The sequence below is a fragment of the Rhynchophorus ferrugineus genome, unplaced genomic scaffold, assembly GCF_030347505.1.
Source record: "Rhynchophorus ferrugineus isolate W39M unplaced genomic scaffold, kcgeb_rfMv2 rfM7, whole genome shotgun sequence".
Taxonomy (NCBI): domain Eukaryota; kingdom Metazoa; phylum Arthropoda; class Insecta; order Coleoptera; family Curculionidae; genus Rhynchophorus; species Rhynchophorus ferrugineus.
This window is the reverse complement of record NW_027472586.1, coordinates 7,929,112-8,501,536: the sequence shown is the minus strand read 5'-3', so window position 1 is coordinate 8,501,536 and position 572,425 is coordinate 7,929,112. Positions and strand designations below refer to the sequence as shown.

General features: G+C 34.5%; 37 protein-coding genes, 1 long non-coding RNA gene and 1 other non-coding gene across 65 annotated transcripts; 21 read left to right on the top strand and 18 right to left on the bottom strand.

The window, feature by feature from the left end:
- Nucleotides 1-522: 522 nt before the first annotated feature.
- On the top strand, nucleotides 523-66,409 carry Skeletor (DM13 and DOMON_DOH domain-containing protein skeletor). The gene is made up of 13 exons (XM_076409215.1): nucleotides 523-675; nucleotides 18,680-18,820; nucleotides 32,676-32,857; nucleotides 38,139-38,301; nucleotides 43,953-44,212; nucleotides 52,986-53,085; nucleotides 55,137-55,321; nucleotides 57,258-57,453; nucleotides 57,542-57,769; nucleotides 57,834-58,028; nucleotides 59,158-59,351; nucleotides 61,664-61,888; nucleotides 64,889-66,409. Exons 1-13 carry the CDS (start codon nucleotides 624-626, stop codon nucleotides 66,092-66,094), a joined length of 3,327 nt encoding a protein of 1,108 aa, XP_076265330.1. The 5' UTR covers nucleotides 523-623; the 3' UTR covers nucleotides 66,095-66,409.
- Nucleotides 66,410-67,003: 594 nt separating this feature from the next.
- eIF3a (eukaryotic translation initiation factor 3 subunit a) lies at nucleotides 67,004-77,661 on the top strand. The gene is made up of 17 exons (XM_076409144.1): nucleotides 67,004-67,254; nucleotides 67,563-68,217; nucleotides 68,284-68,547; nucleotides 68,605-68,764; nucleotides 68,825-68,951; nucleotides 70,342-70,532; nucleotides 70,587-70,772; nucleotides 71,828-71,985; nucleotides 73,186-73,324; nucleotides 73,384-73,728; nucleotides 74,631-74,827; nucleotides 74,887-75,047; nucleotides 75,123-75,224; nucleotides 75,285-75,383; nucleotides 75,443-75,494; nucleotides 77,173-77,309; nucleotides 77,376-77,661. The coding sequence occupies exons 1-17, from the start codon at nucleotides 67,206-67,208 to the stop codon at nucleotides 77,435-77,437; spliced, it is 3,084 nt and encodes a 1,027-aa protein (XP_076265259.1). The 5' UTR covers nucleotides 67,004-67,205; the 3' UTR covers nucleotides 77,438-77,661.
- LOC143199412 (uncharacterized) lies at nucleotides 77,578-80,741 on the bottom strand. Its single transcript, XM_076409213.1, has 2 exons — nucleotides 80,461-80,741; nucleotides 77,578-77,806 (listed from the first exon to the last, which is right to left on the bottom strand). Exons 1-2 carry the CDS (start codon nucleotides 80,645-80,647, stop codon nucleotides 77,664-77,666), a joined length of 330 nt encoding a protein of 109 aa, XP_076265328.1. The 5' UTR covers nucleotides 80,648-80,741; the 3' UTR covers nucleotides 77,578-77,663.
- Nucleotides 80,742-81,250: 509 nt separating this feature from the next.
- Nucleotides 81,251-122,006, top strand: LOC143199401 (CD63 antigen). The gene is made up of 5 exons (XM_076409194.1): nucleotides 81,251-81,527; nucleotides 97,825-98,016; nucleotides 101,528-101,698; nucleotides 120,134-120,352; nucleotides 120,986-122,006. The coding sequence occupies exons 1-5, from the start codon at nucleotides 81,465-81,467 to the stop codon at nucleotides 121,049-121,051; spliced, it is 711 nt and encodes a 236-aa protein (XP_076265309.1). The 5' UTR covers nucleotides 81,251-81,464; the 3' UTR covers nucleotides 121,052-122,006.
- LOC143199413 (uncharacterized) lies at nucleotides 115,476-115,906 on the bottom strand. Of its 2 annotated transcripts, none has more exons than XR_013006417.1 (2): nucleotides 115,861-115,906; nucleotides 115,476-115,783 (listed from the first exon to the last, which is right to left on the bottom strand). It is a non-coding gene; the product is annotated as an uncharacterized LOC143199413 (long non-coding RNA). The 2 variants fall into 2 exon arrangements; XR_013006418.1 differs by having other exon boundaries at nucleotides 115,476-115,762.
- Nucleotides 122,007-125,409: 3,403 nt separating the features above from the next.
- Ubc2 (Ubiquitin conjugating enzyme 2) lies at nucleotides 125,410-135,517 on the bottom strand. 6 transcript variants are annotated; one of them, XM_076409201.1, is made up of 4 exons: nucleotides 134,897-135,517; nucleotides 130,918-131,176; nucleotides 130,653-130,859; nucleotides 125,410-126,599 (listed from the first exon to the last, which is right to left on the bottom strand). In XM_076409201.1, exons 1-4 carry the CDS (start codon nucleotides 134,915-134,917, stop codon nucleotides 126,502-126,504), a joined length of 585 nt encoding a protein of 194 aa, XP_076265316.1. In that variant the 5' UTR covers nucleotides 134,918-135,517; the 3' UTR covers nucleotides 125,410-126,501. The 6 variants fall into 6 exon arrangements, with proteins under 6 accessions (XP_076265316.1, XP_076265319.1, XP_076265320.1 ...); XM_076409204.1 differs by having other exon boundaries at nucleotides 134,984-135,041; XM_076409205.1 differs by having other exon boundaries at nucleotides 130,653-130,823; nucleotides 134,897-135,017.
- On the top strand, nucleotides 132,280-134,562 carry LOC143199379 (RING-type E3 ubiquitin-protein ligase PPIL2). Its single transcript, XM_076409163.1, has 7 exons — nucleotides 132,280-132,905; nucleotides 132,963-133,241; nucleotides 133,308-133,456; nucleotides 133,511-133,662; nucleotides 133,818-134,007; nucleotides 134,065-134,204; nucleotides 134,360-134,562. Exons 1-7 carry the CDS (start codon nucleotides 132,344-132,346, stop codon nucleotides 134,436-134,438), a joined length of 1,551 nt encoding a protein of 516 aa, XP_076265278.1. The 5' UTR covers nucleotides 132,280-132,343; the 3' UTR covers nucleotides 134,439-134,562.
- Nucleotides 135,518-135,673: 156 nt separating the features above from the next.
- On the top strand, nucleotides 135,674-140,539 carry LOC143199400 (23 kDa integral membrane protein). Its single transcript, XM_076409192.1, has 5 exons — nucleotides 135,674-135,877; nucleotides 137,177-137,365; nucleotides 137,419-137,589; nucleotides 139,885-140,100; nucleotides 140,154-140,539. Exons 1-5 carry the CDS (start codon nucleotides 135,809-135,811, stop codon nucleotides 140,217-140,219), a joined length of 711 nt encoding a protein of 236 aa, XP_076265307.1. The 5' UTR covers nucleotides 135,674-135,808; the 3' UTR covers nucleotides 140,220-140,539.
- Nucleotides 140,540-143,172: 2,633 nt separating this feature from the next.
- Vha55 (V-type proton ATPase subunit Vha55) lies at nucleotides 143,173-145,679 on the top strand. The gene is made up of 6 exons (XM_076409166.1): nucleotides 143,173-143,361; nucleotides 143,631-143,918; nucleotides 143,973-144,276; nucleotides 144,332-144,533; nucleotides 144,596-144,934; nucleotides 144,994-145,679. The coding sequence occupies exons 1-6, from the start codon at nucleotides 143,271-143,273 to the stop codon at nucleotides 145,258-145,260; spliced, it is 1,491 nt and encodes a 496-aa protein (XP_076265281.1). The 5' UTR covers nucleotides 143,173-143,270; the 3' UTR covers nucleotides 145,261-145,679.
- A 482-nt stretch (nucleotides 145,680-146,161) lies between these two features.
- On the top strand, nucleotides 146,162-147,356 carry LOC143199398 (pyridoxal phosphate homeostasis protein). The gene is made up of 3 exons (XM_076409190.1): nucleotides 146,162-146,453; nucleotides 146,503-146,851; nucleotides 146,899-147,356. Exons 1-3 carry the CDS (start codon nucleotides 146,282-146,284, stop codon nucleotides 147,134-147,136), a joined length of 759 nt encoding a protein of 252 aa, XP_076265305.1. The 5' UTR covers nucleotides 146,162-146,281; the 3' UTR covers nucleotides 147,137-147,356.
- RpL10 (Ribosomal protein L10) lies at nucleotides 147,180-148,592 on the bottom strand. Of its 2 annotated transcripts, none has more exons than XM_076409188.1 (5): nucleotides 148,461-148,592; nucleotides 148,295-148,326; nucleotides 147,958-148,116; nucleotides 147,753-147,899; nucleotides 147,180-147,537 (listed from the first exon to the last, which is right to left on the bottom strand). In XM_076409188.1, exons 1-5 carry the CDS (start codon nucleotides 148,575-148,577, stop codon nucleotides 147,207-147,209), a joined length of 786 nt encoding a protein of 261 aa, XP_076265303.1. In that variant the 5' UTR covers nucleotides 148,578-148,592; the 3' UTR covers nucleotides 147,180-147,206. The 2 variants fall into 2 exon arrangements, with proteins under 2 accessions (XP_076265303.1, XP_076265304.1); XM_076409189.1 differs by having other exon boundaries at nucleotides 148,382-148,469.
- On the bottom strand, nucleotides 147,585-147,716 carry LOC143200396 (small nucleolar RNA psi18S-1377). The gene has a single exon (XR_013006720.1). It is a non-coding gene; the product is annotated as a small nucleolar RNA psi18S-1377 (small nucleolar RNA).
- A 110-nt stretch (nucleotides 148,593-148,702) lies between the features above and the next one.
- Nucleotides 148,703-149,331, top strand: ND-B18 (NADH dehydrogenase (ubiquinone) B18 subunit). Its single transcript, XM_076409212.1, has 3 exons — nucleotides 148,703-148,890; nucleotides 148,953-149,121; nucleotides 149,173-149,331. The coding sequence occupies exons 1-3, from the start codon at nucleotides 148,773-148,775 to the stop codon at nucleotides 149,252-149,254; spliced, it is 369 nt and encodes a 122-aa protein (XP_076265327.1). The 5' UTR covers nucleotides 148,703-148,772; the 3' UTR covers nucleotides 149,255-149,331.
- Nucleotides 149,332-149,381: 50 nt separating this feature from the next.
- On the bottom strand, nucleotides 149,382-152,630 carry Plap (Phospholipase A2 activator protein). Its single transcript, XM_076409149.1, has 12 exons — nucleotides 152,363-152,630; nucleotides 152,117-152,310; nucleotides 151,683-152,061; nucleotides 151,463-151,630; nucleotides 151,274-151,408; nucleotides 151,031-151,220; nucleotides 150,842-150,982; nucleotides 150,518-150,784; nucleotides 150,230-150,452; nucleotides 149,900-150,171; nucleotides 149,697-149,847; nucleotides 149,382-149,643 (listed from the first exon to the last, which is right to left on the bottom strand). Exons 1-12 carry the CDS (start codon nucleotides 152,497-152,499, stop codon nucleotides 149,477-149,479), a joined length of 2,424 nt encoding a protein of 807 aa, XP_076265264.1. The 5' UTR covers nucleotides 152,500-152,630; the 3' UTR covers nucleotides 149,382-149,476.
- On the top strand, nucleotides 152,603-154,784 carry LOC143199403 (uncharacterized). The gene is made up of 4 exons (XM_076409197.1): nucleotides 152,603-152,864; nucleotides 153,067-153,402; nucleotides 153,459-153,588; nucleotides 153,644-154,784. Exons 1-4 carry the CDS (start codon nucleotides 152,816-152,818, stop codon nucleotides 153,828-153,830), a joined length of 702 nt encoding a protein of 233 aa, XP_076265312.1. The 5' UTR covers nucleotides 152,603-152,815; the 3' UTR covers nucleotides 153,831-154,784.
- A 4,332-nt stretch (nucleotides 154,785-159,116) lies between these two features.
- On the top strand, nucleotides 159,117-161,750 carry LOC143199402 (uncharacterized). Of its 2 annotated transcripts, XM_076409196.1 has the most exons (5): nucleotides 159,181-159,238; nucleotides 160,412-160,488; nucleotides 160,907-161,239; nucleotides 161,300-161,435; nucleotides 161,493-161,750. In XM_076409196.1, the coding sequence occupies exons 3-5, from the start codon at nucleotides 160,966-160,968 to the stop codon at nucleotides 161,677-161,679; spliced, it is 597 nt and encodes a 198-aa protein (XP_076265311.1). In that variant the 5' UTR covers nucleotides 159,181-159,238; nucleotides 160,412-160,488; nucleotides 160,907-160,965; the 3' UTR covers nucleotides 161,680-161,750. The 2 variants fall into 2 exon arrangements, with proteins under 2 accessions (XP_076265310.1, XP_076265311.1); XM_076409195.1 differs by lacking the exon at nucleotides 160,412-160,488 and having other exon boundaries at nucleotides 159,117-159,238.
- A 6,869-nt stretch (nucleotides 161,751-168,619) lies between these two features.
- tinc (transmembrane protein tincar) lies at nucleotides 168,620-224,882 on the top strand. The gene is made up of 25 exons (XM_076410596.1): nucleotides 168,620-168,827; nucleotides 186,340-186,626; nucleotides 187,355-187,473; nucleotides 188,421-188,637; nucleotides 197,441-197,671; nucleotides 199,497-199,687; nucleotides 199,754-199,935; nucleotides 199,999-200,287; nucleotides 206,738-206,948; nucleotides 207,008-207,175; nucleotides 207,489-207,599; nucleotides 209,981-210,072; nucleotides 210,223-210,321; nucleotides 210,561-210,650; nucleotides 212,704-212,732; nucleotides 213,863-213,922; nucleotides 213,971-214,112; nucleotides 215,956-216,099; nucleotides 216,412-216,527; nucleotides 217,459-217,693; nucleotides 218,858-218,989; nucleotides 222,667-222,870; nucleotides 224,044-224,187; nucleotides 224,248-224,471; nucleotides 224,531-224,882. The coding sequence occupies exons 2-25, from the start codon at nucleotides 186,371-186,373 to the stop codon at nucleotides 224,730-224,732; spliced, it is 3,888 nt and encodes a 1,295-aa protein (XP_076266711.1). The 5' UTR covers nucleotides 168,620-168,827; nucleotides 186,340-186,370; the 3' UTR covers nucleotides 224,733-224,882.
- Nucleotides 224,883-230,154: 5,272 nt separating this feature from the next.
- snky (ubiquitin protein ligase sneaky) lies at nucleotides 230,155-242,530 on the bottom strand. Its single transcript, XM_076409151.1, has 10 exons — nucleotides 242,202-242,530; nucleotides 241,110-241,266; nucleotides 240,774-241,056; nucleotides 237,181-237,406; nucleotides 237,004-237,119; nucleotides 234,581-234,794; nucleotides 231,026-231,315; nucleotides 230,678-230,972; nucleotides 230,483-230,624; nucleotides 230,155-230,423 (listed from the first exon to the last, which is right to left on the bottom strand). Exons 1-10 carry the CDS (start codon nucleotides 242,423-242,425, stop codon nucleotides 230,244-230,246), a joined length of 2,127 nt encoding a protein of 708 aa, XP_076265266.1. The 5' UTR covers nucleotides 242,426-242,530; the 3' UTR covers nucleotides 230,155-230,243.
- A 109-nt stretch (nucleotides 242,531-242,639) lies between these two features.
- Nucleotides 242,640-245,415, top strand: LOC143199391 (serpin B6). Its single transcript, XM_076409178.1, has 7 exons — nucleotides 242,640-242,881; nucleotides 242,931-243,621; nucleotides 243,693-243,839; nucleotides 243,933-244,141; nucleotides 244,199-244,403; nucleotides 244,768-245,155; nucleotides 245,215-245,415. Exons 2-7 carry the CDS (start codon nucleotides 243,415-243,417, stop codon nucleotides 245,382-245,384), a joined length of 1,326 nt encoding a protein of 441 aa, XP_076265293.1. The 5' UTR covers nucleotides 242,640-242,881; nucleotides 242,931-243,414; the 3' UTR covers nucleotides 245,385-245,415.
- Nucleotides 245,416-245,481: 66 nt separating this feature from the next.
- LOC143199408 (dynactin subunit 3) lies at nucleotides 245,482-247,171 on the bottom strand. Of its 2 annotated transcripts, XM_076409208.1 has the most exons (4): nucleotides 247,088-247,171; nucleotides 246,324-246,421; nucleotides 245,987-246,264; nucleotides 245,482-245,930 (listed from the first exon to the last, which is right to left on the bottom strand). In XM_076409208.1, exons 2-4 carry the CDS (start codon nucleotides 246,340-246,342, stop codon nucleotides 245,646-245,648), a joined length of 582 nt encoding a protein of 193 aa, XP_076265323.1. In that variant the 5' UTR covers nucleotides 246,343-246,421; nucleotides 247,088-247,171; the 3' UTR covers nucleotides 245,482-245,645. The 2 variants fall into 2 exon arrangements, with proteins under 2 accessions (XP_076265323.1, XP_076265324.1); XM_076409209.1 differs by lacking the exon at nucleotides 247,088-247,171 and having other exon boundaries at nucleotides 246,324-246,439.
- Nucleotides 247,172-247,530: 359 nt separating this feature from the next.
- Nucleotides 247,531-259,237, bottom strand: dsd (attractin-like protein dsd). Its single transcript, XM_076409137.1, has 19 exons — nucleotides 258,742-259,237; nucleotides 258,125-258,346; nucleotides 257,945-258,068; nucleotides 257,694-257,888; nucleotides 254,912-255,204; nucleotides 254,582-254,850; nucleotides 254,344-254,524; nucleotides 254,016-254,286; nucleotides 253,155-253,382; nucleotides 252,889-253,103; nucleotides 252,664-252,832; nucleotides 252,513-252,610; nucleotides 252,356-252,459; nucleotides 252,161-252,297; nucleotides 251,871-252,099; nucleotides 251,380-251,599; nucleotides 251,154-251,318; nucleotides 249,395-249,521; nucleotides 247,531-249,337 (listed from the first exon to the last, which is right to left on the bottom strand). Exons 1-19 carry the CDS (start codon nucleotides 258,975-258,977, stop codon nucleotides 249,017-249,019), a joined length of 3,804 nt encoding a protein of 1,267 aa, XP_076265252.1. The 5' UTR covers nucleotides 258,978-259,237; the 3' UTR covers nucleotides 247,531-249,016.
- Nprl3 (GATOR complex protein Nprl3) lies at nucleotides 258,776-262,638 on the top strand. Of its 4 annotated transcripts, none has more exons than XM_076409159.1 (10): nucleotides 258,776-258,908; nucleotides 259,378-259,814; nucleotides 259,861-259,993; nucleotides 260,047-260,259; nucleotides 260,314-260,425; nucleotides 260,494-260,668; nucleotides 260,739-260,902; nucleotides 260,963-261,145; nucleotides 261,199-261,333; nucleotides 262,113-262,638. In XM_076409159.1, the coding sequence occupies exons 2-10, from the start codon at nucleotides 259,536-259,538 to the stop codon at nucleotides 262,432-262,434; spliced, it is 1,716 nt and encodes a 571-aa protein (XP_076265274.1). In that variant the 5' UTR covers nucleotides 258,776-258,908; nucleotides 259,378-259,535; the 3' UTR covers nucleotides 262,435-262,638. The 4 variants fall into 4 exon arrangements, with proteins under 4 accessions (XP_076265274.1, XP_076265273.1, XP_076265270.1 ...); XM_076409158.1 differs by lacking the exon at nucleotides 258,776-258,908 and adding an exon at nucleotides 259,223-259,308; XM_076409155.1 differs by lacking the exon at nucleotides 258,776-258,908 and adding an exon at nucleotides 259,229-259,308 and having other exon boundaries at nucleotides 260,739-261,145.
- Nucleotides 262,639-265,535: 2,897 nt separating this feature from the next.
- Nucleotides 265,536-319,751, bottom strand: LOC143199389 (octopamine receptor beta-2R). The gene is made up of 4 exons (XM_076409177.1): nucleotides 319,618-319,751; nucleotides 296,968-298,056; nucleotides 272,997-273,108; nucleotides 265,536-265,880 (listed from the first exon to the last, which is right to left on the bottom strand). Exons 2-4 carry the CDS (start codon nucleotides 297,974-297,976, stop codon nucleotides 265,670-265,672), a joined length of 1,332 nt encoding a protein of 443 aa, XP_076265292.1. The 5' UTR covers nucleotides 297,977-298,056; nucleotides 319,618-319,751; the 3' UTR covers nucleotides 265,536-265,669.
- A 7,184-nt stretch (nucleotides 319,752-326,935) lies between these two features.
- On the bottom strand, nucleotides 326,936-337,067 carry Keap1 (kelch like ECH associated protein 1). 2 transcript variants are annotated; one of them, XM_076409152.1, is made up of 10 exons: nucleotides 336,928-337,067; nucleotides 336,547-336,706; nucleotides 336,346-336,459; nucleotides 333,334-333,498; nucleotides 332,223-332,372; nucleotides 331,887-332,165; nucleotides 331,430-331,833; nucleotides 330,133-330,512; nucleotides 329,979-330,068; nucleotides 326,936-327,687 (listed from the first exon to the last, which is right to left on the bottom strand). In XM_076409152.1, exons 1-10 carry the CDS (start codon nucleotides 336,981-336,983, stop codon nucleotides 327,551-327,553), a joined length of 1,935 nt encoding a protein of 644 aa, XP_076265267.1. In that variant the 5' UTR covers nucleotides 336,984-337,067; the 3' UTR covers nucleotides 326,936-327,550. The 2 variants fall into 2 exon arrangements, with proteins under 2 accessions (XP_076265267.1, XP_076265268.1); XM_076409153.1 differs by lacking the exon at nucleotides 336,928-337,067 and having other exon boundaries at nucleotides 336,346-336,472; nucleotides 336,547-336,687.
- Nucleotides 337,068-338,497: 1,430 nt separating this feature from the next.
- Nucleotides 338,498-344,441, top strand: alphaCOP (coatomer subunit alpha). Of its 2 annotated transcripts, none has more exons than XM_076409140.1 (16): nucleotides 338,498-338,981; nucleotides 339,034-339,472; nucleotides 339,523-339,727; nucleotides 339,785-339,993; nucleotides 340,563-340,764; nucleotides 340,816-340,997; nucleotides 341,057-341,267; nucleotides 341,325-341,487; nucleotides 341,542-341,763; nucleotides 341,820-341,985; nucleotides 342,042-342,265; nucleotides 342,329-342,458; nucleotides 342,520-342,660; nucleotides 342,722-343,210; nucleotides 343,630-343,841; nucleotides 343,908-344,441. In XM_076409140.1, the coding sequence occupies exons 1-16, from the start codon at nucleotides 338,754-338,756 to the stop codon at nucleotides 344,142-344,144; spliced, it is 3,660 nt and encodes a 1,219-aa protein (XP_076265255.1). In that variant the 5' UTR covers nucleotides 338,498-338,753; the 3' UTR covers nucleotides 344,145-344,441. The 2 variants fall into 2 exon arrangements, with proteins under 2 accessions (XP_076265255.1, XP_076265254.1); XM_076409139.1 differs by having other exon boundaries at nucleotides 342,517-342,660.
- Nucleotides 344,442-345,428: 987 nt separating this feature from the next.
- Nucleotides 345,429-346,490, top strand: LOC143199409 (kinesin-like protein KIF9). Its single transcript, XM_076409210.1, has 3 exons — nucleotides 345,429-345,786; nucleotides 345,840-345,933; nucleotides 346,140-346,490. Exons 1-3 carry the CDS (start codon nucleotides 345,551-345,553, stop codon nucleotides 346,377-346,379), a joined length of 570 nt encoding a protein of 189 aa, XP_076265325.1. The 5' UTR covers nucleotides 345,429-345,550; the 3' UTR covers nucleotides 346,380-346,490.
- Nucleotides 346,415-351,229, top strand: LOC143199378 (uncharacterized). Its single transcript, XM_076409162.1, has 8 exons — nucleotides 346,415-346,549; nucleotides 346,606-346,814; nucleotides 346,868-347,015; nucleotides 348,292-348,603; nucleotides 348,659-348,767; nucleotides 350,299-350,633; nucleotides 350,673-350,948; nucleotides 350,997-351,229. Exons 2-8 carry the CDS (start codon nucleotides 346,621-346,623, stop codon nucleotides 351,201-351,203), a joined length of 1,581 nt encoding a protein of 526 aa, XP_076265277.1. The 5' UTR covers nucleotides 346,415-346,549; nucleotides 346,606-346,620; the 3' UTR covers nucleotides 351,204-351,229.
- Nucleotides 351,230-351,454: 225 nt separating this feature from the next.
- Nucleotides 351,455-352,773, top strand: bic (bicaudal). Its single transcript, XM_076409211.1, has 2 exons — nucleotides 351,455-351,778; nucleotides 352,033-352,773. Exons 1-2 carry the CDS (start codon nucleotides 351,611-351,613, stop codon nucleotides 352,369-352,371), a joined length of 507 nt encoding a protein of 168 aa, XP_076265326.1. The 5' UTR covers nucleotides 351,455-351,610; the 3' UTR covers nucleotides 352,372-352,773.
- A 176-nt stretch (nucleotides 352,774-352,949) lies between these two features.
- On the top strand, nucleotides 352,950-354,435 carry LOC143199392 (rRNA methyltransferase 3, mitochondrial). 2 transcript variants are annotated; one of them, XR_013006416.1, is made up of 6 exons: nucleotides 352,962-353,483; nucleotides 353,536-353,644; nucleotides 353,699-353,851; nucleotides 353,905-353,969; nucleotides 354,037-354,150; nucleotides 354,205-354,435. XR_013006416.1 is itself a non-coding variant. In XM_076409179.1 (5 exons), exons 1-5 carry the CDS (start codon nucleotides 353,028-353,030, stop codon nucleotides 354,417-354,419), a joined length of 1,179 nt encoding a protein of 392 aa, XP_076265294.1. In that variant the 5' UTR covers nucleotides 352,950-353,027; the 3' UTR covers nucleotides 354,420-354,435. The 2 variants fall into 2 exon arrangements, 1 of the variants encoding a protein (XP_076265294.1); XM_076409179.1 differs by having other exon boundaries at nucleotides 352,950-353,483; nucleotides 353,905-354,150.
- On the bottom strand, nucleotides 354,428-355,501 carry LOC143199405 (putative peptidyl-tRNA hydrolase 2). 2 transcript variants are annotated; one of them, XM_076409199.1, is made up of 4 exons: nucleotides 355,195-355,501; nucleotides 355,038-355,143; nucleotides 354,787-354,979; nucleotides 354,428-354,732 (listed from the first exon to the last, which is right to left on the bottom strand). In XM_076409199.1, the coding sequence occupies exons 1-4, from the start codon at nucleotides 355,282-355,284 to the stop codon at nucleotides 354,531-354,533; spliced, it is 591 nt and encodes a 196-aa protein (XP_076265314.1). In that variant the 5' UTR covers nucleotides 355,285-355,501; the 3' UTR covers nucleotides 354,428-354,530. The 2 variants fall into 2 exon arrangements, with proteins under 2 accessions (XP_076265314.1, XP_076265315.1); XM_076409200.1 differs by having other exon boundaries at nucleotides 354,787-354,970; nucleotides 355,195-355,428.
- Nucleotides 355,502-359,222: 3,721 nt separating this feature from the next.
- Nucleotides 359,223-362,251, bottom strand: BckdhB (Branched chain keto acid dehydrogenase E1 subunit beta). Of its 2 annotated transcripts, none has more exons than XM_076409186.1 (8): nucleotides 361,982-362,251; nucleotides 360,449-360,566; nucleotides 360,228-360,390; nucleotides 360,018-360,173; nucleotides 359,795-359,966; nucleotides 359,593-359,738; nucleotides 359,452-359,538; nucleotides 359,223-359,377 (listed from the first exon to the last, which is right to left on the bottom strand). In XM_076409186.1, exons 1-8 carry the CDS (start codon nucleotides 362,112-362,114, stop codon nucleotides 359,237-359,239), a joined length of 1,116 nt encoding a protein of 371 aa, XP_076265301.1. In that variant the 5' UTR covers nucleotides 362,115-362,251; the 3' UTR covers nucleotides 359,223-359,236. The 2 variants fall into 2 exon arrangements, with proteins under 2 accessions (XP_076265301.1, XP_076265302.1); XM_076409187.1 differs by having other exon boundaries at nucleotides 360,449-360,574; nucleotides 361,982-362,202.
- Nucleotides 362,252-364,888: 2,637 nt separating this feature from the next.
- Nucleotides 364,889-384,469, bottom strand: LOC143199361 (centrosomal protein of 290 kDa). Of its 2 annotated transcripts, XM_076409121.1 has the most exons (28): nucleotides 384,407-384,469; nucleotides 384,271-384,356; nucleotides 384,009-384,206; nucleotides 383,816-383,951; nucleotides 383,627-383,763; nucleotides 381,807-382,199; nucleotides 381,568-381,752; nucleotides 381,343-381,508; nucleotides 381,010-381,127; nucleotides 380,846-380,949; nucleotides 380,721-380,782; nucleotides 380,494-380,668; nucleotides 379,271-379,817; nucleotides 376,684-376,979; nucleotides 376,493-376,628; nucleotides 373,946-374,183; nucleotides 373,719-373,890; nucleotides 373,150-373,665; nucleotides 370,231-370,403; nucleotides 369,026-369,226; nucleotides 368,781-368,967; nucleotides 368,504-368,667; nucleotides 368,171-368,440; nucleotides 367,854-368,118; nucleotides 366,914-367,080; nucleotides 366,666-366,849; nucleotides 365,132-365,386; nucleotides 364,889-365,067 (listed from the first exon to the last, which is right to left on the bottom strand). In XM_076409121.1, exons 1-28 carry the CDS (start codon nucleotides 384,438-384,440, stop codon nucleotides 364,957-364,959), a joined length of 5,676 nt encoding a protein of 1,891 aa, XP_076265236.1. In that variant the 5' UTR covers nucleotides 384,441-384,469; the 3' UTR covers nucleotides 364,889-364,956. The 2 variants fall into 2 exon arrangements, with proteins under 2 accessions (XP_076265236.1, XP_076265237.1); XM_076409122.1 differs by lacking the exons at nucleotides 364,889-365,067; nucleotides 365,132-365,386; nucleotides 366,666-366,849; nucleotides 366,914-367,080; nucleotides 367,854-368,118 and having other exon boundaries at nucleotides 368,172-368,436.
- Nucleotides 384,470-385,278: 809 nt separating this feature from the next.
- On the bottom strand, nucleotides 385,279-387,694 carry Prp19 (pre-mRNA processing factor 19). Its single transcript, XM_076409164.1, has 9 exons — nucleotides 387,557-387,694; nucleotides 387,299-387,448; nucleotides 386,971-387,239; nucleotides 386,723-386,917; nucleotides 386,469-386,670; nucleotides 386,221-386,406; nucleotides 386,031-386,165; nucleotides 385,754-385,958; nucleotides 385,279-385,549 (listed from the first exon to the last, which is right to left on the bottom strand). The coding sequence occupies exons 1-9, from the start codon at nucleotides 387,573-387,575 to the stop codon at nucleotides 385,405-385,407; spliced, it is 1,506 nt and encodes a 501-aa protein (XP_076265279.1). The 5' UTR covers nucleotides 387,576-387,694; the 3' UTR covers nucleotides 385,279-385,404.
- A 6-nt stretch (nucleotides 387,695-387,700) lies between these two features.
- Nucleotides 387,701-391,855, top strand: LOC143199404 (uncharacterized). The gene is made up of 6 exons (XM_076409198.1): nucleotides 387,701-387,843; nucleotides 390,872-390,969; nucleotides 391,083-391,175; nucleotides 391,237-391,365; nucleotides 391,417-391,619; nucleotides 391,669-391,855. The coding sequence occupies exons 1-6, from the start codon at nucleotides 387,824-387,826 to the stop codon at nucleotides 391,783-391,785; spliced, it is 660 nt and encodes a 219-aa protein (XP_076265313.1). The 5' UTR covers nucleotides 387,701-387,823; the 3' UTR covers nucleotides 391,786-391,855.
- LOC143199382 (uncharacterized) lies at nucleotides 387,858-389,523 on the bottom strand. Its single transcript, XM_076409165.1, has one exon. The coding sequence runs from the start codon at nucleotides 389,465-389,467 to the stop codon at nucleotides 387,965-387,967; it is 1,503 nt and encodes a 500-aa protein (XP_076265280.1). The 5' UTR covers nucleotides 389,468-389,523; the 3' UTR covers nucleotides 387,858-387,964.
- A 1,237-nt stretch (nucleotides 391,856-393,092) lies between the features above and the next one.
- Nucleotides 393,093-395,843, bottom strand: Ublcp1 (Ubiquitin-like domain-containing C-terminal domain phosphatase 1). 3 transcript variants are annotated; one of them, XM_076409183.1, is made up of 7 exons: nucleotides 395,706-395,843; nucleotides 394,396-394,554; nucleotides 394,193-394,345; nucleotides 393,978-394,142; nucleotides 393,711-393,922; nucleotides 393,503-393,648; nucleotides 393,093-393,453 (listed from the first exon to the last, which is right to left on the bottom strand). In XM_076409183.1, exons 1-7 carry the CDS (start codon nucleotides 395,821-395,823, stop codon nucleotides 393,273-393,275), a joined length of 1,134 nt encoding a protein of 377 aa, XP_076265298.1. In that variant the 5' UTR covers nucleotides 395,824-395,843; the 3' UTR covers nucleotides 393,093-393,272. The 3 variants fall into 3 exon arrangements, with proteins under 3 accessions (XP_076265298.1, XP_076265300.1, XP_076265299.1); XM_076409185.1 differs by lacking the exon at nucleotides 395,706-395,843 and adding an exon at nucleotides 395,453-395,576; XM_076409184.1 differs by lacking the exon at nucleotides 395,706-395,843 and adding an exon at nucleotides 394,765-394,906.
- Nucleotides 394,599-395,547, top strand: Gem2 (Gemin 2). Its single transcript, XM_076409191.1, has 3 exons — nucleotides 394,599-394,800; nucleotides 394,859-394,974; nucleotides 395,029-395,547. The coding sequence occupies exons 1-3, from the start codon at nucleotides 394,674-394,676 to the stop codon at nucleotides 395,512-395,514; spliced, it is 729 nt and encodes a 242-aa protein (XP_076265306.1). The 5' UTR covers nucleotides 394,599-394,673; the 3' UTR covers nucleotides 395,515-395,547.
- A 78-nt stretch (nucleotides 395,844-395,921) lies between the features above and the next one.
- sp3 (phosphatidylinositide phosphatase spermathreecae) lies at nucleotides 395,922-403,269 on the top strand. 3 transcript variants are annotated; one of them, XM_076409141.1, is made up of 15 exons: nucleotides 395,935-396,108; nucleotides 396,200-396,819; nucleotides 396,879-397,048; nucleotides 397,104-397,276; nucleotides 397,437-397,629; nucleotides 397,685-397,850; nucleotides 397,909-398,070; nucleotides 398,126-398,196; nucleotides 398,337-398,558; nucleotides 398,794-398,852; nucleotides 398,907-399,160; nucleotides 399,681-399,912; nucleotides 399,968-400,186; nucleotides 401,690-402,114; nucleotides 402,171-403,269. In XM_076409141.1, exons 1-15 carry the CDS (start codon nucleotides 396,012-396,014, stop codon nucleotides 402,579-402,581), a joined length of 3,474 nt encoding a protein of 1,157 aa, XP_076265256.1. In that variant the 5' UTR covers nucleotides 395,935-396,011; the 3' UTR covers nucleotides 402,582-403,269. The 3 variants fall into 3 exon arrangements, with proteins under 3 accessions (XP_076265257.1, XP_076265256.1, XP_076265258.1); XM_076409142.1 differs by lacking the exon at nucleotides 398,337-398,558 and having other exon boundaries at nucleotides 395,922-396,108; XM_076409143.1 differs by lacking the exons at nucleotides 398,126-398,196; nucleotides 398,337-398,558 and having other exon boundaries at nucleotides 397,909-398,084.
- A 1,082-nt stretch (nucleotides 403,270-404,351) lies between these two features.
- Nucleotides 404,352-552,620, bottom strand: LOC143199386 (putative G-protein coupled receptor No18). Of its 5 annotated transcripts, none has more exons than XM_076409174.1 (8): nucleotides 468,097-468,346; nucleotides 420,798-421,095; nucleotides 420,510-420,738; nucleotides 410,892-411,078; nucleotides 407,765-407,850; nucleotides 407,453-407,611; nucleotides 407,018-407,154; nucleotides 404,352-406,962 (listed from the first exon to the last, which is right to left on the bottom strand). In XM_076409174.1, exons 2-8 carry the CDS (start codon nucleotides 421,078-421,080, stop codon nucleotides 406,685-406,687), a joined length of 1,359 nt encoding a protein of 452 aa, XP_076265289.1. In that variant the 5' UTR covers nucleotides 421,081-421,095; nucleotides 468,097-468,346; the 3' UTR covers nucleotides 404,352-406,684. The 5 variants fall into 5 exon arrangements, with proteins under 5 accessions (XP_076265289.1, XP_076265288.1, XP_076265286.1 ...); XM_076409173.1 differs by having other exon boundaries at nucleotides 405,662-406,962; nucleotides 407,765-407,853; XM_076409171.1 differs by lacking the exon at nucleotides 468,097-468,346 and adding an exon at nucleotides 552,545-552,620 and having other exon boundaries at nucleotides 406,535-406,962; nucleotides 407,741-407,853.
- Nucleotides 552,621-572,425: the final 19,805 nt, after the last annotated feature.

Sequence of the window (572,425 nt, the reverse complement as noted above, 5' to 3'; positions counted from 1 at the left end):
AGTTCGTATGGTCTTGTTCGAAAAATTTATCTCATACTGATCAACCATCAATGTGTTCAGAAGTCTAAGTGAACACAATGATGACTATGCCTTTTGCATTAGGATAATAAACAATTCTACACGAATTTCTGACCAAAAACTTATGAAACCCTATCGCACAATCACCATATTCACCTGATACAGCCCCAGTCGACTCTGTTTCGGTTAACATATAAAAGAGAATTTAAAAAAGGAAATTTGAAATTAATTAATCTTTGGTACCAGTATATTATTTCGGACATGGTCTATTTCGAAAAGCAATATAATTTGTATTACTTACTGTATATTATATATATATATATATATATATATATATATATATATATATATATATATATATATATATATATATATATATATATATATATCGTAATATAATATATATTTATGTGTATGTGTATATGCTTGGTGAAGGGAGCGTATAGAATAACATACCATGCATGGGAGGGGATGACAGAGCAGATAGAAAGAGACCAGCTGGTTGGAGGCCCGCGGCTGGTCCCTCGACATCTCGCTAATGAAAGATTTAAAGTGAAAGACACGACGGAACCGTCCTCCAGTTGTTCGGTGTCGCGTTAACGACCATGATCGGCATTGGAACCATTATTGTTGCTGCTGCCTCGATCTGCTTCATCGGTGAGTGATGATGATGATGTTGATGATAATGATGATGATGATGATGATGATCCTAGTTACTTAGTTACAGTGCTTGTGATTCTGGGATTAAGTGGTCTTTATTTCCGTGATATATCGCTGGTCACATTCATGATTTCCTCGTCGAGTTAACATCGATAGTTTGCATAGGTTTGGTTTTTCTTTTCGTGTAGAATTTATTGCCCGTTTCATATTTGCTCGCTCATTATCACTAATTAAATTTGTTCCAAGTAAACATTAAAAATAATGACGTGAAATATCAATAATTTATCTAATAACTTGTTTATACGCACTGTTGACAGTTTAGGTGTTGCTATTTCTAACTGCTATTTAAACAATAGGTTAAATAAAAATGACCTTCTATCCAAAACTAATGAACTAGCAGAGATGTCATATGCATTCCTATTCGATTTAATGATTCAGCATTAGGCCCCAAGACCGAAGTTATTAATATTTGTGTTGGTGTGGTCCGTAATGTCCATCAAAAGACAACTTAAACAATCCCAAAAACTGTTTTAATCCTGTGGCTTCAGTTGATTCTTCAACATATATGTGTTGGTAAAGGACTTTTTGTGCCTTTTTAGTTTGATCTTTGATGGTAGAGGCCATCAAAAGATCTCAGCTTAAATAGATCCAAAAGCTGTATTAATCCTGTAGCTTTAGTGGATTTTTCAACATTTACATGTTGGTGAAATGATTTTTTGTGGCTCTTTTCTTTGATCTCTGTGATGGTGTCCATCAAAAGATCCCAACTTAAATAATCCCAAAAGCTCTTTTAATCCTGTAGTTTTAGTGAACTCTTTAACATTTATAGGTTGATAAAAAAAAATTTTTGTGAATTTTTGCTTTGATCTTGTGAGTCCATAGTGTCCATCAGAAGATCTCGATCTGTGTTTTCGTGGCATTAGCACAGTTATTTATATGACATAGATTCAACAAGAATTAACTCTGATAATACCATATATTTGTAACTCCTTATTTGTATTAAGTTAGTTGCCTTTCTAATCAGATTTACTATTAGAATTTGGAATATTTTAGAACACATAATTAAAATTAGAGATTTTCGGTAATGCTACAATAATAAATGCTCCTAATGCTTCAACATTTCCAGGATTTACAAAAAGATTTTTTAAAAAGGAGGGTCAGATATGATTCTATCTATCCGTATTTAGATTTATACAAAGGTCATTTTTCTTCCTTTCCATTTATTCATCATAGAGCTCTCTTAGTTGATCAAGTAATTTTTTGTCATCTTCATCGAGTTTTATTGATGTAATTTATTATCTGTAACACTCTTGTAGTTCTCGATTAATTTAACCATAACTATTTTATTTGAACTAAATCAAAAACGTTGATGCTAAGAAGATATATAGATACGAAATTGGTACAACACATAACAATACGAGACAGCTGCATTAACAGTTTTAGCAGTTCATAATACACCACACTTTCCTAATTCCAGTATATAACCCAGTAATGCAGTAATGACTTTATGACCAAGAATAGTCCGAATTCAGTGTCAATGTGTACGGCTCTCCTGGACTAACCCATAAATTGTTATACTTGTGACTGCCATAGTAAATCCACTTTTATTATCAGCCAGAATACGCCACAGAGATTTTTTGCTTTTTTGTCTAGCAAGCTATGAAAACAGTTCGAAATGACATTATCAATCAAGTATCCATTTTTCTTCCTTTTGGAGGTTATCCATGTTATTTCCACAGTTAATTCATTAATTGATAAGCTATATGAAACCTATATATTTTTTGAGAGTTTGGTTGGTTTGCGTCCAATAAGTTTTCTAATTCATGGTCTTCGACAGTTTCTTGGTCCTACTGGCCCCTATTTGTCAATGACATAAAATTCACTACTTTTAAACAATTAAAATCAAAACCAGCATTTGAGACATGACGAAGGTGCAATCACTTAAGTTTCTAAACGTGTTTGAAGAGCTTCTCCAGCAAATTTCTAGCAAATTCTTTTCTTTTCTTTTTCAGTTTTAGCAGTTCATAATACACCACACTTTCCTAATTCCAGTATAAAACCCAGTATTGCAGTAATAACTTTATGACTAAGAATAGTTCGAATTCAGTGTCAATGTGTATGGCTCTCCTGGACTAACCCATAAATTGTTACACTTGTGACTGCCATAGTAGATCCACTTTTATCATCAGCCAGAATAGGCCACAGAGATTTTTTCTATTTTGTCTAGCAAGCTATGAAAACAGTTCGAAATGACATTATCAATGAAGTATCCATTTTCCCTCCTTTTGGAGGTTTTCCATTGTATATAAATATCTGGGAACAGTTAATTCATTAATTGCTAAGCTATATGAAACCTATATATTTTTTGAGAGTTTGGTTGGTTTGCGTCCAATAAGTTTTCTAATTCATGGTCTTCGAAAGTTTCTTGGTCCTACTGACCCCTATTTGTCAATGACATAAAATTCACTACTTTTGAACAACTAAAATCAAAACCAGCATTTGAGATATGACGAAGGTGCAATCACTTAAGTTTCTATACGTGTTTGATGAGCTTCTCCAGCAAATTTCTGGCAAATTCTTTTCTTCAGTAAATAACTCAATTATACTAAACGTAAAACTAAAATTTATGTAAAAAAATGTCAGAATTATTGAATTTAACAGTTAGGTTAAGTTGTTTAATTGTTGTTTACATCCACAGCTCGCATTTTCACCAATAGAGGTCCTTTTTAAGATTTTCTATTTGTATTTCTGACCAGTTCATCAGTTCCTATCATCAAACCCTTCTGTTCTTCTGACTCAATCACTTTTAACTAATATTTTTATATAAAATCATTCGAGATCATTGAAGCTGGGAAGATTACCCATCTGCTTCCTCAAAATGAATTCTTAGGTTTGTATTAAATACGAATATTTCAAAAATCATATTTAAAATCAAGTAACAACATAAATTGTCTGTCGACCGACGAGGTTGACCTTTTCGGATGGATGCCCATAAACCGAGCTAAAACCATTTTACATTATGTTCGTCCGAGTGGATAGAATTACCATTATGCAATCGTTGTTGTGAAATTTCGACAGATCTGTGGTGGAATACTAGCAAAACTACTTCATTTATTGCGGTTTAAATATTTAAATCTATAAATAGTCCATTGGTTTTCGTCTAATGGCTTTTGTATCGGTTCTTAAGCGTTCGTATGATAAATTATGCCGACTTGTAATCGCCAGGATTAATGGCGACGCCTAGAAAGTTGTTAATTGATGCGAATTGAAGCGATTGTATGGATATTTATTTGATCTTTTGCAAATTCGGATATTTAATAACGATAAGTGCACTTTGACATTAATATCTGTATTTCTAAGAATAATAAACTTGATTTTAAATAAAAAGCTATTGATGCAACAAGTTTTCGTAACATTAGTTCCTTGTTAGAATTCGATTTTTAGAGAATTCCTATATTTTTAACCATCAGAAACTAATTAACAGTTATGGAATGAACTTTTTTGAGAATATCTTATTAAAAACTGTATTCACCTGCTCTTAGAAAATCAGGACTATATAACAAAAGACAATGCAAATCCTGAATAAGTCATTCATTTATTTAAAAATTATCTTTTACGTCCATAATGAATATATATATATATATATATATATATATATATATATATATATATATATATATATATATATATATATATATACTATATATACTGGTGACAATATATATATATATATATATATATATATATATATATATATATATATATATATATACTGATAATTGACAGCTATTGTATAAAGTTTTTTGTATACTGTATATTAAGCACTTCTACCATTCATTTTAAGAGACATCCTTAAAAAAGGTGTCGAAAATTGCAATTGTGATGTATTTTTGACCTGCACTTATAAGTTGAGTAGCAAATCAGAACGATATGACAAAAGATAATGCGAGACCTCAAGGAGTTAGTCATTTATTTAAAAATTATCTTTTACATATAAGCCACCATGAACATATACTTGTAACACAATTTGTCAATTTATCTCTACAGCAACTTAAAACTAGATAATCATCTAGTAAAACACGTTGGTCCATTTACATGAAAGTGGAGTGTTCCCTCAAAAAAACCTCAAATTTCAAAAGCATGTACATTGTTTTCACATATTTTTATCTAAAAGAATCAAATATTTGTGTATATGTTATTTCTGAACTGATGTGACGAAAAATCAGAAGTAGTTCAGTGTAAGAGCCATTAAGTTTGCTTTTTAAGCACTAACCATATCATGCAAGAAGTCGTAGAAACGTCTTAGGCAACTGTTTCTGTGTGACAGTTAAGACATTAATGGTTAGAACATTAAGCTCACACGCGGAGGTCTCAAGTTTGATTCTCAACAGGGCAGCGATCTTGTTTGTTCTAGTTTGATTGGAACATTTGTCAAATCACCTAGACTAGGTAGCGGACCTATTTCTTTTTTCCTCATACGGGCAGTACTATTACTTGGGCTATCCATTGTAATACTTAATACAATAAGTGCGTAATTTATTGAGTTAAATATCTAGTACTAAAAAGAGAAAAATAAGATATTGTTAACAAAAAAATTGAACCGACTTCAAAAAAGAAATGAGGAAATTACTAAAGAGTAAAAAATAATCTAACTCAGTTTTTTAACACAAAAAAACGTTTTGAAATAAAATATGTACCTAATAATCGTTGTAATAACTAAATAAAAGTAAACAAAAAACTTATGTAACCTATCTACTACACGTATTTTATATTCTACTATATACACAGAATTTAGCTTAATACCTACCTAAATCTATTTACTTAAAAAATGTTCTACGCAAAAGTTATGGATCCAATAAAGCAGCAATTGTTAAAACTGAAGCCAATTTTGACAAAAAAATAGAAAAGCACTGAACTGAATCAGTTATTCTTAAATATCCCTATAACAAATGCTGAATTTTACTTACTTAACTATACTAACATGTAGAAGATCGCTTCAGAAAGTGACCTGCTGTACAACTTATAATCTAAATCTTATTCTAGATACTATTCTAAACTTATTCTAAAGTATATCCTAAGGTATTCTAAAGACTATTCTAACTTATTCTAGATATTATTAAATATCACTCTATGTGGTATTTATCAGTTCGTACGTCGATCAAGATGCATTAATAGATATATAACGTTGTCTCCTTGCGGAAGTTCATAATTATTCAATTTTATTGAGGGACAAGTTCTTCTACACAGAGTGAAAGTCACATGGGTAGATTTTGTGTGCTTTATTTTCATACGTCACGTTATCAACCACAATTCGACTTTGTTAAGATGAAGGAGGCTTCATATTTCATATTTTTCACCCACAAAAAAGCCACCTATGCCAACGTATATCTAATCTACGTGTAAATATCGATTATCTCCTAAATCACAAAATACGAAACAGTTTTAACCGAGCACATTACCTCATGAATAATTGAATAGATTCAAATTGGTATTACGCTGGCTACAAAGTAGCTAGGAGAGATCCGAATTTCGATTTCTATGAAACCGTTTAGTTCGAAATAGATTTTTTAGTCCGGAATAAACAGTATCCCATCGATTTTCTCTAAGGCCTTGAATAAAATATAGATTTTGCGTGTTTTTTCGAAAAAGGTTTTGTCGATAAGTGATGTCTAATAACAATTTAAACGCAAAATAATAATATCCATCAAATTTTCTCATCATTTCGGATGAAAGAAAAAATGATCCAACGATGTCAGATCATGTTATCTTACCAAAATCTAGTCCTACAGACGATTAAAACAGCCTTCAATAACCAATTCTTGCGTTATTTGAACCTTATCAGTTTTAAAACAACAGAATAATTATATTTTCAGTCAATATGCTTTTGAGAAAGTTCACCAACACTATATATAAATTGCTCTTCTTTTATGCTTTTCCATTTTTATTGGACCCAAAATCTGAGTAGTAAACTTGTCTTTATGTTATTTTTTACTATTTATATTCATTTTACTGGCTTGGTAGACACAATGATCAAGATGATAGAATAAAGTCATTACTCCTGCGACAACTACGGATTTGTAGACATACTGCCAAGGCATTATCCTTAGACAAGAGTGTTAAATATGACAAGAAACCATCAAGACAACCAAACAAGTCACAACCACTAGGTCTACCCCACTTGGGTAAAGTATAAACCTTAGTTGATACAAAGCTGTATAATGTGTTAAGTCCAAATCAGTCAATATGACGCTTCATATAGTTATTGTTTAAACCACCATCAAAACCTATGAATGGATATTAATAATTAGAATATTAGTTATATTATTTTAGTGGTGATAAACTCTAGTTGATAAAAATGAAGCTCTATAATGTCTTCATAAATTTCTGCAATGTAATTAGCATAAATCAGTCAATATGACACTTCATATAGTTATTGTTTAAACCACCATCAAAACCTATGAATGGATATTAATAATTAGAATATTAATTATATTATTTTAGTGGTGATAAACTCTAGTTGATAAAAATGAAGCTCTCATACGAAACAGCATTAATAGTACTGCTTAATCTGTTTGTTTTTCTATAAAATATATAAATACTCATAACAAAATAATATGCAGCAATGAGGTGTCAAAATAAAATTTTTATTAGACAAGACACGAAAAGACACTAAATGCATAAAAGTTTAGGCGTCTTCCTCTCGTTTTTATGGACCTATAAAAAAGAAGAATGCTTTAAATCCTTGGAATACTAAACAATTCTGTTTTAGAAGGTTTATAGCTGCTTTACAGGAATAACTGGCATTTGATTATTGAACATATCTATTATTTCATTTTTATAGATAAACAAAACTTTCTCATGAATAATAAAACTGATACTTGAACAGCTGTCGAAGCATGACGTTCTTATAATTATAACAGACCATTTGAAATTATTGTTGATGAGGAAAGATATAGTCTACATAATATAAACTACAATTTTACTAAAACATTCTTATCTCTTTAGGATGTTCCGTAACATCGAAGTAGGCTGTTAATTATGAATAAGATATGATATGATGGGTTAGGCAATACCATCATTGCGCTGCAGTCGTAAATAATTGGAAGAACACAAACAGGCGCACGCAGCGCGAGTATTGCAATCGAAAAAATAGTATTCTCACCATTCTCGCGTATTCGTGATTTAGCTTCATGTTTTTATAGAAATTGCAATTTGCCAGTTGCGAAAGCGTAAAAGTAACAGCTTAATAAGTGGCTGTAATGCCACCGCGATTAAATATTAGCAAAAACCTGCATAATAAACGCGAATTGTGAAAAAAATTACAACACAACAAATAGAATATGTGTAAATAACGTCCCACATTAATGTTTACCTACAACGTGGGGTAAAAGTTACGCTACCATTTTGATTGTCTCTAACTTTGTTCAAAGAAAAGATAAGTAAGTTTGATTTTCTTAAAAAGTTTATTTGGTCTTTACGTTTTTTTGACCACGATGACTGACCATGCTAAATCCTCATTTCGCTAAATTAGTCTTCGTGGAAAAACGTCATTCAATAACTGAATTGTTGAACGAGCAGTATGTGCTGTGGCCCCATCTTACTGTAACCACATGTCCTCTAGTCATTGCTCTTCCATTTCAGTCACAAGAAAATTTCGAATCATGTCTTGGTACCATTCAGCAGTAACAGTAACTACAACACCTTGGTCATTTTCAAAAAAATAGGTACCAATGATGTTTCCAGCATGAATACCACACCATACAGTTGTTCTTGGTTAATGCAATGATGTTTCATGATTTAATTGAGTGTTCCCCAAAACCGACTGTTCTCTTTATTGACCTGGCCACTGAGAAAATAGGGTTTCAACTCGTTAATCAGTATATCTCGGTAACAATTTTTGGACTCATTGAATTTTGTATGGGAACATTTTCAAAATTCGCCTTAAACTGCGCGCAGAAATGTGTAACTGAAAACTACATCTCCAAATAGATGTTTCTGGGGACTCCGCAACACTATCACGCACCAGAGCCACATTTTCAGTGTTACGAGATGTGCGTTGTCTTCCAGAACGAGGCCTGACTGCTGTCGTACCGTACTATCGAAAATTCGCATGTAAACAATAAATTGTAGTTTTGTGAGGCACTGGACGATTAGGATATTTTTGGTCCCAATAATGGAACGATTATTTTCAATAAATATTGTCACTATTTCTACTCGTTCTTGTAGCGTATATTTATCCACACTATAATTTGTACACCATTATATTTTTTATTTTATATTAACACTATTTATCCACTAATACATACTAATAGTGTATTAATTAATTTTAAACAAAACAAGAATTTGATAAGGTACAGCACAAGTTTTCTAATGTTGGAAATATGGATTAATCAACTCAAGAACCTTCTTTAGTTTTCTTGTTAGATTGCGTGGACAGTGCGGCTAAATTGGCAGCCTCCTCACTCCTCGTCATCACGTATGTCTGTGACCTTATCCCGTTCGTTTCTTGTTTCACAAACAACGAAATACAGCGTCGTTGGGCCCAAGAGTCCAATCACAAGAGACTCTTTGAGGCTAAAGCTGATTTTTTCTTCACTATTCGCGCTCCTTCCCTTCGTCGCCATGCCGTAGGTTTGAATCGACTGAGATTGGGCCATTGTCGTGTCTCGCATAGTCACTTGATGACTTCGAGCCCGCCTACTCATTGTGAGTTTTGTCACCGTGTCACTATTTCAGTCTACCACATGCTGAACGACAGCCTGATTCAGCCTGACTCCTTGAATTTCTAGGAGAGATCGATATTCTCCCTATAATAATCATTACCACTTCGGTATGGGTACCGATGTGTGCTGTCTGGATAGAAACTCTACTTAGTTATGTTTGTATTTGTAGTCCTGTATTTATGTTAATTTTTAAATAGTATATACACTAATTATACTTTTAGCCCTGCTGGTGTTATTAATTTTATTTATTTATTAATTTATTATTTTATATAATCACTTTATGTCTGTCCCCGTCCCCATTATATCAATACCATATTGTTGTATAGTCACGAACTGACGACACCCGTCAAAGCAACAAAAAAAATATAACTTACCCATTACATGCTATTCCTTCTGGAAGAACAACTGGGATAGTCAGTTTGGACAGCTTAAGGAGGATTTATTAAAGAAGACAAAAAGCATATTACTTCAATGCTCTCTTTTTGTGGTGTTCTCCTCTAAAAGGTTCTGTTCGTAAAACCATTTTCTTGGCCTTCCCTAAAATATTTTATCCTTAACTCCACCCAACAATCTATAGTGTATCTATATAATATCCAGTATAGTGTATCTATAAAACACATATTTTGTTTTCATTGTTTATACTTTCTAATAATGGGTGCCTTTTGCCAGATTGCTTGCAACTAATTTTATATATGATTTCGGGTATATTTGTTTTGATTTCTCATAATACCCATACATAATATATGCTTCTGCAGCCCTCCATTGATCTTATTTAGACATATCCGGGACACATTCGAAAAAGCACGTAAGGCTGTTTACACATATATCAAGAATGAGTTTCCTATAAATTAATAAGTTAATATCAATGTATACTAACACTGTTTCCAGTATTCTTCCCGACATGTTTCAGTCGATGGACTGGAAACTTATAAGCAAACTTATTTGTACCTATACAATATATATATATGACATATATAGAGACTGGCTCAATCCTGGTTGTTCGAATAAAACGTTGTGTTGAATCTATTGAGCTCTATCGCTGCGATATATATATATAAAAAAAACTCCAAGTTCAAAAGACAAAACAAGAAATGGAAGACAAAAACCAAGATCTAAAGATAGATGAGTAGTAGATGAGATTCTGACAAAACGTCCATGCAAAACTATTAATTATATAAACCTCAACATAACATATATATATATATATATATATATATATATATATATATATATATATATTGCTCCAAGATATAACCTTACTAGATAACCTTGAACCTTGCCAACAATTATTCAATATACATACATCTCGGCACATATTAAACACTCATACATATACATTTTAAAGTCAGTGAGATTTTAGAATATTTGTAATTGTTTATTTATACTTTAGATAAACCTTATAGAGGTTTCTCGAAATGGTACAAGGTCAATTCTGACCAATTTAATTTAAAATTTCAAGTACTTGACCTATTGTCAGTCAATTTATCGTTATGTTAATACAAATACGAATAAAAACGAAAATAGTAAATTATTACATTGAAAAATCAATTGATGTAATAGTTTGCTTCGGTTGTTCGCCTTTAGTCCGTTTCCCGATCCGCAGGAAGCATCCAGTTCAATTTTACAGCGTTTTATTTAAATGTAAATCGTATGGAAATGCTTGTAAAGCTTGCAACACTCGCTGGGTGCCTCTGAACTTTTCCCAGTTCTTCACGAAAATGGAATAATCTCGGTAATCCCTTCAGAATAGTTCGTAAGTAGCGGAAATTGGATGGAAAAAGTTGGAAATATAGTTGTTAAACAGATTATTTGAAAGCCGGAGAATTGTTGAGGTGCTTAAAAGACCGGAAATATCATTGGCATTGTTTAGAATCTTCTTGTAACGTTTATAAATTGATTTTGACATTTTTTCGTATAAATTCGCCGTTAAAAATGTGTTTTACTTAATGGTATGGGTGTGTTTTTTTTTCTTACTTCGTATATAAACTCCTTCTGTGCCGCATTCATTCCCAGGTTCACTTAGGTCGCAATCTGGTTTTTCTCATTTCTTTACCTCTCTACCAGTTCTATTTTTATACCTTCAATTTGGATAACCATAACTTCTCGCTGTCCCATCACCATGACTTTCGTTACTACTTTTATTCACTGTCATTCCATATTTTCTTAGCGTCATATTTCATCTGTTTAAGACAGGGGCTCTGATCTATTCGTTGTTATTATGACATCATTTTTAAAAGTTCATAGCGATATTTTAATTTTTTTCATGTTTATATACCCTACATGTAGTCCTGTTTTGTTTATTTTTAATAATGGAATGTAAATATATAATCTATTCAAAATTGTTTCGTACATACATCATCAAGATATTGAATGTACTTCCTGTGGCAATTTGCAAATTCGTTTTAGAATCAGGCGATATTTTCCTTCTCATTTTATTCCTAGTTTTGGGCCTAGTTCACTTAATTAACAATTATATATCAAAATAATGTATTTTACTTTCATTCGAGAGCACAGTTACCTTTTTACGTTTAGTTCTTGTTTCCTTCGATGGTGTATTTACTTGTCAAGTCATCTTGATATCACTGTATTTTTTATTTCTTCTGCTACTACTTGTGTACACCGTGCTTGATATAATTAATCAATCAATTTTGCCTAATGTAGTTACTATATCTACGAAACAGTTACCTCATAACCTAATGCTTATGTTTAATTACAATCATATATGTGCACAAAAATCTTTCACGCCCTACAATACCATTTTCTGCAGTTTTATTCTATTAATTATGTACATACCTTTAGTTGTTTCCACTTTCATTACTCTGTCACAGGAATTTCTGAAATAGACTATATATACATAGACGAATGAGCCTGTCAAAAACGTACGGTTTTCAGACCTATGTAAAATTCTTAAAAGCAATAGTGATAAGAGGTTATCACTCTAACCTATAAACTATTGTGGCTGTATAATTAACTCTAGTTTTTAGATGTACCATAGTGTTAATATATATTATATTTGATAATATTTTCGTTCAATTATTTTATTTAGATCAGGATTTTGTTGTACGTCAAGGCTCCAATAAACTGAAACTCAGAGTTGATGCGGCAACATTGCGATGTGTTGATCTCACAAATTTAAACGACGTATATACAGAATAACTTTGAATTGACTATATGCTATAAAATAACATAAAGATACTTGCTGTTCAACTTAAACTCAGTTAACGAAATATCAAAAAAAAAATTTTTTCTTGTTACATTACTTAATAATGATGAATGAATTATTTTAGTTTGGCTAGCTCCTAATAAACTATATATTACAAAAAAAAAACAAATTGAATATAGCGATTATCGACAAAACAACCAGCCATAACTTTCTCTAATGTTTCGCATTAGTTGCATGCATATAAAATATAAATTTAGCGTTATTTAATGCACTACTCGCTTGGAATCGATGTTGTATGCGAAGTTGCATCATCAATAATTATAAATAAAATAATTTCATAACGATTTCAGCGAGGAAAAGATATTCTAGTAGGAGTCGCTTTTATTGCCCCAACAAACGCCGATAAAAACAATTTTAAGCACCGTACAATCTTACAAATTATTTATCATTCAATTGTCTACTTCGGATTTCTTATAACACCTCTATGGCGTCAGCATATTGGGATTAAAAAGTCATTTTTACAATGAATTAGGTCTTAGTATATCCCTTTTCATAACAAAATCGTAGTAGATTCTCTGTTGATATCTAGTGATGATATAAATAATAGTCCTCATCAATTCTTCTTACGTAATTTCATCCAACACTTACGAGGGTAGGTATATTCACAACAACTATAAGTAACAGTCCCCTCCATTCATAAATATAACTCCAAATGTTAGATCATATTTATGAGTGATGACAGTGTAACTATTCTTTCATTCCTTGATGTAGAAAGGCTAATTTTAACATTTAATTGAAGATTTTCTGCGTCTTTACATTACCAAATAATATTTCTTACTGTTCCTTGAAAAATAATTAGCTTTAAGCTCACACAATCTATCATTATTCAAAATTGCATCAGCCCCAATATTTTGGCTCAAAAATATCAACCTTTTTGTTACTGTCATACCAAACAGCATTAATAGTACTGTACAACAAAATAGTATGCAGCAATAAGGTGTTAAAATGACATTTTTATTAAACATGACTCGATAATACACTAAATATATAAAAATTTACGCGTCTTTCTCTCGTTTTTACGGACCTATAAAAAAGAAGAATGCTTTAAATCCTTAGAATCCTGGAAAACTGTTTGAAAAACAATATTGGAAGATTTTTTTTAAAAAAATTGTATTTTTACAGGAATAATGACATTTTATTAAATTAAAATACACTATTTCTGGTTATTATATAAATCATTTATAAAATTTCTATACATATGTTTATTTCATTTAAGAAACTAGTTTTCATTATGTAAAATTGAAAAAAAACAGGTACATTCTGCAAGTTATTATTAAAATTAATTTCGATTTCTATCAAGTGTACAGTAAATTATAGAAAGGAAATCTACATGTTTTAATTTTAAATCAGAATACGCTTATAAAACGTTTTCTATTTTTAATAATATTTAAATATCGTTCGATTGCAACATTATTTAATTTATATAATAATAATCTACATATAATTTTAGAGAATATACATTACATTAATATTATTTATGATACTATCTTATTATATACAGTGGTATAATCATAAAAAGAAACAATATGCTAAATTATAATACTATAACATGTAACAATTATTGTTAACCTTGTAGTAGATTTATAATCCTTTCTTTGAATAGATAAAATGAAAGATAATATACAAGTTTCGACTAAACTCTGTCAATTTTATAAATCGAGATTAGATGTTTCCTTGAAATATTAATGTCAGGGTAAAAGAACTAGAAATGCATAACAGTATTTGGTAGTTTAGAATATTATGAACGAAAACCGTAGATTATCTGATCTCCCATGGTTGTGACTCAAATTTAAACTGTTTTTTTTCGTAATTACAGTATTTTAAGGCATTGTTCATCAATGAAAAATGATATACTCACACTAGAGAACTAGTGTGCCCTATACTAAGTGCTACTATTCTAGATCATGTAATATTGATTGAAAACAATTCGTCTACTGCTCTTGGTTTTCTTAAAATGAACATATTAGCGCTTCCTTTTAGGCATCGAATTTTACATTTACTAACTAACTATTTGAATAATATGACTACAGTTTATTCCACTAATTTATTTCGAAATAATATCGGCAAGAAACAATCACACTTGTATAAAACAACTTAGAACAATAGTTGTGAGAAAAATTTAAATTAAAGGCGCAGCAAAAACGACAATTTTTAATGAATGTGCAATATGTATTAGAATTATTAGTTCATACTTCATCAAATTATTCATTTATTAATTGATTTATTAGATTAAAAGAAAATTATAGGAAAATTAACAACTTGAAAAATGATTAAAAGTATTAATCAGATATTGGTCAAGAAAGCCGACAGTGTCTATACTACTTAAATAAGAGTAAGCCTCATAAGAAATAAAATACAAAATAATAAAAAAGCAAAAGTTCTGGAAAGAAGTAATACGTGTTTTTTGATCTTGTTTTTTTGGAAATATGGTACTAAATGGTCGTAGATACGAAATATATTTAGATCGAAAAAAGTAGTTTGTAGAAAAAAACGTCAAAAAAGTTTAATAATCATATTTAGTAGCTTTTTCTGAAGTTCCATCCAAGCAAACTAGCTGCTCCGAAAGCAGCAGAAGCAAGACAGAAAATGGAGAAGAACAGGGAAAAAAAAAGGACGAAAAAATTCTGATTATTTTTTTTGAAATAAATTCATCAACTTATCCGTTTCTTATTGGTTAAGTTAAGACGAAGCGTTAATAAAAAATGTGAAGAAAAACGTTAAATACTATACTTCGAATTCGTATTTTATCCGAAAACCTGCAAATATTAAAAAATTTAGTCGAAAATAGTGCCATGTTTGATATCTAAAAGCAATTTTAGTTATGGATAATCAACAAATAATACTTCAATAAACTCAAAAACCTTTTGCATCAGAATAAACTACGTTCCCATTGAACTCAAGAATGAAGAATTAAATTATATGAATTAAAACACGAACTATTTAAATGCTCCATCAATAGCTTCCTCAAAGATATGGTTCTTCTTGCACCTAAGAAACTCGATATTCCACTCTAAAAGTACGAAAGAAACAATGTCTCCCTCTTATTTTCATTTCTTAATCTTTTAAGAACATGCCCTTACGAGACGATTGATATGATAATTTATCTCAGTCAAGTTCAACTGAACCGATTTGTTTCAAGTTTGGTGTGAGCCATCTCCATATATTATTCAATAGTATCAAACTATCAGAAGAAGTTAAATAACTTCTTCGCCATATTACGACTGTTCGAAAAAACGAGAAATGTTTTTACCATTGTTTTAATATATCTGTTTTTCTTTTAAAAGGTGATAATTCAAATATTGTTATAGTTTTACATTGACACGAGAGAATAATATATAGAAAGGGCTCACACCAAATTTCAAACGAATCGGTTTAGTAGAACTTGAGATATCATGTCAACTGTCTTGAGAAAGTAGATGCCATGCCACTAAAACACCTATATCTCCGAAAATAATACAAATTTTGAAGAATCCCTATAAAATATAATCGATTTTTCTCATTTCTAGGGCAAAATGCTCGTCATGTCATTAGTTACCGAAAATTGCCGCTTATTTCCTGTGAAGTGGTATGTTAGAAACCTATATTAGAGCTCTAATAAAACGCCCTTGTAAAAGATCAAGAACCTCGACTTATCGGTGTTCTGATTTCTTCCCATCTTGTTTGTTTTGCAACCATGTCATCACCGTCTAGTTCATCGCAATACCAGTAATCACCGACGAACAAGAACGACACCAAGCCGCTCACCTTCTGAAAAAGTTCATCGTGACTGTCCCGAGAGGGAGCCCTCGCCTCTCAGCCTACTTTCACTTTTTCATCTTCGGCCGATAGTCAATTTTTTCGATCCCTTACGCAACCGCCGTTTCCTATCGAAAATTTCGGAACTCTCTGATCTTCTTTCTCTCTCTCTCTCTCTCTCTCTGTATATATATTCCCCAAAGATATACTCGCCATTCGATCAAATCAGGGTGATTAGTTGTACGAAGTCGGCCTTGTGCTGGTTTGAAACAACACCGATTGCCACACCAACGCTCTGGGCAGCTGAACACGCCAAGAACACATTTGCCGTGGTACGATCTTAATTGTGACGAGTCATTTCTTTTTTTTTTCGCAACTTTTAGCCGTTTCTCCGACCGTCGATGCCAGCTGATGAACCCAGATTCGTCCGTACTTGCATAATGTGAAGTATTTTTATTGTTTCAACCCATTTGTTCTGGTTAACTTTACGCTTTTTTATGATTAAGATGTCTCTGATGAAATTGGTTGGAAATTGAACTGCGTTACAACTCAAATAAATCACTGTATCAATAAATTGGAGTAAGTTTCTTAAAAAGAAATCATGAAATTGTTGAAATACAATCATAAAAAAGTAGAATTATAGAAAAAATATAGTACCTGTTTTTGACCTTGATAAAAAAATAGTATAGCACAAATCCAAAATTTGTATAAACAATATTTGTATTAAATTTCAGACGAATTCAAAACAAACTTCAGATATAACCTTCTCTATTCTGCGCCATAGCAATCTGTCTCAGAACAATAAACCTCTGAGTTGTCTAACTATTAAACTGTTTGTTTACTGTATTTTTTAAGATTTCTTATGTTTTTGATCTTTATTTTTTCTGAAAATAGTATTAGCAAAACCAAAATTCATACTACCAGACACAGGCGAATATAAAAACAATATTTCTAAAAATTTCAAACAAATTTCTTATGTAATATTTGAGATATGATTTATTTTTTCCTCTCTATTCTGCGCCATAGCAATCTATCTCAGAATAATAAACCTCTGAGTTGTCTAACTAGTAAACTGTTTGTTTACTATATGTCCCTGAAAGCTTTGCTGAGAGATCATGCTCTGTTGCTGGTATTTCAGATATCACGTCAATCAAGTCGAAAAAATAGTTCAAATATGATAAACTTTCGGAAGCTTAACTCAGATAACGCTGGTTAATAACGACGTGTCCTCTTCCTTACCTCCTCCCTCTCCTTTTTCTAAAATTCTTTCGAGCTATACTAGCTTTTCTAGAAGCAGCAGAAGCAGGAACCAAGTTTTAAAAAAGAATACAGAATAGAGAAAGAACAATAATCACTCAGTGATGTAAATAAGGAAAACGAAATAAAACATAATAATAGCATGATAATTGAAAACAAAAAAAACAATAGAAATAATAAAAATTTTGACAGAAAACCATGATAATAATAAGATCAAAAAATCAAATTAAGCAATAGCAGAAACGATGATGGGAAAGAACACGAAACAAATAATAATAGAACAACATGGAAGAATATATAGAAAACAGTTAAAAGTATTTCAATATATAAATTAAATTATGAATGTTGAATGATTTATATTATGAATAATTGAATTCATATATTCTTCTAACTGTTTTCTATATTTTCTTCCATATTGTTCTATTATTATTTGTTTCGTTTTCTTTCCTTTCGTCGTTTCTTTCTGATCTATCTATTAATAAGATCACTACATGTATTTATGTTCACATATATTTTGAAGCCTTACATTTTTGGAATACTAACTACAAAATCAGCGTCAGATATTTGAAATATAAATTTCAAATAACTTCTTTAAGAAGTTATTGAATTACATCTAACAAATACGTGTTTGTATTTCAATTACGCATCTCAAATACTCTTCTTGTATAATGAGTTCATAAGTAAATGATATTTACATCATCAATCAAAAAAGCAAGAAAGAAAGAACCGTTAGGGTGTCATTCATTTCTGAGTTCCACTGAAACTTCATTCATTTAGATTATCTATAAAAGAATTAAAAGCATTAAAAATAATTACCGTTACTACTATTGCCTTCGCAAAGAGCTTCATTAATATACAGGCCTAAACTAATTGTTGTGATAACTTCACGAATCCATAAATAAAATTCGACATCAATAACCTAAAAAAAATCAATTATTCCCCGCCTTAGACCCGTAATTTATATATTTCCATGCCGACTGTAACTGCAAACTGCACTTAATCTCAAATAGGGATTCCTTTTTGCTACATCTTAACTCAAACTCCAACTTTCTGTATTCCACAGGTCGAGCAAATGGGGCGGAATACTTGGGGAAGTTCCTCGGCAAACTTTCCGAGCTGCACCATGGAGTTTCGGGAGAAGTATACGCCGTCGACGGGCGAACTTTGCATATTAAGGACTTCACCTACGATGGACAGGGCCCTGGTAAGTTATAAGAAGATTTCCTTTCGTTATATTTCAGAATTTCAAGCCAATTATTTCATAATAAATAAATTTTGCAAAAAAAGATAATTCCTGAATACGTATTCTAGTATCATTAACATTAACATACATTATAACTTAACTATAACTATAAATATATATAATACAAAAGACAAAATAGAAACCATGGATACAATTTAGAGGAAGGAGGAAGACAACTATGGAATTATAGCATTATTTATGTCATTGGTGCTTGTTTAATATGATTATACGTGAATTGCTATATATAAGAAATTCATTAACAAAGAAGGAAATATCAAGAAAAACTAAAAGAGAAGCACCAACCCGAACATTCGGTTGTTAGACGTGGTTATTGTCAAAGAAAGATAAAAAAAGATACAAGCAGTAGAAATGAAATACCTCAGAAGAATTAGGGGTGAAAAAATATGGAGAAGATGAGCAATAAAGAAATAAGAAGAGACTTCAATGTTGAATAAGTGGAAGAGTAGATAGAAAGGAGACATTGGAGGAAGATGTTGCTGGGAACACAACAGCGCATAAATGATACAAGACAGGTAAAGAGACTACGGGAATTAAGAACAACAGGCAACCTAAACAAACCTGATACGAATGTATCAGAAAAATATTTCAGAAGAAAGGATAACTTCAGCCGAAACACTAAACATAAAGTACCTGTAAGACTATAGGGTACAAAAGGTATTTGCTATCAAATAGTATTATTAAATGTACCAAATTGAAGAATATATGGTTCCAGCGGGATGACTGCACATGCTGCAGAGAGGATGCAATGACTCAAAAACTGATAATTGATGCTTGCTTTACCCTGCTTTCCATAACTATCCATTTAATAAAATATAAATTATCTTTCACAATATGAAGCTTTACTGACTTCAAGTATGCTTATATATATAGCCAAAGTTTTTTTAGTAAAGCGTCATGGATATTTGTGACGTCGAAACATTGCAATGTTGTCGCATCAACTCTGAGTTTTAGTTCAGTTTGTCTTTGACATACAAGAAAATTCTAATCTAAACAAAATAATTGAACCAAAATGTTATGAAATATAATGAAATAGTAGATTAGGTTTTGTTTACATTGAATCTTTTCCACACCACCCATGGGTAGAGTTTCTAGGCACTTTTTTTATGTAGTGGTATCCCCCTGGAGGCCTTCTTCATCTAATTAACAATTGTATATCTGAGAAACGTATTTTACTTTCATTCGAAAGCATATTTACTTTTTACGTTTAGTTCTTGTTTCCTTCGATGATGTGTTTACTTGTCAAGTCATCTTGGTATCACTGTATATTTTATTTCTTCTCCTAGTATCTGTGTACACCATTTTCATAAAATTAATCATTGAATTCTGTCTAATGCATTTACCATATCTACATTCTCTCCTCATAAGTTCTAACCTAATGCTCATTTTTAATTTTGAACAATTACAATCATATCTGTGCACACAAATCTTCCACGCCCTACAATACCATTTTCTACAGTTATATTCAATTAATTATGTGCATACCTTTAGTTATTTCTACTCTCATCACTCTGTCTCTGGAATTTCCAGCATTGCACAGCATTATCACATACCCTGAAAGTTTCCCTCAGTCATTTTCACTTTCTGACTCACTGTCCAATTCAATCACTAAACTGTTAATTTCTGATCGGTCTGAAACATGTTCACGATTCCACCATTTATAAATTACTTCTTCGGTATGTCTTATCGAGTTCATCCAAACCGAAAGTGTTATTGTTGAAAATGTTTCCTTCCACATATCCGAACAGTTTTTAATGGAGTATCAGCAATTAACTATTAATAAATATAATAACCAACAAAACCCAATTGAACGCTATTGTAACTTTTACCTTTTTCCATCAATTTTTATTGTCTTTACACTTTTTTGTTACTGTATTGCCAAGTATGCCACAACGAACCATTTTGAAATATTTAAGTTTCATCAAGATACACAAATTCAAATAGTGTATCTTCCTTGGTCTTATTATGTTTTATGTTATTAAAAAGTGAATTATTCTTAAGGTAATGTCTGAAAGTTCCATTAAACCTCTCCGAAGAAATGAAATTTACCGGCAAAACGGGCCTCCATTATCTCGTTTCTTTTCAAAATAACTTGTTAAAGCCGCAATCAGTTTGTGACCCTCAATATCTATTGTTTTCAGCATTTTCAAACAAAACGATATGATATATTACGGAACGACTTAACATTTATCAAAATAATCAAAGGGCTAAAATAATGTTTGCCTGTTTATAACTTGTAGTTTATAACTAATATTTTGAATAATTTAGCGTACATCTGACCACCGTCGGCGACCAGCTGTCAGGCGTATGCAAAATTCTTGAAAACAATAAGAGGTTTTAACACTTACCTATAAATTATTGTGGCTGTATAATTAACTGCACTTTTTAGATATACTATAATGTTAAAATAAATTATACTTGATAACATTTTTGTTCAATCATTTTATTTAGGTTAAAATTTTTTTGTATGTCAAGGCCAAACTGAACTAAAACTCAGAGTTGATGCGGCAACATTGCAATGTTTCGACGTCACAAATATCCATGACGCATTACTAAAAGAACTTTGAATAGACTATATATATATACGTTTAGCAACAAACAAACTATCAACAAACGCTATCCATTACAAAACGTTCAAAATAATTAAAAAATCTGATTTTACCGAAAATCCTACTGCTGTTACCAATCTAATAGTAAAACGTGTAAATACAATGTAGATCAGCGACAGAAATTGAAAGAAAATCGAAGCCAAAGTAAGAGTAACGGTACATTTATTTATTCCATTCATCTAATTATGTATTCTCTTATTGAGTAAGCTCTTTTATGTTATCTGAACTTTCACTTTCATTCTACTACTGCCGTCGTATCAATTCGATATGACAATTGATTCAAAGGCAAACGCAAGTCGCGAGTGATATCTTTTCGTTTTCACATTTTGCAACGGATTTGTATGCAACAAAAGAAACATGCCCGGTTATGAGATAGGAATTCGACGGTTCAATGCACGTTAGTTTAATTGGACGTTAATTTTGCCAATAAAAGTCGCAATTTCGACTTTTACCGCATATATTTGTATAAATTATTTGTCACAATCTATCTAATCGGTATTCCGTAAATAATGTGTTAATCTGAATAGAATAGAACGTCTTGTTGAAAGTCAGATTTCCCTCAAAATTATCTTAAAAAATTAAACAAGTCCCAACTGTTTAAATAAAGTATAAATATTATTTTATTTTTCGCAATAGGAAATGCCGTTGTCCATGTTTTTATTAGAAGAATTAATGGAGAAACCCACATTTAGAGATCATTAAAAGCACATTTAAATATTCGTTTTCATTACAATTGAAAGAATTTCCTAAAACATCTTGTATTTTGTCAAAAAATTTAAATGAATTCATCAACTACATTCCAAGTTTCTCAACACAAATAAGAATGAATTGAATCTTTATACGTATATCCATATATCCACATATCATCACATATCACATTCAGTGATACACAGGGACAGAAAATTTATAAATATTATAGGTATCTATATAAATATACAATACTGATCAAGAGTTTGGAAACAACAAGGTAATTAAAAAACAACAAGAAAACAGATATAGTCCATTCGAAATAGCAGTGACACGGGAGGCATGTCAAAACGTCGCAATATTGCCGCAACAACTCTGAGTTTTAGTACATTTTGGCTCTGACATATAACAAAATTTCAATATAAATAAAATAATTGAACAAATATTCTATTAAATATAATTTACTTTAATATTACAGTACATCAAATGCATTTATTATAGAAGAATTTAAGTCACAATAATTTATAGGTTAGAGTTGTTTTATTATATATACATTGAGCTATTTTCCACACTAGTATCGGTAGGGTTTTAGGCGCGATTTTGTATATAGTAGTATTCCCCGAAGGCCTAATTTACTTAATTAATAATTGTATATCTGAGTAATGTATTTCATTTCATTAGAGAGCATATTTATGTTTTGCGCTTAGTTCTTGTTTCTTTCGATGTCGATATATCCTTGTAAAGTCATTATGATACTATTGTATTTCTCTTTAGTTTGTCCTTTTACTACCTGTATACATCTTTCTTAATAAAACTATATTAAATCACTTAATTTATAAAAAAAATTTAAATTAAAATTTAATCTCCTTAATGCATTTACCATATCTGCAAAACAGTTAGTTAGAGAAATAACTCTCATCATAGAGGTTAACCAAACGGTCATGTATATTCTGAACAATAACACATGATTATAAAGCTTTCACACTCTATAATATAATTTCCTACAATTAAAATATATTAATTGTATACTGACCTTTAGTGGATTCCTCTTTCATCACCCTGTCTTGGTAATCGTCAGCACTGAATCATAAATCAACATTCATAAAGCTGTCACTGTCACTGTTCAATCACTGTCACTTCCAGAAACACTAGTCAAGTTAATAATCAAGTTGTTTATTTCCAATCTATTAAAAACTTGCTCAAGATTCCACCATTTGTCAATTTTTTCTTCAATGTGTCTGATCGAGCTCACACAAATCGAAGCTGTTATTTTCGACAATGCCTCTTTCCATAAATCCAGACAGTTCTGGTTTGAATATCCTCCTCGATCTGAATATCTGTTGTAATAATTCTTTGCAATACCCCATATCAACTCAATTGGATTAAAAATGCAGTGATAGGGAAGAAATCGTAATACTCTGTGGCCATAACATTCAGTAATCTGATCTATTATGTATCTTTTCTCAGGCTTCTTTCTAAAAAAGAAAATTACATAAAATTCAATTAAATATTTCATTTATATTTACCGAGTAACAATTTGAAATAGTTCATTCTTTAACATGATTTCCTATGATAGCGTTAGAACAACGTTTTCCGGTTTATAACCCGTAATTATAATATTTTGAAGAATTTTCAGACGTTTGGCAAACGTACAACTTTTGCAGACTCATTCCGTTACATTTTCTAACTTATCTAACAGCATTCTATCTCTTTTTAAATAGAACAAAATGACAAAGATAATATTGTCTGACTGTAAAACGAATTTACAACTTTTGACAGACACATATTGATACATCGTGTCACTGCTATTTTGAATTGACTATAGATTATGATTTATTAATTTCAAATCTTTAATGTTTTGAATCAAAACATGGATGTATCTTTATATTTTGACCTTGTCAAAATGGTCCCCCCTTTTTGTCAATTACTTGTTCACAAATTTTATTCATTCTTTTGTTAACATATTTAAGTATTCGGAATTCAGTGTCTTCCATTCACTTTGTAAGTATCGCCACCACTGTTTCGAGCTCGATTATTCACTTTTCTATAACGTTCATCCCATTACTAATTCAGCGCTATAGGAGAGTCTTGGCGATTATGATGGCCATATCAACATTTGCAACATTTCTTCATTTCATTTTTACTCTAGGAATCCCTTTGACTGAACTTAATTTTGACGAATATTAAAGTTCATTGTTTTCGTGGGAAACAAAACTTGGGGCGGCTGCACTCCCGTATTTTCAAGCAGTATCTTTAAAACTGTAATTGGGACTGACTTTTCTTGTGCTTTATAAGCAGCGATGATTTTAGGTGTATTTAAACGTTTCGATAACATTACAACAAACTTATCTTCATGCTCTATTGTAGATTTGGGACGTCCAGATCTGCTCTGGTCTCAATTTCCTGCCGTAACTAGTTATCTTTACATCTTTACACAAATCTCCGATGTTTTCTACAATTTGCCCATAAAATATGTTTACTGGCTTAAGTAAAAAAAATCTGTTTAAAAGAAATATATTTTCTACTTATTAAGCGTTAAGAAACTGTTGTAACTAACACATAAATGTTACCTGAAACATTGAATTATAATCTAATAGCTATTGAAATTATAAACCTATATTTGAAAAGGAAAGAAAAAAAAATACATTATTGGTCGTGTAGTAACATTTCTGCTCATAAAACACATATGCCGGTATTTTTTTCAAAATAAGGGACATATATATATATATATATATATATATATATATATATATATATATATATATATATATATATATATTTATTTATATATACATATTATATATATAGTCTATTCACAGTTATTTTGTATATACGCCATCTAAATTTGTGCCGTCAAAACGTTGCATTGTTGCCGCGTCACCTATGAGTTTTAGTTCAGTTTGCCTTTGACATACAAAAAAATTCTAATTTAAATAAAATAATTGAACCAAAAGATTATCAAACATATTTAGTTCATTTTAACATTATAGGTACATCTAATGCTTTTATTATCGAAGGCTTTAAAACTAAAACTAAGAACACAAGTATAATAGTCTGTAGATTAGAGTGGTTTTATTATATTTACATTGAACTTTTTTTCACACCACTCATGAGGTAGAGTTCCAGGCACATTTTTTATGTAATGGCATCCCCTTGGAAGCCTAGTTCACCTAATTAACAATTATATATCAAAATAATGTATTTTACTTTCATTCGAGAGCATATTTACCTTTTTACGTTTAGTTCTTGTTTCCTTTGATGGTGTATTTACTTATCAAGTCATCTTGATATAACTGTATTTTTTATTTCTTCTGCTGCTAATTGTGTACACGTTTCTTGATAAAATTAATCAATCAATTCTGCCTAATGTACTTACCATGTCTACAAAACAGTTAGTATTTATTCTATCCTCATAACCTAATGTTTATGTTTAATTCCGAACAATTACAATCATATCTGTGCACAAAAATCTTTCACGCCCTACCATACCATTTTCGGCAGTTATATTCTATTAATTCTATTAATCCCAGGAATTTCTGAAATAGACTATAGATATATATATATATATATATATATATATATATATATATATATAAAGTCTATTCAAAGTTTTTTTGCACATACGCCATCAAGATGTTTAATGTATTGCCTATCGCATTCGTTTTAGAATCAAAAAATATTTTCCTTCTCATTTTATTATAGTTAAAAAGAGACACAATCCTATCTGAATTCTGTTCGAACAAAACACGTAAACGAATGAGCCTGTCAAAGTCGTCCGGTTGGCAGACGTAAGCTTGAAATTCTTATTCTTGAGTAATTCTTGAAAGCAATAGAGATAAGAGGCTATAACACTAACCTATAAACTATTGTTGCTGTATAATTAACTATAGTTTTTATATGTACTATAATGTAAAAATTAAATTATATTTGATAACATTTTTGTTCTATTATTTTATTTAGATTAGATTTTATTGTATGTCAAAGCCAAACTGAACTAAAACTCAGAGTTAAACGGCAACATTGCGACGAAAAAAGTAACTATATCTGATTTAAAATCGGATCAGGAGTATAGTTTTGGAGATCCAGAGATAAGTCAGTGAGTGTCAGTAAATCGCCTGGATATCCGCCGCAATATTGCCATTCAAACTCTCTACTACACTTATTAACATCTTTACGCCCATCGCATCTACATCAACTGCCAAATCGGCGCTAATTAACAAAGAAAATATGAATAATCTCGCGAACAAAAACCCATCGATTAAAGTGGACGTTTCCTCCCGACCTCTCGGGTCCCATTAAAAAGTTTCGTGAATTTATGATGTGAAATGGCAAGGAACAAAAAAGAAAAACGATTTAATTAAAGAAATCCTTTGGTGGAAATTTCAGAGAACGCGTCCAAGGACAACATCGACAGTCGACAGAGATAGGGAAACTGTTGGGGTTGAATAAAAATCGTTAAAAAAAGTCGAGGAATGAAAACGGGCGAGGATGCATGACAAAGAGATGGTTAGGTTTATGATACTGATACATATCAACCCCAAGTTGCATCAAAATAACGTAAAATGAACTGGATTTATCTAAAAACTTTAAATAATTTTCAAACAAGGAAAATACAACTAGAGATATTTCGATATTAAGGTAGTTAAAGGATAGATTTTCTTTCATATTTTCAATTTATAACCCTTTAGTAATATGCCCTCAAGAGGATCTCTCAAAATTTAGAATATCTTCGGAGTTATTGCTATTTTAGTGACGCGGCTTTTAAAAACGAAATTTTAAACGTGTTTTTCTGGACACTATTATTATTATTTATTAATATATTATTACTAGTCATTGCCGACTAACTTAAAACTTGCCTCTATATTGACTTAAATCTAAGTAGTTAACTAGGGAGTGTAACTGATTCTTATTTAATGATTAATAAAATACAAGTTAGTAACACTTTCAGTGTTTTTACAATGTAGTGCACATACTGATGGGTACTGACACAAGATCACACCGTTTGGTTTTCTGGAGTCTGAGTCCTAGTTCAGTGTTACCCAACAGTATTATTTGCAGCACATCAGTGTTAACATGGGAGTGAAGTCCTCAAGTTTTGTTGCGAATCCTTTAATGTTCACTATGAGTCTCTAGTTGAAATCAAAAGATGTTGGTATAACTAATTATTCCTATAATCTCTGGATGCATCCACAATACTTATCAGGACTTTATTTTGAAATACTTTTATTATGTTGATACATTTTGAAGTTCCATAGGTCCAAACAGATTTTAATATTTACTTATAGAGTAACTATTATGTACGGTTAATTAAGATTTTCTTTCAAATAACCAACACATTTTTTTGTATTGGCACTCGAGTTGTTTTCGTATCCTTTTTATATACCCCTTCCAACGAAGTTTTGTATCACGATTCCAAATCTGTCTGTAGTTAGTCATGTTACTGCATGGGATATGTGTTGTAGTTTGGTTGTAGGTGAGTTCAATAGTCGCTGATTTAGTCTTACATTATTAACTAAGCCTCTTATTGTTTAACTCAAAACATTTCGGCTAAGATGTAAGAGTTTAAGAAGGAATTTTAGTTTGTGAATATCTTATGTGATAGACTTTATGGAAGGCTTGTTCTAGGTTCCGGAATAAAGCTGAGCAAACTTTTTCTCTTCGCAGAATTTTTCAATAATGTCTTTCATTTTACGTATCTGGCCAATTGTTGAATGTTTGCTCATAAAACCAATATTGTGTGCAAGTATTAGTTTAACAGATTATATTATTAACAGAAGTACCTCAAATACTTTGTATAAAACTTGTGGCAGTAAAATTAGTAGATAATATTTTACTTGATTTGGTAGATTTCCAGATACCGGAATTATAATAACTTCAGCCATTTTCCAAACAACTGAGATATGTTTTAATCGAAGAGTTACACCAATCATGTTAGTAAGTGTAATGCCTCTATTGGTGATTTTTTTAGCATATGTCCCATTATTAAATCATAGCCATCTTTGGATTAATGTTCAAAAAAATGAGAATTTTTTTACAATGGCAAAGGTGGTTAAAATCATACAATACACGCTTGAAAAATAGAGATGGTCTTCCATAAAGACAAAAAATATAATAGAAATTGGCTCAGAAGTTTTAACGTAACAGCCGTATAGTCCGGAGCATGCCCTACTCTACTACCATTTGTACCGATTTTGTGCAAAAATCTCGTAATGGTGTAGAACTGGCTTACAAAGATAAATCGATTGAGTTTTTCTCCAAGAAATGTTAATAAAAGGTGAGAATACGTCAATAAAATCATGAAAAGTTCGTAATTGGGTTTCTCCACTGCAAAGAAATAAAAAGAAAAAACGTTTATATTTATATATATATATATATATATATATATATATATATATATATATATATATATATATATTTATATCTTATACATACTTTGTTTCTACGCCGTCTTAACATTTAAAGACACAGATACTTTTACAAGCAGTTTTATAGCCAATAAAACGTCATATAAGTTTAGATAGAATCAAAATAAAATGTCTAAGAGTTTTCCACTTTACTATGGTGACATGTTCTCGAGTTTAAATTGGATCTCTACCTCCAAGCTCCCCCTCACCCTTTAAATATTAAGAATTTGGTCAATAAACGAACTGGGAGAAATTAGAGAACCAGAAGAGAGAGAGAAAAACCCGACAAACTTTTTCAATTTCGACCTGCAAGGCTCCCGCTTCCTTTGCCGAAAGGAAAAAAGTATATTCGAACGTAAATATTGATGTTCCCCGAAAGGGCAAGATCGAGAAATAAAATTATCGCGTAATTCTCGATACGGCAAAGTGCCCATTTACACTTACACTTCGATGGTCATTAAATTTTGATGACGATTTCCCTTTTCCTTTTGTTCTCACTCCCTTTTTTTCTGTTCCGGAATTAATATCGAGATGGAATTATCAGTTTCCCCTTTTATCTTGCCGCCTCCGCGCTCCTTGGGCTTTGGCGCCGATAAACCGATATAGAGGGGCTTTTATAACCAGTTTTTTGTCATTCCGCTACCTTCTTGCGGTGTGCTATGTCGATCTCATCGGTTTTATGATGATACTGGAATCGGATAGGAAAATATGCTTGATGAGATTTTATTTTATTAAGCTGCTGTTTTGGGTAATGTGGCATGATGAAGAATTATGATAATCTTGAGATTTGGGGTGTGGGGGGCTCCTTGTTTTATAACCCCAGTCAGTTTGTACCCCAACAGTTTAGCGCAGACCATTGTAATGCCAAACACTAGCAGTGCCCGAGTTGTTATTAGGAGACTACTTGAAAATGAACAAGAAACACTATACGATTTTACATATTTTTAAATGTATCATTTCAATATGGATTCCCACAGCCTTCTTCTTCCTAAAAATTCTGAAAATACTGAAGAAACCTAGTTCATAGGAATCATAGTACAGGAGGAATCATATGGTAGCATTGCACCACAACGTTGTCTTTTGTGAGTCACTCCTGAAACATCCCTTAACACTAACTATAGAAGATTATTTTTCTGTAATAGTAATGTCATAGTTACTACCTTATTCTTGGAAAAATTAAAGTTTAGAATAGCACCATCTCCTACAGCGTAGCTCACAATGTTTTACATCTAAATATTTCTTTCTTCTATTTAATTTTATTTAATTTTATGTAATTTTGTCGCCGCTTGCTAATATATACAGCTATATACGCTAGATGAAAAGATATTTTTTTATTAAGCTGCTATTTTGGAGAATGTAACATGATGAAAAATTATTATTGCCCAGTCAGCTTGTCTGACTATAGTTCATTAATCAACCAACCATTTGATGCAGACCATTGTAATCTCTATTATTGTTGTTGATTGTTATTCATTTTTTCAATAATATCTGTAATTTCTTTTAGCTGATCAATTATTGAATGTTTGCTCATAAAACTAAACTGATATGCAGGTATTAGATATGTGATCTGTGATAGGCTTTAAACTTTTTAACAGGGATTTTTCAAATACTTTTTTATCTTTGGTTTACGAAATGACAAATAAAGATAACCCACAAAGTTTTTTTTGCTCACTTTCTTTATAATTATATATAACATAGTTAACTTGGAAAATGAGCCAGCGGGATGAATATACTGTATAAGTGCAACTATAAACAGAAATAAACCTATTTTCTGCTCTGTTTTATCATCATAGCTGGAAGTTGAATAGGCCATCAACTAAAACAAAGGACTAATGAGTGAAAGGTCAACTCTTCGGCTCTGATTCGAACCAATCTTCAGCAATGGACCACAAAATTGTTAAATATGATATAAATTTATCATACAAAAGGGTGTTATAAATTGTGTAATGTAATATTTCGAATTAATAAGACATAGTAAAGTACGCACTGTGTGCCTTTTGATTTCTAACTATTCTCAAACCTCAACAAACTCTTTCATGGAACACGATTTTCTTCAGGCAAAAATATTATCTTCTGAGTGGTATTTTATGTTTTTTTAATCATGAAAATCTTTGAATTATCTTTGAACAATCTAGTAAATAGGTTTTTTAATAATGTACTATAATATTACGACAAATCTGCATATATTTGTACAATCGGTATCTTTGTCTGTGTCAAACTACGATTGCTGACAGAAACTGAATATATAACGGAGACAGTGAAAGGGAAAAATCAATAGACCTACGAACGAACAAAATGTTTACGTCAAACGAGTCGTTTGTCTGGTCGTATATACCGGGCTGCGTTATTTTATTAATTTCCAGTCCATTTGCAGGCAAAGGACAGCCCCCCTATTCGAAATGCCTCCGTGAGTGTGGTAAACCTTGCTCTAGCAAATGGGTCAAAGAATTAACGCTGATGCTTGGTCGCAGAACAGCGACAAACAGGGGGAGACACGTCATATTAGGCATTAGGCGTTGGATTTTGTGTGGTAGCAAATTTTTTATTGGTTTTTATTTTATTACCTTTGAGATGTGAATAATTTTGTTTTAGATGATTAAATTAAAGTTCTTTAACAAATACTGTGTTAACCAAAGTATGCGCTAAGATTAATTGAACTAATTTTTGTCAGAATTTTATACTTTTGATCGATTTTTGAAAATGTTACCAGTCATTATCGGTTTTTCTAACAGATGTCGCTAAGCTTAAGAATGCAATGTTATGATTTGACACAAGCTTTAAAGCTATACGTGTTATATTTTGCGAAAATAACACAGTCATAGGTTTATACCACTTTGAAAATGTCAAAAATGCCTAAAAACGTGCATTTGCAGCACGCATTACTTATTACATTTAATCAAAAGAAAAAACGTTCTTTAACAAATACTGTGCTAACCAAAGTATGCGCTAAGATTAATTGAACTAATTTTTGTCAGAATTTTATAGTTTTGATCGATTTTTGAAAATGTTATCAGTCATTATCGGTTTTTCTAACAGATGTCGCTAAGCTTAAGAATGCAATGTTATGATTTGACACAAGCTTTAAAGCTATACGTGTTATATTTTGCGAAAATAACACAGTCATAGGTTTACACCACTTTGAAAATGTTAAAAATGCCTAAAAACATACATTTGCAGCACGCATTAATCAAAAGAAAAGATGCTTTAACCTTAAAAACGTGTGAGGCGTGGTTTCGAAGATTCAAAAGTATTGATTTCGATAGGCAAGTCAAAAAAAGTTCCAGAAGAACAAAGAAGTACGAACATGTGAAACTGCGAAGAGTTATTGGAGGACGATCCAACTCAAACTCAAAAATTATTGGCATAAGCGTTAAATGAGGCCAAAGAAAACGATCAGCTATCAAACTCCGAAAGATGGAAAGATGGGTACCACATCAATTGAAATCGAAAAACGTCCAGAATGGACCCAAAGACACAGTAAAGTGATTTTTGCAACACGATAATGCGCCGCCTAATAGAGCAAAACCGATCAAGGAAGAGTTTAAAGCACTTGGATGGCACATATCGCACCCGACGTACTCTCCAAACCATGCCCCGTTCGACTATCATCATGCCATTTTGCATCGATGGAATGTGCGTTTACAGAGCAAACCTTCGACAGTTTAGAAGATGTTAGAAAATGACTCGATGAATAATTTTGGTCAAAGGACAAACAGCTTTTTTTATGATAGCATCCATAAATTTCCTCAAAAACGGCCAAGAATTATAGAATAAAATGGCCAATACTTGAAATAAATGAATTTTTCCGTTTATATGACCGGCAATAACTTTCCAGTATAACTGTATAAATATATAATAATAATAATAATATATGAATATATAATTTTAATTATTTTATATAGATAGAGTTTATATAAATAAACGATTATAAAAAAAACATAAAACACAAACCAGATCTATTAATTCCGTCACTATTTTAAATATTTCAATAAAAAAAAACGACTTCCAAACAAAATAAGGAAGAGAAGCATCCGGCTTGCAGCATTATGAAAAATTAACGCCCCTTAACATTGTCATCAACTGCTTTTTTTCTTGCAGGAGCATATTTTTATGCCAGCACGTATAAAGCAGCGGACAGCAGAGGCTTCAGATTGAGGGACGAAAATAACAACGGTGAAGTTATAAGACGTTATAGGAAAGAAGGCATCACCCTGACACTCCCCGAGGGCAAGACATTAAACAACATCAAGATATTTTACGTCTGGTGCGAGGACTTTGACGTAAGTAACAGTTGAAGAATGTCATTCCTGTTTTTATAACAATTTTTATGGTATAATTACGGTAGTGCATTTATTATTCACATTGCAAACAGCATTTTATTAACATTATTCAATAGATAACATTACTAGACAGCATTTTTTAAATTATTATTTAATTATTATATTATTACTAGTCGTTTCCGACTAACCTACAATTTGTCTTTATTATAACTTAAATCTAGGTATATAACTAGGAGGACCCATCGGCCCTATCTCAGTCTCTGGTAAAATAATCTTTATCCATGTCACTACACAAGCTCAGATGGTTTGGTGGTATCCAAAAGTTTCAGTATTTCAATATTCTCATGAGAATGGAGTCTTTCCTCATGCCCCCTTGCAATTCTCTTGATTTCTTGACTGCCTGTGGGTATCTGAAGGTCTCGATGTAGGTAATCAGTCCTATAGTATTTGGGTGCACCAACAATACCTCTTAGGACTTTGTTCTGAAACATTTGTATTTTATTAATGTTACTCTTTGCAGAGCATCCCCATAATTGAACTCCGTGTCCATATAGGTTTCAGTATTTGTTTATATATAGTAATTTATTATGTACTGATAATTGTGATTTTCTTCCAATTAGCCAGTACATTTTCCAATATTTCAATTTCAGTTCTTTTCTTTTCTTCTTTATATGTTCCTTCCAGTGAAGTTTTGCATCAAGATTCATTCCGAGATATTTAGCGTTTTTTGCTATATGGAATGATAGTATTATTTAATGTTATTGGTGCTTTTACGGTCTACGGTCTGTTTATACAGAATAAGCTTCTTCTTGTTGGACTCTATATATTCTAGTTGTAATGTACGATTTTAATAGTTCGGTGTATTGTTTTGGTAACATTTTCTGTATTTTATGAAATAGGTTTTCATGCCAAACCTTATGGAAGGCTTGTGCAACATTTAAGAATATAGCTGAGCATACTTTCGTAGGCTTTTTCAGTAACATCTGTTATTCTGTGGACCTGGTCAATTATTGAAAGCTTGTTAATAAACCCAAACTAATGTGTTGGTACTAGGTTTTTTCTCTCTATATTAGACAGCATAAAACATATGTCATCATCATTTGATATTTCAGGTTCTCACCTAAAACAATTTTTTTCAATAGTCATTGCTGTACTTTGTAAGAAGTCTGAAAAACTGCTTATTCAAATTTCCATTCATCACTTGACGATACATCTTTGAAGTTTGAGAAGATTTTTTTGCATCTTATCGTTCTAAAATTCATCATACCCCTTACAGACACAGAATCCCTTTTAAAATATCTCTAAATTCTTCTGCAGCTTTTCCTAAATCTCCTTAACTCAATCAATAATTTTTCAATACCATATTATGTAGGTTTACTATAATTTTTGGCTCTTTTGGGCATCCTTTATGTGAATCATCCCCAATGAATGGCTAGTGCCAGCATTGAAGATGAACTTGAAACGAACCTATCCATTGTTTTTACATGTATCATTTCAATGAATTCACTGAACTTCTACAAACTTCTTCTTCTTAAAAATTCAATCGAATTCAAATCATAGTACAAGAGGAATCATATGGTAGTCGAATTACAACGTTGTCTTTTTTATGTCACTCCTGAAACATCTCTTAACACAAATTATAGAAGATTATTTTTCTGTACTAGTAATGTTATAATTTCTACCTTCTTGTTGGAAAAATTAATATTTAGAATATCATCATATATATGTTATATGTTTTACATCTAAATATTTCCTTCTTCTATGTAATTGTCATTTACTGCTATTATATTCATACATTCGAACTCAAATAAAGCATTTGAACGAATGATTGCAAAGTCATTGCTTCTATATCTTCCTGTTTAGAAAGACCTTCTTGTTATGATCCATTAGGTACCTTTTTTTAATCTCTGTGATATTCATTTACTACTGGAATTCAAAAAGTTGGGCTTCAATAGGTGTCTGAATGTGAAATTGGATGCACCAATTCATTCTGATGCTTCAATATTTCTCGCCATTCTTTTCCCCAATTTTGGTGACAAATTAAATGATGAAATTAAATTAGATGATATCTTGAAATTATTTTAGTATTATGCTTGTTATTCTATCCTCCGTTGCATTTTTCATTCTTCTTTGCTGTGTTATTTGGGCGAGACCCCCTTGTGATGATGTTGTGCTGAATGGTATCACCTTCTTTTTCGAAAAATATTGAGCTATTATTATTCTTCGCTAGACTAGCTCCTAGCTCTCATCCATATTACAATATTGTCACATTGTTACTTCATTATCATTTATCCAAAATTCTTAATATTATTATTCAACGAATTCAACATAAGATTTATGACAAAATCACAAACTAAACGATAATACACCCATAAATAACACAGATTAATAAAACAACCAGAAAAAGCTTTCAAAACATCACGAAAAATCAAAACGACAAAAGAAATTCAACCTTGCACTTCCTGACCTCCCCTGACAGAACCAGCGTTGCATCATCGCCAACAATTAACAACATCTAATATCTTATAACCACTAACGGTTATTCCTCATCGGACCGAGGAAGTGAATGCATCAAATGAATATTCAACTTTACAACGGTTACCTGTTGTTCAGCCGCAGCCTTTTGATCAAGGCTAACTAGATGTTTCTGGTCGACCGTTTCTTTGTTTTTCTTTCTGTTAACTAACTTTTTTTATTGGAATTCTATTTCGAGTAAGTGGCGTTGATACACTAAAAATATGCCACGATTATATAACGTTTTTTTTCGGATTAGATGAATCCTTTGTGTAGTATTATGCTAAAGTTAAAAAGGAATGTATTATTTGGTATTGTCGAAATTTTACTTTAAATGAATGAAAATCTCAATCTCTTTCATTCAAAGAAATACTTTTATATATAAATCTTTCAATACAAAATAATTGCTCAAAGTGAATTTCTTTACAACATCTTTATTAGATAGGCTTAGTACAATCTTAATTTACAATTAAATTATTACTACTTTTCCTATGTACTTGGATTAATTAACAAGCAAGACGAGTGAGAGAAAATACATCAGTATGTATTCCCCAACTATAAAATTATAATTATTTATTAATTATTAACTTATAGCTACAGTTTACACTAAATGTATACACTTTATATAAGTTCGTATGGTTTGGTTCGCTTCAATCTCCTGACATCCTGCGCGCTCTCCAACAGTTGTATAGCTTCCACGTTAATATGATTAAGTAATCTTCAGATCATCGTGCAGTTCTTTATTGGTTACATAGCGATAGGCATTGGTAATCAATCGAAGAACCTTGTTTTGACAGCGTTGGATGACTAGTTGATTTGAATTTTTAGTGCAACCCCATATTTGCACCCCGTAGGTCCAAATTGGCTTTATAATTGTATTATAGATCAACCTCTTTGATTTTAGATCAAGTTGGGAGTATCTTCCGACTAACCAGTATAGTTGTTTTATTTTGGTTCTAATGTGTTTTGCTTTTTATCTAACGTGATACTTCCAATTTAATCTACCGCCAAGATGGATTCCAAGGCATTTAGCTGATTCTGCTTGAGCTGCTGCTGCCCATTAGTATAAAACAGTCTCCCAAAGAATTAAATTTGAAATATGTTTTAATCTCCTTTAGTCATAAATGCTTTATCACAATAAGTTGGTTGATTGGTTATATAAGAACCCGAGATAAAGCGAAATGATTTAAATTAATGCTTCAAGAGCATTAAAAATAACTGATAACCGATCGTAAATTACACGAAGAAGTACAAGAAGTAAAACAAGATGTACCTTTTGGATGTACTGAAACGAACTACTGTTGCTAAAAGAAAACCTATACGCCATTGTTTTATTGCAATACCAGTGTCAATTTGAAGCTTGGACTAAATAAAGTTGTGGAACTGATATTATATTACTTGGCCCTCAAGAACAATTTCCAAAAAATAATTACATATTTTAAAAAGGGTCTCAAGTAACACGTCAAATGAAAAGTCCTCGGCCTACCATAGTAAATACCTCTTCATTCTACGAAAATTTCTTCCCAGCGAGCATTCTTTTGAGATCTGAGAACAGAAATTAGTCGCTGGGGCCAGATCTGGAGAATACGATGCATGAGGAAGCAATTCCAAGCCCAATTCATGGATTTTTGCCATCGTTTTACTGACTTGTCACACAGTGCATTGTCTTGATGAAACAGCACTTTCTTTTTCTCCAAATGCAGCCGTTTTCAGTGATTTCATCCTTCAAACGTTCCAATAACGCTATGCAATTGTCGCTGTTGATGGTCCTTCCTTTTTTAAGGTAGTCAATGAAAATTATTCCATACGCATCCCAAAATACAGACGCCATAAACTTGCCAGCCGACTGTTACATTTTCCCACGCTTTAGAGTGGGTTCATCGTGTTCAATCCACTCGGATGATTGTCGATTGAACTTCGGAGTAAAATGATGAAGCCATCTTTCATTCATTGTCACATATCGACACAAAAACTCAGGTTTATTACGCTTGATCATCTTCAAACTCTGTTCCGAATAATCAACTCGTCGTTGATTTTGTAATTTGCACAGAACTTTTTCATACCCAAATATTCGTGAATGATGTAATGTGCACGTTCAGTTGATATATTTAGAGTGTCTACTATTTCATTCAATTTCAATTTACGGTCATTCAAAATCATTCTGTAACAACCTCTTTTGGGCGTCCACTGCGTTCACCGTCAATTTTTTGCTTCAACTGTATTTTTTCCCTTCAAAAAGCAATATGTTATCAACACGCGAAATTCCTTTTTATCCATTTTTTCACAATAGCAAAAGTTGCTTCACTCAAAATGCTATAATTTACAAACTAATGATACGACAGCTGTCAAATTTATACAAGCATCTTTTTAGGGCTAACTAAAAAACAGGTGGATTTAATTCTAGTAGCGCCATCTACGTGTCAGGCCGGGGAATTTTCTATTGACCTGTTAGTGAATAACTAGTTGCAATATACAAGAAAAATAGAAAACGAAAACATATATTTTAAGGAAGCGAACCAAAAAATCAGCACCAGATATCCAACTCCGTCTATTGTTCGAAGGATAATTTTAACTGTAGACCCTAAGAACCCCCCGTAACGTCCTTTATTCCACCGACTCGTCAAATATGTTCCTCAAACCGCCCGACCCACCGCCGTCTCATAACGCACCGACCACCCCCCCCCCCCCTTTCTCCCCAACCCCGGAAACCTAATCGACCCGGCAAAAATGGCCCGTCAAATTTTAATAATTCTCGCTTTTCCCCCAGGTAAGCTTTGGCGACGTGAAAATTCCCCGAAATTTCGACTTTCCGCGGCCGCAGAAAATCGACGCCCTCAAAGGAGTCCATTCAATATCCTCCGACAACGTCGTCATCGTCGATGCTCAAACTTTGCTAATTCCTAACTTATATTACGACGGAGAAGCCCCAGGTAAGTACAGTGGCGTACGACGCTTAAAAATGTACATTAGTTGCGCGGGACAATAATCTGTCTTTTTACTTTTTTATGTTCCTTTAGGGTTTCGTGAAAATAACTTTTATTCCGCAATGTAATCACTTTTGAAGGAAAGAGCTTATTGACGAAGAGGTAGCTATAGTTTATTCAACGTTATTTTGTACATACGTCATTTAAATTTGTGACGTCAAAACGTCGCAATGTTGCCGCATCAACTCTGAGTTTTAGTTCAGTTGAGCTTTGATATACAACAAAATTCTAATCTAAATAAAATAATTGAACAAAAATATCATGAAATATAATTTATTTTAACGTTATAGTATATCTAAAAACTACAGTTAATTATACAGCCACAATAGTTTACAGTTAGAGTTATAACCTCTTATCACTATTGCTTTCAAGAATTTTGCATACGTCTGACAACCGGACGACTTTGACAGGCTCATTCGTTTACGTGTTCGAACTAATCAGACAGCAGTGTGTCTCTTTTTAACTAGAATAAAATGAAAAAGGAAATATGGTCTGAAACGAATTTACAAATTGCGTCAGGCAAAACATAAAAAATCTTAATGACGTGTGTATAAAGAAACTTTGAATAGACTGTACTAAAACAGCGACACTAGCACAGCTATATCTCCGAAAATAATTTAAATTTCGAAAAGTCATCTTAAGAGTATATTCATAAATAGTTAAATTTGCAATAATGAAGCAAAGCAACAAAGAAAAACTAATCTTCACTATCAAAATTTCAATACATCAAACACTGTGTTATTTAGATATTGATTCCTTTTAAATTGTGCTGTAGTATGAAAATTTATATCATGCTTACTATACAAGAACAAAAACAAAACAGAGCAAAATGTATATAAACCAACTACTAAATATATATAAATAACGCAAAATTGGCACCAAAGGCTTATAACAATAAACCCACAAATATATGGATACTAAAGAAATATATCCAACGCTGTACCAACAAAATTCAACTATATGTATGTCAAATGGTCATGGAAAATATTGACAACAGAGATATGTATGTACTACTCTATACATACCCATGACATATATATGATATTGGTTGGGATTTAATATTTGGTCAACTATTAGACCAGTCAGCTACATTCGCAATTAAAAAGATCAATATTTATAACAGAAATTTCACTATTGGTTAAATCCCGAAATATAAAAAACAACCCCCGTATACTAAACTTTTCCTGTTGCATTTCGAAAGACCTTCGAACACGTCGGTTTAAAAATACCACTCGTTCGGAATTGGCAGCCCGAAGACATTGAAGACGGTGGGTGGTAAGACAATTACTTAAAAAATCGATACACAATAAACGCATCAATGCCAAATATCCAATTTCCATACGCAACGCATATTTTATGGTCGCGAACAATCTCTCTCTCGCGCGCGATTTGACATTTGTACGTTTAATAGCCTCTGGTGAGATAATTGAAATTTGTTTACTACAAATCATCTTATATCCCACTGCATGGATGCGCGCAAAAGATAAATACACGCCGTGTAATTTGCTGTTGTTTTTTGCTGCTTGTTTATATAATATTGAAGTACCGTCAAGGTTTCAATTAAATGCATCTTTTTTTTATAGTTTTACAAGTATGTTTACGACTAACAAAAAAAATCTTAAAGTAACACGTTACCAAGACGATGGGTTAATTTTAATGGATTCTCATTAGTTCGAGATGTTTAAATTTCTATAATCATTGTCCTCACTAATTTTGGGTCCATTTTGGGGTATATTTGGGGCTCTTTTTGGCTAAATTTACTTTTTTATACCGAGGGGATGGACAACATCAGATGAACACCTGACATATATGCAATATTTGTTTATTAACCAACACACCAACAGTTTCCAATGGATGTTATGCCATTCTTGTGCCAAAACATCCACCAATTGCTTCAGTGATGTTGAAACGGTTCAATCATGTTGAGGTCTGGCGATTATACTAGCCAGAAAAATTCTTTGATGATATTTTGATGCTTCTTAAACCAATACTGAAATTTTTGGCTGTGTGCATAGGTGCATTATACACTATATTAGTTCGTGTGGTTTGGATTGATTCAATCTTCTGATTTCCTGCCTATTGTTAGTTGTATTGAATCCACGTTACTGTGATTTTGCAACCTTAACAGGTCAATTGAAAAGTCCCCGACCTACCATAGTAAAACACATTTATATGGCAAAATTTGCTTTTTATTCAACACAGCTTCCTTCAAGGGTGCTACACTGATTATAGTGAACCTCCAACTTTTCGATGCCATTTTTGTAGTACGATTTATCCTTTACTTCAAAACAGGCCTCCGTTTCGGCGATCACCTCTTCATTCGACGAAAATTTCTTCCCAGCGAGCATTCTTTTGAGATCTGAGAACAGGAAATAGTCGCCGGGGGCCAGATCTGGAGAATGCGGTGGATGAGGAAGCAATTTGAAGCCCAGTTCATAGATTTTTGCCATCGTTTTCACTGGCTTGCGATACGGTGTATTGTCTTGGTAAAGCAGCACTTTCTTTTTCTCCAAATGCGGCCGTTTTTCGGCGATTTCGTCCTTCAAACGGTCCAATAACACTATGTAATAGCCGCTGTTGATGGTCCTTCCTTTTTCAAGATAGTCAATGAAAATTATTCCATGCGCATCCCAAAATACAGACGCCATAATCTTGCCAGCCGACGGTTGCGTTTTCCCACACTTTGGATCAGGTTCATCGTGTGCAGTCCACTCGAATGACTCTCAATTGGACTTCGGAGTGAAATGATGGAGCCATGTTTCATTCATTGTCACATATCCACGCAAGAACTCGGGTTTATTACGCTTAATCATCTTCAAAAGCTGCTCCGAATCATCAACTCGTCATTGTATTTGGTCAAAAATGAGTTCGCGCGGCACCCACTTTGCATAGAGTTTTCTCATACCCAAATATTCGTGAATGATATGATGTACACGTTCAATTGATATCTTTAGAATGTCTGCTATTTCATTCAATTACAATTTACGGTCATTCAAAATCATTTTGAGGATCTTTTAAATGTTTTCATCAGTAACAACCTCTTTTGGCGTTTGCGTTCACCGTCTTCGGTGCTCATTTCACCACGTCTAAAATTAGCATACCAATCCTTGATGGTTGATTTCCTTGGGGCAGGGTCCCGAAACTGGATGTCAAGCCAATTTTTTGCTTTAACTGTATTTTTTCCCTTCAAAAAGCAATATTTTATCAACACGAGAAATTCCTTTTTATGAATTACAATAACAAAAGTTGCTTCACTCAAAATGCTATAATTCACAAACTAATCATCCGACAGCTGTCAAATTTATACACGCAACTTTTAAGGGTTAGGGCTAACTAAAAAGCTTATAGATTTTAGTAATTCTAGTAGCGCCATCTATGTTTCAGGCCGGGGACTTTTCAATTGATCTGTTATTTCATGTTTTAAGGCGAAATCTTGGAAAACTTCGTAAATCCATTTGATTTCGAGGATATCGTGCAGTTCTTCGTTGATTACTTAGCGATAAGAATTGGTAATTAGTCGTAGAACTTTGTTTTCACAGCGTTAGATTATTATTTGGTTTGATGTTTTAATGCAACCCAATATTTGCACCCCATAGGCCTAAATTGGATTTATGATTGACTGATGAACCAATCTCTTTGGTTTTAGGTTAAGTTGGAAGTATTTTCCGACCAACCAGTACAGTTATTTGATTTTGAGTCTAATCTGCTCTGCTTTTTTTCCAACATGATGTTTACAATTCAGCCTACTATCTAAATTAATGCTGATTCTGCATAAAAAATCGGTCACCGTTAAGAGATATAATTAGATTTTTGTCAATTTATCATGGACAGATTTAGATTAATTAACTGTATTTTCCAGGCTCTAGTCCAGTTGTAGATCTTATTGACTGCCACTTGTGCTTTTTCTTCAACATGAGGCAGAGATATATCGCTTGCTATGATAACTTTGTCGTCGGCAAATCGTCCGCAGATGCAGGCGATGGTCCCAAGACATCACCATACGGAGCTCCAGCCGAAATAGATGCAAGTGTTGAGAATTCCCTCTCATGCGACACTTCAAATTTTCTTCCAAAAGGATTTGATAGCAGGTGACAATAGTTCCGCAGTAGGAATTTGCTCATCTTGTAGATTAGTTTCAAATGCCATATCCGGTCAAAAACTTGTGAGACGTACAGGAATATCGCAGAGCAGTTTTAGGAACCAGATGTACTATATTGTAAGGCGAAAAGTTCTCAGTCTGCCAATAAAATCGCCCAAATTATAATTTTCCCATGTACGAGGGTCGCCTTGCCTCCATCGCTCTTTGGCATTAGAAATGTCGAATTACATATACCCTAACCACTCTTTATGTTATTAGCAGTAAAAAATGTTCGCATCCCGCTCCAAAAAAAATAACCATCTACATAATTGAATAAACTCTAGGTTTTTTCTTGTTGGGAGCGGCAATTTCTCGAATTAATTTCCGCTCTCGTCTAATTTTAAATCGAGTCTTGGGTCGTTTACGAATAACTCGGGCGGGATAGCGAGATTCAGCCGGCGGCCTGGATATTAAACTTTTAGAAAACTATTTTGCAACCAGTCATCCGCTTAGTTTCAGTGACATGTAGGTGGTTTCGCTTAATTTAACTTAGGGCAAGGGCGTCATACCGCGTCGATATTGACGTAACTGTTTCCCACAAAAATGTTCGACGGAATGAGGAATGAGCCCGTTCAAGCACTAATCAGTGAAGAAGTGTTTTAACGAACCTACATTGTCAGACAAACACTCTGTATTGCGTCTGTATATAAATAATAACATTAAATATCATTAACTTGTTAAAATAGTGGGAAAGAATTTACTTTCCATATAAATTAACACATAAACTTTTGCTTTCAAAAAAACCCATAAGAAAAAGTCTGGTACTGTTAAATCCGGAGATCTGGCTGGTATTGCTAAATCGCCACTTCGCGAAATTAATCTTCGTGGAGAAACGTCATTCAATAATTGAATTGTTGAACGAGCTGTGTGTGCTGTGGCCCCATCTTGCTGAAAATACATGTCCTCTAGTCCTTGCTCTTCCATTTTGGGCACAAAAAGATTTCGAATCATGTCTTGGTATCATTCAGCAGTAACAGTAACTGCAACACCTTGGTCTTCATGAATACCAGCATGAATGCCACACCATACAGTTGTCTTTAGTAGATGCAATGATGTTTCATGAATTAATTGAGGATTCTGTGTTCCCCAAAACCGACTGTTCCGTTTATTGAGTGGCCATAGTGGTTTATGGAGATTCCACAAGGTCATTTGTGTCCTAGTTTGCATTTCTAGCTCGAAAAAGAAAAAATGCAGTACAAGGTGATCTAAAATCATGTGGTGTTTATTATGATGAATACTTAAATAAACACTAATATCAGAATATTAATAGTTTACTCGTTTTTATTCAGGAAGATAAAGCTTGCTGCGAGAGAGTCTGGCTCTTTAAAAGAATCTTTAAAAAAAAACATGAAAAATACTGAAATTAACTTCTCCAACACTGTACTTGAAAAATAGACGGTCCTCCACCAATGTACTGAATGACTATATATTAAAATAAAATTATTCTCCGATTTTTCAGACGCCAAATTTTGGGTGGGACAGGGCGCGAAACCATCCCCCCAAGGTATCCGGGTACCGGACGAGAACGGCAAAGAACTACCCCTGAGAAGGTACGACGGCAAAACGGTGGTTCTCACCCTACCCGGCGATCTGACAGTCTTCGATATCGGCCACTTCGGCATCTGGTGCGAAGAATTTACGGTCGATTTCGGCCACATCCCCGTGCCACAGGCGCTCAACATACCGCCATCATTGAAGATGCTCGGAGTCAGTCCTCAGGTAAGTTCCGTGTCGTATCTAACGAAAAAACTACGAATAAGTCATTCGATTAATAACAAAAAACCAGCCCATCAATAGATTCGATAATCGGTATAAAATTTGCGACAAAATTGTGTTCGAACACATTGAATATGTTTTGTAAATATTGGTCAGTGATTAAAAAAGTGTTTTGTTAGCCGAAAACAGTAAGTATCATGACTTTTTATATGTTTCAAGACTCATCCCTCACAGTTTCACAACATGAATTATTATGTTATTCAAGATCACGTCACTCATCAATTATTATTTACATATTATCAGACGATATACATAATTAAAGATACGTATAGCTTGTACAATATCAGTATGTTAAAATAATAATTGTATAAGAGAAATAAATTGAAATACCAAAACCTGCAAATGTTTTTCAATATATATCATTATTTCTGTCATCAATCTCCGTTCATTTACTAGAACTACGACTATAGTACAAGACATCTAAAAATACAATAAAATTAACTTCAGTTAAATAGCAAGGGGTTTTATTTGACACTATATGATAATTATTATTGAAAACAGTGTTCATTTCATCATATTTTGATTTTTTTTCAAAAATTAGAGTGATTTACGCCTGTTCACTGAAGTTCTTGAAATTCTTGAAAAATTTGTCTTGATTCCTTTTGGCAGAGTGCCTTCTAATGCCCTACAGTATTAGAGCTAAAATCCTTCTAATGCTCTACAGTATTATAGCTAAAATCCTTTACAAAGTTCGGTTTTAATATTGCCACTGTAAGTCAATTCAAAATAAATTGGTGTTACTTGATATCCACTTAAAAACAACAATGTACATTCTTTCAGTCATTATCTTATCTGTGTTGATGGAGCCTATTCCCATTCTCGTACTTGTAGTTCTTATAATATCCATACTCTGCAATGTTAGTGATGCAATCAATAGAAAGATAACAAGAAATTGGTGATACCTGTGAAAGATATTTGGAAAAATACTGAAATCTAGCTGCTGACACAGTCCAAACTTAAATTAATCAAAATTAATCTCAAAAAACGAGTAGTAAGCATGCTAGTTTTTATTTTAAATATAAAGACCCTTCGACTAGAATCAAAATATAAAAAACTTGTACATTATTTGTTTCAAATAACATAACATTTGTTAAATAACCTAGAATAGAAATGCTGTAAAACACATTTTTTGGTAAAATTGGTTTTTTTTTATTCAACATAATTCCCTTCAAGGGTAATACACTGATTATAGCGACCCTCCAACTTTTCGATACCATTTTTGATCACCTCTTCATTCAATAAAAAAGTCTTCCCAGCGAGCATTCTTTTGAGATCTGAGAACAGGAAATAATCTCTGGTGGTCAGATCTGGAGAATATGATGGATGAGGAAACAATTCGAAGCACAATTCATGGATTTTTGCCATCATTTTCACTGACTTGTGACACGGTGCATTGTCTTGGTGAAGCAGCACTTTCTTTTTCTTCAAATGCGGCCGTTTTTCGGCGATTTCGTTCTTCAAACAGTCCAATAACATTATGTAATAGTCGCTGTTGATGGTCCTTCCTTTTTCAAGGCAGTCAATGAAAATTATTCAATGTGCATCCCCAAATACAGACGCCATAACCTTGCCAGCCGACTGTTACGTTTTCCCACGCTTTGGAGCGGGTTCATCCTGTGCAGTCCACTCGGATGACTGTCGATTGGACTACGGAGTGAAATGATGGAGCCATGTTTCATCCATTGTCACATCTAGCTCCTGACACATTTCAAACTTAAATTCATCAAAATTAAACTCAAAAAAACGAGTAGTTCATTCTAGTTTTTATTTTGAAGATAAAGGTGATTTTCTTTCGTCTAAAATCAAAATATAATAAACCGGTACTTTATTTGTTTCAAATATCATATTTTTTCGAATTTACGTTCACCAGTACATTATACAAAAGTGTTTATGTGACTTAAACTGTAAGTAAATAAACATTTTTAATCACTATTACAACAATTTTCAAAATTAAATATTGTTGATAAATATTATGTAGTATGAAGTAAAATTAGTTGTCGTTTATTCAGAAATACCATATTGTATTGATATGTTGAATTGGGAAAAGGTAATATTTGCTTTTTTGACTCTTTTAAAGGCTAAAGGCCAAAGTAACAAGCAGTTTTGTAGAGACCAAAATGATAGTCAGAGGGAGCAAGATCTGGGTTATATAGTACGTCAAGAATTCCAGCCATTCTGTCTCAATTTTTGCCAAGTTGCTTAAGATGTACTCTGAATTGATGAATTTTAACCTTAATTTTTACCTTATGATCTGCTTGATTCGCGTTAATTGTTGACTATTAAGAATCTAGTTTCAATTATACCAAATAGCTTGTGATCATCAATTCTTTTCAGCCATTTCAACTAATCATTTCACTAATTTAATCACTATGTACTCATGTTAGGTAACATGAAATGAAAACCTTTAAATCCAGTGAAGTGTCCCCCAATATACTTAAACATTCAACATTAATTTACATTTTTCTTCGGAAAAGGAAATATTTATTTGTAAAATATATAAAAACTGTCAAAAATTATATAAACTTCCTCTCCTTTTAGTAATTCGTTCGTGAAAAATGTATATCATTTAAAAAGCTGCTGTCATCAAGCCAGTGTACGACATAAATGCTGACGCTGTCGTACCAATAAAAACAATTGTCAGTCGAAAGAACTGAAATCTTCACCCTTTTTTGCCTTATTCGTCCTTTATCTTTGGGGTGGAATAGAAAGTTTCAAACTAGCTGAATGGGGAACGTTGAGGTAATTTTCTCGTTATTGACAATGTTGTCTTTTATGCAAGTGGGTTCATCCATATGATTTGAAATATAACAATACCCACTGATCCTTTTCTTATTTTAGCCATTTTCATAATATAGCTGAACATGATTCAGTACCACTTACGGTACATGACTTATTCTGATCGCCTAACTTCGTAAAAATAATTACAACAAAAATAGTACTATTGATGATAACATTCAAACAGCTAGGTTATTTGTATAGCCTATTCAAAATTATTTTGTATATACTTCATCTAAATTTGTGACGTCAAACGGTCGCAATGTTGCCGCATCAACTCCAATAAATACAACAAAATTTTAGTTTAAATAAAATAATGAAACAAAAATGTTGTTAAACATATGTAGTTTATTTTAACATTATAGTACATCTACAATTAAAAGCACAGGTATTATAGTTAGTAGGTTAGAGTTGTTTTATTAGATTTGCATTAAACTATTTTCCACACCACCCAATCACGTTTCCATCATTTATTAATTTCTTCCTCTGTATGTCTTATAGAGATCATCCAAACCGAGGGTATTATGGTCGGCAACGCTTCCTTCTACATATCCAAACAGTCCATGGTAATATATATTTCTAAAAAAGTAAATTGCAAAAAACGCAATGAAACATTTCAATTTATATTTACCAAGTGGCGATTTGTTCAACGTGAAATAGTTCATTCTTTAGCATCGTTTCTTCCAAACTTATTTTATGTACTTTAAGCCATTCCTTAATTACAGCCTTTGCCATGCACTTGTTGAGATCTTCTCCACCAGTGTACTATAATATGGTGAATTGTCCATAACAATAACTGATGGTACCTGCAGGTTCTTTAAAAGCTGATTTTTACACCACTGCAAAAACTAGTTATGGTTCGTTTGTAATGGTAGTCACCCTTGGACTTAGGGGAAAACACTAAGTCTGCATCAGGAATAAAAAGATTTCATTTATTCAAGTAATTCTTCATGATATATCTGCCAATGTCTGCAATGCATTAATAAATATGCAATATGCAATTAATAAATATTATGACTAACAAAACCTCATCGATAGTTGTTCCCATGTTTACCATTTTCCATCAACTTCTGTTGCCTTTACGCTATATTTATTATCATTTTGCCATGAATGACCCAATGTACCTCTCTGAAATATCCACCTCTCATCTGAATATACAAATTGATATAATAATTCTTCCTTAATTTTATTATGTTTTTAGAAATTTTATTCTTTTAAAAGCCATGTCTGCAAGTTCCATTAAACCCATTCCTCAATTATCTTTACATCACTTAAATCCTATATTACCCAAAGGTATATGAAGGAATCTACAACATCCCTTAAATAGCTTTTCTTATAGTAATAGCCCAACTGTTTATGGATACTTTCAAGACTAACAATGTTCTCTGAAATAATTGTATTAAATTATATTTCGATTGAACAAACTACTTACTGTTTTTATACATTTCGTATATTTGAACTCTGATACAGCTACATCAAACTGATCCTGATTCATCGCTCGTTTCTTTTTGGTGAATTTAAGGTTATATTGTTTTTAATTTTTTGAGATATTTTCGAGACCATGCCCGTACTATTATTCAGCGCAGATGCAACACGTTAAAAATATTTTCAATAAAACTCGCCACAATTTTAAAATTATTAAAACAAAGCCTTATAACAACGTTTGCATGTTAATAACCCGTAATTATAATATTTAAAATGATTTTACGTACGCTTGACAACCGGACGACTTCGACGGGCTAGTTCGGTTTCACGTTCGAACTTATCAAACAACATTATGTCTCTTTTTAACTAAAATAAAAATGAGAAGAAAAATATTGTCTGATTCTGAAATTAATTTACAAATTTCGACAGATAATACATTAAACATCTTGATGACGTATATACAAAAAAACTTTAAATAGACTATGTATTAACAGTTAACACAATCGTTTAAATATCGAAAAACCAACTTTTCATAAACTTGAGATAATAAATAAAATAACAAGTCTTAGAAAAACGTTTACCAACTTAAAAAACAATACGAGCACTCTTCGAGAATGTTATTTCTGGTTTTTGTTTTGAAGATCGAGGTTGAAATAGAAAGAACCTACTATCTGTATCTGTTGTTCCAGAAACGTCCTCTAGTCTACGCAGACAACTCGAGAAACATACCATCGCAAAAGCCTTTAATCGGGGGACACATAGAGGCGACTACTTTTCGACCTCACACCTCATTCTCTCACCAACATCATCATCAACCACCACCACCACATCAACAAGCACGTCAATTAAATTTCGCCACTCCTAACTACCTCCAACAAGGTGGGTACGTCCCTTTCACTCAGCTGACGCAGGCGCCGGTCTACCAGCAGCAGGCTCAAGAACGGTCACTTCAGCCGTCACCACCTCAGTTCGTCCATCAAGCCAGACAACTGTATCCCATCCAGCAGCAGATTCAGGAATCGATTCCCTATCAGGAACAGCAACAGCAACAGTATTTCGCTCAGTACCAGCAACAACCGCTTGCTTACCAGAACCAACAGCACCAGGATGTCATCGGGTACCAACAGCAGTTCGCCAAACCTCGAAATCGATTTGACTTGACTCCAGCATCGAACGTCCAGCAACAGTCTTACACACAATTCGGTTAGGACCGATTCACAGCCACGCTAGATTTTAATATTTATTATATTAATAACGTGTACATAAAGGTTTCAATGCTTTCTTGCTAACGCTCTCTATATATGTATGTCTTCACTAACTAAGTTTAGATGATAAAACGTTTCTATGAGGCTCTATCTATTTTATATGTGCAAAAAGATCTGTGATTTCCCTAGCTATATGTCTAAGTCTTCATCAGCTTAAGGCCAGTCTTGTTTTTCCTTTTGTTTTATTTAGAAATCGATGTTTTTATATGTAAATAAATGTATACATTTTTTATTTTAATAAACTCTTTATTAGCAATAACGGGTTTTCTTGTATTTTCGATTTCCATGTATTTTAAGACAGTCGCTGATCCCTCAACTTCATTTTCGTCATTGGTAAAGTCAATAGTAAAATTAAACAATTTTAAGGGGTTCTTGGATATCACTACTTTGATTTTTTCGGATCAAGGTGTGAAGCGAAAAACGACCTTGGGATAACCTTGAAGTAACTTTAACTAATACAAATAGTATTTGATCGCCCATATTATATCAGCTGAATATATTAAATTAATCATTTTTCTCTCGTAACAGAGTGAAGAGATTAATTTAAAAATGATGTGTTACTAGAACTTGTTTTCACAGTATATGGCTCACATACGGCGAAGAAAACAAATTGTTTCATCAAGGCAACGCACCGTGTCACAAGTCAATCAAAACAATGACAAAACTACATGAATTTAACTTCGAGTTGCTCCCACATCCACCGTATTCGCCAGATTTTGTTACCGGCGACTACTGGCTATTCGCAGACCTCAAAGAAATGCTCTCCGGTAAGAAATTTCGCTCGAACGAGGAGGTTATCACTGAAACTGAGGCCTATTTTGAGGCAGAAGATAAATCGTTCTACAAAAGTGGTTTTGAAATGTTAGAGCGGCGCTGGAATGATTTTGTGGCTCTTGATGGAGATTACGTGGATTAATGAAGCCAATTTTGACGTCCGTGAACATTCAGCCGATGTATTACATATTTTTTATAAACAAATTTACTCTCTATAGTAGCTTTCGAAGATTTTTAAAATTTCACTCTACAGTAATTGTTACTTCTTCCCTCGATGCCAACATACTTCCACCAAAACCAATTTTAAGGTGCGAGGAAATCAGAAATCCGAGGGAGCTAAATCTGGACAATAACGAAACAATTCTATGATATTACTGATATTTTTTGAGCTCTACTGACACTGAGTGGATTGAAATGAAGTTTTGGTTATTTTCTAATGCACAAACTTGTTAAATAACCTAAAATAGATATGTTGTAGGCCTTCTCAGTGACCCTGTAATAATGGTGATGTGAATTTAAAATTTTTTTATAACATATAACGCTTAGTATAATCTTAATTATAAATTAATGTATTACTACATTTCATTTGTACTTGGATTAATTCACAAGCAAGACGAGTGCGAGAAAATACATCAATATGTATTTTATACACACTTTAATAACTTCACACAATTACAAGGCTGACTATATGCAGAAATGAACCATAACAACCATTTTCTTCAGTGGTTTGAAAATCAACTTTTAAAGAACTTGGAGGAACCATCTGTTAGTATTATGGACAATTCACCACATCTATATAGATACTGGTGGAAAAGATCCTAACATGTGCATCAACAAAGATTACAAAACTAATAATTTTTAAGTTATACAATGGAAAGTGTATTTTCGAAAAAAAAACGAGTAGCATTCTATTTATGTCATATATCTTAAAGGTTATAAGTTCTACAGTAATTTTACATTAATTTTCGTGTATTTTGCATCAAAATACGTATATTTTGAGAGATTTATCTTTATCCGAGAGGTAAAAAATGTGCACTTTTTTATATGTAGTCGTCGAAATTTGTCATTTTTTTGCTCAACGTTCATTTCCGTTAAAATAACCGCAGATTAATGAAAATTATACAGTTTATAAAGAATTTACCGGTGAATCGAATAGGGTTGTAACAATGTTTATACGGTATGTAATTTCTAAGTTATATAATGAAAAGTGTATCTTCAAATAATGAGTGGATTTTCTGTTTATGTCCGTTATCTTAAAAAATACATATTCTAAAGCAATTTAACATATAGTCTATTCGAAGTTTCTTGTACATACGCCATCAAGATGTATTTCTTGCCACAATTTGTAAATTCGTTTTAGAATCGGATAATATTTTCCTTCTCATTTTATTCTGCTGAGTTCGAACACGTAAAGGAATGAGCCTGTCAAAGTGGTCCGGTTGTCAGACGTATGAAAAATTCTTGAAAACAATAGTGATAAGAGGTTATAACTCTAACCTATAAACTATTGGCGCTGTATAATTAACTGTAGTTTTTAGATTTACTATAATGTTAAAATAAATTATATTTGAATACATTTTTGTTCAATTACTTTATTTACGAATTTTGTTGTATGTCAAAGCCAAACTGTACTAAAACTCACAGTTTATGCGGCAACATTGCGACATTTTGATGTCACAAATTAGGTGACCTATATACAAATTAACCTTGAATAGACTATATATTTTAATTTCCTTCACTCCAAAACACATGTAGTTTGAGGATTTCATTTTTATTAGAGAAATATTAATCTTTGTCAACTTCGAGATTGAGATAGGAACTAGGAATGCCAGGTTTGGATAAATTTAAAGGTATATGAGCTAAGACCGTGTTGGCTTATTTCTAAATAGCGATATTGATAGAAATGTTGCCTTTTACAATTCGAGATTGTAGTAAGAACTGGTAATCTACCAGGTTTTAATATTCTACCTGGTATTGTTAAAGGTATATGAGCTAAGACCGTGTTGGCTTATTTCTAAATAGCCATATTCATAGAAGGATTGCCTTTTATATTTCGAGATTATGACAGCAGCTAACAATCGGGCAAGGTTTTATGTTTTTGACGGTATGCGAACTGAAAACCTGTTAACCTGTTTTTATTTTTAAATGGCGATATTAATAAGACTGATGCCTTTTATATTTCGAGATTGTGACAGAAGCTGAGCATTTGACAAATTATATTTTTTGCGGTATACAAACTAAAAATATGTTACCATATTTTTAAATAGTGATGTTGATCGGACCGTTGTCTTTTATATTTCGAGATTGTAACTCATTTTAACCATCATCAACACTTAAAAAAAATTAAAGTCGTATAATTTTGCATCCAGATAAAACAACAACCGTCAAATAAAATACAACCGTCGTATAGCGATTATTATTTAAATCGCCTCACGAATAACACGTTATGTAACTCAATTTATTCTTTTTCTTTTCAGTCGAAACTGAACTGCGAAGTGCTGGACGACAAATTGGCTTTCGAGGTGCGTTGGGCAATTGCCGGCGAAAGCATTGTACTTCAGCTGGTGGCCAAACTAGGTAAGAGAACCTTCTGCTGACCTATACGACTCTGGTGTGTGTTAAATTAAAGTGGTCGAGGTACGGTTACGGAATCGGGCGGCAATATCAAAAGAATGACGCAAACCGAACTGACGATACTGATACCCAATGAGATGTTGGTTCATATCTTACGTAATAGTTTCGTGAGAATTTAAAATAAAACTCTTATTAAATTATTTATTATTATTAAATACGATAATATATTTAAAAAGGCTCACGACACTAAAACTCGCACAATACAATGTCTGATAATTCAATCATGGAGTAATAGAGAGAAGACTCAATAGACATCTCTGGAGAAAAGTTGCGCAATGTTCAATATCCAGATGGTACTGTGATCTTCAGTCTAGTAAGTTGATTGGGCAGTTCAAATAGCTATCTATAAAGAAAATAATTTGTTAAGATGGTATTTGTTTCATTTTTAATGAAATTTTACTAAGCAGATGTGTCAGTGTGTCATTGTGTCCCCATGTCTAACTCCAGATGTCATAACTTATTTATAAATAAAACTGAAATAAAAATGTACGTTTGATTTCGCAAAATAAATTTATTATATATAATTCAATTAAAACATAAAACTTAGATATAGAAAGATAAATATATATAAAACCAAATCTGTATATATATATATATATATATATATATATATATATATATATATATATATATATATATATATATATATATATATATATATATATATATATATATATATATATATATATATATATACTGAATCTATCATTTATTTAATTTTTTTAATTTAATAGGATATAAAAGAGTTTAATAACAAGTTTTAAAACAAATTCCCCATCTTTCCCTATTATAATTCTAATAATTCACATTAAAATATACGTACATTGACGCATCATTCATATTCTTAACATAATAATTGTAACACTCTATCTTGAAAACCATTACATTTTATACGACTAAAAGGTTTAAAATGTATTTTTTTTTAAATATATGAAATACGTAGAAAATTGCTATAACATGAAAATAGCGACATGGCAAAATACAGGTATAAAATAAAACAAATAGCTTAAATACCTACATACAATATAATCTTGGCAAACTTGCTAATTGTGGTATAAGATATTGCCTTGCCTCTTTTTATCTCATCTTAATCTATAGTTAACTCATAACAGATTATAAACAAAAATTTCACTTCTTTTTTTTAAATAGAATTCTTGAGCCATATATATTTTTGAACCCCATGATTTATAAAGGATGGAAAACAAAAATCTAAACTGTGTTAATTATGACCATATTGATTTGGATACTTAGAAAACAAATTGTTTAAATAGATTAACCCCTCAAAAATGAGTACTACTTTAATAAGCATATCTTTAGAATTCCCGGCAATTTGACAGCATTCAAATGTTGATTGACGTTGCAATATTACTACATTTCATCTCATCATAACGACTCAAACAAGTAATAGGTTCAAAGTAATGACATCTGGATATTGGATGTCGCGAAACATTTCCCCAAAACTTGTTATAAATGTAAATCTTTATATTTTCTGTGAATTTAATTACACCAAACCTTTCACGATACAACACTCAGCTTTTACCCTGAAACTCCCGCGTTACTCAAAATTACTCAACTTACTCCTGATAGAAACAAACTAAATTACATTCTATCGATCATACAAACATCAAACTATGGAGATATTCTAGTCTAGAGGTTTTAAAAATTTACGACTTTTCGAAAATAACGACAAATTTTTTTACTATGTTCTGACATTTTTAAAATTTTTAAATTAGTAAAAATCTGAATTGTATTATAGTTTTGATACTATAGAAGAATGTATAGAGAAAGCTCACACCAAATTTCACCAGTTTCCGGCTCACACGCGTCACTAAAACAGCTATATCTCCGAAAATAATTTAAAATTAAAAAATCTACTTAACGGTATGTTCTTAAAGGACTAATCTTTGAAAATATAAAGAAAAAAAATTGATTGATTCACATTTCTAGATCATAATTCACAGTCTTTAAATACCTTACTAATATATTTGTTCCAGATGATAGAGAATACATGTCATTTGGTGTATCTGCAGAAGAAAATAAGAGCGTTATGGTTGGAGGTGATGTTGTTGTCGCATGGGTTGACAAAACTACTCTAAAGGGTTACGCGCAAGATTATTATCTACAGGACAAGTCTCAGTGTTCCGGACCCACTGGTTCATGTCCAGATACAAGATTCCAAGTAAGTATTGCAACATATATTTTTTTATTAATCTCTTAGAACGTCAACAATTTGCCCGTGGGCAGTAAGTATTATTATATGATTTCAGTTATATAATATAACTATCCTGGCACGTAGAAGATCACTTCGGTAAGTGATCTACTGTACAACTTATAATCTAAATCTTATTTTAGATACTATTCTAACTTATTTCAAAGTCTATCCTCACTTATTTTAAAGTCTATCCTAACTTATTCTAAAAACTATTCTAGCTTACTCTAGAGATTATTAAATCTTACTCTATGTGTCTATTAATCAGTTCGTATGGTAGTTTGCGTTTGAGCCAACGCACTTCACTGTCCTAGCGTACATTTAACTGCTTGGCGAGTGCATTGGAACGCTCTAATAGTCTTTTAGAGTACTTTACACTAAAACTCCGAATCACACTCGTTATGGGTTCTATGGAGATATCGTGCTGAATCAGTTTGTTGGACACGTAATATGGGGCATCGACGATGACATGTAACATTTTATTCTGAGACCTCTGGAGGATATCTGTGTTATATTTGCTATGTTTTTTTCCATGTCAAACGTCGACTAAAATACAGTCCCAGATGTTTAACATTGTCTGCTTGCGAAAGTTCATGATTATTCAATTTTACTGAGGGACATGTTCTTCTACAAAGGGTGAATATCACATGGGTAGATTTTGTCTCATTTGCTTTGATATGCCACGTTTTCAACTACAATTCGACTTTGTTAAGATAAAGTTGGAGGTTTCTTGTGGCTGATATTGAATCCTCGTGTAATGATAAAACCGCTGTATCGTTAGCATATTTTGCAACGGTAGTGTTTCTTGAGGTAGGTCAGCTCTATACAATAGATATAACAATGAGGCAAGAACACTGCCCTGCGGAACACCCGAATATATTGGGTGTAGATCAGTGTATTCGTTACAATAACAATAATACTGTTTGACAATAACATCTCTGTCTGTGAGGTACGATTTCACCTGTTGAAAGTGCGGTCTCTTGTATAGATTTTACAACATAAATTTAAATAGGTAATGTTTTGAATAAAGAAACATATTATGTATATATGTATTACTTTTTGATTGATCAACCGACCTTATCCTACTTTTATGATAAAACCGTAATCCCTTCACGGTTTCTGGGCAAGAAACTGAGCCAATTCGATCCAATTAAAAACATCTTTTAGGAAACCCGAATTGTTTTCATTGTATATTTAGTATATTTCCATGCATATATACAGTGTAACCAATATATAATGACAAAACCTACGAAAAAATTATAGTCGCCCAAAGATATCTCTTATATAGGTCCAAAAAAGCTTTTTAATACATTTAGTAGTTGAACAATCAGTGGTAATCGGTCAGTAAGTATTTCTCCTAATAGCTGTAGAAAATCTCTTCATTAAGTGATATCCTGTGTAAAACTACTTGTCCTAAATCATGCTCTAAAGTCTATATATGTTCAAATCTTATTCACAGTCACACTTGCACATTGGACTTCTCTAACACTCTTTCAATGTACATTTTGAATTACACTCCTTATGGGCTCTAAAATATGTCGTGCTGTATATCTTCATTAGGGAGATAGTACGAAGTATGGACGGTAGTATGCAAAACTTTATTTTGGAACCGTTGAATGATTACTACATTAGACTTGTTCGCAATAACCTCTATCAAGTCTAATGTAGTCTTGCTAGTTGTACAGTAGTATGTTGAAGCTAGTTATTGGACATTTCTGTGATGCTAGGACTGTCGTATCATCTGCATATGTCGATAAGATTTCGTAAGTGAAAGTGACCTTTTCTTTACCAGCCTGTGAACTTATTCTACAGTTCTATGTTTGCTATAAGTTTTGTATCAGTTTTTATCCTTAATAATTTATACGCCGTTTATAGATGCCCCCAAATAGATGTTTCTTGGTTTTAGGAAAATACCAACAATGTCCGCTTGTTAAACGCCGCGATGGTCAATGGCTACTCCATCATCACCTACCAACGTCCGCTGAAGGCGTCAAACGAATACGACTTGCCCATTTATAGCAACAGGTCGCAAGCCATCATTTGGGCCGTCGGACCTTTGAATCAACGAAACGAAGTATCGTTCCATAGCGCCTATCTCAAGGGTCAGTTAACGTTCTTATACTCAAAATTATCTCATCGATCTTCCCATAAAATCAGTCAGTTGAATTGAGAACATATACCCGTTGATAGGCGACAGCTTCATCGATTTTGGAAGACCCGCCAAATGGAACTGTCCCACTCCGGAAAGCGATCAACCCACACCGAACCAACCTAAGGAAGTTATCGCCGAGCCAGAGTCCATCGAGGAAGAGGAACCACCAACCACCACGGCCGCTCCCAGAAGATCGGGCGGTGACAGGAGACGAGGAGGCGGTAGACCCAGAAGACCAGCTCCAGCAGTAGAAGCTGCCGAAGAAGGTAATTAAACTGGATGACCCAAAGAAATCCAGGCGAAAAGTAATAAACTATTGAACTGGTTCAGCGCAAGCCACAAGGAAGGAACCCACCAGAACCAAAAGCACGAATCGGGTGAGTCAAAGAGGCGTTTCGAACCAATCGCCAAAGAAAGTTACGCCATGGGAGATACCACCGATAGAATGTTACGAGCCAGATGACGGTGTTTTCTATGCCCAGATGGGACCAACTGGTGGCAAAAGGGGATATCCGGCTATTACAGGTAAGCTCTTTTTTAGTTCAACCGTCCAAGGGGGTAGTGATTTTTTGATTAAAGTATTCAAAACTTGAGTAATAAAATGAATAACTAATAAGACAACTTGTATGTGTCTTCTTGCTTTCAACTTTAGCAATCACTCCTCTATAAGTCATTCTTTTAAGGTCTCCAAACGTCAGATCTGGACTATACGATGGTTGTTCAAGCAAATCTTCCACGAATTTGAAGATAATATATACTTTGTCATACAACGAAATCAATCAGATCTGGTATTTTGCTGGCATATATTTCCCAATATGTTGTTTTACCATTTATTCGGTAGTAGTGATATTGATGTAATGGGTAACACTTTTATCAGTACGAATTGGCATATGTCTGGCCAATACGTTGATTTAACAATGGACTCACATTCACATGTAGCTTGTTAGATTGCATCGTATAGTTGTTTAACCTTAATGATGATAATTGTCAACCAATAGAATATATGTTTGTGATTGAAGTCTATTCCAATAGTGAAGACTGAATTTTTCTAATTTTTGAAAGAATCTGAGGTAAACCTCTTTTTGTAATAGATATCTAGGTAGGAAAAACACTGTAAACTTCTAATATTTTGTAAGGATTGTTGCAGTGATTGTTGTCTTCACATGTTTATAATTGACACTTTTGTTTTTTACTTTAAGCACTTGCCTTATAGCTAATTTAATTTTTCAAATGTTCTTAATATTGTTTTCAACTTATTGAATGATTGCTTTTTTGCTTATATGTCTAAACACTCTTAAATAGAAATGAAAAATGAAGACATATTTTCTCCATTAGCTTTTTTATTGCGTTCTGGCTGTTATTGATCTATTCTTTTTTCCATTGTTAATTATCAATACTTATAAAGTAACAATATATATGAAACAACCCGTACAAACTTTTCTACTAAAATATAAGGTTAGGGAAAAGTAATTCTTTTCTATAGCCCCAAGTTCTTCGGCAATTTTTATCTTGAAATGTAAAGTTATTTAACATTTTTAATAAAACATATAAAGTAATTACCCTTAAACCAAACAAAATGTACTAAAACTGATGCCTGTTTGTATTTTCTACAGCTAATGAAAAGATTTAAATTAACTTGCTTTTGGCATTGCAGGTCATGTAGGCTGGGGTATATCCTGGTACATTAACGGTCTCCTGATACCAGTCATCAATGTTGTTCGAGGTAAAACCTACACGTTTGTCGTGGAGGGTGGACATGACTCAGAAGTAGCCGCGAAATACCATCCCTTCTACATCACTGATGACCCAATCGGTGGTTACATCTACAAGACACAGGAGGAGAGAAAGGTGAATATATTTTCTGTATCATTTATACGTTTCTTGATTCGTGTACATTAACTACTGATCGCACTGCCCAACAAAAGAACTTGAAGGTTTCTTTCGTTTTAGTAGTCATTTAATTTTTCTCATTTTAAATTAAGAACAGGGCATATGACCAACAAATACCAGCAGCATTTAAAATCTGATTAATCTATTTTAAAGGACGTTTACATTCGAAATTGTTGAATAATCACCCAGCAAGTAACTAGATATAGATTTATTGATTTGTCTTTTGGATTTTCACTTATTAAGAGAGCATCCCTATATTCATCATCTTGTTTAACACTCCTTCATCTCTATGGTAGATCCCCTTATCCTGGTTGCTTCTGTCTTCATCTCTTCTACCATAGATGTATCTTGAGAGAACGAAAATGCGAGGTACATTTACAAGATTCTGTTCTTTTATTTTTTTTATTAATCTCTAGGACGTCAACAATCTGTCCGTGGGCAATAAGTAGTAGATCGCTTCAGTAAGTGATCTACTGTACAACTTATAATCTAAATCTTATTCTAGATATTTATTTTAAAGTATATCCTAACTTATTCTAAAAACTATTCTAGCTTATTCTAAAGATTATTAAATCTCACTCTATGTGTCTATTAATCAGTTCGTATGGCAGTTTGCGTTTGAGCCTATACACTTCACTGTCATCGCACACATTTAACTGTTTGGCGAGTGCATTAGAATGCACTAATAGCCTTTCAAAGCACCTCGTACTAACACTCCGAATCACACCCGTTATGGGTTTTATGGAGATATCGCGCTGAATCACTTTGATGGACACAGACGATCGTTGGGGCATCGACGATGACTCGCAAGATTTAAAATAAATTGATTTTATTCACAGACTACAATTTATCACAGATCTGTAAAAATATACTTTAATTGTTATTGTCAGATTTGTCCCAAGGCTGTAAAGAACTGATACTACCAATTTTCCCTTTAAGAGTAAGACTTCTTTTCATAAACTTCGCGAAAAAAACACTGAATCACTTATTTTTTATTTATAAAACTTGACAAAGTTTTTTCAGGTTAAAGGTAGCCGTTTCAAGTGCTCCTTAGAATATATTCTTTAATAGAATGCGGCTTTAAGAGACGTTTCGAATCGATTTTGGGGCAAACCTTCGTGGCAAGTCTTGAACGTCGCTTAACTCTAACTGCTCCAAGGCTTTTTGTTCTATTCTATTCGCGATTCGAATTAGCGAGGATTCTTCTTCATTTCCAACAGTCTTTATGGTTTTTTCAACTAGAGTGCAATATTCATGGCTTTAGTTCTTAATAATATTTTCAGCTGTGTTTCCAACATTTTATAACACTCAAAGTCCTTATGGACTCTATTCCATCACAGAAATATCGTGGTGGAACCTTTCTTGGAACTCATCTGCGTATTCTGTTACGTGTTTCAGAAGCTTTCTTTTCTATTTCTTGTGCAACAAAGTCAAAGACAGTGGTAACAATTTTATAAGAATCCATTGTCTTCAATCAAAAGATCCCCAATAGGCCGCCTTCCTAAGAATCCTAAAATTGTATTTATTCGTGAAAAGAAAGCGTTGTAAAATGCAACAGAAACTGTTGTTTAAATTAATATATTTCACAGGTATGTTGATGGATCTTTTTTGACTATACACTACTATACAAAAAATATGCTAATTGCAACAAAAATGCTGTGACATTCATCGTTACGACAACAGTATCGCTGTTTTGAAATCTGCAGGTGAAAATATATGCCAATTTACTAAAATAGGGTACGAAACAATTTCATTTTTGGACAAAATTTTATGGAAAAAATCGTCATTTCGAGATACAGCGCCATCTAATGACGGAAACACATAATCCGCGTAGCTCTCGAAGTAATTACATCATAAATACTGTCGAGCATTAACTAATTTCGACGCCGACATTTCTTTTATTAGCGTTCCGGTTGGCTTGTAACGCTCGCATTTAATTTTTGAATTAAAATGCAAATTAGAAAATTAACCTAACCCTCCGTCTTTCGCCGATTAAAAATTAAACGAAACAATTTTTCTTTGAGTTTTTTCTTCTCTTTCCGCGAGCGTTCCGATCCTGCGTAATCTAACAATTTCCCGCATTAATTGGGCCGCGGGTGGCAGAAAGAAACCTTCATTTTTGGCGGTTTGGGGCCCCAGATATTCCTAAAATTAATTTTAACGATCGTATCGTAAAGATAAATTATTCGTGGTGTAATGGCGGAGGCGCGCGCCTCCGCCATAATTACACAAATTTCGAAATAAAGTAACTAAGGTAATCGCTCTTTCAGAATATAACCATCTTCGCCGGCGCCAGCCAAGCTAAGGACGGAACCGTTATACCGACGGGTACCGGTAGATTGTGTAACTGGACACCGACTGGAGACAAGGAAGCGGACGATTTCGAGTCGTTTGGGGCTTATCAAAGAACACTGCAGCTGAAATGTGACCAAGGAGAGCCTGGTGTGATACAATGGACTCCAGACGAGAACACTCCAGACACAGTCTATTATCAGGTAAATTTTTAATTTGTTTCATCGGTGATAAATGTAGTCAATTATATAGACAAGATATTTAAGGTATTTTTTAAACTGCTGACCTATTTTTATAAAACAAATATATCCTACATTTTGTTTTCAAAAAGTTGTCTATTTAGTAGATTAATGTCCACTTTCAAATTATCTCTCGTATTAAAAGTGTTAAAAGAGCTATTTCACTATAAAATATTCTGTATAAATTCTTAAATAAATAACAGACTGTTCTGTTTGTAATAGTTCTTCATGCAGCAACCAAATGCCACCTATTTAAAATATAATCAAACTTTTGCACAATTTATAATAATATGATACTCCTTTTATGCAAAAATAAGATAAATAAATTTAGAATAATTTTTTATGGATGTTTGTGCTTATTTTCTGATAGCTCATGAGTTATTATATCTGATACTTCACTAAAGATGTTATTTTCATATTATAGTAGGTATTTGCATGTACTCTGATCATTTTTTTACTTTAAAAAGACTTATGTTTAAAAAAATTAGTATCCATCTTTTTTTCTGACATGACGATATCACGTTGTAAAAACAGTATTGGTTTGACAACAATCTAATCATATATTCATTTTCGTACTTCAGCATCTCGACCGACAGACAAGATAATCAGAAGGCACTATGTCTGGTTAGTACACTTGTTGTGATACAATTTCCATTCGAGCTGCAATAGTGTATCCTTAACAACTCTTGCAACGTGTGGTTGCAAGCTTAGTCATAGAAGAGGATGATTTTGCGTCTGTTACTCGCTATTAATAAACTTTTTCTGCTATACGATTTGCAATATGTCGTCTAATTAATTTATCTGACAGCTATAGACATCTTTAGTAACAGTTTCAATGACGACGAGGGAACTATTTCCAAGGACAAGATCATGAACTAAAAAAGATTATAATAGGATATTTTCGACCATCCTATCCACATTTTTATCCGTCGGATATTGATTATATAACCTAAAATAAACAAGCAAGATCCATGTTGTGGGAAAACCAGATTGAGAATTAAACTGGCGATGGCGTCGCTCGCTTGTTCTGGTCGAGAAAATGTTTGTTTTAAATTTAATATCCTGCGGGGCAAAGAAACCGGATTACGCTTCGTGTAAAACTCTTCGGAAAATATTTCGACATTGTCTAATGAAAACAAGTGACACAATAAGAACAACTGAAGGCAATGTACGGGACTTCCGCAACTTTATTTCTCCTAGTATTGCGTAGTGCAAATAAAGAATCCACCCACTAAATTTAACCTGATTGATGACAGGAATTTTCACTCTAAATCATTCGCTCTCACTTCATTTATTCACATTAGAAAGACGTTTAATGGGAAAAATTGATGACAATATATATATTATTCAAAATATTGTCCATCATTTTCCCATCTTTCTGGCAACTTGTTGTTGTTGGTTTGGTAATGGTCCAATACAAGTAGTATTTCTTCAGCATTTCGAACCAAATCATGAAGTATCGATTTGAACAAATGGTAATCAGAAAGTGCTACATCTGATGAGTATAGTAAATGCAGAAGAACATCCTATTCGAGCTGCAACATTTCATAATTCATAACTCTTACAACCTGTTACTACAACTTGAATTATTACTTACCCTTGCTGGTCTTACTGCAACAATTCCTCGTACAATTTGTTCAATTGACATCTGCAGCAACAGTTCCTTTCATTTTTAGCAGCTCATGATAGACTACAGTTTGCTTCGGTGGTGATGTGGATAGCTTTCTTGGACTAACCCATGATGTTTTGTGTTTGATATTATTATAGTAGATCCACTTTTTAACACATTGCCAATCCCAATATGCCTCAGAAAACTCTATCTCCAGCCTGCCAAGCATAATGGGCAGAAATGCATTTTCTGTTAATTCTTGTAGCAGCCATTCTTCCGTCATTTGGATCTTTCCCATCACATGTAAACGTCTGAAAATAATTCGTTCACCAACTGCTAAGCTCTCTGAAACTTCTTTGAGAGTTTTCGGCCAACGAACGTCTCAATTCAAATCAAACAACAGTAATTAATGGCGGAAATTCAATTTTGAGCATCCATGATTAACGTCTGTACACACTGAATAACTCAATAAGTTATCTTTTGTTGTTCCCACTCCCATGACCCTGTCTTGGAAATTATCAGAGATCGATGGTGATATGGATAGCTTTCCTGGACCAATTCCTGACGTTTTGTCTTCCTTAATTTTATTATATGTTTTTAAAAATTATACTCTTTTAAAAGCAATATCTGGAAATTTCATTAATTCATTGTCATTTCTTTCTATTTCATTGGAGAACTTTGCGGATTATATTTACACTATTTAAATCCTATATTACCCAACATTGTATGAAGGTATGTTATAAGCGAAGCGTTAAAACAACATTTGCCGGTTTATAACCTGTAGTTATTATGACTAATATTTAATACGACTTTTACAGGCTTATTTGGTTATATATTCGACCGTGTCAGAGAGCATTGTATCACTTTTTAACTAAAATAAATTGAGAAGGGAGATATTCTAGATATTGATGACGCGAGTTCACTGTTATTTTGAATAGTCTATACGCGCCTTTGAGTTCATTTGTCATGATTTTTCCACATATAACAAGCACATCATATCCACAAACGTAACAAGAACCCTTTGAATCAACTTTGCAAGGTTTTCTCTGCATTGCACAGCAAATAAGTAAGTTCCAAATGATGTTTGATGCGACGTCAGCTGACAGCCATTGTAAGAGTGCCACCTTGCGCAAACTCGAAAACTAGAATCAATCTCGGCATTCGAATTTAAGATCTGAGTTCGGGGCATCGTATAAACCTAAGAATAGTTCTCATATATTCAGGTCCAAAAGTTGACCCAAATTTGTAAACTTCTGTTGTTAAATTTTTTCAGGCGTCTTAAAGAGGTTCCATTAGCTGTATTATCGCATGGCGAATGTTAAATAAACCAATAAAATAACCGTTTTTGTTTGCAGTGCTTCTCCCACCGTCACCTGGGCTGGAAAATTAACGTCCTGGACGCCTGCGACGAGGAAGGCGGCGCCAGCGAACTGAGGCCCGTCGCTGTGCGAGCTCCCGCCCATATTCTGGACGGCTTCGAGACCGGATCGGACGTTGATATTGACGGCGGTGCGTCGACCATCCAGGAAACACGGGTAATGCCAAATAAATTACTTCTCGACGAGCTCAAAGCAGCCGATAAATCACAAAATACCGTTTCAGAGAGCGCTACACCTCTAGATGGGACGCGAGCGAATATCAACGCCCGATACAATATCATGTCTCTTAACCGACCACCGTCCCACACACCCACTAATATAAGCAATGACGCCCCAACCTACCATGCCGATACGCAAAGTACAAAGACCCTAACCACAAAAAGACACGTCCTAGCAGAACCGCCCCTCCCTCCTCCACCGAATTACGCCCGATTGACCGTTAAGAACGTCCAGATATCACCGCCACAAGCTTCCACCGAGAGAGAACCGACTATCTCGTCGCTAAACGCTCAAAAACTGATCGAAACCCGAACCGATAACGACTCAGGCCTCGACGCCGACGTGGAGATCGCCGACGAAGGCCAGACCGGCGTCATCGAGATCAAAGGGGAGAAGAAACTCGGGAACAACGTCAAGGTCAAGCGGAAAACCAAATACCCCAAGTTTCCGAAGAAACCGAGGTCGATGATCCACACCCGCAGCTTGATAGACTCGGGCGACGAGCCGGATATGGCCGCCGCCGACAGGATCGAGTCCTATTACCTCCCCCCACCGGGTCACTCGGAGAAGCCTCAATACTCACGGTCCAAGCAACCGTCCAACATAGATTTCGACGCGCCGGGTCCCACCGGACGAGCCAGCTCCCCCGCCCTGATCGCTAGCTCCCCCCCGGACGTGGTGGTCACCTACGACGGGAAAAAGGTCTCGGGAGCGAGCCTCTCCGCGAAACCCTTCGAGAAATCGATTCTGTTGCAACAGCGCGGGTCTAAAGCGGCGGAACTGATCAAGGCCAGGCCCCAGTCGGTTCCCTTCAAGGGAGACCTACCCCCCTTGAATCCGGACGTTCTTTTCGACACCAAACATCTGCAAAAGCCAACGCACGCGGGCGTTCTGAGCAGAGACCTGGATACCCCACTGCCTCCTCCCTCTGGATCCACCAAACTAACCAGAATTAAATTATAAGCGATCGCGTCTTATCTGTCAGAAGTCTGATGTGTTTATTCTTAAATACTTTCAAGTATTTTTTAGTGTATTATAATTAGAATGTTAATTGAATGTAGTAATATGGTTAAAAATGCTGTAAATATGTGTAAAACTGGTGAAATTATTTGTATCGAGTTGTTTTTTTATATATTTTATAAATACTGTTTAAATATATGTAATTTTATACGACCATTTCCTATCTTCTTTTTTTTTAAATAATAAAGCGATTATCACAATGTGCCTTCGCAATTATATTATTTTTGTAATAAATAAAAAGTATGTTTTTATTAAGAATGTGTTTTTTATAGTTAGAAGTACCATCAAGACCAAGACCTTTTTCTTTTTCCGAAATAATAATTATATAAATCATATAATTTAACATTATTCATAGAGTATATATTCTTTCATTCCCAAAAGTTTCAAAAATAAAGGCGAATGCGCTAGTCCCAGAAGCCCATTTACCACTACATTTTATATATCATTAAAATTGTTCTGGATGAAATACCCAAGAATATATTAAACTTATTTAATTATGACAAATTGATTTTATTATTTGGAAGTTTAAATTATACAGATTACTAAACATTTATCTCAGAACAGAAACAGCAAGTAAAATATTTTAAATGTCCAGCCTGGGAATTCAAAAATACCAGCAAAAATTTTAAAATAAGGAATCAACTTTTAAAATTTTTAATAAAATAAGATAATGTACTATGATACATTACCATTCTCATATACATACATAATTTAAATCATCAGTTAATGAAACATTTCCATTATTTTAAAATAATAAATTGTGTCCCATATAGAAATAAGATATTGTAATTAAAATTATAGAGAATTCAATAACAAAAACAACAAATTAGCGACTAACTTCACTGAATGATTATAGTAATTTTATTTTTAAACACACAGTATTCTGTAATTTTGACATATGTCAAATTTTGACACGATGGTGTTCTTTTAATTTTTAGGAGGCCATTTTACTTTTCTGCTGGTGCTATTTTAGTTTTCCCCGTGAAAAAAGTAATTTTTTCGGCTTCATATCAAGATATATATGTAAAAATATCGTAGATATAAACATTCTGAGATGGCTCGATACGCCCAGCGACCGGAGACCGCTTTGAAGCGAGCAAACGGTAAGTTTCCGATTAGGACATATGGTTTTTGAAAATATTTTATTGAATCTAGTGGTTATTAAAGTGAATCTAACAATGATCATTGTCAGTACTCTGACTAATCGTTAATCAAATATCAACAACTTACGAAAAGAAGTGGTTTCTAAATTTAGAACTTTTATTTTAATTTGAGGTTAATTTGTGTTTGATTAATTTTTGAGTCGCAATGCTGCTCGTTACACTTTCTTCATAGGTTATGTAAATAAAATATTTATAGATACATGTATTTTAAGTTTGGTCGAATTTTTAGTTTAATTTTTAAATTGCAGAGTTTATTGAGGTAGGCAAACCAGCAAGAGCTCTAGACACCTTACAGGAAGTATTCCGAAATAAAAAATGGGCCTACAACTGGTCAGAAACTGTCCTAGAGCCAATTATGTTCAAGTATCTGGATTTGTGTGTCGAATTGAAAAAGTCGCACATCGCAAAAGAAGGTTTATTTCAGTATCGTAACATGTTCCAGTCAGTGAATGTGAGTTCTTTGGAAAATGTTATAAGGGGATATTTAAGGATGGCCGAGGAGAAAACTGAGAACGCGCGGGAACAGTCAGCTCAAGCTGTAATCGATATAGATGATCTAGACAACTTAGCAACACCGGAGAGTATACTTTTGAGTGCCGTATCAGGAGATGATGCTCAGGATCGTTCAGATAGAACCATTTTAACACCTTGGGTGAAATTTCTGTGGGAATCATACTGTCAGTGTTTGGAACTGCTTAGGACTAATGCCCATGTTGAGAATCTGTATCACGATATAGCCAGAATGGCATTCCAGTTCTGTCTAAAATACAACAGAAAAACTGAATTCAGAAAATTATGTGATAAACTTAGAAAACATCTTGAAGATATTTGTAAGTTGCCTGCCCAGGTTGCTAACGTGTCTATGTCCAAGCCTGAAACCCAACAACTGAACCTAGAAACACGGTAACTAATCAATGTTTTTGATTTGGCTACAATATTTTGCCTAAACAAAATTTTTTTTTTTTTAAGTCTTCACCAACTGGAATTTGCTATTCAGATGGAACTATGGCAAGAAGCTTATAAAGCAATAGAAGATATCAATAATTTAATGAATTTGTCAAAAAAAATGCCTGTTCCCAAGACAATGGCGAACTATTATCAAAAATTGGCAATGGTTTTTTGGAAAGCTGGAAATTATTTGTTCCATGCCGCAGCCCTTTTCAAATTATTGCAGTTGAGCAAGGAAATGAAAAAGAACATCACCCAGGAGGAATTGCAAAGAATGGCTTGCAGGTAGGATTGGCTGTGTAATTTTTATTTCTATTTTAATTACATTAACTTGTTCTTTAGGGTGCTACTGGCCACTTTGGCTATTCCTTTACCGTCAGCTCATCCAGAATTTGACAGATTTATTGAAACCGATAAGTCACCTCTGGAGAAGGCGCAGAGACTGGCTATTCTTCTGGGTTTGATGCAACCACCAACCAGGGCTAGTTTATTAAAAGATCTGGTAAATAAAATGTTTATTTTATTAAATGAATATTATCATCTTAATTGATATTTGTTGTAGATACGTGTAAATGTAGTTAATCTTGCCACACCTCAGATTCAAGACCTGTACAAGTGGTTGGAAATTGATTTTGATCCTTTGAACTTGTGTTCACGCGTCAATGGCGTGATATCTTTTATTCAGACAGGTAATTTTCTTTTATTTTAATAAATAAATAATAAATTTATTCAAACGCCTATAATATAAATATTCTAATGCGCATAGCTCACACAATGGCACACTTATAACTTATAAAGATTATTGTTTTATTTTATCTTTATGAGATTTCCTCTTAGTCACAATTCTAAGAAAGTCATGAAAACAGAAATATATTCTCAGCAAGCTCTCCTGTTTATATCAGGATTTCTTAATGCACATTATCTCAATTTTCATGTTGGGTAGGGTAAATGAATTCACTTTAACTCAAACGTGATAAAACGAAACAGTAAAATAGCTAAAAGTTTCAAATAAAATTCTTAAGTCTCTAGAAAAATGTAAACAAACTAAAACATGTATAGTTATATGTCTAGCCAGAGTCTAGATATCTTTTTTTTGTTATACAATCAAAAAAATAGCCAACTAGATTTGAATAGAAGGCTTACAAAGTGACAAATAAATGAAATCCTTTTGTTATTAAATTTTAGCCTATATTGGATATTATAACCTTATATCTATTAAATACGTTTTATAAATGTTTTAATGAGAATTATTTGTTGCAAAAGCCACAATCGGTTATTTTCGAGTGACCTATGTGCAGACAAATATCAGAAACATCTTCTCAGAGAAAAAAAGAAAGCAGGCCATGTTCTCTCAACGTATTTCCCAGCATTTACGACCAAGGCATACTACAAATAGGTTTATTTATTATTCACACCGCATCCACATACAATATTCATTATAATGGATTTCCATATACGCCACGAAACTGAGCGAACAATCCGAATTTGTCAACGGTATTCGTTCGGTAGGTTGATCTTTGATTGCCGCCATGAATCAAGGGAAGCCATGAAAATGATTGGGCGAAATGAAACAATAAAATCAAATAAGCCTCAAGAAAATGTAGCTGCCATCCTTTCCGGTTATGTTCCCATATTTATTCCAAATTACAAATAGGCATATATTCTGTTGGGATAAACGAGTTTTGAATGGGATTAACAAGAGTGAATAACAATTAATATTTAAATGTAAAAAACTATTTACCGTTTTTAAAATCATTTATATGGTAATGGTTATTTATATTATAATAGTTATGTAGTTTATTTATATTTTTTCGTTTATGGTTAATATCCCCTTGTTAAACAAATAGTTCTTACCTAATTTAAAAATAGTATTTTAATATAAAATAATATTTTATTGTAGGCAAGACGATTTGGAACGAGATACTTTGAAATTCGAATTTTCTGTATAAAGTTAATTAGGCGTTGTCTCTTTCTCTCATCTTATGAAACAATCTACGAACTTGTAAATTAGGATTTGTCTTGAAAATATTGATAATCGTAATGTCCACTATTTTATTTTATCCAATTACTTTGTTCTAGATGAGACAAGCATTTCCTTACAACAATATATACCTGCCCTGCAAGACGTCACTCTAGTCCGCCTTGTCAGACAAGTGGCTCAAGTATACCAGACCATCCATTTTTCCAGACTATTGGACCTTGCCAAATTTGCAACGCCGTTCCATTTAGAACGACTTTTGGTCGACTGCGTTAGGCACAACGATATGCAGGTAACTAATAGCGCTCCCTAAATCATATTGGTATGCTGACGTCTCCTATTTCAGATAAGAATTGATCATGGAAAGCACTGTATCCATTTCGGCATTGATTTGAGCGAAAGTCAACGGGAAGACAAACCGGAGGGGCCCACCTTGCAAGTTATGCCTAGTGAACAAGTGCGAAACCAGCTGGTTAACATGTCCAGTGTCTTAAATCAAGCCATTTCTATCATATGTCCCAGCAAGAACAAGGTAATCAAATATACAAGGTTATTTTCTTTTGTTCCCTACACTATTTGAGTAGTTCATTGTCTGACGTGGTTTCTCACGTTGCTTTGGATCCGAGTAGACTAATTTTTTTTTACATTGTTGCATTGATCCAGAGGAATTTCAGCAATTGTTTTGAAAAAAAATCGTTATTCTTAGTCAGGTCACTGAGTGCTTAATTAAATCACAAACATAAAGTTATTTGGTGTATATAATAGGTATATTTGGCAATACGCGAGTGGGTCTTTGACGGAACCAGTATTGCAACAATCCTCTACAGCTAATGCTGGCTGGATGCTATATTGATTTTAAAAGTCAAAGATTTTTCGACTAAAGTTGAGGTCCACTTATAAACGCTCTGGAACCCAATCAGCGAACAAACGGCGTTGTATATGGTCATTAACTTTGAGCTCCTGGGCCGTTTAGATCTTAAACAGCGGTGATGCTGTCGATCTATCTATCGTTTATTTGACGTACAAGCATTGAGTATTCACAAAATTAATCCATTTGAATTTGGCTTACTCTCATTGATGACCAGATAATAAACAGCTTAAATAAAGCCCTCCAGAACATCGACCCGTGCCAATTGAAGAAATCTAAACATTTTCATTATTATTTCTACAAGTAGCAGTCAAAAGATCTACAAATGGACCGGAGACTGGAAATTACAGCTTAGTAGCTCCAAATCTGTCCATGTTAATTTTGCGTTGCGGCGAAATGGCAAAAACCTAATTATATCACTTGACAGAAACTCAAACATAAACATAATCATGTTATCATATCAGATCATGTTACACAGAAATCAGAGCAGATTATACTCGAGATTAGAAGTCAAGCAACTGTAATGGTTAGTCGGAGAATTATTATTCCCATAACCACCTTGCTTGCATATCAATGCAAATACAACAGAATAGTAGTAATAAATTAATTTGTAAATTCAGATTGTACTAAGCATATCTAATGTAAAATTTAATTAACATTAAAAAAATTATTTCATTACTTGTAATTGCTAATAAACAACTACATTAATTCGTTTTTAGGGTGAGCGAGAGAGAATCAGAAGTAATATGGTCAGCAACTACCACGAGAACAAAGTGAAGGAACACCAAAAGATTCTACAAAGACACAAGATCATTGAAGACAGAAAGGAGTACATCGAGAGGTTGAATACCGTAAGGGAGGAAGAAGAACAAAAACGGTAAAGTCCCAGATCATGATACTTTGAGTTTGTTAGGTTCTTCGTTAAAAACTGCAGAAGTTCTCGCGTTCTCGTAGACCTTAGTTAATACCAGCGTTGGGAACTATCGACTGAAAACAGTCAATATTCAAAAAACTAGCGACTGAAAATGTTTTCAATTCATAATATCAGACGAAGATAATTGCTTGGAGCAGTTAATTTTATATGTACTTATATTTTCCAAGCCAGGCGGAGATGTACATATTCCTTCGCGTACTAATTTAAAAAAAAGGCAATTAATATCATTTTAAAGGAAGCAGAATTACTTTTATATTTGAATGTTCTGTGGATCTGTAAAAAGGAAAAAAAAATTTTAATTTTTCTATGGAACGTTTTATCGTATTTTAATATGTTAATTGCTATTTTGAAATAATATACTATAATAAATATAGACAATAAAATAGAACTTAAACAAAACCTAGAAACTAAAGATGTACAATAACCACAAATACTAAATAAAAATTAAACATATACCTAATCATAGAAAAAAAATTAATCCATGACAATTAAAAATGATGACACAATAAGTACTAGAGCTTCTTTTAATGAAATAAATTATATTTATTATTGAAGGGAAATATTTTTTACCAAAAATCGAGAGAGTAATCGAAATATTACGTATTATTGCCATAAAAACAGTGTTACGATTTATCATTCACAATTTTAATCTTTTTACCATATTACATTAACAATCTTGAAAAATATCGTTTCAAAATGCTGCTATATTAATATACAGTATATTGTTCTTTACAAGCAAACTTCCAAAAAAATCATAAAACTACATATATTACATATAAATCTATGTAAGCATAAATTGGATACATTTTTGTTAAGGTCGCGGCTAGGGCGACAGATCCAGAACGTTAATCAGTCGAATGAAACTACTAGAAACAAAAGTAGTAATTAAAACTACCCAGTAAATAGTAACCAAATCAGTCGGACTGAAAACAGTCACTGGTAAAAAGTAGTGAAATCAGTGGAAAGTTCCCTGGACTCCCAAATCTCCAATAACATAAACTGCAATTCAGCACTAAAGGGCGCTTTGGATTAATATAAACTGATATCTCAGATAACATCATCTAAAGTGACTCAATAGGATTTGTTATATTATAAGCGGCTTGGTGCGAACAACGTTCTTTATTGTTTATTTCAATCGTTTAGTATCGAGGAGCTGCAAAGGCAACAAATGCTGGCCGAACAAAAACGTCTCGAGGAGGAGCGTCTGGAACGCGAGAGACGTCGCCAGTTGAACGAGATCCAACAGATCAAGGACCGACACCTTAAGGAGAAGTTGCAACAGGTACGACGACCCGACGACTGGAATACTCCACGGCTAAAATTCGTGATGTTATTTTTCAGATCAGCCAGACAGGTCATGGACAAAAGATACTGAAGAAAATGGACGAAGACGACATCAAGAAGCTCGATGCCGATCAAATCGCCGCCAAGGAAGCTGAGGAATTGCAGAAGGAAAGGCGCGAATTACAGGCCAAATTGAAGTCTCAGGAGAAGAAGGTCGATTACTTCGAACGCGCCAAACGTTTGGAAGAAATTCCGTTATTGCAAAACAAACTGAAGGAGAAGCAGCTTCAAGACCAAAACTTCTGGAAACAGCAGGAGGAGGAGAGGATAGCCGCGGCCATGGAGGAACGACAGCTCTCCGTTGCTACGAAAGAAAGATTAGCCAGGATTAAGGCTGATAGGGTAATTATTCCAGATACACAGTGGGTAAATTATTAGGGATAATATTGAGATTGTTTAATCGGATTTCTGCAACAAATGATTAGTTGGGTTTAATTAGTTAAAACAATTTTATAATCTTCGTTTTAGTAACTTTAATGCTGTTAACACGTTCGCTGCCAATGATGCGCTAGCGCGTAAGGTGAAGCTTGCATTGGTGGTCTTTCTAAGCCTTGTATTTAGTTCAGCATTAGCATTATGCCCGTACAGTTGTATCGGCATTATATATAGACTATAATTGAGTCATTTATGTGCTTGGTTTCGATTTTTCCTTTTTGATTCATATATATTGCATGTGGCGGGGGAAAATATCGATATGTCAGAGCCCTCTCGTCCTAAAACTGGAAAAATAGATATGAAACGTGCCTTGACTTTACAATAAATATTCAGGCAATTATATTCCAATTTACGACTTTCGTTTGTCTGTCATAAAAAGACTCCGTCCACACCTACTCCCAGAGCGGTTCAGCGAACATATTTCGCAAATACGAGAGGAGAAGAAAGCAGGAAACGTATGAGAAAGCAATCTAAAATTTGTTATTTACAAAAAAAAGGAAAGACTATGTCTGCATATCCTGGTTACTGTTTATACTGTGGAAAAATTAGTCATGAGTGACCTCAATTTCTTCTTGACTGATGAATGACTTTTCAATTTACTTGAATAGATATTTTGTTTGTTTGTAGTAACATTTATGTAGTTATTTTTTTCTCATTTAATTTAATCAACAATCTATTTTCCTATTCTGTCCATTTTAATTCTCCACGCGCTTACGCGTTTTTCGGCCATAGGCGGTAAAATTCGCCCTCAGTATAGAGGACGCTCTGGACTTGGCTTGGTTAAAATTCCTTCATCTTTATTGTTCTAGGATGAATTCTTGTCCAAGCTCAAGAAGAAGCGAAACACCGTTTACGAAGAGCGGCTGAGGGAATTCGAGAAGCTTGTGTCCGAGGAAAGGAGTAAGCTTCTGGCGGAACGCAAGACCAAGCGTAAGGAAGAAAGAAGGGCCAAATGGCTGAAAGAAAAACAAGATGAAGAGGAGCGTAGACGCGAGGAAGAAAGAAAGTAAGAAACGTTTTCAATACTCTTTTTCTGATCGAAACAATACATAAATCCTTATTTAGGAGAGAAGAAGAAATACGTCTGGCACGAGAAGAGAAAGCGAGAAAAGAACGAGAAGAAAGAGAGAGGGAGGCGAAGGAAGAAGCCGATCGTCTAGCCAAGCAAAAACAAGAAATGCTAGATCGCACTGCTGCCAGACAAAAAGCCAGAGAAGAAGAAATAGGTATGCAGTACTTCGTTATCTTTAACGGTGCCCTGCATATAAGTACGATAAATAAATTAATGCATTTTATTTTAGAGCGTAAACTGAATAGTGAACGAAAGGAATCTGCCGGCGGCTACAGTTCATGGCGATCAAGAACAACAGAGGAGCCTAAAAAGAGTGAACCATGGGTTCCAAGTAAGAATCCTATTTTTAACTTTCTCGCTCTATTTATCTAATACTCTCTAAATATTCTAGAACAACGGGCAAGCAATATGTGGCGTATCGATAGAGGAGGAGAACCGGAGAAGAATGATGATAACAAAGAACACCGTGAAATTAGCCGTAACAAAGAAGGTAACTGATTCATTCTGTTATTGGTTATTATTAAACGTTGTCGTTTATTTCATTTTTAGGTTTCTCTCGAGTCAATATTAGCGAGTCGACGCGATTCGAAAGAAAAGAGAGGTGAGTGTGATTCTAAGTAATGTTTTGGCTGTTGTGTTAGCAGGTATCATATTGTAACATTCTCGCCAACGTTTTCAATAAAATTCTGTTCAGAATTTATTATTAATAACTTACAAACATTGCTTACCTAATATATCGTTTACCATTATACGAGGGGGAATCAAATTTAAACGGTAATTTTATAAAATAAATTTATTGGTCGATGGTATGCACAAACTAAACATTTAACATTTTTCAACGCCACCGATTTAGAAGCTTTAATATTCCTTATTAATAAAAAGTTTGGGGGCGGCACATACTCCTCTACTTCTTCGTTGCTTTCAAATATTTTGCATCAAAGTGATTACAGGGGCGCAAACAAAAAATAATCACACGGTGAGAAGTCAGTATTATAATGGGGGTACTCGAGAATTTCCGAACTGACCATTTGATTTTCGGTCCACAACCTTGGAACCCAGCGAGCACTAATTTTTCTAAATCCAAGTTGATTAGTGATGATGGATTGAACACTTCCATAGTTGATACCCAATTCTGGTGAGATTTCTTCAATCCTAAACCGGCGATCACCTTCAATAAGCTCTTGAACAGCAGAGATGTTCATTTGTGAGACTTGTTCTTGGGCGTCGATCATGAGTTTCATTTTCGTCACGTTCTCGCCCATCCCTGAACTATCTGTATACACTCGATTCTGAGACAGTGTAGCATCCCCAAACTGTGCCTTCAAACGAGTGAAAATTTCCAATGGTTTAACGCCTTCATTGGTTAAAAACTTTATGATGATACGTTGTGCAACAGACGAAGGTAGCTCGCGCCCAGGCATGGCTATACTGGGGACAGGACCGAGCACGGCCGGCTTGGTGGCGCAGTGGTAAAGACGATTGGACGGTCCTCCTACTGTTGCGATAGTCGCGGGTTCGAATCCTGCTGGGGCGTGGTTGTAAATTTATGTTTGTGATGGGTAAGACTGGATGTCTTCTGGGTTGATTTCTAAGTTGGTCACTCGCCAGTCGGTGGTACTTAATGCTGAGGGCCGTGGTTCGGAGCCCATGTTAAACTTTAGGCCCAGTCCAGATAAACCTATAGTTGGTAATAGGAGACTTTAAAATATATATTTAAAAAACAGAACCGAGCACAGTGGCCCCCCTCACGGTGTTCTCTAGATAGGAATTACATGCTAAAGTAAAATTACCGTTTATATTTGCTTCCCCCTCGTAATACATAATTTATTTTGTTAACAAGGAATTAAGATCGAAATTTCTCCGGTTATTCTTTGCGCATCACGAATTTATTTTCCTGAAGTCTGTGATGTGTTACGCGATGTACTTTTTGTCCTAGCTACTGTAAAATTTTAAAAGATTAACTTAATCATTTAATTAATTTTAATATAGAAGAATCTCAATAGTAACTTATGATAGACTGAACCATTTCTTTATTTAAAAAATAGTTCGAAATGTATACAAATCTAAATTCTTCACATATCAATACAATTTATGCAGTCCGACAACATTACTAGTTGAAATATAGACTAAATTGAAGAGATTTTTTCGTGGATAAACATTTCGCATGTTTTTGTTTAAATTTCCCATGGTTTGCTACGAGAGCTTTTCGTAAATATGTAATTATGCTACTATTAACAAAAAACAAAAAAGCAACTTATGTATATGTGTGGTTGACTTAGGGATGAGAAGCCTCGCAAACCTGATGTTGGACAGTGGAGAGTTCGAAAAGACGAAGACGGACCAGCCCGCCAACCGTCTAGACCGGCGCCCGCTCGTGATTTCGACAAGTTCAAGAAGGGTCCCAGGAAAGAAACGCGTAAGTCGGCAGTGTCCCCCCTCAAAAAAAAAACTCGCCACTACGAATCGTTTTTCTCCATTTCAGAACCGGAGTCCAAGGGTCAGAACGACGAATGGTTAACGTCCAGTTCCGGCCGTCACCATTAACGTCAACCAATTTCCTAGTAACCACAAATATTTGCCTTACTACGACAAAATATAGATTTTGTTACAAATACGAAACATAACATTTTTAATTATCAATTTACTTTTCTTTCGGTGGTTATGGAAAATTAAGAAAAACATTATTTAGCTGCTTTGTGTATATCATGTTTTACTTAAGTAATCAAACATTTTTTAGTTAATATAAATGTTTACTGATTTATACGAAAGTTTATTTAGTCTCTTTGTTAAGATCCCTCAATATATCGCTCAGTTTTTGGCACGTGTGATCCACGCAAGCCAGCCCGCTTGCGCATTCCGACACTGGCGGGGTCCCTCGCAGAAAGTCCAGCTGTCCGCAGGCTTCTCCCTCACCTAAAACACATGTTTGAGTTCTTAAGATGTGACTTTAAATATCTACCGTTTTACTGGCATTTATAGTTTATGTATATCATGGCAAAATAGCTTTGTTTTATCATGTTCTAATGAAAATTGTTAAATTATTTCAACTGATGCTTAGAGAGAGCATTGAGACCAAGTTTAAAAGCAAATAATTAAATCCGACGGAAACATTTTATAGAAAATGTATTTAAGAACTACCGGTTTATGTTATTTAGCTTGAAGTTTTAGTCTGATAATATTAGAATACAGTCATGTCATAAAAATTTAAAGTTTTAACTTGCCAGACATTTTAAGGTGATAAAATCTTAGATTTTTCTAATGAATGAATGCAGATGGGTGGCTCAAGCCTCACCCACAAAGACATATGCTTTCTTTCCCCCACCCCAAAAGTCCTGAACCTTGATCCTCCGACTTGAACACCCTTTAGGGCGTTAAACTTTTAGCACTACTGGCCGATTTTACATTTTCTATCTAAATAATTGCAGACACCTATGCCCTAAGTGGAATACGCATTATCAAGAGTGCCTTCCAAGTAGTGTAATTAGATATCCAGTATGCTAAAACAGTTTTTTTCATATTTATTTCGGATACCTCTAAAGTGATTTTGAGTGAGTTTTGTTGAATTTTGCTTTTGGATTTGTCGGCTTTTATTTAGTTGAAAATGAAATCAATAATGCAATGAAATGAAAACGTACATATTACAGAATGGAAACAAAAGAAACTGCTGCTGTCACCATTTTCTCAACTAACGTTTATCCAGACAGGACCATAACTCTATGTATAGTTCTTATTCTTATAATTGGAAGGATTGGATACGCAATGTTGCCAGTTTGCTCAGTTTTTTTTCTTTATATAGCTACTTTATATATTTTATTCCCATAATTGCTTAATGAATAATTAATAGAATTCACATAGATGCTTGATTTTATTCAAATTAGCGATGTTATGAAATACTAATATAACAAATTCATTAGTTTTTACAGTAGATTCATAAATTTAGTTATTGCCTTATTCATAAAGAATTATTTTGAAATATAAACTATTTAAATACTCAATACACCTATTTAAAATAATAGAAATGAATGGGTTCGACGCAAAGATGAAAAAGCTAAATTGTTTGCTGAACATTTGGCTAACGTTTTCCAACCGAATGATACAGAATCTACAATAGATACAAATCCTGTTTATCAGCCCAATGTAGCTGTATGTAAATCTTAACCTAATCCTAAAAAGGCTTCTGGAATTGATGATATTTCACCTTATTGAAATATCTGCCAAAAAAAGCAATCATCATGTTGATATACATATTCAATGCCTGTTTGAGACTGAGGCATATTCCGGAATGTTTTAAGGTTTCTCGAATAATTATGCTTAGAAAAAACTGATAAACCGGCAGTTGGATTTTCAGAAAAAACTACTGTTAAAACGTCTTAAACCATTCCTAGAAATACCAAATTTCGAAATCACCACCCGACAATCGACCAACTGCACAGAGTAACAAAGGTTATTCAAAAGGCATTCGACGAAAAGAAATACTTCCCTGCAATATTCTTGGACAAGCCTTTGAACGGTTATGGCATTTGGGATTAATCTAGAAAATGAAGTATATTGCTACCGCGGAATTACTGTCAACTGCTGGAATCATATATTTTTGAAAGAAAATTTAGTCTCGCATGATGGGGCATTCTCAACACTTAAATCTATTTCGGCTGTAGTTCCCTAGAATAGTGTCTTGGGACCATTCCTGTATCTGCTCTATACTGCTATATCCCAGCAACAAAAGAAAGAGTAGTTGGAATATTTTCCGACGACACAGTTAACATGGCAAAAGATACAAGTACAAGTAGCAGTCAACAAGATCCACAAATGGAGTGTGGAGAATAGATCCATCTTGATCTGAAATCAAAGAGATTGGTTTATCAAACATAAATCCACTTTGGAGCTATGAGGTGCAAATATGGTGTTGCAATAAACCATCAAAACAACTAGTAATCCAACGCATCCAAAACACAATTCTACGATTAGTACGATCGATCGTAACCAACGAAGAGCTGCACGATGAACTCGGAATCAAATGGATGCACGAAGTAATCCAAGATTTCGCTTAATCCTAAATTAATTAAGTGTACTAATTAGCGAGTGACTCAGAAGATCTTAAGAGACATCCGGCCTCATCTACATTGGTTACCCACGTGGAAGAGATGTTTTATCCTTATCGAATTGTAGATTTCGGCTTCTGGACGAACAAAAATAAATTTAAAAATGTGCAACAAGAAAACCATCCCCTCTGTAATTTTACATAAAAAGCCGTGATTTATTTTAATAGATTTTCAATTCCTCATTGTGCATAAGCAAAAACATTTTATGACGTGTCGAAATGGTAAAACCAGATAGTACCAAGAAATGTTATGTTTTTATTTAAACTAATGCAATCAAGGAGAAGCGCTGTATATGAGTCTTATAGTTAAAATTAATGATAATTGAAGCATTTTTATTATTGCACAATAATTATGTAGCTATATTCATTAACGCATAATTAAAAAGTCCAGTAAAACCGGTAATAATTTTTATACTTACGACATAAAATGAATATTTTAATTAACATAATAATTCTTTTTCAACATTACCTAGAACCCGTATACAGGTGTTACAACATTTACAAAGGCCCCCTTTCTTGATTACCATGTTTTCTCCGTGGCAGATTGGTTCCTTGCATTTAACTGTATCGCAAAAATTCGGGAGACAAACGATGGCATGAGTAACAGTTATTAGAAATATAAAACACAAAAGTATTGAAAATACGTTCGTCATCATTTTAAAATAGGAGGAAACTGTAAAATATAAACAAAACGCTGAAAGGCTAGAAGTACAGTGCAGTGTTGCTTACTTGGTTTCTAAAGAGAAGTTAAAAAAACTAGATAACCTTTTGACTTTTATAGTAGATATACAAAGCATGAATAAACGTATTGTTAATATAATAATACAAAATACAAAACAAAAAACGGGCATGTACAGAATGAACCCATATTATAATGATGAAAGATAAATTGTTAAAACTCTTTTATTTTCTTTTGTTTCCTTTAACCTGTTAACTTTTTCCATTTTGACTATTTATTAACAAAAAATTAACGCACAATTTTTAGCATTGTATACAAGGTTGCATAATAGTTAAATTCAAATTATTGACTTTATATTTTAAATATTGCGTATTTCTAGTTGCATATAGCATCATAGTGTAACGTTAGCAAGAACATCTTTAATAAAATACTATTGAAAATCTGTTAGTAATAACTTACATACTGCAAACAAAATTTTATTACCTAATATATTATTTACCGTTATAACGTATGATTTAATTTGTTAGCCAGGAATTAAAATCGAAATTTCTCCGGTTATTCTTTGCGCATCACACTGCGCGGGCTAGTTTGTTTTGTAAGGACCGTCGTGTATCACGTATGTTTTTATTTCAGACAGGGTTCTGGTAAATAGAAGTGTTATACTGAATTAAATAGATATTTCCACTTAGTGTCGGCATTGTCACTTGCAAGTCAAGGTGTTGTTTCATAGTTTAGTGAATAATTAATTTATTGGGATTATTAGTGGACCTTATTTTTTCACAAATATCAGAAAAATGGTTTCAGGTGGTATGACCTGCGTTAAATATCTACTTTTTTGTTTCAACCTACTATTTGCCGTAAGTTTAAATATAATTCGTTAGTTGTGTTAATGTGTTTTTATAAATTATTTAATTACCGCTTTATTTAAAATAATTAAATGTACCTTTATTGGCACTATGGTAACAATATTCATTTTAATTTACTTATTTATAATAAGACAGTTATCGTTTGATTATTAAAATATTGATACCTTTATATTATCATAATATATACAAATTAATTATAGTAAAGTAAAAATGTATTTTCATAACCAACTTGAAAGTAATATGCCAAATAGGAGAAAATAATGTTTCAATATTAATTATATATTACATTTGTTTGGATTATATTTGCAATTTTATTTGAAAAGACAAATAGATTATGCAGTGATTCAGGAAACCAGGCTAGTTTACATAATTATAATATAGCCTTAAAGTAATTACTATCATTCAAAGTACATTTCGTGACAATTAGTATTTAATATCAATATTCAGTCTATGAAATTTAATTAACTTTTATATTAGGATTAGATGTGTGTTAAATTTCAAGATATATAGTTAAAAGTATATGATATTTTATTCAATATTCTATATATTGTTGATTTAATGTAAGTTTAAATAATTATTGCATATTTCATAGTAAAACATATTTTCTGTAACAATGTGGTAGCTTTTTTATCATATATTGTTGGCAAAGTATCAAGGGGTATTGAATATGTCGAAATTATATTAGTCAGTGACATATAATTTATAAGATTAATGCATGGGTTTCTATATTCTATTTTTGAAATTTTCATGTACGTGTTTATTTAAATAAATTCGAAATCGTAATAAATCGATTTCATCTATATTCTCTGTAAAAACAATACAGGAGAAAGCTATTTAGGTGTTTTTGTTTTGTATCATGGGTATCTTTTATTATCAATAAACATCATTATGGAAAATTGTGGTATTCCTTCGTATTATATGTAGGTTTATGGTAAATTCGCACAATATTTTGTCTTTAACACATTTTTACAGCTAATATTGAGTCGGTAATTGACAAGTTTATGTAACATTATTCTGAATTCTTCTGATTGCTTGTAGATTTAGCGTCTTCATTATCAGTAATGATAATTTTCAATGTCTCCGCCCCATGTTCGATAGCTTTTTAATTTCTTAGAATGTAACATTGATAATTGTGGTTATCTCGGATTATGGTTGAATTTGATGTATTTGTAGACAAAATGCATACACAATTTGTTAGGTTTAATAAGTTCTTATTTAATAGTAAAAATAATGTTATTTTTCGCTTATCCTGGTCCTTTTTGTGTTATTTATGCATTTGAGAGTTGTTTTTTATATCGATTTGTTTTTGTTTGAGCCTATAAATGCGGTACATTTTGCAGTACAATGATTGAATATAATTAGTATATTTATTAATTGCCTTACTAAATTAATTATATATTGAGTAATTATTTCAAGTCGTAAGAAGTGTCGTTTTTTTAAAAGATTTTTGGGTAAATATAAATATGTATTGTGTAATATCACTGTGAATCATCAAGTGTTACCATCACTTTCAGATTTTCACCGGGCCTGATCTATTTTAATATTCCTAATATTGGTTGGACTAATTTTATTACTATTGTGCCGTTATTGTGAAAATAAATAAATTCATACAGGTTGCCAAAACTCCTATTTGCAGAGAATTATCATACCTGATCTATAGAATCTATCACTTGCTATATATAACAGGGTTACCCATTATAAAAAATGGCTTTTGTCCCACATAGGTGTATAGTGGAAACCATTTTGTTTAAATTTTGAAACTCCAAGTCTGTAGCGGACTGATTATAGTTATAATCCCTTTTGGCTTCCTAAAATTCATATATAACTTTCTTGAGGCAATTTGACAGTTAGCAGGTTAGTCAATATATAAAAATAAATTTACATGAATCTGAAAAAGTAAAATGTAGAAAATATAAAATACAAGAGTTAATTCATAGTGATACCTGGTGTGCGAACTAAAATGTTATTTTGCTAAATTTCCAGATCTTGCATATTTTCTTATATATATTCAATATTAGACATAACAGGTCATTTGAAAAGTTCCCGGCCTACCATAATAAAACACATTTTTTGACAAAATTATTATTTTTTATTTCACATAATTCCCTTCAAGAGTGATACCCTGATTATAGCGACCCTCCAAGTTTCCGATACCATTTTTGTAGTACGATTTGTCCTTTGCTTCAAAATAGGCCTCAGTTTCGGCGATCACCTCTTGATTCGACGAAAATTTCTTCCCAGCGAGCATTCTTTTGAGATCTGAGAGCAGGAAATAGTCCCTGGGGGCCAGATTTGGAGAATACGGTGGATGAGGAAGCAATTCGAAGCTCCATTAATGGATTTTTGCATCGTTTTCACTGACTTGTGCCAGGGTACATTGTCTTGGTGAAGCAGCACTTTCTTTTTCTTCTAATGTGACCGTTTTTCGGCAATTTCCTCCTTCAAACGGTCCAATAACGCTATGTAATAGTCGCTGTTGATGGTCCTTCCTTTTCAAGGCAGTCAATGAAAATTATTCAATGCGCATCCCAAAATACAGACGCTATAACTTTGCCAGCCGACTGTTGCGTTTTCTCACGCTTTGGAGCGGGTTCATCGTGTGCAGTCCACTCGGATGACTGTCGATTGGACTTCGGAGTGAAATGATGAAGCCATGTTTCATCCATTGTCACATATCGACACAAAAACTCGCGTTTATTACGCTTGATCATCTTCAAACACTGCTCCGAATCATCAACTCGTCGTTATTTTTGGTCAAAAGTGAGCTCGCGCGGCACCCGCTTTACACAGAGCTTATTCATACCCAAATATTCGTAAATGATATAATATACACGTTCAGTTAATATCTTTGGACTGTCTGCTATTTCATTCAATTTCAATTTACGGTCATTCAAAACCATTTGGTGGATTTTTTAAATGTTTTCGTCGGTAACAATCTCTTTTGGGCGTCCACTGCGTTCACCGTCTTCGGTGCCCATTTCATCACGTCTAAACTTAGCACACCAATCCTTGATGGTTGATTTTCCGGGGGCAGTGTCCGGAAAATCGGCATCAAGCCAAGTTTTTGCTTCAATTGTATTTTTTCCTTTCCAAAAGCAATATTTTATCAACACGCGAAATTCCTTTTTATCCATTTTTTTCACAATAACAAAACTTGCTTCACTCAAAATGCTATAATTCACAAATTAATGATCCGACAGCTGTCAAATTTATACACGCATGTTTTGAAGGTTAGGGCTAACTAAAAAACATATGAATTTAATTCTACTAGCGCCATTTATATGTCAGGCCGGGGACTTTTGAGTTGACATGTTATATAGTAAAATTTTAATGTTTTTTGTTCAATTTCCTCATTCATTCCTTTAAACTTAACGCAGTAGTTCAATTTTGTCTAAAATATGACGAATATAACTATAGAAGTGAATCCAATTAGAAAAATTAAAATCAATTATAAAATAACTACCAAATGACATTCAGGTGATTTCTACCTTTCGATTACTTGTAATGATCACGCGAGAATTGCCGAAGTTAACCAAGTACCGACAATGCTTCACTGAAAGTAGCCCCTAACCGATAATTTAAAGAGATTTTGGAACTTAGCAGATGAAAATTCATGAGGGTTTTCCGAAAAATTTTTGCTGTTTCGTGGACAGTGCTGGTTAATTAATTAATTGATTACTTTAAATGAACAAAGTGTATTTATATATGGTGATCTATCTATTTGTTTTATCTAATTAGAACACTTTGAAATAAAAGTAAAATATTTATCATATGTTGTTGTTGGTGGTCGCTGGCGCTTGAACTCCCCGGTGAATGGGTGACGGCCGGGATATGAAGTTAATTAAAAATGATGTCATTTAACTCGGTAAAGGATAATTCGTAACGTTGTTTTGGTCGTGTCAGATGCGACGATTCATATTTTCAACTATTTTTCCGTGTATTTCGTTACGCGAAAATCGAAGGCGAGATTTTGTACAGCATAAACTCTCACGGTGCAGTGGTTCAAGTAACAGATCAGTTGAAAAGCCCCCGGCCTACTACTACTTTTATTCAACATAATTCCCTTCAAGGGTGATACACTGATTATAGCTACCCTCCAACTTTTACCACGTCCAAACTTAGCATACCAATCCTTGAGGGTTGATTTTCCTAGGGCAGTATCCGGAACTCGGCATCAAGCGAAGTTTTTGCTTCAACTGTATTTTTTCCCCTCAAGAATCAATATTTTATCATCACGCGATATTCCTTTTTATCAATTTTTTTCACAATAACAAAAGTTGCTTCACTCAAAATGCTATAATTCACAAACTGATGATCCGACACCTGTCAAATTTATACACACATCTTTTGAGGGTTAGAGCTAACCAAAAAACATATGGATTTAATTCTAGTAGGGCCATCTATGTGTCAGGCCGGGGACTTTTCAATTGACATGTTACTCTATTATATATATCCAATCTATTCACTTTAACTTCATCTACTCCAACGTACATCCGACATATGATACATGCTTATATACTTTATATTTATGACCACTTCATACTTAATAACTTTCTGCAAATTGCATTAAAATCTTCTTAAAATGATTTCTACTCATTTAAATCATTATTCTAGAATTTTTAATGAATATTCAGGGACCTGTAATAGTTTTACCTGTTACAAAGAATTTTATTAGGGAAGAAATTGTTGGGATTTTACGGTGAACGCGCGTCCAATAAAACAGCTGATACAAGTCATAAATGACGTCGAATATATTAGCGATTGCACTTTATAAATATGTGCAGTAATAAAATGCTATCGGATGTGTCGGAACATGTAACCGAATCAATCTATAGCATTCAATGTACGTTGTTTGCTTGGTAAAATAAGCGGACCATGTTGCCAAATGTCCGAAAAATTCTTTAAAACAATATTTATAATAGCGGTTATAAGTCTGCAAACGTAAATCAAAATTGTAAACATTTTGATGACGTATATTGACTGCTTTATTGGACGGATTATGGTTTGTTGTCTGTTCATTTTGCTGCATTAATAATGCTTCTAATTCTAGACGGCTGCCAAGATGTGATTGCCAAAAATATTCCTGTCAATAGGAAATAAAATAAAGCATGCCATAACTGTTTAAAACAAACAAAGAATATTGATTAAAATGTTCTAGATTCGAATTTGCCATCATATTTATTGTAAATAATAACCAATTCATTAAAGAACTGAAAAGACATATGGTCTTTCCAATAAAACAGCCAATACACGTCATCAACACCGTATTGCAAAATTCACTTTGTGAAAATATAAAATTCCTTTTAAACTCGGAGCATTTTTCCTTCTTATTTTACTAATTAGCATTACTCTAGTTAAAAAGAGACAGAATGAAGCCTGATGCGTCCAAACATGTAACCAGATTGGTCTATAAAATTCTATTTGTTTTGGTACTGGTCGACACCGTTGTGATATGACAATGTAAATATAATAAAATACTGAAACCCACAAACTATTGTGGCTGTTTCATTTACTGTAGTTCAATAAAAATCCTTCACCAGATATGCATTAGATGTACTATAATGTTAAAATAAATTATATTTTGTAACCCTATTTTTATTTTATTTACATTAGTATTTTATTTAATCAAAAAAAAAATCAAAAATCAAAATCAAAATAAAGGAAAACTTAAATTTGGTGCTGGCTTGGCAACATTGGCTGTTTTATTGGAAAAACTATGTATACATTCTAGCACTCAATTCCAAATGGGGCGTCCGATGACAGCTGTTTCGATATGACAGCACATAATATAGAGAAAACATGTATAACATTCTAGACAAGTTAGAAAAATACAGAATGAATTTTGGTGTTATTATACGTCCCTCTTACATTGTACTTCACTTGACCTTGCATTTGATTAAATATTATTAACTATTAAAACACTATTTTGAATTATATTTGTAAAGCGCGATAGAGAAAATTACAGCAAAAATTATTTTATCAACATAGTTGCACCGGCGACGTCAGTCAACCAGTGGGTTACACAAATTATTAAATTACACTAAATTACATCTTTCATTGTAATAAAATAAGTCTAGGTGGATAAAAAATCGTACAACGTAGAAATGTTCTCTTTTAAAAGTATCCGTTTGAGTAGAGGATTTTAGAAAATTGTTCTGTTCTTGATTTTATAAGGTTTCCTTGAATTTTAATCATTTAACATTAGGATTTACTTAAATATGCATATAACTTGAATGAATAACAAACTCTGATTCATTGTAGTGTGATTGATCTAATCATTTAAAAGATATAAATAACGTACAGACAGAAGAATGACTGAAGAGATAATTATTTTAGTCTCAAAATAATTAATTAATTGTTCTTATGTTGTTTTTTTTTATCATAAGCGTTGATTTGTCTGTTATTAGTCATCAAAACATATGAAAATGTGCAATAATTTATTTACAATGAACGCAATACAAAGACTATATGATCATGAAATGCCGAGGTGTCATCATAGAGTAATAGAATTTCTCTGTGGGTGTCATATTCACAAAACCTTGAAATTTTAGGCTATTAAAACTAAAAAAATAGAATTACAAAAATTGCGAGATAATATAAAAGTTAGCTTCAATATTTATGTCATGTGTAATAGAAAGAAGTAATAAAAAATATACTATAAACACAATACAATAAAAATAAAATACAAACACGTCACTTTTCAATGCGGTTTTTAGGTTATAAACATAATTTTTGTTTTCGCCTATAATGTCTATTAGGTTTTTTTTAAAGAAATTATTAAAAAATTTTACTTAAAATAATATGTTTTATAGACTGATTCGGTTACATGTTCCGACGCATCAGACAACATTCTCTCTCTTTTTGATTAGAACAAAATGAGAAGTAAAAATCCGTCGCTGCATTTGACAACATATTCGACATCATCTGTCACGTGAGTTGGCTGTTTTATTGGATGTGAGAGGATATAGCTATAATACGACCGATGACTCATGATCCGAGACAAGAAACTGTTTTTTTTTCTGACTGGAACGCCCTCTTTGAGTTAGGATTAGAAATATTCCTTTCATGGAAATTTAATCTTAGGCCTATTTTAAATATATCTTACTGTAAATATTTTGGTGTAGTGTGCGGCATATAAAAGATGTTCCAGAACGTAGGCAGAACTTCAATTTACCGCTATTGTGTGTTAAAGTGTTGCCAATCCAAATGAACAGTTTGACAGCTAACAGTTTAGGGGTAGTAAAAATATCATGCGAGTATTTAGGCGTTTTCATTGTTGAAAAATACTTAAAATAATGAAGGTTTTGTGTGAAGTGAGTAATTATGATGTTATTAAGGAGAATCACATTTTAATACCCAGTAAAAGGTAAATCTAATATAATTATATCATTGTTTCTTGACGTTCTACCTTTCAAAACAGAAGGAAATTGTTATCGGTAGCCCCTATTGTGTTGGAAAATCTTTCTGGGTCAACACCTGCAAAATTATCTACATACAACTTTAATTGTATAGTCTTACACACACATATATAATAGGATTGGTTCGGTACGGTGACATGATTCCCCATATACTGTAATGCAGTTTTCTTCTTCGAATAATTTATGGAATTTTATGACCCAATTTGTCAGTAATACGGTTATTATGGAAAGGTATCTTTAAAATACATAAAATATATAAGAAGATATATTAAAGTGAATGATTGTCATACATTTAAATTAATCGTTGTAGACATGACCTACTACGTTGTTTAATAAGTTTTGTGGTTCGATAAAAAAAAAACACAATTTTATAGTTTGAAATGCGTAAACTCGAGTAAACTTGTCCTGGTGATTTTCTAGTTTATGAGTTCCATTGTTTGTTTATAAACAACGTGAATTTCCATTTCAAACAAACCAATCAGTTGTCGTTCGACCTTCGTAGAGTAAAGACGTGTTTGGAGCGACGGTCAGTGTAATAAATTTGAAAGTGTACTACCTGTGCCACAAATGCGATTTTAAAAAATAAGTAAAAACCGTGACGACAATAACAGTGTTAAAACTCCGCGTTAAATGTTTAGTGAAAATGTGTTTGAAACGACGGTCACTGCAATAAAGTAACAAAGGTAAAATTTTGGGGGCTGTTAAGGGTCGGAGGTGCATCATCTGTACCACAAATGCGGCGTTATAACGGTTCTGAAACAAATACCGGTACTGAAATTTTTGTAAAAACGTGAATTAAACTATTCATTAAATAAAAATGATTAATAGAGAGAACCAGAGACTAAATGAGATGGAAACACAATCTTCAACGTCAGGTGAAGCTTATCTGGCACAACAGAATCAAATCTTTTGTCAAGAAAACCATAAGAGAACGCAAAATGAGCAAGCTCTCTATAATGCGTATATTAACGAAAAAACAGCCCGACGGAATCTGGAAATTGCACTAACAAATATGCAAAAACAATTAGATGCACTACAACTCCTAATAAAAAACCAAAACACAGACAATCCAACTAGCATTCCCGTAGTGAACCAGTGCACTGAAAACAAATTGCCTGTAAACTATGAAACAGACGAGGAAGAATTGCAAAAAGAAGTAGGCTGGATAACAGTTAAAAGAAATAAGAAACGAAAAGCAAACTATACACCTGAAGCTTCACCACAACAACCAAAAACCATTAAAGCACAAGAATTGAATAAAGAAATAAAAGTGCCGAGACCACCTCCAATTATAGTAAGTAATGTCACAGACTTTGACTTGCTATATGAAACAATGAAAACAAATAATATACTATTTAGAGCAACAACATTAAACAATGGACAAATCAAATTAAATGCCGAATGTCGTAAAACTTTTACGAAAATTGCTGAGTGCTTGGAATTCCTAAAATTACAATGGCACTCGTATGAAGATAAGCAAACCAGAGACATTAAAGTAATGGCAAGAGGGCTTCCACCGACAGCTAAAACTACTAAAATAGTGGATGAGTTAATAAAAAATGGACTTAAATGTACTGACGTCACAAATATCCTGAAAAAAGAACGAAATAAAAATAACAATGGAGAAATAGTTGTCCAGAAGAAGCCTTTACCACTGTTTATGTTATCATTCCAACATAACACGGACATAAAAGCAATTTATGAAATTAAACAAATTCTAGGAGTCGAAGTAAAAATAGAACCTCTTAGAAAGGCAAATCTTGTGCCACAGTGCAAGAGATGCCAATTACATGGACACACACAAAAATTCTGTAAAAGGGAACCAAGGTGTGTAAAATGCTCAGGAAAACACATCACGGGAGAATGCAAAAAACCCAAAGGAACAAAAGCGAAATGTGCGAATTGCAATGAAGCGCATCCAGCAAGCTACAGAGGATGCGTAGTTGCGAAAACATTCCAAGAGAGAAGAAATAAAATCAGTCAGGCTAAAGAGCAAAAAACAGTGACTCAAAATAAACAACCAAAAATGTACAACGAAGTCAACGATGAAATGACCTATGCTCAAAGCATAAACCAAACCGCTCAAAAAGAAACAAAAAAAGAAGACGTTACAACCAACGAACTGCTATTGAAACTTATAGCAAAGCTGGACAATCAGGAAAAGATTATTGAATCGTTTTCTGAAAGATTACTTAAACTCGAAAACAATAGGGCGGTGGCCTCAAGAACTAAAAATGGCAAGTAAAGACATCCGCATCGCAATTTGGAATGCTAATGGGATTCAGAAACATCACGCTGACCTACAAGTATTCCTAGAATTGCAAAAAATAGATATTTGCTTAATATCTGAAACCCATTTGACAAAGGAATCCTTTATTAAATTTAGAGGATATTACTTTTACCACACCATTCATCCAGCTAACACAGCAAGAGGAGGAAGTGCAATAATAATAAAAAATAATATTTGCCATCATCAAGAACCCGGACTCAGTTTAGCAGAAAATCAGGTAACGGCAGTAACTGTTATATCTAGCAAATACAGGGTTACATTAGCTTCCATATATAGCCCTCCAAGATACAACCAAAAAAAAGAAAATTACTTGAATGTTCTAAATAACCTAGGAGAAAAATTTATAATCGGTGGTGATTTCAATGCTAAAAATACAAGATGGGGATCTAGAATGACGACAACTAAAGGTAATGAATTACATAAAGCAGCTGCTGAGCTAGGGTGCAGTTACATGTCGACAGGAAAACCAACTTATTGGCCTACCGATCCAGAGAAAACTCCAGACCTGTTAGATTTCTTTATAGCTAGAAACATAACCACTAATTACATGGAAGTTGAAGAAAATTTTGACTTAAGTTCAGATCACACACCTGTGATTTTGACGCTGAGTGAAAACATTATAAGAAAACAACAAAATCCAACATTAACCAACAAGAGGACAGACTGGGAAGGATTTGTTGAAGAAATAAACAATCGAATTCAACTAAATGTTCCCCTTAAGACAGAAGACCAATTAAATTATGAAACCGAAAAATTCGTTGCAGATATCCAACAGGCTGCTTGGAATAACACTCCAGAAATTAAAACTTCAACCAAAGGAATAAATTACCCGAAAGAAATCAAGGAAATGGTAGCTGAAAAACGAAAACTACGGAAAAAATGGCAGCAAAATAGAACACCTGAAAATAAGAATATCTTAAACAACATAACACAAAGGTTGAAGAGGGAAATTTTGGAAATTAAAAACAATTCCATAAATAACTATCTACGAAATTTAACAGATGACAAGAACACAGACTATTCGCTCTGGAAAGCCACTAAATACCTAAAACGATCCTGTCTACATAGTCCTCCGATAAGAAACATGCATGGAAGTTGGGCACGCAGCAACCTGGAGAAAGCAGAAGCATTCGCTGACCATTTAGAGAAAACTTTCAAACCAAACGAAAGTGAAATTGAACATACTTTACCGGACATAGACGGCGAAAATTCGACAATTCAATTAACAACGCCGAAAGAAGTCACCAACGTTATTAAAACTAACATCAAGCCAAATAAATCACCAGGCTATGATTTAATAACAGGGCAATTGCTGCACAATCTGCCAAGAAAGGGTATTATAAAGCTCACTAACTTAATCAATGCAGCATTTCGACTGAAATATGTCCCAGACGTTTGGAAAATGGCTGAAATAATAATGGTTCCAAAACCTGGAAAATCACCAAATGATATAAAAGCTTATCGACCTATCTCACTGTTACCGATGATAGCTAAGGTATTTGAAAAGCTCCTCTTGAAAAGATTAAAACCAATTATAGAGAGAAAAAACCTAATACCAACACACCAGTTTGGGTTTATTACCAAACATTCAACGATTGATCAAGTGCATAGAATAACAGATGTTATTGAAAAAGCCTATGAAGATAATAAAGTATGCTCAGCTGTATTCTTAGATGTAGCACAAGCTTTCGACAAGGTATGGCACAAAGGCCTCGTCCATAAGCTACAGAAAATGTTACCGAAGCAACACACCGAACTATTAAAATCTTACATCACAGCCAGAATGTTTAGAGTGAAACAAGAGGAAGCTTACTCTACAATAAAAGAAGCTAAAGCAGGTGTACCACAAGGAAGTGTACTGGGGCCAATTCTGTACCTACTTTATACATGTGATATACCACAAATCGAAAACATCACAATGGCTACATTTGCTGATGATACTGCTATTCTTGCTGTCGGAAACAATAGCGAAGAAGCAACCCGAAACCTACAACAGGCTACTGACACTATAAATAAATGGACCCAAATCTGGAAAATACAAATTAACCAAAACAAATCTGTGCATGTTCAATTCACCTATAAACAGGCCGCGCATACACCATTGACCATAAACCACACTGTCATACCATACAGCAATAATGCTAAGTATCTCGGAATGACACTTGATGCAAAACTACGGTGGAAGGAACATGTCAAAAAGAAAAGAAAAGATCTTGAGTTAAAATATAGAAAAATGTATTGGCTAATTGGAAGAAAATCTCAATTAACTATACATAATAAATTACTTCTATATAAACAAATATTAAAACCTATATGGACATACGGAATACAATTATGGGGATGTTCCGCAAAAAGCAACATAAATCTAATACAAGTTTTCCAGAACAAAGTCCTAAGAAGCATCGTAGGTGCACCCAGATATTATCGGACCATTTATTTACATCGAGATCTTCAGATACCGACTGTCAATCAAGAAATTAAAAGAATTGCAAAGAGACATGAGGAGAGACTTCACTCTCATGTTAATTTCGAAGTATTACAACTCTTGGACAACACCAAAACCGGACGCAGACTCAAAAGGACCAAACCATTTGAACTTGTGTAGTGTGTTGTAGTGTAGTGCAGTGAGGTGCATTAGAAAAAACTCAAAGTGTTAAAACAATTATTATTATGTTAGAGACTATGTAGGACTGATGAGTCCTATTAGATATATACCTAGATTTAAGCTATTATAAGGACAAATTGTAGGTTAGTCGGCAACGACTAGTAACAATGTATATAATTATAAAAAAAAAAAAAAAAAAAAAAAAACAAACCAATGCATTAAAGAACAAAAAAGGCATATAATCCTTCCAATAAAACAGCCAATGCACGTCATCAACACCGTCGAACGTATTGCCAAATTCAGTTTATAAAAACGTAAAATCCCTTTTAAACTCGAAACATTTCTCTTTCTCATTTTTACTAATTAGCATTACTCTAGTTAACAAGCGACAGAATGAAGTCTGATGCGTCCGAACATGTAGCCAAATCGGTCTATAAAATTCGATATGTGTTGGTACTGGTCGCCACCGTTGTTATATGTTAATATAAATATAATAAAACAACTCTACCCTACAGACTATTGTGACAGTTTAATTAACTGTAGATTGTTTGTCCTTCAATAAACATGCTTTGGATGTACTATAATGTTAAAATGAATTATATTTTATAAGGTTGTTTTTGTTTCATTATATTACTTACATTAGTATTTTATTATCAAGGTCAAAATAAATGAAAAGTTAAATTTGGTGCGGCTTATAAATATGACGCATTCAGTGTTGTTCTCCATTATGTTAAAACAAAGTATGTTTATTATATTGCTTGTTTAATTTTGTATTAATTCCTCTATAAATAATTACGAGAGATCGTGTCAGATAGTTGATCAATAAACTTGGACGTTTTTTCACCGGTTTAATTAAATTTCAATTAATTTTGTCAATCTTAATGTATTTTAATGGATAAAGTCGCCTCGTTCAATGTTCCCCAAATATAAATACAATTTGTACAATTTGGCAACGTTGCGAGCACAAATATAAAATAACAAACGAAACGAAACGTGGAAAGGCGAGGGGTAAGTGATATCGGTAGCCTGACTCTGGGGTATTTTGTTTAAAATTCGATGTTTTCGCCATTTAAATATACACCAATTTATATATATATCGTCTGTTTCACAAATGGATTAAAATGTTTGAGGGAATATCAAAAATGGTGGGAAACATTGAGAGTGTTACAGAGAATCTGTTCGTAACCGTTAGTTGATATATTTTTTTTGTAAATAAACAGTTATGGAATTTATTTTTGTCTTTGCCTGAATTTTTAACCAATAAATGGTTCAATTTTGAATAAGAGAGAGTTCAAAACATAGACTGATATATTTTTTATTCTAAATAACTTTATAACTTCCTAATTTTTCTGCATAAGTCATTTTTTCTAAATTTATGACGTCTTATGTTTAAACGTTAAAAGCGTGCACTATTTTTTCACATACCCAGCAGCGATTAGTTAAATGAGACTCGATGTTTGTCGTTGTCTGCCACACGGTTTATGTTAACATTAAGATAATATAGTAAAACGTATCATTAGTCATTAGTTTGAGCTTTGTCCGATGCCATATTCGAGGAAGATTAGCCTGTCACTGTGACATTACGAGAAACAACAATAGCTTCCTGTCTTAGTCACGGAGCGCCAGTTTAATGACCACAAACTGAAAAACCGAAAGGAACCAGGTGCCAACTATAATTGGTTGACAGCAGTTGCTATTCGGGATTTATTTTTGTATCTAATAAAAATCGAGCGTTCATCAATATTTCCACTTTTTGAATTTCGATTTTATTTATCTTTAACTTTAACGGGATCCTGAATTATCATTTACTGGTTGTTTTGAATAAGTTTGGAAGGAATGTTTTTAACCCCTGTATTCTGAATTAAAAAAAATAAATTCTTGAGTATTAAAGAGTTTGTTGGGGTTTGAACGATGGAAAGAGAAACAATACAAAAATTAATAATATAATTTTGTGACATATACAAAAAATTGAATTACCAAGAAAACAAATCTAAATTAATATAACTGTTTGGACTCGGCACCAACTTCAAAGTGATCGGTTGGTAATAATTAGCGTTGGGAACTATCGATTGAAAACGACTATCGACTGTTATATTTCGTCGTTGTTTCAGTCGTGTACTTTTATTTACTATTTTTGGTTCCACTAGTTTCATTCTGATTCTGTTTTCAGACTGATATTTTAACGTTCTGATTCTGTCGTCCTGGCCGTGACCTTGACAAAAACGTACCTAATTTATGCTTACATAGGTTTATATGTTATATATATAGTTTTATGATTTTTTTAGTAGTTTCCTTGTAAATTAACAATATATTGTATATTAATATAGCAGCATTTTGGAACGATATTTTTCAAGATTGTTAATGTAATAGTACTCTCGTACTACGTAATGATTATTCTCTTGATTTTTGTTAAAAAATATTTCCGTTCAATAATGAATAAAGCATTTACTTTATTTTAAAAAGCTCTAGTAGTTATTTTGCGATCATTTTTAATTATGTTATGGATTAGTTTTTTTTCTATGATGAGGTATATATTTAATTTTTATTTAGTATTTGTGGTTATTGTACATCTTTAGTTTTTAGGTTTTGTTTAAGTTTTATTGTATTGTCTGTATTTATCATAGTATATTGTTTAAAAATAGCAATTAACATATTTAAAATACGATAAAACATTTGTGGGGTATTATTCCATTCCATAGAAAAATGCGATTACTTTTTACAGATCCACAGAACATTCAAATATAAAATTAATTTACTTCATTTAAAATGAAATTATTAATTGCATGTCAATAGTATTCAGTATTTTTTTCTTTTCTCTTTTAAAGTTAGTACGTGAAGAAATATGTACATCTCCGTCTCGCTTATACTATAGTTGGAAAATCTAAGCACATATAAAACTAACTGCTCCAAGCAATGATCTCCGACCTTTCCTCCCTCACAATTTATACAGGAAAGGGTTCGTACATCTTCGTTTGACATCACGACCTGTAAAAAAAGGTTGATTATTTTTTAATTTTTAGAGTTCCTTATTTTTTGAAGTCGGTTCAATTTTTCAATTGGTGTAAAATCAGAGCTGTACGGAAGATAGCCCATCAACTCGGCCTGTTGTCTAGTCAAATAGGTGCTTGTTTCAGCCGATTTGTAAGAGCTTACATTGTCATGAGGAAGAATGAGTCTTAATTGTTCTTTTTTCCTATTTTACAAAGTACTTGTGGAAAAGAAATTACCGTGTACCATTCAGAAGTCTTCGGTGATATAAGGAAAACAAACAAAAGACGCCGGATTGTTCTTCATCATGACAATGCGAGCTCTCACACATCGGCTCAAACAAAAGACTATTTGAGCACTCAAAACATCGAATTGCTGGGTCATCCGCCGTACAACCCCGATTTATCACTCAATGACTTCTTTTTGTTCCCATCCGTGAAGAAAAAACTGCGCGGTCAACGATTTTCATCGCCCGAAGAAGCTATTGAAGCGTTCAAAAATCATGTTTTGAAGATACCTCATTCGGAATGGAATAAATCCTTTGAAAATTGGTTTAAGCGTATGCAAAAGTGTATCGATCATCGTGGCGAGCACTTAGGAAAAATAATAAAAAATATATAGATATATTCGCAACTTAACTATTTGTTTTTTTTTCCTATTCCCGAAATATAAATAGTGACCCTCGTAGAATTCATCGTTCTGCATTGGTCTAACGGTACGATTGCTACATGTCCACTTATTCCCAAGACAGCGATAAATCATGTGTTTCGGATAAATCGACATATAGAAGCAGCAACCCCAGTAAATCGAATTTTGAAGAATCTTGATGAAGACATTCAACAAATTTTCAAAAAATCAATTTTTGCTGAGTGCTCAATTATTTTTTTTTGGATACATGACCGCTGTAGGTTAACGTATTAAAATAGTTTCAGTAAATCATCGTCTTAGATTTGTTATGATACAAAAAGTGTTTTTCTTGTTTTACAGATATCTGGCTTGGCTCTTCTCGTCGTGGGGATCATAGCTTACCTCCATATCTATGCTCAGTATTCGAATTTCGTTTACCCGAGTTATCAGCTGGCCCCGATAATCCTGATTGTGGTTGGTGTGGTTATCTTTCTGATTTCGTTCTTCGGATGCTGTGGAGCGGTCAAAGAAAACCATTGTATGATCATTACGGTAAGTAAGACTATTATTTAATTATAAATATGTTTTGTTCTTGTGTAAAAACATTTTTACTACCCGTAGTGGTTTAGCATTCTGCCCAGTGGGCCCAATAGGTATCAGTAGCCATCTACACGACAAATAGATGTAAAATATCTTAATCTATATCTTACTCTGCAGCACGGCGGATTATTTGAATTACTTTTAAGACTTCTTCACTTCCAAGAAACCAATGTTGAGATAATCGAGAGAAACCATTAAATTTTAAAGGCATGTACAGTGTTCACGTATTTTTTTATCTAAAATAATCACATATTTGTGTATAATGTTACTGCTGAACCGAAGTAGTTTGGCGTAAAAACCAGTTAGTTTGCTTTCTAAGCGCTAACCATATCATATGTGAAGTCGTAGAAAGATAACAGGCAGCTGCTTCGATGGTGTAATGTTTAGAGCGTTCAGTTCATACGCGGAAGTTGCGGGTTCGATTCCTGGCGGGAGCAATAACTTTTTACTGTTCTAGTTTAGTTAGAACATTTGTCAAATCACCTAGACTAGGCAGCGGACCCAGAGTCCTGAAGCGTTCTTTATTTTCAAGTAGGTTCAATTAAAAAAAATACATAACACCCTTTATAGGTAAGAAAATATGAATAAATTTTAACCTTAAAAATGTTACAATATTAGTCTCGTTATTGTTTGAACACTACATACATCTGTAACTCTTCCTTAGCATTTACTTCCTATAAAATTTATAGTTAACTAGCGACCCGCCCCGGCTTCGCACGGGTGCAATGCTGATACTAAATTAAATACACTACAGAAAAAATATGAACGTTGTATATAAAAACATAGCGGCCCGCTCCGACTTTGCACGGGCATAAAATATATATGCCTATGTCACTCAATGAAAACATGATTAAAATCGATCTAGTATTTTTGGTTCATTCATTACTGCCCTTGGCCTGCACGCATTAAATTTGGAGTAAAACAATTCCTCTTCCCCTATACTTACTATGAAGATTTCCTGCTATCTTTGGAATATCTAAATTCATACAATTTTTATTACATTACACATTTTTAAACGCAAATTTTAAATTTGTAATATCTCCGAAAATATTTCTTTAATTTACATGCTGTAAGGAACCATATTGATCTATATTAATTGCACACTGTATTTAAGGTACTTAATTCGATAAGGATTAATGCCGTATTGCTTAAAATAGCTTCGTAAATAAGCCATTTTCTCACGTAAAAAGTAAACAATAAAAATGGTTAATGTGGGTTATCCCTAAAAGATAAACATATACCATCGCGGACTTTTTTGTAGACCTTTTTATGGTGTACAATACTGTAGTACATTAATTTGATCTAACTCGTAGGGTTAGGCAGCGTTTTTGCTAATTGCTAAATAAGCCTAAAAAAATAGGTTAATTTACGACATCACGTTAGAAACCTCTAAAATTAGCAATGTTGCCTTAGTATATTATGCATGTATTATACATATAAACCTTCCTCTTGAATCACTCTATCTATTGAAAAAAACCGCATCAAAATCCGTTGCGTAGTTTTAAAGATTTAAGCGCACATAGGGATATAGGGACAGAAAAGGCGACTTTGTTTTATACTATGTAGTGATAAACTCAGTTCTCGTATAGATTTTTATTGTTTCTCAAACGAATTAAGATCAAAGGAGGAACATAAAATACAAACCACTGGAGACTACGTAATTTGTCATCATCGGGTCCAACTTTTCGGTTTCAATCCGGTGTATTTATATTTAAAGTTGTTTTACGACTTTTTTTATAGCAATGTCTATATTTTTAAATCACGCCGTGAATTCTGCAGCTCCGATATTTGTATCGGCTAGTTATTCGGGTTTAATTTCGAATATTGAGTCCAAAAATCCGCGTTTTTTAAAGAATTTGTCGCAAAAGATGGTTATATTGTACATTTATTGTAAATATATTGTCCAACATTTCGTATGTTTCGGGCAAAAATATGAAAATACGAAAAGTAAAAAGAACTGTGGGATATTTCAGAGATTTAAAAGTCCAGTTATTTTCAACCGATTCGAGTTTAGCACAAGCACTAAACAAGCCCGCTGTCACAGCATTCCAAGTCTATTTTATGATTGTTTTTTTTTTATGGTAACACATCTCCATTTCAAGGCATTTTTATTTTTAATGTCTATAATATCAAAGACGACGAAACTTCTTATATTGTCGCACGATAACACTTATCCTGCTTGTTTCCTTGAAATTAACCGCATATATAAAGTGTAATATGAAGTTGGTAATCTATCTAATATAAATTGTGTCTTTTTTTATTGAGGAAAAAATAATGGTGGTTATAGAAACAGAAAAATCATATACGTACGTAAAACAATGCATATGTAAGACATATATATCTTTATTATTGTTTACTTCGTTGGATTGGTGTTATACAGAGTGACCTAAAATGTACGCAGGATTTGAATTAAATCAATTTTTTTTTATTGTAAAGTATTGAATTATAAAATATATAGGATGCCAACAATAAAAACAATAAAGTCATTAAATTATAGTAATGTCGCTGAAGTCGGTCGGATAAGCATGGAATAAAGCGACAGTCATTCCATTACAAAAAAAATACAAGTATTAACTATACAATAAAAAATTCACTATAACAGGTCAATGGAAAAGTCTACGGTCTGGCACATAGATAGCGCTACTAGAATTAAATCCATATGTTTTTTAGTTAGCCCTAACCCTCAAAAGTTGCGTGTATCAATTTAACAGCTGTCGGATCATTAGTTTGTGAATTATAGCATTTTGAGTGAAGTAAGTTTTGTTATTGTGAAAAAAATTGAATAAAAGGAATTTCGCATGTTGATAAAGTATTGCTTTTTGAAAAGAAAAACACAGTTGAAGCAAAAACTTGACTTGATGCCGAGTTTCCGGACACTGCCCCGGTAAAATCAACGATCAAGTATTGGTATGCTAAGTTTAGACGAGGTGAAATGAGCACCGAAGACGGTGAACGCAGTGGACGGCCAAAAGAGGTTGTTACCGGCTAAACATTAAAATCCACAAAATTATTTTGAGTGACCATAAATTGAAATTGAATGAAATAACAGACACTCTAAAGATATCAACGAATATTTGCGAAATCCAATCGACAGTCATCCGAGTGGACTGCACACGATGAACCCGCTCCAAAGCGTGGGAAAACAGTCGGCTGGCAAGGTTATGGCGTCTGTATTTGGCTTCGAATTGCTTCCTCACCCACCGTATTCTCCAGATCTGGCCCCCAGCGACTATTTCCTGTTCTCAGATCTCAAAAGAAATTTTCGTCGAATTTAAGAGGTCATTGCCGAAACTGAGGCCTATTTTGAAGCATGATTTTGAAGGACAAATCGTACTACAAAAATGGTATCGAAAATTATGATAGGCCGGGTACTTTTCAATTGACCTGTTATACACTCTTGTCAAACGGATCGTAATTCTCATCAAAATTCGCATTTACTAATGATCTAATTCATTTGTTGCAGTTCTCCGTATTCCTGGGCATAATATTTGTTGCTGAAATCACCGTGGGCATCATCGGCTACGTCAACAGGAACGAGGTTCAGGTCATGCTCGAGAACAAGCTGAATTCCACCATGTACAAGTACTACAGTAACATGGACATCAGGAAAACATGGGACGTCGCTCAACACGAGGTAAGTCGATTCATTTCGTTTAGATTGTACTTAGTTTTCAAGGTATATAAATATTAATATTCATCGATCGCCGCTGTTGGTGTCGCAGGACTTCGAATATTCTACACCAAATTACGTCACTGTTAAGGGTCGTCCCCAAAATGTTACGGACATTATTAGTCTCCTATTTTTTAGATCACTTTACAGGCGGTAGGTCACAAGATATTCCTTATCTGCTAATATCAGTTCTGAAGATCTTGGAAAAAACTATTTTTCACTATTTTTCAGCATATCTCGATAGATAACAAGTGGTAAAGATAACAACAAAAAAGGAATTTGACAGCTGACATTTCTTCTTTCTGTTATCAGAATTTCTTTCAATTGATTTCTTCTTTTTATGTGATTACTGAAAATCAAAGGTACCCACAATGTATCAATGAAACTGTTTAATTAAACAAAAACACTGTTAATTGAAATCCAGCGTATGTTTTCGAACACCCTATACAATAGTTATTATTTATATTTCTTGTCTTGGCAGCACTAAGTGTTGTCATAAGTCACAAGACGTTCCTTATCTGCTAATGTCAGTTCTGAAGATCTTGGAAAAAACTATTTTTCACTATTTTTCAGCATATCTCGATAGATAACAAGTGGTAAAGATAACAACAAAAAAGGAATTTGACAGCTGACATTTCTTCTTTCTGTTATCAGAATTTCTTTCAATTGATTTCTTCTTTTTATGTGATTACTGAAAATCAAAGGTACCCACAATGTATCAATGAAACTGTTTAATTAAACAAAAACACTGTTAATTGAAATCCTGCGTATGTTTTCGGGCACCCTATACAATAGTTATTATTTATATCTCTTGTCTTGGCAGCACTAAGTGTTGTCATAGGTCACAAAACGTTCCTTATCTGCTAATATCAGTTCTGAAGATCTTGGAAAAACTATTTTTCAGCATATCTCGATAGATAACAAGTGGTAAAGATAACAACAAAAAAGGAATTTGACAGCTGACATTTCTTCTTTCTGTTATCAGAATTTCTCTCAATTGATTTCTTCTTTTTATGTGATTACTGAAAATCAAAGGTACCCACAATGTATCAATGAAACTGTTTATTTAAACAAAAACACTGTTAATTGAAATTCTGCGTATGTTTTCGGGCACCCTATACAGTAGTGTTGTTGAACATCCTTCGGAACATGCTGTAATTTCGTCATTATCAAAACAACAATTTATCGATAAACTTACCTATATGGTGATAAAACATTGTCTTATAGCACTGTAAAAAACTGGTGTAACTCAGTGTTGGCCTCAGGAGTACATCCATGGTCGATCTTTGCTCCAGGAGTAATTTTATAACTTGGTTGAAGATCTTTCGGAATATTTTGTAATTATTAAAACTGATAATCGTTGGTCGACGCTTGCTTGCCGAAATGAATTTTGTGAAAGTTCTCCAAAATCAATTGTGCCAGAAAGCATATATGTGATCTTATAAAACAAGATTGTTAATTCGTAAAAAGATTTGTTCCAGTTGTATCCCGCATAATCTGATAAATACTAATATGGAATGGTACTAAGAAATGTTAAGAAAAGGTACTTCAAAGGTACCTTGAACCCATTCATAACATAAATAAATCAAGTAATAAATTCAATTTCGATCATCAATATATGCATTTTTATCATTGGTGAAGTTATTAGATAACCTGTTAGATGAAACAAAGAAATAACGAATTTTATACCACGAAAAATAATTTTTGTGCTACTGTGAAGCTGATATTATTTTATTAAATAATTTAGATATATTATTTTTTCTAGAAAGCAACAATCATCAGACAATGGCAAATGGTTATTTGTATTATGTGGCCTTTAAAGAACATTCTATTAATATTTTACCGCACAATGAATATTACATGGAATAATCAATACCATCCTTTTTCATCGAAGAAGCATCAATTACCGATGTTAGTTTTAACGACACACATTTCTATTTAAAAAGTAGGTCAATTCGTTGTCCTGAAAACGAAGAGGAGACTGTTTCAATTTACGTTTTTTCAAATTTACTAACTTTTTTACGAACGCTTTTTACCTGTTTTGCTTGTGTTAAGATTATGAATGAATTTTCTCACTTGTTTTGTGAAAATTCAACAGTTTGTGTGAATTTTTTTGTACATATTTTAAAATCTCCTTTTACCAACTATGGGTTTATCTGGACTGGACCTAAAGCTTAACGTGGGCTCTGAACCACGGTCCTCAGCATTAAGCCTACCGATTGGCGAGTGACCAACTTTAGAAATCATCCCAGAAGACATCCGGTCTTACCCAGCCTGGTTACTGGCGTGACTGGGATCATTTTCCTTGTCGGATTTTACACTCTTGTCTAGAACATTCACAAATTTTAAACAATCACAAACATAAATTTACGACCATGCCCCAGCAGGATTCGAACCCGCGGCTATCGCAACAGTAGGAGGACCGTCCCATCGCCTTTGCCACCAAGCCGGCAGTTTGTGTGAATTTGTTGAATAATGCGGACGACTTTTAAGGATATTCAAAGTTAATTTTTGGTTATATGAGCAACAGTGGTGAAACTGTATGACAAGACGTCACCAACCAAATAGTTTTCCTTAATGATTGCGATATGTGATCGATTGTTGAACTTACGATTTTTTAGGAATTTACTGAGTAGTGACTCAGTTCTCAATTCAATTCAGACACAGGAAGGGTCTGTTCGACATCAACTAGTGATTGATGATGAAAAATGTATCAATATTTATAATCCCTTGTACGGAGTTATTGAATTTTTTATTTTGCCACGTTGCCGCCTCTTGCAAATTTTAAATATATTTTAAGAATATTATCTACCACGTCAAATTTCTTGTCCTGTCTTCAAAATCAATTAAATCTAGTATCAAATAAATGATAAACCAAAGAAAACTATAACTTTTATTCTGTAAAATAATGTAATATTAAACTTAAACAGTTTTAAATGCTTTATACTATTTAAGACAAAAATTATGAATACTTAAATTTTGTTTTTCTATAAATTTTTTTAATAATCATATTAAATATTCTATAATAATATGTTGACAAATGTATTAATACAATCTTTCTTTCAATATATATATATATATATATATATATATATATATATATATATATATATATATATATATATATATATATATATATATGTTTAAAGAAGTAGGTCTCTAAGAATTGAGACTGTTGCTTATATATGTTTACACCTCCATTATTTTTGACCTCATTTACCCAATTCCTAATACTTGTTGCATCACTTTTACGCCTTACACCTGTGGATTTCAATCTATCTGCTTGCTGAATATTAAAATAATCTTTACAATCCAATAAAACCTAATCTTTCGGGATTGCCACTGCCTGTGTTATCTCTGGTTTCATCTACTATAGTATCCATTGGAATTTTAACTGCAATAATTATTCGCTTCTTATCTTATTTTAACAATAATAACTTACCTGAGATATTTTCACATCCTACATGTGTTTTAATCTTCGATTTTGTGTTAATTTTATACCAGGATTCATTTTAACACTTCCCTGGAGTTTTAAATGCTTCTAATTCTTTAATTTACTTTTGATAATCAACAGTTTTATCGATGTAAGTACCAGTAAACTTTGCTGTTCATTCATCCATCGTATTGGTCGGATTTAACTCTCATTGGCTGGCTATAAAATACTCCATAAAATCGTATTTTTGATATATAACGACGAAACTTACTGTAACTGATGCGTTAAAAATAATAATTACATTCTCTCTAATAAAATCGACAGTCGACAGCGTCAATTAAATTCCGTCAATAACTTTAAAGAAACCACAGTTTTAACGCGAAGATTGTTTTTAATCTAAAAATAACGAACCGTCAACACCGTCTTTTGTATCTGCTTAAGTAGAGAATAATGTAGTTTGCAAACAGACGTCTGTTAGACAAGGCTGCATTGGAAACACATTGTCTATACTCACGTTTTATTAATTAAGTATAATATATCTACCGCTGTTCGAAATGGTAACATGTCTAACATACACAGTCGTTGAGTAGTGAGATATAATGGGTTGGGTAAAAAGTAATTTCGTTTTCCTTTTTCCATATTTAATTTAATTAATTATTTTATTTAATTTATTTAAATTAATTTCAATTAATTCTCCCTTTTTCACTTTTTCCCTTCATCTTTCTGGCAACATGTTGGTGGTTATTGGTTGACCTTGCTGGTATTTTGGCAATAATACGATATTTAGTTTGCAAGCAGTGAAACACTGATGTTAAAACGATTCGAAATGGCATCTTGAATCAATTGATGTGGTAGTTATTTGGCCTTATTTTGGATCTTTCCCAGCGCATATGAATGTCTAAAAACAGTTGATTCATCAAGTGCTAATCTGCCTGGAAACATTTATATTTAACGCAATACTACGAAAGAATTATTTCCCGGTCATATGGTTAGTTGCAAAGGAAAAACGCCAGAAGATGTTACCTCCTAGCGGCCTATAAGATTAGCATTAAAAATCTCAAAAGTTTTTGAGAAATTATATATAAAGAGGCTTAATAATCATCAATATGGGTTTCGTAATAAACACAGGACTATAGAACAAGTGCATAGACTTGTAAACAAAGTACATATAGACTTAAATGCCAAAAGGTATTGTGGGTGCATTCCTGGACATATATAAATTTTGTTAGTATATGAAATGATAGTGTTATTTAATGTTATTGGTGCTTGTACGGTCTGTTTATAGGTGATCTGCACTTACACAGATTTATTTTCGTTAATTTTTATTTTCCAAGCTTGTGTCCAATTATTTATATTGTCACTTGCCTGTTGTAATTTTCGTGAGGCTTTTCCACTATTGTCTTCGATAGCTATAATCGCAGTATCGTCAGCAAGTGTAGCCATCGTAATATTCTCCATTTGTGGTATATCATAAGTGTAAAGTAGATAAAGCATTGGCCCCAGTACACTTCCTTGTAGTACGTACATCTGCTTTAGATTATTTTATTGTAGAGTAAACTTCTTCTTGTTTAACTCTAAACATTCTAGCCGTAATGTACGATTTTAGTAGCTCGGTGTGTTGTTTTGGTAACATTTTCTGTAGTTTATGAACAAGGCCTTCATGCCAAACCTTATCGAAGGCTTGTGCTACATGCAAAAATATGGCTGATCATTTTTTACTTTCGTGGGCATATTAGAATATGATGAAACCGCATCGCGATAAGTTTTTAAAAGTATTTGGTGGGCTTCAGCAGTAATGAATACTGAACATACACTAAATAACCCAATATACTAATGGGAAAACTATTATTTTATGTATGGAAATGTCAAACGTACATGAAATCTATATAAAATAACAGACAAATGAAAGAAAGAGTAGGACAATATTTTATATAAATAGCGAGACAACAACTTGTAGAAACGTTTATGTAAATATATGTGTAGGCATACATCTGGGTATTTTTAGTATTAAACCCTAATCACAATTAAATATTCATCTTTAATAACCCATGACACACACACATAATGTTAAAAACACTTGATATATTTTATCTCTTTTAATACTTAACTGAGCATTATAGGTATCTAACATATAAGGTTCTTTCGTGTATTCCGATCATTTTTTTTTATTTTAAAAAGGCATTTATTGGGGAAAAAAGCTACTAAATATATTAATCAAAATTTTTTCCATCAAGTTCTACCATTTTTCCCCTTTTCGGCAACTCGTTGATAGTTCTCCTGGTTTAATCCAAAACTTTTGCATTTTGGGATTGTCGTTTCACCGTCAGTGATAATCATAGAGTAATAGAGAGAAAACTCTATAGGGGTCTCTAGCGAAAAGTTTTGCTTTGCCCAGTATCTAGATGGGGTTACCGGCCATTCAAATGATTTGCTTGGCAAATTTAAATTTGCATTATAGGCACCTGTAAAAGAATATTTTGCTGTGAAGACATTTAATTAAGTTTGCCAGGCAGGTGCGGCACGTGACAGCCCTGACGTCACGTTTAATTGACCAATACATTTTAAATCAAAAACAATTTAATTTCTGAAATAACTTTATATATATATATATATATATATATATATATATATATATAATGATAAACAAAGAAATTTGGAACAAATTAAAATGACTTCTTCAGTCTTTTCCCTTTTCCATATTTGTTTAATGGCAACATTTTAATCTATTAGAGATCTATCAGAGTTCTGTAAGAGTAATTTGTAATATTATATCTAGAAAATCATTATGTAGTGTACAATTAAAAGGTTTTAAATTTACATTTTTAAAGATATTTGACAAAAAGGAAACAAAACAAGGCGGTATAATGATAAATGTATTTTATCTTGCCATATACAGATGTTTAAAGAAGTAGGTCTCCAAGAACTGAGACTGTTGCTTATATATGTTTACACCTCCATTATTTTTGACCCCATTTACCCATGTCCTAATACTTGTTGCATCACTTTTATGCCTTACACCTGTGGATTTCAATCTATTTGCTTGCTGAATATTAAAATAATCTTTACAATCCAATAAAACCTAATCTTCCGAGATTGCCACCGCCAGTGTTATAAAATGATAAACAAAGAAATTTGGAACAGATCAGAATTACTTCTTCAGTTTTTTCCCTTTTCCATATTTGTTTAATGGCATTCTTTTAATCTATCAGAGTTCTGTCCTTATTTTCTTATACTGAAAGCAAACTTTGAGTCTTTCCCTGTTATAATTCTGTTTATCCAAAAGTATATAACGCACCTTATTATCTGTAATATCTCGAAAATTATTATGTAGTGTACAATTGAAAGGTTTTAAATTTACATTTTTTTAAAATATTTGGCAAAAATGTGTTATATTATCGACGTGGCAATATCCCAGGACAAAATAAAAGACATAGCTCAAAAACCTACTGAGAGTATAATAAATGAACAATACAATAATATAATTTTGTGACATATACAAAAAATTAAATCGCCAACAAAACAAATCTAAATTAATATAACTGGGTTTGTTCAGCACTGACTTCAAAATAGTCAGGTGGTGGTAGTTAAAATAATATTGCAAATAGATAAATAGGTTTAGCTAAATTGTGTGTATATCACAGAATATAAAATACGTGTAGTAGATATGTTAATTAAGGTTTTTGTTTATTGTTATTTAGTTATTACAACGATTGTTATGTACATATTTTATTTTAAAATGTTTTTTTGTGTTAAAAATCCAAGTGTCATTGTTTTTTAATTTTTAGTGAGTTCGTTATTTATTTTTTAAAGTCGGTTCAATTTTTTTGTTAAAAATATTTTATCTTATAAATGTCTACAGCTTTCTGTAACGACTATATAATGTAGAAATATTGACGAAAAATATAAAATTGTCATCAAGGCATCGCTTATTTTTAAATCAACCGGATAGCCTACCTTTAACCTCTAAATTAGAGTTAATTGAGCTGTTTCAAGCCTGAATGGGACCATTTAAAGGAAGCTTCATAAATAAGCGCTTTTGAAGCAAGCGGTGCGACTAAACCGGCTTTGACACGATTACAAGATTCTTCGGTTTATTTTTAAACCCTTCTATTAACCTCTAACATTTGTTGTTGGTTTCTAGAGGGAAATTATGACGAATAAGGTTGCCGTAATAATCTTAATTGATACTATAAATTATGTATTATCAAGTGCGCTAAGCACAAGGTTAAAGTTTATTGTGGAAAACAATAATAAAGGGAGATTTAATTTACACTACATTTAATAACCACTAATTAACCGACTTTGTACAGAGCTTCCTCATATCCAAATATTCGGGAATGATACAGTATTCACGTTCAGTTGATATCTTTAGAGTGTCTGCTATTTCATTCAATTTCAATTTACGGTCATTCAAAATCGTTTTGTGGATTTTTTTAATGTTTTTGTCGGTAACGATCTTTTTTGGGCGTCCACTGCGTTCATCTCCTTCGGTGCTCATTTCACTACGTTTAAACTTAGTATACCAATCCTTGATGGTTGATTCTCCTGGGGTAGTGTCCGAAATCTTGGCATCAAGCCAAGTGTTTTCTTCAATTGTATTTTTTCCCTTTAAAAAAGCAATATTTTATCAACAGGCGAAATTCCTTTTTGTCTATTTTTTTCACGATAACAAAAGTTGCTTCACTCAAAATGCTATAATTCACAAATTAATGATCCGACAGCTGTCAAATTTATACACGCATCTTTTGAGGGTTAGGGCTAACTAAAAAACATATGGATTTAATTATAGTAGCGCCATCTATGTGACCTGTTAAAGTACTAGTCCTAGATGCGAAATTTACGTATTGGTAAAAATCGTACATTGAAAATGTTCTAGGCCTAATGGATAAGGGCAGCAGACGACTGTAAAAGGAACCCAGTTTACGTGTTTATTGGCCATTTATTCTAAACCAACTTGACATATTTCACAAACACGCGTTGTTGTTTATAATAGTTATGGTTAGGAAGTAATTTTTAGGTTAATTTTATGTTTACAAAAATTTGTTAAGGTAATATATAGTATATTCAAATTTTTTTTGTAGATACATCATCAAGATATTTAAGGTATTGTCTGCCGAAATTTGTAAATTCGTTTTAGAAGACAATGGTTTCCTCCTCATTTTATTCTAGTTAAAAAGAGACACACTGCTGTCAGATTAATTCGAACACGTAAACGAATGAGCCTGTCAAAGAGGTCCGGTTATCAGACGTATGCAAAATTCGTGAAAGCAATAGTAATAAGAGGTTATAACTCTAACCAATAAACTATTGTGGCTGTATGATTAACTGTAGTTGTTCAATGTACTATAATGTTAAAATGAATTATATTTGATAACATTTTTGTTCATTTATTTTATTTACGTTTTGACCTCACAAATTTAAATGACGTATATACAAAATAACTTTGAATAGACTATGGATTGCTATTTTGTTTGTTTAAGTCAATTTATTGCAACAAAATTTGTTATAAGATACATTATTTCAATTGTTTGTCCTATTTATCTGGTCCGGACAGTTATATACACCGAAAGAAATAATAAAATACAAAGCTTCAAATCTTGTGTTATCGTTTAATTTCGTTTAGAATAAATACTCTGGCCAATCTAGACGCCCGCTAGGGCTTTTACTGTTGTCTAATTTATAGGTCTAAGATATTAATAAATAAAAAAAATGTACCGGTCTAATAACAGCTACGAATTGGTAACACGTTGTCCAAACCGTTGATTTTTTGATTTCTTCGGAATGGTAATTTTTATAATTATCTAAATTAAACGCAGAGATTTATATGCGACAAGACAGACAACGGTGTTTTCTTCGATGACTCGGTGAGCGTTGTGGAATACAAATCGGCCGTAGTGGTGTTGAATCTGTTCGTTTTTATTTTATTCGTGATCCGGAGAACGGTCTATTTTAAAAACTCTAATAAATTATGAGCGATGTATTTCGAACAAGAAAACTGCCGACGACAGTCTGGAAGAGATTAGACTTTCGGAATCACCTCCTTTTTATTATGAAATTCTGGTGGTGTAACAGATGGCGGTAAAATAAAATTGTTTTAATTCTATTCGAAAGGTCTAAATGGGGAAATAACTTATTGGTCGACAGTATCAGTGGCGTGCATAGCTAGTCAGTTACTGCACGCAGAATTTTACAGTATTTGAATTACTTGACATTAAAATACACAATTGAAATACAATTTTTTAACGTACGTCATCTAAATTTGTGACGTCAAAACGTGGCAATGTTGCCGCATCAACTCCGAGTTGTAGTTTAGTTTGGCTTTGACATACAACAAAATTCTAATCTAAATAAAGTAATTGAACAAAAATGTTATCAAATATAATTTATTTTAACATTATAGTACATCTAAAAATTACAGTTAATTATGCAGCCACAATAGTTTATAGATTAGAGTTATAACCTCTTATCACTATTGCTTTTAAGAATTTTGCATACGTCAGACAACCGGACGACTGTGACATTGTAACGAATGTTACATTGTTAACATACTAATCGTTCCAGACTAACCTACCATTTGTTTTTACAATAACTTATACAACATATAAATCTAGAAAGCTGTTAAAATTTCACGATATTGTACTCGTAAGTCTGTGAGTTATTGTGCTAAGAGTGGCACTACATTTGTTGTTTTCAGAACAATGGATCAAAAACAATTTCGTGTTTTAATTTTACACTTCTTCTTGATGGGAAAAAATACCGCTCAAGCCAAGCAATGTCTTGAAAAGTGTTGTAAGGACTACGCTCCCTCACAAACAAAAATAAAACGTTGGTTTGCTGACTTCAAACGTGGTCGTAGAGACACCGATGATGCAGAACGCAGTGGACGTCCAAATGAGGTTATAAAGCGAAGTTGCGGGAGTTAGCTAACATCGTAAATATATCAAAATAACGTGTTGGTTTTATATTGCATGAGCATTTGACCATGAGAAAGCTCTGTTCAAAGTGGATGCCGCGTTTGCTCACTGTTTACCCAAAACAAGAACGTGTTGATGATTCTGAGCAGTGTTTGGCCATGTTTAAACGTAACAAACGGAATTTTTGCGTCGATATGTGACAATGGATGAAACATGGATCCATCACTTCAGTTCTTTTAAAGCGAATGTGTTTATGGACAATAAAAAGTGGATCACATATGATAATAACGTGTGAAAAAAATCGTGGACAAAGCCGTGAAAAGCTTTACAGAAGGAGGCAAAGTCCGCATTGATGCCAGAGAAGGTGATATTAAGTGTCTGGTGGGATTATAAAGAAATTGTTCAGAATAAACTGCTCGAGCCTAACCTAACAGAATTGAGCAATAAGAAACAGATTGTCACGCATCCACCGTATGGCCCAGACCTTGCTCCATCCGACCACCATTTGTTTGGGTCTCTGCAAAGCTCTCTTAGTGTTATAAATCTAAAACTATTTCCACCATCAACTTCCAGAAACGTTGTAAAAGATCATATATCATATCAGACCATAAATCATTAAGTATTTCTTGTTTGTTCATGTGCCAACGCTAATCGTCGGTTTTTAGTGAAAACATCATAAAAAAAAAGCTTGTTCAGTGAGTCACCTTTTGATTTTAATGTTTTATGATGCTTTCCCACGACATTACCATATTTAACCATTTTTCGTAGTAACATCGAAGACAGTAATTTTGCTAATACGTACGACAAACCATTTTTATTATTTATATCTGATAAAGACAGTGTGATTTTTTTCTTGCTACTGATGCCGACTCGTTCAAATTCAAACACCTGATGTACCAAGATAAATAAATAAGGAAATGTGACACAGAGACCTTCAGCACAACACTACCTAAGATCGTAAGAGAAAACCAATTCCAATAAATAAAAAAATATATTCACACTGCTCTGATAACAATATTCAAAGTAAAGAAAGGTAAATTTGCAAGATGACGTTCAGTAACCAATATCGCCAATAAACGTCATATTGAACACGGTAATTTCAAATATCAACTTAGAACCGGATGGTTCTCTACATCGGTAAATATTAAAACAATGAAATTTATTGGAGAATAGCTATTGTTACAAAAGGTATGGATATCATATCGATACAGATGCAGCTAGCTGAACCCGTACACTGTTCGCTGTACATCAGTCTGATAATAATTAGATGTATAAAATGTGGATTTTATATATAAATATGAGAAAACATACAACAAAATTATTTCCAAAATAAAACAAATTAATCCCAATATAGGATTCTATATGAAATTAAATCATCTTCATTTTTCAATAACATATAATATCATCTCATGTTTTGACATATTTCAAATAAATTAACAAAAATAGCAATAGAGTTCGACAGGATGCTTCAAAACTTTGAAATACTTATCTTAAAATATCTTAATATCTTAAAATACTACTGAGAATAAATTGAAATCGCAATTATAATTTCATCCATAACAACGGTTACGATGGTAACATAATAACAGTTACTCTGGAAACATAACTATGAGAAATTATAAACCAACCTTAAACATTTTCTGTCTCTGTTCAAAACATAGAGTAATAGAGATGCAACTCAATAGGGGACTCTGGCCCAAAGTTTTGCTTTGTCCAACATCCAGAGGGAGCCCTAATGGGCCATCCAAGTAATTTGATTGGTCAATTTAAATCTCCATTATAGGCACCTGTAAGAAAAATATTTTACTGTGAGGACATTTGATTGGCTCATTAGTAATGTTTGGCACGTGACAGCCTTGACCTCATATTTAATTGGCCAATAAAATTTAAATAAAAAACCATTTTTTTCTGAAATAAATGTATTAAATTAAATGCAATTAAATATACAAGCAAATATAATGTTTAAAAATAAATAAATATAAATATAATTTGTAAAAATAAATAAATATAAATATAATCTATAACAATAATTTTTTTTGTTTGTTTTATAACATCTTTATTAGATACGCTTAGTACAATCTTAATTATTATTATTATTATTACAATTAATTTATTACTACTTTTCCTATGTGCTTGGATTAATTAGCAAGCAAGACGAGTACGAGAAAATACATCAGTATGTATTCCTCAATTATAAAATTATAATTATTTATTAATTATTAACTTATAGCTATAGTTTACACTAATAATACACACTAAATGTTCACACAAGTTCGTATGGTTTTGTTCGTTTCAGTCTCCTGACATCCTGTGCGCTGTCCAGCAGTTGTATTGCTTCCACGTTAGAATAATTTAGTAATCTTCTTTCGTGTTTCAAGGCGAAATCCTGCACAACTTCGCAAATCCATTTGATTTCCAGATCATCGTGCAGTTCTTCATTGGTTACATAGCGATAGGCATTGGTAATCAATCGAAGAATCTTGTTTTGACAGCGCTGTATGACTAACTGATTTGAATATTTAGTGCAACCCCATATTTGCACCCCATAGGTCCAAATTGGCTTTATAATTGTATTATAGATCAACCTCTTTGATTTTAGATCAAGTTGGGAGTATCTTGGACCAGTATAGTTGTTTTATTTTGGTTCTAATGTGTTTTGCTTTTTGTCTAACGTGATGGTTCCAATTTAATCTACCGTCAAGATGGATTCCAAGGTATTTTGCTGATTCTGCTTGAGGAATCGGGCATCCATTGAGTGATATAATTAAGTTTTTATTATTTCGCCTTAATGCAAAATTAACGTGGACAGATTTGGAGCTATTAAGTTGAATTTTCCAATCTTTTGTCCATTTGTAGATTTTGTTGACTGCTACTGTGTCATCAGCAAAGGTTCCAAGAAGTGTTTCTTTTGTTGTTGGAATGTCAGTGTAGAGCAGATACAGGAGAGGTCCTAAGACGCTACCTTGAGGAACTCCAGCCGAGATATTTTTAAATGTCGAGAACGCCTTTTCGTGCGATACTCGAAATTTTCTTCCAAATAAATATGACTCCAGCAATTGACAATAGTTACGCGGTAAAAATTTGCTCACCTTACAGATTAATCCCAAATGCCAAACCCGATCAAAAGTTTGTGAGATATACAGGAATATTGCAGGGCAGTATTTCTTTTCTTCAAACGCTCTTTCAATAACCGCAGTTACTCTGTGCACTTGATCGATAGTTGAATGGTGATTTCGAAATAACAATAAATATAAATTTATAATGTAAATTTATCTACAAAATATAAATATAATATAAAAATAAATATATCTATAAAATATAAATATTATATACATATATATCAAACCATAAGCAAAAACTTACGAGATATTGTCTTGCCTCTATAAAGTCAGTCTAAATTTATGGGTCTACTGATTTATTCATAATTGTATGTAAACAAAAATCACACTTATTTTCTTTTTAAAAAGTTTTACTAAATAACCTGAGATGTACACTACGGTACAACATAAAACTTTGTTTGCTCTTATAGGAACATCTGGACTGAAGTTATAGAGTCAATTAAGTAACAGTAAGAATGAGCAGAAAGGGGGATACTGGCTGAATGAATACAAACTTTACCATTACCTTCTGGAGTTTGTTCAAATATCGATGATACTTGCTTCGAACACCCTGGTTGTGGGCCTGGAACGATGGAAATAGGCGCTACAAATATAGCAAGACAGTTTAGAAATTAATGGTAACAATTAAGAACAGAAATGTGACTGACTCCTTTAATTTACCTTCTATATAATTTTGATTTTGATCCACTTCCATTTGTACATATTCTGGGCTCGTTGCATATCAGATTCCGTTGCGGCTCTTAGCATAGGGAATAAAACAAGTAATATGTTAAACGTAGCGACATCTATATGTTGGACGTCGCGAAACATTTCGCCAAAATTTCCTATGAAGTTAAATCTCTATTTCTCTATGGTTTAAAAGATATATATTATAACCCTATATTTCAATAATAAAACAGCCGCTTTTAACGAACATAACCTAAATATAATATAATATCCGTTTACGAACGATTTTTACATATTTATTGAGGAATTTACAAAACTGTTTACAGGTGACAAATACAGATTTTATGTACTTAGTTATCATTTAAAAATTGAGCCTATCTTCGTAAATTATTATGGTTTATCGCGTATACAAATATTGACTTTCTACAGCCAGTGCAGATATAATCGTTATTAACTGTTTGCTTTTATGTGACTTATTATTTGGAGACAAATTAGGTGGATCTATTCTAAGTCGACGATTTAATTTTTTTATCTAATATAAGTATTGAGACGCTACGGTGGAAGCAGATTGTTCTTTTCCTAATTCGTGACTAATTTATTCACAATACGAAATGACTTAATGTACATTAAAAGTGCTTCTTTTGTTTGGGTTTGGTTGGACGTTTAGACAATCGTATGTTAATAAGTATGTTCTCTACCCAATATTAATTATTTGTCTGTCGAAAACGATGAATTTGAAATAACAGGTCAATTGATAAGTCCCAGGCCTACCATCAAAAAACAGATATTTTTGGCAAAATTAGTTTTTTTATTCAACATAATTCCCTTCAAGGATGCTACGCTGATTATAGCGACCCTCCAACTTTTCGATACCATTTTTGTAGTACGATTTGTCCTTTGCTTCAAAATAGGCTTCAGTTTCGGCTTCATTCAACGAACATTTCTTCCCAGCGAGCATTTTTTTGAGATCTGAGAACAGGAAATAGTCGCTGGGGCAGATGTGGAGAATACGGTGGATGAGGAAGCAATTCGAAGCTCAATTCATGGATTTTTGCCATCGTTTTCACTGACTTGTAACACGGTGCACTGTCTTGGTGAAGCACCACTTTCTTTTTCTTCAAAGGCGGCCGTTTTTCGGCGATTTCGTTCTTCAAACCTTCCCCTTCCTTTTTCAAGGTAGTCAATGAAAATTATTCCATGCGCATCCCAAAATACAGATGCCATAACCTTGCCAACCGACTGTTACGTTTTCCCACACTTTGGAGCGGGTTCATCGTGTGCAGTCCACTCGGATGACTGTCGATTGGACTTCGGAGTAAAATGATGAAGCCATGTTTCATCCATTGTCACATATCGACGCAAAAACTCGGGTTTATTACGCTTGATCATCTTCAAACACTGCTCCGAATCATCAACTCGTCGTTATTTTTGGTCAAAAGTGAGCTTGCGCGGCACCCACTTTGCACAGAGCTTCCTCATACCCAAATATTCGTGAATGATTTGATGTACACGTTCAGTTGATATCTTTAGAGTGTCTGCTATTTCATTTTACGGTCATTCAAAATCATTTTGTGGATTTTTTAAATGTTTTCGTTGGTACCAACCTCTTTTGGGCGTCCACTGCGTTCACCGTCTTCGGTGCTCATTTCACCACGTCTAAACTTATCATACCAGTCCTTGATGGTTGATTTTCCTGGAGCAGTGTGCGGAAATTCGGCATCAAGCCAAGTTTGTGCTTCAACTTTTTTTTTACAATAACAAAAGCTGCTGTTCGTTATTTCAGACGAAGATGTAGGAATTCTTGTCTGTATAAATTGTGAGATAGGAAAGGACGGAGATAATTGCTTGGAGCTGTTATTTTAAAAGTGTTTATATTTTCCAAAGGTAGTATAAGCGAGACGGAGATGTACATATTCCTTCACGCACTAACTTTAAAAAAGAAAAGGAAAAATATATATTACTAATTTCTATTATCATGTAATGAATAATATAATTTTAAAGGAAGTAGGATTACTTTTATACTGAATGTTATGTGAATTTGTAAAAAAGAATGGAATCATAACACCTCAAATATTTCATCGTTTTTTAATATATTAATTGCTATTTTTAAATAACAGCATAATAAATATAAATAGTACAATACAACTTAAACAAAACCTAGAAACTAAAGATATTCAATAACCATAAGTACTAAATAAAATGTGAACGTATACCGAATCATTGAAAAATCTAATCCATGACGAACGTAAAAATGCTCGTACAATAACTACCAGACCCTTTTTAAATAAAAGTTTTATTTATTTTTGAACGGAAATATTTTTAAATTACTGTAAATATTATCACGTTCAACTTTTCTCCCGTCAGGCGATTTCTTCGATCGTTAATTATTTGCCCAGATTTTGAAAAAAACTCGTTCCCAGTGGACAGATGTTGTGGGTATAGAGGAATATTTTACGTGTAACTGATATAATTCAGGTAGTGTCATTTTATGGGCTTACCAAAAATTCAAAGCGTTTTCTAAACGCCAAATATGGCATTTCCAAATACTGCTTAATCTGTAAAATTGCTGCAGTACTTGGAGTAATTACTTCTTTCATTCTAGCCATTTTTTATCAAAATATCTCTAGATGTCAATACATTCTTGATCAGTTAGTTGTGTCTTGAATTTCGGGTTGAGGAACTATATTTGTACTTTTTGAAGTTAGAATGGAAGATACCTCTTTTGTGATAACTGTTTGTATCGCCTCAGCATTATTTGCAATACCAAATCGTGCTTTTTTAAATCTAGGAACTAAAAATGTGGATTTCCCGCATATCGTGTTCATTTCTAAAATTGCCAGTCTTTTATTGATGACATCTAATAGACAATTTTGTAATTTTTTTCCCCATTCACTTGTTAAAATCCTGCATTTGATGGAATGTTGCAGTCCTCGTGTTAACGGTATAATTAAAGACATAGTGGGACATCTTTCACCAGTTAACTCGGTGGTCATTATTTCAATGGGCTTTAAAAGTTGAACACATTCTGTTAAAATAATCCATTCGTCAACAAATAAAAACTGTGGTGCTCTTCTTAATAGCCAACAAAATATGAAAGTAGAGTTTTCCTATCAGAAAATGTATTTCTTACAAATATTTAATATACTTTATTCACCCCTTTACCGTTAATATTTTTAAAAGAAATTTAACAACTGCTACTGCAAAAAATTCTTCAAATTTTTTGGAATCAGTGCAATTTCTGAAACCTTTGGAACCTAATTTTAGTTTTCAGGATTTTAGGAATAAAGTTTCGACAAACAAGACGCTTGGACAACAATCGTGAAAGTTTATCAAAAAAGTAGTACCTATTATACCAGTCCAAAGTATTACCTATTATGCCAGTTAAAAGTATCTTACTATTTATCATTTACAATTTAATTTTTTTGCCCTCGAAAACTAGCATTCCAAAATGCTGCTTAATTAATGTATAATATATAATTATTCACAAGCAAACTAGAAAAAAACATAAAACCACATATATTACATATAAATCTATGTAAGCATAAATTCGGCGCATTACTTTCAAGGTCGCACCTAGGACGACACAACCACATTGTTAAAAAATTAGTCGAATGAACTAGTAGAACCGAAAATAGTAACTAAAAGTAAACGATTGAAACGACGATTGAAAATAACGACTGAAAACATTCACTAGTAAAAACAGTCGAACCAAAAATAGCGACAGAAACAGTCGTTAGTAAAAAGTAGTCAATTACTAAACAGTCGATAGTAGATTTCAGTCGATTGTTCCCAACACTACTATTAACATTAATTGCTTGTCTGTCACTCAGTGACAGATGACACTTGACATTCTTTTCGGGGTTTCCGTTTTTGGTTTTTAAAATTATTTTACAACACTGTTTAAGAGTGACACCGACACATTTGCCATTGTCAAAAATCAACGTCAATATCGAAATATAATGATTGATACTGTTTTAAATCATTTTGTATTATATTTGAAACTTGTTAACGTTTAAAACCCGTATTTTGTAAGCATGTGAAACGGAATGGAAAACGCATGCGAAAATGTATCGATCATATCAAGGAATATTATTAAAAACAATAAATTGTAACTATTAATGACGAATGTTTTACTGTCATCGATTTTCTATTTATATTTCAGTCGAATTGAATTATTAACGGCAACATTTCGAAAGAAAAAAGGATACTTTTAAGTGCTTTTTCGGCACCGATAGGAGATGGTAATAGATTTTGTTTTTTGTTCCAGTTGATGTGCTGCGGCATGAACGGCCCAGACGATTGGCAAAAAATCAACCACAATAATTCTCTGCCGCACACGTGCTGCCCCCACGCCAAGGACGACGGCAGCTGCGTTAGGGGCGTCGCTGACATCTATCAGGCGTCCTGCATTCAGAAACTGAAGGAGTTGTTCATGACATACGCCTCAGGTATTGGGGTCGTGAGCCTGGTCGTAGCGGCTTTTCAGGTAAATTTCGTAAAATTGTCCAAAAAGACGCAAGGCGCATATTAATACATTCCGAAACACGTAAAATACAGAGTAAAGTACATGTAAATTTCGAAAAACTGTAATTTTTGGTAAATTCTTATTATTTTTCGTTCAATTACAGTGTGTGACAAGTTTATTTTGTCCTATAACATTAAATAAAACAACATTTTTATCAAACTGTACTTGCTGAACACAAAAACAATTTTAATTTAATTTTTTGTAACACGTACCATTTTATATAAATTACAGTACTATAAATAAATTAAGTATTATACCACTATACCCACCTGAGGTAATTCGCAGATATGCAATTCCGTCCGATATCATGCACAATAAATAAAATCTATGTTAGCAGTTCGATATAATATGCGATTATACGCATAGAGTAATATTTTCTTTTCATTTAATTTTGTCTGTGATTATTCATCTACCGATAGACAGCTGAAATGTCACCTGTGACAGATAAATTTAATACTATCAAGTTATCAAGTAAGCGTAGGCCGTCGTTAAACTTCATATTAAATTTACGGCTAAAAGACGACAATGATAAGCATTAACTCCCAGCTCTAACTGTAAATATAACATTTAAATAAAACTGTCTTTATTTTTCAGCTACTAGGCATCGTGTTTTCGTGCGCGCTGGCGAGACACATCCGCAAAGAATACGAAACAGTCTAAACGTTTAGATGCACGCATCTTAGTCACATCCTTGTACCTTTCTTATTAATTTGTCATTGCAACCATTCAAGTATTACTATGGAAGTTTGATTTAATTTATTTTTGTATATTTATTATTTTCGGTTGTGAGCTCATTTTTTAATTAGTCTTAGAAAGAACGGCCAGTCGTTAACCTTTAATTTCGAAAATTTTTGATACACTTTTTATATCGACAAAAGAAAAATAAGTTCACCCTATTTTTTATACTAAACGTTTTAGATGGAGATGTCAAAAGGCAAGGTCAGTATACAATTTAAGTACGTATCCGGTTTTTTCGAATCGTTCTTGGGTTTTTGCATGTGTTCACATTCACAGACTGATTTGTTACACTTTCTCACATTTGTAGTTTATCAATAGTTTATCTTAATCATAGAACATATTTTTGTACATTTAGATTTATTGATTTACAAGTTCATTTTACTAGTGACGAATGTGCAATTATTGTTACAAAATATGATGCTGCCTGAAGACTATTCCGAGTGCAATATTCACGACTGATCTATCTGTCAAAAACATCAGGCTAGTAATTATGAATTTTTAAAGCAATAACAAACAATCTAAATATTTTAAATATATGTATTCACGAAAAGTTTCGATAAATCTCTAGTTTGTATACCCGTATACATAATTTGTTTTGGAAAATGAAAGAACGAGAGCGTTTTCTGTTTCGTTCTACTCACTAGTCCAGTTTTTACTGTTATCTTTCCTTTAGGACGAAATTTAACTTAGATATTCACATAGGATAGATTCGATGTGTTATTTATAACCGATTGATTGCCAAACTCAACTCTAACTGGATTTATTTTGAATTGAAGCCCTAGCCGTACATCTTTTAATATTTTACGTACACACAATCAAAATAAATATCGCGTATAACCATGTATGTAAATGCTACTAATAAATGATTATAAATAAATGTGGTCGTTTCTTTAAATGGTGACCTGTCCCATTAATATTAAGGGGTTAGATTTTTTGTATTTTGTTTTTGTTACGTTTTTACCTTTGATATACGTGGGTAAGATGAAAAGTTATCTGTCTGAAAAGGAAATACTCACTTTCGATTAAAAATTATTTCATTTTTCTACGTAATCTCCTTTTCTTCGACAGAGTCAAATATCATCAGTATTCATTCCTGGAAGTGATAATTTGGAAGGGTGTGAAAATATTTCCCTACGATCCTTTCAACCTCTTAATTTACGCGAACAGATGAAAGTGTGTTAGGGGACAAATGCGATGAAATGTTGACTGAGCAACAAGTCCTGCACAAAATCCTTGAGAAAACAAGTTATCATACTGATTTTTGTACTGATTGGAGCGCAAACTCTCTGTGTCAGAGCGAGAACTTTTCACCTTACTCTCATATCTTTAATTTATGAATGATAGAAAACAATCAAAAATAATTATTGTAGTAGCACAGAGACAGCATTCAAAATCATAATACAGTTCTAGAAAGTATTAATATCATTTCTATTTATTTATTCTATTTACATCATTTATATTTATTGAATTATAAGCTTTATTTTACTAATAATACAGTAAAATATGTGCAATTCCCATAGTAATAATTCTGTTGAGGTTTAGTAAGCCAAAACTACTGTTGTTCCGAAATAAACGCCTCCTGCAATATATTTGATATCGCAATATATCTATTTATATTTCTTCTAATGAAATACCAAATAATCATTTTATATAACCGTTTTGGCTAATAGTTTGAATATAGAACTTAAACTACAAAGAATACACTAGATAAAATAAAACCGTTAGCTAACCTCCTATAGAACTATTGAAATAAATTTTTATTTGGAGTATAAGGGCTTGCATATTGTATTTGACACTATTAGAATTTCTCACATTGGATGACACCATTAATGAGAAAAATTGTTGTTTCTCTCTAAAACTGTTTTGAAGCCACTGGACCTTTTCCAAAAAAACTAATGCACTAATAAATAGAAGGGTCTAAGGTTTTTCAGTCATTTAACGAAAGCTTTTTTGGACACAGCTTTGCCATACCCATCTGAATACCCTTTTTTAAATCCTTATACATAAATAAAAAATGTAAGTTGTACAGATCATAAGGTCACTATATTTTTAGTGGTTTTCTGAATTATTAGTTTAAATTTTCCAAAACCTCGAGTGAAAAACTGTTTGTTTAAATATTCATTTAACCTATTTTATTTATTATATTAAAAAAGGTAAAATATGCTTCTATTAACCTTCAAACCTCATTGTACTACTAATAATACTTGACCTATCAAATATTTACAAAGTATATGACCCATCTGAGCCTTCAATATGTAATTGCTTGAACCTTCTGTTTAAGAGCCAATTTATGATGTAGCTTACTAATAGTGATTAACAACACAAGTACTCCAAGTCTAGTTCTGGAGAATCTTGACAAGCGCATAAGAATTCGATTAAAAGCAACGTTGCCAGGTGTTAAAAATTATACGTATATTTGAAGAATATAATACAGAATAAGTTATCTTGAATTCGTAAGTTAACCCAATATTTCTGTTGAAACCTGCGTTAAAATGTTTTGTTAAATTTTTCGTCTTCTATAACACAAAAAATGTAATGTGAATAACATTTTATAATGTTTCATTACATCGAGTCATATTTATAGTATATTCAAAGCTTATATGTGTATGCGTCATCAAGATGTTTAATGTATTGCCTGTCGCAATTTGTAAATTTGTTTTAGTCAGACAATATTTTCCTTTTCATTTTATTCTAGTTAAAAAGAGACACAATGTTGTCTGATTAGTTCAAACATGTAAACGAATGAGCCTGTCAAAGTCAAGGTGTCAGACGTATGCAAAATACTTGAAAGCAATAGTGATAAGAGATTATAACTCTAACCTATAAACTATTGTGGTATTAACTGTAGTTTTTAGGATCGGATAATATTAAAATAAATTATACTTGATAACATTTTTCTTCCATTATTTTACTTAGATTAGAATGTTGTTGTATGTCAAAACCAAACTGAATTAAAACTCAGAGTTGATGCGCCAACATTGAGACATTTTGACGTCACTATACCTATATACTTTTACTTTCGCAAGGTCAACTATGCCTAAAAGATAATGAATTTGGTATAGAATTAAATCAAATTTTTCAAAATTAAAATTGAATGGAATGAATATGTTTGTTCATATTAAAAATGTTATAATAGTTTTCTGACGATATTCACAAATCGATACTGTACCCATTACAGTACAAGAACAAATAAAATCCTTAACCTCAGAAAACATAGCTCCTACCGGCGTCAGAATTAAATCGAAAATAGCTGTTGTAGTTCGTTGGATTCTACCTCCCGATTTCTCATAAATGGCAACGTTGCAGAATCAAGCGGAAACTACCGAATACCGGTTGGGATTTTCCAGAAATTCAAACTAGTTCCAAGTGTCTTTAGAATAACGAGAATTATTAATAATTCATATCTTACACTTATTTTCGCATTATCTGCTGCTAATTTTGCCTATGAAATAATTATATTACCTCAACAAAATGTAAATACAAAATTAATCTAAAAATGACATCTAACCACAACTAAGACTCTGGTAGAAAAGGAAGCGAGTTGTGAAGACTGTCAGTTTAGAATAGAAACAGTGCGCGTGTGCAGTCCTAGCCAATAGAAACTTGTATAGAGATGGATAGGGAGGTCTTTTACTGTGGTCTCATTGGCCTCTTTAAGGAAAATTATATGGCTGAGTGAATGGAGGTAAAACGAAACTAAAACAGTGGTGTTTACATTGTTACCGGTATTTATTGATGTAATATAAAATGTGGAAAATACAAAATAGATAAAACGGATGGCAGCGGTGTTACCTGGTGATGAGACTTGGGCAGCCGACAGTGGCACGTCTGAACCAAACGATGGTCGGTTACTGAAATCGTAATACCCTTCAATAACATCCCAGATAAACGTCTCGGGGTTGTCAGCTATTCGTTATCGGGTTCTAGTTGGCGCTGCTGGCACCCCGCCCGCCCGTGTTCAACATCTGGGACTATATTTCTAGGTATGGTCTACAACATTATTCCACTACGTAAAATTCGACATGCCTCAAGGTCGCTACACCTCTATATCTGATAGCTGAAGACATGGATACTTACCATAATATATAAAAAAAAACAGGCTTTATAATTTGACATTTGTCATCTCTTATCTCTCAAAATCACTGCGATCGAATTTTCATAATAACCAATTGTTTTCACCTGCAGTAGCTTTAATGGACTGAAAATTTCAGCTTTTATATAAAGTTTAGATGAACCGAATTATGTGGAAATCAACATGGGACATATTAGTAAAACAAATATTCTGATTACGTACTAAAATTTATTGTTACATTTAATAATTAATTATCAACTAAACAGTACCTAGAAGAATAGTCCATATTCTCTTATAATTTAGTAAAAAAAAATATTTTACACAAGCTGATAGGGAGAGACGATTTATAGCAACATGCCTCCATTAAAAAAAAATAGCACATTACTATAAACTTAAGTAGTTCTGCACAAGCAATTCTACAAGTTTAAATTGCACTAACTGCAGGACTATCTGCAAAGGAGGACATATTTCACAGAAATAATTCATTTTCTTTGATTTTAAATTTTGTTGTGGTGGTGCGCAGCTCGAGGAAAGAAGATTGATTGTATTTTAGGCCAGAAAATCACAAAACGAAACACGCGTTTCCTTACCCCGTCATAGTCGATTCGATACAGGTGTGACATAACCTCAAATACAAAATAGTCATGTTTTTCCTCGCGCTACTCGGGAAGGTGGATTCGATCTCGGTAACACTCGTTAAGGAAATAAAGCCGGCTTGATATGAAAGACATTTTACGGTTGCCATTTTGATACAGTCTATAGCTAAACATTAAAAAAATCGGCCAATCACTTGTAAGTTACGAAATAATCGGTGATTGACGACGAGAATCTAGGCTTTTGGCAACTGTAGTATACTAATAAACGATCACAAAATCGAAGTTTCTTAAACTTTGACATGATACATTGCCACAATCACAATTTGCAAAACTAGAGATACCATTTTTTTTTCCATAAATTACTGGTTAAAAAACAAACCTAAAACGATACATTAAAATCAGTATTCAATGGTTAAGCTAAAATCAATTCCTCGATATCAACATTAACTAAAAATAGGGCAATGCATACGCCTGGAGCATGGAGGGGAAGATATTGCTCAGAACTACAATAGTATTCATGTTTGGAACATAAACAACAATACCTCTAATCTTGTAACGTTGCTGATTACAAAATGCAGAGATAACTTACAAATGTTGTAGTTTAAAACACTATTTTTTTGAGTTTAGAGAAAAAAATACCTTTTCTGCCTGCGCTGGCAGCCCTGGGAACGTGAGAAAGAGGGCGAAGTGTTAAGGCGGGGAAATCACGTCGCATAACGTTTTGTCCAGAGCCGGGCGATGCGATCGTGCTCTTCCCGATTCTGAAGGTATTGCGTTGCTATACTACCGACTAGAGGGTCAGCTGAAATTAAGAAAATTGCGAGTTAGTAGAGTTTAGACTAATATATAATAGTATCAACATCAAAAATACAAAAAAAAATTTAACCTTTCTTACTGAAAAATCTTACTAGTAATAACATAGTTCTAAAAAATATTATGTTGGCGCCTTCACCAAATCTCCACTAACACTAAGGAATTTACTCAATTTCGTGACGTATATTATCTTTAAGATGTTGAATCGTTTGAGGCTTATTCATATAAATTTTTGATTTTAAAAAACCCCATAAGAAAAATCGTGGTGCTTATTAAATCGCGAGATCTGGCTGGCCATGTTAAATCGTCATTTCGCGAAATTAGTCTTCATGGAAAAACGTCATTCAATAATTGAATTGTTGAACGAGCTGTGTGTGCTGTGGCCCCATCGTGCTGAAACCACATGTCCTCTAGTCCTTACTCTTCCATTTCAGGCATAAGAAAATTTCGAATCATGTCTTGGTACCGTTCAGAACTAATAAGTACCTTGGTCATTTTCAAAAAAATTGGGACCAATGATGTTTATAGCATGAATACCACACCATACAGTTGTTTTTAGTGGATGCAATGATGTTTCATGAATTAATTGAGGATTCTGTGTTCCCCAAAACCGACTGTTATGTTTATTGACTGAGAAGAAAATGGGCTTCATCTTTCATTATCAATGTAGACGAAAAACCTTCAATTTCTCCAGACAGCCTTAGGATTGCTTTACTGTACTCAACTCGTTGATCACGGGAACATTTTCGATTATTTTCAAGAAATATTGTCACTATTTCTTCTCGTTCTTGTGGCGTATATTTATCCATAATAAAATATGGACGTCTACACAACACAATGGTTAGAGCAAACTGAGCTAAACGTCACATAAACAAGATGGCGCGCAATCAAAATGGTACCGGGACTTTTGCTCCGCCTGTTATAATGAGTTGGGTAAAAGAAATTTCGTTTTGTTTTTCAAAATGAAGTTACTTACATATATATTTCTTGAGATTTACACCAACGAAGCACGCAAACTGAAAAATCAACAGTGAGCAAACGCGGCACTCACTTTGAACAGAGCTTTCTCAGAGACAAATACTCAAACCAACACTTTCTTTAGATATCTCTACGATATTAACTATCTCACGCAACTTCGCTTTTCCACCATTCAAAACGATTTTGTGACTTTTTTTGATGTTTTCTGTTGTTACCACCTCATTTGGACGTCCACTCCGTTCTGCACCATCGGTATCTCTCCGACCACGCTTGAAGTCAACAAACTAGCGTTTTATTGTTGTCATTTTTCATTGCTTCGCTTGAATGGTATTTTTTCCCATCAAGAAACAGTGTAAAATTAAAACACAAAATTGTTTTTGATCCATTGTTTTGAAAATAACAAAAGTAGTATCACTCTTATCACAACAACTCATAAACTTATGAGTAGAATATCATGAAATTTTAACAGACATCTTTTGAAGGTTAGTACTAACTGAAAAATCTGAGCATCCAATAAAACTAGCGCCATTTAGGTGTTAGGCCCGGAACTCTTCAGCCCATGTGTTATAGTGATAGACAAAAGGTCTGATTTATAGGATAGATCAAAGCTTCTAATGAGCTTGTGAACATTGAATAATTTATATTTTTAACACAATTTTAAAACGAACAAATGAATTATCACACTGGCGTTCATTTAAACACTTATGACCATAATCACCACACAATGTTCTGTTGAAGTTGTTCTGCATATATCCCTTTTCGAAAGTAAAAGAGAAAAATACGACGGAAATGACCTTCAGCAATCTCCACCTTACTATCTATAATGTCCTATGCACTGTTACTTTCAAACGGACTCTAATATGGTTTTACTGACTAAGTACTACTGGAGATGTGTGACTATATCAATACGAATACATCAATTACGAAAAATCGAAAAAAATTCCTCCCCAATCTAATATATTTTTCCACCAGGTTATCCATACACTCTAAAGCTATAACAATATTAAAATAAAATAGAATAATATAATTATAAACACTAACAGTTACTATTAATTAAGTGAAGCAGTGTGAAGTGATTTAATAAAACAAAACTTAATCAAATGTTAAAGCTTTAAGGCACCTAAATCAATTTATAATTGAATTTCAATGACATAAACTGATTAATAAAGAAAGCAGACATACAAGTCTTTAAAAACGTGATGAAACATCATTACAGTGGTATATTAATAACAGACATGCGATTCAATATGTTCAATATGATAATGCATCGAAAATGATTTACTTTTAATATGCATCAGACTCTGTCAACAAAAGATTTAGACAGCTGTTAAAGTATCAGCAATTTGTCCAAAGAATGAACGGTATCTAGTTCCCATGACCAAAATTACGGAATTGTTACCACTAATTCATCGGATTTTAAAAATGTGTCTTGTTTTACTTTTTTTTTCTTATGGTTTATAAATTATACACCTAAAGCATAAAAAAAACAAATATTTCAAGAAATGACACATTTGTCAAACATTTGTGTAATTCCACGTAAGAGATAAGGCCTGAAATTATTTTACTAAAACTGAATAAAAATTATGAAAGAAGTTACTTTTAGCAATACCATTTCAGTGATAATTCAATGATATAATAAAATGTGTACTATTAAACTGTATTTATCATCACATGACTCATGAAAACATAAAAGTAATTCGATTAGAAAAAGCGATTCAATGAATTGATCCCTAGTAAAGCAAACGAATTTTATTTAATGGATATTTAGTGGAATTACTACTGAAACCCCTTCGGAATGTAAAACTAAACGTGAAAAGATACCTGTACGGGTTCTAATCCTTATAGATGGAAGAATTAGGATTTGAGCCAGGTTAGTGTTAAATTTCTAATCACTAACCGTTCTACAACACCTAATTTTTCAATAACTGTTTATATTATCTTATTAATGTAACATAACCCTTACCAGCAGTCTATATTTAAGAGTTATGCAATTATAATGCAACTACAATAAAAGACTATATGACGCTGCATTAATTAGAAAATAATTAGGATGATGACTAGCTTTATATATTTTTTAAGATTTATTATTTCTGTACTGTGAAAAAAAATGCGTTCTTCCATTTTGATATTTAAATTGCTGTCAAAAAGCTAGCCGATATCACATGACGTCAGTACCCAGTTATTAAACAATGAAGTTAAGTGCTAAAGTATCAAAATCATTTTTCTGTGTACGAAATGTAAAAGTAGAGTGTGATTACGTGAAAATACAAAGAAAATGATCAAGAATCACAGATATGTATTTGCGATTTAGTCTATTCGAAATAACACTGAACTCATATCTTGTCTCGTTGGACTCACTCTCGTCTCACAACTCACTCATGTCTTGCCATGTCTGTCTCAAATTCAGAAATCAGACGATATTTCCCTTATCATTTTATTCTAGTCAAAAAGAAATACAATGCCGTCTGATACGTTCAAAACGTATTTTATAACATTATTTTTGTTTTATTTTATTTAGATTAGAATTTTATTATCAAGCCAAAATGAACTAAAAGTCAAAGTTGATACATACACTGCAACGTTTTCACATTATAGATTTACATGAGGTGAGTTCACTATTTAATTAAACAGGCTATGTCTATATAACTAATACAGCCAACGGATGTCATTAAAATTTATGACATCAGCTCATAGTTGCCGCAACAACTTATAATTTTAATACACAGTGCTATCAATGTTTCAAAGAAAATGAAAAAAAAAAATTTACAGACATATGCCAACATGATCCACTAATACCAACGCAAATCGAATTGTACGATTGGGTTATAGGATGCAATGCATCAGACAGCATTCTATCTCTTTTTGACTAAAACCAAATGAAATGAAAAAATCCGCTTCAGGTTTAAAACAAATTTTACATTATTACAAACTGCAATTGGAAATATATTAGACATAAAAAATAAATATATAAACGAGGCAAGCAAGAGAACTCTTTTAATCTCGAAAATTATAAAAGCAATCTGTATAAAATATCCTACAACTATTGTTAAAAATTGAATGTTACCTGGGTTGCAGTCGGTCAGCAGTGAGCAGATGGAAAGCAACACTTTGGAAATGGTCAAAGCAGGCGACCAGTTATCCTTTAAAATGTCTAAACAGATGACACCTTGACTGTTGATGTTGCAGTGGTAAATCCTGGTGCGGAAAGTAACTTTTGGCGGCTTAAATGGATATTCTGGAGAAAAATGTATGTCTAGGAAAAACACTCCCCCTAAAAGTTACTTGTCCATTCTCTCCTTGGTCATTCAAATGTATAAATGTATTGTTACCTTCATACACTGATCCAGGTGGCCCTAAAATGGTGGACACCCATTCATAGAAATTTTCACCTTTTGGTCCAGCACTACAATTTGGTGGTGGATCCAGAGTAATTTCTGCCAGTTCTTTCTGAATACGTTTGGCTGATGTGCCCAAAGCTTTGGACATCTTGGGATTGGGTTTAGTCTCTTTACTTTCTTTTTGATCCCCAACAGCTGCTTGACCACCCCTTCCTCTACCAGAACCACTAGATCCTGCAGCAGACATATTCTGAAAATAAAAATGTTTAAAATCTACTTAGTAAATTCATTATAATGATAGTTTAATCTTTAAAATAATAAATTTACTAAATAATTTCACTACCTCAACATAAATGTAATGGAAAAAAAATTACTGATAAATGAAGAGACTATTAGAAAAACTATTGGAAATTCAAACAATTACCAGTAAACATTAAACATGTTGGCATTCAGTATTTAGCTCTATAATCGATGATAGCATATAAAAAGTAATCTTCAAAATAACAAAGAAAGAAGTTGACTCCATTTCAGAAAAGAAGTTGCAATAAAATTCTGAACTGATTCTTTGTTTCATTAAATATCTCATGAATTAATATTAATTTAAGGATATAAATATTCAAGACAAATTTCAACAATTTTACAAGTTGGTTGCTTCAAAATGTTAAACCATAATTATCAGGTTTAGCAGGTAAAATTTAACATGACCCTTCTTAGAAATTGATTCCTGTCAGTAGCAGTCGGCCATTTTGATTTAGAAATCTAAAGTATTCTGTTTTGTGGAAAAAAATAAGTAATTTAAAAACACCAATTCAATAATACTTATTCTAGACAAATAGGTAAACACACAAATGTTTACTTTCACGACAATCTACTAGTTTTCATATAATGTTTTGAGAACAAGTTCACTTCACCCAAATATTATTTGAATAGTTTATAATTAAGCATTATATTTCAAACTTGCTAATTGTAGTTTATACAGTTTTGCATTGGCTTCATTAAAAAATATTATTAAAAATACTTACCAAATAGTATTTTCACAAGAAAAACTAAAAACAAATTATACACTCCCTTTTTCAGAAGTGACGGCTAATCATGGCGTACTGAAACTAAAAGGTAGAGAACATGTTGGTCAACTGTTAAAATATCCCTAACATGAGATCCGTAACATGCACCAATATTTACAGAATCAACAAAACATATATACAAAAGTGAATTTATAAATATTTTATGACATTATTATTAGCCAATAACTATTAAAAAAATAATATAGCGCTAAATCCTACTTTTTCATACCTAGTGAATTTTCATTTTTACTATTGGTTCATTGATTGTTTTTATTTTTTCTCTGGTTTACTTTATAACCTAAAAGTTATAGTGAATAAAAATATTGTGTAGTTTAGTATAAAAATTAATCAAAATGGGGAAACGACAGCATCAAAAAGATAAAATGTATCTTACATATACAGAATGGACAACCTTATATGGTGGTAAAAAGCCGGGATCGTTAACAAAAGAAGAACAAAATTTTAAAAGATTACCTTTTGACCATTGTTGTTTATCTTTGCAACCTTACGAAGTCCCTTTTTGTGATCTTGATGGCAACATATTTGATCTAGATGCACTAATTCCATTCTTGAAAAAGTTTAAAATAAATCCAGTAACTGGAAAGCCTTTGGATTTTCATTCTTTGATTCAGCTGAATATGAAAACAGATAGTGAAGGAAATGTTGAATGTCCAGTATTATTCAAGCCTTTTACAAGAAGTTCCCATATTGTTACTATAGCCACTACTGGAAATGTTTATCTTATGGAAGCAGTAGAACAACTAAATATTAAAACAAAAAACTGGAAGGATCTCATTAATGATAAACCCTTTGAACGTAAAGACATTATTGTTCTACAAGATCCTAATAATTTAACAAAATTTAATATATCTAAGTTTCATCATGTCAAAAATAATTTGAGGGTTGAGACAGAAGGTATTATTATTTTAATCATGTGTACATACAGAATTTATGGTAAGAAAATGTTTTTAGAGGAAATTTTAGAGAAATCAAACCCCCAAGCACGTCTTAAAACTGTAAACTCAGAAACCAGAGATACTTTGGCAGAACTAGAGAAAGATTATAAACCACCTACTATTGAAATCAATAAAGCAGAAAGTAGCGTAAAAGCCGATAAGTTTAATGCTGCCCATTATTCCACTGGTGCTGTGGCTGCAAGTTTTACTTCAACATCAATGAATCTAAATTTGGTACATGAAGCAGCTATAAGACCTGAAGATGAAGTGAGATACGATAGAGTAAAGAAGAAGGGTATGTAAATATTCAGTAATCAATAAGCATATATTTAATTACAAACAAAATCTTTTTGATTATCAGGTTACGTGAGATTAGTAACAAATTTAGGCATGTTAAATTTAGAACTTTACTGTGATCAAGTTCCTAAAACATGTGAAAATTTTATTAAACATTGTGAAAATGGCTATTATAATGGGACAAAATTTCACAGATCTATTAGGAATTTTATGGTATAATTTTAAACATATACAGGTAGAGGTAGAGACTAAAATGCATAATTTTAGATACAAGGTGGAGATCCTACAAATACCGGAAATGGCGGAACGTCAATTTGGGGAAAAAAGTTTGAAGATGAGTTCCAACCCAATCTTTCTCACACCGGACGTGGAGTTCTTTCAATGGCAAATTCGGGGAAACACACTAATGGATCTCAATTGTAAGTGTCTATTTTGTTATGTTAGGCAATGAAGTTTTTATTCCTAATTTATAAAACTATTGATCTGATACAGGTAGGAATACAATGATATGTATATGAATCATACCAATATGTTGAATTAAATCCAATTACTTCAAATTATTTATTCATTTCAGTTTCATCACATTTCGATCATGCAAACATCTCGATAACAAACACACTATATTCGGAAGGGTCGTAGGTGGCATGGACACTCTGAATGACATGGAGAGAGTAGAGGTCGACAATAAGGATAGACCAATCGAAGACATTGTTTTAATTAAGGCACAGATTTTCGTTAACCCTTATGAGGAAGCTGATGAACTTGTATGTATATTACTAGTTAATTACACAACAATATTGTTTGTTTGTTTTTTTTTTCAGTTAGCTAAAGAAAGAGAAGAGGAAAAGACGAAGGAAATAAAGAAGATCGAGGAAGAAAAGAAGAAGGTTATTAGGGAGACTCCGCTTAAAATTTTCAAGAGCGGTGTCGGCAAATACATAAATCCTAATGTTTTAAAAGGGTATTTGTTAACTTTTATCCAAAAATATATATTATATTCCAGCATTATTATACTATTTATTTATTGGTGTTAGAAATAAAAAAATTCTACAATATAATAAAATAAAATATCCCGGAAACTGAAAGGATTCTGAAACTGATTTATCTGTGTTTTAGATCTGAAGTGGAGACATCATCAGAGCCCAGCACAAAAAAGAAAAAAACTACATATTCCTTCAATTTTAACAACTGGTGAATGTGCACTTCAAAGAAGTACCTGTTGAAGTTAAAGAATTATATCATGAGTGTAAATAATTTAAGAAAATCACCTTTTATTCTATATATAATCTGTAAAGTATTAAACTTAAAGTTGTATCCAATATGCATATTTCTTTTATTTGATTTCTAGCTCATAGCACACTATAAATTAATTACTTGCAACTTTGGTATTTAATTTTTTTGAATATTTTTGGATTTGCCACCATTACTTGGCAACATTCTAGTTGTTTTGTAACTGACACTAAAAAAATTTTAGTTAAATAATATAGTCACATATGTAATAATATACAGGTTGTTGTCGTCACTTTGATTATACCCAGTAGTACAATAATTCTTAAAAATATTTGATATACTAAACATTTTTAAAGTATTAAAATATTTCCTCATCGCATTTTCAGTCGTTTGCAGTATTATCTAAATACCTAAAAGACCTACCTTAGAGTTGAGTATTGGCATTGTAAAATTGATAAAGGAAGAACTGCAACTGATTTTTTTGCAATTCTTATCTAATGGCAAACTTACATATCACAGCACAGCACATTTATTTTATTTCCTTTAAAATCAATAAAAACCGAACACTTTTTGCAACTTTTTAAACCTTGCCGTTAATGTAATGTTTTACGTTACCATTGTTCATTAATTTTTAAATATCAACAAACCGTTTGTATTAAATTATTAAATGCCAAGACTACCTGAAGCATATTTTCAACTTCTAACAATTTTTTTGGCATAATACCAAAATTATCTGTGGCCCCTTAATTGTTTTGTAAAAAGTACTGATTATTTTTCGTATTTACCGAAAAGGTTTTACAGAAGTAAGGGTCTAACAGCCAGTTGGTATTACGTTTTAAATAGTCGTATTTATTATTGTTAAAAAACCTTCTGAATTGTTTGTTTAAATGGATATCCACCGCTAATGTATTTAAATTTGCCACTTTATTATTAATAAAAAAAACTTTTGTCCGAAATGTCTCCGATATAATTTATTTTTAGATTTATTTATATACTGTACTTTTGAACATGTTGGCAACTAACTATTAAGGAGAATGTATATATTTTAAATGCATCAAGTTCAAGGATATTTCTTGTTTATTTTCTTTATAATAATCATCCAATAGCAATAGTTACCGATCATGTGATCCAATTAAAGTATACCAGTTCGTTTACTATCGCAGAAACGTATTTTACCCGCAAACATCAACTGACTAATTGTGCTCGCCGCAATCCATGTTGACAGTTCGGTTCTAAATTTGACGTGAGTCAGGCAGGCAGATAGCTTTTGGAATCAATCAAAGGCAAATTATTCTTTAGGTGTGCAGTTTATGTTGAAGAGCAAATTTAGACAACATGGGTTGCTCAAAAATATTGCGGGATTACACCAGATATATTCTGATTTTATTTAACTTCTTCTTTGTGGTAAGTTCTTTGTTCTCTTTCTAGTTAATTTTACTGAAGTAACTGTCAACCTTATATATTTTCTTTAGGTTATTGGTCATATTACATTATATATACATGCAAATATACTATATATATATATATATATATATATATGGATATAGAATAATAGAAACTATACAAATCTTATCAGCTTGGTTATTTGCTACTACAAATATATATACTTAAATAGGAACTTTAATATTTTTATTATTATGAATCATATAAAAGCAATTACACAATATTGTTTTTCGGTAATGACCGGTAAGACAATTAATATAATAACTTTGGTCTCCGATATGGTTACGAATATTAGAGTGTTATCAAATTTATAAGCGTTGTTTGATGCATCATTGTTAAGTAATTAAATACTTAAAATTAAATGGCTATAATTTTTAATTTTCATCGTGTCTCCAAATAACTTGTCATATTTGATTAAAAATGTATGTCATAAAAACTTGTTTATTTTAAAAAGTTATATTCTAAGCTAGAGCACTATTCAGCTATTTCTTATATGTAAGCATGTTTTTATGTCTCAATAAAAATAGAGTTCGACGTTAATAATTGTCGTGCATATCAATGCAGAATCTTGTCGTGTATAATATATAATTTTATTATACAGTGACATCGCCTTCATTCGAGTTATTCATGTGGTAAATATTTTAAAGGATTTTAGATAGCGATCTTCAGTTATTATCAAAATTAATTTGTTTATGAACGTGATTTTACTTTGTTATCAATAATAATTATCTATAAGTAAAAAACAGGAATTTTTGTTCTTTTGTTTGAATTTCGGATTTCAATTTTAATTTTTTAAGATCCAATCTCAGTAGAAATATTATTTAGTTATTTTCTGACAATTTCTATCTTAGTCGCGGTTCGTTATAACGATAACTACATTGTGTTTAATGACTCATTATAACTTGGAATATTAATACAAAACTAAGTGTATTTTAATGTTTCATAGAATAATGTTTTTAATAATGCTTTGTGCTCTAATTAATATCTATCAATGATCTTGATCATTATCAGGTTAAGTTTGACAAACAAATTCTTACATGTTTTTTTCTTAATCATCATAGCCTAGCAACCAGGCTGGTTTGATTTTTCCCTCTAAAGTAAAATAATCGGTACAAATATTTACGACCATTGTATTTGCTGTATATATTACTGAGTTTTTAAATTTGGATGGTATTACAACATGTTTATATTATTTAGTCACTAGTTATTAAACTGAATAAAAGTATTAGTGGTCCAAAAAAACAAAACATCTTTTTTTAGTTAACAGGAACTATAATTATATCTGTGGGAATAAGTGTTAAGGCTTACTTCAACGAATTCGACGACTTTCTCGACAAAAAGTATTTCTACCTATCCGACCTGATCATCATTATTGGAATCATAATTTTCATTATCGCCTTTGTCGGTTGCTGTGGGGCTCTGAAGGAAAACGCCTGCCTTACATCGACCGTAAGTATAACGCATTGTATGGATTTTCACTCTATATTAATGTGCGCTTCTAGTTTTCGACTTTGCTGATCATCATCTTCGTTCTGGAAGGCATAGCTGGCATATGTGGATCGCTGCTAAAGAACAGGACCGAGCAGTTCTTAGAAGAAAACTTGAAACATAGTATGGCCCTGTACAATAATGATACTGAAATCACGAAAACTTGGGATTTGGTTCAGACACAGGTAAGAATATATGAAACCCAGTGAGCTTTGAAAGTAATTCACAGAGATGCTTTAGATAAATTACGAAAGATTCCAAAGTAAGGGGCAGTGTATACAGTCGAAAGCAGAGCAAATATATATGTTCATTCTCTGACGCATGAGCTCTAAATCGAAAATATAACCTATGACTTTGTTTAATTCTTCCATATTTTTTTCTTGATATTGCTATATTTTTTGCAGTCTTTCTTAGAACTCTTAGAGTAGTTCTCGTAGTAGTTAGGGTAGGTATCTATTTATGTTCTTCGTATAGAGTTTCTGATAACATGGAGGCTTTAAATAATATCCTATTGTGGTGAACAGATCCTCCGAATATATCCAACCATGATATTCCATGTCCTTATTTCACTGGCTTATCCTGGCGATTTTATTTCTGTTGTTGATGACTTTATTACTTTAGATGATGAACTATTGATATAATAGAGGTTTTTATATATATTTAGCATCACAAGATTGCTATTTATCCATAAAGTTATGTTTGTAAAAGAAACGAAAGTACTATGTGGACATATAACGACTATAAGATCTTTGAGTATCCCTGATTGGTCTGCTCAGTCTAGCCTTTTGATATCACCTTTATGGAATTTTTGTGTTTATATCAATGCAAGAGCTATTTTATTTCGTTCATTATATTGATAAAACATTAAACTCTGAGAGCTCTTATACACCTTTGGACTAGCTGCGCGTAAAATTTCATACAAAAAGACGCGACCAAACTGTTGCACCAACTATTCGCCAAATTTAACACTCTGTACCTATTTTAACTGAAATCTCAAGTGTTCTTCATTGAATGAAGAGGTTTTTCTGATTCTGACTTCTCTAGAAGATCATTGGTAGATTGTATTGAAGCTTCAGTCATATTGGACGATTGAATGTTATTGTAATTATTTAAAACTATAAAGTCGTGTTTTTATCTAAGCAACGCTGGAAAAATATTGCTAAATGGCAAAGGCTGATTTGTCAGTTGTTTCAGCAAATTTAGGATAGGTACTACAACCTAACAATTGAAAAGTCCCCGTCCTACCATAGTAAAACACATTTTTTGGCGAAATTAGTTTTTTTTATACAACAAAATTCCCTTCAAAGGTGATGCACTGATTATAGCGACCCTCCAACTTTGCGATATCATTTTTGTAGTACTATTTGTCAATTGCTTCACGACTTCTCTTTATTCAACGAAAATTTCTTCCCAGTGAGCATTATTTTGAGATCTGAGAACAGGAAATAGTCCCTGGGGGCCAGATCTGGAGAATACGGTGGATGAGGGTGCATTTCGAAGCTCAGTTCATGGATTGATACGGTGCATTGTTTTGGTGAAGCAGCAATTTCTTTTTCTTTAAATGCGGCCGTTTTTCAGCGATTTCGTACTTCAAACGGTCCAATAACGCTATGTAATAGTGGCTGTTGATGGTCCTTCTTTTTTTAAGGTAGTCAATGAAAATTTTTCTATGCGCATCCCAAAATACAGGCGCCATAACCTTGCCAGCCGACTGTTGCGTTTTCCCACGCTTTGGAGCGAGTTCATGGCGTGCGGTCCACTCGGATGACTGTCTATTGGACTTCGGAGTGAAATGATGGAGCCATGTTTCATCCATTGCCACATATCGATGCAAAAACTCGAGTTTATTACTCTTGATCATCTTCAAACACTGATCCGAATCATCAACTAGTCGTTGTCATAAGTGAGGTCGCGCGGCACCCACTTTGCACAGATCTTTTTCATACCCAAATATTCGTGAAGAGTGTCTGCTATTTAATTCAGATTCAATTTACGGTCATTCAAAATCATTTTGTGGATTTTTTAAATGTTTTCGTCGGTAACAACCTCTTTTGGGCGTCCACTGCGTTCACTGTCTTCGGTGCTCATTTCACCACGTCTAAACTTAGCATATCCTTGATGGTTGATTTTCCTGGGACAGTGTCCGGAAACTCGGCATCAGGCCAAGTTTTTGCTTCAACTTTATTTTTCCCTTCAAAAAGTAGTATTTTATCAACACTGCGAAATTCCTTTTTATCCATTTTATCCAACATCACAAAAGTTGCTTCACTCAAAATACTATAATTCACAAACCGATGATTCGACAGCTGTCAAATGTATACACACATCTTTTGACGGTTAGGGTTAACTAAAAAACATATGGATTTGATTTTAGTAGCGCCATCTATGTGCCAGGCCGGGTACTTTTCAATTGACCTGTTATATTCGGCAAGATAACTATCTTGTCTGTTTAGAAATTTAATTTTAATTACATTTTGTAGTTCCACTGCTGCGGAACATTCAACTACACTGATTGGCAGAATAGCTCTCTACCAATAAGCTGTTGCCATATTCCGTCCGGTACAAAATCAAATTTCAGCTGTAGCACCGATTCGGTCTCTCTATACAAGAATGGTTGTTTGGAAAAATTTGGATACTTTGTCTCGAGAAATATCTCCAAAGTTGAAATTGTTGGAATAACATTGGCTCTTATTCAGGTAAGCTCACGGTGTCGTTTTTGTGGTGCCTAGCTGACTTGGTTCCTTTTCAGCTGCTGGGAATACTCCTCTCGTGTTATTTGGCAAAACAAATAAGGAGCGACTATGAGACGGTCTGATAGCTGATAAATGAAAATATATCAATCATTTATTTTATCTATTAATTAACCAAAGTTTATAGAACTATAGCAATATAAACCTACCATAATAATTATCGATCAGCGCTATATCTTATACGTATGTATCAGTCCCGATTTGTTTACATTTTATTCGCAAAAACCATCAGTTAATTCGATAATACACAACAGTATATACTGACACTACAGCTAATTGCTAAATGAGATGTGTGTCGCCTTTTGGAAATGTTATTTTGTATAGTTAAGTGAAGGGCTAGAAACACTTCGCCAGTTATTTTTATTAATATATATCTTAGATTTAATGAATGTCTTTTTTTCAATTGCTTCTCATCATTTAACAAAAAAACTTCTGCCTATGTTCTATGTTGGTGTAATTCAACGTGTTTGTGTGAAGTACTTCGAAAGAGTGTCAGTGCATCCCAATCTACTCGCTAATCAGCTAAATATGCGACGTGATAGTGAAGTGCTTAACTAAAATATTTAACACCACCTGATCTGATTACTGGATATATGTAAACTTTAGAATAAGACTAATTAATTAAGATAATATTTTATACAGAAGATTGCTTAATGAAGTGATTTTTTCAACATGTTCACGTATATATAATATAGACATAAGAAATACTTATTGGCAATAGGGTAGATTGTGGAATCACGAAGAGTAATAAAAAAATCATTTAATTATTGTGATATAAGGTAAGTAAGAGGTAAGTTCGATTTTTCCTGATAGACTGAAAGATGCTATTTTGTAGTAACAGTTATTCAAAGCACTTTTTATGCTGCAATTTCTCTCATCCAAATACTTTTTGTTCTGATGTCTGCAGTGGTCAAATCTTTTAACACGTTCGCTGCGTCTGGTGGTTTTTGTTAGTTATGTACAGCTAAGCGAATTTTTTTCCCACAACTATTTTTTTTTAACTGAAATGCGTATATTTGCTAATATAATGACCGTTTTCGCAGTTTTAGGAACAAATCAAATTCTTACTTAATTTTATATATCGATATTTTTTCAAAAAAATTTAATATATTTTTTAAACATCATTTAATTATAATTTTTTAACGGGGCCTACAGTTTAACATGGGCTCCGAATCACGGTCCTCGGCATTAATTTAGAAATCATCCCAGAAGGCATCCGGTCTTACCCAACCTGGTTACTCGCGTGACTCGGGTAATTTTCCTTATCGGATTTTGCACTCCTGTCTAGGACAATCACAAACATAAATTTACGACGATGCCCCAGCAGGATTCGAACCCGCGACTATCGCAATAGTAAGTGGGCCGTCCTGTCGCCTTTACCACTAAGCCGGCTTAATTATTTTATAATAAATCTTTTAAATTGGTACTTTTAATATCAATTTTTTGTTGTCTCATATATCCATATTTTTTCAAAAAAAATTAATATATTTCTTAAACATCATAAGAAATCATTTATTTTAAATTGGTACTTAATATTAAAGGTTCAGTGTATTTCGATATTTAATTCATCAGATAATTATATATTGCAAAAAAATATCAATATTTTTTTTCTTCGATGTATTGATATTTTTCTCGGTGGCCGATACACCCTACAGGTTGTAGTTTATTAGAAACAGTGGTACCGACGGCATGGCGGCGACCAGATATACTTGATATTTTATAAAAAAATCTGTTTTGTGGTATAGGATATGTATTGAGACGTAGAAAAATATTTATTTTAACAAAAAAAACAGTATTCGTTGTAAAACAAAAGACAAATATGCAAGGACTCGAAACTCACGATAAGTAAGAAATGGTAGTTTATGTATAATTACAAACATACATGTAACCTAACGGTTACATATTTTCATGAAACTCTGACCATGGATCTAGACAAAATTCTGCATTACAACTTTTGCACTCGTAAATGGTGTCTTTCCTAAATCCCCGACTTTTACATTGCTTGCCTTTCTTTCGTAGCGTTCTAGATGATGATGGCGACGTTCAAGCCGAACACTGGCTTATAAAGCGGGTAAGGACTTTATGCTGAGGTTGTTTGTATACATTTTCTGGTAACAAAACTTTTATTATTTCTAACCGATAATCATAAAAACACATTTTTCTATTGTTTTGTGCTCTCTCCCATGCTGAAAAGGATTAATCGGAAATCTAAACTCAAAGAAACATAATTTCGAAATCTAGACGCACGCTCGACAATATACCTAGTGCAACGTATAACGATATGATGTTACAGGCGCCGTCGTTAGTACCACAATAAATAATTGAGGGAAGTGACCTTTTTAACTTGTGAAAGTAAAAATGGCACGTTAAAACATATATTTGTTGGAAATTTATGTGAATAAATTTGTTCTGAATTAAAAAAACGAAATTATTTTTTCCCAATATAATATTTTCGAAGTCACCCGTGTATACAGTCACGAGAAAATGAAAATTTCCTTTGTCATACCGCAATTCTATACTATTTTGAACGTTTTCTAATACTCTAAATCTTTTCACAAAAATATTTGTGAAAATATACTGGCCCATATAATTTTATTAATGCTAATTTTTTAGTAACCAAAGAATTGACATCCTCAACTGATGTACAATAGAGTATATTACTGGCAAATAAAGTATTAGTGGAAATGTTGCGTTTTTTATGTTCTCAACATTGATAAAAAAAAATTAATATTCTGGCCATCTCTCGGTATAGCCTTATACTACGTTCTTTTGGCGATATGGAAACTGTAAGAAGCGTTTAACTAGTGGCGCCACATATGGTTTTTATATTAATGAGAAAATAATCAGAATCCTCATCTGTAATTATACAATATCTTAGTTGGTTGTGACTCAACATCTTGTCATTTCACACTGTATAGTCAAACTTAAAAAATAGTATATTTGTATTTTTTTATTATATGAACAGAGTCACCTATAGGAGTAATTGATAATTTTATAGCTCACATGATACGTTACGCAAGTAATGTCAATTTAAACGTCACGTGTCAGAAAATTTGGGTTCTTGTCAGTTGGTGGAGTAATTCGTTTTGGTGTGGACGTATAGAACTTGGGTCAAGATGTCTTATCCCTCCAGCATATCATCCAGACAGGCTGCCAAAGAACATGTTTTGGCTGTGTCAAGAGATTTTATATCGCAACCCAGATTGAGTGAGTATATTTTAACATCCATCCGTGTTAAGTTCTGTTTTGTTTTTCTTATGTCGTATGATATTCGCCGTTTAAAAGTAGGGCGGACCCTAATATTAATCGTTTTCGATAATCCAACAATATTTCATAGTTTTTGAGTATGAATTTACTACAAAAAAGCAGAGAATGAATTGTAAAGTTATAGTTTGATCAGCTGAATTTTTGATGTTTTGTATCATGTGACTTCTCTTATGACTGCCACTCCTTGACAACTCTATTTGTTTTTATAGCTTACAAGACCGTCTCCGGTGTGAACGGTCCCCTAGTCATTCTCGAGGACGTGAAATTTCCCAAATTCAACGAAATTGTCGAGTTGCGATTGGCCGATGGAAGTCTTAGGTCAGGACAGGTGCTGGAAGTCAGTGGATCTAAAGCCGTCGTTCAAGTGTTCGAGGGTACTTCAGGTATCGATGCGAAAAACACCCTTTGCGAATTCACCGGGGACATTCTCCGAACCCCGGTGTCAGAGGATATGTTGGGAAGAGTATTCAACGGCTCTGGAAAACCTATTGATAAAGGTAAGTGAGTCAGAGGTTGCCATGATACGGTTGAACTAGAAAATGATGTTTTAGGACCTCCAATTTTGGCCGAGGACTTTTTGGATATCCAAGGTCAGCCCATTAACCCCTGGTCGCGTATTTATCCCGAGGAAATGATCCAGACCGGTATCTCCGCTATTGATGTCATGAATTCCATCGCTCGTGGTCAGAAGATCCCCATTTTCTCTGCTGCCGGTTTGCCTCATAACGAAATCGCCGCCCAGATCTGTAGACAGGCCGGTCTTGTCAAGCTCCCGGGTAAATCTGTTCTGGACGATCACGAAGATAATTTCGCCATTGTGTTCGCCGCTATGGGTGTTAACATGGAAACTGCCAGGTAAGTTTCGTGTGTCCTTTTAAAGGAGGGGTGTTTCATCTGTGTGATTGTCCAGATTCTTCAAACAAGATTTCGAGGAAAATGGATCTATGGAGAATGTGTGCTTGTTCTTGAACTTGGCTAACGATCCTACCATTGAAAGAATCATTACGCCGCGTCTCGCTTTGACCGCCGCAGAGTTCCTAGCCTACCAGTGCGAGAAACACGTATTGGTTATTTTAACAGACATGTCTTCGTATGCCGAAGCTTTGCGTGAGGTGGGTATTATCGTTTTTCCTTTTGGGCTTGGTGTTTAAAGATGTGGGATTGATGGTGATAGGTGTCAGCCGCCAGAGAGGAGGTTCCTGGACGTCGTGGTTTCCCCGGTTACATGTATACCGATTTAGCCACCATTTACGAGCGAGCTGGTCGTGTGGAAGGCCGTAACGGTTCCATCACCCAGATCCCCATTCTGACTATGCCCAACGACGATATCACTCACCCCATTCCCGATTTGACCGGTTACATTACGGAAGGACAGATCTACGTCGACCGTCAGTTGCACAACAGACAGATCTACCCACCGGTCAACGTGCTGCCGTCTCTGTCTCGTCTGATGAAGTCCGCCATCGGTGAGGGCATGACCAGGAAGGACCACTCCGACGTCTCTAATCAGTTGGTGAGTGAAACGAATCTCAAAAATCGCGTTCTCCTTGCTTCATTACGAAACCATTTCAGTACGCGTGCTACGCCATCGGTAAGGATGTGCAGGCCATGAAGGCCGTGGTCGGCGAGGAAGCCTTGACCCCCGACGATCTTCTGTACCTCGAGTTCCTGACCAAGTTTGAGAAGAACTTCATCTCCCAGGGCAACTACGAAAACCGAACAGTATTCGAATCGTTGGACATCGGCTGGCAGTTGCTGCGTATCTTCCCCAAGGAGATGCTGAAACGTATCCCCGCCTCTACCCTGGCGGAATTCTACCCCAGAGACTCGCGTCACTAATCGTTCATTTCGAGCTAAACTTTAGGATAGTTTTACTGTTCCGATGTAAGACATTGTTCAAGATGTTTTAGATTACACATATATATGATTTCTGTTGATTTTGTGCAATTGTAAATATATATCGGCCCATTTCCTTCATAGATGAAGCAAAATAAAAGTATAAATGTATATTTGAAGTTGGTAAAGGCCAACTGTAAAAAAATATTCATTGTTATTTAGAGCTTAAGAAAAAAAAACCACACCGGAAGGTACATTCCAAAAAATAAATAAACTTTAAGCCAAGTTTTCAGTATTTTAAAACCCTTTTTATTTTCTAATTTTTTTCCTCTGAGCGTTTGTTGTTATCGATTTTGATGTTGTTAATTCAGTGTCTGTATTATTTTAGATTATTATATTCAAATAAAAAATTTGAAAAGTAACATTGTTTTTGCAATAGTATCTAAAGACCATAAAAAATTATAGGCGTACACGATATTGTCAGTGTCAGACATGATCTTAAAAAGTGCGAAATATAGACTTAAAAATATAATGGTTATATTGAATTGAATATTTATTACATAAAGACAATTAATGCAATCTGGCAATACTGCGAGCTAAAATATTCTTCAATATGTTGATGGCTGCGCCACCATTCTTCATTTATAAGTGCATAAAATATAAATTTATATACAAATTTCTCAATATTTTGTGTATAAACGCAACCGGTGGTGTAAAGCTTTTGACTGTAGCGTATATCGTTTATTATTCAGACTTCAATTTGCTAATTAACGTATATATTCCCAAATATATGAATATTTCAGTAGCCGCCTAAATTACAGAGGATTTCATTATTTAAATTGTTTTTCATTTTTGACGTTTATTAAAATGTCGCACTTATCGGTTAAAAATTTAGTCCAAACTAGATTTTTCACGTTTTGTTTTCTTATTGACATCTTTACGTAACACTATTGAAACTTTCACAATACACTGTCTATTATTTTAAAATCCTATTTTGAATATAATTCTTAACCTATAATGAAGAATGATAAGAACAATGGCCGAATCCGCTATACGCGAAAATTTAAAGCTTGTGCTAGAGAGATTAGAAATTGCTTGCAAAAAAAGAAGTCTTGATTTACAGGATGTAAAGCCTCGATTGGTCGCTGTTAGTAAAATAAAACCAGTAGAATCTATTATAGAAGCTTACAACGAAGGTAATGGAGCATTTTATAATTGTCTTGTGTTATCTACTAATGATTTAAGGCCAGAGACACTTTGGTGAAAACTATGTGCAAGAACTAGAGGAAAAAGCAGCAAATAAAGAAATCTTGGAAAGATGTCCAGATATACGTTGGCATTTTATTGGCCATCTACAAACCAACAAAATAAGCAAGGTTTTAGCTGTAAGGAACTTATTCATGATCGAAACAGTTGACTCCCAGAAATTAGCGACAAATTTGAATAAAAATTGGCCTAAGTTTGGTGCACTCGGCTCTAAACTTAACATAATGGTGCAGGTAAATACTAGTGGTGAGGATGAGAAAAATGGATTACCACCTTCCGAAGTCAACAGCTTAGTGAATTATATATTAACTGAATGTCCCAACTTAAGGTAACTGTGATTTTGTTAATATTTCCAGAATTATAGGTTGTATTTAGGTTTGAAGGATTAATGACCATCGGGATGTTTGGCTATGATTTAAGTAAAGGGCCAAACCCAGATTTTTTGACCTTACGAAAATGTAAAGAGGACTTATGCACAGAACTAGGATTAAATAAGAGTGAAGTACAGTTATCTATGGGCATGTCCAATGATTTTGAACATGCTATCGAGTTAGGAAGTACCAATGTGCGTGTAGGTACAACTATTTTTGGTGAGAGGACAAAAAAACATTAATTCTGTGTATATTGTTAGTATTGTAAACAATAAAAAACTTGACTATGAAGAAACACTTGTTTATTAAAAGTTAAGCGGACAAAAGATCTTCTTGAACTTTCTTCCAGTTGTTTAGAGGTCCATGTTCTGGGCGGTACCGTACATTGCAACCGTCGGGTGCCAGACGGCCTTTAGCCTTTAAATCTTCATACACTTCGCGTTCATATTTCGTGAATCCAAATTTTTTTGAAATGTAGATCTTCTGACGGCCAGGGAACTTGAACTTGGCACGCCTAAGGGCCTCAATAACTTGCGCCTTGAATCTGTCGCTGGATCGTACACTCATGATTGGTTGGCCAATGTGAACACGAGCTACAGTACCTTGGGGCTTGCCAAATGCACCTCTCATTCCGGTCTGGAGCCTAACAAATAAATAATAGATTAGAAAGTAATTGTAGGTTTTGTTAGATATTGTCGCAAATTTTTAGTAAGCTAAATTCAATTAATGATGAAAAAGCTTGTGGAAAAGATGCAGTAATGTGTGTCCTGTTTGACGCCCAATTATAAATGGAAATTTATATATCAGGTAACACAAGGACAATACTTAATATTAAAAAGGAAAAAAATTAATGCTTACCTATCAGCCCCAGCACACGACAACATCTTGTTAATTCTGATAACATGGAAAGGATGGAGTCTCATACGAATGTGAAACTGATCCTTACCACAGTTCTTTACCAAGTATTTGTTGGCGCAAATACGTCCTGCTTCCAAAGCTTCAGAACTACAACAGAAAAAATTCGGGAACTTCTTTACTATTAAGCAAAAGTAAGCCCACTTACCTGAGCTGTTCATATTCATCAGACACTAAGTGTACACAAAGAGGGAAGTCATCTACAGTAGCTTTCTTTTTTCCTAAATCGAAGATACGGATTTTAGGATCTGGTACACCGCGACAAAACCTTGACTTAGGATAAGGCTTGTTTTTACAATACCGATAACTAAAACAAAAAATAACCTTGAAATACAATTTCTGATTCTGTTGTATCCTCTTGATTATGACTTGACTTTGCTAGAAAATACTATATAAGCTGTATGCAATATTCTTTTTCTAGATACTTTAAAAACAAACATACTGCAAACTAAAATAAACCGCCTAGCTTGTTTTGAATAACTCACCATCTCGCTGGACGTCGCCCCATTTTAGTGGCCTAAAAAAAAAATCAGTTAAATCGCAAAAATACTCGAATTATTGTAAAATGATACAATGATTACGACTTTTTACAAATATATTGTGTAATTTTATGAAAAGATGATTGAAATATTTTTAAAAAATGACCTGTACCTTCCTACACGACCACCGAAAGGAATAGAAGGAATTTGAAGTTGCAGAGCATATGTCAATATTATTTGTATATGATGATATATCATATGAATATTTGATATGACTGTGATTAGTCATATGAAGTGTTTTATTAAAATAAATTGTTCTATGTTTATGTTGTAAAATGAATAAAGCTGCACAATCACTCTATTTATAATAAATATGATATGCTCATGTAGGACCATATAAAGAAAAAAGATGAGAATCTTACATAACCTAAGTGTCAACCCCAAAATTTCAATTCTTTTTATTATTTAATATTAGGACGGCGCTATGGGCAATCATTTAAACGGATTTAAGTTATATTTCCATCCTGAAGTTACACCAGGTCCTAAAGAAGAACCTACTTTCGATCCATTACTTGGTTTTCCTGAAGGGAGGAAACCTAGAGGTAGATGTGTATTACAGCCTCTTTAGCAACGTATTATATCATTATATCGCGATTTGTTTCAGAAATGAAGGTTACTGAAGCGGAGATGAGATCAGCTAAACTACCTTTAAGAGATCGAGATTTTTGTGCTCATTTACTGATTGCCTTTAAAGATTGTCGACAGAGAGAAATGCCTTTTGTTGTCAAATGTTCACATGAGAAACATGAATATTTGAATTGTAAATACGAAGAGTAAGTTGCTCCAGTGATTCAATGATGAATACTAATTTATTGTTCTTTCAGTTATGTTATTAGAGCTAAAGAATACGAAAGAGAACGTCGTCTACGCGTGAAACGAGAAGAATTGAAAATGAGACAATGTTGAAGTTTTCTTGGTTTTACTTAGTAATTCAGGTAGAGATGGCTGTACAGTTGTTTAAATAAAAATATTATTACCATATATATATAAACATAGTTCTGATTAGTTATGGGGGAAGAATAAAACCAAGCAGTTTAAAGACAATTTTTACATGTAATGGTGACTTCTGTTAAAAATAAAATTTGGCTTAAATTGATAAACATGTGAGTAGCCTCTTCTGCAAGTGACCTAAAACAACAAAGCCTGCAGTTGTTTCACACAATTGGTTCTCTTTATTTCCAGCTCGTTTCCTCCAGACAAACTGTGCAACTGAAGGGTGGTTAAGAAGTTGGAATTCTCATTAATTTTCTGCACCAGCTCTGCTTTATGGGAGTTGCACTGTTTCATTAATGTTCCTGTAAGAATGATGATGAGGCAGTTTCAGTGAGGTAAGATTCTTTGTACTTACCAAGGGCTACGTAGACTCTGAATTGAGACTCTGGATCCGTGAGTTTTGTTGCAACATCCGGTAGTACTTGTGCCAATACTGAGCAGCCTAGCTCATCAAGTTTTCTCAGTGAGAGTATGGTCATATTTAACAGCACTGTTGCGAGAGCAATCTGTAAAAATGCTTTACCACATGAAGAAATACAAAAGTATGGTAATATTTACCTGTCCATTTTTGTTGAGAGTGCCCAGAGACGTGATGTTCTCCATGAGATCAAAGCGGTTGTTGAAGACGATATTTTCGCCAGATTCGTGCAAACACAAATTGGACAATATTCGGAAGGCCAAGATGGTATTGTTAGCCACTCTGTGTCCCTCACCGATGTAATACAGCAATTTGGTCATGATAACGCCGTTGTTCACCTCCGCTATCACCTTATTGTTGATCGCGTGCCGCACAGACAGTCGGATAATATCGAGAACGGGGAACACCAAGTCTGGAAACAAACAAATTTTTCCATCACCGACACCACGTACGGCGGACAGATAAAATACCATCGGGCCAGTCCAACAGCTTGAACACCAGATCGAAAACGGTGGCGTTCGAAGGCGGTCCGGAACATATCTCGATGACGCTCGCCAATTCCGCCTCGCCTATTTGATTCGACGACGCCGCCTTACCGTTAAACTCCTTGAGCTTGTTCAAGACCACGTTCGGATCGCCTGTATCAAAAGTCTTGTATGATGAAATTGGAAAATATGTTGCTGCTGCGGCCATCTACACACAACACGCGGAGCTGATTATATCCAGGAATTAATGTTATCTGTTTCTTTATCATCTACCTGTGAAGTGGTCGTGTAGCTGGAGGCACCGGTGAACGGATCTGCGTTTCCCCCTCTCGATAATGGGGCGTTGTTAACCACCGGTTTAGTACTGTTGGTCGAGTAGCTACTGCCTCCGGTAAACGGATCGACGTTCATGCCCATCTGTCCAGCATTAGACTGGTAACTGGGGGTATACCTACTTCCCCCCGTGAAAGGATCCTGATACTCATTGTTTGTTGGTGGCACGTATTGCTCTTTACTATTTTTAAGGATAAAGTCCACCACCTATCAAGAAAATTCAGTCATAATGATAGTACTATATAGTACCTTAAACGTCAATACCTGTTCTAAATATTCAGCTGGGAGGAAGTTCTTGGTTAAAAATGCATGGGCAGCTTGATAAACATCATCACCTTTATTGTATGGCAACTTTATGGGAGGCTTTCCGTCTTCCACGTCAACACTGAAGACAAAATCATATGGCTGAAATAAAAACATTAAAAACAAACCTCCCAACATTACACTTCACACCTTGCCCTCATAAACTCTCTTTCCAGAAGAGTCCTTGTCGGTTCCACCCATCACATCACCAACCTTCTCCCAGTGACTAGCATCGCCATTCATTACCCAAGTATAAGCCACCACTTTCCCGTCTTCACGTATCATTTTCATTTGGCCACTCTTTTTACCAGGATCATATAATGCTTCTTTTCCAGGTAAACTACATACGCCCTCATTAATGATAACCTCAAATCATTATCATAACCAACTTACTCAGATACTTTAACACCACCAATCTCTTGCATACTTTGTTGTTTTAAATTGTTCACTTCCTCTGCGAATTTGGTTAAGGCTTGTTCATTGGCAACACGTGACTCATCTCTTGTAAATACCCTGATGATTCCATCACTATTAAATTAGCTTAAAGTAACTCAGCAACATTCCACTGATGAATTTAATTACCTAGAACCTGTGACAATATCACCATTACTAAGACAAGCAACTGACCAAATTGACTGAGCTGGTAGGCTGATAGTGTCTGTATTTATACCATTCTCCCATACCCTCACAGTTCTGTCCTCATCTGATGATATAAGACAATCTGGACCAACAGATTTATCATTTGCAATACTAAAAGAACCCTCATATGTATTAATAATGTAACCATGATGCCAGTACATACCTATAAATATAATTTGTGTGTCCATAAAGGGTCTGAATGTTATCCCCTGTATATTTCCATATTTTAATAGATGCATCATTTGCAGCACTAGCAAAAACACTTAACTCTGGTATATCAACTAAAGCCCTGACACAATCTGTGTGACCAGTAAGGGTTTGGAACTTATCTCCATTATTGCTCCATATTATGATCGTTTTATCAGCACTTGCAGTAACTATTTTGTTATCTTTCAACTGTATAACTGACCATATTGCAGCAGAATGTCCAGAAAAAGTAACAAGACATGTAGGTCTTCCAGTTAGGTTATGGTACTTAGCACTATTATCCCATGACCCACTCAAGAAAGAATTATTTTCATTACCTTTACTTAAACAACTAACTAAAATATTGATCATCATTGTCATCTATATTAAACATAGACAGAACAGTTATACCTGTATTTGTGTGTTGTTTGATAGTAAATGTAGCAAAAGGTTCTGATGGTTTATAAACTAAAATAACATTATCATTACCACCAGTTACCACAAGACCATCAGGATATTCTTCAGTTGGTTCTATGTATAAAACCGCCCCTACAAAATTTTTTTGATCCTTGTACGACATAACTTCTTCATAGTTGTCTTGTAATCTACAAAAATCACCAATATTAGGAACAAAAAAAAATCAACAATACAACTTACGAATTATACTTCCAGAATTTGGCTGTTTTATCTCGGGAACCGCTAATAATATCATTTTTCGATGTTACTGTTACCGATCTAACATCTAAAGAATGACCGTATAAAGTTTTGCTTAATTTATATTCTTTCTTGGACATTTTTCCTACCGGCGTATATTACATAGAGAAAATAAACTGTCAAAAATCCTGACTTGAAAATCCGAAAATTGTTCTAGATGATTGAGCAACGTTGCCATTATAGATTAGTCACTTTAATTAAATAAATTAACAGATTAAACAAAGATTTAGTGTACGATAATGCAATTATGGGTTGCTTTTTTCGTTATTCTATTTACTTTTATTATTGTGTGAAAAATAAATAGTTGGTTGCCTATATTTTGTGAACTTATAAATAGGCCAGAGATCACAGGACTGGTAGTATTACGTCGCGTGTATTAGAGTTTTTTTTTCAATTATGGCTAGCGTAATTAACCTACCTCTATTTTATCTTCTATTTGTTTTTGGTAAGAAATGTTACCTTTTTATTCTAGATTTAAATTCATTATGTGTAAATGCTAATAAGTTGAATAGTATTTTTAATAACAGTTGCTTTACTAAATTTATTGATTATTATTAGTGATATTTTTTTTGTTTGTAGCATATTTACTGTATTTTTATTCAAATTAATAACCATATTTACTCTCGCTAATACAGATTCGTTTATAGGTTTTACTAGTATTAATGGCCAATCTCAGGAAGTTAGTCAGTTAGAAAACTATTTTTATAGAACATGTTTGAAGTACTCAGGCAGTACCGAACCTTTCAACAAATTACGTGCCGACTTCTACGAAATGTACGAGTACTTTAAAGTCTCTTCTCAATTACTCCCTGTCAGAAAGAAAGACTTCTGCAAGGATGACGTTCCAAGACTGATTACCCGAATTAAAAATGTAGAAACTGATATGAAAGCTTGCCTTCCTCACAATGATACTTCTCAGGCTGTATTTATCAAAGAGAGTTTGATAGAGTTTTTGCGTTTTCTTTGTGATAAGGTCCAGACAAGTAGGTTTCAATTTGACACTGTTCTTTTGGGTTATTTAAACGATGATTACTTTAAGGATTGTTTAGCAGCGAGGTGACAATGTGCAGAGAGAAAATCGAAAGCTCCCCTTCACAGGAACTGGATTATTGTTTGAACAGAATTTTTCCACCTACCAATGGCCTCCTTACAAAGAAGGATTTGTGCGAGTAAGTTTCCATGTTTTAGCTCCGTCTTGTGGTTTATACAGGTTTTTTTATTCAGTGACTTGTCAATTGCGAGAAAATGTGTTGCTCTGTTGCTGGAACAACAGTGTCCATCTTCACAGTTGACCAAAGATTTGAATCAAGAGTTCTTTAGTCATCTAGAAAAACCATGCAATGGTTGTGGTTATTTATCGTTGAACATCAGCTCTTTGATACTTTTATTGTTGGTGCATTTTTTGAAGTAAGACATCTATTTGCCAATATATTAATCATTCTGATAATATACTGTAGCTTATTCTGATGAAGATTTATTGGTTTTTGACTATATACATCAAAAATACATTATCGTTTTTATTAATGTTAATTGGCATCATAATACTTCACAGTATAAAGAATTGTTATATTTTATTTTGTTATAATGTACACGGTTTTTACCATTTTACCAAATAGATCGCTTCTATTCTTGAGATTATTGTATATAAATATGCATGATTATTGAATTATAAGTAGGCGTCGTTACTGACCACGTTTCTCATATTCAAAGTTGTCAAAGATTGAGAGCCATTGGTCTGCTTGGAATAATTCTATTTTTATGCACAACTATAAACATTCTACTTTGTAGGCTTATTAAGGTTGCTCTGATTTACCTAAACATATACATAACATACAATATGTGGTTTTCCGATGGAATGGGAACCATACATTAATTGTGTTAACCCCTACTTAACCATCGATTGTAATATTTAGTCACAACCTATTCTTAGTATGAAGCTTTTATCAGTTAGTGTATATATGCACTTATGATATTTGTGGATTTCAATGTCATTTTATGAATACGTAAATTTATAAAATGACGTGTAAATACTATGATGTATGTTAAACGTTCATTCGTGTTTATACGTTATTTTTTAGTATGTCATTTTGATGCAGTCACGAGATCTAAGAGTATTTGTTTGGTTGGTATTTTAGCCTACGTCATTTCAGATACATGTCAGGTACTAAGAAACGAGTTCAATTGTTTTATTAATTTGGGAAACCGACAATGAAATACACTGTTAAATACTTTCCTTGAATGCTTGAACATTTAGTATAGAATGCATAGTTAGTTTTATATTTTTTACTCGGCCTTTTTAAAGATCTGTTGTTTTTCCTATTATAATTTTATAGTCGTTACGCAATAAATAAAGCAAAAACGTTAACGTTATTTTATTTACCTTAAACATATTTTCCTAAACATTATTAAACATTTAAAACGTGTTGTGTTTGAAAGTAAGTAGCGTCTGTAAATAAGTCTTTAATTTATTTGAATTTATCCCGTTTGTGATATAATTGTGACTACATGTTTTTATTATCGTTTTGGTAGATAACAAGTAATAAAATACAATTTTCAATAGGTATTGAGGTGCCAAGGGATTAAAATGCTGTTCGACGTCACATTTTTTTGCAAAAACACTAATTTATCTACGGATATCTGACATTTGCCAAAATGAGATCGTATTTTTTCAGTACGAAACCTGGTTGCGAATTGGTGTAGCTATAAATAATCAATGATGCCTCGCCATTGTTTACCGTCAACTTAGTTGAATATTTTTTTTAAGTTAAGCTCAGAGCTGTTTATGTTTATTTTAAATTACTTGAATGAAAATCGCATGTTCAATATTAATTAAATTGTACATTGTGTCATAAGACGAAGAAAATGTCAGCTATAGCTCTCTGTCTTTCATATAAAAATATCAGAGAAGAAATAGACTTTCAGTAAAAAAATATAATTTTACTCTTATAATTTAACATATTAGATAGATAACTTAAATCTTTAATTTTTATATTGCCTTAATATTATTGTAAATATTATTGGGACTTAGGTGTTATTAATATTCTAACTGTTCTTAAAAATATCTGTATCCTTAAGTAATTATTTAAAACTACAATGAAATATGAAACTTGTTTTTCTAAAATGTATATTTATATTGTTTTAGTGCCTTAACACTATTCTTAATTTGGTAATTGATAAAATTAAAAATTATGTTAGATTCTGATAATAGTGATTCTTAATATATTAAAGATAATATAATACACTTTATATGGGGTGTATTGCGCGTTGTCTACGCACAGAATGGAATTTTATGAGATTATGATTATGATTTGCATATTGTTAGAAACGATTTGGTGAAGGTATTTGGGCAATTAAAACACTGGATTCAACTGAGTCACTCTCTATTTATTTCGACAAACATAACGTTCAAAGCCCCAACACAGAATGAATGAAGATGGCGGGATCTTCATCCTCTTCGGATGGCATTAGTACGAGCATGCGCCGTAGTGTTTATTATAATTTACAGCAAACTACTAATCGTCTATGCAACCATATATACATCATCAGAGGACGTCAGATGTAGACGCACCCACCCAATTATTTATATATCCAACAATATTTATATTTTTTAATTGCTTTTTGGGAGCCGATGTATTAATTGAATTTGAATGGAAGTGAATTTAATTAATATATCGTATCATAATGGGCTGGGGAAATTTAACTTCCATGTTCATTTCTAAAGATGTGGTAGTCTAGCGTTGTCGTGTTGTCTATTGGTTAATTCTGACCGTTTTTTTAACCGCCAGATTCAGTCGCATTAGTTGTTGGAAATAGTGAACGGAATTAATGGTTTAAGCACATTTCAGCATTTCTCAACCATCAATATGGACTTTTCCTTGTTTCTGGAAGAACGAAAGAACGATCTCCCTTTTGGGGCTGTCCACGAAATGACCGATTTTTTGGTATCTTAGATCTGAAGCTATAAGATCAGACCGCTATAAGCTCAGAAGGGGCCAGGTATGGAGAATACGGCGGGCTGGATGGCACTTTCCATTTTAATGTTACAACTATGTTTTCACTTTCATTCATTTAATATTTCACACAATATTTTTGGTAGAGTCTCTGGAGTATCTGCCAATACATCTTTTGTTTTAATTAAAAAAAATACACTATCGTTTTTTTAGAATTGTTATAACTTTTTGTTAGTGCAAGTGTCGAAATATATCGAATGATGCGTTCATAATTTGTAGTTTTACTTTTTAACAACTCTGTTTTAATATTTATTTAATAATATAATTAACTATTTAATGAATGAGCTTGTATTTTTAAATATAGAAGTAATTTAAGATTATCGAGGTCAAATTCAGGGAATTTGTTTAATAGAATTAACGTTATAATATGACAAAAATGACAATGTTCATTATTATACGTTATACGTTAGTTTAATTTTAATTTTTATCACAGAATATTAATAGAATACATACATATATGGCTTAAGGCGGATAATTGTCGGGTTCTTTTATGTAATGGAGAAGAGTTCATTTAAAATTATTTTAATTCGTCAGTTGTAGGGTAAAAACAATTTTATATTTTACTGTTACGTACATATAACATATTAAGTTACTTTAAGGCTGCTACGCAGTTGTCACTGTCACTATCTTTGATGTTTGTTAAACTTCAGAAAAGTTTAATATTTAGCACCGTCTATAATTGGCTAACAAATCTAATTGTCTTATATGACGTTTAGACGTCAACTGAGATAGTTTTCTCTGAAGGAAATGCCGTGTGTGCCTCAGGTCTATATATAGTATATATATAGTAATGAAATGAATGGAGTAATGAGTAATAGCGACTGAAACATTTGAATTTTTCATCCTATTGTAACTGTATTTACATTATAACTAAATCTGAATTTTGAATGTAAAGACGTTGAGTTTTTTTAGAAATATTAAGTAAACTGGCCATGATTAGTAATGCTTTTGCGCTAAGATAAACATTCCTAATCGGAGATTAACGATTAAATATTTACGTTTATTGCCGGTTTTTATCTTTTACTTTTACATTTAAAGATCTGCTGTATTTCCTGTGTGGATTTTTCATATTTTCGGTCTGCATGTTACTTTGATGGATGTGTATTTAATCGAGTTTGTCTCATAAAAATAGCTTACTCTGATTTTGCTATCCTTATTTAATTAGACATGTAATAAATACAATTTTCATTGGTTATTAGTAAGTGTTAAGGGATTAATATGTTATTTGTTGTCAGATAAGCAATGATCATACAACATTAATGTTTTTTACCAACAAATTTACTGAACTGATGTTTTTTTACAAAAGTCTAGTTCTAGACAACACAAGAGTTTGAATTTGCAATGTTGTCAGATGTTGAACGTTATACGTATATTTGAAGAATATAATATAAATAGAGTAAATTATCTTGAATTTATAAGTGGATCATATTTCTGTTGAGACCCAAGTTAACATGTTTTAGTATACTTTTCGGCCTCTTTGTGGTCTCCTAGATATATCCGAAAGAAAAATATTAAATAAAGCGGTGCCCGGGGGAAGCCCTGTGGAACTCCTGCGTCAATAGTTTTCCGGCTAGAGAGAATGTCTTTAATCTTTACCTGGAACGATCGTCCTGACAGAAATTATTTGATAAGACTTGTTAGGTCATCGGGTAGACCTAATCGGATGCATTTCGCCACTAAGCCTTCGTGTCAAATCTTGCCAAAGCTTTTGTTAGGTCCAATAAGACCGTTCCAAGTCATTTCATCAGTAACATTGTATAAGTATTTTAGGCGTAATAAGATCGTTTAGAAGATAACTCGGAGGCACTTGAGAATGAACAGTTGGCCTTCCTAATAATTTCGTCGTTCTCGGCAACGTTTATATTTCTAGCAGGAGGGAGGCGTTCCATTTGGGCCTCATAGGTTTTGGGTGAGGAGCTCGGCTTTTTCGTGGTCGATGACTACGAAAGTTCTTATCCCCGCTGATTTTAGGGGGTATGACGTTTTGTGCCTTCTCACGAGGCTTTTAGAGAGTCATAGAGAGTTGGGGCCCATCCAGCCTCTGGTCCGCTAGAAATGAGTTCCATTCCTCGAATCTCTACCAGGCTTTAATGGTTTCCTTCACTTTCCATTCTACTCTGTTGGACTCCCTTTTGTCTACCGAGTTGAGGGTGGCACGAGCTCTACGACAGAGACGATTTTTGAGTTGGATATGTGACTTGATGCTTTTAGCAACTGGCTCACCTTGAGAGTTTGAATAAGATGGGACTTCGAATGATGAATTCTGTTAGGCGGACTGAATGTCTCTAGTTAGCTTCGACACGGTACGCTCAAGTTGGTCAGGTCATAATGGGCTGGGGAAAATTAACCTCCATGTTCAATTCTAAAGATGTGGTAGTCTAGCGTTGTCGTGTTTTCTATTAGTCTGACCAACTGATCTAATTCGGACCGTTTCTTTTAAATCGCCAGTTTCAGTCGCATTAGTTGTTGGCAACAGTGAACGGGATTAACTAGTAATTTTTAAGCAGATTCCAGCATTTCTTAGCCATCAATATGGACTATTCCTTGTTTCTGGAGCTTCCCCGGATGCGACCACGGTCTTTTTCGCCTGTTATCAAGGATGACTCGATTTTATTTCGCTCGATTTTTATTTATGAAATAAGCCGTTTTATAACCGATTATAATCGTTCTTTTTCTTATCTGTGGCTTATAAATAAGTGGCTGATTGTGAAATTAATAGTAGTATGTCGGTTACGTTACCAGATAAATTAGATTTTAAAAATGGGTAGTGTAGGTAAACTGTTTATCTATGTTTTATTAGTAATTTTTGGTAAGTGTTTTTTTTCTTAAATTTGAGAAATACCGAATTGGAAAATATGATATAAATAGAATAAATTATGTTGAATTCGCAAGTTAACCACTAGATAAAAATTAAAGTAAACGCTAATTAATAGGTAAATATTAAGATGTTAAGATGTTTCAGTATATTTTTCGTCCCCTATAATATTAAAAATGTAATATGAAGGAGCTATAAACATGTTTCACTTTAAAATAATTTTAATAAGAAGACGTTATTTATTAACATAATTTATTTATCAATATATCAAAAGACAAGCATCCATTTCTCCACAATAATAAAAGTAGCTTCACTCAAAATGCTATAATTCACAAACTAATGATCCGACAGCTGTCAAATTTATACACGCATCTTTTGAGGGTTAGGGCTAACTGAAAAACATAACGATATAATTCTAGTAGCGCCATCTATGTGCCAGGCCGGGGCTTTTCAATTTACCTGTTAGCATTCGCTAGAATTTTAGCGGTTAGTTTGGCTGCAATCATATATTTATCTGATTTTAATAACTCTCACCTGTCATCCTTTGATACACTCTCAAGAGTTCCTGATTGATTACGCTTAAATTTAAAGGTAATAATATTTTTACCAAAGTAGGAACCCCCAACTTTAAAAATCTTCAAGCTATTCACATTTCAATGCTTCTTGTACCGTTTAGTGCTGTGGATTCACTATATAATCAACGAGATATGATTTTCATGAGATAGGCATAAAGGTAATAGGGCATCGAGTCATATTTCCCTTCGCAGGATCAACTATGCCGAAACATTTGTAAAATTAACACCTAGATGGAATGTTTTTATAGCCTATTCAAAATATATTTGTATATATATCATCAAGATGTTTAACGTATTGCCTGCAGCAATTTGTAAATGCGTTTTAGAATCAGACAATATTTTCCTTCTCATTTTATTCTAGTTAAAAAGAGACACAATGCTGTTTGATTAATTCCAACATGTAAACGAATGAGCCTGTCAAAGTCGTTCAGTTGTCAGACGTGTGCAATAGTGATAAGAGGTTATAATCCTAACCTATAAACTATTGTGGCTGTATAATTAACTGTAGTTATCTATACTATAATGTTAAAATAAATTATATTTGATAACATTTTTGTTCAATTATTTTATTTAGATTAGAATTTTCTTGTAGGTCAAAGCCCAACTGAACTAAAACTCAGAGTTTATGCGGCTACATTGCCACGTTTTGACGCCACAAATTTTGATGACGTATGTACAAAATAACTTTGAATAGATTATAGGTCCTATTTGTGGTTTTCCTCAAACGACTTCCGAGCTCTTACAAGTATTGAAAATCCTTTAAAATTAATTTTTAGGTTATATATCATAATATTATAATTTATATATATATATATATATATATATATATATCTATATATATATACATATATATATATATATATATATCTATATATATATGTATATATATATACATATATATATATATATATATATATATCTATATATATATACATATATATATATATATCTATATCTATATATATATATATACATATATATATATATATATATATATATATATCTATATATATATATCTATATATATATACATATATATATATATATATATATATATATATATATATATATATATCTTCATCCTTAGGTCTTGGTATAAAAGGTGGGTCCGGAAAAGACACTCTGTTAAAGAATTATTTACACAAAATGTGTCTGAAGTACTCTGGCAACAGTGATGCTTTCTATAAACTGAGCGCTGACGTCATTGAAACTTCCATTTACTTCATACTCACCACGCCAGAACTACCAGCCAATATGGAAAGTTTCTGCGCGAAAGAAGTACCAAAACTGACAGATCGAATTAAAGTCATCGAGACTGATTTACAATTCTGCTTGCCCAGCAATGATACTTTCCCAGCCCTTTTTTTACGGCACAGTTTAGTAGACTTTTTGCATTTTGCCTGCGAGAAATACCAGTCTGGTAGGTTTTAGTCGGATTTCTGGCAGTTCTTTTGAAAATATTAAGATGGTGACTTTTAAGGGTCGATTACCAGTGACGTAGCACTGTGCATGAAGAAATTTGAAAATGTTCCAACAGAGGAATACGAAGATTGTTCGAAGAGCGTTATTTCCATTTGGCCAGTTGATGTTGCGCCTACCAGAAGAGATGTGTGCAAGTAAGTGTGTTATGTAGCATGTTTCCTTTGATATCTATGCAGGTTTTCTTTATTCAGCGCTTTATCAATTGCAAGGACGTGTTTTACTCAGCGTTTGCGTCAAAAATGTCCATCATCACTAGAAACCAAGGATCTGAATGAGGAGTTTTTTGACTATATAGAGAGACCTTGTAGTGGTAGTGCATATTTATCAATGAACACTTATTTTTTGTTATGTTCATTGTTGCTGCAGTATTTTTGGTAGTGCTTCTGGAGTATCTGCCAATACATCTTTTGTTCTAATGTTAAAAAAATATATCGAATGATACGTTTATAGCTTTGTAGTTTTACTTTCTAGGAACTCTGTTTTAGTAACTATTATTTAACGTATAGTATATCCAAGACAGCCAATGCACGTCATCAAAATATATGACCTCAGCACACAGCAATGTTGCCGCATTACCTTAGAATTACGGTTTACAACGTTTGGCGGCCTGTAACCTCTAATTATTAACTGATTATTAATTTTGTAGACATTTGACGACACCGCCGACCAGTACCAACATAAATCGAATTTTACAGCCAACTCCTTTAACTAATTAGTGTTTAATTTTAACGTGGGTTGCTCCGAAGGCTACCAGTAATGTGGAGCTGCAAGAGGAATAATCATTCATATTTTTCCATATATTTGAATAATAACCATAACATATTAAAGTATATATAAAAAAAATACTAAAAATTAAAAATGTGCAATAGTCTCTAACACCAACGTTCAAAAATTGAACGAAAGGAACTTTAAGATCAAAAAAGCTTGTAAAAATATTAAGCGCGCGTCATATTATTTAATATAAAAAATGCAGTGGTAGAAAAATAAAAACCGTCTTAAACCGTAAAAAATCAAAAAATTTGCCGTATATATCGATGCAAAACAGCATTTTGAAATTGTATTTCTATTATTTATCAATTATTAAAATAAACAAATTATTTTCTTTTTACCTTATCACAGGCAGCTATGCAGTTGTCACTGTCACTACATTTGACGTTTGTTATATTTAAAACAAATCCTTTATTATTTAACTCTGTTTACAATTGGCTGACACACCGTGACACACACAGGCCTAATGAATCAATCTAATAACGACTGAAACATTGGAATGTTCCATTCTATAATAATTGTATACATACGTTTACGTTATACATACATCTGAATTTTGAATATAAAGACGTTTAGATTTTTTTCCAAATATCAAGTTAACTAGAAGTAAACACTCCTAATTGGAGATTAATTATTAAATATTTATGTTTGACAGTTTTTATCTTTTATATTTTTTGGATTTAAAAATCGGTTGTATTTGCTATGTATTTTATATGTTCGGGCTGCATATTAGTTTGATGAATGTGGATTTAATTGACTTTGTCTCATAAAAATAGCTGACCGATTTTATTATCCCTATTTAATTTGACATGTAATAAATACAATTTTCATTTGGTATTAGTAAGTATCAAGGGATTAATAGGTCATTTGGTGTCAATAAAATAACTGAATTGATATTTTTTTGCCTTCAGAGAGGATTAAAGAACATTTTCAGAATCCATGCCATTGATCTTTAGCTAAAACAACTTTTGTTTGGCGAGGTTTCATTATTTGTTTTGGTTATTTCTTTATTAGACGACCACACCAAATCTTTAGATATAAATTAAAATTATAATGTATTACGATTTTTACGTGTAGACGAACAACTGATATCCAATGTAAGACCAGGGCGCGAATATTAACTGCAAAAGGTGTACTTGTTATGGTGCGGATTGAACAGCGACTCACAAATTTCAGAAAAATCACTCAACCGGATTGGGTCTCAGATAGCAATCAAAGTACCCCGTGAAACATCTGCCTATCGGCCGTTCTTGGACGGCGGCCGAGTACCATTCGGTCCTTCGGCTTCGTTGGTTGGTGAATCGGTACTATCATGTGCAGTGTTTGGTGGTTGTAACTGAAGTTTTGCGTCAATAATTTCATCAAGTAAGTTATGGTCGATAATTTATTATAATATTAATTGATAAGTATTAACAAGGAACAAATCGAAGAACGCCCTCTATGACTAAAAATAATAGTTAATGGCTAAATTTATTTTATTCCCTTTTTTATTATTGCTATTTCATTATATACTTTTAAATAATAAACTACTACTGAACTACCGAAAATAATTTTTCTTGTAGCTTGAATTTTTAGTTGTTCTTGTTTTTTTACTGCAAGCTTTTTTCTGAAGATGTTCCAAATGTTAATTTACTATGAACAAATTGTACATATGAAACAGCATGTCTGAAATGTATATATGTAACATTTAAAATACTTTAAATAACTATAATAAATACTACAATTCTAGTTCTAATTTCTGCCGTCTTTCGTTTATTTAATTTTTTATTATAATTACCTCCTTTGTGCTACACAGAAAACGTCAATTAGACTTTTGATGTTTTTTTTTATCCTATGCATAGTAACCGAACGTATATTGTGCCATACTAATTCTTAAGATAAAAGCATATCTGAAATATAGATATGTAACACTATAACTATAATAACTGCTACACTTCTAGGTCTAATTTTCTTAATAAAAGTATCTCCTATCTGCCCCACATAAAACGTCAACTACACTTTTTATGTCTATTTATCCGTTGCGTAGCAACCGAATGTATATCATGGCATACTAACTCTTCAAGATAAAACATAAATATATTATGTACGTGCTATTGGCGCGGACAATCTGAACCACACGCCACCGTTCCGCTGCTATCTGTACCTCTAAGGAAATCTGAAGCAGATGCTAGTACCATGTGCTGCCAATCAGTGCCCTTAAAGAACGCACACCTGTTGGGCGGCCTCCTTTTCTCGCTAATGCTTTTCATGGCGGTATTCGACGATTAAAATAGCTACCTTGGTGAACGTCTGGTCAATAACTTTCAAATTTGAACGACGTCTGGCTCTGCGGAACGAGGGTCGCTTTTATTGTTCGACGTGATTTGATTATACTGTTAACAGTTTCACACGCTTGAAGTGTACTTTATACAGTCAAACAATGGAACGTCAGCTGTTCGAATATTATTTTCCCAATTTTCATCACAAATATTGGTTTCCCACAACAATAATGTCAATTAGAACGAAAATTCTTTTGTTTATTAAATGTGACGTAAAAATAACATATAGTTTAGATGACGCGAATGCAATTTCGCTGTTTTGTTACTCTTAGCGCGTGTGATCACTTTGACACTGACAACCATAGGATACTGCGATCGTCTTTGTATAATGTCGTAGCCAAGTTTTCTTCGCCTAAACCACCTAAACACGCGCCAAGCAGTTTTATTTACTAAATGAGTTAATTAATAAAATATTTTATTTAAATACTAGACATTCATATAACATATTTTCAGAATATATCCAAAAACAATAGCCTTAATCCAAAATCATTTTATAATTATACATTATTATTGCCTTAAATATAATAAGATAAAACACTGTAAATTAAAAAAATCCTTTGTCCAAAATATAATTAAAAAACATACAGCCGAACATAGAATCTCCTCCTTTTTTTGAAGTCGACAATTACATGTTATAATTTACATTAGAAACTTCCTTACTTTTTTGATAGCCATGCAAAATGTTTCATGTTTGCTCTTTGCAATCCCATTTATTTTCATCATCCACCAGAACAAGCAACACTTGATTATTTTTCTTATTACATTGCCTTTGACCAGGATGTTGTATGCAATTAGTCTCTTAAAAAAAGATCTCCATTTGTTGACACATTTTACACACAATTTAGAGACAAAAATTAATTAAAGTAGGTTGCTCGTAATGTAGAATGACACAATAGCAGAATCATTACCACATATTTACTTAATTCTTAGTTTTTTTTGCGGTTATACTATCTGATTCTTATCAGCATGAAGTTGAAGGCATATATTCGTCTGTTTCAAAAGCATCTGCAGAGAAACCGTTGATTTGAGAAACCGACTTATTTTAATACTTACTATTGAAATTACAATTAGGAATTACTTGGCTAAACAATTATATACCACATTTGGGTCTATAATCATCTTGTCAGCCTAACATGGAAATAATAACCCTTCCTGTTCAAAATTCGGGCGAATATAAGAGGTTTCCTGAAGTTGTTTACTTTTAAAAACCGTTTCTGGTCTAGAAGAATCCTTTGGAAATAATTAATTTTAGTTGAACCGTCACATCCTGGAAAATAACGCTATTATAATGTATTTGTAAGTAAACAAATAATATTTATCTCAAAGGCTATAAATAATAACGTCATAACAGTAAATTTCCTTAAAATTATACACAAAAACAGAAAAAAGAAATATAACCTAAGATGTCTTACAAAATTTCAAATCAAAATAAAGAAGAGAAATCTGTCATCCTCTTACTTTCGATCCTCTATCGATTGAGATACGCGAAACATGCTTACAGGTGTTCCCGTCGGATATTTTCATGTTTTGTGCTGAAAATTGAATTAGGGAGTTTTAACGTTACGTGGACGTGCTGGGGAGTTTTTGCATAAACGCGCGCTCATTAAAAACCAGATAAAACCGTTGCATGCACGTTATATCATATCAGATCTCGTGTCGGGCCGTTTGTCCGGTACCCGTTTGCAACTATTTCGCCGATCGAGACGATAAAAATAAATTGCGTAACGTAAATACGGCCCCGACGCCCCGTATAACATTTTCAGTTTTTAACGCCAACAAAACCGCAAATCAACCGCCGACCTATCGGTTCTTAGATTGCGGGGGGACCGGTACGCCCTACAGATGCGACGGAATTTTATGGATTTTTCCTACCCTCCGTTCTGTGTTTCTGGTTTTAAATTTATGGTATTGGGGGTGGCATATGTTGAATTAGTTTTATGCACACGACGTTGAACGATCGACCGTCGTTTTTCTAGTCGAAAAAGAACGAATTAGAACGAAACTGGTTTTCAAACGGTTTGTTTGACAATTAATTATTTGGCGGCACGGCTAACTAGATAAAATGACCAGATATTTTTATAAATGCATTTTTTAAGTTATTAGTTTGTATTTATTTTAGTTTTGTGGAGTTGGTTGCATAAGGTTATTGTTTTCTATTAAATTTTTTGTTTGTTTTTTTAAGTACGAAAGCATCAGCGGTATATACTCATAATTTAATGTCAAAATTATCAGAATATTGATGGATTATTAATAATAGATAATATTATTGCATTATATTGGCTTTGTACTAAATTGACTTATTGTCGAAAAAAATCCGTAAAATGACTCGACTTCAGTGGATTAATTATAATCTATGTAATTACTGGGAAAGTACCGTTAAAATTATGATAAAAATCTTGTTGACAAGGTATTTTACTAGGTTTATTCGTAACTAATTCTGCTTAATACATTAATGATGAATTTGGGACATATATAAATAAATAGGCGCGTGAATTTTAATCACGTCGACCTCTTGGATTTCTTATCGACTGAAAACTATATAAACCCAGATAAAAAATGGGGAAAGTTCGGCCATGATGAAAACAAGTGGAGGCAAACAATTCCTGTATGGATTGCGATCGATATGCCGGCAATATCCCTTCGAATCCCGGCGATGATAAAACGGACAGACCTAGAGGTGCATTTCCTTCCAGCCCTGACCGATTCACCATTAGGATATCCCGCGGGGGCCACGGGATTCGCTCTCCTGCGAAACGTTTAGTGCATCGCGGGCATAAAACACCTTTGCTTCCTGCTTCCGCTGACAACAAATCGATACGGGCGTAGGACGCCGACGCAACAGTCCCCCCGGCCCCTCAACCTCCTCGCTACAACGCGTATACGAGGGGCGGTCGATTGGTAGGGTATTAAATGGAAGACAGTTTTGAGTAACTTAGTGAGTGGAGCTTATGTCCAAATGAGCCTAAGTACTGACTTATAGAGCAATACTCTATTATCTAATGATAATTTAGGTTTACGTTTGAAAACTTTTATTTTGGCTAGATATCGTTTGAAACTCTCTTCATATTTCCTTATATAATCCTGTCTTCATAATCATCTAACTCATAACCACTAAGTTGACATAAAAAGTGGATGTCATTACTCTGCTAACTTCATCCTTAACAACTTCTTCAAATTTTGTATCACAATGTATCTGGTTCCAGTGGTGGAAATACGGGCTTCGGAAAAGTGGATATTAAGCATGATAAAAATAATCAAAAATACATAAATTTATATCTAAGGAAGCTTTACTAATAGATCTATAAAAATTTATTCATTATCATATTTGGGGTGATTGAATTACGTCAAATTTTATATAACTTACCAGACATTATCTGTCATTATGTGAACTTTTAAAATTGCCCTATCTTGATAATTTAGATAACGTCATATCTCGTATATATTATGATTTTTTGTTAACATTTTACTTTCAATTACGTTTTCGAATGAAATATATGAGGTCAGCACGTCGCAATGTTGCCGTATCGAATTTGTCTTTTAGTTTATTTTGAGTTTTGACATATAATAAAATACTAATGTTTTGAAGAATTCTGTAAACATTTGGCAACATGGCCCACTGATACCAACTGATACCATGCTAACTGATATTCATCAGTGTCTTGTTATTTTTTATGTTTTATCACATTTTCACAACTATACGTAAGAAATTATTTTGATAAGATAAATTTTAAACTAAAACAAAATGCGTTTTTTCTCTTGAAAACCTTCATTTCCTGTAGGAATAATATAATCTAGGAAACAGTAAATGCTTTAGAATATTATATAACAATCTTTCAAAACGTTACAATGTAAACTGACGCTGACAGATGACAGATTGCATTATTTAATAAACAACTGTTTGTTTTGACTAACTAGATTTCTCGACATTAAGTACTTTTATTTACAGTGGTAAGTTTTGCTGATAATTTAAATTTTAAAATAGAAAAAAGCGTTTTTTTCTCCCGAAAACCTTCATTTCCTGCGGGAATAATATAATCTAGGAAACAGTAAATGCTTTAGAATATTATACAACAATCTTTTAAAATGTCACAAACTAAACTGACACTGACAGATGACAAAATCCATTATTTAGTAAACAATCGTTCGTCATGGCCGACTGGATGTAAATACGGCTTGACCCTCGTATCGGTGTGGGCGTCCGCTATTAAACTGACTCGATACTGCCTTCCAGCGACGCTCCGTATCAGATGTCGAACGTGCTTGTGCATGTGGACAGGACTGGGAGTTCACGGCGTCTCAGGATTCCCGTCGGTAGCGACTGAGGTGGTTTTTTTCAAAATTCGACCGGCATAACACAGAAAGGCTCGCGGCCTACCGCGATCGAGTGTATTACTTTTTGGATTTTTGTGTTGTTTCTGTTATAGCGTCGACGAAAAAATGGTAAGTCCTGCTTTCATTGGTTTTAGAGTTTCAGCATCGAAATGCGCCGCTAAAATATGTTTTTAATTTATATACACGCCATTTCATCATTAATCAAGGCAGCCGGGAAATTTAAACAATCGTTTTGGGAACAATAGAAATGTCAGTTTTAACATAACAAAAGAATTGTCAACGGTGGAACGTTTATTATGTCGTTTATATCCAATGAGAGTTGAGATACAGGCATCAATGTCGATAGATCACTTAGACCAATGTGATCTTCCAATATGTTCAGATATGAATGTCTCAAATATGTCAATGTTAGCAACGTTTTCATGTTGCAAGATGATACTTTTAATCGCTAGTTAACTATATTTTTACAACAATTTTAAACCAACTTTTTATATAAGAGGACTTATTGGACTTTGTTTAGCATCTACAGTTATAATGTTGCAATAATTTGATATTAACATGAGAAACAAGTCTCCTGATGTCTCATTGCGATTCTCTTGATTTCCTGAGTGGCAATGTGTTGGTAGTGATGTAAGCAAGAAGCAATAGCGATAACTTTTGAGTGAATCTATGAAGTTTCCTGGAACTTTTTTCTAAAAACACTTGAGGTTGTTTATATTACTTCCTGGATTCTGTAGGTCCATCTAGGTTATCAAAGCTTTCTGCGACAATATCAACTTATGATACGCGAATAATTGAGATTTTCTTAAAGTTAACCAATACCAGTGGACCTCAATGGAGTTTTGTATCAAGATTTGTCTCAGGATACTTGTTGTTACTACATGGAATGGAACTGTGACTTATTGTTAATGGTGCCTGTGCAATTTAGTCATATATATGTGAACTCAATTTGCTCTCATTGACTTTTATCTGGACCCTGTTTTACTTATCATTGATTTTGTAGTTTTCTCTACCATCATCAGAATTTCTGGTTAAAAATTGGTGTGTTAGTTTATTTTTTTGTAGAATAGGCTTCTTCTTGTTTATTTTAGTGTTTAAGAGTTTAATAAGGTGCTTCGGGAACATTTTCTGAAGCTTATGGATGAGTTACACCAAACCTTATTATAGCTAAACAGATTTCGTTGGATTTTTTAATGACGTCTGATTTTATGCACTTGGTCAATTGTTGAATGCTTTTTTATAGAATCAGAGTGATGTTTATAAAGATATTAATGAAGTTGGTGAGTTATTTCACTTCTTTGGTGGAGTTTGCAGCATCTATACAGTTAAAAAATCATTCACAAATTTAGTGACTTTTTTTGGTATGACTAGTTCAGTTTTTGAATTCTGTGATCATTTAAAGGTCAATTATGTTCGAATTTCACTTGCTTTTGAATTTTTCTAAATGTTTGGCGAATGCTTCAGCTTTGCGTTGATTGTTTTATGTTCAGTTATCATCTAGGTTCCTTATGGATTCCTAAATTTGTGTTAGCTGTGTTCGATTCCAATTATCTGCTATAAGAAATTTATTTCAGTAGAGTAGAGTTCATGGTATCCATCTTTCAACGGTGAACATTATTAACTCTTGAAGAAAACAGTATAATAGTTATGTGAGAAGGAATTACCTTGCCAGACAGACAAGCCATATTCTGAACATACCTACTTTGAATCATGATCGTTATGATGATAACTTCACCGAAACTGAAGAAAGGGACCGTACTTTAAACGAATATACATGCATAAGGATGCTATTGTTAAAGAATCCAGGAAATATACGACCTATCCAGGAGCTCTGCGATGAGAAATGGGCAATATCCATCTAAATAAAAGGGAATATCAAGTGTCGGACCCCGCTTTTTCTTTTGTTTCATAAATTTTACGAAGAAATTTAATTTTTTCAAGTGAAAATCGCTTACAGTTCACTTTGGATTGTTGTATTTAATTTTAGTCTTGGTTTTATGCAATAAATAGTAAAAGGTAGTAATTTATAAGGTCTTTTTCAGAGTAATCATCTGTAAATAATATATAAATTAGCATTATTTGCATTTAATTCTTTCTGGGGCTTGTTTTTGAATTTAGAGGATTTCCAGAAGAAGTCCAGTGGAGTTAAATCAGATGAATACGGTGGTCTGGAGATGACATAAGTTGCAATTTTTGGTGATGAAAATAGCAAGAGTTAGGAACATTTTAAGACATGTAGCTTTATATGAACAACGCGTAATAATCAAATAATATACCTGTCTGACAGTTTGACCTGATGATTTTGCCTTAACATGATTATTTCTAAACTGTTAAACCCAATGTTTACGTGTACTTCTAAGCATTTATCTTAGTCTTTATCTTTATCTTTATCTGAGTCAGCTAGATATATGACCTTGGCAACATATTTCTCTTAGCTGCCGATTTGATTGGTATGCTGGGCTTGATGTACGACTTTATTTACTCTAGAATATCCAGATTTTACAGCAAATGATAATATGATACAAAAATAACTTCTTGAATACTAGGCAAAAATAAATTAATCTAGATCAGGAAAAATAAAAATATAGAGAATGAACCTAACCGATAGAGTGTTATATTATATAGAGTGTTAACTTAATACATTTAATCTCAGAATTGTTTTGCGTGGTGTCAGCAGGAAGGCACTGGGAACGACATTTTGCCGCATTTCATTGGTTGAGGATTGCATACGCATTACGTGGAATCTATTAAAAAATTAAATAGGATATATTAAAGTTTCTATCTTTTTGTTTCCTCATACTGAAAGCAGAGCAGCACAGCTGAAAATCTGCGTCTGTTAGTATTTTACTTATTGGTTAAAACATATCAAAACGTAATACTTTAAAGAACAGCAACAAAAAATTAAAATATATGATATTTATCAAAAGTACTGATGTACTCTTATTATCGTAAAATGGAGAAGTTAAAGAGACTAAAACATAATAGAACAATCATGAGATAATTTATTGTCTATAAAATCAAGGTCATCTTGTTTGTCTACAAATTGTATTATTTTATTTTATATTAATGTATTTTTTTAATGTCCTTCTTGAAGAGTTATCCCGGTTAAGGTGTCTTAAGCCAAAATATTATTTATAAGCATCTTAACCAATATACATTTGCTTCAAGTAAATGAACCCCTTCAAAATAATGAAGTTTTTAATTGATGGCACTTTACAAACAACTTCTTAAAAGCTTTTCATGTATTATAATCACATTTACCTTCAATGTAATTTTGCCGTCACCTACTTTGGACAAATGTTGGTTTTAAAGTGTGGTTTTAAAGTATATATATATATATATATATATATATATATATATATATATATATATATATATATATATATATATATATAATGGTACAAGTGCCTGGGAAACACACATACAATTTACACACATATCCTTTATTTAGCTAATTTGGGTTGTCTCTTTCAAGGAAAACGACGTCTGGTTTTTTATTTCCTCACATACACTGGATACACAACATTTTTGAGAATAAAAATATATTATAATCAAATAATAGTGATTATAATTAAGGCACAAAATTAAGACTGAATGTATTCATTATCAGTCACAAACAATCGGTTGCCTTTGTAAGGAAATTCAAATAAACCAATCAAAAAAATAGTCTCAGAGCCAGCATTAGTTGGACCACGCAAAACATTTCCTCGGTTTCGCCTATTTAAGTAAAACTTCTATATATAATATATAACCTAACTTAATAAATATAACAACTAGTCTTTCATGTACAAAGACTTAATATTATGTCTAAGAAAAAAATATCACGATACGAACAATTTTAAACAAGTGAAATAATATGTTATCAAACTACAAAACATGTTCACAAGCATACATCCAATAGTTTTAAAAGTGTCTGATATGATGTATGAAAAGTTAGGCAACATATCCGTCAGAATTATTTGACAGTTCTAGTAATTTCCCAACGAATTCAGTTCAGCTGAACTCCCAGATATTTCTAATTCATCAAGCTACTTATGAAATAAATTAAAACCAGCTCCGAGCTGTATATATATATTACTCGGTTATGATCTGACACATCTATCACATTTTGCTTGTTATTGTAAATGTGTTGGAAGCCTGAACAGCTACTAAACAGACGAGTTTCGAGGTCAGTCTGAGAAATAATTAGCCTGAAATGAATCTCCATCATTCCTATAACGGCTTAAAGTATTTTTAGACTATTCAGTTAGTTCATAAATTGGTGATATTTATCTAATATTAGTTTGCTTCGCATTTCCACATCGTTTAATGATCGTATAAGATCAACCAGGATGTTTTAATCTAAAAAGTTCGACTTTTATTTGTTTTTTTTTCACTTGTATACATGTGGCCTCGTTTAAAATTCAGTTAAAAAAATATATTTCAATAAAGAAATATTTTTTAAAAATATATTTTGAAGTCTCCTTTTTACCAACGAGACTGGACTGGACCTACAGTTTAACGTGGCTTACCAACTGGCGACTGACCAACTTCGAAATCATCCCAGAAGACATCCGGTCTTACCCAGCCTGGTTACTGGCGTGGCTGGGATCATTTTCCTCGTCGGATTTTGCACTCTTTCCTAAGGACAATCACAAATATATATATATATATATATATATATACTATAATAATACAGAAGAAATAAATGGTGTATCGACAATGAAAGAAGGAACCTGTAATTTTAATTATCAAATGGTAATTTATAATTTATTATTTTGAGGTTAAAACAGAAAAATTCTACTCTAAGTGTGATAAATAAGAATTTGTTTTAATGAAAATATTTGACCTATTAAGAAGAAGAATTGAGGTTATCATTAAAATATAGTTTGTATTATGGTTGTCATTTGGTGTTATGATAATGTGTTTGAGTTGATTTAATCTCGATTTTGAAACTATGAAGTTGTGTGTTATAGAGACAGTAGACACCAAGTTTAGACATAAAGTTAAGAGATAGATGTTCCGCTTGTATATGGGCCAAGTTTCAGTTGACTAGTTGAAATTTAACGCCTGCCATGATATTTATCAGGATTGAAAGTACATTCACTAATATTGTAGCTATATTTAGTCTGCTAGTTTATATCGTGTGAGACAAAACAGTATTTGTTATAGAATATTTTGTGTTACAAAATTACTTCAACAAATAAACATTATAAACTAGTATTTTTTGTTAATATAATGAAAGAAATCAATTCGATAATACCTAGACATACATAAGTTTGGTGTAAAAGTAATTCCTGTTTTTAACTTTCCAAATATTTGCTTTATTGAGAATTGGTTCGATTTCAATCATTTGGTATTTGTCGAACAGAAAAATAGTATAGTCTATGCAAAGTTGTTTTGTACATACGTCATCAAGATGTGTAATATATTGCTTGTTGCAATTTATAAGTTCGTTTTAGAATCAGACAAGACTTCTCATTTTATTCTAGTTAAAAAGAGAAACGATGCCATCTGATTGGTTCGAACACGTAAACGAATGAACCTGTCAAAGTCGTCCGGTTGTGACGTATGCAAACTTCTTAAAAGCAATAGTGATAAGAGGTTATAACTCTAACCTATAAACTATTGTGGCTGTACAATTAACTGTGGTTTTTACATGTACTATAATGTTAAAATAAATTATATTTCATAACATTTTTGTTCAATTATTTTATTTAGATTAGAATTTTGTTGTATGTCGAAGCCAATCTGAACTAAAACTCATAGTTGTTGCGGCAATATTGCGACGTTTTGATGTCACAAATTTAAATGACGTTTGTATAAATTAACTTTGGATAGACTATATATAGTTATTGGCTTTAGCAATAATAATTTGAAGAAATCTATCTAAGCAGGTCTGTGAAGAAATGAAGTTATCGTGAGTGGTTTCATTAAACCACCGTCATCTTACTTGGTCTATATTACTAATCTATTTTGGCGATAAACGTTAATTTGCTAGAGGAATTTCAACAGCAACTATCCGTTCATCCAAAAATATGTTTTCCGGCTAGATATGATTTCTTTAGATGGATTTTTCATACGAAAGATGATTTGACAAGAGGATACCAACATCTGGATTGTTCAGTAACTAAACCAAATGTTTAGAAACCTAGTCACGCGTCCTCAGTGATCGTTAACTTCGAGTTTTATGCACAATGATATTGACATTGCATTTTATTTCGAATACTTTTAAATAACCTTAAAAATAAAGGTACTAAACAAAACTACTAAGTCTAATTCGCTTTTGAAGATTCAACACATTATGGTTGACAACTAACATCACCCCGTCGTTGATATATCACTAGCGTCTAGTTTAGGAAAATCCACAAGGCACTCGCACAAGAATTTGAAATTGCGACGTTGCCAGCTGTTGCTAATTTTACGTATATTTGAAGAAACCTTCATCATATCCAGGAGCTTTTTTACAATTTATCTATATGGTTATTTTGTGTTGAACTTTTTTGTCGGTGAATTTTTTATGTGGTAAATCTATTTGAAATGGCGAATTTACGAATCCAGTAATTTTATTTTTGTCAAGTTTAGATAACTCCTACGGGAAGGATTTGAAGACATTTTTTAAATACTTTGAGAAGATGTCGACTTTTTCATTATTGCTTCTAGCCCAATGACTATCATTTGTTTTAATAGGAGAGGTGTGTTGCTGGAGCCTTTTGGGTTTTCGTGTTGTCTTCCACAATGAACAATCTGTAGTGTCAATTGTTGGGTACCAGATATAAACAGTTACTCTGGTGGTACCGAAGCTCTAGAGTACCAGTGCCAGAGTCAGAACAAAAATGGCTGCCGTAGTTCTTTGGATTCTACCTCTCGATCACTTGTAATGTTGGCGAAGTCACAGAATTGAGCGAAAAAATGCCGAAACTTATCGAATGTCGACCGGGATCATCAAAGAAACAACAAGTTTTAATCAAAAAACTTCAAACAAAAAACTCACGCCAAAAAACCTGGACCTATAGACGAGGCCCCTTTTATTGATTTTCCGGCTACATGGGTTTAGAATGGTCTTCTCGCGAACTTTCTGGGTCGGGATCGTATTGTTGAAAGGGCAAATTATTGTAAACAAATTAACGTCGGGTTTGTTTTGTTGTGGATTTTGCCGTCTTTCGAGCCACTTCGATCGACTAACGTAGCTAACGAAAAAAAAAGAAAAGAAAAGGGAAACGAAATCGCCGGTTTCCATGGATCGGTCGGTCGATCTTGGCCTCCCCCTAATCACTGTCGAAATATTAGGGAACGATCCGGTCGGGTGAAGGGGAGGGGGTTGCCGCCGTAAACTTTTCCTAATTTTCGACGATAGAAGAAGTGTGGCGTCAGCCGTGGGGCCCTCTTTTCCATTTCGGACGGCTTGTCGCACGGCAATCGAGTTACTTATTTATAATCCCTGGCCAGGTCGGGCCCATATAGCCGAACAGATGGTGCGGGAGACGTATTATTTATTCAGAAAGCCGAAAAACCGAGAAAAAAACTCTGATATAACGCGGTATTCTTTAATTTATCGATATATTGGCTATTCGTGTCTCGTTGATATCGGGATATCATTTAATACGGCTTTTTATTGCCTAATTATATACTAGATAGTTGAATAGGTTGACATTGAGGTCGGTGGGAACTATTGAGGGACTAAAGCTCGTCCATTAAAGCGGTCCGTACGCGGTACCAAAATTTATAAGTCAACAATCAAATTTAACTTTTAGTTTATAATATTACGGGTTTGTTGCCTCTAATTATAATCACTAATATTTTGAAGAATTTTGTAGACATTTGGCAACATGGCCCGCCAGTATCAACCTAAGCCGAATTTGGTTAATATTAATTTCGATAACAATTATTCATCGACCATGGCTCCTTTAATTAGGCAGCCGGTACGTGTTATCTATATTTATGACGTCAGTAATCAAATTTAACTTTTTGGTTGACTAATTTTTATAGCTGATTCAAACGTTTTCACTTTATACTTCAGTAATATGACTTTTATCTTGCGTAGAAGAATATACCCATGAGGGAATACTAATAAATGTCAGCCCCCTCTGACCGAGTATGCTAAATACCTTGGATTACATCTAGATCGACATCTTACATGGAAGAAGCATCCACTAAGCTAAACAAAGACAATTTGGACTTAAACTAAACTGAATGTTGGTCAACGCCACGCAAATCGAAGTTGTTCATCAATATTCTATCATCATTCATTACCATTCAACAGTTACTTTTCTAATAAAGTCACACAACATAATATTCTTCTAGAACTCGCAATAGACTGGCTAATCAACTAAATGTGAGTGATAACACTGAAGTACGTAGCTTAAAACACATATGAAGAGATATGTCGAAGAATAAGATCTATAATAAGATATTTTAAAGAGGAAATCACTTACTAAAATGGTTTTCTACATGTCATGCCTTTAATAATTATTAAAAGAAACAACCAACTTTGTACCCCTCCAATTCTCTATCTTTGCCTGTACAATTGATCAATTGGAAGATGGTCACCAGAGAATATCTTCGCATCTGTTCATTAGCTTTAGTAATATTGATCACAAATAGCTTCAACATCCCTGGTTTGTCCAATACACAGATGGTGCCATTTATTTGATAGTTATATCATATCAGTTCTATATTGCTGTACTCTATGAACTAAACGTTGGAAGTAAAATTAAGAAGGAAGAATACTGTATATAAGAAGAGAAAAGTTCCAATGACACTACACAACCCATAACACATTTTTGAAAGAAAGGAAGGAGAAGCCTTGGAAAAGAAAAAGAACTAACCAACCTCAAATAATAGTCCTAGGGAAAGCGATTCAGTGTTAGTGATGAAGTCATGGGGAATTAAATAAATATTTTAAGGAAAACACATTCATTGATACATAATAAAAAGAGAGAAATGTTGAAGAATATTTTAATATTGTGAATATCAGCCATTGCATTTACTGTGTAGTACTTAGTATTTCATTTTTATAAAAATTGATATCTGTAGGCTCGAAGGAATGCAAATGCGAGGCCTGAGGTTATTATTCCATGGTTCCCTTCAATATCATTTAAAAAATAAACTTATCTTACTAAGTATCGTTAATAATAGGGAGACTTGGTAAAGAATATTTGAATTTCTAAAGCAACAACAACTGCGGTATGAACTGATGATGATCCTGTGTATTAACTCCTCAAGTATCATAATATTCAGGAAACGATTTCTGGAAGTTAGTTACTTCAGAGCATATGAGCCTTTTCTTAAGTATCTCTATTCTTAAGTATCTCGTTTTGATCGATGGTTATGATTTATGAAATAAATGGCACCTTGAGATATTTTTTATTCTCCGAAGAGTCTGAGTTGAGTTTTCACCACTACTTTGTAACACAACTATTTTGTGTTTTCTTCAACTTCTTTGTGTATTTGCAACTACCTTCGATTTTTATTAGAATTTTGGTAATTTGACTGCTATTTTCAATTTTTATAATTTTATTTATCTTTCGATCTTTTCTATTGCATTTTTATATATGGACTTCTCTATATATTATATGATTTTATAACTTCGTTGTAATTTTTTTCAACGCATCTCTATTTTAGTTTATTTACCCACTTATGCCTATTCAAATAACTAATGCTCGAAAGTTGCTTAAGAGTTAAAATCGCCCAATAAATCTTATTATTTATTATTTTCGAAATTTTTGGGTTCATCAGGCTGTTCCCTCATAAATTTTTTAACGGAATAATATCATCATAAGATTTAAAGGTGTTTCATGGTTTTCGGAAAAAGAGCTCATCAAGTGAAAAAATACAAATAATGAATGTAGAGGCGTTCCACGTTTAACTTCAGTATATATTGAATAACTGCACAATATGAAATGAAAAACTGTTATTTTATACAGAGAAATATCAAAAATATCGAATTTAACCATTAAGTTAAGTTAAGGTTGTTTAACATTTGTTTACATGAATATTTCGGATTTTCACCGATAGATATCGCTGATTTAAAATGTATATTCAAAGATTTAAAGATATAAGCCGAAAGCGATCTACTGTCAAAATATAATCACTCTAAATGAGATAAGAAGTTCAGAAGCGTCTTAATTCAGTTAGAGCGATCCGATAAGTTCTTTTAAGTCCGCGATCGAACGTTTAATGAAGCCGCAACCTAGCTACAGAATCTCATCGACGCCTATTTTTCTTTCCATTGTTTACAGCGGCGGTTTCGATCGAGAAAAACGACGAAGACGTCTCCGACGAAGAAGGAGGTCGGATATGCTGGCGTTTTGTGCGGTTTTCTAATTGGAATTTAATTATAAGCCGAGACCCAGCCGCAAGCTCGTGGCCGGCTTGTCGATAGACGGTCGATTTACAACGATCTAGTGTTATATTGCGCATAACACGGGACGTATATCAATTTCTGGGAAGAGAGAGGCCTTGCAGAGGCTTCGCAATGAACATGTGCATTTGGTCGTGAATAAATTTATGTATTTTATAAGGTTATATTGCGTAATTTAATATCGAGGCCCCATTACAGTCGATTAAGTACATCAAAAGCAACATTATATGGCACTAGTAAACTTATTACGGTAGGCCATCTGTTTTTTTATTAGATGAAGCTTATTTCTACGTTGAAGATTATGTAAATAAACAGAACTGTTAAATGACCATGTAATGTTCTTCATTTCCGTAGTATTGTTTTTTTTAGAAAAATTAGTTTGAATAGAATTAATATGTGAAATACCTTTTAATATACTTTCTATCTTTTTGTTCTTATGAATATGAATCTTAGAATTTCTTTATTTTTTAACTTCTTTGTATTTTACAACTACCTTGCATATTCTCGATATTTTTGTATTTTTACAGTTATTCTTAATTTTAATTTTTGATTTAAATCCCGTTTTTTTTGCTTATTTTGACAATTTGTTTGTATTTTTCACATTTTTGTTTATTAACTTCTCTGCATTTACCTCTTTCGGCTTTTTGTATTTTTGTAATTGTTTTGATTTTTGCAACAGCAACTGTTGTACTTTTATAATCACGCCCGATTTTTGTAATTATACTGCCTATTGTCAATTTAATTTTAACATTTTTGCAATAATTTTTTCAACTTCTTTGTATTTTACAACTACCTTGCATATTCTCGATATTTTTGTATTTTTACAGTTATTCTTAATTTTAATTTTTGATTTAAATCCCTTTTTTTTGCTTATTTTGACAATTTGTTTGTATTTTTCACATTTTTGTTTATTAACTTCTCTGCATTTACCTCTTTCGGCTTTTTGTATTTTTGTTGTACTTTTATAATCACGTCCGATTTTTGTAATAATACTGCTTATTGTCAACTTCATTTTTAACATTTTTGCCATTATTTTTTCAACTTCTTTGTATTTTACAACTACCTTGCATATTCTCGATATTTTTGTATTTTTACAGTTATTCTTAATTTTAATTTTTGATTTAAATCCCTTATTTTGCTTATTTTGACAATTTGTATTTTTCACATTTTTGTTTATTAACTTCTCTGCATTTACCTCTTTCGGCTTTTTGTATTTTTGTTGTACTTTTATAATCACGCCCGATTTTTGTAATAATACTGCTTATTGTCAACTTCATTTTTAACATTTTTGCAATTATTTTTTCAACTTCTTTGTATCATTGCAAATTTTTTGAACTTCCCTTTTAGCTTTTTGTGGGTTTATAGTAATTTTAAGTTATTATTAAGTAATATGTGCTTTGATAACTACTTTGTGTTTTTCTCAACTTCATTGTATATTTGCAACTACTTTGGATTTTTATTAAGATTTTGGATTTCTACGGTTATCCTCAATTTTTATCGTTATAACTATATATTGTTAATCTATTAATCTTTATTTTTAGCTTTTTTGCAGTTGATTTTTAATATTATTTTTTTCAACTTCTCTGCGTCCTAACAAGTTCCTTGATTTTACTTTTCTTCTTTCTATTTTTAGATTAGTGTTATGTTTTAATCAACTATTCTGTACTTTGACAACTGTGTTTTTCTCCACCTCTTTCTTTTTTAACACTCAGTTGCTCCTTCAGATATTTCTAACTGTTAAATTTATTAATATCTGGTAGATAAATTCAGTTTATTAAGTAAATTTTAACTCGATTTATTTAATACAGGTCTAAGTCGTATATGTTTGTTAGAAGCTACACAACATCAGCAATCGACCGAAATAAAGGGAAACAAGACCGAATACCAAAGACAGAAACACCGACTTTTATTCTAACGTTCTCCGGGTCGGACATAAAGCCGTCCATTTGTTTTATTTTTATAATGTCGTAAATTTACTCGCAGCCTTTCTTCAGTTTCCCGTTTTCATCCAGCTTCTCGCCGCTCTCCCTCCGCCTCCCTCCTCAGCCGTCGTCTTTCGCTCGTACACAACCCAACCCTTTCAAGTTTTCCTTTACTTTACTCCGAGTTTTCCTTTCCCGTTTGTTCAACTGAAGGAAATTACGTTTTCGTATAGGCGGAGAGAATATCCAGCATTAACTTGGAAGCGTTAGAATAATTAATACGTTTATGCATGAGGACTAGAGATTCATTTTGAGGGAAATCATTCACTTGTTTTTGCGATATTTAAGGCTTTATGGTAACAAATTATTTTCAAAGTATGATTCATCGCTAACCGCTATGTTTTGACATCTTTTGAAACTGTTAAGGTGTTCTTTGTGACTTCTCGCTAGCTTCAAAATTAATAAGCGCCCGATACGTACCATGGGAAAAGGCAAACACGTTAGATATGGTGTGTTCATAGTCCGAAGGAGACACTGAGTGACATCAATGACGTTTGTTTATGCTTAAAATTATTAATAACCTATAACTATAACGTCAGTGATTATTATCAATTTTGGTTTATTATATTAGGTAGTTATAATCTTCGAGCTATTACCTTCGACTCTTAAATTAGTTTGAATTAAAGGAAGAACAAACTCGCCATATTAATAGAAGTTGGGCTTACCCACCCTTAAATCAGCCAATAACTTTCCATACATATGGTCCAAGAATGTTTCTCCTGATTGGATAACGATATTGGAGAACCTCTTCTATAGTTTCGTAGCGTAAACTGCTTTTAGAGTTCTTTTATTTTTTATTAATCAATTTACTTTGCGGCTTGGTTGCTCACAGTTGACTATTTCAGCTAGAATTCATTCACAATTCATTTCCATCACATATCATATCATATCTTTGCGTCTTCAAGTAGAAAAATAATGGTCACAAAACTGTTAAAAAGTCCCAAGCTCTGGGTGCCCACAAACGCTTCAGATTTCATCTTGTTCATTTCACATCATCATTTCAACTTTACCAAGAAGCATAAACCACCAAAATTGGAAAAAAACGAATTAAAACATCAAATTACTGAACCATCTTCAATGGGTCTCAAATACCGTTTTCGGTTTCCTTAAACTCATATCTTTTTGAAAAGCACAATATAGCAAATACAAAAAAAACTTGCTAGTATAATTTTACATATTTTTCGACAATGTATTGTTGTTTTCGGTTCTACTTTAACCGTCCGTTAAACCATTTGCGATTAATTTTAATAGAACTTGCTAATCATATTATTATAAATTATGAAGAAAGCGAAAGTTGAACTGATAAGATTATATTAACGTGGATGGTTTTTTAAAATATCTGCATTATTTAAAGGTAATTTTTTTGTATATTGTAAATAGGAAGTATTTGAAAATGAGGGTTTTCAATCGAGGAATTGAAATTTTAACAGAGTATAATGTTTGTTTTAACAGGTTGTTGATAAAGCGACAATTATTGAAATAAAATAATACGGTAGTCGCTTTCATTATTTACTAACTTTACATAAAATCATTGATGTGCTAATCGGTGATGTTCATGAAATAGATTGAAGGATCATTTATTTATTACGAAAGACGATTTGAAGGAAACGTAATCGACCATGTCGTATTTTTCCTTATAAAGGTGTGGAATATAGTGTTATCACGAGAGTCTTAAGTAGCCAACTTTTGTCATTTTTGTAGTAATAAATGTATCTGGTAGTAGTACATTCAGCAGGATTTAACGACGTAGAGAACCGTTGAACCTTCCATTATCTGACTGGTGCTACTGCATAATACCTACAGAAACCATATCGATGAAAACGAAAAAACTACCAATTGATTTAGAAACAATGAATCATTACTAACAGAATATTTGCTTCCAGGCAATGAAGACGTTGGAGAAATGACCAATGTATCATATTAATAATGGTGTACAATACACATGTAAAAGTCCTAATTCTAAAATGCACTGATAAGGGATGTGGTGATATAAGGAGTCACATTCAACTGCAAGAGTTTCTTAATCCATCATGTCCATTATGGTTTGAACATTCGCTCGTCTTCCCGGCTCAGAGGATGATAGGGTTCGATCATTTTGCATATTTATTGGAGCGACAGTGTTTGGTGATGAAAGTTGAATGCCCCATTCAAGACTGCTTCTTACGATTTTTACTATTCCTCAATACAATTTATATTACTCTGTTTTGAAAAAGGCAACGCAACTACACAAACATTTTCATGGCTTTATTTCAAATATTTAAAAAAATGAGCTCCAACTATATATTCAAGATGAGGCAAAGGAGTGTTGTACCGGATACTGAGTAACAAATCACAAGCGACACCTTTTATAAGAGGGCTTCAAGTGGCAGATCCACTTTTCTAAGATGTTTTGAGCTTCAGGACTGATCAAAGCTTTGTATAAAGATGAATGATAAAGGAAAACTTTAAAATAAAATCAAAATTATCCATTGTAGGTACAACTCAATATTTTTAAAATTTATTTCTTTAAGAAATGAAAATTAAAACGAACCAAACGTGCATTTCATTTCCTTTAAATCGTTATACGTAATAAACGAATAGCACTTAAGTATTACGATTTGCTAATCATAATATAATAAATTATGAAGAATATGAAAATTGTACTGACCTGGATATATTAACATGGATGGTCTTTGATTAGCTCTAGTGAGTTATAAATTCACGTGCGTGATATTAATGTTATCTAACTTAACTCAATTAATTATAATTAATAATTAACTCATTAATTATAAACAGTAACGATGAGATCTAATAAAAGAAAGAAGAATTAAAACTAGATTTTTTGTATAAATGACCGAGAAAGCAATATGGCTTTCACCAGCTATCAAATAACAGTTAAACTTATCACTCATAAAAATATAACGAATCGTATTAACTTTAATTAAATTCGTTCCCCTCCATTTTATTATTGTGTGTTGAGGCGATTGTATCCCCCCTTCCCGCCTTGCGGTTCGTTGTTTACGCTGACCAATTCCCGAACCTGTTTGTTTAGGACCGAATGCGTCTAAATAATCACAAATTGACGACCCACACGGAGCTCTGTTACGAAAATACGCCTCTTTGTTACCCTCCATTGGCCCCGCGAAGATATTTACAATAGATTAATGTACCACAACTGGAGCATCATAAAATAGAAGAACTCGGCACAAAACTTTGTATCAACTACTCTGTGCTTTGGCAACTAATTTGTGTTTTGCCCTAATACTGATCATTAATAACTTTATTATTAGTATTTGTGCAGTTATTTTTTTTTTCATCTTCTTTATATCCTTGCATCTTCCTAGACCTCCCTTCCATTTCTTTTTGTATTTATGCAGTACTTTTAAGTTTTTATCAACCATTCTGTGCCTTGGCTACTATTTAGTGTTTTCCTCAACCTCTCTGTATTTTAACTTCTTTGCGTTTCTCAGCTTCTTTGCGTTTAGACTTTTTTATTTCGAAATTATTAAAAACTGAATAGCTTTTACTATTAATTACAGTGATGTTTAGAAGCATAGATGATTAGATGTTTATAATTGTATTAAATTTATTAATCGCTAACGTTATCTTTGTCCAAATTCGAACCCAATGCGTCCGAATAATCACAAATTGATAACCTAGACGGAATTATGTTAGGAAAATAGGTCTTTTTGTAGCCCTCTATTGGCTCCGTGAAAATATTTACAGCAAATCGTATTTAATTAGTGAAATAATTAATGCACGACGAGTAGAGAGTCATAAAATAGGAATTCTCAGCCAAAACGCGATTTTGTATCGGGATTTTTGGTATAAATTTAATGTTTACGGAACGTTAGGCATTTTTGTCGAGTGGGCAAATAGTTAAAGGAACGCTGGCAAGAAAATGACGCTGATGTATCGCCGAATTTAAATATTAGGGTCATGACAGGGCTAATACATTTTAGTCGGAGCCCGTTCAATTTTTCTTCCGGTCCCCCAAGTGACGCTAACAAATCGAGGACGCTCCTTCCTCCGCCACAAACATAAATGGGACCTTTCCTGTTGTTTATTAGGCCGTTCTTCATATTATTGCTTCATATCGAGTGATTTATCGATCGACGAACTAATTTCGACATGACAAAGGAAATTGCACGCTTTTTACTTGTCAACATGAAACAATTTTGAAAGAATTAAAATAGATGGCGTAACTCACATTACTAGAACATCTTTTAATATGCCCAGTACCTTTTTTATTTTTCAGCTAGAATTTTTGATACACTACATTTTATATTTTTTAACTTTTTTGTATTACATTGTACTTTTCTGAGAATGTTATATTTGACAGTTATTCTCAAGTTTTATAATTTTTCCCTATATTTGGACCACTTTTTTACATTTTCTTATGTTTTTTTTTAACTCCTTTGCATCTGCCTTTTTCAAATTTTTATATTCATGAAACTGTAATTTTTCCCAACCTTTTTTCCAACACAACAACTGTAGTAGTAGTAGTAGTTGTAGTTTTAAAAATACTTCTCATTTTTGTAACTATATTTGCTCATTATTAACTTCATTTTTAACTTTTTTTTATTATATTTTTCCACCTCTTTGCTGGCAACAATTAGTAATCAAAATATGGGAAATGCTATATGGTTAAATAAAAAAGTCTTTTCTCAGATGGCGTATTCAACCGATTTTGTTACTTTCGATTATAACTTTAATGTTACTTTTGTTTAGGCACAGAAGTAAATCCCTTTTTGTGAAAGTTTCGAACTTCTGGAACATTAAATAGGGTATTAATATATATAAATTGTTCAAATACCATGGATTGGAAACGTTTTAATATAATAAGTATTTAAATTATTTGTATAGTATTATACTTTGATCCTTTTAAAGCTCTTTTGATATAGAACTGGCTGTATTGATTGGAACATAACAGTCTGAAGGCACATTGCATGATAAATACAAGGAACTTTCCATTTCTCTTAAGAGAGAATAATTTCTTACGTCTGACTTTTATATTAGTTTAACAAGCTGATCAATATTATTATACAGCAAAATTTACTTCTGACCATTCTGGATTTTTTTCAAATTGTTTCGAAAAATTCTACAACTTTAGTCCGTTATTCTTTAAGCTTAATTCAATATTGCTTTTCGTTAATTTGTGGTTTATCATGCTATTTTTTTTTATCAAAACGTCAGTTCTTGGAGCCAAAATATAACAATTTTTTGCCGCAGCGGAGTACTTAACGTGGAATTATTTAATATATACCTCAAAATTTGACTACCGAATATCTCCCACCTGACTGATTTTTGTTTGCAGATCATTTTAGAAAATCATCCGCCTGTCAGCCATGCAAACTACTCCACCCACTCCCATCAAATTCGACGATAATGAGTTGAAAATCAAAGAAGCCACAATGAGTGACACGAGCAAATCGAGTAAAGGCACATACCAGGCCATCAAGTCGTGCGAGGGAGAGTCCACACCACGACGGTCTAAAAAGAAGGAGGGGGTGCACCTTAACAATCTCTGGTCCATATGGTATGGTGTGTTCTGTACTGGATTGCAGGGATACATGGCCTACAAATGCCTGAAAAAGATACTCGGTAAGTAGACAATATTCACAAGAACAGTATTCGCATTATTTCTTTCATAATATGCGATCTAACTTAAAGAGTTATCTTTGTTATCACTATATGTAAGATCATACATCATAGTTATATAAAAAAGAAATGCTTTTAAATGATATCAAGCTCATGTTCAATAATTATGGCGATAAAAAATATTTTGATAGAAACGCGGATTACTTTTTCATTTTAAACATATTATTAGTATAATTGTTAAATTAGTGAATTTTCTAAAATGCCTAATAAAAATATAGTAACTAAAATGGAGAGCTGTGTAATGTAATATAAATATAAAAAAATGAGCATAATAGAATGTGCGAATCATAGTACTATAAATTATGAAAAACATGAAATTTTTTTAAAATTTTGAAAATAAATAATATTCTTAATATTTTCTCTATACAGGCGGATTATAATGGTTCCTTGATAAGGTTACAGTTATTAAATTTCCGTTATTCAAATGAAAAATATTGTGTATATAGAATTTTGCGAAGAAATATATATTGTTTTTGCACTTCAGGTTCAAGTTAATCATAATATTATAAATTATGAATAATATGAAAATTGTACTGACCTAGATATATTAACGTGACAGTTCTTAAGCTTTATGTTGATCAGCTACTAATTTTTATAATATTATATACTGTCAGTTAGGTTCTATTATTCCAACGTTAAGTGGAATAACATTTTCATCATTTCGTTTTCAGGTTATTCTATTCTGAGCTGGCCTGAGGGACTTCCCTATTTCGAGCTGAACTGCAGTCTGGGTCTTAATGGAGCCGTCTTCCTACTACTGCCTATATTTTTCTCTGTTGCTATTTTAAAGGTAAGATAATACAATAGGTAAAGTTCCATATACGTTTTGTTCTATGCATCGTTCTCATTTTGGACATAACCCTTCTATTACTTAAATTATGAATATGTTTGAGTTATAGAGTATAAGAATCATTGAGCTATGCCAGTAAAATTTCTAACATAAAATTGATTAAGTATAACTCAACTTAACAGTAGAAAATTGATATAATACGTATATAGTGTTTGAAGCGATATGGGATCGATTTCAGGTCAGATACCCGACTGTTATAGACTTCAGTATGGACTTGTAGCGTGTGGAGATATCCCAGTAATCTTATTGCGAGAAAATCAGTTCAAAGTCTCATTAAGTGGATAATCTGTGGACGCTGCGGCTCTAAATCCTTTACCAGCGGTAAACGGAGAATGTAAGACGGAAATTTGACGCTAGCAAACATGTAATCTTATTGTGGAAATGAGCTAAATCCAATAAAGGAAATTAACTTATAGGGCGAGGGCGGTTGACCTGGGATATTTCTGCTTTTTCCCTGGTGGATCTCGCGTAATTCCAAATAGAATTTCCCGATAAAGTAGAAAGTTTTCTCGTCTTGATAGCGTCGTGATATAATTTTGTTTGCCGATGAAGAAGTGAGGAAAAAATGGCAATTTCAAGGATTTATGGATATGGAGTAAAATGTTCATATTTTCTAATGATGTAGAGAATATACTGTGCGTGTGTTTTACTTCAAAATAAGTTTACTGCTATATGCAATAAAAAATCTTAAAAAATAATAATTTCGAAAAAAATCCTTAGTAATTAATTTACAGTATTTATAAAATAAAATCACACACAAAAACGTATAGGGTTCATTAATGAGGTGGCTTATAATAAAATAATTATTAAGTGAATAATATTAGTGTATCAACTTTAATTATGACGAAATGGCGAAGGATTTTTTATACATGCTTTCTTTCTCGCAGATTGGTAATTTGGCCAACGATGGGTACAAATTGGGACGCCAGATGTCGATGTGCAGTAGGGAACCGCCGGAGATCTTAACCACCGGCGGTGGATGCGGCTTATTTCGATATGGCGGACCTACAGCACCCTTCATCCACATTGCTATTTCGTTCTGTCTGTTGGTGCCCAAGCTACTGATGGAGGCTAAGATGATCGAGGCCGGATTTCTTCCCCAAGGTAAACGTTTTGTTTAATGTGAATTTTATTGATATAATTCACGCGCCTTTCACGACGTAAATCTAAGCGCATGCACCATATTTTCAATATAATTTTAGAGTCTTTATTATTTTGTGTAAATTCTTTATTTATATTGATATGTTTAAACATTTTATCTAAAAGAGATTACAGAAAGATTAAGCTACAATTACTTCAACTGTTACTGTTACTTGCTACAATTACTTACTGTTAACTCCAAAGATTTAGAAAATGGTGGAATAGGACAAAATATTTATTTATACTGAAAGACTTACTAATATAAAAGTTTTAAAATCTTAAGTACTTATATGAAATCATATCTCCTTATTTACCAGATTTGACTACGTGTGATTTTTGAATATTTATCTAACTTATATATATTTTGTGGGGGGAACGTACTGTAGTCAAACATATCCGCATAACCTTTTGTGAGACACCTTGTACGTGGAAAAATATATTTCAATAATTTCCCTCGGATTTGTTTGCATAACTAAGCAAATAAAAAAGGTTCCCGACACTTTTTAATGTTGTACCCCTCGTCTGGCAGAGCGTCGCCCCAACAACTCCGAATCCTCTTAAAAAGAAGTCGGGACGCATTCAATCCCGAGCTCTTGTAATCGCCTTTCGACAACTTTCCAATACTTAGTGTCGTCTCCGGGAACTTTCATTTTGCTGGTGACGATTTGTCGAAGCTTCGACGTCGAGCAAACTAATAACGAACTGTACACCGACCCAGGCGAAGCCTTTGTGGTGACAATGTTGCATCCGGGATCAAATAAAAATTGTCGGGTAAGCCCTGTTGCAAATTAGGTCCGGACCTGTCTACAACAGGAGGTGTGTCGTCCCTAATTTGTTCCTGTAGAAAGTTTAAGTATGGAAATTTGATAAAACCATGGTGGTGCATGAAAACATGTAAAATATTTAAAATACTTGAAATTATTCATTCGTTTTGTTGCAGCTATTCATTCGTTTTGACCAACTTCTTTCTTTTTAACCGACTTCAAAAAAGCAGGAGGTTCTATGTTCGAGTGTATTTTTCCTAATGTATTTTCACCTATTTCTCCGTCAATTATTCTAAAGAGTGTACCTTCGAGGTGGTCCCATCGGAACCAAGTCAGAATCTGATGATAGAATCGTTAGAAATCGAGAGAAACCCTCCAATTTTAAAGGGACGTACAATATTTTTACATATTTTTTATCTAAAATAAAATATATTTGTATATATTGTTATTTCTGAGCTGATATGACGGAAGATCCTCAATAGTTAGAAGTTAGGGGATATTATTTAAATATTATGGGGACGTACAGATTACTAATTGTATACTTTGAAGTTACTTTCCATGATTTGCAATACTATTACTTTTCAGCCAATCCTTGTATACATTTTTTATTCTTATATACTTATCCCTTTTGGTAATAGATGGTTTAAAATCAGAACATTAGAGTTTTAATATATCCTGTGTCAGCCCAGAGAAGGAAACTCATTTTTCACTATCAATTACAGTAACCATACGCAAACTTTTCCTTATGGTGGGTGGAGTAACCTTTCCTTATTAAGTTTTCCGTAACAACTTAAAATTATTTTATAGCTCAATAATCTAAGAACGTCACATTAATTGAAGCTGAAGATTCAGCAAGAAAACCAATACATTACAAGGAACATACACCGAATTTTTTCTAGAATTTTCGTAATTTAATTTAAAAAATATTTAATTATATTTAAAATACATTGAACTTAACTGTAACTAACTAACATGCTAAAACGCAATATAGAAAAATTTTCTTTCACCAAGACAATGCCCCATATCACAATTATTTTGCAACCCATCGTATAGGTCAGACTTAGCCTCCAGTGACTACTGGCCATTTGTAGACTTCGTAAAAATGGTTCTAATCGAAAGCTTATAAAGAAAGCAAATCGCGAGAGGCTTTTCTATGTAGTATACCAAAATATTTACAAGAAGCAATAAATCTGTTTTGACTAAACAGCCACTTTTTCGATATTCCTGCAACTTCAAATGTTAAATTGCAGGTTTCGCGGACTTCGTAAGCTAAGATGGAAAAGGTTTAATTAAACGAAATCATTATGCCGTTTCTTTGACGTGTTCTTGCAAAAGGACTAATAATAGTGAGTAAGACATGTCGCAGCTCAAATGAAAGTTCTCATCCATGTTTGAAATCGTCATATCGACATACAAATCGGTATATTAGCGACAACCATATCTATGGTTTAGTTGCTGCACTGTGTTCTTTTTCCATGAAGCAGTTTTCTAAGAACAAATTCAGTAACCAAGCTATCTCGAAATTCTTCTGTTATACCAAAAAACTGAATGGAGAGCTAGCTATATTTGACTGCACCTTTTATTTATAAATATTTTTTTATTTTTATTACAAATATTGGTGTTCGAAATGCGTTGTATTATTAACCAGTTATTTCACTCAACATCCTATGGCCTGGGTTAATAGCACGTTTTGCAAAGAAGCTAATAAACGTGCACATTGTAGGAAAACGTCTCGAAAAGCAGAAAAATTTCAATGAAACTTTGTACAATGTTGCTTGGTAAGTTACTTCCTGTAGACAAAAAAATTCCTGAAAGTATTTCTACCATATCTCCATTAGTTTTTCACCTTCAGCTATTATGTCTCCTTTTTGTTTGTCTTTTATTTATTTATATTTATATAATTTTTCTCTTATCGCAAATTTTTAGATGTTGTAACAAAATTTCAGTTTGTCTGTTTGTCTCCATCACTTCTCCGAATTGTATCGTTTTATGTTTCCGTTATTGTCCCTTGTAACATTGGTATTACTCTTGCTATACTTTTTAAAAATATTTCGTAGTTTACAAATGACCTTCATTGACTAATTTGCTTTGGAATCTGTTTTGACTGGCCAGCCACTTTTTCCAGATTCCTGCGACTTAAAATGTTAAATTACATGTTTCGCGGACTTTCGCGGAAAGCTAGGACGGAAAAGACTTATGTTAATTAAACGAAATCATTACACCGTTTCTTTGACGTCAGATTTAACGACGCTGGAGTTAACAAGTCTTCATTATTACTTTCTTTGAAGTTTTATTTGAAGTAACGGTTCGCTTCCGCGCAATTTGTCGTTTGTAGCGAAGCCGCAAAAACCTGCGACCTCTGCCGATTAAAAGAATCTGTATAAACGCAGATAGGGCGAGGGCGAAATTTTGAAAACGTCATCAAATTCCGGGGACACCGTCACAGTTTCTGCTCGGAGGGTAACGTCCTGGCCGAAATTAATGGGCTCGAGTAATGGGACGTACAGAAATAATTACCCCCCTTCCTGAACGTAATACGGCCTCTCTTCACCCTCGTTTCCCCGCTTTCATATACGATTCGTCCCCGTACCAGGTGTTCGGTCCCGTTGATGGAGAATGATGGTCCAAAACACGTTGGATATCAGACGTTTTACGCCACGATATTCCATTTACTTTAGCGGAAGCGCTCCTATCACGTGGATCTAGTTCGAAGGTTTATCTTTGCAGAGCGTTTGGGGTTTAACAACACCCGCTAAATATCTATGAAAGTATAATGGGGATTCATTTAGCAAAATGCTCGTTTTTTCTTGGGGGAGACGTAAAGGTCACGGAGCTTTTAATAAAACAGGAAAAAGGTTAATATCAGGCACCGACTTATATTAAAAAACAGCTTTCTTCTTTGCTTGGGGAATATTGCGTCTATTGTTGCTTAATGAATGAGCTACAGCGCTGTGTTGCTACATCAAGGACGAATAATGCGAAATAAACGGAAAGCTTGTTTTTTTCCCTCCCGAAGAATACTATGACTAAAGTTTTTTCTGCTTATAGTTATGTGATGGAAAACTTATGACGTTATATAGAAAAAAAATATTATGGGTGATTTCATAGAATAAAATAATCGAAAAATATGTTGAAAGATGCGGGAAATGACAACGGAAAAATAATGCTCGATTATTGTCTTCTGCATAACATAATAAACACAGATGTGTTCTTTCAATTATTATGGTAAACGACACATCTCTGCCTAGGGTAGTAAAGAAAGTACAAGTAGCAGTCAACAAAATCTACAAATGGAGGAAAGCTTGGAAAATTCAACTTAATAGCTCCAAATCTCTCCACGTTAATTTTGCATTGCGGCGAAATAATAAAAACTTAATTATATCACTCAATGGATACCCGATTCCTCAAGCAGAATCAGCTAAATACCTTAGAATCCTTCTTGACGGTAGATTAAATTGAAAACATCACGTTAGACAAAAAGCAAAACACATTAGAACCAAAATAAAACAACTATACTGGTTAGTCGGGAGATACTCTCAACTTGATCTAAAATCAAAGAGGTTGATTTATAACACAATCATAAGGCCAATTTGGACCTATGGGGTGCAAATATGGAGTTGCATTAAAAATTCAAATCAATTAGTCATCCAACGCTGTCAAAACAAGGTTTTTAGATTGATTACCAATGCCTATCGCTACGTAACCAACGAAGAACTGCACGATAACCTGGAAATCAAATGGATTTGCGAAGTTATCCAAGATTTCGCCTTGAAACACGAAAGAAGATTACTAAATCATACTAACGTGGAAGCAATACAACTGCTGCACGGCGCGCAAGATGTCAGGAGATTGAAACGAACCAAACAATATGAACTTATATAAAGTTTATAACTTTAGTATAAACTATAGCTATAAGTTATTATAATTTTATAATTGAGGAATACATATTGATGTATTTTCTCGCACTCGTCTTGCTTGTGAATTAATCCAAGTACAAATGAAATGTATTAATAAATTAATTTATAATTAAGATTATACTAAGCGTATCTAACAAAGATGTTACAAAAAAATGTGTTCTTTGATCATACGAAAATTCATCAAATAAAAGGATAATAAAAAACAAAAACGAACAAACAATCATAGACCTTGTATTGGAAGAAAAATAAAAGATAAGGGAGAATGTGAACGCAAAAGTGAAAGGTGGGACACCTATTTCTGCTTTTCTAACAGTTTAGTAGAAACACTAGTTAGAAAAAACAGGTCGCCACATTCACTTAAGTAATAAGAGCAAAATAATGTTATACAAAACCATCATCAACCCAATCTGTAATGTAACAATATACTGAAATATTAGAAATATTCCAAAGCAAAGCATTAAGAAGTCTACTCAATACTCCTGAAAGTATCTAAATGTCAATTGAGAAGGAGCTTGGCATTGGACAAAGGGCATTGACACTGAATCAAGTAGGAGCACGCAGACAACAGCACGTGAGACTCTAAAGAAGCAAGATCAGGGATGGGAAAATCATAGGATGGGATCAGGAAAGAAAAGGGATGGGAGCTTAACTAAAAATGAAGCTTTTGTAAAAAATAGTACAATACAAAGTTAGACAACACAGTAAGTTATTGTTCTGAGACAGATTGCCGTGACGCAAAATAGATACGAAAGAAAATTAGTTAGTTGTAATGACAATAAGAGAGGACAATGAATCTAAATAACAAGTCAACACTAGTTACAAAATTAAATTATAAGCAGAAAATATGTATAACTATGAAATAAAAAATTTGACAGAGATCAAACAATACCAGGAAAAATAAGTGCACAATTTTGGAATTTCAAGAACTAATTATTAGATGCATAGTAGTCCGAAGAAATAATAATGGAAATAAAACAAAAGAAGACATCTGGGAGAAATTGTTTAAATGAAAAGTCAACCGAAAACAACAAAATATAAAAAAATATTAGAGCAACATTAAAACGAATGCTACAAGGGACAATAAAGGAATCAAAAATGGATACAATTCGGAGAAATGATGGAGACAAACAGACAAACTGAAACTTTGACCGGTCTTTTAAATATTTGAGAAAAACACAAAAATCAGGTAATTATATTTAAATAAAGGATAAAAGACATAATAACTGAACGTGAAAAACTAATGCAGAGATGAAAGAAATACTTTCAGGAATTGCTTTGTCTGCAGGAATCAACTTACTAAAAATATGGTACAAAGTTTCATTGAAACTGTTCAGTTTTTAAAGATTTTTTCCCAGAATGTGCACGTTTCTTAGCTTCTTCGCAAAAGGTGTTATTCACCCAGGACATTGGACATTGATCGAAATAACTGGTGAATAAGACAGGGCATTTCATACTCCGGCATTTGTTTTTATTACAAATATAATTTATAAATATTTATATAAATAGATGGAGAAACAAGTAAACAAAAGATAAATAAATAAAAGGTGCAATTAAATATAGCTAGCTCTCCATTCAGTTCTCTTGGTTTGAAAGAAGAGTTTCCAAATGGTTTGGTTACTGAATTTGTTCTTGGAAAACTGCTTCATGGAAAAAGAACACAATGCAGCAACTAAGTCATAGATATAGTTCTCACCAATATACCGATTTGTCTATAATATTGAAAGCTGAAAATAAATACATGGTTACAGAACTTCCTTCTTACTCCTCAGACCTATGATTGTTTGAGTTATTCAAAAAGTTGTAATTACTACATTTATTGAAGAAATTTAGTACAACATATATTAATCAAACTATTTTGATGATGATTTCAAACATGGATGAGAACTTTCATTTGAACTGCTGCGACATATGACACAGTTACTAGTCTTTTTGCAACAACGCGTCATTCACTTTGTTCAATTGATGTCGGTAGGCATCTTTAGTAACTGTTTAATTCGGTTTCATCAACTTTTAATGCAGTACAATTTGTTGATCCCACCATTTGCACAGCAAGACTTGATGCTATTTGAATATTGATCTTCAATATCGATGTGGATGACGATCGTAGGCTAACCCGTTACTTTTCTGCCATTTATCTCCTTTGGGATCTAGATCATTGCATATCAACGTTTGGTAATCGTTATTTCAATGCTCTTTCAGCGTCTGAAGTGAGGTTTGGTCCAGCAATTTATTGTCTTCAATTTTGTTGGTGTTCCGGGCCTTTCCTTGTCATTAAAATCAAAATTCGTACATTTAAATCGGTGAAGGCAAAACCGGCAACTAGGATATGACAGAGCAGCAGCGTCATAGTAGTTAATAGTCATAAGTCAGCGTAAATAACACAATAGTACTAAACTACTAAGAACTATTATTTTACTTGGAGAAGTTATTTACACAACATAAGGTTTATTTATATTAACATTTGCGTTTTCACCAGTAGATGTCTCAAAACTGAACGGTAGTTACTCTGGGCATATATGAAATAAAACTTCACGTATAAATCTTTCTGTTCTCGATAATTGCCAGCTGGACAACATTATCCCGAAGCCATAACAATAAAAATCGAATAATTTATATTCATAAACCGTTTTATTTCTCGGCTATAGAGGAAAAAATGGGCCTTCCGTCGGTATATAATTGCATTTTAACGACGTTTGCCGTTGGAAAACAACAAACTCTCGTAAAAATTAAGCCCGACAACGATGAGAAATCGATTCCCGAGCTGGTGGTGTTCTCCCGAGTCCTCCAACTACGCGTACCGGCTGCTATGTAATCGAAATAGTATTTTCGGACTGTTTTTTTTCGTCTAGAGAGCTCGTAGACTTAATTGATTTGTTAGATAACGAAGGAGAATTGAAAACGGCGTTGTTCTGGGGTGATTTTGTTGGATTCATTATTTTTTTCGGATACCTTCTCATTTTCCTTCCTAGGAGTTGCTGTACTCTGCTGTAATGTTGTTGTAAGTTGCTGTAATGGGAATATACTGACATTTTTATTATTTAAGACATTAAATATAATGTACAGTCTATCCAAAGTTGGTGTGAACATACGTCATCTCAATTTATGACGTTAAAATGGTTCAATGTTGCCACATCAACCCTGAGTCTTTTTGTCTGAGTTTATATTGTCTTTGATTATAACAAAATTCTAATCTAAATAAGATAATGAAAATGGAAAATCATAATCATAATCATAATCTCCATCAAATTCCACTTTTTGCATATACAACGCGCAATACATGACATATAGTCTATTCAAAGTTATTTTGTATATACGTCATCTAAATTTGTGATGTCAAAACGTCGCAAGGTTGACGCATCAACTCTGAGTTTTAGTCCAGTTGGGCTTGGTATACAACAAAATTCTAATCTAAATAAAATAATTGAATGAAATGTTATCAAATACAATTTATTTTAACATTATAGTACATATAAACTACAGTTAATTTACAGCCACTATAGTTTATAGGTTAGAGTTATAACCTCTTATTACTTTTGTTTTCAAGAATATTGCATACGTTTGTCAACCCGACGACTGTGATACGCTTATTCGTTTACGAAAAAATGTGTAAATTCGTTTTAGAATCGGACAATATTTTCCTTCTCATTTTATTCTAGTTAAAAAGAGACACAATGCTGTCTGATTAGTTCGAACGCTTAAACGAATGAGCCTGTCAAACACGTCCAGTTGTCAGACATATGCAAAATTGTTGAAAGCAATAGTGATAAGAGATTATGACTCTAACCTATAAACTATCGTGGCTTTATAATTAACTGTAGTTTTTAGCTGTAATATAATGTTAAAATAAAGTATATTTGATGACATTTTTGTTCAATAATTTTATTTAGATTATAATTATGTTGTATGTTAAAACCAAACTGAACTAAAACTCATAGTTGATGCGGCAACATTGAGACGTTTTGATGCCACAAATTTATATGAAGTGTGTACAAAATATCTTGGCATTTACAAAAAATCGCTTAAACTAAGCCCTTATATCAGAATATAAAGTAAATAGCCCTCACTTGTTTTTTTGCACTGTTTCAGAGTACGTCTGGCATACAGACATGGACTTCTTGATAGCTCACAGAGACAGATCGGTTGTGCTCAGTTTCATGGCGCCCTCCGGCAACTTCACCGCTTCACCGATACCCCTTACGGCCATGCCGAAACCCGGAGCCATGGCCTTCACCAGCGCCAACGTCACTCACACCGTGATGAAGACGCTGAAGGACATTATCGGTCACGAGAACCACACCTACCAAAACCGCGAAGCAGGTGAGTTGAGATCCAGTAAACAACGCGATATAATCGAAAAGACAAGACGAAGACAAAAATGGGCCAGAATAAACAGAGATAGAGGGAGGTCTAAGCCGAATAACTCGAATTGTTTATATGCTCAGGGCTAAGAAATTTGTTTTGAACGTTTTTGTGTATAGACGACACGAGCTGACGAGCGTTACGGGATCCTCGTTAGAGGAAGAAGGGAGGACTTTTTGTCGTTTATGTTTACTCTGTTGAGAATGAGAGTGTTTCCTTTTTTCTTGCACCAACGTAAACATGTAAAATAAATTAAAAAATCACAACAACACGAAATAACACTTATAGTATAATCTGTATGATATACAGTCTTGTTATTAACAATTAGTAACATACTATTTCTTTAAAATATATGATTTCTGCAGGAAATAAAAGCTTTGTTACGTTTTAAAGTCTCCTTTTTACCAAATGACTGGACAATATCTGAACTGGATCTACAGTTCCAGTTCCAGTCTCCGAACCACAGTCCTCGGCACTAAACCAAACGACTGGCCAGTGACTTAGACTGGCAATTTAGAGACTATCCCAGAAGACATCAGGTCTTACCAAGTCTGGTTACTAGCGTAACTTGGATGGTTCCCGGTCGGATTTTTCACTTTTGACTATAAAGACAATTGAAACTATATATAGCCGTTCTCCTGCCTTAACCAAAGGATAAATCAAGTCGACAAATAGAGGTTTTCAGAAAAAAATTCTTATTTTAAGATTTTTATTAGTGATTATTAGTGGACATTTACAATAGAGTATTGAAAGAGAAACTAATCCCATAGGGTTGGCAAATAGCACTTATTATTTCTGTATGTAAAAAGAGGGATAAGTGGGACTGTAATAATTATAGAGAGATTACTTATCCTGTTGCGTAAAGCCATTAAAATATAGAGAAAATTATAGAAAATCACCTAAAATCAGTAGTACATAATAATGTACTGATCTTGGTTACGGTTAGCTTCTCAGTGCGATATCCTGCATTGTTCTGATAATGTTAAGTGAATTGCAAAGCAGATTCCAACGGGGACGATCATCACAAGACCATATGTTTAGACAAATAGTGAAAGAAGTTCAAACCTAAAATAAAAACACAAAAATCCAAAAGGAAATATACTGGTTAAATACCAATGGCGTTATCTTTAGACATCAAATCAAAATCCTTCAAAATCCAAGCCATGTCTAATACAAGATGGAAGCTTAAGCTCAACTCTGTTTATAATATTAATGAATAAAATGATAAAGAAATATCAATCAGACGAAATAGGACTACAAAGGGCATACAATTATCGAAAAGAAGAAAATGTCAGTAGCAGATTTTGCAGGTAATAAAAGTAATAGAAGCTAAGAGGTGAAAATGAATGTCAGAATTGGAAAAACACATGAAATTTTACATCGCTATAAGCAGCGTATTCATTAAATAAATTAAGAGTGCCTTAGAATAGTCAGAAAAAGATGGACAAGACGAAAAATAAAGAAATAAGAAAAGACTTCAATAATGAGACAATAGAACCAATGGAAGAGTACAATTATGTGTATGTGTATAAATGATGTGTTTGTTTATATAAAGAGTATTGAAAAAAAATTCAAAAATTTGAAGAAATCTATCAAATTACGTGTATTTTTCTGAATATAAAAAAAATATCAAAAATTTTCAACCGATATTTTTTCCGGACCAAGTACCTTTTTTATAGCACCCGTCACTGAACAATTATCTGGATATACTTCATGAAACTATTTATTTAATTACAATTTCAAAAGTAACACTTCAATAATGAAGGATAATAATGGATTGCAGAAGGACCATGGGGGTCATCTCTATCCCTGGAATATATCAATTTGGTCTTGGCATTGGTTATCTACTCAATACGATATCCTGCTTTGTTTTGGTCCACCAACAAGAGCCTGGGACTGATATTCTCCTTCCAGCTGTTCATCAATGGCCTCCATACGTTAATATCATACGCTGGAATGAGCATTTTATACAAGGTAAGTCTGGTTTGACTTAATTGTTTTTCTTACACTGATTTCATTCGTTATATTTGGTGTGGACAGATCCACGTTGCCAAATTATGGAAATCACTGCCTCTGTTACAACACAGTCCAAGACTATACAACAATTTCGACAGTGCCACACCGTTTTTGCTCAATGCTGAGGTGACTTTCGCCTTGTTCATGCTCTCGACTCTGTTGGTGCTAGCGTCTAGCGTAGTCATGTACTTTTATGGGCACACAAGGTAAAACGAACAAACCACTAACTATCAACGACAACAATTCCAAAAATCTGGTTAACTTTCAAGGTTCACCTCGTTCCTGAACCGCCAGCGGGACAAGAAGCTGATCACCCTGAAGACGACGTCCAGCAACGCCTGGACCTACTTCACGCACTGCGCCGCCTTCTGCGTGCTGATATCCATCGGGATATGCAACGCTCCCTTGATCCACGACTACACGGTAGTGTACCGGGGCAGTCTCGATGACGTCACCCTGATCTGTATCATAGGTGGCATACTGCACCTCTTCTTTTGGATTGTGATCTGGCTCTTCCTCACCATCAAGCAGGCGTGGATTTTCAAGATACGGATTACCGTAAGTTTTGCGTTTCTATTCATTCATTATGACTTGTAATCGGTCTGCGGTCGATTTAAATTAATCGTGTTTCTCTCATAATAAACTAAAGAGAATAACTAAGGGAAAAACTTATTTTGACAATATTTTGAAAATAAAATCAGAAATATATATGATATATAACATTAATTACAGTAACAAATGTCAGTATATTAAAATACATGTAAAATGTCTCAAGATTTGACTCACTAATCTGTTCCAAATTGCATTTAATTAAATATAATTTCCGTTTAGTTTTGATAATCAACAAAATATTAATATTTTTAAATTACTAGATCACTAAATATTATAACAAAAGTATCATGAGTAAGATTATTTTTAGAACTGTAACAACTTCAGAACATCAAATATATAGTCCGTTCAAAGTTATTTTGTACATACGTCATCTAAATTTGGGACGTCAAAAGGTCCTAATGTTTACGTGTTCGAACTAATCAGACAGCATTGTGTCTCTTTTTAACTAGAATAAAATAAGAAGGAAAATATTGTCTGATTCTAAAATGAATTTACAAATTGCGGCAGGCAATACTAAATATATTAAAGATCTTGATTGAATGGTCTATAGTTTATATTCGGTGGTTTGACAATATTTACAACTAAATCACTTGTTCACTATTGTCTATTATTTAAAATTGAAACCTGAACAGTACAAGAATAACTAACGTTTTAAACAGAACGAACTGTATATGAAAAATAAGTGAATAAAGCAGTAACGGTATATCCAGAACAATAGTGTAAAATGGCCTATATGTAAAATTATGATTAACTGAGAATAACTCAAAATAACAGGTCATTTGAAAAATCACCGGCCTTCCATAGTAAAACACATTTTTTGGAATTTTTGTTTTTTTTATTCAACATAATTCCCTTCAGGGGTGATACACTGATTATAGCGACCCTCCAACTTTTCGATACCATTTTTGTAGTACGATTTGTCTTTTGCTTCAAAATAGGGCTCAGTTTCGTCGATCACCTCTTCATTCGACGAAAATTTCTTCCCAGCGAGCATTCTTTTGAGGTCTGAGAACCGGAAATAGTCGCTGGGTGCTAGATCTGGAAAATATGGTGGATGAGGAAGCAATTCGAAGTCCAATTCATGGATTTTTGACACGGTGCATTATCTTGATGAAGCAGCACTTTTTCTTCAAATGCGGCCGTTTTTATGCGATTTCGTCCTTCACAGGATCCAATATCGTTATGTAATAGTCGCTGTTGATGGTCCTTCCTTTTTCAAGGTAGTCGCCATAACCTTGCGATCCAACTGTTGCGTTTTCCCACGCTTTGGAGCGGGTTCATCGTGTGCAGTCCATTCGGATGACTGTTGATTGAACTTCGGAGTGAAATGATGCAGCCATGTTTCATCCGTTGTCACATATCGACACAAAAAATCGGGTTTATTACGCTTGATCATCTTCAAACATTGCTTCGAATCATCAACTCGTCGTTGTTTTTAGTCAAAAGTGAGCTGGCGCGGCACCCACTTTGCACACAGCTTTCTCACACCACAAATATTCGTGAATGATATGATGTACACGTTCAGCTGATATCTTTAGAGAGTCTGCCTTTTCATTCAATTTCAATTTACGGTCATTCAAAATCATTTTGTGGATTTTTTAAATGTTTTCGTCGATAACAACCTCTTTAGTGCGTCCACTGCGTTCACCGTTTTCGGTGCTCATTTCACCACGTCTAAACTTAGCATACCAATCCTTGATGGTTGATTTCCTAACCTATTATACATAAATGAATAATTTGCAGTGTAAATGTCTTTAAAAAAGAACAATCACACCTTTATCTATTGTATATTACGAAAACAAAGTTATTAGCATTGTTTCTTCGTCATATTTGTATTTTGTAACACAAACTTAATAGGAATTGATAAAGAAGTAGAAACATTCTTAAGTTACTTATTTTATCGCCAATTCTTTTTTCTCCTAAAACATTCAATTCACACAATGTGAATATCAAACAAAGATCCTTTTACGCTCTAAACCAGACCTGTTCCCTCAAGAGAACACCTCTTCGTCATATAACAAACAGGATAAGGATCAAGTAGGTCGGTGTCGACTGGCCGAAAACAAAACGTTCCAGTTTGGTAGCCTTATCCACCTTTTCTGCTTGGCCAGCGTGGTTTCCCATTCAATGCCGCTTAAAGATCGCCGACAATATATATTTCCGACCGGAGCGGCAGGAAATCGATGCCGACCACTGTATTTCGCGTTTCTTTTCTTTCGATGTCCCTTTATTCCTCTCGTCTTCGTGTCTTATTGAGTGAATATAAAATATAATACTAGATTAATAAGAAATTAATTGTATTTCAACGACAATTTCTGTTGTATTTTCTTCGTTTCTTTGTTTTATTTGTTTCTGTTGACAATTTCGGTTTTTGAAGCACTGCTTTTCGCCTCATTGTGCGATGTTGTCATTTAAAATATTGCTTTTTGAAGGGAAAAAATACAGTTGAAGCAAAATCTTGGCTTGAAGCCGAGTGAAATGAGCACCGAAGATGGTGAACGTAGTGGACGCCCAAAAGAGGTTGCTACCGATGAAAGCATTAAAAAATCTACAAACAAAATGACTTTGAATGACCGTTCATTGAAATTGAATGAAATAGCAGACACTCTAAAGAAATCAACTGAACGTCTACATCATATCATTCACGAATATTTAGGTATGAGAAAAGTAGGTGCCGCTCGAACTCACTTTTAACCAAAACAACGACGAGTTGATGATTCGGAGCAGTGTTTGATGATGATCATCAAGCGTAAACTCGAATTTTTGCGTCGATATGTGACAATGGATGAAACATGACTCCATCATTTCACTCCAAAGTCCAATCGACAGTCATCCGAGTGGACTGCACATGATGAACCCGCTCCAAAGCGTGGGAAAACGCAACAGTCGGCCGGTAAGGTTATGGCGTCGGTATTCTGAGATGTGCATGGAATAATTTGCATTAACTGTCTGATTTGGCCCCCAGCGACTATTTCCTGTTCTCAGATCTCAAAAGAATGCTCGCTGGGAAGAAATTTTCGTCGAATAAAGAAGTGATCGCCGAAACTGAGGTCTATTTTGAAGCAAAGGACAAACCGTACTACAAAAAAGGTATCGAAAGGTTGGAGGGTTGCTATAATCAGTGTATCAGCCTTAAAAGGAATAATGTTGAATAAATAAAATTAGCCAAAAAAAATGTCTGTTACTATGGTAGGCCGGGGACTTTTGAATTGACTTGTTATCTATCATCTGTACAAAATGCTATGGTAACAATATTAGATATTGCATAATGAGCGATTTTGGAAAAGTATTCTGTAATATTCTGATGCATTTGCTGTGTTTTGGGCCCATAATTATCGTTTTTTAAATATTTCTAATATACTTACATTAATATTTTAACATTTCCGAATTTTGACGTTTATATTGTCAGTTTTGATATTCCAAACAAATATAAAAACAACTTTCAGACACTCCCTAGTATCAACAAACCAACCCTTGAAAAATTAGAGCTAGTTGTTTTGCAGTTTTTCTTTCGAAGTATCAAAAACTAAGAAATTGATAGACCATCGAAACTTGACCAGTTTGACTTATCATTATAAGCATTTAGTCATCAGTCTCATCTCATATATGAGAATGGTTATAGTATTTGTGCATTCTGATTATCACTTGATAAAATTGATGCAATAAACGCTGAATGATGTGAGAAAATGTTCCATCAATGCGATATATCGCCAGAAAAGAAACAGAAAAAGTGATATTCAAATAAAAGAAAAGGTTCTAATTATAGAATTATAAGTGTACCTAGTATACGGATTACTCTTATTATAACATGTTAAAATCGATATAAGAAACGTTGAATTATTTAAGAAAATGTTCCATCGATACGTTATATGACCAGAAAAAAATGGAAAAATATATATGTACACAAATAAAGGAAAACGTTGGATTAATGGTCCTAATGCTAGGACTTCTCTCGCAACCACTATATTGATCAGATTTGATATATTCTGATTATTACTTAACGAAATCGATATATCTAACGTTAAATGATGTCAGAAAATGTTTCATCGATGCGATATATTGCCGAAAGCGGCAAAAAGTCATATTCAAATAAAGGAAGACGTTGAATTATTGGTCCCAATGTTAGGGGTTGATTATTAAAACAGCGAACCGCACCAATCACACCGCGTGGGAATTCCCAAAGTCGGTCGGGAACTGACCAAAAACAAACCCACATAAACAAAATATTTTGGCTCCAAATCGATTTTTCATTAGGTGGAACGGTCCCGTTCCTGGTTTAATGTCCCTCTTCCCCTCCGCACCCGCGTTTACGGACCCCCCTCCCTGTCCATCCCCCGTTTTGAATAGGAACGCCTACCAAATTAACACACGTTCACGCTGATCGACGGAGACAAAGCGACCCGCCGAGAGAGAAAGACAATAGGCGAGGGTGGGGGGATGGTTAGGTTGACGGCGAGGGTTCGGTGTCGTTGGAACGGGTTCGGATCCCGGACTCCCCGAACTGTTGAAACGGACCGGTCCCGGTCTCGAATTCGGTGTTTTCGGGGGGGATTTCGAAGCTTTTATCTAGGCGTCGCCGTTCTCCATTCCATTTAAGAGGATTAGTCCATTAGAGTGGAGACGGCGGAAGGATGGCGGGTTTCCCTGCCGCTGGAATTAAGTGTTTGTTCTTTTGATCGATCTCATTAACAGGAAATCCGAAGTTATGACGTTTTGGCGGATTCGCCTAGTGATCGCAGTTGGCCGTCGGCGTTGTTTTGTAACGCACATGGCTTGACAGTCGGCGATGATTGACTTGAAGTTCTGGTGTTTTATTGTCCATCGCTTTTTTCGCGCACTGAACTAGGGATGTCGGGCGCGGTATATGATATCGACACTTCTTTTTAACCCTAATTGTAGCCCTAATTTTCTATGCAAATATTTTTTACTTTTAGGAGTATAATCCTAGAAAGTTCGATACTATACTTCAAAAACATTAGGTTTTAAAAATTTTGATATTGTTCAATTTAAGAAACTATCGATATTTTTTACCAACATCGATATTATTTTGCCACAGCCCTAATTATCGAACATTTTTTTTAGTACGGGTGCTATAGAATCCTAGAAAACGTTCAATACTATACTACAAAAAGCATACAAGTTAAAAATATAGGAAAATATTGATATATCGATATCGACAGTGCTTTGCAACGGTCCTAATTTTAAAAGATATTAAAAAATATACGAGAGGACGTAGAATCCTAGAAAAAGTTCGATATAAAAATTTAAACTAAGTTTTTTTTTGAAAAATTATTATTAAAAATTAGTAATTAATTTAAATCATTACATTTTTAATTAATCTAATCGTTTAACTTAATATTACCAGTAGAATTAAATTAAAATTTTGACATTTCTAAATTTTGACATTGACATTTAACATTTCTAGCCTCAAACTCTTCCAGCATCAACAACTTTTGGAAAATTAGTGCTATTGGTTTTTTCAATCAAATCCTCAATTTTAAAACAGCTGCACCGGCGCTCACGTTTTTATTATTGAACGGTGTTCTCCATAAGCTTGACATATCAATCGACCCCAGCCACCTGCGCTTTCCTTGAAATAAAAACAAAAAAAGCGACGCTTCTCCAAACTGTCTTGTTGGTACAAAAACCGGTTCGATTAAGTTACAAAAATTATGATTTTTTACATAAACTGTTTTTGACACTTTAATAATACTATAAATAGAAAATTGTATTATATTGTATATATAAATTATGTTCGTCTTTAGTAAGTTCTTCAAAACTTAATCATAAATTTATACTCGATATAGAATAATATTCGTTTACTTTAATCATCACAGTTGTTTTTATTAAATTATTTTTACTAACTGCCCTTTCGACATTTGTTTTAAGACACGACGTTACATTAAAACAAAATTCCAGAGTGTACGTCAAAATATATAAGACGACAAATTAACATAAATTAACGGGCATCAAGATAGCTCTGAAAATGCCAACTAATTTTAACTCGGCAACAGAGACGTTTCGGTGACAGTTAATTATGAATGTCACTCGACGTTTGAGACCCCCCGATGTTAACCCAATTTTTAGAATGTTCGAAATTTTGATCGAAATATTTTCGATGTTGGTGGTGCTCCTGTTGAATTAATCTTAATTCGAGTAGAGTGTCAAGGAAACGTCACTGTCGATATTTTTGTAGGTTATGAAGGGTGGATTCTTATTTCACTTAACAATCTAGAATGTACATGTCAATAAAGAAAGAACAATGAATCTTTGATTTTTACCTTCTTTGTTGGATAGTCTCGCCAATAGATGCCGTGATCGTCATTATTTATTAACTCTATCGATGTTACTGGGTTTTGTATATTGTGAGATGTAAACTATATGTTTTTTTTTCAGATTGGGCAAGCTACAGTACGAGAATCTCGCTCTTTGAGATTGGTTCATGATGTTCATCTGAATAATCACCGTTCTGATGACGTGGCGACTCAACAACCACTCTTGGTCGTTGGTAACGGTCGGACCTACACCGTAACCGACACCTCTCCAAAAAAAGCCATCATGGGGGTCATACAGAAGGCCGCCCTGATAAAAAAATCGAAAAGCAATGGTAGGATAAACTTAACGAGTCGATCCTGACATCATATCAATACATTATTAACTCTATAGGCTCTATAACGACAAATGACGACAGCGACGAACAAATCTACTGGCTCCGGCCAGCTTTGGTACCATCCATGAACTCGCCGGACAGCTCCAAGTACTTTTGCTGGTTTAAAAAACGCCCGAAACAGAAGGTGACGTTCAACGAACTGTCAAACACGACCGTCGGCCGGTAAAGCAGTTTTCTGTATTAGTTTGGGCCTTCGACTTGTTGTTTTTAGTATTATCACCAGTAGTTGTTTGAATATGTGATTTTTACGTTTGATATTATTTTTGGTAGCACTAGTGTTGAAGTGTTTATTTATTTTAGCTGTTTTTTCGGCACTGTAATTTGTTAAACTAGTTCACGCTTGTTAAAAATATACCGTAGAATCATTGACGTTTAATTCTGTCACTGGTTGTTTGTAAAATAACGTATGGGATTGGCGTTTAATTCGAAACGATAACAATGCAAATTGCGACAGATTGAAAATGGAAAATTTATTAGACAAACAAGGTCGTAACGGGCTGGACGAAAAGTCGGTAATTTTGATAGCTGTCATCGGAGCGAAACATATGAAGGACGCGGACGGGGGCCTTCTATGTTTACCAGGCCGGAGTACGCGCAACATGCCCCACTATTACCATGAACTATTTATTTTATTTATTTCGCGGAAGGCGAATATTTATTATATGTTTTCTGTTTTAATGTGTAAAGAAAGATCTAATCTTATTTGTGAATATACATTTTTTTAATTTTCCTTTTTGTTTTATTTTTTTTGCTTGTTCATGTATCTTTTGTTAGAAATTTTTTACTCTTCGTGATTCCACAATCTGCCCTATTGGCAAGTTGTTAGAAATAAAAACAAAAAATCACAATAGTATCAGCGGTTGTAAAACATTTATTTATTAGTAAGGTGTTGAACCAGAACTCAGCAGGGATCGGACTACTATACCCTTCAGGGATTTTGAGGAGTTTTTAATAAGGGTTTGCTTACCAAAGTCGTCGGAACTCAATCAACCGGAAATGGTTCAGTGTAAAAACCGTTCAGTTTGCTTTTTAAGCACTAATCGTATCATATGGGAAGCCGTAGAAATATTGCAGGCAAGTATCACTATGGTATAGTGGATAGAGCGTTTAGCTCACGCGTGGGGTTTGCAGGTTCGATTCCCGGCGGTGGCAACGACTCTTATAGTTGTTGTTCTAGTTTGGTTAGAACATTTGCAGTTCAATCACCTCTAATCGTTCTTTATATCTTTTATTCCTATTTTTATCATACGGCACCTTTATTTGACCTACCCATTGTAATACTTAACAAAGCAACTGTGTAATTTATTGAATAAATACGTAACACTAAAAAAAGGAAAATAAATTATTAAAAAAAATGAACTGACTTAAAAATAATCAAACTTAAATATTTAACACAAAATAAAAAGGTTTTAAAATAAAATATATAACAGGGCATTTGAAAAGTCCCCAGCCTGCCATAGTAACAGACATTTTTTTGGCAAAATTAGTTTTTTTATTCAACATAATTCCCTTCAAGGGTAACAGCGATCCTCCAACTATTCGATACCATCTGTAGTACGATTTGTCCTTTGCTTCAAAATAGGCCACAGTTTCGTCGATCACCTCTTTATTCGACGAAAATTTTTTCATTCGAGCATTCTTTTGAGATCTGAGAACAGGAAATGGTCGCTGGAGGACAGATCTGGAGAACACGGTGGATGAGGAAGCAATTTGAAGCCCAATTCATGGATTTTTGCCATCGTTTTCACTGACTTGTGACACGGTGCATTGTCTTGGTGAAGCAGTACTTTCTTTTTCTTCAAATGCCGCCGTTTTTCATCGATTTCGTCCTTCAAACGGTCCAATAACGCTATGTAATAGTCGCTGTTGATGGTCCTTCCTTTGTCAAGGTAGTCAATAAAAATTATTCCATGCGCATCCCAAAATACAGACACTATAACCTTGCCAGCCGACTGTTGCGTTTTCCCAAGTTTTGGAGCAGATTCATCGTGTGCAGTCCACATCGACATGATGGAGCCATGTTTCATCCATTGTCACATATCGACGCAAAAACTCGGGTTCATTACGCTTGATCATCTTCAAACACTGCTCAAAAGTGAGCGCGCGCGGCACCCACTTTGCACAGTGCTTTCTCATACCCAAATATTCGTGAATGATATGACATGCACGTTAAGTTGATATATTGAGAGTGTCTGCTATTTAATTCAGTTTCAATTTACAGTCATTCAAAATTATTTTGTAGATTTTTTTAATGTTTTCGCCATTAACAACCTCTTTTGGGCGTCCACTGTGTTCACCGTCTTCGGTGTTCATTTCACCACGTCTAAAAGTAGCATACCAATCCTTGATTGTTAATTTTCTTAGGTCATTGTCCGGAAACTCAGCATCAAGCCAAGTTTTTGCTTCAACTGTATTTTTTCCCTTCAATAAGCAATATTTTATCAATACGCGAAATTCCCTTTTATCAATTTTTTTCACAATAACAAAAGTTGCTTCAATTAGTAGCATTTGAACTACAATTCACAACCTCAGCTCCGACAGCTGTCACATTTATACACGCATCTTTTGAGGGTTTGGGCTAACTAAAAAACATATGGGTTTAATTTTATTAGCGCCATCTATAAGCTGGGGATTTCTTAATTGACCTGTTACATAATAATCGTTGTAATAACTAAATAAAATAAACAAAAACCTTATTTAGCCTATCTACTAGATGTAGTTTACATTCTACTACTATCTATTAACAATATTAGTTTAAGTACTACCAACTGATCACTTTGCATTCGGTACGAGCAACAAATCACACTTGTTTTGTTTTGTGTTAAAAATCTAAGTTTAATTAATTTTTACTTTTTAGTTAGTTCCTTATTTATTTTTTGTAGTCCATTTAATTATTTTTAAAATATCTTATAATATTCGTCGGTCTCTGTCAGTTAACTACGGGTTTCGTCAATTATTCTTCTCCACAGGTGACTGTTTACCATATTATGTAAAGGCTTTTATTACAGTAGATAATGGAAAAAACAAAGCGTATAATACACTGAAATATAATCTACAAGATGTAACATGTCTGAGCAACTGAACAGTACATACGCGATGTATAATTTACACGCATTGTACGGTGTTCATATTATTTTGTCCATCCCCTGTACTATATTTTGAGATTATTCAAGTAGCGCTAATTAAATTCTAAAGTTGCTTCATTGCGTAGTCGGTCATCATCAGGATTAAATCCCAAGTTTCGGTCACCGTTTCACGAACCGATCTAAAACGATATTTCTCCGACAAGAAAACTTATAATGGCGGTCTTGTACCGCCAAAACATCGGCGAAACGATCGTTAGGATGCCATAAACCCCCCTCCCGACGCCCACCTCCTCAAAGCCGTGCCCTAAATTTCGCCAAAATAGATCGTAAAGAATTTTATGTTATCCCTTATAATCGCGCGTTAAGAACGGACAGAAATCGACCTGTTAGTTAAAAAACCGTTTCCTTTTACGGCGCTGGCCCTTTTCGCCGTTTTTCTCTTTCAATTGCACCTTTAATTCAGGACATAACCCACGGAAAGGGTCTCGAAATAGAACCTCTTATCGTTATCTTTAATCATTTCTATCTGCGTCGCAAATCTCCATTCTTAATAGTTTGTTTTTTCCTTTCTCCTTTTTTATACCAGTCACGTTGGGGGTTTGCTTTAATTAAATTTGGTTTGATTAATCGCGATGAGATATTTATCCGCCTTTATATGTTTATCATTATCTCCATCTAAACTGTAATTCAATGTGTATAACAGGTCAATTGAAACGTCCCCGGCCTGACACATAGATGGCGCTACTAGTATTAAATCCATATGTTGTTTAGTTAGCCCTGGCCGTCAAAAGATGTGTGTATAAATTTGACAGCTGTCGGGTCATTAGTTTGTGAATTATAGCATTTTGACTGAAGCAACATTTGTTATTGTGAAAAAAATGGATAAAAAGGAAATTCGCGTGTTGATAAAATATTGCTTTTTGAAGGGAAAAAATACAGTTGAAGTTGAAGATTTGAAGCAATTTGAAGTCAAATCGATAGTCATCTGATTAGACTGCACATGATGAACCCGCTCCAAAGCGTGGGTAAACGCAACAGTCGGCTGGCAGGGTTATGGCGTTTGTATTTTGGGATGCGCATGGAATAATTTTCATTGACTATCTTGAAAAAGGAAGGACCATCAACAGCGACTATGACATAACGTTATTGGACCGTTTGATGGACGAAATTGCCGAAAAACGGCCGAATTTGAAGAAAAAGAAAGTGCTGCTTCACCAAGACAATGCACCGTGTCGCAAGTCAGTGAAAACGATGGCAATAATCCACGAATTGGGCTTCAAATTGCTTCCTCATACACCGTATTCTCCAGATCTGGCCCCTAGCGACTATTTCCTGTTCTCAGATCTGAAAAGGCTGCTCGCTGGGAAGAAATATTTGTCGAATGAAGAGGTGATCGCCGGGTGATCGCCGAAACTGAGGTCTATTTTGAAGCAAAGGACAAAAGTGATATCGAAAAGTTGGAGGGTCGCTATAATCAGTAATACACTATACAAACCTTGAAGGGAATTTTGTTGAAAAAAAAACTAATTATGCCAAAGAAATTTGTTTTACTATGGTAAGCCGGGGACTTTTCAATTGACCTGTTATTACTGGTGGAAATGTATTAATCAAGTCTTTTCGGCAACTTGTTCCCATCTTTCTGGTAACATGGTGAAAAAGTGTCCAGAGAACGATGTTCGTTTGGCAGATGGTCCAATCATCGATTCATTTTCGCACCTTTTCATTATTTTGAGGCCTTGTGCAAACCAAACCATAATGTATCGATTTGAACAAGTGGTAATCAGAAGGCGCTATATTTGGTGAGTACGCGGAATGCCGCACATCTTTCCATTGGATCTACAACAGTGTGTCCTTCACAACTCTTGCAATGTTATTTAATATTACTGGTCTTTTTGCAGCAATACGTCGTTCAATTGTATTAATAATCAGTAGCAGTGGTTCGTAATATATAATACCTTACTGATTTCAGCATATCCACAATAAAATTTCATGGCCATCAATACTCCGCTTACGTGTCGATGTGGATGGCTCTCCTCTACTAATCCATGACTTTCTGCACTCAGGATTGTAGTAGATCTAGTTTTAATCGCCAGTCATAACACACCACACTGTTCGTTTTTTGCTTGACAGTTAACTAAATTGCGATGTTGAAACATCTGGAAAGAATCAATTCCTCAACTGTTAAGCTGTCGGAAAGTATTTTGCCAGCTTCAGTTGAGTTTTTTTTTAATTAATTTTGCACTTAAGCGTGTTCTAACTCTTCTGGTCATCCAAATCGTCCTTTTCCATTGACATCAATATCGTCACCATTAAATCATTGAAAACCGACAATTGTGATATGATGGAGCAGCATCTCCATTAGTTTCTAAAACTTTTTGATGATATTCAATAGCAGATTTATTTAAACCAAACAACAAAAGTAATGAATATTGAAAATACAATTTTGAGTACTTTGTATTTTCTCCAATAGACATCGCTGATCAAAGTTCATACAAACTCCTAAACTATAATAATCTACAAAGGTGAAAAAATAAACGTACCATTGCAAAGTGCATTTGTTATATTTTCTCGATTTAATTGATCTTTTTTTTTTATTAATCTCCTAGGACGTCAACAGTTTGCCCGTGGACAATAAGTATTATTATATGATTTCAGTTATATAATATAACTATCCTGACATGTAGTAGATCACTTCAGTAAGTGATGAACTGTACCATTTATAATCTAAATCTTATTTTAGATTCTATTGTAACTTATTTTAAAATCTCTCCTAACTTATTCTAAAAACTATTCTAACTTATTCTAGAGATTAGTAAATCTCACTCTATGTGTCTATTAATCAGTTCGTATGGCAGTTTGCGTTTGAGCCTACGCATTTCACTATCATCGCGCACATTTAACTGTTTGGCGAGTGCATTGGCTAATAGTCTTTCAGAGTACTTCGCATTAACACTACGAATCACACTCGTTATAGGTTCTATGGGGATATCGCGCTGAATCAGTTTGTTGGACACGTAATAAAGGGCATCAACGACGACTCGCAACACTTTATTCTGGATAATTGACCTTACTACAAAAAAAAACAATGTATTTTCATGAAATCTTTAAAATTTCTTTCTGTTAAAGGTATTATTCTATAATAATATAGCCCATAATTCTAAGACAATTGATCTATAATTCTATGAGTGGAGGTGGTACCTTAATTAACTATTTCAGCGTCAATATGTGACATATTTAATGTTAAAGCCACAATGCAGTTTTTCTGAAGGCAATAACCAAACTGTGACGTCAAAATGTCGCTAGAGACCTTTAGATGGTCTTTATTGAAATTGGTTGCTGCTGGCCCCAGTCGGACAGTTTCCATGGTTTGGCTTTTTTGGAGAAAAAAAAACTGGTAATAGTTATTTTTTTCATATACTGTGTTTCTCTGAATAATTTTGTACAACTTGTTAACAAGACATCATTTTTTGTCTTTCATACATGCAGAAAAATGCAATATATATATATTGCATTTTTCTGCATGTATGTATGTCATTGAACCTTGGGCTACTGCAACCTATACTGCTGGACCGATTTTGATGAAATTTTTAGAGAGTATGGAATGACTTACGACTAGAGTCGATAGGTGTCGCTCCAATAGGGTCAAGAAAATTTTTTTAAAATATCGGATATACAAATATTATATAACATATCCCTTGTAATATTTATACGACTCACTAAATGGATATCATTGCGTTGTTGTTATTTGTTCTATTGTCGATATAGATCATTTTTTCGAAACGAGAAGCCAGTGTTCGGACAGGATGCCATTGGGCCAGCTAGTCGGTGATAAATCCTTCAAAACCAATTCATAATCCTGGTTGATCGATGAAGCTTAGCTGGTTGGATCCTTAATCCCATGTTGATTGTCATTCCAAAACTCATTGCCGCAATTACGGTAATAAAAAGGAATAAATCGCCCGCTGTTTATCATGGATTTTCATTAGCTTTATGGGTCGGCTTGGTTGGCGCACTGGTAAAGGCGACAGGGAGGTCCTCCTACTGCTGCGATAGTCGCGAGTTCAAATCCTGCTGGGACATCGTTGTAAGTTTGTTTGTGATTTTCCAAAAGACAAAATCTATTAACCAGGCAGGGTAAGACCGGAAGTCTTCTGAGATGATCTCCAAGTTGACAAAATTCTAACCTAAATGAAATAATGAATTAACAATGTCTCTAAATATAATATATTTTAACAATACAGTACATTTAAGGCATATATATCGAAGGACTTAAAACTACAATTAATTTTGCAGTTATAATAGTTTGTAGGTTAGGGTTGTGTTTTATTATAAATTACAGTGAACTATCTTCCACACCATAAATGAAGCAGAGTTCAAGGCGTGTTTTTTTTTATTAGTGGTATTCCCTTGAAGTTCTAATTTATATAATTAACAATTGTGTATTGAATTGAATATATTTTATTTTCTTGAGAGCATATTTACTTTTTACGCTTAGTTCTTGTTTCCTTCAGTACTGTGTTTCCTTGTAAGGTCATTTTAATATCACTGTATTTCTCTTTAGTTTGTTCCGTTACTACCTGTATACATCTTTCTTGGTGAAACTACATTTAATCACTGCATTCTCACTAATACATTTGCCATATCTACAAAACAGTTAGTATTTTTTCTCTCATCACAAATTTTAACAAGTGCTGATGTATATTTTGAACGATTACGCACATATCTGTGCACATAAATGTTTCACACTTTGCAATATGGTTTCCTACAGTTATTATCTCGTATACTGTATATAAACTCACCTTCAGTTGTTTCCACTCTCATCACCCTGTCTTGGAAATTGTCAGCATTGAATCATAATCCCACATTCAGAAAGTTTTATTCAAGTGAATAACTAAGCCGTCAATTTCTAATCTATTTAACATTTGTTCACGATTCAATCATTTGTCAATTTTTCTTCAATATGTGTGATTGAGATCATCCAAATCCAATGTTGATTACTAATCAATTGTTATTCCAACATTTAACTTTTTTCATCAACTTTTGTTACCTTAACACTATTTTTGTTATCATCTTTCCATGAGTGACCCAATGTCACATTCTAAAATATTCATGTTTCATATAAATAGATCGTGATTATCTTATGTGATTTTAAAAATGGTTGATGTAATATCTGGATGTTCCATTAAATCTCTTCGTAGGTTATCTTTACACCATTTAAATCATATATTATTCAACAGTGGATGAAGGGATGCTCAACATCCTTCAAAGAGCTACATATAACATATCTAAACTTTCTATGAATACTTTCCCGACTAAGAGATTCTTCTGAAAAAAAAACGTATTAAATTATGTTTACATTTAAAAAATGCTCACTGTTTTTTTACATTTCAAGCAACATCAAGATGATCTTGATTCGTCATTCGTCGTATTAGAACAGTTTTTTTCGGTGAATCCAAGATTACATTGTTTATTTTTTGAGATATTTTAATGATTGTGCCTATATTAATATTCAGTGCAACTGCAACACAGTAAAAAATGTTTTCAATAGAACCGTCGGCATCTTAATATTTAACAGTAAACATGCTTAACTTTCTAACGCATTTTACTGGCAATAGTGGGTCTAAATATCTTGGTGATGCGAGTTCACTGCTATTTTGAATAGATTGTTGTTAAATTAACCCGGTAATTGAAGTGCTTTTATAATTAAATATTTGAAACATCATTGATGGATCAACAGTTGTTGACGTACGGGATACATAGGGCGCCATTAAAGCCGTACGAACCGTCGAAGTTGAACAGTCGCCGTAAGAGCACAGTCAACAAGTAGAAAATATAACAAGCCCACTTGTGGAAATCAGGTCGACAGCCTGCTGCGCCGCGGCCGTAATTATTCTGAAACCCTTTTGCCAGCCTGCTCTCAGCAGGAAGGGAAAAGTGCCGTTTTGAACTCATTTTTCCCTGGTTTTGTTCTCGGTTCGTTTTCCTGCATTTTCATTTGGCAGGTGAGGGGCTGACGGGGGGCGGGTCTGGCGGCAATTTCCTGCGACAAATATCCGCGAAATGAATTGAAGGCGGTAGTTCGGTTGTTTTACGCGCTCTTGAAGCCCTTTCATCGTGAAATAACGCGTTCATAATACTTCTTGGAATTAAGCATCGCAACGGATTAGCATTATTGCTTTTGTCCCCTATATGTGGTCGTATTAAAAGCTTAGTTATATTTTATTGAATATAAATTAGTTGCAATTATTATTTCTCTTTGAAAAGGGAAATTATTGAAATTGATTTTCATTATATTTCACGTTGTTACTTCGAAGATTGATGATAAGAATGGTGGCACTAAGTGTTTGGTGTCATTGGAAAGGAATTGTTTATCATGGCGAGGTGCTAGAACCTGTTCAGATCACACATCTTGCAAAACGCCGTTGATGATGTAAAGCTCACTGGTTCAGGCTTTTGCCCAGAAATCCCAAAGGTTCTACAGTAACGAACTTATGGTTTTATCAGTAAACTGACTAAAATGATCAAAGTCTAGTATCAAAAATTAGCAGCTCAAAGCCGAAAATACTTTTTGTCTTCTTGTCCTGTCGATAGTCTTTGTCTCATTTTTAGCCGACTTCAAAAAAGGAGGAGGTTCTATGTTCGGCTGTATATTTTTTTAATGTATGTTCGCCGATTTCTCCATCTGTTATGGATCGATTTTCAAAATTCTTTTTTTATTCGAAAGAATCCTCTTTCAAGATGATCCCATTGGAACCAAGTCAGGATCTTATGGGGAAAGGGGGGGAAATCGAGGGAAAACCACGGTCATTGTGGCTAACAAAATGTCTAAAATTTGGTGGGTACGTTGAACCCACCATTGGCACTTTGTGTTAAAATAGTGTTTCAGTCAAACTTTGATGCATCAACCTGAACAACTAATTATATATCTAAGGACCATTCTGTCCTAGTCTGTTAAATACTTTGAATATGCGAGATCTTTCTATTCGAATTAGAAGAGTTTTTGAAACATGGTCCAGCATTGTTATTCATATCTGACAAAGTTTTTACATCTATCTCTAGCTTTCTCAGATAGAAAGAAAGAAACCGTTTTCCAAATATAGGTTCATTAACTTCTCGTTCATCCATCCAAGGAAAAATAATGAATAACAAAAGTACAACTTTACCAATAATATTAAACAAAAGCATTAACAGTGTTGGTAGATGTGAGTCATAGCAAAAAAGTGTTAAAACTATCGAATCTAATAGTGTAGATCATTGTTAATTATCATTAAATTATTACCAATATATACCACTTACCACAGTTAATTCTTAACATTAATATTTACCTTAATAGCATTTTTGAGGGTGGCCTTGCAAGAATAATTGTATTCTAAAATGGTTAGTATTGGTAATGGATATATATGTTTCTTTGAAAATTCGAAATTGCGATTCAAGCACTTGGTGTATTTCAGGACTAAATCTAGTATCAGGAGAAGCATTATACCAGGCATGGATGAGGATGATGGAGACTATGCTACCCTAAGGGAACTGCCACTGCCTCCCTCTGTGTCCCAAAGATTGAGCAATGGAGATGACACTGCCAGCGAAGAAGGAAAAGTAAGTCATCACCTCCAAATCATCTTCCTAATCATTGAAATCATTATTTTACTCTTTTATAGTTCGTTTTAGTCTATTGTCTGTCAGTAATAACTCTAATTTCCATACTAATTCGACAAATCAATATTTTAGTAAGTTTAGAAATACTTAATATAATATAGCAACAAAATATATCAAATATATGACTTAAATTCTTGACATATGCTATAACTATCATATGGATTTCAAATAAAAATAAATGTAAAGAGATTCTATTGCGTAAAGACATGAATGGAGGCTCCATCAGCACATTAATGTTAGGGTTCCCCCTCTCCTAGATAATGGTGGCTTAGTCAGAAGATTAAAGAGAATAAAACTACTTGATCTAGTTCAGTTAAGTTATCAGTGCACATTAAAATCAGTGACATAGATGTTAAACTCAAAGCTTGTTAATGTTAATTTACTAGATTGCTATAATAAATAGTAATAAAAAAATATCAGCTGAAAGTTTATTAGCAATTTTGTCATTACCGTTTTGATATAAACATTAATTTTGAAGCATTGTCGTGGCAATAACAAAATTGAAAACAAATTAAAAGCCACACACACAAAAAACTCGTCAAAGCTCCCTGGGTACCCGCGTTTGAACCCATTCCACTCGCTATCCTCATTAAAACATTCCAAAAAAACGCGGGGCTTCGTACTCTAAGCGATAGATGTCCAAAGCTCCCCAAAGAGGAAAAACCAACGGCAAATAAATCATTTTCGGACGAGGTTAAACCGAGATGTGTTGAAAATTTGATGCCGGCTTCGCTTTGATTTTAATGAAGTATGAAAGGCGTCCCCCCGCCGCCCAGGGGCCAGGCGGTGAGTCGTCCTAGTCCCCAAGTTTGGTGGAAGCCGGCGAACAATGCGCCAGCTCACGGGAGCGTAATGGTGTCGACGGGGAAGCGACGGCAGTGATTTTAATGAAAATCGTCGTTTTTATGGACTCACTATTAATTTATTTCCATTAAACGTTCGTCAAAATATTTATTAAGAAATTTAAGGAATAGCTCCTCTCGTATACTTCTATTTACTATCACCTCAAAAAGATACCAGTTCAAGAACTCTTCAGCTTTAACAATAGTTAGAATATATTCCTCTTGTGTGTACTACATTGATCCTTATATATATAATTTCCAGCTATTGGCTTGTGTTCATGACGAACATATCACATATGCGAGTACCAATCAAGATTTCAATCCTCCAGTCGTATACGAAGACCCCAATCCTCTGCTGGAACCAGTGGTGGTCCATAATAACTTTGAAGACCAGGTGAGCTACTGTAGAAAATCAGTCAACATGTTATTCACTCTTAAACACTATACTTATTAATATTACTCAGACAGTCAAAAATTAATATACTCGTAAAATACACGACTAATATAACGTAAAAAATAAAAGAACTAACTCAGATATATTTTTATTTCAATATTTAACAAATTTAATATATGAATTGCTAACTCAAAAATTGGTACACCTTAATATATTCAATTACTTTTGAGTTTATTAACTCAAAAACACTTAAATCTAAACCCAATTTTAAGATAAAGAAAACAGTGCTGCTAAAAATTAATTTTATATCAGATATATTATCTGTATTTACTGCTAACTCAAAAATAGTCTTACTCGGATTATTATCAAAAACTAATATTAAGCAGCACTTAATTTCATATTAAACATATTTTCTAAATATACAAACTATACTACTAAGTAAATAATTATCCAAATCAAAAATAGTTTCAACATCTTAAATAGCAATTAATTTCATATTAAACGTTTTATAGGAATGTACTCCTAACTCAAAAATAGTTTCAACATCTTAAACAACACTTAATCTCATACTAAACATATTGTTTGAATATATTGCTAACTCAAGAATAGTTACAAAAAGCTGAATTTCGTTATTTATTTTAATCATAAACATATTGCTTGAATATACTGCTAACTCAATAATAGCTTCGCCACCCTACACAAAGCTGAATTTAGTAGTTTTAACTCCCTACAGAAAAGTTAATTCAATATTTAACATATTATCTGAGTATACTGCTAACTCAAAAATAATTTCAATATCTTAAATAGTATTTAATATCATATTAAACTTATTGTCCGAATATGCTGCTAACTCAACAATAGTTTCAACATCTTAAACAGCACTTATTTTAATAATAATCATATTGTTTGAATATACTGCTAACTCAAAAATAGCTTCGCCACCCTATACAAAGCTGTATTTCGTATAAATAATATAGTCTGAATGTGTTTCTAACTCAAAGGTAGTTGTAACTCTGTACATAAAAGTTAATTCAATATTTAACATATTATCTGAGTATACTACTAACTCAAAAATACTTTCAATATCTTAAATAGTATTTAATATCATATTAAACATATTGTCCGAATATGCTGCTAACTCAACAATAGTTTCAACATCTTAAACAGCACTTATTTTAATAATAATCATATTGTTTGAATATACTGCTAACTCAAAAATAGCTTCGCCACCCTATACAAAGCTGTATTTCGTATAAATAATATAGTCTGAATGTGTTTCTAACTCAAAAGTAGTTGTAACTCTGTACATAACAGTTAATTCAATATTTAACATATTATCTGAGTATACTACCTACTCAAAAATACTTTCAATATCTTAAATAGTATTTAATATCATATTAAACATATTGTCCGAATATGGTGCTAACTCAACAATAGTTTCAACATCTTAAACAGCACTTATTTTAATAATAATCATATTGTTTGAATATACTGCTAACTCAAAAATAGCTTCGCCACCCTATACAAAGCTGTATTTCGTATAAATAATATAGTCTGAATGTGTTTCTAACTCAAAGGTAGTTTTAACTCTGTACATAAAAGTTAATTCAATATTTAACATATTATCTGAGTATACTACTAACTCAAAAATACTTTCAATATCTTAAATAGTATTTAATATCATATTAAACATATTGTCCGAATATGGTGCTAACTCAACAATAGTTTCAACATCTTAAACAGCACTTATTTTAATAATAATCATATTGTTTGAATATACTGCTAACTCAAAAATAGCTTCGCCACCCTATACAAAGCTGTATTTCGTATAAATAATATAGTCTGAATGTGTTTCTAACTCAAAAGTAGTTGTAACTCTGTACATAAAAGTTAATTCAATATTTAACATATTATCTGAGTATACTGCCTACTCAAAAATACTGTCAATATCTTAAATAGTATTTAATATCATATTAAACCTATTGTCCGAATATGGTGCTAACTCAACAATAGTTTCAACATCTTAAACAGCACTTATTTTAATAATAATCATATTGTTTGAATATACTGCTAACTCAAAAATAGCTTCGCCACCCTATACAAAGCTGTATTTCGTATAAATAATGTAGTCTGAATGTATTTCTAACTCAAAAGTAGTTTTAACTCTCTACATAAAAGTAAATTCAATATTTAACATATTATCTGAGTATACTGCCTCCTCAAAAATACTTTCAATATCTTAAATAGTATTTAATATCATATTAAACCTATTGTCTGAATATGGTGCTAACTCAACAATAGTTTCAACATCTTAAACAGCACTTATTTTAATAATAATCATATTGTTTGAATATACTGCTAACTCAAAAATAGCTTCGCCACCCTATACAAAGCTGTATTTCGTATAAATAATATAGTCTGAATGTGTTTCTAACTCAAATGTAGTTTTAACTCTGTACATAAAAGTTAATTCAATATTTAACATATTATCTGAGTATACTGCCTACTCAAAAATACTTTCAATATCTTAAATAGTATTTAATATCATATTAAACATATTGTCCGAATATGGTGCTAACTCAACAATAGTTTCAACATCTTAAACAGCACTTATTTTAATAATAATCATATTGTTTGAATATACTGCTAACTCAAAAATAGCTTCGCCACCCTATACAAAGCTGTATTTCGTATAAATAATATAGTCTGAATGTGTTTCTAACTCAAAAGTAGTTGTAACTCTGTACATAAAAGTTAATTCAATATTTAACATATTATCTGAGTATACTGCCTACTCAAAAATACTGTCAATATCTTAAATAGTATTTAATATCATATTAAACCTATTGTCCGAATATGGTGCTAACTCAACAATAGTTTCAACATCTTAAACAGCACTTATTTTAATAATAATCATATTGTTTGTATATACTGCAACTTTTGAATAACTCAAGCTTTGTATTAAATTTGCATGAATGTACTGCTAACTCAAAAATAACGTCGTCACCTTACACAAAGCTGAATTTCGTTATTTATTTTTAATAATAAACAAATTGCTTGAAAGTACTGCTAACTCAAATATAGTTTTAAGATATTATCTGTATTTACAGCTAACTCAAAAATAATTTTACGTATTAAATTAAAAATTAAGTTTTGATGAAAAAATATTAAACATTATACAAACTCACAATTGCTTCACAAAACAACATGGCTGCCGTCGTCAATTAAAACAAGTTGGATTCAATTTTATTTCTCCTTATTCTGCTTTATTTCAATTCTAAATACTACAAAAAATCGAAATGAAATAAACAAAGTATTTTTATGTGAAATAATTGGAACGTTTTCGTGTTTCTGTATTACGGTTTAATGAGATTATGTATATAATCAATTGTAAAACACACATTCTATCAACATTACCTCTGAAACCATAATCCTATTACGCGAGACTAAACAACAAACAGATCGGAATCAGTTCCCTCTCCCCTTCCCAGCTCCCCCTCGATTCAATTAACAGGGAATGGGCGGGTCTCTGACGACAACAGATCCTATCGCGCGTGGACGGTGGTCATTTACATCTCGTCGCATCAGTTAACAACGGAGTTTATGCCTCGGCAAACACATCTTAGCATATACGGTTCGGTTCTTTCACGTTTCGCTGACGCGATATCCTGTTTAAGGCTCAGCAGTCGTCGGGAAGTTCTCGTCTGCTTCGTCGCACCGATTCCGGTATAATGGCCCACGAGGAGCTGCCAGGAAGATCGGATTCTCTAAGTACCGAGTGCTCCGTCTCGCCACCCGAACCTCCAGGTAGCAGTCACAGTGAATCCTCCAGCGGAGTTCACTCCAATGACAGTACCGACCCACCATCAGTCATCAAGCAGGTAAAAAGTATAACCCGTTCAATAAAACAGTAAACTTGCGTCATCTAATTGATTATCCAAGTTCTCTAAATAAAATAATGAAACAAAAATATTATCAAATATAATTTACTTTAACGTTATAGTACATCTAATGCGTATACTAACGAAGGACTTAAACTACAATTAATTATACAGTCATAATAGTTTAGGGATGTGATTTATTATATTTACATTGAACTCTTTTGCATACCACCTATGAAGTAGAGTTCTAGGATCGTTCTTTTATGTTGTGATATCCCCTGGAAACTTTGTCCACCAATTAACAATTGTAAGTGTGTGTATAAGTGTATAAGTAATATATTTTACTTTATTTTTATTTAGTGGGTTATCTTTACATCATTTCAATCTTGTATTACAGTGTATAACAGTTTATGAAAGTATGTTCTACATCCCTCAAAGAGCTGCATATATCCAAGCTTTCTATGGACACTTTTCCGACTAACACTTTCCTCTGAAATAATTGCATTAAATTATGTCTATATTGAAAAAACTGCTCACTGTTTCTATACATTTCATAAATTCCATCTCTGATAGAGCTGACATCAAGCTGATCTTGATTTGTCACCTACTTCGATATGAGGATGATTTCTTTTTGGGTCGATCAAGAATATGTTTTTCATTTTTGAGCTTGTGATTCACTTTAGTGACTGTACCCATACTAATATTCAATAAAAACCGCAGCAACATAATATTTAACAGTAAGCATGCTTACCTCTCTAACACATATTATAGTCAAAAGGAGTCTTCAATTATCTCGTTCCTGTTCGAGGTAACTGATTAGGGAGACGCAATCTGCTCTGCTTGGCTTTAGCATTTTCAACCAGAGTAATAATAAGTAGTCATTTGAAATTTAACAAAACAACCAAAACGTTTCCCGATTTATAACCTGTATTTAGACGTTTGATTTCGTATTTTCAGTCGGTTATATGTTCGAGGGTATCAGACAGCTTTGTATCTCTTTTTACCTAGAATAAAATGGGAAGGAAATATTATCTGATTCTAAAACGAAATTAACAAATTACGGCAGGCAATGCATTAAAACTCTTGATGACGTGAGTTCACTGTTATTTTGAATAGACTGTATGAAAATATTGGCGAGAAACTAAGTTTAACTGTTGTTTTGCAATTATCTAGCCCATTTCAAAGCCCGCCGAATGGAAATCATCGGAATCCGAGTCTTGCCCCTCAGCCAACTTGATCAACTTAGATGTGGAGTCTCAACCAGAGAGTACGGTGGTAATAAGAAGAAAGTCAATCAGGCCCAACCCTAATGAAGGGGTACGACCTCGAACAAACGCGATGACAATCTCCTATTAATACCGTACTGTCAATGTCTAGGTACCGGACGCCATTTTGAAGGAAGATCCCTATGGCCGAGCTACCAACATGCGCATGACGTCATTCACCGACCAGAAAGGTTTACTGGGACAGTCCTCATCCGCTACTCTACCCCATTATCCGACACAGCCCAGCGTTCAGAACATGTATCCAAACTGTTCGACCATGCCCTTGCCGCAACATACGTCAGGCAACATTCCTCAGACCATAACCAACGGAAACAGGTACCAAAACAGAGTCTCATGCCATCATCATCTCTTAAACTATCTCTCCAAATTCTCAGCTGCAACGTATATTCAAACCGACAACATTCCACCATACCAACACACTTAAATGGTGTGAAAATAGTCACCAACAACCACAACCCATACTCCAACAGGATCCACAAGACCGGAGACCCATCGGGAACCAAACTGGAACCCATCTACACCAAGATCAACAGAGCAACTAATGAAATTTGCCACTATAGTAGCACCAACTCGTAAAAAGACGTGCCGTGACGCGTTTTGTCGGTTTCATTGGGACGTTTCTGATCAGTTCGAATGGATGAGGTTAGTAGTGTGGAATAGAAGAGGGATTGTCGATTAAATCCATTCAGGCTGATGAAGGGAACCAAACGTACACACACAAACAAATAGTTAAAGATGTTTTTATGAAGCTATTATTTATAGACGTCATAGTTGTACACACTAACTAATAATAAGAAATAATGATAATAATAAAAGTATTATTTATACCAAAGACTATATAAATATAGGCAAATATATCGAGAACAAAACTCATACTAGTATATAGCAACCTCTACGTTTTTCTCTATGATATACGATATGTCTTTCTAATAATCATCTTTAATAAGAGTCATGTTTCAACTGTTCATTCCATTCATCATTTCGTTACGAAAAGCATCATCACAAATCTCACGAGTGCGGTTGGGAATGCATTAATGACATATCAAAAAACAGATACAACATCCAAGAGTTCGTCCATTTTCATCTGATAACGAATTACAAACAAGTTACTATATAAAGCCAAATTAGCAAAATAAAGCTAACTCAAAAATATTTTACTTACTGTTTACTGTTTTTACTTGCTGTTTGTAAACGGACGCCAAAACAACGCTACTAATTCAAGAAATTAGAGCAAATTCAACAACCTAAAATAAATTTAATGTACGTGTTGCTAACTCAAAAAAGTACAAAGTTTCTAGACAAGATTAGCTAAATGAATATTGATATCTAGTCAAATTTAGCCATAAGATCTCACTATTATAGACAAAGCGAATATTAGATAAGCTAAATCAAATTAAAACATATTTCTAATAATTATAGCTGAAATTTTATAGAGCGCGAGCTAGAGCGAATTTCTTTGTTTCAACAAAGTCAAATATATAAATATAGTGTTGTCCAAAACAAAAAAAATATTTTTGAGTCAGCTTATTTTTTGTTCCCTCCAATTTGAACTGATCTACTGCCATAGGTTATATACCTCATTAGCTATAATTAATTCAGTTGCAATATAGCAAAACGATATCATGTTTAAACCTAAATATCTTGATAGTTTAGCTGGTTAGACTAGTTTTTTAGCTAACTCAAAAATATCATCTGGTCGTGGGAAAATGCATTCTCAACGGTATGTAGAGCACGCTCATGTTTTTATTTCACGGCCTACTACGTAAAAAACTCCATAATTATTATAATAAAAAGGTCTAAGCGATTTGTTTCATGAGGAGAAATGTCCTCTTCGTAGAACGAATTTTAAATTATTGCTACATAACTCTGTAATCAATCTGACAATACATTTTGTAGGTTTCACCATAACTTTCTTATACAGCTTAACTTACTTAATCGATTTCTAACCGTATACAATATATATAGTATATATCAGCTTTAGAAAATGTTCTAGCTAAATCCAGCGAAACATATAGGGTGGTGCTACGCTGCCCCTTTTGCACAAATAACATGAACCACCTCCCCCCTCCCCAATCGTAAATCCGCTCTCTACGCACAAGACAAGCCTACTCTAGAACGCCCTGTATGTTTTTGCGGTAACGAAAAAAAGAATATGACAAATAATGCGCAATTAAATATATCAAATAATATACAGTTTTATGTGTAATTGTCAATATACAGGATTTTTTATATTTTTTAAAATCGATATTTAGCCGTAAACACGTCAGATATTGCGATGAGAGATAGAAGAAAAGGGGGAAGCAGCAACTCAATATTGAAGGAAAATGTGGCTTAAAACTTGTATTTTTCAATTGTTCGTTTGCTAACTCATATGCGTGGATTAATTTAGAATTAAAAAACGTCAGTTTGAGTTAGCTTGATTATAATACAGAAACTGGTAATTATTTGGGTTAGCTTGACATTGCCCTTAGCTTAGGTCTTAGCTAGCTATTCTTATTAGCATTGCTTTGGCAATGGAGCAGAATTCTAAAGCATATCCAGCTAAAAGTTGCTAACTCAACTGAGTACCGGCTGCCCAATCATAAACAATTTTAATTAAAATAATAAAATATTGTTATAGCATTACAACTCAATTGTTCAAAGTTAACTCCAAGTTTGAGTTAATCCAGAGTTATTTAATGTAATACTGAGGTAGCTGACTCATACTTCAATATTCAATCAATTTATTATTATGAAGAACTGACATCAAATAAACGAATTCGACATATATAAATTTTGAGTTAGTTTAGCTATGATCTTGTTAGATACGTATACTGCTATAAATATTGAACTAGCTATTTTAAGCTTCAACCAAGTGTATTATGAGTGTTGCTAGTTCAAACTTATTCGAGCTACTATAAAAACAACAGTATTGAGGCTGATTCTCACCCATAATGGAACTATCATAGTTAAAGATAATAATATACCCACCATATCATGTCGTCATTAAATGTAGCGAAATAGTATTAAAACAAGATCGAATACATTTCAGAAGAAAACCATCATTAGTGATAAGAAAAAGTATAACAATAAATAATAATAATAATAACCCTTAGCTTTTGTATGAAATGTATTATTATAAAGAAAATATTTATACTAATATATTTGTAATATTATATGCGTCGCCCACCCCTTAACCAAGGCTATTTGACGTTTGATCGCTACCCAAAAAAAATGAAGACCTGCTCAACACAGACAGTCAATTGTTTCCGCGATAGAACGAATGATGTTAAAGTTGAAGCATGCTGAACACGTTGGTTGTGAAAAAATATACTTGTAATAGCAAAACACAAGAGGTTGTATTACTGTTTTCATTTTGTCTTGGTTCTGTTCAGCCGCGGCGGGCCGGTGAAACTGTATCGCTAGCCTATCCTCACTGACACGGACGTTTTGTTCCCATTTTATACTATTATACGTTAAAATCCTATTAGGTTAGACTTGTATATACCACTATGTTTTGTATGTATGTTTTATACAATTGAATGTTTATTCACGATTAGTTAAAATTACGACTATTGTTTTGATAAACTAAATAAAAAAATTATATAAAGAAAATATTTAGAAGGGAGAAAGATCCTGATTTTTTTGCAAGCTTTGTTATAAATATATATTTAAAAAGACTCTTAGTTAGATTGAACGCTATACCGACCCCTAAGCGCCTCCCCCACCCCTTGACCCCTTATAACGTTCCATAGATATCTATAACAAAAATATATCTAGTATAAAGACGATACTCATTTGGGTTGTGTAAGGATTGAGCCTTCTTTCATTTCTAAGACTGAAAAATGTTTTCGTTTCCCCCATCGGTTGTACCCCATGTCTAGTCTTTTGACGTCTTTTTTTTCTCGATGTATACACCACCGGATACAATAGAAAGAAACGTCAAAATTAATATATATGTTTATATGTTTGTTTATTTATGTTTTTGTTGCAGTATGAGAATAAAGTACACTAATTTATAGGGTATTTTTATTTAATATAATATCCCTCCTGTAGTGAAATATGTTAGCCTAAAATTACTAAGTGTATGAAAAAGCTATTGAAGTTTTTTCCCTGAAAAACTTATATAAGGAAACTAAAAAAAAGGTGACATCAACAATAGTAGTAAATAATGAAGAAAAAGCCCTAAAACTGTTAAAAGTATATTTAGAGCAGTGGTGCAGTGCAGCAGAGTCTCCAAGAAATAATGTTAATCTTCTTCCTCTATATATCAATAGGCTTAGAGCAAATTATGTCTCCCTTTTTGAGAAAAGGGGGGACTGTAGTGTAATATGCGCTACAAATAAATAAATTCCAATAAAACGAAATGCGCCCAAATCGAGCAACTAGGAATAACCGACAGATCAGTGAGGAAATACATATAGAAATATTTTAGGTTCTGGCCGACGCCCTGCCAGTTCCTACGCTTAACAGGTCATTTGAAAAGTCTACCATAGCACCCGTTCTTCCCAGCGAGCATTCGTTTGAGATCTGATAACAGGAAGTAGTCACTGGGGGCAAGATCTGGAGAATACGGTGGATAAGGAAGCAATTTGAAGCCCAATTCATGGATTTTTGCCATCATTTCCACTGACTTGTGACACGGTGCATTGTCTTGGTGAAGCAGTACTTTCTTTTTCTTCAAATGCCGCCGTTTTTCGGCGATTTCGTACTTCAAACGGGCCAATAACGCTATGTAATAGTCGCTGTTGATGGTCCTTCCTTTTTCAAGGTAGTCAAAGAAAATTATTCCATGCGTATCCCAAAATACGGACGCCATAACCTTGCCAGCCGACTGGTGCGTTTTCCCACGCTTTGGAGCAGGTTCATCGTGTGCAGTCCACTCGGATGTCTGTAGATTGGACTTAGGAGTGAAATGATGGAGCCATGTTTCATCCATTGTCACATATCGATGCAAAAATTCGGGTTTATTATGCCTGATAACTTCAAACACTGCTCCGAATCATCAACTCGTCGTTGTGTTTGCTCAAAAGTGAGTTCGCGCGGTACCCACTTTGCATAGAGCTTTCTCATACCCAAAGATTTGTGAATTATATGATGTGCACGTTCAGTTGATATATTTAGAGTGTCTGCTATTTCATTCAATTTCAATTTACGGTCATTCAAAATCATTTTGCGAATTTTTTAAATGTTTTCGTCGGTAACAACCTTTTTTGGGGGTCCACTGCGTTTACCGTCTTTGATGTTCATTTCACCACGTCTAAACTTAGCATATCAATCCTTGATGGTTGATTTTCCCGGGGCAGTGTCCAGAAATTTGGCATCAAGCCAAGTTTTTGCTTCAACTGTATTTTCTCCTTTCAAAAAGCAATATTTTATCAACACGCATAATTCCTTTTTATCCAATTTTTTCACAATAACAAAAATTGCTTCACTCAAAATGCTATAATTCACAAACTAATGATCCGACAGCTGTCAAATTTATAAACGCATCTTTTGAGGGTTAGCGTTAACTAAACGCATAGATTTAATTCTAGTAGCGCCATCTATGTGTCAGGCCGGGGACTTTTCAATTGACCTATTATAGTGTTTGTTAGTTCAAGTAGTTCAGTTTTATTTTAATTTGAGATATACATACTGATGTATTAATCACGTCCTCGCCTTGCTTGTCCAATAATGTAAGTACAGCAGAACAGTAGTTATAAACGAATTTATAGATTAAGATTGTAATACGTACATCTAATTATTATTATTTATCGCATTTAAACCTCCAGAAAAAATTCACTAATCAACTGCCAAGCTGTCTGAAACTTTTTAAAGAATTTGTCCTTCTTTTAGTTTTCGTCCAATAAACATTGAAATTCGTTGTCCTTTTGGTCGGTCAACTGTCAATATTTTTGGTCCTTTATAAATGGAATCTAACAGTTCAATTAAGTTGTTTAAGATGGATTTTCAGCAACAGTAAAATTTTTTGAATGCCTTGCCACCTGGTGAAACTCGTATGAATTTAGATAATAAAAAAAACGAAAATAAGAATTTATTGATCAAGAGACAATATTTAAAACATGAATTAAAGTAAAATAAAAGCTTATCATTATATAATCCCAATTAAAATAAGTCTATTTCATCTTCCTCTTGAGACACTTCATCAGTCTCGCTGTCTATCTTACACACAAGACATTCGTCGCCCATATCTCTCCAACACTCCGTACAGTAAATAAAATGACAGCCTTCGTTGGGACACTCGATAAACGTACTGGCCTTCCTGGGTTCAGGATCCTCGCACATCTAGCAGGAAAGAAAAGGTTGTATTCACCCCAGAAAAAGATAAGCCCTGACGAACTAACTAAACATTTTCTCCTGGCACATTTGAAGAACTGGATCCAGCCGCACTGTTTGGGATGGTTGATGCGCATTATCTGGAATATATTGTAATTCTCTTCCAGCCGTCTTTCTCTCGCCTTCCTCTCGACGTTCTTCTTCATGAACCTGTTGATTTAAATATTCTAGACTGGAGAATCGGCTGAGTATACTTGGAATACTTGAAGAATCCCTTTCTTCTTTTCAGGGTCTCGTTGTACAAGAAGAGGATGCGTTTCTTCTCACGCTTTCTGAAGAAATAGGCGCAGATCAGGCGACGACACCTGTTGGTGTAGGCCTGAATCCACATCATGGACCACACGAGGAAATAAGTGCCGTAGATTTTCAACAAATATTTTCTGGAGAGAAAATGAGGATTGGGCAGACACTGTTCGTTGCTCCTCACCATTCTGATACGTTTCTTCACGTTGAAACCCTTCACCAGGGATCGGAGGATTGAAGCGATCATCCCGGTGCCTTGCAAATTAAAATATATTAACAAATACCGTCGAATATCTGCAAAAGGTCACCTTTTATATCGAGTAGGAGGTCGTGCTGACCAGTCGTGAGGTACTCGATCTTGGCGTGTCTCCTGACTAAATCGAGGGCCTCATAGAACAACCGGTCCAGGAGAATGAACGTGGTGGCCGTCATCATCTCTAGAAGCAAGAAGAACGTCTCCTTTTTCAGTTGTTCCCTTTCGGTCTTCAGAGGTTTCAAAGTGACTGGATCTACCAGTTTCTTCCTTTCGATTTTCTTCAATGGTAACAGGGGGATCTTGTCGGAGGCTTTCCTTCTGGCATCGATCTTACGGAAATATCTGTGAAGGATTTTGGTGAGCGGTCGAGATTAATAAAAAGACGACATGTATAGTCTATTCAAAATAACAGCGAACTTACGTCATCATGATGTCGAATGTATTCATCTTAAAACGAGACAGTATATTCCTTCTCATTTCATTCTGGTAAAAAAGAGATACAATGCTGTTTGACTCGAGCGAAAATGTAACCGAATTAGCCTATAAAATTTTCCCGATTGTTTGACTTTACATAGCTTCTAACAGAATACAATTTTTAAAGACATATAATAACTTCAAAAAACTTATTATTTCAATTTGTGTATTTATATGAGACATGAATATTTCAGTATCGATATCCATGGATATTTCAATATACCCAACTCATGTCACTCATGGCAAGATTATAATAAAAATAGTGTACAGACAACAAAAGTTGACGAAAGAAGTAGAAGTTAAAAGTTTACCATAGAAAAATGAGTTATGGCATGTTTTTGCTCTGGTTTTAAAAACAGCTGTTAGAGAACTTGGAGGAACCATCAGCTATTGTGTTTAATTACAAGAATTCAATACAAAACGTACATTGCATTTTGAAGATACCATGTTAAAGAGTGAACTATTTCAAATTGTTACTCGGTAAATATGTTTATGTTATATTCTTTATTTATTCAGAGAAAATATTTAATGTAGATCATATGGCTAAACAATTTGACCACATAGTCTGTTACGTCTTCTCATCACTGCATATGGGGTGTGGCAAAAAATTACTACATTGGATATGCAGACAGAAAAGGATATACAAACAAGAACTGTTTGTATATATGGAAAGAAGCATTGTCTACAATAACATCTTTGGTTTGGATAGACTCCATCAGACACATAGAGTGAGATTATGGGTGGTAAGGATGATATGTGTGATAAGATAACTAAAGGTGACTATATAATTAATATAGAATAATTGTGGAACATCGTATTGTAGAATGTGAATAATTTATGTGCATAGATATGTGGGTAATTGTTTAGAATATACATGAGCATTTGGTTAGAAAAATTAATAGTACATATTTTGCAGAAATGGTAAATGCATTAGGTAAATATGCTAATGAAAGTAATATACATTACTTGGATATATAATTGTTAATAGGTGAATTAGGACTCCAGATGATACCACTACATAAAAAACGGTGTGGAAAAGAGTTAATATAATTGTAGGAATATTCATCTTGTGTGGTTGTCGACGCGATTGTTTATCGCAACACTCACTACTATTTTTGTAGAAGGAATTCGCACGGGAACAGAAAACACTAATGAAATTAAAACTTGTTTATTTCATGTGTTAAATATTACATGTGTTCGACGGGAGGATGAACAGGATATTAGGTTAGGTTAAGGAAGTACGGTAGAGCCATGGAAGTGGTACTGTTACAAGGGGTAGAGAAAACGAGAGAAGAGACGTTTATTTCTTATTTCAGAATGACCAGCTTGAACCAATGGTCTTTTGCGGATGTCGCTTCGGGTTCGGGATAGAGAAGTGTTTTGCGACAGAGACCCTGGGTTACGACTGGGATTGTCGTAGTTGGTTATCTACCGAGGTTTGTGGATGGGTAGGGATTTTATTAAGGTGTTATCGTGTTCTAAGGCGCCAAGGGAGAACCTTACACTGAGAATGTTACATAAACCATGGGGCATTGAGTAACGCGCGGACTTTTTTGGATTGGAACACTTGGACTAGTTCAAGTTGTCTCTCAGAGACGTACCTGTACCACACCTGTGCTCCGAAGAGGCAAAAAGGCCGGACTAGTATTTTATACAGAGTCGCTTTCTGGGGGATTCGGAGTTTACTTTTTCTGCAGAGGAAAGAGAAGAGACGTAGTCGTTGTGGTGACTTATTATTAATATAGAATAATTGTGGAACATCGTATTGTAAAATGTGAATAAATTCTGTGCATAGATATGTGGGTAATTGTTTAGAATATACATGAGTATTTGGTTAGAAAAAATAATAGTAAATATTTTGCAGAAATGGCAAATGCATTAGAAAGAAGAAACTAAGGAGAAATACAATGATATCAAAATGACTCGACAAGGATACACCGCAACGAACGAAACAAACATTAAACGTAAAAAGGTAATAATATGCTAATGAAAGTAAAATATATTACTTGGATATATAATTGTTAATAGGTGAATTAGGACTCCAGATGACACCACTACATAAAAAACGGCGTGGAAAAGAGTTAATGTAATTGTAGGAATGTTCATCTTGTGTGGTTGTCGACGCGATTGTGTATCGGAACACTCACTACTACTATTTTTGTAGAAGGAAGTCGCACGGGAACAGAAAACACTAATTAAATTAAAACTTGTTTATTTCATGTGTTAAATACTACATGTTCGACGGGAGGACGAAGAGGATATTAGGTTAGGTTAAGGAAGTACGGAAGCGCCATGGAAGTGGTACTGTTACAAGGGGTAGAGAAAAAGAAAGAGGAGACGTCTTTTTCTTATTTCATAATGACCAGCTAGAATCAATGGTCTTTTGCAGATGTCGCTTCAGGTTCGGGATAGAGAAGTGTTTTGCGGGCGACAGAGACCCTGGGTTACGACTGGGATTGTTGTAGTTGGTTATCTACCGAGGTTTGTGGATGGGTAGGGATTTTATTAAGGTGTTATCGTGTTCTAAGGCGCCAAGGGAGAACCTTACACTGAGGATGTTACATAAACCATGAGGCATTGAGTAACGCGCGGACTTTTTTGGATTGTCTCTCAGAGACGTACCTGTACCACACCTGTGCTCCGAAGAGGCAGACTGGACGGACTAGTATTTTATACAAAGTCGCTTTCTGGAGGATTGGGAGTTTACTTTTTCTGCAGAGGAAAGAGAAGAGGCGTCGTCGTTGTGGTATTTTATAGCCGAGAACCGCATGGTATCAATCCACTAGCGTTGCCAACCTTTGAACTTAATGCAGATGTAATAGGTGTGGCCTAAGGGGTTGTAGCGGTCGCTACATAATAAAACAACTCTAACCTATAAACTATTTGGGCTCTATGATTAACTTTGGTTTAAGTCTTTCGGTAATAATTAGATGTACTATATTGTTAAAATAAATGATATTTGATAAAATTATTTTTGTTTCATTTTTTGTTTACCTTAGAATTTTGTTATATGTCAAAGCCAAAATTACTAAAACCAAATATCAAGGTTGAAGCGGCAATACTGCGACGATATAACGTCATAAATTTGGATAACGTCAGTTCACTGTTCTATTGAATGAATGGAACTATATACTTGCTGACGTAGATATTATCAAACTCGATGTCGTTCAAATATCGCTCCTGATAGTCCTGGGAGGCGATGATCACTTTCAGGAAGACAAAAGCGATGATCCTCTTGATGATGTTCAGTATCTGGGACAGCACCGTCTTCTTCTTTTTGACCTTGTGTAAGATGGCGACGGCCGTGTCACGAGCGTCGCGTACGTCTCGTAGCTGTTTTATTTTTCCTGAAAGCCGGCGAAGAATTGAAAAACATATTGACTTAGTTTGTCGGTAATTATTTTCCGGTTTTTGTGATTTCGCTGATTCTGACTGGACTGACTTCGCTAACCATACCACTTTATTCCATAACATAACCACTCTATTCTACTAACATTAACCCTAAAAACTAGAGGAGTTACGTTCCGACAAAATAACAGCGTTATAGATTCATAATCTTTTTTAATACCGTGTTTTGGCTTATCAACGATTAAGAGAAATAACGTCCTGGTAAGCCGAAATTGCAGTAGTTATTGGTTGAAGACTCAAAATAAACCCAAAAACAATTACCAGAAATATCGAATATGAACCAAGTCGCAATTTGTGAAGGATTCAAGCGATGAGAAAGATCCAAGACGTGGGGAAATGGGCGCTACATAAATTGAATGACAGGCAATAAGAAAATCGAAAAATCGTCAGTGAAATTCTGCTTCAAAGGTATGAAAGGAAGTCATTTCTGCATCGAATAGTAACGGGTGGTGAAAAAGGATTTATTTCGAAAATCTTAAGCAAAAAATGATGGTTGTTACCTGGCGAAGCTCTTTCCCTTTCGTTCCCAAGGAAAATTCAAAAACAATATGTACATGTTGGAATGTTTATGTTTATTATATTATCTCGTTGTTACTTTCTGAATATCAAAATACGATTAAATATATTTGGGGTTATTACTCTATTCCTTTTTTCACACTGCCAGTTGCCAATTTAAGATTATTTAACAGGTCAATTGAAAAGTCCCGGCCGATTAATGCCAAAATTAGTTTTTTTGTGATAATGTGATTGTGATACACTAATTATAGCGACCCTCCAACTTTGCGACACCATTTTTATAGTACGATTTGCCCTTTGCTTCAAGATAGGCCTCAGTTTCGACGATCACCCCTTCATTCGACAAAAATTTATTCCCAGCATTCTTTTTGGAGTTATGAGAACAGGAAATAGTCTCTGGGGGCCAGACCTGGAGAATACGGTGGATGAGGAAGCTATTTGAAGCCAAATTCATGGATTCTTGCCATCGTCTTCACTGACTTGTGACACGGTGCATTGTCTTGGTGAAGCATCAAATTCTTCCTCAAATGCGGCCATTTTCGGCAATTTCGTCCTTCAAACGGTCCAATAACGCTATGAAATAGTTGCTGTTGATGGTCCTTCCTTTTTCAAGGTAGTCAACTACTCAGACTTTTTCAGACTGTTGCGTTTTCCCACGCTTTGGAGCGGGTTCATCGTGTGCAGTCCACTCCGATGACTGTCAATTGGACTTAGGAGTGGAGCCATGTTTCATCCATTCTCACACATGTCCATTGACGCAAAAACTCGGGTTTATTACGCTTGATCATCTTCAAACACTGCTCCGAATCATCAACTCGTCGTTGTTTTTGGCCAAAAGTGAGCTCGCGCGGCACCCACCTTGTACAGAGCTTTCTCATACCCAAATATTCGTGAATGATATGATATACACGTACAGTTGATATCTTTAGAGTGTCTGCTATTTCATTCAATTTAAATGCACAGTCATTCAAAATCATTTTGTGGATTTTTTAAATGTTTTCGTCGGTAACAACCTCTTTTGGGCGTCCACTGCGTTCATCGTCTTCGGTGCTCATTTCACCACGTCTAAATTTAGCCTACCAATCCTTGATGGTTGATTTTCCTGGGGCAGTGCCCGGTAACTCGACATAAAGCCAAGTTTTTGCTTCAACTGTATTTTTTCCCTTCAAAAAGCAATATTTTATCAACACGCGAAATTCCTCTTTATAAATTTTTTGCACTATAACAAAAGTTGCTTCACTCAAAATGCTACAATTCACAGACTAATAATACGACAGCTGTCAAATATATACACGCATCTTTTGAGGGTTAGGGCTAACTAAAAAATATATGGATTTAATTCTAGTAGCGCCATCTATGCGTCAGGGCGGGGACTTTTCAATTGACCTGTTAAAATGAACTGATCCGTACAGCAAAAAGAATTCGTATATCTCCATCTGTTATAGCTGAATAAAAAACAATCGAAGTGTGCATTTGACTGAAATAGTAATTACTACTTTCAGTCTCCAGTTTTTTAGTATCGATCAGTTCGACTATTTTGCGACTATCGACTGTTTCTACTATTTTCAGTCGATAGTTCCCAACACTACTTAAAATATCTATCAACTTATGTCAATTATATCAGATGTATACCTAATTTATACTGCAGTTTGACATCTTTGAAATTCTTCGACAGGGACGTCCTGGAATGCTTGAGGTAAGTGTACCCCTCTCCGAAACCCGCGTCAATATCTTTAGAAGGATCGCATCTACATTGGAAAGTGATGGTAACAATTTGCGTAAATAACGTTACGTGGAAGGAATCGTCACCTGCTGGTTCCTCCTAGCGCTTCGGCAATGTTACAGACGAAATCCAGCTTCATAGGCCAGCACAACAACCAACCAGCTAACCAAGTGACGGTATCGTAACATTTGTCGTAAGCGCTGGAGAACATTTTCCGACATTTTAAAGCTGCCTTGGCGAACTGATCCAAGCACCGCATTTCCACCTTTTTCAAGTAGTTTTTCTCGTATCTAGCTGCTTCAGATTTCTCACCTAAATTCAATCATAATATTGCAAACTAATAGCTACTGGGTGTAACGGAAAGTGATTAAGAGTTTTCCTAAGAGATGTCGCTATATATCATTTTATTCTACTAACATCAAGTTTCAATACTATACATGTTATATTTTCTGAAAGTAACGCTGTCATAGATTTATACCTCCTTGAAAATGTCAATTTTCGTGAGCATGCTCTAAGATTAAAAACATGCCATGGTTTCAAAAATTCAAAAGTGGTGAAGAACGTTGCGGTAGATCTAAAAAGTTTGAAAACCCGAAACCGCAAGAGTTATTGGATTAAGACCCAACCCAAGCTCAAAACAATTAGCAGATGCGTTAAATGTGGCCCAAGAAATGATTAGCGACCAACTACGAACAATGGGAAAAATCCAAAAATGGGAAAATGGGTGCCACATCAATCGAATGAGAGGCAAACGGAAAATCGAAGAAATCGTCTGTTGTGTGCAGTCCACTCCGATGACTGTTGATTGGACTTAGGAGTGGAGCTATGTTTCATCCATTCTCACACATGTCCATTGACGCAAAAACTCGGGTTTATTACGCTTGATCATCTTCAAACACTGCTCCGAATCATCAGCTCGTCGTTGTTTTTGGTCAAAAGTGAGCTCGCGCGGCACCCACTTTGCACAGAGCTTTTTCATATCCAAATATTCGTGAATGATACGATGTACGCGTTCACTTAATAACTTTAGAGTGTCTGCCATTTCATTCAATTTAAATTTACGGTCATTCAATCCAGTGCCACATCAGTCGAATGACAGGAAAACGGAAAATCGAAGAAATCGTCTGTTAAATATTGCTTCAAAAGTATGATCGGAAGTCATTTCTGCATCGAATAGTGACGGGTGATCATGGTTATCACCTGGCGAAACCGGCCGTTCGACTGGTAATGACTTTTCGGTACACCTGGTAAAAGAAGATATAAAAAGAATAAACTGTATATGAGATATTAAATTGTTTTTAGCTATGTCAGTGAATGAGACCAAAGAACTTCCAATTCTAGCTGCAACGGTGTACTCTTCACAACTCTCACAATATGTGACCGAAAGTTGTTGCACAAGAGGATATATTTATATTATTATCACTGGTCTTTTTTGCGACAATAAGTCGTTCAATTTGTTCAATCAAGTGACGTCGTTAGACATCTGCAGTAACCGTTTAATAGAATTTTAACAGCTTGTCAGATATCACATCTACCAGCTGATCTCATCATATACGGAGCAAAACTTTACGGCCTGGAATATTCGGCTTCGATAGCAATGTGGATGGTTTTCCTGGACTAACTAATACATTTTGCACTTGGGGTAGTAACACTAGATGCATATTTCATTATTGCGTTGTTATAGTAGATTATTATGATTAGTGAATTATAATACACAAACTAAAAGAAGTATATCCAATAAAAAATACAGTTTTTACATATAGACGATCTAGAAACTGTCAGGGATGCCTTGCAACAACCCGATGTTAGAGGAGAGCTAAGGAACATGAGCTGAATTCATTTGAGGAAAACCAGAAATGGGACCTGTAGTCTTAGTTAATTCATCAAAGTTACTTTGTACATACGTCATCTAAATTTGTGACGTCAAAATGTCGCAATGTTGCCGCATCAACTCTGAGTTTTAGTTCAGTTGGGCTTTGATATACAACAAAATTCTAATCAAAATAAAATAATTGAACAAAAATTTTATCAAATATAGTTTATTTTAACATTATAATACATCTAAAAATTACAGTTAATTATACAGAGATAAAAGTTTATAGGTTAGGGCTATAACCTCTTATCACTATTGTATTCAAGAATTTTGCATACCTCTGACAACCGGACGACAATGAGAGCATTCGTTCGAACTAATCAGACAGCATTGTGTCTTTTTTTAACTAGAATAAAATGAGAAGGAAATAGTGTTAGACTCTGAAACGAATTTACAAATTGCGGCAGGCAATTCATTAAACATTTTGATGACGTATGTACAAAAAAACCTTAAATAGACTATAGTTGATATTCCACATAAACAGAGAGTAGTGAAGTGCAAGTAGGTGTTAGCGACAAATCGGTATTTCTTGTTGTATAATGTGTCAATTGAAAGGTCCCCGACTTGACACATAGATGGCGCTACTGGAATTAAATCCATATGTTTTTTAGTTATCCCTAACGCTCAAAAAATGCGTGTATACATTTGACAGCTGTTGGATCATTAGTTTGTAAATTATAGCATATTGAGTGAAGCAACCTTTGTTATTGTGAAAATATGGATAAAAAGGTATTTCGCGTGTTGATAAAATATTGCTTTTTGAAGGAAAAAAATACAGTTGAAGCAAAAACTTGTCTTGATGCCGAGTTTCCGAACACTGACCCAGTAAAATCAACCATGGAGGAGTGGTATGCTAAGTTTAGACGTGGTGAAATGAGCACGGAAGACGGTGAACGCAGTGGACGACCAAAAGAGGTTGTTACCGATGAAAACATTTAAAAAATAAACAAAATGATTTTGAATGACCGTAAATTGAAATTGAATGAAGCAGACACTCTAAAGATATCAACGGAACGTGTACATCATATCATTCACGAATATTTGGGTATGAGAAAGCTCTGTGCAAAGTGGGTGCCGTGCGAGCTCACTTTTGACCAAAAACAAGAACGAGTTGATGATTCGGAGCAGTGTTTGAAGATGATCAAGAGTAATAAACCCGAGTTTTTGCGTCGATATGTGCTAGCAAGGTTATGGCGTTTGTATTTTGGAATGCGCATGGAATAATTTTCAATGACTACCTTGAAAAATGAAAGACCATCAACAGCGACTATTACATAGCGTTATTGGATCGTTTGAAGGAAGAAATCACTGAAAAACGGCCGCATTTGAAGAAAAAGAAAATACTGCTTCACGAAGACAATGTACCTTGTCAAAGTCGGTGAAAACGATGGCACAAATCCATGAATTGGGATTCGAATTGCTTCCTCATCCATCGTATTCTTGATCTCGCTCCCAGCGACTATTTCCTGTTCTCAGATCTCAAAAGAATGCTCGCTGGGAAGAAATTTTAGTCGAATGAATAGGTGATCGCCGAAACTGAGGCCCATTTTGAAGCAAAGGACAAATCGTACTACAAAAATGGTATTGAAAAATTGGAGAATCGCTATAATCCATGTATCACCCTTGAAGGGAATTATGTTGAATAAAAAAACTAATTTTGCCAAAAAAATGTGTTTTACTATGGTAGACCGGGGACTTTTCAATTGACCTGTTACTATGTTGTAAATAAAGTCTAGTCTGTGCGAGAAATTCGACAAAACTGTTTCATATCAACACTTCCGTAAACTCAAAACGCATCTAATAAACCTTTGGTTTGATATTTGTCGTCAACCATCGAGGACGCCTTGCTATCTCCGTTCATCTCGTCCAGATAATCGTTCTCCTCCTTGATCTTCTTCATCTCTTTCTCGTCCTCGATCTCGCCCACCAACGGAGCGGAAACCTCCTTGATGGACCTCAGGGTGTCCTTCACCTCGTTCACTTCCGTCTTCATTCCGAAAATGGCCTCGGTGAACGGCTTAAACATCAGCTCGAAGCGGGTCCTGGTCAAGTTGAAGGTCAGGGAGGCCGTACAGGCGAAAACCCGCACCTGGAAGGGTGTCGATGAAATTGGAGGTGTTTGCTGGATCATCCGCTCTTTACCACTTCCTTGCCGTTCTCAGAAAGGTTCTCCAACGGTCCGGAGATGATGAAAGTTATCACCAAAGCTTTCAAAACACTTCTGCCCACCTTGCCTCCAATGTTGGGGAATGTTAAGAATGTGATGCATCGTACTTGTGACGAAAAAGCATTTCCGAAACTGTAATAACGTCGTTGTTATTTATATTGTGCTTTTATATAAATAATTTATATAATAATGACCTAGAAACTCTATATAATAATCTTAGAACAAAGATCCTAACCTATAAATACCTAGTATTTATTATCATCTGGGAACAAAAACCTTACCTATACATTGTAACAACACCTTAAAAGTACTTTAAAATAAATCAAAATGTGATTCTATAATAGAAATCTTACACTAACAGTAATATTATCATTCTAACCTATATTTTTATTCTATAATAAAATCTTAACTTATAGTCTCGTTTTTTAACTTTAATACACTTGATATAGTCTATCCAAAGTAGCAGTGAACTCACGTCATCAAGATGTATAATGTGTTGCCTGTTGAAGTTTGTAAATACGTTTTAATACCAGCCAATGTTTTCCTTCTCATCTTATACTAGTTGAAAACAGACACATTGCTGTCATGTTGAAAATGCCGAGGCCAAATAAATAGTCAGTCAGTCTACATGGCCTACAGGCCTTGATGTTAGGTCTATTCCTGATTAAGTTTATGAAATGTATAAAAAACAGTGCGAAGTTTTTTTAAGATAAAAATAATATAATACAATTATTTCAGAGATAACTCTTAGTATGAAAAATATTTATAGAAAACTGTATTAGATGTACTATAATGTTAATATAAAATATATTTTATAACATGTTTATTTCATTATTTTATAAATATTAGAGTGTTGTTGAATGCGTAAAATGTCAACGATAAATGCGGCAACATTGCACCGTTTTGACGTTATAAATTGAGATGACCTAAGTTCACTGCTACTTTGGATAGACTATACATAAATAATGCGATAAAAAGTATTTATAAGACCTAACCTGTAAATTGTCACATTACCTTAAAAATAGTTTAAAACAAACCAAAATGTAATTATATGATAGGAAACTTACCCTAACAATAAGCAGATGGTCAGGGTAAGATAAAAAGCCACTTCATCTGTGAAACTTAGATCGGATATTATATACCTGTAAAAAATCAATCCCAGAAGAAATCCAAAGACAAATCCGAATATTTTCTTCAGTACTACGTACTGATTTTCCTCGGTGAAGAATAATTTGTAGGCAAAAGGCACTTTTTTAAAAGAACTTTTAAAAATCCTGTCAAAGTCTTTCATGACTTTTTCGAACAGGAAATAATGAAAATGGAACTATAACCAAAAAACTATTTACAATGATATGAGTAGATCATTTTTGTTTTGGTTATGGAGTGCATTAAACTACTTTTCTCTTATTCAATTATCAGTTAACATATGTTGTCTAAGGTCAACAATTATCTCTTTGATTAAAGCCCAAACAATATAATTCTTTATATTGACCTCTGAGTTTACAGACATGCATTGTACTTATTTATTTCACAACACACGATAATATCTTTATATTCTGCATTTATTATTGAACTAAAATACAAAGTAAACATTGCAGTTACGCTGAAATGGCTTCAGTTAAAGTCGACTAATAAATAATAACGACCAAAATGATTTCCATAATGTCATTCGACGAATCTCGCCCGAAACCTCTAAACCTAACCTATAATTTTTACTGGAGCGGGAATTTCGAATCACCCGAAAACAGTAAGTTGATTATATCCGCTACTTTTTTGTTTGATTATTTTGTTTCCAGAAGATATTCGATCGGACTGGATACCCATCATTATTATTCCACTGTTGGCGAGTCTTATTCTAGCCGTCAGCGTTTTCTTATTGATAATATTTCGACAGAACCCCACTTTTGTCATTACCACCGTCACAGGCTGCTTGATTTTTATCGGTATCTACCTGATTTTGGTTACAGTCGATAGTACTAAGGCTACGTACGAGTGAATCATGATGAGGCTGTAAATAAAGGCGTATACGCTGAGAAAACTTATGTATTTTTTTATTTAAAGAAGGAAAATCACCCTGTAGCAATTTTTATAGCCGCATAATGCAGCAAGTTTGCGAGAAAACGTTTTCGCCAAAATAAAAATGGAAATAAAGTAATAAAATCAGTTTTTATTCGATGTTCATTATGTTTCATGGTTGCGTAAGAGTAACGACAGCAATAAAAATATTCAGAGGTATTAGTCGCGTACGGCCGTGCGGAAAGCGTCCATGCCAATTGCAGAATGAAAACAACCGTGCCTTTTTGCCTGTTTCTGGGCCTAGTACGAAGCCAGGACATCCTACAGCTGGCCAATCCCCTGTGGTGGATCGGGAGAATGGGAACCGCAGATAAAATCCCCCAACAACCAATCATAATAACAACGACGACAGAACCACCTCCTGTCCTAACGACGGCCGAAATTCTCTTTGATTTGGGCCCGGTATTGCAGGTGAGCTTATTATACAACCAAACATACACCCCGAGAAACTAGGGGAACTATTACCGTGTTTTATTATGTAGACCGTCTATAGTGTTGAAGATCCAGTCGCCAAATCCAATTATATAGTGTCGCCATTGAGTTCCGCTATATTGTTAAGCAACATGCTGGTTGCTACCACCAGCATGCACTATAACTTCATCGTCGGCCTGCTAAAACTGCCAAAACATGTAAGTTAGTAAAGTAAAAACGTCCCTTGCTGAATAAGGCGCCTTATTGGTGAGCAATAACAAAACTGAAAACGTTGCAACGTCTCCTTTTAGCTCGGTAAAAAGTATCATATGAACTTCCTCATTGACCTTCACGATATGATTCACACTATGGTGAACGACGTGGACAACTTCAAGTGCTCCATGAAAGGGGCATTCTTCTTCAAGAACGAAGCGGATCTGGCCGACCATTTTCTCGCCAGCACAATACGCTTCTTCCAGACAGATATCGTCGGTTCCGACTTCACCGACATAGAGAAAAGGTAACAACCGTGCTAGTGTTACAGCGTCCATAACCAAGTCCCTTTTTTCGTTTCTAGTTATCTGAATGCCGACCACTGGCTCAGTCGCTACACCGCCGATCATATTACTCGGGTTCCCGAAGGGTCCATAACACCCCTGACCGAGTGCCTGATGTATCAGGCGACGGTGTTCGAAACCTCGTGGCAGTTTCAATTACGCAAACGCCCACGCAGAGAATTCAACGTAAAACCCTTCAAAAAAATTAAAACTACATTTTACGAGGTATTTGTAACGTTTCCGTTATTATTTTTCAACAAAAAATGTCATAAAAATTTAAAATAAACAGTAAAAAAATTTATTGTGGTACATTCGTATTAATCACAATTGGCCACGTATTTTATACAATCATTTGTTTTCATCAAATGTCTATGTATATATTTAGATATTTATTACAATGAAAATGTATAAAAAGCTAATCAAACTAACAGTACTACGCTTGCATTAATCAAAGCCAACTATGTTTTACTTCAAGTTTTTTGACATGTAAATATAAAAGGTTTAAGTTTGAGATATAGCTTTAGAATTAATCTATAATTTGTTGGAACTTATTACCACGTTCATCATTTGTTAATAAAATTGTTTTTAGGGTGTTATACACAACGCTTTCTATGTCACGAACGCCAAATACACTGTGTTAGCCATCCCGGACCTCAATACAAAAGTGTGGCTGCATATCATACTACCGGAAGGCGATGACTGGATCAAATACGAAGTGCGAACGTTTTCAGAGAAGCTCAATCACAACGACCTGAACGTGATCGACCACGCCCAACCAGTAAACGGCGTTAAAGTCAAGATTCCCGACATATTCCCCATCAGTCTCACCTTCGACCTACTCAAGCCTGTCCTGAACTACAAAAACACGGAGAATCTGCAGTACTCCCTGCCACCATCGACGGAATTCCGATTGGACGAAGCTGGCCTGAACTTATCTGGCGCCTATCAGTTCCTTTATTTTAACATAAATGTCACAGGCAAGTATCCATACTCCAATAAGGTAAAAACAGATCATTTATTGTACCTGCCTTTGTAGAAAGTAAGGAAGCAAATAAGCAAAAACCCGAGAAGACATTTGAAGTGGACAGGCCCTTCGTTTTCTTTCTAAGACATAAAGAAACCAACGCCATGTTGCTATGGGGAAGCATATCAGACCCTTCTCAAGTTGAAAAACCAACCAGTGGACAAAAAAAACCAGACAAATAAAACTATTAATAATATACAGTTTCATATTAAACCAGAATATTTTTATTCATTTACTTATTAATTATCAGTCTCATACTTTAACAAAAACAAGCACAGCTACAAATTTGGAAACATTATATTAGTATTGGAATATATAAACTATAATATCATTTTAACATAACAGAAATGTTTGGAACATTTAAAATAAATATTAATAAATACATACATATGGTGTGTGTGTGTGAGAGAGAGAGAGAGAGATTTTTAAAATTTTCTCTATAGTTATTCCTCTCTCTCCAAAGCCAGCTTCTGATCTTCCTCCACATCAGAGATCACCTTATCGATCTGCGCAAACAGCAGCTTCACAGTGTTTACTACATTGTTATACTTTTGTAGTGCTGCCAGAACTTCCTGGGTAACATTTTTACATTCTTCATAAGTCTCTAAAGTATCTGCAGTAGTTGTATGCAACTTATCAGACAGCTCCGAGACTCGATGTAATGGTCCTGCAGCACCTAATGGAATCAATCCTTCGAAACTCTGTATAACCTTCAGGATTTCCATGAACTAAAAATTACACCCGCCTGTATAATTAAACCAAACATATACAAACATCAACTAACCTCAGGATATAGCTGTAGCAAGTAGTGTTTTTTGGCTTCGATTTCTAGATCTCCCTCTCCATTCAATGGATCAAGAAAGTCGTTAATGTCGTTCATCCTTTTCAGAATGGAACTAATAGGCTTCCTGCAGCTTAAAGCTGAGTTGATCATAGTTTCAGTTTCCACGAGCAGGTCGCTAACCGACTGCTGGGCTTCTTCGGCAGCTATAGCCTCCCTAGGAAGAACCTGCTCTTCGATAGCTTTAATTCGACTCTCCAAAATATCGATAGCTTCAGCATCTTTGAAATATTTTAACGTGAATAATCTAGTACTGATAATACTATAAATAAAATCTTACCATCGATCTGCATCTTCATTCTTGCAAAAAAAAACAAACTATGACTGGCACCAAACTTAATGTTTAATGGCGTTTAATAGTACGTAGGTCGTAGATAACTTTTCATGGATGAAAAAATATTGCAATATAAATTTGTATATAATAATATTGGTAAATATATAAATCCCAACAAAAAATGCGAATTAAAAGTTGAAATACTAGACTTCAACGGCGATTTATTAAAAATAATTGCCAATATTTAAGACATACGTAGGTCTTATCTAGACCTTTATTAAATGAAATATGTTTTTGTAGATAATCAGATACATAATAACACAATAATTTAGTCAAAATATGTCGGGATAGATATTAAAGAGGTTGATTAAAAATAATTAGTTTTAAATTACAGATATATTTTTTTACGGAATCAATCCAGTATATCGCCATTAATAGAAATTAATGTTGGGCGTATTTAATTTACATATTTCAATATATAACAATATGTTTTGCCTACGTTTTTCTATGTTTTGTGATTCATGATATACGGTTATAGTATATACATTACTCATATGTTTTATAGTCGATTTAAACATTGTATTACGTACTGTGCTTGATATTATGCCTGTCTTATATTATTAGAAAAAAAGTTAAATTGAAGATACAAAAAAATAAGCATTAAAATCCCGAAAAGTAATACTTTAATATCATAAAACTTCTAAATGTTTATCTTTCGCCTTCTATAAGTCGAAGACAGAAAAAAAATGTTAACACGTTTTGCTTTTTACAAATAATTCAGATGATGCTTTATGAACAGTGTAAGATCTGACAAAAACAATTCATCCCAGTATGGGTAAAATATAATGTTTTCTTCAGTCAGATAAACAGATTGTAAAAATACTTTTGCCTGTTCTATCGGGAGTCAAACTAGCGTATGTAGTGTTTTTTGATATTTAATATTTATATGCATAAGAAAATATTGTTTTACTTGCGTTTTTGTAGTACATAAGAGATTTTCGACTTTAATGGTTGTTTTATGACATGGTTTTTTAGTTTTAAGGAATTATATTTATATTAGTTTTCTTACTAAAAGTTATAAACACGGTGTGCTGTTTAATAAACACTGATTTGTGTTGCATGCCTAACAATCTTAATAATAACTTGAGCTTGCCTCTTGATATCAAGTTGTAAACTTATAATCTGGGACTGGGGCAAATAAAACGACATTAGATAACTGAAATTAATATCATGTATTTACAGTAATAATTAAAAAGTATAAACATATTGTGATAAGTGGCAGTAAAAGAACTCAGGAATGATTTAAAATAACCTGTTAACATTGTTATCGTCTTCGCTTTTGTCAGTGTTTCATTGATCATGTTCGTGTTCAATCCTCAGTTTTCCGTGCACGTTATATATATATACAGGGTAACGTAGAGTTGTATCATTCGAAAATAAGGCCCAATCGAATCGCTCGGTATCTGCACAGAAGACTTGGATCGCCAGCCAGGGGATTCGCTCGGGGAGCAAGCAAATTGTTAACGTAAAAAACAAAAAAAAAACAATGTCATGGATTCAGATAGATTTGCGTTCCCAATCACCAAGAGGATAGATTATAAATACGACAGCGCAGCAAATCGAGATTAGGAATTTTGAGGGTTCCGAATAACAAACAATCTACAAACTAGTCTAGACTATTTATAATGGGTATAAAAGTTAATAAATAATCTCAGTCTCACTTAAAGTAATATTGGAAAGGGCAGGAGCCCCGTGTTCCGCCCGGATACCGCGCTGTTTGTTCTTGCTCTAGCACCATTATTTTGTTTTTTGGACCGACACCGACGGAAAACGGGACCTCGCGGATGTATAATCGACAATCAAGGTACAAAAATCAATGCAAGTCTTCAGGAAGGCCTCGCTCGAAAACAAAAACTGAAAACGGACGTGCCGGAAACAAAAAAACCTCGGGATTCCCTTTTAGAATGGTTAATTTAACAATATCCCGCGAGTAGGCAAACGTTTTACATACAATATTTTAGTTTAATAGTTCCTTTGGTATATTTTCTATGAAACGTTCTGATCTTCTATGATATAATTAAGCTCGAAAAGGAAAACGGACTGTCAACGCCTAAAAATAGTTTTTTTTTAAATCGTAGTACTTTGAAAACTCTAATATATATATATCTCTTTCAAACCTGTATGTATGTACTTTCGATACAACTTATGTCTCGATAAATTTCTCTATAAAATATGCTAAATAAAACAATGGACAGTAAGGTATCGCTATCTCTTATGTTCCGTCTTGGGACGCGTGTACAATAGCAGACAAGAATTTAGAACTATCTCGGAGACGGATATATCACCCCGAAATGCAACACTATTCCTGATGAGGAGGACAAGTTGCCAAACTTTTGTTCGCTATCGTTGAATATCAGCAATTACTCGTTACTTATTTTATCGTAGATCTCTTAGCGGCCACTCTTTGCACTGTAACAATTTCGGAGGTATTTCTTTACTGATTATGGAATGTTACGATACATATGGTGAAGAAACAAAGGTTACGTCGTCGGTTCTCAACCCATTTAGATTACTAACAGTGAGCCATCATTGGAAGTTAGACTAGAACAATCATACCTATATCATAGGAGAGTTTTATGAAGCAAGGTCAACTGAAAATACGCTCGACATCAACTGCTGCCGGCACCTTGGCTTTGCCTTTAAATACAACTGTCCGGGTGCTGGCTCTGGGTCTTCCGCGACTTCCCCGTCTTGGTCTCGGTCTTCATCTGATCGATGCTGAGCCGACGGGGATTGCCCAACGTTACCAGCGCGCTGGCTATGGACAGTCCGGCGGATTGCCCTTTTACCGTGTAGGATTCGCCTCCCGTGGGTAGGCGGACGAGTAGGCTTAGGACGGCCGCTCGACTTCCTGCGCAAGGCTCCAGAGCGATCGGACTGGGCGCGTCCCGTTTCTTCCTTTCCCTGCTGTTCAGCTCTTTCAGGTCGATCGGTTTCTGCTGTTCCAGTTCAACTAACACCTACGACAATAAACTCGTTGTAAAGACGAAATACTGACTATAGCCGACTATACATACCTGTGAGAAAGGCCTCGAGGCCATTTGCTCCATTTCGACGAATAACCTTTGTCTACGCCTATACATATCGAATCTCTGTTTAATCTTCCACAATACAGCGGCAACAAGAAGGAGTAGTAAAAAGCACCTGCAAAATGACGATACTAACTAACAGTTCAAATGAAAAGCCTCCGGCCTACCATAGTAAAATAAATTTTTTTGGGAAAATTAGTTTTTTTTTATTCAACATAATACCCTTCAAGGGTGATACCCTGATTATAGCGACCCTCCAACTTTTCAATACCATCTTTGTAGTACGATTTGTCCTTTGCTTTAAAATAGGCCTCAGTTTCGGCGATCACCTCTGCATTCGACGAAAATTTCTTCCCAGCGAGCATTCTTTTGAGATCTGAGAACAGGAAATAGTCGCTGGGAGCGAGATCAAGAATACGATGGTTGAGGAAGCAATTCGAATCCCAATTCATGGATTTGTGCCATCGTTTTCACCGACTTTGACAAGGTACATTGTCTTCGTGAAGCAATATTTTCTTTTTCTTCAAATGCGGCCGTTTTTCACTGATTTCTTCCTTCAAACGATCCAATAACGCTATGTAATAGTCGCTGTTGATGGTCTTTCATTTTTCAAGGTAGTCATTGAAAATTATTCCATGCGCATTCCAAAATACAAACGCCATAACCTTGCTAGCACATATCGACGCAAAAACTCGGGTTTATTACTCTTGATCATCTTCAAACACTGCTCCGAATCATCAACTCGTTCTTGTTTTTGGTCAAAAGTGAGCTCGCACGGCACCCACTTTGCACAGAGCTTTCTCATACCTAAATATTCGTGAATGATATGATGTACACGTTCAGTTGATATCTTTAGAGTGTCTGCTATTTCATTCAATTTAAATTTACACTCATTCAAAATCATTTTGTGGATTTTTAAAATGTTTTCGCCGGTAACAACCTCTTTTGGGCGTCCACTGCGTTCACCGTCTTCGGTGCTCCTTTCACCACGTCTAAACTTAGTCTACCAATCCTTGATGGTTGATTTTCCTGGGAAGCTCCGCATTTCCGGAAGCTCGGCATCAAGCCAAGTTTTTGCTTCAACTGTATTTTTTCCCTTCAAAAAGCAATATTGTATCAACACGCGAATTTCCTTTTTATCCATTTTTTACATTAACAAGAGTTGCTTCTCCCAAAATGCTATAATTCACAAACTAATGATCCGACAGCTGTCAAATTTATACACGCAACTTTTGAAGCTTAGGGCTAACTACTAACAGTAGCGCCATATATGTGTCAGGCCGGGGACTTTTTAAATGACCTGTTATTCAAAAAGAACTTCAGTTTGGTTTAGGTCAAAAGTAAGCAAATAGTAAATTTTTCTTTAAAATCCTGCTCCTTTTCTCAAAAAATGAGTTGGTTTAATCTTTAACCATCGCTGCATTATTAAAAATTGATAAAAATAAGTGATTCGTTTTCAAAAAAATATTCTTTATTGTATTTCAAACATTTTGCAATATTTGTTCAACATTCATCACAAATCTGGAGCTTTTGCGTGGTTTCCGATCATTTTTTTTAAATTGTTTATAACATAATATATACATATTAACTGCTACCGGCAGTTTATATTAAAATACATATTAACAGCTTTTTGGTGGACCAACGGTGGGTAGCCTACCCTTTTTTGTGACATTTGTTATCGCCGCCGCCCTACCCCGAATCTTTTCCACCATCAACACGAGGGTAAAATCAACTAACATATACTTACGATGAAAAAGTGATGAAAAACTGCTGCAGGTTTAGCTTGGGATATTGCGAGAACGAAATCTGAATGAAGAGAGGCGGTTGAAAGTCGTAGACGTACACGTAAAAGGTGGTCAGGGTTATGTTGTTCTCGTGGCCAAAGGCGTACTCCGACTTGGCGAACCGGTACCTGCAACAACGACCTTATTCCAACACAGTGTTCCGTACCAAGAAGCTGTAGCGATGCGTACCTGAACGTCGTACAATTGTGGACGGTAAAGATAGGCTTCTCCTCGGGCGAGTTAAATTTCCGAATCGTTATGTTCATCTTGGCCAGCTCCGAACAGGTGACGGAAAAGTCCACATCTATGTCCGCCTTCTGGGGAGAGTTCCGGAAGTTTATCTGGGTGAAGTGCCGATCTTCCTTCTTGGACAGGTTGAATGTGAACTGATAATCTATGGTCAGGTCGTCTGCAATAGGGATAATTATCGTAGAATAAATTCTTGGTCAAAGGAGCGCACAGTGGCACCACACTCTGATATTGTTTTAATGTAAATAAAGTCTTTTAACTTTGGCAGTTTTTCTATTTATAGTTGGGAAGAGAAATAAGCACAACTTCTAACGAAAAGATACAACATACAACCTTGCATAGTGAAATATTTCCTCAGAATCACCTGTGGGAGACTCACTTCCCCGATAATAATAAATATGAAATGGTGAGATGCGCTCGCACAAACTTACAGTAACAGGAGCCATTGTTCCACGGATCTGGCCGATAATGATTGGCGGCGTCGCACTTTTCGCACTGGTCGCCGATCAGGCCTTTGGTCTTGCAGTGGCATTTTCCGGTTTCCCGGTGACAATCGTCGGCGTGCCCCTTGCACTCGCACTTCTGGCATTTGCCTCCGTTCACAGGACTTCCCCAATATCCCTTTTTACAGTGCTCGCAGTGGGCCCCCGTAGTCAAATTCTAAAAAAAAGAATCGAAGGTGTTCGAGATGTTTTACCTAATGAAATGCGCATAATTATACCTGACACGTGTCGCAAACACTCGAATTCCCCCTACATTTAGCGTGGCCGTTGCATTGGCATAAGGGACAAGTGGTAAAGTGCCATCTCTCGGGAGGGCACGTGTCCGATGGTAGAGATTGTTCGTGTAAATTGGGACCTAGATGAAGACACATTTCAACAAGGATTTTGTTCAGTTCAAGCAAAAAAAAACCAACCTGCGTATCCTCCGGGCATGCAGACGCCCAGACCGGTCCTGGAACCGTCGTCGCACCATCCGCAGGCGGGGTCATCGCGACACTTCGAACACGTCTTGTAGAAGCTGTGGAGACAAAACGACATTACGCGTCCCGGCCGGTGCAAAAACATAATCACCTGCACTGAGAGTTCTCGTCCCCCCTGGAACGGCACTTGGAACCGATGGTTGTCCACTCTCGACATTGTCCGTATGGAAAACTCGACGTGTACGCATTCTATAACGTTATCATCGAAACAACTATCAAGCTTGTACGAGCAATACTTGTACCTTATCCACGCAACGACCCTCATTTTGACACCAGATACACTCTTCCTGCGTGCAGTTCAAGCACGACGTGAACTCGGAACAAACCTTCTGACACTGGGCCGGCTCGTTGGCCTCCGCCGTGGCGTTAGTCTGGGGGTAGGTGACGCATTTCGCGTGCTCATAGCGCCATCTGTAATCGCGAATCGAATTAAATAGCGATCCGAGGATAAATCGGAGGGTATTTACCGACAATATGGTTGATACGTGCACGCCGTACAGGTATGCAGCTGCCGGCAGATGGGCTTAGGATCTGGGGGACACAAGTCGCCTCTGGCGAAGCTGGCCAGGGCCGATTCCGTCGAGTTGGACGAGCTGGTGTTCGTCCGACACTGTATGTGATGCATGCAGGCCCCTCCGCACCAGACGCATTCCGCAGTGGTATGAGCGCAACTTTGACAATCCTACGACGCAGGGCATGAAGTTTTACTCACGCTACCTTCATATAAACTCACCTCCATTCTCTGGCATTTCTCCGTGTTGCTGACGATTATCTGTTGAATACTGTTGCGTTGTTTCTCGGGGCATTTTGTCAGGGGACTGTCCTCGCGTAAAACTTCTTTCGGTAGGCGCATCACTGGTAGGCATCGGAGGTTCTTCTCGTGCCACACGCATTTTACTCCAGGTCTCGCACTCAAACAGCTGTTCAAGCTGTTGTAGTACTGACAATCGCCTGGCGTATACTGAGAACACATAAAAACATAAGATAATCGAAGTACCTACAACAACTAGGAATCATTAGACTAAATGAATATTTAAAAAAAACAACTTTATGACAATTATATGTATTTAATTTACCGGGAATAAACAGTTATTTCAGCAAAAAATCGATTTGAAAGAAAAATTTACGTTTCAAACAATGACATTTTAAATGAAGAAACACTGAAGGATTTCTATGGGCATCGGTCTTATTTATACATTGTTTTATTAATTTGTGTTATAATTAGACATTCTATCGTGTAACGATGACGTCAGGGCCCCTAATTTAATTATTCGCTAAATAACCCTAACAAGTTGTGTATTTTGTTCAAAGTAGTTAGGAAACAGTAAGTGACGTCAATGTTTCGTAGCGCTTCTGATAGACGTTTTCTGGTAAAATATTAGTTTAATTTTACTCTTTCTAATTTTAAAAATAAATGTATTTTTAATAATCTGTCTCTAGTATATTATTATTATAGATCAATATTTTTTTTCTATTCTTTATTACAGTCATCTAATTCAATGTGCGGAGGTTTAGGTATTGGTATTTGTTCGCCGATATAACTATTCTTTATAAAAAATAATATCGATACTTTTTCCGCAGCCGATATCCCTACCTTCAACATGTCGCTCAACATTTGCCCGTCAAAGCCGCCGTAGATGTACAACGAACCCTCGAAGACCACCGCGGAATGCCCGAACCGAGCCAGATCGGCATGCAGATCCTTCCTCACCGACATCACGTTCCAGCTGTCGCACAGAACGTCGTACGCTAACAGCTCGGCGCTGTAACACTTGGCGCCGAAACTGTGTGACGTGTCGTTGTGGGTGTTTCCGCCAAAGACCAACATCAACCCTCCCGAAATGAACGTGGCCGAGTGCAGAAATCTGAAATGCTCAAAACGTGGTATCTGTTGCAAGTCGGCCTGTTAACCGGAACATTACCTGGAAGAAGGCGCGTCCGCCAGAAGGGTCCAGACGCGATCGTTCGGCTCGTAAGAATACAGGCTTCTGCTCAGGTACTGAGCTGACTCGCTTTCTGACACCACGCCGCCAAAGACATAGATTTTCTCGGTTAACGGGTCCCAGGTGGCCGTGTGGCCATAGCCGCCCTTCACGGGATATCCTGAAAACAAAAAACGCATCGGGATTACAACGCCAACACGACCTCGGTAAAACGCACCTCCCGTGTTAACAATGTGCCACTCCCTAGTACCAAAATAATACTCCTGGACAGTGTTTAAATATCCAAAGTGCGGAGAATGACCAAATATAATAACCATCTTGTCCGCTTTTTTGTTCGTGTTGTTGTTCACGATGGTGGCCGTGTGCCCGGCCGATTTCAGCGGCCCGCACATCAGAAAACTCATGTTGCACGATTCGACCTTCACCGTAATGTTCTCCCAGGTCTTGGCGCTTATGTCAAAAGCCCACAGTTCCGACGTCGGACCTCTGAACAACAGGCATCGTACAAAACCGGTTTATGGCATCGTTAAACCAAACCACGACTTACCTGTTCCCCACTACGCCTCCATAAATAAATATTTTATCGCCATAGATCACGGTGGAATGACCGTAGCGCATCATGGGACTCTCGTTGATGTGGGGAGTTTCCCACACGTTGCCGTTGAAGTCGTAGATATAGAGTATCGGGATTTTATCGTAGCGATGCTCGCGATACCGCTCATATCTCTCTCCGGCAATAACATACATGGAATCCTTCCAGACGACGGCTCCGTGAGACGCGGATCCCGGCGGCACGAAACTCTGGACCTGGACCGTCTCCCAATAACCACGGCTGGCCAGCTGAAAGGTTAGTTTGATAAGTATACAGAATTTCACTTAAAGAGAATTTTGTGAGCTAGAACACTCATCAAATGTCGCCTATTTTATGGAAACCGACATCAAATAATTATAATTAAATGAAAATAAATACTCTAAGAATATTTAAAAAATAATTTTCAACATTTTCTTTATTTAAACTGCCCTATCGATAAAGCAGTTTAAGCCCGCTAGACACAACGCTTGTTTATTGCTTGTACTACAGGGAGGTTTCACGAAATATTGTTGTTTTCTCTGTGTGTGCGACGGTAGAGACACCAAAAACCACTATGAGGTTAAAGATTGACCAAAAAGAACCGACTTTCTTTGTGGTAAATCCCTACCCGACAAGAAAATGTGATTGTTCCACCTTTATATATGAAACTTGGTTTAATAAAAAATTTTGTCAAGGCCATGCATAAAAAAGGCCTCTAAATTAAGTGAAGCTAAATTAAATGAAGGCATTTTTGTTGGCCAATTATAAAAAAACAATGAATTCATACCGCGAAAGAGTTAGCCGCTTGGTTATCTCTAAAGAAACTAATTCATTTTTTAGTGAATGACTTGTTACAAAAATTTAAAATGATGGGGTGCAGAATATCCTTAAAATTACATTTCTTGTATTCCCATATCAATTTTTTCCTTTAATCTTGAAATAGTGAGTGCCAAAAAAGGTGAACGCTCTCATCAGGATATAAAACAGGTAGTTAGAGCATTATCAAAGAAGATGGAATGCTAAAATGCTATCAGATTACTTCTGGTTTGCAATGAAAGAGGATTCTGCTGTCCAAAAGAGGAAAAATTAATATTTCCTCATTTCCTTTCAGAATATATAGCTCATTTTTTCTATTGACCACTTAAACCTGAGCTATTTTGATTCATTGTCTATTTGTAAATATTTATTTTTTAAATAAAATTAATAATATAAATAAATATGATTTAAAACTTTCATATTGTCTTTTTGTATATTTATTGTAATTGTATTATTATTGTAATATTTATTTATAATAATTTAATTTAGCATAACTTTAAAATGGCACGTGTTACAAAAAAATCCAAAAAAAGTTTTTGTGTTCAGCAGGTACAATTTTACAAGAAAAAAAATCGTTTTATTTAATATTATACGACAAAAATACTTGTCACACAGTGTTATCTATGATACCAAGAATACTATCTAGAGAAAATATCGACTAAGAAATCGCAATAGATCGATGTACTTCAAATATGTATTACTCCTACGATCAAAAAAGGTCCGTGGTTTGACAAATATCGGTTTTTGATAGCTTTTCTATATTCGGAATTTTATATCGAAATTTATTCAACTCGTTCATTCCTCTAAATGGAGATCGCATACATTCATTAAAAAAGAAACATGATAAATTTGATAGGTCACCTTTGGATAAAAACAAAAAGGCAAAGATCAAATAACAAAATAAGAAACGAAGGAGACAAGAGAGGTAAGAACAAAGTAAACTCTGCACGATGACAGATCAGCAAACTTTGTCCCGCAAAATTCTGTTAATTTATTTATTTTATTTTGACCTATATATTTTATTTTTAGTATAAGTGTAGATTTAAAAATGTTTCCCAACGATACGTGGTGACAAACAGGAACAAAATCAAAAACGTGATTTTCTACCCATTCAATAAGTGACAATGATCTGACACATTTTCTAGATTTGCCAAATGTCCCGTTGTAATTTTTCCCATTTTGTTTGGTAATTCAGATGGGTTTGTATGGGTTGTATTTATATAAGGAGAATATAGTGTGATATATACAGAGTATTTTGAATGTAGTGAGCATAATCACCAAAATATTTAAATAGTCTATAATATAAATCGATGAGATCATATCTGAAAAAAGTTCAATAAAAATGTACTAAGTTTGTTAATCAAGTATTAGCAGTAATTAAATGATTATATTATTTTATAACATAGCCAAATTAGTCCAATTAAACGTCTATCTAATCTCTCTTAATTATTCATAATGTAAATTAGGACAAAAAATTGTAGCTGCCCAAAGAAAATATTTGAGGAAACTGGCAACATCGCGTACCCTTCAATTATAAGAATAAGTAGTTACAGTATCGACATATTACTCAAAATTTTCTTCTCTTCTTAAAATTTAGACCATCAAGAGTATATTTGTGAGCGAAAACTTTAAAATTCCAATAATTCACCAAATAACAGTTATATCAGTGACGTAATAAACCGGACAATGGACAATGGCTAATTACCTGAGTGATCAAAGCGTTGAACGTGTTATCTTTAAAATCATCTTTTTTAGATTTTAATTTAAGTCAAAATAATTTTAAACTTTATTGAAACTGTTTTACTTAATGAATGATTTTTCGTCTCAATTTTGTACCCGAAGAACTACTTCTGAAGAATTAAAAATAATAAAGGAAGAATGTCATAAATCACAATAGAACTAAAAATATTACTGATGACAGTAACTTTAAAAAGGAACATACCTGACTGCAATCATCTCCCTTATATTCACCGATACAATCACAGCCCTTTTCAGGCTCGCACACCCCCCTATTTTCACTAGAACCACAATCATCAGGGCATTTCCTTAAATGACAAGCTGCTCCATCCCATTTACCATCACAGGTACAAACACCATCAATGCAAATCCCATTTCCTGAACAATCTACACCAGACACCTAAAAATATTTTAAATATAAGCAAAAGTTTTTTAAAAAAATGCTGAAATGCAGACCACAGAAGGACACGCATTCAATCTGTAGGTGATATTAAATCCAGACATATTATAAGCATCGTCACTGAAAAAATGGACGAGGGCCGATCCCGATGTTGCTGTGACTTCTGGTATTCTTCTTACTCTAGAAACAATACTTCCCTAATGAGTTCTGAACAATGCTGGAAAAGACCTACTTACTTGTACTCATTTTTATACATCAAGCCACTAAAAACAGCCAACAATGGTGAGTTCACTGAATCTCCATCAAAAACATATAAGTGATCCCAACCACATTCAGTTGCAAATTCCTCTATATGTAATGTTATAGTATGGTTTGGGGCATCAATAAGCCAACTACATTTAGACGTTAAAGAATAATTGCCAGGTCCATCATGAATAGTACCCCTGGATGTACCCAACCTAGAACATACATCATCTTATAATGTTACATTTTTCACTTAAAACACTTTAGGTTTTTATTCATTATATATAATTTGAATTGACTGACCAATTGTATTGTTGAAAATTCCAATAATTTAACAAGCCTATACAATACAACTTCAAATTGAAATAAGTTATATTTTGTTATTGCTCAATTAAATGAAAATAATCAATTGTTATATTGTGGAATAATAGCATATTAACATTAAATATATGCAGTGATAAAAGCTCATAATTTAATCTATATTTAGTTTCATATATCAAGAAATATAATCAATACACAATAAAAGACAGGGTAGAATAACAACATTGTACTGTTCTTTAAGTAGTCTTCTATAGTGAATTTAATATTTCATTAATACTATTTTACCCACCTGACCTTTCCGCCACAAAATTGGCACTGAGAGCCTTGCCATCCATCGTAACAAATGCAGGTCTCGTTTCTACAAAGTCCATTTCCACCACAATGAACATCTTCAGTACACTTGCCCGATGCAAGTTGGATAGAAACATTTATGAAAAAATATATGTAGATTGTCAGGTAAAATATGCATTTTCGTCTATACTTAGATTTAAATAAGAACAAAAACATTTGTAAGGCTTCTAGCATAATTTATGCTTTCATTTCTCTAATCCCTCTGTATATTTACAGTTGTTTTATGGCACACGTCAAGGCTTCAAATTAAATTTTACTTGTTGTTGAGGCAAACCTGATTGTGATGTATCGTTGAATAGTTACAATTAAATTAGATGATGTAAAAAAAATATCTGAGTAAAGTATTTCATTTAAAACTGTTTTAAAATTCTATTATTTTGGGAGAGACATATTTTTCTGACAAAAATGTCACTACTTGCGGCTAACTTCAAGTGTCAAAGTTGGCACTCTAATCAATAATACATTATTTGTCTGTCATAAATTCATTTAAAAAGTTAAATAAAATGTATATAACATAAATTATTAAATAATATAAAGTTGTTATTGATTTGTTTCTTTATATATATGTTGATAGGTTGATGGTCACCCTGCCTGTACATTTGAGCAAACGTCAAATTAGGTTAAGATGAAGAAATTTATACAAATAAACATCACCTAGCTTTGTCCACAAAGGAGTTGACGATAAAAATGAAATACAGGAAAAAGATCTAGTGGATTTACCAAACAACTAAAATGGAAGTGAGCCCTTTATGTGTCATTCTCGTTAAGTCAGATAGCAAAGGCGATAGGTTGCTCTTTCGTTATCCGTTCGTACATTATGAAAGCCCGGAAACGTTAAGTAAAACAAAAAGAAATCCTTACGCATTACCCACAGCAGAAGATCTTCTTCAAACTTCTGTAGTACCTATATCAACTATTAGTAAAAGAGGTCTGACGGGTTTTAGTGATGAAGTGTTGTCATCGTTGTTTGCTGTAAAAAATGATTTGTGCAACAGAAAATTTGAATTAAAGGTAAGAATTAGGAACCTTACTGCTTGTATGATAAAATGATTTGAAGGTCAATGATGTAAGATTTGTCAGTCATCCGACCCAGCTGCAATTGAGGAACAAACAGACCGAAAAAGATGACACTGGCATCATGTTGATTAATATAGTGTTTTCCTTATCTGCTTTAGCAAGTCATTCTGTGGGTAAGAAATATGTGACCAAGTGAGCTAGTAAATTTGATAATACACGGTTTTAGTTAAATGCTATCATGACCTGAGTAAAAGAATTGGAATTATATTGAGACACGAGGAGAAGCGATGTGGATATATTTCTGAGCAGACACAAACAATGATGGCAGCACATGATGACAGTTGCACAAATAATAATGGTGCTGCATTTGAGGTGATTTTACAGAAATGTACCCTGGCAGCTAATATCAAAAAGTTGTATGAAGATCTTTGTAGCACAGGTTTGAAGACAAACAGTGTTTGCTGATATAAAGTTAGTAAATATTCATCCTTAGGTTTGGTGAATATAAGACTGAATAGTTGGATACCACTTAGCTTTTGTCTGCCTCAGAAAGCACACCAGTGGCATTTGAAAGGCAAACTTGTAGAACCTGAAGATATTGATAGGTAAACATTATATACAAGTGGATTATTAATTGAAAAACAAATAATGTTTTTGTTTATACTGAATTTAGATGTCTGTTGGCCTTAAGACCATATCATAGCTTACTGCTGCTCCACCCTGTCCAACATCTGATTAATTTTACATCATTAGACAGTTCACCATCTTTGGTTCAAATGCTGTCACAATATTCCCCCATGAAGAACTTACAAAAGTTAGCTAAGGATTCTGATTTGAGCTTAAAACATGTGAGTCAGGAGGCATTTGATAGTTGTGAGTTTTACAGCTGCTCATTAATCCTTTTTTTTTAATTATTAGGTGTTTGAATTAACAGCGCATTTGGTATATTGGGCCAAAGCTACCGTTATTTTCCCAGTTTGTTCCAAGAACAATTATACAATAGCATCGGACGCTCCGATATCGCTCAGATCGGGATTAATCGACATGTACAGTACCTTTTTTCCCGGAGGTAATCTTATAAGGTATGCTCCATCCCAGTATAAATGTTCCCGATTCAATAAACCGACATCCCTTCTTGTCAGGGCGTTGAGCGAGTTCTCGCTGCCCACGTCCTTGGGCCAAATAACAAATCCTCTCTGTAACCCGTCGCCGGAGCCTGATCTAATCAAGTCAATTATTTGGATGCTGCAACACCACCTGCTGGTACAGCTGCACACCTACGTGCAGTACATGCCCACCGATAACGGAATATCCAGTACAAAATGGTGCGTTTGATTCTCGCTAAGGCGGGGCGGTACTCTATTAAAGCGATTTTCAGTTCGAGACAATACGTAAAGACGCCTCCTAGGACCAGTTCGGTGTTGTCTACGTCATTTCCGGAACCCTCTCGGACAGAATCAGAGAGCGGCACCTCTACCGTGTCGGAAGCGCAGGATTTCCCGAAACATTTCGCGTAAGCATCCGATTCTATTAAATTTTTATTAGATTTAGGAGTTAATTCTTATTGTGTTGTTTTTTGTTTTAACGTTACGTGGTTTAACTATGGTGTACAGTGTCGGTTTGAGGCTGTTGGGGAACTGGGACTTTTAACAATGCGACGTTCATTATTTTTGCCTTTTGATTTTGAAATCGCTCTATCAGACGCTCAGTGCATCAGTCAACTTAGCTTCCGCTATTGGTTTCAATCAACTAAAACTAATGATTTTGATTTTTATAACAAAATATGCTGTGAGCAGTCAAAAACTTAGGAGGCAAATATTTCAGAGTTTAATAAAACCTACAAAGAAGATGCAAACGAGTTAGAAATTGATGAGTCATCAGTTGGAACAGGTTTTCATGTCTTGGAAGATACCCAAATTCAAGGAATATAACCTTAGTTGTAAACTACGCGAATTATATGCAATAATTTGTAAGAATTATGAAATATACACTATTAAAATTCGTGTGGGATGTTATCGCGTAGCTTGGTTCACTAAACAGACTTCGTGCCTTCTGATCATCGCTTATTCATATCGTTGCAGCGTAACCTGACTGGTGCTGAGGATGTGCGAAAATGGGTATCCTCAAAACCAACATTATTTTATCAACACGGTCAGTGTCAAGAAATTTTAAAAATAGTTTTAGAAAATGATGAAAACTATCTTGATTAAAAATGCACTAAATGCACATTCAAAATTAAAAAAAAAACACAATAAAGAATTAATTGCTGTTCTGACAAGGCGAGTTTTCCAGACTGGAGAGCATCACTTTCGCATCCACCGACGACGACAAGCACAATTACCAGGAGGAGCTCCTGCACGACTTCCCCACTGAGGAGAGCACTCAGATTTTCAAGATCCCCGCCACCAACAATCCCGAGGATTTGAAGCTGTTCGCGAGGCTGTGCAGGAAGGGCTACTTTCAGGGCAATCATCACTTGGAGGAAATCATGTACCTGGAGAACCTGCCCAGGAGCCAACTGTTGCAGTTGCTGGATAAGTTTCGCGACGTCCTCGTCACCTACGAGACCGAGGACCCGGCGATAGCTATGTTTTCGTCCTCCTCTTATCTATAGTAGATCTGTCCAGTTGATTTTTCCTTTTTGGTCTTGGACGCCAAAGCTGCAGTCTTGATTTTAGAAATTTACTTTGTACTTGTTCGCTTTTAGTATTCCTGTTTTAAAAGAGGACGGTTTTAAACATAGTTCTATCTAGCCAGTTAGTAAACAAAGTGTTACGTTTGTACTTTTTTATTAACGAAAATATATTATATATTGTTAGTTTTCGTGTTGTTATTGACAAATCCGGTGATTTCTTTCATAAAGAGGGAAGAAACATATGTAAAAATAACTTGTTAAGAGGGGCTAATAACTGAAAATCAAGAAATCTAGTTACCTATGCAAAACAAATGGGTTATTGATAAACTCCATGATTTCTTTAAAAAAAAAGGAGTTAACTGTGGGAAACAAATCGTTATTTATTAAACAGTACAGTATTCTATTTCTTTATATCAATTTAATTTGCGAAAGACTGAGAAGTATAAAAAATTGAGTAGATAAGTAATTATTCATTATTTACAACTATTTAGAGAATAATGGATTTCTTGAGGGAAGTTTGAACACAGATTAGAGGGTGGTTCATTTTTACTATTGTTAATCCCGAAAATATTGCTGTAGTGAAGATTATAGTCAACAAAAGCGCCTAGGTCATCATAAAATGGAGTAAATGGAATAAAATGGAGTGAATAAACGTTATTACTGTTACTAAACAGTATATTAATTATATATGTTAGACTTAAAAAATATTTTCGGCTTATTCACGTACTAACAGACTGTACAGAAAAACACACGTCAACGTTGCTCTTTAACAAATATTTTATTATCGGCAATGTACAATTATGTCTAATACATTAACTTTTATCTTTGTAATTTACATTTTTCTACCTCTTAAAATCTTCATGTATAGATTATTTTAACATAGGCCTACCAGATTGTCATACTAATATATCACTTATCGCAAAATATATATTTTCTTTCTAAAAACATCTAAAATATTTCTTATTGTACCTAATATTCTCTCTATGTCGACGTCGATTCAATTTCACGATAAGTAACATACATAACAATATTTTATATACTTATTTCTTTAATTAAATTGTTACATTTAAGGATACCTTCATAATAATTACAATTATTGTTTTGACAGAAATCGGTTGCATCGTTATATTACAGAAAATACAGCCAATATATGCATAATTATGTGAAGAAAACAGTTATCTCTCTAATTCTTCTGTCACTGTCATTCGTTTCATATAAACAAACCCAAAGTCAATTTTTGACATTCTGCGTTGTTATTTAGGCAAATTTTGGCTTTCGGGGTAAATCATTCGAATTAGAGCAAGTCATGAAAGGTCTATCTATCATAATTTCTCTCGCTGTCAACATATAAAAGCTTGAGCAGGTTGAATTCCACTCTTAAATGATCGAAAAATAATGCAGACTTTTAATAGATAACTATTAGCCTATGAATACACGTCGGTTATTCTCTAACTTTATTATATACATTATTCATTTATCTTAGAACATTATCACAGAAAGTAGTAAACGATTAAAGACAGAAACGCTTTTTCTTGTTCGTTTCTTGCGAACGTTGTTCCTAATCGATTTGTTCAGAAGATAAAGCGGCAACTCATTAATAACGCGGTAAAAAACATTTCTGCCTTCAGAAATATCAGCATTCAAACATTTTTTCTCTCTAACATAGAATAAATGAGTCTTTTTGTATTGCTTTTGGTATACAGTATTTTATAGTTTTTTTTATATCGTATAATAATGAACCAAAGTATAGGTTCCAGTCATTAATATAACAATATATTTACAGTTACAGTAATGGCCAAAAAAGTAAACGACCGGTTGCCTAATATACAGAGTGGTTTTGCTTTTGCTTTTTTTGAGTAGTTATTAAGTCGGTAGATTGAATGCGTATTTCGCCATACTTTTATTCATTACTATAAGCTGGCGGCATGATGAAACCTTTTTTACATCTGGAAGAGGTTAGTCAGAGTGAGACGTAGCCCTTATAGCTTATTATTTCGATTAATTATTTACAAATGCCAGGAATTAATTTTTATCAATATTTTTAGAAACTTCAATAGTTAAGCCATGCTATATAAATAAGAATAAGTGGTAATTGATGTCCTTTTCTTTCATCAACTTAATATTGTCTCGAAGCCTTATATCGTCATTAGTTCTGACGAAAGTTTTCGATTTTGAGGGATGATTTTTTTCCTGTTGCTTTAAGCTCCATGACGATTGTTTGTTTGTATTGATTTGTTTTCGATTATCATAGTTGATGTATTTATATTAAACATGCAAAGCAATGAATTGTGAAATTGTAATTTTGAGCAGTCTGTTTCTTAGAATAATTATTTTTTATTCTTCTTTATTTAATGTCAAATGTCAAAATTAATGTCATATATCAAAACTAATGCCAAATGTCAAAAGTTATTCCAAATTCCAAAACTAATGTCAAATGTCAGAACTAATGTCAAATATTAAAAGTAATGTCAAATGTCAACACTAATATTAATTGTAAAAACTAATGTCGAATGTCAAAATTAATATTAAATGTCAGAATTAATGTCAAATATTAAAACTAATGTCAAATATCAAAACTAGTATTAAATGTCAAAATGAATGTCAAATGATAGCACTAATGTCAAATATAAGAACTAATGTCAAATGTCAAAAGTAATTCCAAAACCAATGTTAAAAGTTAAAATGAATGTCAAAAGTAATTTGAAATTCAAAAATTAATGTTAAATGTCAAAACTAATGTCAAATGTCAAAGCTACTGTCAAATGTCAACACTAATATTAAAAAGCAAAACTAATGTCGAAAATCAAAATTAGTATTAAATGTTATAACTAATGTCAAATATCAAAATTATTATAAAATCTCAAAACTAATGCTAAATATTGAAATTGTCAAAAGTTAACACTGCAGCTGTTCATTAGGGCACGCCTACAGATCTGACAAAAATTAATTCCTTGGTGCTAATAGATAATTTACAACTGGTTGAATATGTAATTATTATTGGTTGTGAAGAGTTGTAAGTTTGTCGTTTCGGTTTGAAAGAGATACGGAAATTCAGAGTGCCAGTTGTGTCGCTGTTGCGCTACTTCTGAGATACGAATAAATAAAATTCGAGCTTGTTCTTGCCGTGGCAATTGCGATAGGGGCCAGAGCGGCCGGTTTGCTATTGGAAATATCACAGCCTTTCGTCCCGGATGGCCGGGGAGTAGTCCTGCGGCTAGAGAAACCTGGGCGGCGTCTTCCAGCGTCCAAAGCAGCAGGGGAGCGCGCAGAGCAGCGTGTCCTTAAATGCTTCTCGGAAGTCGCGGTTAAAGTAGGCGTAGATCAGCGGGTTCAGGGCCGAGTTGAAGTAACCGACCCAAAACAGCATCCCTATCAGCCAGTCTGGTGTTGGACACTCGTCTCCACACAGCGTTGTGGCGACGTACCTGAAAATAAAAAATCATTAATATATCGTAACAAATAGTAGAGTAGCGATCTTATATCTTTATATTTTTTAAACTGACAATACCAATGTATAACCCGCCCAATTGCAGTTGGTAAAAATGTCAAATACATTTTAAACTAGGAGCGGATTTTTCTTTCTAATCTTATTCTAGTTAAAAAGATATAGAATGCTGCTTGATGGGTCGGAATATCTAATAGAATCAGCCTATAAAATTCACTACCATGTTGCCAAATGTCTGCAAAATTCTTAAAAATATTACTGACGGTAATTAGAGTTTATAAACCAGCAAACGTTGCAAAACAAAAGTTAATGTGGCAACCCTGCGGCGTGTTGGCGTCACACATTTTGATGACGTGGATTTGCTGTTTTATTGGATTGGCTATTTTTTCCTTTCTAAGTTAAGAAAAATATAGTGACGGAAATAAAAATTAATATATTCCAATTCAAAACTCAAAAGTGTATATTTTCGCGTTGCCAGTTCTTGTAAATTGTATGTATATTTCAGGAATATATTAAATTCCTTTGATTCACAGGTTAAGCTAAAATTTCTCTGGAATAAATACATTTGAGTAAAACAATAAACCAAGGGAGGTTCATTTATAGGATTTAGAAACTGTTTAAACATTTAGGTTATGTATTTGAATTCGGTTTAGAAGTGCATAGGGCATGCGCTAAACGACAGTCCTAGATCGACCAGTAAACCAAGTGAACAGACATGACGTGACTTAATAAGTCAGCCGTGGCGGCAGACTCTTTCTTATTCAAAGTGGATCTTCAAAGGCGCAGCTTTACTTTTCGTATTGTGTGTGTATGTGTTTTTTTTTTCTTGCGGGAAGCGATGGAGCCTGCGGAAAATGCGGGCTGGCGTCGTCGAAATTTTATATGCAAAAGCCGATCTCCATATTCGCGAGGTAGTTTCGGTACGGTCCGGCGAGCGCTCTAAAAGCCATCTTATTTTATTCGGTAGCCGGTTCGCAACATGTATTGGATGATCCCGGAGAGTGGCATTATTTATTTCAAAGAAACGACATGGAACGTCATATATTAGTCGACGATATAATTAAAAATTCGATGCAACTTTCATAATTTACCATTCACATGAATATAACCAAAATTTCATGACTAAATTAAGTTTAATTAAACACAGCCCTTATGTATGTTTGGTAAAATATTTACTAACGATGAAATAAACGTCGTTTCGACCTAATTTAGAATATTTGAATTATATTGATGATTTTTCGCGTCTTTTAATTTCTGCTGATGCGGCTTGAGTCTACACAATGGATATGAATCAAAACAAGAAGCCAAAGAGTGATGTGAACCACATTCTTTGCCACCGAAGCAATTTTGTGTACAGAAATCGATTAAGAAAATGTTAGGTACTTTTTTTTGAGAAACTAACGTTAAATGTCAAAAATCAAAACTGATGTCAAATGTCAAATCAATATTAAATGTTAAAATTAATGTCAAATATTGAATCTGATGTCTGATGAAAATTACTGTGAAATGTCAAAATTATCATCAAATTCTAAAACTAATGTCAAATGATAAAACTGATGTCAAATGTCTAAACTAGTATTAAATGTCAAAACCTATATTAAATGTAAAAACTAATGTGAAATGTCAAAATTAATGTCAAATGTTAAAACTAATGTCAAAACTAATGAGAAATGTTAAATTAAATGTGAAATGTTAAAATAATTGTGAAATGTTAAAATTAATTTTAAATGTTAAAACTAATGTCAAATGTCAAATGCCAAAACTTATGTCAAATGTCAAAACTTCAACAAAAATGCAAAAGTTAATGGCAAATATTAAAACTAATGTCAAATGTCAAAACTAATGAGAAATTTTAAAATTAATGTGAAATGTCAAAATTAATGTCAAATGTTAAAACTAATGTGAAACCTAATGAGAAAGGTTAAATGTTAAAACTTATGTCAAATGTCAAATGCCAAAACTTAAGTCAAATGTCAAAAATAATGTCAAATATTAAAACTAATGCCAAATGTCAAAACTAATGAGAAATTTTAAAATTAATGTCAAAAGTTAAAACTAATGTCAAACATAATGAGAAAGGTTAAAATGAATGTGAAATGTTAAAGTTAATGTTAAATGTTAAAACCTATGTCAAATGTCAAATGCAAAACTTGTCAAATGTCAAATATTAAAACTAATGTCAAATGTCAAAACAAACCTTAAATGTCACAATTAGGTTCAAAAATCAAAACTATTGTCAAATGTCTTTAATGTGTTAGCTTCCTTTGATTTTTGACTCTTTTTATACCGGAGAGTATTCTACTTTAGCAAACGATGGGGTAATAACTACTGTACTTCTCAACTTTATTAATCACGATAAGATTCAAGGCATTCAGTTCAGAACTCCTATACTCTTTAAAATACCTTTCGTAAAAAGATTTTTCTTTATTCTCAATATATCTCAGTAATAGCTTCCTTTAAGACAGACCTCTTTCCTCGGAGGTCTGCAAACAAGTAATACTCACAGATCAGATATAAAATACACGGTATATGGCAAAGCAATTCAGATCATAATTCAAAAAGCAATCTTTAATAAACACTGAGATACGTTTTCTGTGAGCGGTGATAACAACATTTATCTTACGTACAATTGTAAAAAATATATATTTGATAGTGTACCAAAAATAATACATATAACATCCATATCCATTTAACATCACCAGATGAATAAAACAAAACTGTTATATCTCGGTGAAGTAGTAGCTCATTTAATCTAAAGCCGAAGCCGAATCTAATAAATCCACCCATAGTGGCGCAAGCGTTACGTGATTATGCAACTTAATATTACCTTGCACAAACCTTCATTTATTATTTTTTAATAAAACTATGCTGCCTATTAAGGTTGCAGAGAATAATACAAATACTTAATTTTTGGCCAAATACAACATTCTAATAGGCTTAATAATAACTAACAATGGTGGATAAACGTCAATATTGACAGACAAATGTCAAAACAATCAATTTTGAAGACAAATTACATTTAATAGATGGCGTTATTAGCAATTCATTCCTGTCAAATGTTTGTTATGCATCTTTGTACTTAGGTTGGGCAGAACGTAGGCCGCGGCAGAGGCATGAGTTTCATTTCGACGTTTGAGAACTTGTTCGAAACTAAAGTTAAACGAGTCACGCATTTATTAAATTACGATGGAATAAACTTCCGGGTGTATAACGAAATTAACTCGAGCAACTTTCGGCAGTACGTTCGTGATGGTACATAACGTAATGGGATTTTGTCTGTATCCTTGGCGTTTTTTTTGTGCGCAGATCAAAAAAATTGATAAAAAAGCGAAAATAATTTAAATTTTGAAAAATCCCTTTCGGGGCATATTCTTAAAGAGTTTAACTTTGAAAATATGACAAAATATCGATTTTTTTTACATTTATAGACTAGTATAACCCCTTAAGTATATTAGCGTGGACGACGATTACTTGGAAATCCTTCTTGTAAACGTTTAGTCGAGTGAAAAATGGGAAAAATGAATTCCTGGAGTTGATATTAAAGGGATCGCCGGACCGTTAGAAGTGGTACAGTTGTCGCATAGTTTTACTACTAAACTATAAGTTCCGGACGCGGACTGGAGAGACCTTCGATCCGATTTCGTCTGAAGTTCGGCACGGCGAACGGGATATTCTTTATAAAGTTCTCGGGATCTGGCCCGGTCTATCGGACCAGAATAACGTACCCAAAGGGGAGCCCGCCGTTCTAAGCGAGTCGGCGAATCGATAGGTCTAAAATTAAATACAATGGTCCTATTTCTATCGTAGAATAATAAAATCCGGACCACAATGAACCTTGCTGTCACGCGGCAGGATTCGTATGCCGCGAGGTCGAGGGATTCGGGTTAGAAAGAGAGGGAACTCGTCGCGGTTCTTGCGTTCTCGATTTGGCAGCGAATTTATTTCGAATATTTCAGGCGTTTGCGTGTATTCTGATCGTTTATTCTCTTGAAAAAGGCATTTATCGAGGTTCTTTTAATGAATACTTCTTTGCCGACTAACCTACAATTTATTTTTTACAATAAGTTATAATTTTTTAAAAAATTAATCTCCTAGACGTCTACAATCTGTCCGTGTGCAGTAAGTATTATTATATGACTAGCGACCCGCCCCGGCTTCGCACGGGCATAAAATATATATGCCTATGTCACTCAATGAAAACATGATTAAAATCGATCCAGTATTTTTGGTTCATTCATTACTGCCCTTGGCCTGCACGCATTAAATTTGGAGTAAAACAATTCCTCTTCCCCTATACTTACTATGAAGATTTCCTGCTATCTTTGGAATATCTAAATTCATACAATTTTTATTACATCACACATTTTTAAACGCAAATTTTAAATTTGTAATATCTCCGAAAATATTTGTTTAATTTACATGCTGTAAGGAACCATATTGATCTATATTAATTGCACACTGTATTTAAGGTACTTAATTCGATAAGGATTAATGCCGTATTGCTTAAAATAGCTTCGTAAATAAGCCATTTTCTCACGTAAAAAGTAAACAATAAAAATGGTTAATGTGGGTTATCCCTAAAAGATAAACATATACCATCGCGGACTTTTTTGTAGACCTTTTTATGGTGTACAATACTGTAGTACATTAATTTGATCTAACTCGTAGGGTTAGGCAGCGTTTTTGCTAATTGCTAAATAAGCCTAAAAAATAGGTTAATTTACGACATCACGTTAGAAACCTCTAAAATTAGCAATGTTGCCTTAGTATATTATGCATGTATTATACATATAAACCTTCCTCTTGAATCACTCTATCTATTGAAAAAAACCGCATCAAAATCCGTTGCGTAGTTTTAAAGATTTAAGCGCACATAGGGATATAGGGACAGAAAAGGCGACTTTGTTTTATACTATGTAGTGATTTCAGTTATTTAATCTAACCATCCTGACATGTAGAAGATCACTTCAGTAGGTGATCTACTGAACAATTTATAATCTAAATATTATTCTAGATACTATTCTAACTTAGTTTAAAAACTATTCTAGCTTATTCTAGAGATTATTAAATCTCACTCGATGTGTGTAGTAATCAGTTCGTATGGTAGTTTGCGTTTGAGCCTACGCACTTCACTGTCATCGCGCACATTTAACTGTTTGGCGAGTGCACTGGGATGCGTTATGGGTTCTATGGGGATATCGCGCTGAATCAGTTTGTTGGACACATAATATGGGGCATCGATGATGACTCGCAATACTTTATTCTGGAACCTCTGGAGGGTATCAATGTCAGATTTGCTAATAGTACCCCACAATTCAATACCATAGGTCCAAATGAGCCTAAGTATTGACTTATACAGTAAAACCTTGTTATCTAATGATAATTAGATTTATGCCCTATCAGCCAGTACATTTGGTTTAGTTTAACCCCAAGCTGTTTGCGTTTTGTCACTATATGTTTTTTCATGTGAAACGTCGAACGAAATGCATTCCCAGATGTTTAACGTTGTCTGCTTATAAAGAGTGAACGTCACATGGGTAGATTTTGTCTCATTTCCATTGATACGCTACGTTTTCAACCACAATTCGACTATGTTAAGATACAGTTGGATGTTTCTTGTGGCTGATATTGGATACTCGTGTGATGATAAAACCGCTGTATCGTCAACATATGTTGCAACAGTAGTGTTTCTTGAGGTCGGTGGGTTAGCTGTATACAATAGATATAACAATGGGCCAAGAACAATGCCCTGCGCAAAGCCCGAATATCTTGGGTGTAGGTCAGTGTATTGGTCACCCTGTTTGACACTAAAATTTCTGTTTGTGAGGTACGATTTCAGCAGTTGAAAGTGCGTATGGGGCAAAAGCTTTTTCAATTTAACATGCAGTCCACTGTGCCACACTTTGTCGAAGGCCTGAGAAATATCGATAAATGCAGCGGTGCAATATTTTTTTTCGTTTAAGTTTTTGTTAATTCGGTTGACTAATCCATGTATTTGTTCTATTGTTTCGTGTTTATTACGGAAGTCAAATTGATGGTCTGGAATAATACTTCCCTCCACTGCGCTTATTTTGCGTCTCCTGATGTATAGTTTTTCGAATTCTTTAGAGATCAAACAGGCTTATAGTACAACAAGAGGAGACGTCTTCTGATTTTTTTTCAGGTTTAAGAATCATAATGATTCGAGCCACTTTCCAAGTGCTAGGAAAGTAATTAAGTCTTAGCATGGCATTGAATATGAATGTCATTAATTTCATGCAATTTCCTGACAGCTCTTTTAAGTGTTCCTTTAACCAACGAGGGTTTATCTGGACTGGATCTACAGTTTAACGTGGTCTCCGGACCACTTAGGGAGTGGCCAACTTATAAATCATCCCAGAAGACATCCGGTCTTACCCAGCCTGGTTACTGGCGTGACAGGGATTATTTTCTTTGTCGGATTTTGCACTCTTGCCTAAGGATAATCACAAATATTAAACAATAACAAACATAAACTTACGACCATGCCCCAGCAGGATTCGAACCTGCGACTATCGCAACAGCAGGACGACCGTCCTGTTGCCTTTTCTGGTGCGCCAAACAAGCAAGACTTTTTCTCTTCGTAGGTTTTTCTATAATGTCTGTAATTCTCTATACTCACTCAATTGTTGAATATCAGCTCGTAAATCTAAACTGACGTGCAGGTATTAGAGTTTTTCTATCAATAATATAAAGACAAAAGGATAACATTTGCGATTCGATCGACAGCAAACAAAAAGAAAAGATAAAAAGCGCCAAATTTCATTTCAGATGTGTGCATGCCAAATACGCGTCCTCCACGAAAAATGTATTCTTCAAGAAATTTCCGGGGACCCTTGCGCGCTTCCGGTTTATTAGCGGCGCATTTGGGCACCGAAAGTCGATTCCCCGCGAAGCGAATTTCGTTTTCCGGGATATAACCATCCACCCCCCTTCCCCCTTCCGCCGCCGCGCGTATCCAGCGCCCGTCTCACTGCGAGCGGGAGTAGACGCGTTTAATCTAACCCGGTGCCGGTTCATTTCGGCCGTCCGTATTTCGATAAATGCGAACTCGTTAATCGCGGAGAAGGAAACTTACCACAGAAAAAACGGCAGCCAACACAGAATGAACACTCCCATAATGATTCCTAAAGTCCTGGCGGCCTTGTGCTCGGCCCTCCAGCTTTTTGATTGTTGTCTGATCGTCGTTCCTGGAAGAAAACACAAAAAAAACATTATTTTTTCGAATATTCGCTACCTGCATTTGATGTTTGGATATACAGCGTTGCCATAGTGGGCAACATATCGTTAAATATGTTGAATTTTAAGATCTGTCAGGTGTCATTATCATCTGTCATCATCGTTCCATTACAATAAAGTATTTATTGAGAAAAATTGGTATAATATATGTTAATTAAGATGCGTTCCATCATTTTCTATAATTGCTGTTGGAAATATAGCGAGGAAAAGAATTCGAATCGTTCTTCACTACACTTTAGTCGATAGCCATTTTCCGTCCTTTTGGATCTTTCCTATCGCATTTAAACGCACTAGAAACACTTGACATGATCAACTGATATGCTGTTTGAAAGTTTTTGACAGTCTGAACTGGGTTCTCGTCCAATAAGTCTTCTAATTTATCGTCTTCAGATTTTTTTGGACCTCTAGGCCGCTACTTGTTATTGACATCTAAATAATCATTTTGAAATCGTTCAAACCAACCGACAATGGAGATATGACGAAGCAGAATGACCATAAGTATTTAAACCGTTTAATAGGTTTCAACAGCATATTTTCATCAATTCAAACAACAAAAATAAGTCTGTATACACTGACTAACTCAATAATACTATAATAGATGGAAAACTGCTAACGCTGCGTAGAGAAACATCAAGAACATCGATCAAAATACATGCACGTACCTAATAATAACCATTGAGATGATATTGTGACGGAATAATTGTGAGGAATAGAAGAACAAGGGCAGCAAAAAAGGGCCAAAGTAAAATGAGTAATCTAAATAAAAAAAATTGAAAGGATTGATGACGGTCGCAAGGTGAATAAACTGAAACGGTATTATTCGGGTCTGAGCGTCAAGACAGGCCGTGATATTTTTCCTAGTAAACGCGTATAAATCTTGTACGGCTCACATCAACTTTTTTCGGATGTCGTTTCTGAATGGAGCCGGTGAAAATAATTTTTTTCGGCTGTGAATTATTTATGGAGCTTATCCGTTGAGTTATTTAAGGTCTTTTACCCTAGACGTAATAACATTAGAGGCCGGTCAAACCGGAATCGGCTTATGAGTTATATTTTTAGCCCGTATATATGTTTTTTTTGCATATCTAGGTTGTGGAGTTTCGTGAAACTTTCTTCCGTACCGAACCATTTTTTCCAAACTGATGTTTTAGATTTATATGGAATTTGAAAAATTGTAGGTATAGTTATATAATTAAGATTATAGTAATTATATCATCAAATCTATATATACTTCAAGCCCAGAGCTCCTTTTGTTTAAATAATTTTTTTAAAGCCTTAATTATTTTTTTTGTCGATTACGGTGGTAGTTGTATATAGTTACGATTACAATATGAATAAATAAAATTAAAGAACATATAATAAAATGTAATAACATAAAAATAACAAAGTAGTAAAGTAGAGTAAAAAGGAGATGACTAAGGAAAATTCTTTGGATGTCTGTAAATATCCAACAATTACTGGGAGCTAAATATGGACTATGTATAGCAAGCCAATTCGACACGGCATATTGTTTTGTAAACACAAGTTGTTCCACTAAACTGTTCTTCACTGTTAACCAAACTTTTACATTAAACGTCATATTCCCATAATAGGTTGACACATGCCATTTAAAGATTAGAACTACTAAGTTTTAGGAAGGTTGTGCGGTGGCGTCCTCTATGTGTAAAACCCGGGACTTATTACGTGACGTGTCTTCTTATTTTGACAGGTTAGTGATAGGCTAGTTAACGAACTTTAGAGGATTAACGAAATATGTATATTAATATCTAGATATAGATTATTTTAAAATTTAGTCTCAATAATTAATTACTATACAAAAACAAGAGATTACTTATATAAAGATCACTTTTGTGTCAGCTGTAATAAGAATATACAGTTGACTATTATAATAGTATTAAAAAACAAAAATATATGATTAGAGGATACGTTTTGTAATTGTTAATTATTCAGGAAATGACAAAAATGTTTTAACAACTTTTAATTTGTGTATTAATTGATTTTTGCAAAAATGACTCTGGTGAACGCATAGGAGCAGAGGAAGTTATTCTGTGACCTTAAATACTATTAATAAATAGAAAAATGTTGGTTTAAGATCCATATTTCAACTCGCAATGTTGCCAGATTGTATTCCTAAGCTAATACTCAAATTTAGTAAAATCGGTCTGTGCTTCCTTAATTATTTATATATACAAGTATTCAATTTAACATCTTGATGTTTAAACTGAGTAGTAGAATTTTATATTGTTATTAAAATTAGGGAGAATGTGTAATATAAATTTTTGACCTAATATGACCTCAATGACTACTGGCAATTTTCAGATCTCAAAAGAAATTCTCAAAGGAAACAGATTCGGGTCAAATGAAGAAGCTATTGCCAAAGTTGAAAGCTTTTTTTCGAAAGTACAGATAAATTGTTCTAGGAAAAAGTTATAAAGAAATTGGGAAGCGCTGGTTTAAATGTATCACTCTTGGGGAAGTTTATCTTGATGATAATAATTTAGATTTTTCTCTAAAATTGTTTTGTGTCTAGTAGTGTTTCAGGTTTTAGAATAACTAGTCTTAAAGTGTTGCCAATTCTTTCGGAAAGTCAAAAGACTTCAAACCTTTGAATAGTCTGAGTATAATAAAATAATTTTCTACCGCCCATACGAAGAGTGCATAGAAATGAGACAAGTCAGTTGGTTGAAGACTTATAACGATGGAGGAGGTGTCAGAGTATTGTCTCTTCCAAATTTACTCAAATTTCCATGAAATAATAATATAAGAAACCAAACAACTGCAAACTGCATTTGGTATAAATATGTTTGATATGTATTCAGTTGACTATTTTTATATATTGTGAGCCATTTTTTCAGTTCCAAGATACCTGTTTACATGAATATCTACAAAACAACTGCATTCTCGCCTTACAATTTCTTTTAATTATTACTCTTAATAGTTGCACAATCTGCCAAGAGGGCAATACGTGTTTGTTATGTTTATATTATATATGGCATGTAGAAAATCAGTTCATTAAGTGAGCTCATGTACATATTACTATTTTAATAAATTAACATAGTCTTATTTTAAGGCTTATTTTAAGGTCTATACATGTCCAATAATCAGAGAGGATGGTGTTAGACGTTTTAGTGTGGGCATTTCACTGTCACTTCGCATATTTAGTTGATTAGCGAGTGGTGATGAGTTTGTGAGTTTCAATATAGGATGTACAGACATTCTTTCGAAGTACTCCACACAAACACGTTGAATTACACTAGTTATTGGTTCTAGAGGAATATCGCGTTGTATCACTGTATTTGAAACATAGTACAGAACATCGACAATGACCAAATAGGCTTGAGTATAGATTTTTACAATAATATCTTGTTATCTAATGATAATTTGGATTTGCACCCGACATACATTTGGCAGAGTTTAAGTCCAATTTGTTTCCGTTTCGCGAGTATGTGCTTCTTCCAAGTTAGGAGTCGATCTAGGTGCATATCAAGTTATTTAGCATACTCTGCTTCCGAAAGTTGAGAATTAATTATATAGACTGGTGCGCATCTTCTTCTACGCAGCGTAAAAGTTATATGAGTGTTGTTTCATTGGCTTTTATACTCCATCTTTTCAGCCAGAGAGGCTAAGACTGCTGTGTCGTACGTTGCCACAGGGGTTATTTTTGTTGTACGTAGCCTAACAATCGTGAAGCGTACGACAGCCAGAACCTCGAGGACCTTCAAGATCGAAATTTATTTACCGTTATTAAATAAATCATTCCGACGTGAAATCGGGCGCATTAACGTGGTGGAAAATTATCTCGCCGAAACTCCCTCTCGCGGGAAAAGCCACCCTTCCCCCTCATATCGATCCTATTTACTCGGGCAATCACTTAAATTCCGCGTCGTAGTTTTCTTGCGAGAGAGTGATAAAACGCGACGATTTAAAGGCCCGTTTTTCAGCTTTCGCCGGAATCGAATTTCATTTGGAGCGGGCCCGCCGCTTCGCCCCTCCCGCCACGTCGCCTCGATCGGGCCCGATGGTCCGTGATTAATTAGCTCGCTATCATATGTCTCGCGGTAATTAGCGTGCCGCTTGCCGTCACGGTGGCAAATAGAAAATCGATCCGTCGGAAAGTTTCCTCGCAGCCGCAGAAAAACCGCGTGTCGACTTGGAAGTCAAAAAGTCGAAAAGGGAAGGGAGGGGACTATTAATCAAATTCGGGAGACTCGCCCGGTCCGAAGTAAGATATTCTCCAATTCCCCGCCGTCAAGTTAGATAAATTAATATTTACCTCTCGTTACGGGGAAGAGAAATCTCCTGAAGACGTGACCTTTTGTCCAGTTTTTCAAGTGTTACTCTGTTATGAAGCGGATTCTTTATACTAGCGATCCCAAATCAAAATACGAAGAAGCATTTCAACTGCGGAAGTAAATGAATTGCTGTTCGTTAGTCTCGTTAAAACTCGAAAACGGCTGAACCGATTTGGATAATTTTAATTTCCAAATATTCGAGGAAGCCCAGGGAAGGTTTACATGGTGAGAAAAATGAAATAATTGCGGGGAAAATAGTAACAACTGTCACTGTAACCGCAGAAAAGCCGAGTGTCGATTTAGAAGCCAAAAAGTCGAAAATGGAAGGGAAGGGATCATTAATCAAATTCGGGAGACTCGCCTGGTCCGAAGTAAGATATTCTCCAATTCCCCGCCGTCAAGTTAGATAAATTAATATTTACCTCTCGTTACGGGGGAGAGAAATCTCCTGAAGACGTGATCTTTTGTCCAGTTTTTCAAGTGTTACTCTGTTATTAAGCGGATTGTTTATACTAGCCATCCCAAATCAAAATACGAAGAAGCATTTCAACTGTGGAAGAAAATTTCACCAATGAACTATATATATTTCTATATATATATAAAATGTATATATATATAAATGAATAGTTGTTCGTTAGTCTCGCTAAAGCTCGAGAACGACTGGACTGATTTGGATAATTTTAGTTTCCAAATATTCGTAGAATATCAGTGAAGGTTTAAATGATGAGAAAGCATGGAATAATTGCGAGAAATATAGTAGGAATAGTTTTATTTTCCTATATTTTCCTATACAAAGTATCATGTTCATCATTAGTTTCACTATCACAAAGGAATGATATTTTTGTTGCTTGTCTAATATTTGTAAATACGCTCAGAAATTTATCATGATTTCATTCATTTCAAGTTATTAGAATATATAATTTATAATAATTTATCGGTACTGAATGTTTATTAAATTATATTTCAAATAAATACAAGTATTTTTGGTAGGTATATAGGTTCGACAATGTGAAAAACAATGACATATATGTCAAATATGATATAACTATAAGCTAACGGTAATTTCGAATCGTGTTGTAATTGCGGTTGAGAAAATATTGTTGGTTGATGAATCTGACTGTTTGTGATAAAGGAAAACATTTACAAACTAAATGTTTTTCACATTTATTGTGATTCAGTGTACAAATTTAGTGTACGAGAACTTTATTTACTTAGATCGTCGAAGTCAATCAACTGTGCGACGAGCTATCTCACATGCTAACCGCACTGATGTTCATATAAGAAACACTAAATGAAAATAGTCGTATTGGGATGTTATAACTGAGTTCCAGAGTAATATCATGCCAGAAAATTACGCTAATTTTTAAAAGGATTATGTATACACAATTAGTTGCAGTATCAAGTAGCAACCGTCACCTTTCTAGTAAAAAACATCTTTCACATGTAGGGGAATTTTCAACATGTAAACTTATTTCGGTTGAAGTTCCGCAGGGCAGAGTATTGGGACATATCCTGTACCTACTGCTAATATATTAACAACAACAAAAATAATAGTTGGGTATTTGCCAACGATACAGCCATTATGGCAGGAGACATATATCTAGGGCTATAGAAAACATGCAAGTGATAGTTATCCAAGATTTCTTCTTAAAACAAAAAATAAGTTCTAATTACACCAATGTAGAAGAAATACAGTTACTGGAAAACCCAGAAGAACGTTATATTACTTTACACATTAATTTAATTTTAATAAATTGTTGTTTTCGTTTGTTGTTCTAAATACAATAAAATAAATAATATGTAAATTAAGATTGTACTAAGCATATCGAATGTTAGATGTAATTAAAAAAATCCATATAAAAGTGCCTTTAATAATACAGACACCTTCAATTGTAAATATTCCGAAGCGCGTCATCACCTTTAATTTCGATCGGGATAATTCGGCCGGCGACGGAACACGAGCAACTGGAAAAAATTAAGTACATCTTGGTATTACGGGGGACGAAGAATATGATAAGACGGAGGGTGGAGAATTTCAAATTTAATTTCGACAATCAGCGGGAGATTTTTTCGGTCAGGCCAGGGCCGGGCGAGGTGTCTACAGCGCCCTCTTTATCAATTAGGTCACGTTTAGGCCCGCTTCCTGGGCTTCCAGTAAATTAATTAAAATTTCTAGGGCCTCGACCGGGGAGGGAAAGGTCGCCATAGGACGATCAATCTATGCGTCAGACGGAGTTTGTCTCCATAATGTATTCGGGTTTGTCTCGGCGACTTGTTATAGTCTAAATGTACGTGTCCACACGTCGAGGATTCTATTGCAGTCGGTTTGCATTAGCAGCATCTGCGTTTGAAATTTTTAAAAAATTTATATTTCAGCTCGAAGTATTGCCAGTTAGGTCAAGTTCGCTAACCAACAACAAATGCTTAGTTGTTAAGGAGAGAAAACGACGTGTGTCTTGAAAATTGTACAAAAGATAGAGGAGAATCTAATAATGCTCGCATCTGATTCAATGAGCTCTTTGGAAACTTATAAATCAATTCAACTCCATCACCCATTAGTAACACTTATCCACTAACTTTAAAAAATACAAAATATTCACATATATGTGGCTTCCCTCTCAAATTGGAATCGGGGGCAGATATTTAAAGCCTCCTTCACTACTCTGCTCTTTAGGCAATTAGACCAATTCAAGTGGGACCTAATAGATAATAATAAGTTGCGAGAAGTGAAGAAATGGTTCTATCAGAGCATTAACACTGTCGATATTAGCAGACGTAAACGGTGTATATTTTCACGACTTATATAGTGTCCAAGGGCCTGAAGCTCTACGGTTTACCAATCATACATAAGGAGGGTATCCCACTAATACGAATTGTAATTTCTATTCGATTGCCACTGTAATATTTAGTTAGATTTCTAGCTAAAGGGCTGCAACCTCATGAAGAAGCAGTTTTTAAAATGCTCAAACCACTTTATCGAGCTGTGGAGAGAAGAAACACTGATGGATTCACTGGTGTCCTCTATCATAAAGAACCTGTTTCTATAAACAGTTGAAGTGCAATAACTACAACAAGCCATAAATTTCTTTAATGACTTAAATATGTGGATCATACTTTCGTTAAATCGTCGCATTCCAGCTAAATACAATTCATACAGAAATCAAATTAATTATAGAAATTGAGAAGATTAAAAATCAATTGAATCCTTGGAAAACACAGGATTGAAACAACATTTAACACGGATAAAATGACAAATTTTCTTACCACAATTGTCAAAATATCCACATAAAGTAAACGAATAGAATAATTAGTGTACGAATAACATCCCAATGCGGGTAATAAAAACATGCTAGAACTGCTTCACATTGAATTTATATTCGCAACACGAAAACAGTAGCCAATGTAATGCAAGAAAAGAAAACAATATAAATCGATCCAAGAACATAAGAAGGGAGATACATAACGCTTACCAGCATTTTGGAAATCAGCGCACAAAACTGAGGTTACAGCTAATCACACACAAAAGACCAATTCAACTTGTGTAACAAGAAGTACAGAGAGAAAAATCAAGATCTGAAGATGACATATGGATTCCTACCGAAACGTCGGTTAAAGTTGTTTTAAAATATTCCAGTTATTGTCGAAAATAGATCAATATTAAATGGGTCTATATGTAATCATTTATATATAAGAAGAAATACAAATCTCATTATAAATAACGTTGTCCCACAATGAAAAGTAACTGTTCAGTAACGCTAATAAATGTACCCAACAAATGCTAACGACAGCAAGATTAAATTAAATAGCTTTTTGATCTATAAACGTTCCTTTTTAATCTAAAAATAAATTTGATAAGCTCGCTCGTAAAGGGATAGTAGCGTGAATAAGGATGAACGCGTCGGACGCTAATGAAAGAAAATATATTTATTTTCGTAAAGAAAAGCGGGTAAAATATCGTGTTAATTTTATACTTATTCCGTCATTAAGCCTATACGTTGCCATAAGTTGTGTTGTGATAATTAACTAGTAGTTGATTAGCAGATTTATAGTTAAAAAGGTTATTATTTAAAAAAGAGCTAGTACTTGTTTTCCAGGTCTTTGCATAAAATCTTCATAATATTATCTCAAATTGCGAGAAAAAATTATTTCATTTTAATATACAACTAGTACTTGATCATTGGATATCTACATAAAGAAGAGTATTATATTATTATAAGTTGTGAAAAAGATCAATTTTATTTTATAAAATAACTGGAAACTGAATACCATATTTTTGCATAAAAGGTTAGTTATATTATTAAAAATTGTGACAAAGATATATATCGTTTTAAAAACCAACTAGTAGTTTACCGCTAGGTTTTTTGACATAAAAAGTGCATTATATTTTTACAAATTTTGAAAAAGACTGATATTATTTTATAAAAACAACTAGAAGTTATATACCACATTTTTACAAATTATGAAAAAGGTCCATTCCATTTAAAAAAAATTAGTAGTTAATTATCGGATTATAATAACATAAAAGGTGCATTATGTTATTATAAATTGTAAAAAAGATTCCTTTCATTTAAAAAAACAATTAATGGCTGATTATCGCATTTCTGTATCAAAAGGTGAACCATATTGTTATAAATTGTGCAAAGTATCGATTTCATTAAAAAATAAAAATTGTATACCACATTTTTGCATAAAAGGTTAATCATACTATGATATATTGTGATAAAGACTTTTATTTTAAAAACCAACTAAAAGTTAATCACCGGAATTCAAATATAAAATTTGTGTCGTATTATTGCAAATTGTGAAAAGGATCCGTTTCATTTTAAAAACCAACTAATACCGGATTTTTAACGTAAAAGGTACATCATTTTATTATAAAATGGTGAAAGAGAGAAAATTAAATTTGAGAAACCGCTGTAGTTGAATCACGTTTTATTTGAATATTACGATATGTATTGCGGTAAATTATTTTAGTATAAACTTTCTATTTTATGTTGTTTTCATCCCACATCCAATAAAATATTATTACGAGCTTTTCCTATTGTTATTTATTTTGTAGATGATAGATGCACTTCTTGTTCTAAAGGCTTTAAAAACAAACAATCTAGTAGATACATTGACCAAGAATAATTTTTTTCATGACATCTATTAAAATAATAGCACTTTTTATTGTCTTATGAAGTACGCTTTCAATATATATAAATCAACACCTAGATTCTTCTGAGATGTTGTCGTAATCACCATCGTAATTCGAGAGCGTGAAAAATAAGGTGGATACAGCGACGGCCATGAAAGATACATAAAAAAGATCTCATCATCGAAATCATTTCCTCTCGGGAGTTCGAGAGGAAGTAAAAAGATTTTTACGCCTTAGGCAATCCGGGAATTTTATTAAAAAAATAATACTGCGAGCGCGTGTATGTCTCGCGTGAGAAGTGAGGATATCGACCCTCGTTTCTCCTAAAAAAATGGCCACGACCCGACAGTGACATTTGAACGAATCTGATTATCGCGATTGCTTTATTGCTCGTGTTATTTCTTTGAAAATCACGTCCGTCTTCTGCGAAGACATCACGTTGGCGGTACCGTGGAAGTTTCTCGCGCGACGTTTCTTATGGGAAATGTCCCGATTGGAGTTAATCCTTTTGGGATGCCGGAGGGCGTACCCTTCGACTATGAGCTCGACGTAAGTTCGATCACGCACGCAGATTTCCGAATAAGATTAAATTGAATTCGTTTTGGAGCGGCGGGCGAAAAGAAAAAGCGAAGAAAAGTCTATCCGACTCGCGTGAAACAGCTCGACGTGCGATCGATACTTCTCAGTTTTTAATACTTTTAATAATACCCTCGCCTTCAATGCTGAGGTCAAATCCAAGGACCTACTATTTTTAGTTCCGTGCACGACGCCAGCATAGAGAGGATATCACCCACGTTTCGAAAATTCACCCCTAACAGACTGAACATAAAACTATAATGTATTCAAAATAACAGTGGGCTCTTAATGACGTTAAGATATTTAATATATTACCTGTCGCAGTATTTTCCTTCTCCTTTTTTTTTCTAGTTTAAAACAGATACGATGCTGTCTGATATGTCCGAATACTTAACCGCATCAACCTAGGAAAGTCGCTCAGTTGCCAAATGTCTGTAAAAGTCTTTGACCAGGTTAGAAACAGGCAAACGTTCTTTTAATGCTTTGCTTGTTTTGATAAATTACAAATTGCTACTTATTATTACCCCGACTGAAAATGCCGAAGCCAAACAGCACAGATTAAGTCTCTAATCAGTTACTTCGAACAGGAATGGCATAATGGAGCCCCATTCTTGCGAGTAAAATCGTTAGAGAGGTAAGCATTTTTACTGTTAAATATTAAGTAGTTGCGGTTTTTATTGAGAATATTTTTAGGGTGTTGCAGCTGCACTGAATATTGCTGAATATGTGGGCATAAGTCACTAAAATATTTCAAAAAATGAAAAATATAATCTCGAATTCACCGAAATGAAACCGTCCTCATACGAAGCAGGTGACAAATGAAGATTAGCATGATGTTAGCTCTATCAGAGTTAAAATATATGAAATGTATAAAATCGGTGAATATTTTATTGTAATATTAGCATAATATAGTATTATTATATCAGAAAAAGTCAATCATAAAGAGCATTACTTGACAACTCAACATTAACAAAATATCACAAATTTTTTTAACTATTTACTATTTATCAATCAAATTGTAATTGTGTAGACTATATTAGGTTAATAAATAATATTGAAAAATAGAATTCCTAAATGCTACTATATTGAAGGACAATATTATTTACAATCATATTACAAACAAAATATAAAACCAACCATATATAAATATACTAGCGACCCGCCCCGGCTTCGCACGGGTGCAATGCTGATACTAAATTAAATACACTACAGAAAAAATATGAACGTTGTATATAAAAACATAGCGGCCCGCTCCGACTTTGCACGGGCATAAAATATATATGCCTATGTCACTCAATGAAAACATGATTAAAATCGATCCAGTATTTTTGGTTCATTCATTACTGCCCTTGACCTGCACGCATTAAATTTGGAGTAAAACAATTCCTCTTCCCCTATACTTACTATGAAGATTTCCTGCTATCTTTGGAATATCTAAATTCATACAATTTTTATTACATTACACATTTTTAAACGCAAATTTTAAATTTGTGATATCTCCGAAAATATTTGTTTAATTTACATGCTGTAAGGAACCATATTGATCTATGTTAATTGCACACTGTATTTAAGGTACTTAATTCGATAAGGATTAATGCCGTATTGCTTAAAATAGCTTCGTAAATAAGCCATTTTCTCACGTAAAAAGTAAACAATAAAAATGGTTAATGTGGGTTATCCCTAAAAGATAAACATATACCATCGCGGACTTTTTTGTAGACCTTCTTATGGTGTACAATACTGTAGTACATTAATTTGATCTAACTCGTAGGGTTAGGCAGCGTTTTTGCTAATTGCTAAATAAGCCTAAAAAATAGATTAATTTACGACATCACGTTAGAAACCTCTAAAATTAGCAATGTTGCCTTAGTATATTATGCATGTATTATAAATATAAACCTTCCTCTTGAATCACCCTATCTATTGAAAAAAACCGCATCAAAATCCGTTGCGTAGTTTTAAAGATTTAAGCGCACATAGGGATATAGGGACTGAAAAGGCGACTTTGTTTTATACTATGTAGTGATATTGCAAAGATAATGGATATAAATAAAATCAACTATACAAAATATAATAAGAAAAAATATCAATCTCTCATGGAAATTTCAAACAGTTTAGTAATTGAGTGAGAGTCCTTTAAGCATTCAGTCTCTGGACTTTTTGGTCTTACAGACGACTTTTTGTCATTAATATAAATACATTTAAATCGTTAAAACTAAAGTCAACAATTGAAATATGGTAAAGCATCATCATATATAGCTCGAAATGGGCTCCAATAACATATTTCTTCAAATCCAATAATAAAAGTATTGAATGCTGAAAATGCAATATTTAGAATTCCATGATCAGCATCTGTATATACTGAAGAACTCATTAATATTAAAAGAAAAATCGATTGCAAAACAAACCCAGAGGAATATCACAATATTTCATTTTCATTTTCTCCAATAAAGCTGCGAAAAGGCCAAAACACTCTTCCGAAGCCCGACCATAAAATATATCGCTATTTATCATCCGCTTCATTGATCGTAAATAGAATTTCCTACTGTGTGATGAACTGTCAGCCTCAACAAAGGCGCCGGAGCGAGTAAAAGAATAATCTAATACTTCTCCCTCCTACATTGTGCAGTAAACACGCATAAATTGTCGAATAACAAATTTGGTTGCTACATGCACAACGATCTAAAGAAGGTGACTGCCAGAACCCGCTGAATTATGTTGACATTAAGAGTTACTGGCTATAATTTTAATAGTATTAGTATTTTAATTTACTCATATTAGTGATTATATTATGAGCTATGCGTGTATCTTGATCATAAATCAAGTTATTCCACACGAAATTTTTTATCCGATTTTAGTCACTCTAAATACTCCACAAGTTCTGAACACAGCTTGTTGGAACTCAAATTTTACTTAAAATGTGGCTAACTGGGTGGGTGGGCTTAGAGAAATAATTGAAGTTTTTTTTAATTTTTTTTTTGTCAATCAACTATCCTCCAGATCTATAACCTGTGTATTTGCGATTATTATGCAGTTTTGTAGGTCTCTCGCGTAGGTAGTTTTCAAAGTAAGAGTAAAGTAAACAAGTAAAAAGATCTAGTTAGCACTTATAAGTCGTTATTTTTTAAGGGGTAGATTTAGACCCAAGAGATTTTCCGTTTTGGTATGAACTGAATGATCATTAAATATACACGGAGTGAAAAGATGGGAAAATGATGAACAGGCTGGTTGTAACTGGTGAGTACCATTTGAAAAATATTAAGAGTTACCAGTTCATACTATTCTTATACTGTGCAAAACAGTAGGAGGGTCCAGGATCTTGTTTCGGGAGTATATGAAGTCTGGTAAGTGTAAATCCAGATTTTTTGCGACAGGAACAGATGCTTTTAAAGGAGGAAAAGCTTGTGCTTGATTGGTGTAATGTTATGTAAAGGTAAATGCTATAACCTAAAAAGTCCTCTTGTGTCCACTATATACGTCATTTGCTCAAATTCAATATAACCTACTTTCGAGACTTTTGGCAGAAAAAGTGTGAAAATTTACCATGTTGCCTGATAATTTTGATGGTAGATGATTGAACGGAAGTTTTTCTCTAACAAATTCCGCCCAAAAACCTTTAAAAATTAATTCTTCTACCTGCTTTATTGTTCGTTTTTCTTTTCTCCTAAAACTTTTACATTCATAACTTTCCGCTATGATCCCTTAACGGCAATTAAAAAGTTGGAAATGCCCTGACCATATTTCATTCGAGGCGGTCGCCTAAAACGATTATTGTAATGGAAGCCCTCTACTGCGAAGGCTTTTTAGGCTAGCCCGTCTCGCACTTTTTCTGTGGATACTGGAGAACGGTGTTAGAGCGACTAAAAGTTGAGTTTATTCGGTTGGGCTTACGTGGAAATAAATAGGAATTTAAAACGTGAAAAGTTTGCTGGAACTGCTTAGAGAGTTTTATGGCAACAACATGTATTGTAGTCTCACTAATACATCTGCGGAATGGAAAACTTTATGTGGTTATCACTCTTTGAAAAACGTATCCACGTAATACTCCCCGAGTCTCAACATATATCCGCATCAAACTGCTACTATTGAGAGTTGAAACATTAATACAACTTCTGAATAATTTATCCGATTTTGACGTTGAGCGAAAATATAATAATAAAAGAAATAAAGAAAGAAACTCAATGTTAATAAACAAGAGAACAGACTGGGAAGGACTTGCTGGAGAATTGAACAAATGAATTGAACTAAATATACTCCTCAAAACGATTGAACAATTAAATTTAGAAGCAGATTCTAAAATTCGTAGTAGATAATGAACAAGCTGCTTCGAATAATACAGAAATTAAGAGTACAACTAAAGGAATTAATTATCCAAAAAAAGTGAAGGAAATGGTAGTTGAGAACCGTAAATTACGAAAAAAATAGCAACAAAACAGAACACCTAAAAATAAAAATAGTTTAAACAACATAACCCAAAGACTGAAAAGAGAAATACTGGAAATTAAAAACAAAATCATAAATGACAATTTGAAAAATTTAACAGATGGTAAAGAAACTGATTACTCATTCTGGAAAGCCCCAAAATATCTAAAGTGCTCATGCCTACACAGTCCACCTATAAGAGACCTATGTTGGGCATGGCCTGGAATTAGGCACGTGACAATCATTAAAAAGCAGAAAGATTTGCTGAATATCTAGAAAAAACTTTCAAACCAAACGAAACTAATATTGAACATAATTTGCTGGACATAGAAGCTGAAAATTAGATGATTGAATTAGTCTCGCCGAAAGAGTTAACTAAAGTTATTAAAACTGACATTAGCCCCCGGAAATCACCAGGCTACTAATTAATAATAGGAGAATTACTGCAAAAACTACCAAGAAAGGGAATTGAAATGAATAATAATAAATTAGTGTATATTGATTTTACTAACGAAAGAACCAAGCACAGCCCTAGAAAAATAAAAGTAAACCACTAGAAATGCAGACAAATATATTGATATAACACTTAAGGTTAGGTTAAGTTAAACTTAGGTTGTCACATCTTAAAAAATTATGAAGAACTTATACTGAAATCAATAGATGTACCGGTTATTGACCACATACTCAACACTGTCAGTATATAATAAGCTTTTGATTTATCAATAGGTCTTGAAATCCGTGAGGTCTTATGGTGTTCAGCTCTGGGCTATACCAGCCAAAGCGAAAGAAATATTATACAAAAGTTTCGAAACAAGATACTGCAAGGTATGTTATTGTTGATGCTCCATGATACATTTGTAACGACAAACTTTATAAGGACCCAAAGGTAGAGACTGTCGATAACGATTTCAAAAACTATGACCAAATACATGAATAGGGCAATGTTCAGCACATCAATGTTGAGGCTCTCCAACGCCTAAATAATGATAAGTGAGAAGATTAAAGAGAGTACAATCATTTGATCTAATTCAGTGAAATAACTAGTTTATCTAATAATATATTGCTAAAAATAATTAATGTTGATTTGCTAGATTTTTATAATAAATTATAAAAAAGTTTTACCAACTAAATTTTGTTTTTGGAAATATCTTTTAGTTATTTATAAACTTAATAGTTACTCAACAGAAATATCAATACAGGATGATTTTACCATTTGTCAAAATATTAATTCAGACGAAGGTTCTATGACCCTCGAAAAACACCCGACAGCTTATTTAAACTGAGCAACCAGCGGTCCGGTACATTCAGCAACTCGCACGGAAGACACACACAGCCGACTGCGATTAATTGAGCTGTCATTTTCGATTGGAACGAGTCAGGGGTGAAATGTAGGCTTTCAAGACCGCGTGCCAGTATCCCGTGAATACAAAGTCTCTACACAAACGCTGCAATTAAGCCTCCAACCGATCCATAACCGAATCTCTGATCCAGAACCAATCAATAGCGTTTAGTCGAGGTATATCGGTCATAGGGAACTGTGCAACATTCATTTTTTCGATAATTAGCATTTAATTAGTATCAGTAAATAATATTTATAGTATTTTGATATAGATGTATTATATTTATAGAGGATTCGAATGTCCGCAATCTGCATTTTATTCGTTAATATTTTTCCACCCAGTAAAATATCATAAATTATGTTTATTTTACTTTGAATTCCAAACAGAGCCCAAAATGATTAATACATTGTTGTTATTGGACTGACGAAAGCAACGCGGAACTCCCTTCAAACTAGACTATGTGATTTTTTTATAATGAACTGAAGTTTGTTTCTACTGTTTCTGCTGTTCCAATCGATGACTTTCCGTAACATCTCGTAAAACCATAATTCCATCACTATAGATTCTTGAATCCAGTGATATTCCCAAGCCTTTTTTGAAGGCATCATTTTAAACCGTTCAGATAATTTTGCAGGAACCTGAACAAATGATAGTCAGACGAGGCAAGATCCGAGCGATAAATTGGATACTTTAAAACTTCCCAGATAGTATCGTTCAATTTTGCCGAGTCACTAAGAATGTGTATGGGCTAATGTTATCAAGACAGAAAGGAGCGCATTTTACATTGATGAATTCTAGCTATTTTTAAACATCAACCATCGTTTAAATTTTTTTCTCATAATGTTATCGTATATGATACACCTTTTCTTGTCCATGTATATTCGTCCAAAAATTAACTTGACTTCGTTTCCTTTCATATATTTTGTAAATGAATTCATGTTAAACCCGTCATTTGGGTCCTCTTCTGATATCAAATCTTATGTAAATCATTCAGAACTGATTGTGGTTCACAATTTATTGCACATAATGTTGTTCATTATCCGTAATAATTCATCCAAAAAATAGCTCAATTTCGTTTCGTTTAATTTATTTCACAAATATTTTTATGTGGAACCTAAGTATTGTCGTCCTTTTGATGCCCACTTTGATATAGATCACTATATATATACATATATATATATATATATATATATATATATATATATATATATATATATATATATCGTGGTCGATGTTTAGTTTCTTAGCAATGTTGCGATACGGAATACGTCGGTTTACCACTATATAGTTAAGACCTTCAACGATCGGCCAACCAAGACGTAATTTATGAATTCTTCAATTATCAACATTCAATTTTCAATTCAATTAGAAACAGGTTTTGTCGAAAAATAATAAAAATATGATTGTAAATGACTCAATGACTTTCTGTAACTTATCTCGCAAAACCATAATTCCATCACTATAGATTCTTGAATCCAGTGATATTCCCAAGCCTTTTTTGAAGGTTGCAGGAACCTGAACAAATGATAGTCAGACGAGGCAAGATCCGAGCGATAAATTGGATACATTAAAACTTCCCAGATAGTATCGTTCAATTTTGTCGAGTCACTAAGAATGTGTATGGGCTAGCGTTATCATGACAGAAGGGAACGCATTTTACGTTGATGAATTCTAGTTATTTTTAGCATCAACAATCGTTTAAATTTTTTCTCATAATGTTATCATATATGAGGCACCTTTTCTTGTCCATGTATATTCGTCCAAAAATTAACTTGACTTCGTTTCCTTTCATATATTTTGTAAATGAATTCATGTTAAACCCGTCATTTGGGTCCTCTTCTGATATCAAATCTTATGTAAATCATTCAAAACTGTTTGTGGTTCACAATTTATTGCACATAATGTTGTCATATATGGTGCACCTTTCATTATCCGTAATAATTCATCCAAAAAATAGCTCAATTTCGTTTCGTTTAATTTATTTCACAAATATTTTTATGTGGAACCTAAGTATTGTCGTCCTTTTGATGCCCACTTTTATATAGATTACTATATATATATATATATATATATATATATATATATATATATATATATATATATATATATATATATATATATATGTATATATATATATATATATATATATATATATATATATATATATTTCGTGGTCGTGGTATATGTATTTCGAACTTCCGGCCGACCAAGACGTAATTTATGAATTCTTCAATTATCAACATTCAATTTTCAATTCAATTAGAAACAGGTTTTGTCGAAAAATAATAAAAATATGATTGTAAATGACTCAATGAGTGACTGATAATGAAAGAGACGATCAATCTCTAGAAGACCTGAGTGATGACGGCTCTTAATCTATGCCAGTTTTCTTTGTATTTTAGCGTGGTCCACGACTCTCCATCGCGCAGACCACAAACGAAGAAAGACGTAATTGGAAAATATGAGAAAAAAAAAGCTTAATGGAGGCGTAGTCGTCGATATCGCGGGCCGAATTGCTCCTGCGAACCGGAGTAATAAAAAGGGCAAAAACCGAGGAGGCTATGAACGTCGGCGAAAATATGACGGCGCCTCGAGGCGTCTCTATCCGGCCGAGGAATAAGCCTCATCAATCAAACAACGAGCGAGGCGGCTCCGGGCCTCCGGAGACGAGGTCGCCCCCGATAAATTAACTTTCCGGGTCGTTCGCGTCATTAATCTGTCAGATTTGTAGCCGAAGTTGAACGCTCCTGTTCTGACGATTGACGACTGGAAGGCAGGTAAGACTAATTCCGAAAGTCTAACGATTCGGCCCACTCGCTACTATCCGTCTTTTATGGCGAGGACAATTTTATTGAAATGTTTCTTTTCTGAAAGGAGGTGGTGTAAACGTAACCGATTAAATCCAAAGAATCCATTTTAAACCACCTGATGATCGTTCAAATAATGGAATACTATTATGGAAAATCGATCTCTAATGTTTAGTTAATGTTTTTTTAATCTGTATAAATAAAAAAGTCGCTGTTCGTTAGTCTCGCTAAAACTCTAATTTTGATTTTGAAATATTTGTGGAAGTTCGGGGAATGTTTACATGGTGAGAATATATGGAAAAATTGTAAAAGTTATAATTGTATTTTCCCCTACAAAGTATTACTGTCACTGTCTCCAACAGGCTACATTAAAAATCATTGCTGTTCGGAGAGTCGGTTACTTTCGGCCCTATTCGTATATTGGTTGGCGCAACACATTTCACGTCATACCAAAATGATAGAAGTTGATTTTGCCAAAGATACCGCTAGGTAACTTGCTTTACCATTATTTGGATTACTATTGTTAAGGCAGTTAATAGGTAACGAGTAAATTGGCAAAAGATCGTGGATTTTGTAATCATTAAAACTACAGCTAGCTTGATAGCCGCCCTGATCAAGACAATAAAAGAAGGCTTAGTGAGACCAAATGTTTTCTGGAGTGGGTCGGAGCTACGTTAACTGGTATGTAAACCTTAGTTTGTAAAACACACCCTCTATAATATATTAAATTGAATCAGAAAAAATGGTCGATACACTTTTTATATAGTCTTACGGGCTATAAAGGGGTTATGACTTCTTATAATTATATGGGTTTCAAATGCGATTGATTCCTAAAAGAACTTTTTCGGTCTACCAGAACTTTCTTTGTCTTGCACATCGAAATCACCACATTTGTTAAGTTTCTTTTTTACCGTAAGTTTCTACTAGCAAACGCCATATGTTAGCTAAGGCACGCTATATCATTCTGAACAACTGGTAATTAGAAAAGAAAAGAAAAGCCCATTCGAGCTGCCACAGTGTATTCCTCGCAATTGCCATGCGACAGGATGTCTTTTCATACATTCCTCGCTTTTTCTCTGGACTTTTCTACAACAATTATTCAATCGCGGTTGGTAGATATCTGCGATGCGAAAATGAAATTGTAAACAACATAAACTATGCTGTCACATCACGACGAATAAAAAAAGATGAAGACGTGAGTTAGTACGAATATTTTCGTAGATTTTTAACGCATTTACTGCAGAAATTCCGTCCCTACGAGCACCAAAATTGAGTACGCGCACGCGTGAGATGAATCCGAGAACAACCAATTAATTTGTCTTTTATTGCCGAAACGAATAAGCGCACAACGGCACGCACGTCATAAATTCAAAGGGATTTACTTTCGACATTTATTCCAGCTGCTTTATCTCTTATATCGCACGCCACAAAGTTTTAATTTATTAATATGGCTTTCATCATTTATTTACGCGAAGTAAGTGAAACACGCGGCCAGGTAAATTCGGCTCTTTCTCTCGCCACCCCCCTTTCATGTAAATTATTTCGAGTTTAGGGCGTTTTAATGGCCCGTCCTGCAGTCCGTAAACGTTTACCGTCCGAAAGTCGATGGGTCAGTTGTCGAAAGTTATCATCGAGCTATATCATAATAATATTAGGTGAAAATGGAAAGAATCTAACGTTTAACGACATAAAATAACGTTTCTCCATACAAATGCTAATCATGGAGAGCTCAAAATTGCATTTTCAACATTACTTTTGTTGTGTTATTTAAAGAAATATTCTGCCAAAGTCCATAAAACATATTATGATTCTGCCCCGCCATATCTCTATTGTCAGTTTTGATTTTGACACAATTCTATCTCTATTGGTCATTTTAAATGTGCAGTAAGGTAATTTTGATGTCACTTGCAAATAACGGTATAACACAAAGGACCAAAATATTCGAAGATTATGAATTGCAGGACTTACTGAACGAAAATCCAAATCAATCTCTCATCATTTGATGAATCGTTTGTTTCTAGACATTTAAATACGTTGGAGAAGATCCACAGTAGGGAAAATCGTTACTACAAGAAATCTGAAATGTCTGTTTTAAATAACACGATTTCCTTGTTTGACAGAGAGAATTTTCAGTGGCGTATTACGTTTGACGATTAAAAGATCGAGTGTTTATTGGTACAGTTTGTTGGGAACAGTTCTTTATATGCTGTACACCCAAGACTTGCCTACATTCAATAAAAATCTTGTTGCTACATTTTCAGATGATGCTGCATTCCTAGCCGCTGAAGATAACAACAATGAATCAACCGACAAGTTTCAAACAGTTATTGCCGAAATATAATGCTGGTCTCAAAATAAATCAGTTAATATTAACTTACCAACAAAAGAATCAATATTGTAGGAAACAGCTAAATATTTTGTCAAGAATGTTGATGTTATACAAAGGTGGAAGCAATATGTGAAGAAAAATATGAAAAACTTAAGCTGAAGTAAAAAAAAATTCTGGTTATTGGATAAATATTCAGCTTTGTCAGTATATTACAAAGTTTTGCTTTACCAACAGGTCTTGAAACCAGTTTGGATTTATGATCTTCAACTCTGAGGTAGTACCAGTCAAAATAATAGAGGTATTACCCGAAAATACGAAAACAAGAGACTGCGATGTATCTTTGATGCTCCATAGTACATTCGTAACGACGATAAAAACTCTCGATAACGTTATCATGGACTATGTCTAAAGGCAGAAACATAGACTCCTTCAGCATGTCAATGTTGAGGTTCTAGAAAGCTCCTAGATAATGATGACTTGAGTCAGAAGATTAAAACCGATTTAATTTAGTTTAGTGAAGTTATCAGCATATTAAAAACTGTGACGTAAATGTTAAGCCTAAAGCGTTTATTGTAGAATAAGTAGTTTGTAATTCTAAAACCGTAGAAAATTAAGATAAAAACAAATAGCTCATTAGCATTCATTTACAAGGCTGCTATAATAAATAATAAATAAAATATTTGCTTTTCTGAACCTAATATTCTGTTTCGCAAGTTGGAAACGATCGACAATTAAAGATACCGAACGAGGTCATAAATCCGGTAGAATGTTGCGACCATAAAACGGTAAGTGGCTCACAGATACCGATTCGTAAACATTGTTTTATTCATATCGGGGGGTGGCGAGAAAGTATTTTTCAAAATAGTAAAGAGTTATTTCTGCTTGATTTACGTCGAACAACGACGAGTCATCATCGTTTTCGGAGCGTGAAAATTACGAATATACATACGTACGACTATTTATACAGCTGCAGGCGTAACATTGCCTGGGGCTGATTTCGATGTAAATCCGGCGAGCAATTAGTCCTTTTTATCAACAGATTCTCGCCCCCGAATTATGTTATCATAAAATTAAATTGCACATTCGAATCTCACAAGTTCATTAAGGAAATATCGTCGGCTTTAATCCTCTTAAAACGAGAACAATTGCGAATTTCGTGAAATAGAAAATATCCAGCGGAATTGTTCGAAATGTTAACAACGAAACGGTTCTTTCGATTCGACGGTTTTTAACAGTCGCCTGCCGCTTGTTACCTTTTAGCCGCCATTATATAGACCCAAAAAAAATGTTTGTAAGAAATTTTTAAAATAATTTTCCGCAAAATAACCAAGCCAGCCCGTATCTCTTACCAGTTTCTCGCATTTTAATGTTTCAGTACCAAAAACAAGATTAAAATGTGAAACAAAATGAAATCAAACTATTTTTTGAATGAATTATTACAGACGGAGAACGGTGTATCATATATGACAAAATTGTGCGAAAAAAATTGTTAGTGCTGGCCAGAGCAGCTTCACAAATTGTTACAAAACATTAAATTAACACCAAAGATGACAATACTAAACATTTAAGGTCACATGCGTAACTTCATCTGTAAAAAGTCAATGCAATTGAAGCAGATGACCCAAAAAAACAGCATTTAGTGGACCGAGTTTCCATTTGTGACCTAAACTGAAGCAAAACAAAATCAAGCTATTTTTTGAATGAATTATTACAGACAATGAAAGGTGTATCATATATGACAATATTGTGCAAGAAAATGATTGGACGCTGGACAGAAAAACTTTACAAATAGTTATAAAACATTGTATTGAAGCCAAATAAGATGATGTTAAGTGTTTTTGTGGCTGACCTAACCATTAATTCGAGTGTCTATTGTCTAAAGTCCATATGATGGAGAACCTTGCATAAATCTTACTATAATATTAAATAATTAACTGTAAAACTAATGATTGGATAATATGTAACGATTTGTTGTCTCAATGCTCCTAGGTCACTGATTTTCCAGAGTGTCGATGTTTTATATAAAAACAATTTATGATATTTGTACTTCCAACGTCGAAGCAACAATGAGTATTAAATGAAATGATGTTTGGACATCATTTAAGTAATTTGTGACAAAGTTAAAGGGTGGTGAAAGATGAAATTCAAGCCTCTTGAATGTATGGTGAGCCACAATCTAGCATCTTGACTTTTTACGGAAATTTAGGTAATATGTGTGAAGAGCAATGGAATAATGTTTTCACAGGACCTAGAAGTTATGGAGAAAGTATAGCAGGACTTATTAAGGCTATTTGATGTCCTAAACAATATATAAAGCTATGAAAGCTATCAAAGATACAAGAAAAGGGACAGGAAATAAATAATTCTAACTTAAGAAGAGAGATATAATTCTCTTTTCTCGTTTTTACCAACTCGGGTTAACTGGACAGACTACTTAACGTGGGCTCCGAACCACGGTATTTAATATTAACCGTACCGACCTGCGAGTAACCAACTAGACGTCAACCCAGAAGATATCCGGTTTTACCCAGTGTGATTACTGGCGTAACTGGGATCATTTTCCTTATCGGATATTGTAATATTGTCTTTTGGACAATTTCAAACATAAATTTACGAGCGTGTCCCAGTAGAACTCGAACCGGCGACTATCGCAATGACGCCAGCACCACTGCGCCAACCAAACCGTAAATTTTCTTAATAACTATGAATGGTAAAAAGGATTTAGATAAATTAGTTTAATTTTTGCAGATATTATTTTTTTGTGGATTCTTGTTGGTGAATAAATCTCATTCTGTTATGTTGAAATAAATATTTCTTAGGATTATGAGGAATATATGATGAATCTATTTAGTAGATTCAGGGTCTTAATACGTTTGGGATCTTTTATGCCTTAACAACTAAGCTTACCATTTATATTGAGTTCGGTTGCCGCTTTGCTGCTATCCCTGCTGTTCATGGCCGTATTGAATTCGGTGATGGTGGTACCGTAGGAGAGCGCGGAACCGGTGCTGGTGCTGCGCCGGCCACCGTTAATCTGACCCACCGTGGTCGTCTCCGCGTCAGGATGCAGGAACTGCTCGCTGTACCGGTCGCTGTATCGTTCTCGGTACGACGTTCGGTGCTGATGGATGGAGTTCAGAATGATGTTGGAGGAGGTGCGCGAGAGCGCCTTACGCTGCCTGATGGCCTCCTTGTAGATGCGACAGTACATGGTGACCATGACCACGCCAGGTATCCAGAAACTGACCGAGCTGGAGATGATGGCGTAGTATTGGTTGACCACGAATATGCAGGCCTCCGGGTGTTTGATCTTGTATTCCAGGTGTTCGTCGGTGGTGTACCACCCGAGAAAGATCGGCATGAAGCTGATCAGAGCCGGCAGCATCCACACGTTGGCCAGCATGAAGGACACCGTCCTGTGGGTCATCGTAATGGGGTACTCGAGCGGACGCACGATTGCGTAGTAACGGTCGACGCTTATGCAACACAGGTGTAGGATGGAAGCTGTGGAAAAGTAGACGTCGAAGCTATTCCACACGTCGCACATGAACGTCCCGAACATCCAGCTGCCGGTCAGTTCCACGCTCGCGTTAAACGTCATCGCGCACAGGGCCACCAGCATATCGGCCATGGCGAGGCTCACCACGTAGTAGTTGGTGATGACGCGCAGCTTTCGGTGGCGGTGCACGCTGATGATAACCAGCGCGTTCCCAAGCACTGCGGCCAGGATGATTGAAGAGAACACGAAGCCCTTGACGACGAGCAGTAACAGGTCGGTCCAGTGGGGATTCGGGTTACCCAAGGTGGTGACGTTGTTACTCTGGTTGTGGTGGGTGGAATTGACCAGCAGGCTGGGTACCGGAGGGGAGGCTGCGGTCGCCACGGCCAGATGGGATGCCATCGCATTCACTATCATGGTGTCCGGTGCTGCGAGGGATTAGGGCGACTTGTTCAATGACTCTGACGATTGTAGCAGGTTGGGATCGCTCCAGATGACTGAAAAATAACAGTTTAATTAGTACTCGAGCAAGTATGTCGTGCAAAAGAAGAGTAACAAAGAAAGATTATACGTTCTTGCTTTTTTGTTTCCGACTGGAGATCAATATGCAGTAGTATATATTGTTTTGGATAGTTTAAAACAACAATATATTTTATGTCAATATGCCAAGGAAATGTACAAAGTCAAACAACCACTTTTGTTACATTTGTGGTGTGAGATTATTTTAATACCAAGGAAGTTGAATATGATAAATAATCGGCATCACATATAACTTGGAAATCACATTCCGATATATTATGAAAACGACGAAAAAATTTAAAGAAACCACCAATGGATTAGTATCAGCTGTATCACTTATATGGCAAAACTCTAGAAAAGATAAGCATTACTTCTGCTGCAGCTATGTTAGTATTAAGATAGTTGTGCCAGATAAATAATCGATTTTACATATATAGTATATTCAGAGTGATAGTGAACTACCGTAATCAAAATGTTTAATGTATTGCTTGCCGCAAATTCGTTTTAGTATCAAACAATATTTTCCTTCTCATTTTATTTTAGTTGAAAAGAGATATAATGCCATCTGATACATTTGAACATGTAACCGAATTAGCCTACAAGTCTATATGGTTTTTATTGCTGAAAATTGAAATTGAAATGTTGAAATAACAATTGATTAGGTGTTATTAGTCATTTATTCCAACATTTATTAATAATTCATAGTAGATATATTGGTCTTCGTTCTGAAAATAGGAATGGTTTTGTGGAATACACCTTCGGTTTTTATGGACTCGATCTTATTTCTTACTTATTCTTTCTTATTCTTACTCTAACCTTATTTATAGATATAGCAAATGTATTAGAGAGAATGTAGGGATTAAATGTAGTTTTACCAAGAAAGATGTATGCAGGCAGCAATAGAACAAACTAAGGAGAAATAAAGTGATATTAAAATTACTTTACAAGAAAACACTCTACTGAAGGAAACAAGAACTAAGCGTAAAAAGTAAATATGCTCTCTAATGAAACTCAATTAAATATTTCGATATACAAATGTTAATTAGTCACATTAGACCACTAAGGGCCATCCTGCTTCATACCATTATATATAAAACACACCTAGAACTCTAACTCCGAGGTGGTATGGTATTACAAACTATTATAACTGGATAGTTAATTGTAGTTTTAAGTCCTTCGATAATATATAAATGAGATGTACAATCATGTTAAAATAAAGTAATCAATTCATCAAGAAGATATAGTGGATTTTATTAATTTAATTGAATGAATGAACACAAACTCGAGCAAAAATTGATAGGAATCAATTAATAATCTACTAACAAATTATAAAAGCTTATTTTCGTTTGATGTTTTTGACCGTATCGATAAAAGAACGCAAAATTTACCAAATAATCCGGAGCCTCGGTACAAAACGCGCGCTAGTTCGATGAGGCGAACGCTGACGCCTACTTGGACGGGGGGTTCCAAGCGCTGGTTCACTGGATGCTCCGCGACCGCCACGGAAAAGATCAATAAGTCGCACTTTTGATTCGAGCGGCACCGAGATGGAAAAGTCCCGACGCGTCCAGACGGACCCAGCGCCATGCAAATCGACCGAGAACTTTAACAATCAACGACCGGTTTAATGGAAATGCCCGGAAGAGAGTTCTTTAATTTACGGACGCTTTTAAGAACGAACTCGAAAGCGTAGAGCGTAAGGTAAGGCGGAAACTCCCACAGAAAAGAGGCGAGAATTGTTTTATCCATTTTATAATGCAATATTTATGTACGAGCATTGAATCATGAGAACATCTGTATGTCGAGAACTATTAACTGTTTAGTGTTTTTTAAATTATTTAACAGGTCGATTGAAAAGTCGCCGGCCTATCATAGTAAAACACTTTTTTTTGGCAAAATTAGTTTTTTTTATTCAACATAATTCCCTTGAAGGGTGATACACTGATTATAGCGACCCTCCAACTTTTCGATACGCTATGTAATAGTCGCTGTTGATGGTCCTTCCTCTTTCAAGGTAACCAATGAAAATAATTCCATGCGCATCCCAAAATACAGACGCCATAATCTTGCCAGTCGACTGTTGCGTTTTCCCACGCTTTGGAGCGGGTTTATCGTGTGCAGTCTACTCGGATGACTGTCGATTGGACTTCGGAGTAAAATGATGGAGCCATGTTTCATCCATTGTCACACATCGATGCAAAAACTCGGGTTTATTACGCTTGATCATCTCCAAACACTGCTCCGAATCATCAACTCGTCGCTGTTTTCGGTCAAAAGTGAGCTCGCGCGACACCCACTTTTCACAGAGCTTTCTCATACCCAAATATTCGTGAATGATATAATATACACGTTCAGTTAATATCTTTAGAGTGTCTGCTATTTCATTCAATTTCAATTTACGGTCATTCGAAATCATTTTGTGGATTTTTTAAATGTTTTCATTGATAACAACATCTTTTGGGCGTCCACTGCTTTCACCGTTTTTGGTGCTCATTTCACCACGTCTAAACTTAGCATACCAATCTTTGATGGTTGATTTTCCTGGGGTAGTGTCAGGAAAGTCGACATCAAGCCAAGTTTTTGCTATATACATCACTATGTATTTACCAAATTAAAATAAATCTAAACTACTTAAACTAAAGCTGAGAACACACAAGTTCGTGTCGTTTGGTTTGCTTCACTCTTCTGATTTCCTACGTGTTGTCCCGTAGCTGTATTCCTTTCACATTGTGTTGATTTTGCAACCTTATTTCATACTCTAAGGCGAAATCTTGAATCAGTTCGTGTATCCATTTGATTTCGAGGTCATCGTACAGCTTTTCGTTAGTTACGTAGTTATAAGCATTGGCAATCACTTGTAGAACTTTATTTTTGGTGCGTTGAATTACTAGTTGGTTTGATGTTTTAGTGCAACCTATATGTCCAAATTATGATTGACTGGTAAACCAATCTCTTTGATTTTAGGTCAAGTTGAGAGTATCTTCCGACTTATCAGTATAGTTGCTTGACTCTGAATCTAATCTGCTCTTCATGATGTTTCCAACTTTACCTTCCATATCTTAATGGAATAATCCGAGATATTTCGCTGATTCTACTTGATGACTCGGGCATTCGTCAAGTGATATAATTAAGTTTTTGTCAATTCGCCGTAACACAAAATTAACATGGACAGAATGTACATTAATATAGCAACATTTTAGAACTTTATTTTTCAATATAATTTAATATTGTAATAAGATAAAAATAATAACAATTTGATTGATAAACATTAAAATAATTCTAAGTTTTTAAGTTCTTCGATGTTTGTTCAAGCATTTTGAAAGTTAAAATTTCTCTCATTGAAGTTTCAACGAATGATAATCTTAAAATATTCCTGATTAATAAAATCATTATTTTATTTAAAAAGGTTTGTTCATAATGATTGGTTGAGAAAATACGATACAACTATTTGGGAGTTATTGCTCCATTCCTCTTTACAATCAAGTCAGATATATAAAATATACAAATAATTTTATATCACTCAAACTAACCTGTTCTTTTCAACGTAATAGAATCGTTAGTGAATCGTTAATAGTTTTAAAATAGCTAGTGTTTAAACGTTGCCATGAAAAAGCACTATGCCAGCCCAGACAAGTATGGTAAGTGCACAAAACTTTGAAATATAAGTATAATACAATATAATATTATATATAAGTATGTATATTTTGTGAGTAAGTGATCAGTAAGTAATCATAGTCTTCTTACGCTGTCTTAGAGTTAGTTAAACCTCCACCAATTGTTAGATTTATGTACGTACTTTTAAAAAGTTAAAGTTTGACAAAGATGTCAAATTTATTTAATCTAATTTGGGAGAAAACTGTTAACATAAAGAAATAGAGATTTAATTTCATAGGAAATTTTGGAGAAATGTTTCGCGACGTCCAACATGTAGATGTCGCTACCTTACATATTACTTGTTTTATTCGCTATACTAAGAACGGCGACAGGATCTGATTGGTTCATTTCGCTCTATTGTTTGTTTATTTTGGACGCCATTTTCAATGTACCCTATATAGAGAAATGTGGTTAGCTTTTCATAACGTTTATACATTAAATTATTATATTATTTTATTAGCATATACAAGTCGGTAGTTGAAATGCATTCTCGTTCTAGGAAGTGTTGTGTGTCCTGATGCACAGATGGTGAGGAAATGCATCATCGTTTTCCGTTGAAAAAGTACCCGGCGATCTTTAAGAAATGAGTAGAAAACGTTAAAAATCCTAAACTGGTTGGGTTAAACATGAAACAGATTTGTGATTGTTACCATGTCAAACATTTTTGTGATACATTTAAACTTTCCTTTGAATATTTATAAACAATTTAGTGATGGAGAAAATAATACCACGAGCCCAGAATATGTATAAATGGAAATGGATCAAAATCAAATTTATATAGAAAGTAAATTAAAGGAGTCAGTCACATTTCTGTTCATAATTGTTACCATTAATTTCTACACTATCTTACTATATTTGTAGTGCCTATTTCCATCGTACCAGGCCCACATTCAGGGTGTTCGAAGCAACATCGACATTTGCACAAACTCCAAAAGGTAATGATAAAGTTTGTATTCATTCAACCAGTATCCCCCTCCCTGCTCATTCTTACTGTTAATTACTTGACTCTATAACTTCAATCCAGATGTTCCTATAAGAGCAAACAAAGTTTTACGTTGTACATTAGTGTACATCTCAGGTTATTTAGTAAAAATTAGTTGTTGTAGATTATATTTATATTTATTTATTTTTAAATATTATATTTATATTTAATTGAATATATAATAAATGTATTTAAGAAAAAAATTGTTTTTTATTCAATCAAATTACTTGAATGGCCCATTAGGGCGCCCTCTGGATGTTGAGCAATGCAAAACTTATCGCCAGAGTCCTCTATTGGGTTGCATATCTATTACTCTATGACTGTTTATTATTAAAAATATATATATCGTCCGCTTCTTTCCTCTATTGGATGACAAATTATTGGTCTATATAGTCTAAGAACAGTGGGACGGTATTAAAGTTTATTCAAAGTTATCTATTATATGTATATCTATATGTATTGCTGAAAAAATATAGAAACATGAAGTATCAATGTCATCAACTATCAAACAACCTAACCTAATTATTAAATTTGATGGTTTTGACATTTCTCTACATAACCTAACAGTTTGCACTTACTGTGACCATTTTAGAACGTGTAAACATAAATGAAACACTAATTTTATGACGTAAACCATGATGAAGCTTCATAACATTAAAATTACGATCAAATAGATGGGCAGTGATAAGGATTAATTCCTGGTCGTAGCATAACGGTCGGTCGGAGTGGGGACCCCTCACGGATGGAGCGATTAAGTCGAGAAAAGGTCAAGGGTGCGTGGACATGAACGCCAGTAAAATGTTTGCAGGCGCGTAGATCGACGACGGCGAGTGCGGAAGGGATGAAAGGGATGAAAAGGGAAAGTACTAAGTCAACATTTAAAGCGAAGTAGCCCTTGTAAATATGGATTTGTCGATGTCGTCTGGTCCCGAGGCGTTTGCGTATCTCTGTTATTTTTTGCGTTTAGCTTTTTATGTTCGTGTAATTGTTCAGCCGCAGGGAGTAGGAAGGATGACGAAGTGGACGATTTTCCATCATCGAGAGGACCGATCTTAAAATAATAATTAAACTCCATCTGTTAGGTGGAGTTTAATCGTTTATAAAAATATTTATTGAGAAAAATGTGTACAATAATGGTATAAATACGAATATTCCGATTCAGTGTCGATGTGGATGGCTGCCCTGGAGTAACCCACGATTATTTGCACTTGGGATTGTCCTAGTATATCCACATTTTATCTCCAGTCACAATACATCACAGAAAATTATTTTTATTATCTGGAATGCAGTGAAACCGCGACATTGAAACCTTTCGAGATAACAAGTCAATTGAAAAGTCCCCGGCCTACCATAGTACAACACATTTTTTAGCAATATTAATTTTTATTCAACATAATTCCCTTATAGAGTGATACACTGATTATAGTGATCCTCCAACTTTTCGATACCATTTTTGATACCAAATCGTACTATTTGTCATTTGCTTCAAAATAGCCTCAGTTTCGGCGATCACCTCTTCATTCGACGAAAGTTTCTTCCCCATTCTTTCAATGCATTCAATTCATGGATTTTTGTCATCGTTTTTACTGACTTGTAACACGGTGCGTTGTCTTGGTGAAGCAGCACTTTTTTTTCTTCCAATATGGCCATTTTTCTCGCTATTTCCTCCTTCAAACGGTCCAATAACGCTATGTAATAGTCGCTGTTGATAGTCATTCCTTTTTCAAGGTGGCTAATGAAAATTATTCCAAGCGCATCCCAAAATACAGACGCCATAACCTTTCTAGCCGACTGTTGAGTTATCCTAGGCTTTGGAGCGGGTTCATCGTGTGTAGTTCACTCGGATGACGGTCGATTGGACTTCGGAGTGAAATGATGGAGACATGTTTCATCCATTGTCACATATCGATGCAAAACTTGGGTTTATTACGCTTGATCATCTTCAAACACTGCTACGAATCATCAACTCTTCGTAGTTTTTGGTAAAAAGTGAGCTCGCGCGGCACCCACTTTGTACAGAGCTTTCTTACACCCAAATATTTGTGAATGACATAATGTACACTTTCAGTTGATATCTTTTGAATGTCTGCTATTTTGTTCAATTTCAATTTACGGTAATTCAAAATCATTTTCTGGATTTTTTTAATGTTTTCTTCGGTAACCTCTTTTGGGCGTCCACTGCGTTCACCGTCTTCGATGGTCATTTCACCACGTCTAAACTTAGCATACCAATTCTTGATGGTTGATTTTCTTGGAGCAGTGTCCGGAAACTCGGCATCAAGCCAAGTTTATGCTTCAACTGTATTTTTTCCCTTCAAAAATCAATATTTTATCAACACGCGAAGTTCCTTTTCATGCATTTTTTTCATAATAACAAAAGATGTTTCACTCAAAATGCTACAATTCACACACTAATGACCCGACAGCTGTCAAATTTATACACGCATCTTTTAAGGTTTAGTTCTAACTAAATAACATATGGATTTAATTCTAGTAGCGCCATCTATGTGTCCAGTCAACTTTTCAATTGACCTATTATTTTGAGTTAATTAGTATGGCAGCCATTTTCTCTTCCTTTGGGTCTTTCTACAACTACATACCATGGGAATGAGATGTAGCTTGAAGCTGTCTGAAATTTCTTTGAGAATTTCATCAGTATTTTCCTCCAATGTTTCCTCCAAAAGTCCTGAAATTCAAAGTTTTTAAATTTTGTTCGTTTTTCATATGTGTCTTTTTCACTGACATCAAAATCACCACTTTTAAATCGTTAAAACCAAAACCTACAATGGAGATATGATAAAGCAGCATCATCATGAGTTTTTAAAACTGACAAACTTCGGCAGAAAATTAATTCAAATCAAACAAAAGAATTATATCGGAAATGCTATTTTGAGCATTCCATGACTGGCGTTCCTCAATGATTCTAAATAGAAACCCGTTATTTTACATAGCGAGATGTCAAAACCATCGAATTTAACATTTGTTTACATTAATACTTCGGATATTTACCGATCAAAATATATGCAAATTGCTAATGATTGATTTTATCGGCTGTGCCTGACAATTAAGTTAAATTTCCAACAAATATCGAAAGTATAGTATAGTACGATGGAATAGATTAAATAAATGCCAGGTTGTTATGTAATTTACAATATATTATGTCGTGCTATAGCATATTTTATAAAACAAACATGATTTTGTGACTTTAGATCAAATGTAATTGGGTGTTAGTGTAAAAACAGTGAAGAACAAGATTCCATGAACTTCCCAAAGCACAGTCCTAAGCGGTCATTGTTATTTGAGAATGTATCACCGCGTCTAAAGTCAGTGTCTAAAGTCACCTTTAGCCGTTGTTGATGGAGAAAAATCTGAATAACACTTATTGACCAGCTTATAGATGCCGTGGAGAAGAGTTTATTGCAAATATATATAGATATAAACTAAAACTTACTGTTGATTGTACACTACATTGTACAGTTACACATTGTACTGTAACCTTTGGGTATAGTTGTCTTCTTTTATAAAAAATGTGTGTACTGTGTCATAAAAAATTGTATTTATTATAACTTTTGATATAATATAATATTTCATGTATATTGCGTGTGTGTGTGTGTTAAATTGTGCCTTAGTTAGATTAATTTTTTTTTGTTAATTTTATTTATTATTCAATTTTTATGCATTATTTATCTGCTCCAGAGAGTTATAAAAAATGAAAGAATTAATAGACTTCTTGTTAACGACATCTTATATTTACACTATCCTACATCAACCTTTTGTTAATCTTTTTGTTTGAAATACCTGCAAAATCAGAAAGTTATGGGTACAGAGTGGAGTTGGAAACTATCGACTGAAAACGACAAATCGATTGTTTAGTAATTGACTACTTTTAACTATCTAATTATTAATTTAACTAATAATTAATTTATTAACTTGACTAATTAATTTTTAGTTGCTATAGACTGTTTTGGTTTGACTGGTTTTACTACTTTTTATCAGTGACTGTTTCAGTCGACTGTTTTCAGTCGCTATTTTCGTCGTGTACTTTTAGTTACTATTTTTAGTTCTACTAGTTTCATTCCACTGATTTTTAATGTTCTGACTCTGTCGTCCTAGCCGCGACATTGACAAAAAGGTATATTAATATAACAGCATTTTGGAACGCTATTTTTCAAGATTGTTAATTAATAGAGTAAAAAGATTAAAATTTAAATAATAAATATTAATATACGTTTGACTGTTTTTATCGCAATAGTAAGTAATATTTTGATTACTCTTTCGATTTTTGTTAAAAAATATTTCTGTTCAATAATAAATAAAGCATTTGTATGTATATGTTTAATTAAAATACGATAAAACATATGTGGGGTGTTATTTCATTCCATAGAAAAATTCCATTCCTTTTTACAGATCCACAGAACATTCAAATATAAAAGTTAAAAGTTAAAGTTTTTTTATAATTAGTATGTGAAGGAATATATACATCTCCGTCTCACTTATACTACCGTTGGGAAATATAAGCACATATCAAACTGCTCCAAGCAATTATCTCCGTCCTTTCCTCTCTCATAAGTTATATAAGAAAGGGTTCGTATATCTTCGTCTAACATCACGAATTGAAAAAACAGTGGAACCGTGCGTTGCTAGTTTTTTGACTATCGACTGTTTCGACTGTTTTCAGTCGATAGTTTCCAACGCGTATACAAATATGACCATTTGTCATTATCATCTTTACTATAATCGTCAAACAAATTGCTCTATAACGATTTATAAAAATAGTGCTACAAAATTAGAACACTTTATAAGTAATCTACACTTTTCGTATTGTGTGCTGCTAGTTTTTTTTTATTAAACAATAGAGTTATCTGCAGGATTTCTGCTTTTACTATTGTCTTATTTTTACACACTCAATTTGATCGATCTGCAAAAGCTCCTACCAATTTCTCAATGTTCTCCATATTTTTATACCCTATAGTTAATACTGTTTTGTAAACAATTAAATTACGTTATGAAAACCGAATAATGGAAATCTTTTTTGTTGTTTTTTCCAAGATTTATGTCTCCAGACCAGAACACCCTCTAGCCATTTTCAAAATTTCAGACGCCCAAATTAAACTGCATTGTAGCCGAGAAGAATGAGCCTTTGTCCGACACTACCAAGATTACTCGTCGGTCGAGGGGACCTCCGACCCTATCGTTTTTTTTTGTTTCTGCGGAATCCTTGATTCGTTTTTTAATCGCCTTCACCTTTTCGTTTCAATTTCGTCCGTAATCGCCTGTATCTTTAATTGGTGTTCGACCAATAAAATCTATCCCGTGCGACTGGATGGCTCCACGGACGCGGAGAGGGGGGAGGTTCGTTGGCGCTAATTAGCGAGCGTAAGGCAATTTTTCAAGCCCGTCTGATTTTGCCCTAATTCCCCTAATAAATGATTTAGTCGTTTGGACGCCCATAAACGTCAAACGCTTTTTAATGTGATCCCTCGATCGGATATCGAAAAATAATAATCTTATTAGTCGTGGAATCGGAAATATGAGGGGCGACAATTTGTGTTTTGACTTTGGCTACACTCAGAAGACAAAATATGAAGACATATACAGACGGTAAGTTAAATCAAGCCAATAGGGCGTAAAAAGAATAACAGAAAAATGGCTGACAGATTTGGTTCCTTTGCTCCGAAGCCTTGATCTTTTTTTCTTTCTGTTTTCTGTTTAATTTTTTTAATAAGTCCCCTTTTTATCAACGAGGGTTTATCTGGACTGGACCTACAGTTTAACGTGGGCTCCGAACCACGATAATCGGCATTAAACATACCGATTGGCGAGTGACCAACTTAGAAATCATCCCAGAAGACGTCCGGTCTCACCCAGCCTGGCTACTGCCGTGACACTGATCATTTTCCTCGTCGGATTTTGTACTCTCACCTAGGTACAATCGCAATTATTAAACAATCACATACACATAAATTTATGACCAGGATTCGAACCCGCGACTACCTCAACAGTAGGAAGACCATCTCGTCGCCCTTACCACTGTGCCAACTAAGTCTCTTTCTGTTTTTGTGTATAATGTCAAATAAATTTGTTATTACGACATTATTTATGTAGCATTTAAGACAAAAATGACAGATTCATTTTATTTGCTCCGACGCTTCGACCTATTTTTCTTGCTGTTTTTGTGTATAATATTAAAGAAATTTGTTATTAGAAACATTCGGCTGGAGTTCCACAAGGTATTGTCTTAGGACCTCTCCTGTATCTGCTCTACACTGCTGACATTCCAACAACAAAAGAAACACTTCTTGGAACCTTTGCTGACGATACAATAACTAAGGCAAAAAATATATCTCTGCCTAGGGCAATAGAAAAAGTGCAAGTGGCAGTGAACAAAATCTACAAATGGACGAAAGATTGGAAAATTCAACTTAATAGCTCCAAATCTGTCCACGTTAATTTTGCATTGAGGCGAAATAATAAAAACTTATTTATATCACTCAATGGATACCCGATTCCTCAAGCAGAATCAGCTAAATACCTGGAATCCATCTTGACGGTAGATTAAATTGGAAGCATCACGTTAGACAAAAAGCAAAACACTCTCAAAAAGATACTCTCAACTTGATCTAAATTCAAAGAGGTTGATCTATAATATAATTATAAAACAAATTTGGACCTATGGAGTGCAAATATGGGGTTGCGCCAAAAATTCAAATCAACTAGTCATACAACGCTGTCAAAACAAGGTTCTTCGATTGATTACCAATGCCTATCGCTATGTAACTAATGAAGAACTGCACGATGACCTGGAAATCAAATGGATTTGCGAAGTTATCCAAGATTTCGCCTTGAAACACGAAAGAAGATTACTAAATCATATTAACGTGGAAGCAATACAACTGCTGGACAGCGTGCAGGATGTCAGGAGATTGAAACGAACAAAACCATACGAACTTATATAAAGTGTATACATTTAGTGTAAACTATAGCTATAAGATAATAATTAATAAATAATTATAATTTTATAATTGAGGAATACATACTGATGTATTTTCTCGCACTCGTCTTGCTTGTTAATTAATCCAAGTACATAGGAAAAGTAGTAATAAATTAATTGTAAATTAAGATTGTACTAAGCATATCTAATAAAGAAGTTATAAAAAAAATTATAAACATTATTTATTTTATTGCAAAAACACAACAAAATTGTTATTTTTCGGGATTCGAAGTTTCAAATAAAGTGAATTTTTCTCCAAAGAATTCAGCTCTAGCCCACAAATAGTTTTAAAAAGCAAACAATGATAAACTTAAGTGAATCTCTTATGAGCTCCTACATCTGAGTAGGAAGGTTTGTTATTTGCCTTTCAGACCAGATGAATATGGACCCATATGTGGAAGATCATTGCTCGACCAAGATGCAATCCCTAATTATTTTTTAAATAATAAGTCTTTCATTAAAGTCTACAACGATAATTGAACTCAAATGCATATAATGTGTATATTCACAGAACCTATCGAAGGGGAAAATATGGGTACAAGTTCACTATTAGAATCACCAGGTATTCAGTCTACATTAGAATCTCCAAAAAGTATTAGAAGTGTTGTGTATAATGTTATAATGTATTGTAAGTAAATTAAAATGTTTGAAAACACAAAATTAAAGCATACGTTACTTCGCAGATTTTTTTAGCCTATCCAAAATAGTAGTGAACATTCGTCATTAAGATGTTTAATGTATTGCCTGCCGTAAACTGTAAATTCGTTTTTCAAACACACAATATCTTCCTTTTTATTTTATTCCAGTTACAAAAGAGATACAACGATGTCTGATACGTTCGAACACGTAAATGAATTGGTGTGCAAAGTCGTTCGATTGTCAAATGTCGGTAATATTTTTTAAAATATTAGGTATAACAAGTACAGGTTATAAACGCTTGTTACTTGTTTTTTTTTAATTTCAAATCGCTGCTTATTATTGGTCTGATTGGAAATGTCGAAGCCAGACAGAACCGATTGCGTCTCTGATCAGTTACTTCGGACAGGAACGCGATAATGGAGGCCCCCTCTTCAGGTAAAGTTCGTTAGAGTGGTAAACATTTTTACTGTTAAATATTAAAGAACAATAGTTTTTATTAAAAATATTTTTAGCGTGTTGCAGCTGTATTAATAGCAACCATCGTATTGGTAAATAAACATATTTTAATTTAGTCATTGCTTCTGTCAATTGTCACTTATTTCAATCCCTGTTACTTCATATAAACGAGCGCCATTTTCATAAATGTGTTGTTATTTTAACGGAGGATTGATATGAGATGGAGTGGGATGAGATACTGCCGGTTCTTTGTTTAATCCAAACAAATACGGCGAAAAAAACGCAGGCGGAAGGATATTAAGACAAACTGTTGCCGAAAACGAAATTCTATGCCAAGAAGAACATTTATACCAATCGTTGAGCGTTTTAATTAATATTTGTCCACGGTCGTAATCATTATTTATCGTCGTCCACCTTCTTTCGTAGGTTTTGCCCTCGCGTTACCGGGCCTATTTATCATTTTTCGCCGGGGAAAAAGTAACGAGACTCATCCGAAATTCGAGGGTTTTAAATCCATCAAAAGTTAATTAATCATTTCCTATGGATCGTTAGTAAGAACAATGACCCGAGGAGGAATATTGTTGCGAAGACATTCGTTACCGAATTTTCATGTTGTCTTTCGATCGCTGTGTTATGTATTAACTAGCAGAACCGACACAATTTGTCCTGTCCTGTTATTTTTCATACCGAGCTACGTATTCAAGTTTTTTATATTTTAAAGTCTCCTTTTTACCAACGAGGGTTTATCTGGACTGGACCTAGTGTTTAACGTGGACTCCGAACCACGGTCTTCGGCATTAAGCCTACCGACTGGCGAGTGACCAACTTAGAAATCATCCCAGACGACATCCGGTCTTACTCAGCCTGGTTACCGGCGTGATTGTGATCATTTTCCTTGTCGCATTTTACACTCTTGTTTAGGACAATCACAAATATTAAACAATCACAAACATAAATTTGCGACCATGCCTCAGCAGGATTCGAGCCCGCGACTATCGCAACACTAGATTGACCATCCTGTCGCCTTTACCACTGCATTAACCAAGTTTATTAATGATTTTAATTTTTACACTATGTGACATTTTTTTTTGTCCTATAACATTAAATAAAACGGTTCTTTTGTCAAATTGTACATGCTGAACACAAAAGCTTAAACAGATTTTTTGTAACACGTGCCATATTAAGGTTATGATAAATTAAGTTACTGTAAATAAATAAAGACAGTATGAAAATTTTCTATTTATTTATTTATATTATTAATTTTATTAAAAAAAATATATTTACAAATAAACAATGAATCAAAACAGCCCATTTTAAGTGATATAATATGAAAGAAAACTACGAAATTATCCTGCTGTGAACAGTAGAATCCTGATTTCATTACAAACCAGCAATAATCCGCTAACATTCTAGCGTTCCATCTTCCTTGATAACGCTCTTCTATCTGTTTAATATCCTGGTGAAAGAGTTCGACTTGTTCGTCACTCACCAACCGCATGATCGTTATGACCGTTAAATTAATCCCATTAACATTCTTGTTAATTTATCATCCTGAACAACAAAAAGGTATATAAGATAGAAAGAATTTACTTATACAAAAATGTATATGTTGTACCTATCACTGGATTTCTTTCTTTAATGTTTAAATGATATCTATCTTCTCTTTTCCTAAATATCAGTGGATATTGTGAAGCATCGTAAGAACGATGATTGTCTTGGACGATCTGAACCATCTCTCCCGCCGGCCATAACAATTGCAACTTCATTAACAGTTAGTAAATTGTTTTTTTCTAAGTGATCTCCATATGGTACACCTAAAAAGGACACCAGGCCTTGAAAACAAAGAACCAGTTCGATGATACACTTGGTCCTGAATCTTAATACTGATCAAAATTCCGACCATCCTCATTCTTAACGATTTTTGTTGTTCCAGATGATGTAATTCGGAGGAAATAATTAAATTTATAAATTTAACGCACACAATCTAAATTTCGGCTAAGATGTGGCTTCAGCTAACAGTATTTTCAATAATATTAGTGGAACATTTACTGATGCGCAGCAAAGACCGACTGACAATGTTTGGGACCAATTTTACTATTCAGAACTTTCCAGAAATTATCTTCAATGTTTAATACATTATATATTCTAATCGCCGTTTATCTTCCATCAGTATTCAATATTTTTAGTCATATAATTTCCAAATTTGGCAAAACAACAACAAAAAAGTCGGTATTGATGACGGTGATCGTTGCACTTCATATGGAAAAACAAAATTGTTGTTTTTACTATTTTCCTCGTAATTATTCCCCATGTCCTCACCATATAAACCTTCGCCGCGAATATTTCACAACCAAAATCAGCCAAATCGGTTCAGCCGTTCTCAAGCTTTAACGAGACTAACGAACAGCCTTCCATTCGTACATATATTGACGTCAAAAAATTCACAGAATTTGTATTAACGTTAATTAAAATGTTAGTTAAAAAGTTAGTTTATTTTAACGGTTCACCAAAAAAAAACAGCCTTCAGGCTAGACAATTCCCTTTAAATAGTTCGCTCACGCCGACCCATGCTATACGCATCGATAATTATGCATCGAACAACGCGTCAAAGTCAATTTGATCTATTGTTTTCGATAGATGGTGCTGTACACGCTGCTTTGTTTACTGACGGCTAAACCTACACGGTCTGATTAGATTCCAACCCATAACAACCATAACATTTGTGAAAAATATCTCATAAATAGATTGACGCGGCCATTGTTATTGTTTGTTTCTCACTCTTAAGCTTTGCTCGCATTCCACATCGAATTGTCAATGGAAAAGGTATTCACTTAGATCAAATGATATGGATTGGAACAAGTGACAATCAAAATAATTTTTACGTCTTAGGTTAGGTAAGCTTATTAAAATCTTAATTTACAAATTAATGTATAAGGTTTGGCAAAAGTCCCGCTACCATTTTACAACATGGTACAACAGCAGGCAGGCCTCGTTCTGGAAGACGACGGACGTCTCGTAACGCTAAAAACATGGCTCTGGTGCGCCATAGTGTTGCAGAGTCTCCAGAAACATCAATTCGGAGACGTGGTTCCTAGTTACATATTTCTGCGCGCAGTTGAAGGCGAATTTTGAAAACTGATTTGAAAATGTTCTCGTGCAAAATTGAATTAGTCCAAAAATTGCTACCGAGAGATCCTGATCAACGAGTTGAGTACAGTAATTCAATTCTAAGTCTGTCTGATAAAATTGAAGATTTTTCGATTAACATGGTAATGAGCGATGAAGCCCATTTGCTTCTCAGTGGCCACGTCAATAAACAGAACAGCCGGAAAACACGAATTCCAAATAATTCATAAAACATCACTGCATCCACTAAAACAGCTGTACGGCATATAAAAATGACCAAGGTGTTACAGTTACTGTTACTGCTAAACGGTACCAAGAGATGATTCGTAATTTTATTGTCCTGAAATGGAAGAGCAAGGGCTAGAGGATATGTGATTTCAGCAAGATGGGGCCGCAGCACACACAGCTCGTTCAACAATTCAATTATTGAATGACGTTTTTCCACGAAGACTAATTTCGCGAAGTGGCGATTTAGCATGGTCAGCCAGATCTCCGGATTTAACAGCACCAGACTTTATCTTATGGAGTTTTCTAAAATCAAAAGTTTATGTGAATAAACCCTAAACGATTCTAAAGACAATATTCGTCACAAAATTGAAGAAATTCAGCCTCAGATGTTGCAGGATGTCATGAAAAATGCCTTAAAAAGAGCCGAAAGATGCATAGCGAATCGTGGTTACCATTTAGCCGATATAATGTTTCAGTCATAACCTTTTACGAAAACCAAACTCAGTTATGTTTTCTTTGAGCAAAGTTATAGGCAATGAAATTGGTAGCGGGAGTATTACATCACGTTGTAATACTACTGTCCTGTTGTGCTTACATTAATAGAAAAGTAAGGCGAGTACGGGATCAGCATGTATTTTCCAAATTAAATTAAAACTAAACTAATGAAATTAAAGTAACTAAATTAATGAAATATCAACAATTTATAGAGGAGCCTATTTCTGTGACAACTTCCACTGGGGAATTCGGCTTTGTAGCTATTTCCGTTTGATGAATAGGGGTTGTATCCATTGTAGGTTGTGTTTCAATTCATTTGAAACACATTTCAATCATTTTAATAGATAGCACTCGAATCATTGATCACTCAAATCTACAAATTGCTTTCCACGGCGGTTGTTATTCATATTTCTGGCCTAATAATAAAAAAACAAATATTGATGATCGAAATTGAATTTATTGGATGCCAAATCAGAACAGTACAGCTGATGTACCATCAATTTAATTCATTACGGAGGAAAGTTCTCAGAGTATTCAATGAATTTTCAGTAAAAAAAAATATTTTCATTTTCTAGTCGTCCACGGCTATTGGTCCAGAGCTTCAACAAACAATAAACCAGTATTCCTTCTCGCAAATGATAATCTAGAATGTTGTGAAAGTAGTGTTCTCATAGCCCCTTTCTTAGAAATACATTTCTTCGAATTTGGGAATCTATTGGTGCCATATCTAGAGAATAGGGAAGATTTTTAAACAGATAGTTAGCTAAATTCCCCAGTATTTTCATCGTTAGGTGCAAGTGCATTGTTCTAGTGAAAAAATATTTTCTTTCTCAAGCCAAGTCTACTCTCAGTAATATTGATATACGGATGATCAAGGAGATTGGAGTAATATTCGCGTGTAAGGTTCTGTATTTTTCAATGTAATTAATTAACAAGATCAATTTCACATTAAAAAACACCCACTAACACAACTACTGAGGAAAACTCTATACAAAATAGACATGTTTTTATTTATTAATATATTTTTACTAGTTGTTCTCGACTAACTTTTGTCAGTTTGTCTTTAGAGTAATTTTGCTAAAACTAGACACCTATCCAGGAAGATCCATTGGTCCTTACTTAGTATAAAATAAAATAAAAGTTAGTAACAGTTTTTAGTGTTTTTACCATCTAGTGCACTTTACAACCCATCTATACAAAATCACGCTGTTTGGCTCTCTTGAGTGAGCGTCCTAGTTCAGTGTTATAAAAGAGTTGCAGCATTTCGGGGTTTACATGAGAGTGGGGCCTTTCCCCATGTCTTGTCGCGAATCTCTTAATTTCTTATATAACCGTTGGAATCCAAAGGTCTCGGTCTGAGTAAGAATCCGGGTGCATCCACAAAACTTCTCAGGAATTTATGTGTATAGATTATGTAAGGTACAGGACTCAAGACAAGTCCTCACTTTTAAGAAAATAAACCGACAGTCTAAATTTAAACAGAATTACGGACAGAATAAATTAACAACCTCTTAACCGTTAATTTATTCAAAGAATCTCCGACGCTAACGAAGTAAATTAAGTGACAAAAGAGTTTTCCTTATCAACGTAAAATTAACGCAAAATATCAAAATCTATTTTCCCTTACTTCGTGGTCCCATAGAATATTTTAATGTGTTAATGACGTCAACCTGTTAAAAGTGGTATTGAGAGTATTCACCCTTCACCTCTAATCCCCTCCTACTTCCTCACACCCAGTCCGACTTTTGTATAATTTTCTATAATATATATACAAAATGTTATTAGAGTTTGACCTCTGTATGGGACTCGTTAGAATAGGACAGACGCAAGGACGTCGAAATGTAACTTATACTGGATGATTTAATGAGACAAAAACTATTTTTACTCGGTAATCGATACAGTAATATTAGCTGGTGTGAAAAAGTAATTTATTTTTTTTGTAAATCAATTTTATTTTTTCGAAATGATTAAGTTTGTGTTGTTATCTTTTCGATTATAAGGTTGAAGAGGTAGTTATTTCTGTTATTTCTAAGAGATGGCCTTAAGGTCATATATCACCAGTAATACTTATTGAACGAAGCCATACTATAGCCCGTTTGAAAGGTAACAGTTCCTAGAACAGTTACGTTACTTAGTTAGAAGTTCTTGCGCTTTTATAAATTTCGGGTTATTTAGTTATGGTTATGGTTAAGTGAACATCAGTGTCATTGATTGTTATGGAAATATCGATGTTAAAGATGTATCCCGACCAAGTCCACCAATCGGTAAAATCGTCGATGAAAATCTTTTAAAAAATCGAGATAGTCTGAAGCATTTTATCTCACACTGAATACTGAGTAAACATGGAACAGTTTTGGACCATTTACATGATCTGAAATACCAAGAAAAGGTCGATACTTGCGTTACATATGAGTTTACGGTGAGGCATCTAATAGACGGGTTTTCCACTTGTAAAACGAAAATAAATCGAGCGATTTTTTAAACAAACGACCCTGTTCTAAACTTGCAATGAAAGTATTTGGTGAGGTTATAAAGAATTCTTCATTAAGAGCTACTCAAATCTTACCAAATCCATAACTGGGCTCTCTAGTGTTAACAATAATAACAATAAAGTATCAGAATTCTTTAACAGAAAAGGTCACGCAACATTTTTAATAACTCAGCAAAAAGTTGTTCATCTGGCTGGAATTACTATCTCTAGCTGAGTACTAACTAGTCATAAAATAAATACGTGCTTAAAGTTTCCATATACATACATCATATATATCTACTACCCCTCTATTTTTTAAGCAAATCTTAAGGAAAACAAAATACACCACAATTCGGCTAAGTGCAAATGCACCAGTTCTCCTCACTTAGCACGTCCAATTTTGTTTTGAAACAGTAGAAGATTATGTATTGATTTTATCGAGTACAGAGAATTTCTACGTTTTCCAAATGTATCACCACTCTACTAGATTTGGCTCTTTATCGATTAAATTAGCTGCATAGCGTAAATATTACTTTAAATGAAGAACAGAAATAAAAAGCAGCTTCGCTTTCTAAAAACAAAGCTTAACATTCTTTTTAACTTAATTTTTTTATATTAGAATTGATTTAAATAACAAGTCAACGGTAATTAGAACGTTTCACTGGGTTATAAGTATCATTCGCAATAAAATATTTATTTTAGCTTGATACCACACCTAAAAAGAGTTTCGTACCGCTATTAACGAGCAGCAGGTGCTGTTGATCACAACTTCAGGTTCTTCCCTTTGAGGCAGATTGGCTGAATTATAAGTAATAGCACCAGAAATCCATAAAAATGCTTCTAAAGAACAAGTATCAATTTGTAATGTTCACGTGTATATCTTGGACAGACCCTCTTCAAAATTCGAAGATCTTAAATAGATTTTTAAGCTCTGTTAGGCGAAGACTCATTAGAAACTTTGAAGAATTTGTATGTCAGAAATGAAACACCCAAATAAGCAAGCTGGTTGGAGATCATAGCAAACAACGGACAATATATCTGTAAGAATTAAGTCATGAGTCTGACTGGAGTTCTTGGCTCCAGCTAGGTACTAACTTATTATGAAAGAAATGCTTGCTTAAACTATCCTAGGTTCATACAGGTCTTATCTGTATGCTAGCCCTCTCGTTTTTAAGGAATGTTTTGGAAAACATACTGCAAGAAAGTTTTTATCGATTAAATTAGCTTAAACAGGGAAATATTACTTTAAATGGAAAACAGAAATTAAAAGGTGGCTTCGCTTTCTGAAAACAAACTTAAATTTCTTTATAACGTTGAAATCTTAACCAAGTAAATAGTAAAGCGCTGGAAAACTGCAGTTTTAGTAAACTAGCTAATGTTCTATAAAGTGCAATTGATTTGAGTGGCAATTCTATACTAATTAGAACTATTCGCTGAGCTTTAAGTATCGTTCGCGTTAGAAATATTTATTTTAACTCGGTAGTCATTGCAGGCTTGTTTATGTTACCGTCTTACGCGTGTTTAATGAAATTACAACGTCCACTATCGATACCATCAAAGACATTCGTTATTGATGACGGAATTGATGGAGGAATGAAGGTGTGAATGAGAATTGTAAAAAGTTTCGCACCACCATTGACGAGCAGTGTATGCTACTGATAACAACATCCAGTTTTTCCATTTAAAAGAGATTGAATGAATAATAATCGGTAGCTGCATAACTCTGTAAAAAAATGCTTCTAAAACATAAAATTCAATTTATAATGGTCTTGGAGCTTTAATAGAAAAAAAACGTTTATGTCTTGGATAGACCCTCATCAAAGTTCGAAGATTTTAAGCGGAATTTTAAGCCTTGCTGTATGAAAACTCAACAAAACTTGTAGGTCAGGCAGAAAGCACCGAAAAAATGAGCTGATTCCAGAGATGGTGCAAGGTCATAACAAACAACGGACAACGTATTTAAACTAAACTAAATTCATACACGTCTTATATTTATGCTAGCCCTCTCGTTTTAAAGTAATTTTATGATAAACATACTGCATCGATAGTGTAAATGCACCAGTTCTCCTCACTTGGCACGTCTCATCCTGTCTTGAAACGACAGCAGATTATATATTGATTTGATTAAGTACAGAGAATTCCTACGAACAAACTTAAATTACTTAAATTTCTTTTTAACGTTGAAATTTTAACCAAGTAAATAGTAAAGCGCTGGAAAATTGCAGTTTTAGTAAACTAGCTAATGTTCTATACACTGGAATTGATTTAAGTGCTATTCAATGCTAATTAGAACTATTCACTGAGCTTTAACTATCATTCGCGTTAGAAATACTTGTTTTAACTTAATAAACACAGTATTAGCTTGTTCATATTACTGTCTAACGCGTGTCTAATAAAATTACAACGTCTGCTTTCGACACCATCAAAGGAATCGGTCATTTATGACTGCGGTGATGAAGGAATGGAGTTGTTAATGAAAAAGGTAAAAAGTTTCGTACCGCTATCGACGAGCAGCAGGTGCCGCTGATCACAACCTCGGGTTCTCCCGTGGGAGGCGACATTTTCCTTTTTTTCCTCCAATTCCGTAAGAACGGGCACTGGTCGGACGACGTTACGCGACCGGTTATTTACATTTCTGTGTGTGTGCGAGAGAGGGAATCGCGCTAGGTTCTGCGGAGAGCCAGGCGGCCGGCTCGACCTTGACGTCCGTCGACAGACTGATCGGCGTCGCCGTTACACCACCGCCGGCGTCCGCAGGACACGCGATTGCGCCTTCACAAAGGGTTTATCAAAATCTGTTGTTTTAGCGTTACGTCGTCCGTGTTTTGTTTGTCGGGCCCGGTCGGCCTAAATAACAGAAACATTCGCAACTATTGAATGGCCGGTCCGCCTAGGCACCGGTGCCCGGACCCATATTCGTCCGTGACGCAACCTCGTAGGTTTGGGCTTAGTGATTTTAGTCGAAATGACACTCATTCCAGCTGAAATAACACTACCCAACAAAATAAAATGAATATTTTTTTCACTGCATCAGTAAAACCCTACTAATGCTGGTTTAAAGCAATAGAACACGACAGAGAAACATTTTTTCCAGCTCTAATTTTCATGATGCACCACATATAAATAGTTTTTACATGTACGAACGACTATTAATGATACTTATATTCCAAATCATTGAAAAAACACCTACCAGATGGTTAGAGTGGTCTGGTGGTTCATTCAAAAGCTGTACTATCGCTTATCTGCTATAAGAAATGTCTGGACTAGCACTTATATCATAGAAATATCTTGGTGGGATATTTTTCCACGCTCATCGCTTACAGCTTCACAAACAGGTGCAAGAACTCGCTTGATAGAGAGGATGGAAATCATCTGGAGTCACATTCGTCCATAGCGTAACCTCGTGGGTTTAAAATGAGTCATTTTAGTTGAAATCACACTCAATCGAGGTGAAAGGACACTGTCCAACCAAAAAGATGGATGGTTCCTTCATTACTTCAGTGAATTCTTACTAATTTTGGTTTAAACAAATCGAATATGGTACAGTATATGTAAGAACACCTACTAGATGGTTAGAATCATTTGGTGGATCATGAAAGAGCTGTATTTTCGCTTACCTATTGTGAGAGATGTCTGAAGCATCCCTCCATGTACATTAGCAGTCACAGACAAGCATTGCTTCATTTCAATGGCCCTTATATCATTTTTCTTTATGCCCATCGCTTATAGCTTCACAAATAGGTAGAAAAACTCCCTTGAGTCATATATTATTTCTTAGTTCAAGGATGTTAAAGAAACAAAAGAGTTAGGACAGGTTTCTTGGGATAAATATGTCAGATATATCATGAAAGAAATCGAGTTTAGCTCTCAGTGTGGCCAAAAACTTGACATTCCATAAAACACACTGTATATGAAGCCCATTATGGAGGGAACTCCCCTCAGAAATCCAAGCATTCGCCGATTTAGGATTACTTAAAATCAACCACTTTATTTTCCTTGATTCCCATATGACTAGGAATCCAGAAAAAAAAGCAATATTTCTATTTAATGTGGTCAGTTCGTGTAAAGAATATTTAGGAATTGTATCATCGTAGGTTATGTGATTGATAGTAGTGAACACTCTGGAGAAATCCGTGCTTATCAGCCACTCAACTCAGTAACAACTCAACACTCAACTGTTTGCAACTGATGCAAACAGTTCAGCAGTGAAGGTAGGAGGATTGACTCTACAAAGAATTGGTGGTTTGTTATTAATACGCGTGGATTATTTAAAAATAGTATATGTCACCACAAGCTGGTCGAAAGCACGTTATTAACAACACTCAAAACAACATTGCTGATTATTTTTAAGGTTAGAGGTAGCAACGTTAATGACAGCGGTAAACAATTTGTTGTAGCTACACAATAAATAGTTTCTTCCCGCCATTATAGAGGGCGCGAGTGTACTTCTCACAGGGAGTAAATGTTTAACTTTCTTCCCTGTTGTTAGGGACGAAAGTTCGTACTTTCGACCGAGGTATGAAAAAAAATATATATCCAGTTGCGTTTTATGTCAAATTTTTTCAATGGTTTCTACTTCTTATCCATTTATATCGTTGGCCAAACCGTCCCATAGATGTATGCCCCGATAAGAACTAATTTCTGATCCCGATATTTAAGCTTATCGTAACGTGTGCTCGACCCTCCCCCGTCTCCTTTTTAAAAGTTCCCGCGGGAGGCGTCTTTCGGCTCGCGAAGGGCCCAAGAGATATCAGTAAAGTTGCGAGGTTCGAATTTGAATTCGGTAAGTCGCACCGGGACCCAGACCGAAGAAGACGCTTAAACGAGCGCTAATATCGAAAAGTCGACGTATTAAGACGCGGGCGACCCAATCCCCCCGCCCCTGGAGTAATACGCGGGCGAGACGAGAGACACGCATTCGATCTGGGATCGTATCCCGGACATTCTTTCGGGATGATGAAAAAAATATAATCGGATGAGATCCGATTCCATATTTTCGACGAACTAGAACGGGTATTACTTGTTTAGGTTGGGATCTGCCATTCTATTTTTTATAACTAACTAGTTGGTGGGGTATTAGTGGTGGTTCTTAATTTATCGTAATTCAGAACCCTTAATTTATTACCATAGTATGTCCAAAAGAACAGTTAACTCAAGTTAACGTCAAGATAATCAGTTATAAGACAAAAATCAGAGCAAATTAGACTCAAAGTCAAGCAACTGTACTGCTCAGTCGGAAGATACTCTCAAATTGACCTAAAATCAAAAAGCTTTGTTTATCAATCAATCATAAAGTCGATTTGTACCTATGGGGTGAAATAAAAAAAATGGTTAAATACAACACAATGGTTAAAGCGAAACTGAGTTAAACGTCACATAACCAATATAGCGCGAAATCAAAATAGTAGCAGGACTTTTGCCCCATCATATATATTAATGCAAGTACAAGAGAACAGTGGCCATAACTTAATGTGTAAATTAACACTGTCTAAGCATATCTAATCTAAGATGTAATTAATTAAAAAATATTCGAATTAAAAAGAGATACAATACTGTCTGATGCATCCAAATATGCAACCGAATCAGACTATAAAATTTGTCTAGTTGTCTGCAAAATATGTCATGTCAAAATTCTTCAAAACATTAGTTATAATAATTAGAGGTTATAATTCTGCAAACGTTGTCTTGGCGCTTTACTTGTTTTGATAAATGTCAAATCGCTGGTTATTTGTGATTACTCTATCGAATAGTTAAAGTCTTCTTCTTAAAATGTAATTTGTAATTGGTATTTGAAACTCCTTAGACATATACATTTAGCAATCTTCTTAATGGGTGCTTTCTGCAAAAAAAACAACACTAGAATTCGAAGTTGGCAACACTGCACCTGTACTATACGTCAAATTCTTAAGTATCTTGCCTATTGTTATTTTCTTACTTGTCTTTATCTTATCATTTATTATAGTTAGTGTTAGCATTTAAACTGCAAGCTTAGGAAGCCCTGCTAGCTCTGGTGATACCAGTCAGTACTAATTTTTCCAGTTAGTTAGTACTAATACTTCATCTTAGAGAATTTGTCTTTAATATCAATTATTCTTATTATTATCTGCTATTACTATAATTCCTATGGGAAGGGCATGTAACGATAATATTATATGTATTCACAAAAAATAAATTTTACTGTTTTCTCTGTTTACTTTTTTGATTGAGGACTCGAGTTTGGAGATAAAAAGACACAAAGACTATAAAAGCGATCATAACTATACTCTATTCAAAGTTTTTTTGTGCATACGTCATCAAAATGTTTAGTGTATTGCCTGCCGCAATTTGTAAATTCGTATTAGAATCAGGCAATGTTTTCCTTCTCATTTTATTCCAGTTAAAAAGAGACACAATGCTGTCTGATTAGTTCGAACACGTAAACGAATATGCCTGTCAAAGTCTTTCAGTTGCCAGACGTATGCAAAACTCTTGAAAGCAATAGTGATAAGAGGTTATATAAACTATTGTGGCAGTATAACGACTTCTAGTTTTTAGATGTACTAAAATGTTAAAATAAATTATATTTAATAACATTTTTGTTCAATTATTTTATTTAGATTAGTATTTTGTTGTATGTTATAGCCAAACTGAACTAAAACTCAGAGTTGATGCGGCAACATTGCGACGTTTTGACGTCACAAATTAACTTTGAATAGATTATATATAGAGTTTCTATTACTAGTCAACTAATATTCTAGTTCAATTAGATCCTGCTTATTGGGTAAATATTCAAGGACATAATCAAATGTAGAAAGAATAGTTATGTTTAATAAGAAATTGCCAGGGGGCTTCAGAAACCGACGATGACACTATTAACACAACTTTATCGATCTTCGAGAAGAATTTTATCGTGAATTACCTCCACTTTGTTAAAACAATATACGTGGATCATCATTATAACCTTTTAAACCGCCTGAATGCAAAAAATTCCTGAAATAATACCTAGTTTACCGAAGAAACAAAATTGCTTCTGTTTCCGTTCCGTGAACTTATCGAACGCTATCGTCGCACCTAAGAGATGCACCGCTATCGATTAGAGCGTGTTTCCAAACGCGATTACGAGTAAATTCCTATTGTGCGCTGTTTCTTATGCCACAAATAAAAAGGCCGGTAATTTAATTCTTCGATTTCCTAGAGAGAACGGCGAACCACTCAGCGTCAGGCCAAGACTGAGATAACGGGAGAGGAAGCTGCGACGACAAGGACGAAGGAAAAAAACTAGCGGGGCCAATCGATCGAGCCCTACCACTAGCACTCCGGCTGCAGTTTGCAAGTATTCGTCGGCAGTTGCCCGAGGGATTCGGACGATTACAATTTTCGATTTTCTTAGCAACACCTCTCCTTCTGCTTAATTGAATGGATAAATGTACGAAATTGAGGAAAAATAAATTTCGATTATTTTCATATTTCTCCAAAGGGAACTTATTATTCCTACCAGCCATCGCCCTGTGACCGAAATTTTACTACAATGTATTAAATTAATCATGCTTTTCTAATAATAGAGTATAGGGGATAATTTAAAAACGATATGTTGCTAAAACTTGTTTTTATAGTATTTTCAATATATCAGAAATGTATTTGATCATAACATTAATTAAAATAATAAACTTTACTGTTAATAATTCATAAGTTCAATTCTATTTGTCCCATGTGTTCCATCTATGCAAATTATGTAGTTAGTTTCATTTTAACTTATGCATATTTTCATTACTTCATTTAAGTATTCATATAGTCCTTATTTTTTTTCCATATTTGTCACCTAAAATATACAATACGAAAACAAATACACAAGGCTGATTAAAATAATAATTTCCTTACCTAATTAAAAATTGCATTGTTCTTTACTTATTTATTCACTATTCAATCTCCCCTTTGTAGATAGCTGATCTTTAGTTTGTCTTCTATGGCTTTCGTTTATCTATTGCTTTCTACTTTGTCTTATGTCCCACCTGGGAACCAACAACTCACCAACAAATGAGAAATTAGAATTCTCTAAAACTATTTCATAAGTGTTAATATTCTATGGAACATTCATTTGAACTCTTGATGCACAAATTAACTAATGAAACCTGAAATTGAACAACCTTTAGAATTGCCTCTAGTCCAATGATATACTAGGTCTCCTGAACCATACCAATTAACAACAGTCCTTAAGCAAGAACAATTTTTCTTTATTTTTTCTTTTTATTCATCAGGCATCAAAGTCAATCAAAAGTTGATTTCGAAAATCTAAATATCTTGTAAGCAAATAAAACTGATGATTCTTGTTATTCTCAAATTTTGCTAATCTATGTTGGGATGAAATTTGTTCATATGTCGAGTTGTTCTATCACCGCTGTGTATACCTTCCTATAAAACGGACACATTAATTTGTTTTCTCTTATTTTTGGTTCTCTAGGTTTGTTTACATATTTTGCATATATCTTTTTTTTTTTGAAAATATATGAGTCAACCAAAATATCGATACATCGACCAAAACAATTTGTATTTTTTAAAAAAATATCGATTAAAGGTACTGCAATAGAATCAAAGCCTTGGAGCCATACTTAATATGTCCGCTTTGTATTAACAGGTTATTAACATTAATTGAGTGAAGCAACTTTTGTTATTGTGAAAAAAAATTAATAAAAAGGAATTACGCGTGTTGATAAAATATTGCTTTTTGAAGAGAAAAAATACATTTGAAGCAAAAACTTGGCTTGATGCCGAGTTTCCGGACACTGCCCTAGGAAAATCAAACATAAAAGATTGTTATGCTAATTTTAGACGTGATGAAATGAGCACCGAAGACGGTGAACGTAGTGGACGCAATGGACGCCCAAAAGAGGTTGTTACCGACGAAAACATTTAAAAAATCCACAAAATGATTTTGATTAATCGTACATTGAAATTGAATGAAATAGCAGATACTTTAAAGATATTAACTGAATGTGTACATCAAATCATTCACGAATATTTGAGTATGAGAAAGCTCTGTGTAAAGTGAGTGCCGAGCAAGCTCACATTTGACCAAAAACAACGACGAGTTTATGACTCACAACAACCCAAGTTTTGCGTCGATATGTGGCAATGGATGAAACATGGTTCCATCATTTCACTCCGAAGTCCAATCGACAGTCATCCGAGTAGACTACACACGGTGAACCCGCTCCAAAACGTGGGAAAACACAATAGTCGGCTGGCAGAGTTGTGGCGTTTGTATTTTGAGATGCTCATGGAATCATTTTCATTGACTACCTTGAACCATCAACAGCAATTACACAGCGTTATTGGACCGTTTGAAAGACGAAGCCGCCGAAAAACGGCCGCATTTGAAGAAAAAGAAAGTGCTGCTTCACCAAGACAATGCACCGTGTTACGAGTCAATGAAAACGATGGCAAAAATCCATGAATCGGGCTTCGAATTGCTTACTCATCCATAGTATTCTCCAGATCTGGAGCCGCCCCCAGCGACTATTTCCTGTTCTCAAATTTCAAAAGAATGCTCGCTGGGAAGAAATTTTCGTCAAATGAAGAGGTGATCGCCGAAACTGAGGCTTATTTTGAAGCAAAGGACAAATCGTACTACAAAAATGGTATCAAAAAGTTGGAGGGTCGCTATAATCAATGTTTCACCCTTGAAGGGAATTATGTTGAATAAACAAAAAATAATTTTTCCCAAAAAATGTGTTTTAATATGGTAGGCAGGGAATTTTCAATTGACCTGTTAAAGTAAAGTTCTAGTAAGCCTAGAAGGGATGATTGGAAAGGGCAGGGTCTCTAAATAAAAGGCATCAGTACAAGAATACTGTATTTTAAAAAATCGACGATTTACTAAAAAAATCAATGCCGTAATTACAATAGTAAATAGTTCCTAGAGTAAAATAAATATTTTAGTTGTTTTTACATACGGTGGAAGGTAATGATACGCTTCAATGGCACGTGTGGCTCCGATACATCACACGCATGGTCAATAAATAAAGGCATCTCGTAAGAATGTCCGTGGTGGTCGGAAGCGCACTTAAAACTAGACATACAACAAGGGGGAGTCGAAAACGACCCCGTTACACTGTACAAAACAAGTTATCTCGGATAACAAATCATCCACGGGCGCGATGAGCGGAGACTGCTACTACTAGTGGAATGATGATCCTAGAGGGGGACGGGAAGACGACCCGAAACAACCGGATTCAGATCAGAAAGGGGGGTGGGTGCGTCCCCGTGTCCCCCACTGGGCGCTCGCGCAACTAACTTCGGCGTACGCAGAATAACAGACCTAATGGGAAACGACGCTTCATATATAAAACGCACCGAAAAATATACGTCTAAAAATAACAATTGTAAATCCATAAATCACAGCCAGCATGGGAATTATCCTCTCGACAGTCGGGGGGCGCGTGGCTCGGCCCTTCGCTAACTGTTGGAGGTGGAAGCTTTGCACGGCATCGCCGGGGCGGCGCTCACCGCCAGTCCAGAGTCAGTCTCCATGGCGAGACCCCTATCCTGAGTGCCGCTGTTGTAACACACTGCGCTGGCATGCCCCGAACGGCCTGAAAATAGGAAGAAACCAATGATAACTTCTCGAGAAAACATTTCAAGGCTTTTTCGACGATTTTGCGTCGGCGTTTCCTAATAAATAGCCTTAAAATTACATATCTCTAGTAAAACCCTTTCAAGAAAGCCATACAATAGTCTGTTTCAAAGGTAACAGTCCATAGAATGCTTTAAATATAAAGGTGGTGTCGCCTGTTTACTCACTTTGAAAATGATTCCAGGTCATTTTCATCAGATTTATCTTTCTTATTTTCATAAAGATAAAATACGGGAGACATTCATGGATACTCTGTCACGTTTATGTTGATAGGTACTTAAATAAGCGCCAGTATCAGAATGGGTTTGCTCGTTACCGTTACAGAAATAATTTTCGCATGCTACTTGTTTCAATATCTGCAGAACTCTCTTAATAGTGTAAATTTGGCTTAAAAATGGTCAGTTTTGGGCCAGAAATCATAGAAGTTAAGGAACTACGGTTTAATTGGAAACGGGACAAAATACCGTCAATTAAAATTGAACAATGTTTGGAAGAAGCATCAATATAAAAAAGAAATAACTTTCTCCCCAAAATATTAAATAGTAATTTGACTATTCGTTCTTCGGATCTCAATCTGCTCGAAATTCTGTAGAAAAGCTAACCTCATACTATATTCCCCCGTAATAAATACAATTGAAGCAAACTGGAAACACTACAGAATCGACAATAAACTTTTTATTCATTTATTATTTTTAAATCTAATTTGTTATCAGTTCTCTGTACTTGTAATCTAATTTTATCGAATTATTAGTGCTAAAAAAAGCTATTATTACAAATATGAAAACTTTTGTAAAATTCATTAGTAAATTGCAACGTTGTTTTCTTAAAATGTCAGGCGATTCCAGTGAGTGATAACTAGGAAAAAAGATGGAAAAAGAACTGGATATTCTTTCCAGGGTGCATCCCATAAAGTTCAATAATAGCTCCCATAATAATACGTAACTGATGTAACGTTGAAGCTAGTCCTAAGCACACTAGACTCCTAAAAAAGATGCAATTTTTTTTACGGACGACTATATAACGGATATTAGGGTGGATAACACCTTATTAAATATTGAATGGAAAACAAAACTGATAAAAAATTACCCAATAATATAAATCGGCAGAATTGGGATTTATTAAGAGCAGAGAGACTTTAGTATTTATTTAATTAACTTTAGTATTAAATTAATTTGAGTACTCAATAGCATAGCCTTTTAGTAGAAGTGTAATTCGTTAGAATCGATGTGTTATTAACAATAAAACGTAAAAGGGCCCATTAACTTTTTACTTGAGAGCAATCATAACAATTATTCACTGTAAGAAGTTCCACTTCCACTTTATATGGAGTTTTTAAGATGTGTTTAAGATTAAACGCAAAATCACCGTATATCAGTCACACAACAGGACAGGTTATTTACGACCCTTGACAAAATTATATATGTAATAGATAATACTACTTGCTTAAGATAAGTTATGGAAACAATTATCCATCGTTTTTTTCAATTTTCGACTGCATACTCGAATTGCTTGCCTTTAAAAACCGTCAGTATTATCTATACAAACACGTAAATTATTTTCGTATTGTAAATAATCGAATTGTACAATAACATATTATTTAGAAAATGAATGGAATCAGAGAAATAAAAAAGGAAAAAACTGTAATGTAGTAGTATTAGACTGATATTATGCAACCCTCCATACAGTTCCCGCGTTATACACAAGGCTATTTTTATTGGGTATATTTAGTGATGACGCACCAACATATATTTATTTATTGTAACATTATACAAGCAGACTTTTAATTCTCCTTTTACCACAATTATTATACATAAATTAGAAAACCGAATTCAAAAAATGGTTTACTCAAAGTGACTGTCATGTGATATCAGTTATTTCACCAATGAACGAATTTCGGAGAAAATCAGACTACGGAGATATGTAGTTCTCCATCGATGCCATATCATAGTAATAATCGAATTGAACATTAACATATTAATTAGATGATGAGTGAAATGTGAGAAATAAAAACCGAAAAAATAGTAATATAGTAGTATTAGAGTCTGATATATTATGCAACCCTCCATACAGTAAATAATCAATAGTTTCCGTGTTATATCCGAGGCTATCCAATTTTTATACATAAATTGGAACATGGAATAAGAGAAATGGATTACTCAAAGTGACTGTCATACGATATCAGTTATTATAGGCAACATATCGATGCCAGATCATAATAATGGAGACTTTTCCGCCAGTAGCAACTCTCACCTGACGTTAACGGGGTACCCTCGGACCAAGTGTCGGTGGTGGGGTCATATATCTCCACGTCATGCAGGAACTGCTGGCCGTCGTAGCCTCCTGTAACCGAAAAAGACGCAGGGTCGCGATGAGATAGCCAGGACGGTGGCTCGCGCCGACTTACCCATGGCGTATATCCGATTGTCCAGAACAGTCACACTGAGGGCACTTCGTGAAATCTTCATGCTGGAGAGAAACTCCCACATCTGATTCTCCGTGTCGTATCGCTCGACGGTATTTAGCTGACGGCCATTGTAGCCGCCGATTACGTAAATGTACTTGTCCATCGCGCAGACTCCGGCACCGCTTCGCTCGGTGTGCATCGGCGGAATCATCGTCCACTCGTTGTTCTCGGGATGGTAACACTCTGCGGAGCAGTGCCGTATCGTGCCGTCGAAACCACCAATCGCGTACAACAGCCTGTTGACCACCGCTACTCCCACAGCCAGACGGGCGTAGTGCATCGGCTTCACTAAGGTCCACTTGTCCATCTCCGGATCGTAGCTAGGCGGAACCAAGAAGAAATACGATTAAACGGAGACCTTAACGAGTAATATCGTGTCAAGATACATTATTTAGAAAAATGATTTTGGTCACAGTTACAAGGATAGTGCGCCTATATATTGCATAGAATAAACTATATTGTCTTCCATTTCTAATACAATAAATAATACAGTAAATAATTGAGAGTCGATCGAGTGAAAACAAAAAAAACTAGAATATTTAGATTTTGCACGGCACTAGTAATACTATGGGAATAATAACTAAATTGTTGTGTTTGATGGTTGGTTGTAAAATATGGAAAAACAAAGGTAAGTTGGTAATGTAAGTTTGCAAATGATTTACAAGAACTATAGCTTTGGATTGTTATCGTAATGTTTGTATAGTGATAAAGCATTACATAGTTTGATTTTTTCATTTTAAAATAATTAAAAAAAAGATGTTTACAAAAGGTTCTTCCTATTACCTTTTTTATATTACAGGAGATGAAAAATGCACCAAAAAAAGTTAACTTGAGTCTCAACAGAAATATAAGGTTAATTTGTGAATTCAAGATAATTTATTCTAATTATATTATATTCTTCAAATGTAGGTATAATTTTCAAGAACTGGCAACGTTACGAATTCAAATCCCTGCACGCATGCTATGCATGATTCTACAGAATTAGACTCTGAGACGACATTGAGACAAGTCGCCTGTTCTTTTTTGAACAAATCAGTTTTTAAAGTGAATTAATAGTGTTTATGTTATAAATGCTATGCGCTTCTATAATATGCATCTTGATGACGTGAGTTCCCTGCTATTTTGGATAGACTATATCGGTCTGTATTACCTCTAAAATAAACAGAACCCGATGTGCGTTCGCGCCGAATCCGACATCGTCTTTCTAAATAACGCGTTCTGATCCCCGCCAACTTACCACTCCACACTGTTGTGATATTTGGTGCATTCGCCACCGCCTACTGCGTACAGAAGCCCATCCATCACGGCGACGCCCACCCTGTTGCGCGGACAGGACATCGGATGGCACGGCATCCACTCGTCGAGCAATGGGTTGTAGCGATCCACCCAGTCGGAGTCATAACTGTTACCGGGAGAGTTATTTCGGCCGCCGACCGCGTAAAAGTGCCCCTTCAGAAAGGCGCAACCCAATCCCGATCTGGGTACTATCAGGCGGTCGAGCTTGATCCACGTCTTGTCATCGATGTTGAAACCTTCCAGGATATCCAGAGACTGTTTGAAGTAGCCGCCGGCCACGTAGATCACGCGGGGGATATTCGGGGTGCGTTCTTTCACGGCCGTCCGCACGTGCAACGTCAAATCCTGCAAAGGACCGCTGCTATACTATCTCGGAGGCGACCCAACCGCGTACTCACTTTGAAAATCTTCGCCAGATACTCTTTGCAAGCGGGAGTCTTCTTGATCACGTCGCATTTGTGTATCTGGTCCTTGAGAAACTTCGGCGGCAGGAACTGGCACCGTACCGCGGCCAGGATGTCCTCCATCTTCCGATGGCGGTTCTCCTCGTCGTACTTGACCCACTTGAGCACCGCATTGTACACCTCCTGTTCATCCTGCACGTTCAGCTCGTCCTTACGTATCAGCTGTATCACCTGGTGGGCGGTGAGCTGTAGGAATTCCTCCTCTTGGCAAATCTGAAAGGAAACCGGCATAGAACGCGGGGAAGATCCGGGTCGAAGACGTCGTCTCACCTGTACAAAGCGACGCTCGATGTACTGATTCGCCTTCTTCGATAGCTCCAAGCAGCCGTGCTGTTCAGCGAAATGGGCGATGCCAATGGCGTTGCTGGGGTCTAACTGTCTCTCCAGGAAATCACAACAGGCTTGTATGACGTTGGGAACCTGAACAGACACGACGATCATAGAGGATTAACGTAAATAGACGAAACCCAAGAATTGTTTTGCTTGGTACCACCAATGCAGGCACTGAGACCATTTGTTTGATTGGTTTGTTTGAATTTCCTTACAAAGTCATTTGATTGGCTCATTTTTATAACACTATTGTTTGTTTCAGTTTGTTTATGGCGTCATTTTTTGTTTGCCTGACATAGAGTAAATTTGGCATTTTTCGGAGTTTTCGCGACTTGATTATAACCACTATTATTTGATTGTAATGATCAAGCTAAACAGCCTATGTTAGCTAGATCAAGCATTTGTGCGTGACTTACCATTGTTTTTACCTGTTTACACATAACACGAAACAACAAAAGGAATCATGAAACATTAGAGAGAGTTCCCAAACACAAAATGCGTTTACACTACATTAAAAGTTTTAGTGCAAAGCCATTCAGCATAGTGCCAAATTTCATTGTCCTCTAAAAAGATGTTTGTAAAGTGCCTTCAATTAAAAACTTGATTATATTGAAGGGGTTCATTTATTTAAATAAATCTATTTTGACTTAAGGCTAAACAATGTGGGATTTTTTAGAATCCTAAACATATATTTGACATATATCATACAATTTAACCATTTTAATTCTCCTATTAACACAATTTTCGCTTTTTATATCTTAACTTTAAAATATCTTATTTAAATTGAGAGCACTAAAGAAATATGAAAAAGGATAAATGTTATTTGGATTTTATTCCAAATTTTATTGGCCAGTGCAATGTAATGTCAGATATGAACCAATGAAATGCCTTCATGAAAAAATATTTTCTCTATAGATGCAATCTAAACTAACCAATCAAATGCAGTGAAATGGCGATCCCATTGCCTTCTCTGCCAAGGCCGCACAAAACAATTCTAGGATTATATGTATCGAGTTAGCACTCTATGGAAACTATTTAATGCCGAAGGTACCTGCAACATAGTGGCTGCCGGAAGTAACTGGCAGACCGTGTTGTCGGTCACTCGAATTCTACCGGTGTACATAAAGTTGATTAACTTATGCATCGCGGTCGGCGATATACCCTGTAGTTTGACGCGACTCATCTCGCACTCCTTCAATCCTCCTGTGAACATAGCCTAAAACCGATAAATTATTTCCATACCATAATGCCACCACAATAATTAACAGGTCAATTGAAAAGTCCCCAGCCTGACACATAGATGGCGCTACTAGAATTAAATGCATATGTTTTTTAGTTAGCCCTAACCCTCAAAAGATGCGTGTATAAATTTGACAGCTGTCGGATCATTAGTTTGTGAATTATAGCATTTTGAGTGAAGCAACTTTTGTTATTGTGAAAAAAATAGATAAAAAGGAATTTCGCGTGTTGATAAAATATTGCTTTTTGAAGGGAAAAATACAGTTGAAGCAAAAACTTGGCTTGATGCCGAGTTTCCGGACACTGTCCCAGAAAAATCAACCATCAAGGTTTGGTATTCTAAGTTTAGACGTGGCCAAATGAGCACCGAAGACGTGAACGCAGTGGACGCCCAAAACAGGTTGTTACCGACGAAAACATTTAAAAAATGCACAAAATGATTTTAAATGACGGTAAATTGGAATTGAATGAAATAGCAGACACTCTAAAGATATCAACTGAACGTGTACATCATTCACGAATATATGGATCTGAATGAGCTCTGTGCCAAGTGGGTGCTGCGCGAGCTCACTTTTGACCAAAAACAACGACCAGTTGATGATTCGGAGCAGTGTTTGAAGATGATCAAGCGTAATAAACTCGAGTTTTTGCGTCGATATGTGACAATAGATGAAACATGGCTCCATCATTCCACTCCGAAGTCCAATCGACAGTCATCCAAGTGGACTGCACACGATGAACCCGCTCCAAGGCGTGGGAAAACGCAACAGTCGGCTGGCAAGGTTACGGCGTTGTATAATGCGCATGGAATGATTTTCATTGACTACCTTGAAAAAAGAAGGATCATCAACAGCGACTATTGCATAGCGTCATTGGATCGTTTGAAGGATGAAATCATCGAAAAACGGCCGCATTTGAAGAAAAAAAAAGTACTGCTTCGCCAAGACAATGCACCGTGTCACAAGTTAGTGAAAACTATAACAAAAATCCATGAATTGGGCTTCGAATTGCTTCCTCATCCACCGTATTCTCCAGACCTGGCCCCCAGCGACTATTTTCTGTTCTCAGATCTGAAAAGAATGCTCGCTGGGAAGAAATTTTCGTCGAATCAAGAGGTGATCGCCGAAACTGAGCCCTATTTTGAAGCAGAGGACAGATCGTACTACAAAAATGGTATCGAAAAGTTGGAGGGTCGCTATAATCAGTGTATAACCCTTGAAGGGAATTATGTTGAATAAAAAAACTAATTTTGCCAACAAAATGTGCTTTGCTATGGTAGGCCGGGGACTTTTCAATTGACCTGTTATTTAAGGTAAGCGCGTCGTATTCTTTGGCATATTATCATTTTGATTAATTCTTTCTTAATCATAGTCTAGATACTATTCCAGATATAATTCATAGCCCCCCGTAATCTTTAAACACACGCAAAAAATTTTTGACAAAAACGTGAAAATTATTTAATCCAATTTACGAATGACGTCATCCCCACGAACAGGATCCGGTTCCTTAATGTTCTTCCTATTTAAAATCCGTATGCATCCTTTATTTTATAATAAATAGCAACAATTACAACAATACGCGTCGAAATCAAATCTATGCTGCAATCCGAATATGACAAAAGAAATACGACCCGTCCGCGCTTACCTTGATTATGACCAGCAATTAATTCTTATCAGTGCCATCTATTAACAGTATTTTAAATGCTGCGACGATTAACGATAACGATTTGACAACGTCCAACTCGATATTTTTGATATTGTCACTGTCACGGGTCACATTTTACTCGTCATTATTAGTGCTTCGTTTATTGTTTAAGCGTGCTAAAAATAAACCGTCCAAAACACAATTTCGACGCGCTTTTCCTGCTCATTATGATGCAGTTCCGGTGCGTCCTATCGATAATTGATTCTAGCGGTTTTAAAGTGACTATATAGATCAGTCAGCATCGAAGAAGGCGTTAAAAAACAATAAAACCAAAGGAAACCGATAAAAGGTCACTAAAAATTTTCATGACTTGAGAAAGAGTATCGAAGAAGGCCCTTAGTAATAAAAACAAAAACAATTAAACAAAAGAAAATGGACAACAGACCACAAAAAGTTTACGTGATTTGAGAGAAAGTTTCCAAGAAGGCGTTAAGCAACAAAGGAAACATAGAAACAAAATAAAAACATCATTTAGTTAAAACAAAAGAAAATCCTTAGCCTGACAGAAAAGTCACAATTTTCTGTGTATCTACTCATTATGATGCAGTTCCGGTGCGTCCTATCGATAATTGATTCTAGCGGTTTTAAAGTGACTATATAGATCAGTCAGCATCGAAGAAGGCGTTAAAAAACAATAAAACCAAAGGAAACAATTTTCATGACTTGAGAAAAAGTATACCGTATAATACAGTACCTATAAAAACGTCGTTGTTTCGCAATCAAAACGTTAGAAGCTCATCCGCAGTTATAAACTGTTGCTCTACATTTGCAATAAAGCAAAGCAAAGTGTTGAGAACTATAGTCGGTACTACTAATGTTGTTCTCTCTAATGAAGTAATACAACGTGATATCCATCAGAACAAAACCCCCACCCCCCATTGTTGTCCCACTAAGAGTATTAAAAAAATTATATGAATGAATAATTATTACAGAACATATCTAATTATCACTATTTTGGCTCAAGAAGACTATGTAAATCTATCAAACAGTTTCAAAACCGATATTATTTTACTGGTATGCTTCCGGAACGATGAAAAACCTTTTAATCCAACCAGAATTGTGTCGTTCAAGCGGAAGGCGATAAGAATTAATTCCTGCGACCGACATCAACAGACAGTACCTTGAAATAGGGACTGGCCGCTGCCAATATGACACGATGGGCGTGATACGACTCGCAGCCCACTTCCAGGGTGACGTCGGTGAGCATGTGGTGGCTGCGCATCATATCCATGGCCTGAAACGTAAAACTGCTTCATGTTAGTCCAGATCCAGCGGTCGCCGGTCGCTGCTCGCGTCGCCACCCGTCCCGTCTCAAAATTACCTTCATCGCATCCTTGATGTAGTCGATCATCATGAAGCTCATGTCAACGAAGTCCCCTCCGCCGCTGCTGCTGCTCTGACTGCTCGCGCTTTTCGGGCAACCCGACGCGGTGCGATTTCGGCTGTAGCCCGTCGAGTCTTCATCTCCCTCCATCATGAATCTGAAAGGAAAAGGGCAGGCCCTCGTCAATAGATATATAAATATATGTGATAAACAAACAGCGATGTGCGTCAACGCATCGAATCGATGATAAACCGTCAACGTTGATCTCGAAATATTTTAGAAATTCCGCCAAGTAATGTACTTTAACGAGGTATTCTCGATAACAATTACAGATAGGCCGTATATTGGGGATATCTTCCCGCTAAGGAGATCACTTACAATGAAGACGTGGAAGGGGAGGACATTGGCACCCTCAGGAAGACCATAATTCCCATCCAACGGCGAAAAACAAACAAACACACACACACTGTCGCGCTCTCTTTACCAGCGCATTAGACACGATCCGATCGCTCCAACGACATCGAAGATTATGGCAAACCGCAGGTACACCCGACCCACCGTGTAACTTGTTTCAAAATCTACAACGTGTGATGACTTTCACAATTTATTTACGCGGATATTTTGCAGGTTTACACACTGGATTCATAACTCAGACTCAGGAAGTACGACGGTGAAATATCATCGCACAGCTTACGTACGCGTCCTTCCAACATGAGCGAAAACCGCGCGACATCATCAACGGACGTATCATCGTACCGTTATTTGTTTTCATTAATAGTCAACGTTCTGTTTGCCAGTTGCATTAATGAAATATCGAAAAAAAAAAACGATTACAGTACGTGTGAAATTCTCAGTTCTCGTAAAATAAGGTGGATTTTACTGTCCGAGCGGGACTCGGCGCATTTGCCTAACAATCCAAACCAATATCGCCATTTATTATACCAGATGACTAGCAGAAACTTATATTGTTTTTTCGAAACCTATTTATGAATTAGCCTTCACTATATTCAGTGGCGCCCACGGGAACATCCAATCGCCATTAAAAACGGCTTAATTAAATGGCCGAAACGCGTAAATCTAATTAAATTGGGGTAATAATTATCGCTCGCGGGATTACAGCAATGATACCAGTTCCTAAAGGTCACATTTTCGAATTTAATTAGTGGAAACACGTAAAATATGCGAGGACGCCACTGTCAAGCATGACAAGTTATTTTTCTAGAGTGTATACACGTAAGTTTATTTGTCAAATACACTGGAATTTAAATCTTATCGGCGGGTTCGTTTACTCACGAAAAGGCCTACCTTTTTACGAAAACCGACGGTATTTTTAAAACTTACTTTAATACATAATCATACGGTCACATAACCACATACGGAACTTATGTTTTTTTTTTTCAGCTACATTTGAGAAACTCAATTTTAACAAATTTCCATTAAACGGCTTTATTTAATACAAGTATGTGTCGTAACCTTACTTTGCTCGTGTCGATAACATAAAAGCATTCCTATATTACTCAAGATCATATGTAACACAGGTTTTCGATAATGTATCGCAATTAAGTAAGCATATTCCATGAAAACATCTTTTAACATACGACTGCTGCAGATCTCTGACCCAAATAATAGTATATCTAAAACCCACTACAAACTATTGTTTACTTACATGGTTCACTTCACTCGTCCTGGCGTCACAATAACAATTCCACATGAGAAAAATTGAAAATATCAAAAGAACTTTTAATTTCAAAAAATCCAACAGCCTTATTATCACTATGTATCCAATTCTCTCTGTTCAATCACTTAAAACAGAGATGGGAAAGTTGTAAAAAATGACGTAATTTACATTAAAGCTTAAATGTCACTATCCTTAAATTTAACATTGCTTTTTCCTATCACTCTCTTGGACAAATACTGCTTTATTAGAAATCAATTACAAAGATAGCCCAATACTAATGATATAAATCTATCAATAGTCCGAATTCCTGCTTATCTTCTTTTCTTTTTTCCGGCTATAAAAACGTTTTATTAGTGTGTAAGTAGCAATATGCAACCAAACTTACATTGTTTTATGTAAATTGTACAAAATCTAACGTCAAGCAACCGAATTGACAGCCACGTATCCGAAGTCGCCTTGTTGGCCGATATATATGTTTATTTTGAAAAAAGTTATCGTGTAATATAAGAGTGTAATAATAATAATAATGCTGACAAAGTTCGAAACAAAATCGGCTAGGGTAAAAGGCCTGTCCTTTCACCCCAAGAGACCGTGGATTCTAGCCAGTTTACACAACGGTTGTATACAACTATGGGATTATCGTATGTGCACTTTGTTGGAGAAGTTCGATGAACACGATGGCCCCGTCCGAGGAATCTGTTTCCACAGTCAACAACCTCTTTTTGTTTCTGGTGGTGATGATTATAAGATTAAAGTAAGTGTGTATGTTTCAATGTTCGCGATTGTTGAAATGTTTAACCTCATAGGTGTGGAACTATAAGCAAAAACGGTGCATATTTACCCTTTTGGGTCATTTGGATTACATAAGAACAACAATGTTTCACCATGAATATCCTTGGATTGTATCCGCTTCCGACGATCAAACCATTCGTATCTGGAATTGGCAGAGCCGTACATGTATATGTGTCCTTACTGGACACAATCATTATGTTATGAGCGCATTATTCCACGCCACGGAAGACCTACTAGTTTCAGCTAGTTTAGATTCAACCGTTAGAGTGTGGGATATTTCTGGACTGAGAAAGAAAAATGTCGCGCCAGGACCAGCTGGCCTAGAAGAACATTTGAGAAATCCTGGTTCAACAGATCTCTTTGGCGTTTCAGACGCAGTGGTAAAGCATGTGTTAGAGGGACATGATAGAGGCGTAAACTGGGCCAGTTTCCATCACACTTTGCCCTTAATAGGTTCGTATTAAGCTGCTTATAATTCTGTGAAACCATTTGGTTCCTTATAGTGTCAGGCGCGGATGACCGGCAGGTTAAACTATGGAGAATGAATGATTCCAAAGCCTGGGAAGTGGATACATGTAGGGGACATTATTATAATGTGTCTTGTGTCCTGTTTCATCCAAAACAAGAATTAATTTTATCTAACAGTGAGGATAAAAGCATCAGGGTGTGGTGTATGCAAAAAAGAATCTGTTTACATACTTTTAGAAGGTAAATTGATTTACACATTATCCTATTTGTTCTGTGTGCATTACTAGTGATTTCTAGGGAGCATGACAGGTTTTGGGTGATGACATCGCATCCGAACCTTAACCTTTTTGCCGCTGGTCATGACGCGGGCATGATCATCTTCAAACTAGAAAGAGAACGGCCCGCGTATACCGTCCACGGAAATCTCTTGTATTATGTGAAGGAAAGGTACTTGAGACGATTAGACTTTACAACTGCAAAGGATGTTCCAGTGATTCAAATTAAAGGTATTTATGATGTGATACAATACGTAAGGTGCGTTTTTTTTGTCATGACGGAAAATTTGACATTGTCGCCTACAGAAAACTATCATTGTATCTCAGCTGTCGTCTAGGAGTCTAACAAGATGTAAAATACTTTATTAGGATGGAAAACAATTACAAGGAAAACATCTCTTTTTTTTATTTCCACACATACACTGGATATACAACACTTTCAAGACTGAAGATACATTATAATCAAATGATACTGATTATAATTAAATCACAAAAATGCTGAACATACTCTATATCAGGCACAAATGATGTCATAAACAAACAATCGCATTATAGAAATAAGCCAATCAAATGCCTTTGTAGGACAATTCAAATGAAGCAATTAAAAAAGTGGTTTCAATGGCCGATCATGCAAAATATTTCGTCTGTCGGTTCTATTTATATTAAACCTCTATAATACTCTATGTTGAATATGTTTTTTGCGCTACTGTCAGTACGGTAGGCATAGTAAATTTTCCGTCATGGGAAGACATACACAGGGTATGTCTTGAACTTGATTCGTTAAACAAATCAACGCGTAGGTGGAGGGAAAGTACCTGTTTATGGAATGTCGTTCAACCCCGCCGAAAACGCCGTACTTCTATTTACCCGCACATCCAACTTAGACACTAGCGTGTACGACCTGTACGTAATCCCCAAGGAACAGGAGAGGGACGACCATGTTCCGGAAGTGGAGAGCAAGAGGTCTAGCGGCTTGACCGCCTTGTGGGTTGCTAGAAACAGGTTAGCGGAGATATCGAATATTACGAGCACGATTTCTAATTGAACCGATAGATTTGCAGTATTGGACCGAGCACATCAACTAGTGATTAAGAATTTAAAGAACGAAGTCACCAAAAAAGTCCAAACGCCATCCTGCGACGAGGTGTTTTACGCAGGCACCGGCATGCTGCTGTTGAGGGACAGCGAGCACGTGACGCTCTTCGACGTACAACAAAAAAGGACCCTCGCCCAAGGTACGGCAACGTGAAAACAGCTGGCTACAAGGCGTGTACTAACGATGATGATTTTTCAGTGAAAGTCACCAAGTGTCGCTACGTCGTATGGTCAGGTGACATGTCCTACATAGCTTTGCTGGCGAAACACAGCGTGACGGTTTGCAATCGTAAACTGGAGATATTGTGTTCGATCCATGAAAACACCAGAGTCAAATCGGGCGCTTGGGATGACTCTGGCGTTTTCATCTATACGACCAGCAATCACATCAAATACACCTTAACTAACGGGTGAGTAATCTTAAATCGTTGTCGAGTCGAGATACCAACAATCCTGATGTTCTGTAGCGACCACGGTATCATCCGCACACTCGATCTTCCCATATATATTACCCGAGTCAAGGGCAGCCAGGTATTTTGCTTGGACCGCGAATGTAAACCGAGAATATTAACGGTAGATCCCACGGAATACAAATTTAAATTGTCACTGATTAATCATCGATACGAAGAGGTAAATACCTATATACAGAGACAATAGACAGATAATTAGTAGGGTAATTTCTAGGTGCTATACATGGTTCAAAAATCGAGATTAGTTGGACAAAGCATTATTTCATATTTACAACAAAAAGGTTACCCGGAGGTGGCGCTGCACTTTGTTAAAGACGACAAGACGCGCTTCACCTTGGCGCTGGAGTGCGGCAACATAGAGATCGCTCTGGAATCGGCGAAGGCATTGAACGACAAGGCTTGCTGGGACAAATTAGCGCAGGCGGCGCTGTGGCAGGTAATATTAGCGTTTCTCGGTGGGATTCCGGGTTTGATACGTCGATATTACTCCAGGGCAATCATCAAGTTGTCGAGATGTGCTACCAAAGGACGAAGAGCTTTGAAAAATTATCATTCCTGTATTTGATCACGGGGAATTTGGATAAACTCAGAAAGATGACGAAAATAGCGGAGATAAGGAAAGCTCGCTCATCTCAGTATCACGGGGCACTTTTGTTGGGTAAGCGTATCGGTTTTCTTTGCCTCGTCAATCTGAGCGGTGTTTTGATCGTGCAGGTGACCTGGAGGAACGCGTCAAGGTCTTGAAAACGACTAATCAGCTGTCGTTAGCCTATTTAACCGCCGCCACCCACGGAATGCACGAAGAGGCGCAACAGTTGAAAGAGCAAATCGGCGATGACAAGAAGTTGCCCGATGTGGACGTTAACGCGAAGTTTTTGAAGCCCCCACCTCCCATACAGCAAGCCGAGTCGAACTGGCCCCTCCTCACGGTTAGTAAGGTGAGTTAGAGCTTCGGTTACTCAAAGTAGGATAAGTTTTTACATAAGCAACACTCTCGTTAGGGATATTTCGAAAGCACCGCGGCACAATCGGTGACCTCCAGCAAACTGGCCGCGGAACCTGTGGCTTCGGAGGCCTTGGAGGAAGCAGGAGGTTGGGGCGACGATGATGATGACGATATAGGAGAAATAGGTATTTGGTTATTGACATGTTGTAATTTCGTGCTTGAAACAGAACTCCTCTTTACTAGAAGGCAGAAAACCGTCTGTGTCCGCCTCAGGCGATGGTGGTGAAGCGGGCTGGGACGTGGAGGATGCCGATTTGGTCATTCCCGACCTGGGACCGACACAGGAAAGCGAAGTCGCAGATAATTATATTCATCTACCATCGGCAGGTATTTGATCCGACGCCACATTACGAAACACGTATAAATTATCGCTTATTTCATTTTGCAGGTCCGTCTCCGCGCATTACCTGGACGAAAAACTCCCAATTGGCAGCCGATCACATTATGGCCGGTTCCTTCGAATCCGCCTGCCGCCTTCTACACGACCAACTGGGGATTGTCGTCTTTGATCCGTACGAAAGCCTCTTCGTTAATCTATACAGCAGTTCTAGGACCGTAGCCGCCCATCTAGCCAATCTACCACCCGTATTTACGCATCCGCTGAGGAACTGGAAGGAAGCGACGGCAAAGAACGGACTACCGGTCGTTGGTGTTAATTTGAACCGACTGGTGGCCGATCTGCAAGTATGCTACCAACTGACCACGGGAGGAAAGTTCACCGAGGCCATCGAGAAGTTCCAGAATTTATTGCTTTCTCTCACGTTGCTGGTGGTGGACACCAAACAGGAGATCGCGGAAGCCCAGCAACTGTTGCGTATATGTAGCGAGTACATTTGCGGCTTGCAGATGGAAACTTTGCGAAAAACTCTACCAAAAAGTAAGTTATTCCATTGAGATCTATAATTACATCTTACATTATATATGCTAAATACACTCTTAATTTACAAATTAATTGAAAGTCACATGAAACAAACAAGTCAACAAGTCAAATGAAACTAGTAGGTTCGAAAATAGTAACTGAGAGTACAGGACTGAAATAGTCGCTAGTAAAAAGTAGTCAAATCAGTCGAACCGAAAATAGCGACCGAAACAGTCGATAGTAAAAAGTAGTCAATTGCTAAATAGTCGATAGTTCCCAACGCTAATTTTAGGTCAAGTTGAGAGTATCTTCCGACTAACGACAACACTTGCTTGACTTTGAGTCTAATCTGCTCAGCATTTTGTCTAACATGATGTTTCCAATTTAACCTACCATCGAGATGTAATAGGGGTGGTGATGATGTGATTTTTTTTCAGGTAGCGCTGAGGAACAGAAACGACAATGCGAGATGGCGGCATATTTTACTCACTGCAAACTACAAGCCGTCCATCAAATCCTCACTCTAAGAACCGCGCTGAACATGTACTTCAAACTCAAGAACTACAAAACGGCAGCGTCCTTCGCCAAACGGCTGCTGGATCTGGGACCTAGACCCGAGGTGGCGCAACAAGCGCGCAAGATTCTTCAGGTAAATGAATTCTCCAACCACCAAAATTCAAATATTTTTTCGTTAACCACACCGTTGGCTTTGCAGGCCTGCGATTCCAATCCCAGCGACGAGCTGCAACTGCAGTACGACGAACACAATCCCTTCACTCTCTGCGGCTACTCGTACACCCCCATTTACCGAGGCAAGCCCGAGGAAAAGTGCCCGTTGTGCGGGTGCTCATATTTACCTAAATATAAGGGTGTCGTGTGCAACGTGTGTCGCGTGGCAGAAATCGGCAAGGAATCCATCGGGCTACGAATCAGTCTCCATCAATTCCGTTAAAATCTGTACATTCTAATTTATTGGTCTTTCCACTAATGCATTTTTTTACTACAGTTACTGTTGTTAGATCCTACTGGGGCAACATACAAGTAAAAAACAGCAGCTTGTTCAGATGGGTTGCATTATGTTGAATTATAAATGCTTCGAACAACTTGACCAGCATAATTGCCGGGGCAAGTTGCGAGATGTTGCCCCAATATTGATAGACCTGTATAGCCATAAGTATATAGAATAAAATATTAAGAAATAAAGTAATTAAATTAGGAATAAAGGAATATACTATAAATTCGATCATAATAGTAGCGTTATTTCAAAAACACTTCCATGGCACATTTGATTATCAGACTAAAACCACAAAAGATTGTTGTATGTGGGGACCATGCTTTGGTAAATAAAATTATTTATTAATTATATTCGTCTCTGATTAAAAGTAATAATTAAACAGTCTTACAGAAATTTATTTGTAAAATATTCCCAAAAACTATAAGCTCTTGTTTTTATTTAACTACTCTCAAAAACACTCGTTATCATAATATAATCGGCTACCAACCTACCTTCGAGTTCATTAATCAACAAAAATCAGTAATATAATGTTTTATTCTATTAAATAACCCATACATCTTAGAACAAAAATTATTTGGTGCACCAAAATTTAGCAATTGTCTCAGGAATGTTGAAACTAAAATCCAATTTCCAAGTATTTATTATAATAATTATTTATTACCAACGTAGGCGGTTATCACAAATAAAACAAAAGATATCCGGTAAGTTTGAATATTTTTGCCATTCATATTGGAATTTAAGTGTATTGTTCACTTATTCCAAAACGCATGAAAATCAACTAAAAGAATTTGTGTTAAACTCAAAGAAACAATATGATATTGAAAATAAATAGACGCAAGGGTATATCGTGAACCTAAAATACCGGTTTTTTCTTAATATGGACAATTACAATGCTTTTTTCGATACACCTTTAAATGTTACTCGAAACATGTTTAGTCATTTATTTAGATATTCCGATGTAATAGAATGTTGTCCTTATTTTTTGTTAATACTACTACTGACGGCAATAAATCGACTTGTTTAGTATAATTAATCAGATCTGAATATTGTATTGGTCTACATTAACATCATAGAATGTTTCGTTGGCGATTCACGGTTTTTCAACACGACTTTTGAACCTAGTACTGTAGATTATAGTACTAATTAGAATATATATAATTTTGCAACGCTACAAAATGGAATAGAATTTATAAAATTGTCCTACCCAAGACCTTTTGCATTTCGTAATTTATACTCGCAGAACAGACTGACTTTCTATGTTTTGTGCTTATACTCTATGGGGTTACCCAAATGTCAAACATCATCAATATGTCTAACTGATTTTAATCATATTTGAGGCCGTCATGTCGAGAGAAAACGTTAAAGTTTTCTACCGGGTGTTCCCGAGCGATGAACCGCGGTCGCCTCACATCAAGATCGACAGAAAGTCGAGACGGATCCATGTACGTCGCTTGCAGGAGCTATCAAAGAACTTCATGGGAGAAAGGGATCGATTCTGGCAGTTCCAAGCCGACGACATATTTGAGAACGTGTCCCAGGAGCGAGTGTTTGACGTGGTGGTGCGAGATTTGCTGCCTGAGTAAGACATACTAACAGCTGCAATTAGTCCTGTGATGTAACGTGTTCTTTTAGTATCATCCGAGGTCGTACTGCTACTGTCGTGGGTTTTGGCCCGACAGGTACGGGAAAGACCTTCACCTTGAGCGGATTAAACTTTTCCGAAAAGGTACTCCTGGACACTTACAGAGCCAATAGTAATCTTCACCGATTCCATACTCTTGCACATTCTCAAAGACTTCTCGTATTCCCATATACCATTTCAATAACAAATAACAATAAAAACATCTAACGAAATATTTCAGCAGCAAAAAGTACAGTACTAAACATAGAGCATTAAATAATTCGGATTAGAAACGAAGGCTTCATTTGCAGGACTTTGGAGTATTGCCAAGAATCGTGACGGGCTTGTTACAACTGATACACCAACAGCCAAGAAATCTTAAGACCTCCCTCGAGATATCCTACGCCGAGTTTGATGATGGTTCCGCGGTCGATCTGTTGCGAAGTACCTCGAGTCCCTTAGAGATGACCCGCATCTGCGACCTAACCAAAGCATCGATATCAACTGAATATGACGCGTTGAAACTGTTATTTCAAGGAAAGCCCCATTAGGTTTGGTTCTATTCGTTTTCACCATCTTATCTCTCCTTTCAGGAGAAGGCAGAAAGAGTTTCAACGTTTCGGAGACTGGTTACGCTTCGAACAACTTGACCAGCATAATAACTTTCCACCTGACCAAGAAGGACTCGGATCTGAGCAACGCCGTGAAGACTGTCTCCAGAGTAAATCTCCTTAACGTATTTTCGATGATTTTTATGCTGTAGTATCTCCTTTGAAGCTACACGTGGTCGATATGGCGGGAATCGGAACACCGGGTCCGGGAAAGAGTCCCAAGGACATTGGCAAAGCGAACTTGACCAGCGTTCAGTTGGAGCAACTTGTCCAGGCATCAAACAAAGACATACCCCGCTACACCAAGGCGATATATAGAACCAGCGCGTATCTGTACTTTTTGGGAGGAGATTTCGACGGATCGAATTTACTTAGGTTGGACGGTACATCCGTTCAATTCTCCTCAAATTCGTTTTGGTTATAATTAGGTTCATCGGTCATATAGCAACACGGACTGACACTTTGCAGTTGACCCTGTCAACTTTGAGGTTCGGGACGTCGATGAAAGGAATGAGATCTAAACAGGGCCGTATCCGATTTGATGCAAACGAAGATGTCCTCGTGAGGGTTTTGAAAGTAAATATATCGTTGTTCTTACCCGAACATTTCTAGTAGCTCGATCTGCTTTAGATCGGGTATAATCGGCTCTCGATGGGCGTGACTAATTTTCCGGAACATCCCGACAATGGGATACGGAGTTATACTACTTCAGCATTCTGAAAAATTAATATGTAGTAATTTAATTATTATTCATTTATTAATTTTTTATACCTTTCTTTTGGGAGGATTCGCCTTGCTTTCAAAACGTGTTTCTATTTCGGAAATCACTTCTTCCTTTGAGCTAAACATATCTCACTGCGGTATTCCCTGGATATCAACAAGTTGTTGACATCCTGACAAGACAGCCAGTAATCACCACTGGTCAGATCTGAATTAAATGGTGGATGGAAAAGCAATTAGAAGTGGAATTCGTTGACACAGTGCATTGTTACGAAAAAAAATCTGTTTTATGTTAATGTTTTAATTTTTGCGCTAAATGTCATATTCTCATGACATCATTAAACTAGAATAAGTACAGAAAGGTTAGGGCACTGCGTCAACTCTATATCAGGGTCTTGGACTAAATCGCTCGAAGCAACAGGAAATAAGATCGCTGGGAAAAAAAAACTATTTAAAATTATTTATCTAATTTTCTCCAACAGTCTATAAAAATTACTGAAAAAAGATAAATTAAGATCTATCAACATTGTTAACGAAAGAACTGCATGATGTAGATAAATGTACCTCTTTAATTTAAAAATATAGTTCAATGTTAATTAATGGGTTTTAATGTGATAATATTTTTATTTGTTAAGGAATACTTTAGAAGTAATCATTTTAACAAAATAATTCATAGAATATTACTATACTTATAAATCACTCCAGGAATGAATTAATAGGTATCTGATATATTATAAGGATGAAATTAAGTGCGGAATTATGGGGAAACAACAAAATATGTGTAGCCGAATATTCTCATTGTGACAAAACATCAAAACACTTCTATCCTATATATTTTAAAATATAAAATATATAGGAATTAAAATGGATTTGAAGTGACACAAATATATTTAAATAAGACTCCGCCCACTGAGAGTCGAAAATTCCCGAACGTCATCATCGGTACTATTAGGGCGAGTTAGCATTCATTAATTTTATTACTTTAAATGCCCAGGTAATTAAAGCAGTTTTATACCGACATTGGTAAGATTCGACTAATTGAGCGCCGTAATGGTTGCGAGATTTAGTAAAATCAATGTATGCTTGTTGGGAAAGTTATTGTATGTCGTTTTTATTAATTTTTGTCTATCAGGGGCAGGTGGAAATTTGCCGACAGAACAAGTACCTCGATTCTGTTTTACTGAACCACAATATGGTTGACGTAACCGATCAGGAACGTCGATTGCTTGTGGATCGTGCCGTAGAGAGTTATTTGAAGGGTACGATGGACGAGATTACCGTTATGAACGTCGTCGAAGCCAAGGATATATTCAGCCGACTCAGGACGCTGTACAACGAGCAGGACGTTCGAATAACCCGCCTGATTGCCGAGAAAGAACAGTCCCATCCGAAGAGCGAGGTATCGCTGAAGGTGAAAGGGTCCCGTTCGAGTACCAACGCTCCGGTAAGACATCGTACCGCCAGAGGTGGTCTCGTTCCATAATTCGGTGGAGTTTCAGGGCGGGAAAGTGACGAGGAAATCGAAAGAAAGCGTTTCGAACAGCGAGAAGAAGATCGGCGAGGAAAACGTGTCTGAAAAAAGGATGCGCATCTCTAATTCTGACTTGGGTAAAGTTACATCAATAGCCTGGCACTATTTGAACAGGTGTCGCCGCTTTTACTAGGTGCACCGGAAAGTCATTACCGGATTTTACCGAAACTCAAATATCAAATCATAAAATGCTGCTACAAAGGTTTGATCAGAAGTCATTCCTGCATCGAATAGTGGCGGGTAATAAAAAGTGGGTTTATTTTGAAAACCCCTAAACGCAATAAATCACGGTTATCACCTGGTGAAGTCGGCCGATCGACTCCAAGGCTCAATCATGTTGGTCGCAAGACAATGCTCTGTGAATGTACTGAAACAGTTAATAGTGGTCGCTACCGTCAACAAATGATCAATTTGAACCATGCATCGATCGAAAAACATCCAGAATGGGCCCGAAGACATGGTAAAGTGATTTTACACCACAATAACGTCTCATAAAGCTAAACCGGCGAAGAAAGCGTTGAAAGCAGTTGAATGGGACATATTATATCACCCGTCGTACTCTCCAGACCTTGCTCCGTCCGACTATCAACTTTTCGCATCAATAGGACACGCGCTTCGCCAATTTCGAAAAAGTTAAAAAATGGCCCGATGAATATTTTTGCTCAAAGGACAAACAGTTTTTTTTTTTGGGATGGCATCCATAAATTGCCTGTAAGATGGGCAAGATGCATAGAACCAAATGGCCAATACATTGAATAAATAAATTTTTCCATTTTCTTAAAAATTAGTTTTTTTTCCCCAAAAAAAAACCGGTAATGACTTTCCAGTACACCTGGTAACTATAACACCTAACTAACTGGTTATTATAGCTCTATCAGAAATATTGAATGAATGACTTAATACTATATGGAGATCTAATATCGATATTTTAAAGAAGAAATAAAAAATTGGTATAATGGCCCGAAAAAATATCGATTTTCTCTAAATATTTTACAAAGTAAGGATATTATTAATAAACCTTTACCTCGAACTTTAAAAATTAAGTACCAAAATGCACCAAAAACTTTATACACAGTTTAAAATTGGCACGTATTTTTAAAGGTTTATCAAAAATAATCAAAGGGTCTTTTAAAATGTTTCAGAAATATATCTAATTTTTTTTTCGAGCATATCGAAAATTATCGGTCAGAGAAATATCGATATTTTCTCGGATTCCCCACTTTAGACTCGTGCTACATGGCCTGCCTTTTTAAAACAAAATATTTAAGTCACTCATAACAGGTATAAACCTAGGAGAGTTTTATTTATTATTGTTATTTACTTTAAACTTTTACTAAACAATTAATAAATCAAAAATACTATACACTTTGTCATAGGTCTGAAAGATACTCATTGTGTATAAAAATAAAGCTCCTTAAAAATAAGATATCGATCAAACCTGTCGACTCTCGGGGGCATATTAAAAAAGGAACAATTAACAATAACTTGGAAAAATGGAATTAGTTGTTTGTTCGAATTTTTCAATGAATCTATACAGAGAAAAATATCTAAAAGTCATAGTAATTAATTCCCCATCCTTCACCCTTCATCGATCAGATATTTTAACAGATTACAAAGCGAAGAAAAAATCCCCCTCAGGAACCAACTCCAAACAGACTGCATCGGTCAAGAGAAGGCCCAGCAGCACGTCCGTCGACAAGAAAGATTCACGCGGCAGCGTTAAAAGCAGCGCGAGCTCCAATATACCGATTCCTCAAATACTTCCGGAACGAAAAGAATTGTGGACGCAGTTCACAGAACAAGTGACTTATGAAACTATCGTGGACGAATATAAACGCAACGAAAATTCTCTTCGAGATCAATACAAAGTATATCTGGACGAAATCTCGGTCCTAAACAAAAATAAAGACGCCGAGGGGAAATGTTTTAGGGATCTGGTCGCGGTACACAAACAGGGAACTACGTATAATGTCCGATTATAGGCGCAAAGTTTTAGGAAATTCAACAAACCCGACGAGGTCGATCAGGACGGGCTCTTAAAAACCAGCTATGCCGAGAGATCGTGCCAAGGATATCTAGATACGGCTCGTCTTGAGCTCCTCAAACAACAAGAACGTGTGTTGCTCGCTCAAGAAAACTTTAAAGCTATTTTAGACAATCGACAACAACTCGCAAAAAAACTCAACGACGAATTTGACACCTACTGCCTGGAAAATGCTTCTTTCCCAGCAGATACTCAGCTGCTTGAGGATGAACTGGTATGTATAGTGTTGCGAAATATGCATCGTTACCTAAAACTATTCCAGAAATCCATTTCTGTTGATGTTAACTTGGAACAAACCGAACGCGATTTTTCCTGTCAATTTTCCGAGGGTATACCAAAATTACCTGAACGAGAACAAATGATTAAAAATCTTCAAGGACTAATGCAAATCGAAATAAAAAATCGTAAATTTAATGAATCTCAGAAAATCAAAAAATGGAAAAATATATCGGTAAATGACAAATTATAAATAAAAATAAATGTAATATGCAATTATAGCTGTGTATAATTTGCGTTCCGCGATTAGATAACCAGTGAAACATCAAACCTATAATAAAATAATGGCTGTCTTATAAAAATTTTAATGTCATAAAACTATTATTAAAAAAAAGTTTTGAAATTTCCTTCTATAATATGTGACAATTACGAAATCCGTCCGTCACTATTTCAAATTTACCGGCTCTTGCGCAGGCTCTATTTGGTGGGGGCAAAGGAAGTCCACCATTTTCTTTCTCATCGTACCGGGTTTAAAGCACGTGTGATTGATAAAAACTTGCCGCTAAACTCGCGTTATTTATAAGTCTCCGTGTTTTCATATATTTTCGTCAATAAACGATATTCGGGCGTGGAATAATCGATAAAAGCTATACCGCAACCATGAACAGTGAAAAATTGAAGAAACTTCAATCCCAGGTGCGAATCGGCGGCAAAGGAACCCCAAGGCGTAAGAAGAAGGTTGTCCATTCTACCCAAGCTACTGATGACAAAAAACTTCAGTCGTCTTTGAAAAAATTATCCGTGAATACTATCCCCGGCATCGAAGAGGTAAGTATTGTTAATTTAAATACAAACCATGTGAACCGTAAAAATTACTAATACATTTCCATAACAATATCCGATTCTAAAACTACAACTTAATTTCCTTTAGATTATTTATAGTATTATTGATATTCCAATATTGTTAGCTTTAAAATCGAGGTTTCCTACTTTAACAAATATTTTATTGTTCAATGTCATTGTGTTGAAACCAATTTTCCGATGTCATTGATTGTTTTCTAATAATTTTATTTTGATTTTAGGTAAACATGATCAAAGAAGATGGATCTGTGATTCATTTTAACAATCCAAAAACACAAGCTTCTCTAGCCGCCAATACATTTGCCATAACTGGCCATGGGGAAAACAAACAAATTACAGACATGCTCCCAGGAATCCTCAATCAGTTAGGGCCTGAAGGTATCACTCAGTTGAAACGTCTGGCTAATTCAGTAGCAAATGCCGGAGGTGTTGGTAAAATCGTGCCAGAGGATGAGGAGGATGTTCCTGATCTAGTTGAGAATTTCGATGAGGCCAGTAAAGCAGAAGTTTCAAAAAAAGAAGATACGAAGCCTGAAGAGAAAGCAAAAGAGAGTGCTTAATCTACCACCTAATAAGTTTGTACTAGATTAGGGTTGGTGTTGCCGTTTAGAGTTAAGTTTTGAGTTTAAGAATTGACTAATGTACTTTTAATAAAAGAGAAATGAAACGTTTTTGGTTGGTCTGTAAATTTATGTGTGTTTTTAATCTTGAAATTTAACAGTAATGGTAATACCAGACCTCAATAGGGCCTTTCGAACGTATTGTGTTGATTGCCAAGTTATTTTTTTATGGGCTTGGTGATATACATATTATTGTTCGATAGTCGTCTACGGCAAGTGTAAAAAATTTAATCTATAAATTCTGTTTTACTACCAACTCACTACCAAAAATTTTTGTTAATGCGAAAAGTAGAGAAGAAAATGTTAAGATGTTTCTTAGGAAATATAATGCTATATATAAAATTTTTGTTGTTTTTAATATCTTCCATTTTTATTCCGTGTTTAGCTCAATGCACAGACTTAAAAGTGACCCATAAACCGACTTTCAATCATCCTTCAATTTGAGATTTAAATTTCAATATTTTGTAGTTCCTGTTTATAAATATATAGCCTATAGGCAACCTCCCAAACTCTATGACATGTGCCAGACGTGAATATGATTACTAGATGATTAAATGACATTCTGAAATGTTAGGTTAGTTTTGTTGCCCGGAAAAATGGCAAATTTATTAAAAAATAAGATAAGTCAACAATTGCAGCAGGCTAGATATTTGCCCAGATGGGTTCAGAGGCATGTGAAAAGTATTATCGAGCCGAATAATTATAATCCCATTACTGACAGTGTACAACCGCAAAACCAACACGACCCGACTCAAAACAACATTTTGCCTAACAAGAATACTGATAACAAAACACAAGTTTCTTCAACTATCAGAAAAACAAAAGAAAAATGTACAGGTTTATTAAAAACAACATTCGACACAGATGGAAACCTTGTATATACCAAAATGGGTAATAATGATATACGCGTAAGTAAGATAATGGCTTCGGTGAAATCAAGAAGTGTTAAAGAAAAACAGAAATTGATGCTTCTCGAAGGTAAAACACTAATTAAGGAAGCTCTACAGTCTGGCTGTAAGCTGAAATATATTCTGTTCAGCAGATCGAAAGAGGTATATTTGATAACTTGAAATTTAAATTTGAGTTCACTTTTTTATATTTTAGGTGGAATATTTGAAACCATTTTTACCTAAAGCCGACACAGATATATTTAAGATACCATACAGGGAGTTACAGTCTTGGTCTGACTTAGTTACAGCTCCAGGAATCATGGGTAATATGATTAGTGTGTTAGAAAATAATAAGTAAGCTCACAAAAATATTTTAGCAATATTTCAAATTCCTGACTTGAGCAGGTTTGAACCAACCAACCCTTTACCTATAACAGTGGTCTGTGATAATATCCGAGAGCCAAGTAATTTAGGTGCTATTTTAAGAATATGTAGTGGAGCGGGATGTGAGAAAATAGTTTTGACCAAAGGTATTAATATTTGCAATGTTCTCTGTTGTTTTTTGATTCATAAATATATTTAGGGTGTGTAAATGTGTGGGAAACCAAAGTACTCCGTAGTTCTAGCGGGGCACATTTTAAGATTAAGGTAGTAAATAGACCTGAAGTGGATGATCTGAGCACTATTCTTCCTAAAAATTGTAACATCTTTATAGCTGATAATAAAACAGTGAATTTTGCAACAAATGAACATAGTTCTGGCAATCTTCCGATTGTACCATACTTTTCAGTAGACTTCAAATTATCCCAGCATATAGTTTTAGTTATAGGTATGTATTACAATTTATGTATTGTTTTAAAGGAATTATGTATTATTTTTAAAGGAGGCGAAACTGAAGGAATTAGTGATAAATCCTACCAGTTGGCTGCAGATCACGGTGGTGCCAGACTGAATATTCCTTTGGAAAATGGCCTAAACAGCTTAAATTCTGGATCAGCCTTGGGTATAATTATTTTTGAAATAAAGCGACAACTAATTAATTTAAAACAAAGTGAGTTGGACACATGTATAGTTGAAAGAATCAAGGAACATGCATAATAAACATATTTTGTCATATGGTTGTTTCCTTTATTATAAAAAATCAATTGATAAACAAGCTTTATTGGTTATACTTCATTATTTATACAGTATGATCTGTACAAATTCATTCTATAACAGTGGCAGCTTTCCAGTGATATTTTCAACATGTTCTTCTATCCCAAATAAACTCAAAACGGTAAGTGAACCACTTGCTATTTGAGTATGGCCAGCATCTCGTACTAAATAGGCAGGTAAACCTTCACTAATTGCTTTGTGATATAGTTGTTTTAAGTGCTCCGCATCATTTCCTTTTAGTACAACTTTTTTTTCTCTAAAAAATATGTTTTATTAAAATTTTAATTAACTAGCAATAACTTAAACTTACCCTAACTCTTCCCACTGATTTAGTTCTTCCTGGTTCTCTTTAAACATAGATCTATACAGGCCTAAACAGGCGTGTCCTACCTGAGCTGCAATCTTACCTGTCTTCATCTTCAAAGAACAATTTACTACATGAACCATTTTATAATTAGCGAGGCCTTGATCCTCCCAGTCAGCATCACTAGAATCTTGCATACCTAACATTTTGAAGATCATTGAAGGCTCCCAATATGGTTCTTAATGGCACAAAATTACCTTTACCAGAATCCTCACATCTTCCCAGCTCATTTCTCTCGTCTTTATTGTTAACTATATAATTAATTGCATCATCTACAGATTTGTTCCCAGTACAAAAAAGAGCCTGTAAAGATAAATATTAATACGTTAAATACTGTTTACGTCTGTAGCTAACCTCCTTAGCAAGGTTTTCATTTATTCCCATCTGAATGAGAGCAGCTAGGAGATCTTTATCAGGCACAAATTTATCAGCTTCTTCACTCATTTTTTTTTATATTTAGGCTATGCAACAATATTAATTTCAATTGTTTATAGTGGAGAACAATTGGTTAGAGATTTGTAGTTTGTGAATATTTCACGTTCACGTTAAAAATTCAAACATGACGAACAATACAGCAAAGAAAATGTTCTACTCTATGGACCATAGAGTAAATATAGAGCATAGAGTAAATATAGAGGTTTAACTTAAATAGGCAAAATCGTGGAAATGTTTTGCGTGGTCCATTCAATGGCGGCTCTGAGACCACTTTTTTGATTGGTTCCTTTGAATTGGCCTACGAAGGCATTTGATTGGTTCATTTCTAGAACGCCATTGTATGTTTCAGTTTGTTTACGATGTTTTTGTGTGTCTAATATAAAATACGGTTAGCATTCTTGTGTCTTAAATATAATCACTATTATTCGATTTTAGTGTATCTTCATTCTCAAAAGTTTTGTATCCAGTGTTTGTGCGGAAACAAAAATTAAGGATTTGTGTGACTTAGCATTGCTTTTACCTGGTACGTATACAATTATTTATATAAAGCATTTGTGTTCATATATATTATTATTTACAGCAATATAACAAAAGAAATTATGAACATATTTCCCACACTCTAAATCCAAAATGTGTCCAAATGAGGCCATGGTAAAATTACATTGAACGTAAATGTAATTATACTACATGAAAAGTTTTTGTTACCCTTTAAAAAGTTGTTTGTAAAGTGCCATCAATTTAAAACTTAATTATTTTGAAGGGGTTTATTTACTTAAAACAAATGTATATTGGTTAAGATAATTATAATTAATATCTTGGCTTAAGGCTCCTTAACCGAGAACTTCTTCAACAAGGTGAGCTTGATTTTATAAACAAGAGATTATCATGCTTGTTTTATTATATTGTTAATAGATGCCTAAGCTGTCTTTTTAACTCCTCTATTTTATCATAATAAGAGCACAGCAGTAATTTTCAAATATATCATGTTTTAATTTTTTGTTGGTGTTCTTTAAAGTATTACTTTTTGGTATGTTTTCTCCATTCTGACATATATCATACGATTTAAATGTTTTAATTATCCATTCCATAATAACATTGTAAAAATAATAATAACTTGCCTCAATACATTTGTGTTGAACAAGTAGGTAAAATATTAACAGACTTTCTGCTGTGCTGCTTTGCTTTTAGTATGAGCGAACAATAAGTTAGATATTTTAATACATCTTATTTGAATTGATAGCACTAAAAATATATAAAAAACAGAAAGAGCTATAGACATTTTTGTTTATATTTGCTATGAGATATGTTATGTTTTTAATTAGATTGCAGGCAATTTTTATATCCACATAAATTATTTTTTATTTATATACATTATATATATATTCTTATGTTTTAGCTTTTTGATATATAATATTTCTATTTGTACAGATTTTTATATTAATAAATGGTTTTGAAAAGTTACATTTTGGTTTTATTTAAAATTTAATTGCTCAGTAGAATGTGACGTCAGAGGTTAGTCACGTGATAGGTATGAAATCGTCGACCAATGAAATGCTCCCCTTATAAAATATTTTCATTACAGGTGCCTGTAATGGTAATTTAAACTAATAAATGAAATTCAGCGAAATGACGTTCTCAGGGCCTTTCTGCTGAGACCACGCAAAACAATTTTGAAATTATTTGTATTAAATTAGCATTCTATATATTACTCTATAAATTAGACCACACTAAAATTCGACAATGCCAAAATTTCATTTGTTAACACTGCACATGCGCACTTCCGATATTCTTAAAAATGCATCAGAGGGCGAATAATTGACAGGAATCCATCTGATTGGGGTGGCGGTATTTAGGATTTAGGTTATTGACTGATAATTTGGATTGAATAATAGAAAAATTAACATATATGGATAACTATGAATCTAATATGATAATTTTTCTTTGTGAATTATGTATATAGGGATAAGAATAAAATTTGTTTAAGTTTTGATTAGTTATTTAAGGTTGAGTTACCCTCTACTTTGTTATTTTATAGCTAAGAGTATAATTTAAAAGGATATTTATTATTTGTACGATGCCCGAAGGCTATTAGGAAATCTGTACAAAAACATTAACACAACATTAACAAAATTAGGAGTCAGAATTAAATAACAGCCATTCATATGAAAGTAAACGAATGGAATACAATATGCTGTCTTTTTCAAACAAGAAGGTAAATATTTACGGTAATATAAGTAGTGCTTATATTTAATCAGCTGTTAGTTCGGTGTCTGTCCTAGGTGAAGGGCATGGAGTATTAAAACAAGACTTTGCTGTAGGGTTTATGAATAGTATAGTGGAAGAGAAATTAAAGCATACCCAAGCATAATGTGTTGATGGAACAACTCATGGTACAAATAAAAAAGTAATGGACCTGACTGTCATAATTATAAAAGATAATAGAAATAGTGGTTTCCCGTTGCTTTTTTTTGAGTAACAGAGTGGACCAGCAGCTTCAAGAAGTTTTCCTAAATATTTTTCAAAGGATTGCATACAAAATTTATCTAAATAACTTGTTAATATTGAATATTTATTATAGCCACTTGTAAAGAAGAGATTCAGGAGCAGCTAAAGATTCTGTATTTTATGTCTGATGATGATACCAAATATTACAATGCTTGGGTAAAAATATTGGCAGGTACTCCACAGAGACTCTTATGCACCTGGCACATAAAAAATTGGAACATCCAAGTAAAAACAAAATTAAAGATGCTGCTCTAAGAAAATTAAAAAAAATTAAGAAACATAATATGTAAGATTTCACGAAACGGGTGAAGTGGAATTTATAAATAATTTAACGAGGTACATATAATTTTACAGTAATATACTGTATATTTATGTTTTTTAGGTATTAATAATATATAACTTCAATTTACATAATTAATCTGTCACTTTAATCAAAACATCTGTCAGACCAGCAATTTCTTTAGATATGCGCGCGTACCTATTTTCTTTATTTTGGTTCCGTTCTTTTTATCAGTGTTGGATCTAAACATCACAGGTAAATAATTGTATTGGATAACATAACATAGAACAGAGAGACTATTTCTCTATTCTATAATAATAAATTGGATTATGTCCATGCAACAGGCAATACACATTGTCAAATGCTTCATTTACAATTATAACAATATTATCAGATTCTAATAGTAAATAATATGAAATAAATAGAGGATATAAATATAAAAACTTATTTTTATGTCCTTCTATTAACATGTTTTAATATATATTTGCGAAAATAGGCTAGTTATAGTTATTAGGCTAACGAAATTATGTCGATTGTGCTCAATGCCTTTTTCAATTTTTTATATATATATTTTAAGTCTCCTTTTTGCAACTATAGGTTTATCTGGACTGGGCCTAAAGTTTAACATGGACTCCGAACCACGGTCCTCAGCATTAAGCCTACCGACTAGCGAGTGACCAACTCATCCCAAAAGACATCCGGTCTTACCCAGCCTGGCTACTGGCGTGACTGGGATCATTTTCCTTGTCGGATTTTACACTCTTGCCTAAAACATTCAAAAATTTTAAACAATCACAAACATAAATTTACGACCATGCCCCAGCAGGATTCGAACCCGCGGCTATCGCAACAGTAGGAGGACCGTCCCATCGCCTTCACCACAGCGTCACCAAGCCGGCGACCTTTTTCAATTTATTCAACTTTTTTTTTTGGTAAAAGTGATGGGGAATATTTTATAATTGATGTTTTTAAAAATGCGATGTTGCCAAATATAACTTTTTAGTTCAATTATATTTTTAGCGGGTTTTGACTAAAAATTACGGCTTTTTATATTGTTTTGTATTACTTTCAAAATATTTTCATAATGTATCTTTATGAAAAGATATGCTTGCCAAAGAAATTTATTAAAAAATGGGGATTTAGGTAAAGAAACACGGTGTAATTAAAAAAACGAAATCAATAGTTTATTAGTTTAAGAGCTTCGTCTATGCATCGCCATTTGGTTGGAAGGTAGAATGGTTCGAAGACGTGAGGGAAAGGGGTGTCCGGTCCGGTTACCCTGGCGACTGGAGCCTCCAGATTCAAGAAGCAATCGTTCTGATAAATCCACCAAATAATATCGTTAAATATTGGTGTGTTAATTGTTAAATAAGAATGTGTCGTTGACGTACCTGAATCGTTGCTGCCAGTTCCGCGCCGAAACCTGATGTTAGCGGAGCCTCGTGAGCGATCAACGCCCTGCCAGTTCTTCGCACGGACTGAAAGTTGATATGTATCAGTGCTAAGGAGTTTTTGCGTAATTAAGGGCATACTTCACAAACGGTCTCTCTGTCCCAGGGCAGGATTGATACCAGATCAATCACCTCGCACGATATGTCGTGCTCTTTGAGTAGGATTTCCGAAGCTTCCATTAAGACGTGGACCTGTGTGCCCCAACCGATCATGGTAAGATGTTTTCCTGAAACAATTAGCGTTTATTATAACCGAGAGTCGCTTATAAGACAGACAGGGTACCTTCTTTTAACACATCAGCTTTTCCAATGGGTAACTGATAATCACTAACGGGTACTTCCTCAACGGCCGCTCGGTAGAGGGCCTTGGGTTCGAATACTAGACAAGGGTCCGGGTCCCTAATGCAACTGAGCAGTAAACCTTTGGCTTTAATCGGTCCTCTGGGTATTACTACCTGAAATTGTTGAATGTAGAGTTGTCAGGTCGACGTCGAGGCGTATATTACTTTTAAACCAGGCGTGTGAGCGAAATAAGCCTCGGGACTCTGGGAATGGTACAACGCTCCGTGCCCCACGGCACCGCAAGGGGCTCTGATGGTCAGTTTGCCGCAGTCGAACTGGTCGCCGCTCCTGTATCTGTATTTAGCAGCCTCGTTCACGATCTAGGACAAAGAGCAAGTCAAGATAGATGCCGGGGCATCGAACTCGCGGATTACCTGATCGAAGGCGGGGAATATGTAATCCGCGAACTGTATTTCGGCAATGGCTGTGGATCCCGCCGCTGCTGCCCCTATTCCGAAACCAGCTATGCCCTGTTCGCAGAGAGGCGTGTTGAAAACTCTGTCTTTTCCGTATTTCTTCTGCAGATCTAACGTACACCTGGAGGAGAAGTAACGCTAATCATTCCCGTTGATCTATATCACGCCAGTAACGGTACCTGAACACGCCGCCAAAGCCCACGTCTTCACCGAAGATAATGGCTTTCGGGTCGGTCCTCAGAGCCGTTTCCAGGGCGTTGTTGATGGCTTGGAACATGTTCATCTTGGTCTTCTCGCCTAAACATCTAACGTGGTACAGTCAAATATGCCAAAAGAGGACTACGAGAGGCAATAACATTCAGATCATGCTGATGATGATGAGGGAACATGAACAAAATTCCTATATATAGTCTGGTCAATTAAACAGTGACCTGACGTCACCTGAATTGATGACGTCAAAGCGTCGCAATGTTGCTGCATCAACATATTATCGAAGGACTTAAAACTACAATTAATTATACAGTTATGATAATTGTCTAGGTTGTGTTTTATTATATTTACATTGAACTCTTTTCCACATCACCTAGGAGCATATTTTATGTAGTGGTATTCACTGGAGGCCTAATCCACCTAATTGACACTTTTATATCCAAGTAATATATCTTACTTTCATTGGAGAGCATATTTATATTTTAAGCTTAGTTCTTGTTTCCTTGTAGAGTCATTTTAAAAGTTAAAGTTATATCATTGTATTCTCCTTATTTTGTTCTGTTACTACCTGTATACATAATTCTTGATAAAACTAGATTTAATCACTGCATTCTCCCTAATGCATTTGGCATATTTGAAAAACAGTATTATTTCTCTCCCCATACATTGCGACGTTTTGATGTCATACCACATCATTTATCATCATCATTCATCGACTATATATCGATATTAAAAAAATCAATATAGCCTTTCCAATAAAGCAGCCAATGCACGTCACCAAATTCATGACGCCAGCGCGTCGCAATGTTGCCACATCAACTTAGAATTTTGGTTTAGAATGGTTTGTAACCTCTAATTATTATATCTAATGCTTTGAAGAATTTTGTAAATATTTGACAACAGGGCCGACACAAATCGAATTTTATAAAGTGATTCGGTTACATGTTCTGACGCATCGGATAGCATTCTGTCTCTTTTTAACTAGGGTAAAATGAGATGGAAAAATACGGGTCCGAGCTTAAGACGAATATCACATTTTTACAAACTGAATTTGGCAATATATTCGGCTTCATCTATGACATTGGCTATTTTATTCGAAGGACTACATATCGGAGATTAGTAACATCGATATATTGAGCATAAATATATCGACATTTTTTGGATTTATGGTGCTAAAGAGCAAAAAAAGATCATCGCTTCCGAAGACCATCGGATTGCTGAAAATATAAGGTTGCTAAAGCACAGCAACGTTGAAGCGATACAGGTACTGGACAACAAGCAGGAAATCAGAAGGTATAGAAGGTATAGGTAAGGAGTATAAGTGTATTCTTAACTTTAGCTTAAATGATTTAGTTTTATTTGAATTTGGGAAATACATACAGATGTATTAATCCAGTACTCGCCTTACCTTGTGAATTAATGCAAGTACAACAGAACAATAATAAATTCATATGTAAATTAAGACTGTAACGAACACATGATGTAATTAATAAAAAAAATACCTTTAATTGCTGGTTTGGGGTCAGGGCTGTAGGTGAAATGGCTGCTGCATCTGTTGTGTTGTGAAACTCGAACATGTTGTCGATTAAGATAGGGCGATATTTTAACGAAAAAACTCGATTTATTCAACGCCATTTACGATTTACTGGACACATTCACAACACACACACACACAAACAATTACTATTCGAATACAAGGCGATGATAACAAGATCCTTCGAATGGTACGGATAAGAATTCCGTTTTTCTAATCTGTTTCGCTTTTATCGCAAGTTTTCTACGAGGTTTTATAATTTGTTTGTCGGTTCTCGATGGTGCGACACCAAACTGAACGCCAGCGATCTTTTTAAACGAAAACTCGGCCACCTTTAACCCCGCTGGTAAATGTTTTGATGTTATAGCAACCGTAGCGCGTAATCCCAATTCTTATCGTTTTTATTTACTGTTGATAAGACTTGACTGTTGTCGAACAAGACAGGTTTTCGTCAGTCGCGCGTAAATGTTCAATTTAAAATTAATTTTTAAGAAGTGTACTGTGTGCTAATATCCGAGATTCACGACGAAAAATAGAAAATGAAAAGGTTTATTGTTGATGAGTTTATTTATGGATTTTAAGCCGCAGATACAAGGGTTTCTCGATAAGTTTCTGTAAATTAGCTGAGCTATATACGTGGGGATGGACAGAATAATATGAACACCTGACATATACCCAATATTTATTGATTAGTAAGGTGTTGAGACGCCATTGGCTTTTAAAATAGCTATAATTCTTCGCGCAATAGATTTGTAGCATGTCTGAATAGTTTCCTATGGAATATTGAACCATTCTTGTATCAAAATGTTAAAGATGGAAATCTACTATTAATCTTTGCTGTGAAATTTCTCATAATGGTTCAATTTTGTTGAAGTCTGGCGGTTATGCTGGCCAAGGAATATAAGGAATATGCAGTCCATAAATGTCCTGGCTTTTTGATCGTTGCAACTTATTTCACAATTTAGCGTTAGATTCCCTTGTAAACGGTTTTGCAGTCACAGCCCTTCCAGAATGTTAGCTTTGTGGAGCTCCCTCTGTACTGTTTTTGTTGAAACAGCATTACTATAATGAGTGTTGAGTTCTGCTGTCACTTTTACCGTGTTTACCGTGGTAGTTTATGTTATCTGGTCACAATACTTTTTCATTCACAACATACGGTCTCTATTCCTATTCACCGATGAAGTTTTATTATGTTTTATGTATGCTGTCATTACCGTGGATAAGCACTTAAGAATGTGTGCGAGGAAAATTAAGAGTAAATAGCACTTTGTTAAAGCTTTCTCAGTAAATTAATGAACTGGGAAAAAATTAAAGAATCGTGGAAGATAACGTATTGATCAATTTTGAGTAAAAGAATGACCCACTCTTTACATCTAGAATAATACATGAAGCTTTCAAACGTGTAACAGTATGTGTAAATGAAAACATATTACTAGAGATATGCAACTTCAAAGGTATCTGTTAGCGAAAATTTAGTAACAGTTATTTTTTCTCCAAGCTTTTATAAGACTTCTTATTAAAATAATAACCTTTTTACAAAAAAAATCACAAACATTTTTTAAATCACATTTTTTTGGGTCTAAATAAAATGAGATGGGCTATATATACTATATATATATATATATATATATATATATATATATATATATATATATATATATAGTATGTTCAAAGTTAGTTTGTACATACGTCATTTAAATTTGTGATATCAAAATGTCGCAATGTTGCCGCATCAATTCTGAGTTTTAGTTCAGTTTGGCTTTGACATATAACAAAATTCTAATCTAATTAAAATAATTTAATAAAAATGTTATCAAATATAATTTATTTTAACGTTATAGTACATCTAAAAACCACAGTTAATTATACAGCACAATAGTTTATAGGTTAGAGTTATAACCTCTTATCATTATCGCATTTAAGAATTTTGCTTACGTCTGACAAATGAACGACTTTGACAGGCTCATTCGTTTACATATTCGAACTAATCAGACAGCATTGTGTCTCTTTTTATCTAGAATAAAATGAGAAGGATAATATTGTCTGATTCTAAAACGAATTTACAAATTACGGCAGGCAATATATTAAACATACTGATGACGTATGTACAAAAAGCTTTGAATAGACTATATAAGATAGACGAGAGTAATGGTTTTAATAGGTGTCCGTTTTTTAAAAGCTAGTACCATTGAGAGAATGAAAATTGACCACGAACTATGATGTGTAGAAAAACTCTCGCGAGAATTTAAAAGAGGCATGTCGAAAGCAAAAAAAAAATCGATATCGATACGTCAGAACTTTCAAAAATATCAATACCCTTTGGGTTTATTGTAACTACCAAAAACAAGTGATTGACTGACGACTAAAAATGGTTATTGGCTTTGTAAAATATATGAGTTTGTTGAAAAAATCTTTTTGCTGATATAAAATATAGGCAAAAATATCGATATAACAAAATAAAAAATATCGATATATTGTGAAAAAAGATCGTTATATCTAAATAAAAAATAGCGGGAAAAATTATCGAAATAAAAAATTGATATATTTCTTTAAATATATCGACATGTTAAGAAGTCGATAATAAAAAAATCGATAATATCGATTCTGTTAACTAAAAAAAAGTTATTGGCGTATATATATATATATATATATATATATATATATATATATATATATATATATCAAAATAAAAAATATTAGCGAAAACATCGATATATTAATAAATATATCGATATATCGAAATAAGAATATGGAGCAAAAGTATCGATATATTAAATAATCGATATGTCGATATTTTTCGACAACACTAATTTATGATATGGCTGCTGGCCGATTCTTATCTCCACAAAACTTTTTAAATTTCAAAAAAGATATGTTTACGAAAATATTGTTTATTTGGTAAATAAATTAATATTTAATACAAATAAATATAAAAAGGGTGAATCAAGCCATGTCTTTTTCCTCGGATAATTCTTCGATTGGACTAGGAATATTAGCGGGAGGACCACGCTTATAAGCTTGTGAATTTGTCTTTTCTTTTGTCAAGGTCCTAATCTGCAACCGGACACGCGTACGTGGTAAAATAACGCTATTTTTGCGTATTGTACGTTCGACTTACCTCATCGATCAGTTGCCTCTCTTTTTCGGCGGCTGCATGTAGGAGAGCCTTGACCTTGTCCAGTAATTGACTCTTTCTAGTTAACTCGGTCTTGGATTGATTCAGTTGCGTCTGAAGCTGTTGACACAATCTACAGTCTCTACGGTCTCTCTGCGGCAGATTGGCTTGCACCTGCAACTGGTTGATCTTTTGCAGGCTCTCCGCGTACTGCTCCTTCAGGCGTACGTAGTCTTTCTTAAACTTCTCCGCGGATGGCTGAAAATCAATGTTAACTAATCTTTGTCAAGTCAATCTTCACTTGTACCTAATCTTATCAGCTTTTGCTTATTCGACGGGTTTATTCAAACGAAGAAGAATTGAAAAAAGAAGAATCTAAAAAGAATTAATATTCGTGGCATATAAATTCTATACATCATAAAAGTATCTGCCAATATAAACCCAACTGTCGGAAGAGAAGAAAAAGACTTAACATATGTTAGATAAATCCGATTAAATATAACACAAAGTGTGTCTGTCGCTATAGTTGGCATATTTCGATTATGTAATTCATATAGGAGCCCATATTAACTGAACTGTCAAAAAAGAGGAGAAAAAGAAGAAGACTTGATGTATGATATATAAATCCGATTACGTATATCACCGAATATCTTAGTCCAACTGCCAAAAAAAAGAAGAAGAAAAGAATTGACGTATGTCATTGACTGTCAATATGACTTATTATATGACGTATATAAATAATTTATGGATCACAAAGTCTTGAAAATATTTGTTATCTCAGTCGTTATGATTGATATACGATTTATCTTAACTTAATCGATATATTTCCATTCTTTTGAAATTTCATTGATGAAATTCAATATTTCAAGTAGAAAAAAAATGTATTTCCATTTCTACAGATATTTTTATTTAGATAGAGATGGAGAGAGAAGGAAATAAATAGATAAAAAGAGAGATAGAGAAAGATTAATATATATATATATATATATATATATATATAGAGAGAGAGAGAGAGAGAGAGAGAGAGAGAAATAAATAGAGATAAAGATAGTTAGAGAGCAAGAGAGACAGATAGAGAGAAAAATATGGAGAGACAAAGAGACAATGCGAGAGAGATAAGAGGACAGAGAAAGTCAGAGAGATAGAGAAAGATTTATATATATATATATATATATATATATATATATATATATATATATATATATATATATATAGAGAGAGAGAGAGAGATAAAGATAGTTAGAGCAAGAAAGACAGATAGAGAGAAAAATATGGGGAGAGAAAGAGACAATGCGAGAGAGAGAAAAGAAGACAGAGAAAGTCAGAAAGATGAGAAAGAGGATGATATATAAAAGAAAGAGAGATATATGGAGGAAGAGAGAGGGGAGGGAGAGAGAAAGAGAGAAGGAGAGTAAGAGAGAGAGATCCTCTTAAAAAAATGTTGCTTGGAATTTAAATAAAATACTCTCTAACACTATACAGATAAAAATATGTCTTGAAGACGCACAATTAATTGAGAACTACGTTTCTACATTACCGATCGATCAGAGAAGTGACCTTTCCCGCTAGTCAGGCGTTTGTTTTCGACTTGAAGCTTCTCCACCACCCGCTTTAAGATAAACACGGTCCGTTCCAACTGGGACACCTTCTTATCCTCGACTACCTCCTCGGCTGGATCACTGTCGTGCAGTTTGCTTTCGTTCTTCAAGACTTCTATGTAGCTGAAACATAAACGAACATTGAGATATGCGGGCGGGGGTGCAGGTCGAAAACGCGCCCCAATACCTTTCCAAGTGCTGAATTTGTTCTTGAAGGTAGGGCGTCTCCTTCGAGTGTTTCTCGAGGTCCATCTTTAACTCCAGATTTTCCGCCTCCAGGCAGAGGTTGGTTTTCTGTAGGTTGGAGACGCTCAAGTGGAGGCGTTCCATTTCGTTGCGTACCTCGGTGCTTCCCTGAAAAATATTCGTGGTGACATTTATGGTGACGCTGCTCCGTCATATCTCAAGTGTCAGTTTTGGTTTAAACTGTATTAGAATGGCGATTTTGGTGTTAACGACTGAAACTCTCAAGGAACTTGCAACCAGTTTGGTTAGTGGATGAATTCATCGTTTCCAGACGTATGAAATGAGAAACATCTAAAAAGAGGGAAACTGGCTGCCATACTGACTGACTGAAAATTCCATTTCGAAACGTTTAAACATCGCAAAATTATTGCTTACCAGGCGAAAAATGAAGCGTTTTCTGTGATCAATTGTAACGAGCAATGAAAAGTGTATCTACTACGACAACATCATGCGGAAAAAGACATACACATGGACGCTGCAGCGGAATATTCATGGCCATAAAGTCCTGCCGTGCAGAGGATGCAATCAGCAAGGTATATTGTATTATTAGCTACTAAGGCTGAATAAAATTGTTATTATACGTATCCATCATTATCAATTGAAAAATTATATGATATATTATTGCAATGCAAAAAAGATGTAGGCAAAAAGACCAACAAGAGCAAGTAATAGACGCAACGTCATCATATTCTGGACTAGCCTCCTCTGATTAGTATTTGTTCAGAATGATGCCGCGTGTCTTTGCTGGCAGATGATTCCGAAATATGTCGAAAAAGTTCGAAAAACCACCGTTACGTGGCCGGAAAGATAGGAAAATATTGAAACTGACGGAAAATATTGCAAATATAACGATGAAAGGCCTTTCTTCTTCCACCACTTACCTTTCCGCTAAGTTCCAGCACGGCAATCTTCCTCTCCTGTGCCTCCAGCTTCTCTTGCATGATGGCCGCGCCTAGAGCCCCGGCCCCCTGCTGAACTCCCTCGAACCTCTTCAGCAAATTGCACAATTCGTCGTTCAAACGCGAGTTCTCGTCTCTTAGCGACACCAACTCGGCAAACGAGGCGTTTTTGCTCTGATCGGACTTTAACGATCTCAGCTTGCTCTCCAGCGTCAGCTTCTCCCTCTCCAGGCGATCGATCAACAACCTACCAACAGAAAACACGAACCCTCAGGGCCCGGAACCAGACCGTCTCTTACTTGTATCCCGAACAGGTCTGTTGCGACTTGGCCAGCTGTTCTTCCTGCTCCTGCACCTTGGTCTTGTACTTTTCGCAGTTCTCCTGCCAGTATTTCTGCTTCTTCCACTTGTCGAAGTTGTCGGCGGCGTTCAGCTTGTGACGTTCGTTGACGAGCTGCTGCTGGGCCAGCTCGTTCCTCGCCTGGTCCAGCTCGGCTTGGAGCAACGTGATTTTGTTCTGGAGCTGGCCCTTGGTCGCGTTGCCCGGCCTGTGTTGCAAAAGCATCTGCCTTGGATGGGAGAAAGATCAACACGGATGGAATCGAACGCGTCTACTTTACCTGCTTCAGTACCTCTTGGATAATTGCTCTCGTAGCGTTCGATTCTCCTCCAGCAAGCTCTTGTTCCTTTGCAGGACGGAGTCGTACTTCTTTCTTTGGATCTCGATTTCCTTGGATCGTTCGAGGTTCCGACGGCCACTTGTTTTCGCTTCGATAGGGTCTGCATCGGAGTCCAACTGGACATCAGAGCAAAAGTGTTAATAAAAATCCAACCACACTTTGGTGGATTTGGTCAAGATCTTTACCAACTATATTCCTCACAATCACTCAATTTCTGTACACCACCTACCTGTTTTAATTTAGATGATAACTCCTTGATCTTCTCGTCTTTCTCCCTAAATAGCTTCAGTACCTCGGGATCGGCCAGAGACGATTTCGCGGCATTGTTCTTCGCCTGCCCGTCCTTCGCCATGTTAATCAGCTTCTGGTAGTCGCTCCTATACTTGCTCATCTCTTGCTGGTGTTTCTCGTCGAGGCTGTAAAGAAGGACGGAACAATGAACGAGGTCCCGGTACGGAATTAGACTCAACCGACTCTTTCCCCAGGTCCTCCATCGCTATCAACCGATCGTGGGCCATCTGACGCCATCGGGAAGCCTCCTGCTGAGCCGCGTGCAGCTGGGCGTCCGCCTGAGCTTGTCGCGTGTGCAGCTCGGCCAGGTGACTCTCCAACACGTGCACTTGCTGGACGTATTTCTCTATTGCCGAGGATTTTTGACACTCCATCTGTTCAAGGCTGCGAAGCGAAACCGTAAAATGTAGTGAAACCATAATCCATGTTAAATATCAGTTTTATATCGACAGAAAAAGCCAAGATATGGCGTTGTAGCTTGTCTCGAACGACTTTTCAAAAGATATAAAGGATAACAATATAAATAAAGTTTATCCCTTGTTCCAAAGTTGAAAGTGGTGTTACACTAATTCTGTCTTAGCCTATTCAAAATAACAGTGAACTCACGTCATCAAGATGTTTAATGTATTGCCTATCTCAATTTGTAAGTTCGTTTTAGAATCAGACAATGTTTTCCTTATCATTTTATTCTAGTTAAAAAGAGACACAATGTTGTCTGATACGTTCGAAGATGAAACCAAATCAGCCTAGGAAAGTTGTCCGGTTGTCAAACGTCTGCGAAATTCTTCAAAATATTCATTATAATAACTATACGTTATAAACCGATAAACATTGTTTTAAAGTTTTGCTTGTTTTGATTGAAAATGCCGAAGCCAACAGAACAGATTGGGTCTCTTCAGTTACTTCGAACAGAAATGAGATAATGTAGGTCCCTCTTGCCGGTATAATTGGTTAGAGAGGTAAGAATTTTTATTGTTAAATATTAATTTCCTATGATTTTTATTGAAAATATTTGTAGCGTTTTGTAGCTGCACTGAATATAGTACAGGTACGGTCGCTGGAATATCTTAACAAATGATTTAAAAAAAAGAGAAATATAATCGTGAATTAACGGAAGAAAAATCGTCCTCATACGAAGCGGGTGACGAATCAAGATCAGCTTGATGTTAACTCTATAAGGGATCAATTATATGAAATGCATAAAAGTTGTAAATATCTGTTTTATATCGATAAAAGAGCCCGTTCCTAATATGGTAGAAAAATAATAACTAGTAGAAGGAGTTGTAGTTTATGTCGAGGGGCTCGTTCAAAAGCCAAAACTCGTGTTATTAGTTCCATTAAAAGGTACTAAAAGTAATTTGGAGCAATCCATGGTGACGCCAACTTACCTTTGGTTCTTTTGTTGTTCGGCCATCAAAGCTTTCTGCAAAGCTTTCAGTTCCTTTTGTAATGTGGCGGCCGCCGAACTGTGCTTGTCACGATCTTCCTTCAGCAAGTTTTGGTATTTGGTGATGTCCATGTCTCTGCGAACCACATTCTCCCGGGCTGAAGCCAGCGCTGCCTGGAAACATCATCAAAAAAGCACTAAAATACAGAGGAAATTTGATATGACAGTGGCTTTTTGAATTTCCCGCGCAGTAACTTTAAGAATTCCACTGCTACTCCCAGCCGCCACCTGTTAATAAACTACTGTGAGATTCTGAACAGGATGCGTCATATAGTTTGTGTTAGAGAGCCACTCCACTACAATGGAGACTATGCAGCATTAGTTTCATTCGTTAAGGAGTGGTATACCGGTTGTGGTCATACTAGCACCAGGATCTGAGCAATTGACCTTAAACGTTCACGTGGCTTAAACAAGGTCGTCACGTCAGAAATCTTCGTTCCAGTAAAATCTATGGAATGAAATTGGACGATCAGAGAATGAAAGTATGTGAGGTGGCCAAGACTGCAGGTACCTCACCTAGGCAGGTACAAGAGGGTGTCGTGATTGTTTACACTCGACCATAAGTACAACCATGTCACCTCTCCAAAGAAGTGCTTATCGATATTCAGCAACCTGAACCAGTTCTTACGCTATTTCTAAACATGGATACATTAAAAAAAAAACAAAGACCTAGAATCAATCAAAACAGTGGGTTTCTCCGGGTGAACATTCCCCAAAAAACATTTCTATCGACCACAGTTTTCTGAAATACACAAGGTGTCATTCTTATCGATTACCTTGAAAGGGTATTTGGCGAAGGAAATTGTTGTTCCATCAAGACGATGCACATTTATGAAGAAAAGAATCACAGACGTTATAGAGAACGACTACAAAGAGGCTTGCTATTGGAGACAATAGTGAAGCAACCAGAAAACAGTAACGCGCAAGTAATATCATAAATAGATGGATTCAGACGTGCAGAATAAAAGCCAACGAGAACTAATCAGTGAATAGTTTATTCACATACAACCAAACTGTTAAGCTACAAATACCAATAAATATATTTTTTTTATTAATCTCTTAGAACTTCAACAATCTGCCTGTGGGCAATAAGTATTATAATATGATTTCTGTTATACAATATAACTCTAGTGACATGTAGAACAGGGTGACGAATACACTGATGTCCATCCAATATATTCAGGTGTTACGCAGGGCAGCGTTCTTGGCCCATTGTTATATCTATTGCATACAGCTGACATATCGACCTGAAAAAACACTACTGTTGCAACATATGCTGACGATACAGCGATTTTATTATCACATAGGGATCCAATATCAGCCACAAGAAACCTTCAACTTCATCTTAACAAAGTCGAATTGTGGTTGAAAACGTGGCGTATCAGAGCAAATGAGAAAAAATCTTCCCACGTGACATTCATCCTTTTTAGAAGAATATGTTCCTCAGTAAAATTGAATAATCATGAACTTCCGCAAGCAGGCACCGTTAAATATATGGGAATGTATTTTCATCGACGTTTAACATGGAAAAAAACGTATAGCAAGCAGCTTGGACTTAAACTAACACAAATGTATTGGCTGATAGGGCGTAAATCTAAATTATCTTTAGATAACAAAGTTTTGCTGTATAAGTTTATACTTGAGCCATTTGGACCTTTGGTATTGGTACTACTAGCAAATCTAACATATATATTCTCCAGATGTTCCAGAATAAAGTGTTGCGAGTCATCGTCAATGTCCCATATTACGTCTTCAGCAAATTAATTCAGCGCGATATCTCCTTAGAATTCATAGCAAGTGTTAGTGCGAAGTACTCTGAAAGACCATTAATGCATCCCAACGCACTCGCCAAATAGTGAAATATGCGTGACAACAGTGAAGTGAGTAGGCTCAAACGTAAACTACCATACGAACTGAATATGAGATACATAGAGTGAGATATAATAATATCTACAATAAGTTGGAATGGTCTTTAGAATAAGTTAGGATATACTTTAAAATTTGGTAGAATAGTATCTAGTATAAATGAAAAGAAAAGACCGCCACGACCCTTTAGGCCACCACGCTTTCAGCTACAACAAGTTCAAAGGCTGTCAACGCCGGGGGATTGGTACCATGCAGTTCCAGGCTATAAAAGACCATCACGACGACGTCTCGCCATCTTTTCTTTTCTCTACCCCCTTGTAACCGTACCACTTCCACAGCGCTACCGTACTTCCTCTACCTAACCTAATATCCTGTCCATTCTCCCGTTGACCACATGTATCATTCAATAACGAAATAAACAAGTTTTATTCAACCAGTGTTTTTAGTTATCGTGCAAGTTCCTTCCAAAATAGTAGTGAGTGTTCGGACAAACAATCGCATAGACAGCCACACATTTCGACCGACCAGACGAACATTCCTACACAATAGTGAAAAGAGGTTATAACTCTAACCTATAAATTATTGTGGCTGAATAACTAACTGTAGTTTTTATATGTACTTAATGTTAAAATAAATTATATTTGATAATATTTTTGTTCAATTATTTTATTTAGGTTAGAATTTTGTTGTATATCAATGCCCAACTGAACTAAAATACGGAGTTGATGCGGCAACATTGCGACGTCTTGACGTCACAAATTTAGATGAGGTATGTACAAAATAACTTTGAATAGACCATAGTTTTAAGTCACTGCAAAGACAAATTGTAAGTTAGTCTGCAACGACTAGTAATAACACATCAGAAATTGAAAGAAATCGTAATGAAAAACCCATTATCTGGAAGGAGAAACCCTGCACTAAGTGTATAATAAAAATAAAACACTAAAAAGTCACTGACTTGCCAGACTGTCCTCGCACATAATCGAACGCTTACCTTCAGCGAAACAATCTGCTCGTTGAGAACAGGGTTCGGTGGTTCCTTTCCATCACCGCCCCCCTTGTGCTCGCTCTTTTTGCGGGTGCTCTCGTACTGAAGATTCTGCACCTTCTGATCCAGAGCCGCGGTCCTGGATCTCTCCTCATTCAACAACCTCCTGGTCTCGCCCAACTCGGAATCCTTAACGATTATCTGTTCGTTCTTCTCCTTTATTTGATTCTCCAGCTGCCTGATTCTGTTGCGGAGATAGTCCTGTTCCTCGTTCCAGTTGTGTTGGGGCTGAGCTGCCTCCGTTTGGGAGTACATGTTGTTCGTCAGCGGTGGTTCGTTCGGCGCCAAGAAGCTCTCGGCCACCACCAGGTGCCTGGTCAGGTGCGCCGTGGACCGGCCGGCGGGCTTGGAGTCAGAGAGGGGGATGTTCTTGTAGGTGGAGAGCAGCTCGTGTTCCAGTTTCGCGATGGTTTGGGCCTCAGACTCGATGCGACCTTCGAGGAACTGGATTAGGTCTACCTCCTGAAAAAGGACATTGATTTTTACTCTCGGCGATGATGGTAGTTAGCAGTTACCTCCCGCTTCGCCAAGCCGCATTTCATTTTCCTGATTTCACGACCGTCCCGAAACAGTTTGATCTTCTCCCGATTCAGGGCGGTGATCTTGTCGGTCAGAATCTCGTCGATGGCAAGAGGCACGCTACCAAAATACTGCAACCTCAGGTTCTTGATGATATCCTGTAGAAGCCTGGAAAAAACTCGTTAACAAGCAGAGTTGTCGAGCGTGAACAACCTCGCGTTACCCGATCCTTTTTTCGGTGGATTCGTGATCCCTTTCCCGCTTTCCTGCCGCATCATCCACCTGGGACGCGAGTTTGATGACCTGGGACTTCCACGTCTCGGTTTCCCGCGCCAAAACCTCGAACTTGAGGGTCCATTCCTTTTCGATCTTCTTGTACCTGTCCAAGTCGGAATGTAACCGGTGAATCAGGTACTTGTCGTCGGTGGAGGCCGCGAGATCGACTATCTGGTGCTTCAGATCTGAGGCGAATCATTGAACAAAACAAAACCATAGGAAAATTATACCAAAAGTTTACAAATCCGGGTCACATTTAGGAACCGAACAGATTATTCACGTTATTTGACGCTCTGAAGTCAGACCTTCAATCCGTGTGTCAAGATTGGTTCTAGTTTTCGTACATATTAGATTGTTATATAATTAATGTCAGCTTGGTGTTAGCTCTATCAGAGATCAAATATATGAAATGTAATAAAAACAGTGAATAGTTTTTTCATGAACATAATTTAATACTACTATTTCAGACGAACACAGTCCGGAAGGTATTCATAGAAAGTTTAGAGATATGCAGCTGTTTGAGGGATGTAGAATTTAAATGATGTAAAAATAATCGACAAGAATAATTAAAAGAATATAATAAAATCGAGACATTGGACATTTTGTTGGTCATTACCAGATGATAATGAAAATAGTGTTAGGACAACAAAAGTTAATTGCTGCATTGTTCTTCAAGCTGGAAACATGAATGTTTTTATTCCTCGCGCAGAATTTGTGTTTTCCTCTAACTCCAAGGGTGGCTACCAAGGAGAAATGAACCATAACATTATTTTGCTGTGGTTTGAAAATCAGCTCTTAGAGAACTTGGAGGAACCATGAGTTTATTACGAATCACTGACGATTCGGGACGGGACGGAATTAATACACCACTTATGGCCTTGGAACAAAAGAGAAACTTTATTTTGATCCCTGGTAATTTATACAAGTCACAGCGCCCTCTACTAACTTTTCTTCCTCCTTTCTATACTGGCTCTTGTATCGAGACAAGTCATATATTTAACAGAGTTATTGTTATGGATAATGCACCGTACCATAGTATACTGGTGGAAAAAATTCCAACAAGTGCATAGACAAAGGCTGTAATTAAGATATGGCTTGCGAATAAAATAATATACGTTTCACTACATACTCAATCCAGCCGAAATGGAATATGAGGTGTGGCAAAGAATTATTATATAGACATTCAGGTCGAGAAGAACAAGCAAGAACTGTCTGGATATGTAGAAATAATCATCGTCGACAACAACTTCGGTTTAGATGAACTTAATTAATTAATTTAGGAGAAATTAACAAATTATGGAATCGTGAACAAGTCTTAGATAGATTGGAAATTAACACCTTAGTTATTCATTTGAATAGTCATTTTGAAACTGACAGTGATTGAATGAAACATTCTGGATGTGACATTATGATTCACTGCTGATATTTACCAAGATAGGGTGTATATAATGTATACCCAAAGTGAGTATATAATTAATATATAGAGTGTGAAAGATTTATGTGTATTGATATGTGTGTAATTGTTCACAATATACATTTGGTTAAATATATGAGAAAAAGTAATATATACTAACTATTTTTAGGTATGTCAAACGTATTACTGAAAATGCAGTGGTTAAACATAATTTTATCGAGAAAAATTTACGCAAAAACTAATGAGAAATACAGTGATATCAAAATAACTTTACAAGAAAACACTACACCGAAGGAAACAAGAACCGAACGTAAACGGTAAAGATAATCATAGTTCAATGTATATAATAAAACAAAACCCTGACCTAAAAACAATTACGACTGTTTAATTAATTGTATAGTCTATCCAAAGTTGCTGCGAACACATCATCAAAATGTTTACCGTATTGCCTATCGCAATTTGTAAATTCGTTTTAGAATCAGAAAATATTTTGCTTCTCGTTTGATTTTAGTTAAAAATAGACGCAATGCTGTCTGATATGTTCGAACATGTCACCGAACCAGCCTCTCAAAGTTGCCCGGTTGTCAAACGTATGCAAAATTCTTGAAAACAATAGTAATAAGAGTTTATAACTCTAACCTATGAACTATTGTGGTTGTATAATTAACTGTAGTTTTTAGAAGTACTATAATGTTAAAATAAATTTTTGTTTCATAATTTTATTTAGATTAGAAGGCTAAAAGAAAATAAACTAAAACTCAGAGTTGATGCGGCAACATTGCCGTTTTAACGTCATACATTGAGATGGCGTATGTTCACACCAAATTTGGATAGGCTATAGATGAAGTCCTTCGATAATATATGGATTAGATATACTATTATATTAAAATAAATTATATTTGATGGCATGTTTGTTTAATTATTTCATTTAGATTAGAATTTTGTTACATATCTGAGATAAAATGAACTAAAACTGCGGCAACATTGCGACGTTTGACGGTGAGTTCACTGTTTTATTGAACGGACTATATGTCTGAGTATTCTGTGAATGAAACGTATAGTAAATCGAGCCAAGCTTACCCAGCAGCTGCTGTTCCTTGTGGACATCCCATCCCAACAATTCGACTTGGGCCACCGCGGCCTCCTTCAAGGTCAAATTCTCCTTCATCAAGTCCTCACGCTCCCTCGCAAGATTGTCGAAGTCCTCTCGGAGTTCCTGCGCAAGAAAATCACCCAGTAATCCACGAAAAGTACGCAAAATCCCGAGGCACCTTGTAACCTTCCGCGTCCAACGAGTTTACCAGTTCGTCCTGCAAGTTCTTGACCTGCTCCTGCAACAGCACGTTTTTCTGCGTCAGGTTCTCGCTCAGTCTGAGCAACTCGGTTTGTCTCTCCTCGGATTTGCGCAGCTGCTCTTTGACGAGGTCGTAGAGATTCGTCATGTGATTTGCGCGATGCTTCTCCGAAACCCCTTGCTCTTCTGCCGCTGTCACACGTTTCGTGAGTTCCGTATAGGTGTCGTTCTGTGCGGCACTCTCCAGTTGTTGTGACAAATTCAGCAGCTTTTCTACGATGCTTATACGTTAACAGGTCAATTGAAAAGTCCCCGGCCTACCATAGCAAAACACATTTTTTTGGCAATTTTTTTTATTCAACATAATTCCCTTCAAGGGTGCTACACTGATTATAGCGATCCTCCAACTTTTCCATTTTGTAACCATTTTTGTAGTACGATTTGTCCTTTGCTTCAAAATAGGCCTCAGTTTCGGCGATCCCCTACTCATTCGACGAAAATTTGTTCCCAGCGAGCAGACTTCCCATCTCCATCAAATGCTTATTTTAGATGTTAACTCGGTCCGTACTCCTCTACGGATCTAACGTCTACTTCAAGTTTGTTACACCCGACTAGGTGAAACGGCTTCAAGTTTTCCAAAATAAGCTCTTCAGGATAATCTTAAACTCTCCATGGTTTGTCAAAAATAATCCAGAAATCAAGCACTTCATATCTCAATCATTCCATAAACAACAACTCAGCTCAAGTTCTTATGAAAACGTGCTTGTCCGCGAGCTGGTCGACATGCTGGGAGCTTAGCACCGCGTCACTGCTAACCTCCCCTTTTCCAGGCTGAAACCACCTCATCCGTCGCTGCAGTCATAACTTTTGCCCCCATACTCAAGTTCGCGAATCAATAGAATCGCCGGGTTCTCTTGCCCAATGACGACTGCCCGATCAGCGGGTGGCATATCCCCAAATTTAATGCAGTAGCAGTAGCGATCAAGGGTCAACAGTGAGGCGGTTTCGGTTTAATGTGAAGTTTTTAGTATTTGTTAAATGCTGAAGAAGCGTTGTGCTAACAAACCATCGTACTTTCCAAACAGTATCGCCGTGCTTCCAGGAAAAGTTGGATACAATTTTATTTAATATATTTTGTATACATTTTTCTCAATAAATTCCTTTTTAATGTGAAAAATTATCATACATGATAACTAGTAAATAAATAAAGGTAATAAAAGTCCCCGGCCTGACACATAGATGGCGCTATTAAAATTAAATCCATGTTTTTTAGCTAACCCTAACCCTCAAAAGATTCGTGTATAAATTTGACAGCTGTCGGATCATTAGTTTGTGAATTATAGTATTTTGAGTGAGTGAAATTTTGTTGGAAAAAATAGATAAAAAGGAATTTCGCGTGTTGATAAAATATTGCTTTTTGAAGGCAAAAAATACAGTTGAAGCAAAAACTTGGCTTGATGCCGACTTGTCAAGCCATCACTTTGCCATCAAGGATTGGTATGCTAAGTCTAGACGTGGTGAGATGAGCACCGAAGACGGTGAACGCAATGGACGCCCAAAAGAGGTTGTTACCGACGAAAACATTTAAAAAATCCACAAAATGATTTTGAGTGACAGTAAATTGAAATTGAATGAAATAGCACACGCTGTAAATATATCAACTGAACGTGTACATCATATCATTCACGAATATTTGAGTATGAGACTGTGCACGTATGAGATTGAGTAAGCTCTGTGCAAAGTGGGTGCCGCGCGAGCTCATTTTTGACCAAAAACAATGACGAGTTGATGATTCGGAACAGTGTTTGAGGATGATCAAGCGTAATAAACCCAAGTTTTTGCGTCGATATGTGACAATGAATAAAACATGGCTCCATCATTTCATTCCGAAGTCCACTCAATAGTTGTCCGAGTGGACTGCACACGACGAACCCGTCCAAAGCGTGGGAAAACGCAACAGTCAGCTGGCAAGGTTATGGCGTCTGTATTTTGGGATCTGCATGGAATAATTTTTATTTCATTGAAAAAGGAAGAACCATCAACAACGACTATTACATAGCGTTATTGGACCGTTTGAAGGACGATATCGGCGAAAAACGGCCGAATTTGAAGGAAAAGAAAGTGCTGCTTCACCAGGACAATGTACCGTGTCACAAGTCAGTGAAAACGATGGCAAAATCCATGAATTGGGCTTAGAATTGCTTCCTCATCCACCGTATTCTCCATATCTGGCCCCCAGCGACTATTTCCTCTTATCTGATCTGAAAAGAATGCTCGCTGGGAAGAAATTTTCGTCGAATGAAGAGAAACTGAGGTCTATTTTGAAGCAAAGGACAAATTGTACTACAAAAATGGTATCGAAAAGTTGGAGGGGCGCTGTAATCAGTGTATCACCCTTGAAGGGGATTATGTTGAATAATAAAACCTAATTTTGCCAAAAAATGCGTTTTACTATGGTAGGCCGGCGACTTTTCAATTGACCTGTTACATGTAACCGATAATAACAAAATATACAGAAACGTGGATTACTTTTACGCGATGCCAATATTTACACGCTCACTGACCTTTCAATTCCGCGTTCTCTTTCCGGAGGTTCTCCTCGTTCGCCGCCACGATGGCTAGTTCCAGCGTTCTTTCATTCTCCATCACCTCCACGTCCTTCAGTAGACGCCTGTACTTGACCAAGCAGTCATCGAGTTCTTTGCGGTCGGGCATTGTCGGTCTCGCCTGTTGTCCGATTACGTAACTCAAATGACGTTGCGTGAGTTTTCTTAACAGGGTTTCTTCTGTCCTCGCAGCGGCCATCCGCAGACGGTCCATGCTCAGTTGAACAACGGCGATGTCGTCCTCCAGTTTGGCGTTTTCGGCTATCAATCTCTTCACTTTCTCCCTCTCGAGCGACAATGTTGTCCTCAACTCGTTTTCGTCCAATCCTTCGACGTTCACTTCAGATTGAATGGACCACTTGGTCTCTTTAAGATTTCTCACTTCCTCTACCAGTTGCTGCTTTTCTTTGTTGCAGTTGTCGTGCAATAGATATATGTGATCTCTGAGCTCCACGAAATCCCTCTCTAATTGCTCCTGAGGGTTGCCCGATGACTCACATAGATGCTATAATAAAATGTGGTGGTTGAATATTTGCTGCAAACAGGAATATTGGAGCTAGGGATGTATCAATATATCGATATATAAACATATATCGATACTCCTTCTTAACGGTATCGATATCGATCAAAATTATTTTGACGACCTGGCGGGGGAACAATTCCCTCAAACAAAGTTAGATACACTACCTCAAAAACCCTAGGTTTTAATATCGATATTTTACTCAAAAAATTGACGGAGGGCAAAAATCAGATTCAAGGTTCGATAGTATATTTCAATACTATCGATATTTTGAAATATGTCGATACTTCTTTTAAACAATATCGATATTTGTTCTTCCCAACCTTAGTATTTTACCTAAAATTCTTTTGACGACTCGTCTGAAAAAATTCAATATTTTTTTTCAAACGATTGGATTTCAGTATCGATGTTTTTCCACTCCAGTCGTAATTTTCACTGAGAAAACTGTTCATGCTCATGAGCGAGGAATTTAAAAGTTCGATATTCTACTTTAAAAACTTTAGGATAAAAGCCTAAACAAATTTAAAACCGAAAGGGGAATTTTAAATTAAAATTTCGATACTCTAGGATTAAAGCCATCGATATTATTTATCAATAACCACTAATATCGATATATCGGTCAATATATCGATATTTTTCTACATCCCTAATCGGTACTTACCATTATTATATTGAGCATGTTAACTTTTATTCCTTCCAAGAACTGATTTCCATTTGTTAGGATATTGTTCATAACTGTGGTCCCCTCACTTTGCATTATATAATCTGTCTCGGTACTCTTATCGATACGAGAAGGTTTTGAGTCTTGATTTTGTTTCAGATCTTCCACCTGAGACCTGAATTAGCACCGTCAACGCAGAATTCAAGATGATACTGTCATCTACATACCTCACTAGACGTAACTGTTCCCTCAACTCGCTGTTTATCCCTTCCAGATTATGCAGCTCGGCCTGGAACATGTAAAATAAGAATTAAGCTGCCGGCTATTAATCGTTGACGTTATCCTGCCCTACCTGCAGTCTCATAGCGGGATGATACCAACCGGAGACGTGCTTAACATCCAACACCCTCAACAGCTGTTCCAAGACCTCGGATTTTATTTCCCTCGGGGAGCTCTCTGGAATTTCGATTAACGTTTTCCTCCGTGACTGTTCCAGTTTTACTCATCGCCACTCACCTTGTTTACGCTGGACGCTACCGAGGATTTCGTGAAGCCCCTTTCTCAAAGCTTCGTTTTCGTCCGACAACGTTTTAAGTTCCACCTCGGTGTCTGATTTTTGCTTCAGTTTGGCCAACTGAAAACGATAATCAGGGTATTCAACGCAAATTTACAGGCACGTCACTCAATAAGTCTTGGATCTTATATATAGATGTCGCCACCTTCTAACTTTTCTGATCATAATCTACTTATCCTAATCATCAAAGAATATCTGTCAAAATTTAGTGACAATGTGACTTTTATTAATGTGTAGTTTAATAGTTACCGTTACTCCCTCTCCGTTACACATACCTCCTTGTTTAGATTCAGTATCTCCAGTTTCAAGTTAATGTTCTCTTCTTCGTTGCGTTTTGCATCTTTTTTAGCCCTCTCGAGCAGTTTGGATTCGTCCCGAGTGACTCTTAAAGAAATCGTCCTTCCCAAGTCGATCCCATCGCCTTCGCCATTACATGATTCTCTGAAAAATAAAAGAAACGTTATAGAATACGCTTGGTGTCGTTGTTTGGCATCACCCACCGTAAGGCATCTTTGTGCAGGTTAATTTTTTCCATGGATTCTTGTAGTTCGTTGATATCCTGAACCAGATCGATGATTCTTTTCTCCTTCAGTAGGTTTTGAACTGTCAATTTCTGTACGTCTTTTAAAGCATCAGCTGCGTTAATCTGGCCCTTTTCCTTGAGTGTTTGATGGATGGCTAAGAGCTGCACATAAACCATGTACTGTATTCATATACCGGTTGAACATATATCACATACCTGTGCTTCGAGTTCTTCGTTGATTTTGCGTGTAGACTCAACGGTCGTTTGGAATTTGCGACAGCGACTGTGGGACTTCCTGAGCTGTTCTTTTAACTTGTCGTTCTCGTCGTTAACGAGTTTTAGTTGAGTTTCCGCTGCGTTACTTTGATTTTTCAATTTTTCTATTAGTTGGGCGCTTTCAGTGACCTCCTTCGTGCAGTCCTTCATTTCGCTCTTCATTCTTGCGATCTGAGCTTCAGCTTGTTCTAGGCCCGCCCTCAGTTTCTTGACGTACTCTAGATTGTAATCCTTTTGTTCGATATCGCACCGCGACCGGTCTTCATCCTCCATTGGTTTACCAGTTTTAGTCTTGAGTTTATCGATTTCGGCGTTTTTATTATCCAGAATTAGCTAAAAGTGTTTTTTTTACTAATTGTGATCTACTAACTAGGGATGCAGAAAAATATCGATATAACGATACAATGACACCAGGTGTACCGGAAAGTCATTATCCAGTTTGATGTCGACAGATGTCGCTGGGCTTAAGTATGCAATGCTATTATTTGTTACAGATGTCATTTTATTATACTGACATCAAGCTTCAAATGTCCAGTTTCGTGCTTAAAAACATGCATTTGTGGAACGCACTACTTTTCTTATTTAATTAAAAATCGGCTGAAAATACTTAGAAACTTTGATTTTGATGTGCAAGACAAAGAATGTTCTGGAAGACCGAAAAATTTTGAAGATACAAAACTGCAAGAGTTACTGTATGAAGACCCAACTCAAAAACGATTGGCAGAGGCGTTAAATGTAACCCAAGAAACAGTTAGCTACCGATTACGAGCAATCGGGAAAATCCAAAAGATGGAAATGTGGATGCCGCATCAACCGAATGACAGGGTATGGCTGAAAGTCATTTCTGCATCGAATATGCTAAATGCTATTAAAAAAAATAATCTAAAATATTAATTGTAACCATTTGGAGAAGCTATAACAATAATATTCAATTATTGTTATAGCTTGATATTGATATTGTAATAACTTGAAAATTCACAAGAGATAATATGGTTTACAAAAAAACACCAAACAACCACCTTATTCATATTTAGTACACCTTATACTTTAAGGTGTCCAAGATATTTAAATAACTTTTGCTATAATAACTAAAGCATCATCATTTTTGTCTAAAAATCAGGTAGCATCATTTCTCTTAAGTGTAAACAAGATACATTCTTTGTACACTAAATATGTCAATTGTTGTGTTCCAGAATATATAAAATTATGACATTTGTGACAATGAATGCGATAATTTGAAGACGCAAAAGTAGGTGACAACTAACTCATCAAGCAATTATATGGTCTCAAGGCCATAGGTATGGTACAACAATCAATTGTGATGACAAGATCCAACGATAGCAATTAGTGGAAACACCTATGAATCCAGCTTAAATAAGCCATCATTGTAGAGCGTTACCCATAAAAATTGATGCAAATAAGCAGAGCATTGAAATTCAAACCCCCTCAATGTGTCAAAGACATGACTCGGTCACGTATTGCAGAAGTCAAGAAAGAGAACTTTAGAGGCGATTTACCCTACCACCGTATTCACCAGACAATACCCCTCTTGACTTAACATCCTAAGAAGAAAATTATGCCAATTCTTGGGTCGTAGTAAACCATGTACCAACTAACTAATACCAATAAAGCCTCAAAATTCCAAAAATAACTCAAAACTTATCTGAATACCCTGTAGAAGCCGTGAAAATGCGTTTCTATAGATATAAAATCGTGTATTCACTATCGAACGACAAAACTGACAGAACGATCTAATATACCTTCCATTGGTCGATTTTCTTTCCAATCTCCTTGGCGAAATCGTTAAATTCCATTTGGGCCTGGCCCTTTTCTTCTTTGTACTGGTCGATCTTGTCGTGTAAAATCCGAATATCCGACATATGCTTCTCGAGTTCATCTGAAAATTATGTTATTTTTATAGCTAGGGATTGTCGAGTTGAACTACCCACCATTTCTTTCTTTTAACACCAGTTCCTTTGATTCAAGAAGAGCTGATAACGTAGATATTTCTTTTGTCGCTTGTTCGAGTTCGATTTTGGCATCATTTAACTTATTCCGGAGAGTTACGTTGTCTTTTTCCGTTTCCTGTCATATTATAATTAACATCGAACGCCCTAATGTCAAGTAGACGTAAATACGTACCTCAATGTCAGATAAAAGTTCTGACAATTGTTGATTTTTCGACTGGAGCAAAAGTGCGATATTTTCATTTTGATGGGCATGCGCAGTTGATAGACTAGACACGTCCGATTCGCTATTGTCTTTATTGGTTTCCGCATTACGAAGCTGATTTTCTAAATAGTTATAGTCCTGTTCCAACTGCTGCAGTTTTTTCTTTAACTGAAAACGACAATCACAGATCAATATTAGTTTTATTCCAAAATAATAAAAAAAATAGTACTACCGTTTGGTTCTCTTTGTAAGTCGTATCGCTGTTCTCCATGGATCTCTTGTACTTTCTCTTGAGCGACACATATTTTTGTTCCAAATCTAAAATATATAATGTTATTGTTATGAAATTACCGAATAATAAATATTACTTTCGTATTCAATGGTACTAGCACTTTCCGTCATTTTGTAGGTTAGTAGTTGGTAAGTCAAGAGATGTTAAAATAGACAAATTGCAGTTGCTTAGCAACAGCTACGATACAAACAAAATCCTATATTTAATCGATATTTTGCATATGATTTGTGTTTATATTCAGAGGGAAATAAATTAGTTTCGATTTTGACACATAACGAACATCTGTTGTGATTCATAATTATTCTCTTTGAAGTTTAAATATATAATATAATTTTTGTTTTAAGTTTCCCTAGAGCATGTTTTGTACTGTTATACGGAAAACTGTGTTATTTAAAACGTTACATTGTCTGATTATCACGTAACTGACATCTGTCATCAACATAACCTTCAAGTAATAACAATAATATATCACCTTTCACAACTCAAGAGTTGATTTTAAATTCTATAACATAGGAGTATTACATATTTTCTAACAACTTCTTTTCTTCTATTTGAATTTTGAACCAAATAAGCGTCACAATAGCGAATGGAAGACAAAAAACGTATATTATTGATCGCAACAAGATAGTTTTATCTCCTGGTATTGTTTCTCTTTTAAATATGTCGTAATTTATTTTAAATGTGATAACAGTAATTAATGTTTAGAATATCAGGTCATCGGTGTTTATGCAACCCTGTTATTTTATTTATACAAATGTCAATCAAGCAAATATAATTTGTGCTAACAGTTTTGATTACTTAATTCTTTGATATCCATTTTGGGACGGCGATAAGAAACTTGAAAATGGTGGAAGAGAGTAGTTGGGAAACGGTGATCGAACATGAAAAACAATAGAGTACGGCATCGGGTGTCATTTATTATTAAATATAATGATAAAAACAAGTGAAAAACTAAAAATGTTTTATTTGTAGGAGTAAAACAATTATGTTTTAGCCTTCAGCGACTAGCGTGGATAGTCGGGAAATGGTCAATATCACTTTCCATACTCAAATAATTATCAATGCAACAAAATCTTATTCTAATCCGTAGAGTTTCAACGTCCTGTCCATGGACGTCGAGGCTACGTAGCGGGCGTGTTTGCCGAATCTTACACCGGTCGCAGTTGCCGTGTGGTCGTTGAAAACTTTCAATTCTTGCCATTGCTTGCACAAATACACCCTAAAAGAAAATATCATTGTCAGGTATATCACGAGATGACATCACAAGGTCAGAAAATGCGAAGTTAATTTAGGGTTAATTAAATTAAGGTCCTAATGGCAGTGCAATTAATTTATGAAATTTTCTGTTGATACAATTGAAAGTTATGCAAGCAAATTAACAAGCGTCACGTGCAACTTTGAATGTCACTAGTTTGACGTTTACCTGACATCTGTGCCCGCCACACCGAGATAGGTACCGCTCTGATCGAAGCACAAGTCCTTGATCTGGTAGCCTTCGTCAAGCTGCAATGTTTTGAAGTTCTTCAGCTTTCTCAAATCCCACAGTTTCACGCAAGCATCATCTGCGGCCGTCGCTAAATAGTAACCGTTCTCCGAGAATGAAATGGTAGTGATCGCGCCAGAATGACCTGGATAATTTAAAAAAAAACAACGAAATTAATACTACACCTCTAAACATAAAATTACGCTCAAAGTTTTACCGGTGAAATTGGCAACGTTGCTTTGTTCCTTCAAATCCCAGATCTTCACTTGAGAATCCGCTGTTCCGGTACCGAAAATGAGACCATCAGGATGAAGCTGAGCGGTGGTCAAAGGTGCGTTGGAATTATCGGAAACTAAAAGAAAAAAAGTAATGAAAGCTAGGGCTTCAAAAAATCTTATTGATCATACCTTTAGTTAGTAATCTTCCCGTATTGATATCGGAGAAAGCCCAATGTTGGTCCTCTGACGTCGATAAGACATAATCTCCAGTAGGATGTAATGATAACCCAGTGACAGGTCCATCATGACAACGTAGCAACAATGTTGTCTGCGCAGTAGGTACATTCCAAACTCTAATAGTTGAATCTGGCGAGGCTATTTACAACAAAAAACATCATCCTTACTTTATTTCTTCTGATAGTATCACAATTACTCACCAGTTAAAACAATATCCTCATTTGAATGATAGATAACTTTAGTAACTTTCTTGGTGTGTCCTTTTAGAATAGCCACTACTTGTTCAGTATCTTTGTTGAACACGGTAGCATTTTTATCATTTCCACCAGTCAAAACTTTACTGCTATCTGTACTGTGCACATCCAAAGCCAATATACCGGGTATACTTGCTGAATGTAAACCCTAAAAACTATGATTTAAAACCAACAGCAAATAATGAGGTAATATTTATTACAATTAGAGAAGCTAAAGTTTTAAAGGATCGTATTTGATCTTGTGTTGATAGCTCTTCAGGAACTGTCCTGCCCCTCTTTTTTCTTTCTTGTGTCAAAACCGTAGCCTTTTCTTGCAGTTTCTGTATCACATCAGGGGTCATTCCAGCTTGCTCGATTGGTTGAGCTGCTACACCAGAAGGTTCAGCAGCAACAGCCTAAAATTATCATTAAATCAAAATTTGGGGTTCAAACAGTTATATCAACATACAGGTTGTGGTACAGTTGTAATGCCTGCTTGTGGTTTCAATGTGGCTAAAGCCTCTCTGGCAGCTGTTACTTCCTTATTTAACCTAGCTATAACGCGACAAGCAGCGTCATGCTGGTATAACGCGTGACTTAACTCCTGGCGTGCTGTTTGTAATTGTTGTCTTTGGGTAAAGCTATATAACATCACAGCATCCCATTCATCTTGGAGTAGTTTCAATGTGGCCGGTATGCTAGTTGCGCTCGGTGGCTTTGGTTTTACTATAGGAGGTGCTAAAATGGCATTTTTCGTAATTTTACCTTCTATATACAACATTTAAACAAAATCATACTTTTAATTTCAATTAAATCCTCTACGGTCAACTCCTTGCCACTTATCGGGTCAATACCATTTTCCTGAATATATTTCTCAATTATTCGCTTCTCGAATATAGCCCCAGACGACGGGGACACAACAGGATGATCCGGAACTTCGTTAGAAACTAAAATTTGTAGGTTACATAAAAATACCGCCTAAACAATCGGTGTTAATGCAAATTTATCGCATTGAAGATAAACTAATGTGAAAAACATGGGTTAAAAATACTTACTGGCACAAACTAAAGCCATCGTTTACTGTTACATATAATTTTTGCTTTATAAAGTTATAATTTGCAATTCAAACATATAAACATGTAGAAGCTTTGAAACGCTGATTTTTATATGTCATTAGTGTCATTCATTGCATCTACTCTTTTGATTAAATTTTACATGACATGATGTCAAAACGAATATTAGATGACCAATAATACAAAAGCTGATGAGTGATAGTTTGTCACTTTTGAATATTGAGACAGTTTATTTTTTTAAAGGAATATATGGGAGGTTTTTTATCGAGGTAAGTTAATACTATTTTCTTCCTTACGTATTATTATTTATTAATGTTGAATTTTACAAATGGACTTACTTTAATATAACGAAGTATAAAAGTGTAAAATATTCCATATTAATTATTATAACTAATCTAATTCATTTTCGGTTTCCTCGTCGTTATGCCGCATATTTGCGCTCCATCCGGTTTTGTCCGGGCTCAACGGGGACCATCCGTTTTCAGTCGCCCTCATTTTATCATCGGTCATCATCATCATACGGTCGGTACCCGACTTCATGGACTCATGCACTCCCCCTACCTTCTCGTCTTCGATTAGGTTGTCCTTGATCTTCATATCTTTCTCCTTTTTTTCGGCATCAGCAGCCCGTTGTTTCGTGATCTCCTCCATTTTCTTCATGGTATGTAGTTCCTTCATCTTCAAGGGCATCGTGTCTTCGTCCGCATTCCTGTATCCCACCCCGTATGTTGGTGGTGGTTTGTAGGCGGGTGGAGAGGGATACGAATAGGCTGGAGGAGATGTGTAGGGTTTCGGCGGTGGAGCATAGGGAGCAGCGGGGGGGCTATAAGGTTTGACGGGCGCTGGGGGCGGTGATGGCGCATAAACTGGTGCGGCCGGTGGGGAGTAGGAGGGAGCGGGCTGCGGTGGTGGTGGTGCTGGTGCACTATATGCTGGCGGAGCTGGGGCTGGCGCGGGGGCAGGAGCTTGTGGAATATACGACGGAGGTGGTGGTGGTGGAGGAGGAGAATAAACTGGCGGGGGTGCCGGAGGGCTATAACTCTTTGGTGGAGGGGCGTAAGATGATGGAGCCGCCGGTGGCTGGACCTTATATCCCATATAGCTCATAGCCCCATAGCTGGCGGGTGGGGAATACGAGCCGTAGAAGGGTCTGTTATAGCTATTCACGGACGATCTGTAATAACCACCGGGAGATGGCGGCGCTGCTATTGCCCCGTGAGAATAACCGGCCAGATTGGGCTGGCAGGTAATGACCAGTCCGCTGTGCGGTTTCTTCTTATGCTCGGCGGGCACGAAATTCAAAGAGTGAGGGGCCGGGGGGTGCGGTGCGTATCCTCCTCCGTAGGGCGGAGACATGGGAGGCGGCACTCCGTAACTAGGCGCTCCGTATCCGCCGTAACCTCCGGCTTTCCGCATCATCGAGCCTACTTCTTCGTTCGAAGCCATTCCCATCATGGACATGTGTTCGGAGCTCATGTCGTCTTCAGCATCCCTGTAGCTGGCATACGAGGTACTGTGAGCGGCGGCATAAGGCTTCGGAGCTGGAGCTGGCGCCGAGTACGGTTTAACAGCCGGAGCGTAAGCCGGTGCTGGTTTGGGAGCGGTATAAGCAGCTGGTGGAGGCGCTGGCGGTTCTGGCGCGGGATACGAAGGAGTATCACAAACTTGGTAAGGTTTTTGGTCGGGTCCAGGACGGATTTCCACGCACAAGGTAGTGGTGGCCGATTTCTTCCGTCGTTTGTTGTCGTTCATGGTCTCGTCGGGCGCTTCATCTGTTTTGCTGGGTTGAGGCTCCCCCACTGACGGCGATTGGTCTTCTGTCTCTTCTATTTCGGAGCACCGAATCGAACTGGTCGCGAGAACGACAAGAAAAACGACACCGAGTACTTTCATGCTTGCTGGTTGTGGTGTAGTGTGCTTGAACCGGGCCACGAACCACTTTAAATAGATTGTTTTTGTTGATTCGGCAGTTTATATGCTCATGTATTGTAGTACACATGATATTTTGGTTGTGGCGAATATTTTACTTACTCGTTGGCGAATTAAATTGAATTAAATTTTTCAAAATAAAAACGTAAAAAAAAACATTTTGGGCTATCCATACGACAACAAAACAAAAAGGCATTTTTTCTTGGCGAAATACGTGTTTAATTTTATGTGTTTGTTGTGTTGCCTAACAGTTTTTTCTCCTAAAATTATCACCTTAAAAAGTGTTCTAGACATAGTCAGGTATACAAAAAATGTTGAGGGCAAAAACAATGGATTTGTGTCAAAAAATATTGATTTTCGTGCTAGTGTTGATGAAATAAATATAATTGAAAAAATTACTTTTAAAAAATAATACATAAATGTATATATGAAATTAATATTAAATATGCAGTTAATTGTATATCGGTCCCGAAAAAATAATTAATATTAAAACCGTTGATTATTCACACACCCAATATAACTGCAAACATTTTAAAACCATTCATTCATAGTAATGCATCTGTTTTAGTACTTTCCGCCTTGTCGGAACTTTTAGATGCTCTTCGAGCACTATTTTGTCCGCATTTACAGGATTTTTTTGATATACTGTTCAGTAAAGGGACCCTAATGAGGTCCAGAGGTATGAAAGTGTCGGAAAGAAGTGGGCTCACTTGCTGGATGATCTTCAACAGTTTGTCGTCGGGATGCGGTAAAGAAAAAATCGTTTTATGACCTTGAGGTGGTGTTGTCGTGGACTCGATCGACTGGCACAACTCCTTGGCGTCTTTGACATATTCTAAATCGACGTTCCTGGCTGAGTCGGAATCTAAAGCCTCCTGGGACCGATCGAAGAAATTTATCGGTACGGGGAGATGATCCTCTACTTCTCCGTAGTCTGACGGGAGTACCGAGTATATGGGTATCTGATCAGCGATTCGGTTCTCTGTTATGACGGGCCTGAAACAACCACAAGCCCACGGATGCTTCGAACACGACCCGAGCTTGGGGTAACCATGCAACGATCCCACGTGGAGGGTAATGAACAAGATAACGGCCGTTGCTTTGAACGAGTTCATTTTCTCTCGACTGTGAGTTATTTAACAGATTGGTTCAAATATTTATAAGCACATATCCCGGGAACCTTCGTACGTTTTAGGTCATCAATCCTTAAAATATGTCATGTTGCTGTTTAAAATACACGCTTGCAGAAAAACATAACGTATACTACTACGAATTGGGGTCACTAGTCACGTAATCCGTTGCGATTTTCTGTCAACAAATGTTCCTATACAGGGTGTATTAATATGACCGGGATATTATGTTTTCCAGGTCCAGCGTGTATCAGTGTATGGGATGTGGGGAAAAGGAGATCATATCCGAGGCCAGTTTAGGCGCCATCGAAGAAATCGTCGAGAGTTTGAGAAGAAGTAACTAATTTTATAGTGAGCCCTCAGTTTTATACCGTTAGCTTTAATATTTTTTTTGTAAAAACACTTGAACGTAACGATGGCGAAGACTAAATGATCCCAAAACGTCTTAGATGTTCGGGTGCTGGGCAACGGATGGATATTTCGAGGCGAAGGTGTGGCCAATCAAGGTGTAGTCAACGAGATAGTGTCGGCAATCGAGAATGGTTCGGCCAGAGGGTTTGCTTTAATATCCCTGTTTGTTCTGATTCAGTAAAATCGTCCTAGGAACCCCCCGGACCGTTAGAACCATGCTAGATGCTGGCTGGAGAGTCGAGGCTGCCCAGGCACTTTACATATACCTCACCCGCCTGGAACAACCTTTAATACCGGCTTCGATACAATCCTTAGTGTTAGGTATATTGCTCGTTACGTAACAGCATCGTACTTTGGACCGTTCTGTTTTAGACAACAACAACAGAAACGTACCACCGGAAGTGGTAGCGTCGGACGTCCTAGGCCTGATAAAGGATGAACTCCCCCCTCGTCATATAGCTCTAGTTGCCCTGATCCTAAACCTCCTCGACTGCAGCATAAAAATGTCTCCCGCCGACGAGCTGCGAGGTCACACGTTGCCCGTATCGATGCTGCCCCATTTTTTCAACATCGAGGTGAGTTCGGTTTAAGGCCCTCCCTCTATTGATCCGGTCTCTCTTGCAGAACCACCATTTCATGGATGAATGGCGTCGGATATTGGTGATTTTCGTCGAGCTGATTCGGCAAGCCTCCACCACACTGATGCCCACGCCATCTACATCGACGGCACACCTTCGATAAATATTATTGTGTGTTCCTTACTTTATGTGCGGTATACCATACTGTTTATATACGGCGAAATATATTAAAGTTTAACTTACATCGTCGGAGTAGCTTTATTTCAATCATTTTAGTCGAAGAAATATTTTGAAATAATGTAACGATAACGAGGGATAATACAAAAATGTTTACTTGATTGAACATATTACGAATATAAATAGCCAACAACAAGGATATATTAATTTATGTATATAGATAAACTATAGATAAACTTTCAATAAATTAAATAAAATAGAAGACAGGTTAATTAATCTTTATTATATTAGCTCTCCGAAAACAGCCAATAATTAAAAAATAAGGGTAATTTTCAAATAGATTAGAGCATTTTTAAAAATATTTAAACTTATTTGTTTTATTTTACTTCGATCAGCTTCGGCGGTTCTCTACTAATACGAAAAAATCTGTCAGTAATAATGCTTTTTATATTATTTTGAAGATCTATGTAAAACAATTTCTTTAAAGTACACTAAAAATTTAATTTAATTTGGGACAATTCCACTAACTTAAAGGTTTGTAAACATTTTATAGTTTCGATTCCTAGATTCCAGGAACACACAAACCCGCTTTCTCCCCTTCGAATTATGGACACCGTTCCAAAAAATCAATAAACGTTATTTCAATTGCTTTCAAGCGAAATTAGTCAAAATCCGCAGGATTAACCGAACAAGAGGTCATTATTATAGGATATGAAACATCAGTTAACATTTAACAGAAACGAGTCTCATATTGATTTTGTTTATTATAATTTTGTTTTCGTATTTGTAAGTGGACAGATAACACTAAAAATGAATAGCTCTAATAATCATTCATAAAACCATTTTTTTGTGATTATAGTGGCAACGTGTATAATTTTTTAATTAAACTATATTTTAAACAAGTTTTAATTTGTTCAAAAATACATTTTATTTTACTTTGTGCCATTCTCTATTCACTTGCTTTTGATACATAGACTTAATACTATACAATAACTGTCTTTCACTATGACAACACGATTTTTTCGTACTTGACATAAGGTCAAAATCACAAAATACGGAGTACTTTATTTCGCGGCCAGAACCGTCCTCAAAAGAAAATATCTTGGTTATTATAATGTATTTATGATACCTATGGCCTTAATTGAAATATTTTGTTTCTGTAATTTACAATCAAGCAACAACAATTCAGATTCGGCAAAACCGCTGACGCCACCCTTGATGTTTATCAAAACACGAAAATTGTTTTAATAAATTAAGGTCAATCGGTCGCTGGCTCAGTAAAAACCCTCCACATACGAACAAGAATGTATATTTTTTTCTGCCATTTAACAATTAAAAACAAATACTGTCCACTAAACGTTAAATATCGAACACTTTGTTCCATTTGTCGGTGAAATAATTTTAATGCTTTGTTGGTACGAGCAAGGACGAGAGGTTTTTTGATAGCAGTAGCGGCAGCAGGAATTCCACGTATTAACACTCCGTTCGGTCGGCCCGATCCCGGTCTTTGTTCTCCCGATTATCCTTGCTATGTCTTCTCTTCTTGGGCTTGTACTTTTCCCAATGTCGGTGATTGATTTTGGTAAAGTCGGCGCAGTGTTCCGCAAGATCCTTGAGGTATTTCGATAGACGCAGAAGCTCATTGTCCTTAAACCTAAAAAACGAAATGAACAGTACACAAAACCATGAAATACGTGTTTTACCTATTTAGGTGGGCTTCTCTGAATGGTTTAATCCTCAGTCCGTTTTTAGGGTTCATGATGAAATTCCTTCTGATATCGTCGAACATTATCGTATTTTTTGGTGAAAACTGTTCGAATTTACCCCATATTACTCCTAGAGGTTTTACCTGCATAAAAGAAAAATCGATAGCCCCATGACATCCTAATTCATACACACAGAGCAACTCACATCAATAACCCCATACTTTGGTGTGTGTACAGATATCATTGCCAAAGAATCTAAGTAAAAAGCAATTTTATAGTTAGGATGCTTGTCCACGCCGAGTAGCTTCATTTTCTCTATGATCCATTTCATATTGGTAGCTGACCAAATAACTATATCATAATCCTCATATGCGCTAGTTAAAAATTCATGCAAGTAAGGTCTCATCAATTCAGACCCTTTAACATTAATTATCTTTCATTATATTACTCAAATGTGTGGATAACGACAAACCTGATTGAGCTGTAGTTCTATGGTCAAATAAAGTGTAATCAATGTCCAGCACCAAACATTTTTTCCCAGGCCTTAACCCATTTAAAATGTTAATTTCATATTCTTTGACTCTACGTGCAACTTTGGCCAAATATACTTCTTGATTTTCTATAGCAACTTCCTCATCTGAAATACATTAACCTGATGTTCAAGTAAAAACTATCTATCTTATGCACCTTCAATATCAAAATCGTTAACGACTTCTGGCATATTAGTTGGAGCTGTATTGGCCTCAACAATATCTTGTTCCAGAGACCCCATCATCATTATTTTGAAGTTTGGTTTCAGTTTTAAAGTGCTTATTTTACATTCTTCGTCCGTAACTTTTCCTTAAAAAACATACAGTTTATTTTATTCCAATGTTACTATATAATTATACCCTTTAATTTTAAATTCAAAAGTTTCTGTCTCTCTGGTCTCACTGCAGTTTTGTATAAAATTTCCCTTTTTAAGTCAGCCACTGAATCTTCCTCGGATATATAGATCTCGTATTCTTTCCCGCTCCATTTAATTATGAGCGGAATCTTCCCGTCCATGGCTGAAAATTTTCGAAATTTGTTTTGAATATCGTTTGGGGTTATAGATGACAAAAACTCAGTTTGTTAGGTTAGGTTCTATGGATATGCATCAAATTTGATTTCAAATTTTCAGTAAATTATGCAGTTTACAACGAAAATGCATCCGAGTGACTCGGATTCAAGCGACGATGAGTTTGGGATTCAGAAAAAAGCTCTAGATGTATCTTTACCTGAAGATTTCGATCCCAATTCTATACCACAAACAGGTATTAAAGTTCTGATATAATCAAGATTTAAACTTTATCAGTTATTTCGAATATCTAGGGGAGGAATATTTGCAACATGTTATATATGAGAGGACCAAGAAATGTAAAAAGTGGGTTACAGCTAACAAAGATTTCTCGAGGTTTAACAAAAACCAAACTGTTCATATAAACAATGTAAGTTATGAAATGTATAGTTATTATTTTGCAAAATATTGTGCAACTTTTTAGGATGTCGTTAATAAAAAAGCACTAGATAAGTTTTATCCTACCAAAGAGTGGCAAGATAAAGCACTTGAAAGTTTTACTCAACTAAGGAACTTTGTGAATAACACTGAAAAACCAGCGCCTGGGAAAGATAGGTTCAAATATGATGATTTGTTGGCATACATTCAAGGTGCTCCACCAATATTTTCGGAAATAACACAGTATTCACAGGCAGCAAAAGTACAAATGTTGCAGGACATATCTAATGCTTTAACCACTGATAATAAGCAGTTGACACCAAATGCCGGAGCTTGGATCTATGCAATTTTAGTCTTGTTAGAAAAACCTTTGACTCCAGACTGTTGTTTCATACTCAGAGAATTCACAAAAAAGTGTTCAGATATTCGTGCTAATCTAGATAGTAGTATTAGTATAGAGGATTCATTACCTTTAAGTTTATTTATTTGTATTATATCTAGGTTTTTTAACCAGCTGGATTTATCTGACTAAATACTTTGTGTAAAGTAAATGTATTTTATATAATTTGTTGTTTTAATATACACATAAAGGTATACAATCAAACATATAAAGGGAATAAACATAGGAATAATTTGCTTAGTTCAAACATTCAACCCATTTTATAGAAATTATATTTTTTGAGTGTGGGTATACATCTATTTGGGTTTACACGACAAACTCACGTTTACAGCACGTAAATAATCTCATGATTAATACAAGCGTTCCGGCTAATCGTCTAAAAAATTTACAGGGATTTCCTTGAACTGATTTGAGAAAGTATTTCGCATGAGCTAGCAGCATTGATTATTCTCCCTTCTTACTGATTATTCACTTTTTTTATCCCGTTCTCGCTCACACCTGCGTAAGTGTCTATTTTGTATTTTTGTTACATTTGTTTTGACGTTTCTTAACCTCAAGGTTGACTGTGTTTTGGTTCAGTGACAGCTCCCCGTGAAATTTAGAGATTTTGTGGTGTTTTAAATGTTAATATGGAATTGTTTCGTACCAACGAGTTTTATATTTTTGTAAAAGACGAATATTCCTTGTGGTGGGATCGAAACACTGGAGCTTTCATCCCGAAAACAGGTAGGTTGTCGGAATAATTCCTTTAACCCAGTTTCATCTTAGAGTTTCTGTACTGACTGCATCACAGAAATTGCATTCTTTATGGTTTCAGGATGGGACCTGCCTGATGCGGAGGACCCTGTGTGTTTGGGGGTATGCGATGGAATCATTGGGAAGGTAGAATATGTTCCTCTGTTTGATCCGAAATTGTTGCTGATAAAAGACAGTGCTTCTGTGGGAAAATTACATGGTGATAATGACGTTTACAAAATCAAATCAGTCGTATTTTTGCCGCTCAATCACGAGGAAGTGACGCTGAATTTAAAACCTTGTCAAAAACATCAAACAATTGGTTTGAAAAGGGTGACTAATACGAATTCCCTACTAGAAATTCAAAAAAACACTTTGAGCAAGACATGGGGAACACTTAAAAGTGCTGGTAACACTATAAAGAACACCACTCAGCAAGCTGCAGCTATCGCAACTGGGATGCCAAAGAGAGATATCAAAGATAAAGATAAATTCGAAAAACAGATAATTGAGGAGTTCTATAAAATTTTCACAGATACTAATTCATTTTATTATTCACGCACTACCGACCTAACCAACTCATTACAAAGGTTATGCAATCTAGAGAAGAATAACTTGATTGATTCCAAATGTCTTTGGAAAACTGTGGACGATAAGTTCTTCTGGAATAAACATATGTTGGGGTGTTTGATAAACAGTCAGGTTGGTGTGGAATGTTTTAAAATATCGCCTCAACAGTGGAAGGAATTATTTTATTTTAGAATAGTCTCTGTGATCCTTGGATATTACCAATAATTCAAGGATATATCCAGATAGAAGACTGCAAAGTAGATGTAGGTAATTTTTTAGATGATGAAGACAAGGGGAAACACTATGAAATTTTCACCTTATGTATATTATCAAGGAGAAGTCGGTTTAGAGCTGGGACAAGGTTTGTTATACGCGTCACCAATATTTTTGAGTTGTACTGGAATCTTGTGTTTTAGGTATAAAAGACGTGGGGTAGACGAAGATGGCGAGGTGGCGAATTATGTGGAAACGGAGCAGATTATAATGTATCAAAGTCACGAGGTTTCATTTCTTCAAGTCCGGGGTTCAGTGCCTGTTTTCTGGTCTCAACCCGGATACAAATATCGACCGCCTCCTAGATTGGATAAAGGTAAGTCACCGTTAAAACTATTAGGTATGTCAAAAAGTAATCCATGTTTAATGACAAAATTGTTTTTTAATAAAAATTATCGTCATTAGGCAACTGTGGAGTGCTTTTTCACGTATCTAGTAGGTTACGTTAAAGCATCCTAACTTTCATAATGATTCAGGTGAGAATGAAAACTGTGTGGCCTTCGATAAGCATTTTACAAAAGAAATAAAAAAATACGGACCGATCAGTGCCGTTAATCTGGTCGATCAGACGGGGAAGGAGAAAGTGATTTTCGATGCCTATTCTAATCACATGTTACAGCTTGACAGTCCTTTCTTAACGTACGTCACATTTGACTTTCACGAGTACTGGTGAGTTGATTTAACTCGGAGTTTTATCTCGGGATTTGTCATGTTCTGTTTATAGTAAGGGTATGCATTTTGAGAACGTGTCGATATTGATCGGCGCTCTCGAGGACATCCTGAAGGATATGAACTATTGCTGGCGGGACAAGCAGGGACATATATGTTCGCAAAATGGTGTTTTTCGCGTAAATTGCATGGATTGTCTTGATAGAACGAATGTGGTTCAGGTAAAAAAAAACAAGCGGGCGTTGGAGATGTTTTAATTTCGGTGATTCCCTTTTGTAGACGGCTTTGGGAAAAGCCGTGATGGAGATGCAGTTTTGTAAGTTGGGTCTGGTATCTCCCGAAGGAGAGATACCCAACAACATCAAGGTTACCTTCCAGCTTTTGTGGGCGAATAACGGAGATATTATCAGTAAACAGTACGCCGGTACCAACGCTTTAAAGGTAGTTCCGCTACGGTTAGTATCCCCCTGTTTCTATCTTCTAAATGGTTTTATAGGGCGACTATACGAGAACCGGCGAGCGAAAATTCACCGGAATAATGAAGGACGGCATGAACTCCGCGAACAGGTAAGACAACCACTCGAAATTCCCGGCTAGTCCTTTGTTTAACGTTGCAATTCAAGGGGGAAAACATCCGTACCTCACCGACTTACGCTTAATGCCCGATTGAATAACTCTAAAATCCCGTTATTCCTTATCCTTTGTAGATATTTTACCAATCATTTTAAGGATTCCGTGCGCCAATGCGCCCTAGACGTGGCTCAGGGCCTCCCCCTGAGGGACTACGAAATTCAAGATTTCTGGGCGTACCTCAGGGTGGCTAGTTGCATCGCCACCGAGTACCTGCCCGAGGAGGCCCCCTCCGTGGCCCCCCATCTCGCGCTGCAGCAAGAATTCGAACTAGCCCATCTCGTTTATCAAATGTCTAGGTCAGTGTCCAAGACTGTTTCATCATTTAATTTTAAACTGCGCTGAATTAAAATACGTACTAACTCCCCCTTGGTTGTGTTTTTTTTTCTGTGTGTTGTTTTCTTGTGCGTAATTTTTAATGCCTTATAACAGGTGAGAAGGCTAGTGTTCAATGGGTTTGCAGTAAGTCAGATGTCCTGTAAGACGCGTGGGTCGGTTACGGCACCGATACTAATTGCCTGTGATTTATTTTAGGTACTACCTGAGTCGGTTCAAGGATTCGGCCAGGCAGGGCACGATAGACATAATGTTAGGTACTTATTCCGATTAAATACTTAACCTGACCGTTCAGAAACCTCTTGTTTTAGGTAACTATGTGTCGGAGGATGTGTTCAGTGACGCCAAATCGAATTACGAAGAGGATAATATAGCTACGGCTGAGCATGTAAAGTTGCTGATCGAGGACTGTAAGAAGATGCTGATCAATCAACCCGAACTGGTGGTTGGATCCTGGGGCTTGATCAATGCCGATCCGATTGTCGGAGATCCTAGCGAAACCGAGATGGACTCTATTCTAATCTTGACCAGGGATTCATATTACGTAGCAGATTATGATGACCAGGTAACAGTTCATTTTGTTTAAGACATGAATGATTGAATGGCTCCACATGATGGGGTTGTCTGAGGCGGGACCCATATCGATATATTTATATTATTATTGCTAGTTCGTTGTTTCTGATACCTTTTTTTGCTCTTCGGTTTACCGAATCTAACAAAATCACTATTTGTCCAGTCAAGGACCCGTTTTCATATCTTCAGTATAATAAGTCTTTTAAAAAATCAGTATTTTTCTGATATATCATTTTTTTCCAACCAATGAATTTATTTTGCTCTTCATTATGATAATTCTTTAAAAAATCAGTATTTTTTGGATCTCTCAATATTTTTTGACAAACCTCCTTTATTATTTATGATTAACTATGGGTTTTAGTCTGTACATTCTATTAGTTTGATTCCCTTTTTATGAAATATCATTGGCTTTCTTTCTCCTATTTTTATTATTATGACTGATACCATGAATTCTGTAGGGTAATTATCCGTCCTGTTTTCTTGTTCATTCAATGATCTGATTGTTATTTCAGGTGGATAAAGTTACCAAATACCAAAGAGTGGAACTGAAAGATATCGATCTTTTGGAGTTTGGAATGCCTCAGTCGACAGGTAACCTGTTTAAACTCACCAGAAATAAGCACTGTATAAGAATCAACTATAAGGTCGACGGCGTTTCCGGTTATTATCACATGTTCAGGTCGACTCAGCTGAGGTTCTTCAATAACATGGCGGTGCTCATCAAAAACGTCGACGAGGAAATCGGTAATGAGCCATACGGTGGGTCAGCGTGTCGTTTTATCGTTCCTTCTGATTGCAGAGTCTTTGAAGACTATTTGCGAGGCGTTCTCAGTTGCGATTGACATTGCCGGGTTGCCTCCGGTGCCGTTGAACTTGGGTCAGGCCTTGGACAAGCGAAAATCGAAAGTCCTGGTCGACCGTAGCACCACGAGCTCCAGCATTTACCTGGATCTGGCGAGTCTGCCTCAAATCACCAGGAACGTGTCTGAGACTCAACTGTCAGCTATTAAAAGTGCAGGTAACTAGTTCTAAGTTAGTAGGTGGGTGAAAAAGTAACTCCCTTTTTTTAATAACTTTTATCCCACAAAGCTATTGCCGTTAGCACGAATAAATTTTTACCAAAATGATACTCCGCTAGCATAACAGGTCAGTTGAAAAGTTCCCGGCCTACCATTGTAAAACACATTTTTTTTGTCTAAAATTTTCTTCCTTCAAACGACGACTGTTGCGTTATTTCACGCTTTGGAGCGGATTAATTGTGTGTAGTCCACTCGGATAACTGTCGATTGGATTTCGGAGAGAAATGATGGGGCCATGTTACATCCATTGTCACATATCGACGCAAAAACTCGGGTTTATTACGCTTGATCATCCCGAAACACTGCGCCGAATCTTCAACTCGTCGTTATTTTTGGTCAAAAGTAAGCTCGCTCGGCACCCACTTTGCACAGAGCTTTCTCATACCCAAATATTCGTGAATGATATGATGTACACGTTCACTTGATATCTTTAGAGTGTCTGCAATTTCATTCAATTTCAATTTACAGTAATTCAAAATCATTTTGTGGATTTTTAAAATGTTTTCGTTGGTAACAACCTCTTTTGGGCGTCCACTGCTTTCACCGTCTTCGGTGCTCATTTCGCCACGTCTAAACTTAGCATACCAATCCTTGATGGTTGATTTTCCTGGGGCAGTGTCCGGAAACTCGAAATCAAACCAAGTTTTTGCTTCAACTGTGTTTTTTCCCTTCAAAAAGCAATATTTTATGAACATGCGAAATTCCTTTTATATATTTTTTTCACAACAATAAAAGTTGCAGTTGCGACAGCTGTCAAATTTATACACGCATCTTTTGAGGGTGGATTTATTTCTAGTGCCGCCATCTATGTGTCAGGCCGGAGACTTTTCGTGAATTACTTTACGTGCATTACTTTTCTTGTTTAATCAAAAGAAAAAAGTCGCTAAAAGTCATCATTTGCTGGTAGAAAGTTACGGTGAGTTACAGTTACGCAAAAGCGGTGATTTCAATATGATTTCAATTCCAAGACAAATAACGTTTTGTTAAACCGAAAAAGTGCAGAGACTGCAAGAGTTATTGGACGAAGGCCCAACCCAAACTCAAAAACGATTGGTAGAAGCGTTAAATGTGGCGCAAGAAACGAATAGCGACAATTTATCAAGCAATGGGGAAAATCAAAAAGATGGGTGCCACATCAATTGAATGGCAGGCAAATGGAAAATCGAAAAATCGTCTGTGAAATTCTGCTTCAAAGGTACTATCGGAACTCATTCCTGCATCGAATAGAGACACGGGTGATGAAAAGCGGATTTATTTTGAAAACGTTAGGCACAACAAATCATGCTTATCACCTGTCGACTCCAAGGCCAAATGGTTTTCGTCGCGAGACAATGCTCTATGTTTGGTTGAGTTTCTTTTCCGAAAAAAACGTTAAAGACTTTCCGGTAGACCTGGTATAGCTTAATTTTTCATGTTCTAATATATGTATAACACCTTTTCAGGATCCAAGGCGATATCGAATATGACCCAGCAATTTTCCAAACTCAATAAGATATCCTTTAAATCCAAGCTGAAACCCAAGCCGCGCTTCACCATAGGACAGTCCACTAGACCGGACAGCACCAGCGAGTCCGACGAGGAATACGAAGACTCCATCTTCCAGCCGAGGACCTCCCCTGGATCCGGTACCGATTCCAGCGGTGCAGCTAGCGTGGAACAGGGTCTGGAATGCACCGAAAGCTCGATGCTGAACGAGGACGTGTTCTTACCCAGCGTTGGAATTGTTATGGGTCAAAATAATAGTACAAGCGACGGCAGCGAGGGTATGTTGGAGGAGAAGAAAAATATGGTGAGCGGAAAGGAGACATCACAGATGAATCACATGCAATTAACTGGTGTTGTACACGGAGTTGCTCCAGAGATTCAGGTATGTAGCTACTGTGGAGTTATCGATCAATGTTATTTTCACCGTTATCTTTACAGGTAACTACCGAAAACGTACCGAGTATAGAGCAGAAGCTCTCACCACCGAGGTCACTGAAGCTGCACGAGAAACACAGTCGTTCTTCGGGTGAAATCGACGACCCCTCCCTTATCGTCGAGTACAAGGCGGCCATGGATCGTTCCTCGTCCGATTACGACATTCAAAAGAACATCTCTCAGAGTCAGAGCGACTCGGGCCTAAAGAACCGTCTCGCCAGCCCGGTATCCAGCGCGAGGGAGCTGTTTTCGCCTCTTAGCAGGTTAGCTAAAGGCGTACAAACGTTCGGCGCCAACTTGGACCCGAGAAAATTAGCGACTCAGACGCGTCAGATGACCGCCAGGGATGTCGAGGAGCACAAGAAGATGATGGAGAAATGGTCCGGCAAGAAATGCAAGCTTATCGCCCTGTAAGCCGGGCGGGGAGCGTCACGGATAGTAGCCTAGAGAGTTGTAGCAGTTCGATCGATACGTACGAGCCCTTTATGTGTGCAAGTTCCTAATCTTTTTTTTTAAACGATGTTCTCGTTTTTATTTCAGGAAGTATTCATGAGCTTTAATACTGTACATGTGTAGAGTCGTAATGATGGATTTAGTCGGAGCAAGATTAGGCAGTTTTAATAATTGTATCGGATAGGCAAAGCTGAGTCAATTATATAACGATAAGCTATCAGAAGTAGTTAAATCTTACTGGTAGTTTTGTTTACCCGGCTTTTTTAGACATGTTATATATTTTTTAACAATTCTTTTAACTGAATTTAAGCTAATACCGGTATTATATATAGGTAGTAAATCCCTACTTTTTTTTAAATGTATTTATTTCAAATAACAATAAAAAATACGTACATATTTAAGAGATATACGCAATAATTTATGGAGCAAGAATATTGGATTGTTTTTCCTCTGTTGAATATTTATAGTTTATCTTTATTGAATTTAGATATAGATTTGTAGGATTCTCTATTTATATTGTTGACTATGTTTTGACCAAATAAATCTTTGTATAGAGCGAACCACTTAATATAGCATGTGATATTATATGTAATAAATATATAAGCTGAAAACAAAAACAAATGTAATAAAAGCAAGGCATTTACGATTATTTTATTGATACTAATTTTCAAAATACAAGTTTGTGCTATAAAGCAGTAGTGTGGATAGTCTTCCTCTTCAACGCTGTCCCTTGTTACAGACATGTGTAGGAAAGGCAACAACACAGTTTTCCATTCATATGACACGGCTTCTTTGCAAACACTTACTCTGCTGATCCCATCAAACATGAGCTTCAGACACAGCTGCGATATGCGGGAAATTGGCTAAAATTCAGATATTTACAGAATAACTGGAAGAGGGCTCAGGTGCTTCTGTTTTGTTTTAAGTTTTTAAAGCCGAACGAAAATTTTTTAAATACATACAGTGTAAATATAAGCCTTGTATTGCCTTTAACCGATGTCCTGTCCATCCTTTCAGTAATCACGTGTAACTTTGTATCCACACGTGTTAAACGATTCCGTATTCCAGTTCCCATGTAAGCTTTAACAACGATTACTTTTTGTTTACCTCTACCTCTGATCTACCGTATATTTTATTAACTGGTGGTGCCACCTAACGACAACAATGGGTGTTAAAAAGTATGTTGCAGATGACAATCTATTCAAGCAATCAACTCGCACTTTGAAATCGTTGGTTGGTCATACTTTGGCGCAGGTGGTCGCGCGTTTTTCACCCGACGACAAATATACAAGCCCAATTCATCTTTCTTATACCTGACAAGAATAAGTTACATACCTATAGTGTATAGTATATATGGTTACATACTACATAAAAAAGTTAAGGCCAGTCAAGCGTTTGTCACATGCTCATAAGCTTATTTATAACAGAGGTCAGATAATATTTGATGTCAAATGTCTTAGAATTTGTCTTAAAAGGGAATTAAAATTGTATTTAATAAAAATAGTTATTTGTGTCTTTATATTTCAGTTAAACAAAATAAAATTTGTTTGTTCTTATATTAGGTAAGCCACGAAAATTACCGTAACGTCACAATTATTATGTTTGGGATTAGACTGTGGTTGCGTCTGGCTTTTACGGACAGAATAATTGCAATGCCATGACCGAAAAAATTTATATAACAAAATTTGTTGTGAAGTCAAATACAACATAAAGAAAATGAAACAATCAGAATAATGCCAACTTGATTTATTACAACACTCTATTTTAACATCCTTGTAACACCCATGGAATAAAAATAAACTATAAATAATTCTTTGGAACATTTACAGCATTTTTTGTACATTTTGCAGAAGTATATGTACATATATGGCCTTATTAAATACATATAGTTTAAATGACGGTTTCTTACTGGCTAATTTATTATAATCTAACAATAAATATTTTAAATTATTACAAAATATAATATTCGAGATATTTGGTTTGAATTGACTAGCATTAAGTAATACAAGAATTTTTAGTAATGAAGGAAATACTTAGCATACTCTGTATATCTATATAGTTTTTTTATTACATGTTCGCATGACTTGTATAGGTCCGAAGGTCTCTGGAATATCATGATTGACTAGACACAGTTAATGGAAACAATCGTATTTTAACTTTCGCGTGGGTAAGTTTGAAATGATTGTCTCGATACGTTGTTTGTATGGGTGTATTTACCTAAGACCTATAAAAGTCCTTTATTTTTTATAGCCTACTATATACAGTTTTCTTTAATTCTAACAGAATGGAATTATTCTTAACAGACTTAACTTTAGCAGTATATTTCCCCTTAGTTTTTGTACATATATCTTATTATGGACGATTTGTCCTTGAAGTTTGTTGCTGCAACCGTTAACACATCAAAGCCCAAGATCCCACACATAAAAGACTATTTCACGAATGACATCGTTTTATAAAAGCTGAATTATTGAAGTCTTTAACTGACACTGACATAGACAGTAACTTTGACAGAATGTTGAACAAATTTTCTGCTCAAAAATATCGTACAAAAACGGGTATGTATATTCACCTCAAATGTCAATAGAATGTTATATAAGATATAATCAATTAATTATATATATCATTGATACTTGACAATGTAATGAACAATTCATGCACTACACAGGTTAGTACTAAGCGCCAAAAATGTTTGTCAATCTTAATTGTCAAATTTTTGTTTGTAGATAATATTTTTACTAATTATAAACTTGTCAACATTTTTATTGTTAATAAATACGTACGTAATTTATATATTTTCTTAATTACCTGTGTTAGTTCAAAGAATAAAGAGATAAAATTTACCGTTTTCGTTTTTCAACCGCCAGACGGCGTTTCAGTTCTGTTTAAATCGCCCCTTATTTCTGCACTATAATGTGACACATGACAGATGTCAGATTATCTTTGGTCGTTGATCCTAAAGTATTTATTTGCTTATTTGTGTAGTTATATGAAATAATTAAATCAAGTTTTAGTATAATATCAAGGGAGTTGCGTTTTGTGTAAAAAATATCGGCAAAATAATATTGTTTTCCGATAAAATGCTGAAAATATGTCAAAGTTTGTTAAAATTGAGGAAGGTATATAATCTTAAATATAGTCTATCCAATAAAACAGTCAATGCGCGTCATCAAAAATTATAATTGCAACGTTGCCACGCCAAATTTAAGTTTTCGTTTATTTTGAATCTGACAAAATACTAATGTAAATAAAATAATGAAATATTGAAAATAATGTGATAAAATATAATTTATATTAATATTGTAGTACATTTAACGCATAATTATTAAACGACTTAAACTAAAGTTAATTAAACAGTCATAATAGTTTGTAGGTTAAAGTTGTTTTATTATATTTACATTAACATATGACAACGGTGACGACCAGTACCAACATAAATCGAATTTTATAGAACGATTTAGTTAAATGCTTGGATCAGATAACATTCTGTCTCTTTTTAACTAGAAAAATGTTAATTAGTAAAATGATAAAGAAAAATGTCCCGAGTTTAAAAGGGATTTTATGTTTTTATAAACTGAATTTGGTAAAACGTTCGATGGTGTTGATGACGTGCATTAGCTGTTTTATTGGATGGACTCTGCAAAGATATTGTTTTGTCAGTTATGAAAAGTGGTTGTCACAAAGCCTGTTATGAATTAAATACATAGCTCAGTGTTTACTTTTATTCAGATTTAGTTTTAAATGAATTTTAAAAGTTATATTTATGCAGTAGAATGAAATATAAAGTGTAATATTATGGCGATGATAAAAATATATAAAAAAATGGCCTTTAATAGGGTGATATTTAAGTGATTTTTTCTCAGGTCCTATAAAATGACGTAAGTCTTTAGATAATGGTGTCTTGGGCTTTTTTGAATATACAGATTGTGACAATAAATGCATTTTGGAAGCATATGTATGTACATTCCTGTTTACACTCTGGATTCTTTTACCGAAGTGTGGCTCCACTTGACGGGCGACTGACGCACGATCAACGATTTCGGGAACTTTCACACCTCGTCCTCTTGTCATTTGGCCATCAGATTGCCGGCTTCCGCTCTTTTTTGCTGGGAAGCGACAAACTCCCGATTGTAGGTGCCCCTTTTGAAGTGCTTCACCGTCAACCGCCAGAAGGCTATTCTGAAGTCGGGACTGTAGAAGGCGTAGATGAAAGGGTTTATGGCCGAGTTGATCCAACCCAGCCACGTGCAGCACTGCATGATGAGCTGGTTGACGTTGTTCTGTTGTATGAAGGGCGTTAACAGGTAGAAGATGAAGAAGGGCAGCCAACACAGTATGAAGCCACCTGAAAATCGAGAACCTGAGCTGATTCGGTGACAGAGGGGTGAGAGGATGCTTACCCATAACTATGCTAAGTGTCTGTGCAGTCTTTGTTTCTCTTCTGAACGATGATACTCTGGAGGCTGGCTCGTAGTTTAGCATGGAGGCATCCAGATGTATGTGGGGTTCTGGTCTGGTCCGCGGTGGTAAGGAAGATCTAAAACAGTTGCTGGTTAGTACATGTCCTCGAATATTAGATTGTTCCTGTCTTTATTTATTCATAGTACTTTAATTTATCATAACTTTAAAGTGGTACGTGTTACAAAAAATCCGTTTAGGTTTTTGCGTATAGCAAGTACAATTTGACAAAAAATCCATTTTATTTAATGTTATAGAACAAAGGAAAATTGTCACAGAGTGTTATTATAAATTTATTTTTTCCCAATTTTCCAGGAGTTATTAAACAATTCGGATTTGCCATGTCCTCAAAAATATCCTCCCTAGAGGTTTCCTACCTGAAAAAGCTACTGGAACTTTTCACGGGCGTCAGAGGCTCATGATTGGGATAAGAAAAACTCATGTTTGGCCGAAGCAGTCTCGTGGAATTCGAAGACTTCTTGGGAGTCTCCGCGGTGCTGTTCCGGTGATTGCTGAGGATCTCTAGGTTGTGACTGCTAAAATACGGAAAATATCCATCAGTTTTAGTTAAACGGCAGCAAGTGCTTGAAGAAAACAAAAGATGTAGGGCCATTGGATGGTTAGAGGCGATCAGAAAGGGTTATAACAACATAAAGAGAACTAACCATGCATGCAGATGTCGGTAATACCTGGCGCATCTGTGGTTTCCCTCTTCCGTTTCCGACGACGCCCTGTCCACGTCCGATTCCTCTGCCTGCAGAACGTTTTGCTTTCCCTTCTTGAACAAAGCGAACAATTAGAATTACTTACTAAAGCGCTTTCCTACGTAAATATTAGTTAATAGTGCTCAGCAATTCAGATTTAGGCGAACTATATTACGAGGGTAGTTCAAATATGATCGAGAAAAATATTCTGACACGTTTATTTACTATGGAAAAAATGTACAAAAATTTACAGTTTTCTAGGTATTTCCCCTCACTAGTTACGCATTTTGTCCATCTTTCCGGAAGTTTTTTGATGCCGGTGTCGAAGAATTCCTTGGGAAACTCGGACAGCCATGTGCGCACGAACTCCTCTACCTCGTCATCAGTGTTGAATCTTTGACTTCCGAGGGCTTCTTTCAGTGGTCCAAACATGTGATAGTCGCGGGGTGATAAATCCGGAGTTTAAAGGGTGTGTTCCAGTACCTCCCACCCTAATTCCGATATCATTGCATTGACAAACCAATTTGTTGTTTTGCGCGGCGAAGGTTGTCTGGTTCACGATCATGTGGCTAATTCTCGAAGCTTTCGCGGCCGTCCTTGAATGCTTTGGCCTATTTAAACATTGCAACCCTACTCAGGCACTCACTACCAAACTGATTTCGCAAACTCAGAAAAATTTCCGTCTTTTTAACGCCTTCCTACCCCAAAAAACGAATGACAATACGTTGCGCTACAGCGGTCGGAACTTGACGTTCACTCATGGTCGTAGCACGCACGTGAAGCATGCGTTCCCGACGAAAACTATGCCACAATTTTCATAAGGAACTCATCTATCACATACACAAGCCACGACCTTCAAAACATATATGCGCGTCATCTCCAGCGTTTGTCTTCATCATATTTTAACCTCCCTCGTATATACTATACTAAGAAGATACAAAAAGGAAGATTCCTGAAGCTAAGGGTACCGAAAAATATCGATAAATCGATATATCCATATTTTCTCAAAAAATATCGATATTTTTTTGCCCGATATTTCGATATTTATGTTAGTTGATATTTTTCCATAATTTATCAAAGAAATTAAATGTATGTCTTAAAATTTATAAAAGCCATTTAATTGTTTTTAATAAGCATTCAAAACTTTTACTTAACTTTAAAGGTTTATTACACTTTGATCATCACTACATAGTATAAAACAAAGTCGCCTTTTCTGTCCCTATATCCCTATGTGCGCTTAAATCTTTAAAACTACGCAACGGATTTTGATGCGGTTTTTTTTAATAGATAGAGTGATTCAAGGGGAAGGTTTATATGTATAATACATGCATAATATACTAAGGCAACATTGCTAATTTTAGAGGATTCTAACGTGATGTCGTAAATTAACCAATTTTTTTAGGCTTATTTAGCAATTAGCAAAAACGCTGCCTAACCCTACGAGTTAGATCAAATTAATGTACTACAGTATTGTACACCATAAAAAGGTCTACAAAAAAGTCCGCGATGGTATATGTTTATCTTTTAGGGATAACCCACATTAACCATTTTTATTGTTTACTTTCTACGTGAGAAAATGGCTTATTTACGAAGGTATTTTAAGCAATACGGCATTAATCCTTATCGAATTAAGTACCTTAAATACAGTGTGCAATTAATATAGATCAATATGGTTCCTTACAGCATGTAAATTAAACAAATATTTTCGGAGATATTACAAATTTAAAATTTGCGTTTAAAAATGTGTAAAAAATGTATGAATTTAGATATTCCAAAGATAGCAGGAAATCTTCATAGTAAGTATAGGGGAAGAGGAACTGTTTTACTCCAAATTTAATGCGTGCAGGCCAAGGGCAGTAATGAATGAACCAAAAATACTGGATCAATTTTAATCATGTTTTCATTGAGTGACATAGGCATATATATTTTATGCCCGTGCAAAGTCGGAGCGGGCCGCTATGTTTTTATATACAACGTTCATATTTTGTCTGTAGTGTATTTAATTTAGTATCAGCATTGCACCCGTGCGAAGCCGGGGCGGGTCGCTAGTATAGAATATTAATTAAAAATACCCTTAATTTTTAAAATTTTTAGAGAATACCGATATTTTTTTTTGCCCCGATATATGATGTATTTATATATTTTTTTCTTAGCGTCCCTTAAGTACCAAACATATTAGCTAGGCTATAGAGTATCGAAACTTTTTTCTTGGGACTGTCCTTATTCTCCGAAAAAAATATATCGAAGTTAAAATAGTGTATCAATACCAAAAATATTAACTCGGCTTTAGACTACTATCGAACCCTGTTCCAGGATTTCCTAGGATATTAGGCTGTTGTCTAGAAATATCGATATGGTTAAAAGGATGTATTCATATTTTTTATTCTCCTACATAAAGATATATCGACATTTAAAAAAAAATCGACGCCGACATACCGATAATTTTGAAAATGTATTTTTATGTTTGTATTAAATTTTATTTAAAAAATAGTTATGAATAAAATATCGATATATATTTTTTGATCGGTATTTCTCGATATTCTTTCAAAAATATCGATAGTTTTGCACTGGAGTAACACACCTTGAAACCTAGATGTCTCCCTCCTGGCAATATTTAAAATTAAGTACCAAAAATATTAACTCGGCTTTAGACTACTATCGAACTCTGTTCCAGGATTTCCTAGAAGATTAGGGCTGTTGTCTAGAAATATCGATATGATCTAAAAATATCATATTTTTTATTCTTCTACATAAACATATATCGACATTTAAAAAAAATCGACGCCGACATATCGATGATTTTCAAAATGTATTTTTATGTTTGTATTAAATTTTTTTAAAAAAATATTTATGGATAAAATATCGATATATTTGGTCAACATATAGATATTTTTGTTCATATATCGATATTGATATTTTTTAAAAACCTATCTATTAGATCCACTATCTCGAAGTCAGTTATTTAGTCGAATTATTTTCTAAAATTTCCCATTGATCATTTGACACAAGGTGTGGGGTTCAAGGAAGCCCTAAACTTGGTGCCTTAAATATTGTACGTGGAAGATTGCCTTCTGGGTTCTTCTAGATTTTACGTTCGATTCGCCGTACGTACCTGGTGGTATGACGTGTCGATGTGGCTGAGTTGGTCGTGCCTCTGGGCTATGACGCACGAGATCCGCACGTAGACGTACAACATAACCACCATGGGTATGAAGAACGAACCCATGGCGGAAAAGATCACGTAGCCCGTGTTTTTGTTGTATCTACATGTTTTTTGATTGTGCCTTCCTGGTTCATACCTGAAAAAGAAACACAAGCGTTACGAGGTGGCATTAAAAATTAAAAATAATAGCAAACTTTCTGTTCTATACCCAATAATGTACATGACACAAAGGCACTCTTTAGAATCTTATAGTTTAACAACATAAACTAAAAAAAACAATCTCTGGGAGTATAGACGAGTCTAATATGAATGAATTTCATTTTTAAGAGTTCAGTTATAAGAGTTTTATATTTTTTAATTTTTAGGTTTCATTTTTCATAAGAAACTTTCTCTCCTATCTGTCAGAAAATTGTGTATTTAAAATTGTGCTTGTTACAAACAATGGTTGTTTACGAGTCTTGAAGATGTCTTGTCTTGTCCGAGTCTTATCCACTTGAAGTTCTATATATTTTTTGCACATTTTGAGTTGCAATACCTCGTTATCTATCGATAACTTCAAATTGCTTCCAATAACGTTTGATTGAGTTTAAGTTCAAGTTGTTTTCGTTTAGCAAGCATGTGCTTCTAAGTTAGATGTTGGTCTAGATGCATGACAAGGAATGATTAAAAAACTATTAATATTCATTGGAGGACATGCTCTTCTAGTTCTGAATTATACCAAGAAAGCACTATTACGCCAGTTATTTAAGATGCAAAAGGAATTCTGTTAGTCGATCGCCTCCAAACTGGTGAAGTAAACAATTCGAATTCTTACGGTAATCTTTAAGATCAATTGCATGTAAAACTTTGCGAATAAAAATCTTTTAAGTAAAACTATAGTTATGGGGATATTCTGTGAGAAGAAATATCAACGTAATATAAGTATTTTAGAACGAGGCGAGGCCTGAGAAATATTTTGGGTCCACCCAAAAACTGTAGGAACAATTAATTACACCGATGCCTTCAGATTTCAACTCCTGCAGAAGAAATTAAGAGATCCGCGACAAGACATGGAAAAAAACCACCATTATGTTAACACTAAAGTGCTGCAAAACTTGGATAACACTGAACTAGAAAGCAGACGCAAGAGCTTGTGTGGTGCAGTGTACTGAATAGAAAAAAACATTGAAAAGTACTACTAGTTTTTATTTTATTAGAGACTAAGTAACGACCAATGGGTCTTCCTAAATAAGTACCTAGTTTCTGTAGAGAAAAATTCTGCTGTCGAGTAGCAATAATACGAGGGTGGTTCGAATATGATAGAGACAAACGCTGTAGATGGCGCGCATGTATGGTTTGAATGTCGTGGTTTGAGTATGTGATTGCTCGGCCCCTTACGAACAGTGTGGCATTGTTTTCGTCGGGAGCGCATATTTCACGCTCGTGCTTCGACCACGAATGAACGTCAAGTGCCGATCGCCGTAGCGCAACGTATTGTCATTCGTTTTTTAGTGTGGGAAGGCGTTAAAAAGACAGACTTTTTCTGCGTTTGCGAAATTAGTTCGGTAGTGGGTGTCTGAACATCCAAGGATGGCCGCGAGACCGTCGAGAATGCCACGAGAAGCCACATGATCGTCGACCGCGAACCAGCATCACACCAGACCACATTCGCCAACTAATTTTGAAGGACCGTAGGATGAGTGTCCGAGATATTTCGGCTGAACTCGGCGTCAGTATTGGTAGTGCAGAGTCTATCATCCATGAACACTTTCAATATAGCAAAATAAAGGCGCGATGGGTTCTTAAACTGCCGAACTTCGAGCAAAAATTTACGCGGTCGAAGGTTTGTCGTCGTTCGCTGACGCGATAGGTGGCGGAGGATGGTTTTTTAACGCGAATCTTCACTACAGACGAGACATGGGTACACTATTACACTTCCAGGCAAGATGTCGTCTAAAGAGTGGAGCAAGAAGGAGGAAGGGCCGCCAGTCAAAGCGAAGACAACCAGGTCTGCGGGTGAGGTTCTGTGTACGGTGTTTTGGGACCGGCGGTGCGCGCTGTACGTCGATTTCCTGTGCACTCAACGTACCACTAATGCTGCATACTACTCTAACCTTCTGAAAACACACATGAAGCCCGCTTGTCGCTCGAAACGGAGTAGCATTCTAGCACAAAGTGCGATTCTTCTCCAGGATAACGCGCGCCCTCGTACCGCGCGTCTCACTCACCATACAATATTGGAATTAGGGTGGGAGGTACTAGAACACCCCCCCAACAGTCCAGATTTATCAGCCTGCGATTACCACATATTTGGACCACTGAAAGAAACCCTCGGAGATCAAAGAATCAAAACCGACGACGAGGGTAGAAGAGTTCGTACGCACATAGCTGTCCGAGTGGCCCAAGGAATTCTTCGATACCGGCATAAAACACTTCCGGAAAGGTGGACAAAATGGGTTTTTAAAAAAATTCTTTCGTGGAAAAAGATCTAGCTACTCTAGAGGAAATACAAAAAATGGAAAATAAAATAAAAACACTATAGTGACATGATTCTTGGAGTAAGTATATCTAATTCGATGAAAATTATATTGAAAATTAAAGTCATTGAATGAACTATGAATATTTTTTAACATTTCTGTTCTGTATTATTGAGAATTATGTCCATTCTCCTGATCGGAAGCTGCTGTAATGTACCAACTATTTATACATATGAAAACGTACTTGAATGTGGTTGGTGTTAGACGAAAAAGCAATTAAAGTTATATTTATTGGCCACGTAATTGTCCGCATTTGTTAACAGGGACAAATAACCGGTGAGTAAATAATCATATCGGTCCTGCTAGGGCTCGGGACACAATGAACATGTCGGTATCCGAATAGAAATCAAAGCCATCACCGCTATTCTTCCGGAGCTGTGTTGTAGAGCGTTCAATAAGGTTAACTGTCATTTGACAGATGACGGAAACCAATTTGTTTTGACACGTCCGTTCGGCACACTTTGATAAATATTCATGGAGAGTTTTGGTGACAAAACAGTGTTTATAAATTGTAGAAATTTATTAGGTATTTCGAATAATTTGCGGTGGAGCTATTGGAGCGTTTTGTTGTTCTCTCCAAACATTTATCCATCGAAAAACTGCCGTTGTTAGTCGTCCATATCAAACACATTTTATTTGGTTAATGTATTTGAGTTCTGAAACGTATAGTGTTTGAAATAAAAATAAATTAATTTACTTGAAAATTATAATTTATTTTAACGGAATGAAGTGTTGATTTCTTCGAACTTTTCTCGTGATATAACAGGTCAACTGAAAAGTCCCCGGCCTACCATAGTAAAACACATTTTTTTGGCAAAATTAGTTTTTTTATTCAATATAATTCCCTTCAAGGGTGATACACTGATTATAGCGACCCTCTAACTTTTCGATATCATTTTGTAGTACGATTTGTCCTTCGCTTCAAAATAGGCCTTAGTTTCGGCGATCACCTCTTCATTCGACGAAAATTTCTTGATCTGAGAAGAAACAATTTGAAGCCCAATTCATGGATTTTTGCCATCGTTTTCACTGACTTGTGACACGGTACATTGTCTTGGTGAAGCAGCACTTTCTTTTTTTTCAAATGCGGCCGTTTTTCGGCGATTTTGAACTTTAAACGCTCCAATAACGCTATGTAATAGTCGCTGTTGATGGTCCTTCCTTTTTCAAGTCAAGATTTTGCTTCAACAGTATTTTTGCCCTTCAAAAAGCAATATTTTATCAACACGCGAAATTCCAAACTAATGATCCGACAGCTATCAAATTTATACACGCATCTTTTGAGGGTCAGGGCTAACTAAAAAACATATATGCGCCATCTATGGTTAACATATCCCTCCTGAAGATTTTCACCAATTTGACCTTGATGATCTTCTGACTCTAATAATCTATGACTGAGAAACCGAGCCACTGCAGTTCGTATTTGGCAGCAATACAACCTGAACTGCAAGCTCCTGTCCAAGTTCTAGTAGATTAGGTCAGTTCACAGTAAGTTCAGTTCGCCATTGGTGATCTGATATCCTGAATTGCGTTGTTTTTATCAGGAATTCATGGACTAGGGTTGTTTCTCAAAACATGGATGTTTCCTAATTCTTAACACCTCACGCCTAGATGATTTTCAACATCTTTAATCCATTTTTGGTGACCCTACAGGTTCTGCTGTAATAATTTTGGTCGGACCTTTAACTACAGTAAGGAATGCTTCGAGTAACTGCGAAATGATTGCTAATCTAACCTCAACTTGTCTTCTTTTTATGATAATTAAGTTGATTCTAGTTAATTTAACGAATTGCGGATTGTTTCTGCATTATACAGTAATATTTTGGTTTATTTATCTCTTACTTCTAATTCACTGTCTTCATTTGATTTTGTATTTTTATAATTGGTTTTTCCAATTCTCCTTGTTTTTGTCATCTTCTTGTTAATTCCTATTCCTCTTCATTCATGGTTCCTCTTTTGATCCTTTAGTTATTTATTTTTCTAGTAAGGAAAACAAAACAGAACAAAAGCGATTACATTTCAGACCAAATTATTATGGTCCCAAATGAAGATGCAATTTCTAATTGCAATGTAAATAAGTTTTTCATAAAAGTCTGTGTCGATAGTTCAAATACATAATATGTCAATAAAATAAACTAAATTGTGCTGACTTTAAGAGAGTACATGATGCAATTGCCAAATAATTGCTGTCTGGTTAATAGAAGAACCTATTGGATACGTTTTGGGGTGGCATTAGATTTCAAAGGCTCATTTTACATATGTATATATATAACACGCGAAATTACCTTTTATCCATTTTTTTCATAATTCAAAAGTTTCTATAATTCACAAACTAATGATCCGACAGCTGTCAAATTTATACACGCATCTTTTGAGGGTTAGGGCTAACTAAAAAACATATAGATTTAATTCTAGTAGTGCGCCATCTATGGGTCAGGCTGGGAAATATTAACATATCCCTCCTGAAGGTACGAGCCAATGGAAACTTTCACCAATTTGACCTTGAGGATCTTCTGAATTGTACCCCTATTACCAAAATTTATATGGAATGGTTTCCCAAGATTTAGTGACGCCCGGGGGCTTTTAGGGACTCGAATAATCTATGACTGAGAAACCGAGCCACTGCAGTTCGTATTTGGCAGCAATACAACCTGAACCGCAAGCTCCTGTCCAAGTTCTAGTAGACTAGGTCAGTTCACAGTAAGTTCAGTTCGCCATTGGTGATATCCTGAATTGCGTTGTTTTTATCAGAAATTCATGGACTAGGGTTGTTTCTCAAAACATGGAACATTTTCATATTAAATATAAAAATGGAATGAATGGAAATATGGAAGAGGATATGATTTACATACATTATATCTAATATCTTAAAAAATACGTATTTCACTATGTCAATGAACAAATGTTTATGTTTGAGTGTTGACTGATATCAAAATTAAGTGTTTTATTAAAATTGTGTCTTAAAATTTCCCGCCATAAATATTCCCGCTTGGCGTGCCCTCTGGTGACTCAGAGGCGCAACACTTTTTCACAACATATTCCATGCCTCTTTATGCTACTAGTTTTGGCGTGTCACGGATGACGCATGCTTCAAAAATAAATCAACAGATGGCCCACCTTACACTAACGAGAACAAAAAAAAACGTTAATTCAGGTAAAATTTGCGTTAATTATTTTTTGTGCGGATATTATTACGTTGGATTCGAATTATTAATACAGTCGCTGCCGGCGGACTGAGGCGAAAGGCTGATGTGACGTCAGGGCTTTCCCGGAAAAGCAATTACCTCGATTAAATAAACTGATATTGACATTGGCCCCTGTCAGAAGACCCGCAAATGTATTTTAAATAACGGTCCAACAACACGAGACCGTACAATTCTAATTTTATCCCGTAGAAATATAATTGAGATCAAAAAATAGCAAAACGTCAAAATTGTAACATTTTTTTTTGCAGTTTCAGGTTGTCAAGAGGAATTGATCGACAATTTTTTGATCACTGCAGAGAAACGAAAGATATTTGTTAGGTGTACAAATTCGTCTTAGTGATTTGTCATAAAAGAAGGTGTTATCAGTTACAAATAATATAAAATTGTTTAACGAAACGATATCAAATGGCAGCAAATGAAATAAAAATTATTTGTTCTACCATTAGGCGTTAGGTAGAACTACTCTACAGTGCTGACATTCCAACAACAAAAGAAACACTTCTTGGAACCTTTGCTGATGACACAGTTATTATGGCAAAAGATATATCTCTGCCTAGGGCAATAGAAAAAGTGTAAGTGGCAGTCAACAAAATCTACAAATGGACAAAAGATTGGAAAATTCAACTTAATAGCTCCAAATCTGTCCACGTTAATTTTGCATTAAGGCGAAATAATAAAAACTTAATTATATCACTCAATGGATGCCTGATTCCTCAAGCAGAATCAGCAAAATATCTTGGAATCCATCTTGACGGTAGATTAAATTGGAAGCATCACATTAGACAAAAAGCAAAACACATTAGAACCAAAATAAAACAACTATACTGGTTAGTCGGAAGATTCAGATCAGATTCAGATTTAGATCAACTTGATCTAAAATCAAAGAGGTTGATCTATAATACAATTATAAAGCCAATTTGGACATATGGGGTTGCACTAAAAATTCAAATCAGTTAGTCATACAGCGCTGTCAAAACAAGGTTCTTCGATTGATTACCAATGCCTATCGCTATGTAACCAATGAAGAACTGCAGGATGACCTGGAAATCAAATGGATTTGCGAAGTTGTGCAGGATTTCGCCTTGAAACACGAAAGAAGATTACTAAATCATACTAACGTGGAAGCAATACAACAGCTGGATAGCGCGCAGGATGTCAGGAGATTGAAACGAACAAAACCATACGAACTTGTGTGAACATTTAGTGTGTATTATTAGTGTAAACTACAGCTATAAGTTAATAATTAATAAATAATTATAATTTTATAATTGAGGAATACATACTGATGTATTTTCTCGCACTCGTCTTGCTTGTTAATTAATCCAAGCACATAGAAAAAGTAGTAATAAATTAATTGTAATAATAATAATAATTCAGATTGTATCTTATAACTACTAAGCGTATCTAATAAAAATGTTATAAAAAAAATTAGGCGTTAGGAATGACACATTAGATATATTTGGATTTTTTTTTGAATAGAATACATTATTTTTCTTCTTGAAGGTATCCTGCTCTATGTCATTTAAGGATAATTGAACATTTGAAGAACATAATCAAATAGGTTTGTAGTTTGCCTTTTAGATGGACTGACGGTAAAGCCAAATATGCAAGACCATTGAATAGGAAGTATTTCGTCACTGCAAATATATATAATTCATATTGAATATATAACATGTCTTTATTTACAGATCCTTTAGTTCCACCAATACAAAGCTAATATATAGATATAAATTCAACATCGGCAACAGTAGAAGTCATTCTGTCTATTTTATTTAGATAGGAATCTGTAAAAAAACAAGTATAAACATATCTTTTTAAATGTCACATAATGGTGAAGGAAGGAACAAACTGAAATAACTTCTTTCGAAACACTAGGCAATTCAACACCAGTGATCAGTGAAATACTTCTGGAGTTCCCCAAACAAAAGATATATCTTTGCCTAAGCTGTAGAAAAAATACGAGTGGCAGTCAAAGATAATTATATATGTATTAGAGACGTGCAAATACAGTTTAATGATAATAAGGAAATGATAAAAATCTAATTATATCACTTGACGGATGCCTGATTCTTCAAGCAGAATCAGCTAAATACCTCGGAATATATCTCAGTGGCAGGTTAAATTAGAAACATCATGTTAAACAAAAGTAGAGCAGATCAAACTTAAAATTAAGCAATTATAATGGTTACTCGGAAGATATTCTCAACATCGCCTAAAATTAAAGAGATAAGTTTATCAGTCAATCATAAAGCCAATTTAGATGTATGCAAATATGCATTAAAACATCAAATCAACAGTAATCCAACATGGCCAAAAACAAAGTTCTCCGATTAATTACCAATGCTTGTCGCTACGCAACTAATGAAGACACGATGACCTCTATACACGCCCTACTTGTGTGTTAATGTAAGTACAATAGAACAGTAGTAATAAATTAATCTCTACTAAACATATCTAATGTAAGATGTAACTACTAAAAACATGTCGGGGAATCAAAGTCAGGAAATCTCTCAACGACATCATTTGTCTTCTTCTCAATTATTTAAGTTATGAGCGTCTAAGGACCATAAACAACAGTAATCTTATGAAACTGTAGCAAAAAAATTTAACTCTATTCCCTATATAAACCAAAATTCTATATCATAACTGTTAAATATACACTTCCAACGATAAAAAAACAGTTTACTTATAACATTTGTTTCTACAACAAAACGGATGCGTAAAGTTTACCTCTGGTTGGCATGAAAAAACTTCCTATCGATTTATTAGCGGAGAATATTTTCAGTTCGCCGATATTTACTAGCCGCTTTTATTGCACTCTTTTCCGAACAGAAATATACAGTGATCCACCTGGCGGGGTTTCAAAGAAATGTCTATTTCTTTTTAAGCGAAACGAACAGCTTTTCTTTGATGTAAAGTGGAAAGCTGTAGATCCGGGCGTAACAGATAGGTAAGATATATATATTTATCAATGAGAATGGCACTTGGAATTTGAGGAGGGATACGGATAAGACGGGACAAAAAAAACAAAGAGCACATTGTTTCTTTTGATATGGCCTTGACTGGAATAGAACAATAAAAGAAGATACACGATGGCTATTTAATCAAGGCGGCCTTGGCGATTTGTTCTTTTTTTTTTCGTTGTTATTCATCGACATCAGATATGATTTTATATAATATATTTTCATGAGTGACTAAACCAATGAATTAGCTGATGATGGTCCGAAAGTAACCAAAATTATCAAGTTTGACATTAATCTAAAGATATCACCAGGTTATGGCTTAATAACAGGGCAGTTGTTGCAACAACTACCAGGAAAAGCAATTATAAAGCCTACCAACTTAATTAATACAGTATTTCGACTAAAAAAAGTTCCAGACGTTTGAAAGATGACTGAAATTATCATGATCCGAAAACCTGGAAAATCTTACATAACAGCCAGAATGTTGTACAGGTGTACCACAAGGAAGTGTATTGGGACCAATTCGTGACTTACTCTAAACATGTGGTATACCAGAAATGGAAAATATTACGATGGTTACATTACAAACATTAAATAGATTAATTTATTTATTGAATATTGATTAAGATAGGTTTAAAAGTTCATTGACTTTTAAAACAGATATCGACGAAAATTACCTAAAAAGAGACTAAAAATATTGAAAATCATCAAAAAATGAACAGAAATCAACGTAGTTCATCAAAAAAAGGTACAACGATATTTTGTTAGTTCCTCACGATATCAGTTATCATGAACACCAAAATGTACTTTATTTTCGAAGTTTTATGTTTCATATTCAAAACGTACATTAATATAACGTTAATAGTAGGTCGCACAGCTTACCATCCGAACATAGGGGGCGCTGTAATCAGCGCGGAACTAACCCAAACTACCATGATCATCCAGAAGGCCAATCTCTTCGACCGACGGTTCCTGGAGTAACTCAGGGGCTGCGTGACGGCCAAATATCTATCCACGCTGATGGCGCACAGGCTGAGGATAGAGGCCGTGCAGAGGAGGATGTCCAGAGACACCCAGATGTCGCACAAGATCCATCCCAGTTCCCACGCGCCTGTAACATACAAAATCGGCTTTGTATCAGTGTTTAGACGTCACGCGGTGAGCTCTTACCCATGATGAGGTAGGCAACGGCTGGGGGCATCACGAAAATCCCCACAAGCCAGTCAGCTACCGCTAGCGACATGATGAAGCAGTTGGTGACGGTCCGCAGTCGGCGAGTGGTTATCACGGACGCTATGACCAACGTGTTGCCTACGACCACGATGACGATGACAATACTCAGCAGGATGACCAGGACCGTTTGCTGCACACCGAATGGTGTCGACGGTGTCGACGATGCCGACTCGTTGACGCTGGACGCGTTGGCCACCGATGGCGCCACCGTAGATGACATCTTCCAATGTCATTTCTGAAAATCAAGATACGTATTATAGATATTTCGTTAGCGGACATCGTTTGAAACATAACATATAAGCTAGAACGAAACTGCCATAGAAGAATTTCTCTTTATACCTTTCTATGTGGCGCTGGTGTAGCTTTATACGATATTATATTTAACCTCGTCCCATATTATATCGATTCATTGAAGCTAACTTATACATTTGTGTGTTTATTACAAATTATAGAACATGTAATTATATGAATTATATGAACATGTATTTAATATAACTTAGTTAATAGTCTTAACTTTCAAATTATACGTGTCAATATTTCGTGATAATTTGGCGGTTAATTTATAAACTACAGGGGTATTAGTAAAACAAGATTTGTTGTCCTCGAACGTTTAATTTGCTTCGAATTGCTTTGTCATCCATCGTATTGTCCGGATCTATTGACCGGCGGCTTTTGCGCGTACAGATCTCAAAGGAATGCCTTGGCGAAGGAAGAGAAAGTCTATTTTGAAAGGAAATAATTCTATAAAAATATATAAAGTGTTAGAGAAGCGAACTTTTATTTTATTTTAATAGGGACTAAGTAGTGCGTATTCCTATATAAGTATCTAGTTTTAAGTTAGTCTAGAGGTAACATTGTAAGTTAGTTGGCAACGACTAGTAATAATATATTAATAAAAAATCTCTCATAATTCATATGAGTATGATACGCATTTAATTGTTGTACTAGCATGGTCATAACTCTTGAGTACCAGATACATTTTGTTTTGTATAGATATGAAAACATACTTTTCCTTTACTTAAAAAAATATTATCACAAATAGAAGTAGAGAGCTGTTGGATTGTGTAGAAAATTTTCGCTTTAATTTATTCATTTTGTCACGCTTTATAGTAACAAGATAGTTTATAATACCATTTTTTTAAAAGAAACTTCGTGAGAAAACATGAATAATAGAGAGTAAGTTCAGATTACAATTTAAAAACCTTAAGTGCTCAATATTTTGTAAAACAAATTTCATTTAAAAAATTACGTTTAAAGAATTCTCGAGATAGCTATAAACATCAGTTGAAGAAAAGATATATAGGTTATATGAATAAAGCCGGATTTCTTGTAAGATTTGATGTAAAATAATAATTTAAAATTTAAGTATTGTCTACAATTCCAAGGACAAGGCTTACGGTACAATAAATGGTAAGGTGTACAGTTCTTAAACGCTACGAAGCAATTTCAAAGCTTTTGATATAAAATGAAACAAGCTTTGTGTGACATATTAACGAAACTTTTCTTGGATGACGTTGGCTCTAAAAAATTGATGAATTACGGTTTATTGGCATTCAGAAAACCCACAAGAATGTCATACAAAAACATTTTATTTAATTAATTTATAGAACTAAATTTGCCCAATTCATCGACTATTCGACTGTTATTTCACTAAACAAAAACGGGGCGAATTCATGGCAAAACCGCAGGATAATCGCAACCGGCTACCGAATTATTAGGCGGTAAATCATGGTGCCACGTGAGCGCATCATTTCTTCCCAATGCGAATCCGTTCGGGCTTTAGATAAAGAACTGATTTATCGTTATTGATGGCACGTGATCAGAATCGATAGAGTGCTGTTTATTATGGTAGCAATTATGGATATACGGACCGTCTCAAAAGTTATAGGAATCATCCTCTCCAGCGTCGTGGAAGAGTAAACGGACTGTGGCAAATGGTGGAGATGATTTTCAACTAAATGGTGTGTTTTTCTTGTTACGCTCGAGATAAAGGCTCAGTTTTTAATGTAGTAAATTGAAGGCAAACGGTCTTTAGATCTTGGTTATGATAATTTAGTGGAAGCATGGTGTGTACGGGATACATAAAATATTTTGACAGTGTTGGGAATCTAAAATAGACAAAAACGTCGCCTAAGTAGGAGAATTTTTAAATTTCGGTCACCGATTGAGAATGAAGGCGATTGCAGATAGTGTAACTAGTCATTGGTCAATGTTCACCACATTTTACATATGCCCTTATCATCAGCGACTTTCTTAGGATGCATGGGGCAGCAACACTGCCCTATCCCTTCTTACAGTTCAGAGTTGGAATTACTGGGCTTCCTCTTTCGAAGATTGAAGGTACATAATTTGGAGACATAGGAGATATATCGTATATATATGTCAAATAGTACAAATTATTTCTAGAACTAAAACCAGTATTAACTAAGTAACTTAAATAGAAATAGAAAAAGAACAAATAACTGAACAATATTTCTCTTTGTAGGAAAATTCAATCATAAAATAGGAAGCAATTATGTTAACGCATTTATTTTAGGTTCTTATATGTGTTGCTTCAGATCTTTATAATCATTATACTACCTGGGGCATCCTTCTGGATCTTAATTTTTCATAATTTTTAAAGCATGACACCTTTTATTCATAGACTTTTTGAATATGTGATTCATAATACATTTTTATTGGTGTAATGACTTTGTCGAAATCTAAACAGGAGCAGTTCAATATATTGTGATTATAGTGGTGTTGTCAGGAAGTTCTTTCATTACGGCAACACAAGTTCACAGACATGTCTGACGGGCTTGCAAAAATTCAGATAGATTGCCTCGGAACTTCACTGCATGCATCATCTGTATAGCTCCAATCTATTCCCATCTGTCCATTGTTTGCTATAGTCTTTATTATACTGTCTTTAATAGTATACGGTTGACTTCAAAAGAGTATATATATATATATATATATATATATATATATATATATATATATATATATATATATATATATAGTGAGTGAGTTATGAGTTGACGATGAGGTGACAATTGACGTAAATAAATTAGCAGTATAACCCTCTTGCCAATCAAAAGTTTTAATTGGAAGTTAGTTGGATGGCGAAAAGCTCCCGACTCCAAAATCAAATATTGATGAATATTTCAGATTTATATAATTCACACGCGAAAGTTCTCGTCGATAAACTTCGGATCGTGTATCGTCGAGATAACCGGCACAAATTTACCGTAACTCTAAACTAAAACGCGAAGAGATTCGACTGAAGTTATTTACACGGACGGGGGGGCCGTGGGGGGACGGGGGCGTTTTAGCCGAAGGCAGGTCCGAATAAATTTACAGGCGCAAAAATATCTTCGAAAATTTAATATTTTAAATTGCGAAAGCCCCTCGGCGCTCGCTATTAATTCCGCTATTTAATTGAATTTTAAATTAGACGGTCATTCATTAAACGATACCATTATTTATTATATTAAAGAACTTTGTCAAAGACGGTGACTTTTTTTACTCTTGGTTACGTCAGGTCTTCTAAAAGTTGATTATGATGTTTTTTAACTCACCGAGATTTCAACAGGTTTAATTGACATGCGACAAATTTTGAGCATTGACATATTATTGTTGAAAAATTGGTGTCAAAGCAAAAATTGTGTCTATTCAAAGTTCTTTTTGCACATACGTCATCAAGATGTTTAATGTATTGCCTACCGTAATTTGTAAATTCGTCTTAGCATCAGACAATATTTTCCTTTTCATTTCATTCCAGTTAAAAATAGACACAATGTTGTCTGATTAGTTCGAATATGTAAACGTATGAGCCTGTCAAAGTCGTCCGGTTGTCAGACGTATGCTACATTCTTGAAAGAAATAATGATAAGAACTCTAACCTACAATTTGTTTGTTTGTCAAAGCCAAACTGAACTAAAATTTGCTTGATAAAAGAGTTGATGCGGCAACATTGCAACATTTTGATGTCACAAATTTAAATGACATATGTATAAAATAACTTTGAACAGACTATAAATGTATATTGGTATTTGTCTATTGGCAAACCAATGTGACAGAGAAAATTTAGGTTTGACTTTATAGGTAATTTTGGAGAAATGTTTCGTAACGACAAATAGATTATTTTCAAGAGACAACTTTGAAGTTATTTAAACTGGTAAACTTGATCCTATATAACCAGTAGGTGTTTTACTTTTATTATTTTCATTAAAATAATTATGAAACTAACATTTTTATATGATAATTATGATAATTTGCAGATTCGAATTCGTTAATGAATAAAAATATTCATTGGTTGATTATATTCGCCTCTATACATAACTCAAGCGAAATGGGAAACCGCGAAAGTCATGCTAAAGCATCATAAAACATCGAGCAATTAGGTTAATACACTTTTTTTAGCCTGCAAATTTAGGTTCGGATATGTGTAGGCTTATTTTTTTGTTATTTAGTGGCACAATAATACACAGAAGGCCGAAATAGTGCAAATACTGTATAAGATAAGTTAAAATCAAATATTTATAATCAATATACTCTCTTGAGCCCGTAGAGCCAACATATATGCACTTAATCTATATTAGTTATTGTTTAGAATGTAATTACCACTATAGTTTACGTTATATAGGTCATGTTTTATAGTCTTCCTAGCTTTTCATAATTTATAACGGTATGATGCTCCCTTTATTAATATGAAATAAATTTGCTGAAAATGTTATTATTATATTATGTGCTTTTATCGTGTTATATTGTGTTATTAGAAGAAATATTAATGTTTTGATAACGCTTTGACGGAATCTCATCTGCCATCTTCAGGTCTTGCTTCCTTGTGTTTTTGGTTAGTTCTTGTCTATTAGACTAGAATTTCACTCACTATTTCACCCTAGTATATATGTAAGTAAATCATGAAATGGGAAAGAATTTTAATTAGAAAAACCTAAAAAAACTGATTTATTCAAGGAGGAAGAGGCGACTTATTGAAAGGCGATACAAAGTGACACTGGGAGTTCTTGTCTATTAGATAACATAAAAACCCCTCTCTGTCGCTCATCATTCAGGTAGTTTGGAAACAGATGTTCGGATAGTCAGGGCAGTATTACATAATATGTATTATGGCGTATACATATACATTGTTTTGTATTTGAAGTTTTATATTAGACTTTTTAGATTTTAACTTATTTATCTATTGCTGCAAAAATTTACTTCTTCGTAAAAAATTACAATATTTTACTAAAAATCTTGAATTCTTATAAAAAACAATAAAATATTATTTATACAAAAAATGTTGTTTTAAATTGTGATTCGTAATATGTTAATGTAAAGTGCATAATAATATAATATAATAAAATAAATTTGCATATATTGTGCATTTCGGGTTGTCTATACATCTATATTGATTGTTTTATATTGTATTGATAATTGTAATTTATCGACTAAGTATAACATTAAAGATATATAAAAATAAAGGTATCCGCCTGATATATAGGGAGTAGTATAGTTTAATATTAGATTTAAAACTATAAAAGCCAAAAGTATGTAATTCCACTATATATGCGCGTGAATAAAAAAAATGTTGATTTTCATGTAAAAAATATCGATTCCGTTTTCCTGGCGCCTCGAATAAAGGAGATTATAACGAATGCGGTTATACCGTAGGACGTAATTAAAAAAGTTTCAACCGCGAAAGCTGCAACAGGAGGTCGCCGTCTTATGGCTGCGTCAATTGCCGTATAATCCCTTTGAATCTTTTTCCTTTGTTAATTAAAAAATTATAACAAGGCGAGACGGCGAGCGAGAATATTTTCGGAGAATTTTCGTAGGAAAAACACAATATCTCTGCTACTTAGTAGGTGGGGCATTATACGAACAGAAGATAGATAAGTAAATCATCTATGCTATACATGACTAGATAATCATTTACTAGATAGTAGACAATATAATTAAAAAAAAATAGTTCCTTAACATTCAAAAGTATTACGAGGTTGTTAGAAAAAGAGGAATATGTATAAACATTCTATAAACTTGTAAATATAAACGGAGTAATTATATAACAAGATATAGAGAGGTGTATCATACCATTATAAATTATGCAGAATTTCGACTCAATTTTAAAGAGTATATAGCAGTTGTTGTTTTTGTCCATTTATCTCACTCTCGATAAAGAACTATTATGAACAGAACTGCTGTTTCTGCAGGGGGAGAAGAAAAAAAAAGAGAAAAGTGAATAAACATTATAAAACTTGTAAATACAAATATGAAATCCTCAAAAATATGTAAAACATTTGGAGTAATTAGTATGAGGTCACCAACTGAGCGAGACTGAAAAGGCCTTTGTGGTCGCATTGTCTGGGGCCGCAATTAATTGTCGAGAGTACACACTCCAACAGGAAGTGCAGAAACCTTTTTAAGTAGTTTTATTCATTAAAATTCTCTTCTTCAAAACCGTTTCTTTTAATTGTAAACGCCATTTTCTTCCGACCATTTGCCCTTGCTTTCTAAATAGTCTTTAACATCGACATTTAATCTATACATATTACCCTTCTTTTAAGGACTACAAATAGAAAAGCTGTTTGACTAAAATTATTGTTACTTTTAAATTTAACATTGAATTCCATAGGTGCCGTTTGGGTGGTTATTTAAAACTGTTTAGCAAACGGCTAAATAATTTCGAAGGTGTCGATTTCCTGTTAGACCTTATTGAAGGTCAGTTCTAGACTTTGAATGAGTCCGGCCGAAATTTCTATCATTCAAAATGCTTGGCAGTATGTTAGCTCTAAAAATTACCTAATTATAACTTCATTCGATCTCAATACATCTATTAAAATGAATCCTTCAATTTGTCACTGTAGTAGGTTCTTGGAGATTCACTATTACCTCTTTGTTTAATTAAAATAATTTTGCTGTGAAATAATTTATATATATGTATATGTATATATATATATATATATATATATATATATATATATATGCCAAAAATATAACATAACGAAAGTAGTCTTTTGTTCTATTAAATTACTTTCAATCAGTTGATAATCTTCTAAAGCCATATCCTGAATTTTCATTATTCATTGTATTACGCTTCGATTATTTATAAGGATATAATTGTATTTTCATACTTTTCAAGCTTTAATATTTATAAATCTTTTAATAATAATTTTATTATTATTTTTTTAATCTTTAAATTGAACTCTTCCACTAGACGTCCTGTATATATTGTCACTATTTTCAATAGTTGCAAGAAAAACCTCAAAGATAATCTCAAATTTATCTTTAAAAAAAGCACTTCAACCCTAAATCCTCCACTTTATCCGATACCAATTGCCGCGTAAAATTGAGAACAGACAATAAACGCGCACAAAAAAAATGAACGACGCAAAATTGATGGGCATACTTGGGGAGGAATCGCGGAGGGCTGGGGCAGCGGCATGTCCCGTAATTAAAACTTTTTTAATTACATTTTTCCAATCCACATCTCGACTAATTCCTCGTATCTAATGAAAAGGAAGGGCGGGACGGGTAGCAATAAGGATCGGGGCGAACTTAATCGATTTTTCATAAGGATAATTGCGTTTCGTTTTTTCTTTTCGGACGTCGAATTTATTCGCGCGAGATCCGCCGGTTTTCTGCATCGTTTTATTTTTTCTTTCGGCGGGGTGAGAGGGGGTGGTGGCGTCCGTAGGAGGGTGAGGAGGCGTAATTTGAATTTTTTTCATTAGCAGCGGAAGATGCCGGATTTCTAACGAGCGGCGGGGCGCTTATTAATAAAAACGAAAATTATGTCTCGGTGCAGACAGAGGCATTTTCTTAATCGCGAGGTAGTCGGCGATGAAAGAATTCGATGAAATTGCGAGACATTGATTTTCTCCTCAAAAGATGGCAAATACCTGATGCATATTGAAGAATCCATCGAAGAGGACTTTCGAGAGACCAATCACTATAAACGATTATTACCGATATTTAACAGCTGCATAGCGATTCTTTACCCTTCATCTCCAACTCCTTAACTCCTTAAAGAACTGTTATGAGTTGTATTGTTTTCTTATTAATTATGACTAAATAAAGTTAGCTATAAAAGGAGGGAGGATAGAAAAAGGTGAAGTAAATACATATTGGACACTACAAAAACTATGCAATATATTTATTATTTGCGAGACACTGATTTTCTCCTCAAAAGGTGGTAAATCCTTTATGCATATTTAAGAATCCACTGAAGAAGACTTTCCACAGACCAGTCACTAAAAACTGTTAAAAAATCATAGCAAATATACAGGGTATAAAGTCAAAGAAAATTCGACAATGTTTGTTACAGATATATAAAGATTCTTTGCTATCAATTAGAATGGTAAAAACATGAGTTGGTTAAGATAAGTTTGACATTTTGATGACAATTTCCATGAAGGTTATCCATAAAACACTGCAAGGCCAAAAATCGTATGATCTGGAGACGGAAGAAGAGAGATGTATCATATCATTACAAATTATGCGGACGATCGATTTAATATCAAAGAGCATTTAACAGCTGTATAGCGATTCTTTACCCTTCATCTCGAACTCCATAAAGAACCGTTATGAGTTGTATTGTTTTTTTATTAATTATGACTAAATAAAGTTAGCTATAAAAGGAGGGAGGAAAGAAAAAGGTGAAGTAAATACATATTCTAAAAACTTGCATATATAAAACATAAAAAATCAATGACACTACAAAAACTATGCAATATATTTATTATTTGCGAGACACTGATTTTCTCCTCAAAAGGTGGTAAATACTTTATGCATATTTAAGAATCCACTGAAGAAGACTTTCTACAGACCAGTCCCTAAAAACTGTTAAAAAATCATAGCAAATATACAGGCTATAAAATCAAAGAAAATTCAACAATGTTTGTTACAGATATATAAAGATTCTGTTATCAATTAAAATGGTAAAAACATAAGTTGGTTAAGATAAATTTGACATTTTGATGACAATTTCCATGAAGGTTATCCATAAAATACTGCAAGACCAAAAATCGTATGATCTGCAGACGGGAGAAGAGAGGTGTATCATATCATTACAAATTATGCGGACGATCGATTTAATTTTAAAGAGCATATAGCAGTTGCATCGCTCTTCTTTACCTTCTATGTGGAACTCCTTAAATAATTGTTATGAGCTGAGTTGCTGTTATTTATTATCGATAATTAAATAAAGTTAACTAAACGATTTTAAACTTTGAAAGGATGGAGCAAAGAAAAATATAAGAGTGAATACATATTTTAAAAATTTGTACATATAAAAATGCAATGCAATAATGTTACTATATGCGAAACTGATTTTTAATCAAAAGGTCGCAAAATACTTGATACTTACTCAAGAACCTACTGAATGGGCCTTTAATAAGACCAACCACTAAACACCGTTAAAAATCGTAGCAAACATACAGGGTATAACATCGAGGCAATTTCGATAACGTTTGTTACATCAATTAGAATAACAAAATTATTAATTATTAGGTTAAAACAAGTTTGACATTTTGATATCAATTCATATGAAGGACGTCCGTAAAACACTTGAAAACAAAAAATTGTAACCATTAAAGGTATTCTTCATAATTTATTACAATGTGATACACCTCTCTTCTCACGTCTCCAGATCTACGATTTTTGTTGTGTATTTGTATTTGTTGTCTTAACCAACCCATATTCTTACCATTATAATTGAAGGCGCGAAGTGTTTTTATATATTTTTAACAAAAGTTAACGAATTTGCCTTGATTTTATATCGTGTATTTTTTCTGCGGTTTTTAAAGGTGACGAATTTTTAAAATCGTCTTCAAGATTTCAAAACGAATATTTATACATTTTCAGTAAAAGTTGTCAAGTTTACTTTGAACAACGAATAAGCTTTGAAACTTCATACAGAGTTCATAAATAAAGGCGATGAATTTTTTTATAGAACAAGCAATTAGAAACCAATAGAACGTTACGTAGTAGTAACGTGTCATCGATAAAAGCGAGCTGGGCGGTGGTCTTCATTGAAATAATGCAACACGAGCGAATTGATTAGTCTCCGTGGCCCATTAGGCTAGCAAACAGTCGGTATGTGCAAACATTCTATCGGCCACCTGGATCGGTTCGCGTCACTCTTCGATTTTAACGAGCAGGTCAAGAACTTTCTGACGCGGAAGCGAAAGAATGACACCGCAGGCTCTCGCTGACCTACTTGAACTTGACAGGTTCGTTAGGGCGTTTGCGGAGGTGTCAACTTTCGGTATTCTTGTTATTGTGATTTAATTTCATTCAGAGCAATCGACTTGATTAGCGCAGTGGTTGAGGTAACAGGATGCTTCTTCTGCTTTTGCGATAGTCGCGGGTTCGAATCTTGTTGGGTTATGGTCATACATTATGTATTTGTAATTGTGAATGCTCAAGAGGCAAGAGTGTAAAATCCGTCAAGGATATTTAATAAATATTTAAAAATATTGAACCGACTTCAAAAAATAAGCAAGGAACTCACTAAAAATTTTTTTGTGTTAAAAGTTTGGTTATTTGTTACTTTTTAGTGAAGGAACCCGGTTATTTTTTTAAATATTTTATCCTATCTAAAGTTATCGAACAACAGGGTATATAATATATGTGCGAAGTAAACAATAATATAACCTTATAACAGGAATGTTGTAATTGCTATTAATATACAACATTCTAATTACAATGTCGGACACTTATTCATTATAAGTGGAACGACTACTTATGATAAGCTAGGTGATATTTATTGTAATGCGAAAGTAAATTATATTTGTGTGTTATCGCTTTTAAATACTTTTAAAAATTAATTCAATATGAACTATAATAGTTAAATTAGTTAGGAACTTTATCACTGCTTTGGGACGGAAACAAATTTGTAAGAAAAAAAACTATAAAACGGTTTTTTAATGCACAGTAACATCAGTTATTAGGTGCACAAATAATTATGTTCCATTGAACAAAATAATAGGAAATAATCTAAAATTGCAGGATTTTGACATTTGTCTATGACAAAACCTTCAAATCTTATCATCTATAACTATATGGTAGATTTTCTTCCGTAAGGTCTGATATTACGGCTGTCAGATGGCATCTAATCCAATGCTATTTTATATATCTTTGCTAAATCGTTGATCTGATGTAGGAAAATTTGTTCTTTATGGACAAAAGTTCGCTTAACTGTTAGATTATAAGCACAAAGCCTATTAATAACTATATAATATTGGGTCTTATACTTGCAATTGTATAAGATTTTGCTGACACAATGAACGTAATGGATCTAGTGCCGGTATTTTTAACAATTGTGGCAATTTTATTTTACCACTGGCTCACTTACTGGCAGATGTCGCCTTTTAGTACGTGTCACTTTGTCGAAGCGTAGACAAAAAGTGTTTTCAATACGTTGAACATGTTTTGTATTTCTACCGAGTAAAGTATTTGCGGCAAGTTTTTTTTTTACTTCAGCTTGAAGAAATGAGCGGCTAAGCATGTTCCATCGATTTAAACACGTCAATGTTGGTTTCGGCGTTTTGAAAGTGACAATTTTGACACTGAAGACAAACAGCGTTCTGATGTTCTGTTCTACTACATGATAATCTATGTAGAATGCAAGAAATATATGGAAAATTGTTCTACGGAAATATACAAAAAAAATCTAATGACTTGAAGAACATGGGAATGATCCAAAAGCTTTGATATTTTGTACTGTATGAAATGAAGCCAAGATTTTGGCATTGTATTGTTACTGGGGATTAAAAATGAATCTATTACGATAATACCAAGCGAAAAAATCATGGGGACCATCTGACTATACATCAACATTAATAAATATGAATATCTATGACCCCAAACTGATGCTCTATATTTGGTGGGATCAGCTTTGATGTGGGATTCTATGAGCTGTTAGAAAATAATGAAACCATCTTGGAAACCATTGTGGATTACAATTTATTATTTAGCATGACAAAGCTCGCTCACATGATGCAAAACCAGTGAAAATATACTGGGAAACATTAAAATCGTAAGTGCCATATTTTCCAGACCTTGTTACTTCTGATTACTACTTGTTCCGACATATGAGTCGTGACCTAGCTGAGTAGTATTTCACTTTCTATGAAGATAATCGTTCATATCAAAAGATACATGGTTATTTTGACATGGAATACGTAAATTACTTGAAAGTTGTAAAAAAGCAGCGGCTATCGATAAACGATACTGTGAATAAAATACATTTTACGGATTTTGAGAATAAAGCTTCAAATTAGAAAGAAATCTGATTTAATGAAAATTAATTTCTAGGCCTATACAACAAAAAATAAAGTAAACAAATATTTCTACACCCTATATTATTCGTTGGAGCAACTTCCTGCCCTATCTGTAAGTATATGTCGGAGATGAGTGCTTTGGGTAGTGTCATTCAAAAATAACGTCAAAGGTGTTAATGGAGCTCGAGTGAAAAATGATCGCCGAGTTCAGCGATCGAGTATGTTGACCAAAGGGGTCTGATACGTACGAAAGGTAAATAGAATTCGATATGTTAAGCCCTTGAAACTCGATCCGACAGGTCGAACACGGATATAAATCAATCTATTATGCGTAAAAGTCCCGCGCGCGGACGTGTCCTCGCATTTTTCTGCTTCCGCCCCCATGCCGACGCATTGATCCCGAAAACAATATGTTTTATTCAGCGCCACCGGATAATAAAAGGAAACATTGAACGCATCAAGAAGAACCTTCTGCCTACAAACAACTTACCAGCCGTGAATTTTTAACGAAAAAAAACAAGTCTTTCACCTCTCTCCTCCACCCGACCCCGCTCGTTCCTGTTCCGACACGCCAACGACGAATGTTTAACGAGAAAAAGTAATTCGCGTTCTTAACTTTGCTTCCAAAGTAGGTTTCTACCTTGCACATCACAAAAAAAATTTCTAATACCTACCTAGTGTGTAGGGTTTATTAACAAGAATTCCATAATTAACCAGTTACACAGAATAAATATGAAGATAAAAAGATATCTTCAGCTATATTCTTAGATGTAGCACAAGCGTTCGATACAGTATGGCATGACAACACAAAAACAACACACTGAATCATTAAAACCTTACATTGCAGTCAAAATATTTTTTTTACTCTTTGTAATTCCACAATCTGCCCTATAGGCAATAAGTATTTCTTATGCCTATATTATATATTGTAGAAAATCACTTCATTAAGTGATCTCCTGTATAAAATATTATCTTAATTAATTAATCTTATTCTAAAGCTTATTCTAAAGTCTATATATGTCCAGTAATCAGATCAGGTGGTGTTAAACGTTTTAGTCTAGGCACTCTTTCGAAGTACTTCACACAAACACGTTGAATTACACTCGTGATAGGTTCAAGAGGAATATCACGTTGTATCACTTTATTTGAAATATAGTACGGTGCACCAACAATGGCATGCAAAACTTTATTTTGGAACCGTTGAATAATGCATATATTAGATTTGCTAGCGGTACCCTATAGTTGGATTCCATATGACCAAATAGGCTTGAGTATAGACTCATACAGCAATACCTTGTTATCTAATGATAACTTAGATTTGCGCCCGATGAGCCAATATATTTGATACAATTTAAGTTCAAGTTGTTTCCGAATAGAGAGTATGTGCTTCTTCCAGGTTAGGCGTCGATCTAAGTGCATACCAAGATATTTAACATGCTCTGCTTGGGGGAGTTGACGATGAATGATATTCACTGGTGGACATGTTGTCAAAATATTTAAAGTCAAACAAGAGAAAGGTTACTCTACAATAAAAGAAGCTACAGCAGGTGTCGAACAAGGAAGTGTATTGGGGCAAATTCTTTACCTATTCTACACATGTGTCTACATTTGTTGATGACACTGATTGTTGCTGTTGGAGACAATAGCGAAGCAACCACATAAAATTAAGTAATTAAGATAATCAATCAATACAAGCAAGTATTGCAACTCTTGGATAATACCAGAACATGGCACAGACTCAAAAGAATGAAACCATTTGATCTTGCATAGTTTAGTGAGATGAATTTAATAGAAAAACATCAGTGTTGATACACTTACATTATTACATCAGAGACTAAGATAGGGTTGATAGATCCATAGATTACTAGATTTAAGTTATTTTAAAGAGAATTTGTGGGTTTGTCGGCAATAACTAGTAACAATTTATTACATAAATAAGAAAAAACTTCTTCATTTGGGCTTATTATCATCGGAATTGCACGAAATAAAAGTGGGAGTGCTACAGGTTATTTTATAATTAGTATTTTCTTAATCGTTATTTTTCTAACCTGCCTTATAATCTGCCTTATAATCATTTCTTGTTTTATTTATTTTTACTTTTTTCCTTCGCTATTTTTTTCATTTTTCCTATATCTCATCTGGATTAATCTTTGATATTATGTATGGGATAGAATACATTTGTTCAGTTTTCCTTTTCTTTTTTCTTCTAATTCTTTAAAGTTTCTATTATTTTCCATTAATAGCTTAAACTTTATCAACATTATTATTACACCTATTTCCTAATTTTCGTGGACTTTTTGCCCTGTCATGGTTTAGAGTAATTTTGAGAATTTTTTAGGTTTCTTGGTCCTGATATTTAATGACCCAACTATCCTATGTAGAAACTAGTGTAATAGAATTGAGAGAAAAATGGCGCGAAAAATTTTATAATACTAGTACTTATTTTGACGTTAAAGTTAATAGGTCAATTGAAAAGTCCACGGCCTGACACATATATGGCGTTACTAGAATTAAATCCATACGTTTTTTAGTTACCCCTAACCCTCAAAACATACGTGTATAAATGTGACAGCTGTCGGATCTTGTCAGTTTGTGAATTATAGCATTTTGAGTGAAGCAACTTTTGTTATTGTGGAAAAAATGGACAAAAATGGCGTGCTGATAAAATATTGCTTTTTGAACGGAAAAAATACAATTGAAGCAAAAATTTTGATGCCGAGTTTCCGGACACTGCCTCAGGAAAATCAATCATCAAGGATTGGTATGCTAAGTTCAGACGTGGTGCAATGAGCACCGAAGACGGTGGACGTAGTGGATGCCCAAAAAAGGTTGTTACTGACGAAAACATTGAAAAAAAAAACATTGAATGAAGTAGCAGACACTCTAAAGATATCAATTGGACGTGTACATCATATCATTCACGAATATTTGGGTTTGAGAAAGATCTGTGTAAATTGGGTGCCGCGCGATCTCACTTTTGACCAAAAACAACGACGAGTTGATGAATCGGAGCAGTGTTTAAAGATGATCAAGCATAAAAAACCCGAGTTTTTGCGTCGATATGTGACAATGGATGAAACATGGCTCCACTATTTCACTCCGAAGTCCAACAGACAGTCATCCGAGTGGACTGCAGAGGATGAACTCGCTCCAAAGAGTGGTAAAGCGCAACAGTCGAATGGCAAGGTTATGAAGTCTGTATTTTGGGACGCGCATGGAATAATTTTTATTGACTACCTTGAAAAAGGAAGGACCATCAACAGCTACTGTTACATAGCGTTATTAGACCGTTTGAAGAACGAAATCGCCGAAAGAAGGTCGCATTTGAAGAACAAGAAAGTGCTGCTTCATCAAGACAATACACCGTGTCACAAGTTAGTGAAAACGATGGCAAAAATCCATGAGTTAGGCTTTGAATTGCTTATTTACTATTTCAGCGACTATTTTCTGTTCTCAGATCTCAAAAGAATTCTCGCTGGGAAGTAATTTTCGCCTAACAAAGAGGTGATCGACGAAACTGAGGCTATTTTGAAACAAAGGACAAATCATACTACAAAAATTGTATCGAAAAGTTGGAGGGTAGCTATAATCAGTGTGTCACCCTAAAGGGAATTGTGTTAAATAAAGAAAACTAATTTTGCCAAAAAAATGCATTTTACTATGGTAAGTCGGAGACTTTTCAATGGACCTGTTATATTACCTGATAGTATTAAATTCGTCATCATCGTCAATGATTTAATAACAATTAACGGGTTGAAAACACGGCGTCAGAATAACATGGGTGCCAACATCGACTAACCCTGAATGAAAAATCTAAAAAATAACGTAAAGATGTATAAAGCAGACAACTGATTTCAATCAAATGGAATTTATTCTTATAAGACAAAAATGGATTATTTCTTCACGAGACCCAACAAAAATCCGGATCGACCCCACTGCGAGACCGCATCCCCGCGACTCAGGGATGGAATACCAATACAGAAGCTCGTTCCGTTCTCCCGACCGACGTTAAATATTCTCCCGGTCTCTCCACGCGATTTACCGTTTCTTTGTTTTTTCCTCCGTCCTGCTGCGAGGGAGAAACGAAAGTAAAAGTCTATTAACGGGCAAATTTGCATTGTATATCGATGGAGAGCCGCATTTTTCCCTCTGTTTCCTCTTGGAGAAATATACTCGAGCGGGTTTTTATTCCCGTTTATTTATTTACGTCCCCCGATGCGGATTAAACGATTTGCAATGTCAATAATTCGGGATGATGTAATCTCACGTATTTGGATCGTTGTTCGTCTGGAATAAGGCCGTTTTAAGAGGTGTACAATAGTGGTTCCAGAGTTTTATTTTATAGAATATCTTAGCGGTAAGTAGTGGTCGAAATATTAGTTGTATAATTTTGTTTGTATAGATTTTTCAGCTAGTTTACTTCAAATAAGTGAGTTTGTTTACAGAGTACTCTAGTTCTCCCTTTCTAATTCCCTTTTATTATTTATTAAACCTCTATTTATTATATTATATTTATTATTGTATATTTATTAGCGTTCATTTATTATATTTTAGATACTATTCAGTATTTATTATTTTCCATCTGTTATTCTCTATTCATTGTCCTATATTAATTTTTTCATTAATTCTTTTATCGTTATCTATTTTACTCTACTGTCTTTTTATTATTTCTTCAAATCGTCGTATATTCCCCATAATTCTTAAATTATGGTAAATCAAAGTTAATAGCTTTATGACTGCAACTGTAAATATAAATTATAACTATTTTATAAACCAGAGACTAATGCCAAAATGGCCAGAGTTACTGATGTGTAGTTATGATCTATGTCTGCTGGCTTTTGGTGGCAGCGTGTTTGGCGTGTAGTCTTTGGCCTTTTACCTTATACGAGGCATCCAACGCGAAAATAACTTTAGCACAGCTAAGTGTTCATGTAAAATCGCATATATGCTGGTGGAACTAATGCTTAGGGATGTCTCAATCTCACAATAGGTGACATGACGATCTTGCTTAATCATTTCGCACACAGCATCGATGTTTTCTGGCACAACAGCTTATTTTGGACGACCTTCACGAAACTCGTCGGACAGCGAACTACGACCACGATTGAATATACTAAACCAGCGATATAGGGTGGTTTTTAATGGAGCCTCATCGCTAAAAGTCAAATTAAGTTGATTGATGCACTCTTTTTGTGATAATCCACGTCGTAAATCGTAAAAAAACATCGCACGAAAATGTTCACGATTCAGTTCCATTTTTTGCCGAGACGAAACTTTCAACTAAATATAAAATAAACAAATAGCGTTCGTGCAACAAAATGTTCTGAGTACGTATATCGTAAAAAATATCAATCAGATGGACTCACGTGACAACAGTGTTGCCAATTCCCGAAATATAAATAGTGACCCTCGTACGCATCGCACGTTCATCATGGATGGAGTTAATAGAAGTGAGTACGTAATAGCTACAGAGTTTCTTATTTGTTGATTAACTTATTTACATATTTACTTATTTCTATATAAGGATAAAACAACGAGCTCAACAGGATATTGCCGTTTAAAAATGCGGATAAGGCTACTTTTTGTATAACTCCAAAGCTTAGACCTCCCCAAGAAGATGTTCTCAATGGATTTTAGCAAAATTACCATTATTTTCAGTGTTGGTCGACTATCTTCATGAAGATAAATCCTCTTGAAAAGCTCCGTTATACTATATCTATACTAACAAAAAGCTGAAGCATTTCCTGACGATCTAGAAAAAGTCTTTCAAACCAACCAAAAAGTGATATTCAGTATAATTTGCTGAACATAGAATGTGAAAATTCCTCGATTGATTTAGTCACGCCGAAAAAAGTTAGAAGTTAGTTGTATGTCTCAGCATTAATGTCTGAATACTTCTGATGTCTGATACTGTCTTCATTTAACTGTTCGAATACAGTGGTCTGAATTGTCACTGGTTCAAACCTTTATCGGGACATTATTGTGCTTTGGAAGTGAAGCATTAATTTGAAAACGATATTTAATCAAGCAGAAACGCGATCATTAGTTTTTGGATCAATGGGATACGGCCTGACTAATTTTAGCAATATTATTTATTGTTGAATATTCTTTGGTAAAAATGTGTGTGACCATTGACCTGATTCTGATTGTAGAAACATTGTAAATATGGCAGAACTGTGGTTTAATTAGCCAGTGAGTAATAATTTTACGCAAATATGCATTTGTTTATCTCTAATCCGCAGTCTAATACTTTGATCTCTGTTTCCACCGAACGACAAATCCCCACTAAGCCCGTCGAATTTTTATCCAACCCAAAAATAACTGATAAAAATTAATTTTCGAACAAATACTTGTCTGTGGATGTCGAATGATGATTGTCTGTTATAGTACTGCTGGATGAATTTATATAATCGAAATACATCGATTAAATTATTTGAATTTTATTTTTTTGTATATTTTAAAGTCTCCTTTTACCAACGAGTGTTTATCTGGACTGGACCTGCAGTTTAACGTGGGCTCCGAACCACGGTTCTCGGCTTTAAGCTTACCGACTAGCGCGTGACCAACTTAGAAATTATTCCAGAAAACATCCGGTCTTACCCAGCCTGGTTACTGGCGTGATTGGGATCAGTTTCCTTGTCGGATTTTACACTATTGCCCACAAACAATCACAAATGTTAAACAATCACAAACATAAATTTACGACTATACACCAGCAGAATAGTCCTGTATGTCTGTAAATAAATTGTATATAAAAACTAGCTAAAACCGGTAACTTTTATTATATATGTTGCTAATTTTTTTTCGACTGAAAAAATTAGTTAAATTAAATAAAAATTAAAAAAAAAGTTTCTGTGATACAAAAGAATATACATAAAAGATTACCATTAAATTTTAAGTAGATTGTTTAAGTAGAACTTGAGATATGCGGATGAAGTCTATAAAAGTAAAAAAAGGTCTCGTGTTGGAGTTGAGTACAGCGTTCCTTGATTCACGTTTTGGGCAAAGTTCTTCAATTTTCTTAAAAATAAGCATTTTCTCAAAATTTATTAAATAAGCTGGAAACAGTAGCGAGAAACTGCTCTAGCTTTCTTGAAAACTTCCCATATCCGATTTCAGTTCAGATCAGTTTGAGCTATCGTTATCAATGTCCTTTATAATATTTAAAAACAGTAAAAAGCTTTCATTAAAAATAGTAACAACTATATAATTATTAATTCCGAAACATTGGGTTAAGAATATAAGTTATGAAATGCAAAGGGTTTAAAATACAAAAACTTCTAACCGCCAATAACCATAGTTATTACCTGATGAAGCCGATCGACTCCAAAGCCAGATCGTTTTAGTCGCGAGATAATGCACAGGTAGGGCAAAAGTCCCGCTACCATTTTGATTGCGCCTCATCTTGGTTATGTGACGTTAACTTCAGTTTCGCTTTAACCATTGTATTGTGTGGACGTCCAAATTTTATTATGGATAAGTATACGCCACAAGAACGAGTAGAAATAGTGACAATATTTATTGAAAATAATCGCCATAGGGTAAGGCTTGTTTATTCCTGCGAGTCTTTCCGACCAGATATCCGTAACAGGATTTCTCTTTCCGGTTCCAGGCCAAAAAAAGTCATTCCATTATTGCCATTTAGCGGAAATTGCGTCAAACATATTCTAATCGTCTAGTACATCACAAAACCACAATTTAGCGTATACACGCGAATTTTCAACAGTATGGTACGATAGCAGACAGGTCTCATTCTGGAAGACAACGGACGTCTAGTAACACTGAAAATGTGGCTCTGGTGCGCAATAGTGTTGCAGAGTATCCAGAAACATCAATTCGGAGACATGGTTCCCAGTTGCACATTTCTGAACGCAGTTTAAAGCGAATTTTGAAAACAGATTTGAAAATGATCTCGTACAAAATTTAATTAGTCCAAAAATTGTTACGGAGAGATTAAACACGGTAATGCAATTTTAAGGTTATCTGGTGAAATTGAAGATTTTTCGTCTAAATTGATAATGAGCGATGCAACACATTTTCTTCTTAATGGCCACGTTAATAAACAGAACAGTCAGTTTTGGCGAACACAGAATCCTCAATTCATTCATGAAACATCATTGGTCCCTATTTTTTTGGAAATGACCAAGGTGTTGCAGTTACTGTTACTGCTGAACGGTACCAAGACACGATTCGAAATTTTCTTGTGCCTGAACTGGAAGAGCAAAGACTAAAGGATTTCGCGAAGTGGCGATTTAACATGGCCAGACAGATCTCCGGATTTAACAGCACCAGACTTTTTCTTATGTTGTTTTTTAAAATTAAAAGTTTGAGTGAATAAGCCCCAAACGATTCAACATCTGAAAGACAATATTCGTTACGAAATTGAAGAAATTCAGCCTCAGATATTGCAGAATACAATGAAAAAAGCCTAAAAAGAGCCGAAAGTTGCATAGCGAATAGCGGTCAGCAATTAGCCGATATAATTTTTTAATCACCACGAAAAAAAAATGTAAAGACCATATAAACTTTTTACGAAAACCAAACTTACTTATCTATCCTTTGAGCAAAGTTATAGGCAGTCAAAATGGTAGCAAGACTTTTCCCACGTTCTATAAATAAAATTTTCCACTTTCTTGAAAATTATGGTTTTTTTTTTCGGAAAAAATTGTAATCACCGCAATCGATATCGGAGCGAAGAGATGGGGGGCATCGGGAGCGGAGGGTCGATATATATTATGTTACGCGTGTGAGAACAAAGGAACAACATTTTATTACGAAAAAAAAACGAGGACCGAGACACGAAAACGAAAGCGTGTCCTAAATAAAAGTTTAAAACTGAAGGGTTCCCGGTTTTAATCAAAATCGAATCGGATCGGGACGACTTCCGATGGGCAACAGTGAGCACGGATAAAGGGCTCGATCGAGTTACGGCGAGAGGGGGTAGTTTAATTTAATCTTCGGCCCGCCACCGAGACACCGACGCGACATTATTTCGAATGAAACAATCGGCGGCGCCTCCGCCATTCGGATCGGGTTCCGATTCGGTTCCCGTTTAATTAAGGGATTCGTGGCATACCTGCGAGATATACCTGACGTTGCCGCATCACTATCTCCCCCGGCTGCCGCCGTCGTTTCCCCCGCGGCTTTCTTCCCGCCCCATCCCCCTCCTCCCTTCAGCGATCCTTTTGCGTCAAAATCCGGCTCGGTAGAACTTTTCGACACAGTTTACCGCTTCAACATCCCACCGAACTCTCTCTCACCCTCGTCAGGGAAGACACCGGTAATATAAGCGTTGAAAAATGGTGCCGGTGTTTATTTATATCGCACAGCCAACATTTTCTAGTTCGATTCAGTCAGGAGGGGTAGGGGACGACACTATTTATTTGCTTTAAAAATTATTTTATTAAAAAACCTCCTACCGGTCTATTAATTTAATATCGATAATCTCCAAAGGTTTTGAGAAACTACGTAAAGATGCTAAACTAGCTAAGCATGGAACTATAGAACAAGTGCATAGATTTGTAAACCAAATAAACATGGACCTAAATGTAAAAAGATATTTTTCGGCTGCTTTCCTAGACATATCTCAGGCTTTTGACAAAGTATGGCATACGGGCTTACAGGTTAAATTAAAGAAACTTCTCCCTCATCCGGACTATCAGTTACTAAAATCGTATCTCACAGATCGTCATTTTACTGTAAAACAAGGCGATGAATATATCGAATTACATCCAATATATTTAGGAGTTCTACAAGATAGTGTAGTGTACTGGGTCCAATGCTATATCTTCTATATACAACCGATCTACCCACCACAAAAATAACTACTGTAGCAACATACGCAGACGACACAGCAATCTTAGCATCTCATGAATATCCAGTCACAGCATCAATGAACCTGATAACAAGGTATTGCTGTATGGGGAATCGCTAGCAAATCTAATATATCCATCATTCAACGGTTCCAAAATAGTGTTGCGTGCCATTGTTGATGCTCCGTACTATGTTTCAAATGAAGAAAAATTAAAACAACGCGATTTTCCTCTAGAACCTGTATATATATATATATATATATAGATTTTAGAATACGAGTGCAAGTCAACCCAAGTCAGTGCATCCCAATGTACTAGGTGATTTGAGAAATGCTCTAACTAAACTAGAACACCAAATAATTATTTTCCGCGACGGGAATCGAACCTGCGACCTCTGATTGAGAGCTAAACGTTTTAAAGATTACGCCACAGAAGAAATCGTCTATAATATTTCTACGAGGTCTTATATGCTATAGTCAGTGCTTAAAAAGCAAACTGAATGGCTTATTAATTGAACAATTTCCGAATTTCTGTCACTTCAACTCAGCAATAACATTATATACAAATATATTATTATTTTGGATAAAAAATATGTGAAAACTTCGTACGTGTCTTTGAATTTTGAGCATTTCCCCCGATTACCCTCGATTTCCCGAGAACAGGAAATAGTCGCTGGGGGCCAGATCTGGAGAATACGGTGGATGAGGAAGAAATTCGAAGCCCAATTCATGGATTTTTGACACGGCGCATTGTCTTGGTGAAGCAGCACTTTCTTTTTCTTCAAATGCGGCCGTTTTTTCGGAGATTTCGTCCTTCAAACGGTTCAATAACGTTATGTAATAGTCGCTGTTGGTGGTTCTTTATTTTTCAAGGTAGCCAATGAAAATTATTCCATGCGCATTTCAAAATATAGACGCCATAACCTTGCCAGCCGACTGTTGCGTTTTCCCACGCTTTGGAGCGGGTTCATCGTGTGCAATCCACTCGGATGACTGTCGATTGGACTTCGGAGTGAAATGATGGAGCCATGTTTGATCCATTGTCACATATTGATCCAAAAACTCGGGTTTATTACGCTTGATCTTATTCAAGCACTGTTCCGAATCATCAACTCGTCGTTGTTTTTGGTCAAAAGTGAACTTTGCGCAGAGCTTTCTCATACCCAAATATTGGTGAATGATACCATGTATATCTTTAGAGTTTCATTCAGTTTCAATTTACGGTCATTCAAAATCATTTTGTGGATTTTTTAAACAACCTCTTTTGGGCGTCCACTGCGGTCATCGTCTCCGGTGCTCATTTCACCTTGTCTAATGTTTAAACTTAACATGCCAAACTTTGTTAGTTGATTTTCCTGAGGCAGTGTCCGAAAACTAGGCATCAAGCCAAGTTTTTGCTTGAACTGTATTTTTTTCCTTAAAAAAGCAATATTTTATCAACACACGAAATTCCTTTTTACAAATTTTTATTAATTCACAAACTAATGAACCGACAGCTGTCAAATTTATACACGCATCGTTTGAGGGTTAAAAACATATGGATTTAATTCTAGAGCGCCATCTATTTGTCAGGCCGGGGACTTTTTAATTAATCGGTAAAACCTCCCCCTTTTTCGAAGTCGGTTAAAAATAATAATTGTCAGTGGTATCAGACCCAACTTGTATACCACATAATACAGAAATATTTCCAATCTGTAACTAATTTACAGATAACATAGTTCTTTATTTTTAAAAACGCGATAATTAAAAATGCAAAACACATTAATAAAAAGAGACTTCTTGTTCTAGAAGAATCCTAGGTTCCGGATAATCTGATATCGATTGAGAAGTAGACACTCACCCCAAGCACAAAGTGATGATGGGAATAGACATGAAAATAAAGTCGCGGATCATCATATACCGCTTCATTTTTTTGCCCTAATAACACGTACCATGAAAAGATAGGCACGAACATATTTTAAACTGTTCATTGCATATTTATGCGACCGGTTTATCCCGATCCACCCCCATCTCCCGTGATCCCCTCCTTCCTCGCACCCCACCTACATTACTTGGCGGGATAGGCCGATGTTATAGTCTAATTTTCTTTATGTTATTCGTCTTTTGTTTCTCCGGTCCTTTTAAGGCCGCCAAGCAAAAGGGGTGAATTTAAAGTACAACACGGGAGCCCAGCTCCCCGTTCTTCTTGTCTCGGAACGACTAATTTCTCGTTAAATTAAATGGCTTATTGATATTGCGGCCTGTTTTCGGACGGGTTGCTGATAAACACGCGGCTCGATATCCAAGGTGAACTTGTTTCTGAAGCCGTCGAGATGGAGTGACGATGATGACGGCGATTAACTTGCTGAAACGTGGGACAAGGGCTCATTGTATAAACTAGTATTCGAGGTATTTTATTTTTCCCCTGGACGCGCAATCTTGACGTCAGCTGGTAGAGAATTAAACTATAGCGTAATACATATAGTTTATTCAAAGTTTTTTTAATAATGCGTCAAGTCTATTTGTGACGTCGAAACATTGCAATGTTGCCGCATCAACTCTCAGTTTGGCTTTGATGCACAACAAAATTTTAATCTAAATAGAATAAACAAAAATGTTATCAAATATAATTTATTTTAACATTATAGTATATCTGAAAACTACAGTTAATTATGCAACCACAATAATTTATAGGTTAGAGTTATAAACTCTTATCACTATTGCATCAAAGAATTTTGCATACGTCTGACAAACGGACGGCGGCTGGTTGTCAGACGTACGTAAAATTATTCAAAATTATTTATTATTAGTTATTATTACTACATATTAAAAACCGACAAACGTTATTTTAGCCCTTTGATTATTTTGATAAATTTTAAATTGCTCTATTATATATTACTTTGTTTGAAAATGCCGAAAACAATAGATATTCAGGGTCACAAATTGATTGCGGCTTTAATAGGTTATTTCGAAAAGGAACGGGATAATGGAGACCCCCTTTTGCCTATAATTTCCGTTAGAGAGGTAATTATTGATGATATTAAATAATATAAGTCCCTACAATTTTATTGAAAATATTTTAGGCGGGTTGCTGCGGCGCTAAATATTAGTGTGGGTACTGTGAATAATATCGCTTACAAAATGAAAAATAATACGTTGGATTCACCCAAGAAAACAGTAGATATACAAAATGTATAAGGACAGTAAACACAGAAACTATTTTATCGATCTAAACATAATTTAATAAAATTATTTTAGAGAAAATTGTCTGTCTGGAAAGTATACATAAAAGAGCAGCTTTTTGAGGGATGTAAGACATCCTTTCATACACTCTTACAGGGCATAGGGTTTAAAAGGTGTAAAGATAACCCTCGGAGAGGTTTAATAGAACTTCCAGACATTACCTTAAAAATAATTAAATTTTTAAAGGCACAAAATAGAACCCTGGAAGATAAACTATTTGAATTTGTTTATATTGATGAAATTTGAATATTTCAAATGGTTCATTATGGCACTCTTGGCAAGATAGTAACAAAAAAAAGTGTAAAGACAACAAACATTGATGGAAAAAGATAAAAAATACAATAGCATTCGATTAGGTTTTGTTAGTCATTATATTTATCAATAATTAATTGCAAATATTGCTGGTCGAGAAGGATACTCCATCAAAAACTGTTTGGATATGTGGAAGGAAGCATTGTCAACCATAACACCTTCGGTTTGGATGAACTCGATAAGACATACATAGGAAGTAATTGATAAATTGTGGAATCGTAAACATGTTCTAGACAGGTTAGAAATTAAAAGTTTAGTAACTGAATTGGAAAAATGAGTCGGAAAGTGAAAATGACTGAAGGAAACTTTCAGGATATGTGATAATGCTGCGCAATGCTGGAAATTCCTGAGACAGAGTGATGAGAGTGGAAACAAGTAAAGGTATGCACATAATTAAATGAATATAACTGTAGAAAGTGGTACTGTAGCGCGTGAAAGATTTCTGTAAGCAGATATGATTGTAATTGTTCAAAATTAAACATGAGCATTAGGCTAGAACGTACGACGAGAGAATGAATACTAACTGTTTTGTAGATATGGTAAATGCATTAGACAGAATTCAGTGATTGATTTTATGAAGAATGGTGTACACAGATAGTAGTAGAAGAAATAAAATATACAGTGATACCAAGGTAATCTGACAAGTAAACACACCATCGAAAGAAACAAGAACTAAACGTAAAAGGGTAAATATATTCTCGAATGAAAGTAAAATATCTTTCTCAGATATACAATTGTCAATTAGGTGGATTTGGCTTCCTGTTGTTGGTCTACAAATTGTATTATTTAATTTTTTATTAATGCATTTTAACATCCTTGTTGAAAAGGTTATCTCGGTTAAGGAGTCTTAAACCAATATACAAATTATAAGTATCTTAACCAATATATATTTGGAACCCTTTCAAAATAATTAAGTTTTTAATTGATGACCCTTTACAAACAACTGTTTAAAGGGTAACTTTTAATATTATTAATATTTGTGATTGTTCTAGGCAAGAGTGCAAAATCCGACAAGGAAAATAATCCCAGTTACGCCGGTAACCAGGCTGGGTAAGACTGGATATCTTCTGGGATGATTTCTAAGTTGAAGTCGGTAAGCTTAATGCCGAGGACCGTGGTTATAGTTTATAGTTAAGTTGGTAAAAGGAGAAATATATATAAAAAGTACTTAACTTCTGTAACAAACAAAGGGTGAAGTCATACTACTCGAACAATAACACAACAGAAAATTCTAATGACGTTTATTGGTCCGAATCATTACAGCAATGTGTATAGATTGCGATGGAATAAAAACGTTATCCGGTTTTTTTATTGATCAGGTTGATATGTATCGCTCATCCCCTGACTGTTTGGAAAGAAAACAAACCGTCAAAAAATGCGGCGTGATTATTTTCGTCTCGGAACAGAAAGACGGTCGAATATTTGTCCATTTTAAAATAGACTGGCTTCGATCACTACAAGAGATGATAATAAAAAATCAATCAATTTTCACTTGTAGTTAATAAGAATTTAGCAAATAAAAAACTCTGCTGTGTTATACGGGGCTGTTCAATAAATTGATAGAGCTGTATCTGTTCGCTAAAAGATCTGTGGATCTAGAAATTCGACTTCATTTTAATAAACACCTTGCCATTCATAAAATGATAACCAAAACATGTCAGCGATTATGTTCTCATCACTCATGCCTAAATTATAAATCAGTGAGTCTACATTGTGGAATACAATGGTACAGTTGGTCACAAATTTCAGTTCCGATTTCAAAGCATTTTAATTGATAAAAACAAATGACAAAGTAGGAACAGAAACGGTCTAGATTGTATTATAAGAATAATTTAAGAAATATACAGGATGAATACAAGTGCCCTCCTTGTAGAAAACATAGAATAAAAATCCTTCAAAATCCAAACAGGACAGGCGTTGAATATACAAAATAATTGAATAAACAGATGCATTTTGAGTATCTGGTTATAGAAATCTAAAGTAATGGAAAACAGGAGATGAAAAGGAATGTCTGGAATTGGAAAAACAGGAAGTATCAAGTAAAACTAAAATAGAGGTGTATAATGCAATTTACAGAGAAATTTTACCATTTGTTTGAGAGATTTGGATATTTTCGAAAATAGATTTTTTCTATTATTTAATTAATACATTGTTACTAGTCATTTCAGTCTAACCTACAATTTGTCTTTATGCTAACTTAAATCTAGGTATATAACTAGGAAGACCCATCGGCCCTAACTCAGTCTCTGGTGAAATAATGTTTATACATGTCACTGCTGAATTTTTTAATATATGCACCTCACTACACAACACTACACAAGATCAGATGATTTGATTCTTTTGAGTCTGTGTCTGTGCCTGTGTTTTGTTACATATTTCATTGAGTAGCCTTGGTATGCTTTTATCAATTAACTTATTAATTTTATTTAATAGCTCGTAATGATTTGTTGTATATTCCTCCCAACTTGCCTGAGTAAATTATTGTAATTTGTGTCTTTGTATCAGTTTTTCGCACTGTGTATTAACTGGTGGTTAGTTAGAAATCTAGATCGATTTTAGTGTAAAATATTTGCTCTCTGTGATTGTTCCAAAATTCCAATAAAAAGTCTCCTTTCCCACCAACTAAAGTTACTCCCTTTTTGCCCAGCCTGCTTCCAACGCCGACTAAACTCACACCACCACGAAACTGATTTTATACACTGTTAGTTTTCGGTTTTTCGTTATTGTTCGTGCAAACTTTTTACGCTCTTGCTGCTGCGGCTGATTTTACGACGTTCTAAAAAACACCATCTCCATATACGCGGTATGTATTTTTATGAGCTCGCGCGGCATTTTCACCTCTTTTTTTCCTTGCTCGGGCGAAATAATAAAGAAAAATTCACGATAATGTAGACTGTTTTCTCCCTTTTATTTTAAAACGTCCGCACAGAGTGACGTAACAGCTTGGGTGAAAGAAAAATGGTTACCATTCTTTTCTGAATGATTGGGCTGCCATTCGAGACTCCTATTGATTGGCTGGCTTTTTTTATTAATGAAAGATTCGATAACATTAAGGGACTACTCTCCTTTTACCTCCCTATTATTATTATCCTCCTTAAACTGCGAAGTGCAGGTAATATCAGAAGCGTTATTTTTTTCCACAGTCTGTACGGAGATGGCGTTGATGTTTTTGATAGACGCAGATCAACAGCGGATCCCGAAAAAAAGGATTATATTTTCGAGAACCATCGGGGGTTTTTAAATTAGCCCATTTCGAGATAATCCGGACAGGTTTCCATTATGTCCGGGCCATTGTTGTTGCCGTGAGCTTAGTTATTTTATTGTTCCGTTTCAAAAGATCCCCGAAATGATATTATTTGAGTGGCATAATATGTAATAATTTTGCGAATCGCCGTTTCCATTTTCGGTAATCCGACATCGTCGATTTATCGCATTGTATGCGGTAGATATTCATTAGCGTGTAATACTGTCAAAATCAATGACTAATTGAAATAAATAAAATTGTTAGTTGCGGGCTTTGGGATTATGAACTGCTGTTTTCATAGTAACAAAAAATAATCAATTTATATTATCATGGATATCTTTTTAGGATGCATTGAACGACGTAAGTTATTCCTTCATACACTGTTAGGAAATATACAATTTAACTGGCATAAAGATAACGACCAACAGGTCTAATGGAACTTCCAGATATTGTTTTTAAAATAATACAATTTTTAAAAGCATCTAATAAAATCAAAGAAGACTTTAGAATTATTTCAACGTGTGAATTTAGATGAGACATAGATATTTCCGAATGGGATTAATATACCCAATGGCCACTTATTGCAAGATGATAATAAAAATAGTGTTAAGCCAACAAAAGCTGATGGAGAAAACTATAAGTTAGAATGACATTTGATTAGGTTTTGTTAGTCATAATATTTTTATTTATATAATTCATTACAGATATATTGTTCTTCATGATGGAAACAGGAATGGATTTATATGGAGCAGAGTTAGTGTGTGTTTCCCTTTAAGTACAAGGGCGACTACTATGGAGAAATGATATATTTGATCAGACTTGAAAACTTTCGGGATATGGGTGGAAAGTGGTGGTGAAGAGAGTGAAAATAACTAAAGGTGACTATATAATTAATATAGATTACATGTAGAAAAAAAAAATTGTAGAGTGTGAAATATTTGTGTGCATAGATGTCCATGAAGAGAGAATGAATACTAACTGTTTATATAGCAAATGCATTAGTGAGAATACAGTGATTAAATCTAATTTTATCAAGAAAAATGCAACACAAAAAAACTGAGGAAAAATACCCTGATATTAAAATGGCTTGACAAGGAAACACAACTAAGGAAACAAAACGTAAACGTAAAAAGGTAAATATGCTCTCTAATGGTACTAAAAATATTACTTGGATATACAATTGTTAATTAGGCAGATTAGACCTCTACGTAATACCACTACACAAAAAATAACCATAACGTTAAAATAAATTATATTTGATAACATTATTTTTGTTTCATTGCTTTATTTATATTATAATTTTGTTACTTATAATAAATGTAAATAATGTTGTTAATTATAATATGTCAAACTTAAAGTAAACTGAACGTCAAAGTTGATGGGGTGATATTGCAAAATTTTTGCGTCATAGATTTTGATGACGTGAGTTCACTGTGTTATTATTATTGTTTATTGTTCATTGGAATGCAGGTCTACCAGATATAGTCTAGTCATTGCCAAGTCCATTCCCTCTAGCTATAGTTGTTTTACTGAATAATGAAAGAATAAATATTTTTTAAATTAATTTTTAGTTCAATAGTTCAATTAGTTCAATACAATAGTAGTAGGTATTTGTCAGGGATTTATTGACTATTTTTCAATATAATAGTAGATGCAACTATGCATTCTTGGTCGAAACGATGATAAGTTATATTTGTTGATACAGATACAGAAGGTTTCGACTATTCTTCTCGATATAGTTCGCATTGCAAAACTATATAAATGAAAACAAGCAAAGAAAACACCAAAGTATTAACAATTCACGTATCTTCAGCTATTTTAAATCTCAACATGATCCAGTTAGAGCAAGTGAAGGAGTTCAGGTACCTGGGATAAGCAATATTGGAGAAGAAAATAGCCAAATTGCATGAGCTTTCGTTTCTCTGGAAAAGACGAAGTATTAAATTCATTAGTAAAATCCGCGTCTTTCGAATGTTTAATTTGTCAATCCTTCTGTGGAGCTTCGGGACTTGGACACACTTTTGTTTTTTCTTGTTCTGGCCCAAAACCAGGCGGTGGAATGCATGACGCATACTTTATTGCGGATACTTGCCCTGGAGTGACAAGTTGGGTTGTGTGGGCTTATCAATACACTAAACCGAAATCGCCTCACAGTTGACCCCTGTGGGTCGCTACTGCTACAATAAATTGTAGTTTGAGAATATTGAAGCTTTTCAACGTTGAGGTACATCTAACAACACTTCCAGGGAACTGGAATCGATGCTATTAATACATTCGTTTCACTTCAACGTTAAAAAACGTAGAATACGTAGAATACTATTATTACATCACGAACTCTTCCTCCGCATCAGCTAAACGGGTGGGTTTTACATTACGCCTAAACTAGAAGAGGAATCATTTCGATTTGTTTCTTCAAACAATTTCGAAGTACATACGGATGACGAGAAATAAACCGACGAAGGCGTGAAAGCAAAGAACGCGAACTCTGCTCACTTTTCTGGTATAGTTCTGACGGTATTAGAGATCCTGATATATCGATAGTTTTTCAATAAAGTATAGATATATTTTTGCCCAATATATCGATACTTTTTCGAAGAAGTATGAATTAGTGTTTTTTTTTATTGCGAAGTTATATATAAGCAGTTATTCTTCGATAGGTACCTTGGGCAGTGAGGTTTTGCTTATAACTTCACCGAACTAGATTAAATGGTTTCATTCTCTTTGATATAATAATATAAATTTGTGACATATACACAAAATTAAATTATGAACAAAACAGATCTAATTTTATACTCGTATCGACTTCAAACTGATCACTTGATAGTAGTTAACATAATATTGTAAATAGATAAATAGGTTCAGTTAGGTATTAAGCTAAATTGTGTGCATATAGTTGAATATAAAATACGTGTGATAGATTGGTTAAATAAGGTTTTTGTTTATTTTTATTTAGTTACTAGCGACCCGCCCCGGCTTCGCACGGGTGCCATGCTGATACTAAATTAAATACACTACAGAAAAAATATGAACGTTGTATATAAAAACATAGCGGCCCGCTCCGACTTTGCACGGGCATAAAATATATATGCCTATGTCACTCAATGAAAACATGATTAAAATCGATCCAGTATTTTTGGTTTATTCATTACTGCCCTTGGCCTGCACGCATTAAATTTGGAGTAAAACAATTCCTCTTCCCCTATACTTAATATGAAGATTTCCTGCTATCTTCGGAATATCTAAATTCATACAATTTTTATTACATTACACATTTTTAAACGCAAATTTTAAATTTGTAATATCTCCGAAAATATTTGTTTAATTTACATGCTGTAAGGAACCATATTGATCTATATTAATTGCACACTGTATTTAAGGTACTTAATTCGATAAGGATTAATGCCGTATTGCTTAAAATAGCTTCGTAAATAAGCCACTTTCTCACGTAAAATGTAAACAATAAAAATGGTTAATGTGGGTTATCTCTAAAAGATAAACATATACCATCGCGGACTTTTTTGTAGACCTTTTTATGGTGTACAATACTGTAGTACATTAATTTGATCTAACTCGTAGGGTTAGGCAGCGTTTTTGCTAATTGCTAAATAAGCCTAAAAAAATAGGTTAATTTACGACATCACGTTTTAGAAACCTCTAAAATTAGCAATGTTGCCTTAGTATATTATGCATGTATTATACATATAAACCTTCCTCTTGAATCACTCTATCTATTGAAAAAAACCGCATCAAAATCCGTTGCGTAGTTTTAAAGATTTAAGCGCACATAAGGATATAGGGACAGAAAAGGCGACTTTGTTTTATACTATGTAGTGATTAGGAGGATTATTATGTACATATTTTATTTTAAAACGTTTTTTTTTGGTTAAAAATCTAAGTTTGATTATTTTTAACTTTTTAGGGAGTTCCTTATTTATTTTTTGAAGTCGGTTTAATTTTTTTAAAAATATTTTATTTTCTGTTAGATATCGATATTTTTCTGAACGGTCGACATCCCTACACCGGAGAGCGGCCGACTCAGAGCGAAAATGGCGATTTCTGAAAAGCGCCGACGAGGAAATAGCGTTTTTCCTTTTCGGCGGGCTCTGCGCTACGGATCGTGGGCGGCTATTAATAGCTCGTATGTTTACCATCGAGGTAACAATATGGGCCGCGCATTTTAATAAGCGAATATTTCAAATTATACGTCGGCTAATTGCTCGCGGTTTGTTGACGTTTACGTCGGGAAATAACAAACTATTCCAAATGGAATTCGTGTGTTTTGATAAAGCGTTCGTGTGTATGTGTTTTTTTTATGCCGTGGAGTCTCTTTCTGCTAATGAGAAACCATCTCGAAATGTACCCACGTTTCTGTTAGTAATTGGCAATTCCTTAGAATTTTTTTTTCGAATTTTGACTCGACCTGTGACGTCAACAATCGAGCAGGAAAGCTTCCTGTTGAAGTGCTATACACATACATATTAAGGGGGTGTTCTATTAGGTCTATACATTAGTTTTCTTTTAATGTGAAGTATTATTATGAATAATCGGTATAATGTATTTAATTCAAAGTATTGTCCATCGATATTCCTTACATTTTGCCATGTTTCAAGCAATTTAGAGTTTCTCTCCCGAAAGAACGATGTATCTTATATGAGAAAGTATAGTAAACACAAGGTACAAGGTCTGGGGAATACAACGGGTGGAGCAGCAATTCCAATTTTAATATTTTCAACTATGTTTTCGCCGGCTTTGCAACTCAAACGCATCAATTGTAATCGATGACTACCGGCAATGATGGTTTCATCGAGTAACGCCTTCAAATACTTTTCGCTATCCAGGGCTCCATAGTCGGTGTCAAAAGCATAATTTTTCAAACGTCGAAGCCAGTATTCACATATTGAAATCGATGGAACGCGGTTACCGTAAGCTTCACACGGCATTCGAAGACCTTCAGTCGCATGTTTCATCAAATTGAAGTAAAAATTAAAACTTGAAACGTATTTAAAACATTTCTTGTTCACATTTCGATGATTTGAGACATACCGAAATGCTTCAACATAAAGTTGCTTACAAATTCAGCCGATGTGATTTAATAAGCAGTATCACCATGCGTTTTAAATTCTTTGAAATTAATTTATAGGCCTAATATTCCAGAAACTTGAAATAATTTTCATACACTAACCCTTTATGAACATAACAGGTTAATTAAAAAGTCCTTAGCCTGACACACAGAAGGTGCTACCCTCAAAAATTGCATGTATAAACTTGACAGCTGTCGGATCATTAGTTGGTGAATTATAGCATTTTGAGTGAAGCAACTTTTCTTATTGTGAAAAAAATGGATAAAAAGGAATTTCGCGTGTTGATAAAATATTGTTTTTTGAAGGGAAAAAATACAGTTGAAACAAAAATTTGGCTTGATGCCGAGTTTCCGGACACTGCCCCAGGAAAATCAACCACCAAGGATTGGTATGCTAAGTTTAGACGTGGTGAAACGAGCAGCGAAGACGGTTAACGCAGTGGACGCCCAAAAGAGATTGTTACCAACGAAAACATTTAAAAAATCCACAAAATGATTTTGAATGACCGTAAATTGAAATTGAATGAAATAGCAGATACTCTAAAGATATCAACTGAACTGAACGTGTACATCATATCATTCACGAATATTTCGGTATGAAAAAGCTCCGCGCAAAGTGGGTAGCACGCGAGCTCACTTTTGAGCAAAAACAACGATGAGTTGATGATTCGGAGCAGTGTTTGAAGATGATCAAGCGTAATAAATGGATGAAACAAGGCCCCATCATTTCATTTCGAAGTTGACTGTAAACAAAACACAGTCGGCTGGCAAGGTTATGGGTCTGTATTTTGGGATGCGCATGCAATACTTTTCATTGACTACCTTGAAAAAAAAAGGACCATCAACAGCGACATTTACACATCGTTATTGGACCGATTGAAGGACGAAATCGCCGCAAAACGACCGCATTTGAAGAAAAAGAAAGTGCTGCTTCACCAAGACAATGCACCGTCTCGTAAGTCAGTGAAAACGATGGCAAAAATCCATGAATTGGTCTTCCAATTGCTTTTTCATCCACTGCATTCTGCAGATCTGGCCCCCAGCGACTATTTCCTGTTCTCAGATCTCAAAAGAATGCTCGCTGGGAAACAATTCTCGTTGAATGAAGAGGTGATCGCCGAAACTGAGGCCTATTTTGAAGTAAAGGACAAATCGTACTACAAAAATGGTATCGATAAGTTGCCATAACTAGTGTATCACCCTTGAAGGGAATTATGTTGAATAAAGAAAACTTATTTTACCGAAAAATGTGTTTTATTATGGTAGGCGAGGGACTTTTCAATTGACCTGTTATCCCTAAGATAATTTTTCTAAATTTAAATTATTATCAGAGACAAGGCTGTCTTGATAACTTGGTATCTATAATAAACCATCTCGTAATCAACTTGAAACTTTGCAGGAATTCTAGAAAAAAAATCGATGTAGACTAGAATACGAGCTTAAACTAAATCTGTTGGATAAATCGATACCCTTATAACTATATTTTAAATATATACGTATGTAAATGGACGGTATGGAAGCCCATCAATTATATAACCGACGGATATTATAAACATGGCCGGCGATCGTATATTAATGGTACGACATTATTTTACGCCATATTTAATTAATAAATTTCAACGTTTTGAACACGAAATACCAGGCAGCGTACAAGCCGCCGCTATTCAATCAGCGGGCGTATTGATGAAAAATGCTCAGATCGTTTATTATAATGGTTATATTCAAATAAATTCCGGTTAATATTCAGTATTTCTGTATGTATCACTTTTTTTTTGGAGTACTGCAGTAATTATTAATCCCCCCACCTCCACTAAATAATAATTTGGAGAAAATAATTCGCGTTTTTTAAGGCGAGTCTTCTATATATCCAAAAATGATTTACTATTCGTTAGTCTTGCCAAAAATTGAGATCGGCTGGACCGATTTGGCTAATATTGGTTCTGAAATATATGCGGAAGCTCAGGGTAGGTTTATATATTGAGAAAATGTGGATTAATTGCGGGGAAAATAGTAAAAAGAACTATTTTCAGTCACTGTTATCAATAATTTTCATTGTCGTCGATTGTCAAATAATTATGTATACGTTCAAAAGACACCGCGATTAGAATATACAATGTATTAAACATAGAAGATAATTTAACTATTTATACAAATATATGTATTTTGGTAGGTTCATTGATTCGATAACCTGAAAATTAAGTGAAAAATAATAACATATATAGTCAATTCGAAATAGCAGTGACACGGGAAACGTCGCAATGTTACCGCAGCTACTCTGAGTTTTATTACATTTAGGCTCTGATATATAATACTATTTTAATATAAATAAAACAATCAAACAAATATTCTATTAAATATAATTTATCTTAACGTTATAGTACATCAAATATATTTATTATCGAAGAACAGAAGAATTTTACAGCCACAATAATTTGTAGGTTAGAGTTGTTTTATTATATATATATATTGAGCTTTTTCCACACTAGTATCGGTAGGGTTCTAGACGCGTTTTTAAATGTAGTGGTATCCCCCGAAGGCCTAATCCACTTAATTCACAATTGTATATCTGAGTAATATATTTTACTTTCATTAGAAAGCATATTTATGTTTTACGCTTAGTTATTTTTTCTTTCTATGCAATGTATACTTGTAAAGTCATTATGATATTACTATATTTCTCTTTAGTTTGTCCTGTTACTATCTGTATACATCTTTCTAGATAAAACTATATTTTATCACTGGATTCTCCTTAATGCATTTGCCATATCTGCAAAAGAGTTAGTGTTATTTCTCTAGTCATACATGTTAACCACGTTCATGTATATTCTGAACAATAACACATATGCTCATTAAGCTTTCACACTCTATAATAGAATTCCCTACAATTAAGTTTCCTCTTTCATCACCCTGTCTCGGTAATCGTCAGCATTAAATCATAAACCAACATTCATAAAGTTTTATTAAATTTCAGTCACTTTCAGAAATACTAGTCAAGTTAATAACCAAGCAGTTTATTTCCAATCTATTAAAAACTTGCTCATGATATTACCATTTGTCAATTTCTTCTTCAATGTGTCTGATCGGGCTCATACTAACCGAAGGTGATATTTTCGACAATGCCTCTTTCCATAAATCCAGACAGTTTTGGTTTGAATGTTCTCCTCGACCTGAATATCTATTGTAATAATTCTTAAAATAAAACCTAATAGATAGTTAGTCCAACATTTACCTTTTTCCACGAACCTTTGTTGTCTTTAATCTATATTTATTATCATCTTGCCATGAGCAGCCCAATGTACCATTCTGAAATATTTATATTTGTTTTAAATATATAAATTGATAGAGTTCTTCCTTGATTTTGTTGCATGTTCTTAAAAATTGTATTCTTTTAGAAGCAATCTTTGGAAGTTCCATTAAACCCCTTCGTGGATTATCTTTCTTTGCACCACTTAAATCCTATATTATCCAACAATGTAGGAACGGATGTTCTACATCTCTCAATATACTTTCCAGACTAACAATTTTCTCTGAAATAATTTGATTAAATTATGTTTCGCTTGAAAAAAACTACTTACTGTTTTATATATTTCGTATATTTGATCTCTGGACTACCAAGATTGATCTTGATTCGTCACCTGTTTCGCATAAACAGGGTTGCTTTTTGTCGAATTTAAGGTTATATAGTTTTTTATTTTTTGAGGTAAGTTGAGATAGTTTGACGGTTTATGATCTAATTATGATATTTTGAAGAATTTTTAGACGTTTGGCAAACGGACATCCTTTGCCAGCTCATTCCGTTACATGTTCGAAATTCTCTAACAGAATTCCATGTCTTTTTAAATAGAATAAAATGACGAGGATAATATTGTCTGACTGTAAAACGAATTTACAACTCTAGATAGACATATATTGACACTCGTGTCACTGCTGTTTTGAATTGACTCTATGCTAGATATGATATTTACTAAGAATATATTTGAAATATGTAGAGACAATTTATGGTAAGGCATACTTTGTAAATATATTTCAGGTTTATTATTACTTCGCGAGAACTCTCATTACTATTATTACCATTATTTCAAATATTAACAACATAGAAAAAATATACTGAGTTAGGTCGTCAAAGCCAATAAAAGTTTTGTCAAAATCGTACGGAATTAAAATACTACGACGAATTTACTGGGTTATGTTGTGTTGGTGGTAAGTACATTTACATTACATTTATCTGGATGGGGAAAATTATAAAAATTTCGGTTGGTATTCAATATTTCTGCATATCAATGGCGAATTCATTCATATACATAATCAATGCTATTGTCATTTCAATCAGTTATAATCAGTCAATTTAGTATAACAAATAGTAGTCAGAGGGAGCTTTTGCGGGCCATTCAGCGAATGATTTGGTCAAGTTCACAAGCAGCTAATGTCGAAAAATTCCTTTCTAATACCATCAAACGTTTATCACCAATTTCCTTAGCATCAATACGAAGTTTGTGATCTTTTCGGATGTATAAAATCAAAAAATTACAAAAAAGCATAAGATTATCCTTCCAACGCACTATAACATGCCTTCATTGACTGAGTATTACTAAAAATAAGCGACTTTAAAACTATGTGTTAGGAAAAACCGATAATACTTTTTTTCCAATCATATATTTATTATCCTCTTACTTTATAGTATCCCAGATCTTACAGGTATTAAGTTATTCAATAAGATTTATTATTCTCTGATAATACAATTTAATCATTGAACAGATTACAATATACTAATTTCAGTATAATTCCTGAAACATATTGGAATACACCGGTTCCATTGTTGAAATAGAAACATGAAATGTTGTTAAGCTACCTTTGGATTCGATAAAAATCGTTTTCGCTTGAGTTGTTGTTGAGTAAAGAGTAATGTTGTAAGTTGAGTGAGTGGGTCCTTTGCCTTAGTAAACTATTTTTCTGTTAATTAGGTATTTTCTTGTGAATATCTAGACAGACTTAAAATGTTGCAGTAATAATTGGAGATAATGCACTAACGAAGTTTCCGTTACATCTTAAACAACTGATGTTAACATATCTTTTGGAATCGATGTTCCGAGATTATATCACTCCGTAGGCCCTTTTTTTGTCAATCTCTTAGAACTTTAACAATCTGCCCGTGGGTAATAAGTAGACACTATTCTAACTTATTCTAGAGATAATCATATCTCATACTATGTGTCTATTAATCGTATTGGTAACTTGTCGTATGGTAGTTTGCGTTTGAGCCAGCTGGAACTTCTAAAGGATACTTGTGTTTGATATGCTAGTAGTACCCGACAGTTCAATATCATACGTCCAAATGGACCTAAGTCAATCTAATTGTTCAATGTGTCAAGGTGTCATAACTTGGTTATCTAAGGATTTAGATTTATGCCCAAAATATTATATTGTATATTATATATTATATTATTTAGATCAACCAATATATTTGGTTTAGTTTAAGCACAAGCTATTTGCGTTTTGTCACTATATGTTTTTTCCATGTAAAACGTCGACCAACATTTATTCCCAGATATGTGACATTGTCTGCTTGTGGGACTTCATAATTATTCATTTTTACTGAGGAACAAGTTCTTCTACAGGATGATGGTAGTGCACTCAATATAATGGTTTCCTAGTTACGTTCTAATCTATTGAATTCAGCACTATTATGCATAGAGCCTTCTAAAGACCAAAATATTATCCAAAATATTGATACTGTTTGTTATTGTAACCTAACAGAAATGATGCAAATAGAACGGTCATGAAAAACAGTTAATTAGGTGAAACACTATAAAGTTGTAACGATTTGTATATTAGCAACAACTGCTGCATCCAAAAGAAATAAGACTGCAGTATCAGATTTTACCATCCTATAATTACCCTTCAGGGAAACATTTGCGCATGATTTATGTACGTTACGTCCTAGTTAGTTCTTAATTAAAATGTTGTAAACCAAATATGTTGGGGAAAGAATTTTATTCAATTATTCTTGAACATTAACAATAAACTAAACTAAGAGGAAGAATTAATAAGCACGCCTCTGGTTGACAAGCGTATGATCATATCATGGCGCATAACTAGTTGGCGACTCATTCAAGGTGCAGATTGATCTATTAATATTAATCGAGCTAATGAAATAATAAAATTATTTAAACAAGTTGGTAGTTGGTGACTACACGTGTACGCCATACCGTTCAACTTCAATTAGTTCTTCGTGACCTCGTAAAATACGAATAATTTCAGGACTCGTTGCCTTCCGGACTCAGTCGAAATGAATTGTTAATGTCAGAAGACTATATATTTAGAGAGAAGTACTATTTCAAACGAGGCAAAATTCTAAGATTGTTAGCATTAGAAAATGAAGACTTCCCACTACTTAGAGATTCTGAATATTACTGTGAGATCTATGGGGAGTGAAAATATCAATTTTATATTAAATATTGTGAATGTACACGAAAGATTATAAGCACAAAGTCTTCTTACATAGCAAGCGCAAAAGAAAATGATTATCATCAAAACTTAGAAGCAAATGCAGATTCTGTATCACAATGAAGCTTACATCGTACAAATCAATGTGGAACAAGGACATCAATCTAACCCTAACAGTAGATTCTCTTCAATGAACCATTCACAAACCATAGTTCTCATAATTTCTGTGTCATTTATATCGATAATTAAATAATACTATTTTAGCATAGTTAATTTTATGTCGTAATATACTCGTAATTTTAGCTAATAGTTTGATTAATAATTTAAAATTTAAATTATTTTGAGTGGCCCCTGAAAATAAAATCTTAAACACGTTTTTCTCAAAATTGTGTTTTTTTTCTAAAGAGCTGACATGATATCGCAAATTCCACTGGACTGATTTACTTAAAATTCGGTGTGAGTTTTCTTCACATATTCTACTATAACAAAATTAGGATTTTTACTATTTTAAAAATATACGGAAATGTCGAAATTTCGCGAAAATATTTTGTTTAACTTTTTTTACTGAAAATAATTAAAAGTTTCTAAATATCGATTTTTACAAATTTCTAGACTAGGATCTCCTGTAATTGGTATGTTGTTGTTGTTGTTGTTGTGGCATAAACACCTTCGAGAGGTACCTATTTTTTAAATCGTCCCGTCCTCCTTGGGTATCAACGGTTTCGTGACCGAAAATCTTGGGGAAAAACAAGGTTAAGATATGCACGACATTCCGAAAATAACCGACTCTGAATAGGGAAAAAAACGTGTAATTTGACGCGATAACAGCCACACGCTACCTGAATTTACGTGAATTTCATTTATATTGTGTTAAATGCGACAGAAGGAACACATTAACTATCGAAAATGGAATCACAGTTCAAGGAAGTCATAAAATATCGTTTTATGATTTATGTGTTTTATTCCTTTGCTCACAAAATATTTTATATTGTTTGAAACTATTTTATTTTCACGGAAGTAAGGGTCGACCACACTGCAGATATGCTGACGATACAGCGGTTTTATCATCACACAAGGATCCAATATCAGCCACAAGAAACCTTCAACTTCATCTTAATAAAGTCGAATTGTGGTCGAAAATAAATAATCATAAACTCCATCAAGCAGATAACGTTAAATAACTGAAAATGCATTTTGAAAAGTCAATACTTACGCCCATTTGGACCTATAGTATTGAACGGTAAGGTGCTACTAGCAAATCTAACATAGGTAATATAGATATAACTCCAGAGGTTCCAGAATAAAGTGTTGTGAGTCATCTTCAATAGCCCATATTACATCTCCAATAAACTAATTCAGCGCGATATTCCCTTAACATCCATAATGAGTGTGATTCGAAGTGTTAGTACAAAGTAGTCTGAAAGTCTATTAGTACATCCCAATGCACTCGCCAAGCAGTTAAATGTGCATGATGGACAGTGAAGTGCGTAGCATACGAACTGATTAACAGACACATAGAGTGAGATATAATAATCTCTAGAATAAATTAGGATATTCTTTAGAATAAGTTTAGGATAGAGTTTAGAATAAGTTAGAATAGTATGTATATACCAACCACCAAATGTGACTTGAAGAAATGGTTTGGAGCTTGAACTGCTTTTAGAATTCTCTATGACCTCCAAAAGAACTCCTATCGTTCGAACCCATCGTTGGTCGTTCTAAATTGTGAACCTCATAAGCCGTCTAATCTCTCGTCAAATGTTAAGACCTTCCTTCAGCTTTGCTTCTAAGAACCCTCGAAACTTTTTTGAACCTATCTTTATATCTGAGAAGTGATTTTACAAATTGTTTCATCTATTCCAACAACAATAATTGGAGGTACCAATTATATATTTATCAGCTTTAAGTTCCCTAGACGGCCAACTCTTTTTGGTGCAGTGATTTGCTAATTTCCTGTTAACCCCTTGACATAAAAAGTAACGGAATTTCGGAAACTCAGCTTGTTGTCCCAGCAACATGCATAATATTTTAAAACGCCGTACGTCTAATGCGCGAAGAATCAAGTTAAAGTCCTTGTAGATCTTTTCGACGTGATGAGTGACCTAGAGTAATGGGAATCTGACATTCTAGAGTTCTTGCACCATAGTATTTTTGTTTTCAGCACCCAAAAATACATATAAATAAGTTTAATATACTCAAACAGTTTTTTTTGTCGCAGATTAATGTTTTATTGGACAAAATATGTGCGTTTTCAATGATTTTAACATGCAAATAACATGTGAACATTTACGAACGATCAAGTTGATTTAAGGGACATCGAGTGTGATGGACCATCCGATAACGCGCGAGAGGTATTTGATTTATATCTGACAAGAGAATAAGCCTTTCGTCAAAATAAATCGCGAACGTTAACCTTATCTAATCGTCATGTTTACCGATGTTGATAATTCTAATTTTTTTTTATTTGCGTTTTACCTATACGGGTCGTGTCGCGATTAGCCGGATACGGCTTCGCTGATAATTAAAATATCACCACTCGACTGCTATCGCCTAATGAGAAAATCTCTTTCGTATCGGGAAGCGTTTTGTTTGCTCATTACCATAATTAGAACACAACGGTGAAAATAACCCGTCGAGGTATTGTCGTACTATCCTAATAGGTTCTGGCTCCATATTTGTACATGTGCTTTATGGATATTTACAAATGTGAGAAAAAATATTTCACGTTATTAATTATAATAACACCATGAGTTAATTTTTGTATACCAGGAACTGAGCACCATGTCACTGCTGTATGTTTTAATATATGCACCTCACTACGCAACACTACGCAAGATCAGATAGTTTGATTCTTGTGAGTCTGTGTCCTGTTCTGGTGGTATCCAAAAGCTGCAATATTTCAATATTCTCATGGGAATGGAGTCTTTCCTCATGCCCCCTTGCAATTCTCTTGATTTCTTGACTGACTGTGGATATCTGAATGTCTCGATGTACGTAATCAGTCTTATAGTATTTGGGTGCACCCACAATACCTCTCAGGACTTTGTTACAAAAAATTAAAGATATAGGTTTCAATATTTGTTTATATAATAGCAATTTATTATGTACTGACAATTGTGATTTTCTTCCAATTAGCCAGTACATTTTTCTGTACCACAATTTCAGTTTTTTTCTTCTTTATATGTTCCTTCCAGCGAAGTTTTGCATCGAGATTCATTACGAGATATTTAGCTTTGTTGTTGTATGGAATGATAGTATTATTTAATGTTATTGGTACGGTATGTTTATAGGTGAACTGCACATGTGCACAGTTACTTTCATTAATTTTTATGTTCCAAGCTTGTGTCCAATTATTTATATTGTCACTTGCCTGTTGAAATTTTCGTGACGCTTCTTCACTATTATCTCCGACAGCTATAATGGCAGTATCATCAGCAAATGTAGCCATCGTGATATTTTCCATTTGTGGTATATCACAAGTGTAGAATAGATAAAGCATTGGTCCCAGTACACTTCCTTGTGGTACACCTGCTTTAGCTTCGTTTATTGTAGAGTAAGCTTATTATTGTTTGACTCTAAACATTCTGGGTATAATGTATGATTTTAGTAGTTCGGTGTGTTGTTTTGGTAGCATTGTTTGTTGATTATGAACAAGACCTTCATACCAAACCTTATCGAAAACTTGTGCCACATCTAAGATCATTATAATTATAATAATTTCCTGGGATCATTATAATTTCCGCCATCTTCCAAATGTCTGAGACATGTTTTAATCTAAATGCTGTATTGATCAAGTTGGTGAGTTTTATAATTCCCTTTCTTGGTAGCTTTTGCAGTAATTCTCCGGTTATTAAATCGTAGCCTGGTGATTTCCTGGGATTAATGTTAGTTTTAATAACTTTGGTTAAATCTTTCGGCGTAAGTGGAAAAGTGAATCAATTGATTACTAAACGAATAAAACGGCTATAAAGGCACTTTATATTAAGCAGCTATCGAAGCGATTCTTTAATATCACCAGGACAACTAGTATTCTAACATTTTTGGGCCATCGAGCTGGATCATCACAGGAGAAATTCACGTTTAAGAAGTCAAACCAGAAAGACCCAAGTAAAAACAGGCCTTGACTCACTTAATTGTAATTTTTTTAAAGAAAATAATATAGTTTCGAGATTATTTGTTAATTTACAAGAAAGTCTAGCTGAAATCGTCAGCTATAAGCAACCAAGGCACAAGTGAGTCAAGAATTAACATCAACAAAAGGGGCACTTTTTGTTCTCGGAGACGGATAATAGTTCGATAAATTATTATTAGTCACAGTTTCTTCATATAATATGAACAAAAAATGAAGTCGGTGGTAAATATTTATCTTAAAGACGCGCAACAATTTAAACAATACGTACATCATTTTGCAATCCTATTCAATATAATGTAAATGCGTACTTTATATTTATAGCGAAGGTGGGTTTTAAAGGAAACTAACAAACAAATAAACAACAGCTTATGCGAATAGTAAATCAGAAACGCAGCACTTGCAACTTGCAATGAGATATTGTTATTATGGAAAATGTACTGAGTCTTTTGGATTAGAATCTAGTTAAGAGGCTATTAAGGAAAAGGCTATTTTTTTGGAAAATAACTATGGACAATGGAATGGAAATTATCACAATAAGCATGAGAGGGTGTCTGCACTGAGATGTTTAAACCTTCAGAAAATTTACGCGCATTTCCCATCGAGGTAAGAAAGATGGATAGATTTCCGTATCTAGAAAGCATGTGGCGAAACAGCTAACCTCTTAAGCAATCACCAGGAACCAAAGGGAGCATTTTCACTGTAAACAAGATAGTACACTGTTTCTACTACTTGTCAAGTTCCAAGATTACTGAAGCTTCTCACGATCGGCAGTTCAAAAGGAATTGCAGAATTCTTCATGCAGCTCTACAATCATTATTTACAATTGGTTTAGTAACCCCTCCAGCAATAAACGTAAAGCATTCCGGAAACTATATTTTCTGATGATGATCCAACAATGAATGCTGGACTCGATCAAGTGACGATAGAAGTGATCAAAACTAGTGGGTTTTTTATTGATTTTCACTCTGCTTTCGACAATATACACTGGCCAGGTATTAGACTGATTCAGAAGTAGACTTCTTCCTATTTCTGGATATATATTGATGATGATGACAATAACAATAGAGAGCACCATGTGGTACACACATTATTATTATTAGTAATAATTAAGTATTTATCAGTAAAAAAAGATGGACTAAGATCATCGAAAGCGATTTTAAAAGTGGCAGAACCAGAACCAGTCCTGCGAGGTCAACAGCAGGATGTTAATTCAGAAGTAGACTCTCTCCGATTTCTGGTCATGGATTGATGATAAAAATGATGATAACAATGGAGAACACCATTGTGCCTCTTGTACAACGTGGGGCAAAAGCCCCGCTACCATTTGACGCAATTTCCGCTGAGTGGCAATAATGGAAAGGTTATTTTCAATAAATGTTGTCACTATTTCTGCTCGTTATTGTGGCGTGTATTTATCCATCATAAAATTTGGACGTCTACACAACATAATGGTTAAAGAGAATTTGAGTTAAACGTCACATAACCAAAATGGCGTGCTATCAAAGTAGTAGCGGTACTTTTGCCCCATCCATTAGATTTATAGTGGAGTCAGTGCCTTTAACTGTACCACAATATTATTAGTATTAGTTTAAGTATTTATGAGTTGACATAAATATAATGAACTTTTTTGCCAGTTTCTGGTTATTGTCGTAGCTTTGCTTAATTTTTCCCAATATAAACTGAAGGAACACGCTAGAGTCGCTACATTAAAATTTCCCCTTTACATAATAACCTCAGAACCACTGCACCAAATACTATGCCATAGATAAATTCGATTTTTTGCTGTTGTGTTACTTATCACTAGGAAAAGGTTTCTACAAAAAAATATGAAAAACAAACTTACGGAGCAGTTTTCTACATTGAAATCTTATAATATGAAAAGAGTAATAAAAAAGACTTTTAATAAAACATTGACAGATTGGACGTTTTCTTAAATTGATTAAATGGCGACGAAACTGCGCAAATAAATTAATAAATCCATATTCACAAGAGCAAAAAAGGAGATTTACAAGTGCAGCTAGGAATAAGCAATTAAAATAAGGTAATCTAAAATATTGTCAAATTAATATTGAGGTACCTGGAGCCGTTACTAGAAGAAATACCCTTTAGAGTAATCTTGAAGTACATAGAGAATCACTCTGAAAACATAATCAAATTCATCCTGGCATCCTCCTGTTTGGTGGTGATTTAAAAGGAAATGACGAATATAAATGTACTGTATTAGCGGCTAAGCTCCCATTATTGAATGGTATCTCCTTACCCATCAGGATATAGTCTCGGAACATTTTCTATATATTATTCGTAAATAAACACTTTTAATTCCAAGTTTCGAATGTTTCTTTTAAAGACAATCATTATAATTGTTTTTAAATTAAGGCTTTTGTTCATATTTATCGGTATCAGATAGTAAAACATAAAACAATTATTTCTCTATTAATAATAACTGTTGTGCAGTTAATTAGATGTTATTTGTACGGATATTAATACTATTAATTTTTTATCGTTTTCCTTTTAGATCATAAACAACGTACCGCTAAAAAACGTATTTAATATTCAACTAGTTGACATATTATTACTGATATTTAAGCTTGTCGGGCATCAGATGACGTAACCTAGTGCCTAGCGTTGAGTCAAAACATAATTGTTTTACCAGAACCGCATCGGAATTCACAATAAACAACTCTCCTCGGCGCCAACAAACACACATCCCCACTATTTAATTTACCATCTCACGTTCTTCCAAGGCTTCGCGTCAATAAGACGCATTGTTACGTTCCATCGGCGGTTTCACTCTCGACGATGCTCGATTTTCGCACCACCCGCGGCCACCCCGGCGAGGGTCACGGTCGGAGGACGGCGAGAGACGCGCGTCGGACCAACGGAGGAGCGCGAAAAACAAACCACAATCGGCACAACGCGGGAAGCGATGGATCGTCGTTCGAATATACGATCGTGGCGGCGCGGCTACTGCGATTGCCGATCGAAAAAACGGAAAAGGATCGCCTGGGGAAATAGAAACGATAGCAGGACGACGAAGCGTCAGGCGGTTATCGGAATCGCGTCTACACGGTGGCCGAAAAACGACATCCGACCAAGGAATCTTTGTTACCAAGTAGTGCTCGACAAGATATAGATAGGGATGTCGAAAAAATATTCGTATTTTATTTATTATAGCGAACAGGCAAATCAACACTAATAATTTGCCGGCTTGGTTGGTTCTCCCGCCATTGCGATGGTCGCGGGTGGAAATCCTGCTGAGTTATGGTCGTTAATTCATGGTTATGATTGTTTAAGGTTTGTGATTGTCCTTAGGCAAGAGTGCAAAATCCGACAAGGAAAATGATCCCAGTCACACCAGTAACCACGCTGGGTAAGACCGGATGCCTTCTCGGATGATTTCTATAGTTAGTCACTCGCCAGTCGGTAGGCTTAATGCCGAAGATCGTGGTTCGGAGCCCACGTTAAACAGTACGTGCCGCATTTGAAGAAAAAGAAAGTGCTGCTTCCCCAAGACAATGTACCGTGTCATAAGTCAGTGAAAACTATGGCAAAAATTCATGAATTGAGCTTCGAATTACTTCCTCATCCACCGTATTCTCCAGATCTGGCCACCAACGACTATTTCCTGTTCTCAGATCTCAAAAAAATGCTCACTGGGAAGAAATTTTCGTCAAATGAAGAGCTGATCGCCGAAACTGAGGCCTATTTTGAAGCAAAGGACAAATCGTACTACAAAAATGGTATAGAAAAGCTGGAGGGTCGCTATAATCCAAAGGGAATTATGTTGAATAAAAAAAAGTAATTTTGCCAAAAAAATTTGTTTTACTATGGTATGCCGGGGACTTTTCAATTGACATGTTACGTCAAGGACGTGACGTATCCTCGAATCCCGTCATGAAATCTTAATTTGATTGCAGGATCCCATAACCTGCGGATCAATTAGAAATGGAAATCAGGCCGGCTCCCCGAACATTTATATTCATCCCCCTCGGAGTTCCAGCCAGCGATCGCTGAATATTTATAAACCACTTGTTACCCAAACTACTTTTTGCCGATTTCTATTCTCCGTATTTATCATAATCCGATTCCGGCCGAGATCTTCGCCCCCGTTAAATTGCTAAATTATTCATGTGGCCTTAGGTGTGGGCCTCGACGACGGCAAACAAAAAATAATCAGCTCCTGCCTCCCTTTGGAGGACCTGGCGGAAATTTGCGTCGCGTCCCGTGCAACTCAGACAGCGGGAAAACTCCATTTCATTTTTCATTTTTTATCTCATTGATCTCTCGACAATGATGTATCACGTGCCTTGTCAGATTTCCATGTACCGCCTGGATTTACTTCGTAGCTGGGGTCCATTCGTTATCCAGTTCTTCGTCAGAGATATTTATTTTTAAATGGCCTTTAGACAGATTTACCACAAGAATATCTTTAAATTTGAAGCTTTATTGCTAGAAATCGGTACATTGAATTGTATTAACCGAATTCGAAAAAAGGAGGAGGTTCTATGTTAGGCTGTATATATATGTTTTAATGTATGTTCGCCGATTTCTCCGCCAATTGTAGGTCGATTTTCATAATTAATTTTTTATTCGAAGGATAAACGTCGTCCCTTTGGAACCAAGTCAGGATCTGAGGGGGGAAGGGGAGAAAATCGAGGGAAACGCTCAAATTTCAAACGCTCGTAGAAAGCCTTCACATATTTTTATATAAAATAGTCAGATATTTGGATATAATGTTATTGCTGAGCTAATGTGATGGAATATTGGTAGTCGTTTAGTGCAAAAGCCATTGAGTTAGCTTTTTAAGCACTATTTATAGTATATAAGACTTCGTAGAAATATAGTAAAAAATTGTTTCTATGGTGTATTTGTTAATGTGTTTAGCTCCCAGTCTATTTTTTGTCAATAGTTTTTTGGTTTTCTAATTTACGTACAACATTTGTCAAATAATCTAGGCTAGGTAGCGGACTAAAAACACTTTAAATATTAAATTACACATTAAATACAACCTAATACCTTGAAATCTGTCTATGATCATTTGAAAGTAGATTAAAATGGAAACATTACGTTAGACAAAGAACAGAGCATATCAGACCCAAAATCAAGCAACTGTACTGGTTAGTCGAAAGATACTCTCAACTTGACCTAAAATCAAAGTGATTGGTTTATCAGTCAACATAGAGCCAATTTGGACCTATTAGGTGCGAATATGGGGTTGCATTAAAGCATCAAACCAACTAATAATCTAATGCACACAAAATAAAGTTCTACAATTAATTAACAATGCCTATCGCTACGTAACTAACGAAGAGTTGCACGATGACTTCAAAATCAAATGAATATACGAAGTGGTCCAAAATTTCGCCTTAAGACATGAAATAAGGTTGCTAAATCAGAGCAAAGTGGAAGCAATACACCTGAACTAGACACACGCAAGAAATCAGAAGATTAAAACAAACCAAACTACACCATCTTGTTTAATGTATAATTCTTAGCTGATGAAGTAGTTTAGTTTTATTTTAATTTCAAAAATCCATAATAGTTCTGTATTATTTGCATCATTTTATTGATAATAAGCGGCTCTTTTATATGTATCTCAAATTACCTTATAGATACAAAAACGAAGTTGATAAACTATATTTAGATGGAGAATTGTTTGCCTATATCATCGATCTCTCTTGCCCGCCATATAATTGATTGGTTCTAGATAAAAAAATACATATTATTTTTGTTTTTTTTTCTCGACACTGTATTTCTTCTTCTATTCTCTTCTATTTATAGTTAACATAGTTTGAAAATGTCGATATCGATATTTGGGGTAAGACATGGATAGATAGATACGAACCTAGTATATTTAGTCTAATCTGGTTCAATAATATCACATTACTAAATAAATAACAATCAACTGACAGTAGTACTTATTAAATAATAATTATTTAAAAATAATATCTAAAATCAACAAGTATAGAGAATGTTTTTAGTTATTAAGTGGCCCAATGTTTACCTCAGAAGGATAGAAGAAATGGTCTTGACGTCTGTTATTGGAATCTGTTATATTTACAGCACTATATCAAATATTTTAGAGCTCTTTCAGCAAATACTGAAGTGAAACGGCAATAATCAAACTACACTTTTTTCTGTTTATTATTGGCTGGTGAAGATATTATCTGTCTGGTCTATAATCGTTATAATTTTCCTATGCCTGGAAAACAATCAAACTGAAGAATTTTCCGAATTTGAGTTCCGATAAAAGTTGATATTTGCGTTTATATCTCAAGCATATTTTCTGTGATGATCTAGATGTGTGAATTTATAAATATGCTTATAGCGATTGTCTAAAATCGTTGCCAAAATTGAAGACATGTAAACTTTTTCTAGTGATTTTATAATAGCACTAAAAGCCACTGACACGAGCACTAACTTCCACCTGGGGTGAACATCAAGTGTCATGACGAGTTAACTGGTCAATTGAAAAGTCCCCGGCCTGACATATAGATGGTGCTACTTGAATTAAATCCATATGTTTCTTAGTTATCCCTAACCTCCAAAAGATGTGTGTATAAATTTATTAGCTGTCGGATTATTAGGTTGTGAATTATAGCATTTTGGGAGGAGCAACTTTTGTTACTGTGGAAGAAATGGATAAAAAGGAATTTAGCGTATTGATAAAATATTGCTCTTTGGAGGAAAAAAATACAGTTGAAGCGAAAACTTGGCTTAACGCCGAGTTTCCGGATAATGCTCCAGGAAAATCAACCATCAAGGATTGATATACTAAGTTTAGACGTGATGAAATGAGCACCGAAGACGGTGAAAGCAGTGGACGTCCAAAAGAGGTTGTTACCGACGAAAACATTAAAAAAATCCACAAAATGATTTTGAATGACCGTAAATTGAAATTGAATGAAATAGCACACACTCTCTCTAAAGATATCAACTGAACGTGTACATCATATCATTGACGAATAGTTGGGTATGAGAAAGCTCTGTCCAAAGTGGATGCCGCGCGAGCTCACTTTTGACCAAAAACATCGACGAGTTGATGATTCGGAGCAGTGTTTGAAAATGATCAAGTGTAATAAACCCGATATATTGCATTGATATGTGATAATGGATTAAACATGGCTCCATCATTTCACTCCGAAGTCCAATTGACAGTCAACCGAATGGAATGCACACTATGAACCCCCTCCAAAGTCGGCTGGCATAGTTATTGCGTCTGTATTTTGAGATGCATATGGAATAATTTTCATTGTTATTACCTTGAAAAAGGAAGGACCCTCAACAGCGACTATTACATAGCGTTATTGGACCGTTTGAAAGACGAAATCGCCAAAAAACGGCCGCAATAGCACTAAAAGAATTTGGCTGTCTTATCTGAATTGCAACACTTAATTTTGTAAAAAGTTTTAGGTAAAAGAAGAAGCGTCATGCATGAAGTATGCCTTTAGGTATCGAGGAATAGAGACCGAAAGCAATGGAAGCTAGAAGATTGAAGTGAATAACAGAATTGGAAAAACCATGTCTATATACTTCGTTCTAAATAAGAGAATCACTAATAGAACGCGAGACATGGATATTGTCAAAGAGAGATAAAACTAAGATAGTGGTAGCGGAAATGAATTGCCCCGAAAGAGCCAGGGATACAATAAAGATGGAGAAGAAATAAACATAGAAAGGAGAATCAGTTGGGAGACTTACAGCAAGCACCGTGAGGAGAAAAATCAGAGGGCCACCTGAACAAACATAGGATCAGATATGTATCAGATAAATATTGCAGGAGAGAGGAAATACAGTGACCGAAGCAAGAAGACTGAGCAGAGATGGAAATAGCAAAAAAAGGAAATATTTTATACACGAAGAAACAGGGCATAGACAATAAACTTAACACACTTAATTATAATAATCATCATCGATATTCATCCGTTGCTTTTATTTTTTAGCACATTTTACATAAAAATGTTAAAAATATTAATTGGATCTGGCAGAACGGTATTAGATTTGAAGATTGACTAATGCATCTAAATGCGATTTGTATATGCATTGCTATGTAATAATTAGTTGTCAAGGAAAACCGAATGTTCCGAGACAAAGAGACGATCCAACAAAGTTCCCAGATGAATAAAACGACAACCGAAGAAAAATACCATCTAGAGACACGGGAAATATGTAACGAAAATACATATTCCACCATTCCAACAGAAATAAATCTCGGGATAGGCTCTCTTCCCTTATCTGGTGGAATTTTATCGACGGTTGCTCCAGTCGAAAGAAACAGATTTTCTTTCGGGGACGGTTCCATAATTAGGCCATAAAAATATATATGTGGGTGTGTGTTCGGATGTATTCCAGTAAAGCGAGAGACAAAAAAATGACGGGCCCGTAAAAAGAGTATAAATAAAATTCGCCATTGCAAATAAACTTTTCAATTCTTGCCCGAGAGGAAGAACGCAACTTTTTTTTTAATCCTTTTATATCGGGACAAAGTGAGAAACGAAAGATGGCTCGAGAGAATCGCTCGTTGAAAGTTTAAAAAGTCTTTCGACAATACAGCTCTTATATATTTTATCGTTTTTTTTGTCCGTGTTGTAGTATTAAAGAGTGAAAAAGTAATCCATGTTTTTAACGTCGGAAATATAAAACATAAGTTTTCCTAACTGTTATTCAGTAAAACAAGGGTCTAATACTTGAAACGCTTGGCATGCGATGTTGTCAGTTCTCGCAAACTATATGTGTATTTGAAGAATATAATATAAATACAATAAATTATTTTGAATGAACTTAAACTTCCCCTTGAAACTTGAGTTAACATTTTTTGGTGCAACTTTCATTTTCTATAATACAATAGCTGTAATATGAAGAGCCTTTTATACAAAACTGTAGTTGGTAAATTATACTTAGATGCAGATTTGTTTGACTATATCATCGATCTATCTCGTTGTCTGTGAGTCGTAATTTTATTCTTACGAAGGTTAGGGATGTCGGCTGTATCGATATCGATATTGTTCCAAAACTGATTTATTTTATGGTAACTGAATAGGTACATAGTAATTTTAAATCTATATAAGTGGCGTTATAACAAATTAATTGAAAAGTCCCCGGCCCACCATAGTAAAACACATTTCTTTGGCAAAATTTGTATTTTTCATTTATTTTATTAACATAATTTCTTTCAAGTGTGATGATGACATTAATGCTAGCGACTGTCCAACTTTTCGATAACATTTTTGTAGTACGATTTGACTTTTGCTTCCAAATAGGCCTCAGTTTCGGCGAACACCTCCTCATTCGACGAACATTTCTTCCCAGCGAGCATCCTTTTGAGAACTGAGAACAGGAAATAGTCGCTGGGGGGCAGACCTGGAGAATACGGTGGATGAAGAAGCAATTCGAAGCCCAAGTCATGGATATTTGCCATCGTTTTCACTGACTTATGACACGGTGTATTGTCTTGGTGAAGCAGCACTTTGTTTTTCTTCAAATGCGGCCGTTTTTCAGCGATTTTGTCCTTCAAACGATCCAATAACGCTATGTAATAGTCGCTGTTGATGGTCCTTCCTTTTTCAAAATAGACTTCGGAGTAAAATGATGTAGCCAAGTGTCATCCATTATCACATATCGACGTAAAAACTAGGCTTGATTACGCTTGATCATCTTCAAATACTGCTCCGAATTATCAACTCGTCGTTGTTTTTGGTCAAAAGCGAGCTCGCTCGGCACCCACCTTGCACAGAGCTTTCTCATACCCAAATATTCGTGAATGATATGATGTACACGTTCAGTTGATATTTTTAGAGTATGTGCTATTTCATTCAATTTCAATTTACGGTCATTGAAAATCATTCTGTGGATTTTTTAATGTTTTTTTCGGTAACAACCTTTTTTTGGGCGTCCACTGCGTTCACCGTCTTCGGTGGTCATTTCACCACCTCTAAACATAGCATACCAATGCTTGATTTTTCTGGGGCAGTGTCCGGAAACTCGGCATCAAGCCAAGTTTTTGCAAAAAATAATATGTCATCAACACGCGAAATTCCTTTTTATGCATTTTTTTCGTAATAACAAAAGTTGCTTCACTCAAAATGCTATAATTCACAAACTAATGATTCAACAGCTGTCAAATTTATACACGCAACTTTTGAGGGTTATGGCTAACTAAAATCATATGGATTTAATTCTAGTACTATAATTTAATCTGTCTTAGACCGGGGCTTTTCAATTAAGCTGTTATTATCCAGATTATAGATAGGCAGTTGGAAAAAGTTCTTTATTTAGATACAACACTAGTTATTTTAACTGTATCAAATTAAGAAACTATGAGTATTATTTTAAATAACCGGGTTTCCATTTCACACATTTTGTATTTTTAATGGATGCTATCTAAGATATGTTACCTTTCATCGGCGTTAAAAGCTATTCTTACTGGAACCGTATAACTTACAAACTCTGTAACCTTTGGCACCGTGTTTCTGCTCAACCAAACCCACTTGAAACTGTTCACTTATTTACATAGAACGCTTAAAGTGAAGGTCTAATTGTGTTTTATGGGATAATTTCGGGAGACTTGCGTCTTACCAGATGCGACAGTTTTGTTTATTTACCAAATAGTTCGGTATATTATTAGAAGCATCATTGCATATGATATTTCGGATATAGGACGATTAATATTTTTTCTCGAAGTGCGAGAATACGAATACACGAAGCTAATATATTTGAAAATACGTAAGCATATCTTTAATTTGTAAATTCTTATGAAAATTTATTTGAAACTTCGCGAAAATAAAGCTATTAAGTGGAAAATATTGTTTGAATAATTAGTTATCATTAGATGGTTTCTAGGTAAATCATTTAGAAACCAGAAAATCATTCGGTAGGAATTATTATGGCTTCGAATAAACTTGTCCGTTTTAGATATATGGTGTACGAATTAGTTCTAAAGTTTTTTTTGATATTTTGAAGTTTTCTTCGTTTACTACTAACCAGATTAATACACTTATAGAATAGCTTTTAGTATGACATAGATTAATAATTAAATAATGCTATATTTTATAAGTTTGTACAAGAGCTGATTTACTAAAGTGATCTTTTGCATAAAAAAAATAATAATCGGAAAATAAAAAATAGGTAATCTTTGGAATATCTTTCACACAGTAAACGTAACACAGTTCTAGATCCGGCGAATAGGGGTATTTAAAAACTCTTTCACAAGCGTTTATCGATGAGATGGTTGCTCATTATTCTTCGCCATATTCTTGTCAAATCTCCAAATCTGTTCATGTTAAGTTTGCACTGCGGCGAAATAATAAAAACTTAATTATATCACCCACTCGATGCCCGATTCCTCAAGCAGAATCAGCTAAATACCTCGGCATCCATCTTGATGGTATATTAAATTGGAAACATCATATTAGACAAAAAGCAAAATAGATTAGAACCAAATTAAAACAACTATACTGGTTACTCGGAAGATACTCTCAATTTGATCTAAAATCAAAGAGATTGATTTATCAGACAATCATAAAGCCGATTTGGACCTATGGGGTGCAAATATGGGGTTGCACTAAAAATTCAAATCCACTAGTCATACAACGCTGTCAAAACAAGGTTCTTCGATTGATTACCAATGCTTAGCGCTACGTAACCAACGAAGAGCTGCACGGTGACCTGGAAATCAAATATATTTGCGAAGTTATCCAAGATTTCGTCTCTAAACACGAAACAAGATTACTAAATCATACTAATGAGGAAGCAATAGAACTGCTGGACAGCCCGCAGGATGTCAGTAGATTGAAGCGCACCAAACCATACGAACTTATAAGTGTATATGTTTAGTGTAAACTATAGCGATAAGTTATTATAATTTTATAATTGAGGAATACATATTGATGTATAATTAATCCAAGTACAAATGAAATGTAGTAATAAATTAATTTATAAGTAAGATTGTACTAGACATATCTAATAAGTTCTTTATAACCATCTTGAAAAAGAGTGAAAGGACTTAATGGAATAGCCTATCACCTTACTACGATACTAACCTATAACCTTACTAATCTAAAACCAATGGATAGTTAATTACAACAAAATGTGTATAAAAGTTATAATGACCTTTAATATTACTTCAAGTACAATAGTATATTGTTTCTTTGATACCATCAGCAACGTTTTTATTTGAACAAAAAGAATAATTTTCTTTTTTGCTTATTGTTATCGTTTTAAAATCTGCAGCTATACCGTTTTGTTAGAAATGTTGAGATAATATTCCCACTATAAACAAAATTGATGCTGTTTGGAAATACTTACCTTTGTTCTTCCATATTTTAAAATCAATGTATGTTACAACACTAAGAATAATACAACAATTTAATTATTATTGTTATAAACTTGTTAATGCATCACGATGTTTTTACTCGGTCAACGGTAAATTTTAAAATACTCCATTATACACAGTGTAGGGGGAAGAAGAGACTGGGATATAGCCGATTATACGCATGCGTTAACCCGAACATTCTCTTCTGTATATCGTATTCTTATGTGAATGGTTCAAAACTATACACATATCAAAATTAAATTAAATAAATTATTCATTTGGGAGTACAACATGGTATGCGCTAATTTCATAAATAAGTCATAAATAAGTTTAAAATCTTCAAAAAACTCGAAAAACATTTGAAATATAAACGTTTTCTTTGGAAGACTTAAATTAGACGAATATATAAACAAAATGTAAAACTCTAGATACGACATCAAAACGACATTTTGCGAGATGGAACACCTTTATGACCGCAAAACGAATCGAAAATCCACGCAAACTTGATCGTCCCTCGCAAGAGAAAGAATTCATCGGATATACGTGCTGTGGGGCTCTTTGTATCGCAGGCATTCATCCCCTGGCTCGATTTATCGATAGATATTCGAGGTTGCGGTCATAATGTAGTGCTCCACCGTGACAGGAATAAGTTAAACATCGATAGGATCAGAGACACAAACGCGCTGAATTATGTATTAATAAGATTAACCCCTCCTATTACCGTTACGATTTGGGCTGTGGTTTACATTCAATAGTTTTCGCATTTGTCATTATATCCTTCAATATCGTGTTTTCGATGATAATTCTATTTAGTCCAAGAATTAGTGGTGTAGCGGTGTTTCTGTTACATTTTTTAAAATTAATCTCCTAGAACGTCAACACTCTGCCCGTGGGCAATACGTATTATTATATGATTTCAACTATATAATATAACTATACTGACATGTAATAAATCACTTCAGTAAGTGAGCTACTGTACAATTTATAATGTATATCTTATTCTAAATACTGTTTTAACTTATTTTATAGTCTATCCCAACTTATACTAAAAACTATTCTAGTTTATTCTAGAGATTATTAAATCTCACTCTATGTGTCTATTAATTAGTTCGTATGGCAGCTTGCGTTTGAGCCTACGCACTTCCCTGTCATCGCGCACATTTAGCTGTGCATTAGGATGCACTAATAGTACTTCGCACTAACTTCTAATCCCACTCGTTATGGATTTTATGGTGCTATCACGCTGCATCAGTTTGTTGAACACGTAATATGGGGCATCGACGATGACCAGCAAAACTTTATTCTGGAACCTGGAGGATATCTATATTAGATTTGCTAGTAGTATCCCATAGTTCAATACCATAGGTCTAAATGGGCTTAAGTATTGACTTATACAGCAAAATCTTATTATCTAATGATAACTTAGATTTACGCCCTAGCAGCCAGTAGATTTCTAAGGAACGCTTGGAGAATAGAAAAAATCCAAGACTCGCAACTAACTAAATAAGAAGAATTTTTAACTTTTTAACTAAATAAGAAGAATTTAAAGAATTTTTTCATTCATTTCCATTATTCATTCTAATATAGGTGTATTATTGGTAGAAGTGGTATCTAGGATTGTTCCTTGTAGTACTTTCTATTTAGAATATACGTTTTCGTGTTTAATTCTGATGAGTACGTTTGAAATCTGAGATATTGGTATATTCTATGTACTGCTATGGAACCAATATTCAAGCCGAAAATAAGAGTTTTTTAAACTATTGTAATAGACGATGATTATTTTATCTACTAGAACAATTTCAAGTAGAAGAAGTCATGTTCTGATTATTTGGTGGAAAAAAGTTGTTCAGATTCATCGAAAATATTTTGACTAATACAATGTGGTGTCCCGCTACCATTTTGATTGCCTATAACTTTGCTCAAAGGAAAGATAAGTAAGTTTGGTTTTTATAAAAAGTTTATTTGGTCTTTACATTTTATTTTCGTTATGATTGAAAAATTATATCGGCTAAATGGTGACCGCGATTCGCTATGCCACTTTCGGCACTTTTTAAGGCATTTGTCGTGACATCCTGTAACATCTGAGGCTGAATATCTTCAATTTCGTGACCAATATTGTCTTCAAGATGTTGAATCGTTCGGGGCTTATTCACATAAACTTTTGATTTTAAAAAACCCCATAACAAAAAGTCTGGTGCTTCATGAATTAATTGAGGACTCTGTGTTCCTCAAAACCGATTGTTCTATTTATTAACGTGGCCACTTAAAAGAAAATGGTCTTCATAGCTCATTATCAATTTAGAGGAAAAATCTTCAGAAAAGAAAAAATTTCACCAGACAGCCTTAGGATTGCATTACTGTACTCAACACGTTGATCACTATCTCTCGGTAGCAATTTTTGGACTAATTGAATTTTGTACGGGAACATCTTCAAATCAGTTTTCAAAAATTTCAAAAATCCTAAACTTAAACTGTTAAAACGAAACTGAGCTATACGTCACATAATCAAGATGGCGAGCAAGCAAAATGGTAGCGGGACTTTTGGCTCCACCTGTTATATGTTGCATTTTTAACATTACAGTATATCTAAAAACTACAATTAATTATGCAGCCACAATAGTTTATAGGTTAAAGTTATAACCATTTATTACTATTGCTTTCAAGAATTTTTCATACGTCTGACAACCGGACAACTTTGACAGGCTCATTCGTTTACGCGTAATAAAATGAGAAGGAAAATATTGTGTGAATTTAAAAATTGCGGCAATAAATTAAAAAATTTCTTATATTTCAGTATATTGTATGCTTTGTTTTTTTTATGATTAAAACAAGATATTGATAAAGGTGAATAGTGGACGAAACTCAAAGTAAACGGATGAAGACTGACAAACATTCAAAAGGATTGTGACAAGGCAAGATAAAACTACTGCGGTTCGATGTGACAGCAGAAATCAGCCCTCATTTGGGTAATTCTATTTTGACAAAAACAGTCTGGTTGGAGCTTCATAAATCTAACATTCATTGAAGAGCTGCGATTGTGAAACTCTTTATAACGGAAGAGTCAGAGTTACGCTGCGAAAGACGTGGTGTAATGATTATAAAAACAGGTTAGTTGATGACTGGAAGAATGTGGTATGGTTCGATGAACGGTATGGAATGATTCAGACTGTCTATATAATACAGCTAAATCTGAAGGACATTTCGTTACAATATAGTGGTTTGAGACTAGCATATTGGTGCTATTCCAAGATGATAATGCCTCCATAAATACAGTCAAAAAGTTCCAGTTTGAGGAGCACCAGAATATCGTAAAATACCTTCCCTGGTCAGTACAATCGCCAGACCTTAACAGGATTAAATTTTTATGAGGAGTTTGAGAGCAGATAGTGAGAGGTAGATTTCCATCTCCAGCATCATTGTCGAAATTATCGGATCTTTTCGTACAAAAATATGAAAACATTTCGTTGAAAACGATTTCGACACTCTTCGAATATACTCCTCGAAGAATTGTAGGTGTTTTAAAAACAAATGTTGACTCAACGTCTTAGTAATAAACAAATATTGTGAATATGTTAGATGTTCATATTATTCTGTCCACCCCCTGTATATCTATAATTTTTCAATTACTATATGCAATTACGTAAAAAATTATAAAAACTAATACCTTGAACGCTATATGGATACATTATTCTAATACCATCGTATGAAAACAGAGCATTACGAGACAAGAGATGACGCCGCGTCGAACAACAACAAAGCCGACGACAACAAAGCTGAAATGGGAAAGAAAAGCAGAAAACACGGAGCGCCACACAAAAAGAGGAATCCGCCAGGCCAGCAAACAACAGCCGCGGATATTATTCCGAAATGTCTCTTTTCCAAGTCGAAGATGGAAAAAATACATTTTTATGTAAATGAAATAATATAAAATTCAATAAATCTTGTCTGGGGGTAGCGTTCCTTTTAAATTCGATGATTTATGGGGAGAAGGAACGCGATCTGCGGCGCCAGGAAATTGTGCTGCTCAGAATAGAATTCGAATAATTGAAACGGATAATAATGGTGGCGTCCTTGGTACCACTTGTTACATCTAGTCGCATGATTATACAGTTAAAATATCATTCTTTGTTTGAATACTTCCACCTTTCTAAACAGACATAAACATGGCACCGTTGTTGTAAGAAACACGCATGGGGTGGACAAAATAATATGAACACCTGACATGTATTTACGACAAGCACATCATTTATTAATAAGGTGTTTAGGCGCCATATCCTTTTTTGTTTCAAAAGTAATTCTTCGTAGAACAGAATCGTAGAGCTTCAATGAAATTTTGTCATATTGTTGCAAAAAAGCACCACCCAGTGATGCTGGAGATGGAAATCTACTACTCACTGACTACCCTAAAACTCTCCATAAGGGTTTCATTATACTGAGGTTGGCCAGTGAACAAGTTTGATGATATTCTGACGCTCATCCAAATCAAGATTGAACTTTTCGTCTATGTGAGTGGGCGCATTATTATCTTGAAAAATTGCAATATAGTAAGGACTTGATGATGTGAACAGGAACACCAGGTGAATCTCACGATATTACCACCTAAATCATAACAAAATCCTACTTGATTGTCGTAAGTATGTAATCCGGATTATAGAGGTTCTTCTTTTGGTTTTCTTTTTTCAGAGTTTTCTTTCTACATAAATCCGACTTTTTGTAGGTAACAATATCGAGATGATTCATCGAACTATACGACTTACCAACCATCAAGCGTTCAGATTTATCACTTATTTCACAACTTAGCATAGACCTTTCATGAATGTTGGATCTATAAAGCTCCCGCCATACTTTGTCGAATTTTATTTCTGTAACATTTTCTAGTATCGATAGCATTTATGGACGTCTTTTATATTATTTTATTAAATTAATTAACCATTAGTAAGAGATGCTATCGATAATTCTGAATGCAGTGTAATTTACGTATGACATAAAATTATAAGAATACAAAAAAACATGAAAGGGGTATCATATTATTATAAATTGTGAGAACAATGTATTTTATTCATGCCCAAAGAATTTATTCAACTCTATCAACAAATTGATGATCTTTGAAACCCATATACTGTATTTTGGCCACATTTACTAGTTCGGCTACATTTCTAGATATTTTTTCCTTTTGATTGAATTCACTATCAGCTTTAAATATTTTTTAAAATTAACAACTACAAATAAGGGACAGTATCGATAATACTGCATACAGTATTGTTTAAGTTTCAAATAATATTGATAACATCAATGGACGAGCATCAGAGATAGCAAAACATGAAAACTGAACTGTTTATTCAAATGTAAATGACGCACCTTGTTATAATTTTGAATATTTTATCTGGAAGATCATTATGGAGTCTACAATTAGAAGGTTTCAAATTTACTTTTTAAAAGATATTTAACGAAAAATATGTTAAATTATCGACGTGTTAATAACGCGGGTTAAAATAAAAGAGATAGCTCAAAGACCTACTAACAGTATAATAAAATAATTTTGTTGGAGTCTGGGACATGAGATATTGCCATGCCCCTATAAAATCAGTTACAAGTTGTGGGTCTGTTGAGTTACTTATAATAGAATGCAAACAAAAATTACAATTAATTTCATTTTTCAAAAGTTTAACTAAACCGAGATATGCATTAGGGTACAACGTAAAATATTGTTTGTTCGTATAGGAATTCTTCCAGAACTTATGATGAGCGCTTCAAGTGATTCATTTAAATGAATCTTCAAACATACTAGCCCTAATAAATGGGCCAATAACCGGCCTAATAAATAACCGAACCAAACAGGTTGTTTCAACAAAAGTAAAATAATTATCCGAAACTATCGGACAGGACGAAATCGAAGAAAAACATCCGAAACCTTCCCTTTATACCACGGTTATTACTCGGGCTAATTCCCGCTAATCGTCTCTATATTCCGGAAGGGCGATCCCGTTTCTTCTTGCTGGCAAAAGAGACACATTTAAATCTCTCACCGACTTCGGATCTCGCCTCTCTAGCAAATCAATAAATCGAAAAATCCGGTAATACCCAATTAATCCGATTAGTTCCGCAGGGCTTCGGGGGCCTTATCTTTGCGGCACTTACTGCGGCGGCTTCGACTTTTCTCCGGTCTTGATGTGGTCGCCCGCTCATCCGCCCGAAGTAGATTTAGGCCGGACCGTAGGCCCGAAACTAATAAAATCCAATGACGCCGCCGTTTAGAAAACAGAGAGGACGTCCAACAGCGTCGGGGCCCTACCCCCACCAGAGCTTAAAACTTAAAACCATTACGGGCACATCCGGATAAATTTAGTGTCCCGTTCCGTGTTATTAAAGGCCCTTAAAGTAAAACACCCTGTAATTCGCCCTATTTTTATATATATGAGTTATAATATAGTCTATCCAAAATAGCACTGAACTTCAGGTTATCTCAATTTATGACGTCGAAACATCGCAATGTTACCGCATACAACGTGGATGTTTTACACATTTTTGTTTATTTTATGTTGAATATAGAATAACATTATAATATAAATGAAATAATGAAATAAAAATACATCTAATGCATATAATATTGAAGGACTTAAACAGTTACAGTTAATTAAACAGCCACAACGGTTTGTAGGTTATACTTATTTCATTATATTTTCATTATACTCTTTCCTGAGCCACCTATAGTATCTCTGGAAGCTTAATTCACCTAGTCAATAATTGTACATCTAAGTTATGTGTTTTATTTTCATTAGAAAACATATTTACTTTCTTATGTTTAGTTCTTGTTTCCTTTGGTGCTATGTTCTCTTGTGAAATCATTCTGATATCACTGTATTTCTCATTAGTTTCCTCACCTCTGTACATTTTTCTTGATATAATTATTTGCCATATTTGCAGAAGACTTAGAATGCATTCTCTCCTTGTATATTTTAACCAAGTGCTCACATATATTCTGAACAATTTATGTATATAAATCTTTTATACATTACTATAATTTATAGTTATCCTATATCTATAGTCATAATTATATATTATATATAATTATTATACTATATTTATATTTTCATATCTATATATATTTATTGTTATCTAATCTAGAGAATAGTTATCCTATATTAATTACTAACCTTTGGTTTTGTCCATTCTCATAGCTTTCTCTTGGTACTATGAGCATTGAATCATAATCCAACATCCAGAAAGTTTCATTCGCTCACTATCATATTCTGAACCACTATTCAAATCAATAACTAATCTGCTAAGTTCCAATATAACTGTAGCGACCACTACAACCCTTTAGGCCACCACGCATTCACGTACATCAAAGTCTAAGGTTGGCAATGCTGGTGGATTGGTATCAAGCGGTTTCCAGGCATAAAAGACCACCACGACGAAGTCTCGCTCTCTTTTTCTTTTCTCTGCCCCCTTGTAACTCTACACTTTCACAGCGCTCCATAATTCCTTTTGCTAACCCAATATCCTGTCCATTCTCTCGTCGACCACATGTATCATTCAATATCGAAATAAACAAGTTTTTATTCAACCAGTTTTTTTAGTTCCCGTGCGAATTCCTTCCACAAAAATAGTAGTGAGTGTTCGGACAAATAATCGCATCGACAGCCACACATTTCGACCGACCAGACGAACATTCCTACTAGTGTTAGTTCACAATTCCATCATTTGTCAATTTTTGATTTTGTATGCCTGATGGGCTTCGAGTTCGAGTTCGAAACCGAAGCGTGTTTTTGTATACAATCCTTTTCACATATTCAACAGTTCTTGCTTGAATATTTTTCTCCACCTGCACGTCTATTGTAGTTATTCTTTGCCATATCCTATAAAAAATCGATTTGCAATATACAGTGGTGACAGGAAGACGTTACTCTCTGTGGCCATATTGTTTAGACATCTGAATTAGCCGTGTATGATGGTGTAACTATTATTACTCCATCATATTTAGAAATATTTCTATGTTGAAACGTAGGCTACGTCTCTTTTTTGACAGCGAAGTTTTTCTAAATCTGGTCAATAATTTTTTTGTGGCAGTTGGGTTTATAATAACATCTTCCCATCTATTTGGAGAGGTAAACTTTTCTATTTCTCAACACAGTGTGGCAAAGTTTTAATATAATAATTATAAAATTATTTGGGTTATTTTGCCCTAGATTTTTTTCTCTCATATTCCTAAAGTTTAAGGGAACCCTGTCAGGAGAAAATTAGAATAATTTAAAGAACAATTAAGGTTATAAGGCTGGAGCATATCGAATTATGAAAGGGGGGAAATCTGCTCTAAACTTCCCAAAAGTTAAGGTGATAATTTTAAGAGATTTACCAAGTGTCCAGTTACGAGCTTTCTCATTTTATTTTGGTAATTCTGAGGTTTTTTCTCTGGAGTTCCATGGTGCGTCAAAGAAGCAATTCAGCTAATTTTGTAAAATATAATAATTGTCTTTTGCATTATTATATTACCGATTTCTAGAAAGTTTTAAATAACTGTGATATTAACACATACAAAATGAATATCAATACCATCTGTAAAATATAAAGAGTTGAATTTTGTGGGATAGAAATAATAATAATGGCACCCTTATTCCTTGTCTACAGAAACACATTTCCATAGTTTCTACTCGGTATATGATTTAAACAATATGTTTTCGGATTATCGGGTTTCTGGATGAAATGTTACAAATATTATGTTAAGGTGAAGAATGGTAAATTGTATAATATATTTTTTAGAATTTTGTGTTCATCTTAACTTCATAAAATCTTATCACTATTGCTTTCAAGTATTTTGCATACGTTTGACGACTTTGACAGGCTCATTCGTTTCACGTTCAAACTAATCAGACAGCATTGTCTCTCTATTTAACTAGATTAAATTTTTTATATAACATCTTTATTAGATACGCTTAGTACAATCTTAATTATAAATTAATTTATTACTACATTTCATTTGTACTTGTATTAATTCACAAGCAAGACGAATGCGAGAAAATATATCAGTATGTATTCCTCAATAATAAAATTATAATAACTTATCCCTATAGTTTACACGAAAGGTATACACTTTATATAAGTTGGTATGGTTTGGTTCGCTTCAATCTCCTAACATCCTGCGCGCTTTCCAGCAGTTGTATTGCTTCCACGTTAGTATGATTTAGTAATCTTCTTTCGTGTTTCAAGGCGAAATCTTGGATAACTTCGCAAATCCATTTGATTTCTAGTTCATCATGCAATTCTTCGTTGGTTACGTAGCGATAAGCAATGGTAATCAATCGCATGATCTTGTTTTGACAGCGATGCATGACTAGTTGATTTGAATTTTAGTCCAAATTGGCTTTATAATTATCTTATAAATCAACCTCTTTGGTTTTAGATGAAGTTGAGAATGTTTTCCTACTAACCAGTATAGCTGTTTTATTTTGGTTCTAATGTGTTTTGCTTTTAGTCTAACATGATGTTTCCAATTTAATCTACCGTCAAGATGGATTCCGAGGTATTTAGCTGATTCTGCTTGAGGAATCGGGTATCCATTGAGTAATAGAATTAAGTTTCATTATTTCACAGCAATGCAAAATTAACGTGAACAGATTTGGAGCTATTAAGTTGAATTTTCCAATTTTTCGTTCATTTGTAGATTTTGTTGACTGCCACTTGTACTTTTTCTACTGCCCTAGGCAGAGATATGTCGTTTGTCATAATAATTGTGTCGTCAACAAAGCTTCCAGGTAGTGTTTCTTTTGTTGTTGGAATGTCAGCAGTTTAGAGCAGATGTAGGGGAGGTCCTAAGACGCTGCCTTATGGAACTCCAGCTGAAATAGTTTTAAATGCCTAGAACGCCATTTCGTGCGATACTCTAAATTTTCTTCCGAAAAGGTATGACTCCAGCAGTTGACAATAGTTACGCGGAAACAATTTGCTCATATTACAGGTTAATCCCAAATGCCAAATCCGGTCAAAAGCTTGTAAGACATCCAGAAATATTGCGGGGCATTATTACTTTTCCTCAAATGCTTTTTCAATAGCCGCAGTTACTATGTGCACTTGATCAATTGTTGAATGATGATTTCAAAAACTGGAAATTTTGTATTATCACAAAAATTTTAACACGTTTAAATATGCGTCTCTCAAATAGTTTTTATATTGCAGGTTGCGGCGAAATAGGTCTATAAGATTCGACTTGTTCTGCAGGTACTAGATTAAAATGTGAAGGAAAATATTGCCTGATTCTGAAACGAACTTTCAAATTGCTGCACGCAATACATTAAACATCTTAAACATCTTGCTGACTTATGTACAAAAAACTTTGACTAGACCATACATATATACTTCTTAGGATTTTAGCTAACTTTATTTAACACATTTGTACAAAATATCAATTGAAACCAACCAAACAAGCTCTCTATATTATTTCAGGTTTATATTTTGTAGTTAGACGATTTATGTGATCATTATACGTCGTATGTCATTTACCATCATGCTAAATGGTTTCAAGTGTGATTTTATTAGGATTTAAGGCCCGGGCAGGGGAGGGGCGGCGTTCTTTGTGCGAAGGGAAGAAGGTCTAGATAAACGCGGGAAGTGGATTACCTCAGGAAGGGTGGAAGGAGTATCGGCCTTATATCGGGATTATGGTGGTGAAAAATTGTTAACCTGAGTTGTATTTTATGAGAGGGGGGCCTTTCCTTTACGGGCCGGAGATTTCCGATGGCGAAATTGACGGTTTGAAGGGAAAATATCGATATTGAAAGCTGGCGAAGGGGCGGCTTTTTAGCGGAACCGTTCGTCACAAATCGGCCGCGCGCGGTTTTTTCATTTCATTTACCGCGGGCCAATATCGATACGATCGATATTGGGTCCGTCGTCGTAATTTTCCCCTAATACTAGATAAGTCCGATACGGGCTCGGAGCTCGGGGGGGTCGGGGAGTGAGTTGGTTAGCCGAGTTCGCTCGAGACAAAGTCACGAAACACAGGATCAGTATGGGCGAGGACGTTTACTTATTGAAACTTTACTGCAGCAAATTTACATAAAACCAAACATTACCAAGTCTACCGGAGAGTCTTTGCTGGCTTTTGTAACAGACATCGCTAGGCTTAAGCATCCAACATTATGATTTTACACATATGTCATTTTATTCTACTGATATCAAACTTCAAATCTATATATATTATATTTTGCGATAGTAATGCTATCATAGACATAAAACTCCTTGAAAATGTGAAATTTCGTGTCTGAAAACGGGCATTTGCGACACACATTACTTTTCTTATTTAATCAAAAGGAAAAAACCACCAAATGCCATCGTTTGGTAATAGAATCTTACATCTTACTGTGATTATACTCTAATTTTGAAAACAAGTTTGGCATTGTCTCGAAAATTCGAAAGTGGTGATTTTGATTTACAAGACAAAAAATGTTCTGGTAGACCGATAAAGTTTGAAGAAGTTGCTATTGAATGAACACTCAACCAAAACTGAAAAACAATGGACAGAAGCGTTAAATGTGGCCCAAGAAAGAATCAGCGACGGATTACGAGCAATGGGGAAAATCCAAAAGATGGAAAGATGGGTGCCGCATCAACTGAATAACCGTTAACTGGAAAATTGAAAAATCGTCTGTGAAATACGTTCAGACGTTCAGAATTTGCTCGAAGATACGGTAAAGCACACAATTCGTCGTCTCATAAACCAAAACCTGTCAAGGAAGCGTTGAAAGCACGTGGATTGGATATATTATCGCATCCACCATATTCAACAGATCTTGCCCCATCCGACTATCAACCGTTTTGCGGATATGGCAAATGCATTAAGGAGAATGCAGTATGCAGTAGTTTTATGAAGAAAGATGTATACATATAGTAACACGATTAACTAAAGAGAAAAATAGAAATATCATAATGACTTTACGAGGAAACATTGCATGGAAAGGAAGAAGAACTAAGCGTAAAACATAAATATGTTCTCCAATGAAGGTAAAATACATTACTCAAATGTACAGATGTTAATTAGATGGATTAGGCCTTCCGGGGATACCACTACATAAAAAACGCACCTAGAACTCTACTTATACTAGTGTGGAAAAAAGTTAATTGTAAATATAATAAAACAACTCTAACCTATAAGTTATTGTGGCTATATAATTAATTTTAGCTTAAATAGCTCAAAATAAATTATAATACGTAACATTTTTGCTTCATTATTTAATTTAAATTAGAAGTTTCTTATATGTCAGAGCCAAAACGTACTAAAACTCAGAGTTGCTGCGACAAAATTAGGACGTTTACGTGGCAGATCATGTGCGTCACTACTGTTTTGAATAAACTATACGTGGAATTTTCATGAAGTAGTTTTTCAAAGATGGTCATCTAGCCTATTCTAAAATCACAGTACTATATCTAATATTTGATTAAGAAAGGCATATGTTTTAAAACAAATCGGTCGAGGTTTTTTCCTTCGCCCAGTATACGGCTACGCCGAGTTCGGGGAATCTCTCCTCGGGTCCTCGTAGATCTCCTAGTCGATTCCAATTTTAATTCCTCCAGCGTTAATATAAGCTGAAGCGAAATTTATTTGACACTGCCGTACAAATATTTTGCCAGTCGCAGACGTTATTGGTCTCTCGACCGAGCGTCTTAATGGATTAGTTTCATTTGGTTCGCTGCGTGGAAGACGTCTTCTTTGAACTATTGTACTATTGTACTACAAGGGAATAATCGGCATACGTTTAGTTTCGTTTATATTATACCTTCAATCAAGTAGTAAAACGTACTAGTGATTGCCTTGTGATCGGAATCACTCCGACCAAAATTTATTAAGTTAATTATGTTTCTCTCTTGACAGAGTAAAGGGAAACATTTAAAAATTTTATGTTACGAAAACTTGTTTTCGAAGGACTCTCAATAGATCAGAAATGTACTTGATATATAATATTAACGTTCAAATAACGAATGAAAGAACTATATCATGCACTAACACTGACATTTTGACATTTAATTAAACCTAACTTCCACTAAGTGTCAAAAATCAACAAAGTATTGATAAGTATATTTACCACACCACTGAACTTTATAACAAAGTATTATAAGTAAGATTATTTTCAGGACTGCAAAAACATTAGAGCATCAAACATAAGTATACATGATCTTTCTCTAGTTTTATGTTATCAGCATGTGGAATAATAAATGAAATAATACATCCTTGTATATTAAAACAATTTTGAAATTAATATTCGATATTAGCATTACAATAAAAACAATGACGGGCACAATTAGGTAATTTATTTGTTACAATTTAGAAATATGTGTTAAAAGAATGTATTTATAATCATTAAATTAACTATTGGTCCTTCATTACTTAGCTCTATAAAGTAAATAATCAAAATAACTGATACAAAATTCCATCATATGGTCACATATCTTATTAAATACCTTTCATTACTTTATTTATGTATTTATATAATATTTATATTTTATCCATATTTCTTACTTAAAATATATACTGCAAACACAATAAATAAACCAGGCCAAAATAATAATTTTTTATCTAAATGTTTAATAGAATTGCATCGCTTTTTACTTATTTATTCTAGTCTTCGATCTGACTTATATACGATCTCAAAATCGCCACAATTCTTTAACAGTTCGAACAATACTGAAATGACCAAAAATAATACAAAATCTTAAATCATACTGCATAAAATTAAGTAACTTCTTTTAATAATGTTTCGACACACTCACTATCCGTTTTAATATCGTTTCAGATGCCAAATTTAGAGACTAATATTCTGATTCAAAATTACCTGTAGGTATTTTGCGCTACAACGTTGCCAGATTTTGATTCTAATAAATACGCGTTCATTGTTGATTTATATACAACAGAAACGACGAACGAGCTACTATATAAAAGTGGTAGCTGACAGCGTGTCGTCCAGAGCCTGAAATATTTGTTTCTATTTTTTTTGGCACCAATCTGATGGCTATTCTTGGTACTTACGTAAAATTTTCGCTAAGCCCATTATTATATGGATATTTATTGTTAGTGAAGCAAATCCAATAAAAGATGCCATCCCAAAAAATCTGTTTGTCCCTTGAACAAAACCATTCATCGAGCCATTTACTAAATTCTTCGAAATTGAAGAAGTCCTGCTCAGAAAACTCATATTTTCGCAAAGTATAATATATATAGTTTGAAGCTTGATGTCAGTAGAATGAAATGACATATAGTTTAAATAACATTGTGTATTTAAGCTAGCGACATCTTTAAAAAAACGGTAACTTTTTTGAAATGACTTTCCGGTACACCTGATATATATCGATGGTCAAAATACATGTAAGTACCTAATAAAAACGAAATATCCACACCCGTCGGCCTACGCCCTGAACCTGAAGGGGTCCAACAAGACCTGGCGTAGCACGAGCTAGCTAAAATCATATTAAAACCTCTTTCAACTCTTAATAAAAAGAAATAATATCTCCCGGTATTTTCGCAACTTAATAATAAACAAAGCAATGTCGGAGGGATCGCTGAAAGCTCTCGTTCTTTTACCGGGCGTTTTTTTTTCGGTCCAGAGAATGATGGATGAAGAACAAAAAGAATTACGTTCATTTAGCGGATAACTGTTAAGCGGGCGAGAAAGAGACGTATGAGAAATATTTTTGATATATAATATATTAGGTTGTAATGTATACTCGTCGGATTTTTTCTTTATAGCGCTGAGAGTTATCTGCAGCGACGGGTTTCCTAAGCTCATATCTGTTTAAGCTTGTATAAAAATTTAGGATTATGAACATTTATAACTTGATTCCGAAATACAATTTTATTAGAAAGAGTAATTTGTAGGTTTTAGGTTGTCTTGTAATCTTGAGGATTTCCTCATAATATTCTCTCTACTTTGTTTTTGAAGGTTTTCGACCCAGTTTTTGTATTGAACTTATTGCAGCTCGGCTAAGTTATGAGTCATCTATTGGAACATATGGTAGTCAGAAGGAGCAACCTCTAATGAATAAAGTAGGTGGTGTAAGAATTTTCATCGAAATACCTTTAAAGTTTTCCTGAGGACTTTATTTTGCTGCTTTAGTCAAATTGTTGTTCACTGGCAAAGCTGCCACAGCCTCTTCACAGAAAGCCAAGTGCTGCTAGATAACACTATGTATCATTAAAAGCAACAAGTTGTTATTGGAAGGAGAAATCAAACAGATATATTAAAATAAATTTGTCTTGTTCATAATTTAAATTTGTGTATAACAGGTCAATTGAAAAGTCCCCAGTCTACCATAGTAAAACAAATTTTTTGGCAGAATTAGTTTTTTTTATTCAACATAATTCCCTCCAAGGGTGATATACTGATTATAGCAACCCTCCAACGTTTCGATACCATTTTTGTAGTACGATTTGTCCTTTGTCTCAAAATAGGCTCAACGATCCAGTTGCGGCGATCACCTCTTCATTCGACGAAATTTTTTTCCTAGCGAGCATTCTTTTGAGATCTGAGAACAGGAAATAGTCGCTGGAGGCCAGATCTGGCCAATACGGTGGATGAGGGAGCAACTCGAAGCCCAATTTATGGATTTTTGCCATCGTTTTCACTGACTTGTGCCACGGTGCATTGTCTTGGTGAAGCAGCACTTTCTTTTTCTTCAAATGCGGCCGGTTTTCGGCGATTTCTTCCTTCAAAAGGTCCAACAACGTTATGTAATAGTCGCTGTCCTTTTTCAAGGTAGTCAATGAAAATTATTTTGTGCCCATCCAAAAATACAGACACGATGACCTTACCAGCCGGCCGCTGCGTCTTCCAACGCTTTGGAGCCGGTTCATTGTGTGCAGTCCACTCGAATGACTGTCGATTGGACTTCGGAGTGAAATAATGGAGCCATGTTTCATCCATTGTCACATACCGACGCAAAAACTCGGGTTTATTACGCTTGAGCTTGATCATTGTGGATTATTTTAATGTTTTCGTCGGTAACAACCTCTTTTGGGCGTCAATTGCGTTCACCGTCTTCGGTGCTCAATTCACCACGTCTAAACTTAGCATACCAATCCTTGATTGTTGATTTTCCTGGAACAGTCTACGGAAACTCGGCATCAAGCCAAGTTTTTGCTTCAACTGTATTTTTCCTTTTCAAAAAGTAATATTTTATCAACACGTGAAATTCCTTTTTATCCATTTTTTCACATTAACAAAAGTTGCTTCACTGAAAATGCTATAATTCACAAACTAATGATCCGAGAGGTGTCAAATTTATACACGCATCTTTTGAGGGTTAGAGCTAACTAAAAAACATGGATTTAATTCTAGTAGCGCCATCCATGTGTCAGGCTGGGGACTTTTCAATTGACCTATTATATTATAAAGTTATATTATAATTTTTGTATTGTTTGGGCTCGGGAGTGACTTCAAGCTGATCAGTTGGTACTAGTTAAAATAATATTGTAAATAGATAAATAGGTTTAGGTGGAATATAAAATTGTTCAGATAGGTTAAATAAGGTTTTTGTTTATTATATAGTTATTACATCGATTATTATATAGTACATATTTTATTTTAAAATACTTTTTTGTGTTAAAAACCTGAGTTTCATTATTTTTTACTTTTTTAGTGAGTTCCTTATTTTTTAGTTATAGATATTTACCCAATAAATTACGCTGTTATTTTATAAGTATTACAATGGATAGGTCAAGAAAAGGTGCAGCCCGTATCAGGAAAATTAGGGATAAAGAAACAATGATTGAAAATAAGGAACGTTTCAGGCTCCAGGGTCCACTACCTAGCCTAGGTGATTTGACAAATGTTCTAACCAAACTAGAACAACAATAGAAAGTCGTTGCCCACGTCGATAATCCAACCCGGGACCTCCGCGTGCGAGCTGAACGCTCTAAGCATTACACAATAGAGGCAGTTGCCTGCAATTTTTCTTTGGCTTCTCATATGATATGGTTAGTACTTAAAAACAAACAACAGCCTTTGGATCGAACGACTTTGCTAAACAAACCCTTACTAAAAACTTATTAAAAACCACTGAGGGTATAGCGGCCCAGTCCTCGCATTCATTGTCAGCTTACCTAAAAAAATTTAAAGTATATAATTACCTATCTGTACGTCCCCATAATATTTAAAGAAATATCCTCTCCTAACCGTTGAGGAATTGTGTCTTCCGTCACATCAGCACAGCAATAACATAGTACACAAATAGCTGATTGTTTTATATATAAAAATACGTGGAAACATTGTACGTGCCTTTGAGATTTGAGGGTTTTCCTCGATTTCCCTGGATTCCACCATCATATCCTGACATGATTCCAATGGGATTACCTCAGAAGTGCGCTCTCTCGAATAAAAATAGAATTTTGAAAATCGGTCTACAGTTGACGGAGAAATCAATGAACATACATAAAAAATATACAGTCGAACATAGAGCTCCTCCTTTTTCTGAAGCCGGTTAAAAAGAAGTAAGAAAGCAAACAAGTAAATCAAACATTGTAAGAGAGTTTTGTTGTGATCTAGATTCGACAGCGCTCAGTATAAAAATCAAGTCTCCTTCAGAGGATCCCAGTCAGTTTCCGAGGGGCTTGTTGGTAGTTAGAGCGGGCATCCGTCATTGTCATAAAGGCGCGTTTAATTTCCTTTTAATAAACGATAATTCGTGTGCCGTGTCGTGATTTGAACTTCGTAGATAAATGAGGCAGCCGCTGGCCCTTTCGCCCGGCCGGACGATGCTACGTGCTCGCCTTGACCGAAGCCGGGCAAAGACAAATTCGTTTTAGACCGTCTCCAGGAAATAATCAAAATAATATATATATATATAATTCCGCTGAGGGACGAGCTCTCTCCATTATTTTCTCGGAGGACGGAAAGGCCACTGGAATACCGACTCATAAATAATTAATCATCTTTCCTTTTTTTCCATTGGCCACGCTAAATTGAATCAGTATCCAAAGAAATTGAAATTTTGTCCTTCTGAACAGCACAGATTTGTAATATGGTGACTATATACGCGTATATTTATTTTAATTTTTATTTTTAGTTATTTTAGCAAAATTAGTTTTTTTTTATTCAACATAATTCCCTTTAATGGTGATACACTGATTATAGCGACCCCGCAACTTTTCGATACCATTTTTGTCGTACGATTTATCGTTTGCTTGAAAACAGGCCTCAGTTTCAGCAATCACCTCTTCATTCGACGAACATTTCTTCCCAGCGAGCATTTTTTTCGCTGGGGGCTAAATCTGAAGAATACTGTGGATGAGGAAGCAATTCGAAGCCCAATTCATGGATTTTTGACACGGTGCATTGTCTTGGTGAAAAAGCACTTTCTTTTTCTAAACATGCGGCTGTCGTCGGCGATTTCGTCCTTCAAACAGTCGGATAATGTTATGTAATAATCGCTGTTGATGGTCCTTCATTTTCTAAGGTAATCAATGAAAACTATTCCATGCGCATCCCAAAATACAGACGCCATAACCTTGCCAGCCAACTGTTACGTTTTCCCACGCTTTGGAGCGGTTTGATCGTGTGTAGTCCACTCGCATGACTCTCGATTGGACTTCGGAGTGAAATGATGGAGCCACGTTTCATCTGTTGTCACATAACGATGCAAAAACTCGGGTTTATTACGCTTGATCATCTTCAAATACTGCTCCGAATCATCAACTCGTCGTTGTGTTTGCTCAAAAGTGAGGCATCCACTTTGCACAGAGCTTTCTCATACCCAAATATTCGTGAATGATATGATGTACACGTTCAGTTGATATCTTTCGGCGCGGCGATGATGTATGGCCTCACGAGTGTTCGTTTAATATTTTATCAACACGCGATATTCCTTTTTGTCCATTTTTTTCACAATAACAGAGGTTGCTTCAATCAAAATGCTATAATTCATAAACTAATGATCCGACAGTTTGTCAAATTTATACACGCATCTTTTGGGAGTTAGGGCTAGCTGAAAAACATATAGATTTAATTCTAGTAGCGGCATATATGTGTTAGGTCGGCGACTGTTCAATTAATCTGTTATATATTTATTATTTCATTTTATTCAATTATTGTTTTAATAAAATGTGTTATTTAAAAAAATCAATCCCTATGTCCCTCTTTATATATAGCTTCAACATTATATCAAATATTTATGACATTTGTCTATTTTTATTTATAAAAATAATTTCTTAAATATAAGATATTTCTTAAGTAATGTATCTACGACAGGAGTTGGGCACAGTATCCACTTTTCATCGCCAGTAACAATAAGCTACAGAAAGCCCTTCTTTTCGCCTAACAAGCAATGAAATTACGTGTGCTCATTGTCAACTATGTGGGTAGTATTATGCAAGTTGTATAATTAGAATCATATTCACGCTCCATAATCTGATAATAAACAAATTTCAGATCGTAATGAAAACGAAAACTCGTGAGCCCATACATCATCGCCGCGCTCGTGTGGATCGTCAGTCCCCGAACAACCTTAATCTCCTAGGCAAACAATTTATAATTAGGGTTCATTAATATCAATATTTTCGCCACGGCCGCCTCTGTTTTTTTCGCATAATCGCCGGCGATGAATTATGAAAAACAAACGGCAAAATACGATTTCATTTTATCGTCGGCAGTTTTTTTTCGGGGTTGTGATTGATTATTTTAGATTATCTTATTTGAACACATTACTAGGTCCGAAAATTAGGTCGATCTATTAATGGTAAGCGAGTTTTTTTTTGCGGCTCTTACAAATCTCGCCTGTAGACCTCTAAGAAATTATTTTATCTGTATGGAAAAATAACACAAACCTTGACTAAAAGTATAAATAATGTATATGCAATTTAAAAATGGACACAAATAGAAGACTAGGAACACTAAAACAACAATAGCGAAGCAGAAATTCTATCCAGACAGCACCCATTACCAGGTGGTAATGGTGAACCCCAAAAAATATCGATATCTCTCGGTTAATATTGATATTTCCTCAATTCAGCGCTAGTTTCAAAAAAAAAAAATTCGAAAAACTCCTTCAAAAACGTTAGGTTTTAATATCCAACTTTTTCTACTCTAGACCTTATGTTCATTAAAATAATTTTAAATATTTGGAAAAAGCGGCTTGGTTGGTGCAGTGGTCAAGGTGGCAGGACGCCAGGCAGCCACGATTTTTTGCGCTTAGTGTTAGAGTTTGGGTTGGATCGTCATCCAGTAGCCCTTGCAGTTTCGTATTTTCAATTGCTTCTGCACGTAGTTTAAGAAGGCGATTTTGAAAACTGATTTGAAAAGGTTCCCGTACAAAATTCAATTAGTCCAAAAATTGATACCGAGAGATCCTGATCAGCGAGTTGAGTACAGTAATGTTATCCTCAGGTTGTCTGGTGAATGAGCGATGAAGCCCATATTCTTCTCAGTGGCCACGTCAATAAATAGAACAGTCGCTTTTGGAGAATACAGAATCCTCAATTAATTCATGAAACATCATTCCATCCACTAAAAACAACTGTATGGTGTGGTATATATGCTGGAAATATGATTGGTCCTTTTTTTTGAAAATGATCAATGTGTTGCTGTTACTGTTCCTTCTGAGCGGTACCAACACATGATTTGAAATGTTCTTGTACCTGCAATGGAAGAGCAAGGACTAGAGAACATATGGTTCTAGCAAGATGGGTCCACAACACGCACAGCTCGTTCAACAATTCAATTATTGAATGACGTTTTTTCACGAAGACTAATTTCGCAAAATGGCGACTTAGCATAGCCAGCCACATCTCTAGATTTAATAGCACCAGACTTTTTCTTATGTTCCTTAAGTTTATGTATAAGTCCAAAACGATTCAACATCTTAAAGACAATATTCGTCATGAAATTGGAGAGATTCAGTCTCAGATGTTGCAGGATGTCATGAAAAATGCCTTATAAAGAGCCGAAAGTTGCATAGTGAATCGCAGTCACGATTTAGCCGATATAATTTTTCAATCATAATGGAAAAAAAAATGTAAGGACCAAGTAAAGTTTTTATGAAAACCAAACTTACTTATCTTTCCTTTGAGTAAAGTTATAGGCAATCAAAATGGCAGCGGGACTTCTGCCCCAGGATGTATAACAAAAAATATTTTTTTGAAAAATATATGGATATATCGATATTTTTCGGCATCCCTAGACTATCTTATTTAAAATAATAACTCCGAAACCTTCTATGAATTTAGTTTATGATTTCCTTAATCCCCATTACATAGATAAATTCTTTCGGAATCCGTTCCGGTAACAAGTAAGATTTAACCCTGCACAATTTTCTTTCAAAAGCACGCGGTGCAGGAAGCAAACGAGCGAACGACGGAAGCCGGCGCCGCTACAAAAAGAAAATGAATGTCCGGCTATAATTACGGTTCGGACTTGTCGCTGCCCCCACGAGGGAAACAGATAAATCAAACGGTATTGTCGAAAGTTGGCGAAATTATTTCGAAAACTCCGGAGACCACCGTCCTGGAGCCGCAGCCAGTCCGTGCACGTCTCCTTTGTCGTTGCGACGTTAGATTTACTACGTTTTCGTTTTATCTACCGGACGAGAACGGCGGGAATGCGCGCGGTGTGGTCATTTAGGCGGGAGGGGAGAAGAGGAAACATTTTCGAACATTTTGATCTATAGTCTATCCAAAGCAACAGTGAATTCGCGTCATGTCAATTTATGACGTCAAAACGGTGCAATGTTGCCACATTATACCTTCGATTTACAACAAAATTTTATATGAAATAAAAATAATGAAAGAATAATGTTATAAAATATAATTTATTTTAACATTATGGCACATCTAATGCATATTTATCGAAGGACTGGAACTATAGATAATTAAACAGCCACAATAATTTCTATGGTATATGGTATCCCTTGGTGGCTTAATACACTTAATTAGACCGAAGTAATGTATTTTATTTTCATTAGAGAACATATTTACTTTTTTATGTTTAGTTCTTGTTTACTCTGTTGTTGAGTTTTATTCTCATATCATTTTGATATCACGGTACTTCTCCTTAGTTTCTTCTATTATTACTTGTGTAATCACTATATACTCCCTAATGAATTTGCTATATTTGCAAAATAGTTTGTAGCCAGCACTACGACCCTTTGGGCCATCACGCATTCAACCTGCAACCACAACGACAATGTCTCGCTCTATTTTCTTTTCTCTATCCTCTTTTAAAAATACCACTTCCACAGCGCTACCGTACTTCCTTTACAACAAGTATTTCGTCAACCAGTGTTTTCACTTCTCGTGCGAATTCCTTCCACAAAATAGTAGTGAGTGTTCGGACAAACAATCGCATCGACAGCTACATAATCCGACCCACTGATAGGACGAATATTTCTACAATTGGTGACTCCGACGTGATCGAAGTGCCTAACTGGTAAATCAGCTCAGTATAAACCACTCGACAGGTGCTTGGCACGTGCATGGATGGATGGATGTTATCCCACGAGACTAGCCTGATGGACGAAAATCACAGAAGCTTATCATGCATAACATTAACACATGAACACTCCTGCATCTCGGAATGGGACACGTAAGGCACAACACTTATAGGTACCCTCAAACAAATCAGAACGCCCGAAGACATTTGTTTGGTCCAACCCTATATTGTTACCTAAGATTCTTAAACCAATCTCTTTGATCTTAGATCAAAATGGAAGTTTTTTCCGACTAACCACTACAGTCTCTATTTAATGTAATTTATATAAAAATTTGAATCCCCTATTGCAATTTATATATTAAATAATAGTAATACATCAAAGTTTTAATGTTTCGAACCAATAACCAAAATACTTGCCAGATTTCTCCCTCTGACGTAAAAAATCTTTCGTGCTAAAAAATGTAGTATTCTGTACTGAAGCCGAGAAAGTAATTAGTAAAAGACAATCAAATAAGCCCCAATAAGCTTGAATGACATAATAGGTTTTACGGAAACAATCCGAATTCCCGCTCAGATTACAATTAACAATAAACTTAATTTCTTTATGGTGCGCTTACATTAATTAGCACTCCGGAACTGTGTAAGTCGTCGGAATTGCCGAACGTAATAATAAACAAGCAATAAAACCACCATAATACAGCTACGAACCGGGGGGGCCATACACACATTCTTATAAATAAAAGGGTAATTAAGTGGGTATAGTTTACATAACAAGGGCCCCGTGACAAGTCACATTCTACGGGTAATTAAGTACGTGGAGACACGGTCCCCTACGTCCCCCCTGACCTCTCCACGTTCGAAGCTCGACGGACCGGCACTTGCCAGCCGAATTTTCCACTGTTCCTTCGACATCGGCTCCTTCGTAATGGAGCTGCCTAGCATTTGTTGCCTCAAAAGAGCCGGCTTCTATGGGTAATTAGGAGGAATAGATCCGTGTTCTCTAATACTAGCCTCTCTTTGTTGTCGAACAAATAACGAATTAACTTTGATGCTCGGGCGAGGATAAGCCCAGAGGCAGTTCCGTTGGAAGAAAGCCGTTAATAGATTTTCTAAAACATTGTAACATAATGTTGTTTTGGATTTTCAATATTCCTTCAGGTTAAAATTAGAACTGGTCACAACTAACATTTTATATTGACTGATTTTTATTATATATAAGCCTATCTATTTGTTTTAAAAGGATTTTTTAAAATTCACTTCAATTTAAAAGCACTGTCCATCGATAGCCGCTACTTTTCCCGATATTCAGGCAATTTATGGACACCATCCCTCGAAGAACGACCTTTTAATGATATCCAGGATTCGACACATTTTTTGGTGTCTTCACAAGAAGTGAAGGGCTGCCTATACAGGTCAGGGCTCATGTGTCACAATAAGTAAGAATCAGAAGAAACAACGCCTAGATAATATGGCACGTGAAGCACCATTTTACTGTTTCCAAGTATTTTTTAACCGTTTCTGCAACATATGGTCGAGCCTTGTCTCGATAGAGAAAAGCATTGTTATGTCTTTGCTCGTATTCTGGCCATCACCACTGATGATTTAATCTAATAGTGTCTTCAAACTCCCATCCTTTTCTGACTATCGATAATACTCTTTGTCTTTGGTGTTAAAACTATTAAAACCAGCATTCACATATTGAAATCGATGAAGTATGATAAACTTCACACAGCATTCGATGACCTGCAGATGAACACCGTGACGTTTATCTGGGAGATTGATGAAGGGTACTTTCAATCATTCAGTTGAGAATTGCTACCATCGACTGATGCAGTAGCAATCTCCAGGTAAAACTGCTGCCAGCTGTTTCATCTAATTGGATTTTCCACATTTAATATTATATCAATAAATAACGGACACATCATGTAAACACCTCTGTTCACACTCCATATTCTGCCCTCAACCCTTTATTGAAGGAGACAATTGCTTGGTGAATTATTTAAGTGGCGTAAATCTCAAATATTTAATGTCTTATTACATTTTCTTTAAGACTCTCCAAGAATAGTTTTTTAACGACTGAATATTCAAATGCGGTTGCCTGCGATCGCTATATTCTCTGGGAATTCTTGCGTACGAAAAGTTAGAAGAGTTAGGAAGTTAGAAGAAGAAGAGTTATATAGAGAAATCTTATTAAGCATATAGCAGCTAATATTACATATTTAATAAGAAACTATTCTATTTATGAGAAATATGAAAGGTAGTTTATAAAAAGTATATGGTATCGACTGCTCATAATTGCCTTGTTTCTGAATAATCTATTGTCTAAATGTTTCATAAAAATTATTATTAATAACAATTATGTAAGTTATTGATGAATACAAGTGGTGGTGAGTAGGATACAAGTCTGATGAATACGGCCCCTTGAAGCGAATTTTTGTTTTAACAGCCTGTAGAAAGGTTTTCATGGATCTTTAATTTCCTTTCGCTCGGATAAATTGAAATTTACCGAGATCCTTCATGTTAATTTTGTTCTATCTAAGTTCCTCATCTTTAAACCTTACTGTTTACCTGGATGGTTTCTTGTCTTCAAAATTATACAAATAAAATTGTACGCTATAAGCATCCGCAAGATGACGATGGAATCAAAATTTAAAGTTTACTACAAAAGCAAAAAGTGAGGTTAACTTGAAATCAACTCGGTCAACAACCAATTTATGTCAAAGAAACGGTCTCTAATTTAACATAGGTGGAAATTAATTTATATGTTAATAAATAATGATTAACACAAAAAATATGTTTGTCTTTATGTAAACTTTTATGTAAAATCGTATGTATATGTGTTTGCAGAATATAAGAAAGGCCAAGAGTTCGACTCCTCCGACATTTTGATGTTATTAGCTATGAGATCGTTTGTTTTTTTAGGCCAATAAATTCTTATGGAAGTTCCGAAGAATTTGATTAAAAGTTGAATTGTCGATTTTCGTTCAAAGGGCCCCTTTCCTCCGGAAAAGAACTAGACATAATCGAGCGAAACAATCTGAAACCTGAAGACTTTTTTTTAATATGTAGATTTCGCGCTTTCTTGAAGGAGTGGGTTGAAATAGTCTTGATTTTTTTTGTGAAGAATAGCGATTTTAGATTTTAAATTATTTAATTATTATTTTTAGGAGAGAGACTTACCCCTGGAAATCTTGTTAGAGGATATGGCCAATGTTTTAGTTTACCAAAAACTGTCCAATACAAATTTTACATTTTCAATTTATATACATAAATTTTGGATTCAATATAAGTTTGGGAACGAGCTGGAGTCCAGAATGTAATTAAAAAGGTATCAGCATTAGTACTAACATAAGATCGAATAAACTTTAATTATTATTCTAATTTTTTGACATGTTTGATACAATACTCTATACAGCTTATCCTCTTTGCCTTCTGACGTCTGACTTTTTATGTTTCAAGTATTTCAGGGAGCTCAAGTTGAGATAATTAGTAAAAATACATAAAAATACAACGAAATAATCATGAATAAGCTCAAATGACCTAATGGGTTTTATAGAAATAATCTGAATGCGCAAGAGTAACTATAAAATTGATTTCTATATTGTAATATTTCAGACTTCACATTTTTCACTGGCATTTTTATTCTTAACTACTGAAGAACTATTGAAATTCAGGGAGATCCAGTGGTGACAAGAGTGGGGAATTTGATGTTGGTGGACAAATAATAGAAGAAAGAGAGGAAGAAAAACAATATTAATAAAACCTACTACAAAATACACAAAATATTATAATATGCATAAATATAGAGTAATAGAAACTGTAGAGGTGGTGGATGTTTGTGTAGAAATGGAAAAATGGATATATAGCCTATTCAAAGTTTTTCGTACCTACGTCATCGAGTAAATTCGTTTTAGAATCAGACATTATTTTTCATCTCATTTTATTCTAGTTAAAAAGAGAACACGTAAACGAATGAGCCTGTCAAAGCCGTCCGGCTGTCAGACATATGCAAAATTCTTAAAATCAATAGTGATGAGAGGTTATAACTCTAACCTATAAACTATTGTGGCTATATAATTAACTGTAGTTTTAAGATGTACTATAATGTTAAAATAAATTATATTTGATAACATTTTTGTTCAATTATTTTATTTAGTTTAAATTTTTTTTTGTATCAAAGCCCAACTAAACTAAAACTCAGAGTTGATGCGGCAACATTGCGACGATTTGACGTCACAAATTTAGATGACTTTGTACAAAATAACTTTAAATAGACTATATATCATTGCTGTGACCTAGTGGTACCCTAGGTACGGTTTCTTTACCAAATGTTTCTCTGATTATTCCAGATAATCCGAGAAAATATATTACCAGGCCTATTTTCAAACTTTTTATTGAATTCAGTTGAAATTGGCGATGAAAAACTGAATTTAATTCCGTGGGGTACCTTCGTTTTTTCGCACGACCTGCAGCGTATCGAACGACCGTTCTACGGCATGGTGTTAAACATGTTTTAATCGGTTACGAGTAAATCGCGTTTGTAGTAGGTTTTACTATTTACTTCATATTGAAGAAGATACACGGAACAACAGAGCAAATGCATAGATTAGTCAACTAAATTAACAACAACTTAAGCGATAAAATATATTACTCCGCTGCATTTCTCGATATTTATCAGGCCTTCGACAAGGTGTGACCAGACTGCATGTTAAAATGAAAAAGCTTTTGCCCCATACGCACTTTCAATTGCTGAAATCGTACTTCATAGACACACATTTTATTGCCAAACGGGGTGACGAATACATTGACTTACATCCAATATATACGGGTGCTCGGCAGGGCAGTGTTCTTGGCTCATTATTATATCTTATATATCCAATATCAGCGACGAGGATCTAATATCAGCGACAAGAAACTTCCAACTTCATCTTAACAAAGTCGAATTGTGGTTGAAAACGTAGCGTATCAAAGCAAATGAGTCAAAATCTATCCATGTGACATTCACCCTTTGTAGAAGAACATGTCCCTCAGTAAAATTGAATAACCATGAACTTCCGAAAGCTTAAATAAAACGTTAAATATCTGAGAATGCATTTCGATCGACGTTAGACATGGAAAAAACATATAGTCACAAAACGCAAACAGCTTGTCTAATCTAAATTATCATTAGATAATAAAGTTTTGTTGTATAAGTCAATACTTAAGCCCATTTGGACCTATGGTATTGCACTGCATTCAGAGGTTCCAGAATAAAGTGTTGCGAGTCATCGTCGATGCCCCATATTTCGTGTCCAACAAACTAATTCAGCGGGATATCCCCATAGAACCCATAACGAGTGTGATTCGGAGTGTTAGTGCGAAGTACTCTGAAAGACTATTAGAGCATCCCAATGTACTCGCCAAACAGTTAAATGTGCGCGATGGCAGTGAAGTGTGTAGGCTCAAACGCAAACTGCCATACGAACTGATTAATAGACACATAGAGTGAGATTTAATAATCTCTAGAATAAACTAGAATAGTTTTTAGAATAAGTTAGGATAGACTTTAAAATAAGTTAGAATAGTATCTAGAATAAGATTTAGATTATAAGTTGTACAGTAGATCATTTACTGAAGTGATCTACTACATGTCAGGATAGTTATATAATGTAACTGAAATCATATAATAATACTTATTACTCACGGACAGATTGTTGACGTTCTAGGAGAAAAAATAGAAGAATAAAGTGGTCATCAAATCAAATGATCTTTATTAGATACGCTCAATACAATCTTATTTATAAATTAATTTATGACTGTATTTCATTTGTACTTGGATTAATTCACAAGCAAGACGAGTACGAGAGAATACATCAATATGTATTCCTCAATTATAAACTTATAATAACTTATAGCTATAGTTTACACTAAATATATACACTTTACATAAGTTTGTATGATTTGGTTCGCTTCAATCTCCTGCAATTTCCGGACATCCTGCGCGTTCTCCAGCAGTTATATTGCTTCCACGTTAGTATGAACTAGATACAAATCAAATGATGTGTAAAGCTTATTGGGAGCGAAAACCAATAAGAATACATAGTTAACATAATGGTAAACATTCAAATTGGCGATAGAATGTTGTTTCCTTAAGATATTATTTCAATAATGCCGATTGCCATTTCAGGGCTTTAGTGCTAAGCGATTTAGCCAAAGCTCGCCACTAAACCAAAATCTCGAACCAAGTTTGCGCGATCAATTGTCCTCAGCTGGCTCCCGCAGTTGCACGAACTTTAATCGCTGCTTAAACTTACAATTTGACCGGCTTCGGCTGGAAACAGACCTGCCGTTTAATATGCGACACGAACCGATAGAGGGAGGGTCGATCTCCCGTTATCGAGCTTGTCTGCTGTTGAAAAATCCGTTTCTGTTCAGTCCTAATTGGGCAGAGCGATGATAAGGACGGCACGGAGGGAAAAATGCCGAAATCATCAAAGAAACGTCATTAGTCTGGGGCCCCGTGTGCCTTTTAACGTTCCGAATTTTCTCCCGGATGCCGTACAAGCAAAAAAATTCTAATTTAATAAGTAAATATCGTCGCCGATACCCTGACGGCCTTCATTTTTTTGTTGTTGGAGAAAAAAATTGGACCAGATACAAAGACATAGTAAAATATAGTCAGTTCATAACAGTAGTCACACGTGTGTCAATATGTGTCTGTCTAAAGTTGGAAATTCGTTTTACAGTCAGACAATATTATTCTTTTCATTTTACTTTATTCAAAAAGAGATAGAATGCTGTTAGAAAAAGCCTGCAACAGTTGTCCGTTTGTCAAACGTCTGCAAAATTCTTCAAAATATAATATTATATATATGTTACAAACAGATGACGAAACAAGATCAGCTTGTTGTTAGCTGTATCAGAGATCAAATATACGAAATGTAGAAAACAGTAAGTAGCTTTTTCACTCGAAACATAATTTAATACAATTATTTTAGAGAAAATTGTTAGTCTGGAAGGTATCCTTAAAAAGTCAAAACATATATAGCTATTTGAGTGATGTAGAGCATCCCTTCATACACTGTTGGGTAATATAGGATTTAAGTGGTGTAAAGATAACCCACGAAAGGGTTTAATGCAACTTCCAGAGATTGCTTTTAAAATAATACAATTAAAATATTAACAGAATCAAGGAAGAATTATTATATCAATTTGTATATTTATATGAGACATAACTATTTCAGAATGATACGTTGGGTCGCTCATGGCAAGATGAAATAAATATAGTGTTAAGACAAAAAAGTTAATGGAAAAAGGTAAACGTTGGAATAACTATTGATTAGATTCTGTTAGTCATAACATTTATTAATAATTCATTGCAGACATATAGTTGTTCTTCATGCTGGCAACCACCATGGAGAAATGAACCATAACTTGTTTTAGCAGTAGTTTGAAAATCAATTTCGATTCAAACATCTCAACAAGTGCATCAACAAAGGCTGCGATTAAGGAATGGTTTAAAGTACATAAAATAAGTTTCCAGTTAAATAATGAAATATTTAAAATGTTTACTGGGTAAATATAAATGAAATATTTAATTGCATTGTATTTAATTTATTTTTTTAGAAATAAGCCTGACAAAAAATACATGGTAGATCAGATTACTGAACGTTATGGCCACAGAGTATTATGTTTTTCTCCCTATGACTTCATATTTAATCCAATTAAGTTCATACTCAATATACAGGCGTACTGCAATAGACATTCAAGTCGAGAAGTATATTCAAACCTGAACTCTCTAGATTTATGGAAAGAGTCATTGTCGAAAATAACACCTTTGCTTGTTGAAGAAGAAATTGATAAATCGTGGAATCTCGGCCAAGATTTTGATAGATGGAAAATAAACAGCTTAGTTATCAACTTGGTCAGTGTTTCTGAAAGTGACAGTGTTTGAATAAAACTTAATGTGTTGTGAAATGTGAAATTTTGGTTTATGATTCAATGCTGACAATTACCAAGACAGGGTGATAGTGATAATATAGTTTAATTGTAGGAAATTGTATTATAGAATGCGAAAGCTTCTTGAGCATGTGTTATTGTTCAGAATATGCATGAACATTGGGTTAAAATGCATGAGGTGAAAAATAATACTAATTCTTTTGCAGATATGGCAAATGCATTAACGAGAATGCAGTGATTAAATGTACTTTTATCAATAGAGATGTATACAGGTACTAACAGGACAAACTAAAGATAAATATAGTAATATCATAATGACTTTACAAGGATACATTTCATGGAAAGAAACAAGAACTAAGAACTCTCTAATGAAAGTAAAATACATTACTCAGATATACTATTGTTATAATTAACAATAGGTGGATTAGGCCTTCGGGAGATACCACTACATAAAAAAAACGCGCTTAGAACCCTACCTATACTAGTATGGAAAAAGTTCAATGTATATATGATAAAACAACTCTAACCTATACATTATTGTTGTTATATAATTAATTGTAGTTCTACGTTCTTCGATAATATATGCATTAGAGGTATTATAATGTTAAAATAAATTATAATACATAACATTTTTGTTTCATTATTTTAGTTATGTTAAAATTTTGTTATATGTCAGAGACCAAATGTACTAAAACTCGAGTGCGGCAACATTGCGACGTTTTGACAGGTCACCGGCATCACTACTGTTTTGAATAGACTGTATAGTCTATTCAAAATAACAGTGGACTCATGTTACCAAGGTCTTTAATGTATTGCCTATAGCAACTTTTAAATTTGTTTTAGAACCAGACGATACTTTTCTTCTAATTTTATTCTGGTTAAAAAGAGATAAAATGCTATCTGATTCATATACACTTAAGCGAAACATCTTATAAAAGTCGTCCGGTTGTCAAACCTCTGAAAATTTCATATTTTGATGAATTTAGTAGTCTTGCAATCACTACAGGTTATAAAACACCAAACGTTATTTTAACGCGTTGCTTGTTTTGATAAATTTCAAATCGCTGCTTGTCATTACTCTGATTGGAAAGGCCGGAGCCATTAGATAGTCTAACAGGATACTTCTAACAGAAACAAGGTCCTCTCTTGTTAATAGAATGCATTGGAGAGGTGAGCATTATTACTTTTAAATACTTACTGTGGACTTTATTGAAAATACCTTTTAACATTTTGCAGCTGCACTGACATTAGTATGGGCACAGTCACTAAAATGTATCAAAAAACGAAAAAAAAAATCTAGGATTCACCGAAAAGAAACCGTCCTTATATGAAGACGACGAATGTGACGAATCAGCTTAATTTTAGCTCTATCAGAGATCGAATATATGAAATGTGTAAATACAGTGAGTAATTTTTTTTATATAAAGATAATTTAATGCAACTATTTCAAAAGAAAGTGTTGGTTTGCAAAGTATTCATAGAAAACTTGGAGAGATGCAGCACTGTTAGATAATATAGGATTTAATTAATGCAAAAATAACCTATAAAGAGGTCTAATGGGAGTTCCAGATACTGCATTTAAAACAATACAATTTTTAAAGCATATAATAAAATCAAGGAAAACTTATTTCAATTTGTGTATTTACTGAATGCGTCAATAAAAAATAGTGATAGCAAAATTTGATGGAAAAATGTAAACATAGAGTAGTAGAGTAGAGTTAGTTTTTCCTCCAGGTCCAAGGGAAATGACTAAAACCATGGAGAAATGAACCGTAACATATTTTCTTGTGGTTTGAAAATCAGATCTTAAAGAACTTGGAGAAAACTAACGAATATGACATCGGAAACAATTCGTACTTAAATTCAGTAGTTAAGGGATTAATTAGTTTCATTACTGTTAATCTAAGCCACATCTACCAATGATGTACGTAATATATAAAGAAATATTCGAATATGCTTTTATTATATTGTTAGTGAACTCAACAACCATTATACTACCCTCTATTGGTTAATCAGTGAGCTTCTACAATCATACCCCAACACACCAAAGACCCCATTGATGCAGTTCTTTGATATTTTTTTATGAATATTATCTTAGAGACTTGTACGACCATTCTTAATCGAACTTACCAACTATTGTTTTTGAAGGAGCAGATACATGTCAACATATTTACTATTTTGCTACGGATTTATCTAGTCTTGAATATTTTTTGCAGAGAATTTTCTGAGAATCATTCTGTTAATTTTTTCGAAATATAAATAAGGTAATAATAATAGAAAAACTATTGAATATAATAGTGCAGACTACTGTTATAGACGACACTGATAGGTATTAATGTAGACTTTTACGAGCAGTTAATTATTATCTCATTGTCATCGATTTGCTTGTGTTTCAGTTACGGCTTGATTTTTGCTTTACGTCGTAAAGCTGGAGCTACTTTGTCATTAAATTCTCTCTTCGTCTTGTCAATCTGTCGACGAGAGCCTTCAAATTAGACGCAATTAAGTCTAACTGAGCGAGATTAATGGAATTCGGGAGGGTTTCTTCTCGGGCAGTTGTTATTTCGAAATATTTGCGTCGTTTTTTCATCATCCGCGACTTTTTACGGGTAGCTGCTGTTCCGGAATTTTGAAGAGTATTTTTTTGGTCACGAGAGCTGTTAATGTTCATCTTATAAACTGAGAAACTCGAGAGTTTAAACTTCAGAGTGTATATTGAGAACTTTTTGTATATTTTAAGGTTACCTTTTTACCTGTTAGGGTTTATCTGCACTGGACCTACTGCCCAACATGGGCTCCGAATCACGGTCATCGGCATTAAGCCAACCTACTGGGGGTGATTAATTTAAAAGTCATCTCAAGACATCCGGTAAGTTTACATCCATGTTCCAGCTGGATTCGAACCCGCGACTGTCGCGACAGTAGGACCGTCTTGTCGCCAACCAAGTCGGCAATTTTAAATTTGGAATTACTTTGTAAATTGAGATTTTGGAAAGTTATTTCTTATTAAATTTTGCAGATACGTATGCAGAGTATTCTTGAACGAATACTCTGGGCAGCTAAAGGCATACCTACACACATAAATTTTACATATCTATAATATAGGGTTTCACAACAATTTTTTTCAATCTTACCTCTATTATAATATAAATACGCCTTTGTTCTACAGTAGTCTACAAAATTACTGTTACTAAATTATAAAATTTTATTAATAATTCATACCTTACATGCACATTTTCGTATTGTCCGCTGCTAATTTTTTACATTAATTAATAAATAATTATATTACCTCAACAAACTTTTATGAACATAAAATTAACTAACTATTATTCTATAAAACTGGGTAGCGAAATGATTAGTATTAGTAGAAATTATTTCAGTCTGCACAAGAACATGGAACCAAAGAAGATTCCCGTAAGCCCTCGCGTGGTGGCTGGCTGACAAATCAGGAACAGATTAAAATCGTAAATATCGAACGCGGATCCGTTCAGGAAAACGGGAGATCCATTGCGGAAACTCGGAAGACCGTTTAAAACGATGGTCCCACTAGGCACGTACAACTGTAAAGGCGTATTAAGCTGTTTCTCATAACGCATATTTCAGGGAGAACCGCCCTTGGAGCGGGTAATTTTTCTTGCGCAGCTGTTTGAATTGTGCAATTTAAGCTGATTTCGGTCAACTCTTATTCCCTTTTTGCCATTTTATTATACCGTCTCGGTCTTAAGACGTTACACGGGTTTGGGAATCTGGGGCAGGATGGATTTCTTTTTAGTGTCTAAATATATCTCGAATATTTTTCCAAAGTCTTAAAACACTAAGAGTAGTAATCTAGCGGATCCTAGGTAAACATTACTTGGTGCCAATTTCTTGTATAATATAAAAGGATTGGGAGAAAACGCGACATAGTTTTTTTTCAAACATTTCAAACACTAATGCGTCGTATATGATCGTGATATGATATGATTTTTGATCCATGATCTTTTGCCACTTCTGTTTACCTACGTTGAACATTGATACAACGTTGTCAGTTATTGAAAATAATACGTGTATTTGAAGAATATAATATAAATAGATTACATTATCTTGAACTCGCAAGTTAAGTTAATATTTCGGTTAATATTTGAGTAAAAAGATTAAGTTTATAGTATATTGTATTAAGTTTATATATAATGTCTAAGTTATATGACCTTATTACATATCCAATTTTGTAATGAAAAATACAAAATAATACAACATGTAGGCTAACCAATATAATTTACTTATTAATATATAAAAACACAAGCATCTTGTTTTCTCATTGAATATCTTCCATATGCAAGAACACAGCAAGGAAATCGCTCTCTCAATTCATTCAATAAAAGCAAGGAATGCAATTCGTATCGATATGCATTAAGACTGTATGTAGAATATACATTCATATTGTCCATCATTTATTATGATTAACATTTAATCTTCTTTCTCCAAATTACGGTAGGTACACAGACACTAAGATTGTGGCTTGTATAACACTCATTCTGTATTTTTGATCTCATTTACCCATGCTTCAGCATTTGTAACGCCATTTTTCTGATTTGTATCTGTGGAATTCAATTGGTTTGCTTGCTGAATATTGTATAGATCATTCTAACTCAATTAATCTAGACTTTTCAAATTACCACTACTTAAATTACCTCGGATTTGGTCCAATATAGTATCCATTTTAACTTTGGCAGCTAGTTTGGCTGCATTTACATTTTTATCTGATTTTAATAACTCTAACCTCTCACTCTTTGATCCATTCTTATGAATTCCTGATTGCTCAAATTTAGAAATAGAAATATTTTTACCAAAATATGAACCCCCAACCTTAGAAATCTTCAAGCGAGCCAAAACCCAATGTTTCTCGTTCAATTTTAATGCTATGTATTGACTATATGATCAACGAGTTGCATTTGGATGAGATATACTCACATAAAGGACATCGAGTCAAATTTATCTGTACTTTTACTCTTTAACAGGGTCAACTATGCCTAAAATATAATGAATTTGGTATAGAATTGAATAAAATTTGCAATCAAATTAAATTAAAATTACTATAAAATTCATACATCGATTATCTATCTAACAACAAGCACAGTACAAGAACAAACAAACTATAAACAACAAAATTATTAACCGTACAAAACAGAGTTGTTACCAGCACCAAGGTCAATACAAACAGGTATTTAAAAAAAAATGGTCCCTCCATATGGCTGCGAGAGTCAGGGAAGTAACCGGCATATTATGTACATGCATGTGTTTAACGTGAAATAAGAATCGGCGAACATGCCTCATATATAAACCACATTTTAATTGCTTATCATTCTCCGAGGTCCTCGATTGTTCCCAGTGAACAGATAAGAAAATTGAACTGATAAAATTTAAGGGCTCCGATCGACAGTTTGTCTTTCCAGTCTCCCCGTGGAAATAACAGGTCAAACCCGAGTTTTTGCGTCGATATGTGACAATTGATAAAACATAGCTCCATCATTGCACTCCGAAGTCCAATTGACAGTAGTCGGAGTGGACTACACACGATAAACTCGCTCCAAAGCGTGGGAAAAGCAACGGTCTGCTGACAAGGTTATGGCTTCTGTATTTGGGATGCGCATGGAATAATTTTCATTGAATAACTTGAAAAATGAAGGACCATCAACAGCGACTATTACATATCGTTATTGAACCGTTTGAAGGACGAAGTCACCGAAAAACGGTCGCATTTGAAGAAAAAGAAAGTGCTGCTTCACCAAGACAATGCAATGTTTCGAAAATCCTTGAATTTGGCTTCGATTTGTATACTCCAGATCTGGTCCCCACCGGCTATTTCCTGTTCTCAGATCTCAAAAGAATGCTCGCTGAAAAGAAATTTTCGTCGAATGAAGAGGTGATCGCCGTATCTGAGGCCTATCTTGAAGCAAAGGATGAATCGTACTACAACAATGATATCGAAAAGTTGGAGGGTTGCTATAATCAGTGTATCGCCCTTGAAGGGAATTATGTAAATAAAAAAACTAATTTTGTCAAAAAAATGTGTTTTACTACTTTAGGCCGGGGACTTTTCAATTGACCTGTTAAATAAATGTACAATAACCCACCAACGGACCAGCTTAGAAAACCTACGTCCCGGTATGGATGTCTTTGTCTGGAACCGGCCTGATCGTAATTAGCAGGAGACGTAGGGGAAAGGGGGGTAGAGCGGCCGGAAAAAAGTTCAATGTCGAATAAAGGAGGGACCACCACCATCGTGGGGATCGCCTGCAATTGCTCACAAAAGCGGCCCAGGAGCGGGAGCCACCGCTATTTTTGGACGGATGCCAATCCCGAACAAGACGCTCTAATCTGGATGCGGCGAGGCGGAAAACGACGGGCTTTTTCCCGAATTTCCTCTCTCCCAGCCGCCGCCGTCGACGACGATCACACAATGACGAACGCGCATTAATTTCGCCCGTCGATTGTGGGATTCATCGTCATTCAGGTGGCGCCGCGGTCGACGGGGGATCATCATAAAGAACGCTCCGTCACGAGCGTCGGTAATTTCATCGAAATAACTACTGTTTCGTGATTATTTCTTTGTGGAACGGGCGGTTGCGTTTATGATGAAAGCGAAAAGCCACAAGTTCCAGATTTAGCGCTCTTTGTTATTGTTCTTTGATGTTACGCACCATTATTATTGCTTTATCTTATTACGCTTTTTTTTCAGATAAAAAATAGTCCATTGAAAATCGAATTCAAATTATCTTCTATATACTCTTCTGCTTAACGGTTAGTGTTTGATCACGTTTTGAAACCTCTACCTGACTTAATCTGAATCTGAATCTGGTTTATTTGGTATATGGGAAAACCTTTATAATTGGCCATTAGCGAGAAGAGAAGGTCAATGGCAAATGCAGTATACTTTGGGAGTAGGCGTGACATACATGCCACCTAAAATAGTTCGAACCTAGGTGTTCCAATCCTCTTTAACTAAAATTCGCTAAACTCACAATTGACGATAATTCAATTGATTAATTAGTAAATATTCGAGAAGTCTAGATAGAAAGACCCATAAGAAAGATTGCTTTGGTAAAGTGCCAAGAAAGAATTAGTTCTTCTAGAACTTCAACAATTTGCCCGAGGGCAATGAGTATTTTTTTTCGCAGAAACTGCTTCAGCAAGTGATCTGCTGACCCAGTTATAATCTAAATCTTATTCTAAAGTTCATCCTAACTTATTGTAAAGACTGTTCTTACTTACTCTAGAGCTTATTATATATCACTCTACCATGTTATGTAGTTATACAGACACTTCACTGTCATCGCGCACATTTAACTGTCAACCAGCATTTTAATTAATCAACTAAATTAACAAAAACTTTTGCAGGTTTCTGCAATTGCCTGCAGGTTAAATTGAAAAAGCTTCTGTGCCACACGCACCTGGAACTACCGATATCACACTTTACAGATAGGCATTTTATTATGAGACTGATTGACAAATACACTGATTTATATACAATATACTTAGCTATCTGGCAGGGCAGTATCTTTGTTCTATAGTTATATATATTGGGTACAGCTGACGAAACAGTGGTCTTATTATCACACGAGGATCCAACATCAGCTACAAGAAACCTTCAGCTTCATCTATAAAAAAACGAATTGTGAACGTGAAAAAACATATAGTTACTAAACGCAAACAGCTTGGGCCTAAACTAAATCAAATATATTAGCTGATAAGGCGTATATAAATAAGGCTAAATTATACTTAGATAACAAGGTTTTGTTGTATTAGTCAATGCTTAGGCCCATTTGCACCTATAGTATTGAATTGTGGGGTACTACTAGCAAATCCAACATAGATATCCTTCAGAGGTTTCAGACTAAAGTGTTGTGAGCCCTCGTGTAATGTTCTATATTATATTTTCAAGGAACTACCAGCGCGATATTCTCTTGAAATCCATAACGAGTGTGATTCAAAGTGTTATTGCAAAGTACTCTGAAATATTGTTAGTGCATCCCAATGGACTCGCTAGAGAGTCAAATGTATATCAAAATCAGTGGCTGTTTGTTAGTCTCGCTAAAACTTTAAGAGGTCTAATGGGAGTTCCAGATACTGCATTTAAAACAATACAATGTTTAAAGCATATAATAAAATCAAGGAAAACTTATTTCAATTTGTGTATTTACTGAGTACGTCACTCAATAAAACAAACATTGTAATAACATTGGAATATCAATTGACTAAGTTTCGTTAGTCATAACATTTATGATGGAAATAAGAATTCCTGGAGTAGAGTTAGTTTTTCCTCCAGGTCCAAGGGAAATGACTACCATGGAGAAATGAACCGTAACATATTTTGTTATGGTTTGAAAACGAGATCTTAAATAACTTGGAGGAAACTAACGAATATGATATCTGAAACAATTGAGTAGTTACGGGATACTTTTCCTAGCCGTGTGAGAAAGTACGTTATATTGATGAAAACATCACATACATCGAAGTATTGAAACCTTAGATACTAATTAGTTTCACTACTGTAAATCAAAGCCACATCCACAAATGATGTAAGTAATATATAAAGAAATATTCGAATATGCTTTTATTATATTGTTAGTGAACTCAACAACCATTATATTATTGTGGAAGGTTTATATGGTGAGAAAATATATAGTAAAAATAACAGTTTTCACTAATTTCACTGTCACCAAACATCTATATTATTGGTGGTTTTTTGATGAAGAAATATTTCAATGAATTTCTGCTCGTTAGTCTCGCTAAAACCCAAAAACGATTTGGCCGATGTGGTTAATTTTAGTTTAAAGATACTTGTGGAAGTCCAAGGAAGGTTAATATGGTGAGAACATAGGATGAGGTATACAGGGCGATCACTATCTGAACTTAAAAGTAAATATGGTCTCCAGTACAAGTAAAACACATCACTTGGGGATACAATTGTCAGTTAAGTAGATTAGGCCTCTAGGGGATACCACTGCATAAAAATGATTCTCTAGCCTTACCTAAGGTGAAGCGGAAGAGAGTTCAGTGAAAATATAATAAAACAACCTTAACCTTATATGTATTAGATGTACTGTAATGTTGAAATAAATTATATTTGATAACATTATTTTTGGTTCACTATTTTATATACGATAGAATTTTGTTATATGTCAATTATGTTATTTTAGGTTTATTTTTGGCAGAATTTTTTTAATTCTTTATTACTATCGTCATGTCTATTGCTTTGCAACACGTTTTAAAACTTCAACAATATAGACTGCTTCTTACCACAGCTAATGTATAAAAGATCACGATCAATCTCCAAAAATTACATAAAAAATCGACCAAAACACAAAGCAACGCTACCAACCATTACAAATCTTTCCTTCATATAAAATTTTCACCGATTTTACCATGCCCATGTATATTTCATGTTTTATTCTATATGAAACCTGAAGGTACGGGGGCCAAAAAAAAAAACAGAAAATCCCCGACGATAAATCCTGCGGTATCCGAATGGCGGGATAGTTTCGAAATCGACCGGCGCCCTCGTCGGCGAAAAAATGGAAAAGTGCCCTTCGCCATTTACCAATTGACAACGGATTGAATTATGAACGGTATCCGGATTTCATTTGAATGGGAACCAAATCAATTCAGGTGCCGGTTTATTTGGTGGCGGGCTTTTTTCCATGCGTGATGGGGGGAGGGGGGTTATAAGGCGGTTTAATCGATCCATGTTTATAATGAGAGTAAAAGTGGATCTATCTCCAAGATAAGGCAATAATAGTTTCGGTCTGGTGGTTTTGGAAGACAGATTGAGCTCATTTTGTCGTTTTTCTATAGGATTATGGTTTATAAATAAAGAGCTCTGTAGACAAATAAACTTTTCACTTGGGTATGTTTTCGCTCGACGCTAAATCACCGCCTCTTAGCTAATAAAATTCTTCCTCTCAACTTGTTTCATCAATCGTTATTATATGAATATTTTATAATTTCATCGGGCCTATAAATTCATTTTAAAAGATTTACAACAGATGATATTACTGTGTATTAAATCGTCTTGGCTACATTTTTTTTAATACATATTTTAAAGTTTCCTTTTACCAACTATAGGTTTATCTGGACTGGACCTACAGTTTAACGTGGGCTCCGAACCACGGTCATCAGCATTAAGCCTACCGAATGGCGAGTGACCAACTTTAGAAATCATCCCAGAAAACATCCTGTCTTACCCAGCCTGGCTACTGGCGTGACTGGGATCATTTTCCTTGTCGGATTTTACACTCTCGAACCCGCGGTTATCGCAACAGTAGGACGGTCCGCCCTATCGCCTTTACCACTGCGCCATCAAGCCGGCCCGATTACGTTTGTAACCAACTTCATGTTGAAGTCTCAATGACAGGATTCACTGTTCGTTGAAAATATTTGAATTTGTAGCGAGTATATATCATTTTCGGGAAGTTTTACTTTTTTTGCATTATCCTGAAGCAGTGTGAAGCTTAAGGTAACTAAGCTTCATCGTTTTCACACCCAAGGCAAAGAGCTTTTTGGACAGTCAAAACAAATGTTAAGGTGAGGACTTGATGGAGGTGTGCATATGAAAATTTTATATTATTTTAAAATTTTAACTGAAGTTTTTTATATTTACAACATGGAAAAGAATTTGACCTGATAAAAAACATAACGTTCGCGGTATATCGAACGTATGTTAAATATAGACAGGCAAAATGATACCAAGTAAACAGAACAGACGTGTTCAACAAGGATGATTCCATCGGCTCGTTGTCGAGTGTTTAGGATAACCAGGGTTTAAGTACCGAGGCTAAACGAAACGTGTCGGATGGTAGACCTGGTAGAGGACTCCTTATAGCGCCTATAACCATAAATACCAAGAAGACCCGAATTCGTGGAATTTTTGGGAATTCCTTAAGAGACCGAAACGCACATGTTTTATCAGCGTGAGAAATTCTAATTGGAAGAGTGTTTCCCACCCCGATATTCTCAGCGAATTGTGGTACAGAAAAGGGTTTCTTGGACCAGCCTTGTCCGCCATCACCAAGAACCCAAGGGAGGAGCCTCAGCGATAAAACACTGTGCATCCACAACGAGAAGACAGTCTGACAGTAATTTGCAATAATACGGAGGGAAAGAGTTGGAAAATGTAGAAGAAGAAACTATTGAATTAAGTGAAGAAGAAAGAATTGAATGAGCATTAATTGAAGAAATTATTGTATCAGTATCAGCTTTTTCTTTAGTATTGAGCTATTAAAAGTGTTCATAAAATACCTTTGACATTTATGGTGATTTCGTCACATCCTAATTGTGGCTTTTGGTTTCAATGATTCGAAAGTGGTGATTTTGATATAAATACAAAAAATAGAATGGAAAACACAAATTTTGATATAAATATGAAAGAAAACATTGTGTTCAAAAGTTGTTGGACTGATTCCAAATATAACATATATTCGAGATACTATATATGTCTGGTGCTAAAAAGTGGATTTACTATAACAATCCCAAGCGCAAAAGGACATGAGTTAGTTCAAGTTTACTTTTTTCTCTGATAAGATATATGGAATAATCAAATTTTAAGTAAAATGGGTTTAGTAGAATATGAGATATGTCTACCGTAGGTCAAGACTTTCGACAAAAAAACATTTAAAAGTTTGTAGTTAAATGTGCCGGCACTAAAACAGCAATATCTTCATAAACAGAGATTTTTTAAAATAATCGTAAGGTAACATTCTTAAAAGGTTAAGCTCTGAAGCTATGAGAAAAAAATGTTTTTCTCAATTTCTAGACTAGAAGACTTCCATTGATTCGGATTATTTACGAGATGACTTAGATTACGTCAAGATTTAGTTGTCTTCCAAAATAATAGAAATTGCGAAAAATCATCTTAATATGATATTCTTAAAGGGTTTAACTTTAAAAATATGAAAAAATATATTTTCCCAATTTTCAGACAAGAATAACCTCACGGTATCGGGTCAGTTACGATATTATTTAAATTCCACATCACTAAAACAGCGATATCTTCAAAAATAATTGAAATTTTGAAAAATGGTCCCAAGATAACATTCTAAAGAGGTTAAACTTTAAAAACATGAAAAAAAAATTAGTACTTCTCAATTTATAGACTAAAATACCTCTAAAGTTTCGGGTTAGTTACGAGATGATTTAGATTCGCGTCACTAAAACTGTTATATTTACAAAAATAACGGGAAATTTGAAAAGTTTTCTTAAGATAATATTCTTAAAAGGTTAAGCTTTGAAAATATCAGTAGAATTGTTGTATTTTCAGTGTCTAGACTAGAATACTCCAAAAGTTTCGGGTTAGTTACGAGATGATTTAAATTCCGTGTCACTAAAACAGCGATATCTTCAAAAATAATTGAAATTTTGGAAAATGATCCCAAATTAAGATTTTTAAAAGGTTAAAATTTAAAAATATTAAGAAAAAAGGAGTTCTTTCCAATTTAGAGACTAGAATACCACCAAAGTTTCAGGTTAGTTACGAGATGATTTAGATTCGCGTCACTAAAACTGTTATATTTACAAAAATAACGGGAAATTTGAAAAGTTTTCTTAAGATAATATTCTTAAAAGGTTAAGCTTTGAAAATATAAGCAGAATTGTTGTGTTTTTTCAGTGTCTAGACTAGAATACTCCAAAAGTTTCGGGTTAGTTACGAGATGATTTAAATTCCGTGTCACTAAAACAGCGATATCTTCAAAAATAATTGAAATTTTGGAAAATGATCCCGAATTAAGATTTTTAAAAGGTTAAAATTTAAAAATATCAAGAAAAAAGGAGTTCTTTCCAATTTAGAGACTAGAATACCACCAAAGTTTCAGGTTAGTTACGAGATGATTTAGATTCGCGCCACTAAAACTGTTATATTTACGAAAATAACTGGAAATTTGAAAAGTTTTCTTAAGATAATGTTCTTAAAAGGTTAAGCTTTGAAAATATAAGCAGAATTGTTGTGTTTCCAGTGTCTAGACTAGAATACTCCAAAAGTTTCGGGATAGTTACGAGATTATTTAAATTCCGCGTCACTAAAACAACGATATCTTCAGAAATAATTGAAATTTTGGAAAATGATCCCAAATTAAGATTTTTAAAAGGTTAAAATTTAAAAATATCAAGAAAAAATTAGTTATTTCCAATTTATAGACTAGAATACCACCAGAGTTTCGGGTTAGTTACGAGATGATTTAATTCCGGTTCACTAAAACAGCGATATCTTCGAAAATAATTCAAATTTTAGAAACTCCTCCTAGGGGCATATTCCTAAGAGATTATTCTTTGAAAATATTTCTAGACCAGTAACAATCTCAGTGTAATATACTTATACGTCACTGTTTTTTAGTTCTCGCCATATCATTGAGACAAAAAGGAGTCGGCTCCTACATTAGGGCTAACGGTTATATCATTCACGGTCGCGTTATTTCGATGTTAAGTATAAGAACGAGCGAACGGTCGCCGAAATTAACTTTATCATTCACGCAGCCGGGCAAAAAACGGCCCCGAGAAAAAGTCGAGTTCCACTACGGACCTCGTTAAAAAGAAAACGACGGGCGGATTTTTCGGTCTCCCTTTGTACGAAAAAAAAATCTCTTAGATAAAAATCGTAACGATGGTACTTGTTACGGGAGATCCCCGTCTCGTTACGATAGATGGCGGGGCGCTCGATTGAATTTGCCGTCGTACTTAGTGGTCCGCCGTTATTTTTGTTATTGTCTTATATAGATAATTATTACGCTTCGACGATTTAGATTCTGTCTTTATATGTAAAAGTTCGGCATCCGTATTTTTGTGCTGGCAGTCTATGGTTTTTCTTGGAAATTTTACACAACACTGCATTTTGGTATAGTAGTATGTTTTATATCAGTAATAAAAACATTCGAACGGTTGATAGTTAAAAAAGTAGCCTAATGAAAGTCAGCATAAAACCGGTTACGATAAATCTAGGCAGTATAAAACTAGCTAACATAAAACTAGTCAGTATAAAACTAAACAATATAAAACTATTCAGGATATGACTGGTTAGGGTAAGCCTAGTCAGCATAAAACTAGACAATATAAAATCAGTCAATATAAGAATAATCAGTATAAAACTAGACAATATAAAAGTGGTCAGTATAACTAATCAGTATAAAACTGGTCACAATAAAATTATTCTAACTAATGGTTATAAAACTAGTCAGTATGAAACTGATTAGTATATAACTATTAGGTCAGAAATAAATGTTAGTTAGGATTAAATTAATCAGCATAAAAATGGTCGGGGTAAAATTAATCAGCATGAAACTAGTCAGTATAAAACTAGTCAGCATAAGACTAGACATAATGAAAATAGTCAGTGTACAACTAGTTAAAATAAAATTAGTAAGTGTAAAACTAGTCAATATCATCAGTATTATCCGCACAAGAATAATTAGTATAAAACTAGACCATATAAAACTAGTCGGTATAAAACTAGTGCGCTAAGGCAATTTTGTAAGACTAGTCATGATAAAATTAGACAGGATAAAGCTAATCAGTATAAAACTAATCAGTTTAAAATATTTAGTATAAGACTAATCAGCATAAAACTAATCAGTATAAAAATGGTTAGTATATAATTATAAAGTATAAAACTAGTTGGCATAAGACTAGTCAGGATCAAATTATTCAGCATAAAACAAGTCAGTATAAAACTTGCTACCATAAAACTAGTCAGTATAAAACTAACCAGCATAAAAATAGTCGGTATCAAACTAGCCAGCAAAAGAGTAGTCAGAATGAAACTAGCCAGTATAGAACTAGTCAGCATAAAACAAATCAGTGTAGAACTAGTCAGTATAAAACTAGTCAGTATACAATTAATTAGTATATAACTGGCCAATATATAACCAATCACTGTAAAACTCGGTATAGGACTAGTCATAATGAAACTAGTCAGCGTAAACTAATCAGTACAAAACAAGTCAGTATAAAACTATGCATATGTCATTTGAATGAAGTAATTGTGAATGAAAAGAGTATTGAATGAAATAATCAGCTGCTTGATTGGATATTTCCGGAGCATAGTTTGTATTTATTCCAGGATTTCAATAGATATTTGGGCAATTTGGGCAATTTGTAAAGTTAACTAATATACTAAGTTAACTTACAGTTTATCATAATTATGTTACCATTGGTAATTGCGACAATATTTTATAAATTTATGTATATGTGTAACTATAAAGAGTTTATTGTAAAGCTGTACGTAATATGCAAGAATAATAATTGCAGGAAGATAAATAGACTACATAGACTAAATTTTCTATGAAACCAGGCCGTTTATTAGAAATTTAAGCAAGGAATTAAACTTACTGTTAGACAGTCTTTCAATGGATCAACGGCCTTTGTTAACAGCGTTCTGTAAATTTGTATTTATGGCATAGAGTAAGAACCTTTTTCAGGAACATTTATTACGGCCACCGCCTTGTCCCGATTCTTATTTATTGCATGGAAAAACCTCCAAGTGTTTATTAGTGTTTATTGGGTCTATTTGTCACATCCATTCTTGGAAAGTATAAGATTTTCTCAGGGTATAGCCGAAAAGCATCCTATGGAGGTTTAATATTTTAGAACTCGAAAATAAAGCATCACTTTGTTTACTTCGTTGTATATATTATATTTTGTTATAAGAAGTATTTGCTCAACAGATATACTAAATATTGATAGTATTTTGATTAAATTTAGGTATAATTGAAGTAGTAACCAAGGTTCAAGCTTATAAGTGGTAAACAATGACGTCAGAAGGTGAACTACTTTACAACTGATGTACTAGTATGGCAGATGAGGGTGTAAGGACCACAAAGGAAGATTGGAGTAGCTGTGAACTCACCTAGTTTATTGGAATTGGGCAGAGCTTTATAGTTTGGGGCGATAGCTACCAAAGATTGCTTTAAGTCGATTTGACAGCCGTGAACTATTGAAATGTGGGGGATAATAAAATTTGGGAAGAAAACGTCATCAATGCTAGATGAAGGTATATTATATACTGCAACTGTAAACGGTCATCACGGAACAGTAACGTACGTTACTATTTGGCAGGAGGTGTTATATCGCGCAACTTATAATACGCCACTGGCCTTTGAAAAATCGCATTCTATAACTCATATGCGTTTGCAACTACAGATCTCGTTGTATTATTATATCTTATATTATATATACAACATTCTATATAAATTACACGGGTCTTTAATAAACCATATATCTGCAATGCATAACACCACCTACCATCGCCTATATGCAAAGTGCCTGTGGGAGGACGGACTGACTATGGCTCTATGTACCTGTATATATATGAGTTTTATATTTATGACTCGGAAATTTATAGTAGCACGATAGCAAAGCTGTTGGATTCGAATTTTTTATTTTACGGTATGCCTGATTTATTGGTTATTTTAGCATAAAATCGAGCACATAACCTGTTAATAAATAAAACAGATATTAATTAAAATGTTGCACCAATCATGTTGAAAATTGAATGGTTTATATAAAATTCCACCGATTTTAGAAAAAAGATGGTATATTGAAACATAGATAAGATACTTGTGCAAATAAAACTTATAAGTTATAATTTATAATTGGTGATATATCTCTTTCAACACGTGAATATATTTTTATTTTTTTTCCAAGTACTGATTGATATATTTTTACATACGCTTAAACCTATTTTCAAAGCATTTATTCCATTCCGAATGAGGTATCTTCAAAACATGACTTTTGAACGCTTAAATAACTTATTCGGGCGATGAAAATCGTTGACCACACAGTTTATTCTTCACGGATGGGAACAAAAAGAAGTCATTCGGTGCCAAATCAGGGTCGTATGGCAGATGACCCATCAATTCGATGTTTTGAGGTCTCAAATAGTCTCTTGTTTGAGAGGTTGTAATATTATGATAAAGAACAATCCGGCGTCTCTTGTTTCTTTTGCTTATTTCACCGAAGATTTCTGGCAAGCAAATGGTTGTGTACCAATCAGAATTTACTGTTCTACGATCCTCTAGAGGCACTGTTGCAATATGACCAGTTTCCCCGAAGATACAGGTCACCATTTTCGTTGAAGTGCTTCGTGCGCGAACATCTTTTGTTGAATTTGGTTCATCTTGGAACACACATACAGTCAACTGCTGCTTACTTTTGGGCTTATACGAATATATCCATGATTCGCCGTTAGTCACTATTTTATAAACGTCTTTCGAAGCACCGCGATTGATTTTCATAAGCGTTCCTTTGCACCAATCGACACAATTTTGACAAATTGTCAAATTGTGTGGGATCCAAACGCGAATATAACTTTCGCACAGTTAAGTGTTCATGTAAAGTCGCATATATGCTGGTGGAGCAAATGCTTAGGGATATCTCAATATGACAATGGGTGACATGACGATCTTGCTTAATCATTTCGCACACAGCATCGATGTTTTTTTGCACAACAGCCGATTTTGGACGACCTTCACGAAACTCGTCGGACGGCGAACTAGGACCTCGATTGAACTAACTAAATCAGCGATACACGGTGGTTTTTGATGGAGCTTCATCGCCAAATGTCAAATTAAGTTGATTGATGCATTCTTGTTGTGATAATCCACGTCGGAAATCGTAAATTACCCACGATTCAGTTCCATTTTTTGCCGAGACGAAACTTTCGACTATTGCATATAATAAACAAGCCTGTGCGACAATATGTTCTGAGTACGTATATCGTTAAAAATATCAAACTTTACGATGGAACTCATATTACTCATATTACATATAAGACTTTTTAAATAAGGCTAAACATAAAGCACCAAGATTTTAAAACTTGAGTATTAACGAAATTATTTATAATGGGTACATAATGTTGAAGCTCTGGTGTATTTTAAGAAGGCAAGAGCCTTAAAAGATGCAGGAGGGTGCTATTATGTTATGTGCCATAATATCGATTTCGAAGTTTCCAAGGTTTCCGTGTGAAATATGTTGAAGGTTTATAAGCAGACGAAAAAAGTTAATTGCTATTTGTCAGTACAATAATGATAAAGAATCGCATGGGTTAGTATGCATAGAATATCGATAGAGGCGCATTTTTTCTCCTCAAAATTTATGGCGCTTTTAATGAACAGATTACTTGTACTGCGACAAATTTTTTTACGTTAGCATTAAACTAGTTTATTGCTGTTAGGGCAACGAATATCGATATAATTTGTTAATTGCTGAATACTCTAAAGTGGACGACTTAATCGAATAATCTCATCTAAATAATCATCTCATAACAATGCCTTCAGATATCGTGAATTTTTATCACAAATTTCAATGTAATGCAAGTCAATTTAAAAGTTCTCTGCCTGACACATAGATGGCACTACGAGAATTAAATCCATATATTTTTTAATTAGCCCTAACCCTCAAAAGATGTGTGTATAAATTTGAGAGCTATCGAATCATTAGTCTGTACATTATAGCATTTTGAGTGAAGAAACTTTTTTTATTGTGAAAAAAATTAGATAAAAAGGAATTTTGCGTGTTGATAAAATATTGAATTTTGAAGGGAAAAAATAGAGTTGAAGTAAAAACTTGACTTGATGCCGAGTTTCTGGGAACTTCCCCAGGAAAATCAACCATGAAGGATTGGTATGCTAAGTTTAGACTTGGTGAAATGAGCACCGAAGACGGTGAACGCCCAAAAAATGTTGTTACCGAAGAAAACATTTAAAAAATTCACAAAGTTATTTTGAATGACCGTAAATTGAAACTAAATGAAATAGGAGACACTCTAAAGATATCAACTGAACGTATACATCATATCATTCACGAATATTTGGGTATGAGAAAGCTTTGTGCAAAGTGGGTGCCGCGCGAGCTCACTTTTGACCAAAAACAACGACGAGTTGATGATTCGGAGCAGTGTTTGAAGATGATCAAGCGTAATAAACCCGAGTTTTTGCGTAGACATGTGATAATGGATGAAACATGGCTCCATCATTTCACTCCGAAGTCCAATCGACAGTTATCCGAGTGGATTGCACAAGATGAACCCACTCGAAAGCGTGGGAAAACGCAACAGCCAGCTGGAAAGTTTGTGGCGTCTATATTTGGGATGCGCATTGATTTTTTCCAAAACCGTTTTGATTAAACGCAGCTATTATAGTTAAAACTAAATGAAAAAGCCACCACTATATATGAAAGTAGTGAAATTCTCCTAAAGATCTCTATATATGATCAACAATGATCTCTACTATTCTTGATCCAAAAACCCCATTAATGAATTGACTACCTCGAGCTTTCGATTAATGTATTATCACTTACTAGCCTAAAATGAATGGATTATTGTACTTTTAAACTGAAAGAAATCTCAGTCAATTCATCATTATTTTTACAAAACTATAATTTATTTACTTATACTCTTATATAATAGTGTATTTTCGTTTTCATATGATCATTAGGGTGTCATTGATGGTTTTATAATTTGTTTATTTGTTTCAGATCTAGTTTTATTAGCAAACTTAATTATTTTATAGTATCCTTATATACTGTTCTTACATCTTAGCAAAATGCTGTCTAATTCTTCTTCTCTGAATTTCGCATTCTTCGAGTTTCACTCTCAACAAACTCTAACTACATCTTAGCTATAAAATACAATTTAAATCATTACTAAAATATATTATGTTTAAAATAAATGTCTAATTACTACCAGTTACTACATTTTTGCTACTATTCTTGATGGACAAACCTCATTAATGACTTGACTACTTCCAACACAGCAAGAATCATTTCCTTCTCTGTTCTTGTTATCATTAAATTTTGGAATGTCTTTGTCGTTGAGAATAATGTGTTATGAATTTGGCAGCTAACATTCCCACCGTTAATAAAATTGATGCTGTTTGGATTTTATTACTTTTAAAAATATAACCTTACATTCTGTACTTACCCTCGTTCTTCCATATTTTAAAACCAATGTTAAACCACCAAGAATAACACAACAATTTAATTATTATAACTATAGAATTATAAATGTAACACAAAATCTAAATACCCTAGATTTTTAGAAGACTATATTTTTTATTCTTTTCTATAGTTTATTTTCTGAAGGAGAGTGCGCATGCGCCAAACCCGGAGATGACTGAGGAGTAACGAATCCTACTTTATATAATGCCACTTTCTCGTTTATGTCATACAGCATGTAAAACCCATAGTTCTACAGATCCTGTCCTAGCACAGAAAAATTTCAAAAAGTCGAAAGTCTTCAGAAACCAATGAAATTGAGATGTGATTCGAAAAATGTACTAGTGATTTTGAATCAGCTTCACTTCTTTAATTCTTTACCAGATAAATCAGCTGATGAGACACATAGCGTGCTGAACGGAAGGTAGGGCTTTCTGGTCGAATGCAAATAAGGTAGTGATAAAACATCAAGGAAAATGCAAACATTAATTCTCAAAACTTATTTCTACGGCCTTTTTAACGATCTGATATTTTTTGACCTCATTAAAACACCGTGTTTGTATATATTTTCGAAAATTGCCAGTAAACAGAGCCAGTGGCTCGTGAAATGTATTCTAAACGTTTTAGCGAGAGATAAAGACGGTCTGGTTGGGCTAAACGTCGGGGAAAAATGCCATCTTTTACCGCCAGCCGAGAGATTCGTAAAACGACAGCATATTCGAACAATCCGGCAATGATTGACGAGCTGAAAAATTAGATTCGTAGAGTGCGAGATGGAGACAGGTCGACCGAATAACAGCCCACCCGAATTACGGGGACACCTTGCGGAAAATTGGGTTAAAACAAGGATCACTCGGCTTGGCGACAGTCCGCGCCCCCGTAATTGACTTGACTATCAATGAGATTATAATGAAATCGTTTACTTTTCACTAAATATGTCATCGTCAATCGATTTTCGGATTCGATAAAGAAATCGAAGATTTTGCGAATCTATAATGAAAACTTGCAATATAAGAGGTCAATTGAAAAGTCCCCGGCTTACCATAGTAAAACACATTTTTTGGCAAAGTTAGTTTGTTTTATTCAACATAATTCCCTTCATGTGTGATACTGATTATAACGACCCTCCAACTTTTCGATACCATTTTTGTAGTACGATTTGTCCTTTGTTTCAAAATAGGCCCCAGTTTCGGCGATCACCTCTTCATTCGACGAAAATGTCTCTCCAGCGGGCATTCTTTTGAGATTTGCGAGCAGAAAATAGTCGCTCAAGGTCAGATCTAGAAAATACGGTGGATGAGGAAGCAATTGGAAGCTCAATTCATGGATTTTTGCCATAGTTATCACTGACTTGTGACACGGTCATTGTCTTGGTGAAGCAGCACTTTCTTGTTCTTCAAAATTCCACTGTTTTTCGTGATTTCGTCCTTCAAACAGTTGAGTAACGCTATATAATAGTCGCTGGTGATAGTTCCTTTTTTAAGGTAGTCAATGAAAACTATTCCATGCGCATCCGAAAATACAGACGCCATGACCTTGTCAGCCGATTGTTGCGTTTTCCCACGCTTTGAAGCGGGTTTATCGTGTGCAGTCCACTCGGATGACTGTCGATTGCCACGTTTCATCCATTGTCTTATATCGACGCAAAAACTTGGGTTTATAACGCTTGATCATCTTCAAACACGTCTCCGAATCATCAACTCGTCCTTGTTTTTGGCCAAAAGTGAGCTCGCGCGGCACCCACCTTGCACAGAGCTTTCTCATACCCAATTATTCGTGAATGATATCATGTACACGTTCAGCTGATATTTTAGAGTGTCTGCTATTTTAATCTATTTCAATTTATGGTCATTCAAAATGGATTTTTAAAATGTTTTCGTCGGTAACAACCTCTTTTGGGCGTCCACTGCGTTCACCGTCTTCGGAAACTAAGCATCAAGTCAAGTTTTTGCTTTAATTGTATTTTTTCTCTTCAAAAAGCAATATTTTATCAATACGCGAAATTCCTCTTTATCCATTCCATCATTTTTTTTTCACAATAACAAAATCTGCTTCACTCAAAATGCTATAATTCACAAACTAATGATCCGATAGTTGTCAAATTTATACACGCATCTTTTGAAGGGCTAACTAAAAAATCGATTTAATTCTAGTAGTGCCATCTATGTGTTAGGCCGGGGACTTTTCAATTAATCTGTTAACTGCATTATAGCACTGATAGCACTGATAGCTTAGTCACATTGTTTTTCTTAGTTTCTTTATACCGTATGAAATATAAAAGGGACCAGGTGCACAGGAAAGCCATTACCACTTTTTTTCGGAAAAACTACATATTTATAGGAGCGTTCGTGTTGTCAGTCGGAATGTGTGGTTGTCGATGAGGTCGTTTATCGGAACACTCACTACTATTTTGTGGAAGGAATTCGCACTAGAACTGAAAACACTGGTTGAAGAAATACTTGTTTATTTCGATTTATTACTGTAGAAGTGGTACTATTACAAGGGGGTAGAGAAAAGAAAAGAGAGCAAGACGTGGTCCTTGTGGTATTTTATAGCCGGGAACCGCATGGTACAAATCCACCAGCGTTGCCAACCTTTGAACTTGCTGTAGATAAATGCGTAGTACCCTAAAGGGTTGTGGCGGTCGCGACAACTACATCACTCCCCTCCTAGTGGAGCTGCCTCGGAACGTAGGTTCCGGAGTGCACCCGCAATCACGCAACGAATCGTCCAGGGACTGCTTATGAGATGGGGATCCCAACCTGAGCGAGGAGTTTTACTGGATCAGCCGCCATATGATAACGTTCGACCACATGTTGCAAAACAGGTAAAAACATCCTTGGAAACATTATAATGGGAAGTGCTACACCACCCGCCGTATTCTCCGGACCTTGCTCCTTCTAATTACTAGTTGTTTCGACAAATGAGTCGTAAGCTGTCTGGGCAGCGCTTCGTTTCTTATGAAGATTCATAAGTTTATTTCCTCAAAAGATACATCGTTCTTGCAAGATGGTATCCGTAAATTATCTAAAAGATGAGAAAATACATTGAATAAAATAGATTATACGGATATATCAAAATAAAGTTTCCAATTAAAAAAAAATCCTTTGAAATTAATTTATAGCCCTTATACTTATATGATAAAATCTAGCAAACAAACCCACCAACAATTTAGCATAAACAGATAGTTCTGAACTATTAAATAACCCCCCAAAAGTGGAAAAATAATCAATATGGATCTCGTGCCGGATAGTGGCCCGAACAAAGTGATGGGACTAAGAGATTCATTTCCTTAACCGCCCTTATATTTCCGATAGTCGGCTACACCGACCTAACTTAATGGTAGGTCTTCAGATTAGGAATTGTCGCTAGGGCACACAATCTGATTATCCTGTAGCGTCGCCGTTACCCAGCTCGGTGACACCACCGTCACCAAACTTCATTATTTCCAAAAAAGGCCCTAGAAATAGAATAGCAGCAGAAAGAAAAACATAAAAGCTATTATATTTAATAAATGTATATATATATATATATATATATATATATATATATATATATATATATATATATATATATATATATATATATCTAGCCTCTTTTGTTTATTATCAAAATTACAAACAAAATTTAAAGAAAATTCTCTATCAGTTATTATGCCAGCAAATAGTGCTTTAGTAACGATAAGTTATGATGAAAAAATAAATAGGTTTACAAAGGGCAAGCATGAGAAATATTGAATGGCTACATATAATATGGATATCGTCCAATTATATAATTACTAGATTCAGTAAATAGAAATCTTGTATTCTTAAATATATTATTGATTCTCAATATTTATTTTTTAATTTATAGTTTTTTAGTTTACATTAGAAACTATAAGACGATAAATTAAGGTAATAATAATGTACAATTTGAAAATCAGTTTCAATTTATTAATGATTAATGATTTTAATTAAATAATGATTTTTATGCATTTTGAAAATGTTTCATGCATAAAATATTTTTAACAAAAAAATTGAACCGACTTCAAAAAAACAAATAAGGAACTCACTAAAAAGTAAAAAACAAGCTTAGATTTTTAACACAAAAAAAGGTTTGAAAATAAAATATGTACATATAGTAATCGTTGTAATAACTAAATAAAAATAAACAAAGACCTTATTTCACCTATTGACTACACGTATTTTATATTCTACTATATACACAGAATTTAGCTTAATACCTACCGAGCAACAAGTCAGATTTGTTTTGTGCGTAATTTAATTTTATCTGTATGTCATCACTACATAGTATAAAACAAAGTCGCCTTTTCTGTCCCTATATCCCTATGTGCGCTTAAATCTTTAAAACTACGCAACGGATTTTGATGCGGTTTTTTTCAATAGATAGAGTGATTCAAGAGGAAGGTTTATATGTATAATACATGCATAATATACTAAGGCAACATTGCTAATTTTAGAGATTTCTAACGTGATGTCGTAAATTAACCTATTTTTTTTAGGCTTATTTAGCAATTAGGAAAAACGCTGCCTAACCCTACGAGTTAGATCAAATTAATGTACTACAGTATTGTACACCATAAAAAGGTCTACAAAAAAGTCCGCGATGGTATATGTTTATCTTTTAGGGATAACCCACATTAACCATTTTTATTGTTTACTTTTTACGTGAGAAAATGGCTTATTTACGAAGCTATTTTAAGCAATACGGCATTAATCCTTATCGAATTAAGTACCTTAAATACAGTGTGCAATTAATATAGATCAATATGGTTCCTTACAGCATGTAAATTAAACAAATATTTTCGGAGATATTACAAATTTAAAATTTGCGTTTAAAAATGTGTAATGTAATAAAAATTGTATGAATTTAGATATTCCAAAGATAGCAGGAAATCTTCATAGTAAGTATAGGGGAAGAGGAATTGTTTTACTCCAAATTTAATGCGTGCAGGCCAAGGGCAGTAATGAATGAACCAAAAATACTGGATCGATTTTAATCATGTTTTCATTGAGTGACATAGGCAGATATATTTTATGCCCGTGCAAAGTCGGAGCGGGCCGCTATGTTTTTATATACAACGTTCATATTTTTTCTGTAGTGTATTTAATTTAGTATCAGCATTGCACCCGTGCGAAGCCGGGGCGGGTCGCTAGTAAATTATATTATTATTATATTTCTATTATTTGGGCTCGGCACTGACTTCAAACTGATCAGTTGATAGTAGTTAAAATAATATTGCAAGTAAATAAATAGATTTAGGTAGGTATTAAGCCAAATTGTGTGTATATAGTAGAATATAAAATACATGTAGTAGATAGGTGAAATAAAGTTTTTAGTTATCTTTATTTAGCTATTACAACGATTAATATATGCATATCTTGCTTTAAAATGTTTTTTTTTGTGTTAAAACCCTAAGTTTGATTATTTTTTACATTTTGGTGAGTTCCTTTTTTAAATCGGTTCAATTTTCTTGTTAAAATATATCAATTTTCTCTTTTTAGTGTTAGATATTTACTCAATAAATTAGGCAATTATTTTATTAAGTATTACAATGGGTAGGCTAAGTAAATGTGCAGCCCATGTGAAGAAAAATGGGAATAAAGAAACAATGATTGAAAATAAGGAACGCTTCAGGCCTTGGTATCCGCTATTTAGTCTAGGTGATTTGACAAATGTTCTAATCAAACTAGAACAACCAAAATGTTGTTGCCCCGTCGGGAATAGAACCCACGACCTCCGCATGTGACCCGAACGCTCTACTCATTAACGCAGTGAACGCAGTGGACGCCCAAAAGAGGTTGTTACCGCCGATGTGATGACCCTGAATTGAAACTGAATGAAATAGAAGACACTCTAAAGATATCAACTGAACCTGTGTATCATATCATTCACAAATATTTGGGTATGAGAAAGCTCTGTGCAAAGTGGATGCCGCGCGAGCTCACTTTTGACCAAAAAGAACGACGAGTTGATGATTCGAAGCAGTGTTTGATGATGATCAAGCGTAATAAACCCGAGTTTTTGCGTCGATATGTGACAATGGATGAAACATGACTCCATCATTTCACTCCGAGGTCCAATCGACAGTGATCCGAGTAGACTGCATACGATGAATCCACTCCAAAGCGTGGGGAAACGCAACAGCTGGCTGGCAAGGTTGTGGCGTCTATATTTTGGTATACGCATGGAATAAATTTCCTTGGCTACCTTGAAAAAGGAAGGCCCATCAATAGCGACTATCACATAGTGTTATTGGACCGTTTGAAGGACGAAATCGTCGAAACATGGCCGCATTTGAAGAAAAAGAAAGTGCTGCTTCACCAAGACAATGCGCCGTGTCAAAAATCCATGAATTTGGCTTCGAATTGCTTCCTCATCCACGGTATTCTCCAGATCTGGCCCCCACCGACTATTTCCTGTTCTCAGATCTCAAGAAAATGCTGGCTGGGAAGAAATTTTCGTCGAATGAAAAGGTGATCGACGAAACTGAGGCCTATTTTGAAGCAAAGGACAAGTCGTACTACAAAAATGGTATCGAAAAGTTGGAGGGTCGCTATAATCAGTGTAGCCAAAAAAATATGTTTTACTATGACAGGCCGGAGACTTTTCAGTTGACCTGTTATAACCGCTTAACTTGCTACCCTTCGCTCAAAAGTCGCACAAAACTTGAACAGAACTTCATAGATGACATATCTCCTGTTATTATCGGATTTTATCGTAATTAAGCGCGGATAATTGAAAAGCGAATTACTCTCGCTGTCATAGCCGTCCTCGATCGTAAAAAGCACATGTCCCCGAGTGACTCCAAGTTAACGGCAACTTCAACGTCGAGCAAGAGCGCAATAATGGACTTTTATGTCGGATCGATATTAATTTATGTACCTATAAAACGCCTAATAAACATCGGGAAACGTTAACGGTTTCGAACGGAATCAGTATTAATATCGGGGCTACGGACATCGCGCGTCGTTCCGCAGCCTCGCATCCGTCCGCCTTCGCTTTTAAAGCCATCCTTTTCGAGTCGTCGTCAATTTGCAGGCCCTTATATCGAAGCGAAACGTTCCGCGTTTCGAAGTTTAAAACGGTCGCGAACCGTCCTAACGTCGATTAAACACGGCCGGATCCGACTGGGCCCCCGCCATTAAAAATACGACCCGTAGCGCCATCTATCACACGGTTTATGTTACTTTATTGCCGGTTCGCATCGCTACAACGAACTGGGTGCTGATTTATTTCAACTCATTCGACACGGTGGAGTGGGAGCCGGCAGAGTACGAGACGAAGAACCAGCAAACAAAGGAAAAACGAACGCTGGATACGATTGATTCGGAATTAGTGGATACCGATGCAGTATCGATGCTTTCTTGTAGCGAAAGTTTATTTCGAGTAAAAACAGTAATAAAAATCGTAACGATCATCAAACATCTATCGGAACCCTTTGACGTCACCCTTTCTTTAACATTTCCTTAGTTTTTCTGAAAATAACACGTCAGTTGAAAGTCCCCGGCCTACCATAGTAAAACACATATTTTTAGGTAAAATTAGTTTTTTTTATTTAACATAATTCCTTTAAAGGGTGATACACTGATTATAGCGACCCTCCCACTTTTCGATACCATTTTTGTAGTACGATTTGTCCTTTGCTTCTTTTGAGGTCTGAGAATAGAAAATAGTCGCTGAGGGCCAGTTCTGGAGAAAACGATTGATGGGGAAGCAATTCGAAGCCGAATTGATGGATTTTTGCCATCGTTTTCACTGACTTGTGACACGGCGCATTGTCTTGGTGAAGCAGCACTTTCTTTTTCTTCAAATGCGGCCGTTTTCGGCGATTTCGTCCTACAAACGGTCCAATAACGCTATGCAATAGTCGCTGTTGATGGTTCTTTCTATTTCAAAGTAGTCAATGAAAATTACTCCATGCGCATCCCAAAATACAGACGCCATAACCTTGCCAGCCGACTGTTGCATTTTTCCACGCTTTGGAGCGAGTTCATTGTGTGCAGTCCACTCGGATGACTGTCGATTGGACTTCGGAGTGAAATAATGGAGCCATGTTTCATCCATTGTCACATATCGACGCAAAAACTCGGGTTTACTACGGTTGATCATGTTCAAACACTGCTCCGAATCAGCAACTCGTCGTTGCTTTTGGTCAAAAGTGAGCTCGCGTGGCACCCACTTTGCACAGAGCTTTCTCATACCCAAATATTCGGGAATGATATGATGTACACGTTCAGTTAATATCATTAGAGTGTCTGTTATTTCATTCAATTCTAATTTGCGGTCATTTGAAATCATTTTGTACATTTTTTAAATGTTTTCGTCGGTAACAATCTCTTTTGGGCGTCCACTGTTTTAACCATCTTCCGTGCTCATTTCAGCACGTCTAAATTTAGCATACCAATCCTTGATGGTTGATTTTCCTGGGGCAATATCCGGAAACTCGGCATCAAGCCAAGTTTTTGCTTGAACTGTATTTTTTCCTTCAAAAAGCAATATTTTATCAACACGCGAAATTCCTTTTTATCCATTTTTTTCACAATAACAAAAGTTGCTTCACTGAAAATGCTATAATTCACAAACTAATGATCCGACAGCTGTCAATTTATACACGCATCTTTTGAGGGTTAGGGCTAACTAAAAAGCATATAGATTTAATTCTAGTAGCGCCATCTATGTGTTAGGCCGAGGACATATATGAAATTATATTTTGAATTACGCTTGGTTTTCTTTTCCTTATATATTTTAAAGTCTCCTTTTACCAACTATGGGTTTATATGGACTGGACCTAAAGTTTAACGTGGGCTCCAAAGCACGGTCCTCAGCATGAAGCCTACCTACTGGCTAGTGACCAACTTTAGAAATCATCTCAGAAGAGATCCGGTCTTACCCAGCTAGGTTACTGGCGTGACTGGGATCATTTTCCTTGTCGGTTTTATACCCTTGCCTAGAACAATCACAAATTCTAAACAATTACAAACATAAATTTACGACCATGACCCAACAGGATTCGAATTCGATTCACTTTCTCTTTTTTCAAACAAAATGCACAATCACCAATGAACCGTTGTTATCTCATCTCCGGTTTGCACTGTGTCGGGATATTAAGATTACTCCGCAAAGTAATCGATCTGAAAGCTTTTTTATGTTCGGCCTCGATGGCAGATAGCTTTGGCTTATTTGTCACTTCGTTAAACGATCATCGAATACGCAAAAGCTTGGAAATATTGGCCAAATGTTAATAATGTTTTTATGGGACAACACAAAATAATTCACGTGTTACTTTATTTAATCAATGATTATTTATACGCTAGTCAATTAATAATTGTTAAAAGTACGAAAATAAATGGATTAATAAATAATATATTAGTTTATGTTTGAAGAGAAAAATTCGAATCTTTTTTTAAGTATATCTTTCGGATGAAAAGGCGTAAGACTTAACATGGTTAAGGTTTATAAGAAATAGAAATGTGAAAAACTAACCACTAACTTCTATAAATATCTTTTCTGTATAATTGTTCTATTTCTTCGTCCAGCTTTTTATTTTTATTTCATTTTATTCCATAGCAACACTACAAATAAACGTATGCTCATCCTCATTTTTCTTTATTTCTTGGATTATCATCAGCACGATTGAACAAGCAACATCTTTACCATCGAATGTTTACTAACACGCTTCAGACCATACTAATAATTAATTTTCTCAATTTCTGTCATAAATTAAACTAACGAAACCTTAACCATAACAAATTTCTCTGCAGATGCTTTTGAAACAGTCGAAGCTGTAAAACTGATATGTTGATAAAGACCAGACAATTTAATACCAAAAGGACTAAGAACTAAGTGTATAGACTGTTCAAAGTTATTTTTAACATACGTCACCTAAATTTGTGACATCGAAACGTCGCAATGTTGCCACATCAACTGTGAATTTTAGTTCAATTTGAGTTTGACATACAACAAAATTCTAAACTAATTAAAATAATTGAATAAAAATGTTATCAAATATAATTTATTTTAACGTTATAGTACATCTAAAAGCTACAGTTAATTATACAGCCACAATAGTTTATAGGTTAGAGTTATAACCTCTTATCACTATTGTTTTCATGAATTTTGCATACGTCTGACAACCGGACGACTTTGACAGGCTCATTCGTTTACGTGTTCGAAGTAATTTGACGGCATTATGTCTCTTCTTAACTACAATCAAATGAGAAGGAAAATATTGTCTGATTATAAAATGAATTTACAAAATGCAACAGGCATTACACTAAACATCTTCATGACGTATGTACAAAAAACTTTGAATAGTTTATATATATTTGGTAATATTACAATATGTGGTATGTATATTTTCTAAATATTATTAAAGGGTACTAGGAATCTATTTTGAATAGTTTGTGTGCAAAATACGTTTATTAGCAAAAAAATATATAAGACTAAATTTAAGGAAAATTACCATTCAGATATTACGTCACCATATGGTGATCTTTTTTGTATTTGTATTATATACAACATCATGAGCAAAGGCAATGTAATAAGAAAAACAATAATTAGGTATTGCTTGTTCTAATAGACGAAAAAAACAATTAGGATCTCAAGGGGTTATTTTGCTTGGCTACATATAATATAGATAGCGTCCAATTAAGTATCTATGGAAAGATATTCCAAAAATAAAAGGTCTCAAAATCACAATTGTAACATATAGTTATTATATTTCAGTAAACTTAAATATTGTATTTTAACTTTACTTATTCTTATTTTTGATGTATTTGAAAAATGTTTCATACAAATCTTAAGTAATATTGAAATAAAATATTGTATACAAATTCTATTCTATTTAATTTCCCCTTGTAGGAAATAAATCTGCTTAGCGCGCCCTCAGGTGGTTTAGACGAACAGAACTTGGTTTCAACTTTATACATGAGAGATTGCATTTTATGTTTGTCTATTCTACGTTCATCGCACTAGATGTGTCAATATAACGACGAACCTAATAACGCCATCTATTTCCGCGTAGAAAACTTATTGAACAACACATCCATTGTATTTCTAAAACTGTCATGTTAAGGCTTGTTACCGGATTGGTCGTAAGACCCATGATAGTCACCTTGCATCCTGTTACGTATAGTTGTATAAATGTAAACGAGGACATACGGCGCAGATGTTAGGAGCCATTTACAAAATCTGCATGCGGATGACGCTCGAGTCAAGCTGTAGTTCCGTTTCGTGTCCCCAGTGATAGATGAATATTAAAAAAGTGCAATTTAATTCCTTCCTGCAGTGGCAGGGAAATGGAAATGGACTTGTTTCTTTATTACTATGAAACGCCAGCAGTTTTTAATTATTTACCGGGAGTTAATTTATATCAGTGTAGACTTAAACGAACTGAATATTTTAAAAATCCTAACCTAGCGGGTAAAGTCGATGATTTTTACGTTCATTTACATTAAATAATAATTTTACATTTGTTATTAAGAGTTATTCATTAATTATATATATATATATATATATATATATATATATATATATATATATATATATATATATATATATATATATATATATATATATATATAAACATTAAGTATTGATAACATTAAACAGCAAGTTGCTGGGTTTTTACGGAAAATTTTATTAGCGTGTTGCAACTGCATTGAATATTAATAAATCATTGTGCCTAAAATATCTGAAAAGTTGAAGAACAATATAACATGATTCACCAAACAGAAAATCCCCAAATATGAAGCGGGTGATGAATCAAAATCACAGTATTTGCAATCAAATATTACATTTCTTTCCGGGAAAACTATTTGGCTGGGAAGTATGCTTAGAAAACTTGGGAATATGCAGCTATTTGGGAGTGTTGCTCATCCCTTCATACATTGTTAGGAAACTTAAGTTGTAAAGGGTTTAAATATTACCCACACTAAACCACAGGTCAAGACATCACTTTTAAATCATATCATAAAATTGATTTAATAAATGCATAAATACAAATGAAACATGGATATTCCAAAATAGAAAGGTGGACCACTTCCGGCAAGCCGTTAATAAAAACAACAAAATAACAACAAATTGGTTTTGTTAGTCATAATATTTTTTAATAATTCATTGGAGATATATCAGTCTATATAGATGCGAGTTAGTGCTTTCGTCTATGTCCAAGGGAGTCAATCAACTTGGAGGAGTCATCAGTTATTGTTGGAACACCGATGGAAAAGATCGTAATAAGTGATAGAAAAACATATTATCAGGCAATAGCATGCGAAACATAAATTAAATTTTAAAAAATAAATAATTTAAAATTATTAGTTGGCAAATATAAATGTTTTACTGTGTTTTACTGGGTAATTTGTATTTTTAGAAATAGACTTGAAAAAAGATACACTGTAGATAATATAGCTGGACAAAATGGACACAAAATATTACACTTTCTTCCCATCAATGCATATTTACTCCAATCAAACTCATGTGGGCTATGACAAGGAATTACTACACAATGGACATGCAGCTCGAGAGTGATATAAAAGCAAAAACTATTTGGATATATTCACAGAAAAATAAACTGAAACAACACAATAATGAATGAAATGGATAATAATAGCGAACAAGCATTAGAATAGATTGGAAATTAATAGTTATATTGACTTGAATAATGATTCAGAAAAGAAATGTAGGGGGATGAGAGTGGAAATAAATAAATGCGAATATACAATATATATAATTATAGGAAATGAATATGAATACTAAGTCTTTTAAGAAGACACAGCAATTACATTAGAGAGTATGCGGTGATTATATCTAATTTTATCAAGAATAATGTACAGTGGTACTAAAATAACTAAAGACAAATACAGTAATATCAAAATGTTTTTACAAGGAGACGCTGTACCGAAGGACACAAGAACTAAACATAAAAAGGTAAATATGTTCTCTAATAAGAATAAAATACATTACTTAGTTGTACAATTATTGGTATAGAAAAATTGTATATAGTTGGTTTAAAAAAGAGTTAAATGCAAATATAATAAAATAGCTCTAACCTACAAACCACTGTGGCTGTTTTATTAACTGAATTTTAAGTCCTTCGATAATATATACAAGTTATCGAAAATTGTGACGTCGAAACGTCGGTATGTGGCCGCATCAACTCTGAGTTTTAGTTCAGTATGGCTTTGACATACAACAAAATTCTAATCTAAATAAAATATTTGAACAAAAATGTTATCAAATATAATTTATTTTAACATTATGGTACATCTGAAAACTACAGTTAATTATACAGCCACAATAGTTTATAGGTTAGAGTTATAACCGCTTATAACTTTCGCTTCCAAGAATTTTGCATAGGTCTGACAACCGGACGACTTTGACAGGCTCATTCGTTTACGTGTTCGAACTAATCAGACAGCATTGTGTCTCTTTTTAAGTAGACTAAAATGAGAAGGAAAGTATTGTCTGATTCTAAAACAAATTTAGAAGCTGCGGCAGGCAATCCATTAAATATCTTGACGACGCATATACAAATAAACTTTGAATAGACTATATATGATATTTAGTGTTATTTATGTTAAATAATTCTATTTACATTAGTATATTGTCATATATCAGAGTCAAAATAAATCAACACTCAAATGTTCTGTTTTATTGTAGGGTATATAACTTGATTGGTTATACGTATACTAGAATAGTTTTCGTTGCCCTACGGCTCATATTGTCCCGCATTCCGCTACTCCCAATAGTACGTATAGTGTTTAACTATATTTATGTAATAATAATATTATGTAAGCCTGATGGACAACGTATGGCTCGGGAGAAGGAAATAAGCACAGCCCGCGTTTTATTTATTGTGATCGCTCTCGAATTCTCCGACCTTTCCAGCTCGGCGAGGTCTCCCCGGCTCACTCAGAGTTACGTCCTGCGAGGATTGGACTTTTTAAGGTTGTTTTAAATCGCGAAATGTTTTATTCTATATATAGCGTTCTGAAATTGCAGAACAAACGGCCCGGGCAAGCCGACAGGGGAACCGAAAGGTCCTTACGGCCTTCATTGTGTCAATTTATCTAAACTTTTTTCCGTTTTCGGAATATACTTTTATAACTAGATGATCCGGTGAACTTCGTGTCACCTATCTTGCAAATTTTCTCCGATAATAACCGGAGGCTCTTGTTGTATAGTAAGTAGGCGTTAGGCCAAGTCTGATGACGATATTATGACTCCGTCAGATGACTTCCGATCCGAAATTATTTTGGATATTTCGACTGAATCGTAATTCTGATGAAGAAGCAGTTGTAGTTCTTGGATTGTCAGCGCAACGCCTATCAATTGCCGTATCGGGATTGTCTATACAATAAATTTGCAGGAATTGATGATGTACATCTGGTAGTGATAACAACATTCCTAGTAAGTGATACATTTGTTCTTGCATCTGCGACTGTTTAAGTTGTTGTTATTATTTAATTTTACCTAAAAATGTTTATGGTACGAAGAGGAATCAAATATAAACGATAATTTTGTAAAATAAATTTATTGATCACTGACAGGTCAACTAACAGGTCATTTGAAACGTCCCCAGCCTACCACAGTCTACAACACATTTTTTTTTTTGGAAAAATTAGTTTTGTTTTATTGAACATAATTTTCGATACCATTTTTGTAGTACGATTTGTCCTTTGCTTCAAAATAGGTCTCACTTTCGACGATCACCGAAAATTGCTTCCCAGCACGCATTCTTTTGAGATCTAAGAACAGGAAATAGTCGCTGGCGGCCAGATCTGAAGAATACGGTGGGTGAGGAAGCAATTCGAAGCCCAATGCATTTTGCTATCGTTTTCACTGACTTGTGACACGGTGCACTGTCTTGGTGAAGCACACAAAAATTCGGGTTTATTACGCTTGATCATCTTCAAACACTGCTCCGAATCATCAATTCGTCGTTGTTTTTGGCCAAAAATGAGCTCGCGCGACACCCACTTTGCACAGAGCTTTCTCATACCCAAATATTCGTAAACGATATGATGTACACATTCAGTTGGTATCTTTAGAGTGTCTGCTATTTCATTTAATTTCAATTTACGGTCATTTAAAATCATTTTTAGATGTTTTCGTCGGTAACAACTTCTTTTAGGCGTCCACAACATTCACCGTCTTCGGTGCTCATTTCACCACATCTAAACTTAGCATACCAATCCTTGATGGTTGATTTTGCTGGGGCAGGGTCGGGAAACTCGTAATTAAGTCAAGTTTTTCTTCAAATGTATATTTTCCCTCCAAACCAATATTTTATCAACACGCCAAATTCCTTTTTATCCATTTCTTCACAATAACAAAAGTTGTTTCACTCAAAATATTATAATTTACAAACTAATGATCCGGCAGCTGTCAAATTTATACACGCATCTTTTGAGGGTTACGGCTAACTAAAAAAACATTTGGAGTTAATTCTAATAGCGCCATCTATGTGTCAGGCCGGGGACTGAGATACGGTTCGAACCGGCCACCACGTTTGAGCGTAAAACGATAACGGTCGGGGGATAAAAACTAATGAACTTTTTAATTCTCTACTAAAGCGATACGATAAACCTCATCGACAACAGCGTAAAATTTTATTAGGTCGATGGGTAAGGGCCATAAAACAAACTTCGTTAAAGTTAAATATCAACAGGTCCGTCCCCCTCACGCCTGGAACGTCGTAATAGCCGACGAAATCCTAATTGATTGTGACCCATTAAATGGGGTCTTCGGAAGGTTAACTTCAAATGTCAATAAACGGGCTCACCGTTGTCCAGACTGGCGTCAATAACCCTTTCGTCGACGATTATCAGTCAGAAATGCATATGAACATCGACGTTTTACATAAAATATGTTACGGAGCACAATATTTATTTATTTTCAATATGTCTAGTCACGACTTGCTTCTAAAACAGCTGAAATTCGCCGAAGAATAGATTTATAGAGTTTTAATAGTTCCCAAAGGAATATTGACCCATTCTTGTACCAAAACATTCGCGAACTGCTTCACTAATGCTGCAGACGGAAACCGACTTCTCATTCTCTACTATAAAACTCCCCATAACTGTTCAATTATGTTGAGGTCTAGCGATTATGATGGCCAGAGAAGATATGTGTTGAACTCTGTGAATGAGCGTATTATCATCTTGAAATACGGCAATGTTTCGCAGCAATGCGCTATTATTGTAAGAATTTCATCACTCAGAATATCGAGATATTTATTCCTAGTAATCCAGCAACTGATGTGAATGTGAGGACCAGGTGAATACTACGATATTGTCGCCCGAATCATACCGGAATCTGCCTCATGTTTGATAGTAGGACGCAGACAATCCGGATCTTAGATTTCTTTTGGTATTGGTCATACATTAGTCCGCCAATTTCTAGGAAGCGATATAAACAATCATTCATCGGACCATACTACCTTCATCCAACCATCAAGTCTCTAGGTCTTGTCACCGTTACAGCACTTATTTCCTAGCTCAGAGTCAGATCCATTATAAAGGGTTTGCAATCGCAGCTATTCCATGAATATTACTACACAAATAGAGCTCTTGCCATGATGTCTTCTCAAAACAGTATTATTCAAGTGATGAATTCTACTATCACTGCTACCGAATTAATTTTATGCTGTCTAGCCAAAATCCTTTTTAATGTTCCTCAGATTCTGACAGTTAACTTTTAATGGATTCCTAAACCAACTAGCACTTAAACTAGGTTTAGTTCACTATTTTTCTTCGCGGAAGATATTTTACCAGAGTTGCCAACATATAAGACTTACTGTATGGCATTGTATTCATATTAATATTGTTTTCTTTATCCTCTATAATATCTATAACTCTCTATATATCCATATTTCTATATCTCTATCTTTCCATAATAACCTATAGATATTATGAATGGATTCATCATTATCGTAGGTTTAATGCGATCTAATATCTTAATATTTTAATTAGCTGGTCCTATTCTAGATATGATTTTAAAATCTATATATATCCTATAACCAGATCGGGTTGTGTTAAATGTTTTAGTCTACGCACTTCACTATCATGTCGCACATTTATTTGGTTAGCTAACTGGTTAACACTTTTTAAAATATTCAACACATACATTTTGAATTATTCTTGTTATGGGTTCTATACGGATATCGAGCTGTATCACTTCATTATTCTGTGGAGAATTGACAATGACACGCAGCTATTTGTTTTGGAACTGTTATAACATAAAATGGTTATATTAGACTTGCTAATAGTACCCCATAGTTGGATTACATCTGATCAAATAGGCTTACGTGTTGATTCATATTGTAAAACCTTGATGAATGTTGATGAATGACTTAGATTTGCGCCTGATAAGCCAATACATTTTACAGTAGTTTGAATCCAAGTTGTTTATGCTTAGCAAGTAGGTAGTTCTTCCAGGTTAGGCGTCGGTCTAGATGCATAACAACAATCACTTGCATTAATGGGCCATGTCTTCAGCCAGCGTATATTATCAAGGCGTGTTTAGAGGTTTTTTGATGATGTTATTGGATCTTCGTGAGATGCTAAAATGGCTATGTCGTCTGCATCTATTGCCGTAGTAGTGTTTTTTTGTAGTTGGTAGATCAGCTGTATATAGGAGATAAGTATCGGATTTAGTACATTGCCTTGTGGAGTTCCTGAATATATTTGATGTAATTCAGTGAGTTCATCGTCTTGTTTTATAGTGAAATAAAGTCTATCTGTGAGGTAAAATTTTAGTAACAGAAAATGTAGATGAGAGAGGAGTTTTTTTAATTTAGCCTGCAATTCTGCACATCGTACTTTGTCAAAAGACTGAGATATGCCCAGGAATGCAGCCGAAGAATATCTTTTAGTATTTCCAGTCCATATTAATTTTATTTACTAGTCTATGCACTTGTTCTATAGTCCCGTGCGTATTACAAAATCTAAATTGGTGTTCTGGAATTATATTTTTTTTGTCATGTTATAATGTTGAATATTGAGTTAGGAAGGAATTGACGAATGTTTGCGGTTTTTGTCTTCTGGAAAAACAAAACTTCTTTTCATTTATTCAGTTATCCATCAGTTTTAATTAACCGATTTCCAAAAGGAAGGAAGTTCCATGTAAGACTGTATGTTTTTTAAAGTATGTTCGCTGATTTCTCGGTCAATTGTGAACCGATTATCAAAATTCTTTTTTTGATTCGAATAAGCGCACTTCCGAGGTGGTTTCATTGAATCAGGATCTCATGGTGAAATCCGGGAAAATCGAGGGAAATCCTCAAATTTAAAAGGCACGAACAAAGTTTTCATATATTTTTTTTCTAAAATAATGAGATATTTGTGTATAATGTTATTGCCGAGCTGATGCGACGGAAGATACAACTCCTTAACTGTTATAAGTTAGAGGGTATTTATTTAAGTATTATGGGGACGTACAGACAACTAATTGTATATTTTGAAGTTCTTTAGGTAAGCTGATGACGAAGGTATGGACCAGACCGCTATATCCTTTAGAGGTTTTTGAGGAGTCTTTAGTAAGGGTGTGACGGAAGACACAAGTCCTCAACTGTTATAAGTTAGAGGGTATTTCTTTAAGTATTATGGGGACGTACAGACAACTAATTGTATACTTTGAAGTTCTTTAGGTAAGCTGATGACGAAGGTATGGACCGGACCGCTATACCCTTCAGGGGTTTTTGAGGAGTTTTTAGTAAGGGTTTGCTTACCAAAGTCGTTCAGTGCAAAAGCCGTTCATTTTGCTTTTCAAACTCTTTAACTGTATCATATGGGAAACCGTAAAATATTGCAGGCAACTGTTGCCTCTGTGATTGTTGTTGTTATATTATGTGTTGTTGCTAGGAAAATAATTCAATAAAGAAACAACGAAAAAAAAACTATGAAAGTTCCGTATAAAGCTATTAGAGGACATTAGATCGATTAATCCAATAGTTTTTTTCGCATTGTCATCACTCTTGATTGGTATTACTCATTGCGTTGGTGTACTAACGGGCATATTTACTTACGGTGAAACAGAAAACCAAAAAAAAAACGCGCGTCATTACGGGGTCTGAATAGCAATCGTGGAAACATAAATAACGACTGGGAGATAGTTCGGTTGAAAAACGACTGGAGAACGCTTTCCATATAGAACGGGTCGGGGCGAGTGGGGCCATTATGGAAATGACCGGCCGTTTTAACGAAATCTTCGACAAATTTTTATTAGGGTCTTTTTTTTCTTGCTTGTCCCTCGACGTTTCTATTTGGGTTACAAATTGTTGCTGTACGACGTCAGGTTTCCGACAGATATGCCACCTGACAGAGAATGATAGCTGACTTGTCAGAAGAATATAATAATTTGTCTATTTTAGTAAAAAAAAACATGTGTTTTTGAGTGTATATATATTTATATTGAAAAAAATTTCAATTGAAAAAACTACTTACTATTTTATACATTTCGTATATTTGATCTCTGAAACACCAAGGTGATCTTCTGAAACACCGTGTTCGTACTAATATATAGTGCAGCTGCAAGGCGCAAAAAACATTTTGAATAAAAACCGCGATAAAAATTTCAAAATTATTAAAACAAAGCGTTAAAACAAGTTTGCAAATGTTTTCAATAATTGTGGATCCTAACGTTTTAGCTCAGGAATAGGGGGACTTCACGGCTTGATGTAAACTAGAAACCATTAGATGTCCTTGCACATTAGAACTAAACCAGGATTGATGGTTGTTATTGATTTTGAAACTAGTCTTCTTGATTTTTAAAACATAAAAAAATACCCGACCCTAAAAATGTTGTATGTTTTTATTTCACTTGAAAAACCTCCTCAACACAAACCTTCCCTTAATAAAGAATGATAATTTTCAACATCACGGCAATGTCCTGGCATGTATCGGATACTATATGATGAATTCGATCCATGAATATTATGAAACTTGTTACGGTCCATATATAAAGATCGATTAGTATAATAGTCCGACAAACATTCCCTTTGAACAGTTGCTGTAATTTGTCAAAAGATTTACAGGTAAAATTATTACTGTCAGTCTGCCACTGCATATTAATTATATTTACTGATATGGCAGCGAATTTGCCAGGAATCTATAACAACTGCCGTTAGATAATGTTTATTGTAACAATATAGACAGATAACTAGTGGGGTAATTGGTGTAACCTCCGTGAAATACCGATTAACATACTGCAACGTTTTGTACCAGTTCATGATTTGTTTTAGTTATGTGGGAATGTTCGTCGGGTCGGTCACTCGGTCGAAATGTGTGGCTTCCGCTGCGATTATTTGTCCGAGCACTCACTACTATTTTTGGAAGGAATTTGCACGAGAACTGAAAAACACTGGTTGAAGCAATACTGTTTATTTTAATACTAAATTATACATGTGGTCGACGGGAGAATTGACAGGATATTAGGTTAGGTAGAGGAAGTGCGGTAGCGCTGTGCAAGTGGTACTATTACAAAGGGATGGAGAAAAGAAAAGAGAACGAGACGTCGTCGTGATGGTCTTTTCTCGCCTGGAACTGCATGGTACCAATCCACCGGCGTTGCCAACCTTTGTGCTTGCTGGTGGTGAATTCGTGGCGGCCTAAAGAGCCGTGGCGGTCGCCACAGTTAAAATTCTAACCTTAACAGCTTGAAACCTTAGTTTATCTTGTACTAGCGAACCGCCCCGGCTTCGCACGGGTGCAATGCTGATACTAAATTAAATACACTACAGAAAAAATATGAACGTTGTATATAAAAACATAGCGGCCCGCTCCGACTTTGCACGGGCATAAAATATATATGCCTATGTCACTCAATGAAAACATGATTAAAATCGATCCAGTATTTTTGGTTTATTCATTACTGCCCTTGGCCTGCACGCATTAAATTTGGAGTAAAACAATTCCTCTTCCCCTATAATTACTATGAAGATTTCCTGCTATCTTTGGAATATCTAAATTCATTCAATTTTTATTACATTACACATTTTTAAACGCAAATTTTAAATTTGTAATATCTCCGAAAATATTTGTTTAATTTACATGCTGTAAGGAACCATATTGATCTATATTAATTGCACACTGTATTTAAGGTACTTAATTCGATAAGGATTAATGCCGTATTGCTTAAAATAGCTTCGTAAATAAGCCATTTTCTCACGTAAAAAGTAAACAATAAAAATGGTTAATGTGGTTTATCCCTAAAAGATAAACATATACTATCGCGGACTTTTTTGTAGACCTTTTTATGGTGTACAATACTGTAGTACATTAATTTGATCTAACTCGTAGGGTTAGGCAGCGTTTTTGCTAATTGCTAAATAAGCCTAAAAAAATAGGTTAATTTACGACATCACGTTAGAAACCTCTAAAATTAGCAATGTTGCCTTAGTATATTATGCATGTATTATACATATAAACCTTCCTCTTGAATCACTCTATCTATTGAAAAAAACCGCATCAAAATCCGTTGCGCAGTTTTAAAGATTTAAGCGCACATAGGGATATAGGGACAGAAAAGGCGACTTTGTTTTATACTATGTAGTGAAGAGTTTCATTCAATCTAAATTTCTATTGTCATATTAGGCTAATAAATTAATTAATAAAGTTTCGTGTTTAATTTGAAAGTTGTATATCGATACCCGCTACTTTTTCCACCTTTTCCCGAAAAGACGCTGTATCTTTTGAAGCTGTCGACACATTTTTGGTATATTCGTAACAAGTGAAGCGCTACTCAGACAGGTCACGAGTCATATGTCGGAACAAGTAATAATCAGAAGGTGCAAGGTCCGGAGAGTACGACGAGAGAGCGTAGCGAATCAATGTCTTCGCATGTTTTCGTTGTCCAAAACGCTCTTTGTGTTCGGTGTCAAAACCTCACGAATTTTAAAACTTTCCGAAAATGATATTTACTGTTTGAAAAAACTGTTTGTTCATCCTTCGATGAAATGACACATTCTGAAAAATTAAGGCTGTCAATGACATGAAGTTTATTACAAATGTACCCGTAGATCCTTTAAAATTTAATTTTTAATTTATAGGTCATAGAAAATATGATATTTATATATTGCTGATAATTAAAATATCTATTTTACTTCGATAATAAATTAATGTTCTCGTTTAAAAATCGATACAAGTGCATCAAGTAGAAGAATCACTAAATTAGTATCAGTACAAATAGGTCTTGTTCAAAGATATACTATATTATTAATTATATTAAGGAGTGTTTCTACTTTCTTGAAAAGAATTCATATTCCATTAAAAATAAACTATTTATTCACACATATTTAGAGATAAATTATTTAGAACAGTAGAATTACAAGAAAAAGGAAACGAAATTTAACAATTTCAATGTCAGAAGGTCGATAAACAAACTAACTTAATGTATAAATATAAATAAATATTTATTAAAAATATATAAACTCTACTATACTATACAACCAAACCAAACCAGCAACATGCGAGAGATTCTACTTATATTCCTTATAATTTCTACTCCAGTTTAACCTTCCTTTTGTGAGAAATCGCCATGGACATTCGGATGATATTATTGGTCTTAACATGAAAAACAATTTCATTAAATACCTAAAAAAATTATTCAAAAAAAACTATATTTGAAAGAGCGTTTAGACCCGGACTAGCCGAAACGATGTGTGTAACTTTTTATTAAATTTCACCGGGAACATAGTTTAAAAAAAAACCAGACGGATTTCCGACAAAGAGTCGAGCAGGCCTTGAAAAAAAAAGACAAAACCGGATTAACAGCGAGGAGGAAAAGGTTTTTTTTTGAAAAATATAAAACTTTTCCGTTCAGGCCAGTCAAATCTGAATTTGAATGCAGTTAGGCTATGTCAAAAAGCGAGTTTCAGACGAAATATAAACTGTTCGTATTTATGTCACTTTGTTTGCCGACTATGGATGAAAAAACAATATAAATTTTCTACTTCTAGTTGAACACTTGGGCCTGTTTAGTAGTCTGATTGATTATCTGCGTTAATCTAGTATTTAATTGATGCCGATTATTAACTTCCTGATAATTTTGTTGTAATTTGTTTAATATAAAAAAATAAGACACAATACACAGTTTATCAATTATCTTAAAACTACAAAAATGATAGATATTTAATAATGTGGTATTATATCATTGTATTTTGTAATAATTATTAGAAATGTTTTTCTGATGAACTCATTGTTTACAAAAATTCATTCATTCAAGACACGGATTTTTTGAAGAGCAAAATGATTTTCTATCAAAAGAACAATATATTTTGATTATTTTCTATCGTTTAGAAACATTTGCATAAAGCTATGGTACAGAATATGGTCTACAGAAGACCTAAACCATTTTCTATCAAATTAACAATGTTCTGGTTTGTTTGTGTCCTTTTGGGACTAATTGGATACAAAAATTCATTACAAAATACGACTTATATAAGAGCAAAACGTTTTTCTATCAAAATAACTATACATTTTGATTATTTTCCATATTTTAAAACTGTTTGCATAAAGATACGTTATAAAACACGGTCTATAGAAGACCTAAACGAATTTCTATCAAAATAACAATAAGTTTTTTTTGTTTCCTTTAGAACTAATCAGATACGGAAATTCATTATAAGATACGATTTACAATCGAGCAAAGGGATTATCTATCAAAATAACCATACATTTTGATTATTTTCCATATTTTAAAACTGTTTGCATAAGGATACGTTATAAAACACGGTCTATAGAAGACCTAAACGATTTTCTATCATAATAGCAATAAGTTTTGATTTGTTTGTGTCCTCTAGAACTAATTAGATACAAAAATTCATTATAAGATACGGTTTACAGAAGAGCAAAACGATTTTCTATCAAAATAACAATATATTTTGATTATTTTTTATATTTAAAAACTATTTGCATAAGGATACGTTATAAAACACGGTCTATAGAAGACCTAAACGATTTTCTATCATAATAGCAATAAGTTTTGATTTGTTTGTGTCCTCTAGAACTAATTAGATACAAAAATTCATTATAAGATACGGTTTACAGAAGAGCAAAACGATTTTCTATCAAAATAACAATATATTTTGATTATTTTCTATATTTTAAAACATAAAGATACGTTATAAAACACGGTCTATAGAAGATCTAAATGATTTTCCAACAAAATAACACTCACCACTCAAAAAGTCATGAACATCCGACCTATTCGTTATATTTGTCTGCTATCTAACTTCTGGCTTTTCTGACACCTCAACCAATCTTTTATGGAAAACGATTTTCATACAATTGTGAGATAACAGCTGACGTACCGTGTAAATCTGTATAAATCCGCGAAATTACTAAACAAGCCGGTAAAGTAATATTAAAATATGCTATATATTTTTAATATTTATATAACCTTTTTAACGGGGCACTTATTGCGGAAGGACCTTTAATTCTTTATGCGAGAAATATTATATTAAGTCAAATTTATTAATTTACACCGACTACATTACGACCTTGTTACAAGTATTAATGCAAATGACTCGTCGACGTTAAAAAAAGCCTAGCATAAATCCTTACCGGGGCTGATAACGGCGCTAATTCGTCGGGGCTTTACGGCGTTCATTTAAGCGGGCGGGTTCTCCATTTACAATGACTAAAATGTAGTAATAACCGGCTAAAAATACTTGGAACAAGAGGCGCCGGGCAATTTCCAGGATAGATGTCGCGTGATGACGACGGGCCGGGCTTTAAATTCCATCAACCCCGTGCCGAAAGGGTTGGCGGGTTCGTCCGCTGCCGTCTAGACGTGATATCGCGATATTCTTTAACCGTAAATGCGTCCGATTTGTTAGTTTCGCGCTAGTTATCAGTTTTAACAATACAACGGTATTTGTCACATCCATTGTTACACTATACCAGTAGATAATTCGGTATAATACGAGAAATACTGTCAACCAACAAAAACAAGTGAACACTCATTAAAAATCATAACATAAATCACAAAAACAAAAGTTTCAACAAACCCGACACTCAAAAACCAACGCCGTAAACAAACTATAACATAAACACGAAAAAAAAGCTAAAACTATTATTGAAGAAGAACAGAGCTGTACTTCAAAATCGATAGTTATTAATAACAGATTTATAATAAAATAAACAAAAAATAAATTCAATCAAGTAGACAAAATTAATATATTAAAAAAAACTAAATAGTATTAGAATTATAAAACAATAAGAATAAATAATCGCCACCCTAATACATAAAACTAATATCAACACTAGAATCGAACTTTTTGGACTTCGATAGTGGTGATTATTATTAGTTGTCAACTAACGTCTTAACGACAGCTCTATGCAACAAGTATTACACTTTTAACAATTTAAAAGTGGGCACCAGTGTAATAACAATAATGAGTGAGTATTTATACGAAATTATATTTTAATTAAAATTGTTTTTACATGGTTCTTATATAATTCCACAGAAATTCCTCCGAAATCAAAATATAATTGCCTTTTCGGAATTTAATTTAGGGAAAAATGTAATTGAGCCGACTGAAGATGACATTTGTGACCGTGGCAATGTTTATGGTGATTAAAATGTTTTTTTTTTAATAAAAATTTATGGATGTTTAGTAAATAAATTGGTTATTTCTTATTTACGTATAGTGGTGTCTAATACCGCGTTTTATATGTAGAAAGGAGAATTATGTTCGTAAAAATTACCTTATTTTTCAGTGGTCAGTTAAGGTCCTAATAACAGAGCAAGAACGATGATAATGAGTGAGTATTCAGACAACATTACATTTTAATTAAAACGGGTTTTCTATGGTGGCTGTATAATTCAACAAAAATTGCTGGGAAATCGAAATATAAATGATTTTTCGAAACTTAATTAATGGAAAATGTTATTTGGTCGACAGACGATGACATTTGGTATTTTATGAAGATTACTTATGAAGATACTTTACAGGTTTGTGGATATTTAGTAAATAAGGTACTATTTTCCTTATTTACGGATAACAGTTTGTAATATAGTGTATATTATATATAGAAAATAAATTATTATATCAGTATTGGAATTATAAAGGAACGTTGGGCTAAGTAATAAGTTGTTCACAGAAAAGGAAAAATAACATTATGGTTATAAACATTATCTAATTTTTAGGTATAATTATCCTAATTTCGTTAAAATAACTGTTTTTCATGATTTTTTCAAATAACTTCATTCAATCAAATTCAATATATGTTTTTTTCTCTTAAAAGACAGATTGTCTCTTGAAACGGCCACGTAATCTGAATTTATCAGTTCAGTTTATCAGTTTTTATCCAAGAAAATGACGCTAACACTATGTTTTGACCATTAATATTGCTTGAATCGATTATTTAATATAATTTCTTTGGATTAATATAATTTATTAGCGTAATCGATGATTATTAATTCATTTGTAACACAGCCAGTCATTTATTTCGACACAATCATCCAATATCAGATCGATAATCGACGCAATTTCACGCGAGGCATCTATATGGCAACAATTCCCTTTCATAGACTATTTTTCGACGTGATGCGCGACTATTACGGCGGGCTAATCAAACGAAAACAGCTCAATATCTCTCGATTCGAGCGGTGTTATATGTGAGGAATCGTGCACCATGCGTGCGATGATGACCAGAGTGAGATGGAATCAGTTTACACGTCCGGACTGAATTTATTGTTTTTGACCGACTTCGTAAAAGGAGGAGGTTCTATGTTCGGCTGTAACAGGTCAATTGAAAAGTCCCCGGCCTACCATAATAAAACACATTTTTTTGACAAAATTAGTTTTTTTTATTCAACATAATTACCTTCAAGGGTGATACACTGGTTATGGCGACCCTCCAACTTTTCGATATCATTTTGTAGTACGATTTGTCCTTTGCTTCAAAATCGGCCTCAGTTTCGGCGATCATTCATTCATTCCACGAAAATTTCTTCCCAACGAGCATTCTTTTAAGATCTGAGAACAGGAAATAGTCGCTAGCTGGGGGTCATATCTGGAGAATACGGTGGATGAGGAAGCAATTCGAAGCCCAATTCATGGATTTTTGACACGGCGCATTGTCTTGGTGAAGCAGCGCTTTCTTTTTCTTCAAATGCGGCTGTTTTTCGACGATTTCGTCCTTCAAACGGCCCAATAGCACTATGTAATGGTCACTGTTGATGGTCCTTCCTGTCTCAAGGTAGCCAATGACAATTATTCCATGCGCATCCCAAAATACAGACGCCGTAACCTTGCCAGTTTTCCAGTCGAGTGAAACAGTCACTGGTAAGAAGTAGTAAAACCAGTCGAACCAAAAATGTACGCCTGAAACAGTCGATAGTAAAAGGTAATCAATTACTAAACAGTCGATAGTCTACTTCAGTCGATAGTTGCCAACACTAATAATTTCTCAAATTGGTCTGAAGGCACGATAAAGTGATTTTGCAGTACAATAATGCGTTGTCTCATAAAGCTAAATCGGTCAAGGAAACGTTGAAAGCACTTGGATGGGACATTTTATCGCATCTGCCGTACTCTCCAGACCTTGCCCCGTCCGACTATCAATTTTTGGCATCAATGGGATACGCGCTTGCAGAACAGCCTTCGCTAATTTTGAAGAAGTTAGAAAATGGCTCAAAGGACAAACAGTTTTTTTTTGGAATGGTATCCATAAATTGACTGAAAGATGAGCAAGTTATATAGAATGAAATGGCTAATAGCTTATTATTTTCATGTTTTCCGGTACACCTGGTAACTCGAAAGTATTTTAAAAGTAGTTAGAACAGCATAGGGATATTAGTTGGCGCGGATATGACAAAGTGATGATGATAGTCCTTTCCCTTGTAATAAACGGGCAGTATAATAATATATATATTTTTTTTTTATTATTACTCTTCGTGAGTCCACAATCTGCCCTATTGGCAATAAGTATTTCTTCTGTTTATATTATATATACATGGCATGTAGAAAATCACTTCATTAAGCAATCTTCTGTATAAAATATTATCTTAATTAATTAGTCTTATTCTAATGCTTATTCTAAACTCTACATATGTCCAGTAATCAGATCAGGTGGTGTTAAACGTTTTAGTCTACGCACTTCACTATCACGTCGCATATTTAGCTGATTAGCGAGTACATTGGGATGCACTGACACTCTTTCGAGGTACTTCACACAAACACGTTGGATTACACTCGTTATAGGTTCTAGAGGAATATCGCGTTGTATCATTTTATTTGAAATATAGGACGGAGCATCAACAATGGCACGCAACACCTTATTTTGGAACCGTTGAATGATGGATATGTTAGATTTGCTAGCGGTACCCCATAGTTGAATTCCATATGTCCAAATGGGCTTGAGTATAGAATCATACAGCAATACCTTGTTATCTAATGATAACTTGGATTTGCGCCCAATGAGCCAATACATTTGATATAATTTTAGTCCTAGTTGTTTCCGTTTAGAGAGTATGTGCTTCTTCCAGGTTAGGCGTCGATCTAAATGCATACCAAGATATTTAACATGGTCTGCTTGGGGGAGTTGACGATGATTGATATTTACTGGTGGACATGTTCTTCTACGCAGGGTAAACGTTATATGCGTGGATTTTGATTCATTGGCTTTAATGCGCCATGTCTTCAACCATAATTGTATTTGCTCCAGATGGGTTTGCAGGTTTATTGATGCTGTGTCTGGATCTTCATGGGATGCTAAGATTGCTGTATCGTCTGCATATGTTGCCACAGTAGTTATTTTTGTGGTGGGCAGATCAGCCGTATACAGAAGATACAGTACTGGACCCAGTACACTACCTTGCGGAACTCCTGAATATATGGGATTTAATTCGGTATGTTCATCGCCTTGATTTACAATAAAATGTCTGTCAGTGAGATATGATTTTAGTAGCTGATAGTCCGGATGAGGGAGAAGTTTCTTTAGTTTAACCTGCAAGCCCGTATGATATACTTTGTCAAAAGCCTGAGATATGTCTAGGAAAGCAGCCGAACAATATCTTTTGGCATTTAGGTCAGCGTTTATTTGGTTTACAAGTCTATGCACTTGTTCTATATTTTCTTTTTTCTATGATATAGTTTAGTTTTTTTATGTATAATTTCTCGAAAACTTTCGAGATTATTGGTAATAAACTTATAGGTCGGTAGGAGGTCACATCTTCTGGTATTTTTCCTGGTTTAAGTATCATTAATATTTTAGCTACTTTCCAGATACTAGGGAAGTAATTAATTCGTAGCATAGCATTAAATATATATGTTAATAGTTTTATAGCCTTTTCTGATAGTTCTTTTAAAATTTTGCCAGTAATTAAGTCATAACCAGGAGCTTTTTTAATATTAATCTCTCTCATTATTGTATGTTTAACTTTTTTGACCGTTAATTTCTCGTGCGGTAAATCCATTTGAAATGGCGAATCTAGAAAGCTAGTGATTTTATTTTCGTCATCTTTATGTAGCTGAGACTGGAAAGGTTTAAAAACATTTTTTAAGTGTTTTGAGAAAATGTCGGCCTTCTCTTTATTGCTTCTCGCCCAATTACTTTCGCTTGTTTTAATAGGTGGGTTATGCTGCTGGGATCTCCTAAGCTTTTTTGTTGCTTTCCACAACGAATAGTCTGTAGCCTCAGTTGACGTCAAGTTTTCTAGGTATTCTTGAATGCCTTGGTTCTGTTCGATTTGGATTAGATCTCTCAGCTCTTTTATGGCCCTATTAAATTTTCTTTTATTCTCTTCAGTCCTTTGCTGTTGCCAATTTCGTCGTAACTTTCTTTTTTCTGCTATCTTTTTCTGTATTGTACATGATATATGTGTATTTTTTCTTGGAAATGTTTCACTGTTGGGAGTCGCGGAATATGCTGCCTCCTGTATATTTTTTGTAAGATTTATTGCTGCTATTTCTATATCCATTTCAGTTTGTAACGGTAAGTTTAGAGAGATGTTTCGGTCTAAGTTTTCTTTAAATGAGGGCCAGTTAGTTCTATTATTGCACAGAGAAGGGGGTTTATCTTTGATGGTAATTTTTGAAGAAATTGTTACTATTATTGGTGAATGATCAGAAGACAGGTCGAAACATGATTCTGCCTGACACTTTTTTGGATCAATATTTTTTGTAATACAGAAATCTATTGTATCTGGTTTTTTATTTCTGTCTGAAGGCCAATATGTTGGTTCACCAGTAGAGATATGTTGTAAGTTATCTATCCTTATGGCTTTGAGCAGTTCTCTACCTTTTGAGGTTATTATTCTTGAACCCCACATACCCCACATTAAATGTTTTGCATTATAATCTCCTCCTGCTATAAATCTATTACCTAGCGTACGGAAGAATTCTTGAAATTGTTCTGCCTTGTTGTTATGTTTGGGTGATAATAATATATAAAGATACAATTATATTTTAAGACGGATTATGAGAATTAATGTAAATGTGCACAGTGAGCTAATAATTATAACCCGGTGAATGGGAAAGGGTCGGAAAGGGAAGGGACTCTACGAGGGAAGAGCGCGTGGCGGTTCCGGATTGCATCCGCGGGACCTTTCATCTTCGGGGAATCGCTAAGCGTCTCGACCAATTACGTAGTTTAATTAAGGGGGCCGCGCGGCTTAAATGCACCGAAACGAACCGCCGTTAGATGTCGTCTATTTCGCCCGTATCGACGTAATGTGTTTTTGTGTAAATACCGGGCGTCTGATTAGTTAATAAGAACGACCCGGGCGTTCGGGAATAATTGTTCCCGCGGGATCGGCAGCCGCTACGGTCTCGGCCTTATCGACGATACCGAATCGGTCGGGACAATGGATCGGATTCGGTTCGGGTTCAATTTTTTTCCTCGAAGAACGGCTCGTAAATCCTGTTGTCTTGGGTATAGCTAACGATGGATCTGCTAACGTGCAAAATAAAAATCTAGATAATTATCGCCACAACAATGTCTTAATATAAAAACGAATTTTTACGAATTTTTTTGAGATACTTGAAAAGTCTCAAAAAAAACTGCAGAAAAATTTAATTTATCCTAACACGAAAATATTATACCGTAATAACAATGTTTTATTTATCTGATTCTTCATGTGTTTAACAGGTCAATTGAAAAGTCCCCGGCTTACCATAGTAAAACACATTTTTTTGGCAAAATTAGTTTTATTTATTCAGCATAATTCCCTTCAATGGTGATACACTGATTATAGCAACCCTCCAACTTTTCGATACCATTTACATTTTACATTTTACTACGATTTGCCCTTTGCTTCAAAAGAGGCTTCAGTTTCGTCGATCACCTCTTCATTCGACGAAAATTTCTTCCCAGCGAGCATTCATTTGAGATCTGAGAACAGGAAATAGGCGCTGGAGGCCAGATATGGAGAATACGGTAGATGAGGAAGCAATTCGAAGCCCAACTCATGGATTTTTGCCATCGTTTTCACTGACTTGTGACACGGTGCATTGTCTTGGTGAAGCAGCGCTTTCTATTTCTTCAAACGTGGCCGTTTTTCGGCTATTTCGTCCTTCAATGCTATGTAATAGTCGCTGTTGATGGTCTTTCTTTTTTCAAGGTAGTCAATGAAAATTATTCCAAGCGCATACCAAAATACAGACGCCATAACCTTGCCAGCCGACTGTTGCGTTTTCCCACACTTTGGAGTAGGTTCATCATGTGCAGTCCCTTCGGATGACTGTCGATTGGACTTCGGAGTGAAATAATGGAGCCATGCCATCCATTGTCACATATCGACGCAAAAACTCGAGTTTATTACGCTTGATCATCTTCAAACACTGCTCCGAATTTGTATCGAGCTTTCTCATACTCAAATATTCGTGAATGATATGATATACACGTACAGTTGATATCTTTAGAGTATCTGCTATTTCATTCAGTTTCAATTTACGGTCACTCAAAATCATTTTGTGGATTTTTTAAATATTTTCGCCGGTAACAACCTCTTTTGGGCATCTACTGCATTCACCAACTTCGGTGCTCATTTTACCACGTCTAAACTTAGCATACCAATCCTTAATGGTTGATTTTCCTTGGACAGTGTCCGGAAATTCAGCATCAAGCCAAGTTTTTGTTTCTGCTCTATTTTTCCCTTCAAAAAGCAATATTTTATCAACACATGAAATTCCTTTTTATACACGCATCTCATGAGGGTTAGAGCTAACTAAAGAATATATGGATGTAATTCTAGCGCCCTCTATGTGTCAGGGACTATTCAATTCAATACCGGATGTCTTCTGGGATGATTTCTAAAGTTGGTCACTCGCCAGTCGGTGCTAAGGACCGTGGTTCGGAGAACTAGAACTAGATCTAGTTACATAGAACATTCACAAATATTAAACAATTACAAACATAAATTTACGACCATGCCCCAGCAGGATTCGAACTCGCGGATATCGCAACAGTAGGAGTACCGTCCCATCGCCTTTACCACTGTGCCACCAAGCCGGCAATTGCATTTCGTTTGTTTAAAGCGAGATGGTGGCATCCATTCCGAATCGTCGGAGGTAGATTAAAAACGAGACGGCAGAAACAAAAAGAGCCGGACCACTTTCGCATACCTAATAAACGATAATGGAGCCGTTGATAAGTTTTTATGGTCCTCGGGTGGACGATATTCGAGTGGGGCGCGAGAGAGAACGCATCCAGCCGTTTCATTGCGTGAATTCGAAACGCGAAGCTACAGCACCGGCCCAGTTAACACCTTGATACGCTTGTGCCGGTTGATTTACCTCTTTCAGCTGACGTTATCTCACGTCCGATTACAAACCCTCCTCTACCCTCCGGGTTCGTTCGATGGACGCCGACATCCTACCGTTTCTGACACGGAACGACCGAGGCCGCCGCCACGTTTTTTGCGGCGCGACCGCCTTTTGTTTCGGGGGACGACCTCGCCCCGGCCGGTATATTAAAAATTAATTTAACACTTTTTTCCTTTGATAATTGGCACAAACGAACGCTCTAATTAAGTAGCCCCCTCGCTGTCGGGCTGTGAAATTGGCCGGAATTGTAAATGAAATCGTGCCCATCCTGCTATCCTCCTTTTTTGTTAATTCATGTGGGAATTATCTATACATGCAAAATTCCCCGGCTCGGACGCCTTATCATTGTACAACTCGGGCTGTTTTAGTTGTGTTAAATTTACGTTTGAATATTTGATAAAACGTGAAAAAATAATCGAGGTTCTTTAATTTAAAATATGAAAAGGAAATCTACCTTTATTAAAACAGATTTATCATATAATTGCGTGTTTTTTCGTATGCAAGGAAATAATTTGCATATTTAAATAAGACTTATCAATTAAATGCGTGAAAAGTAATATGTATTTTTCGAATTGTATTAAATGCGTAAAAATATATTTCCATACCTTTAAGTCCGTGAGAAAACAATTCGCACATTTAAATAATACGCTTGAAAAGGTAATCCATACTTTCCTAAACCAGTTGTATTAAAAGTAATCTGTATTCATTAATTAATGTAAAATAATTATTTAAGTGAAAAGTAATCTAGTTTTATTAATCCAGACTTATCAATTAAGTGCGTGAAAAGTAATATGTATTTTTCGAATTGTATTAAATGCATAAAAATATATTTCCGTACCTTTAAGTCCGTGAGAAAACAATTCGCACATTTAAATAATACGCTTGAAAAGGTAATCCATACTTTCCTAAACCAGTTGTATTAAAAGTAATCTGCATTCATTAATTAATGTAAAATAATTATTTAAGTGAAAAGTAATCTACTTTTATTAATCCAGGTTTATCAATTAATTACGTGAAAAGTAATCTATGTTTTTCTAATTGTATTAAACACACACACACACATTTAACACTTTTAAATAAGATACGTGAAGAAGTAATCCATTCTTTCCTAAATCAGTTGTATTAACATTAATCTCTATTTATTAGCTAATGTTTAATAGTTATGTAAATGAAAAGTAATCTAGTTTTATTAATCCAGATTTTATACTCTATTTGTTATGATTCTAATTTTTTCAAATTGTATTAAATCCTTGAAAATGTATGCAAAAAAGATGTGGGAAGAAGTAATCCTTATTGTTTTAAATCAGCTGAATCAAAAGGTAATCTATTTTTATTTATTAAGATGTATTAATTATTTGAGTGAAAAGTAAACTACTTTTATTATATCAAATTTAATTAGTTAAGGGCGTGAAAGGTAATATATGTTTTCCAAATTTCACACGTTTATTAAACGCCTGAAAATGCATTTCCATGTTTTTAAATGCATGAGAAAAGAATTGGCATTTCTACATAAGGTGCATGTAAAAATAAACCATATTTTCTAAATAAATGGCATGAACAAGTATTCTCTGTTTATTAATTAATAGAAGTAACCTAGGTTTCTTCTAAATCAGTTGAATGAAACAATAATCCATACAAATTAATTATGTGCCTGACAATTAATCTACGTTTTTCAGAAATACGTGGAAATATATTCTGGTGTTATTAAGTAAACGACAAAATAACTAGAATTTTTAAATAATATAAATTATATGGAAAAGTAATCAACGTTTATTTTTAATTATGTGCGTGATAAAATGTTATATTTTAAAATATGAAAAAGTAATCTATGTTTTTAAAATTATATTAAGTGCGCGAGAACCAAACAATTAGATGCATTGCATAATAAAAAGTAACTAAATCCACTAATTTCTTTAGAAATGGATTACTTATGACAACCCTGGAAGGACAAAATATACAGTGTGGAACTGTGGTAAAACTAAGATTAATATTTAAATTTAAAATACAAAAATAAAAATTGTTCTTTCCGATAATTTAAATTAGTTTTGTTGAATGATGGTTATTTCCAAGAAACTTGTGGGGGTTTATATTTAAGCATAAAACGTACATTTTTTATTTATTTATGATCCCTTTATCTTCGCCTTATTTCCTAAAATAGCCGATAATATGCGTAATATATTGAGTCCGGAATAAAATATTGCGGCTTTTAGCAGTAAATTTGCACATTTTTTACATTTAAATTGACTTTATTAAACCAAGAAAATTTCATTGTGATATATGACCTTTTACCTTTTTGTTGGGTAAAGCTATTATTCTTAGATGTAGGGCTGTTTTGGGCCAATAAACCGAGACTAGTTATCTTTTAATGTCAAGTTTATTCCGTGATGTACATTTTGCGTAGGTCGAATAAAATGTAAAGATATTTATTCAATAAACTTGAAGCCGAAGCTAAGTATGTTTCCACCCTGTTTCAGCATGAAACCGTCTCATCAAATAGTATGATACATTCATCTAAATAAGTAATAATTAGACGGTACCATACTGGTTGATCTCTGGTTTTAGAATCAGACAATATTTTCTTTTTCATTTAAGTCTAGTTAAAAAGAGACACAATGCTGTCTGATTAGTTCGAATACGTAAATATGAGCCTGATCAACGTCGTCCGGTTGTCAGACGTATGCAAAATTCTTGAAAGCAATAGTGATAACAGGTTATAACGCTAACCTATAAACTTTTCTGGCTGTATAATTAACTGTAATAATGCTAAAATAAATTATATTTGATAACATCTTTGTTTACTTATTTTATTTAGATTAGAATGTTGTATGTCAAAGCCAAACTGGACTAAAATTCACAGTTAATACGGCAACATTGCGATGTTTTGACGTCACAAATTTAGATGACATACGTACAAAATAAAATTGAATAGACTATAACTATTTGAATACACAGACTTTCTCTAATTGGTCTTATAATCAAAGGTAATAAAGCGAATTATAAACTAATTAAGTTTAGAATGACAACTAATTGCTAACTGTAATAGAGGAGAAAAACGTATGCCTGAATATTCACGGAACAGAAGAATATCTCTCTTAATTACTTTCGAGAAATTGTTAACGTAATAAATAACTACTGTTCGCTTGTGCTTTGTTTATTCTATCTGTAACATAAGTCCCGTGTGCCATGCCGAATGCCATAACTTGGTGTTAAACCTAACAACTCACTAAAATGTTGAGTTATTATTGAGGTATTTTCGTGTTAATATTACTGCGTGGTCCAATGGGAGAGTTTTTTCAAGGAGACCTGTTGTTTCGATATCACGAAGGTGTTTCTGTTATTTTTTATGTTACAAAGGAAAATATATTGCGAACGATAATATAGTGAGTTATTTTTCTTTCTTCAACCAATTCGAAATATCAAGTTATTTTTAACAATTTTATTTTTAAAATAAGCAACGCATTACGTATTAATTTTCCAGATCCTGCTTTCTTTCATGTACACGTATACATTGAAGAATATCGTTATATAAGGCGGCTGTTGTTGATTTCGCAATTTCAATAAATGTATAAGCAGGTAGGTCAGCATATAAAAATATAGCATATTTTTAACATAAACACTCCTACCAAATAAACAATAGTTTTTGAAATAATATTACTGTTTTAAAAAATTTAAATAAGAAACTGATTACTATAAATATTGTCATACAATATTTTTATGCTTTTATGGAAAATCCGAATTACAATTCTGATAAATATTATATCATATATCGACAGAATGTGTTTAAGGCGTGGTAAAGTGTTAAATATATGTCGAAATATACGACTATATTAAATTGTATTGATAGATTTACAGATATAGTGATATAGTCTGGGATATAATATTAAACTTTTTCTGGTTATTGTGGTTTTTCACAATTTTATAAAGTATGAACCACCTTTTATGCGGGCAAAATATTTTTTGACAAACTTATAAAACTACTTGATTTAATCATGATATTTGATCAATTGATTATGTCATTAGCCATAATTTCTATGCATGAAAATAATCGTCAAAAAAGCGATTGAGTTCTGTTGTATCCTGAGGAACAGCCATGGCAGAAATTATCAGATATTATTTGTATTAATATTCCCTTTAAAATAAAAGAAAATGTTGGAGAACCTAAAAAGGCTTTAACCACAGTATAAACAAAACAAGAAATTAATTCATTAATCATAAATAAAGATAGAAAATTAGCATAAATGATATAAAACATAATGACATAAAATATAGTCACAACGTCAAATGTAAAAATAAAATTATTGGCTTTAAAACTACTAATGAGTTTTACGTACACAAGCTAAGCTTTTTGATGTTTATCAAAGGCATTCCTTAAGACTTCCCACAGAAATCAAGTCGTCGTCTGTTCTATTGATATAAATTGCATTCAACCAAGAGCTGTTTAGTTTAACATTATACTCTGTACAAACACGAGGGTATTCACCCTTGAGAATGTATTCGAGTATCAACTTGCAACGGCCCAACCTCAAACGGATATGGATAAAGAGATTCCACCGAAAGGCATTCACCTATTCAGGAATCTCATGAAAACCTCCTTATCTTAACTAAATTATTATTTTACTATATTTGATATTACTTATTTGTTTATAGGTCCTCGTATATACAAAATGTGAATAATACTTCACAAAATTGGGATAGGGCTTAAAAATAAAACAAAACCATAAAAAGGTGATTTGAAAAAGTTAACTTAAAACCCAATTTGCAATATATTGAAAGGATATATAAACCGTATTTTTACAATCAATGCAAAATATATATCTAATTGATTGTAGTATCTTTGTCAGGTATAATTTAAATTGGTAATACATACATCTCTTTCACAAGTTCACATTAGAAGTCGTTTTCAAGAACTTATATCAACCAGCGATTCATGGTCCAGAGTCATACAAAGTTGCAATCATTCTTCGCAAAATTATAATGAAATTAACAAACGGTTGTTCAGAGTTTTGTAAAATATGTTAATCATTTTGTATATATGTAAACCTATAAGCGTCTTTGTTTTGCCAAGTCAAATTTAAATTAATAGTATGTTTCTTTTACAATGCGAGGTATGGAAATAATAGGTTGAGTATATACAAGGTGGCAATCAGACGCTGAAAAATCATATTAAATATATAATTGTAATTGTTTGGTTTTTGAGACTTTTATCCTGGTAAAATTTCAATTAGTAATGCATATTTCTCTATTGCTACTGGAGATAAATATGGAAAATAAATATATGAATTCAAGAACTTATCCAAAAGCGATAGGTAGCATAAAGTCATACAAAATGATAAGCATATTTTGCAAAATTGTGATTGCGTTTAAAAACGGGTGTGCACAATTTTGCTAGATATGATAACCGTTTTGTATGTATGTAGACTTATACACTTATTTTTTTACAGATCTTTTACTAGGTAGTTTATCTAATAGTGGTGTATTTTTTCTTACGTAAGGGGTGGCTTAGAAACAAGAAGTTGATATCTAAAAGGTATATCGATATAAAACTATACATAACCGAAACTCATGAAAAGTGATGATCATACTTTGCCAAATTGTGAAATCATTTAAAAAACATGTTCACAATTTTGCTAATTATGATAATCAATTTGTATGTATGTAATGTTATAAAAGTATCTTTTTGATATTCAAAATTTTTACAAGGTAGAAGATCTATTAATAATACATGTTTTTCTTGTGCAAGGACAGGCTTGGAAATTAGAAGTTGGTCTCAATAACGTATATAAACGATATGAAACGACACGTAGTCCTAGAGTGAAGATCATACGTTGCAAAATTGTGAAATAATTTAAAAAACGTGTTCACAGTTTTGTTAACTATGATAATCGTTTTGTATGTATATAATGTTATAAAAGTATCTTTTTGATGTTCAAAACTTTTACAAGGTAGAAGATCTATTAATAATACATGCTTTTCTTGTGCAAGTACAGGCTTGGAAAGTAGAAGTTAGTCTCAAAAACGTATATAAACGATATAAAACGATACGTAGTCCTAAAGTGAAGATCATACGTTGCAAAATTGTGAAATCATTTAAAAAACGTGTTCACAATTTTGCTAATTATGATAATCGTTTTGTATGTATGTAATGTTATAAAAGTATCTTTTTGATGTTCAAAATTTTTACAAGGTAGAAGATCTATTAAAAATACATTTATTTCTTGTGCAAGGACAGACTTGGAAATTAGAAATTAGTCTCAAAACGTATATAAACGATATAAAAGGGTACGTAGTCCTAAAGTGAAGATCATACGTTGCAAAATTGTGAAATAATTTAAAATACGTGTTCACAGTTTTGTTAACTATGATAATCGTTTTGTATGTATATAATGTTATAAAAGTATCTTTTTGATGTTCAAAACTTTTACAAGGTAGAATATCTATTAATAATACATTTTTTTCTTGTGCAAGTACAGGCCTGGAAATTAGAAGTTGGTCTCAAAAACGTATATAAACGATATAAAAGGGTACGTAGTCCTAAAGTGAAGATCATACGTTGCAAAATTGTGAAATAATTTAAAATACGTGTTCACAGTTTTATTAACTATGATAATCGTTTTGTATGTATATAATGTTATAAAAGTATCTTTTTGATGTTCAAAACTTTTACAAGGTAGAAGATCTATTAATAATACATGCTTTTCTTGTGCAAGTACAGGCTTGGAAAGTAGAGTTAGTCTCAAAAACGTATATAAACGATATAAAACGATACGTAGTCCTAAAGTGATGATCATACTTTGCCAAATTGTGAAATCATTTAAAAAACATGTTCACAATTTTGCTAATTATGATAATCAATTTGTATGTATGTAATGTTATAAAAGTATCTTTTTGATGTTCAAAATTTTTACAAGCTAGAAGATCTATTAATAATACATTTTTTTCTTGTGCAAGGACAGGCCTGGAAATTAGAAATTAGTCTCAAAACGTATATAAACGATATAAAAGGGTACGTAGTCCTAAAGTGAAGATCATACGTTGCAAAATTGTGAAATAATTTAAAATACGTGTTCACAGTTTTGTTAACTATGATAATCGTTTTGTATGTATATAATGTTATAAAAGTATCTTTTTGATGTTCAAAATTTTTACAAGCTAGAAGATCTATTAATAATACATTTTTTTCTTGTGCAAGGACAGGCCTGGAAATTAGAAGTTGGTCTCAAAAACGTATATAAACGATATAAAAGGGTACGTGGTCCTAAAGTGAAGATCATACGTTGCAAAATTGTGAAATAATTTAAAATACGTGTTCACAGTTTTGTTAACTATGATAATCGTTTTGTATGTATATAATGTTATAAAAGTATCTTTTTGATGTTCAAAACTTTTACAAGGTAGAAGATCTATTAATAATACATGCTTTTCTTGTGCAAGTACAGGCTTGGAAAGTAGAAGTTAGTCTCAAAAACGTATATAAACGATATAAAACGATACATAGTCCTAAAGTGAAGATCATACGTTGCAAAATTGTGAAATCATTTAAAAAACATGTTCACAGTTTTGCTAATTATGATAATCGTTTTGTATGTATGTAATGTTATAAAAGTATCTTTTTGATGTTCAAAATTTTTACAAGGTAGAAGATCTATTAAAAATACATTTATTTCTTGTGCAAGGACAGGCTTGGAAATTAGAAATTAGTCTCAAAACGTATATAAACGATATAAAAGGGTACGTAGTCCTAAAGTGAAGATCATACGTTGCAAAATTGTGAAATAATTTAAAATACGTGTTCACAGTTTTGTTAACTATGATAATCGTTTTGTATGTATATAATATTATAAAAGTATCTTTTTGATGTTCAAAACTTTTACAAGGTAGAAGATCTATTAATAATACATTTTTTTCTTGTGCAAGGACAGGCCTGGAAATTAGAAGTTGGTCTCAAAAACGTATATAAACGATATAAAAGGGTACGTAGTCCTAAAGTGAAGATCATACGTTGCAAAATTGTGAAATAATTTAAAATACGTGTTCACAGTTTTGTTAACTATGATAATCGTTTTGTATGTATATAATGTTATAAAAGTATCTTTTTGATGTTCAAAACTTTTACAAGGTAGAAGATCTATTAATAATACATGCTTTTCTTGTGCAAGTACAGGCTTGGAAATTAGAAGTTAGTCTCAAAAACGTATATAAACGATATGAAACGATACGTAGTCCTAAAGTGAAGATTATACGTTGCAAAATTGTGAAATTATTTAAAAAACGTGTTCACAATTTTGCTAATGATGATAATCGTTTTGTATGTATGTAATGTTATAAAAGTATCTTTTTGATGTTCAAAATTTTTACAATGTAGAAGATCTATTAAAAATACATTTATTTCTTGTGCAAGTACAGGCTTGGAAATTAAAAGTTATTCTCAAAAAAGTATATAAACGATATAAAACGATACGTAGTCCTAAAGTGAAGATCATACGTTGCAAAATTGTGAAATAATTTAAAAAACGTGTTCACAATTTTGTTAATTATGATAATCGTTTTGTATGTATGTAATGTTATAAAAGTATCTTTTTGATGTTCAAAATTTTTACAAGGTAGAAAATCTATTAATAATACATTTATTTCTTGTGCAAGGACAGGCTTGGAAATTAGAAGTTATTCTCAAAAAAGTATATAAACGATATAAAACGATACGTAGTTCTAAAGTGAAGATCATACGTTGCAAAATTGTGAAATAATTTAAAAAACGTGTTCACAATTTTGCTAATTATGATAATCGTTTTGTATGTATGTAATGTTTTAAAAGTATCTTTTTGATGTTTAAAACTTTTACAAGGTAGGAGATCTATTAATAATACATGTTTTTCTGGTGCAAGTACAGGCTTGGAAATTAGAAGCTAGTCTCAAAAACGTATATAAACGATATAAAACAATACGTAGTCCTAAAGTGAAGATCATACGTTACAAAATTGTAAAATACTGCAAAGTATGATTATTAGCCTCTAAATATATAGACCTTTAAATGTGATTATCTGATTTTTGTATTTTCAGCCAGGTAGGACTTCTACTTGCATTAAAATTTTTCTTTCGCAAGGCGAGATGTGCGTATTAAAACTGATTTCAAAAGCTTATATCTAACAACGATACGTATAGCGCACCAACGCCCTCAGACGCATATTAAAAATAATTTAAAAGGAAAGGCGTTTTTTCGCCGCTATCTCGTTATTTTCCTCGAACAAACGCGCTCTTCGAGCAGAAATAAAACCTAATTCTACGCTCGACACATCAAAGCCGTGTCCCCGTTACCGAAAGTTGGCGCCGTATCTCGGCCCCATTTCTGTCTCCGTCCAACGGGATGGAAGGTCGGTCGCGATCTAACCGAATTATTTTTTCAACAAGTCATTTTCCCGGAATGGTCCATTCTTTTTCTCTCCTCCTTTTTTTCTCCTCCATATCTCCATAACGAATGGATTCGTTTATTTACTTTATGAAGCGCAGATACAACAGGTTATTGCTTAGCATTTTTTGTATGACAATGTTCGGAATCCTCCGACGGTATTTAAATCATCATCATCACCATTGTTTTTAATATAAAACCAAAGTCAGATAATAGAGTGGCAAGTTACTTACAAAATTGGAACATGTTGATGGTAAAATTCCCCTGAGTTTCACCTCAAATATAAAACCACTTCAATCGTTCAAGACAACAATACGAATTGTCACAAAATAATCCTTCGATTTGTCCGTTCGAGTCCTCGCGAGCTCTCTATTCTGAGGACGCGCAAAACTCTCGCGTAGGCTCTGCGACGACGAAAAGGACTACCGTCCGGACGCTACGGTGATCGGGCATCAACTAGCGTTGGCTTTCCGCGTTCTGGATGGCGCGTCTGCATTCTGCTCGCAGAAGGACACAAAGTCCAGATTTTTATGTAATATCGAACGTATTCTTACGAAAAGATTGTTCTCTAGTTTAGCTTTAAGTATCAAAATGTGATAATGGTATATTTTTATTTTTCTTGGTTCTGTTTAGAAGTCAAAAGGAATCTCCATCAAATAATTATTTATTTATTTATATGTTTTTCAGCCCATCAGCCTCTTGGGCTGTTTAGAGTCACACTGTGGTATTTAGTTTAAATATAATACCTCATACAGTAAATACGTAACACACTTAGAATAATAAATAACTTAGAGTGCAAAAGGACATAATATCTAGTTTCTCAGTGGATGTTATAAGAGCTGGAGAGCGCGACTGTCAAGAAGTCGATGAGCAGGTCTACTTGCGCGGGTTGGACCAATTGCTTCAATGACCTCGGCATCCCGAGTTTCTACTTTACAACTCCATGCTTTCGACTATTTAGAAGGATGTGCTTGACGCTCAGCTGAGTCTGACACTGATCACACAGGGGTGGGCCTCGTCCTTTCAACAAATGTCTATGGGTAAGTCTGCAGTGCCCTATCTGTAGTCGATCGAGGATACCAAATTTAAATCTACTATTATTGTTGATGTTGGGAAGCTGGTGAAAGTTCCTCTTGATTTCCCATAACTTTTTGTTCTTCGTAAGGAGGTCCCAGTTTAGTTGGTCCAATTGTTTATAGAGAGATTTCATGCAAAACAGCGCACTTAGTTCGGTCAAGTTTTCCTTCCTGCTCGCCAAAAAGTTGGCTTTTTCATTTCCGGGTATTCCAATATGGGAGAGGACTCTACTCCTTATTCCCTTCTTTTGAAATGTTGTATACAACTCTCTAATATATATAGCCAGAAGGTTGACTCTCTTTGCCGATCTCAAGCTCTCCAAGGAACTCTTTGAATCTGTTATTATCAGTATTGGTCCGGTTATCAATGACTCCTCCAAGGCAGATAGGATCTTATAGATAACCAGCAGCACCGCAGAGAAAATACTGGTCAGAAATGGAAGCCAAAAGTGCTCCCTAAACAGACTTGAAGTATATGCCGCACTCACGAAGTCTTCGCACTTTGAACCATCTGTATAAATGGCAAGATGGTTCGGATATTTCTCCTCAATTATCTGCCAGAATTTACCTTTTCTATAGAGGAACTGATTGCTTCTTTTCACAGAACCTTTATGGATTAGTCTATAGGTATATTTGAGAACTGCTATGGTGATATAGCCGTGATTCTGTTATCTGCAGCGAGGATCACAATCATCAGTCGATTGCAAGCTCTCCGAAAATCTGACGACGGACATGTATGCCTTTGTGTTGTGGAGAAGTTGTCTGTGTTCTCAGAGAAGTTGGAGTGTCTAGGGGAAGTTGAATAATTCATAAATAGTAGTTCTTGCCGTGAGACGGGTGATGGAATTTCTGCTTCTCATTATAGGCTTTCGAACGGGATGGTGGAGAATGCTACCAATATAATTATGAAGGCGGTGTTTCGAACTTGGTCTAGTTTCCCCATATAGGACGGGGCTGCGGTGATACAGCACTGGCTACCATAGTCGAGCTTACTTCTCATCAGTGCTTTGTATATATTGCTTAGCGATATTCGATATGGCATATATATTAAGGAGAATGCAGTGATTAAATTTAAACATATGTACCGGTAGTAACAGAATAGACTAAGGAGAAATACAGTGATATCAGAATGAATTTACTATTAAACACTGTACTGAAGGAAACAAAAAAAGCTACGTAACTTAGAAACTAT

Excerpts from the sequence above, each read along its gene's own strand:
- LOC143199392 (XM_076409179.1), top strand. The coding sequence starts at position 353,028 with ATGGCAAATTTATTAAAAAATAAGATAAGTCAACAATTGCAGCAGGCT. Across the intron at positions 353,852-353,904 it reads GAAAATAGTTTTGACCAAAG|GGTGTGTAAATGTGTGGGAA; the intron begins GTATTAATATTT and ends AAATATATTTAG. Across the intron at positions 354,151-354,204 it reads GCATATAGTTTTAGTTATAG|GAGGCGAAACTGAAGGAATT; the intron begins GTATGTATTACA and ends TTATTTTTAAAG.
- tinc (XM_076410596.1), top strand. The coding sequence starts at position 186,371 with ATGCAAACTACTCCACCCACTCCCATCAAATTCGACGATAATGAGTTG. Across the intron at positions 187,474-188,420 it reads TCTCTGTTGCTATTTTAAAG|ATTGGTAATTTGGCCAACGA; the intron begins GTAAGATAATAC and ends TCTTTCTCGCAG. Across the intron at positions 206,949-207,007 it reads AAAAAAATCGAAAAGCAATG|GCTCTATAACGACAAATGAC; the intron begins GTAGGATAAACT and ends TTAACTCTATAG.
- LOC143199402 (XM_076409195.1), top strand. The coding sequence starts at position 159,190 with ATGGGTAGTGTAGGTAAACTGTTTATCTATGTTTTATTAGTAATTTTT. Across the intron at positions 161,240-161,299 it reads CTGCGAGAAATACCAGTCTG|GGTCGATTACCAGTGACGTA; the intron begins GTAGGTTTTAGT and ends GTGACTTTTAAG. Across the intron at positions 161,436-161,492 it reads ACCAGAAGAGATGTGTGCAA|CGCTTTATCAATTGCAAGGA; the intron begins GTAAGTGTGTTA and ends TTCTTTATTCAG.
- LOC143199408 (XM_076409208.1), bottom strand. Across the intron at positions 245,931-245,986 it reads TGCTACAGCTATATCCTGAG|TTCATGGAAATCCTGAAGGT; the intron begins GTTAGTTGATGT and ends TGTAATTTTTAG.
- dsd (XM_076409137.1), bottom strand. The coding sequence starts at position 258,977 with ATGCTAGAAGCCTTACAAATGTTTTTGTTCTTATTTAAATCTAAGTAT. Across the intron at positions 254,287-254,343 it reads GCGGACGCGCCTTCTTCCAG|ATTTCTGCACTCGGCCACGT; the intron begins GTAATGTTCCGG and ends TGAGCATTTCAG. Across the intron at positions 249,522-251,153 it reads TTTTTCATCACTTTTTCATC|GTGCTTTTTACTACTCCTTC; the intron begins GTAAGTATATGT and ends GTCATTTTGCAG.
- Vha55 (XM_076409166.1), top strand. The coding sequence starts at position 143,271 with ATGTCTTATCCCTCCAGCATATCATCCAGACAGGCTGCCAAAGAACAT. Across the intron at positions 143,362-143,630 it reads TATATCGCAACCCAGATTGA|CTTACAAGACCGTCTCCGGT; the intron begins GTGAGTATATTT and ends TTGTTTTTATAG. Across the intron at positions 143,919-143,972 it reads TGGAAAACCTATTGATAAAG|GACCTCCAATTTTGGCCGAG; the intron begins GTAAGTGAGTCA and ends ATGATGTTTTAG.
- BckdhB (XM_076409186.1), bottom strand. The coding sequence starts at position 362,114 with ATGGCGTTGAATAAATCGAGTTTTTTCGTTAAAATATCGCCCTATCTT. Across the intron at positions 360,391-360,448 it reads GGCTTTGGCGGCGTGTTCAG|GTGTACGTTAGATCTGCAGA; the intron begins GTACCGTTACTG and ends CTTCTCCTCCAG. Across the intron at positions 359,539-359,592 it reads ACAGAGAGACCGTTTGTGAA|TCCGTGCGAAGAACTGGCAG; the intron begins GTATGCCCTTAA and ends ATCAACTTTCAG.
- LOC143199404 (XM_076409198.1), top strand. The coding sequence starts at position 387,824 with ATGGGAGGTTTTTTATCGAG. Across the intron at positions 387,844-390,871 it reads ATGGGAGGTTTTTTATCGAG|GTCCAGCGTGTATCAGTGTA; the intron begins GTAAGTTAATAC and ends TATGTTTTCCAG. Across the intron at positions 390,970-391,082 it reads CGTCGAGAGTTTGAGAAGAA|ATGTTCGGGTGCTGGGCAAC; the intron begins GTAACTAATTTT and ends AAAACGTCTTAG.
- LOC143199386 (XM_076409171.1), bottom strand. The coding sequence starts at position 421,080 with ATGTCATCTACGGTGGCGCCATCGGTGGCCAACGCGTCCAGCGTCAAC. Across the intron at positions 411,079-420,509 it reads GCGCCCCCTATGTTCGGATG|GTATGAACCAGGAAGGCACA; the intron begins GTAAGCTGTGCG and ends TTTCTTTTTCAG. Across the intron at positions 406,963-407,017 it reads GACACTTAGCATAGTTATGG|GTGGCTTCATACTGTGTTGG; the intron begins GTAAGCATCCTC and ends CTCGATTTTCAG.
- bic (XM_076409211.1), top strand. The coding sequence starts at position 351,611 with ATGAACAGTGAAAAATTGAAGAAACTTCAATCCCAGGTGCGAATCGGC. Across the intron at positions 351,779-352,032 it reads CTATCCCCGGCATCGAAGAG|GTAAACATGATCAAAGAAGA; the intron begins GTAAGTATTGTT and ends TTTTGATTTTAG.
- sp3 (XM_076409141.1), top strand. The coding sequence starts at position 396,012 with ATGGAATTGTTTCGTACCAACGAGTTTTATATTTTTGTAAAAGACGAA. Across the intron at positions 396,109-396,199 it reads AGCTTTCATCCCGAAAACAG|GATGGGACCTGCCTGATGCG; the intron begins GTAGGTTGTCGG and ends TTATGGTTTCAG. Across the intron at positions 398,559-398,793 it reads CTCGTTTATCAAATGTCTAG|GTACTACCTGAGTCGGTTCA; the intron begins GTCAGTGTCCAA and ends GATTTATTTTAG.
- Ubc2 (XM_076409201.1), bottom strand. The coding sequence starts at position 134,917 with ATGCCAATACTCAACTCTAAG. Across the intron at positions 130,860-130,917 it reads ACCTGGATCAGTGTATGAAG|GGGGAGTGTTTTTCCTAGAC; the intron begins GTAACAATACAT and ends AGTAACTTTTAG. Across the intron at positions 126,600-130,652 it reads GCTGACCGACTGCAACCCAG|CTGACCCTCTAGTCGGTAGT; the intron begins GTAACATTCAAT and ends TCTTAATTTCAG.
- LOC143199382 (XM_076409165.1), bottom strand. The coding sequence starts at position 389,467 with ATGAAAGTACTCGGTGTCGTTTTTCTTGTCGTTCTCGCGACCAGTTCG.
- RpL10 (XM_076409188.1), bottom strand. The coding sequence starts at position 148,577 with ATGACTAATCACAGTCATATCAAATATTCATATGATATATCATCATAT. Across the intron at positions 147,900-147,957 it reads GATGAATATGAACAGCTCAG|TTCTGAAGCTTTGGAAGCAG; the intron begins GTAAGTGGGCTT and ends TTTCTGTTGTAG. Across the intron at positions 147,538-147,752 it reads TCGTGTGCTGGGGCTGATAG|GCTCCAGACCGGAATGAGAG; the intron begins GTAAGCATTAAT and ends TTTATTTGTTAG.
- eIF3a (XM_076409144.1), top strand. The coding sequence starts at position 67,206 with ATGGCTCGATACGCCCAGCGACCGGAGACCGCTTTGAAGCGAGCAAAC. Across the intron at positions 68,218-68,283 it reads CAACTGAACCTAGAAACACG|TCTTCACCAACTGGAATTTG; the intron begins GTAACTAATCAA and ends TTTTTTTTTAAG. Across the intron at positions 75,048-75,122 it reads AGCCAGAGAAGAAGAAATAG|AGCGTAAACTGAATAGTGAA; the intron begins GTATGCAGTACT and ends ATTTTATTTTAG.
- Gem2 (XM_076409191.1), top strand. The coding sequence starts at position 394,674 with ATGCAGTTTACAACGAAAATGCATCCGAGTGACTCGGATTCAAGCGAC. Across the intron at positions 394,801-394,858 it reads CAATTCTATACCACAAACAG|GGGAGGAATATTTGCAACAT; the intron begins GTATTAAAGTTC and ends TCGAATATCTAG. Across the intron at positions 394,975-395,028 it reads AAACTGTTCATATAAACAAT|GATGTCGTTAATAAAAAAGC; the intron begins GTAAGTTATGAA and ends GCAACTTTTTAG.
- LOC143199403 (XM_076409197.1), top strand. The coding sequence starts at position 152,816 with ATGGCTAGCGTAATTAACCTACCTCTATTTTATCTTCTATTTGTTTTT. Across the intron at positions 153,403-153,458 it reads TTGTGATAAGGTCCAGACAA|GATTGTTTAGCAGCGAGGTG; the intron begins GTAGGTTTCAAT and ends GATTACTTTAAG. Across the intron at positions 153,589-153,643 it reads ACAAAGAAGGATTTGTGCGA|TGACTTGTCAATTGCGAGAA; the intron begins GTAAGTTTCCAT and ends TTTTTTATTCAG.
- Nprl3 (XM_076409155.1), top strand. The coding sequence starts at position 259,536 with ATGGAAGTGAGCCCTTTATGTGTCATTCTCGTTAAGTCAGATAGCAAA. Across the intron at positions 259,994-260,046 it reads TTTAGCAAGTCATTCTGTGG|TTAAATGCTATCATGACCTG; the intron begins GTAAGAAATATG and ends ACACGGTTTTAG. Across the intron at positions 261,334-262,112 it reads GATTTCCCGAAACATTTCGC|ACTGGAGAGCATCACTTTCG; the intron begins GTAAGCATCCGA and ends CGAGTTTTCCAG.
- ND-B18 (XM_076409212.1), top strand. The coding sequence starts at position 148,773 with ATGGGCAATCATTTAAACGGATTTAAGTTATATTTCCATCCTGAAGTT. Across the intron at positions 148,891-148,952 it reads TGAAGGGAGGAAACCTAGAG|AAATGAAGGTTACTGAAGCG; the intron begins GTAGATGTGTAT and ends GATTTGTTTCAG. Across the intron at positions 149,122-149,172 it reads TTGAATTGTAAATACGAAGA|TTATGTTATTAGAGCTAAAG; the intron begins GTAAGTTGCTCC and ends TTGTTCTTTCAG.
- LOC143199389 (XM_076409177.1), bottom strand. The coding sequence starts at position 297,976 with ATGATAGTGAATGCGATGGCATCCCATCTGGCCGTGGCGACCGCAGCC. Across the intron at positions 273,109-296,967 it reads AACCGAACTCAATATAAATG|GAACGACGATCAGACAACAA; the intron begins GTAAGCTTAGTT and ends GTTTTCTTCCAG. Across the intron at positions 265,881-272,996 it reads TGGCTGCCGTTTTTTCTGTG|GTACGTCGCCACAACGCTGT; the intron begins GTAAGTTTCCTT and ends TTTTATTTTCAG.
- alphaCOP (XM_076409139.1), top strand. The coding sequence starts at position 338,754 with ATGCTGACAAAGTTCGAAACAAAATCGGCTAGGGTAAAAGGCCTGTCC. Across the intron at positions 339,728-339,784 it reads TGTTTACATACTTTTAGAAG|GGAGCATGACAGGTTTTGGG; the intron begins GTAAATTGATTT and ends AGTGATTTCTAG. Across the intron at positions 342,266-342,328 it reads CCCTCCTCACGGTTAGTAAG|GGATATTTCGAAAGCACCGC; the intron begins GTGAGTTAGAGC and ends CACTCTCGTTAG.
- LOC143199398 (XM_076409190.1), top strand. The coding sequence starts at position 146,282 with ATGATAAGAACAATGGCCGAATCCGCTATACGCGAAAATTTAAAGCTT. Across the intron at positions 146,454-146,502 it reads TATAGAAGCTTACAACGAAG|GCCAGAGACACTTTGGTGAA; the intron begins GTAATGGAGCAT and ends TAATGATTTAAG. Across the intron at positions 146,852-146,898 it reads ACTGAATGTCCCAACTTAAG|GTTTGAAGGATTAATGACCA; the intron begins GTAACTGTGATT and ends GGTTGTATTTAG.
- Skeletor (XM_076409215.1), top strand. The coding sequence starts at position 624 with ATGATCGGCATTGGAACCATTATTGTTGCTGCTGCCTCGATCTGCTTC. Across the intron at positions 55,322-57,257 it reads GTCCAGATACAAGATTCCAA|GAAAATACCAACAATGTCCG; the intron begins GTAAGTATTGCA and ends TCTTGGTTTTAG. Across the intron at positions 57,770-57,833 it reads AGTAGAAGCTGCCGAAGAAG|CGCAAGCCACAAGGAAGGAA; the intron begins GTAATTAAACTG and ends GAACTGGTTCAG.
- LOC143199405 (XM_076409199.1), bottom strand. The coding sequence starts at position 355,284 with ATGAGTGAAGAAGCTGATAAATTTGTGCCTGATAAAGATCTCCTAGCT. Across the intron at positions 354,980-355,037 it reads ATGTGAGGATTCTGGTAAAG|GTATGCAAGATTCTAGTGAT; the intron begins GTAATTTTGTGC and ends TCAAAATGTTAG. Across the intron at positions 354,733-354,786 it reads AATCAGTGGGAAGAGTTAGG|AGAAAAAAAAGTTGTACTAA; the intron begins GTAAGTTTAAGT and ends CATATTTTTTAG.
- LOC143199378 (XM_076409162.1), top strand. The coding sequence starts at position 346,621 with ATGGCGGGAATCGGAACACCGGGTCCGGGAAAGAGTCCCAAGGACATT. Across the intron at positions 346,815-346,867 it reads GACGGATCGAATTTACTTAG|GTTCATCGGTCATATAGCAA; the intron begins GTTGGACGGTAC and ends GGTTATAATTAG. Across the intron at positions 350,634-350,672 it reads GTTTTAGGGATCTGGTCGCG|GCGCAAAGTTTTAGGAAATT; the intron begins GTACACAAACAG and ends GTCCGATTATAG.
- LOC143199400 (XM_076409192.1), top strand. The coding sequence starts at position 135,809 with ATGGGTTGCTCAAAAATATTGCGGGATTACACCAGATATATTCTGATT. Across the intron at positions 137,366-137,418 it reads ACGCCTGCCTTACATCGACC|TTTTCGACTTTGCTGATCAT; the intron begins GTAAGTATAACG and ends GTGCGCTTCTAG. Across the intron at positions 140,101-140,153 it reads TAACATTGGCTCTTATTCAG|CTGCTGGGAATACTCCTCTC; the intron begins GTAAGCTCACGG and ends GTTCCTTTTCAG.
- LOC143199391 (XM_076409178.1), top strand. The coding sequence starts at position 243,415 with ATGAAAACAACCGTGCCTTTTTGCCTGTTTCTGGGCCTAGTACGAAGC. Across the intron at positions 243,622-243,692 it reads ATTTGGGCCCGGTATTGCAG|ACCGTCTATAGTGTTGAAGA; the intron begins GTGAGCTTATTA and ends TTTATTATGTAG. Across the intron at positions 244,404-244,767 it reads TTAAAACTACATTTTACGAG|GGTGTTATACACAACGCTTT; the intron begins GTATTTGTAACG and ends AATTGTTTTTAG.
- Keap1 (XM_076409152.1), bottom strand. The coding sequence starts at position 336,983 with ATGGGAATTATGGTCTTCCTGAGGGTGCCAATGTCCTCCCCTTCCACG. Across the intron at positions 331,834-331,886 it reads ATCTGGCGAAGATTTTCAAA|GATTTGACGTTGCACGTGCG; the intron begins GTGAGTACGCGG and ends GGTCCTTTGCAG. Across the intron at positions 330,513-331,429 it reads TATCACAACAGTGTGGAGTG|CTACGATCCGGAGATGGACA; the intron begins GTAAGTTGGCGG and ends GGTTCCGCCTAG.
- LOC143199379 (XM_076409163.1), top strand. The coding sequence starts at position 132,344 with ATGGGGAAACGACAGCATCAAAAAGATAAAATGTATCTTACATATACA. Across the intron at positions 133,457-133,510 it reads GATCTATTAGGAATTTTATG|ATACAAGGTGGAGATCCTAC; the intron begins GTATAATTTTAA and ends GCATAATTTTAG. Across the intron at positions 134,008-134,064 it reads ATGAGGAAGCTGATGAACTT|TTAGCTAAAGAAAGAGAAGA; the intron begins GTATGTATATTA and ends TTTTTTTTTCAG.
- LOC143199361 (XM_076409121.1), bottom strand. The coding sequence starts at position 384,440 with ATGACGGAAAGTGCTAGTACCATTGAATACGAAA. Across the intron at positions 383,952-384,008 it reads AACTTTTATCTGACATTGAG|GAAACGGAAAAAGACAACGT; the intron begins GTACGTATTTAC and ends ATAATATGACAG. Across the intron at positions 380,783-380,845 it reads ATCCCGCTATGAGACTGCAG|GCCGAGCTGCATAATCTGGA; the intron begins GTAGGGCAGGAT and ends TACATGTTCCAG.
- snky (XM_076409151.1), bottom strand. The coding sequence starts at position 242,425 with ATGAAAGACTTTGACAGGATTTTTAAAAGTTCTTTTAAAAAAGTGCCT. Across the intron at positions 241,057-241,109 it reads CTGAGAACGGCAAGGAAGTG|GTGCGGGTTTTCGCCTGTAC; the intron begins GTAAAGAGCGGA and ends ACACCCTTCCAG. Across the intron at positions 230,973-231,025 it reads CCTCCTACTCGATATAAAAG|GCACCGGGATGATCGCTTCA; the intron begins GTGACCTTTTGC and ends TTAATTTGCAAG.
- LOC143199409 (XM_076409210.1), top strand. The coding sequence starts at position 345,551 with ATGTCGAGAGAAAACGTTAAAGTTTTCTACCGGGTGTTCCCGAGCGAT. Across the intron at positions 345,787-345,839 it reads GTGCGAGATTTGCTGCCTGA|TATCATCCGAGGTCGTACTG; the intron begins GTAAGACATACT and ends GTGTTCTTTTAG. Across the intron at positions 345,934-346,139 it reads GATTAAACTTTTCCGAAAAG|GACTTTGGAGTATTGCCAAG; the intron begins GTACTCCTGGAC and ends CTTCATTTGCAG.
- LOC143199401 (XM_076409194.1), top strand. The coding sequence starts at position 81,465 with ATGGTTTCAGGTGGTATGACCTGCGTTAAATATCTACTTTTTTGTTTC. Across the intron at positions 98,017-101,527 it reads ACCATTGTATGATCATTACG|TTCTCCGTATTCCTGGGCAT; the intron begins GTAAGTAAGACT and ends CATTTGTTGCAG. Across the intron at positions 101,699-120,133 it reads GGGACGTCGCTCAACACGAG|TTGATGTGCTGCGGCATGAA; the intron begins GTAAGTCGATTC and ends TTTTTGTTCCAG.
- Plap (XM_076409149.1), bottom strand. The coding sequence starts at position 152,499 with ATGTCCAAGAAAGAATATAAATTAAGCAAAACTTTATACGGTCATTCT. Across the intron at positions 151,631-151,682 it reads CACACAAATTATATTTATAG|TATTGCAAATGATAAATCTG; the intron begins GTATGTACTGGC and ends GGGTTCTTTTAG. Across the intron at positions 149,644-149,696 it reads CAGAGTCTACGTAGCCCTTG|GAACATTAATGAAACAGTGC; the intron begins GTAAGTACAAAG and ends TCATTCTTACAG.
- LOC143199412 (XM_076409213.1), bottom strand. The coding sequence starts at position 80,647 with ATGATGACGAACGTATTTTCAATACTTTTGTGTTTTATATTTCTAATA. Across the intron at positions 77,807-80,460 it reads CACCTGTATACGGGTTCTAG|GTGAGGGAGAAGCCTGCGGA; the intron begins GTAATGTTGAAA and ends CATGTGTTTTAG.
- Ublcp1 (XM_076409183.1), bottom strand. The coding sequence starts at position 395,823 with ATGCTGCTAGCTCATGCGAAATACTTTCTCAAATCAGTTCAAGGAAAT. Across the intron at positions 394,346-394,395 it reads TTTGAATTTAAAATTAAAGG|GAAAAGTTACGGACGAAGAA; the intron begins GTATAATTATAT and ends ATGTTTTTTAAG. Across the intron at positions 393,454-393,502 it reads AGAGAAGCCCACCTAAATAG|GTTTAAGGACAATGAGCTTC; the intron begins GTAAAACACGTA and ends TTCGTTTTTTAG.
- Prp19 (XM_076409164.1), bottom strand. Across the intron at positions 386,918-386,970 it reads TTACAACTGTACCACAACCT|GCTGTTGCTGCTGAACCTTC; the intron begins GTATGTTGATAT and ends TGATAATTTTAG. Across the intron at positions 386,166-386,220 it reads GGGAAGATTACTAACTAAAG|TTTCCGATAATTCCAACGCA; the intron begins GTATGATCAATA and ends TTTTTCTTTTAG.